The following is a 510,000-nucleotide window of genomic DNA, read 5'->3' on the forward strand; positions in this document are numbered from 1 at the left end:
TTCTCCCATCTTTACTGGAAAGCATCTTGTATATACAGTCAACCATGGTTAGCTTGACGGCCCACAGGGATGCCATTTACTGTTGACTTATCTGAGGTGTGGAGTTAACTAGGGTGCACATGAACCACAGCATTAACTTCCATGTAACAGAATTCACATGTTTACAGTAGTTACACATTTATTTTTAGTTAATTGTCCTTATGAAAAGGGTTGAAAGAACTGCAATGAATAAATCAATTACCGTATACAGTACTGTACAAACTGCCCAACTCTAGTTTGATTATAGTTCGATTGAAATAAGAATTAATAAAATAACTACAGCTTTACTTTTATGAAAACAATCCAACCACTAACTGTTGACTATGCTTTTAGTTATTGGCTTGTACTGTCTAATTTGAAGGCTTAAATAGCAAAAGTCAACAAATGTACATTATACAGAATTAATTTGGGGGGGGCGCCTAGGTCGGCCAGGGTTTCCTCGGCTCACTGCACACCAGCGACCCCTGTAGTCTGTTTGGGTGCCTGCAGGCTTGCCTGTAATCTGCCCAGAGCTGCGTTGTCCTCTGATACTGTAGCTCTGAGGTGGCTGCATGGTGTGTCTGCAGTGTGAAAAAAAAAGCGTTCGGCTGACGGCACACGCTTCTGAGGACAGCGTGTGCTCGTCTTTGCTGCTCCTGAGTCAGTGCTGGGGAGGTAGCGGTGAGCTGAGCCTAAAAAAAAAATTGGATATGCCAAATTGGGAGAAAAATAATTGGCAATTACTAAATTTAAATAAATAAATAAACATTTGAACCATGTCCAGTGCAGCAATGGCTTTATCCCGTTTAATAGGAGGCTCTGGAAGGTCAGGTGTTGAGTTATCCACTACTTTCTTTAATAGTTTTTATCCCTTCGGTACCAGTAATAAGTGTCTAGTTACGAGTAAAGCACAGTATCGAATTAACAAATGAAGAGAGGCAGGATGCATAGATTTAATATGGAGAAAATCCGGGACCAAGACTGTCGAATTAAGCAAAGGTGTCAAGTTATCCACCAGTAGAGTTAACCAAGGTTGACTGTATATACAGTATAATGTTAAAAAGTCAATTAAATTGGGACCATGACAACACAAAAATATTAAATATGACTAATTATTTTCTAACAAAATATCCTGCAAAAAATTATTCTAGTCAAAATGTTTGTCATTGTATAAGGTAGATTTTAGTATTTTACATGTTTATTACACTACCGATTAATGAATTCAGTGCTTCATCTGATGAGTGGTGACCCTGTTTAACTCTCTGAAATGCTCGTTGTTTCCAATCCTCTTCAGGCTGCAAACTGCAAGGTTTGCGATCTGGGGCCTGTTTGCAATGAAGGTCTGGTAAACAGCAGCTTCACTGGGGCTGCCCCTTTTTAACTGTAATGCTTTTTACACAGGAAATAGTTATAAAAAGAAAAAGAAAACAGTAAACAAATCTCAGCACACAATGTGCATTTGGAGAACTGTCCAGTCCATTAACAAACAGCTGACAGCAATGTGCAATCAATACTGCAGTACCTGCAAGACCATGCTGTAAGTTTAAAGAAAGAACTGGATGATACATGGAAGGTCTCATGCATGCTTTGCACAAAAGTGCAAGAAGGGATCACACAGGGAATATGCAAGATGTGAATGTTGAAAAAAAATGACTGCAATTAGACAGTAAAAAAACATACATTTTATGGTCTTTCATATCTTGATTGTTTCTAGCATAATCCTTGAGCTTTCTTTTTCTTTTTTTTTTGGCATTGACTGCACAAAATGCTTGTGAGTTATGTTTGTTTCATCTAAAAATTCTCAGTTATACAACCTCATTTAAATTAATAAACAAATAAACAAATAAATAATACATGCATACATACAGTGCCAATAGGAAGCACAGTCAAGTCGATCATTAAGAAGTGGAAGGTATACAGCACCGCTCAGAATCTGCTTAGAGCAGGCCATCCTCCCAAACTGAGCAGCCCGGTAAGAAGGGCATTGGTCAGAGAAGCAACCATGAGGCCAATGACAACTCTGAAAGACCTACATAACTTAGATGGGAGAAGCTGTCCACGTGTCAACAATTGCTCAGTACATGTTATGGGGATGCTTTTCATCAACAGGGACTGGGAAGCTTGTCAAGGTAGAGGGCAAAATGGATGGAGCTAAATATAGGCAAATCCTTGAGGAAAACCTGCTACAGTCTGCAGAAGACCTAAGACCAGGAAGGAGATTCACCTTTCAGTAGGACAATGACCCCAAGCACTCAGCCAAAGCAACACTGGAGTGGCTTAAAAACAAGAAAGTGAATGTCCTAGAGTGTCCCAGGACTTGAATCTAATTGAGAATCTGTGGCAAGACTTGAAGATTGCTGTCCACCAACGATCCCCATCCAACTTGACAGAGCTTAAACAATTGCCAAGAAGAATGGGTGAATATTGCACGATCCAGGTCTGCAAGCCTGGTAGAGACTTACCCCAAAAGACTCACAGCTGTAATTGCTGCCAAAGGTGGTTCTACCAAGTATTGACTCTATATATTGGGGTGAATACTTATCTAACCAAAACATTTCAATTTTTAAATTTTTCATTAACTGTTGTTTCACAATAAAAATTCTCATGCTGCTTCAAAGTGTTGAGTAGGTTGTGTAAATCAAAGGGAAAAAAACCCATGTAAACGCATCAAGATTTCAGGTTGTAACACAACAAACTGTGAAGGGGGTAGAATACTTACTATAGGCACTGTACATACATACATACACACAACAGTAAAAGTATTGTAGCGTGCATGGGGTGACGGTAGGTGACGTAATCGCACACGAAGACATGAGCCCGATATACGCTCCTTGCAAAGGAGCTGGCTGTGTTGTACAGCGTTATCGGCGCTATGCTTTAGTTTGCCTGCCCTCCACCTATATGTGGATTGCCTCGCCCTGTGTGATGCACCTGCCTGCGTTAACCATGATTGCTACAATATCAATCAAAACATGAGTGTGTTTCTGACTCTTCTGTAAAGTCGATTATAATGAGTTTATCTGATAAAGCACAGTGTCTAGGGTTTTAAAATGTATTATTAATCTGACAGTTCCTTTCATTAATGCAGTGTAGCTATACTAAATCAAGCTTGCTTTCTTAAACAGTGATCATGATACTTGTTTTAAAAAGGAGTAAAGTTATTTACTAATAGGTCTGGCTAATGATTAGAAGTGTTTTATTTGTTACAGTATGAAAACATGGAATGTGATTTCATTCTATTCTATTCATACATGAAAATAAAGACGATTAAAAAATAACACCCAGAAATCAGAACCCCAAAGGGTAATCACCCCAAGAAAACAAAAGAAAGACAAAGCTGTAAAATCACTTTCTGTTTTGAAATGTTTTTGTTTTCTTTCTAATGAGATTTTTACCTAGCTGATTGCACCACTTGGTGTCAGACTATTGCAATTGCATTAGAACACTTTTTAATAGAAATTCAAGTTTTTGGAGCAGAAAGTTACATTTGCCACAAAGTTTGAGATCAGAACCTGTGGTCTTAAACTGAAATAATAAATTGAAATTGGATATCCACCCAGAATGGGGCAGAGATAACAATGCAGTTTAGAGTTACATTTGTCTGCAGTTTGCAGACCCCAATTGTAGTAGATTGCTAATGGAAAAGAGTTTTTATGCACTGTGTATTAAATATACATATGATTAATATGTCTTTTGAAATATAACAGCTGGAAATCGTCAATGCTGCTGTTTATAACAGGGTGTTACACCAAATATGAACATCTTATTAATAATAAAATACATGTGAACCCAAAATGTCTTTGGCATAGAACAAGTAGGAAGCAGCGAACTGCAATTGCAATCTCTCTGCTCTTCCTGCGTGTAACAGCACTGTGTGGAACTCCAGCTGTTTCTCAAATTGGCTTACCATGAAACATCAGGATTTCCTCCCAGCTCCAGGCAGCCGTGTTCTCTTCACCACAGTTGCTTACAGTTTCTGTCCAGGATCCCGCCTAAGCCTGCCACTGTCTCAGAGTGCGATTTAAAACAGGATAGCCTGGACTGATATTGGCTTCTGCAGATAGCTCTAGGCACGAGGACCCTGGATTGAGGGCTCAGCTACTGCAGCCCCGCAGAGCTGATAAACAGAGGTGCCCGTCACTGTCTTTGGGACAGCAAGGGCAGGGAGCTGTGGCTGGGTGTATTCTGGAGCACTGAACAACCTCCACAGAAAACACCTATGTACCATACTTTGGCGTTTCATTGCCAGCAACTTTATAAAAGTAATTTCATTAAAAGATACTGAGATGAAGCCGTTTGTCCACTGAGGTTGATTTTCCTGTCATATGTAGCACACACTTTTGTGAACTGGGGTGTCCCTTACATGCCTGATTTGATTAGCAAATCTCTGACATATGCTCTGTATTATATAAATGCGGCATCTCCCTGTTAAAGGTTTTCTTTTGTCTTGATGGTTGCCAGTCAAAACAACCGTGAGGCTATTTCAGGGTACTAAAAGGGTACAGAAAGCCCTAGTTGTTTAAACAAATGCATTGTTTTACCTGAAGCTGTGTACAGCATTGTGGCAATCAATTTTTCACCCAGTTAAATAAATTGGCTAAATTAATTTACTCAAACAATCAAAACACTATGGTATAAACTATATGACGCTTCAGTAGTAAGGCCACCCCCTATTAAGGCCAATTTCTGTTGATCCCTGGACTGAGCATAGAAAGATTTCCCTCCATATGTATCGAGTTGAAGAGTGACTTTCTATAAAGGGATACAAAGATAATTTTTTAGAAAGTGGTCTGCAAATACCCCACCCCCAAGCACCACAAACTAGGAGGGGTGTTCTGGCACTTTCTCCAGGGTGCCATACTCCTCTGTACATACTCTATTTCCACAGTACTCCCATGCAACATTAAGGTGAACTCGTAACAGCACCTACTTTATTTCAATCTGCTACTCTGTGGCCTGACGGCACCTGTTGACTGACTCATTTGTCCTGTCTCGCATGTTCCTCCCTTAATCAGCTGCAAGGCTTTTAATGTGGGGTATCTAAGAAAGTCTCTCCAGGTACATGAGAAACACAATCCAGAGTGGGGCTGGACATGAGAAGCGTCTCTTTCCATATAACATCTTGTTTGAAATGACTCATGTCTCATCCTCTGGTCCACGCAGGAAAGAAGAAATCCAAATCACTGGCTATTTTTAAATATTAAGTATATTTAAATCAGGAACAATTTTTCCACTTGCATTATAAGAAGTCAGACAACGCTAGACACTGTAGTGAGTGTCAGTGAAATACAGGACTAACATAGAAACATTAGTCAACCATTTAAATTAAGTGTCTATAACTACACCGTAACGTCATGTGTTGTAACATAAATATACAACCACAGTGTAAATACAGTGTAATTAAAACAGACTAGAAACTGAAAACATGTATTTTGTAAATAAGTCTGATATTGCATTGTAACAACACAACAATATGTGTAATTACTATTTTAATACAATGTAATTGCAGTGCAATTAGAGACTGTTTATGTAAAGTGTTACCAAAATTTAAGCCGGGTGATCATTTCAAGACTTTCCTGGAAAATATAATTTGACCTCTTGCTGTACCTTTTATTACACTTAGGGGAAATTCAATAAAAAAAAAAAAAATCTGGACGATATATGAATTTGCAGCTACTAAGAGAAATCTGTTTTCCCCATCACTGTTCTGGCTTTTTCACCACCATGTACACTTACAGTGATGCCTCTTCGCATTATTTGTGGGTGTTTTTTTTAATCTAATTTATCCAGAACCACAGATTTCAAGAAAAGATTTTGCCTTGTTGACTATGTGTCCTTCCGCAGCAGTTAAACCACATGAGTAGAGCCGTGGGCTGGGCTGGTATGTATGTTAACAGTGTTTGCTTTGAGTACTAAACCTCCCACTGCCACTCAGACAAAACAAGGTCAGTCCTGTGGTCAGAGAGGAGTCGCAGTGAGAGGACAGCATGAGTAACATTTCTGTGTCATTCTTATTCTAATTATGCAGCTGTATCGGCTAAGTGTTGCATCTCTGTAGAATTCCCCTTTCAGCACAGTAAGCAGTTGCACTGTGATTAAGTTATAATGTACCGATGGAATTGATATTTAGAACTGCAGTGGCGTGACCCAGAAGTTGGGTTTTAAAACCTCAATTGATATGTACAGGAAGAATGTATTGTCGATCTTTTAGTATTTTTAAATCAGGCACAATTGATTAAAAATATATAAAAACATATAGAGCAAAGTTTTCATAACATATCTCACCCTCCACGTCTGTAAAATCTAAATTTGAGCTATCGGTATGAAAAAGTTGATGTCGTATATATCAACAATACGCATTGAATAGCATAGAATAAGAAGTAGTAATTAAATATTTATTCACAATTTAATAAGCAATTCTCCAGATATATTCAAAAATGTTAGTTCACATACAGACGGGTGGTTGAAAGGACAGACAGACACATCCATATATCCCCAGAATCAGATACTTATCGTAAATTAATGTTAATACCAAGTTTCATGACAATTGGATAAGCAGTTACCCAGAGTTATATAAAAATGTACAGTACCAGTCAAAACTTTGAGTACACTTGCTGGAAACTAGGTTTTTTTCATAATTGACAATGTTTTACATTGTATACGTTTCTGTAAATACTTGAAAATGAAAACACATGTTACAATATACAACAAAACATAAGGAGTATCAAAGCAATGTTCAAGAAAATTGTCTCTAAATCTTGGATTCCTCAAAATAGCCACCCTTTGCCTTAAAAACAACCTCACAAACACGAGGCATTCGGTTAACAAGTTTCAGCAGGAAATCACGACATGTCTTCCCAGCTCTTCTGCAGCAATTCCCAGAGATATAGGGCACTTGTGGGTAGCTTTGCTTCGACTCTTCTGTCCAGTTCGTCCCATACAAGTTCTATGGGATTGAGGTCTGGAGACTGGGCAGGCCAGGTCATTAGATTGAGTTGTCCTTCACTTTCCTTCTTCGCCAGATAGTTTTTGCACAACTTTGAGGTGTGTTTTGGGTCATTATTTTGCTGAAGAATGAAGGACTGCCTAACTAGCCTTAATCCTAATGGAATGGCATGCCTTTGAAGTATGCTATGATAGCTATGCTGGTTGAGCTTGCCATTGACTTGGTAAAGATCACCAACTCTATCACCAGCAAAGCAACCCCAGACCATGACACTGCCTCCTCCTTGCTTGACAGTGGGTACCACACATGCAGAACTCATGCGCTCACCCTCTCTGCGTCTTACAAATATTCAGCGGTTGGACCCAAATATTGCAAATTTTGACTGATCGGTCCATAAGAGCGACTTCCACTCCTCAAACGTCCAGTTTCTGTGTTTTTTGGCACAGACAAGTCTCTTCCTCTTATTCTACACTCTTAACAATGGTTTCTTTGCAGCAATTCCTCCAGTTAGGCCAGCTTCAAGCAATCTTCTCTGAACAGTTGATGTTGAAACATCTGTACTTCTAGTAGCATTTAGCTGAGCTTGTATTTCAGGGACAATTAATCGCCGGTTTCTCAGACTTACAGACACTTGGAAAGTTTGTGTGATTTGTCTTAAAGATTGACCTTCATTTCTTAAAGTAATTACAGACTGTCTTTTTTCTTTGCTTAACTGAACGTATTTTGCTATTTTCTGCTTCCTTACATTCAGGAATGACAAACTTGTGCCTACGCTACCTATATTTATAGTAATCATGGACCCTCACCTGTTGACAATAATTGATGACAAAAAGTTAATTAGGTAACATGCTAGTTAACTCAGAGAACATCTAACAATGACATTGTTATGACAACAAAATACATTTTCATTTAAAAATTAAATTTTTTAATTTTGCAATTCACTTATGATTATCAGCTTTTATAAGTACACGTATCATATAATGAAATATTAAGTGTTTATAGACAAGTTTATACAATTAAAATTGCATAAATAATCATGAAAAACCTGGTTTCAAGCAGGTGTACTCAAACTTTTGACTGGTACTGTAGGTGTATCCTTGTAACTGGGACGTTACTGAATAATACTGCGGCAGACACAGAGCAGTGGGTGTTGAAATGCCACACAGGCACGCGGATTTAATTAACCTAGCACCAGATTTAATAAAGAAAACAAAACAAAGCTAAAAATTGAGGTTTGCCACACAAATGGCGAGCGCTTCAAAAGGTCTGCTAGGCAATCCCTTCACGAGCACCGTCAGAGTGGAAGGGTTTTGTGTAGCAGTTCTCTCCATAGAGTGGATAGTCTCAGCACCCTGTATGGCTGTGGTCGTGCAGTAACCTCGAGCTGTGCTGCTGCCTCCCGATCAACTCAACACTGGGCGAACCTACCTGCTCAATTAGTTGCTTAGCAACACGTCTCCTGTTGCGCGTCCCAGCTGCTTCCATAAAGGCATACATGCACTCAAGAACCAACAGAGTACTTCCTGTCACAATCTACCAGAAGGGGATAATAATGGAGTTGGCAGCTAAATTCCTCAGTTCTTCTTGTGGTTAGCAGGTAGGTTACCAGGTATAGTGGAATCTTTTTTGTGTTTAAAAGTATAGTAGATGTGTTTGGATTGTGTCGTGAATAGGTGCATATCAAGTGCATTCAAAATATATTGGAAATTGGAAATTACAAATCAATTCATATACATTTAAATTCTAAGGTTTATTTTTTATTATGTGAAAATAAGAAATACATTTTAAAATAGACAATGCTGATAAAGGTTTGTCTTCTTGACGAAGGAGTTGATTTGATGAACCTATACTTTGAAAAGCCACAGCTGATATATATATATCATAGCATTTTACAGCACAGGGTCTTCCCCAGTATAGCATCAACCATGTAAAATGCTCAATAAAAAGGACATGTTACAAAAAACATGTTTTGAGAGTATGACAATTTTAGTAATTGAACCTGCTGCAGTGATCAAAAAAGCTCAGCGTTGTTCACCAGCATTCTTTAAATCTCATAACGCTGAAGAAGCCCTCACCTCTTTCTGGTATTTCATTCTTTTTTTTTTCTTAAAATTGAAGAATGACACATTTTATCATAATTTGAGATTGAAATTTCCAAAAGGGGTGTGGGGAATTCCCTTTTGGGTATTTTGGATTGGATATTTTGTGAAACCAACGTCATGTTCAAAAGTCTGGCTCTGCACCCACTCACTGCTTGTTCAAGGAAAATAAATGTTTTTCACCAATACATTGGCCTGGTAGTCATTAGTAATGAGTTTATCCTCCAAATTTCTTTCACGCCTTACCAGTCTACTGGACCCATTGTTTTTCATGTTATTTTCTAATAAAAAAATTAAAATAAAAAAACAGTGACACCAGGTTGTCAGATTGTGAAAAAAAAAAAAAAAAAAAAAACTCACTGAAATTAAAAAAAAAAAAAAAATAGAACCGGAGGGCATTCATGGGTTAAATAGTAAATACTGTACTGCACGTTTCAATATTCAAAATGCAATCATTTCTTGTATCACACAACTGAGGATGCACTTAATAATAATCAATATGGTAAAAGTTTAGTATCACATACTGATCCATTGAGTATACTTTTTATACAACATCTGCAAAAAGAGACAAAATGAATATTCGGGATAAAATATAAAAGAAGGCGGGATGTTGAGTATGACACCACAATGGTTAACAATGGGGCAGTTTCCATGGAAAAAAAGAAAAATAAGTCTTGCCTTTCTCTCACTCTATTTTGGTAGTACTTCAGGTTGTGTGTGTTTCCATGTAGTTTTCTTTTAGCCAGATATATTCTTGCACCAAATGCAAATAACCAAATTAATATTAAAATACAAGAGAGTATATTTAACTGTTAGTGTATGAGTTCCAGTTTAGCCTTGGGTGCCAACTGATACTGTACAGCTTTCTTAAACTGGGTTTCCACTAATTGTTTAGATTTGTTAAAGCACTGAAAGTGCAGCCTGCCTCATTTGGCTACCAAAAAAATAAATAAATAAAAAAATTAAAAGAGCATGGGAAAAAAACCAAAACCAGACATAGCATTACACAAACAATAACTACAAAAAACAACATTCCATATGAAAGCTCTGTGTACTGTCCTTGTATTACTTGCTAAATATTTTTGACTGCATGTATATATATTTATTATTAATATTATTATTATTATTAGTACAGTATTTGCTCGTGTATAAGACGAGAAATTGAAACCCAAAAGCACAATCGTTGGGGAGGGACGACAAATACACGAGCAAACTTATGAACCTATCTATAATTTATAGCAAGAGCCTGTATTTACTGATTGCGATGACCAGTGGCAGCAAGAACCCTATGGAGGGGCATCAGAATAATAATAAAATAATAATAACAATAATAATAACAATAACATTACCTTTTCTACTGCGTGACCCTGCAGTATAGTGCTTCTGTGAGAAACAGCAGCACCTCCATTGTTGTGGGCAAATCCTTGTTGCCCTCATTACCAGAACAAATGCTTCTAATTTTTCTCAAGCAAATGAATCCCAGGTTTGTTTACATCCAGGAGCTATCACGTAAAACACAGATGCAGTTTCATTTAATTAAAGCAGACCACACCACCCCCTACATTCCACTGAAATACATACTTCTGTGAGGGCTAGTAAGGGGGAGGGGCTTGTACAGTAAAATAATACTGTTGTAGGCTTGTGGCAGGATGGCTTGGGTGATGACGTCAGACCTGGAAGACAGTGGACACAGACAACAGACTGGGGTAATGAAAGTGCTGATGTGCGAATTTAATTTACAAATAAAAGATTTAAACACAAAACACTCAAAATAAACGGCACGTGGGCCAAAATAAACAAACACAGAACACAAATAGCAACAAGTAAGTTTTTGTATTTCTTTATATTTCTAATACTACGTAGAAATAATTATGAAGATTTAAAACCACAGATACCTTCAAATTATTAATAAATTGTAACATCATACATGCCACTGACTCGCTAGGTCATTGTAGTATGGCTCAAACACCAATCATGAAGTTGGTATTTGGTTGACCCCATTGCCATAGTAACCAAATGCACAGCGCTGATAAAAGTATGACTTCACAGTGTGAAATACTGTGATAAAAATACTTTTTTTTCACAGTTATTTGCAAGCTGAAAGCAACTTTTATTTTTTGCTTACGACATCAGCTCTCGATTCCCCAATGCCTGCCATTGCCACATACTCATTTTTCACAGTTCCCAAAATATTTTTAAGATGGAAAACTGTATATAGAAGGAACACTCCCAACCACTATATCTCCCATGTAAACCACTTAAAATGTTTTAAGTAGTCAAAAAATAAATGTACTTACATATATTCACAGTGAATGAAGTTTAAAAAGTCAAACATGCAGCGTCACCAAACCATCGAGAACACAGTATTACTTTTTACGCAATTATTAAATACAATGAAAGTCAGTCAGTTACTTACTATTGCCTAGTCCCATCTCCGCTCCATACACAGGATAAAGTGTCTGGGCTTGTAGTTATATAGTCATGACACTCCAGAAAATCGCACATATCTCTTCAAACAACAGCAGTTTTAAGCTATTTGTCAGCATTCCGTCAGCTGTCTTAATCCTGTTCACTCGAGCCTGTTCTACTAAACTAAACTCTTAAAAGTGTGTGCATATTTGTTTTGCGATGTTGACTGCCACACTACTACTAACTTAAAAAATGCACATTAAAATAAATGTCTGGGACTTTAACAGATCCGCGCCGCCTCACAAGCTATCACTCAAACGTAGCTTGCACATGATTCATTGTGTGAGAGGAAGATCACACCCAAATATTGCATCACAATAACTACTTTGCTTTGATTCGCTAAAGCCTGCAGCATTTAAAAAATAGCCTATTTGACTTAAACTGAAACACATGCCTTCAGGGCGCACAGTTGACGTTTACTTTTTAATTTTTTTTATAAATATACCTAAACTTGGCATTCACATAGGCGCAGATTTGGGTGGGCATGTGCACGAACTGGCATAAACATGGAAGTGATGAATTGTTTAAACAAGGACCAAGGGGGCAGGGTACAGTAAACAAGACAGAAGAGGAGGAGGGGTGGCACTGTGTATTAGAAACAGCATAGTGGTAAAATCAATGGACACAAAACCTATGCAAATCCATCTAGCTAAAGGTAAAAACAAAAGGAATGACGCTAGGAGTTTGCTACATACAGCCAAACATGGATACTAATGGCAGTACAACAAAATCTCCTTATGTTTTACAATGACAGCACTGTCACATCAGTTACAGCCTTTCAGCACGTTCAATGGTTACAGCTCAATAATATGGCATGTCCCCAACATACCTTGTCCAGACAATGCAGCAGCATTATAAGGCAGACGTGTATGCTATGATCATGCAAACATAAATAGTAGAACTGTTTTTATCACAACTGTTATTATCACAACCCTGGTTCCCTGAAATAGAAATGTAACCATTACTGAATGGGTGTTCACCTCCTAAAGAACAGAATCCTGACTATTGTATATCAAAGCTGCTCTTTGAGCCTGTGACCCCACCCCCGATGGATCAAAAGGACAGCTGTCACAGATCAGCATAATTTGTCCTTCAAGCCTGCTGTGAATAATGTATGCAGCAACCTTTAAGGTTAATAGTTACATTTCTATTTCAGGGAACCAGGGTTACAATAATAATCTAACGTTTCCTTTCAAGTACTAAATGTAACCATTACTGAATGGGTGAGTATGCCCAAGCCTTCACAAAGGCATGATTGCAGAACGACCGGAATGTTACAAGGCTATGCCAAGAGGCATCACCATTCGGTACTCCAGTAACAAATAGCAGGGGTGACAACCTAAGGAAGAATTTCACCTCTATACGTGTTGTAAGGGTTGAGTGGGAAGCCACCTTTAACACTCTAGTTCTAAAACCAGGGTTTTGAGGATCCACGAAATTTAGCCTACAGAACCTACTAAAGACACGTGGATTCGCTCACACAGCTGAATGGCATGTTCTTGACAGATGCACTCTGGAATAAAGCCCAAGAAGTTGTAAGGCCCCTGGTGGAATGGGCAGTGAGCTTTTCTGGAGGGGACAAGTTGGATAGCTCATAGTCAGTCCTGATTGTTTCTGCTAACCACTTGGACAGCCGTTGCTTAGACAGGGATTGACCGCAGGACTTGCCCCATAGCAGACAAAAAATTGTTCAGACTGCCCCCAACTTTTTGTCCTGTTAACGTGGTACGCCAGGGCCCAAACTGGGCAGAGCATAAGGAACTGTCACTGTCAGAGTAGAAGGGAGGTGGATGGAAATCCTCCAATTCCACAGACTGGTTAACATGCAAAGCCGAGACAGTCTTCGGCAAGAAGGCAGGATTGGTGCAGAGTGTGACCTTTGTCGTAGCTTCTGTAAAAAAAATAAGCAAGCTTTGCAGAGATGATGGCAAGCAAGAAAACCGCTTTAACACTAGAACCGCCATGGCACTGTGCTGATAAAAGTTATGATAAAGTAATTGTAACATAAATCCTGAAGCTATCTCGAGCCAAGTAAACATGTATTTGGATACCTTCTCACGACATGCCTTCAGCTATGTATAAACAATACCTTACTATAATGATGTAGGGTTTTACCACAATATCCTTCCATATCACCATCAAAACTACATTTATATCCAAGTGCAATCAAAAGTTAGACTTAAACATATGAATATATATTTTACAGTAATCATAGAATTCTGGCTATAAATACGATCATCTATAGAGGTTTCCCGGGTGCGTCGTCCACTCTCCCTTGGTGCAGAGGCACGGGACAAGGATGAGGTAACCTCTCTAAGAGAGGGTGATGGGGAAGAGTGTAGAACAGGAGTAGGGGATGTAGAACATCCCTTAGAGCTGTGGGATAACCTCTTCTCAAGCATGCACTTGGAGAAAGGGACATAAAAATCACAGAAGCTGCAATTAACCAGTGTCTCCTTGGTGTCCTCCATAGGCAGACTGGCCTTGTATGTCTCACAGGGAAGGAATCCAGGCATGATGCAAGGAGCAAGCAATGCAGTGTACATTATAGGGTTGTACAGCTGTTGCCTCAATCTGCTTATATATCGACCTGGCGCGTGGTTGGTACCGCTTCAGGGACTTCGGCACCAGTTCGGTGTACTGGGTCAGTATCGGATGCGGTCGATGACCTCCGTACCAGTTTGGTACGGGTCCAACAGCTGGCTTCATGCATGGCACAAGGCTGCAGCGAGATGTAACTAGCAACAAGCTGTAGTGCACACAAATACTCTTAAATAGAAAAACTATTACAGCAATTTGTTTAATTATCACATACAAAATGTGTAAAAACACAAATAAATAAATAGATATATATATATATATATATACACACACACACACACAGTACCAGTCAAAAGTTTGAGTATACTTGCTGTAAACTAGGTTTTTTTCATAATTGACAATGTTTTACGTTGTATACGTTTTTGCTTGCCACAGACTTGATAAAGATCACCAACTCTGTCACCAGCAAAGCAACCCCAGACCATGACACTGCCTCCTCCATGCCTCACAGTGGGAACCACACATGCAGAACTCATATGCTCACCCTCTCTGCCTCTTACAAATACTCGGCGGTTGGACCCAACTATTTCAAATTTTGACTCATCGGTCCATAAGACCGACTTCCACTCCTCAACCGTCCAGTTTCTGTGTTTTTTGGCCCAGGCTCTTCCTCTTATTCTGCACTCTTAACAACGGTTCATCCGCAGCAATTCTTCCAGTTAGGCCAGCTTGGCCACAGCAGTTACAGACACTTGCAGAGTTCTTGCGATTTGTCTTAAAGATTGACCTTTATTTCTTAAAGTAATTACAGACTGTCTTTTTTTTTGTTTAACTGAGCATATTTTGCCATTTTCTGCTCCTTACATTCAGGAATGACAAACTTGTGCCTATGCTACCTATATTTATAGTAATCATGGACCCTCGCCTACTAACAAAAGGTTAATTAGGTAACATGCTAGTTAACTCAGAGAACATCTAACAAAGACACTTTTATACTTAGGCCAGTGTTCTAACACCGTGTTATACACATTTCAGACTTAACTGACTTGGGCTTCAGACTGAAATCCTCTTGCTTTGGGTGACCATTTCACTGAAATTGACAAGATTTACATTTTCATTTAAAAATTAAATTATTGAATGCAATTCACTTATGATTATCAGCTTTTATAAGTACACGTATCATATAATGAAATATTAAGTGTTTATAGACAAGTTTATATAGTTAAAAGCATAAATAATCATGAAAAGTCTGGTTTCAAGCAGGTGTACTCAAACCTTTGACTGGTACTTATATATATATATATATATATATACACACACGCATACACACACACACACACACACACACAAGCAACAATGTACTTAACTGAACAAGGCTCTCCGATCAGTCTTGAAAGGAAAAATGGCGGCGAGATCTGCGAGTGCAGCGCCACAGGTTCAAAGAGCAGGTATAAAGAATTCAGGTCTTTAGGAGGTAAACACCCATTCAATAATGGTGATATTTCCTACTTCAAATGGAACTAGAATATCATATTAGTGGAATTAACTAAAATGTAACCTGCTCCCAGACTGATTTAATGACCTAGCAAAATGTGTTTTAAGCGGTACTATTTATTAAGACCTACAATAATAGTGGCTGGCACCATTGTACCATTAAACCTGAGCTGTGCTTCTTAAGGTCTGTACCATTTATTTCCAGAACATTTTGTACCAATAATATTTATACAAGAAAAACTGTACATCATACAAACTTCTTAAGTGTAAGACGCAATTTCAAAATGTTTAAAATTAGTAATCCTACAGAATCTATCAAATATAACAGAATTGTTGTTTTGCTTGCCAGTTTTCACAAGCCCATGTGTGGATTAAGTCATCTCTTGTCTTGACACAAGCTTTTAGTGCTTTGACATACACTTAATTACATTAATGGTCATTTTGTTTTTTGTGTTATTTTACGTCAAAGAGATCCCGAACCTTGAGGACCCAAATCGCACCCCTGCATTGATGCTTACTCTACACCACTATCAACACAAGCAGAAACAGCACAAGTGTCAAATCGTGCGCTACCACTACCATTCCCACATATGGTATTTCATATGTGTTCCTAGTTTCAAAAATGCTGTGACAAGTATTTGTTTCAACAGTGACTATGCTATGATTTTATAAAATTGAAAAAGTACAATCACATTGAAGAGTAAAGTGAATAAAATTAGGAGCCTATGGTTATAGTGGTACCATCACTAGGATCTAAAAATCAGACCCTAAGCCAACAATATATATATATAAAAAAATGTATTTATTGTACAGCAATACATTACAGATTGTACAAATGCTTTGTATACAGAAAAGGGAATTCTTCTTGGTCAAACAAACAGGAGCTAAAGACTGCAGAGTGGTACAGGTGTAGAATTGCTTTGTTAAAATAAAATTTTAAAAAAAATTAAACACATCCCATTAACTGCTTTTTTGTACAATCTGGAGGAGTAGTGTTCATTTTCCAACTATCAATAATCAGAGCCACAATGTTTTAGTCATTGAATTAAATAATTGGTCCAGGTCAAACAAATGTCAAGATGGCAGGTATGGAGGGAGTTGGTGGTGCATTTCACTAGTTTATGAGCGGGTGTATTTGCCCCAGATGTGAAGCATGAATACTGATGCAATAAAGAGCAGGCTCATGACCAGCACTGGAACTGGGCCACTGGAAGAGAAGAAAAAAAAAAAGACAAACATGAGAATGAGGGCAGTTTGTAATGATGTAATAGCTGGGGGTGGGGGAGTCCACAACTTTATCACTCAATGTGGGTTAATAGAGGCATAAGTGACAGGTGAAGATAGCATTGCAAACCAGTGCAAGAACCACTGACCAAATAGCATCCAGATAACTAATCTGTGGTGCTTTGAAACAATGGTGCATTTTAACGGATACCCTCACAATACACACACACGGCACATGCTAAATGAGATTACACCAAACCTCTCCTCTTTCTTTAGAAGCATCAATTGAATTAATAAATATCATCTACTTTGATCTAGTTAGGAACATCACAAGTGCTTGGAAAGCTTGTACCAAGGGTGAAGTGTTTACTATAAAGATCATAACACAATAAAATTAGCCTGGGAAACAAAAATAAGACTTAATGCTAAGACTTCAGGTGCAGTGTCACAACTTTCAGGATCATTCAACAAGATTTGTAATTTGCCAAGCCAATTACAATTCAGCAAGGACAAATCAAACAAGGTAACATGACCATACCTCCTGGAATATGGGCACAACTAAGCTGGAACAGAAGTACTTAACTTCTACTGCCTCCAGGGAACTCAAGTCAACCAAACACTACATTCTCAAGTAGGAATTAAAACATTTACAGCCCCTTTCACACTGGCATGCTATACCCTTGTCAGGACCTGGTGTCATGCAGCTCAGGTACGTGAGTTCACACTGCTTTTGATAAAACAGGGTTGACCTGGGTGACAGACAATTGCACAATGCACGGATCAATGCCCCGGAAGCAGTTTGTTACTGACATTTCCATCCAAGCTTCTCTGCATTGAACCATCAGGCACATTTTTAATTACAGTAAATGTTTCTACATTACTGCTGCAATCTGGTTCACGCTCTGTCCCAAATCAACAAAAACATGGTTAAACAGAATAAACAGAAATGTTCCTTACGGAAGTGAAACCTTCATGCAGGCATGGCTGTTTGTTATTAAGTCGGCTCACGAACGGCCATCATGCATTTAGTCTCACTCAACCTGGGCCAAAGCGTGTCATTCCACATCCTGAGGTGGGTCGCTGGGACCCGGGTCAACCCAGGTACAAACCAGGTATGTGGTTTCACACTATGAGGGATTGTGAGCCAGGTAACCAGAACCCGGGTCCGGACCCAGGTAACCAGAACCCGGGTCCGAACCTGGGTCCGGACCCAGGTAGAAGTGCCAGTGTGAAAGGGGCTTAGGATATCTTGACATGAGACCAGTAGGGATAATTAACCTTTCAAACAATGGGAGTGCAAAACCCGAGACCATATAAGGACACCGTAACTTGTTAGAAACATCCATTACAGGTATGAAATGCATGGATAACCACAGGGGTCAAGATGTGTAACATATGCACAATTCTGCAGCTTTGCCTGAATTTATTGGAGTTTATTTCTAAATTAGTACAATTATAGTGACATTAACTTAACCATTAGACAACTGCTATCAACTGCCATGTTACTAGTTGAGTTTACGGTGGTGTACCTTAGATAATGTTTGAACGTGCAAGTTTAGTTCACAGGTCCTAGGCATATATTAATTCTGATCTTTTAATCCTACTTCAGTAAAATTGGAAGAGGAGAAGTGAATAGCTAGAAAAAAAATATGACCACATAATAGGCTTTGGCTACAGCTAGAAGGTTTATTACTTGAATGATTACCACAGCTATTTGTATTTAGCGATCTAACTGTAGCCCTTTGACTCTCTTGCAAATTACTATTCCTGTAATGACATTTTAATTTGTGACATTTAACACCAAGAAGCGCCAATTCAGTTTCTGCCCCAGTTAGCCATTATGATACAAGATATGTGGTGCCTCTGTAGAGTTCAAGTTCACTCCAAAGCTTCATAACAGTAGTGACATGGTTTACATGTAATGGACCTTTCTACCGCAAAGCTGTTAGCAGGTCACTGATAAGCTACTTATAGCAAGTAGTCCACCTACACTTTAGTAGCAGTTTCTATACACTGTTTTTGTTATATACTTGGGATCTAAATTCTCAATATAGCTGGGTTTAAAACATTATTCTTGAAAGACAAAGGGGGTAGTCAAATGGCTCAAGAGAAGCCTGCATACTACAACTCAGTATGAGAGCCAGGCATCCGTAAGAGTTGTAGTGAGCTGAAGCAACGATGCACTTTAGAAAAACGATACCCTGACTATACTCACACTTTGAGACCGGGGGAGTCCTCAGTGTAGAACCTCCACATTCCTCCTGTGCCTGCAGAGGATGCACGGCCTGCACTCCTTGTTCCACTGCTAGTGGCTTTCCTACAAAAAGGGAACACAAATAATAATAAAGGGCCAGCAACTGAATTAACATGCATTTAGAATACGGAAATAACATTTAATTATTTTCAGCTGGATTTCTTCAATTTTATATAAAAAAATAAAAAAGGCTTAACTTTCTAATCTCCCCCTGTAAACGCTAAACAGAAAAAAGGTATGACGGAAGAAATACTGCTGCATCTACTAAGACTGCAAAGCAACATTCCACTGCTAAATATGGCTGTTTCAGCATTCTCACCTTGGTAGCATAACATCTTTCTTTTAGGAGACTGGGGTGTATTCCACTTACCCTGTCAGAGTATTGTAGATTGACACCCAGTGCCACATGTATTACAGTGGGATTAACACCACCTAATGCCCTGTGCGCAGCAGAGAGTTGTGCATTTCAAATGGTGTGCCAATGCTTGTAAGAAACCAAGTCAAAAGGTAAATCGTTTCAGTTACTACAAATTAGTGTATTTAATGACTGCTGTCCTAATACCTGGCAGATTAAAATGACTATATCAGACTTGCATATAAAGACTGGAGAATCAAGCAAAACTCTGCAGAACGTTGTAACCCCAAAGAGGTAATACTTGATTACTACAATTCTGCCACTTTACCTCTGCCTGACAGTGGAACCAGCAGCTCTGGAAGCAACAGCTTTGCTGGGGGAGCGACTGGAGGTGCCAACATTGGTCACACTTGCTGCAGGGCCAGGCTACAAGAAAACAAACACACATTGATAATGTGGACAATCCATGATGATGCAATGCAAGCTGTATCATTACATACAACTATAAAGAAACACTGTGGACACAGACAAAACACAACACACGAACTAGTAGGGCTGGTATTTAGAAAAAAAAAAATGTACTCGCCACATTCAGAGCGTGTTAGGAATGCGATGTTCTACACACTTAAGCATGACTACTCACTCCATTATCAGAGGGCAGTACTTGTATGCAGGACTACCTTGTCCAATGTAAAATATATAATGGTGACGTGGCCTTTAAAACTGGGTATAAACAAAGCAAAGTTTTTATTATTTTTAAACTAACTTATACGAAATGTAATTCAGATTAAAAAGCAACATTTATTTGTCTCTGCCAAGTTACAGTACATGTAAGGTATGGTTTTCTACATCTGGTGCTGTGCTGCAGTATTCATAATAATGACCAACATATATATATATATAGCTGTAAGTGTATTCCACCAAACTTGACTATATAAAAAACAAGCAAGTAGAGCACACTAAATTATGTTCAAACACTGTGCAGAAACTACCTTATCACTGTAGACTACACAAATGATGATGCCGAGCCGAACCCCCCCACCACATACACCATACTCTATAAAATTTGTGGCACCAGCACATTACACTACAGCCACGTCTGCAATACTACCAGTCGTAGTAGTCATGCGTCATTCATTCATGTTTACGACAATTAGTTCGTGGTACTCGGAAATACTATGATGAGAAAACATTGTATTGCTAAAGACAAACATGCACATAATTGACAAAAATAATAGCTTTCAGTATAGTTCAGTAGCAAAAGACAGCAGGAAACCAAATCAATATGCTGGCTACAAAACTATATTTATTTTAATCATTCACCGAAAAGCTAATATAAAATATAAGAGGAAATATTGTTCACCATGTTTATATAGTCTCTCTTCGTTTATTCAGGGGTAATTCTGTTATCTGCAGGATCCCTCTGAGCGTTTGCCTCTGGAGCAACCCTGTGTATTGAACCTGTAAATCAACAGCAGATTTTCAGAGGGTGACGGGCCACTAAACAAGCCACGACAAAACGGCACAGGACCTTGTGAGCTGTCCTGAAAAACACCTGAGTATAAAAAAAAAAAAAAAACATGAACTTAAAATACAAGTAAAAAAATAAGGAATTCGCGAGTATTATGTTAAAATTTACATTGAAACGTATTTTAAAACCATTGTAAATAAATCTAATCTTATTTTATAAAAGGAAGCAGTGTTAAAATCCAGGCAGATAAGGAGGTAGTTAACCAGAATGAGGTGACGTGTCCCCGAGTGAAGTGTACAAGCAGAGGCTGCGAGAAAAGGGGGACCATTTTGGCTCCACCGCAGTTCAGCAGTGTTTTAAATTACAGCGCAATTGAGCCAACATGGGAAACAAACCGCTTCAGTTTCATCGTAATCCACAACCACTTCCTGCTCGCAGCAAATTGTGAAGTGTGGTCGGGGTTATATCGTCCTGTGCATGTTCTAGGTGTGTAGATAATCGTATTGGTAGTAAATAACAAAGGTAGTTTATACCTGACATATGTGCAAGTGTTTATTTTGCACTGTTTTTCCAAAATTTGTATTGATATTTAATCGGGCTTGTATTTTTACTTGATGAAAACGCAAGTTTAATATTTGTATTGTTGATTATAACAACTAGTCATTAAATTACATTCCACGCATTTTACCACGTTAAGGCGTGATATTACCATTTTTTATATAGGATTGTAGCTGTCGATTACAAACAACTGACCGATTATAATGCTACCAGAATAAAACAGTACACTGCTGTTTTTTTTCAGGTTAAACTTGGCTTGGTCATTGCGTCAAACTGTTAAAAAAGTAAACCATAGGATTTTATTCACAGAGACAGTGCTCCTCTCCGGAAGAATAAACTGATTAAACCATAAAACAGTAATTACATAATCCATTATATACACTGTGTTCTAATATAAAATTAATCAGAGCTACTAGTACAATGGTGAATGTGGTGTTTCTGCACCCGGATTTGGGGATCGGCGGTGCAGAGCGTCTTGTGGTGGATGCCGCTCTGGCACTACGTTCCAAAGGCTGTAAGGTTCAGATATGGACCGCACACTACGACCCAGACCACTGCTTCTCAGAGACCAAAGACCCCGACCTCCCCATAGTCTGCGTGGGGGATTGGCTGCCCACAAGCATCTGCGGATACTTCCACGCACTCTGCGCCTACATTCGCATGGTGTACGTTGCCTTGTACCTCATCATCTTCAGCGGGGTGGAATTTGACGTTGTGTTTTGTGACCAGGTTAGTCCAACAGAAGTTTGTCTTGGCAAATATAGCAACGTTTTGTTAAATACATTTGGGATAACTGGGTCAATTTTAGGTTGTGTAACTTATCTAGTTTCCTGTAATGACTAATTAAAATAAATAAATAAATAATTAAGTGCTACCCGATGAACTTACCATAAACTGGCAAAAACCTATTTTATACAAGGACAGTTACCAATGTCCTAATATAGGCTACACCTCGGATGCTTTCAGATAACTGCCAGGGGACTGTGGGCATGTAGTTTAAGTGTTACACAACGCCCTGCAGTGTTTGAAAGAAATACATTACCTTTGCTGTATCCTGTGTTTTCCAATACAATCCCTGTTTTGATTTTTTTTTATTCATACTATGTGGGTTACAGAGTTAAATCTGCTGGAAATACATTTGCATCTTTTACTCAAGTGTATCCAGGTGTTGAGATTGAAATGAGTAGCAATTTTGTGGACATGAAAGAGCGGCGTTTCAGGAGGGAGCATGATCTTTCAATGTTGCGAACCCCACAGACAGAAAGTTGTTTTTCCAGAGGATTTCTGATTTAAAAAAATATAAACAAGCAGGACTATGCTGAAAAATAACCATTGTATGTGAAGGCAGTATATAAAAACCCATGTGTGTTAATAAATCCATCAAGCATGTATTTTGACATTCCCGTTGAGTTTACAATGCCTTATTGTAACAACATTGTTTTAAGTTTATTTTTTGGTGCATCTTTCAGGTATCGGCATGCATCCCTGTAATCAGACTCGCTAGGAGGAAGAAGAAAGTTCTTTTCTACTGCCACTTCCCAGACCAGCTCCTCACAGCACGCAGCTCGTTCCTCAAGAGAATCTACAGGGCTCCCATCGACCGCCTGGAGGAGGCCACCACGGGCATGGCTGACTGTGTGGTGGTCAACAGCCAGTTCACAGCAGGCGTCTTCAAACGTACCTTTAAGTCCCTGTCCAGTGTGCACACAGACGTCCTGTACCCTTCGCTGAATTTCAGCACCTTCGACATAGAACCTTCAGAGCTTGGCGGATTGGTCCCAGCAGAGAAGAGCTTTGTGTTCCTATCTATCAACCGGTACGAGAGGAAGAAGAACCTGCCCCTGGCCCTGGAAGCCTTGAAGGACCTTCAGGGCAGGCTCTCTGGAAGTGAGTGGAAGAAGGTTCATCTTGTGATGGCTGGTGGCTATGACGAGAGAGTGCCAGAGAATGTGGATCACTACAAGGAGCTCAAGGACTTATCCATTAAGCTTGGCTTATCGGACAGTGTAACCTTCCTGCGCTCCTTTTCTGACGAGCAGAAGATCTCCCTCCTCCATCACTGCACCTGCGTCCTCTACACGCCCAGCAATGAGCATTTTGGCATTGTCCCTGTGGAGGCCATGTACATGCGCTGTCCGGTCATCGCTGTCAACTCAGGAGGCCCGCTTGAGTCCATAGCCAACGGGGAAACTGGATTCTTGTGCGATCCCCAGCCAGCATGCTTCGCTGAGGCCATGGAGAAGTTTGTGAAGGACCCCGGCCAACGACCAAGCATGGGGGAGGCCGGGAGAGACCGGGTTTTAAAGCGCTTTTCTTTGGATGCGTTTTCGGAACAACTGTACCAATACATCTGTAAACTGACAGAATAAAGCACACATGGAGAAGGTATTTTGAATGCAATTGAATGATTACATGGAACCTGTAATATTTTCTAACTTGAGCTGGACTTCAATTTAGTTTTTTTGTATATCCTTAAGAAACCTAAATTCGATGTTCTAAAAGCAATTACTTTGAACCACCCTAGATGGACTACAGAGCCCCATAATAACTGTAGACCATGTACTGTATCCATGCATTCCTTGTAATTGTTCCAATAAAAAAAAAAAATCTCTTTAGCTATTGGAAAAAAATAAACATTGTTGCCACATTATATAAGTAGGTATTATTTCAGACTCATCCCATTGTAGCTAACAAAATAATTCCATGCACGTTCATCTACTAATTAGTCTCCAGTGTTTAGTTTTCAAAATAATCTCTGTTTTCTCAAACACATCTGTTCATTTTAAGTCCTGATTTATTTGGAACTATACTATGTTTAAAAAAAAAAAAAAATCTTCATTTGCAGGCCTTGTTTTCAGATAGTCTTCCACTTGCATGGTCATTTCACCCAGAAAGTGAAATTTGTCCCAACCCATTGAGAGCCTTCTGTTTTGTCAGTAGGCAACCAGCTGCTTCCCCTAATGTCTGACATGCTATGCAGCCAGTAAGATGCTTCACCCTGAACAAACTGAAATGAGGTGAAATGACCTGTGAAGTGTAACAGACTTCTTAAAGGCAAGAGAAGCAAAACTAAGACATTTCTTTAACCAGTATAGTACCAGACATAGTGTTAGTTTCGTTGATGAAATTGGTGATGAAAATGTTCGTCAACAAACTGTTTTTTTGTTTTAGTCAGTGAGGACTATAAGTGGATTTGTGAAATAAATTGGAAAGTGAAACGAATGATGAAATAGGGTGGTGTACAAAAAAAGATTAGTTTCACAAATTTTGGTTTTAATAGTAATAACCCACAAATTAAAATGCTCACATACTGTTACGCTGTCTGCTAAGCCAAAAACGCAAACATATGTTGACTTAATATGTCCAAAGTAGGCCAAAAGTGCTGCAATGAGTTTGTCTTTTTTTTTTTTTTCATGTTTAGTTGACTAAGTTTCAATATTTTCCTTGTTAGGTTGAAAGGCGCCATGCAGTATTTTTTGCGCTGTAGCAGTTTGCATTTAAAAATAAAGTGCGTTTCTTTCATTTTCATTCTTTGTTCATAACGTACGTTAATTTTCCATAGAGAAATATCAAGTAGACTGGAATCATGTGAAGGCAATATGATGCTACTGTGTTTTTGAATAACCTTTAGTAAATTGTTTTTAGACTGATGCTTTTCATGTTTTGTGGCATCGTTTATACAGTGAAATGTGTTCGTAGAATAAATTAAATGTAGTCACAATTTTAATAATTGCGTTGGATTTTTATAAATTTCATTGAAAGTTTCCAGCATAACTTTGCATTGCTTATAACAAGGCTCAAAGTTAACCTATATTCGGTAGCATATGCGCGAGGACCACAATGCAAATCGTATTGGAGAGTGGAGTACAAATACTGTCACAATTCACCATGTGGATACAATTTGAAGGTAGGAAGTTTATTTTATAGACCAAAAGTAAAATGAAACTGTAAAAACATTGTGATAAATTTTTAAGGTAACATGATGAAGAATACACTGCTGATTGAATCTGCCCAAAGTCTTTTTGACGGTGGCACAGCAGAAATAACTACTTCTGCTGAAAAATCCCAAAGTTGTCTCTCACCAAAAAGATTGCATTTTTTTCAAAAGCATCACAGAAGTTGCCACTGCCAGCTTCAGGATCTGGGCCTTCAGACAGGCATGAAATCAAGAAATAGAAACAAATTCTGTCACAGCCCTGCAGTGATCCAGTTGGAGTTGCATTACGGAAATCACAAAGTCATGTTATTTTTCCAGTTGTAAAGCCTTATGCCTTATGTTATGCACTGGATGTACTTGCCATGCCAGCTTAACACTGACCTGACGTCATTTGCAATATCATGTTTTCTGTGCATTTGAGACCTATATAATGAACAGAAGTGTACAAAAGATTTCTGAAAGGTTTTGTTTGCCGCAATCACTTTAATCCCTGTGCTCTGTGCTTTGTGTTTTGGTATTAGTCAAATACAGAAGTTTATAAGAAATATAGATTATAGAGCCCAAACTTCAGTACCACAATTCTTTGAGTGCATACAACATTTACAGCTGTCTCTATTTAATGCAAAGAGTTACTACTGATTGTCGATTAAACATAAAATAACAAAAATATCAAAAACTTAAAACTGACAAAGCATTTTGGTGTGTAGCATATAACTATCAGTACTACAATTGTACAAATCTAGAAATACTAAAATAAACTATAATAAACACTTTGACTAGAAGTCTTTCTCAGTCACCCAGAAGCGTTAAGAAAGATTTCTAATTAAAACATTTGCCATTGAATTTGTAACATTTGATTTTAGTATTTCTAAACAGGTAGGTATATATGATATATCTACAGCATCACCCGATCCACTCCATACAAATCACTAATCTGAACATGGTCTGGGCCCAGCAGGTCTGGGTTAGTCAGGATTTCTCCAGTGGTGGTTTAAACAGAAATTATAGGCTGATGTAATGCAGGCTTCTTGGATCACTCGATTGCGGTGATTTAAAAGTGACAGCACAGAGGTCAGTGCCCGACTGCAAGGACAGTGTCTGCAGGAAACGAGGCTGCCTGTAATGTATGAGACATTATATCTCATCTCCCAGAGGGTAAGTATCAGCTCACAAAATATGAGATAATTTGTGACTTGTAAAGATAATGTATCCTGGGTCCAATTTGTTTGTAGACAAATTGAATGGTTCGCTGTATTAAGCAATTTAGCTATTCTTACCACAGTTGCATGTTTTTTTTTTTTTTCTCTGTGTAAAATATATTGCTTTCAGTTTCTAAGTGAGTTCAATTTGGAGAAGGTGTATTGAGTATTGGAAGTTCTACAGAACTTTAACACATTTGGTTTTATTATGCTGGTTTCACATGCAGTCTATTACATAATTGTAGTTTCTTTTTATAATAAAACAAACCCTTATTCAATTTCCCATGCATGTTCCTAATAAAGTGGCCAGTTAATATACAGGATATACTGTACTGTACAGCATCTGAAGTTTTAATGTGTTTAGAAGCGGCGACACATTAATGGGCTTATCTCGATAGAGTTAGTTTTAATGTTAATGATAAAACAAGGGAATGGATCTCCTTACTTGGACAACAAGTCTACATTTCTTGTCCTCTCCCTTCTCTGAGGGAAATACCAGCTGGTATACACTGGTCAGAGTTTGTGGTTTGCTGGTTTTCAGCTGGGCGTGTTGGTTCATGTCCAAAAAAAATCGGTCAGTTGAAAACCCCCTAACTGTAGTGTCCTAAAGTCAACTGTTCATCGTCTACTCTCCTAGGTTTCTCTGTTTGCTGTAAACACGGGAATTTCATATTCTTCCTGGGGCTCACTAAGAGGCTAGAATATATTTATTTCAATTTACAAATCTTAGCTTGTCAGTTGCTGTAATTTTCAGCAGGGTTTTAGTGCTTTATTGCTGCAAGCTATACATTATACAAAGAATTGTATGCTTTACAAATTATGGATTTCAGATGTTACTGCTTCGATAAAATATTCAATTGTATTAACATATACCTCGTAAGAGTTAGCAAAGCTGGGTTTGTAGAAGGAAAAAAAGATTTATGTCGGGTTCGTAAACAGTCGCCTAGGGATTTTTTAATAATGCAATCAATAATATCATAAAGAAACGTGTTACTGTCAGATTGATGATCTCAATAAAATATTATGTATTTAATATTTATAGTTTTAAAAAAAGAAACATTTTATTCATGGATAATTTTAAAGTAATAAACAAGTAACATAAAAATAAAGCATTGCATTATTGTTTCAAATATAGATGGACTGACTGCCCATTTCATTTGTTAACTGTGTATAGTCAGTTCACAATAGTGTAGAACTGATCTGTGTCCGGTTTTACAGACTGTGATTAGATAAATCCACAATTAGTGCTAATTGGGGTCTGCAAACCATTCTGTAGATATTCTGTACTGAATGATGTTTGCCTATTTTTCCAAGGCATCTTGGTGCATTAATGTGAGTTAATATAAAAAATCTGAACAAGTACCTGTCCTTTTACAAAGCTTGGTAACATTAAGTGAAATGTTAATGGTAGTGTTAAGTGACTAACTTGCATATCCCTGATTACTATGTATGCAGGGCTTCTGATTGGCTGTGTTTTCCACCAACTTTTTTTTTTTTTTTTACAGTAACCTTTAAGAATTCAGTTGATACCCGTTAAGCCTTTCGTGTATCTCAGTCACAATTGAGAAATGTTAGTAGTAAAATTGATTTAATTTAAGGGGGGTTTCAATGAAACAACTAAATGGGCTTTTAAATGGTAAGTCTTCCCTTTTCATTTCAAAGTAGAAGCGACTCCTCGTTATTCACACAGAATGATTGTAATAAAGTGTGTCCAGCATAAAATACTTTCTTTTTCATTATAGCTTTAATAAAGATTAGTTGCTTATTAACATGCTGTGATCTCGTTTTGTACGCTGTGCTTTTTCATCAAAAAGTAAGGCTTGGCCAATATAGTTGTTTCACAGAAAAAAAAAAGAATAGCTTAAATCAATGTTACTAATAACATTTCTCAGTTGTGATTGAGATACACAAATGGCTTAACAGGTGTCAATTGAATTCTTAAAGGAGAGTAGAGAAGGCAGGGTAAAGCACTGAAAATCAGAAGTCCTATATATATATATATATATATATATATATATATATATATATATATATATATACTGTCACCAACCGACCAGAGATTGTGTTGGGAACACTTTGTGGGGCTGTGTCAATGAAAGTGCTATTTTATTTTTTATTGTTTCCATTAAATTCTGGTTTAAACTTTCTTAAAATTGAATATGGAAATGAAAAAGTTGTTAGGACAGAGGTGGTCTCTAACAAGTATAGTCCTACAATAATAATTGATATATCAATGTAAGCTTTCAGTGCCAATAGCACGGTATATGTCTACATTGTCCTAAGGGATCACAAGGAGTTAGTGACCTTCTCTTAATCCCTGACCTCAACCCTTACTTTAAAAACAACAAAATGTCTCTGTCAAAACACCCATCTTGAGCCATGGCAGGCAACTAGAGACTGCTGCTTCATTTCATTGTAGAGCTGGTAATTAGACCATTGGTGACAAGTGCAGAAAGGTCACTTGTGAAACTTGTCATTTTCTCCTCGGGGAATCCAGTTCACCTCAACTTACTATAGAAAGGCCTCAAACTTGACCAAAGGCCTTATTCACAAAGTTTTAAGTCACACGGTATTTAAAGAATTATCTGGATCCTCAAATGCTATTTGTCATTACCACACTCTTTTCTAAAAGGAAAAAACACAACCAGTAAAGTTATCAACCCAAAAATAAACTCAGACATTTAATGCTAGGCCTTGTAAGTAATCTTAAGTTGTTGGGGTTTTGTTGTTGTTGTTTTTAGAATTGTAATTAGTGTTTTTGCCTTTCACAGGAAAATATGTGCCATGACCAGGGCCAATAGAAAATTGCGGTAATGTTTGACATAAATTGTGGAGACAACTGACCACATTTTGCTGAAAATTGCGGGGCGTATTTAGGGGCAAATTAATGTTGTTATACTGCATTTGTTTCTACTTTATTTTACAGATACATACAAAGAAGAATCAAAACATCAGAGATTGTTGCAATAAAGCACTTAACTGTTTTCTTTTACAAAAACAATACCTTTTTAAAAGGTGCAAAAGAGCTATTTGTATGCATGTATGAATGAATTAATTTTAAAAATGAACTTCAGAGTGTTGTATCTGAATACGTTTTGATAGACAATTTACTTGAACCACTTAAAAAGTGAGACACAGAATAAAACTACACATAGTGGGGTACGTTTCTTGAACGTGAAGTTGCATTTGAAGTCATTTTTTTTTAAATGTTTAAAATGTGAATAGTACAGTACTTACAATGAACTCTTCAGAGGTGTTCAATATTGCACTGTATAGGAGGGTGAAGAAGCTGTTGCTAGGCATTGACCGTTTCTAGGGTAACATTTTGACCTCTTAAGCTTAAGGATAATGCAAAGGTATGTGGGAATAATGGATCTGGGAAGTGGCACGTATAACTTATAATTCGTTTTTGAAAGAAGCGTGACAGATGACAAGGAGCGAAAGAAAAACAAAGTGGAAAAATAAATTTGGTGGCAAGTGTGGAACTGACCCCAGTGGAACAATTCACCTACAGTAAGAAATGAATGTCTGGTCTGATACTGTTTTCAATGCAATGATGACGGTGAGAACTTTTTTCAAATAGGAATCAAATTGCAAGTCATCATCCCATAACATGGTAGGGATATATTTATATAATTTACATTGAAATAATATAAAAAATATTGTAGCGGCAGTGGGAAATGAAGCAGGCTCACATAGGTATTGCAGGTTCTCAAATTCAGTGGTTTATTGCAGGGAGGGTTCTATAGTCAGCAAGTAAAGAGTGCTGCTTTAAAGCGAGTAGTACAGCAACAGCTGCGTAACACAGTGGTACACAGACTGTAAAACAAAAGTAAAGCACACTGGCATCCGTGTGCAATGCCAGCTAAGATACAGTTAAATCAAAGTAACCCCTAGCTCTCTAATCCCTGATCTCCTTTGCGCCAATGCCCTCGCTCTCCTATATGACCTCGTCCAATCCACGCCCCCAGCACATCACCCACCAATCCTAAGCATGCATGATCATCCCCACCTCCGAACCCTTGTTTTGTAAAGTGTCATCCCTTTTCTCCTGGCAATGAGTTCAGTCTGTTCTGCACGCTGAGCTCATGATTGGTGGACATTCCTGCAGTAGCAACTAAGTTGGCTCTGGGCCAAAGAGCATTCTCGAACTCTGCAACCAGTCGCATGTACCGTTGCAGCAAACCTGGGTCATTACAATATGAGCATTTACAGATGTTAGTTTTTTGTGGGGAATAATGTTTTTTGCGGAATCCTCGAAATAAATGCAACCGCAATTTTCTATTGGCCCAGGCCATGACTGTATGGAATGAACAGCTTTGTGAATGTCACCCAAACTCAACTTTATGAAAAAAATCATTAAACTGTTCTAGACTGTTGTAAATAAGCCAATGCCAGTCTAGAACAGTTTACACATGACTAATACATTACTAGAACTTTATACTGGAAAAAAAGCTTCATTTTTAGGATGCAAATAGTGCTGGATCTAAATACAGCTATCATTTTCCATATTAATTCTTATGGGGTAATTTAATGAATTCCTAATTGGCTTCATTAAATATAATAAAAATCCAATGGTAAGAACTCCACAAGTTCGAGTGGTAGAAATTAACCCTACTGTTTGATTCTAATTAGCAAAGACACTGCAGGTTATTAGGGAGTTCAGAACCACATTGTGATAGGGATATCTTCGGGGCGGGGGGGGAGGGGTATTACTATCAACGTGAGGACAAAATTTGAGAAAATGTCCCCAAAAAGATAGTAACTCCTGAAAAAATGATGTGGTGGGGACATCCCCACTTTGTAAAACATGTATGTAAGAACTAAAAATGCCTGCAAAAAAAATTAAAAGTGCCAAAATATTTAGTTTGTTGTCGACTTTCATCCTGGGTGGAGTTTTGTCTGACTGGAGTTAGCAATAGTAAATAAAAATATATTGAGAGTCAATGAGAAGTCCCCACAAATATAGGAATGCAGACGTGTGTGTATGTACCATGATGAAGGAGAAGGATTGATTGTGTAATTTTTTTTTTGCGCTCGGTGATTGACGGAGGCCTCAGGAAATCCTGGTAGAACTAGCTGTCGCCAACCTGCCGCACAGCAGGACCTCTAAACCTGATTAGCTCGCAGTCTTCCAGACTCCCCCGCCACCCCCACCCCCTGCCCAAGAAGTGCTGGACCCCGTCCAATATTCAATCATTCCATAATCAGTGGCGTGTCACTCAGCCCATCAAGTGACACGCTGGGCACTCAGAGAATATTCATCACGAATCTGCGGCAGGCAGATTAGACATTAGCAATTCAAATCCCTCCAGCACACGGGGCAAGCTCTGTATAGGCGTCTATTGGGCAGGGAGAGGGTGGGGGGGGGAGAGTGATGCCTTGTTGTCTGTGCCGGATAATAAGGTAACTCGGTCTAATCTTGAAGAACAATCAGCTCATCTTGGGGAAGGAGACTGCCTGGGAGAGCTTTTGACCTGAGAGCGCTAGAACAATGACACCCTGGCGCACTTGACTCAGCTGGTAATAGAACCCCCTTTTGATTAGCAGTCATGGTTCGTGTCAATCACTGGATGATGCGCTATTGTCCCATGGTCAGAGAACAACCATTTATTTACAGGGGAAACAATGGCTTCCCTTGATAGGAATGCTACCGGGAGATTGCAAAATAGATTGAGCTGTCAGTGGTGAGCACCAGATGAAGATTAATGGGCCGTGCAAACAATAAATATAAAGCAGTGATCATAAATATGCTAATGGGTGTTATCAATATCAAGTATGATTGCTGGGAGAAATTAAAAGGGTGGTGTAAAGATGAGGAGCAAAAAGGTGACAAATCTGCGAGTCCCAGAGATAGACAGCGAGAGGAGAGAAAAACTAAACAAAACAACAGGTTTCCTTTCCAGTTATCCTCGGCGGGACTAATTGTTTGAAATCCGTTTTGTGTTTGTGTATGCTTTGATTCACTCTTTCAGGATGAGGGAGATTGCCATTGAAAAAGATGCCCACAAAGTGATTTTAATTAAGAATTAACAGGTTTTGAAAGTAAAACAATTGCTGGCTGTCTCTTGTTCGCAGTGGGAGCTGGAGAGGCAAATGAGTGAAACCAGAATGAAAACACTACAATGAAGGGATTACATCAATCACTTGATGTCTTTGTAATTTGTTTAGCAAAAGCTGTTGCCAACACAGAGTAATGTCAACTGAAGATAACACCAATAGAAGATCACTTTAGATGCCATACTTTGTAAGAACAGACGGGCTAACTTTTCAGCGAACGTCTTTGTCACTGATAAACCCTTATAAAAGTACTTCAGTAAAACAGTCATTTTGCATTTTATACAATGGATTCATCCTGCTTGCCTGTATGTACTTTTAATTTGATTTCACTTTTTCTTTGCTTTATTGCGCATTGCTATTCATTTGCCATAGCAGTAAGGGAACACCAGCTAAATATTGATCTACTTGACTTTCTTATATTTCCTCCCCTTTGTAAGAGCAGAGAAAACTGCTGGTCAAAGTTTAAACTCTGCACGTAGCAGATTTAAGAATTATATAAGTAAGAAAAACTAACTGGAAATGCCATGTTGCTGGTTTGTTTGGATTCACAGTCATTAAGCCCGTTGTTAAGCAAATGATTCATTGACATTCCTAGCATATTACATAGTTCCACAAAATTGATGATTGGTCAGTAACAATTGCACACTGCAATTAGTCTTTGCACACTGCTGGTATTCTGAAAGCCCTTTTCTTTATGTAAAAAGTAGTGCATGGTTGACACCATTTAAAATTATGTTTATTGGGTTTATAAAAAAAAAACCAAAAAAAACTCAGCATTTTCAAAATCAGTCTTCAGGGTGTTTTTTGGGTTATCGGTTAAAGCCGAAGTTCGATATATATATATATATATATCGATATATATATATATATATATATATATATATATATATATATATATATCTATCTCTATCTAGTAACGATCAGACAGAGCTGAAAAGTCACATTGACGCATTTTTGGAACGGAATAATATAGTCTGTTTATTTATGGGATTTAAGATTCTGCAGACAAACTCAAAAAGACAAGGAAAGGCAGCAGTAGAGAAAACAAATGATTGTGAGTCAATATTAGAGCAGTAAAACCTAGAGACACTATAGAAATGGGAAATTTTAACAAAATTGATATTTGAAGATGACTCTTTAAGACAGCGATACTAAAGTGCCTGTTTCTCTTCTTTGTATTGCAGTGTTAAAGTGGAATGTTCTACTTTAAAAAAATGGAATTACTAAAAGGCTTGGAGTAAACACTCACTTAAACAATAAAGCATCCCTGCAGTTCTTATTGTGCTTCAATTAATGTATTCAGATTTATTTTTAGACTTTAAAGGAATAAACATGACAAAAGTGTTCAAATGTCGTAATTGCTTCTCTCTCTTTCTTTCTTTCTGTATTTGCCTTTTTGATAAATAGACCATATGCGAAGACAATTTTGTTAAACCGTAATGAAGTTTCCTAACTTGTTCTAATTTCCTTTTTTTGTGTTTTTAGATTGCAGGTTCTTCTTTGTACTCTTTCCTGATTGCATACATAGGTCCCAGAGGGACATGGAGGCTTAGTATCTTCGTTATAGGAGGTTAATGGTTACAAAAGACACAATCTAATAAGCACTGTATAATTTCAAAGATGAGATTCTGAGCTGCTGAGGGAATTTGATACTCAGCCCTTAGAGACTGAACATATTCTGCAGCAGCCCTGTCTTCATTGAACAGACCTGGTAACAGAAGTCAACCCTTATTAGAACAAGTTAGCAGTAATTGGATAACCTTTTAGACAAGGAGGCTGGTAATTCAGACAGGTGTTAATGCTATTTTTACTGCTATTTAACAAGGTGGAACAAATATGAGGAAACCATTTCCTTTAAACTTACAAGTGTGCTGTTGCAAATTGAGTTACTTTGCTGTGGGCTACAATTTCTTTTTAAATGTGTGGTTATTTTAGCAGCAAATATACCCCAATGAATAAATAGACATCACTTAAAATGACACCGGGAATTGCAATATTTTTTCATAATGTTTATTTTTCTATTATAAGCTGTTTAAAAGAAAAGAAAAACTCACTTGACAAATGAGTGGTGGAAGTATCTCACCACTCATTTATTCCGAGACAAGCTTTGTTGACTAGTTTAGCTCTGTAAAAAGGAAATATGCTGGGGTACCAGTACTGAAGAGAAACACAGTGATGGTAATTACTGTGTCCTGTGTCTATACTACAGAGGAACTATCTGAACCCTGCTTTGATCCACCTGAATTTACCAGTGTGAAAATTGGTATATGCTTGAATACCAGAATATCGAGGAACTTATAAGAAGGGTCCTCTCAAGTTCTCTTCTCCTCGGTTTAGAGAGTTGGATCTCGTCTCTCTCTCAAAATCGGGGAGAATCTCTACGAGGAGTCCGTCTCCTCCTCGCAGTCTCAATCCTCCTCTCTCTCTCTCTCTCTCTCATCTATAGATATATATATATATATTATATATATATATATATATATATATATTGCTTACGTTTTAAACGAATATGCAAATGCTAACATGTTATAAAACACTCACTGAATTGAAAAGGTAAACAGCCCAGTTGCAAAGTAAGACAAAATAGACACAAGGGCAATTCAATTGGGTCATTACACTTTTTTACTTCAGAGAGAAAGATTATTCTCCATAGTCTGAGAAATGGCCACTGAAGAAATAACTACATTGCTTGAAGATTTCTACTTATCTGTCAGACAGGCTGACAGTAAACTGTACAAAAGAAGTAGTCTAATCATCATCGCTGCACTCGCAGGCTTGACACTGCAAAGAGCATTTGAGAAAAACACTCCTAGCTTCTTTAGAGGTACATTTATGATCACATATGATGGTCTGCCCCTGTTGGAGTTTCCTTACAGACATAACCACTTCACACATGCTGTGTGCTTGGTGATGCCATCTAGTGGGAGCTGTGTGAAGTGCATCTGACTGAAATTAAAAAAAAAAAAAAAAGCTTCACAATTGTATACAAGAGTCATGAAAGGGTTCTGCTACCCAAACAAGCATTCCTTTTAAAAAAGGGATAATACCTTTAATTTTACAGCATTTAAGAGAATTTAACTCGCTATGTCTTGTCCTCCTTCAATCCCTTGTGTCAATGCAAGCTGTAGTCAGTCTCACAGCTTATTGACTGTAACACAAAACCAGGGAAACCACGTTCTGGGACCACTGGGCCACTTGTCAGGGAGCTGTATGAGCAAAATCAGGAAAGTGTCAGCTAGGCACACTGTTTGGCAAATCACTCAGTACACACTGGGAGGACAGCCGAGAGAGAGAGAGAGTAGCTACAGGTTTTGTAATCTGGTTCATGCAACACCAACATGAACATTTAAAACTCTTACACATTAATTCCCTTTATTGTATTATTGATCCAGGATATATTTAAGCTAAAACTCGAGTCAACCAAGACATAGGCTAGGATTTTATACCAGCGCAAGAGTCTCTTGTCTCCAAGTACACTAGATGGGTCCACTAGCTATTCTATGACAAGTGCTTTGGTCTCTCCTTGTTTTAAAGTCCTGCCTGTCACATAAGAAGTCATAAGCATATCAGTTCATTATACCACTAAAAATATTCAAGGTAAAAATAACTGAAAAATACAATCAAGCTTCTTATGCACTTTTAGAACAGGTTCACACTTCAATCGTGTGAGCAGTATAGAAGTATTAACCAGCCTTAAGACGCTTAAATGCAACTGTCTGTTGTGTTTAGAGTGAATATCTTTGTGACAGAATAGATGAGAGACCATCCATCATGCATAAAAGATAGATAACCCAGTTTAATTAGAATAAAACGCCAGTGAATCTAAAAAGCATGCTGATAGGGTCACTTGCCATTTAAATGGTTTTCATGCGCTCGGAAATGAGGGTGCATGTGCACAGTAATGCCTGGATTGCACCCTGCATTTATTAAGTCAGCCTGCGTGTCAGTCCAAGTGTACAAACTGTTAATTACATTGTCCTCATTCCCTAAGAGGGTCAGTCAGTCTGCCTTATTGTGTTTGAAATCCTCACTGTGGCCAGGGAACAGGGGGCTGCAGGGAACAGGGGCTGTATTAGATTTTCAGAGCTGCAGGCCATGTCTTAAACACGTTACAGACCCAAAACATAGAGCTGGGATCAATACCCATCCAGCGCCTCATTGACAGGCTAATCTCCTCGACAAACATTTCATCAGTGCCTGCCATTTGTACACATTCCAACTGCCCCAGGATTTACTTAAGCTGTGGATGCAGTTCAATAAAAGCCCAGCGTTGCAGAAACAGCGGGACATGCTGGAGTTTTTTGTTAATTGCTCTAAACCCTCTGTATGATTGGTGATGTCTCTATTGAGGACTGTTAACCTGTAAAAGCATATTACTAACACATGATTTCGAGTCTAAATGCTGAAAGAGAAGTTTTTATTAATTGATTAATAAGCAAACCCCATTTTGTAGGAAACTGAGGCCCATATTTTCAAATCAATTCCTCCAGTCTTTTAATTCTACTTTTTTTTTCCCAAAAGAGAAAAACACCTTGCTATACAACTGTGAAACAAACAATTTCACTATTTGACAAACTTACATTTGGCATTGAGTGTACAAGGAGCTAACAGCCTTTCAAAAGAGACTGTGCACTCGATGAATACTCTAGTCTCTAATACTCTAATACTACTTTATGACAATTATCTTTCCTTGTTTTAAGGTGCTGGTTTTTCATAACAAAAAGTGTTGCTAGTGCTGCAGATATATAGATAACTATAAACATATAAAATGGTGCTTGCTGATATAAAGACACTTTGGCATTTATATCTGTGGCAGGCAACTTGAACTGTGAAACAGCTCCAGAACTCAGGTTAACACAGATTGTATAAAAAAAGTACAAAACAAGAACCAAGCAGAACGCTTACAAAACATAAAAAGGTAAGGGGACAGTAAAAAAAAAAAATAGCTTTGAAAATGTAATTTGAAGCTACTCACTTTTTAATGGCAGGGCAGATTAGGCAGCATGTCTGTTTGGGGTCCTTCAATGCCTGCTGAGTTTTGAATGTTTAAACAAGTTAAGATGGTGCTTACAAAGTGATTCAGGAATTACAGTACAGTGTGAGCCTCGCTTAGCAGGCCTTACTTTAAACCTACCCCCATAAGGGACTTAAGGAATGACTGGAAGCACAAATTGTTTAGAGTACCCAAAAGCGCACACAGCTTTGCATACTGAGCGAGATCAGGGCTATAATATATATATATATATATTATAATATATATATATATATATATATACAGTGCCCTTTCAAATTTTTCACCTTTTGTTTCCTTACAGCCTGGAATTAAAATGCATTAAAATTGTTTGTTTTGTTTTTTTTTCATTTGACTACACATCTTACCACACAACTTCCAAGTGAAAAAAAAAAATGTGTCGAAAATTATTTAAAAATAAAAACTGAAATAGCTTGGTTGGGTAAGTGTCCACCCCCCTTGTAATAGCAATCCTAAATTAGCTCATGTGTAGTTAAATTGTAGTGATTCACATGATGTCAAGATAAATTCAGCAGTTCCTGTAGGTTCCCTCTGCTGGGTAGTGCATTTCAATGCAAAGACTCAACCATGAGCATCAAGGCGCTTTCAAAAGAACTCCGGGACAAAGCTGTTGAAAGGCACAGATCAGGGGAATGGTATGAAAAAATATCAAAGGCCTTGAATATCCCTTGGAGCACGGTCAAAACGATTATTAAGATGTGGAAGGTGTATGGTACCACCAAGACCCTGCCTAGATCAGGCCGTCCCTCCAAACTGGATGACCGAGCAAGAAGGAGACTGATCAAAGAGGCTACCAAGAGGCCAATGGCAACTTTGCAAGCGCTACAAGCTTTTATGGCCAAGACTGGTCAAAGTGTGCATGTGACAACAATATCCCAAACAATCCACAAATCTGGCCATGACTTGAAGATTTCTGTCCATCAATGCTCCCCAAAGAACTTTACAGAGCTTGAAAAGTTTTGTAAAGAAGAATGGTCAAATATTGCCAAATCTAGGTGTGCAAAGTTGGTAGAGACCTATCCCAACACTCACAGCTGTAATTGCTGCCAAAGGTGCTTCTACCAAGTATTAACAAAGGGGGTGGAGACTTATCCAATTATGATTTTTCAGTTTTGTATTTTTAATATATAATATTTTTCTCAATAAAAGCTTTTTTCCCCTTAACGTGGAGTATGGTGTGTAGATATGTAGAAACATTTTTTCTTTTTTCAATTCCTAATTTAATTTAATTTAAATTCCTCATTTAAATGCATTAAACTCTGAGGCACTGACACAACAAAATGTGAAAAAAGTTAAAGGGGGGTAGACTTACTATAGGCACTATATATATATATATATATATATATATATATATATATATATATATATATATATATATATATATATATATATATATATATATATATAAGAATATAAGAACATAAGAAAGTTTACAAACGAGAGGAGGCCATTCGGCCCATCTTGCTCGTTTGGTTGTTAGTAGCTTATTGATCCCTGAATCTTATCAAGCAGCTTCTTGAAGGATCCCAGGGTGTCAACTTTAACAACATTACTGGGGAGTTGATTCCAGACCCCCACGATTCTCTATGTAAAAAAGTGCCTCCTATTTTCTGTTCTGAATGCCCCTTTGTCTAATCTCCATTTGTGACCCTTGGTCCTTGTTTCTTTTTTGTTTCCAAGTCCCTTAGGTCGACATTGTCAATACCTTTTAGAATTTTGAATGCTTGAATTAGGTCGCAGCGTAGTCTTCTTTGTTCAAGACTGAATAGATTCAATTCTTTTAGCCTGTCTGCATATGACATGCCTTTTAAACCAGGAATAATTCTGATTGCTCTTCTTTGCACTCTTTCTAGAGCAGCAATATCGTTTTTGTAGCGAGGTGACCAGAACTGAACACAATATTCAAGATGAGGTCTTACTAATGCATTGTACAGTTTTAACATTACTTCCCTTGATTTAAATTCAACACTTTTCATAATGTATCCGAGCATCTTATTGGCCTTTTTTATAGCTTCCCCACATTGTTTAGATGGAGACATTTCTGAGTCAACAAAAACTTTTTCATAGATTCCTTCTCCAATTTCAGTATCTCCCATGTAATATTTATAATGCACATTTTTATTTCCTGCGTGCAGTACCTTACACTTTTCTCTATTAAATGTCATTTGCCATGTGTCTGCCCAGTTCTGAATCTTGTCTAGATCATTTTTAATGACGTTTGCTGCTGCAACAGTGTTTGCCACTCCTCCTATTTTTGTGTCATCTGCGAATTTAACAAGTTTGCTTACTATACCAGAATCTAAATCATTAATGTAGATTAAGAATAGCAGAGGACCTAATACTGATCCCTGTGGTACTCCACTGGTTAAACCATGTCATATGCTTTGCAATTATCCATTATCGATGTTGCATCCTCAAAAAGATCAAGCAGGTTAGTTAGACACGATCTCCCTTTCCTAAAACCATGTTGATTGTCTCCCAGGATACTGTTACCATATAGGTAATTTTCCATTTTGGATCTTATTATAATTTCAATAAGTTTGCATATAATAGAAGTTAAGCTTACTGGTCTGTAGTTACCTGGTTCAGTTTTGTTTCCCTTTTTGTGGATCTGTATTACGTTTGCAATTCTCCAGTCTGTCAGTACAACCCCAGTGTCAAGAGACTGTTGCATGATCTTGGTTAGCGGTTTGTAAATAACTTCTTTCATTTCTTTGAGTACTATTGGGAGGATCTCATCCGGCCCAGGGGATTTGTTTATTTTAAGAGCTCCTAGTCCCTTTAACACTTCTGCCTCGGTTATGCTAAAGTTATTTAAAACTGGATAGGAACTGTATGACGTGTGGGGCATGTTGTCCGTATCCTCCTTTGTAAAAACTTGTGAAAAGTAATCATTTAATATATTTGCTATTTTTTTCTTCATCTATGATTTTGCCATTTGTATCTCTGAGACATTTAACCTCCTCTTTGAATGTTCTCTTGCTGTTGTAATATTGGAAAAACATTTTGGAATTGGTTTTAGCCCCCTTAGCAATGTTCATTTCTATTTCTCTCTTGGCCTTTCTAACTTCCTTTTTGACTTGTGTTTGCAGTTCCGTGTACTCTTTCTGAGTACTTTCTTTTTGGTTCTTTTTTAACGCTCTGTAAAGTGCCTTTTTTTGCTGAATATTTTTTTTAATTGATCTATTAAACCATTTTGGCAGTTTAGTTTTACATTTTGATTTGTCTACTTTAGGGATGTAATTGTTTTGCGCCTCTAGTACTACATTTTTGAAGAACAGCCATTTTTTTTCTGTGGGTGTTTTCTCTATTTTACTCTATTTTACTATTGTAAACCTTAGCTTTAGTCATTACTTTTGGGGTTTTAAAAAGCACTTCAAATGAGACCATGTTGTGGTCTGAGTTTGCCAATGGTTCTCTGACCTCTGTTTTAGTTATTCTGTCTTCGTTATTTGAAAAGACTAAATCAAGGCATGCCTCCCCTCTAGTGGGTGCCTTGACAAATTGTGTTAGGAAGCAGTCATTTGTCATTTCCACCATATATATTGTGAAAGGCTAGCGTCAGAAATAAGACCCAGAGAAGCTGCACTGGAAGCGCTGCTGCTCACATTTATTATAACAAGAAAAAAACAAACAAACAAGACACGGGGCCAAAATAAAGCAGGTAAACAAAACCTTATGATCAAATACCTTCACCAAACTCCTCCTGTACAGGCTGCACAGCCCCTATATTGAACCTCTGGGGAAAGTGTGTTCTCTCTCTCACTTGTTCCTTCTCTTTCACTGCCTGCTGTTGCCTTTTTGTAATGGCAATGGCTGTACTTGCATTTCAAATAAACCTCCCTTTACTCTCGTGGCGCCCCATAAAATGTTGTTAGCAGTTATTAAACGGTGTGTTAGGAGCAAGCAGTTATACAAAAGCAGGCAAGAAATCATTGTGTATTAAAACAGTTGCTTTAAGCGAGTTTTGCAATTTGTGTGTGTGTGTGTGTGTGTGTGTGTATATATATATCTTTTTTAAAAAATGTAATTGCTACTACTGTTTTTTTGTAATTAAAAGTTACTGACACTTTTTTTGGTTTAGCATCTTGAGGCATGAGTTATAGCTGTCACGTCATAAATAGAACACGTTTCCTTTTCTGATACATTCGTCACTATCAGTTTGAAAAAGCTAAAATGGCAAGAAAAGTAATACTTACAATTAAGATATTCTGAGATAGAAAAAAATGTAATCTGTATTATTCTGCAATTAAAATAAAAGGCTAAAATTGAGTCCCCCCTCTCTCACCCGTCACATTATAAGATACACAAACAGTACTATTGAATAACACAACACAGGAAGTACAGTATTTGTAAACTTAAATTCTAAGGAAGTTACAAGCTCACCAGTGCCATCAATCAATATAAACAAACTTACCATTGTACATTAAACATTACAAATACTTCTGTGTAGTAATAATTAAAAAAAAAATAATTAAAAATAGTATTCATATTGGATGGTTATTGCCAAATTCATTAGCCCAATCTTTAGGGGTGATTTTTATAGTTTTTGGCACTGGATAATTAAAATGTGTACTAAATATTTGAAACGCGTACTAAATAGAGTGTTTTTGACCCAAATGACCTTCCATACAAACGCTTCCTAAAAGTAGTGAGTAAACCTCTGAGCTGCCTGGGTCAGTAAAAAAAAAAATGCAAGGCTTTTTTTTTGTTTGTTTGATAACCAAATCAATGCATTTATCATATATAATCATCAACACAGGCAATGATGCTTTACATTTACATAAAAACATGCTTGTTCAATAAAACTGCTTCTGGTGCATAGAGGTGAGGGTTGAACGAGGCGCACTGTCACGTTCAAGTCAAAACGTTTATTTAAGTTGACTTTAGTATGTGTTGTAATTCTAACTATTACACATACTAATTTGGCCAATTAGATACAGTAAAATAAAATCTTCCTCAGAATTTGCTGTTTGCGTCTCCTTTTAATCTGTGTCATATCCCCTTACCTGACCTCACAACCCTGCCAAAACAATGTCCTCAGCTAGTGTTGTCCCGGTTCTTTAGAAACAGGACATGACGGAGTGTGCATCCTTTTGTGTAAACCTGAGTGAACCTTGAACCAAAGTCCTGTAAGGTCATTAGGGTCGGTGAATGCCAATACAGTAAAAGTTCAGCATTGACTGACCACAGCCAAATAAAGCCTAATAAAAAGAAAAGATAGCTCAATAAACATTTAATAGTTTGAGGAGATTTTGCCACCACTCTTTCCCTTTTAATTAATGGCTCCCTTTGAGGTTATTAAGTTAGAGCAGGTATGCCCAAGGTCCTTAATTATACAGATGCACAATTACAGCAGGCCCTGTTTAGCACTGTGTCCATTTGAAGTAATTGGCTGAGGCGATTACAGCAGCCTAAGAAAGGGACGAATAATAACCAGGTAAATGCAAGTTAATTGCCAGGAACTGCAGAGGGAGAGCAGAATTGATTGTGCAGATTAGTGGCCTCGGTGGAGACTTCAGGGATCATTGCAACAGGTGGAAAGGTCAGTGGTTATTTAGCTTAGGTTGTTATCTAGAGTTTTCAGACATGTTTTCTCTTAATAATACAAATACAGTTTTAACGGTTGCTATATGCTGTATATGAATACTAGAGTCAAATTTAGATTATTCATTCATGAGGCAGTTTGTATGCGATTAGTGTCATGAAAAGTGGAGTGTTTACAGGGGAAGATTTGTCTTCTCAACCCTGTTGAAAGAAAAACAGCAATGACCAAAAAAAAAGCAAAGAACAAATATATTAATTATTTCCAAAAAGTGAAAGTTGTACAAATGCCAAAAATATTGCAACAATTTTAAGATTGAGACATATTTTTATTTTTTAAGTATTTGCCCCCTGTCTGTTTTTCTGCATTTTTGCATATTGTTGACACTGAATGTTATGAGATATTCAACCAAAATCTAATATTAGATAAAAGGGACCATGAGTGAACAAATAACACAAAATTTTGATACTTATTTCATTTATTTATTTAAGTTATGCAACAGCAAATACCCCTGTGTGAGAAAGTAATTGTCCCCTTAGACTCAATAACTTGTTTCACAGCAATGGCAGCAATAACTGCACCTAAACGTTTCCTGTAGTTATTAATCAGTTTCTCACAGTGCCGTGGAGGAATTTTGGACCACTCCTTCATGCAGAATTGCTTCAATTCAGTGACATTTGTGGGTTTTCAAGCATAAACTGCCACAACAGCTCAAAAACACAACAAAAAGGTAAATGTCCTTGAGTGGCCCAGTCAGAGCCCTGACCTAAATCCAATCGAAAATTTGTGGCATAACTTGAAGATTGCTGTCCATGAACGCTCCCCAAGGAACTTGACAAAGGTTGAACAGTTTTGTAAATATTGGTCAAATATTGTCAAATCTAGGTGTGCAAAGTTGGTAGAGACCTATCCCAACAGACTCACAGCTGTAATTGCTGCCAAAGGTGCTTCCACCAAGTATTCATTCAGGGGGGTGGAGACTTATCCAATTATGATCTTTCATTTTTGTATTTTTAATTTGGTGTGTAGATAATATATATAGTATTAAGTGTATTTCTTGCATTCAGGGGCTGTCTAGTGCTCTTTTACAGTATTACATATCTACTGGCAAAAGCATCTTAGTACAATGGTGTTGAGACTGTAAACAAATTATTTAAAGAAAAAACAAAAACTCTGGAGCTTATTATTTAGACACTGTTATAAATATGTTATTACGTTGTACCTTTGAATCCTGATTGAGTGTTTCCTTAAAGAAGATTTGTAATTTCACAACAACCATCCCCTCAATGTGATAAACTGCCCCCGTCCTGGACAAATAACTCTTTGGACCTGAGAGAAAGTTCAGTCTCTTGTTCACTTCTCTTCCTTGTTCTGAAATCCCACCTGCAACGGCATCCATTTCTATCAGTTGTGATGATGTTCTTTTAATCTTTGTCACCTAGGAACAGGGCAGAGATGACTAGAACTCATTTCTCATGTGTGTCTGGAAGAAATCACACTACACACACACTGAGCTGCCCAAACCCCAAAATTCTGCGCCACTGGTCAGCAGTAAGTGACTGAGTGCGTGCAGGTGAGTGCAGTGAAGAGCGGATTAATCACAAAGACAATGATTCAGGTGCATGGGTGTTTATTAATAATGATAATGTCCAGAGCCTTATGGGAAACCTGTAAGTAATAGTAATGATGGAAGTGGTACAGAGGTGTGTATCACTTTTGTTTTGTAAATCCCATGGGTTTGACTCACAAAAGTCCAGTCTTTTGTCACCCACACAAAACACAGACACAGTTCCTACATTGCTTGAATTAAGTGCTCGTGGTGAAAAGACGGTTCCTTATTGAAAAGCGAACGTTCGTGTCTGGGTTTGGTGCTGGCCTGCGGCTGCAGGTCCGGATCGTGCTAGTAATCTTGAAACAGACAATACAAAAAAACAGCGTTCAAAGTCAAACTAACAAAACACTCACGGTTTCTCTCACAAATAACGAGACTCCCTCTAGGTCGTTGCTAGTCATATACAAAGGAAAAGATCACTTTCACTACGCCCTCTATTTATACCCTCACTCATGACCTCTAGGCCGTCTCCCGTCTGGGTCATTGAGCTTGGGTGCCGTAGCTCAGACCCCTTCCTGAATGACCGACTTCCACCTACCCTAAAGAATAAATTGTCATGCCATTAAGTTAAGGGTACCTTTTACCTAGTCCCCTCACAGGTCGGGAAGGAGATCTAACAGCAAGATTCATTTGATCTCTGTCACATGACTGACGTGTGAAAGGAGCAAGAGCACTTGAGTTTAACCTGGACTGTCTCTGAAGTTTCAAGATCAGTCTGTAAATGTTCAGCTTGGTCCATGATTACCTCATAACACCCCATCAGAAAATAACTGACCATTAAATTAAGATCTTCAAGCACCGACTGCTACTGCTGCTGCTGTCGTGCTGTGCAAATCTGTAAACAAGGTTACTGCTTGGGCAGTCAAACTTAACTCTTAGTTTGTAGCAAAATGTGGTGGTTGTAATTTTTGTTTTGTGGTTATGGCTCACAACGTTGTTAAATACTCCCATGGTTTGACAGCTCTGCTTTAGCCATATCAAAGCTGAGATGGTTTGTGGAAAAGTTCTGTTCCCAAATAAACTTTACTCACAGAAAACATTTAAACCCTTTCAGGGCAGTTTTGTGGCTACACAATAAGACTTAATTATCTCTGGGGAAAGTCTCTCCAATATGCTGTGTCCTTAAACAGTTACACAAAATCTTTGGAAGTTAAGCATATATTTTTGACTGTCTATTTTATTCATGTGAAATACATTTTAAAGAAAACATTTATATATAGAAATGTATTTCAGGAAACTTTCCACTGGTAAAAAAAACCTCTGAATTGTTGGTGATGCACAAGTTGTAGATTATAACTAAGGATTGTTTAATTAAAGTCTTCAGCAGCAGGAAAAAAATAATAATTAGAAAAACAACATTGCCCTCTGGTGGTCTTTTGAAGCATGGCACTGTCGTGTTATGTTTTGACATTTAACAGTTGGTATTCTCTTGTTTTCATATATCATAGATCCTGCAGCAGACTTACTAGTTCAGATGATAGACTATTTTATACACTACTTCCATAAAAGTGGCCATTCAAATCAGGGTAAAAGTGCAGCATTCTTGGTTGGACTTCATCCACAATGATCCTTAAGTAAACTGTAATAGCTTCAAAGTGCACCAGGGATAACATAGCCAATCTAATTAGCCTCTGTAATATAGGTTGATGTCAGATACAATCTGGTAGGCAGGTCCTAATAATGTGGTAAGGCAGTGTATATACCTTTTTATAAGGTCATAAACCAGACAGAAAGGCATCAAACATAAATCATATACTGTATAAACAAATACAATATTATTTTATATCAGTTTTTATTTATTATAGTGGAAGTTAGGACTCTAACTATAAAGAACACAACCAGGAACTGACAACCACCTTGACAGTTACTGTGATCTGATTTAAACTGAATATGCTTAATAATAATCTCACTTTAAATAAAAAGTTATAGCCTTCAGTTTTTAAGTTTAATCACAGCACATTATCACTGATATTTTCTACTGGGTTTCCAGAACTGTCTGCATTGATGCAGAGACAGTTTGGGTATTGTAGTAACATATTTCTAAATGACTACCTGTGAAAATACTTTGTGTTTTGAATGGACTTCCTGTCCATTTAGAGATATATATATAAATACAAAGGAAGTTATTTAGAGATATCTTTAAATGATTTTGAGATATCTCTATATGAACAGGAAGTCGTCGAGGTATTTGAAACTTCATTTTAGATATCTGAAAATGATTTAAAGATATTATAAAGTGATTTAAATATATCTGAAAATATATACCTTTAAAGATATGTTGAGGAAACTAACATGGTGTTATGCAGAAAGTTACACTCCACAAGCCTATCTACAAATAACCACTTTATATAAATCATAATAATAAAAAACAAGCACAATATTGCCCCCTGGTGCTAACATAGTTTTTACTCTCTGGTCTGTCCCCATTATTATGGGTAATAATTTATACAAATGTTTCTGTAAGTAAAAAATAATAACACTCCAAACTTGCAATGAGCTAGATATCACCCTATTAAGAACCGTGATGTTTTACCTTACTGAACCACTACTATGCAGTTATCAACATACAGATTAAATGACAGAAGGAATAACCTACCTTACCTGGTGTTAAGATCCCCAAATCAATCCTCCTGTTTTTCATTGTTAACTTGCCTAGTACTTGTAGGTCTCGGGTTTAAAAACCAGGTGTCCCTCAGAGCTGGTCAAAAGCATAGGACATCTATTAACCTCCTAGACATTGATTAGTTTTTATCAAAATGAAATGCGATGTTGCGGTCAGAGAAGGCGCTTCTGTACATAATTTGTAAACAATGAATCGTTATACAGTGTTTATAGAAAGTCTACACCCCCTTTCAGAATTTTCACCTTTTGTTGCCTTATAACCTGAAATTAAAATAGTTTTTTCTTTAAATTTATCTACACATCCTACCCCACCACTCCCAAGTGAAAAAAAAAATTCTATACTTTTGTAGAAAATTAATTAAAAATAAAAACTGAAATAGCTTGGTTGGATAAGTGTCCACAGCGCTTGTAATAGCAATCCTAAATTAGCTCAGGTGTAACCAATCACCTTCAAATTCACACACCAAGTTAAGTGGTCTCCACCTGTGTTAAATTGTAGTGATTCACATGATTTCTGGATAAATTTAGCAGTTCCTGTAGGTTCTCTCTGCTGGGTAGTGCATTTCAAAGCAAAGACTCAACCATGAGCATCAAGGAGCTTCAAGAACTCTAGGACAAAGTTGTTGAAAGGCGCAGATCAGGGAACAGGTATAAAAAATATCGAAGGCCTTGAATATCCCTTGGAGCACGGTGAAGACGATTATTAAGAAGTGGAAGGTGTATGGCACCACCAAGACCCTCCCTCCAAACTGGATGACTGAGCAAGAAGGAGACTGATCACAGAGGCTACCAAGAGGCCAATGGCAACTTTGCAAGAGCTACAGGCTTTTATGGCCAAGACTGGTCAAAGTGTGCATGTGACAACAATATTCCAAGCACTCCACAAATCTGGCCTGTATTATAGGGTGGCAAGAAGGAAGCCATTACTCAAGAAAGCCCACCTTGAATCCTGTATGCAAAAAAACACTGAGGAGATACTGTAGCCATGTGACAAAAAGTTTTGTGGTCTAAAATTGAACTTTTAGGCCTAAATGCAAAGCGTTATGTTTGGCGCAAACGCAACACAGCACAACACCCAAAGAACACTATCCCTACAGTGAAGCATAGTGGTGTCAACATCATGTTATGGGGATGTTTCTCATTGGCAGAGACTGGGGCACTTGTCAGGATAGAAGGGAAAATGAATGGAGCAAAGTATAGAGAAGTCCTTGAGGAAAACCCTCTGCTCTCTGCAAGAAAGCTGAAAATGGGACAGAAGTTCACCTTTCAGAATGACAACGACCCAAAGCACACAGCAAGGAGACTGATCAGAGAGGCTACCAAGAGGTCAATGGCAACTTTGCAAGAGCTACAGGCTGTTATGGCCAAGACTGGTCAAAGTGTGCATGTGGCAACAATATCCCAAGCACTCCACAAATCTGGCCTGTATTTTACTCAAGAAATCCCACCTTGAATTCTGTTTGAAGTATGCAAAAAAAAAAAACATGTAGCAAAAACTAAAATGCAACTTTTTGGCCTAAATGCAAAGCGTTATGTTTGGTGCAAACCCAACACAGCGCATCACCCAAAGAACACCATCCCTACTGTGAAGCATGGTGGTGGCAGTCATGTTATGGGGATGTTTCTCATCGGCAGGGACTGGGGCACTTGTCAGGATAGAAGGGAAAATGAATGGAGCAAAGTACAAAAATGTCCTTGAGGTAATCCTGCTGCCCTCTGCAAGAAAGCTGAAACTGGGAGAGAAGTTCGCCTTTCAGCATGACAACCACCCAAAGCACACAGCCAAAGCTACACTGGAGTGGCTAAGGAACAAAAAGGTAAATATCCTTGAGTGGCCCAGTCAGAGCCCCGACCTAAATCCAATCGAAAATTTGTGGCATGACTTGAAGATTACTGTCCATCAACACTCCCCAAGGAACTTGACAGAGCTTGAACAGTTTTGTAAAGAAGAATGGTCAAATATTGCCAAATCTAGGTATGCAAAGTTGGTAGAGATCTATCCCAACAGACTCCCAGCTGTAACTGCTACCAAAGGTGCTTCCACCAAGTATTAACTTATCCAATTATGATCTTTCAGTTTTGTATTTTTAATATAGAATTTTTTTATATATTTCATATGCCTTTATCAAAAGTTGGAATAAGAAATACATTACTCTGTCAAGCAAAGGAGACGGTGAGTAGTTTTTAAGTTGTGCGAGAAGATTGGCCAGCTAAGGCCAACAGTGTTAATAAATTTGAATGGCCCTAGCCCAAAGTTCTGTGCATCTCAGCATTGTACTGTCCTTGCAGTCTGAAGAACAGTGATGACTCATCATTTTCCAAGGTGTTGCACCTTTAGTACACAGAAACCCGGATGACAGGAACTGTTCCTGAGGCACTTTCTTTATATAGCCATATTGTCTGATGTTCTACGGGTATGGCTCCATAGCTCAGGGGTTAGAGCACTGGTCTTGTAAACCAGGGGTCGTGAGTTCAAATCTCGCTGGGGCCTCTTCAACTTTTTGATTTTAGTTTCTTAATGATTCATTTTTTTGAATAACATGTACTACTACAGTTTATTCCTCAAATGTCATAGTTTTGCTGGATTGATAACATTTTTTAAATTGTTTTGAGTACTATTTTATTTGTATGATAAGCTTGGCAGCTGCGTCCCAAAGACTGTAGGATTTCTTTCAAAGTTTACTTGTGAACTGATCAGTAAACCCAAAGCACACAGCCAAAGCTACACTGGAGTGGCTAAGGAACAAAAAGGTAAATATCCTTGAATGGCCCAGTCAGAGCCCTGACCTAAATCCAATCAAAAATCTGTGGCATGACTTGAAGATTGCTGTCCATTAATACTCCCCAAGGGACTTGACAGAGCTTGAACAGTTTTTTTTTTTAAAGAAGAATGGCCAAATATTGTCAAATCTTTGGTAGAGACCTATCCCAACAGACTCACAGCTGTAATTGCTGCCAAAGGTGCTTCCACCAAATACTAACTCAGGGGGTGGAGATATATCTAATTATGATCTTTCAGTTTTGTATTTTTAATATATAATATTTTTCTCAATAAAAACTTTTTCACCTTAACAGTGTGGAGTATGGTGGAAAAAATCCTCATTTAAATGCATGAAACTCTGAGGCACTGACACAACAAAATGTGAAAAAAGTTCAAGGGGGTGTAGACTTTCTATAGGCACTATATGTGCTAATCACTGTGCACCTCTCACTATCCATAAAAAGAGACAGAGAAAGTGTGTATTAACATAGACAGTAACAGGTAAACATTTTAAACAGAAGGAGTATTGGTTTTCATTCACAGCGAGACTTATTTTTATTACATTTCAATGGACCGTATCATTTATAAATGTAAAAATGCACAGAGCATAACAATGAATTATCTTACCTGTTATATCTTGAATGAAATGTACATACAGTAAAGCCCCTTTCACGCTGGCACCTACCCGGGCCTGGACCCGGGTTCTGGCCACTCGTGTCACAATCCTGTGTAGTGTGAAACCATGTACCTGGGTCGTAACCAGCGTAACTTCAGGATGTGGGTCGACACGCTTTGACCCGGGTTGAGCAAGACAAATGCATGACGGCCGTTCGTGAGCCAACGCAATAACAAACAGCCACGTCTGAGTGAAGGGATGAAGAAACATTTGCTCTAATCAACATTTGGGCCATTGGTTAAATCTAGAGAAGCTTGGATGGAAGCGTCTGTAACAAGCTGCTTCCAGGGCATTGATACATGTATTGTTTACTTGAGTCTGTCACCCAGGTCATCCCTGTTTTATCAAAAACAGTGTGAAATCTCATACCCGACCCGCATGACACCGGGTCCTGACCCGGGTAGATTCCTTCCCCGGTAGAGCATGCCAGTGTGAAAGGGTCTTAAGACGTTGTACAGGGTAGGGAGGAGCTATAACAGATTGAAAAAAATAGAAATGCCTGAGCAGCTCATAGGGGAGGAATGTTTTCACATGGAGGTGTTTTTTTTTTTTTTTTTTTTAATTGATAATCATAAACATAAATATCGGCAGGGTATTATTCAAAATAAAAGTAATACAATTGAACAGTTTTACAGATTTTCATGTTTGAACAGGTATATAAAGCTACCATGTGATATTCCACTTCTTTAATAAAATATACAATATTTGGTTTTATTCCTTTGTGTTTACATTTGTGGATATGATGCTTAGCCTGTAATAAAAAAAAAAATGTATCAAGAAATCCAAATGATTTTGGAAAAAAGTGAAGTGGAAGATGACATCACGACATGGAGGCATGGCTCTATGGAACACTGGTGCTAGGTTATCTAGTCCTAGTCAACATTTGAGGTGGCACACCATCCAAGTTTACTAAAAAATTACTGTTGTGTACTGTGTGGTTAACCTCTATTAGTTACCGATAAATCTTGGTATATTCAAGATACTATTATTCATAATAACTTTATTGTTATTTTCATAGGCTCAAACAGGCATTTTCCATCAACACAAATGGCAATGCAATGCTTCCAATTGTCCAGCCAAGCACAGTGACAGACAAACATCAATCAAAAAGTGATCGGTTCACTCACACAACGCATTGCTTTGCTCTGAAGTAAAACAGTCCTTTCTTTTCAGTCAGGGTCAGTTAAAATGTTTGCGGAGTTGAAAAAATCAGGTGGTGGTTGGCCTTTTAAATTTCAATATTTTATGGCTTAGCTTGGTATTTACCAAATATGACCGATGGCGGCTCCAGGGTTTAGGTAGAAGTTATATACTGTATCACTGTTGCAGTATAGCATTATTCACACACATTTTTTTTGCACCCCATTTGTCACCCTAGGCAGCCACCTATGTTGCTTACCCTAAACAACAGGCCTGATTAATAATAAAGCAGTAATAGATTTATAACTGCAAGCATTTGTGTATGGGTTATATCAGTACTCCAGCTGATAAAACCCACACACACAGAAGCTGGGACTCTTAAAAGCCTATAATATTGTATAACAATTGCTTCTGGGTCCTTTTGCTCTTAAACCGAGTTTGTTATTATATTTCCCCTCTAAATATGCTTTTACCTAAATGTATTTTCACACTAAATGTAATGCTATTTTTTTGCCCTGGAAAGGGAATTGATGCATGGGCATAGATGTGCTGGTGTGGCACTGTCTACCGCGCGTCAAAAAAATAAAAAAATAAAAGTGAAGCAACGTGGTGGTGCATCCTGTCCTTTATACTGTAGGTTCTGAATCACACTGTTCAATAGAGTGGTGGTAACATTTGTGTGGACAGCAGAGGGTGATGTTGCACCAAGCCCAAAGAGACATCCCTCCGGGTGTCATTGTTAAAACCATCTCTTTCGTTTCTTTTTAATGTGAAGGTGCTGTTTCTGTCTAGAGCCTCTCTCACTCCTGCCCTGCTGCCAGCGCTGAATTGCCTGTCTGTTCTGATTCCACCGGGGCTATGCTACTGCAGTAATAATAGGGTAAAACCTGTCTGAAAGCTATGAATGCCAGCAATGCACAAGAGGGCAGACGTCCTTCTCTGTTTTACCTTGAAATGTTTTACATCTAATTGGGACTGTCAGGGAAATAGCTTGTTTTTCTAAAACTCCTTATTTCTGACATAAGGAATAAGACCACAGAGAGCAGAGGATTTAGAGCAGAGCGGTCTGACAAGTTTCACAGTACAAGGCGTGTCACGTGTTGAATGAATAGGTGCTGAAATGTGGCTAACTTACATTATGGATGAATTGCCATTGCACTTTGATGGCTGGTGTCTTGGAGCACCTGTTCAATGTGCACCCGCCATCGTGTCTCTTTCAAATGCTGTTAGATCACAACCTTTTTCTGGTAGACTGTTTATATTTCCATCTCTAATTCGGGGCGATGGCAAATCAAATCCGACAGTCCCAATAAAATGACCAGATTCTGTACAATCTGCACATCTGTATGCTTTTCACCTTTTTTCCTTACCTGCTACTGTTATGACTGATAATAATCAAAATACTGTTCCAGACAGCAGGCATTCACACTTGAGCATTCATGAATGCTGTTATTTGAGAGTCTAAGAGGGAATATTCTACTTAAAGGAGAAGCTGTATCCAGTAGAATAAGTATGGGTCTATTAGGCATGCAGGAGGTCACTATTTGAATATACAGGCCCGTCCTGGTTTACTTATATTTAATTGGTCCATTTAATTGGCCTGTGACCTTGCTGCAGGCATCCGAATACAGCAACAAAGGTTTTAGGTCATCCTTGTGTGAGAAGACAATAGATATTGAAATGATCTCCATAACAACATCTCCCTCAAAACAGTATCAGGAGAGTTTCTTTCTTGAGGGCAAACCCTTTTCTCATTTCTTTCACTGAGGAAATGTATATTCTTGCAATTTGGCAGATCTTCTCATATTGAACTACTCTCATAGGATGGGAAAAGGCAATAGTGAGTAAAGCCTTTGTTGTTAGGAATTCTGGGTCTCAATGCATCTCGTAAATTATGTCTAGTCCCTCTGATAAACTTCCTATTGCTTTGTGTTTACATGCTTCTTTTTTATTTTGAAACTGAATTGAATCGCAATCCTAAGGCATGCATCTGCAAGCTCCTTGTAATGAACTATGAGAGCCTGCTAGCTCTATAGACTGAACTATATTAACCTGGATCACCACTGAAGAAAGCAAAGTTAATAACTGATAAGTTAACAAAGGACTGATCTGACCTGCCCGACATATCAATGCAAAGTGGTGGCCTGGAAAGGACAAAACCCAAAAGTCATCACCCAAGGGATCAACACTGCAAAACAAACAGAGTATTCTCAATAAAACCAAATGAATAGAAGTGTCAAAATTGAATAAAGCTGCTGGAATAAATGAGAACAAATGGAATGGGTGTTAAGTTTATGTACCGTGGATTGTAATTAAAGAGATATTTTAACAGCTTTAAAAATGTCTGTGACGTCACTCGTTGATCATTTGATTGATTCATTCTACAAATCTTCTAACTAAAAGTGGTTGTGTAGTTTTGAAGAGAAGTGGAGTGTGGGGCAGATATATCGTTGCTTAACGAATCCACACAAAGCTGTTGATTCGTCAATGAAGCTGCAGGCAGAACAATTCGACAGAAAAGTGAATACCATTTTATTACACAACAATCCTTGCATTACAGTGTTAGACATTTCAAATGCAACACTCTGAATTTCAGTTTAGCATTTCACAACTTGTATAGCTGTTGCATCAAATCTCCTTATTGAACAAGCATCAATTAGGAAGAAATGTTTTACCAGTAAGTGGCATAAACAACTCAAAGCGTTGAATCGGTAAGAAAATAATCCACAGTTTCTAGTGCTTAACAGCAATCAAAAAACTAGTAAATTATTTTTACCAATTCAACACTTACAGATTAATAAAGAATGCATTACAATTTCACAATATCTTATTAATCCGAATGGTATTTGCTGACTCTTATTTACAGGCAGTTATCCTGCTTGCATATTCATAGTATTTGTTAGCTAATTAAAGAGAATTACTGTTTCCTATGAATGCTTTCTATTCCATGTAACTGATAGTTACACTGAAGCCGAGCTGGACTAGTTGGGCTACTACTTATGTACTGTATCTATTTTCTAACTTGCTGGTAACATTGATAAAAGACATAACAGCGTTGTGTGCTTTACTGTTCAATTGTTTGTTTTGGGAATCTTGAGCTTGTCTGGAAGAAATATATAATTGAGAGTGCCAATTAAATTAAACCATTACACACAAATTGTATGATTAATTTAGATATTTAAACGCCAGTACTATATCATGTTACTACTGTATATGCATTCCTAATATTAAATATGCCTATGTTTAAAACCAGAATTCACACTGTGCTCTTTTTTTACATGTATTCCCTATAAAAGGTGGACATTTCAGTTTATATGTGATCTAACTACATGTTTTAAATAAGTGGACCACTTTGCTGGTACAGAACTACTTCCTAGATCAAAATGATTCTCAAATATAAGTCTTGCCCCATAAGTTCAGCTGGTACACCAGAGTGTAAAAATTAGCCTGCCCTCAAGCAACAGTCTGTCCCCAGTGCATGTAAGAAATACTACATGTGTTCTTACTTAAGTCCACTGTGGGCAGAGTGTTACAAGTTTAGTAAACTCCTACTAACCGTTTAGCCATTACTTAACATTTCAACTAAACTAGACATATCAAACAATACATTCATTCAGCATGTTGCTCATTCATTATTACTTGAACTGTTTATTTTATTACAGTGTATTGCTTAAAGGGGTGGACTGTTTTAGCATAGACTGTTAGTTTTGTTTTTTTTAATACACAGTTGGTTCATATAACATATTTCTTAGTACATTTGGCACAATCAGTAAATGCCCATGTGTAAATAATTACATTTATTACAGTTAGTGTAAACTTTTACAGATATTTGTAAATATGGAACCCCCCTCCCCTTCCTGTACATAGTGGTTGTTTTTTTTTTTAATAGACAATGGGATAGATTCTCAAAGGCATTGACCTCAAATCGTCATTGCATCATTTTTTTCAGAATGGAAACTTGTGCACAATACAGTTACCAAACCAGAAGTAAACCACTCAGACACTTAATTAAGGGATTTGTAAGTAGTGTTCAGTATTATTTGTTTATTCATATTAGAATTGTAAAAAAAAAAAAAAAAAAAAAGGGCTCCAGAGTGGCTTGCCTGTAAGCTGCCCAGGGCTGCGTTGTCCTCCGACGCTGTAGCTCCGGGTGGCTGCATTGTGAGTCTGCAGTGTGTAAAAAAGCGGGCGTCTAATGGCACACATTTCAGAGCACAGTGTGTGTTCATCATCGCCCCTCCCGAGTCAGCGCAGGGGTGGTAGCGGTGAGCTGGGCTAAACAAAATAATTGGGCACAGTAAATTGGGGAGAAAATAATAAATTAAAAAATTGGAAACTACTAGATTAAAAAAAAAAAATTATTGTAAAAAAAAAATTCAAGGGCTAGATTTTCAAATTGTTATTGTTATTTATTATTTTTATTAAAAAACAAAAATGCGCCAAATAAAAGTTAACAAAACAGAAAAAAACTACAGTAGACATTTAAATTATGGTTCTGTTAACAGGCTCTGGTTGATTTTTTAGGAAAAGAAATTGTGAGGATCACGATGTGGAGTAAATAGCTGAGAATGTGGCCCAATTTATCTTAAATAGTATAGGCCACAAAAAAAAAAAAAAACTGTTTTTTTGTGTGTAATTTTACAATCTATTAGCTTGCTTTCTCACGGAACCCTCTCTGTTCTATACGCACACTTCATCTATTATGTCTTCAGTTAAATAAACTGTGATGTAAATCCTGACCCCTAGTGCCCAGACTTCCTGTATATATTAGTAACCGGTTGCCTTGGAAACAGGAGAAACAAAGGTCTGTAGAAGAAGTCTTAAAATTAAATCAGGACATGCAGGAATGGAGGAAATAAATCCAGAATAATAATCTGGTTCTCAAACTACTGCACTTTATTGCAAAGTCTTACAGTCTTGCAAATATATTTTTTATGTTGTTTATCATTTGATTGCTGTAAATATAGCGTTAATTATAAAGAGCATTCTGGCAGTCTTTATGACAATACAAGGGGGGTGCAAACTACTGGATTAAAGCTGGATATAAACATAAAATAGTATTTTAGTCTTATGGGTTTTAAAAATCCCCACCCGTACAATTCCAAATGGTTTCTCTTAAAAGGGAAAAGACACTATCAAAGATTTTTCACAAATGTAAAAATCAAAGCCTTCCTTTTGCTTCAACAGGGAACACTGTTTTATGAATTACTCTAAACATCTTCAATAAGTTTCTCACAGTGGGCTCTATTCACAAAACACTATTCAAAATCTTATTAAATAAGCTTTAGCACTGATTAAATCTTTCACCACTTTTTCTAAAGAGGGCCAGGAGTTTCATTTGTGAACAGGGAACAACAGCACAGCCTCTCTGCTTTAAAATCCAGTACCTGCTGTCATTAAGAAGTCCTGCAGGTCAGGAATTTCCCCTTGTGGTTTTGTTTTCTTTTTGCATTGCAGGATTAATAATGTATCTCTCAGTACAATATCAGTTCCCCTGGGAACATACATGTAAACCAGTTACTTTAAAATGCACAGAAGTTGATTAAAGTGTCATTCTGGTTTCACAAAACAAGTGGTTAAACTTGAAGACACCTTTACAATTTCAATTTCTTATCCCTCTCTCATCCCTTGAACTCTGCCCTTGTTGGTTATTTCTTCGGTGGCAACACGTTCTCCTCAAATTGTCCCTGGTTGACAATGTTCCCAGCTGGGAAGTACCTCGCCACCACAAACGTGGAACCATCAGAGGCTTTTGCTTTCCCCACCCCCATCTTCTTGGTGTTTTTCCACACCATGGCTGTAAAGTGTCCTAGTGGAATAAAGAAATAATGAAAAGGTCAAAGTTGTGCAGTGTGCAATGTGTTACTCATGCTTTTTCCAAATAGTTCCCTTATGAGGTCAGACACACTGACTCAGGACTAAGATGGAATATGTGTGACTCAGGAAATAAGCCCCTTATCACCATCACTCATATTCTTCAGGAAATAAGGAAACAAGAGAGCAGCGAGGAAGGAATAGACATATGATCTCTGGCAGACAGTTTTTTTTTCCCACTTTCCACAGGATTTCGCATATGTAGCATGAACAGAATGCAGTAGAATGAAACTCTGATTCTTGTGGCATGAGAGCAAGAATTCTCCCAGTGAGATACCCTGAGTCACTGCTTGCTTCTTCCAAGAAATAGAACTCAAAGGTACTGGAATTGCCAGGTTTCCTTAGAACTACAGTACTGTAGTTGGAACGCAACTGGATAACTCTGGTTTGTGCTCGTCTCATTTTATATTGGGTGTTGTGTAACCAGTAAAACTCACACAGTTTCTTCTGTGCAATGGTACTTTACTGCAACAACTGTTACCGCTGACTTAACATGTACATTCATGAAAGTTGGCTCTATTTAACAACCAGCTTCATTTACCGACAGTACTTAACTCACCTTGTGTGCTCAGAACAAGAATTTATAGAACCTTGGTTAAGTACATGTGTAATGCACTTGCATGCCAGCCACTCAATAACTAACTGTTGGAGAAAATCTGGAGAAAAACTGAACCTAGCAGCGCTCTGGAAGAAGACAACTACTAGACAGGTCTGTACCCTTCCCCCACTCCCACTACTACTCTACCTATCTGTCTCACCTGTCCTGCTATGACTGTCTCTCACATCTCTGTTATTCTGTCCTCTCATTCCCATCCTCTGTCCTCTCTCCACCGCTGCTCCCCTAACCCCTCTAACCTCATCCCTCTGCGCCTCCCCCCTCCCACACTCTCTCTGGTGCCCTATGGAACAGTCACTCTTCTTATTGGACTACCCAGTCCCTGACCACCTTCTGGCGCCTCCTCAGGACACCTCTTCAGACAACACCTGTTAAACTCAACTCTTCCCTTCTGGACAATATAGCACTCTACCTCTAATGCACTTTAACTTGCATTTATCAGCTCCCTATTTTACTGTAATCCTGCACTTAATCCAACTGTAGTATCTTGTATTTCATTTGCACTCTTACCTAACAATGATGTAACTGTTATCTGCTCTTGAAGTGCCCCGATATTAAATCATACTGTGTTTTGTATTTGCTCTTATTAGGACCAAAGTCATTGTGTTTTGTATCTTGCTCTTAATTGTACTGTGATTCTTGATATGTACTTTTTGTATACAACTGTAAGTTGCCCTGGGTAAGGGTTTCTGCTAAGAAATAAATAATAATAATAATAATAATAATAATAATAATAATAATAATAATAATAATAATAATAATTGTATCAAAGAAATACCCTGGTCTGTGCTCGGGTCTACATTGCCTGATTAAAGTGCTCATGTTCAAGTGTGCTATCTTAACAACCCTTCATGATGTCCCTCTCAGTTCAAATCACCTTACTGTTATTCCTCTCCAAATGATCTCCAGTCCTCGTTAGCACTTTACAAACAAACTACTACAGCGGCCTGTAGAAAACCTTTCTGAGCGATTACCATCATTATCGTGAGCTCCATCAGCTGAAAATGTTTCAAAAGGAGCACTATTTAATAGGTTAAAACAGGTAATAGGGTCAGAGTGAGAGAGAGAACATGCAGGAACAGAGATGGTGACACTATTTCAGGAATGCAAACAAGAAATACAGGGATAGATGCTATTCTTACTATGTAAAAATGATCACTGAAGGCATGGGTACCGGTTGCGGGTTTAAATTTATAAATGTATGAAGTTATATATTTGAGAATATGTTAAGATTGCATGTATGTTTTTTTAAAAAAAAAAATGTATACAAATATTTACTGCATCAATGACATCTTATTTTGTTTGTGCATGTTCCGATTCTGCTGTTTCTGTGGTGTTGTCTCCATGGCGAGGGTTCTACAGGTTAAAACGCAGTTTCTGAAAGGTTGTTTTATGAAATTGATGACACGGATCATATTTAAGAAACACAACTCAATAACTGAATAACCTTTGTTAATCTTATTTTCCCTAATTGTAAAAAAAACAAAAAAACACAATGTTCACTGGTTTCCGGAGTCTCTATGACTACTACATCTGTTGAATAAACTGTATACAGATGCCAGCACACACCAACACAGGAAGTGCTTTTTTTGTTTTTTTTTTTTTTTGCCACTACCCATAATTCTATTGTTTTGCATTGCATTACTAACAGGGATCAGGGCAGCCTGACAAAAAAAAAAAAAAAAAACAGAACAGAACCAGTGCCCTCAAAGAGGATAACTAGTTGCACTTGCAATTATATCATTTAGAACTGCCATTCTTGGAAATGGGTCTGTTTAGAAGAAAGGGACGTTATCACTTTCCCAGCATAGGGGAACTCAGCTTAGAGAAGGCCTTAACCACAAATTCTATTCTCATTCTGCTTCTTTTTCATGCCTGGCTGAGAAATTGTTAATTAAGGACAGTGCCAGGCACTTCAGTCTCAGCTATTGCCAGTTAATCCTTTTCTCGCTCTGTGGTATTTGATTGATTGTCTTGTAAATGAACGCACCACAGGTTCAATTGTAATATGAGGTTGCTGAATCTCATGACAAAAATAGTTCCCTCTACTCCCGCCAAACAAATGCCTGTATTCATCTCGACAGGTTTGGTGAAGTTCCGTGCTCCCTTGCAGAGATCAAGAAAAGTCAAATGACAGCTTAAATGTTCAAATCTAAAATACAGGCAACCATCAGGCTAAATGAAGATTAGGCCCATTAATGCTTATACGGTTCCTTATCAAAAAATAAATAAAAAATGCTAATAATAATGTGGTTAATTTTCATAACCTACATCTACAACAATATTTTTGAACAAGTTTTTTTTTTTTTTTTTTTGGTAATAAAAGGCTTTGGGCTATTCCAGGTTTTACAATGATCCTAATTGGCAAGAGTCCAGATTCCATCACCGACAAAATAAAACAGCTTTTCTTGGATCTCACAGTTGCTAGCCCCTTCTCATTGAATCATTCTCCCAGTCAAAAGTTCCAGTTTAAAGGAAGTGAGATTTTAGAAAAAGGCATCGGTATTCATTAACATTGTCTCTCCTGACTTGAGTTTCTCTTGAACACTGATGACAGTAGCGATGTGGGTCCTGATTTGGGACTGCTGGCACATTTAGCACTGTGGAGCTAAAGTCTGGCCTGCTTTCACTGAAGGCTGATTTTCAGCTGCAGCTGCAATTATTCACACAATTACAGAATAATGAAACAAATTATAAAGCACTGCTGAGATGACATTCAACACCCGTTCCAAAACCCCTACTTACTAATGAAACTCTTCACACGGACACTCAAGCCCAGCTGTCAAAAATTTAACTCTTTCAGCATGCTATATTTTATAATTCTAATGCAGTTACAGTCCTGTAGTGTTTTATGTATAATATATTATAATATATTATGTATGTATAATTCTATGTGTGCAGTAATGTCAATTTAGTACAGTACAATTTGTTATCAATGTAAAATACTCGGCAATAACGTCTCGGCATATACTTCTTTCAAGTCAAATTTTCTAATGTGAAATAACTGACATTAAATTTTAAATTACCCAACGCCACCCCCCCCCCCCCCCCCCCCCCCCCAATTCAGATTTGTTTACCCCAATTCCAATATTTCCCCTGTACAAAACATTCTGGCTTAAATTTATCTGCCAATAAGATGCAGCTGTTTCTCTTGGTTTGCTGCCATCACTACGTTGCTTTATGAGACATAAACCCTACTGTTACATTCTAATTAGTGCCTCAATCATTTTGAATAAATATTTATGAGCACGGAACATTTTTCAGTTGTTATTTGTTATGATTAAGAAGCAAGTTCAGCAGTCCTCCTGTAAGCACTATAAATAAGACAAATACCAGAGCTGGAGGAGGTCATGTATTACAACATTTCTATACAATGTCAACTAATAAGATAAACGTATTTGCTGTGGTTGTATATATATATATATATATATATATATATATATATATATATATATATATATATATATATATATATATATATAGCTATATCGAAACGAAAACTTTTATATTTAAAGCTACAGCAGAGTGAATCAAATACTGAAACACATTTTGGACTCTATCTTGCATTCATTCAAATACATTGATGGAATGACCAAGTGAATTGCTTTGCTAAACTGATGCAGAGTTTGATTTAAGGAAAGTTCACGAGGCAGGAGACAGGCCTGCTTGAGGGTCTACTAGAATAAAGACAAGGTGGTTGTGACTTGATAACAGAATAGGGGTTTCCCCTTGACTATTGCCGATCGATCTCCAAGGCCGGGAAGCGAGGACTAGTCAAGAGAGGTCAGACTTCGGCTGACGCTCTGAGGCCAGATGGAGAGCCTCGCTATCTACGCAGGGAAAACAAAAGCGCTACTAAAGAGAATAAGAAATAAACACATAAAGAGCCTCCCCCAACTGTAAGAGCTAACTTCGATAAGTGAGTGCAATGACTAGCTCTAAAGTTGTGAGCAGCTTGCTCTCTGAAGGGGAAGACTGGCATGGGTGCAACTGGCCAGTGGGAACCTTCCTCTTGGAGGGTGATGCGACACAGTCGACCTCTAAGGTCAAAAAGTGAGCTTCACTTGCACCCAAAAGAGGACCCCTGGCTCCTTGCAACTGTGCCACCAATGCAAAAAGAGAAATTAGTTAGTTAGAAAAGAAAGGTAGTGATTAATTACGATTATTATATATACAGCAATACATATATATAATTTTTTTTAACTACTCTAACCGCTTGTCAGAGAGGAAAAACCCCACCTCTGTGGGAGGAAACCTCTGGTGGAGAGATGGCCCCACTCCAGGCATGCTAGCAATACTTGTTGAGCGAAAATATAATCAAGGAGAGAAGAGCGAATGTAAGATTCCACCACTGAGGAACTGGTTGATTTTTAACTTTGGCTGTTGATGTTGCTGTGCCTATATGGAATGAATGGGAGAATACAATTGGGGAGGAAGAACTGCTTTAGAATGAGCTGAAACAGAAGATTGCAAATGTATGAATTTAGTTGAAAACCAGTTTGCTGAATGGAGGAATGGGTGGAGGAAAAGATGGAGCTGATGGAGCTGGACGTCTGAACTGCATGATCTGTAAAAGAGAAAGAGCACCAGCAATGCGATATCGGGAAGGTGTTGGGCTTCAAAATAAAATTATTAATAACTGAAATCCATACTAGCTGGTGAAGAAGTTGCATAATTATAGGGGAAGAGGAACAGCCTTTATTAATTTGAACAGTAGTTAATTATCACAAAATACTTCAGAGGATCCTAAAGTAGAGGCGGTCACTAAAGTCAAGATTGGCTGCTCAAGAACAGGTGTGGGCATGGCTGAAGCAGTGGGAGAGGCGAGCGCTGAAGCTGGTGCTCTACTGATGAGGATGCAATGGCTGCTTATAGGAATGGAGGTGGATAGAGGATGAACAAGTTGGTTGATATCTTTAAATATCTAATAACGCAAATGGGAGGAAGGATCAGATGAAATTGACTGACAGATATTTTAGCAGGATGACACTAATGTTCTACTAATGTTCTACTAATTTCCTGAATTCAGCTATTTAATTTAGGTTTAAACAATCTTTCTTTTCCACATTTTGTAGTGCATGTTTAACTACATCAATGGAGTATCCTCAATTTACTGTCTTTGCTAGAAAGCATTTGCTAGAAAGTCAGACCTAAAGTCATTCACCAGTGCCTATTGTAAAGCTTCAGGGTACAATAATCATGTCCCACTTTAAACTAAAATATAATTTCTTGAATGCTACCCAAGAAAATAGGTTTCCAAGGTTTCCACTGGTGTAATAGTATCATCATGTATAATGCATGTTATCTACAGTGCCTATCGAAAGTCTACACCCCCTTGAACCTTTTTCACATTTTGTTGTGTCAGTGCCTCAGAGTTTCATGCATTTAAATTAGGATTCTTTTTTTCCACTTATCTACACTCCATACTGCACACTGTTAAGAAGAAAAAAGTTTTATTGAGAAAAAAATATATATATTAAAAATACAAAACTGAAAGATCGTAATTGGATAAGTCTCCACCCCCCCCTGAGTTAATACTTGGTGGAAGCACAGCTGTGAGTGTGTTGGGATAGGTCTCTATCAACTTTGCACACTTAGATTTGACAATATTTGACCATTCTTCTTTACAAAATTGTTCAAGCTCTGTCAAGTTCCTTGGGGAGCATTGATGGACAGCAATCTTCAAGTCATGCCACAAATTTTCGATTGGATTTAGGTTGGGGCTCTGACTGGGCCACTCAAGGACATTTAACTTTTTGTTCCTTAGCCACTCCAGTGTAACTTTGGCTGAGTGCTTTGGGTCGATGTCATTCTGAAAGGTGAACGTCTGTCCCATTTTCAGCTTTCTTGCAGAGGGCAGCAGGTTTTCCTCAAGGACTTCTCTATACTTTGCTCCATTCATTTTCCCTTCTATCCTGACAAGTGCCCCAGTCTCTGCCAATGAGAAACATCCCTATAACATGATGTTGCCACCACCATGCTTCACAGTAGGGATAGTGTTCTTTGGGTGTTGTGCTGTGTTGGGTTTGCGCCAAACATAACGCTTTGCATTTAGGCCTAAAAGTTCAATTTTAGACCACAAAACTTTTTGCCACATGGCTACAGAATCTCCTCAGTGTTTTTTTGCATATGGGATTCAAGGTGGGCTTTCTTGAGTAATGGCTTCCTTCTTGCCACCCTACCATACAGGCTAGATTTGTGGAGTGATTGGGATATTGTTGTCACATGCACACTTTGACCAGTCTTGTCCATAAAAGCCTGTATCTCTTGCAAAATTGCCATTGGCCTCTTGGTAGCCTCTGTGATCAGTCTCCTTCTTACTCGGTCATCCAGTTTGGAGATTCGGCCTAATCTAGGCAGGGTCTTGGTGGTGCCATACACCTTCCACTTTTTAATAATCATCTTGACCGTGATCCAAGGGATATCAAAGGCCTTTGATATTTTTTTTTATACCAATCCCCTGATCTGTGCCTTTCAACAACTTTGTCCCGGAGTTCTTTTGAAAGCACCTTGGTGTTCATGGTTGAGCTTTTGCTTTGAAATGCACTACCCAGCAGAGGCAACCTACAGGGAAGGCTGAATTTATCCTGAAATCATGTGAATTACTACAATTTTAGAAGCGGGGTGGACACGTAACCAACCAAGTTATTTCAGTTTTTATTTTTAATTCATTTTCTACAAATTTCTCGAATATTTTTTTCACTTGGAAGTTGTGGGGTAGGATGTATAGACAATTTTTTTTTTTTTTTAAATGCATTTTTAATTCCAGGCTATAAGGCAACAAAAAGGTAAACATTTTGAAAGGTGTAAACTTTCTATAGGCACTGTATATTGTTACTTAAAATAATAATACAAAATAGAAAAAGTTTATACACATAGTTTCAATAGCAAACAATTGCTTCATAAAACCCAATAGTTAAAAAGACCATTTAATTATTTTTGGGGTTATGAGCAAAACATGAGGCTAATTCAATATGTTACATGTTCCTTGCACCATGCTTTCTCTGCAGATTGCAGTTAACTCTTTTGTGCGAGCGATTTCCAGCTACAGCAGCAACAGCTGGCAAACATCTCCAGTGCAGAAAATTACTGACATTTTCCAGTTTTTAATTGTAGGATTTTGGCATGTTGAACTGTATAACTTTTACTTGAACCATGTTACATTTACCCCACATCACAGTAAATCAGTGAAAGCAAGCAAAATACAAATGTACTCTTGTCAGTTTCTGATGTTATGTCTCGTTTCCTCATTAATTCCTCCCTATATAGAATGTGACCTCCTGTTACCCTGGTAACAATCCACTGCACTTAGGTATCCGAGGGAACAGTTTACAAAGCTAGAATAGGAACTATACGTTATGTCACATCCTGTCCACTGGAAGCAGCTTCAGATTTTATAAATAAGAATTATACATAACTGTAGGCATCCTCTATACCTTCTATAACTACTGGTGTTTGCTTTGATACCCTGGTGTGCTGCCCTGCCATTAATATTGTTAATACTAGAGCTGACTAAACTGTTCTAATTACTTATTCCACTGGGCATTAAGACCATGATAAACCTCTCTAATGATCACTTTAGCATGTCAAGAGGAGGATGAAACTTACCTGTACCAGAGGAAAATCCAGGGCAATTAAAATTGTAATTTTTTATTTCATTGTACCATCTCTCAGCTACTTCTTTCCCTGAAAGAATGAAACGACACTTGATAAGTTTTCACAACCACAGAATACAAAAATGTTACTGACTAACAGTCAACTGCCATTAATAAGAATTTCAAGAGACCAGCATACAAAAATGTGTGTACTCAATTTTTATTGAAGTTACAACACTGAAATCAAATTTCAATTACAGTACAATGAAAAGTATTATCATATTAAAAATTCCAGTGTATTTTCTTAAAAATATAGTTACAAGTGAACTTTTAAAAAGTATACATTAACTGCACTTGAAATCTGCATGTCCTATTCTGATCACGGGCATTCATAAACCACAAAAGTAAGGTGTCCTGAACATCAAGGTATTGATTAAATCAGAAAGGCTGATGACTTGCATCCACAGTTTGCTGTTCATAGGCCTGTGTTACTGTAGCCTGGTTTTTCAGAATAGCTGACAAACTGTTTGTGGGAATGTTGAAATCTGCAGCCTCTTCTTTATTTTTCTTGTACGGTGGTGCATCATCCTCCACATTTTGTGCGCTGCATGAAAATGGCATTGATGTGTGAGCCCTGTGGCCACTCGAAATATATCATAGGATCAGTAGCCCAAAAACAGCAGTAAAATATAGTACAGAGATACTAATCTGGATGCAACTTAATACGTTTCCCAGTATTGTGTACACTCAATTATTTGAACTAGGGTGATTTGTTTTATTCCAATTTTTCTTCCCTGGGTGCTCAAAAATAATTTGCATAAACAATAAATTAATGTTAAGTGAGTTTGTATTATAAGTAGTAATTTACAATAAGTGACTGCTAAATTTGTGTGGGACCATATAGAAAATGTGTCTAAGCCAAGTTTGTTTTAACGAGAATTGACTGTATCTAGATAACTGCTTTCCCTTCTTCAAAGCAAACAGCATTAATGAGAATGCCATTTCACAAGTGCATTGGTCCACCAAATGTTCCCATTTACTATCAAGGCATTTTTGGCGACGACAACATTTCATTTTTGACATAGGGAGGTCATCAGGTCTTTGGAAGACCCCCAGCATGTGCATCAAGGTAAGTTAGTCTCTCAGAGATGTCTTTTAAATCATCATCTATGCCTCCCTGTAGGACATGTACATTTTGTGTGTCCTTCGGTGTGACACATAAAAAAGGAAATTATCCAAAAAAAATTAACTGTTTATATCTTACATTGAATAGAAATACATGTCAGTAGATTCAAGGTCATGAGATGATATATATGGCTTTATAAGTGCTTGTTTGAAATCAGAAATAGAAAAAGTGATGAAAATGTCCTATGGTGTGACAAATATTTGACCGTCACTCTGTAGTTTTTATCTATAGCTTTTTAGCCTCATAAGAGGTACTATGTCCTTGTATAATCTATAAAGGCAGTATAAATAATTTCCCAAGAACTGCTGTAGGATTTAACGTGATAAATATATCATATTTTCAAATACAGCTAATGCTTTGCTGGAAAATGTTCTAATACAACTGATAATGATGTTCAGAATATTCTTTAACATCTCTTAACCTTTATTTATTCTATTTGCTTCCAGATGCCCACAAGTACTGAGCAAAGATCAATAACGATCTTGCTAAGAGAGAGGCCTTGCTGGCATGAAGACGAATGAGCTATATTATGGAAGGTTCATCATAGACACAGACAGAGCCAAATGAATATTCTCATATTTTTATTTCTGTATGTCACTAAGATGGCCGAAGTGGGAGGCGTCAGAACCAGGAAAAGGAATGAACGACAGAGAGGTGTGGTTTGGTGGAGCTGAACGAATGTTTCGCTCAGCATTTAATAAACAGAACAGAAAATAAAAAGGTTGTCAAACAAACACAAACACAGCACATGTCACCAAAACAAAGAGACAAACAAAACGGACTAATACTAAACAAAAATACTGTGAGCAGACATTTTACTATTCTTATTATAATTACAATTACTACCTCCGTCTCCTATCCCGTTCTCCACTCACCGAACACCCAACCGCAAGTGGGTGAAAACATGTTGTTTTTATGCAGCTGTACCAAGACTCGATTGCTAATCAATCATTCACTTGGAGTCTCGGTACAACTGCACGTGAATTAATAAAGCGCAATTCCCCGTGCTCACATATTACATTTTACTTGCACGTGAAGTGCTGTGCAATCCTAGCACCTAAATACAAATATACATTTTAAACACTCGTGTTACACAGACCCGTTTATATCCTGTGTACCAATGACTATACACCAACATTAAACACACAACATATAACAGATAATATACACAGGGGCGGGCACTTTGTCACACTGTATCATGGGCCTAATATTTAATTTCCACCCCCCTACCAGTGTAAGTCATTCTTGTGCGGTCCCCTAGGATTGTAACTGCTCTCATTGTTGTCATTCAATTTAGTGTGTAGTTAATCTTTGTACTGCAGAAACAGTAGAAACTCTTCCTTTTTTTCACTACTGGTACCTCTTTTGTATAGCAATGTATGGCTTATTTACCCATGTGATTTATAATGATAACAAAATTTCAGGGTGTTAGTAAGATAGAAATGATTGATGGCCAACCACTCAGTATCAACATTATTGTCTTATTTCCTTAGCTACCAAGCACAGGTAGTACAGGTATTCTCCATCAAGGACCTCACTGAAGCTTGACAGACAAAGATGAGGGATAGTAAGAGGAAATCAGATAGAAAAGATTACAAAATAAATATGCTGTCAGTCATATCTCAGAGCCAGAACCTTCCCCTTCATCAAGCTTTGTGAAGCTGTCACATGATGACTGAGAAAAATTGAAAATCATCAACTAGCATGATCAATGGAGGGACCCTGTTGGACCCTTCCCCCTGCAGCATATCTGCCGTATGATCCCTTTATCCCATCTCTTTCCTTGTAGCATGTTTATGATTTTAGAAAAAAAAAGCACCCACCCACAGATAGACACAACTCCTTCATAACGAATAGACTACATTTAATGAAAATAACCTCTTGAGCTATAAAGTAGAATGCCGTGTTGTTTTCCTTACTTAATGTTACTTGTTACTGTATGTTACTGACTTGTTAATGTTACTTAAAATGGCTATGAAGTGCCTTAAAAAACTAAGATAGATTTGTCCCTAAAAGGGGATGGCTGTTGCCGTCCATATTTACTTTCATGTTCAACGTCTGTAAAAGACAAATTTGTAAAATAGTTTTGTAAAAAACAAATTAAAAAGGTGTATTTTGTTTCAAAATGTTTCCCGATTACCTAGCTTGTATTTCCCCATTTGCCGCTTCGCAAATCTTTATCTTGTCATTCAAACTGAAGTGTAGTGTCCCATGGTGTGACGTCACAGTCCTACGGTGTGGCGTTTAAAATTGGTATGACAAATATCATGAATAAATGCTTTAGTCAGTACATTTGCACAATGTCAAGTAATATTGAATAATACAAAGCCATTAAAATTGTTTTATTTTAGTTAGGAAGAAGTTTTTTCATTAAGAAAATCAACTGACAAGCGTCAGCTATGTTAAAACTCTTTACAATTAGACTCATATATAAGACTTTCAAAAATGGAAAAAAGTGTTTTGGCTAAGGTAACAACAGTTATACATATAGATTTGATAGTTACATTTTTTTAGTTTCCCGGCCATCATTATATATCAATTTATTTAAAGAAAATGTTGTCATCACACCATAGGCCACGAATTAACTAAATCCTGCAAAAATTATAAAATGAATTAGATCTGGTGTGGACAAATGTTCAGAAAGGTAAGATCCTATAAAATCCAACCTTATTTGTCTTTCACACATATACAAAATGAGTTTGCAGTGCTGTGTCAAGGTACTGTAGCTCTGTACTAACCTGGCTCATCGTAGGAAGCCCAGGCGAGGTTCTCTCCACATTGCCCCCTGCTGGATTCTGCACTGTGTTTCAGAATCCTGGTGCTGGCCAAGGCATCTGCATACCTGAAACACAGCCCAATCACAGGGTTACAAACAACCATGCAGCAAGAGAAAGCATACAACACAGCGCACAACTAAATCAGGCTGCTGGACTTACTGTTGTGCCTCTCTGCTGAGTTTACTGCTGAGCTTTAAGCCTGGAACTCTGTGTTTCCTTCTGTATTCATTGTGGGTCCTCAAAACTTCTTCTGCAAACTGCTTCGATGCTTTGGTGGAAAATAAAATGAATATGAAACCAAGAATCATTTAATAGGTGAAAAACTGTATTAACCACAATAAAAGACGCATAATAATGAAAATGCCTTCACAACCTTGACTTTTGTGAAGAACAGTTTGAAAAATGTGAATTGGGAATATACACTTTGTATCATTACCTTTGTCAATTAAACTTTGCTTTTCTAATACATTTTCTTAACTCAACACAACAGAGCAGCCCTCTCCTCCAGGTTTGTCTACTACACCTATTAGAGCCCACCATGTTCCACTCATCACATGTTATGCCATCCTCCTCTATCCAGCTCAAAGGCCATTGAGGGACATTTATGGAAAGGTTGAGCCGAGTTCTCATGTTCTAGCTGTATGAGACTAGCAAATTAAAATCCAGTTCAACAATTGTGTCGACTATATTCAGCCAAGACAGGTGTGCTGTTTGGTAGGCCTGGAATAACTCCAATGAGCTCTCAACTCTCCCCCATATCCTGACAAGACCAGGATACAGAGAAAGGGTGTTTTCTCCCCAGCCCTGATGTTTCCTTTGCTGAACACAGTGGAACTCCATGGGGCCCTATGCGTAAAGCTGTTACATGCTTTACTTCATTCTTCTCTCCGTCGGTACCCTGTACTCCTTAGAATCAGCTCCTCAAAAGAAACACTTTATAACAGGCTTGGCTTTCAAACTGCATGCTTCCTCTGCCCCTCAAACCACACTTCCACAACCTACAAACAGTTTATGAATAGACTTAAAGGTTTTTATGCAGAATAGATCTTCTGAGAAATAAATCCAACAATGCCCTTTCCTATGGGCAATTAACATTAGCCAAGGAAGGCAGGGGATGTTTCCAGGCCAGTCTTTTAAACCAAGTCATTCAGCATTTAGGACACAAAGCAGAGAAACACTGGAAGGAACTGCTGGCAAACAGTTCCATTTTAATGTTCTTAACAATAAGGATTCTAAATACCAACATAAGCCCAACTAGTGTTTTAATCAGCATGGCCAGGTAAAACGAGGTCACATTGGTGCAGGGTAACAGCTCCAGGCTCCCCAGTGGTTCACCTAGTAAAGGCACAACCATATGGAGTGTAGGGTCAGTCATATAAACTGGAGCTCACTATTCGAATCCCGGTGTCCCGGCCCACAAGGAGCTCACCATTGACTTAGAGTGGAAAAATCATCTGGGACTTTCCTCACTGCGCCAAAGTGATTGGTCAGGCAAATACTTCCAGGCTGAATTATGTCTTATCCAGGGTTCAATAGCTTGGTAAGATACATGGGGATGGTTCGTCAGCAAGTCGCTCACCAGCAAGTAAACCCCCAAACAGATTTCTGAAGGACAGAACAGAAGCAGCCTGAATTAGCAGCCACCAGTCAGGAGCTAACCCAAACGTGAAATACTAGGAAATTGCTGGTTTCCCATTAATATCATTAAATAATATTATTATGAGTATCTATAGTGGGAAAATATTTGATGTCAGGAAATGCAAGATTGCCTCACCCGTGTAGTTTTAGTATATCGTATCGCCCACCATTTTATCAGTCTCAGTCTGTCAACCACAATGCACACTTAAGCATCTGTTATGTCCCTTGTCTGTGCGTAAATGTGCAAAATGTGTTATTTTACGATATAAACAGTGACTCACTACTCATATTAAATGTGGAAGTAACCTCTTTCTAAAGTGTTTTCTCTATTATTTCGTGGGGATTGATATTTACATAAATATTTGAAAATCTGGACTAGTGTAAGGATTACATGCGGTCATTAAAATATTTATGTAGACATTTTGCTATCGGGAACAGATAAATTAATAAGTACACTTGCCGATTTTATTTTGGAAAACTTGCACTGTGTTTATTTGTATTATGTTTTGTATATTTTTTTTTTTCTATTGTTATTGTATTATGTGAAATGTGTTATCTGATGGCCTGACTGCATGAGTGGGTTAAAAATAAAAGGTTTTTTATTTATGCAATTCGGCCTGTAATTATACATACAAATATAGCATTATTATTATTATTATTATTGAGTTTTCTCCAAAAACAAATATAAGCACCCATTTCCCTGACCCAGACCTTCGGTTCTGACTTGAGATATAAACAGGAAAGACAAAGTACGTCCATCATAATGAAAAACATAATACTGATTATGTACACTATATACAAATAATAAAATAAGACTAAATAATAATCCTTACTATAAAATAAGACACATAATAAATAATAACATGGTATTTATACCTAATATAATTGTGTGGTACCGTTATATGTCAATGAGACATTACCAATATATATATATATATATATATATATATATATATATATATATATATATATATATATATAATGATATATTTGTTCACATTATTGCATATAATGAGTTTAGTTATACTTTCTCTCAGTCTGTCAATGTGACAGGGAGCGAGAAGCTGCAAATCTCCCTCCAGACCAAAGAGGGCGCTAAGCAGAGATACTCACATGCCTGTACTGAGAGGGGCAAAAACAAAAGTTGGCCATATCAGTGCAGGGTGAAATGACCATATTAGGGGACAAGATTACTGTGATCAGCTGTGCTGCAATAGACAACTGGCAGGTGTGCTGAGTTGTGCAGATCATGGGGTGGAGTCTCCTAGTATATAAGGGCTATCATTTTGTAAGTGCGGGGCCTTTGAGGTAACACTGAACCTGTGCTGCTGAGTTGTGTGCGTGCATGTGTGCGTTTTTGCTTGTTTATCACCAGAAGCTGTCACACCAAATACACCCCTCTATCATTGTTGGTATTAGGGTTGTTTACACCTCTTCCCCTGACTCTATGAAGTCTGTTCCACCCCCACACCCACCACACCGTCACAGTCAACCACAGAGCATATGGGTATAACTGAGCCTGGAGACCAATACTGAGCTCTCTATTTGTCCTTTCTGCTTTATGCAGAAATAAAAAAAGTGAACACACCATCCAACCCCAAAACACAATGCAGAGCAATTATCACCATTTCCCCACCTCCCCTTTTTGTCACTAACTGACAAGAAATTTGACCCACGTGTAACTGGTAACCACACAAGACATCAATGTCTTTACTGTCATGTTAATGGTTGATGAATAGCACCCATAATCTGAAAGCCGATCCCTCCTCCAGACATTGACCTCAGACCATGCTGAGGCTTTCGCTCACTAGGGGAGCTCCCTCACCCCCACATTACGCAACCATTGTCCCTTCAAGGTCTATCCTCTGATCTGACCAAGTCTTGCTTAGTTTCTGGGATCCATCAAGATTAGTAACATAGCTAGAAGCATGGGAAATTTGCGTGGAATTTTAATAGGAAAAACTTTTATCACTGCAAGCAAGATTTGTATTACAAGTAAAAGTGAACTTTAAGTCATATTCTACTGTTCTATCTCAGAGCCGGGCAAGTATAGCCCTTTGAGTCACCACCAAAAATGGCACACCCTCTGTATCATACTGTTTATTTCAAGAGAGTGAATGCTGTTTTAATGTGGACATTTGAAAATATAAAAAGAGACCCCTTCTGGATAATGCAGAAGTACCAAGGTGGTTACATCAAAATACATTTTTGGGTATCTTTTCAGAGAATGCCTGCCGACTTAATCAATTAAAAAAAATAAGCTCACCCTTCAGGGGACAAATGAATTGATGTTGGCTATGTGAACATTGTCCCATATTGTGTGGGCATTTGTTCCAAAAAATAATCTGTAAAGGTAGGATATGGTGACCTGCAATAAATTGAAGTATACAATCAAATGAGCATTACTTGTTATAAAACCAGACCCTATATTTATATGCATGGGCCTTTGTTTCAAGAGTGTGTGTGTGCATGGGGATGGTGAGATGTGGGTGGCTGCGATAGCTGGGGTGAGAGGGCTATTCTAAAACAATTCCCAGTTAATGAAAAAATGAGTGGAATGTTTTCTCCCCCAATCCCCTGTGTAGATTACATTGCACGGACACAGACAAGCATGCATGACAGACTGCATATAAAATAACCTTACATATATTGTTACATTTGCCACAAACCTGGTGCCCAAGTGTAATTAAATGACTACATTAATGCATTATCAAGTATTACTTCCTTATTTTATGACAGTGAAAGTCCCAACAAGAATGTTTGTTTAATATCAGCACAAAAACAATCAGGAATATTTCAGTGCAGGATCTACAGTTCACTGTGGTTATATGCAAGTACCATCCTCATTCCTTTCTTTTTAACATATTTTAGATCTTGCAAAGCCCTAATACTGTGTACAAATATACATTGCTGGCCAAGATGCAGTATCAGTTTATGTTGCAATGATAATTAAAAAGTAAAAAACAGCTTCTAGACCAGATGCAACTGCAGTATTTGCTGGATGAAATTAACTTCAAACCACAAAGGAAATAGTCTTCCCTCCTCAAAATGTTATTAGGCTGCATGAAGCTTCCGAATTTAAATTTCATCACCAAGAACTTCGGAGCAAAATCATCAGTTTCAACCCAATGTGTAAAGTAACCAAACAAAAAATGGTGAATTTGACATAACTTTTAACTAGATTGACTTCTGTGGTTTTCACAGATTCAATTCAAGCTATAAAATATGGATTCTCTACACCTTTATCGAATCAACACAATAGTACACTTCAGCTTTAAGAAACTCACCAAGGCCTGCAGCTGTTGAAACTTACACTTTTTTTTGGTTTTTAATTTCTGCTTCACTTTTCTCAAACAGACTTCAGTGTAGCACGCACCTCTCACTCACTCTCTGTCACACAGCACCAAGTGAATGCAAAAAACTAAGATAGGGCGTATGTCAATAGCACAGACTATTACATCCAATACAGCTAAATTATCTGTTGAGTGGTATGGAATTAAATATAACAGATACTACTAAAACTGCTTAAATTGAGTCGAGTTTAAACCATGTTCGGCCTAACAGCAAAACAAAATCTGATTGAAAAGTGAACTTACCTGACTTCCCCATGGTGGATTATAGAATATTAACTTTCCCGGTCTATTTTATCCTGATGTCTGGTCTGCTCCTATTAACTCGTGGATTGCCCTAGAGCCGTGCTGGCTTGTCTGGCAGCTGGAATGAATACAAACTCCTGCCTCCACATTACATCACTCACTCTGAGCCACTCTGAGCCTTATAAGGGATTGAGAAATGTCCTGTTAAAACTGCAGCAGAGGCTTTTTGTCCCAAAGGTAACTGAATAAACAAGACATGATAGAAATTTTATTATATGTTGGCAATGGAACATTTGGGGAGCAATCCTTTCAGTCTTGCAGGAATAATGTTTTATTTAAAGCGATAGTGTCTTCTTAAAGGTTTTTGTGAGATAATTTTCTATATTGATTATACAGTTTTATCAGTAAAGCAAAAACATAATGTAGAGAAAAAAGCTGCTCTTTAATTTATGATTTCACTTTCTATAGTATAGCGCTAGCAGATTTTCCGGGTGTGCTTACTTAGTTAATAGAGTGGCACTCTGGGTTCAGAGAGGGCAGGGTTGTAGTCCTGATGCTAAAGCCACAATTTGGAAACATAAACGAATGATATGGTTGAAAAAGTCTGCTTTATGATCAAATACAAATCTGATTAACTACAGTGGCATGTCTACAGTATGTTACATTCATTTGCACAATGTTTGTAAAGTGTCTGTTCCTCAAGAAAACATTAAAGTAATTAAGAATCTTTTAAAATGTTAGGACAGAAGCCAAGTTTTTAACTCTCAATGACATGAATTACATGAATTTACATTAATGTAGTGCCTGTCCTGAACTTTGTCCCGAACTTACCCAGCAGACGTATATTCCACAACATACCAAAACTATTTTTGTCTTGGCTTTACGATTTTATTAGAGCCCTATTCACTGACATGTTGGCCTGTTTCCCCTATAGCGTCTTCCCTTTGCAGTCACCCTTATCTCATTTCTGTCTTGACTGTAAACGGAGGGGTTGTGTCATCCTAGCAGGGAGGCAAACAGCAAAGCCTGTCAGAATCACCAAAGCACAGAACAGGCTGGGTAGTGCTTGATAACATTTTCTTTTACTTTCAGTATACAACATTATGTTTTCTGTTTAACCAAGCCCCAGGCTAGAACACACCTCTTTTCATTATGCCCCCTTCTCTAGAAATGTTTAGCATGGAAGATAAACTTTGTAATCAGACATTGTACTTTACCATGCCTGTACTGAGGAGTTCAGATTGTGGGGGAGGGTTGATTTTTACTGTCTTTGTGTTAAAAATCAGGTTTAATCAGGCTTTAATTCAAAGTAGGGTGAAATCAGATTCTATTTCATCAAACAAATAAAACATTAATTTTTACTTTTTAATATACTTCAATTTAAAAAGTAATTTATTTTTACAATAAGGATCCAGATTGTTGGCACATATTTTAAATCTGTCCATAATAGCTAAACAGTGTGATTAAATTTATAAGTCAAGTTAGTTCAATGGTTGGTTCCAAAGTGGAGACTGGGGGCTGTGAGAGTGGTTTCAAAGGGGGCCACCTGAACGGCCCTGACTCAGTGTTCTCCAGGCTGGGGGATTGTCACAAACACGGCTGCAGTGGGTGACGTCAGACCAGAAACCAGGAACCAGGAAATAAACAACGGAGCAGTGAAGTTTGGTGAAGCTGAGCGATTGATTCACTCAGCGTTTAATAATGAAACAGACAGAAAATAAAAGGTTGTAAAGACCAAACACACAGGACACGGCACTTTCGCCAAAATAAAGAGACAAACAAAATGGACTACACTGACAAACAAGGTGAGCTGATATTTAACTATTATTATTATTATTATTATTATTATTATTATTATTATTATTATTATTATTATAATAACCTCTGTCTCCAGTCCCATTCTCCACTCACCAAAAACACAACCCCGAGTGAAAACATGCATCTTTTATGCAGCTGTACCGAGACTCGATTGCTAATCAATCATTCAATTGGAGTCGCGGTACAACTGCACGTGAATTAATAAAGTGCAATTCCCCGTGCTCACATATTATTACTTTTTACCTGCACGTGAAGTGCTGTGCAATCCTCGTGCCTAAATACAAATATACATTTTAAACAACTTGTGTTCCACAGACCCATTTATATGCCGTGTACCAATGACTATACACCAACATTAACACACAACACGCAACATGTAACACTGAAACACACACAGGGGTGGGCAACATTGCCACAGGGATACATATTTTTTACATGAAACCTTACCAGTAACTTTCATCTACTGTGTGTTACCTTGGTTAACCATTTTGTTTTTACTACTGATTTCAGTAGTTCGGGACAAACACCAATCACAAAATGTTTTAATACAAATATTTATTGAGGAGAATGCAGAGTATACAATTTTAAAGAGAAGTATGTTATACATACACATTCATTTGGCATCAAACTTAACTTGGCTGGAGGGCTAACTGCCTGGCCAATTGGACAACCGGGCTCAATGCATACGAGTAGTACCAGATATAGCCTACTTGAAGGTTCAGCCAACCTTTAACAAATGATCGTCAGCGCGGAGGAGCGGACAACAAAACCCCAGTTGGGAAATAAACCTCTGGGAATCCATAGCTGATCTGATTGCCCTTCCCCCGGGCAGAATATTAACAGTTAAGAGCTTTTTTTTTTTTTTTTTAATTTAGTCGTCGCCAATGGTTTTTACCCCAGGTTTTCTTCCCAGATTGGAATACACAATTATTATTTTTATACCGGTTCACTGCCGCAACCCCCCTGGGAAATGGAGGCAGAAACACTCGTCCTCCGAAACGTCTTCGTCATTTTTCGCACTGCAGATCCACAGCGAAGCCACCAGACCTATAGTGCCGGAGGACAACACAGATCTGAATGGCTCCACTGCAGACCCACAGGTGCCCTATCAGCCAAAGGAGTTGCTGGTGCGCGATGAACCATGGATTGCCCTGCCAACCTAAGCCCTCCCTATCCGGGTGATGCTCGGCCAATTATGCGCCACCCTTAGGAACCCCCACTCACGGTCGGCAATGACATAGCCTGGATTCTAACCTGCAATCTCCAGGCTATAGGGTGCATCCCACACTCCACACGGAGCGCCTTTACTGGATGCGCCACTCATTTTTAAGATCTGCAATATTTATTCTAATGTAAACTTGATAAGCACTGGAGGACCAATGACATAACTGTTTGATAAGGGAGTCTGGAACTCTATGGCGAGATGCTGAAGAAGCTGCTCTGGTTCTGAAGGAATGACAGGAGAACTGCTCAGCTGCGAATCCAGACCTGGAAATAATCTGGCGAAGGTGAAAGAGGAACCAATGTCGAGTGACGATTGTTCTGTTTTTGTTAACAAACAATAGGTTTGAGAGTGATGCACCCTGAGAAAGACAGAGACAAGGGGGTCATAGGGGCTAACATGGGAGTTTAATTAAAAACAGATTAGGGAACCCTTTCCTTTCTGATCAGTTTTACTTATTTCGAGATGTCAGTTGATGTGATTGATAGATCAGAGATACAGGGGTGAATCTGGGGGTTGAATTTATTTGAGTGCGATGTAAACTCTGAGCACCTAAGGAACCCAAAAAAGGCCAATTATCTAAAAACTGGGAGAAGTAGCTGGAGCGGATGAATGAGATGCACTGGTAGGGTATGTTTATGGTGATAGGTAGGCGAGCATAGGGAGAAGGAGATTCTGATCATTAAAGCCCTTTCAGGATTAGTGAAATTTGTGAGTTGCTGAGTGTAGAGCTGGGGGTACTGAAAATTAGTTTGTGGAAAAACTGGATATCAGAAATTTAAACTTTGATAGAGAAAACTGTAATAGCGTGTGGCAGAGCAAAGCTCTGCTCTTTAGAAATTGGCAGGGATGGGGTTAACTTCCCCTACCTGCCTGGGTTTATTATGTTCAGGTGGCTGGGGTTGATTAGTTGATTAGGTTGATTAACGATCAATCAGCGCCCAGCCACCTGATATAAAAGGAGGCCTCTGCTTCTCATTTGGAGAGAGGGAGCTGAGGAAGCAGGTTGGTGTTTGTTTTGTGGTTTTTGAATTTTCTAAATCCAGTGAAGGCATTGCCCAGCCTGGAAATTTATTTTTGTGAGTTTTGTTTTTGCTTTATTTGTGTTTGAGTATCTGTTATTTTGCCCTTGTGCACTTTATTTTTGTTTATTTATAATAAAATAGTTATTTTTTTGAACTGCAGTCTGTCTCTGGGCCTCTATCCACTCGCCAGCCTGCCACATAGCGCTATTCTTAAGGGACATAATAAAGGATGATACTACAGGCATTGAAAATGAAGAGAAGGGAATGTTGAAGGCAATGTGAATTTTTTTTAAAGCAATTCCAGGATGACCAATACGTTTGCAGTGAGTGGGAGCGATGCTGAGAAGAGCTGTTTCTTGAGCCTGCAGAGCCAGGGAATGCAGCGGGTGGCTCACAGGAATGTCAGGGCTGAAGAGGGAGGCATCTGAGTTGGCAGGAGGTCGACTTCGGGAGCTAATGCTCGGAATCTCTGCATTGGGAAACAAGAAAGGGAATCAGCGATTACATTCAGGTGGCTGGGAATGTGTTGAGCTCTGAGAATGAACTGATGAGTAACAGATAACCAGGTAATCCTTCTAAATATTCTCATTATATGGTGGAAGGTTGAATGACCTTTGTTAATGATTTGGATGGTAGCTGAATTATCTGAGTGAATGAGAACAGATTTTTGGCCCCAGGAGGCCCCCCAAAGGAATGTGGCTACAGCGACTGGATACATCTTGTATAATGACAAGGAGTGATTGGGTATAGGTGCTGAATTCTTCGGGCCATGGAGCAGAAAACCATTTTCCCTTATAGTATCCTCCAAAGCCGAGAGAAATCTCTACATCTGTGAACAATTGAATGTCTTCATGCAGCAGTAGACAGTCGACTTAAAATAATGTAATGCTGTTCCATTATTTTAGTTCCTCGTGGCAAAAAGAATACAGGAGTATGACACAGTTAAGGGAATCGACAGAAGGGATAAAGAAAAAAGGTAGGAGATTAAATCTCTTCCCTGAGGAATTGTCCTCATGGCGTAGTTTAAATGGCCTAGGAGGGACAGAAGATTACATTTGGTAGGAGGGGGACCGGACAGAAAGGTGGAAATAATAAATACCGTACAATCTATTTTTTCCCGGGGGAGCGAAGCTGAAAAAGATTGAGAATCCAGGGTGATGCCTAGAAACTCGATGGAAGTGAGAGGACTCAAGGTCTTTTCTGGTGTTAGGGGGATGCAGAGATTTGAAAATAATGATTTGAGGATCATTATGTTTTGGTCAGGGGGAGCGTGGGAAAGTCAATGAGAAGAAAATCGAGGAGACGCAGCAGAAAAGGAATGCAGTAGTTGTTAAGGATGATCTAGCACACCGCTTTTGGCTTCTGCAGCCGAACTTCAGGCGAACAGAAAAGTAAAATTTGGAGCACCACTGTACTCTGAAGAGATGCCAGCGCGCAGGATCAATGGGCATGATTTTAAATGCTAACCGGGCACTGCAGAGGGAAGAAGTACAAGGTGGTTATGGAAGACTGGAGCGCTGGGATGAATTGGGGGACATCGGCTGAGAAGGCGAAGTAGGAGGAGAAAGCGGCTGTGGGGGCCTGCTGGACGCCCATGGCCGTGGGTAAGGAAGATGAAAAGAAAGCTGGTCCCGGCTGAGGTGGGAACATGGAACCTACTGAGGGGACTTGCTGGGAGTCTGGAAAGGAAAAGGAAGCAGGGGTTGGCTGGACCGCTTGGAAAGGAGGGAAGAGTGAACAGAAAAGTGGGGCCCTTGGGTGGGCGTTTGAGGTATATAATAGAAAGGGGCTGTGAGGCCTTGTTGAAAACAGCAGCTACAGCTGAAAAGGCAGAAGGAGAAAGTCATTGGACAGAGAAGGGGCCTGCTGGATGCCCATAATGGCCAGGGCGGTTCACTGCAGGGGGGGGGGGGGGGTAACCTGAAAGTTTACAGTTGGAGGTACGGGGGTGCTTGTTGGACAACAGTGGTGGATGCTGAAACTCTGGGATGGATCATGGGAGCAGCCGCTCCTGACTATGAAACAATATCTGAATGCGAATGCTCAGTGCTGATGAGTCTTTAATTGACAGATGTTGTGGAGGTCCCGCCTTCAGTGTTTTCCAGATGTGGACGCGCTTTGTGGAGATGCAGTGGGTGTGGGACGAGGCATTGCCAGTTCCACTTACAATAAGTGGAATTGGGCTTTTTTGAGTTTCAGGTTGGAATTTGTATAAACACCAACACTGACATGGGTTGGGCTTGATTTGTCGTGAGACTTGGCAACACTATGAAGATAATGCTGGAGCCTGGGGATCGTCCAGTCTCTGATGTCAGGAGTTGCAGAGGAACGACTGGCCAAGAGGGAGCTACAGAGGACAGGAGAGTGAGACGGTTGTTGTGCTGGGTGACAGGGAAAGGCAAGGGATCTGGTGATAGTGCTGGAGAAGCAAACATCTGGGCAGAGAAGTTTGGAGTGGTAAATACAGCCGACTGAAGTTGTCATGGAGTTAGCCTGGTTGGGGCTGGTTGAACTGGTTGAGTGGATCTTGGCTTTGGGGAAACGGCAAACAGATCATTATCCGACGAAATGGAATAATCCAGAATGTTGTCCATGATGTGTGGTGTCTGACCCTCCTCCCGGAATGTAATTAAAAACTTAATTTAATTTAACAATTACTATGCTTTTACCATTTTTTTGACAGTACACTTTTAGGAAGCTGTGCGCTTTGTTAATTACCCAGTTCCTTCAAAAGTTACAGTTTTTTTTTTTTTTTTTTTTTTTTAATATGTGTCACACAAAGTACACAAACATAACAAAACATTTAATTAGGTTTCTTCCATTGGCCACAATCTGTTCTTTCTGTTGTTGCATACATGTGTTTTGAGAGCCTAGATTGTAGCACAGGCCCATCACTATACATCTACATGCTTCCCTTGGGTCACCTCATCTGCCAACATAGCCTCATGTTTCATTTTTCATTTTCATTTTCATTAGCTCTACCTAAAATTAGACCATGGTTGTCCCTCTGCTATGGTCGCCTCTCAGCTTGCATCCAAGACATCAAGGCCTGGATTTCTGTAAATTTTCTTTAGCTGAACACTAACAAATCTGAAATTCTTCTAGTAGGATTGAAAACTCAACTCAAGAATCTCAATATTACTGCCTTGAACCTCGGAAACTGTCTGCTGTTGCCTTCCCCCACTGTATGAAGCCTTGGTATACTTCTGGATAGTAACCTATCCTTTGATACCCAAATCTCCTCTTAGTCAAATCCTCCTTCTACCACCTCCGAAACATCTCAAAGGTCCATCCCTACCTTTCCCTCCCAGATGCAGAGATACTCTGTCATGCATTCATCTCCTCTCGACTCGACTATTGCAGCTCTCTCTGTGGTGGTCTTTCATCACGTGCCATAAAGCGATTGCGGCTGGTTCAAAATGCCGCTGCTAGGATCCTTACCTGATGTAAAAAACATGATCACTTACCCCCTGTTTTGCCCAGCTACGCTGGCTACCTGTTAAGTTCAGGATTACTTTCAAAATTTTCTCACTTGCCTACAAGGCCCTTCATCACACAGGTCCAGAGTATCTCTCCAACCTGCTGACCCGCTATGTCCCTGCACGCAAGCTGAGCTCCTCTGACACTGAATTTCTTGTTATACCCAAGCAAAAGTGCACCACACTCAGAGAGTGCTCTTTTAGCTTCATGGCCCCAATTCTCTGGAACTCTCTCCCAGCTTTAGTGCGTGTATTTCCCACAGTCGCTCACTCAAATCAGCTCTCAAGACCCACTTGTTCTCTTTTGCTTTCAATGCTCTTTAAACCTGATATGTTATTAGCTCTTGTCTAAATTGCTATTTCAGTTTTTTCACTCCGTCTTATTCATATGGTTCTTTATGACACACTCACCCACAATGTTTAGAATTCACATCCCAGCCTTGTATTTAATGTATTATGCCTGTATTTAATGTATTTGCACTGGTTTTTACTGTTTGTATTTAATGTAGTATGCATTGTATTTCACTGTATTTAATGTATTATGCATTGTTCCTCACTATCTTGCAAAGCGCTTTGTGATAGCTGTCCACTAGGGAAGGTGCTTTATAAATAAAATATTGATTGATTGATTGATTGATCTTCGAACCAGGGCCAAATGCCCTATTCTGTCTCTTTATGCTGTAAAATATTGGGCTGTTAATTAACAGCATAGCCTGTCAAATGGATTGTGTGACTTCCTGTAATCTGTAATTTCTGGAAACAACTGGCTGGACTTATAAATAATACAATTTCATGGCTCCTTCCAGTAACCTAAAAAGAGAGGATGAGACTGAGTCACATAGCTCTTAGAGTGCTGACAGCCCTTGTAATTACTTTATATATTTGGCTTGGTTTGGAGGAGTGAGAGAGCCAGAGATTAAGTCACATGAAGGTTTATTTTCCCAGTTGTCTGAGAAACAAACTGTTGAGAATGTGTCTTGAGATTCGTAAGACATGCGCAAGACTTCCTGGAATGTGGCTTCTGTGACCTTACATTGGACTAAAGCAAACACATGTGCCTTGAATTAACAATCGGGCAGGGACTCACTGGTGTCTAAGAGAGAGATGCTGTCCAGTCCAACAATAAAACAGATAGGAGCCACTGGGAGAGGCTAGCGCAGACACATAGGAAGAAATACAATGCTGCATCCTGTATTGCATGTAAAATAATTCCTATTCTCCAATGTGGACAGGCAAATCAAAGCATAGTTTAAATATACACACACACACAGCTATGGCAACATGTTTTGCATCACCTAGAATTCTAAGATCGAGACATAATTTAAAAAGATAACTATATGAAAATAATTTAGATCTTTTATTTAACATCATGTAATCAAAGAAACTACAACATGATATGCAAAAGTCTGCTGGAAGCCATAACAGTAGTAACGTATTTTATGTTATATTCTGAAATGTCACATTTTTTAATTTTTGCCAGTTTTATATATATAAATCCAAACCTACTCTGTCTCAATTGTCTTTACAATGCAGTGATCACTCCCTTATCAAAGTTTACCTGTAAATTTCTCAGATGCCTGTCCCACGGTTATTTTATGCATTTACCACAGTTACCATAGTTTGCCATTTTTTTTTTATTTATATGCTTTAGCAAACCTCGAAGGGCTCTACAACCCTTACCTGTGCATTACCATGCTTTCACTCTGCTTTATTAAAAGTTCACTCTTGATGGATTGTTGCACGTGAAAGGGTTTCTGCAGTTTTTTTGCATTATTCTAATAACCTCAATAGTCACCCAATGAAACTGTCATGACAAAGTCTTTCTTTGAGGATAACTTTCATTCATTAGTTAATTAGTTACAAAACAACATTAAAAGACAGGCAAGATTGTTCTTAGTTGTGTGGAAGGATCTGTTTCCAACCCCCCTATATACCTTAACCTTTTCAACCGTAAAGTTAGTTTTGCTAATTATTTAACTAGTCAACACTTTATTGAACCATTTAATGCATTTAAAGAAAATATCAACAGAACCATCTTAAATTATGTATACCTGGTAAAAAATATGAATAAATGGTTATTTTATCTGCCATGTTTCTGCCTAGTTCTGAATGATCCTCCTCCTGTCTAGGTCATTGATGTAGGTAAGAAAGAGAGGGGCCCCTCTTTGACCTTCTACTGAGTACATGGTCCTAACTAGAAGTTACTCCTCTTACACACGCTCTGTGTATTAACCAGTTATGTATCCACTTGCATGTACTGGCCTTGTATTCCCACTGACTTCCATATAAGGATTAGTCTTTCGTGCAGCACTTTGTGAAATGCCTCCGAAGTATACTGTATCGTATATACTGTTAAAATCAATTGCTGTATTGATCTGGTACAAAGCAGATGTTTTATTTGTTTATTTAGAGGACACCTTTATCCAAGGCAACTTACAGAGACTGGCTTGTGTGTGTGTGTGTGTGTTAAATTTGCATCAGCTGCAGTGTCACTTACAACAACGTCTCACCCGAAAGACGGCACACAAGTGACTTCCTCAGGGTCACACAGTGAGTCAACGAGTGAGCTGGGATTTGAACCGGGGACCCCCTGGTTACAAGCCCTTTTCTTCAATCAGTGGATCAAACAGATTTAAATTAAGGTTTATAAATATCTTTGCATGAAAGAAACATGTATATGCTGACCATGCTAGGCAATATCTATTTTCAGGTATTCATTTCTTATATACCTTAACTGGGATTACCTGCTTTAAAAGTGTAAAGAGGGTCAAATTATTCCACAGATTTCAACTGTGCCTTTGCTTTCTCACCAGTAGATGGAAGTGTTATAAACTCTTTTGGCTTAACCAGAATTCTACATTTTTAACAGAAGATACTGTCTGCTGAAAAGTTGCAATTGTGCTGTCATTGTATCAGAACACTGGATTGGGACAAATAAATATAAACATCTGGGATTTGTAACCACTTCTTGTGCTTAAATTCAGATTCCCTCTAATGATCTAACTGCAATCAGACCATGTGTCTTACAGAACTAGGATCATTGCTTTGGAACAATATACCCATCCTGAAAAAAACAAGCAAAGAAATAAAAGATCTTCAGCACACTAAGAAAAGTTAACTGTGGTAAACCATAGTAAGCAGTGGTAAGAGCATCATAGAGTGCAGTAAATCACAGTAAGTTGATATAAGGTTGGAAAAACCATGATCTATGAAAAAATAAAAAAACTGTTACCTACTAAAGATGCATCTCAAGTTATATATACAAATGTGCCAGCTTAGCTTTTAAATAAGCAGTTCATGTTTGTTTTGATTCCTCTTACGCCCCTAGTGCCCTGGTCAGCACATCCATTGGCAGAGCTGCCCCCCAGTTTGTGTTAGTCAGCTGATCATTTGTCACAGCTGACAGCTTTGGATTATTCAATCTAGTTTGCTGCCAAATCAGCCCCGATTTGGGAAGAACAGAACAGGGAGAACAACTTTGACAAGAAGCAATGGTGCGTAGCATCGCTGCTCCAGTCAGTGGTTTGCAGTAGGTTTGAATAGAATGGCTGCTGCATGTTTCTAGGTCTATGGACAATATATATAAAATATGTCTATAGAAACATATTTCGACTATACAGAAATATTTCTATGGAGCAGATTCAATTGATAAATGACAATGTCTGCATTATTTCCTTGCTCTATGGCGACAGTCAATCTGGAAGCTTGGTGTGCATTATGTATTTTTAATTGAGGGTGTGTGACTGAAAAGTAATTGTGTAGTACCACTGAGCAGGAAAACGGTGTCTACAGCATGCATTTAACAAGGGATTCCTTATATCATCATCAATTTCTTACCAGTTTGTGTGCATTTTCTATGGATATCTATTGTCGTTCCTATATAGATCATTATTTGCTAGGCTTATGAACCAGTAGACACCTAAAAGCAGATTGTACTGAAATAAGCTGGTTAGACTGACCGACTACAAGAGGTGTGCATCTGTAAAGATATTCCATTTAAGCTCTCGGTGCTTAGAAACAAACTCTTAGGAATTCACCTTTTAGGAGTTTTTTCAGATGTTGTGGTTGAGAAAGAACATTAGTTAGTAAGCCTGGTAAATACTGATTTTAGCAGAAACGGCAACAGAGAATTATACTAAATACACATAGGGAGATATTAAACAGGTACAAAATGTAAGATTCTGAAAATGTACATGGTATGATGTATCCTATTAGTCACAGTCTTGCCATACCATTACAGTGGTTTTGCAAATGCTCCTACCATATACAGTGCTGTAAAAAAGTATTTGCCCCCTGTCTGATGGTCTACATTTTTGCACATGTTTCACATTGAATTTGGTCAGATCTTTTTATGGGTTGTAGTAGTATATAGAGGGAGTCTGAGAGGAAAAATGACACCAAATTTTGGTGCTTCTTTCATTTGTTTGGTGTTCAAGGTAACCAAACATGCAGTCTTCAGGTGTGAAAAAGTTATTGCACCCCCTAGTTAACTCAACCCAATTAAAGGGATAATTAGGGTCAGCTGTTTGAACACTTTGGTTAACAATCAGGCCTGAATTGGGCCAGTCCTGCCCATTATAAATCTGACTTACCATCAGAATTAAGTTGTCAGCACCCAGGTTCTAGAGGCACATCATACCACGATAAAAATAAATTCCTGAAGATCTCTGGAAAAAAGTTGTTGATGCTTATCAGTCTGGAAAGGGTTACAAAGCCATTTCTAAGGCTCTGGGGCTCCATCAAACCACAGTCAGAGCCATATTGTCCAAATAGGAGAAAGTTTGGGACAGTAGTGAATCTTCCCAGGAGTGGCAGTCCTGCCAAAATCTCTCCAAGAGCAAGGCGTGAAATCATCCAGGAAGTCACAAAGAACCCTAGAACAACATCCAGGGATCTGCAGGCCTCTCTCACCTTGGCTAAGGTTAGTGTTCATGACTCCACCATCAGAAAGACACCAGGCAAAAATGGAATTCATGGCAGAGTAGCAAGGCAGAAATCACTGCTCACTAAGAAGAACATGAATGCTTGTCTCAAGTTTGCCAAAAAGCACCTGGATGATCCTCAAGAGTTCTGGAACAATGTTCTATGGACAGATGAGTCAAAAGTGGAACTTTTTGACCTACATAGGCCCTTTATGTCTGGTGAAAACCAAACACTGCATTTCACAGTAAGAACCTCATACCAATGGTCAAGCATGGTGGTGGTAGTGTCATGATTTGAAGATGCTTTGCTGCATCAGGACCTGGACGACTTCCCATCATTGAAGGAACCATGAATTTTGCTCTGTATCGGAGAATTCTACAGGAGAATGTCAGGCCATCCGTCCGTGAGCTGAAGCTGAAGCGCAGCTGGGTCATGCAGCAAGACAATAATCTGAAACACACAAGCAAGTCTACATCAGAATGGTTGAAGAACAAGAAATTTCAAGTTTTGGAATGGCCTAGTCAAAGTCCAGACCTAATCCCCACTGAGATATTGTGGCAGGACCTGAAACAAGCAGTTTATGCTCAAAAACCCACAGATGTCACTGAGATGAAGCAGTTCTGCGTGAAGGAGTGGGACAAAATTCCTCCACGGCGCTATGAGAGACTGATCAATAACTACAGGAAGCGTTTGGTTGCAGTTATTGCTGCTAAAGGTGGTGTAACCAGTTATTGAGTCTAAGGTGGCGATTACTTTTTCACACGGGGGAATTGGGTGTTGCTTAACTTTCTTTAATTAATAAATTAATAAATAAATAAATGAAATAAGTAACAAAATGTTGTGTTATTTGTTCACTCAGGGTCCCTTTTATCTAATATTAGATTCTGCTTGAAGATCTGATAAGATTCAATGTCAGAAATATGTAAAAATGCAGAAAATCAGACTTTTTCTCGGCACTATAAGTAAACGTTTATACATTTTATGCAAGCCACACTGAATAATGTGGATATAATAATAATCTTTATATAGCACCTTTCATAGTGGATCACATCACAAAGCACTTTACAAGATACAAGACTAGGGAGGGTGAACGATGCATCAGCTGCAGAGTCACTTACAACAACAGCTTCCCTGAAAGACAGAGCACAAGGGGGTTAAGTAAATTGCTCAGGGTCACACAATGAGTCAGTAGCTGAGCTGGGAATTGAACCTCTTAGTTATAAACCTGTTTCTTTAACCACTGGACCACACAGCCTCCTATAATATGTGCTATTTAGAACCAGCAAACCCTTTATCTCTGATTCTGTATTTTCAAGCAGTTACTACATGAAGGTGCCTCTGAAGAACAGGAACTGTGTTGGTCAATTTAATGAATTCATTAAATAAACAATTGAAGCTAATTCAAAATGAAGGTGGCCTCTCAGACTATCAGACAGAAATTGAAAGTATACTTTTAAGGTCACAGGTGCACTGCCATGCAGTATATAGCACTGTGTTAGTGAGAGAAACAAAGGAAAGGTTGGTCTGGACGCATGTCATGATGTTAAATTCATTCCATTAATTTCAATGCACTTTTGTTTAATTCTTATCTGGCTGAATGACCTGCAGGCTTGTGCGTCATAATGCTTTCAGATAGTGTTGCTCTTCCTTGGCTGTGCCAGCTGGAGTGTGAAGAGTAGTTTCAGCCGCTTCTTTCCTGTCATTAACCTTTTTCCTCTGTTGACTGGCTCACTTTCAGACAGTAACATTCTCTGACCCAAAAGACCCTGCTAAGGTGGAATATTTCCTGAGATTAAGGCATGGAACTTTTTAAATACTAATATACATGTTTGCTATAACATGTTCTTTTAAAACTGCACATTGAAACCTATGTACAGTACACTTTTAGTTAAGGTGTTGCACAGGCACAACAGGTAAACAGGTAAGATGTATACACATCTGCCCTGGAGAACCAGCCAACCCTACTCCCATTACTAACAAATGACACGCCACCTACTGGAACACTACTGATTCATTTCAGTGCCTTCTGCATAAAAAAAAAAACCCTGTACACTGGTCCCTTTACAACTACTGTAACTAATAATTACACATACAACATTACTGTGTCATTTATTTAAATAAGAAATACATTTATTGTTAAACAGCCTATAGAAGTATTACGGAGCCAAGATGTTCTCGTATACTACCCAGTTTATGTATAATTAACATAAAAAATAAATGAATAATAAAAAAAAAAACACCCCTTATACCCTAAGCTCTTTCTAAAAGTTTCTGTGCAACATGTGTGTTTTTTGTTAACTTTGGATTAATGACTAAATAAATAAATCATTTAAAATTAGAAACTTCCATCTCCTTTGTCTGTTTTTAAAAGATGTTATAATAAAGTTGGAAAACACTTCACAATGATTCGATTTAGTTTTCATCATAGTTTATTGATCAGTATTTGGGATGCAACTGCCAATCAAATAAAATAGTACACACCATCTCTCATTCTTGACAGTGTAATGTCTTTTTTCTTCTAACTTTTGATAACTCTGAAGTTATTGAAGTATTCAGAAGTATTCAAAACAATTTAAAAAATGTTATCAATCCAGCAAAACTAAGATGTTTGAGGAATAAACTGTAGTAGTATATGTTATTCAAAAAAATGAATCATTAAGAAATTAAAATCAAAGAGTTGAAGAGGCCCCAGCGAGATTTGAACTCGCGACCCCTGGTTTACAAGACCAGTGCTCTAACCCCTGAGCTATGGAGCCATACCTACATAATATATGACAATATGACTATATAAAGAAAGTGCCTCAGGAACAGTTCCTGTCATCCGGGTTTCTGTGTACTAAAGGTGCAACACCTTGGAAAATGATGAGTCATCGCTGTTCTTCAAACTGCAAGGACAGTACAATACTGAGATGCACAGAAATTTGAGCTAGGGCCATTCAAACATATTAACACAGTTGGCCTTAGCTGGCCAATCTTCTCACACAACTTAAAAACTAGTCACTGTCTCCTTTGCTTGACAGAGAGTAATGCATTTCTTGTTCCAACTTTTGACAAAGGCATATGAAATATATAATTTGTTTATATTTGTTAACATTGTTTTAGTTTAATTGATGTTTATACCTTTGAAATGGCCTCACTCCCAGACTGGCTGCACATCTGCCTGTGAGAGTTAACACCTTATACAAGCAATACAAACTGGAGCATGTTCACAATATGTTATGAGTATGTGTTCTGATTGAGTTGTAGGCACGTACTGCTCACTGTATATATCATTTACTTACAATTAAAGAAAAAACAAAAACAAAACACTGAGATTCAAACTTGGAATCACTGGTTTAAAAGGCCAGTCCTTTAACACATGAGCTATGGAATAAGATCACGCAGATAAGACATCAGAATGACTGAAATCTGCTTGATCAACATGAGCTATTAAAGTATCCAAAAGTTCAAAACAATTTTTAAATGTTAGCAATCCCACAAAACACTGACTTTTGAGCAATACACTGTATATATTATTTAAAAAATGAAATCATTACGAAATCAAAAGTAGCCAAAACACAATCATATTCTAAACAATGTACACTATAGTAAACCCTAGTGAACGAATATCAAGGTATTTATGCTAGTGAGGGAGCCAGTTGCCTTCTAGTTAACTCCATCTGCTCTGTAATAATTACAGTGCCTATAGAAAGTCTACACCCCCTTGAAGTTTTTTCACATTTTGTTGTGTCAGTGCCTCAGAGTTTCATGCATTTAATGAGGATTTTTCCTACTTATCTACACACCATACTCCACACTGTTAAAGGAAAAAAGTTTTTTATTGAGAAAAAAATTCTATACTAAAAATACAAAACTGAAAGATCATAATTGGATAAGTCTCCCCCCCCCCCCCGAGTTAATACTTGGTGGAAGCACCTTTGGCAGCAATTACAGCTGTGAGTCTGTTGTGATAGGTCTCTACCAACTTTGCACACCTAGATTTGACAATATTTGACCATTCTTCTTTACAAAACTGTTCAAGCTCTGTCAAGTTCCTGGACAGCAATCTTCAAGTCATGCCACAAATTTTCAATAGGATTTAGGTTGGGTCTCTGACTGGGCCACTCAAGGATATTTATCTTTTTGTTCCTTAGCCACTCCAGTGTAGCTTTGGCTGTGTGCTTTGGGTCGTTGTCATGCTGAAAGGTGAACTTCAGTCCCAGTTTCAGCTTTCTTGCAGCGGGCAGCAGGTTTTCCTCCAGGATTTTTCTGTACATTGTTCGTTCCATTCATTTTCCCATCTATCCTGACAAGTGCTCCAGTCCCTGCCGATGAGAAACATTCCCATAACATGATGCTGCCACCACCAAGTTCACAGAAGGGAAGGTGTTCTTTGGGTGATGCACTGTGTTGGGTTTGCGCCAAACATAATGCTTTGCATTTAGGCCAAAAAAGTTCCATTTTAGTTTTGTCAGACCACAAAACTTTTTGCCACATGGCTACAGAATCTCCTGAGTGTTTTTTTTTTGCATACTTCAAATAAGATTCAAGGTGGGCTTTCTTGAGTAATGGCTTCCTTCTTGCCACCCTAGCATACAGGCCAGATTTGTGGAATACTTGGGATATTATTGTCACATGCACACTTTGACCAGTCTTGGCCATAAAAGCCTTTAGCTCTTGCAAAGTTGCCATTGGCTTCTCGGTAGCCTCTCTAATCAGTCTCATTCTTGCTCAGTCCTCCAGTTTGGAGGAACGGCCTGGTCTTGGTGGTGCCACACACCTTCCACTTCAAGGTGTTCTCATATACTGCCCAGCTTATGTATAACTAACATAAAAAATAAATAAATAATAATAAAAAAAAACACCCCTTATACCCTAAGCTCTTTCTAAAGGTTTCTGTGCAACATGTGTGTTTTTTGTTAACTTTGGATTGATGACTAAATAAATAAATCATTTTAAATTAGAAACTTCCATCTCCTTTGTCTGTTTTTAAAAGATGTTATAATAAAGTTGGAAAACACTTCACAATGATTTGATTTAGTTTTCATCATAGTTTATTGATCGGTTCACAAGTAAACTTTGAAAGAAATCCTGCAGTATTTGGGATGCAGCTGCCAATCTTATCATACAAATAAAACAGTACACACCATCTCTCGTTCTTGACAGTGTAATGTCTTTTTTCTTCTAACTTTTGATAACTCTGAACTTATTGAAGTATTCAGAAGTATTCAAAACAGTTTAAAAAATGTTATCAATCCAGCAAAACTATGACGTTTGAGGAATAAACTGTAGTAGTATATGTTATTCAAAAAAATGAATCATTAAGAAATTAAAATCAAAAGTTGAAGAGGCCCCAGCGAGATTTGAACTCGCGACCCCTGGTTTACAAGACCAGTGCTCTAACCCCTGAGCTATGGAGCCATACCTACATAACACATGACAATATGGCTATATAAAGAAAGTGCCTCAGGAACAGTTCCTGTCATCCGGGTTTCTGTGTACTAAAGGTGCAACACCTTGGAAAATAATGAGTCATCGCTGTTCTTCAAACTGCAAGGACAGTACAATACTGAGATGCACAGAAATTTGAGCTAGGGCCATTCAAACATATTAACACAGTTGGCCTTAGCTGGCCAATCTTCTCACACAACTTAAAAACTAGTCACTGTCTCCTTTGCTTGACAAAGAGTAATGTATTTCTTGTTCCAACTTTTGACAAAGGCATAAGGCTTCCTTCTTGCCACCCTAGCATACAGGCCAGATTTGTGGAATACTTGGTATATTATTGTCACATGCACACTTTGACCAGTCTTGGCCATAAAAGCCTTTAGCTCTTGCAAAGTTGCCATTGGCTTCTATACTAAAAATACAAAACTGAAAGATCATAATTGCATAAGTCCCCCCCCCCTGAGTTTGTACTTGGTGGAAGCACCTTTGGCAGCAATTACAGCTGTGATTCTGTTGTGATAGGTCTCTACCAACTTTGCACACCTAGATTTGACAATATTTGACCATTCTTCTTTACAAAACTGTTCAAGCTCTGTCAAGTTCCTGGACAGCAATCTTCAAGTCATGCCACAAATTTTCAATAGGATTTAGGTTGGGTCTCTGACTGGGCCACTCAAGGATATTTACCTTTTTGTTCCTTAGCCACTCCAGTGTAGCTTTGGCTGTGTGCTTTGGGTCGTTGTCATGCTGAAAGGTGAACTTCAGTCCCAGTTTCAGCTTTCTTGCAGCGGGCAGCAGGTTTTCCTCCAGGATTTTTCTGTACATTGTTCGTTCCATTCATTTTCCCATCTATCCTGACAAGTGCTCCAGTCCCTGCCGATGAGAAACATTCCCATAACATGATGCTGCCACCACCAAGTTCACAGAAGGGAAGGTGTTCTTTGGGTGATGCACTGTGTTGGGTTTGCGCCAAACATAATGCTTTGCATTTAGGCCAAAAAAGTTCCATTTTAGTTTTGTCAGACCACAAAACTTTTTGCCACATGGCTACAGAATCTCCTGAGTGTTTTTTTTTTGCATACTTCAAATAAGATTCAAGGTGGGCTTTCTTGAGTAATGGCTTCCTTCTTGCCACCCTAGGATACAGGCCAGATTTGTGGAATACTTGGGATATTATTGTCACATGCACACTTTGACCAGTCTTGGCCATAAAAGCCTTTAGCTCTTGCAAAGTTGCCATTGGCTTCTCGGTAGCCTCTCTAATCAGTCTCATTCTTGCTCGGTCCTCCAGTTTGGAGGGACGGCCTGGTCTTGGTGGTGCCACACACCTTCCACTTCAAGGTGTTGAAATCCTGCAGTATTTGGGATGCAGCTGCCAATCTTATCATACAAATAAAACAGTACACACCATCTCTCGTTCTTGACAGTGTAATGTCTTTTTTCTTCTAACTTTTGATAACTCTAAACTTATTGAAGTATTCAGAAGTATTCAAAACAATTTAAAAAATGCTATCAATCCAGCAAAACTATGACGTTTGAGGAATACACTGTAGTAGTATATGTTATTCCAAAAAATTAATCATTAAGAAAAAAAGGTGAAGAAGCCCCAGTGAGATTTGAACTCACAACCACTGGTTTATAGGGCCAGTGCTTGAACCCCTGAACTATGGAGCCATACCCACATAGCATCTGACAATATGACTATATAAAGAAAGTGCCTCAAGAACAGCCTGTCATCCGGGTTTCTGTGTACTAAAGGTGCAACACCATGGAAAATGATGAGTCATCAGTGAGCTATGGAGCCATTACCCATTAGTCAAGCACAATAACAGTGTATAAGGTGTACTTTAAAAGGTGTAACTACTTTTTCAGTGATTCTTCATTGTCCTTCAGTAACAGTACATATTGTTTGTTAAATGTAAAACTTTCTGATTCACCGATTACCATGTACTTATTGCTGTGATACCCCTAATGCCACCAGTAGGCAACACTGTAACGTACCTTTCATTAAAAGGTATTTGCAAATAGAACAGCTGAATACTTTTGCAATGGCTCTTTTTTCACCTCTGACTCAGTTGGTTTAGTTGAAAAGCACATGCAGATGAACGGCTTTCTGCAGTCAGCAATTTGTCAGATGCAGCTGGACCCTGGCACCGCTGGTGGCTATGGAAATCAGCCTGTAGACAGCTTCAGATGGCTCCTTCATTGTTCTCTTCTTCAAACACCTGCCTAACAAGAAAACTTTTCTGTGTTTTTTGTTGTTGTTGTTCCTTTAAATACCTTATGATACCTATATGGATTGTCAAAGTTACTTGTTTGGGTCATTCTGTTTTGAACACCTGCTAAGCAATGACAGTCCTATGTGGTAACTGGTCCCCTAGCTTGTCCTACGACCTGCTGCAGCCTCATTTTATCGATGAAAACAAAAATTGAAATGACATTACGACAAAAGGGATCACTTTTCTTCAACACCCTGTTTCTGTTATAGTGTTAATTATGATGATCTTGGGTACTACATTTGTGAAATAAATATAAAGAAAATGTACATTAAAACTGCATAGGCAGAGACAACTCTAAGCATATATATTAAACAGTCTAGGATAGGATTCGACACATCTGGAAAAAATACGGCAGGAATACAGACTCAGATACTGCAGTTTAAAGCACAAATAAACACTGGAACAAAATAAAGGTTTAAACAAAAACGCTCCCAAATTATTAAAAATAAAACAACCCCTAAAAACACCCATGCTACGGCTACTCCAGTGTTTCCTTTCTCTTTCTCTCTCACATTCTTCACTCCACATTCCTCCACAATTAATTAAACAATTGCTCAGTTACTAGGTGGCTGTGCAAATGGTGGCCATCTTGGTTGCAGACCGTACCTTCCCCAAGATGGCTACAAACAACCAAACCTTCACCCACACTCAGATGCACCCATGTACTGTCACAATACCATGTGGTAGTTCCATTAAAAGTGACATCACAAAGGAACATTAAAAAGGCAAACATTGGTGATCATACCCTTATTTTTCACCAAACACATTTAAATGTAGAATTTCAACGGGAAATAAAAAAAAATGATATATTTTATTTGGAAAATAAAAATAATTACAGCTCATATGTTAATCAACTAGCAGTTAGTTACACAACCCCTGTTTGGAATACATTTTGCCTGAACCAGCTTCAAACCCAGGACTCTGTAGGTGAAGCTCATGAGATGAAAGGGAAGTTACCCACTGCAAACTCTCATCCCCACCTGTTATAACTGACAGGATCTATATCTTAGAAATCTTGCAGCTCCACTAGGGAAATGTTCCTTCATTCGTACCATTGAGTCTTCAGATGTAATTCTGGTGGTTGGATCCTCAAACTCTCCCCTAGCTGTAGATAACTACACAGTAATTCCAGTTTCTGTAATTCTCTGTCTCATCATTGTACAGATTTCTCTTGAGGAGAGCTACCATGGTGAAGGCTCATTCGTAGTATCTGCAGGATCCTGTGTGGGTCCAGTGCCTGCAGCCAGACAGCAGCTCAGCTTTGCATGCTTTTCCCCATCTCTTAGCACGACACCTCCTGTCCACTGCCAGATGGAACACGTCCTCTAGTTCAGTAGCTTCAGCAATTACATGGTGTAGCAAATTTTTTTTTTTTTTTTTTTTGTTCCTGGGTAATAAGTGTTATTTCCTAATTGCTTATGCCTCAAAAGTATAGAAAATGGCTATTATTCCCCACAAACTTTGCTTTTGTGACCAGTACAGGTCAATTTCAAAATATCACTATTTCCAATGGGAAAACGGGCGCTTTTGTGTCTTTTCGTTCACATAAAGTCAGAAAAAAACAACATATGAATCCAAATTAACATGTATTTATACTAAAGTAATACAAAAATGACTGCAAAAGATTTAGAAGTGAGTAGTTTTTCGAGATTAAATTCGAATTTTTTTTCGAGGTAAATTTACAGTATAATCGTAAATCTCGAAAAACTACTCACTTCTAAATCTTTTGCAGTCATTTTTGTGTTACTTTAGTATAAATACATGTTAATTTGGATTCATATGTTGTTTTTTTCTGACTTTATGTGAACGAAAAGACACAAAAGCGCCCGTTTTCTCATTGGAAATAGTGATATTTTGAAATGTACCTGTCCTTGTCACAAAAGCAAAGTTTGTGGGGAATAATAGCCATTTTCTATACTTTTGAGGCATAAGCAATTAGGAAATAATACTTACTACCCAGGAACAAAAATTGTGTTACATATTGTTATCTATCTGATGTCTTAATTGCATACCAGTAGGGGATGTAAGCTACTAGGATGAATCAAGCACATTTCTCCCAAATGGTGGTGGAGATTAATTTTTGCAGAAAATGTTGTCTGCTTTTTAACAGATTCCTGTTTATTGGCATGCCACTAACACAACTGAATTATGTTATAGCTCTTATATCCTCTCTGAAATACATTTTTATGCTGTTTTGCTGTTGATCATCTGGCTTTTTCTGGCTTTATTGTCACATATACCTAAGAAGCTCCATAAGAAGTTGATAAAATGGCCAATTATCACAGTCAGGAATAGCCACCTTACTATGATTTCAACATCTAAATATGTTCATCAACTTTAGCAGCTGTGTAGCGATCTTCAAACCCCAAGAAGAAAAAGCAAGGGCAGGATCATCTCAATGATAAACAGCAAGTGTTGTTTTGGCTGAAGCCCTTCTGTTACAGAAAATGAATGACCTGTATGGCATGTTAGCTCAACTCCAAAGAACACTTGGAATCTCAGTTTACAACATTTATTTCCAGTGCATTGGCCAAAGAGAAATATTACATGTATCGATATTACAAATATTCCATTATTATAAATATTGCATGTTGCTTGCTTGTCTGCCAGTTTAAAAAAAAAAAAAAATTAAAAACGAAGAAACAAATAATCTTTTTTTTTTAAAGATGTGAAGTGTGCTGGTCTTCTTGTAACATGTAAGCACAATTCTACATCCAGACAGGTTTGTAAGCATGCCAGTGATGTCATCGCTGGTAGTAACATCCCTGTAAGTGTAGGGAAAACAATAGTTTAGAGGAGCTACATTCCCCAAGCAGAAGAAAACAACACCTAAATATTTCATATCATAAATGACATATAATACCAATAATACCCTCCACATCAGGGATTACCATAGATTGCCTATGGAGTTGTCTGCCCTTTAGGCTCATTGCTGTCAATAAACTGTACACTCTGGTAATTCTCTGAATCGTGGTGGCAAACAATCAATATCCCTGATCAGCAATGGGCAGCCAGAAATGTTATTAAACTCGTTATTTACTTGCAGCAGCTGTAAAAGGGAGCCTGACAAGCTTTCTTTACTGATTATATACATTATCAGTTTAACTAAGCAGTACTGAACTTGGGCCTTTTTATTATAACCCAGCAATTTCGTATAATGTTTACTGTTCTTACCTATTCAGTCCACATTAAAATAGATTACAAATCCTGCTGTCATGCAAAAACAGGATATGGTACATTTTCAATAAACAAATATCATAAATGGTCCAAAATACTTGTCATATACTGTGCCTATGGAAAGTCTACATCCCTTTCAAAATGTCCACCTTTTGTTGCCTTACAGCCTGGAATTAAAATGCATTAAAATATTTAGTTTTTCACTTATCTACACATCCTACCTCACAACTTCCAAGTGTAAAAAATATTCTAGAACTTTGTACAAAATTAATTAAAAATAAAAACTGAATTAGCTTGGTTGGATAAGTGTCCACCCCCCTTGTAATAGCAATCCTAAGTTAGCTCAGGTATAACCAATTGCCTTCAAAATCACACACCAAGTTAAGTGGCCTCCACCTGTGTTAAATTGTAGTGATTCACATGATTTTAGGATAAATTCCGCAGTTCCTGTAGGTTCCCTCTGCTGGGTAGTGCATTTCAAAGCAAAGACTCAACCATGAGCACCAAAATGCTTTCAAAAGAACTCTAGGACAAAGTTCTTGAAAGGCACAGATCAGGGGATGGGTATAAAAAATATCATCGGCCTTGAATATCCCTTAGACCACGGTCAAGATGATTATTAAGAAATGGAAGGTGAATCAAGAAATACATTACTCTCTGTCAAGCAAAGGAGACGGTGAGTAGTTTTTAAGTTGTGCGAGAAGATTGGCCAGCTAAGGCCAACAGTGTTAATAAATTTGAATGGCCCTAGCCCAAAGTTCTGTGCATCTCAGCACTGTACTGTCCTTGCAGTTTGAAGAACAGTGATGACTCATCATTTTCCAAGGTGTTGCACCTTTAGTACACAGAAACCCGGATGACAGGAACTGTTCCTGAGGCACTTTCTTTATATAGCCATATTGTCATCTGTTATGTAGGTATGGCTCCATAGCTCAGGGGTTAGAGCACTGGTCTTGTAAACCAGGGGTCGCGAGTTCAAATCTCGCTGGGGCCTCTTCAACTTTTTGATTTTAATTTCTTAATGATTCATTTTTTTGAATAACATATACTACTACAGTTTATTCCTCAAACGTCATAGTTTTGCTGGATTGATAACATTTTTTAAATTGTTTTGAATACTTCTGAATACTTCAATAACTTCAGAGTTATCAAAAGTTAGAACAAAAATACTGTAGGATTTCTTTCAAACTTTACTTCTGAACCGATCAATAAACTATGACGAAAACTAAATCGAATCATTGTGAAGCGTTTTCCAACATTATTATAACATCTTTTAAAAACAGACAAAGGAGATGGAAGTTTCTAATTTAAAATGATTTATTTATTTAGTCATTATTCTAGTTAACAAAGTTGTTTTGAATACTTCTGAATCCCATTTGAAGTATGCAACAAAACACTCAGGAGATTCTGTAGCCATGTAGCAAAAAGTTTTGTGGTCTGACAAAACTAAAACTGAACTTTTTGGCCTAAATGCAAAGCATTATGTTTGGTGCAAACCCAACACAGTGCATCACCCAAAGAACACCATCCCTACTGTGAACTTAGTGGTGGCAGCATCATGTTATGGGAATGTTTCTCATCAGCAGGGACTGGTGCACTTGTCAGGATAGATGGGAAAATTAATGGAACGAATAATGTACTGAAAAATCCTTGAGGAAAACCTGCTGCCCTCTGTAAGACAGCTGAAACTGGGACTGAAGTTCACCTTTTAGCGTGACAACGATCCAAAGCTACACTGGAGTGGCTAAGAAACAAAAAAGTAAATGTCCTTGAGTGGCCCATTCAGAGCCCTGACCTAAATCCAATTGAAAATTTGTGGCATGACTTGAAGATTGCTGTCCATCAACGCTCCCCAAAGGACTTGACAGAGCTTGAACAGTTTTGTAAAGAAGAATGGTCAAATATTGTCAAATCTAGGTATGCAAAGTTGGTAGAGACCTATCCCAACAGATTCACAGCTGTGATTGTTGCCAAAGGGGCTTCCACCAAGTATTAACTCGGGGGGGGGGGGGGGGGGGGGCGACTTATCCAATTGAGATCTTTCAGTTTTGTATTTTTAATATAGAATTTTTTCTCAATAAAAACCTTTCTCCCTTTAACAGTGTAGAGTATGGTGTGTAGATAAGTGGGAAAAATGCATGAAACTCTGAGGCACTGACACAACAAAATGTGAAAAAACTTCAAGGGAGTGTAGACTTTCTGTAGGCACTGTAATTATTACAGAGCAGATGGAGTTAACTAGAAGGCAACTGGCTCCCTCACTAGCATAAATACCTTGATATTCATTGACTAGGTTTACTATGGTGTACATTGTTAAGAAAATGATAGTGTTTTGGCTACTATAATATTTTTCTTATATAGGTAAGGCATTTCATTGTCAGTTTACTGGGAATTAATCTGTGAATTAATAAGTGAATTCAATAACTCTCCTACTGCCACATACCTTTTAGTTTAATTGCTCTGTATTTTGGAAAGGTGCACAAGTCAAAAGTGCTATCTCATGGGTTGGAATGCATAATAATATAGGAATATTTGTGAAAGCGTTTTGCAGATTCAAATACATTTTACCTAGTCCATGCCCCAATGAGAAGGCATGACTTTTTTCTCTTTTACAAATTACAGGTTCAATTGTGAATGCGATAAAACCTCTCAGATGACTGAAAAAAAGAGCGCTCCCATTCATGAACCCCAACTGAAAACATTGAATCAATTAGATAAAAAATACCAATGGTAAAGCATGCATCCGCAAGAACCTTTGTTAATACGGAAGGTGAGGCATTACAAGTTAAGTGCGATTCATTCATTAGTTATTAAATGCAGCAGTTGCTTACTTTTTTAGGAGGAAAATCACAGTTAATGTTATAATACAGTGCAAATTTTGTTGCATTCTATATTTCATCTCCGATTACCAAGTAAAATTGGAATGGAAGAGGTTGAGAGTATTGGCACTAAAACAATTGACAGATAAAGCATGCATTGACTGCTCGGTAAACAGATGTTCTCTACTAAAGCAGCTATAAGCAGGTGGTGCCAGCTTACCTTGTATAACCAGCTAGTCTGGACACACCCATCATTCATTCAGGTGAGACACAGGACCTCCCACAGCGTCGTCAGAGAATGCTCTCCTGGTACAGTTTAGTAGAGTCCTCTGGTTACTTTTTTGTGTCGCTAGTTTATGAATGCTGTACGCAAGCATATTATAAAAAGACAGGATGTTCCCCATGCCACTATTTCTATTGTTTGACTGTTATATTGCAATGATAATATAGGCTGATGAGAACTGCTGCTTTACATTGTGTTGTATGAATGGTTAGGCACTATTCAGTCCCTTTGTTTATAATAATGAATAATTTAACTGCGTATTACTGTGTGAACAAAACATCTTAACATCATTGCAATAAAAACATGAAAGATATGCAAGCACAAAAGTGGAAGATGTGTTACAACAGTTAAGGGCTTCTCCTAATTAAAACAGAGAATGATATTTAATTTGTATTTTCAACAAATACATAAATAAATAAGTTGAGTGTCATATTATCAACTACAGAATCCTATCTGAAATACATATCAGTTAAAAAACTTATTTTGCAGTTACTGTATATAGAGAAATAAATGTACCCCCCCCTCCAATAAGTGTTTCTCTATTTTTCTTTTCTTTTAGATTCAGTGTATATTGTAGGGATCTGTGTATTTGTGTTTCCCTCTGTGTAATCCTAGCCCTGCTTGTTTGTGTTCTGTATCCCGTGATTGGTCCCGTCTGTGTGTGTGCCCATTGATCCGAAGTGTGCGACTGAAGACCAATGGGATGTGTGCAAGCCCCGCACCCTGATTTACATACAGGGGTGGAGCTAAGTGTATAAGAAGGGCTGTATTTTGGATCCCGAGTTGCTGACAGCTGTAGACTCTGGGGTGTAATTGAGATAGTGTCAAAACAAATCTTTAACTGCATCTTAATTGTTTTCTGCCTCTTGTGAAAAGCTACAATATGTTACGGTAAAAGTCAGAATATTGACAAATGTTAAGATCTACCGATAAATGTCGACATTTACCAAGCAAAGCAATAAATGTCCGAAATAAACATGATAACACTTTACTTCGGACATTTACCGGTACATTGTCTTTTACCATTTACAAATTTTCATGCATTGTAAGGCTTCAGAAGTTCTGTGTAACTCCAAGTGCCACAAGAGTCTACCGTGCTGCAATAAATAAGTAAATATATCCATCACTGCCTGTGTTTGTGGTGTTTTGTGTCATAACCAAAGTGTGATTTTCTGTTGAAAAAACAAAAGTCCTAAATTACTTAATTTGCATATAATAGAATGTTATTTTTCTACTGCGTATTTGTAGTAGAATATCCTTCAACACTATTGTGAATGGTTTTATATGCAAATACACAAGAATGTTGGTTGTTCTACATAGTGGATCACAATATTGTTCAGTACCATGTTAAACTAGTTTATATTGCGCGATTGTGCATTACTGTAAGCTCATTAATGATTATTTTGTTCATGGAGGTATTTATAGGCTTTTGATGCCACGGTAACCACACATTTATTTCTCTTTAAATCTAATGTCTTTGTGAGGTCATTCACTATATAGCTAATACTGTAACTATTCCTTTCTATTTAAACCTTCAATATCATGGTATCTAGTCTATTTATCCTTTTATTTTATTATTCTATACTGTATCTTATCTAATTTCATATTTTCTAAAACCACAAACTAGGTCGTCCATGGTTTGTCTGTTCCTTGTAAAGTGCTGAACTATTGGTTAATTCACTTTATTTCTTATATTTGATAGGTGGTTCTGCATTCTTTTATCTAATATACCTGTCCCTCCTACATATTTTATTACACTTTATGCAAATATATATAAGGCTGTTATCCTTGCACGATGTATTTTTTAAGATTGAAAATTTATTTTCAATTTATTTTCTTTATTTGCAATTTCACTTTTTGTTTTTATCGGTATATTTGCACACTTTACATGTGCTTTTACAGGTTTCAATGTCCACTAACTCACTCAAAAAGACATAACGCACAGGTCTCTAGTTGTTTTTTCTCCGAAGAGAAAACCTTTCAATGGCCGAGACCGACAGAAGCCAAATGAAGCCAAAAAAAAAAAAAATAACCCAATGCACCAGAGATAACACGGACACAAACAAAGGAGATAGCTGCTTCTGCATCCAGTGCTCAAAGAATATCACAGACATTTGCAGAGCTTTTTGAGATGTTATAGTAATAAAATAATGACTTGGATCGCATTATTGAAGAGCTTGGTGATAAAACTAGTGATCAGGAAAGGATTTATCAGTATGCACGTCTATAAAGAGGTATGTGAAAAATACAGCGAACAAGGGGTGGGGCTTGGCTGGAGATACTGAATGTACTTTTGCGATTCAGTGCCTTTTAAACCTGTTTTACTCTGAAAAAAACATATTTTAAAACAGCACATGTAAAATAAACAGCGCTTGTGAAAATAAATTGGACCTGACGTGCCTGACAAGCGCTAAATAACGGACCACAAAGGGTTAATGGACAAAGTTCAGAAGTGATCATAAACACAAAGGTCAGAAATTATCCACAAATATTTCAGATGCTTCAGCTGGAAATCAAATACTTTTTGTTCACATTAACACCGAGAAGAGAAAAAAAATAAAAAACCAGGAGAAATCTGATTTTTTTTTTAAATTTTTTGTTCCAACTTACAGTAAAAATGCTTTAATAAAACAATTACACAATTATAATTTGGGGGAGTGCCAGTCAACTTGCCTTTGCATGATTAGCGAGAGAACAGTTTTATTATACCTTCAAATAATTTTAAAAAGTAGCTTCTTTACAGAAATGTGCAATCGGGACCTGGAAAACCTATATTGAATAACCCCTTGTCTATTTACACAGTGACTAAATAAAAAAATTAAAAAAAATAGTTTAAAACATATTAGCCAGATTAGCGTAATCCTTGGACTACACAATGTTAATTTAGGCAAAGCAGCCTGTGAAAGCAACTGTAAGTCAAAACATTGTCTTCTTGATGAACCCAAGTACAGTATTCCTAAACTTAAAACACACAAAAGATAAGATGCTACTTCATCTTCAGACATGGTTGTACCACGTAGGCCTGCATGAGTTCACAGCTCTTCTTTTGCAAGCACTTTACATCCACACTGGAACCCCTTGCTCCATCACATGCATCATCAAACACAAAAGGAAGAAACACCTTCCTTCCAGACATACAGCAGTATACTTTTTATAAGCATTACCTTTGTATTAAAAAAACAATGAAGATAGAAAACTATACGTTCACTTTTCTTTTAATAAACAAAATGAAGTTCATAATTACAGTTTTAGTTATTTACATATTTACACATAAAAAAAAAAAAATTCAAAACAACCTGAAGCCAGCAAAAAATTAAATAAAACAATAATGGCCAAAAATGTGTGCAAACTATTCACTGAACGAAATGAGATGCAAACCTGCTAGCTGAATGTTTTACAGCCATTAGAATGACTATTTGCAGGTCAATTTGGGATGTCAAATCTTCACCTACAAACATCAAATCCTGTCTAAGTGAATATCGGGGGTGAGGTTTTGTCAATTGCTTCCGTCAAGATAAACACTTACACTAAACATATATACCAAGTAAATCACTAGAAACAGAAATCCTCATTAGCCATGTAAAACGTAGTACACATTGAAGCACGATGCACAGTTAAAAGCAATAAGCTATATTAAACAGAAAAGTTTATATTACCAGGTCAAACATCCCTGAAAATAAAGCTATTTTGTCTTCAAAGCCGAATGACTGAAATTAAAGCTAGGTAGCAAATGACTTAATATCCCATAGCAGGACAGTGCATTCTGTATTAGCGTTCCTGCAGCTGGATTATGCTGGCTGTACACATGGCCAGAATGTGACCTTCTGTTTATTGTGTTCACATTACCAAAATGATATTGCGGCCTTGGTGAGAGTCCAAAGCAGAGTGACCAGGTTAATCCCGAATCTTAACCCTTTGTGGTCCTATGTCGGACCGGGTCCGACATTACAATCAAAAAGATGTCAATCACAGGTCTCTAGTCATTTTTTCTCCTGAAAAAGCAGAGAAAACCTTTCAGTGGCAGAGTGAGAGTGATAGAAGCCGGAAAAAAAAGGAGGCAGATCTGAGCAATAAACATAGTCCCTGCACCACAGAGTTATATGAACATAAACAAGCAAGATAGCTGCTTCCACATACAGCGCTCAAAGAAAATCAGACATTTACCAAGCTTTTTGAGATTTTACAGTACAAAATAATGACTTGCATTGAGAAGTTTGGTGATAAAACGAGTGATCAAGAGATGATTTATCAGTATGCACTACTGTGAAGAGGTATGTGACAAACAAGAGGTGGGGCTTGGCAGGAGATGCAGTACTGAGTGTCCTGTTGATATGCAGTGCCTTTTATTCTTTAGCGTTTCATTTATTCAGTGCCGGTCAGACGCGTCCGGTCCAATTTATTTTCACACATGCTGTTTATTTTACACGCACTGTTTAAAAGCATTTTTTTCACAGTAAAACAGGTTTAAAAGGCACTGCATCTCCAGCCAAGCTCCACGTCTTGTTCACTGTATTTATCACATACCTCTTCATAGTCATGCATACTGATAAATCCTCTCCTGATCACTCATTTTATCACCAAACTCCTCAATAATGCGATCCAAGTCATTATTTTATTACTATAACATCTCAAAAAAGCTCTGCAAATGTCCGTGATATTGCATTATCATTGCAATACCAGCATTATCATTCCTTTTCACTATTCATCCATGCATTAGTAAACCACTTTTAATATAATTTCTCTTGCCTGACAAATCTTTTATGAGAAGCCATTTCCTTCTATATTTAAATAATTAATAACTATCCAAGTTTTCACCTCAAGCCACCATGGCAACACTTGGGAGTAAATTTGCCTCCACCTCTAAAGAAACTAACTGCGTGAGACTTGCTAGATCAAGTGGATTCTGAGTTACTGCATGACAGACTATTTAACCTGGGATGGTAGCACCTGGCTTTGAGGTGGTGGAAAACAATCCTAGGTGCTGGGACTTCCTTACTCCACTAAAATAAAATTATGTGACCATGACTCCTCTCAACTCTGTCAGTCCTACCTACTCTCTCTGTCTATATAAAATGTAGAGTAAGTAAGGCTAGCAGAGTTGAGAAATAATGCTATCAAATTATCTGAATGGAATACAGAAGGCTGTTCATTACCATTGTGTGTGTGCATACTGTCCTATAATATGTGTGGTGTGTGTGTTATTATATATATATATATATATATATATATATATATATATATAAAGTTATTATTATATATATATAGATACAATAATACGCAGGGGATAAGTGTAAAAAAAAAAAAAAACAAGACACAACACATGAATGCAAGTCCTGAAAAATGAAAAGTTGTTCTCACAGGAAGTCCTGAAATATCAGAGTACTTCTTAGTTGGTTTGAAGGAGGTAGCGTGTGAACATGTGGGTGGCTGTGAGTTGTGAAAGGGTGATGTAGGTGCCCCAACAAGGACAAACACAAAGTTCACGGTTCAAGAGATTTCTTTTAATTCTGTTTTGGTCTCCTTGACCGGATTTAAATAATAATGCTGGCTCTATCCACCAATGGGTATTGCCAGCGTCAAACAAGGGGGGGTTGCAGTCCTGAAATAATAAATTACAGTAAGCACAGACAACAGATACATCTCCAAACAGTCCGTGCTCTGGGTGCAGGTGGGGTGCTTGATCCAGGGGTGCGCGTGCTCGTGCTTAGGTGCAGTGACGTCAGAGTCTAATACTGGCTTGAAGCGGCAGCTCCCGGGATTAGTATTTAGCCATCTGGCGAAGACAAACATACACAGTAGCTGCCCCAACACAACACTCGCCGTTTCCCCTTTTCCATTCCTCCCATTAACCACAACAAAAGGAACCGATCACGACATCACGTCCCCCTAAAGTACCCGTAGCCCCGCCCCCTCCGACAGCTAGTTCAATCATGTCTCCTCCAATTCATGAATGAAACTTCGCTCACCGTACTAGGGCGATGACTCCTGGTACCGTGACGTCGTCCCTTTCCTGAATGGCCGGCTTCCGACTGACCCTGGAATGAACTGCCAAACCATTCAGTACAGGGCACGTAATTCCTGCTGTGCAGTGCTCTCACAGGTCGAGAGGGAGATTGTTGATCCAGATTCATTCGCTCTTTGTCACAGAGGGGCATCAATATTATAGTCTGCAATTTGAAGGGAAAAAAGAATGAGGTATATAGAACGGAAAGGTTCTGTGATGTTCTAGGAATCTAAGCACCAGCAAGTAAAACAAAAAGTGTATGCTACACTGTAGAATGCGGGGAAGTAGAAAAATGTCAAATTGAATCAAGGTGAGATTTATTTTTTGTTGGTAGTTGATGTTGGAGAATACAAGGGGTTCTACTGTACATTACAACTATCCAGTTTTCTTTATTCTCAGATACCAGATTTGAAGTACACAGGTGGGTCTGGGTCCACCATTTGCCCTGTTTCTATTCCTTTTTCCAAAAGCCTGTATTCTAATAATCCTCTCTGGGTGTCTGAGCTGCAAAGGCTTGGATCAAGGTGTCTGCTGTCTCTCGCCACTGTGGTTACTGCCTGCAGGGAACATACCATAATGATAAATCCTAATTTTAGAAGCCTCCAGCAAGTCTCAAGCAGAGATATGCGCTATGAGCGAATTACATATAAATATTCATAAGGTCGGTTTTCAAATAGTATATCCGCAGTCCAGTCTTTTTGTTTTCGCAAAGGATCAAATCTACCCAGTATATAATTTAAAGAGATAGAGAGAGGGAGAGAAAGCTGTGGGAAGGATCATTGAGTTCATGGAAATACAGACTGAAATGTTAGATTGAAGGATGATCATTTAGCTGTTCCAACTGTAGCTGGCATTCATGCATTTATTAATCTCTGTGTTAAACAGCTTGCTTTTTTCAGTTTGAAATAGCAGGGTTAACCCTTTACCGATCTTTTTTAAACTAAAGAGATTTCATTATTTTAGCAAGTCAGTGTTAAACTTGGGATAAAATTATTTCTTCAATAATGCAAAAAAACATTGACTGCAGAGGATTGTTGGGATATTGTAGCTTTCAAACAGGCTGTATTCAGACAGGGTGTTGCACCCTGGTTAACCACTTGATGTACAGTCAAACACCACCAGTTGAGACCAATTATCTGAGAATGTATTTATCTACAGATGAGTGGACACTAAGTGAACACTATCCAAGCAAGAGTCTGTAAGCAGCTTACAATTCGGATCGTTTAGTTGCCATGGCAATGCCCTCTCGGCAGTGAGGATCTGTTTCAGGTTCTTCCAGGTCCTATTCTTCCTGGCGACTACACCTCCAATCCCAGAGTGCTGCACAGACAAAGAAAAATAAATAAATAAATAAATAAAAACAGCAAAATCTGGCTCAGGTCAAAAGTGAGTTTGCTGCCTTTGCTAATTTTAAAACCACTGTATACACTTCAGCACATACATAATCCCAGCCAGCATGATTCTGCAGTGTCTGCTTTTCAATTTGACATCATGACATCTCTTTTTATTTGTGTGAATGGTAACCTACTGCATTTCCACTCAAAATGAAACCTCAGGAAGTAACGATTCTGGTTCATTCTTTAAATTTGAAGTAGCAATGTCAAGCAATGATGTCAAGTGATTTATTAAAACCCTGCTCCTTGGGGTTCTGCTCATTCAATTATTTCAGTTTAGTATTCTGTGCACTCTGTCTTCCCAACAGGCAGGCAGTATTGTTTAGATTCTCCCTAAATGGCTCCAGCTCCAGATACATGAGCTTCCACCCCTGTGGAATATGCTCTCTGCTGTGCGAGGTTGCCGATACCTTGAAGAGTGGGGGGGGGGGTTAGATTCTGTTTCATTCCCTAAACATTTCAACTTTATCATCAAAACGTGTAACTGTTATAAGTACAATATTTTGAATGCTGGTAACCACTCAAATAACCATATACAGTAACAAGAAGCAACTCCAATACAGTTAAAAAATAAATGCAGGGCTTGAAACATCAACCAGTCCTGGGTTTCAGAATTAACTTCAATTCAGTATATTATTTAAATGATGAGGTGCCAGTAAGCCTATAGATTTTGGTGTGACTTATTCATGCTGTGTTAAATGTGAACAATTCATTGCAGATTTACCAGGGACCTGACTGTTCAAACTCCTGGCAACTGATCATGTCAATAATATACCTGGACAAAGGGAGTTCTGAAACCCAGGACTGGGTGCAGGGCCAGTGCAAGTTTTAAGCCCTGTAAGTGACTACAATATTAATGTGTGCAAGACTACAACAGACTAACATGCATATGCAATAAACTATGAATAAATACTGAACACAGACACTAAGGTCAACTTATTTCACATGCATATTTCCGATAATGTTTAGACAAAATTCTAATTATTTAACATTTGGATAACGTTTAAAAACTCTAAACTATTGAAACACCCCCATCTGTTGTACAGAGTGTCCCATAAATCAGGCACCATAGGCTTAACTGTTAATATTGGTTGTCTCTCTGTTTCTTTAACCACTTGGTTTAACGCTTGAACGACCGTGTTTATAGGCAAACCTAGATCAACTTGACGGGCATATTAAAAACAACATAAATATTATACTGAAAGGACAAACAACTGAATAGATGGTGTAGTTTTATTCAGTAAGTTCATAAAAACCATCCACACAACCGAAACATTGTAAATAACCAGAAATGTGTTTATATACAGACATATTACATAACAGGCATCATCAAAATCGGTAAAAAATTAAATAAACAAATATTTGAAAATAAATTTGTGTATATACAGTTATACCATATACATACAAAACTGTACAACTGAAACAATGCAAATAAGTATCACCATTTTTTTTTTTTTTTTTTTAATAAAATGGGTTTATATTGCCTACATAATAAAGCACAACCGAAGCAACATGTTTATATGCAGGCATACTATAATCAAAATGACATGAATAAGTAAACATTTGAACTGAATGGGCTTCTGGCACAAATCATACAGACACTGTGCTTTTCAAAATATGAAGTGCACTTCCTGCATTGTCCATCTTTGCTGCATCAGAATATTGTTTGGTAAAATTCTCAGTAATTCCAAACACTGCTTTGCAGCCCAGCGATACATTTGCAATGTGTATTGGACAAGGGGGTCATGAGTGATGGTATAAATAGGGGTTGAAGCGACGTGTCTGTTCCTTCGTTTTGGTTGGTATTAAAGTAAACCGGAAGGACCTGTACCGGTGTTGGATAATCGTGAGTGTTTGTTTTGTTCTGTCTATTTTTTCGTGTTATCACTAAACAGCTAACACGTTACAGAGCTGTGGCCAGAGGCCAGCACAAACCCGGAACACCACAAATAAAACCGTATTTGCACCACTAACACCAACTCACGTACTAACAGACTTGTGCATGTGTTTTGTGTGGGTGTTTAATAAAAACAGGATTATTATTTACGGGGCAACACATGGATTATGAATTAAGTAATGCACGCAGCTATATTACTTACCTCCATTGTTATTTACTGCTAAAAATAAATAAAACAAACCTTTTCACCTGGATTACAATTGTCTATTCATTAATCACCTGCATCTGCACACTATCAAACAGTTTTCCACAAAATGTTATCAACAATCCCTCTCCCAAAGCAAAACAAAGTACAAAATGGCGAGTCGACCCTACATTTAACACCAGAGCAAAACAAACAAATCTGCATGGATGCATCTGAAAATAAGAACGTCTTTGCCTGTAAACTATCGATGTTTTTTTTTTAGCTGCTTAAAAAAATAATGCTGTTGAGCTTAAATTGCTTTGTGTAATAAACAGATGGCATCCTTCAATGGGGGATAGTATTCAGCAGGCTTACAGTCGTGCAACAAACACTAAAGTTCAAATGACCAAAACCAGACACTTTGTTTTTATGGATTTATTGTTTTGGGTGACTTGACACTAAATGAGTGTTGATTTCTTTTATTTATTTATTTATAAGTATAAACTGTTCCTCAAAGGTTACCATGTATGTTTCATACAGATGGGAAAAGATGCTAAAACGTCACTAGTAGACCTGCTGTTGTGTTAAGAACTATTGCTGCAATTTAAAAAAAATAATGTTTTATTAATACTGCCTGCAGATACTGTAATAAAAAAAAAGAAGTTTTAATTTACTGCAAACATAGGTTGTGTGTGTGTGTGTTTTTCTTTTCTTGACCCTGACTATAACGCCACCATTGCTTATGCCCATGGCCCTTACCAGGCGGTATAAAGAGGGTTGACTGTAGTACCAGTGCAGACAGACAGCCTGGTGCTGTGAGCTGTCAAGACTGATTGATGGGTTATCAGGAGACTCATTGAAACAGTAGAAATGTCTACAGACAGCTCACTTGAGGAATGCAGACTGATATAATCAAACTTTAATACGGCTGCAAGTCCCAATCTGAGAAACACAAATAATACTGCAATATATAATTGTTATACTATGTTTTATATTTAACGTTCAATTTGATCACTCTTGGTGGGAATAGGTATGACAGTATTTTATGTTGCTAATTTCTGCAGCTATGCGATTCTTTCTTTGTCAGTGGAATTAGGACAAGTTATGAAAGCACAGCTCCTTATCTTAAACACACACACAGCAATTTAAATTTCAATTCCAAAAACAGTCAAAATGACCGCCTTGGTCGTTCTAGTGTTAACAGAGAACATCTTGAAATCAGTAGGATCTAGGATGTTGCCTATGATGCCTGACCTATGAGTCTGGTCTGCAGATCTTTATATATCCAGTATGGGCTCAATTTAAAGGGGACACCTTCAGAAATATATAGAACTAGATTTGGGCACCATGTCATTAAAAGTCTTGTGCAAATAAAGCACTGTTTTTTTAAACAAGTAAAAGGAAAACTTTGCAGCAGAAACACGGAATGGAAACTAAAAGTAAGCTGCTTGATTTTTTCTTCCCCAAAGAAGCGTATCAAATCATTTTCTAAGCAATTCCCAAATCAAATGCAGTAGAAAACATGTTTAAAGATGCAGTAACACAAAGAAGCTCAATTTGTTTTTCAGGTCTATTAAATTTTGTCATACGTAGTGTTATAATCATTCACATATGAACAAATCCACAAGTCAAAACAGACAACAGGTATCTATCTATCTATCTATATATCTATATATATATATATATATATATATATATTCTACCCCTCCTACAGTACAATATTAAGTAGGTGGATCCAAAAAAAAAAAAATAACACAATTCTGGAGCAATGCAACTCAGAGCACAATTGCAAAATGGCATTTACTCAATTTGACAAAACAGCAAAGAAAGCAGAGTCCCTTTCTGGTGACAATTTTAGTTTCCAAATTAAAGTTTTTATGGGAAAACCAGAGAAAAAATGATCTAACATTAGAATATTTACATGGGTTATTTTCAGGATGGTTTACAGTAGGCAATACTAGACAACTTTTCTATTCTTCACTGAGCAACTCATATTGGTACGATGATGGAAATTACATCACAGCATGAAAAAATGGCAAAATTACCTTTTACATACAAACAGTTTTCATGCATTTTTTCAGTGCATAATCATTACAGGTCAGTACAAGCACCAACAATCACCAAAGATGATATTTCACTTGATAAGCACATCCCTTAGCTGGTAAAATATTATGATTATATAGTAGGATCAATTAACAGTTTCACACAGATGACCATATTCATTAGTAGATATTGCATTACATTTTGCAGATGACTGCACGTTTAAGGGGGCCACAATGAAAAGAGCTGTTTTACACAGACAGAGGTTTGGTACAGTTGCCATTCAAGGCAAAGCAGCATGCAACTTTTAATAAATTAATCTCAATTAGTGTGGATGCGTGTCTTGGAGCATGAAGTATAGCAGCAACTATTGTAACTGAAGTGTGTGGATTCCTGTAACCATTAAATATCACCACGTATTAGTGATCACATGCATTTTATTGCATCATTTCACATGACAGTTCAATTCGATACTTATTATTATAAATACAAATATTTGCAGAAAGAGCAATCAGGAAAGAGATGGGAAGTTGACTAGTTAATGAATGCAGACTATGTGCAGCTAATGTAAATAAAAATATATAGCTCTTAGGGATGAGCTAGTGGTGCAATCCCTTTGATAAGTAAACAATAGAATTTTGAACAAAATCTTTTGCATACATCCATTAGGGGCGGAGTGTAACAGGGGTACTGGCTAATTAATGATGTATCAAACAAGATAAATACATCAAGTTTTCAGATAAAAAGCCACTGATGGAGTAAAATAAAAAATTCTTAAAAGAGCAAGAAAATTTAAACAGTTTTTATTCTCCTTGGGTTTATATGGTACTTGCAATAGTCTGGTGTACCATTTCTTAAATTAGTATTATAGGTTTTTTGGAGTACTTAATTTAGGTAAGCGACACATTAATACAGTTCTGCATTAGGGGATAATAAAGCATAACTAACTAATCACAATGCCAGTGTAGGCAACTTATTGTTCTCAACTGGTGCTGTGCTGGGATCTGCAGCCATGGTTTTAATTTCTCCAGATGGATCGACAGTCAATAGTGGTTGGGGGGGAGAAAAAAAAAAAGATTGCAAAATAATTTGCAATAACTTTGCTAAAAGAGACACTAACTATTACAAGCAAAATATTTCAATGCATGTTCAGTTAAAGTGTTGACATAAGTGACATACATTCAATTCAGTGGGTCTTTCACCATTCAGTTTGACAATTCATTTAATGAGTTTAGGCTTCAAAAATAAAATATTGACTTGAGCTGTCAAACTCAAGTGCACTGATGCTTTTAAAGCACAATGTTTTGAAATCAATACAAAAATCTATTCAAACATATAATTAAATAAAACCCTGCATTTATTCAATAAAACTTGAAATGTTGGCCTACTGATGCTTGAGAGGGGAAGGCATCTACATTTTACCTAAAGAAATTGAAATTTAATGTCAATAACCGAAATTGTGGAAGATAATGAAAGAAAGAGAACACTGCTGAGAATTCTGTCAGGGAAATAATCCAGAATTTCAAACTCCGAATTTATCACAGTGGAGGGTGAGACAAAAAAGGGACTTATCCCATGGCCTTGACCATCAACCTCACTCAGTCTTCTGATAATGAGGTAGGTGCTGGTTGACAAACAGAGAAGCCGATTTACTTTCTAGTCAAGGATGACTGACTACCCACAGCATGATTACTAAATCTAAAAGCGCAAGAGGCATTTTCAACTTTTTTTTTTTTTTTATAACGGAGAAAGATTGAGATACTGTCATTCGTTTTAACTGTCAAGCCTGAGTAAATTATCTTGTTAACATCAGTAAATAATAAGATTGAGAGAAGTCAGATACAGTATAGGAAAATACAAATTCTAGTGTAACTATGAGAATCGGCCACTGTTTAGATTATTGAAAAAGACCATATTCTAACATCTGAATTCCCTTTAAATGAGATCCCTATGTTGCATTTCAGTGGCTCTACCCATAAATAAACAAATACCAAAGGCTGTCACTGCATTCATGTGACAAAAACAGCAACAAAAGTCCCATCTCCAATCACCACACACAAATGTTCAGGGATACATATCCCAGTTACAAAAGCACAGCCACTACAGCATCATTAATTTGGAGCATTTTTTTGTTGCAGCGATGAAGACGTTAGGCCGGGAACATCCGGCAGTATGAGCGGGGTTAGGGTCGCTCAATACTTGCTCAATCACATTACGTAGAATAAAACAATTGCAATAACTTAAAAAATCTGCTTGAAATAAATAAACAAACAAATAAAATACGTTCTAAATCAAGGGGTTTCACTGATTGGGGGGGGGGGTGTATAAGCAAGGACATGACGTAGGCGAAATGGGGGGGCTATTCCACTGGCTAATACAAGGGTCTCCTCCAAATGTCACTTTGAACACTGGCATTAAATAATAACTTTAAATTTTAAATAATCGGTATGCGCACAAGCCTCTGAAATCGTTGAAGGTGAATCACAACAACATCATCTTGAGAAGGCTCTCTGAAAAGGCAAGCGTGCTGTACCAGCTGCACCTCAGTGCAACCGTAGTAAATGTGAGGTTTTTTTTTGCTTGTTGTTGAAGAAAGCTGACAAATTGCCAACTCACGCTGAACAAACGCGCACACAGCTGCCTTACAACCGAAAATACAAAACAATGACAGATAAACGTCATTAGCGAGCGACTTTCAGAACCGCCTGTTCTGATTTATGAAAACAGCAGTTCTGAAACAGTTGTAAAAATATGTGTTATTTTACTCTAATGACCAGGCTTGTTTCATATAACGCTAAATGTGTTGTTAAGTGTATTTTACGAGTGAATATATTAATTGAAAAAACGGTGTGTGTGAGAAGCCAGCAGAGCTATTTAAGTAGAATTACTCGTGTCACATCAATTTATAATAACTGTCATATTTTTCCAGCTTTGGTACTGCGCATGCTTACACTAGTTTCCCATGCGTTGCGCATGCCCAGATTTTTGTCGCTTGCAGACCTATGATGTTCATACGGTAACGAAAGTGTACTACATGAGTTATCTTTTAAATAAAGAAAAAGAAAAAATGCGCCTCTATACGCTGACTTCAATTTGATTTACATCGAAGCATAGTGTTTATCGAAGCTATAAGTAACCTTAAGTACACCTTGATCAAAAGGTATGCTATTTTGACATCATAGAAGTACCCATCACATTTAGGAACCGTCATACATACTGCCAACTAGGTATGAACATTTGACAGCTGATCTGCACCCGCCAAATGTTGCTACTTTCAACAAAGAACATTATCAAAGTATGATATATTTTAGGCATCTCCACAATTACCAAAGTAGTGCATTACATTTTCACAGCACACAGGATTTGGTACATATGAGAACTATATTATTATTATTATTATTATTATTATTATTATTATTATTATTATTAATAATAATAATAATAATAATAATAATAATAATAATAATAAATAATAATAATAATACATATAATTGCCTGGTGTGAGTCCCGATACTATTTGTCATGTTGTTGATATTAGGTTGAAAATAAATACTGTTAATTATTGCATTATTTTAATTCTGCTATATCAGTTTTAGAATCTTTTTAAACTATTCTCTATATAACCACCATGATTAATTACTGGATTGTTTTAACTAGACAGAAAAAAATAACTTTTATAGCTACAGAGGAAATCTTGGTACAGGTATCAGATTTTGACATGGTAGCAATATTTGACATTTATAAATGTGATATTTTGCTACCAGTAACAAAAATTAACATTACACTGGTATTTTACTACTAGTTTCTCTTCACTGCATATTTATGGAATACAAACTGTTCTATAAAATAATTAGTTTCTTGCATGAGTAGATGAGACTATTCCTACCTTAAAAAATGCAAGCGTTTTTTTTTTCATGTTTTTATTTATGTAATTATTTATTTAAAAATATTTTAAGTATTATCAAAAATACCAATTATTTTGCAACAGGACTGGATGTCTGGGAGGAGAATATATTTCGGCACTAATACAACTTCATAGTCATAACCTAAGAAGTGCAAAACACAAGTGATACACACCAAGTTTTCTTTGACCTAGCATGATACCAGATATAATTTCTGAAAATACCTTTTGGCTGTTACATGAGTTTCTTTCAAAACTGCACTTATGAAATCTACATAGCAATAAATAAATAAATAAATAAAAGAGAGACCCCTCTTGTTCAAACTGACTTATCATAGTCATAGCCTCCTGCTGCTTCTTTTCCCTACTTTAAGAACTTCTTTATAAACAGCTGCTGTAGCTAAACCTGTGTAACAAAGATACAATTAATCCTCAAGTTACTGGTACATATCAACAATCCTCTTCAATTTTAACATAGAAATGGGGTTAGAATTCACAATATCAGATTGTATTTACAGATGGTATTTACAGGAAATGAACGAGAGTGAAAAGCAGGATGATGGCACTCACTTATCCTCTGTTTTGCATAAAAAATAAATGTTTGATTTCAGCAGAAGTCATCTTTGCATCTCATTTCCATTATTTCATGGAAAGTCTTAATTTTTTTCTACCATGGAATGGTAGAATAGCCTTGAGCAACAACCCTTCTGAAGCACTCTTAAGAGGCAATTAACTTTTTGTGGCACTCAAGAGTAAGAAAGCCTGTCCACTTCTTGCAGTCAGACCAGTAATGCTAACATCTTATTCTGCATTCATTATTCTTGATGTTACATTGGGACTTGCAAACGTGGTGTCATCTCAAGGTGGATGAAGTGCTTATTGCCCAGTTATCAGCAATCTGTATGTGCAGTCAGGACCTAAAGCTTTCCAACCATTGACTCAATGGAGATGGCAGCACTTTATAATTACAGTCTCTCTCTCTCTCTCTCTCTCTCTCTCTCTCTCTCTCTCTCTCTCTCTCTCTCTCTCTCTCTCTCTCTCACTATTGTATCCTCAACCAATGAGCCTGAGTAGAGTCGTTCCAGAGGACGCTATATACTGGGTACATTCAATATTCAGGGATGCAGAGTTGCCACGTTAGTTCCTGAAAGATGTGTTGAGAGTAGAATGTGTTATTGTATTGTGTTACAACATGGAATCAAAATGGATTTTTTAATTAGGAGTTTTTGCCACTGATCAACACAAAAAAGTCCATAATGTCAAAGTGAAAAATAAAATCTACAAATTATTCTAAATTAATTACAAATATAAAACAGAAAATAATTGACTGCTTAAGTATTCACCCCCTTGAGTCAATATTTGGTAGAGGCACCTTTGGCAGCAATTACAGCCATGAGTCTACTTGGATAAGTCTCTACCAGCCTTGCACATCTGGACACTGCAATTTTTGCCCATTCTTCTTTGCAAAATTGCTCAAGCTCCATCAAGTTGGATGGGGACCTTTGGTGAACAGCAATTTTCAACTCTTTCCACATATTCTCAATTGGATTGAGGTCCGGGCTTTGACTGGGCCACTCCTGGACATTGACCTTTTTGTTTTTAAGCTACTCCAGTGTGGCTTTGGCTGTATGTTTGGGGTCATTGTCCATTAAAAAATACATTAAAACAAGTAATTCCAACATCTGTATATTGTTCTGCAATTTCCACTGGAGTGTCTTTATAGGTCTGCAGTGTTAAAAGTGTTAAACAGTATTTGCAGCACGACAGGGGCCCCGCCTCACGAAGTGTGTTTAAATGATTCCATCACCGCAGTGCTCTTTCTCCTCCATACGGCCTGGGCAGAATACACTGCGTGAGTCATTATCTTCCATTTGGATCTCTCTCCTCTAGCTATATGGCTGTACTTTCAATTTCTTTATCTGTTTGAGTCTTCTATATATGGAGGATGTTTTGTGCCAAAATTAAAAAAGAAATAAATAAAAATCGAAATAAATAAATAAATAACGAAATTAATAAATAAAAATGTAAAATAAATATAAAATAAATAGAAATTGAAATATGTATTTATTTATTTCGTGATTTATTTACGTATTTATTTTGGTTTTTTATTTTTGTATTTATTTTGCTTATTTATTTATTTATTTGGTCTTTTAATTATGGCACAATCTTTTCACCTTGTATTTCGAGCTAGCTTCAATTAGTATCGATGGGCGGTACAATAAGTGAATCGGTGATCGACTAACTTTGCCTGGTCGTGGTGCTTTTGTTTACGGAATCTTTTTCTCTGTATTGTCAATGACGTAATGTTTGTATTGTTAAGAAAGGCTCAGACATGTAATATGCCAATTTTATTTGTGTTTTTCAAATAATAAATACATCGTCATTGCGTTCCAAATAAACCATTTAATCATCATTACATTTAGAAAGGCAGTATTAGTTAACGCGCTTACGTTTCCATATAATATAACAAAAGCAGCAATCGTTAACTACTTGCGGTATGTAATGTATGCAAAAAAACAAAACAAACAAACAAAAAAAAACAATCTGCAAGCAGTGTTGGGAATGGTCTTGATGTCAGCGTATTTTAAAAATATCGCTTGATACTCTCTGATTAATATACTGCCCTCCGCTTCTTTTGGAAACTATTCTATTTGTTTCCACCGCAACAATACTGTTGGAACGGAACCCTATACAAATGTACCACTGGATTTTGGAACAAGGTACGATGGTACCTGAAAGTACAATTGTATTGTATAATATATGTATCCTACACCATCAATGTACGATTCCCTGTGTTACAGTAATGCAGTACAACCATAATAATAATAGTATAGCTAAACTGTATAACCGTGGTACATTTTTATAGGGGTATAGCTTCACACAATCCACATTTACTCAATCGTATTATCAATTAAGAATAATGTGTGTCATTGTCATCTTATTTACAATGTAAAATTGACCTGCTTACATGTCTGTACAGGTTAGCCAAGGTGTACACAATAAAATATAGGAAGCTGAATTCAGGTAGTTTAGTCACTCATATTATTTGCATCCCAGTTTTTTGTTGTCCTTTAAGCTGATATGCCAATTGATTTCTCAAAGTTGAATGATTATCCCTTTGTTTAAGACCCTTTGGTTATATCATGATGACCTGCTTTTTGTCTGTGAGTATCCCACAAGGATCGTCCCTTCTACAAGTGCTTGTAACGGCCCAACATGGATTTGTGTGGCACACATGGCAATGGAGTTTGTAAGTCATAGCTAAATATTCTAAATGAAATACAAACTGAAATTAGAATTTCAATGTAGATGTAAAATAAAAATACAGGCCTGCATAAACCATTGTGCAATCAGTTTTTATATATATATATATATATATATATATATATATATATATATATATATATATATATATATATATATATATATATATATATATATATATATATATATATATATATATATATATATATTCCCTGGACTCTGAAACTCTTAACAAAGTGAATTAGATATAGGGTATATTCACCCCTGCACATGTTCACATAGATATACCAGTATGTGGATTAGTGTTTAGGGCTCTGGACTCATGACCAGAGGGTTGTGGGTTCAAACCCATGTGGGGCACTGCTGCTGTAGCCTTCAGCAAGGTACTTTACAGATTGCTCCATTAAAATACCCAGCTCTATAAATGGGTACAAATGCAAGTCACTTTGAATAAAAGCATCAGCTAAAAAAATATCTACAGCAATTGATCATGTAGTTACATAGAGATGGTGATTAAATGGGTCTCTTACCAAGGTGCAGTTGTATTGAAATGAAAGCAGTTGCCTATAGGTACAGTTGGTGGCTAAAAGTGGAACTGAAGACAAACCAAACCCTAAAGAACAAGCTGTGATGCAAATAAAAATCCAACTACAGCCTTGTATTAAAGATTATAATTATTGAACACATCTGTGGTGTTTGTTGGTATAGAAATGAATTATTAGAAAGGGAGTGGATTTTATCTGTTCTTATTAAAATTGGAAGCTTTTTTGATTTTTGAACATACACATAGGGCAGCAGTGTAGAGTAGTGGTTAGGGCTCTGAACTCCTTATTAGAGGGTTGTGAGTCAATCCCAGGCTGGGGACACTGCTGCTGTACTGCTCCAGTAAAAACCCAACTGTATAAATGGGTAATTGTATGTAAAAATAATGTGATACGGGCATCTGCTTTTAACCACTGGTGGTCTACACCCTGGGGTCTTAACCTATGATTTATATTATATATATAAAATCACAGCTCCGGGGTCCCAGGTTTGATACCCGTTTCAGGGTATTCACCGGTTTCCTCCTCTCATCCAAAAATATAGTGGTTGGTCACCGTGACCCTGCATTGGATGAAGTGGTTATTGATGATGGATGGATGATTAATATTTGAAATAATGCATTTATTGACATTCATAATTGACATTGATTAATAAACATTTGGACTGAACGTGTTTCATTTTCGCCACACATAAATTGTCAAAATCCCACATCAAGTATAATATATACATTTAGTGTGCACCTCTAGAGTCACAGTCAGTCCAGCAGGTTTATGTAGCTGTCTGTAAATCTCCAACTGCTTAAGAGCAAATAAAAGGGTTAAGCTTGTCCAATTAAGCAAATTTTCTTCTCTGAGTCATATTTTTAAAGGGGCACGAACCCGAACTACAGCCAAGCCTGGTCACACTACGCAACCTGGTGGAGTGTCTTTAAATGTGGTGCTGCAATGCAGGCACTCAGAAATAAAAAAAAAAATCCTTGTAATACATAGCTTTTTTTTTCCCAAATCTGTCTAATCTGAAATACCTGTAAGTAAGAAATATTTACATATTAAATTGCTCATGTTTGGCAAGAATCATCATTAGGCATCAATAAATATGTGTTCGTGAATCATTAACAACACATAGCCATTACCTAAACTGTGGTAATTCCCTAGTACACTTGTTAAACCCAAAACAAGCCTTGCTTAAACTCACTAATTCATAAAGTTGATTTTCACTTTTAAACAACTTGTAAAGGAACAGACAGTTAATCAGGGGCATGATAATAACACAAGAGATTAATGAATAGACCATGCAGCCCATCTGGCTTGCTCAGTTTCTATGTCTAAATTAAAGCAGCATAAAAATTCTACTTTCTAAATTCTACTATCTATCTAATCTTACTGTCAAGCCATGCAAAGTGGCAGTCTTCTAAACTGCTGTGTCCCTACACAGCTCTGAATCTTTAACATATTAAGGACAGATTCAAATATGCATGCATTCAAATATGTTATGGCTTTCAATAGGAAATTAATTTTACAATGTCAACCATGTACCTGGCCTGGATTTCTTTTTCTAAAAAAAAAAAACAGTACAGAAAAAAGAATAATTAAGTATTAGACTTAAATCTAAAATAAACACTCTTACTCCAGATACTAGATTCATATGTTCCACTGACAAAAATAATATACAGGATACATTTTATATTTTCTGCAATGCATGGATTAACTGTGCATTTCTTTTTATGGACATCAAGCAAAAAAATCTACCTGCCTGTTGTCTCTCCACATGGGAAGTGTCCACCAAGGAGGCCTGGTTTTCTTTGGTAACATGTACAATCTGCACCGCCACCCCTAGCAATATTTCATTAGCATCGTCTGGCCAATGAGCAAAACGATTTCTATGCCTGTTAAATACAAAGTGCAAATATATCCTCCATAACTCCACACACAGGCACTCGTTCACCTCCTATATATCATGCGATGGTAAAAGTAAAATGCTATTTTTTTATATAATATGTTTTTCAAAAACCTGCATATACTTTTTCCATTAACTTTGCTGTGATGCACTGGAGGAAAACTACATGTACAAACCTAACATTGTTTTTACTACGTGTCCTGCAAAAAAATATTTTTCAAAAGACTAAAATAAATAATCTATATCCACTTCATTTTTTTAAGCGTCAGGTAGCCTGTGTGTGTATATGCGGTATGTTATTATTTTTCACAATTTATTTGTTTGATTCGTATGAGAGGAGAGCGTGTGAAACAATTCACAACTGGCCTCCTTTAAATGAAAGTTAGCTTTCATAGGTAGCTTCTGTGGGTGGGGAGATAAAGCCATTTTCATTCATGCGTGAGTCGAATATCAAACGAATATAGAACGTCACGCTAACCGCTGTAAATTATATACCCAGTATTGATGGCTGGTTCCCTTTGGGGTAGAAACACTGGCAAGCAAACAGTCGCCATCAGTATCAGATTTGTAATTTGCGATTAGCGGGTTAGTCAAAATTTAGATTTGGTCCAGTTCCAAACTGTTAGAAAAACAGCAACTGACTAGCCTTGAACTGCACTGTGATGAGTCAAAGGGTTTTCGGTCTGTGATTCAGCCTCCCGACAGTAGATGGCATTAAACCAACTCGGGACTTCCCTTACCAAGATCTCGTGACCATGGCAAAAGTCATCTTTTGAGGGGCGGCACCTTGGTGAGGGGCGGAAGTACGAGTATGTAAATTCCAGCCACTGGAGTCAAGTGAAGGATAAGGACACGTGTCGGTTGGGGATTGGTGTTCCACTGACTACAGAGGCGGGACATTACATACTAAAGGGAACGTGTTCGGGGTTGGTCCGAAAGTAAAATAGGAGGAGTAACGGGTGGAGGGAGAGACTGGTTTGGTGCAGCGGGATTTTTAAAACACTAACATTTCTTTTGTCTTTTTTTTGTTTATGTATGGGTCGCCACGAAGACAATTAAAGACGAGTCATCACAGTTTGTTTTGGATCTCACCCCTGCACTCCTTCCCTCACACCATTTTGTTTTCTTTTGTTATTTAATCCTTTTGTTGTGTATAGAGAATAAAAATAAATTATTTTATTTCTGTACACATAAATTACTGTCTGGACATTCCATTTAATACACTCTCGCCTCACATGCACTCATTTATATTTGAACGCAAAGGGGTTGAGGATGATGAAGTATTGCTGGAAACAGGAGCAGGCCTTGCAAAAGAACTTCCACTAGGTTCCCGTTCCAAAATGTCCGCAGCTTCTCTCAAAAGTTGCGAAATGGATTTTGCCATTGTTGAGAATTAAACTGATCCTCAAATCTAACAGACCATTTACACCAGTTAGGCGCCCTGACTGCACACCTCTCTGCACCACGACCAGGCAGAGTTAGTAGATCTTCAATTCACTTATTGTACCGCCCATCGAGAATGATTGACGCTAGTTTGAAATACAAGGGTGAAAAGATTGTGCCAAAATTACGATGAAAAGACAAAAAGATTGTGGGAAAATTAAGACGAAAAGTCGAAAAGATTGTGCCAAAATTAAAAGACGAAATAAATAAAGAAATAAAAAATGAAATACAGCCACAAAAAACGAAATATACATAAATAAATAACAAAATAAATAAATATATTTCAATTTCTATTTATTTAATTATTTATATTTATTTATTTATTTATTTATTTCAAATTTTATTTAGTTTTTAATTAATTATTTTTTTTTAAATTTTGGCACAAATTATCCTCCATATCTATAAAGCACTATGACAGAAATATAATGAGTTCTTGTTGTAACTCTCCCTCCCGACCTGTGAGGGCACTAAGTATCGAAAGGGGAAGTCTTTGGATTTTCCACTTCCTCTTCATTGTTGAAAGTGCTCCTTCAAATAGCTCACTTTAAGGGTTACACAATACAAAAATAAAAGTAGTTTTAGAGTAATAGTAAAATATGAAACCGATCTAACTACAGAACATGCTAGTATAATTTTTTGACAAAATACATTGTTTATAATTGCAACAAAGGAGAAAATAAAGCCCATAGTCACCAAATCATTCAGATGAAGCACTTGAAAATATGCAGGCTCTTTGTTCTAGCTTTATATTATGCTATTTCCCTTACCAAAAGATATACCATGGGAAAACAGTTTGCAATGATTGCAGCTGCAATGGTAGGTATGAGATGTGATTGATGTACTGGTAATCCATTGTAGCACTATGGTACTGTATCAATACAATGTGTGTTCCAGGGCTTAAACATATTCTAGCCCTGCATCCAATCCCGGGTTATTTAAATGACCAGGAGCCAGGGGTTTGATATTAAATAAATAGTTTCTCTGTTATAGCTGCATTAACTCCTATAAATGTCAAAACAAGACTGGGATTGAATAATCCTCAACCCCTTCAGTGTCGCATCCCTTGTTTCAGATGGAATATTAACAGTCTTTACTAGTAATGAACACCAGCATAGAGAATTAAAACAGAGGATTTGAAAAAGTACAGTACATTCAAACCCAAGCCTAAGGGAATGCCAAGATCATGCTCCATGTATATTGCACACAAGACAAATCCATCACTGACAGAATAGGAATTGATTTGTATCTATTCTGTAAAATAATCCTAATTAGTCCCAAATTACAGAGAAAGCAATGAGTAAAAATTGTGTTTCTTAAAAAAAAAAAATCCATTCTTTCTATCTGCTACTTGTTCGATAATGAGATTCAATTGATTGCTCATTTGGTAATTGGATTTGTTTTTGCTCCTTTGTTACGCTTAGTTCAAACAGTTAAAATGTTTGCCTCACATTGTGGGAATGTTGTCATAAGTTCCACTGAGTTTGCAGACGAAAATGGCAGGGTTTCCACGCTGCTTAGAAACTCAAAATTCTCTCTCCACTGTCATGACTTATGTGACCTAGCACACGCATACCATGCACATACTCAAGCTATATGAAGTGTGCATCTAAAACATTGTACGACTTTAAATCATGTGTAAATCACCTTCTCACGCTAAAAAGCTGTACAGTTGACCAAAATTTTTTTGCTTTGAAAGTCGTACCTTATGCTTATGAGACTTCAGCAAGGAAAATCCTGTATGTGATGTAATCTTGCACAACTTTCCACTATAACTAAAGGCCGTACCAAGCAATCCTTTATTATCTGAGACCTACTGAATTTAGCCCTGGCAAGCTTCTTTGACTGAACAGGAGAAAATAAACCTTCAGTATGAGGGGTGTAGAGACCTCTTCATTCAATGTTTCAAATTATTGCCATTTGAATGATAGTGCTTTATAGTTTAGTTACTCTTGTAAGGTCTATAAGATTATACAAAAATACTGAAGCTACTCGAAATATAAAAATGCAGTCCTTTGAAATAAATACATAAATAACGAAGCCCTTTCCAGAGCACAGATATTTTTTTCATCCTTTTACTCTTGTTATCTTCGTGTTTGGTGATCGGATAGCTGATGCTTTAAGCTTATTTTCTGCTTCTTAGCAACAAGATGCAATCTACTGAACGATGCCTTAAATTGCATCTATCATGGGTATGTACCAAGATAAAAAAAAGTCACTTTTGTATCCCCAAAATGTAATAAATAAGCATAGCTGGGAATTCATTGCCAGTGGCATTATTATTGCTGTGGGCTACAGCACCAGACTTGAGCGACCACGTATGCTTGATTGATCATGTCATGCAAACATAATTTATCAAAAAAAAATCAGTATCCTACTCTAATGGGATTCCACATCAATTCAAAAACACATTTGATGAACCTTGAAACAAAACCGTGGCATGTTCCCAATCAACAAAGTAGAAAATTCAATGTTTGCTGTGATGTGGTGAATTGCAAATAATCAAAACAGGCTTGATGGTCACCCTGGGAGACCTGTAAGTAAAGGTTTAATATTGAAGTTCAGTTCTCACTGGTGACTCGTTATCTCATTTGGCATGGATGAATAATGCATGTCTGCTCCAGACTGCTTTGGTGGGACACAGTAAGATTGTATCTCCCTCTGGGGACAATGCTCTCCTAGAAGTTTGCCAAATTTGCACATTCATTTTGCAGAGTTTACAAGCTGTTTTCTTTTTCTCTTTGGTTTCTTATGCAAAAAATGTTCTCTGATTGGCAAACACGCTCAGTAATCTACAATAGTGCATTATATTAGAGACACCTATAAGCCAACCAGGTTTATAGTCCAAGAGATCTAGACCTCTTACACAAAATTACAAAACCCAACTTTATGAAGAAAAAAAACGATGTTTGATTAATTGCAATAAGAACCACTTGGAATGATTGCAAACATAATAAAAAGGCAAGAGGACAAATCTGAAGCTCTTCACTCTTTAACCAAAATCATCTTCAGTGAGCTTTTCTGCATTTGAAAACAAGATGCTGCATCTCAAGGACAACATAAGCACTGAATATCTTGGGCATGGTAGTCTGATATTGCTTGCAGTGAATACTAATCATTTGAAAGTGAAAATAAAAGTATATTAATAGGCTTTGGAAACTTTATTATTTTCTGACATTACTAATGGACTGATATGAGAAAATGATCTTGTGCCAGACAAATTTCACTAAAGACAACAATTTGTGCATTGAATATTGGGATGGAATGTGAGATGCAGGACTTATTAGCGGGATTGTAGAAAATCCATTTTAGGGGTAAGCCGATGTTGTGAAGATTCAGGGAGTTACATTATTTTACACCATCTTCCCTTAGGCTTGACCAAAGGAGTATCTTAGTCTCAAATTACCTGGCAAACCCTATATTTCAGAAGTTCAAATATATGACAAAGATGCATCAATATCAATATAAAACAACACTGGTAAAGTAAAACAAGTTACTGAATACAGAATAGCTAGATGAATAAAGAATTGATTCAGATAGTTCACAAAGTTACAGAATGTAATAAATCAGTGAAAATAATCAAAGGGTTAAATCAAACAATCAATTATGCCCTGTTTCCACTGCCTGGCACTCCCAGATACACAACAAGGTGTTTCACAGCTCACCCAAGCGGCTGAGCGTGGATGTCTAGCCAGGTTTTCTATTTCATACCCAATGTAACCAAACTGGCTACAAAGGATGTGCACCATCACAAAGCTAGGAGGTGCTACCACTGTGGCTGATTTTCTTTCATATACGTAAAGCACGCATATGACATATTCTTTATTGTATTCACCAAAAGCAGAGAACTTTGTTAAATTGAACAATGTCCATCCTGCTTCGACACACAAGACAAGCATCTGAATTGCCGTTGCTTTTTTTTATTCATGATAAACACAGGAACAAAACCTGGCTATTTGTTTGGCTGTGCTCTTCTTAACCAGATTCCTTTTTATTTGTAATGAGCCTATGGTTACATTTATGTGTTACTGCCAGTTTCTTTAAAACAAAACACAATGCGATCTCACAATCCCCTTCTAGTCTTTGACAAGGCAAGAATTTCTGAGGTTGGCCAGGTTTGGTGAAAAAAGCACAGAAACACTCTTTTGAATTCGTCGGCTAGTCATGGGCAACCAAAGCCTGTAACGCCAGGCAGTAGAAACAAGGGGTTAGTCCTATGGTAACAGTGGAGCAAGGAGCAGTGGTGAGGTTGTCTGTGCTTCTCTGTATCTTCATTTTTTCAACTGCAATCACCAGCAGGAGCCTGTGACATTGTTATTCTATTCAAGGTCGCAGGCAAGCAGTTTGAACTCAAATCCACAGTTGCTCTAAGACAGGGCAGAGGCGATGAAACACAAAAGTCTTCAGTTCCAGTTTGCTGTTGTAGATTGAGCGTCCCAAACTCGGTCTCTCTTGGGTTAATTATTCCAAGTCCTTTAATTAAAGCTTGACATCAGTGCCCTTCATGTTGGTAATGGAGAGACTCCAAAGTAACTTTACTAATAAAGTTACAGGTTTCATATGATTTACACAGTTATGGCAATTCTTAATATTCATGATATTGAAAAGACTGTTCGAGAAGTTTCTAACAAATCCATTGTTTGTCATAGCGGCTAGTTTTCAACACAACCTCTTAAGACAGCCATTCAGCGAGAACTAGTTTGTGCCTGGACCTTACATTTCAATTTGTTTGAAAAACATGTGTGATACTGTGGTGTTGTGATCAATAGGAAGGAAACAGAATTAGACAGCTGTGTACAGCCGTTACAGTCAGCCCTATTTTACCCTGTTTTTCACTGTTTCCTTTATGTATATTTAACTACTGGACAGTTTGTGCTGCATGCATGTAACTTATATTGAATGAAAGGCCACACAATGTTGTTTCATATGTAAGTTGCAACAGGATCAGGCATACTATATGTGGTAGAACTGAGAATATATGTACGAAAAAAATGCTTTTCCAAAAAATCATGTTTGATCATTGCTATATATATATTGTAATCATAGCTGGCCCAGAAAAACAAACAAACAAACAAAAAAAAAACATTACACCATTGAACTTCAATATGTCATGTGACAGAAATACAATGATTCTTGGTTGTAAATCTCCCTCCCGACCTGTGAGGGCGCTAAGCAGCGACAACAGAGTTCCCTGGATGGGCTGGTTTCTTTCCCAGGGTTTAAGGGAAATCGCACAGCTAGAAAGGGGGCCGGACTCCGTTGCATTAACGCATTGACCCGGAAGGGAAACGACATGGCAGCCGTAGATTGGAGTGGCACTTGTTTACCAAGAGGGGGGAAAAAAATTAAGAAAATTGGACGAAAAACAACTGTTTTATTTGCACTTTTACCAACCGAGCATAATCACAACTTCGTTAAGAATATGGAACTGTGATGAGTCAAAGGGATTTTGGTCTGTGATTCAGCCTCCCGACAGTAGATGGCATCAAACCAACTCGGGACTTCCCTTACCAAGATCTCGTGACCATGGCAAAAGTCATCTTTTTGAGGGGCGGCACATTGGTGAGGGGTGGAAGTACGAGTATGTAAATTCCAGCCACTGGAGTCAAGTGAAGGATAAGGACACTTGTCAGTTGGGGATTGGTGTTCCACTGACTACAGAGGCGGGACATTACATACTAAAGGGAACGTACTACTGTGTTCGGGGTTGGTCCGAAAGTAAAATAGGAGGAGTAACAGGTGGAGGGAGAGACTAGTTTGGTGCAGCGGGATTTAAAAAAAAAAAAACACTAACATTTCTTTTGTCTTTTTTTGTTTATGTATGGTTCACCATGAAGATGATTAAAGACGAGTTCTCATGGTCTGTTTTGGATTTCTCCCCTGCACTCCTTCCCTCACACCATTTTGTTTTCTTTTGTTATTTAATTATTTTGTTGTGTATAGATAATACAAATAAATTATTTTATTTCTGTACACATAAATTACTGTCTGGACATTCCATTTAATACACTCTCGCCTCACACGTGGTGTCAGAGTGAAAATGGATCCAGCTACAGTTTTGGCAATGTTTAGGGAGCAGGAGGAGAAGCGAGAGGAGAGAGAGACACGGCACCAGGAATAGTTCGCCCAGTTCTTTGGACAGCTGGTGGAAAAACATACAATATCAACATCAGAGAGAGTGGTTGCCTGGATGTTTGCAGCTCAGCCAAAGCTTCAGAAGATGACCTCGGAAGATGATCCCGATGCTTTCTTGATTACTTTTGAGAGAGTGGCAGAGGCTGCAGAGTGGCCTAGGGGACACTGGGCCATGAAATTGGCACCCTGCCTGACAGGGGAAGCTCAGGCAGCGTATCGAGCCCTGACGGCCACGAATGCAGGGGACTATGTTAAAGTAAAAGAAGCCATTCTCTCACGCCTCGGGATCACGGAGGAAACATACCGGCGCCGTTTTCGGGAATACCAGCTGTCCAAGGGATCTTTTAGATCAGTGCACCCGGTGGCTGCGGCCAGAAGAACATACACCCCAAGAACTGGTGCAGAAAATAGTTATAGAACAGTTCACGTCTATACTACCGCCAGGGAATCGAGAGTGGATTAAGAGGAATCGACCTACCACTCTCAAGGATGCCATCCTCTTGGCGGAGGCCTACGAAGACGCGAACGAAGGCGCCGGGTCAGACCCCACTCCTGCCCCTAAACTAACTCGGACCAACCAACCAATGAAGCCCAGAGGGGGTTACCAGACCTTCAGACCATGGAGGTCGAGGTTAGCCTCATCCTGGGCGAGAAAGAATCCCCCTAACCTGCCGGTCGCGGACTCGCAGGACAGATTAACTCCGTTGATGCCTCCTAACCAAGTGTGCTACCAATGTAATGAGCCTGGACACATTGCCAGGAATTGTCCAGTAATAAAGGTGGACCTGGCGACAAGATCCTGGTCAGCAGTAACAGGTAGGAACACTGGGGAATGTCGGGAGGGCCCTTATCAGTTAAGAGTACAGGTCGGGGGAAAGAGTACTTACGCATTTGCGGACTCTGGGTGTGCACAAACATTGATTCGGCAAGCTCTCTTGGATGGGGTAGCCTGGGAGCCACAGGGTAAAGTGGCTATCTCCTGTATTCATGGAGAAACTTTATCCCACCACTAAAGTTAGACTTATTGTAGGTGATTATTCAGCTTATGTTAAAGTGGCTGTAGCGCAATGTTTACCATACCCTGTTCTCCTGGGAAGAGACTGGCCGTTTTTTGATCGTATTTTAGGTCGGGAAATGGTCTTAGTTTCTACCAGGGGACAATTAAAGCAACAGGAGAAAACAATTGGCGAGATTTTTCCGTTGCAATCCGATCTGTTTAACCCTAAAATCCGCCCAAGAAAAACAAAAAGAGAGCGTCGGGTGGAAAAATATGAGGGAACTCTGAGACGACAAGGGGAGGGGTCTGACACAAAAGTAAACCAATCGCTTAAATGGCAAGGAAAGGGAGTAGGTATTCAGTGTAACCGGGGCTGCGAGGTTACTGAGGTGGAAGGTCATGTAATAAAAGACACTCCTCTCTGTGTACCTAACCATTGGGACCGAGATATATGAACAACAAAATGATCCCATGTTATGGTATGCTTGGAAACAGGTCAGATATATCAAGGGGAAGGATATGCAGGAAGGAAAACCGGTGGTATTTCCGCATTTTTCTGTATCTGGGCACTTATTATATAGAATAAGCCGGGCTCCCGGGACGGGACAGCTCGTAAAACAGTTATTGGTTCCTAGGCCTTTTCAGTCAGAAGTCATGAGATTGGCGCATGACATTCCATTTTCAGGTCATTTGGGAACTGAAAAGACTCAGGAACGAATTCTGGCCCGGTTTTTTTGGCCTTGGATTTATGGTCTTGTGCGGAAGTATGTATCGGAGTGTCCTGAATGTCAATTAGCTGACCCTAAGTCAGTTCGCTCCGCACCTCTGGTTCCACTTCCAATTATTGGGGTACCATTTGAAAGGATTGGTGTAGATTTAGTAGGCCCTCTGGAGGGAACAGAGTCAGGATATCGTATATTTTAGTAGTAGTGGACTACGCAACGAGATATCCAGAAGCTGTTCCCTTACGCTCTATGAATGCAGTAGCTGTAGCGAATGAATTGGTAAAAATATTCTCTAGGGTGGGAATCCCGAAAGAAATTCTCACTGATCAGGGCACTAATTTTATGTCAGACTGTATTCAGCAACTATATAAATTATTGAAAATCCATTCAATTAGAACCTCAGTTTTTCATCCTCAAACGGATGGGCTTGTTGAACGATTTAATCAGACTTTGAAAAATATGTTGCGCCGCTTTGTAGGTAAAAAAAAACACAATTGGGCTAAACTGCTTCCCTACTTGCTCTTTGCAGTTCGCGAGGTACCACAATCCTCAACGGGGTTTTCCCCGTTTGAGCTCTTGTACGGTCGGCAGCCGCTGGGTATCTTGGATCTCATAAGAGAAGGCTGGGAAGAACAGTCAAAGGAGTCTAAAAATGTAGTAAAATATGTGTTGCAGTTACGCGATCGCTTAGAATTAGTCGGTCGATTGGCATATGACAATCTCAAAGCGGCACAGCAGAAGCAGCAACAAAGCTACAATAAAAATGCAAGAATTCGGAACTTTCGACCTGGAGATAAAGTGTTGTTATTGTTGCCCTCATCGGAATCTAAGTTGTTTGCTAAATGGCAGGGTCCCTTTCAGGTTATTCGAGCAATTGGTAAAGTCAATTATGAGATCCGACAGCCTGGGCGTCGGAAAGAAAGTCAAATTTATCATGTTAATCTCCTGAAACCGTGGAAAGAACGGGAAGTCCATTTTATATCTCCTGTACAGGAGGGAGAGGATTTTGGACCCTCAATTGAGCCAGAGTCAGCAATTGAGGTCCCGATGGGGGAACAATTAACTCCTGATCAGCGTGAAGAGGTAAGCAATCTAATTAATATGTTCAGTGATGTGTTTTCTAACGTGCCTGGAAGAACGCATTTGATCGAACATGCTATTATCACTCCGCCAGGTCTAAGAGTTAGACAGAGACCGTATCGCATTCCAGAGAGTCGGAGAGATTCTGTTCGAAGGGAGGTGGAGTGTATGTTGAAACTTGGGGTAATTGAACCTTCCCGAAGTGAGTGGTGTAGCCCAATAGTACCAATAGACAAGCCAGATGGGTCACTACGATTATGTATCGATTTTAGGAGGGTGAATGCTATCTCCAAGTTTGATGCATATCCCATGCCTCGAGTAGATGAACTCTTAGACAAACTGGGGCAAGCTCGGTTTATTTCAACTCTGGATCTGACGAAAGGATATTGGCAAATTCCATTAACGAAAGCCTCTCGTGAGAAAACGGCATTTTCAACCCCAGAGGGTCTTTTTCAATTTTGTACTATGCCGTTCGGACTTCATGGAGCGCCTGCTACTTTTCAGAGACTAATGGACAGGGTTTTACAACCTCATCGAGAGTATGCAGCTGCGTATATCGATGATGTAGTCATTTATAGTTCTTCCTGGAGAGAACATTTGACTAGATTAGAAGCCGTCTTACAGTCTCTGAGGAGGGCGGGGCTCACAGCGAACATGGCAAAGTGCGCTATTGGAAAAGAAGAAACTAAATATTTAGGTTTCATAATGGGTAAGGGTAGAGTGAAACCGTTGGTTTCAAAAGTCCAGGCTTTGTTGGATTCACCGGTACCTACCACGAAAACCCAGGTGAGATCACTGTTAGGGTTGGCTGGTTATTACCGCCGCTTTATTCCACACTTTTCCACTATAGCCGCCCCTCTCACTGATCTCACTAAAAAGAACGCTCCAAATAAAATTAAGTGTAGTGCAGCATGTCAGACAGCCTTTGAATCTATTAAAACTAATTTGAGTCAGGCCCCAGCATTAATAAGCCCGGATTTCAGCCGAGAGTTCGTCCTGCAGACAGATGCATCGCAGACTGGTCTGGGGGTGGTTCTGTCCCAGGAGAGAGATGGTATAGAACACCCGATACTATACATCAGTCGGAAGTTACTGCCCAGAGAACAGAGGTATTCGGTAGTGGAGAAAGAATGCCTGGCAGTGAAATGGGCAGTGGAATCTTTAAAATACTATCTTCTGGGACGACCTTTTGTACTCATCACAGATCACGCTTCTTTAAAGTGGTTAGACACGATGAAGGATTCAAACGCTAGGATTACGCGGTGGTACCTGGCGCTCCAACCCTTCGCCTTTCAAATAAGGTATCGTGCGGGTAAGTTACATCAAAATGCTGATTTTTTTTCCCAGGAGGGAGGGAAAAGGGAAGGGTTAGAGGTTTCCGAGTGTTCCTTCGGCTCCACTCTGAGGGGTGGGATATGTGATGAGTCAAAGGGTTTTCGGTCTGTGATTCAGCCTCCCGACAGTAGATGGCATCAAACCAACTCGGGACTTCCCTTACCAAGATCTCGTGACCATGGCAAAAGTCATCTTTTTGAGGGGCGGCACCTTGGTGAGGGGTGGAGGTACGAATATGAAAATTCCAGCCACTAGAGTCACGTGAATGATAAGGACACTTGTCAGTTGGGGATTGGTGTTCCACTGACTACAGAGGCGGGACATTACATACTAAAGGGAACGTACTACTGTGTTCGGGGTTGGTCCGAAAGTAAAATAGGAGGAGTAATGGGTGGAGGGAGAAACTAGTTTGGTGCAGCGGGATTTAAAAAAAAAAACACTAACATTTCTTTTGTCTTTTTTTGTTTATGTATGGTTCACCACGAAGACGATTAAAGACGAGTTCTCATGGTCTGTTTTGGATTTCACCCCTGCACTCCTTCCCTCACACCATTTTGTTTTCTTTTGTTATTTAATTATTTTGTTGTGTATAGATAATACAAATAAATTATTTTATTTCTGTACACATAAATTACTGTCTGGACATTCCATTTAATACACTCTCGCCTCACAGGAACACTGAAGAGATTTTACATAGAATTTTACATGCTCAGGCCATGGTCCCATTACATTCTGTGGAACTCTGTAAAGCAGTTCCTGATTGGCACAAACACAATGGATGAAACTCTCTCAGTCTCGCTCTCACGCTGTCTGTCTCCAAGCCTGCAGTTCTCTAGCGCTCTGTCTCTCACTGAGCTATGTATGCGGTTATTGCGGTTATTGCTGGAAAACTGAGATTCTAAGCTTTACAACGATAGCGGCCCTTTCAGTCTAGCTAAGCTGTGAACTCTGTCACATGATGAGGGGCGATCGTAGTTCCGGCTTGGAGTACCGCATACATAGCGTAAAGGAATATCTCCTAGGTGGCTAGGAACCATCTGGGCACGGGCGCTCTTACAATCAATGGGGCTGAGTGTAAGGAGCAAATAGAGGCCTCCTCGGGTTCTCCCACATGTTTAATTCCTGTGATGAATCTTCGCTCTCTCGTATATAACATTATGTTTTGGCATGAAGTGTTCATCATATTTATTCAGTAAAACACTATTTATTTTCATCCCTGTCGTTTTCAAATTTAAACGATTTGTAAATATGTTCGGCATCCGGCCCCATTGCATAGAGAAGTTCACTAACCTTGACAGAGAGCCTTGTCGCTGTTCTGTGTCTGTTAAAATGCTGCTTGAGCCAGTCAGATGGTCTAAAAAAGTTTATCAGCTCTCTGGAGGGTGAAACTTTGCCATGGCAAACTTGTATCTTACTGAAATGTCCGTTACTTTTTAGGGATCCGAACTTATGACACCATGTAGCGTTGTGGTCAATAGGAAAGAAACAGAATGAAACGGTTGTGTGTTCAAGTTCAACTGCTCTGTATTCATTATATCTTTACTGTATCACACACCATGTCATGGCAAGAAGGTAGCCCGTATATTTGAAACCATACAGCTTTATTAACATCAATAATACAAACAATAACATGCTATCACAGGTACAATGTTCTAGAAACTTTCTCAAACTCAGCATGTTTTACGGAAATATTACCAACATATTTGAAGCCTAGTTACTTTTTTTTTTAAGTGCAGGCAAAATCCAGATTGTAATGATGCTGTCAATGATGATGAAGTACAGGGCAGTTTTAATAGCATTTGTGCCTTTTAGACTCTGTAACAAATCTATATTCTTTGGTGATATGCGTTATGAACTCTATTCAACCAGAATTATTATGAAGCACTATGATCAGAAATTACACCCACCCCTCGTTACATCGCCCCTTGCTGTACTGCGGATTCGGATATATCGCGGTCCTGGAGTTGGCTCCCCATTTTTACTGTCTAACTGCGCATGCCTTAGCTGCACTATATATATATATATATATATATATATATATATATATATATATATATAGACAATATCACTTAGAATTAGTTTGTTTTATTTTGTACTATACATTAAACTAAAATATACAGAACCATTAAAAACAAAGCATTAATATTGCACTGTTATCATATACACACGCATTGCACAGTAACACAAAGCAAATTAAGTATCTAGCAATGCACGAGCAAAAGTCATAAGGCAGTGACGTCAGCTCCCTAGCCACAAGCTTCCTATGCTGGGAATGGATTCTTTCAATACAGCGGTTTGGGCATCTGATAAAGGAGAGGAAGATTCAAAAAAATAATTGGAGACTTGTGTTGATGAGAAGCATTGCCCTTCGTAAACGCTGTGCTGTTTATTATACAAAAAATGAGAAAAAGCAGGTTGCGTAAAGGATTTGTTTTGGACCCTGACGTCCATGACAAAACGAGGGAGTGGTTGTAAGGTATTTGTTATTAGCCTATTAGTTCTCTCGATATATCGTGGCCCTTGATATATAGTAGATTTGTATTGGACCCTGTAACAGGGTGAGCAGCCCTGTACAGTGTTTATTTTAGAATGGGGTCTCCCCCTCCACCCCTGTGTTAGTTTGTATTTGTTTATTATTTTGCATGACGGCACAGCCGTGCATTTTTGTGTTATTGTTTTAAAAATGTATTTGTGTACAAATGACGACGAACCGCCGTGCGTTTTGTTTTGCAGTGTGGATGGGAAGCCCCATCCACTTATTTAAAACCCGTGCAGAAGGTGTCCCTCTCCTGAATTAATTAAGTGATTAATTTATTGCTAATTGGGAGATGGTCACCTGTATAAATACCTGCAGCTCTCTCCGTCTTAGAGGAGGGTGTTCAGAAGAGCCGAGAGCCGAGAGCCGAGAGCCAGAGCCAGAGCCAGAGCCAGAGAAGCCGAGAGCCGAGAGCCGAGAGCGATTTAAAAAAGAATAAGGATCCATGAAGGCTACTGCCCAGCCGGACCTTAGCATTTATTTTGTGTTTGTGATTTATTCTGTTAAATTGTTTTATTTCTGCTCAGTGAGCAAGTGTTTATTTTTGTTTCATATATATATATATATATATATATATATATATATATATATATATATATATATATATATATATATAACTTAATATCTTGTATATTTATATATTAATTAACCGTACCTCTGTTCTGGTTGTGCTTCCTTCTGGTCTGGGTCACCGCAACGCCGTTTCCTGCCACAGACCCCGACACCCGTGATATATCGAGTGGGTGATATAGCTGGTGACATTTGAAATTGGAAATCTCTCACAAGCTCACTGTTCTCATGTTGTTTAAACTTCACGGACACTTCAAGTTACTTTTGAGTGTCAGTGTTCTAGCTAAAGAATAGAAGTGTCATTTAATAAGTTGTGACATTTTTGACTGATGCATTATCAACAGCAATAGTAATTTTACATTTTTAGAACAATATTATGAATATGTGATTCATTAAAATAACCCCTGTTAAAGCTTTGTGAATTTTTTTTTTTTTTAATTTCAATTATATAGTACTGTGACAGAAATACAATGAGTTCTGGTTGTAAATCTCCCTCTCGACATGTGAGGGTGCTAAATAACGAAAGGAAAAGTATTTGGACGGGCTGGCCTGACAGTTCATTTCCGAGGTTGGGAAGTCGGTCAGCCTGGATGGAAGCGAGAGTCTGTTGCAGGAACGTATTGACCTGGAAGGTAAACGAGGTAGCAGCTGCAAGCTATAGACGCAGCTGGAATTGTTTACCAAGGGATCATGCGGGGTAGCATAAAAGGGGCCAGAGAAACACTAATCTTTTCCTTCACTTGGGTTGTATACGTAAACCTGGAAAGACTGAGAGCTGCAGTAGAAACTGCCGAGGAATATTCTTGAGTGTTTGTTTGTTTTGAGTGTTAGTAATTGTCTTGTTTATTGTATCACTAGATAGCTAAACACGTTCCGGAGCTGTTGCTTTTAGGCCAGCACAAGCCAGAACTGCACTGCACAAACTGTCACTAAATAACCTGTTATCACCCACCATGAGCACTACTACACGCACCCGGGATTGGTGACCCTGTTTTAGTATTGTGGGGCGGATAACGTTTATTGTTTGGGACTGTAAACCCGTTTGTTTGGCTCCGCGCATTACACATTGCTGTTTATTGCCAGAGCGTTTTTCTTTTGTTGGTCACCAGACCCGGATTATAATTAAAACCCTAATTTCCTACCGGATTACAATTGTTTGTGATTTCTTTTGCACTGCATCACCTATACACCTGTTCACAATCACCAGCCAAATTGCCAGTACTTATAAATCATAAGTGTGCCAGTAAATGCATAGTACTGTAAGGAATTTCCTGATCTGCAATGATCTACTCTAGGCCCATCATAAATAGATGAACATAATGAACTACTAATTATTCACACATAGAGTGAATTATGGTCTTTAAATTATCATGTGAAATCAATCTTTACACCAGAACTCCACAGTCAAATTACCAGTAGCTGTATTAAAGGTTAACAATCTATAAATCAACAGCGTCTTTTATGGATCTGTTTCTGCTAGAAGACGATTGATTTAGTTAATTTTCATTTAACATGAGTACGCTACTTGTCAGCCAGAGGCACAGCCTATTAAAATCTGACTCTGCTTTTCTTTGTAAATGTGGGCAACAATTCATCAAGAAATACATGCTGTTATAAAAGCAGACAGCTTAATATCAGATTGGGAACATGCACTAGGGACATTCTTAATATACAGTACAAATAATACAAGGTACCAATCTTAGCTTTGGGGCACAGCTGGGATGAGGGACTTGTATTTAAAGTGGTTGTAGCTAACAAAATAATTCCATCCATTTTCAATTCATGCACTTGACTCAATTCATGCACTAACTTGTGTTAGATTTCAAAACTAGTTTAAAATAATTTCTGATTCATGCGTTGTTGCTTTTAGTCTTGCACTTTTTTGTTGATGTTACCTGGAGGGAAATTGTCTTCACCCCATCAGGGTCTTCTTTCCTGTCAATAACTAACTAACTGCTGCCCCACATTGCTGATATTCCTTTCAGCCAGTAAGACACTTTGATCCCTGAAGACAAAGCTGCAGTGAAATAACGTAAGTGAGGCAGCAACAGATTTCCTCAAAGGCAAGACGAGCAAACTAAAACTTAACTCTTTATTTAACTCACATGTATTAAAAAATGTTTAATATCTCTTTTGTTAAATCAAGACATTTGGAAATGACTTGATTTTCAGATTTTGCTAATAAATGGAAATAGATTCCATGGGTTAATTGGCAGGGGTTTATTTGATGAACCCACAGTTTTCAGTTTAGTACCTGGACAGATATTCTTGAGCCACCTAATTTAAACCACAAAACTTGTTTCTTCTGTCCTTTTTTAATAACAGTTGCCCATTTTCTAAGCGCAATTTTTTAGCATCAGTATTTCTATTATTAATGTTAGGACACTCCATTACTGCATTTAAAAAAACAAACAAAAACTATATTTATGACTATAGCTTTTGGAGTGTAATTAATAAAAAGGTATATATTATATAAAAAAAACCTCATAAAGGTTTCTCGGTGTTGGGGTGCTAGCAGCATAGTGGTTCTTACCAGGTTTAAAATCCTGTTATGTGTATTCGCTGTCATTCTCTGTTGTTGATTCTGCTTAGATCATTATTAGAATTTCAACCAATTGTAAAAGCTGAGTTTCTGAAGTGAAGTTGTTTAAATAAAATGCCTCTAGGTCATTTTCTATCCCCCCTGGTACAGTGATTTTACACAGTGATTTCCTATTTACCAAATGACAGTTATCACAGTTGTAGATGGGACAGATATTGCAGTTGCACACCCCTAGTGGTCATTTCTAAAACCTTCAGAGATCAACTTTTAGAAGTAGTTGAAAAATAACATTTGTGCTGCAGTAGTAAGTGGACCGGGTAAATAATGACCTAAGCACAGATAACAAAAAGATAATGATAGAGAACAGACGTCATATTAAACGGGTACCTAAAATGTAGATCATATAAATACTTCTATAATGTTTCAATTTTTGAATGTACCAGTAGAGGGCAAAATTGTCTGCCAGGGATAAGAAGACAGTTGTATAACATTTCCTGAGAAATGCTAGCATGAAGCCTCTAAATGCATCAGAAGTACTGTTCATGAGTTCAACTTGATTTTCTCCCTCAGCAGTCAGGTGTTTAAAGAAAAAATATATACAAAGTATGTATAACATTGGTCTTTCTGCAGAGGACAATTTCTTGCTTTACCTTACAGAAATTTCTTTACCCAAACCTTCAATCTCAGTCAATTAGGTCACACCCAAATCTGTCCTGGGAAGGGCGACAATCACATAACACATAGCAAGCACTTTTAAGCACTGTAAAGCCAAGCATGCATTTGAGATCTTTTATTTTAAATTGCAAACAGAAATGTTGTACAGTTATGAGACTTTCGCTTTAAGAAGGCGGTCCTGGAAGGATCAACACTCATGTGTTACAACATGCAACAAATCTTTAAACGTTTGCAGTCTAGTTACATTATAGAATTTGGAAGGAAATGAGTTCAAGATAAGAAAGTGCCTGTGAAATGCAATCTGACAGACTGTAAGCCTTACATTCTGGAACACTAAGGTTTAACATTTTCAGACCTTTGTGGTCCTCATGGCTGCTTGCAGTGAAAGAATAAAGAGACTTTTATTTTTACAAAAATACACAGCTTATGATAGAGATGTCTGGTTTGCAATGTTAATCACTTTAGTTCGGAATATAGCACACAATAGTGGCTTCTATAGTCATAATAGCACACTCTCAATTCCGTATTTCTGTAAAAGAACCACTATGTTGTGAGCAACAGTTGGTTCTATATTGTATATAGTTTTAAGTTTTTACTGATATGGCACACAATTCTGTTCTATATACGGAGTTCCATAAGACAGGTGTCATAGACAGTATTATATTACATTATACAGATTAGGATGTTGTCTGTTAACTCGGACAGCCACACCCCATTGATGATCTTTACCACACATCAAAATGATCTGAATTCATTACTCATTTAAGACCTGAATATAACTGAGAGACAACCAATACTAACAGTTTTGCCTAATTTGTCTAAATTAAAGGTCGCCCTGTAGAATGTCCAAGAACCACATTTAAGAATTTAACATAAATCAACAAATTGAATTATACTTTGTATTCAGTTTTGTTTGGAACAGCCATAGTTACTGCAGGGTATACAATGTTTCCTGCACACATTCATTACAATTTACATGTTTTTTTTTTTTTTTTTTTTTTTTTTGCCAGCAGCACTACAGAAATCAAGTTCAGACAAACTTAATAAATACACAATTTACAGGTAATTAAGGTAACTCTGTTTCATGCTTGTTTTTATAATAATCACTCATTATCATAAATCAAGTTAATGGTGGACAATTCCTTTAAAGTTTTGAGGATTTTTAATAGCAGTTTGTTGCATCTCTCAGGAGGCAGAAAGGTATAATAATGAATTAGTGTAGAAGGAACAAACTGTAAACCCGCACTAGCTCCCTGGCAAGAAAGTGCCTTCCCTGTACTCGAATGTCATAATAGCACTTCTTGCTTCTGCCTGCAGCCTGAAGCTGGCCATGGGTAAAGCAGTGTGCGTCTGAGCAGAGCTCTTGGGGAATGCTGAACCAGTAGAAGAACTCCTCTAGCAGTGTCGATATCATACTGCACCAAGTGAATTTAGCCCACTCCCTCAAGCTAAGCCCCTCAGACTGTGTTCACTGCCACTGGAGTGGTGTCTTGGTTGGTAGCCGGCTGTGGCGTTGCTGGGCTGGTAGGCTGGCAGTCACTGGTATGGGTTGGGCTGACCGCGGGCTGGGGATGGTTGGTGGTGGAGCTCTTTCTGGGACCTTCTGCATGCATCTTGCTGTGAAACTTTGGGAGATGGGTTCCCACCCCTCAATGGACCATCCCGGGGGGTTGGCTGGTTCCCCCAGGATAGTCAGAGTATAGTTCGTGCCCCTCTGGAACTTGAGGCCCCCTCTGGAGGTCCAGCTGCCTGTTGGTCCACCAGTGGAAGTCCAGGCCCAGGTGCCAGTTCTTCGGTCAAGTGTGTAGCTGGACTGTGGTGGACTCCAGGCAGGCCTGCTGACTACCAGTTGCTTGTTGGTACACATCGGGCCACACAAATGTCACGCTCGATCCAGTGTCTACAGGGTGGCGCAGGGATTCCCATCGATGCTGATAGGGACGTGGCAAAGGACCCCTACCGTCCTTCTCCCCACGATCACAGCTGGGCTCAGCAGGCTGGCGCAGGGTGTGGGTGTGCTGTCAACTGTTTCTAGGGGGAGCTGTGGCAGGCTGATATATTTATAACCAAACCCCCCAGACCCCACATCATTGCAACAATTAGTACAGTAATAAGCATACCGTCCAATCAGGAAATCCATGCATCGTTCCCCTAGCTCCTGCCAGCTGCGCCCAACCATCCCCTGAATCCCAGGCCGCATTTCCTGCACTCGGTAATGGTCATTGCTGGTGTAGTTGTATGCATAGTCCCAAACAGTAAAACAAAGCTGCAGACAGGATGATCCCTGTGTGGGCAAACAGCACAGCAGTGGGTTCATGCAATCAGTCCTGCAAACCATTTGCATGCAATGGAATAGCTCAATTCGGCAAAGTCTGCACAGACACACATAAAGTCCTGCTGCCATTCCTTTGTTACAGTATTATAATAATAAAAATAAAATAAAATAAAAATGGAAACAGCATGATATAGAAATTATATATTATTCAAAATATCAACATGCATCTGAATGAAATAGCAATTAACTAATACACAACATCTGGCAAACTGATTCATTAAAATGAAAACATTTTATTCTTGTATAAATGCATTCTGGAATTAGGTATATACTGAGAAAATTCGGTAAAACATTTACGAAAGAACTGTTTTGCAGTCACAAGGCATTATTTATTTTGTGAGTTTTATTTGATTATTTCTGCATTTAAATGGCAAGATGGATAATTTTACAATACACATTTAAGCTAAGTTTTTATCTGAAGAATGTAATTTGTTTGGTAACATGCATAACCCCAGTTCGTGTGAGATATCATGATTATATCACATATAATTGAACAATAACATTTTATAGACCCATGGGCTCTAGTTATACGTTTTTGAGTGAACCTCAAATAACATATAGATGTATATCTAAAAAGGCGTGGGCTACAGTTGCTTCTGAAATAAAACATAAACAAAATGTACCACAACGAATGAAGCGTGTAACTGCTCATTTTAAAAGGTGGAAAGACCTCCTATCTATCACACAGTATCTGTTATGCCATTCAACTGTTGTGTGTAATTTGATGTCACTTTTGCACAGCCAGTCACGTGTTGCAGGAGGCTGGAGCTGTTCCGGGTTGGAGCCAAGGATAGGAAAAAGTATAGGACAAAAATGTCATAGATGGGCGGAGCTAAGACAGGGGCGAGTGCCTGGAGCCCGGAAAGGATTTTCTTTAGATCGCATATAGGCATAGTGGCAAAAAATACATTTTGCAGGTGTTTTTCAATAACTACTAGAGTCTAGCCAAGTTTGAAGAAAGGCGGGAGTAACACTGCTGTGGCTGTCGATAGTCAATTAATTATTGTACGTTCTTCAATAATTGTTATAAAAAGAGATATCGAAAAGGGGTTGTTATATGCAAAATCGTTATATCTATATATACAACGGGATTGTACACATTGTTTTATTTTATTTTTTGTGATAATGCTCTATATAAGTAAAAAGTTATTGTGACACCGTGTCTTCGCGTCTCTGCTGTAAATGAAATCGAGGCAAGAATCAATATATATAGATATATATATAATATATTATATGATATATAATATATATATATAATATATATATATATAGTTGATAAGTCATTCAGCATTTGTATTAGTTTTTTGCTCCACACAGCCATATATGCTCATTAGTGAAATCAGAAGTGAAATACTGACTCATTTTTAAACGTTTCAAAACAAAGAACTCGTGGTCAAGTGAAATGTATGTATCGCACCAAAATAGTTCGCACGTACAGAAGCATCGGCGACTCCATATAGATGAAAGTTCAGTTGTTATTTTATTTTACATATTTTTAAAAAAGCAAAAACCAGACGCTTCACTGCATTCACACCTCCACCAGGGCATCAAAGTGTAAACAAAAATCAAACAATATATATACAGAAGGAAAAATAATACATATTGCACAAAAATTAAGTTCTAAATCTTAAGATACTTAATCATAAAGTGCACGTATATTATAAAAGCATATATATATATATATATATATATATATATATATATATATATATATATATATATATATATATAATACGGCACGTGGCCGAATTTAATGTTTTTGTAAAATTGACAGTGTTAATATATATAACGGGCTTGACTCACCCGAGGTTATTTACCCGGAACATCACTAATGTGCGTAACCGAGTGGCTCATGTGCTAACTAACATTGGATAAAAAAAAAAAATTTATGATAGGAACCAATCTCATTCGAATCCTGAGTAAGCTTAGGAGGAGGGTAGTTGCTGCTCCGCAACTAGCGACAGAGAGGAAAGAGGAAAGAGGAAAGAGGAAAGCGAAGAACGAAGAGGAAAGAGGAAAGAGGAAAGAGGAAAGCGAAAAACGAAAAACGGAGTGTCAGAGAACTGTGCTCACAAATACAGGTTCGGGAAATCCTTGACTAATTTCGTTTACATTTCCCACGGACAGACACATAAACAAAATCAGAGGCACAAGGGGCTGGGAATTGGCACGACGATAAGTTGGGTCCTGTTGTATTTATTTTCTGCAATAATTTAATCGAAGAGTTTTCTGGTGTTGTGAAAAGCGAGGTTTTTTTTTTTTTTTTTTTTTTAATTTTTTTTGTCAGAACCGGTAACTGCAGAACAAGACTACAAATTGCACTTTCTCATTGCCTAGAAGAAAAACTCGACCACGCTTGTTTGTTGTTATTGCGTTTTTATTTATTTATTTATTTTTAATTGATCAGATCGAATCACCGACTTTATTCCTTCGAGTTCCTATCTCTGTGTCAAACTCTACGGAAGGGGTTTACAGCTTCCATCCTTGACTCTGATATTTACTTGTATGTTGTTGACTTTTATGATTTTTTTTTTTTTTTTTTTTTTTGCAGTTGTATTTTTTATTTTATTCTGCAAGCTGTCATTGCACCGTTAAAAAATATCAAGGAAGGAGTACGTAACGGACATTTGAAAAGCAGCCTGAGGGATGAGACTTAAGATGAATTGTTACTAAAATTGAAAACCCAAATTCGCAGTCCTTTTTAACAGGTAAGTTAAGTATCTGATCGTGTGTAGCCAGGCCCGGCTACCTTTGTTACATATGTACGATATGATTTGATCGGGGGAAAAAAGAAAATTTAACTGCATTTTGTTTTTTTTGTGATGAACTGCTTGTTTGAAACCGTATGGACCGCATGCCTTTACATTGGGAGACATTGTTAAGATATCGTTGAGATGTAAATTGGAATGATGACAGTTTCAAAAACCGGATTGTTTTAAGACTTAATTTAAAATATCATGTTTATTCAAGTGTAATTAATGGTTATTAGTTAAGCCAGCATATGGTAGTTGGTTGGAGAGGTAGGTCAAATATGTGTCTTTCTGGTACTGTATTTCTCACAATAATATTGTTATATTGGCTATATTATAGTTCACCTAGTTCGTGGGACTCTGTTTATTAGCATGTCAAACTGAATGTAAATTATAATCCGCATGAAAGTTATTCTTAAGGGATTTTTTTTTTTTTTTACTAAATAGATTTAGTCTCTCCCTTTGGGTTGAACTTTGATTTGGTCTTGGCCACTAAGTTAATGTACTGTATCGTCCTTTTAGGAGCACCCCAATGGACAACAGCATCCCCTTTAAGATAGCCGCTATATCTGACGGTACAAGACTCTCTCGTTCGCCCCAGGGATTTGCGTGTCAGCCCCCATTTGGTGCAAACGATTACTCAGTGAAGTGGATAATTGTTGTGGATGGAAACCTCCTATACGGAGAGCAGAGGCTTATTTGTGGTGTAGGAGGTAGCAAAACGTATTCAACAGATGCATGGGTTTATTTTAAAACATAAAAAAACCAATAAATTCCAACTTTTGTTGGTATAAATTGTTGAGTATGTACGTTTAAACAGAGATGTCAGTCTAAAGCATGGTTGTTTTTTTTTTGTGTGTGTGTGTGTGTGTTTGTTATACTTGGCACATAGGAACAATGCTCTATTGTCCAGTAAAGTTGTGAATCACAGTTTTGGTGCTGTGCTGTCTCAACAACATGTTTGTGAGTTAAATACATTGGGGCAAATAGCTCTTGCGAATTTTCTCATCTCCCTAGCAACAGCTTGCGTTGAGAATTTTTTTGCGTAAAATCGGAGTTGCGGAGAAACTGCAATTATCGCAGCGCTGCGGAAATTTAACACATGAAGCTGAATTAACAAAGGAAATCAACCGCAACTCTCTTGAGGTATGTAGCAACTTTTTGCAAAATGAAGAGTTATTTGGGCATGACGAGGCAGCCCAAGCACCTCTTCAACTATAACAGTTATAGTTATAGAATGTTTTGCTCTCAAATACCTGTTATTACAATTCTCAACACCGTTTTATCCGTTCTGCAAGTTTTTGCGTGCGCTAAACAGAGACGGCGACATTTAATTGGTTTACCACTTAATTGCCATAAAGACGACACTGGCTGCCAAAGGAGGACTGCCACTCTAATGTTTTTTATACACAAATGAAATAAGCTTACATGATTTTAAAAAGGTCTTGAACGGTACAAGGAAAATCCTACACTACTTGGTTTGATTGACTGAGCAGTAGCAACACAACAAGCTTCAATATGAAAGCTGAACATTAAATAAACAACACCATGTTTAATGAAAACATATACTAGCCTACCTCATTAAATTGAAAACTGGCTTCTGTTATTATTAAATACCACTACTTCCGATTGTACTACTGCTTAATAACAGGAACAACATTTTATGGTTAGTGCCTTCAGCTATTATCTATATCTATAATCTCAAACAAACAAACAATAAGTCTGGTTCTCTTTCCCTTTTTTTCAATGAATAGAATTTAATTAATAGAGAATAAAAACAAACCAAACTATCTAGCCTAAACAAAAATGTATTTGTTTATATATTTATTTATTTTTTTGCGATCCCCACAAACTGCGGTTTCTGTTGGATTCACAGCGCTGCTAATGTTAGATATATAGCTAGATATTACTACAGCGGGGACCGAGGGTCAAACCAATGTTTGTGTAGGGTGCGTGTATTACTATTTTTTTTTTTTTTAATCATTGTCAGCCTTCTAGAGCCATCTGAATGCCATTCCACTTTATTTAATTTTAAACCGTTTAAATGCCAATCCATCATAAAACATAGAATAGTGCATGACAGAGCGAAAAAGTGGCATTTGAATATTTGCCCCATTGTTTACATTACTACCTGCCGGTGTGGGGGAATAGAGAACAGCAGGAATGATTGTGTAAATCAGTATACTTTTAAGCCCACCGCACACAGCCCGACTAATCTCATCTGAGTTTGCACAGATTCCGCGATCAGCTGTGCTCAGTTTTGGTTTGACGACACAATTTAGTTTTTCCTGACTGGGTGTCGCACACTGCAATACTAAATTAGACTGACCACAACTAGATCCTGGTGATTTAGTATTCAAGTTGAATTAATACTGCCCTGTACACATTTGTTTTTATTAACTCAGCCCAACATAGTGACCGTCACATTATTCATGGGATCGTATGCTGATTAGAGGACGGAGACAGCGCCGCGAGACAACCAAAAAGAAGCGCTTATCCTATTAATTTAGCTATTGACCATTTACAGCGTGCAAACGTTTGTCAGTGTTTGACTTTTTGTATGGCTACAAAACTTTAGCCTGAGGTAAATAAAATCCAACCTGTTTTTTTTTATTTGACTTTGACCTTGTATTGCTTTTTGTGTAGTCTGTCTTGGGGCTTTGTGATTCTATTGAGTTATTGTTTTATACATTGTGGGACAGTAAAAATATAGGCTACTACTTACTGAGATTAAAACCAAATAACACATAAAACGCACTTGTAGTTCCAAGTGCTTTTGCAGTTTCTATTGTGTAGGTTTTGGAATTACGATTGTAGTACGCTTTAGCACTGCAATCATGCAAACATGGACTATTGGTCCACATTTGGGCGAGCTCATCTTCACAATCTTTTGTCCAATATTACGCCATCTGGTTTGACTTGTCGCATAAGCCACGCCACTAAAACCTGCATCACCATTGGTTGACACCCTTATGACTAATCGGTCTCAGTCAAGCTTGGTCGGCAACTGCCGCACACAGACAGACTGATCACATCTGAATGAAACTGCGACTGAAAAAGATTCAGTCTTCAAATCTGAAGACATCCTAACTGAAATCTGCATAATCTTGGTTTTAAGGGCACGCACACTGCTACAATTCACAGAGACTGTGTACAGCCAGTTGAGATGAGTCACGGCGGCTTGGGTCGGGATTTGTGCGGCGGGCTTTACAGTTCTAGTGACATTGGTGTCCATCCAGAAATTTGAAATGTGCATCATTTAAATCTCGTTTGGGGTAATCTAGTGTTAGCAAAAAAAAAAAAAACTGTATCAGTGAGGAAGTTTGAAGTCAAGCTAATTGAAAAGGTATTACATTTGCTGTAGCATGTGGCTTTAAAAAAAAAAAAAAAGTTTCAACTCCCGGGGATATGTCGGTAAAGATAATTAATTTAAGCATTAAATGCCGCAATTTAGGTCCTTCCATCTCAGACTGACACATTCCAGAGAACTGACTGCTGGCATGTGGCAGATTTCTCCTTTAACAACTCTAAACATCCAAAGTATCTGTTCTCTGGGATATACACCTCTTTTGTGGTATTAGCCCTTTCCCTGCCTCATTATTAATGTTGTGTTTTCTGAATCATTAGAGCCAGCCACCTTTTTGCATTTGCTACAGTAGTTGACACAAATAATGTGACTATGTCATGTTTCTGCTGTAACGGGGAGGGGGGGGGCTCTCAAAGGTGGGGTGAAATGAGACCTGGCTCCTAATGGGAAACAAGCTGTTTTCTAATCCATTTTGCTCCTGTATGAGGGGGCTAAACCCCACTGGGGTTCTTCTACTCACTTCCCCACTAGGATAATAACTCGCATTACATTGATTTAAATCCACTGTTTCATACTGTAGCTTAAATTTGAGCTTCAGCAGCTCTCACAAGCAAATGGTTCCACAGGCACTACATTAGCAAGGAGAGAGGGAAAGGACAAATTCTCTGAATATCCGGTACAAGGATCTCCATGACTGTTGGGCTGAGATTTTTGATGTTTCCGTTTCTTATAGATGGATACCATCCTCTGATTTATTTATTTATTTTTCTAAAATGGAAATATATGATATGGTAGCACTGTCATTGTCTCACTGGAGATGGAATTACCCTTTTGTTACTTCCTATGTTTTTAAAAGAGTGTCTCATTTTGTTTTTTTAAATTACTGAGTCAAGGTTTTAATTTGGAATTATCTGGTTCCATAAGTGTTTTATGAGGATTTTGCCTTGATTTTTACATTTATTTCTTAAGTGTCAGAGGATATATGGTGGCTGTAGGAGAGTAATGCAACAATAATCAATTTGTGATGGGAGACGATAATAATCTGACCCAATAAAAGACCCAATAATAATTCTGTGTAAAAGTAATTATTAGTAATTAAATGCAAAACCATCATATTAAAATGCTTTTTTTTCTTAACTGCTTTGCAAATATGCCATACTAGTTGATGTAGCTGTATGCTGTGACATGTTTTTCTTAAATAATTTAACCAAGCTCCTAAAATGAAGTGATTGTACACAGTTTTACTTTGTGAAAATGAATGTAACAAATGAATACAAAAGTAAAATATAGACTAGATATGTGAATGTCCTTTTTTTAAAAAAAAAAAAGAAAAAAAAAGTTAAAGGTTAGGCTATACTGTAAACAAACGATTTTCATCGTTTTCTTTCAAATAAGACTTTAAAACCTGCCATTTACCTTGAACGTATAATTAAACCAGTAACTTTAACTTGTCAGAACTCTGAGTGGAGCAATGTTACTGAATTGTTGTTCTTGAAAGATGCTGTCTGAGCTCAAGTCGAACTGACAGGCTGTGATTGGCTGACTCGGTAGTTGGGAGTATAGGATTGGTTGCTTTTGTCGGTGCAAAATATCGATTACTAGTTTTGGTGGATAATAAAATAAACACAACCCCAAGTGAGTGAAAACATGTTGCTTTTATGCAGCTGTACCGAGACGCGATCAGGCTTTGGATTCCTGCTGTCCCCCTGTCTGGGCGCTGGACTCTTGCGCTCCCCCCGTCTGGACGCTGGAGACCCTGCTACCTGGGCTGCTGTTCTGTTTACAGCTGCCTCCAGGTAGCAGAGGACCAACTCCACACCTTGCTCCAGTTTGGGGTGTGTTCCCTCTCATAAGCCTCCCATCGCTCCCTGCCCATCAGTCACAGGACCTGGATGGCTATGGGCATAGACTGGGCCTCCAGCCCAACATTGTCCTGGATCCAGTCCCTCAGCCTGATGGCGTCTTCTGCCATTGCCCCTTTTAATATAGATTTTTTTTTTCTCTGCAGTACTCCTGCTGGCCTGAGTTTTGGAGGTGCTGTTGTCCAAGTTCTGACACCACGTGTGACAAAAGACGGCTGTAGTGGGGACAGTACTGCGAGATGAAATGATGAGTGAATGCTGCTGCGCGGTTTATTATTATTATTATTAGAAAATAAAACAGTTGTACAAAAAACAGGACAGGACACGGCACTTTTGCTTCTCGTTTTTACTTCTCTATTTGTTTTGCCTTATGTGTCTGTTTGTGCCACTCGATTATAAAATTGAAATTGTGACTAATGGAGACCAGAGGTCCATTTAAGGTAAGAGGTGAGTGGCTTGTGTGTCTGGGACTCACTTTTGTGGTTCGACGAAAATACGTAAGACCTCGATGGCTCTGAGCTAATTATATATCCCGCATCGTATGGTTAATGTTATGTGGTTGTACTACATGCAACATTTGTACTGAAACATACTTTGTATGTACTCCCCGCCATTGTAACACCCCATGTACTGGTTTACACCAAAAAATATATATATATATATATATATATATATATATATATATATATATATATATATATATATATATATATATATATATATATATATGGGTCATTCCCCAGTAAGGTGTTATTTACCCTATGTTGGCACAAAAAAAAATATTATTCAATATATCAATATATCTGTTTTAAAAACCAACAAGCAAGTATAATTTCTTACAATAAGTACCATGTATTAAAGCTATCTGTTGTACTTTTATAGGGGAGAAATGGTGTCGCACTGTTTGGTTTTCTCGGAGATGAAGCTAGACTTTATCCTTCAAACATTTTCTTTTTTTTTTCTTCCCTATTACTAAATAAAAACAAATAAATCAATTAAAGAAACATCATTTTATTAAGATATTACTTGGCATGTTAAACATGCATCTTTTTTTTGGATGGTTAAACTTAAAATTGTATTAATTGAGGCACTTTTGAAATTCTGAGTAATTTATGTCACCGTGTAACAAGGACACAAAATAAAAACTTTTTTTTTTTAAAGTTCACTCTAAACAATATTATTTCATAGAAAAATGGTACATTTGAATTCTGCTTCAGCTTTTTTCCACCACAAGGTTAGGTGGCTGAAGAATCTTTTGAATCCTACTCCATTATTCCCAGGAAATGTCATCTTTTTCAGCCCAACGGTAGTAAGCTCCAGAGGCAATCATATTTCAGCCACACCTCCCTCATCTGCTCATTCACCTCTTGTACCTATAGTTGATGTTCAAAGTATTATTGCGCGCGGTACTAGATAGGAGCTAATCTTAGGTGATGTAAAGTATGCAGAATTTCACAAGTTATTGTAAGGGAAACACCTACTTTCACAAGTGAGATTTAATATGTTGTAGAATTCTACCATGATTTAAATAAGAATGATTATTTATATTAAATGTAAGGCCTGAACCAAAATAAACTAGAAATGGGTCAGATGATTTCACAAGAGCTGTATAACCATAGTTTTGTAGTTAAAAAGTCATGGTAGAATTCTTGTTAAAGTACAGTGAACTTAGTACTTAAAAGAAATGTTAGTTGTAACATAGTAAAACGTGGTAAAAGAAACGATTAAAAAATACTCGAACTTGAACTGAAATGAACCTGAACTAAGTTAAGCCTTACTTGTGCTACACATGTTTTTGTAGATTTTTAATCCACAGGCAGGTCAGCTAAAACAAAGTCACCTCTGCTGAACCTTCGAAAGAACACAGCAAATAATGAATGTTGTACAAAGAACAAATGTTTACCCTCTACCTGAGGTTGCAGTGAGACATCAACATTAGTTTAAGTGATTAACACTCAAAACTGACCAAAAAATATGATGGAAAAACATTTTTATACTTAAATAATAACTATAGTCACACCTTTTGAAGCCAGACAATTGTTGTCCAGTGTTCAGCTGTGCATCTTGCTTAGGGTTTGCAGTGTTCATCTGTGCATCTTGCCAAGGCTTTGCAGTTTTCATCTGTGCAGTCTTAAGCAGAACCTCTTGAACATGGTGCCTAGGAAGATGTGGAGGTTCAGCAGTGTTTCTGTGCATCAGCCTACCTTTGGATGTTGTCACATTGGCCACTGCCAACCATGCGGGATTGGCAAAAGCAAGACAAATTATTTTTCTCCACTACACAGGCATCTCCAGTTTCCTTTATGCCTGGAATGCTGTGAAGAAGTCTTGTTCCTGGAAGGACTCTTTCACCACGCTGATTCCTATTCCTGGATATGTCCCCCATAGGCACCCAAAAGAAAGTCTGTCTGAATTGGCTACAATCATCTTTGTTTACATCTTTTAAAAGCTTCTTTCTGCAGAACTGGATCATATCATAGGCATTGCCGATGACGGCTTTCTTTGTGGCTGCTGCAGCTGAAGCACCTTGTTTTATGACTGCACTTTCCCCATCTGCTGGACCTTTTTCCGTGTCGAGATCCAAAAAAATACCTTTGCACTGGGAACCCATAATCTTCAACTGCATGTGCAATGTCTCCAAAAGGACCATGTGACTTGTACTGGCATGCACAGCCATCAGTGAACTGTATCTCCTGGTCAGTTTTGATGCGTCGCTGATTTTCCAAATGCTGATTGGCTAAAGAAACAAAATGATGGACAGAATGAAAGTCATGGGTGTTCTGAAATAAACCAGACTTTCTGTAACAAGATCCATACAAACAGCAGAGATGTAGTGCGTTACTATAGAATGCACTGTAGCAGACTCGTGGTGCCAGTGTGCACTCTGAATTTCATCCTGGGCCAAGTATGCATAGTTCTCAGCAAAATCCAGAACCATTAATACCCAGTTTGAAGGTAACTTGTTCTTCAAAATTCTGTATTGATCACTTTGCCATGAAGCACAATGAAGGTGCAGAGCCAACGGTTTCACTTTGTTTTCTAGTTCTTCAAGAAGCTCCTTGATATTTCCACTCTTTTCTGCATTGATCTTTTTCTGTGACTGAATTTCTTTTCCATCTTTTATTTTCTATGTTTTTTCAGTTTCCCACTTGAGCCATTTGACCCGGCCATTTTTAAACTTAAAAATATCCGTAACATGTTGTTTTAGCCCTACCATTCCACACTTACTGCAGCATCTTTCCACACATTCCCAGCTGTAAAACCTCTTCTCATATTTTGGGCACACTGTGACTTCAACTGCCTTATATACATCTGCAATCTTTGCACCTAGATATCCTTTAGATTGGGCAAATTTGTTGACTGCTTCAAGCTTAAGCTCAACGTGTGAATACTGTACAAATAAGCAGGCACGTATCTTTTGGTCTTTTTGAAGGCTTCCGATTTGTTGGACGCACAGAACAGAATTTCAAAATGCCTATCTGAATATTATAATGAGACTTGAGCTCCTTGAAAAGATCATTAAGTGTTCTTTGCAAAATCCCTTTTGCTTTTAAGTCCTTTCGCACAGATTTCTTATCTCTTAGCATGTTGTCATGTGAAGCATAAAACTCTTCTATTGTTGACAAAACATCAGTGGAGAGTGCATCTCTTCTGGTCTTCCTTGCTTTATTAATGATGCATGTCCACGTGATCCCTAATTTCCTACCTGCAGCTTTAAGAAGTCCATAGTACTTTGTTTTCACAAGTCTGCCTTCTACATAGCTACTTTCAAGATTGCAAAGATTGTTTTGCAGAATTTGGATCAGTTCTCCTAAATGTGTTCTTCTGGTTCTGTTCATCTCGCTTTTGCCTTTTTCTCGGCACATTTTTCATTTATACATCTTTTTGTGAAGTTAACTTTGTGCTTGTTTCTTCTCCCTCCATACTCTTCCCTGTGTTTCCCTTTCCAACTCTTTCCCTCTAGTGTTTCACACTTCTAGAACATCTACCCTCTGTTCTGATGCTTTGCATTTGACCTGTTCTCTGTAATTTCTCATACACAATTTTGTAAGTTCATTTGCATGCTTTCTTTTCCTCGCAAATTGAGGCGATATAATCTTTTAAGAGCCTTAAGTGCTTTTTCTCTGAGGATTTTCTTTGATTGTATGTGGAAAGCAAAATAAATGGTACTGTGGTGTTGCACTAAAAAAAGAAAACATTGTTTATTTAGAGAAACGTTCGATGTGCAAAAATGTGATTAAAGTAAAATAGCAAGTTATCCAGCTCTTACAATATACACCGGTATATAAAATGTAAATGATCAGGAATCCATGAACCCACATGTAAAAATAGTTTTGAACTCTCACAATTCAGTGTCTTTTTGTAGGCTACACGGTAGCAATAATTCAGATTTGTTTTTAAAAACTATAATTACTATAATATATAGTATTTGCTGTGATATTATTGTATTTGGTATACTGTATTATAGGTTAGGTGAGATGTTTTCATTAATTTGCAGCCGTTTTGTATCCGCATTAGAAACAGTGTCGCAATTAAAGAAGACACAGAACTCAAACATGTCTTGTTTGTAAAAAAAAAAAAAAACATCCAGATGTTAAGACTGTGGTAAATTTATTCCAAACAGCCCGCACATGTTTATGATATCGCTACATAAAATATGCACATTTATATCGAACAATGAATTAAATTTAATAAAATTTGGGACTATATTACACTGCGGATATATACACAATAAAAATTTCTGGTTTTGTCTTAATTTAATAAAAAATGTAAAAATCGCCCAATTAATAAACAACATTAAAAGAAGGATGTGTCACTGTCCATCCACACAATATTCGCCAATTATTTGTGGTGATCCGATACGCTATGGTACCACTCCTGGGGTGGTTATCACCACGCCAGGTAGGTTAGGGTCCGCACCATTATACACCCTTGGCGTGCCGGGCGGCCCAAATATAGAACGTATATAGTACCGAACATGGCTTGGAGAATCGGTGATTGGTTAACACAATCACATGACAGTGTCACATATATATATATATATATATATGATATATATATAATATATAATATATATATAATATATATATACTATATATATATATATATATATATATATATATATATATGAGATATATATGGATATACTTACGTGTGTACCGAACGAATATGCACACCATGGCTTGCATACTAATGAGCCGCTTTACACTGAATAAATCACTACGCACCACTACTTTCTAAATTCCATGACAAACTGCCATTTTGTTTGTTATTAGTTACAAAACCACAGTGGCATTTCACCTATATCCTTTAATATATTTGGGGATGGAACTCCACATCACTGCAGTCAGTCTGAAAAAACAAATAAAATATGTGCACCAGCAAGAGTAGACACATAAAAGTAGATGAGAAACAAAATGAAATGGAAGAAAACAAAGATTGAAAAAAAAAAATACACCATGGGCTGCTTAATGAAAGAAAAAGATATGGACATTCATTGTATGGAAACCAGTCAAAAAAATACAACAATATTAAGGGAATTTTATGCCAGTACAAGAAGTTCAGCTGGGGACTAGCATTCCAGTTTTATAACACTGAGCTGGACTAAATAGATATTTTAACAGAAGTTTTAACATCTCTGCTGACAGCGCATTTTAAAACCAGCAATAATGTACTTCTGTCAGTCAGGTCAGATAAATCATCCTTCACCATGTTCTTGACAAATGGACGAGGGCACGTGTGGTGCCAACCTAAAGAACTCTACAGTCCTGAGTGCTTGAATCATACAGTGAAGGGTTCTGGTGGTTCCGTAATGTTGTGGGGCACATTTTCCTGGCATGGTTTGGGTGACTCATTCCCTTAGAAGGCAGAGTCAGTGCTAATTACTACTTAGTGGTACTGAGCGATCAGCTTCACCCCATGTTGCAGCATTTCTTTCCTCCCATATATGATGGCCTTCCCTGTCACCAGATCTGAACCAAATCAAGCATTTATGGGATATTCTGGAATGACGCCTGAGACAGCGTTTTCCACCTCCATCAGCCAGACGTGAGTTGATTGACTTTCTCGTGGAAGAATGGCGCCGCATCCCTCCTGCAGAATTCCAGGGGCTGGTAGATTCTATACCATGGAGTGTACAGGCTGTACTGGCCACATGTGGTGGCCCAACGCCCTATTAAGTGACTTTACACTGATGTTACCATTTTTTTGTCCACTACTTGTGTGTGTGTGTGTGTGTGTGTGTCTATATATGTGGTGGTATGTGTGTCTATATATATATATATATATATATATATATATATATATATATATATAAAATTACGTATATAATTTATCATACGTGTCATTCATAATGTGCTTCGAACTTTGAAAAATCTGAAGGTTTGTGGAGGGAAAAATAGCACAGGATTACAAAAAAAAAAAGAGTGAACTGCATTCTCCAATAAACCAATGTAGACTTGATAATGCTGTAGTACGTGGATAACTGAGTCAAACAGGAAAACAGCAGATTTTTTTCTCTCATTCGTCTACTGCGTCTAGCAGCAGTAGACCTACTACAGAAACTGCATTACCTACAGACTCTGTAAATCTTATGAGTCGAGAATTTGTTGAAGATGATTCACCTGTACCTGTAAGTGTGGAACACATTCCATGTTAAGATGTTCCACAACCAGCTAAAAAGCACATACAACGCTGTAAGACTTCATGGTTGCAGGAATTTGCCTGGTTATGTTACAGTGATGAAAAGCGGAACATGTATTGAGAGTTTTGCGTTAAAGCAGGATCATCTATTGCAGGGAACAAATTTTATTTCAGGAACTGACCATTTTAAGAAAGAGATGGTAAAAAGCACGGAGAAAGCAGAAAACATAAAAATGCTAGGGATTGCGTTATAGCAAGGTGTATGCCAACCGAGTCCCCAACAGCCAGAACAATGGCACGTGCTTCTGAAATTAATGCAGAGAAAGAATACAGAGAATTAAAAATTAAATTCAGTGCAGCTTATATGATTGCAGCGGAGGAATTGCCATTTACTAAATTCAGCTCACAGATTGTTCTGATGAAGAAAAATGGCTTGGATGCATCTAAGACCTATGACAGTGACACAGCATGTGCTGAGTTTGTTGCAGCCAAAAAGGGGTTCACAGTCCTAATTACATTTCTGTTATAACGGACTGTGGAACTGATGTTTCAGGGAGAGATAATGTAATTGCTTATTGTAAGTATGTTTCTGCAGGAGTATCAATGAATCATCTGGTAGGGTTACCTGAACAAGATCATTGTCGTGTTCAAGGAATCTTAAACACAACCAAGAATTTGCTTGGAAATGTTGAAAAAGTGTACAGATTGGTGGCAAGACAAATTAAGTGTTTTTGGAGCTGATGGTGCCAGTGTCAATATGGGAGTTAAAGGGGGGGGGGGTAGGTGTTCTGTTGAAAAGTGAGATTGGGCAGCATGTTCTCTCGTTCCATTGCTTGCCCCATATAATTGAATTAGCAATGTTAGGTACTCCAAAGATCAGTTGTGATTGAGAAGGTGTATGACCTATTCTGCAGTTGGTGTTGAAAACACCAGTCCAAAAAGTAAGCATGAGTTGAAAGCCATTGGGGTTTAATTATGCTGTACAATTAGGACTCCTTCCTGTAAAGACACACCGCTGGCTGCCACACATTTATCGGGCACTGTTTGTTTTTCTGCAGGCAAAGCTTGCTACTGGGCGGGGACAGTATACTGCTGTGCATCATCACATGGAACATCTTGAGGCCACTTCTAAAAACATGGTCATTAAAGGAGGCGCAAAGCACACTGTACAGCAAATGGAAATCCTGGATTTTGTCATTTTTTGCATGATCTTTTTTCAGAGGTCTCAAAGCTTAGCCTTACACTCCAGAAGAATAGTTTAATTCTTCCATAAGCTGTTGCAGCATTTGAGAACTGTGTTTTGAATGTTAGGCGTCTGAAAGAAAAGTCATTGAAAAATGGCAAATTAGAGCATGTAGATTCTTACAGCATGTAGATTCCCAACCCCATGCAGGCAGGCACACAGCAGCAGGATCAGTCAGGAAGGGAGAGAGGCAGGTCTACCAGCAGTAGCTTTACTAAGATTACTTTTCAGGGCATTAAACTTAAGGGCCCTGTGGCAATGTTGCCCCGCCCTTGTGTGTATTTCTGTGTTGTATGCTACATGTAGTGTGTTAATGTTGGTGTTTTTGTTTGTCTTTACCACCTTTTATCTTCTGTCTGTTCAGTTATTAAATGCTGTGAGCAAGCAAGCGCTCAGCTTCACCAAACTCCACCTCTCTGTTGTTTATTTGTTGGTTCCTGGTTCTGGTCTGACGTCATCCACTACAGCCATCTTTGTGACAGGCCCCCAGTCTCAAGACCTGTTTTTAAAAATGAGCTAAAGACACAAATTGAAAAAAAAACTGTTGAAATCAGTGTCAGGGAGCTTGAATCCAGGTTTGGCAACATGATACAATGAAGGTGTTTCAGGAGGACCCAGAGTGGTCCAGTGTTTTTGAATTTTTTCCCATGGTGCATGGCCTGAAGATATTGTAAACTTTGGTGATGAACAGTTAGAAGTCATGCTGAATTGGTGTAGTGACATTTTAGTGAAGAATAGATGCAATGTTGAGGCAGTTTAAGTTGAATGGAGGGAGCTAAAAACACTGGTCAGAGGTCAGTTTATGGATAAATCTTGCATTGGTTTCTGGGAGGTTATGCTAACAAAAGAGCCCTTTCACACAGTTTTCAAAAACCTTCTACATTTAGTGGAAATCGTGCTTGTGTGGCCGATATCAGCTGCCCAGTGTGAAAAAGGATTTTCTACACAAAACAGAATTAAATCCAAGCTACACAACCCACTGAATGTGGGTACATGAGCTGTTTGACTCAGAGCCTTGTGTAAAGCGCTGGCTTTCTTCAAGTAAAAGGAGATGAAGACCAAACTATATTGGCTGGCAAAGTGATGCTGACATTTTAACTGTCAGTGACACTAGCTCAGGTTTTGATGAATAAGAAGAAAAAAGAAAGATGAATGTATATAGTTTATAGGATTGTTTTGTTTAAATTCCAACAAGATTAGAGAACTGTAAAAGGAAAAAAATGTATTAGCAGAACTGCAGGATATTTAAAGTTCACTATTAAAGCTGTAAAGATGGACAGTAACTGCATGAAGAGGAGGCAGGTGTCTTGGCAAAAGAGCAGATTGTACAGAGGAGGAGAGAAAAGACAAGGCAGTGTCAGGATGAAATGAGGCAGGCAAAGTGAGTGCAAACATGTTTTCTTTTTACATAGTTTAGTTTTCTTGTATTTTGAGGCATTTGACATTTGAGGCTTATGTGCTATTAAACTGGCAACCAACAACTTGTGTGTGTGTGTGTATGTGTGTGTGTGTATATATATATATATATATATATATATATATATATATATATATATATATATATATATATATATATATATATAATATAAAATATAAAATAAACAGGTAAAAATCTGTCTGTAGTTTCATACCATTTGTCTTGCAGTTCGATGAAACAGCGTTTTGGTTCTGTTTTGTTGACCTTAACCCTCCTGTCATCTTCCTTGTGCCAGGTGAGAACTCTTATTATGAGAACAGGCCTCAGATGCCATAGAGCCTGACACCTTACCCAGGCACTCTAGACAGATATTTAAGGGAAAATGAGGTAACACTTGGGGACAATTCTGAGTTTTTTTTTTTTTTTTTTTTTTTTTTAACTCTGGAGGTGTGTAACACAAACACAGATTGCAATTTGCACATTGAAAGCACTGAAAGTGTTGCTCTTGATTGTAGATTACTGTATTGTTTGTGGCAACATTTTTAAAACGTGATAAATTTACTGGTTTGGTCTTTATTGGGTGCAATTTCCCTTTTTTGAAAAAAAACTGTGCTAAAATGGATTTGGGGTAAATGGCTTTGTGAATCTAGCTCAATGTAAGCATACCCATATGCAGGTTGGTGTTTGGGCCTGCAGTTCAGACCGATGTCCCTGAGCAACTTGTCCCGCTGCCCGTTCGATTCCGCAGCTCAGACGAGCAAAGAACAAATTAGCTGTCCAGGGTGCTGATCTTGCAGTTTAGTAAGATGTGGTGATATGAGGACTTACTGTATCTATGAATAAACTTCACATGATCTTGCATTGCATGCCAGCAGTAAGCACTGTACTACACCACTTTATAGAAATATTAAAGAATTACCAATTGGCAAAAATTGGCAACAGGAACCCCTCTTCTAATTGTTTCTCAATTTCCTTTATCACTGTTTGTCTATTCCATAGTTCAATTTGTGGAAAAACTGTTGCATTTGTGAACCAAATTTTATGTGTCTGCCTGTTGAGCATGCATGTGTTGTAACAAACACAATCCTTAAGTAACGTCCAATAATGAGTATTTTGTGACAGACATATAAACTACCCTGAAAAATGTAAATCTCCAAAGTAGTAGGATTCCGTGAGAGAACCAAGGATTGCAGGGCAAGGCAGGATTGTTTACAACACTGTGGCGGAGTGTCCCGCCCCGTTGTATGTACAGGCTAACGTCACTAGAACAAACACTATTATAACGAACACCTGGTTTTAACGATCCCAACAGCAAGAACCGATTTATTTATTTATTTTTTCAATGCAAATTAGCCCTATTAGAACAATCGCGTACAGGATAGAATCACAGGAGGGCGGGTCTCGACTGAGTGTCCGTCAGCATAAAACCATCCGGTGGGGATCGTTCTGGGCGACTGCAACGCCATGCTAGAGAGGGGCGCTGCCTTACACTCAGGAGGAGAGCGTCCGTTCTGCAGGAACTACAGCTACGCAACCCTTAAACTGCACACGGTGCTTGTGAAGGAAGTGCATAGGGGATATGAAGCAGCAGGAGTCACCGTAAGAATACCGGCTCATCAGTAGGTTAGTTTAGGGGATATTGATCCCAAGCAATGTACAGCGATGGTTACGTAGTGTAGCAGGTTCCTGGAGTGGGATGCCTCGTTCAGTAAGGCTAGTGCTCATCCTGTGTGACACCTTTTATTTGTAGTTTTTGTACTGTGTTTTATGTTGCCTTTTGTACAGTCTTCTGTATGTGTCCTCATGACCTGTTCTTGTTTACTTTCTGTTTTGTGTTTATTAAATCCTGCGCGCCTGTGCTGGCGTTTCAACTCCAACTCTTGCCATGCTTTGCAATACGGTTACTCACATGTCACATGAGTACCTTGTCACTATACCATGTAAATGTTGATCAATGTGAAGGAATCTTCATAAAAGGACTATATATTGATGGTCAATTCAAATGTGGCATTTTTGTCCTTGGGCTGATACAGAAAAATGCCAAAACCTATTATAGTGAACACCCTTAATTAACGAACATTTCTCCAGGTCCCATGGGGGTTCTTTATAGTGAAGTTAGCCTGTATTTGTTTATTATTATTATTATTATTATTATGATTTATGCATTATATGATGACGAAAAGCTGTGTTATTTGTTTTACTGTGTATTGTGTGGCAGGACGAGCAAGGTGCCATCCACCATGATGTTGTTTTGTTTTAAATTCCTCGTGAGAATGTCAGTCAGTCACGCAGATGTAGTAAAGTTGGGCAGACTATGGCTGAAGGGTAATAAGATAATTAATAGCTGGTTAACCCCTCGGCCATAATATAAAAGACCTGCACAGTTTGGCTTCAAGGAAGAGTGTGTCAGGCAGAACGACACATGAGTAGGTGAGCTACCTTGGTAACTAAACAATTACTATTATTATATATACCTACTTTTGTACACCTGTAACGTTATTCGTTTGTTTTGGCCCTTGTGCCTTTTGTTTTTGTGTTTTGTAAAACTGTTTAAATAAAAAGCTGAGCGCCGTAGCATCTGTTTCCCCCTCCATTCCATGTTTCGGTTTGTTTATTGGTCTGTCACCACTGCAGCTGTCTTGCTCACAAACACATATAACATAATAGGAAGGAAATTAAATCAAATGGCAACACCAGAATTAAAATAGCACATATTATTGGATATGCGATGAATATTACACTTTAGGGCTTAAAATGAACTTTTCCATGCACTAGCCATCATGGTTAGTGGATGGAAAAATCCACCGGCCATACATACACTTTACTAGCCAATATCATTCCGGGGGGCGGCGACGGCAAAAGAAACTGCAAAAACAAGCAACATTTATGAGCAGTCTCAACAAGGTCCGAAACAATCTGCCTCGTGAGTGAAGATGTAGCTTCTGAGATGTGATGGGCATCTGCCCTCTCCACAGACTTCATGCGCACAAACTGCACAGTCAACAGCCCTTTCTGGGAGAATCATACTTATACTAGCTCCTCTTCTATGACAGTGCTATCAGCTGAACTGTCTGACATCACTGACAGGAACTTGGCACCTTTTATTCTCTTGCAGCTGCCTTCTTTCTACCTCAGCAATGTAGTGCATAAATACTCTTGCTTGTTTGCCATTCCTAGATTTAGCCTGGTCTGTTCATCAACCCTATATTAAAATTATTAATTAAACCAAAATGCTGTTTTTTTTTATTGTCACATTTTGACTGAGGAGCTGCTAAGCATTAACTTGCTATGTTTTTTCAAGCTCTGAAACAAGTCTGTTCAAGATACAGTTGATTCCAGTAAATAGTAAATTCACCAAAATGAATCTTAAATACCAAATATACCATATATAGTAGCACAGTATTACTACTACTAATAATAATAATAATAATAATAATAACAACAACGTGTTGGACCTGGGGCACTTTGTGATGTACAAAGTGTTTAAAACAGCAGTCGCTGTATTAAAATTAAAACTTCACCGGTTACACTTCATTGAGGTTAAAATACTCAAGTTCATTGCATTTGTTCAGCAATTGATACCCATGCGTTCTCCTTTTTCATCTGATCTTATCAGCTCTATCGACTGCATATACACAGGGATAAACACTGAACAGCTTCTTGACAAACAACCGGCCATCCATTTTGGCATTGTAATAATCATAGCGACGAGGTCAAATTTCAGTTGATTTGAACTGTCAGCAACTGCAGTTTGAGCAGGGCGATTGCTGGTAGAAAGTATAAACTGCACGGCAACACGACAGTGATCACAGGTTGCCTTACTCTTCAGTGACAGTGGAGCAATGGGATATAAACTGGCCTTAACACTTTGAATGCCACATTGTTTTCACCAACATGATTTACACTTATATGCAGTAGTGTTTTTGTTGTCTTGTCGTATGTCGCTGGCTAAACTGTCCTAAGGATAACAGCTTTCGGGCTCACTGTCTTCATCGGCAAATAGAAGACCAGCAGCCTTCTGTGCAGTGTATCTTTTTGCCATTCTAAAAGTATTGCTTGATAGGGAGTATTGCTTCCCTATCTCTCCTTTGCAGACCAGCAAACTTCCCCTTCAAAAACACAGCTCCTTCCTCCAAACACTGCTTCAAAACACACACACAGCAAAACCACCCCTTCTCAGGAATTGATTGTCATGTTTAAAGAGCACATAATTAAGGTACTTGCAGCAATAATAACGATTAAGCCCAATAAGCCCATTGCAAAGGCAATTCGCAAAACACCTGAATCTAATCAGGACTTCAATGTGGAAGTTAAGGAAAGGTTCATTATGTTAAAAAAAAAAAAGTTTAATGGAGAGAGAACCCATTAAACAACTAGAACGGTATATTGACACTAAATTGATATAGCTTCGCCTAATTTTACTTTATGAATCTGAAAGCCCACTTTAACAACAAGGGCAAAATTACTACTAATTACATTACGTACTGGAGCACGGGAAGGGAGCATCGCAGCCATCTGTCAAGACACCTCCCTCTGCTGGTGGCAGCGTTGCAGTATCTCCTCCACTGCTGATCCGAAAGTATGGCCATGGGAGATGGTGCGTCCAATAACGCTGAATTGTACGCATAAGGGACCCTGCCCTGTGACAGCCAAAGCTGTCTGCGCACCACTACCAGGCCTGCCAGGCTTCTGCCCGGGGCTTGCCCTTAGAAGCCTGAAATTTGCAGCGTACCTAATACCAAGCGCAGCTCAGCAGCTACTGGTTCAGGGAGGGGCACTGATCGCAAGATGCCATCCAGGTAGGCCATCAGGAGACCCGCTGTGTTGGCTGCATATGCTTTTTTAAGGTTGCAGTAGTGGGAAGCAGAGCCTATAGACAGTTTACATAGAAAAGAAAGAAAGAGAAAAAGAAAATGAAACGAGAGCTCTTTTACAAAGACTCATTTTCGCAACTGGAGAGGTTGGTTTTTACCTACCTTACCTACCTAATTGTGAGAAGTAAAAGAGAACATTTGTTAGTGCAATACATCTTGTTTGTAGTAGTATTCTTTTTTGATAAAGACTGCTACAAGTGAGACTAGGTCCTCCAGTCTATTTCTGTTATCTCTTTTAACTGTGTTAAATGATGTCCTACAGGTATAGTTCATTTTTTGTAGCTGACTTTAGTTGATGTTGTATGACATGAATCAGTATTGGTTTCTGTTTGCTGTGTATTATAGGGAATAGTACTCTACCCAGCGTCTGCTCCCTGCAGGGATTTTGATGAAGTCAGTAGCTTTTAGCTTTTACTACAGTTGTAGGGGATGTTTATATTAAGTGCCAGCCAAGGATAGTGTCTCTTAACAGCAGCAGATCTGATTTAATTCTCACCCAGGTGGTGCCAGCGTTCGTCACCCACAAACGTGGCGACATTAGCTGAACAGCTTCTTAGAGATGGCTTAAATTGTCTGAGCTACGTACTTGGAAAGGTTAATGGCTAGCTCTGTTGCCATTTATAAATTGAAATCTGTTCACATGAATGCCTTTGTTGTATTAATCGCCTTGGGGTCACATATAATAATTCTAAGTTACCTGGAGAGCTGAAAATAAGCCAAATACTAATCTAATCTTTTTCAGAGCGTGCTGTTAATGTCATGCAGTTACTGATCTAATTTTGTTTTATATTCCTTGCTGAAAAATGGTGCAAAGAACTTTTAAAATTAATTTGGGCTGGATTCTGAAAGCTATTTACTCCAAACTGTCATTAGTGCATTTTTTGTCTGAAAGGAAAAGAAAAAAAATCAGTCAGCACTCGGATATCTTACTCAGATACACATCAATCGCGTTTTATCGCCCTTGTATTAAGAGTAAAATCAATCCCCACGTTACCCTTTCCACATATATTTAGTCTTTGATATGCGTTGACATTTGTTTACCAAACACACAAAGAGGCAGCTTAGAGCACAAATCCTCTTTTAGTTGCATCACGATTGTATTACGTTGACCATAGTTTCTCCGTCATACTTAATCTCAATCCACTACAGGGGACACTGGTTTCACATAAAATAAAACACCATTAAAAAAATACACGTTACCTCCCATAAACAATCAACAATTAATTTTTCAACATTCTTATGAATTTAATGCTATGAATCCATTTTAAAAGCAAGTACGTAAAAGATGAGATTTTTTTTTGTTGCTTGAAATGACCACAGATAACCTGCAACTGTAACAAACTGTGCCCTCAATTACTGAACTAAAACATCTTAGTTTAATAATAATAATAATAATTTAAACCACTGTACTCAGAGATGAACTAACATGTCATCTGTTCTCCTAGAGCAGCGGTTCTCAAACTCGACTGCATTGTGACCCCCTAGTGCTAGCAATAAAAATGACTGTGCAGTATTTTTTACAGCCAACAAAAAATAAATAAATAAATAAATTACAAATGCTTTTAGGCTGCCACGGTTTACTCAGTCCTACCACAGACAGCTTCTTGATCCAGTTTTCGATTTTGTCAGTGAGAGAAAGACAAATATATCTTGTTCTTGGAGAGATGTGTTAAGACTATGTAAGCGATCAAAATATCTGCCTGGAAAACATGCCAAGCAAGCCATTTAGCACAAGCTTTTCAGGTTATTTATTTATTTGTTTATTTTTTTTTACTGCTGATCGGGTCATTGTTGTAGTGCCACTTGATTCCTCGTCATTATTCCTGTTCCCAACACAACACTTTTAGACAAAGGCAGGTAGGGTGAGGGACTGATTGGGCGTACAGCTGATTAAAAAGTGGCAGTAATAATAATACATTAACGTACCTGCTTCTTAAACTAAAATGTTTTTATTTCAAAGGTATTCGACACAACTTCGTTTTGACTGCTCCAGCTTTACATTCCTCCCGTTTCAATTTTGACGCCAGCAGCTGTGCCATTCGTATGAACATCAGAAATCCACAACTTGAGTAGTTTGATATGTGTTTTCAGTTGACTAATCATGCCTATTTTATTTGTGAACAAAGTAAGTATCTGATATTAAAACCTGCTGCCACTATACTTTCAAATGAAGACAGGCTGGGTGATTGAGGCGCTGAGCTACAATAGGTCTGAAATGACACAAGCTCTGTGGACGGGGGTTGGTCAGATTAAACGTCATCCCTACCTGGATAGTTGATAGAGTCAATCATCCTGTAGACCTGCTGAGTCTGCCATTCACTGTGGAGCTTTTACAGTCGCCATGAAGTCAGGAAAATTTATTTTCCAATCAGGTTTTGCCCCCCCCCCCCATAACATATGAAAAACACTGTTGGGCGATGGCAAAATGTTGGGTGTATCTCCCTGTAACCTGTTTACCACTGGCTTTTGAAGTACTCTCCTCCATCTTTCTAGATTTCTTTCTCATGCTGTGATTTTGGGTAGACTAGTAATATTTTCAGAATTGTATCGTTCTGAATTAAAATACTACTTCTGTTGAAAATATAGTACTGTACCAACAAAACCAACTACAGTACATCTAAATGGAAACCTTCTTATTTCAAAACACCGTCCTTTCAGTTGTGTATTTTTTGACGTTTGTATCATTTTTGTGTTCCTTGAAAAAAAGGGTTGGAACAGGTAAAAATGAAATAATCAGATGTGTCACACTCGTTTATCTGTCACTGAAGTCAAAATTGTATAGGGTAGGTTATGTGAGTGCTGACTGTAGTTACATTTTGTTATAACTAATAACAAAAAGCTTTAGACTACTCACACATCCCCAAATTAAATGTCTGAGTTGCTTACTTCTGGCTTTAACTATATTGGGTAAGTTTTGCTTTCTGAAAAAAGAAACACACTAATGTCTCCAGGACAAAATCCTGACAAAATTATTGTTGAGAGAGGCATGATGGTTCTCAAACACAATTGGACACTTAAAAGTAAGCCACTATATTCAGGGAAGACTTATAAGGCTGATAGAGGAAGGTAATGCAACCACATTGAGAACAGAGAACTACAGTAACATTAAACTGACAACGACAGTGAAGCCTAACAGCCTGAGCCAGAGGTGTTCCTGTTGGAAGGTGAGAGAATGCGACGAGGGATACAAGCAAAGGAAATGCTTGTATTCACATTTAATCTACATCGACGAATACATTGATAATCGTGAAATCTGATTGACAGCAACATGAAATTCTGACACATGCGCATGTCTCAAAAAATTGCAAAATTCAACACTTTATGGATGGCTAATAGTGCCAAACTTAATGCTGCGTGCAAATAGAGTTTGGTACCTAAACGCCAATCAATGGAATAAAATGGTTAAATAATACTTTAATGTGTGTGGTGATTGCCTATGAGACTGCCTGTGACTGGTATGTACAGTGTACGGTTTGTTGTATCTTAATATAAAATAAACTTGATTATACTGCGTTTGTATTTTAGCAGTATTTGCAATAAAAAGTATGAGATTTTTTTTTTTTTTTAAATCCAATGATATTGCAATAAGGAAATTATCGATGTCATATCAAAATATTGATATTGGTGCCCATCACTGATTTAATACACACCAATAAATGCTTTTCTGGGCAGGAGGATTAAGATGTACTGTTTAGAACATAGAAGTCTCTTAAGTCTAATTTTAATTAAGACTTGAGTAAATGCTTTGAAAATAGATCCTTTTGTAATGAAATTATACAAATTTTTAGCAAAAGAAATGTATTTAGTAGAAATTTGGGTACAGGCTGCTTTAGAGTGGCTTACATTGCCTGGGTCTTGCATGCTTGCTATCCTTCAGTTGTCCTGGGAGGCTTCCTGCGATGGATATCCTTGACAGGAATATATTCACTGTTTCAAACACATTGTGATGTTTAATATTAGGCAGCATAGTGGTTATAATCCTGTGGTTTTCTGCACTTCTGGATTTCTCAGTGAACATCAGTGCCATGGTAATTATTTGACTTATTTTAAGGATAATTCTGCCCCAATTTAAAAACACACAATTATGTTAAATCTTTGCAGAAAGTGACACATTTATTTTTTAATATAAATTTAGTAGTTGCCAATTGATTTTTACCCTGTTTTTCTCCCAATTTGGAATAGCCAATTGGAATTGCTTTGTTTCACGTGGTCTAATTGCAGCAAGACCATTGGGATGAGTTTGAATTGCAGCAACATGATAATGTTCTAGGGAGCAGCAGCACTTTTTCTTTCGCAGTGTTGTCTTTTATAACAGCTGCATATTCAAAATTAAATGATAAAATACAAGAAAAGAACCAACAGATTTACAATGGAAGAAAAAGGGCCACGTGACAAAGTAATAATTAAAATTGTTAGCATTCCTTTGACATGTTTTCTGTGAGTGTGATTTTTTTTTTTTTTGTTGTTGAAACTCACACATATAGACATAAATGGCCTTGCCAAATGTGGATGTTTATGTTTTCGAATTCCTTTGTCTTGACACACAAAAGCATGGAGTAAAAAAAATAAAAATAATTATCCCCTGAATTGCCTATAAAGATAATCTTTGCATCTATGCCATCTTATTTACAAAGGTTTCCTGCCCAGCACCAGAAAGGCTTGATCCTTCAGAGGTGAAGCAAAGGAATTGGCTTTTAGAAAATGCAAGATGTCAGGACTCGGCTCAACCGTGACTGCAGGGCCTTTAAGACCCATTTCAACCCAGAAGAGCCCCATGTGTACTTGAACAGCAACCTTTCCTTAAAGAGTAAAAAGTGTTCCTGCTGCAATGACATTGGAAGGCAGTGAAGCACTAATTTACCTGGAGGATTTGTTCTTTTGGTCTGATCTAACTCGAATACAACAGCACTGTGTCAAGGGAATGAGCTTAGCTGTTCATGCACTGTTTAACATGAGGCCTTAATAAAAAATCAGTTGGTTTTAAGAGTACGAACCGAAATTTAAGTTCTTACTTTTTATAAGCATTAGCAGCAGCAGCAACATTTTCTGTTGACCTATCTTTTTCTTTGCTTGTTTCTATTCTTTAATTCAATATATATTTTCTAAGTACAACACTGCAAAAATAAATAATAAAACTGCTAACATCTGAACAAGAATAACAGTCCATAATCAAGTACATTGTCCCCAGCTTTTTGAAGCAATGTTTCATTGTTTGTTGACTGACAATTCCATGCATGCTTTAGCAAGCACACAGCATCTAAGAAATACATTTTGTTTAACCTGAATTTTTTGTGCTGATGCTCATCGCTTGCTTGCTGTTTCAGTCAGTGCTGTTTTTTCAAACTAAATAAACCTGACACTGCTTCAGGGATTAATAGCCAGAATACAAGGAGTAATCCCTCAGTAACGAGGTGTAAACAGCTGACTGATCGATCTACTACAGTAAAGTGCTGCCTTTTTTATTGGAATCTGTGAATGGCAAGGTAACAAGGTGAAAACATCCGATTTGTGGATTAGTAAGAGCGATTACTACGGTATAAAGCAGTGTGTTTGTTATTTCCATCTATGTGAATTGCACATAACGAGATCTAAACAGCTAGTTTGCTCAAAATATACAGCGTGCTTAACATGGTATAAAGTTGCCTTTGTTATTGAAATCAATGGGAATGAGCCTGCAGCTCTGGGTCTGGCCTCTAAAAGGCTGTATTTGAACCATGTGGGTCAGTCCAACTGCGTTATTTACACTCTACAAAATACCAGGGCAGCGTCTGCACGTTCCCAGCATGGGTACAAGTGGGCTGTCTTTCAGACATGGTGTCTGCCTCATGGGTTTGACCCCACGACTTGTCGCATGGCAGTAATATTGCGGTTTTTGCAGGACCTATTTGACGAGGGGAAGTTCTCCACCACATTTAAAGGTCTGTCTGGCAGCTATTTCAGTTTGCCATGTCTTCCCAGGAGCTCGCCATTTTTGAAAGGGGCTTGGTGGCTTTGGCTGCCTATGAAGGACATTGTTCTTTGCTGGAGGCTAAATGTAGTGCTTAATGCATTCACAAAGCCTCCATTTGAGCCCCTACATTCAGCTGAGCTGAAATTTTTATCATTCAAAGCAGCTTTTTTGGCTCGCTGTCACCTCCGCAAAGCAGGTGAGTAAAGTGCAGGCATTTTGTATTGCAAATGCCTGCTTAATTTTTACAGAGGTCAGTACAAAGTTGACGCTCCATGCCAATCCTGCCTTTTTGCTGAGCACTGTCTCGGCGTTCCATATCAACCAGTCTGTGGAATGGGAAGGTTTTCATCCACCTCCTTTCCAGTCTGCCAGAGAGCGAAACCTCCATATGCTCTGCCCAGTTCAAGCCCTGGCATAGTACGTTGCCAGGGCGAAAAGTTGGATGCAGTCTGAACAATTTTTTGTCTGCTATGGGGCGAAGTCCCATGGTCAAGTCCTGTCTAAGCTGCGGTTGTCCAAGTGGATAACAGACATGGTCAGGACTGCCTATGAGCTGGCCAACATGACCCCTACAGAAAAGCTTACTGCCCATTCCACCAGGGGCATGGCAACTTCATTGGTTTTATTCCAGGGTGCATCTATCAAAGACATTTGCAATGCAGCAGTGTGGGATACTCCCCATACCTTCATTAGGTTCTACAGATTTAATGTCGTGGAACCTCAAAACCCTGGTTTTGTAACTAGAGTGTTGCGGCTTCTCAGTCAACCCTTACAACACAGGCGTAGAGATGAACATTTCCCTCAATTTTAACACACTAGATAAATGGTAATGCGTAATTGCAGTAGGCTTGAAGGAAAAATGACGCTGAGATCTGTGAGCGCAGTGCCTTGGTGCCCTCGGAGGCGGGGCTACAACTGTGTCGTAGGGATAAAGAGCAGCTTTGGTATAGAATTTTCAGGATTTGGGTCTTTATGTCAGTAACTTGACTTTTTAGTTAATGACATTCAATGGTTTAAGTCTACTTTGTACAGGACAGGGAGGTATGTACCATATTTAATATATTACTTAATGTAAACATTTATTTGTATTTTATAGTTATCCAATGAAGACCTCATTTATTGATTCATTATTATTTGTATGCTATTACTTTTTACTTTAATTGCTATTTGGAAATTATGCAAAAGCTGGGCTTTATGCATACTGTACTTGTATTACACGCCCTGTTAATGAAAAGAGCTACTTATTGAAGCATTGTCAGTAGTGCCGCGGTTTGTTATTTTTTTGTACATGTTACTTCAATTTTGGTATTATGTACACATTATTTTGAGAGAGAGAGAGAGAGAGAGAGGTTGCATGCAAATTTCAGCATTACAGAGCCAATCAAATCGTGTGAAAGTCACCTAATGGCTTCTACATTCACAGCATTTTAAAAGTCAGAGCACAGTATCTGCAAACATGTTTCGCCCTGTATGGGGCTCATCAGTGCAGCGCAACTGTACTTTGACTTTTGAAAAGCTCAGGAGAGTAAGTAAAAACAATTTAGCTTTTGAGTAAAGGGGAATGAAAGCAATGAATAGAGAACAATGGATAATCGGAAAATATGCAAATTTCAGCATTACAGAGCCAATCAAGTAGCTGAAATGTAAGGCTTAAATTTGCATATTTCCCGATTTATCCATTGTTCGCTATTCATTGCTTTTATTCCCCTTAACTCGAAAGCTAAGTGTGTGTGTGTGTGTATATATATATATATATATATATATATATATATATATATATATATATATATATATATATATATATATATATATATATATACAGACACACACACACAGTGGTTTGCAGAAGTATTCACCCCCCTGAAAAGTTTTCACATTTTGTTAGCACCTGAGCATACTCCACGATGCTTTCAAATTAGACTTTACATGTAGATTCTACACAAACTAGTCCACATTGATGAAGTTAAAAAAATGCATATAGAATATAAATACGTAAATTTACAGAGAAAAACAGATTAATCTTAGTTGCATAAGTATTCAGCCCCTTTGCTACTGCAGCCCTAAATTAGCTCAGGTGCAAATGATTTGTTTGGAAGGTCACAAAATTTGTGAAATGGTTTCAGCCTGTGTGTACTCAAAGTGGTTTAACTTGTAGATAATTTCCCTCAGGTATATAAAGACTTTCAAGCTGCAGCTCACATAGTGATACAACAAAGCAACCGTGAAGACCAAGGAGTTTTCGAAACAAGTCAGGGATAAAATGGTAGAGAGGCACAGAGCAGGAGAAGGGTACAAGAAAATTTCAAAGGCACTGATTATCTCTCTCAGCACAGTCAAGTCCATCATTAAGACGTGGAAGATGCATCATACCACCCAGACACTACCCAGATCTGGTCGCCCTCCCAAACTGGGCAGCCGGGCAAGTCCACGTGAAGTGTCTCATTGGTTGTTCTCGTACCGACGTGGGCCCTTGTTCTCCATTGGTCCACTATTTCGCCCTCTGTTGGCTGGATTTACGACAAGGACTGTTTCCCGTCTAGTGTGAAGACACCTAGATCTGTTAGGCTTGTGGCGCCAAATGGGTCATTCAGCGATTGTGAAGATAAGCCATGTGTCTTGTATTTAGTTTACGACTCTTTTTAAAAGCATTCTTTGTCAGTGGGGGGAGACCAGATACCAAGAATAGACAGATAATGGTTTAAGACTCCCCCCCTGTATATTCCAATTCTGTTACTTTCATACACAGAATGATATGATGACCCCCCTTCTGACGCTACAGACGCAAGCCCAACACACTGCACATCACCCAGCCAACACCATCCCAACTGTCAAGCATGGTGGTGGCAGTATCATGTTATGGGGATGCTTCTCTTCAGCAGGGACTGGGAAGCTTGTCAGGATAGAGGGGAGAATGGATGGTACAAAGTACAGGTGAATCCTTGTTGTTGAGTGGCCCAGTCAAAGTCCTGACTTGAATACAATGGAAAATTTATGGCGAGACTTGAAGATTGCAGTCCCATCGACGAGCTCCAACAAACTTATCAGAACTGGAGCAATTTTCCCGTAAAGAGTGGGCAAAAATATTACCATTCTACTGTGCAAAGCTAGTAGAGACCTATCCAAAAAGACTCATGACAGTAATTGATGCAAAGGGTGCTTCTACCAAGTACTGACTTAAAGGGCTGAATACTTATGCAACCAGTAAATTTCATTTTGTACATTTTCTTTGCAAGTTTTACTGACATTTAACCTCCTCCTCATATAACAGTGTTCAGTTAAACCATTACAGCTTTGAATAAAAAAAGTTTGTTTGAAAAATTGTGCACACGGTATTTGTAATTCAACAAAATGTGACATTATTGACAGCAACTCCCTTTTCAATTATGTCCTCTTGTGCTCTGAGGAAGACCTACGGGTTCAAAACACGTAAGCCAGTATTATGTTTACTGTGGTTTTAAATATATTTAAATAAAGACTATTGCTTTTATTGAAAATTCATTGGGGCTTTGGAGTTAATTGAAACGAGAGCTGCTGTCTAAATCTGTCCTTCGATGGGATTTCTCACTGGAAGAGACTTCTATTTATCTGTATCCTAGGATGAGGCACCCCAGATTTTAAAAGCTGTTCCTGAACACTTTTGTAATGCCGGCATCTGCATTTTCACACACACACACATTTAAGGAAAGTCCTTAGGCCGATTTTGATTTAGAGTTGTTTACCTAGCCTGATTTTTAAGTGCATTTTTTTTTTTTTTTTTAAATAATTAATTTAATTAAAAAAAGATGTTTTGACATTAGAACCCTGGAGATTTGTGTCTCAAGTTTATTTTCTTATCAAGGACATCCTTTGAAGTTTCACCTGTGCTCAATGGGCTTGTCGAAAGTAATTGGAAAACGCTCCGGCTTTGTCAACACTGGCTGCTGGGTTCATTTGAGTTGATGGGGCACAGAGCCAGTGCCAGACACCGTCATGCATGAGCAAATGGCAATTTGAGACCCGGGCTGCTTTGTATTTTCAAAGCCTGCTTCCCTCTGTATTGCAAACAGGAAAACAAGTTTGCTCTTTCGTTTACGGGATCCAATTGGCAGAGCAAATTGTTTGCTCCCTGGAGTGGGAATTCATTCTGTAGGTGAAGTTTGGAAGGATGTCCTCCTGCTGAGGAGGTTGCTTTGGCAGTGTAAAAGATCAGTTGTATTAAAACAGGAGGACTGAGATTACCTGGGTTAACTTACAAGTTGCTTCTCAGGTATAAGATGCAGCTAACCAATTTTTAAGAGCACAACCAGTGCTTTGCATAATAAGGTTAATGTAATTACAGAGTCCACTAATCAACACCAAAAGAGTTTGTGGTGCATTACTATGGTATACAAGGACATTGTGCAGAGAAGACTAAACTCTTATGCATTTATTACTTGGTTTCTTCTTGTGATTACTAATAATAATAGTATAGGCTATATACGTTTTTGCTGAAAAGTGACAACTTTCTAACATTTCGTATGTTTAACATACCTTTGTAAAGGCAGAATGTTTGCGAGTTTGAGTCCCTTGTCGGTACCAAGTTCGGCCGGGTTGGTACAGAGTGTCAGTTTAGAGCTCCGTGTCAGTACCGAGTGCACTTAGTGTCAGTTTTGAGCACAAAGTGTCAATACTCCACTGTGTGGTATATACACTGTTTGTTGTGAACACAACATTATTACCACGTCTGGGTTCCGTACATGTTTCTCTTGCAAGGCTAAATTGCCTGCAAGTGACGTACACGATAAATGCATTATCTTTCTGGGCATGCGCATAGGGCCTTGACTGGCATCACTTTTTTGTGTTTTTTGTGATCCCTTCTCCAAGCGTACACTGGCGAACTGGGTAGAACGTCACTCAAAGGAGCATATGCATTCATTGTCACCAATGGGGGGGAGGGTAAGCAACGCTAAGAAGAGTAGAGCCGAAATAACTAGTTCCTTGTTTTCTTCCTCTTCACCTTCCCCTCCTCAAACAGAGAATGAAGAAAATCCACCAATCACGTTTGGCAAACAGGGGACAGATTGATAACATCTGGGAGTTTGTGTCACACTAGCAGGCAATTCTAACTGAGCTGCTGCAAGAGCACCCACTACCCCTGCACCTTTGCAGGCAGTGGCTAGCGGGCTAAAGAGTGACATACTGTCTATCGCCGCCTCCAAGGAGGCTGACGATCCCCGCTGTCATCAGAGCTCATGCCTTTAACCCTTAGTGGTCCATTTATTCAGAGCCTGTCAGGTGCGTCAGGTCTATGTCACACGTGCTGTTTATTTTACACACACTGATTTAAAAATATTTTTTTCACAGTAAAACAGGTTTAAAAGGCACTGTATATCAACAGGACACACAGTACTGAATCACCAGTCAAGCCCCACCCCTTGTTCGCTGTATTTCACATACCTCTTCATAGTCATGCATACTGATAAATCATCACCTGATCACTTGTTTTTTCACCTAACTGCTCAGTAATATGATCCAAGTCATTATTTTTTTGCTATAACATCTCAAAAAGCTCTGCAAATGTCCTTGATATTCTTGAGCGCTGGATGCGGAAGCAGCTATCTTCTTTGTTTATGTCGGTGTTATCTCGGTGGTGCAGGTGCTATGTGTATCCTGTTTCCTGTTCTGTAGACTCGCTGTACAGAGTGTTTGAAGCGAACAAGATGGGTCTTACCAACTTTCCGCCTACCAACCTGTCTTTGGTAGCCAAGGACACAGCGTTTCCGAATAAACAGTGCAGACTGACTGAAGTCATTTTAAAGAAACCATATGCAGCTATTGCGTTTACCGCACACCTGGCAAACTTCAATAGAATACTTGTAGCTTACCAGGCCCAACTTATTGGGTGCCTCTCTGAGAACAATAGGCCCTCGTCTCAGCAACTGGACGAGCTGCACCTAATTTCCAGGAACCTGCTACAGCTGGCCAACCTCAGCAGACAAGCGATAGGTAGAAACCTGGCAGCATTGGTGGCTGTATGCAGGCAGATCTGGCTCTCCAAAGCACACATGCTTGACGGAGATAAGACTGCACTGCTGAATGCTTTGGTCACTCCAGGCCACACATTTGGCCTGGCGGTAGTCTGCGCAAGGGAGTCCACCAAGGAATTGGTGCGCCTTCTCCCTAAGAGATCCCCTCCACCAAGTAAGCCTACAGCTCAGTAGCATCCTAAGCCCCAGTTCCAGAGGAAATGGTACAACAGTGTGCTCCCCCCTCAGGTGGTACCATTAGGAGGCAGCCCGTAACCGTGTTCCATGGAGGCAAGCGTCCTTTCAAGTGCCCCACGCCTAGGCAACAGGCGCAGGCTGCACCTCAGACGAAGCAGAAGGCACTTGGACTACTGGGAACAGTGCACCACAGACCCCTGGGTGCTCAGTGCTGTGCAAACTGGTTCCTCTCTCCAGTTCCAACATGCCCTCCCTCCCTTCTGGGGTGTGACAGTTACAACTGTCACAGAACCACAAGCCGCCACTCAGGTGGCTCAGACGGGCCATTTGCATAGTAGACCCCGCCAACAAGAACGGGGGGTTCTACTCCAGGTATTTTCTAATACCAAAACGGGATGGCAGCCTCAGACCAATTGTTGATCTCAGGCAGGTGAACCTGTATCTCAGTCAGAGACATTTCGAGATGCTGACTTCAGAACAGCTGTTGCAGTCCATCAGGCTAGGCGACAGGTTCACCACGGTGGACTTAAAGGACGCCTGTTTCCACATCCCAGTAAAAACTAACACATAGGAAATAGCTGAAATAGGTGACGAGGTGAATCCAGGTGAAAGCTATGAACCCTTATTGATGTAACCTGTTAAATCCACTTCAATCAGTGTGGATGAAGGGGAGACAGGTTAAAGAAGGATTTTTAAGCCTTGACACAATTGAGACGTGGATTGTGTATGTGTGCCATTCAGAGGGTAAATGGGCAAGACAAAAGACAAGTGCCTTTGAACGGGGTATGGTAGTAGGTGCCAAGCGCACCGGTTTGAGTGTGTCAAGAACTGCAACGCTGCTGGGTTTTTCACGCTCAGCAGTTTCCCGTGTGTATCAAGCATGGTCCACCACCCAAAGGACATCCAGCCAACGGCAGGCCAGTGGTCGAAAATGGCTCATAATGATGAAAGAAGCCAAAGGAGGCTGACACGAATTGTGCAGAGCAACAGACGGGCTACAGTTAGTCAACTGACAGTCCAGTACAACATTGGTGCCGAAAAACCCATAAAACAATGCACAACTCGTACCTTGACACAAATTGGGTATAACAGCCGATGACCTAACAGAGTTCCACTTCTTTCAGCAAAACACAAGAAACTGCGGTTGAAGTGGGCTAAGGAATGAAAACACTGGACACTGGAGGATTGGAAAAACATTGTCTGGTCTGATGAATCCCAGTTACTGCTGTTTCATGCTGATGGGAGGACTAGGGTATGGAGAAAACCACATGAGTACATGCCGCGTGTCAACATTGCAGGCTGGTGGTGATGGTGTGGGGTGTGTTTTCATGGCACACATTGGGCCCCTTGATAAAAGTTGAGCAACGTTTGAATGCCACCGGATATCTGAACATCCTTGCCAATCAAGTGCATCCCTTCATGGCAGCAGTGTATCCATCTGCTAATGGATTTTTTTCAGCAGGATAATGCTCCATGCCACAAGGCTAGGATTGTCCAGGAATGATTCCACAAACATGACAGTGAATTCAGCTTACTGCAGTGGCCTGCCCAGTCACCAGATCTCAATCCAATTGAGCGTCTGTGGGATGAGATAGAACGAGCTATTCGGAGTAGAGATCTACTACCAGCCAACTTGACCCAACTGTGGGAAGCATTGGAGTCAACATGGGCCAGCATCCCTGTGGAACGCTTTCGACACTTTGTAGAGTCCATGCCCCGACGAATTGAGGCTGTTCTGAGGGCAAAAGGGAGTGCAACTCAATATTAGGAAGGTGTTCCTAATGTTTTGTACACTCAGTGTGCGTGGATGGTTTTGTGAATATATATATTCACAAAACCATCCATGCATCAAATACAAAAAAAGAACATAGTAAATGAAAGAGAAGATGCATTGCAGAGGGTCAGGGAAGGAATACTAAACGCATTACAATAAGACACAGGGCTGCCAAGTAATATAGATTTTCATAGGATCTACAAAGAGTATACTTGACCTATTGTAAGGAGTTGTAGAAGATCTCTGACCCAGTGGACAGGGCAGGGCAGCTTGTTTCCTACCAAACAAGCCCAGACATCTAGCCAATGAAACTACAAACGCCAGGGTAGAAATAAATGGTTTCTGTTGACCGGGGCTAATATGGAAATAGACTGCAATACAAAATTATGTTGAAACTGGACCCAAATTTAGAGGGAATGGCGAACAGTCTGGTTACTACTAAACTGAGATGAAGATAAAGGAAGCAAGGAACATAGTAAAGCAGACAGGGCTGTAGAATGGCATGAGACTGCCATGCAGGTTTAAGGTGAGTGTCAGACTGCAACCAGTTCAATATATTTCATATATTGGCTGACCAGTAATAAAATTGGAAATTAGGTGGCTTTTTCCAAAACAAGAACCTCAGACATGTGAGAGGATGTAAAAGTATATCAAATATTAAAGACAATGAAGGTTAAAGGATGCATGCCTACCCTGCACAAATCCTGTTTGGTCATGGGACATTATACAAGGAAGAATTGTTTCGAGACGATGTGCAAGGACTTTAGCAAGAATTGTTGTGTCTGTGTTAAGAGATATGGGCAGTTATGAACTGCAATCAAGGGGGGGTCCTTTTTATTTTTAGGAAGCAAAGATATTGATGCTTGAAATAGTGGGAGGCAGTAGATGCTAAGATAATCATCAAACTTAGAGCTCAATAGAGGGGACAGCTTGGTGTTAAATTCTTTATAAAGTTCCATGGAGATTTACCACTTTGCATTGACCTGATTGCTAATGTAATTCTGTCCTAATGTAATTAGCTCCTCTAACTTTGCTTTAGATTGCTGATAAACAATCTGACCGTCAAGGTTTTCAAAAAAAGGAGTCAATTAAAGAGGGATCCATAGTTGAGTTGATTTTAAAGGGTTGAATACAGGTTTTCAAATTGATTATTGATTTCTTGTTTATTTTAACCGAGGGCAAGCCAGATTGTGAGCTAATTTTCATTATCATATGATTGGGTGCAGATTGACAGAGATGATGGGCCAAGATTTTGGTAGCTTGTCACAATGATCATAGATTGGATAACGTAACTTAATTAATAACTGTTCCGTTAGTTTGGTGGACTGAAGGTCATACTCCGCCTGGAAGATCAACCGCTATTTGTAGAGATTAGGAATTGGAGAGTTTGCATGTTGTTGGTCTAATTGCAAAATAAGGCCAGTTAATTCAGTAAGTCATTCAGTGCACTGCTTTTTAATTTGAACTGAATACAAAATTATCTGCAGACGTAGGTAAGCTTTTAGGATTTCCCATGGAGTGGAAAAGAAACAAATCTATTTGAGAAAAAATAAACTGAACAAACACCTGATCAGAAAGAAGCAGAAGATTGAGCTGCCACAAATGACGTGGCAAAGCTTGGTTGAGAAAAGAAAGTTCCAAAGCCAAAGGGGCATGATCAGATGTCACTGTCCTCTTATAGGTACAGGAGCAAACAGAAAGAAGTAATATATTATTTATAAAAAAGCAGTAAATACATCAAAAGGTATGGTGGACGGGTGAAAAGAATAAGTACTGTCTGGAGCTAGGAAACAAAAAATGCCAGGGGTCTGAAATACTGTGTGTTAAGGAATGTACGAATGGTTAAGGCAGACTTGAAGGGTGAGGCAAGCCGTGTGGAGGAGCGATCTAATGTTGGATTAAAGTACAATTTTAAGTCACCTCCCAGTATGAGGTGCTGGGTGTTAAAATCAGGTAAAGAGGATAAAACATTTTGTAAAAATGGAGCATACACATTGGCCAAAATTTGTGAAACATTAAAACACTTTCCAGTAATTAAACAGCGATTTGGATAGGCAGTAATCAGGGAGACAGTTAATGGGGTGGATCTATGCACAAACTCACTGCACCCCTGGCCTTTCCGTGAATATTTGAGTGGAAAAGCTGCCCCACGTTTCTTACGTTTCACTGGATAATTGAATCCTTTGACATTCCAGCTGAAACAATTGACAGAGCAGCTGGTGGTGTTGGCCCTATTGGCCCTAACATCATGGCAGTAATAACTCTGCCGATTTGAATGAAACAATAAGTAGCCATCATCCACATTGCAACAAAAGCCAAGCAAAAAGTATGGCCCTCCCCCTCAAGCCACTAACGTCATATACATCTGAAGGCAACCACTGTCTATACTGTGCATAGAAACCTTTTTCAAAGCAACTGATAATAATAGTCCATCAGGTAACAGTTTTGCACATCCCGGTCACATTTAAATACAGTATTAAACAACTTCCAAGATGTGTACAGCCCAGCAACATTATAATACAGTTAAAGCTCAGGGGTGACAGGAAAGAAGAAAAATAACTAACTTTATAAATAAATACATAAATAACAATGCAGTACCACTTAGCGTGTGTGTGTGTGTGTCTATATATATATATATATATATACACACACTAACAATATCCATGCTGAATACTTTGTGAACCTATATTTGAAATAAATGAAGCATGTACCATCGCTGTTTTTATCTGGAAAATAATGTTGATACATATTATGGGTGAGAGGGGAGTTCAGGTAGTGTATCACTGCACACAAGCAAACAGTCAAACAGTATAGATCGCCACTTGTGTCTTCTTAGCATGGCTGCCACTGGAAGTCCTTCAAGGTGCACATTTTTAACTTATGCCTCTGCTAGACCCTTTGATGGGCAGCATGTGTTAAGGCTACTTTGTTGTAATGTAGAATACTGATTTGTAGTGGTGAGGTTTAGGATCATGCTTTTTGGAATACAATTGCAGTATTCTCACAGGGTTAAGATGGCATAATCACTTCTTGCCAGGGATGAAGACAGCCTGCACAATCCTACAGTACTGCAAACACTTTGGGGAGCAAAGTTCTTGACAAATGGGAGCAAAAAAAGCAGCCTTTTTTTTTGCCTATTAAAATGTTTTATTATATTTTAATACTAATCAATATCAAAATGAATGCTAAAACAGTGCATACAATTGTTTCAATAATAAACTTGGGCCTTCTGAGTTCTGTTATTGCACAAATATGCTCCAGTTTGTATTTAAAATTCAGAATAATCTACTGTACTACCTGGCCTCCAGCTTGCCAAGCTTTTTCTGGAGTTATGTTTCTGCCTATTGTAGCTCCATAATTTATCAGTCAAGTACTGTAGATGAGGCCAAAAAAACTTCACTGGGGAATTGATGGATAAAACATTGTTTAAGCGAGTCGTTTTCATTCGACACAAACGCTTGAGTCGGAGGGGAGTTTTTTGACATTCCTTAGTGCAGTTGCAGGCTGTTGTCTTGTTGAAAAAGGTTGTCAGTTTTTTTACAGTACATGGTTTGAAACATTTTACGAAGTACCACAGTGCTGTCTCATAAATTGCAAGTAGAGTTTTTATTGTACCTATCCTAGTGGAGCTTTCCATATATCTATATAGCCACAGTTCTAATGCTGAAAACAGCCCAGAGGGTAATAGGTTTTATCCCTGTCGATTTTTGTCATGGCACTTTGCCTTATCAATAAAAATGAAACTCATCAGTAAACAAACGGGATAATGTACAAGACCTGTAAATTGAAATAGGATAACAAATGAAGCATATACAGTAGTGAAATTGGAACATGTTAAAACCATTCAAATTGGTCTTTTAAAGTCCTAAAGGGATACTCTAGCAGAATGCTCCATATAAGGGGTGTACCATCATAATTCCAGACTGAAAATCAGCCATTTGCACCCACAGAGTTTTTTTAGGATTTATTTTACTGCCCTGGAAAAACAGATACAACTCCTGCTGCTTTAATGGTATTACAGAAAGCAAGTGAATACTTTCTCGACGACCACCAGACGCTTCAGCTGGAGCACTCGAAAATGACTGATACATGTCACAACCAATAGCTGTCTAGTTTGCATAAAAGTTAAAAAATAATATACCCTCCTTTCTTTTTTTTTATTACCGGGCTTTGAAAGACTTGCAGCAGATGGAATACTGATACAACAATTTAAAACCACGATTACCATTACATGAGAGTAGATGTTAAACTTCATGCTGATTTGAACTCGGCTCTCGCCAAGATAAGCACCAACTAAGACGTAGCTTTACAGTAAACTAATGTGATTCATCTGCATCTCCATCCATTTGTGTTGCTTTCCATCTGATGATGTAGATATCCTTCTGTCTGGTGTTGATTGCTGAAGTGTAATGCTGGCTCCAGGGATCAGCTTATTTTGCTTCCCCAGCGCACACACAACGGCTGTAATGCTGGCTCCGGGGATCAACCCAGTGCGGTCCCCCCAGCGCATCAGCATGACAACCGTCTGGATTGAGCTAAGTAGGGTACATCTCTGGGGTCTTCAAGTGGGCACCTTCTGTCCTATGTGTTTTGTTGACTAGCCCACAACACCTTAAGAGGGCTCAGCAGTGATTCTGGCGTCCCAGCATCACCCCCCTCCATCCCCCACTGAACAGCCCAGCTTACTTACCCGTACATCGGCGTTTCTTTCTTTCTGTTGTGCTTGAGATCCCCATCCAGAATCTGAAGTTTCTTCCTCTCATACGCCTCATCCACAGCATCCTCCCATGGCATTGTTAACTCTACCTGATGAACAAGGCGTGCTGATCCAGACCACAAGACAATGTCTGGTCGAAGGTTAGTGGCGGCAATCTCAGGTGGAAAAATAAGCCGTTGACCAACATCTGCCAGCATCTTCCAGTCTCTAGCAGTTCCACTTGACCTGGGCGAGGCTTGGTTTTAACACCTTTTCTTGGTGGTTGCTCTCCTGGATGGAGGAATATTGTCTTTTGTGTGTAATGCTTTGATGGAACTGGTGGCAACTTATTGGTCAGGTTACGCTTGTCTTCCAATGCTAAGGCCAAACATCGCAGCACCTGGTCATGGCGCCAAGTAAACCGTCCTTGGCTAAGACCCACCTTACATCGTGTCAAAATGTGCCTTAATGTTGCAGGTGATGAACACAAAAGTCACGAGGGATCCTCACCCACTCAGAGGTTTAGGTTCCGTGGTGATGGGAGAACATCATATGCTGATCTGATAATAATAAGCAATAGAAATTTAAAAGGAAAAGCAAGTTTTATAGACCACAGGATTAACAGCAAAATTAAACAAGAAAATGACACAAAAAAAAAATGATGAGATATATAAAATAATAAAGAACACAGTGGAAAATATAATTCCGTAGATCAACAGCAATAACTCACCAAGTGTTCTGGCCATGTGTTACAGTCTGCAAAGATTTTAGTGGCATGGTTCACTAAAAGCCAAAAACATACTGGGGCCTTGCTCACAAAAAATAACAATTGATGATTGCAAAGCCACATTTAGATGGCTTGTAATTGATTCCAATACAGAAGGTAGCAAAGAGACTTTGGCGAATGACAAACTGACAAGATTTCTCTGTACAGACGCTAAACTGGAAAGTGCATTTGCTAAAAGAGATTCAGGTTTGTGTTTTATTTTTATTTGACATTATTGTATCTGCTAAATATGTAGCTAAGCAATATGCAATTTACAGCAGCTTCAGTTTGTCATGTTCAGACGGTGAGCTATCGGAGATTCATTAAAGTACATTTCTTTACACACTTTTATATGTTATGCTATAATATAAAATGTTACCTTATTAGTTTTGTATGGGGTTTAATCTTGTTTACGGACTTTGGAATTCTACTAGAACTAGAGAATAGCAAACTAGATATTGTATAGTACTGTTTGTGTGTTGTCAAAACAACTTTTTGTTAGTTTGTTGTTAGTTCTGTATGTGAACTAATTAGTGTGATTTTTTTTCTTTTTTTTTACACGTATTCGGATACAAAAATCAGATGTTCGTATTCGCTAGAATTGTCAAAAAATACCTTGCACTTATTTACCACCTCACCAGAAGTTGCGAGACAGTTTAAAAAATGGCAAATGACAAAGAGCTCTGTGTGATATATATATATATATATATATATATATATATATATATATATATATATATATATATATATATATATATATATATAAATAAAAAAAACACAGGATCAACACAGCAGCTTTTGAGCCTCTATTTAAAAGTTTTAGACCTCAAAAAGTAAATTAAACCAGATTATTTGCACCTATGCATAGTGATCTCTTTGGGTGAAAAATGTGTTGTGCTGCTTTAAAATGAGTCATAATCTCATTGGGGCAACAAAAAGGCAAGCACGTCATTCTGAAATGCCTCCCTTAAACAATGCCCAACTGGCTGGAAATTTTATATATTATATTTTTTGTTGCGACTTTCTGTTATGTAATAAACAAGAACCAAAATGGTAAATTTTTTCTCCTTCATTTTACAATGCCATTTACACATTTGGTTTTATTTGAAGTGTTAGATTTCAGTTTTCTTTTGCTTGTTCAGCTACAAAATGGCACAAGTAAACCTCATGTTATTTCTTATGAAAACATGTCTATGGCCACTGTTTAATGTGAAGAAACAGCAATGGCAAGGAATGAAAAAAAATAAATAAAAAGTAAAAAATAAATAAAATGCATTGTCAAGTTTCTGTACTATTTATTTTGGGAATAAACAAAACTATGTTTAACTTGAACTGCTGTTTGGCATCCTTTGTTTTGTAGTTAATTCACTGGGGTAAAGTAAGGCCTACACAATGTATTATTTGTTACTTCTCGGATATTTTTCTATTTTAAAGTGTCACATATTGTAACGTCTTGCTGTAAAATAAAGACACACACACAAAGGAGCCACTCCCCCTGCCTCTGCCTGCGTTCTGAGCAATATAATGACTTTTACTACTTTTTGAAAACGAACGAGTATCTTTTAGTGAGTCTGGGGTTTAGTCCTTTGCAGTTGAATATTTTTTTTTTATCTCCGAAGTAAAATGCCGGTGAAGTGCATCAAACACAATAACCGATACAGGTGTAAAGAATGGCATTTATGTATATTTTATAGTTACTCACAGTAGCCCTTAATGTATATTTCCTAGATTACTTGGATAATTTAGCCATCAAAAAAGTATTCATAATATGAAAACTTGTACCCTTTATACATTAACTGTGATAGGCCTATCAATATTGTAAAACATGTAAAGCTGTCAGTATTGTAAAAATGTCACCCTGAAATTAAGTTATTGTACTCATTATTTTACTATCACAAATTAACTACTGCTGTTCTTAAGCAATTTAAAATGACTACTGCAGACACATTTCTGATAGTGATTACTACTGATAAAAAAAAAAAAAAAAATATCTGGAGCACTAAGTAGTGCAGACAAAATGGAAATAAAATACTCTCCTTTTTTAAGTTTAAATTGGAGCTGGAAATAAGTAGCTATTTTAAAAAGTAATTTCAGAGGAATTTGCCTCAGTAAAGTGAAATACGTTCTTAACTTAATCCCTATAGTTTGTATTCTCGTTCATCCTGATTTATTGTTTCAGCAGCGTTCTAATTGAAATCCACTTTGTCGTATCAGATTGAATATGGCGTGTCATGTAACGTGATAAACTGGAGCTGACACATCGTTTCATAAGCTGACACAATTACACACAGATGTGGCTTATAATGCAGGGCTCCAGGCTGCTGCTAAATTTGTCACAATGTGACAAAACAAATAATAATTTGGCAACTGTTTTTTGGGGGAATTGGTGTCCTTAACACAAAAACTGCTGCCTCTCCCTTTTAAAAACATGAGTCCGTATTTATGAATGCTCTATGATGTCTGCTTAAAAAAAAAAAAAAAAGCCTGCATAGCATATGTATGAAATAAGAAGTAACCCACTCCAGGGTGTGCAGTAAGAGAGTTCTTACCACAGTCCCTGGGTGCCTTGTGTTGCACAATGTGAAGCAGAGTTGTCTTACTGCGTGCACATCCTGGAGTGGGTTATTTTTTATTTTATTATTAATTGCACAAAGTAGTTTCTTTTTTTTTATTTTAGGCTAAAAAGAAGACATGTATTTTGTACCGTTCCCTGAGGACTGTTTCATTTAGATTTTTTGGTTGTATTTATTTATTTATTTATTTATTAATTAACGTATTTACCATAAATGTTAGATTTGAGATGAAATTACATTTTGGAATTGAAGGCAGACTGAGGGGGGCTTCATGGAACAGGCAGCCACTTGCACTGGCACTTGGGGCTGATGTCGAGGGAGGAGGTTCTGAACGTGAGGCCGTGGATAGAAAGAGCTGTCTTTGCGTAGGAAAGGATCCTACTCCAGGCTTTGTGGTTTTAAGGGAAGCTGACTAATAATTTGGAGGCTGTTTTCACACCGATGACCAATAACCAACATAATTTCCCTGGACTTGTAAACCTGCATTAAACAATGTGTGGATAGCAGTGCTGAGGATTGAGTGGTTTTTGTACCATAACCAATAGTTGAAATGCAAGACATCATGTTTCCGAGGTAATTAACAGCAATAGGTTCATGGGAATACCAAATTAATCAGGATTTAAGGGTGTGAAGGTAAAATGATTTGACTTTATTTATTTATTTATTTATTTATTTATTTATTGTAATTTTTTTATAAAACTGTGGATAGGGCACAAGGCTGGGCAAATGTAACCACAGGTGCTTTCACTGATGACAAATGACTTGCGTGTCAAGTTGTGCAGTCCTTCCCGTCCGCGGTGAGCAAAATAGAATTGTATATCAAACCAGACCTTGTTTAAAAGCCCAACGATTGTGTCAGCAGAGAGCAGGAGAGATTTATAATTTGTTTAAATCTGTTTCTGATATCGGAGGGTGGTGGTGGGCTGTATCTTTGCCAGATTTTCTGTTATTTTTAGCATCAGAGAAGAAAACATTGTTGAGCGATTTAAACTCAGTTTCAGACATTATGTTGACATGTGTACTCACAGAAACACTACTCGGGTAGCGGTTTAGACCAGCTCTCAGACCCAAAAACGTGAGATGCTGTATTAATTTCCACCATAAGAATGCCTTAGACTTTATTCAGTTGAGCACAGTTTTAAAATCCATGCTACTTTTTTTGTTTGTTTGTTTGTTTCAACCAATCATTAAAAGCATTTATTATTGTTAAGGCGTAGTGATATTAATAGATCAGTTAACTGATTTGGTCTATGATGTCACAGCCGTGCAGTAAGAACATTATTACTGCATCGTTGTGTGATAAGGGAAAGTAACAATCTGATTGAATTCATATATCTGGAAGACCAGGGTTGCTATATTAACATAAGCAGAATACACTAAAATGTTTTGGGATCAATGTGGGGTTTTGACCCAGGTGCCACAGAGTATCTACTGTAGTTTAGTGAAAAGCAACATAAAAGTACAAAGATACACAATATAATGTTCCAATGCGATGCACATGTTACGATACTTCATAAGTATGCCCTTTTTTCATGATTCATTATGCTTCTGGTAAAGCTCCTGTGTAAGGATTTGTAAAAATTATAGTAATTTTATCCTGTTTGTAAATGTCAACCCGTGCATGGATCCTAATTGTAAAGTTAACAGTTTAAATCTGCTTTGCTTTGAGTTGTTCCTTGTGTTTTATAGTACAATGCTGACCAGATTATATACTGAACATTGAATCAAATGCTCAATTAAGGGGAAAGTATTTGTTAGGCAGCTGTGTTTTATTTAGAATCAGACAATGTGGTGTAGTGGGGGCACTTAGCTATTAAACCGATAAATCTTTGCCAGAAACAGTTTTTTTTATTGCAGTGTTTGTGTGCTAAACAGTCTCTGGACACTTATAGCCAGCTCCCAGCCAGTGGTAATGAAGATATAGAAGTGAGGTAGCTATGCTGTGCTTGGCCTGTTTCAATTCTTGCCCATCTTACTTTCATAGCTTTTTAGTGAAGTTTGCTGGATGACTATTACATCCTCCCATTTGTATGTTTTGAATTTGATGTGGTTCGTTAAGCATTCCAGAGCGGGAGGTGCTGCGAGAGAGAAATTGCAGGATTGTTCTGTTAAGCTGTTTTATATTTAATTGTTTTGGGGAAACATTTATTCGGGTCAGTTAAGTTCAGTTTAGAAGAGATCATGTGACTTTTTTTCTGTTCTTTTGCCATGGTATTTTATTAGTGAAATGGTTGTGTTGAAAGATTGATACACTAAGACTGCACCGCAAACCAAATATTGCCATGAACTCATGTTATTGTATTATGTGAATAATTAGCAGTTATACTGTATATCTATCCTATAGATGATTATAATCAACAGACCAGCTGCTTCCCTGATCAAAGCCATGCAAACAAAGTAATAAAATTTACAATTTAATTAAAATCATTTAAAACTGTGGGTTTGTGACATTGATATTGGGTGTGAATTAAAAAAAAAAAAAAAAAAAAAAAACTCAAGGTACATATTTATTAAACTGCTGTATCTTAGTCTTGAGAGTCACGTGTTCACTATGTTGGATACCTTCTCTAAACAAAATATGTTATTGTTATACATGATGCTTCTATTGGTTTAATATAATTATAATTCTATATGCGTGTATACTGTAGTGTTCCGCATGTTCGGTTTTTATCTTTTAAAAACATTTTCTGGGAATTTTTCAAAGTTTATTTTACATATATTAAAATAGGGATAAAATCGGTAAAAATAAATAAATAAATAAATAAATACATAGCATTTTTTGATACGTAGCAGTTCTGGTTTCTTAAGTTTAATGCCCCTGGCATGAATGATGAAGTAGAATCTGTGCAAGTCGAAGTCACATTTTCCCAAGTTAGTTTTAGCTACTTTGCGAACATTTGGGCAATCGCTGTTCTGACGGAAATAGTATCTACAGAAGGTGTGAACATGACATCAGCACAAAACAAGCAAGGTTTGTTTGCCTTGAAATCAGCTGGACATTTCCATCAATGCGTTCCATAAGTTTACCAAATAAAGCAATGCCATTTTCTGCCCAATATTTACGATTAAATTTGTCGGTGTTAGGCAGTGTTTTAGCTGATGGACAGACAGTACTGTTACACGCAGTCACCAATACACACCTCTGCAATAAACATTGGCTGTCCAGCTAAGCACAGTGCTCTGACAAATTCATTAACAGTCATTATGCACTCTCTCTTAAAGTGTGTGTAAAAGCAGCATAAATGGATTGCTTGTCTCTGTTCACTTTATTGTTTGTTTAATGTGGAAAAAAAAACAGCAATATTTGTTGTACTTTTAAAGTGTGATAGAAGTAATTTGCATAAGTCTCAGACTCGTGCATCAGCTGTGCATTTTTATGTAACCTAGTTAAAAAAATAAATATAAAATAAATATAATAAATATAAAATATAACGGAGGGGGGGTTATAAATATACTGGATATTGGAAAATTTGTTTTCATTCAGTTTTCAGTCCACCCTCTTTTGTTGGAGGGACCAGTGTTAAAGCAGATCAATAAAAACGAGTGTGTAACAGAAAAAAAAAAAACTACTACTAACTAGGGATAAAGTTGCAATTCAGATTATTGTGACATTTTTAGTCCATAATCAATAATTTAAAATGTCATTATTAGCCAACCGGAGAGCAGGGCTGCCTTTCTGTACCCCATGCACTAGCATCAGTCGTCAGGACGGAGTCACAGTAAATACCAGACAGGAGAGGGAGATGGCAATGAATAATGAAGTGCAAGGCAACTTTTGGCTGAAACATTTTAATTACAATGAAAACAAGAGACTGAAAAATCATTAAACAGTCTCAGATTTTACCCAAAATGTCCCTAGCGATAAAAACATGTGTAAGGAAGTCCCAGAGCACTCTAGAGGAGGAGGACATGGCTCAGTAGCTAGCCCCATTTAGTGTTGCATCGCCAGGTAATACGATGATAGGGTTTTAGTTGACTCTCCTGTCACCTTTCTCTGTATTGCTTACTGACGCCAGCTATTGTGTGGTATTTCTTTTGTTAGTTGAGGGAAAGCTTTTAATTGAAAGGAAATCTTGCCTGCTTTAGTCAGCACAAAGGTTCCTAAAAGAAATACATAATGTGCAATAAATGTAGAGATGTTGATACAGTATCAGAACAATGATTCCTGAAGACAGCTCATAACTTTCTCTCTAAGTTATTCAGTGCTCCCTCAATTATCCGAAACACAAGATTATCAAAACAAAGTGTCCCCAGAGGATATGTGATAACTGAGTATCTTGTACAATGATCCTAACCAGCATTCCCTCTAAGGCTAAAATGTGCACATTTTTTGCACTAACTGGCAACCTTCGCACTCAATTTACTAACTCTCGCAAGTAATTATTGTAAATATCAACCTCTAATAGAGACTCCAACATCTTGAGGAAAAATAATTTTGAGAGCATTCTTGCAAAGCATTAACATAAGCATATTTGCATCTGTTTTGCAGCTGATTCTCTTTTATTTCCCTCTTTAAAATGCACATCACATTCAGCACTAGCAAATCTATTAGTATAGGGTGGGCGAAGCAGGCGTCTGGCGATGTAGAGTGCTGCTCGGGGCTGCTCATCAACTTTGCAGTTTTGAACTCGTCATATAGTTGAATACTAATAAGTGAAGCACAATATTTCTGCATTATTTAGAAGTAAAAATACTCAGGTAAACATAAATGTAAATCACAATACTAATACTTTGATTTTTTGTTTATTTTCCCTTTTAAAAAACTAGTAATTAAAGACCTAGCATGTGCAAGCTTATTCATCATGTGACTTCAATCACGTGACTGCTGAAACTCAACATGGCAGCTGCACCAATGAAGAAAGAAATGCAGTGTTTCAGAGCAGAGCTAAAAAAAAAAAAAAAAAAATCTGATCTATATGTGTTTGTGCTTTCATTCAATTGGTCGTGTATGAGTTAATACCATTAAAATGTCATTATTGCCAGTCGTAAACATGTAGAGAACAAGAAAGCAAATAAGACGGCCTCAGTAATGGCAAATCACTGCATTCTTCTATGCTGAAAACCTTAAGCCACTTTCACAATGGCATGCTCTACCCAGGTCGGAACCTACCTGGGTCAGGACCCGGTGTCATGCGGGTCGGCTACACAGGGTTGACCTTGGTGACAGACACAAATAAACAATGCGTAAAATCAGAAGCAGCTCCATCCAAGCTTCTCTGGATCGAACCGTCGGCCAAATGTTGATTGGAGCAAACGTTAATTTATCCCTGCTGCAGTCTGGCTCGTGGTGTCTCTCAATCAACAAAAATGTGGCAGAGTAAACAAAAACGTTCCTTGTGAAAGTGAAACCTTAACTCGGGCGTGGCTGTTTGTGATTTAGTCCTTTGTCAGGCATTTTGTCTCACTTAACCCGGGTCAAAGCGTGTTGACTCACATCCTGAGGTGGATTGCTAGGACCAAAGTTAATCTGGGTACAACCCACGTATGTGGTTTCACACTATACTGGATTGTGACCCGGGTAGCCAGGACCTGGGTTGGAGTGCCAGTGTGAAAGAGGCTTTAGATCTAAGTTACTGTGCTCAGACAGGCTTTCCAGAATTAAGTTAGCCAAATTAGTTGCGTGTTTAATTATTGTTTTGTTTATTTCTTTCCATGCTACCTGCCTTTTTAATAAAGCTATAATTAGCAATATTAAACCGTGACCGTTTATTAATTACGTTATATTGTTTGACGACGAAGACACATGCTCAAAGCTATTTTTCTGGCTATACGTTCATTAATGGAAACTGATTGCTTTACTCTGTAAAGGATGTAGTCTCTAAAGTCTTTACAGTCCGGAAACATACCTCTTGTTAAATTTAGCAAATAACAAGGCGGATTTAGCAAAGAAACAATTGGGAGGATTAATTATGCGTTTACATTAAAAGGTGCGCTATTTAAATTACAATCGGGTGATGCACAGCACTGAACCCATGTAGAGCAACGAGTCAGTCAACAGTAAATCTTTTTTTTTTTTTTTTAATCTGTGTTTCATATTTTATCCTGGTTGTTGTAATGCCAGGATTACTCTCGCATGACATTTCTGGACTGTTGATAAACTGTTTCATATTGTTTATTGTTATTGTAATGCCAGCAATAAAATAAACCGGCCTTTTCAAACCCCCTTCATTTGTAGACTGAACTACAGTGTTAGTGGAAGACTGTAAATATGATTCTCACAACAGTGCTGGACATTTGTTGTAATTGTTCTTTCCTGCTTATTTTACTGCCAGCAATGAGCCAGTGGTAAACATTACAACAGGTTTAAAGCATCTTCAGGTACTTTACTTACTATTACAGTTACAAGTTACAATTGTTGTAATATGCCAAAAACCTGGAAAAAACAGAATTTGCTGTTCCCAAAAAATGTAAAATCAGTAGCGAGGTATGACGGATGGAGCCGCATAAGTCTCGCGTTTTGATTGGTCCATGTCTGTCACATGACTATTTTGTCACACAAGTGGAAAAGCTTGCAGGCATTTTTAACATTACGATCAGAGAGAAAAAGACGGCGAGAGATCTGCTTTCCACAGCCTTTCAGTTAAAATATAATGTGGTATTTTGCTGTACTAATATAACAAACTATAGGTTATTACTTTATATGAATTATCATGTTATGCAAGAATGTAAGAATTGTTTGTTTTTTTTCTGTAGTGGTGTACTTTTTTCTTTCAAACAGCATATATCTATAATCGTTTGCTCGATGTATTTTAATATCAAATATACACACTATAGCAGTTTTGTTACATGATATTAGTTTATCTCAAATGTAATCACAGTTTTAAATATAGACAGCTCCTGTTTTCACTTACGTCTCAAATTCTAAAGAAAAGAGATAGCTGATCAAGGATACATAAAACACTGTTGGGGTGGAGCAGAGAACAGTAGAAAGAAATGGAAAACTCAAGTGAGCAGAACTCAATTAAAAGAAGGGAAAATGAACATATGATGAAAAAGATCTCAATGAGGAGGTGGTCTACGTATAATTAGTAAAGTAGCGGATGCTGGCATTGAGAGAGAATTGAAATAAGCAAAAAAAGAAAAGAAGATAGCAAAGCTCTTCCTGTTAGCTTTGACCCAACGTAAGTAAACACATCTTTTATTATCCATCTATGTAAGAAATAATGAAAATAAAAACATTGTTACACAACTTGTTAATTAATAAAATTATTAGTATTATTATTATTATTATTATTATTATTATTATTATTATTATTATCATCTTAGCTATCCATCACCAGTATCTCCACTGATCGGTGATATCGCAATTTGCCCAAATGAAACTGCCATTTGTACTCCCAGGGTATCGAATGGCAGCATCTAACTCTGATATTTTGGCATCTGAGATGTTTTGAATATTATGGAATTAAAACCTTTCATGCATACAGGTGCTCATTCACAGTAGGAGATAAAATTGGTATTTAAGATCCATCTATGGCAAAATTCTTAATCTAATAAATCTCACAAATAAGATTACAAAATGCATCACATGTACATGTTTTATTTGAATTTCATTTGATCTTATTATTCCCTATTAAAATGCGGCCACGATTTGGTATATATAAGGATCGGTCAGATCTAGGCATATATATATATATATATATATATATATATATATATATATATATATATACTATAACCGAAGAAACTGTCACAATTGAATGTTGGTCACAAGCATTCATTTTGTGCAGTTGAACAAACCTTATTTTTCTTATTGATTTGCTGCGATCTGCCAACTTAGAGACACACTTGGTCGCACACACTGTCAGCTTCTGATTTAAAATATAGTTTATTGAAAAACATTTGTCAAGACAAACAAAACAAACAAAAACCACGACGCATTTCGACACAATGTGTCTTTGCCAGGTAGATATGTATACAATGTCTATAGAAAGTCTGCACCCCCTTTTTTTTTTTTTCACATTTTGTTGTGTCAGTGCATCAGTGTTTCATGCATTTAAATGATGATTTTTTTTTTTTATTGAGAAAAAAACGATATATTAAACATGCAAAACTGAAAGATCATAATTGGATAAGTCTCCACCCCCCTGAGTTAATGGTGGAAGCACCTTTGGCAACAATTACAGCTGTGAGTCTGTTGGCATAGGTCTCTACCAACATTGCACACCTAGATCTGACAATATTTGACCATTCTTCTTTACAAAACTGTTCAAGCTCTGTCAAGTTCCTTGGGGAGAGTTGATGGACAGCAATCTTCAAGTCATGCCACCAATATTCGATTGGATTTAGGTCGGGGCTCTGACTGGGCCACTCAAGGACATTTACCTTTTTGTTCCTTAGCCACTCCAGTGTAGCTTTGGTTGTGTGCTTTGGGTCGTTGTCATGCTGAAAGGTGAACTTCTGTCCCAGTTTCAGCTTTCTTGCAGAGGGCAGCAGGTTTTCCTCAAGGACTTATTTGTACTTTGCTCCATTCATTTTCCCTTCTAGCCTGACAAGTGCCCCAGTCCCTGCCGATGAGAAACATCCGCATAACGTGATGCTGCCACCACCATGCGTCACAGTAGGGATGGTGTTCTTTAGGTTATGTGCTGTGTTGGGTTTGCGCCAAACATAATGCTTTGCATTTAGGCCAGAAAGTTGCATTTTAGTTTCGTCAGACTACAAAACTTTTTTGCCACATGGCTACAGAATCTCTTGAGTGTTTTTTTGCATACTTCAAATGGGATTCAAGGTGGGCTTTCTTGAGTAATGGCTTCCTTCTTGCCACCCTACCGTACAGGCCAGATTTGTGGTGTGCTTGGGAAATTGTTGTCACATGCACACTTTGACCAGTCTTGGCCATAAAAGCCTGTAGCTCTTGCAAAGTTGCCATTGGCCTCTTGGTAGCCTCTCTGATCAGTCTCCTTCTTGCTCAGTCATCCAGTTTGGAGGGACAGTCTGATCTAGGCAGGGTCTTGGTGGTTCCATACACCTTCCACTTCTTAATAATGATCTTGACCGTGTTCCAAGGGATATTCAAGGCCTTTGATATTTTTTTTATACCCATCCCCCGATCTGTGCCTTTCAACAACTTTGTACTAACAGTACATTGTATTAGTTTAAACAGCACAGGGTTGTGCTGAATTGTAAGAGAACAAAAGTGGAATAGAGATAGTGGAGATAGGTAGTGCAACACAGCTCTGTGGCACTGCTTTATAAATTTGTTCAAAAGCAAAGCCAACTAGGCGTCTACTGCTTTTGCAAATCGAACCCCTTCAGTCAACTAGTTGTCAACTTGTCCACCTATTTTTGAAGCCCCATTAAAATGCATAGATATTGCTAAAATATTTATCTCTTTTAGGAATGCTTGGAAACAATCTAACTTGCCCAGTTGTTAAATCTTTGTAAAATAAACTTTAAAAAGTGGGTGTTGTGTGATTGCTCAATACTGAGATTCCATGTGTAGCGAGAGTAACTCTTCTGTTATAATTTATAAAGGAACACAATGCAGAAATACTTACTTGTCTTAAACAAATGTTTAAGACAAGTGATGCAGTCTGAGTGTTTGCGGTATTCCTGCAGTGCTAGTAGCACCAGCATCTTTCATCAACAAACCTGAAAAGGGGACCGCTCTAGACACCTGAACACCCAGACTACATATTCAAATTATTAAAGGATGGTAATATAACCTGTCTACTTTAAAAAAAAAAAAAAAAAGTGCAATGAGTTCCCGAAAATGTGGCAGACTTAGTGCTGACAATGCCAAAGCTTTTTCATTGTACAGAACTGTCGCTTTCAGTTTCATCTTTTGTCAGTATCATTCTTTCTGGAATTTTATGATAATCCGGTTTCGGTTTGGGGAAAACCCAACACCACCAAGACATCTTTGCAATTTGATGTTTTTTGATGGTTGTTGCTGGGTTTACATCAGAAAACTATGTAAAAAATGGTTGGGAGATAGTGGTCCAACTTTATTTAGGTTAGCAGTTGTTAGTTGTTGGTGTTGCATTGACTGTTGTCTTTTTTTTTTTTTGCAGGTAGAATGTTTGCATGAAGTGACTCAGCCCTGAGGTTATAAAGGAACACCTCCTTGCACACACATCTGTACAGCCCATTTCTGCTGCACAAGTACGTAAACATCTGTAATAAAATCCAGTTTGCAAGATATGGAAAACAATAGGGCAGGATGTATAATAAATTGTGAGGATTAGTTGTTTGTAAGGCAGTCCCAACTCCCTAAACAAGACTAACGTTCCAAACCTTTAAAGCAGCGCCACACCACCTAGTAAGTCTAAATGCCTTTGTGATCGATTTGCCTTTTAAAATAAAAAACTAAATGAAAAAAAATGCCCCAGAAAATATAACTGTTAATTACAGTGAATGTGGGGTTATTGTCATTGGACTTGAGTTAGAGAAAAAATGATAAGAGTTCAATATGGGAGAAACAGCAACCAGAATGATTACAGACACCATAAAATAATAAGGGAATTGTAAAAAAGCAATCAGATGACATTAGAAGCGGCTTACTCTTAAGTCGGTGGTTAATGTGCTTTAAAAACCGAATTCTCCTTTTGCCGGTTGCCTGCTGTCCGTCTGTTCATCTGATCATCACAGGCAGTGCTTACAGTAATATTGTTTTTCATCAAGCCTTTGTGAATTAAAAGCAGTGTGATCAATCACCACTTGCCTGAGACTTCAAGTTACTCCCAAGTTACTTGAATAAATAAGTGAAATTATAAATAATTCTTTCTTTTTGATTTAAGAGCCTTTAACAATTCTGTGAGACATTCTGCTACCAGCCTTTCAGCACTTTTTGATTGCATAGGAAAGGGAACTGTCATCTGCTTCTTCTTTTCTGCCCTTCACTACTGAAGTATGAACTAACCCAGGAGATTTATATTTACATAGCATTTCATTTCGTTTTGCTTTTTAATAGAGGTGCCTAAAATAGTCTACTTTCATTTAGAAATCTTTTGCATTTTCAGTTTCATAACAAAACTAAGTGATCTGATGAGCCTGTAGCCCTCCAGGAATTCAAAACAAAAAATCACTGCTGAATTTGTATATTATAGGGTAAGCCTAGAATAACAACAGACACACCTTTTGAGGCAATCCAAGGGATTCCTTAATGCTGTAAATATTGTAATAAAATCCAACTGTAGCTTATCCCTAAGTGAAATAAACACATTTTTGGCATCATATGTTTAGCCAAGTAAATATGTTTGTTCCATATTACTGTTCCATATTACATTTTCTTGATATTCCATTTCTCAAAACACTCCAAGTCAGAGGTTGGGAAGCATATTGGCCATGCACAGGCTTAAGAACACATTGCTTCGCTATGGGCTTCAGTGCACGGCAAAACACTAATTTGCTTTCCCAACCTTTAACAAGCTTGCTTTTGAAACATTGCTGACTCTATCATGCAGCAGCATTTTATAGTATGTTTTTATTTTATTTTGTAGATGTGCCAGCAAGAGACATTTAAAGCTGAAAGAACGGTCAAAATAACTATACAGTGTGTGTTTCTGACTGCTCATAAGCAGGGACTTGCAATGCTTATCTGGTATATTGTTTTGATCAAAGCAAGCCTTGCATGTTGAGCAACGCAGCAGCAGAAGGAATTTATTACCTGCACTCATAGCATCCTAGCAGAACTCCTTTGTGCCAATGCTATTTCAAATAATGATGAATGTGCTGTGTTTGAGGATTCCCGACCTCTCAAATCAAGAGTCAGCGTGATGTCAACTGTAGTTAATTTGTCAGAATACCATCCCCTTGTAAGTCATCTGTGGTTGTTGTGTCAGTTCAATTGATGGCCACAAGAGTTTGAAGGCTGAATTTTTTATTTATTTTTTTAAACCCAGTTTTAAGGTCTAGCAGCCCCCACTGTGCCTGCTTAAACATCAGCATTGTTCAAAGACAGTCAGGCTGAGCTGGAACACTGTATGAGGCACTGGAAGTGTGCGGGGCCAGTTGGTAGGAAGTGATTCAGGACTGGTTATCAATGTAGTGTAAGGGGGGGTGGGGGCGGTTGGGTTAATGTGCATTCCAGACAGTAGCCAGAATAAACACAGACCAGTAGTCTCTTCTTAGACTGTTTTGTGTGTGTGGTGTGTTTTTTTTTTTTAAAGACTAGGGGTGTTTCTTAGTTAGTTTAAACATTTAGTAAATAAAAATAAGAGGAGAAAAAATTTAAACCCCAACCCCATATATTGTGTTGTCCAACAATCACCAGTTTGTGACAATCTGTAGCATATAGCAGGGGTGGCTAACCAGCGTCTCCTGAGCCGCATGCTTCGAACTTCCCATATATTTCATTACACAATGAATAAGTTTTTTTTTTTTTTTTTCTTTTTTTATATGTGTATTATTTTTACAATAAGTCTCAGTTTTTTTTTTTTTTTTTTCCCCATCACAAGCTGATCCATTTCCGACCTTAACCAATCAGCAGCAACACTTTTTTGTTGCATAGCAACTAACTAGCAAATCATTTCCACCCTTACTTTACTGTGCATTCAGGACTTGAGTTACATGGAAACCGTTAACTTTACTTTGAACAGGACCGGCCTCTTTTTTGTTCATAATGGCAGAAAAAAATAGTGAAAAAGAAAATCTGAAGATGAATATCGAACCTTCTTACCGGAGTGGGAGAGTAATGGATTTTTTTGTTGAACGCAATGGAAAACTTCTGTGCCTTATTGGCCAGTGTCCGGTTGCATAAAACATCTTATTATTAAGTATTTCGCTTAAGTGTATTTTTCACTTGGCTGAGGGAAAAACTTAAGGCTGTTGCACACAACATCTTAACTGCTCTCCTTAGCTAAGGGAAGACATTTAAGTATGCATGGACTATTTAAGATGTCAACCAATAGGCAAGTACCTTACTGTACTCTGTAAATCCTGTCTCCATGGCAACGTTTGGGCAGTTAAGGAAAACTACAGTATGGCTGATAAAAAATAAAGAAACCCAAACTGGTCAGAGGAGGAAAACATAATACTTGTGGAGGAATATAATTTAAAAAAAGGCATATAATAACAGGCAACATGTCCGAATTTGACAACTGCCATGAAGCAGAAAAAAAAGGCAGAAATAACTGAATGTGTGAATACAAGAAATTTAATGGTAAATCACAGCATTCACAAGATTTTTTATATATATATATATATATATATATATATATATATATATATATATATATATATATATACACATATATATATATATAGTGCCTTGCAAAAGTATTCAGACCCCTGAACAATTCTCTCATATTACTGAATTACAAATGGTACACTGAAATTTCGTTCTGTTCGATATTTTATTTTAAAACACTTAAACTCAAAATCAATTATTGTAAGGTGACATTGGTTTTATGTTGGGAAATATTTTTAAGAAAAATAAAAAACTGAAATATCTTGCTTGCATAAGTATTCAACCCCCACACATTAATATTTGGTAGAGCCACCTTTCGCTGCAATAACAGCTTTAAGTCTTTTGGGGTAAGTATGTACCAGCTTTGCACAGTGTCGGAGTGATTTTGGCCCATTCTTCTTGGCAGATTTGCTCCAGGTTGTTCAGGTTGGTTGGACGACGCTTGTGGACCGCAATTTTCAAATAGTGCCACAGATTCTCAATGGGATTGAGATCAGGACTTTGACTGGGCCACTGTAGGACATTCACCTTTTTGTTCTTGAGCCACTCCAATGTTGCTTTGGCCTTGTGCTTGGGATCATTGTCCTGCTGAAAGGTGAATTTCCTCCCAAACTTCAGTTTTTTAGCAGACTGAAGCAGATTCTCTTGCAGTATTTTCCTGTATTTTGCTCCATCCATTCTTCCTTCAATTGTAACAAGATGCCCAGTCCCTGCTGATGAGAAGCATCCCCACAGCATGATGCTGCCACCACCATACTTCACTGTAGGGATGGTGTGTCTTGAGGCATGGGCAGTGTTAGGTTTGCGCCACACACAGCGCTTTGAGTTTTGTCCAAAAAGCTCTATCTTGGTCTCATCTGACCACAAAACCTTTTCCCACATCGCAGCTGGGTCACTCTCATGCTTTCTGGCAAACTCCAGACGTGCTTTCAGATGGTACTTTTTGAGTAACGCCTTCTTTCTTGCCACCCTCCCATACAGGCCAGTGTTATGCAGAGCTCTTGATATGGTTGACTGGTGCACCATTACTCCACTCCCAGCCACTGAACTCTGTACCTCCTTCAAAGTGATTGTTGGCCTCTCTGTGGCTTCTCTCACAAATGTTTGAGCACTGAGTTTTGAGGGACGGCCTTTTCTTGGCAGTGCCTGGGTGGTGTGCTGCAGCTTCCACTTCCTGATTATTGATCCAACGGTGCTCACTGGGATATCCAAACACTTGGATAGTATTTTGTACCCTTTCCCTAATCTATGCATTTGTATTACTTTATCTCTAACTTCTGTAGAATGCTCTTTGGTCTTCATTTTCCTTCAGATTCACAGCCTTACAAATGATCCTTCAACAGTGGGGTTTTTATCCAGAAAATGTGACAGCAACTTTGATGGTTCACAAGTGGAGGCCAATGGTAAGGTAATTGTGTCCTCGTTAGGGCAATTTCTTTCATCAGTGCAAACTGGGAGTTTCCACAGCACAGGAGTTGAATACTTATGCAAGCAAGATATTTCAGTTTTTTATTTTTCTTAAAAATATTTCCCAACATAAAGCCAATGTCACCTTACAATAATTGATTTTGAGTTTCTGTGTTTTAAAAGAAAATATCGAACAGAACCAAACTTCAATGTACCATTTGTAATTCAGTAATATGAGAGAATTGGTCAGGGGTCAGGTGTGAAAAAATGCTGTAAAGTAAGAATGCTTTCAAAAATAGACATGTTAATAGTTTATATTTATCAATTAACAAAATGCAAAGTGAGTGAACAAGAAAAATCTACATCAAATCAGTATTTGGTGTGACCACCCTTTGCCTTCAAAACAGCATCAATTCTTCTAGGTACACTTGCACACAGTTTTTGAAGGATCTCGGCAGGTAGGTTGGCCCAAACATCTTGGAGAACTAACCACAGTTCTTCTGTGGATTTAGGCAGCCTCAGTTGCTTCTCTCTCTTCATGTAATCCCAGACAGACTTGATGATGTTGAGATCAGGGCTCTGTGGGGGCCATACCATCGCTTCCAGGACTCCTTGTTCTTCTTTACGTTGAAGATAATTCTTAATGACTTTCGCTGTATGTTTGGGGTCGTCATGTTGCAGAATAAATGTGGGGCAAATCAGATGCCTCCCTGATGGTATTGCATGATGGATAAGTATCTGCCTGTACTTCTCAGCATTGAGGAGACCATTAATTCTGACCAAATCCCCAACTCCATTTGCAGAAATGCAGCCCCAAACTTGCAAGGAACCTTCACCATGCTTCACTGTTGCCTGCAGACACTCATTCTTGTACCGCTCTCCAGCCCTTCGGTGAACAAACTGCCTTCTGCTACAGCTAGATATTTCAAATTTTGACTCATCAGTTCAGAGCACCTGCTGCCATTTTTCTGCAACCCAGTTCCTGTGTTTTCGTACATAGTTGAGTTGCTTGGCCTTGTTTCCACGTCGGAGGTATGGCTTTTTGGCCGCAAGTCTTCCATGAAGGCCACTTCTGTCCAGACTTCTCCAGACAGTAGATGAGTGTACCAGGGTGCCACTGTTTTCTGCCAATTCTGAGCTGATGGCATTGCTGGACATCTTCTGATTGCGAAGGGAAGTAAGCATGATGTGTCTTTCATCTGCTGCAGTAAGTTTCCTTGGCCGACCACTTGGTCTACGGTCCTTAACATTGCCCATTTCTTTGTGCTTCTTAAAAAGAGCTTGGACAGCACATCTGGAAACCCCTGTCTGCCTTGAAATTTATGCCTGGGAGAGACCTTGCTGATGCAGTATAACTACCTTGTGTCTTGTTGCTGTGCTCAGTCTTGCCATGGTGTATGACTTTTGACAGTATACTGTCTTCAGCAACCTCACCTTGTTAGCTGAGTTTGGCTGTTCCTCACCCAGTTTTATTCCTCCTACACAGCTGTTTCTGTTTCAGTTAATGATTGTGTTTTAACCTACATATTGAATTGATGATCATTAGCACCTGTTTGGTATAATTGTTTAATCATACACCTGACTATATGCCTACAAAATCCCTGACTTTGTGCAAGTGTACCTAGAAGAATTGATGCTGTTTTGAAGGCAAAGGGTGGTCACAACAAATATGGATTTGAGTTAGATTTCTCTTCTGTTCACTCACGTTACATTTAGTTAATTGATAAATATAATCTATTAACATTTCTATTTTTAAAAGCATTCTTACTTTACAACATTTTTTCACACACAGTACTGTGTGTGTGTGTGTGTGTGTGTCTGATTTCAGAAAAGCATCACAAAAAACGGGTAAATTACAAAAATATGTACACTAAACATATTTGTATGGCTGTATTCGCAACAGAAGTAGCAAATTAACCATTAATCTCACTTAAGATGTTATGCAACCGGCCAAATGTGTTTTTTCTTTAAGTATAATTTTTTATAGTAATTAAAAGCCATGAGTTGCAAAAAAACGAAGTGCTGTCATTGTATTTGAAGATTTCTTCTTGTTTGGGGTTGTTAATCTGCTTCCAGCATTATACAGACATTTAAAAGACAGTATTTCGGTCAAATCCCCAAAAGTTGTTTTGTGCAACGGGTAACAACTTAAGGGAAATACTTAAATACAAATATTACTTAAGTAGAACATTTGGAAAAACTAAGGGTGGAATTTCACTTAAGGTGTTATGCAACCGGGCTCTTGCCTGTATGTCACAGTTCAAGTATTCAGATCTGCAGCGTTATTTCACTATAAACCATGCCCGCATTGACAAAGAATTTCCAAAAGATTCTGAACCTCTGTCTTTAAAAGTTAACGCTAGAACCGCTACGATAGTCATGCGTTATATGTGCTAATTTTGAAAATAAACATTTTATGTTTATTTTTTCCATTTAAATATGGTGTTTCTGCTATACAAATGCTAGATATTATGTTTGTGAATACAGCTTTTGAGTTGTATCTGAAAGTTTGTATTTCATTTTCATAACGTGCGTGGTAAAGAATGCCAAAAGTCTACAAATGCTAAAAGTGACTACAAATACTGCCTGTATGTGGTATAAGAAAATAAACGATAGTTAGCTACTCACCCAAATAAGAAATAAAAACAAAACTATGCTTTTATACATAGTGAAAATGTGTTTGGATATCAATATATATTACTTATGTACTGGAAAAAATAAAGGTCAGCTTCATTTAATAGTGTGTGTGATAGTAATTAAGCACTTTTTAAAGTTTGTGGCTCTTTGTCACTGTACATTTTATTCCCTTGCTACATTATATATGGTGGTGTAGGTGTCTTTATGTAAAAAAGATAAAACAAAAAAAATTTAATTTTATGTGGTTCATGTGTTAAACCTTTTTAAATGCTGTGTGGTTATGTTAATGCAGGAACTGGCTCTCAGTTCTCTCTACAGTTTCCTGTTTGTTATATGAAATAAGGAAATGAAGGATACAAGTAAGGAGCACATCTACTGTAGTACAAAGCAGGAAAATGTTTTAGTTCAGTAGCTGATTGGACTACATGCCATTACCCCATAAACAGTCTCCGCATGAAAACAAGCCTTCATCCACTGGGAGTCCTGCTAATAGAGTTTGTTGCCACGGAGAACCTGTTGCTAAATCTTTCTTCTTTAATTTCCATGTCAAACGCAGCAGCCCATGTATGTGTGCACACAGATTAAAGCCTCCACAATCTCTGCTTACTGAATAACCAGTGCCAGTTCTTTTTCCAGCAGAGTGGTGACTCTAGGTACAGGCTGTGGCCTCAGGAGCTGCTGTTGGTTCTGTGTGATGCTGTGGGAGTTTCACAGAAACCTGTGTGAAGGAAACTAAGTGCAGGAGCTCCGGTGTAAGGGTTGTCCAGTTTAAACATGCCCAATTAACTATTACAGAACTAAACTCACAGCTATTTCTTAAACATTAAAACTAGCTACTAAATGAATTTGGTCAGAAACGTATTCCTTTACTGTGTCACTAGATGGAAAGCACTGCTATAGCATTGTATAGTTTAGGATTACAATAAATTGTAAATCTAGAGTTATCCTTGTTTCTAATTATGATGGAACTTGCCATGGTACATTCTTTAGCACAAGTTAATTCCAGTTAAAAAAAAATAAAAAATCTAGAGGATATGGAGGTGACCTATCTATCAGATTTGTAGGTACGTTGAGAACTGCTTATCCATGACAAAACTTGATGTTATGTACAAAAATGTTATTGAGATTTTCAGGCTCTACGATCATCTGGTAGATGTCCTGTATACATGTACAGTGCCTGTAGAAAGTCTACACTTTATTGCCCCATGAGCGCTCATAGACACACATGGCTATTATACTGTACGTTGCCAGACGGCTAGAAAATGGCAGATAGAAATGGCAGCTAAAACTGAAACAGTAGTGTTGGTGGCTTTGAAACCACCTGTTCTATTTACAAAAACCAAGGGCCTTTCAGATCGATGGCAATGTTTCCACCTATATATATATATATATATATATATATATATATATATATATATATATATATATATATATATATATATATAGCCATATAGCTGCTATAATTAAAATATATTTTTTAATTTATCTACACATCCTACCCCACAACTTCCAAGTGAAAAAAATATTCTAGAAATTTTTAGAAAATTCATTAAAAATGAAAACTGAAATAGCTTGGTTGGATAAGCGTCCATCCCCCTTTTGTAGTAGCAATCCTAAATTAGCTCAGGTGTAACAGCAATGTGTATTCCAAACAGTTTTGAGGTATTCAGTCTTTTTTATTTCAAGGTCTTTAGAAAAAAATTGAAAGTTCCACAATTTTACAATAATCCTTTTATATGACTTCAGTTTCCCAGAGATAGATTTTCATATAGTATGTAGGTTTTAAAATATAAAACATGAGACACAGTACATGTCCAGTTTTGCTAGCGAAATGTTTGTTGTATACTCCTTAACTATGGAGCAACAGTGAAAAACAGGTTTCCACTCTTGAAATCACACGTGTGATCAAGTGTAAGTTAGGTTTTTTTTTTTTATTGTGCAACAACCTAATATATCGGAACAGCGGCAGCAAAAGCAAAACTTCTCAATTACATGATCACAATAAAATTTATTTGAATATTTAAAATGTGAGATGATGCACGTTATTAGTATAGCTATTTTTTAGTAGTCAATGAGTAGCCTATATTATTTTAACTACAAATAATACAATACAACTCACATGCAGAAACTACTACCATGCAGTATTAGGCTATGATTGAAACAAACAAAAAAAAAAAACGACAGTGTAACAGGGAGAGATCTGTACTGACTCTGCTGGCGTGTTCACGGGCTGCAGGAAGAGGGCGGCAGTCGCCCAATAACCGCCTGTGAGTCATGGCAGTGACACGGGGAGGTGGGAAAGTGGGTGTGTGGACTTTCCCCCTCTCTGAATGGCTGAGAGGCGGGTCTTGGGTGATTGTTGGTCCTATAAAATAACGCTCTGCTGTTTCCTCAGGTCTGCCCACTTAGACGCGCCAAGAGTGCGGAAGCTTTGATTCAGGACCGGGAATCAGCCGGGAGAAAAGAAAGATTCACAGCGAGACAGAGAGAGCGGGGAACTCTTGGGCAGACCCTGGCGTATTGTAAAAGAGCAGGCTAGATAGCTGACAGAATAGGGCGGTGATCCGGGTCGTGCGGGTAGCGGCGACCAGGATAATGCTGCCGAGTGCAGCACCTTTTATTTGTAGTTTTATTACTGTTTTATTTTCCCTTGTTCTTTTCGCCTTCTGTTTTCATTATTATTTCTTTGAGCACCTGCGAGTGCATTTGCTGTTCGTGTACCAGCTGTGGTATTTCCGTGGTGCTGTCTCTCATCGTTGATAGGCAGCCCACGGTCAACAGTGCCCTCTGCCGGAGAAAAATAAGAACCGGTCTAAAATAAAACTGGGCATCTGTGTGGTGTTTTTTTTTTTTTTTTTAGGAAACCTAATATTTATGCCATTTTTGAAACAACAATAAAAATAGCACTAATTATATCCACATAATCATAGGCCATTCTTACTGTTTTGAAAGGTAAAAACAGGTTTCTCAGTCAGACAGAAACGATAACACTATGGCAAAAACCTAGTTTCCCCTCATCCTATGAGCTGTCCCACAAAGCGTAAGCATGTGCTTGACTTGACCTGCCTCCCCTGCAGGGGGTTGCGAGGATCTGTTTCTTTCCCCGCCCCGCACACCCGCTCACGCCACCTGTTCCTCCCACCACCACACTGAAAACTTCCTGCTGAGGACCCTGAAAAGTGCTGTACAGTTATGCTTCTGCTCATGCATATTCATGTTTTTCTTGTGTACAGCGACAGCTGTTATTATTATTATGATGATGATTACGATTAACATCTTTAGTATAGCTACATAAATATCAAACCTTAATCAGAGTACCCTGATGAATGTTTAATCTTAGAAAAAAAAAATGTAAATAACTTATTATGCTGGCTGAGATTAATTACTACAGTACACTATAATCATATGCTGGGGGTGGCTGAGAAAAAACAAACATGACTAGTTTGTAGTATGATGGATACATGGGCAGAAAATGAAATTTGTTTGTTCTCATAATTCTCGGAAGCAAAATGCATTGCTGGAATCCTATATGTGGCTATCCTCACTTCAGCACAGTAAGTTAATGTTTGTATTTGTATTAGTGAAGCGTACATGCCATTTAATATACAAACTGAAAATCGATGTGTTTTGAGTGGTGTTTTATTTTTAATAACCAATTTTGCCTAATAATAATAATAATAATAATAAAATAATAATAATTATAATAATAATAAATCACCCCCGAACTCACAAATAAAAAACAAAAAAAGCAAGCCCTATTTATAAACTTGGGTAACACAAGATTTAGAGCTCTTGTCCCCAGTTGAACATTTAAAAGATAAGTAGCGGCATTGGATTGAGGACTTCACCCAATCATATGACCTTGTTGGACGGGCTGTTTTAATATTAATAGGTCGCACACTCAGGACTGTCTGTTCAAATACATCCCAGGCCTGCCTTCATCACTCTGCCTTGATCATTTTAGAGCTGCATCGTCTTTTCATCTTGTATCTCTAGAGTGATTTAAAACACACACTTATAGCAATTGTTGCGTTTGTTGATTGTAATATGGCAGGCTCTATTCATTGTGCTTTATTGACGATTGATGGCTTTGTGTACGTCATCACAGCATTCAGCATCTCCTCTCCTGCACTTACTCTTGGTTTCTTCTTCTCTTCTGATGGTGTGTACTTGAACTGAAAGCAGGGAGTCATGCCTAATGAATTGGAAGGCATGTCTCTGATTACAAGTTTAATGCTAAATTGCTCTGTAATCTGAAATGGAAGTTTATTGTCTGCAGTAAGCGTCCTCTGTGAACTTGTTTAATACACATCTGATTAATTAAAGTGCTTTGGGTTGCTTTCTTTGGATGATATTTCTTACTGCCTGTTTTATTCTCTTCCGTCCTTCTTACCCAGTAACATTGTCTCTCCCTGTAATTAGAGACATCCCACACAATACATTAACTTATTATATAAATCACAAAAAACAAACCATGCACTCAGGAATTACAACCAGTTTCTTTTTTTGATTTTTTTTTTTACAAAGTGGTCCTTTTGTTCTTCCCCAGTATAGAGGATAAGACATTGGCTCATTTCTCATTCTACAGTATATATATATATATATATATATATATATATATAATATATATAAATATATATATATATATATATATATATATATATATATAGTGAAGAATTCGCTGTCGTTCACCAGGTTAAAGACGTTGTGTTGTGTAAAATAGTTGAACAAATCCAAACAAAAGCCGTATTTGAAATGAAACACGCCGGAGTGTGGTTTTATTTGAAAACAAACAAACAGAAAACAAACCAAACCTACCCCGTTCTCGGGTCCTGAACTAAACAGTTATTATTTTTCCCTTTAAACTAAACAGGGGCAGGCTAATTCTGCTTACCCTCAAAATAAAGTCTCCTTTTCACTTTTACCGTTCTCCATTCTCTCACTGTTTCGTCTCTCTGCTCTCTCTCACTGAGCCTCTCAGCTTACCCCGTTTTAACTGCTGGGCAATCAAGCAATTACATGATTAAGATCAATTGATAATTACTCTTGACAACAGCCTGTTCCCCATGGTCTTAAAACCCATGACCTTATTTCCCAGTTTGTTTATGTTGTCTTCACATTATTTTAGTTTCCTTTGAACCTAACCATACAACCTTTAGGCAGATGGAGTGTACATTCCTTACAGCCATGGCCTCCATGGTAGATTTTTCTTCTGTTCACTCACTTTGCATTTTGTTAATTGATAAATATAATCTATTAACATGTCTAATTTTGAAAGCATTCTTACTTTACAGCATTTTTTCACACATAGTTAAAACTTTTGCACAGTACTATATATATATATATATATATATATATATATATATATTCTATATATATTATATACTATATGGCAAATATTATCATTACACGTTTTCAAATTTTTGAAAAATGAGAGAGAAGAGAGATATATATATATATATATGTAGATATATATATCAGAGAGAGAGGTGGAAACATTGCCATTGATCTGAAAGGCCCTTGGTTTTTGTAAATAGAACAGGTGGTTTCAAAGCCACCAACACTACTGTTTTAGCTGCCATTTCCATCTGCCATTTTCCAACCGTCTGGCAATGTACAGTGTAATAGCCACATGTGTCTGTGAGCGCTCATGGGGCAAAAAATTCTGTTAAATTACCAGTGTAAGGTTTATGTGATTCTTTAATTAATAATTTAAACTATGATACAGACCCTCTTGGGATATTAATGCACTCACTAATCGATGTCAAAGTTTATAGAGGGGATTTCAAACAGGAATCCATGTGTTCGGTGACGTTAAACACAAGCTTTTCTTGTTCTTTGTAGAGGAAGCTGGTTTGAATACTCTGGCTGATTAAATCTAACAATTGTTGCTTACATAGAAATGAATGAAAAAGTACTGTCCCAGCAACCTACCTGTAGTAAATGTAATTGTATTCATCCAGGGAAAGACCCACATCTCAATTAAGATTTTTAACCTGTTTCTAGTTGGAAAATGACTACTAGAGAAAATTCTCATCTGCTGTCATAAAAGATACACCCCTCTATTACTGTACAGTGCATCGTGTAAAGAGAGGATCGCAACTCATTGCACACAATGAGTCATTACACCCCTAGTTATGAGGTTCTGTTCAATTTGCTCTGGAACTTTCACATGCTACACTGGCATACCAATGAGAATATAGAGGGATATAGAAACATATTGCTAACATTACTGCTCTCTTTATTTAAGGAATTCAGGTGCTCACGTTCATGAAAGGTGCTTTTTGAATTGAACAGCTCTTCTAATTGTCTGGTATAACGGTTTCCCGGCTGGAGAGATTCTGAGCATTGTTTGTGCATTGCAAGCGTCAGGATAGCCTTTACCGTCTAATGAGTTTTCCAAGTGCAGTACAGAACCCTAATGAAAATGGTTGAAGCAGATCTATTTAAATTCTTTCACTTGTTACATGGCAATGCTGCCTTCTGTTGCAATTAACCAGAGAACACCTACATAGTTAGTGAGGCCAGTTACAACAGCCACATAGCATAGCCAGAGTCTTGCTGTTATTTAAATCCAATTTGCTAAATTGAAAACCGTGGCAAGAGAGTTCGAAATTGTGATCGCCGGTTCTTCCGCAACCTTGTGGAATATTTGTCCCTTAAGATGCGCATTGTCTCATTAGCTGTCCATATTTATTTATTCATTATTGAGAGAGTACAGTTTCACACACTGCCATCAATGGGGAACTACTGCATACAGGTATCCGATGCATATCACATCTAAATAGAATAGCTTTACCAGACATACTCACCTATGAAATCTTTAGCTCTAAAATGTTCACAAAAAACTAAATTGCTTTTTTAATTCTCAGTGTTTCTTTCACTTTGTTGAGAACCAACCTCTTCTGCCTGTCTTAGAGAGAGAGAGAAAGCAGGCATCATTGCGCAAGTTGCAGATCACTATTGGTTTCTTTCCTCACTCTCAATTTGCTTCACATGACTCTCTGACCCTGACTCCCAGCATTGACTCATTCAGGCTGCAGTGAGTGCATGAAGACAGGATCTATTTATCCAGACAAAGTAATGTTAACTTCCAAGGGCACGGACCCCTTGGCTGCAGCCCTGAAACTGAACACAACGCATGAATGATTCAGTGTTCAGGATTCAGGAAGGGAGACCCAACCGAGAGACACGGTCTTTTTCACTTAATTTCCTCTTCCCGGAGTCCTACACCATCATACTCCTATGTGCTTCTTTGTAAGCCTGTGGAATAAGTGCTGGTTAATTTATTACAAGATAACTGGATGCTGGTGCCAGAACCAATTACTGATCTGTTTTTAGCTGGGGTAATGGTGATCATGTGATTTTTCTCATGAAGGTAAACCTACCGAGATGAATGCAGAATTGCCCAATAAAAGTTTAGTATTAAATTCAATACAATAATTTCAGTACACAAAGACTAACAACAAGGCTATTGCATAAATCAGTGCAGAAGTCTCCGGCTAAGAGAACACCCGTCGGGAGGCAAGCAAAGTGTTCTTATAGCCGGAGTTAGGTGTTCTTTTAAGCAAAGTTTCTGTTCCTTTAGCCGGAGCATTTACAATGGGGAAAAATCAGTTTCACCACAAGGGTGTTCCCTTAGACGAAGTGTTTTCTTAGGAGGTGTTCCTATACGCAGAGCTTATCTGTTTAAGGACAGAAAGCAACTGTTAGTTGCTTGGTGGGTGGTACTCAGGTAATATGACCAAGTGATTTTTTTAGCTTTCTTTTATGTTCCTTGAACTTATTGGAACACAGTTTTACCCATTTAAGTGGGGTATTAAGAGTACATTCACTGTTTAATGTAATGCACAGTGTAATTATCCAGAGAGCAGGGTGTGCACTATGAAGCAAATAAGCAGAACCACAAATATGCAACTATGACACAGGCCTCTGGAAGGATCTTATGTATGCAAACACTGCTGTTGATTATGGTTTTGTGTGTATCGTAAATTGCTGAACACAGGTCTAGTTTTTTTTACCCTGGTACTCACCTGCACATTTGTCTCATTCTTGAGCCATTCTACTTGGTGTTTGGTTGAGTTGAGCTTCAGTATCCACCTACTGTAGATGCTGTCTAGGGCAACGTACATTGCATCCATTTCATTTAGTTAATCAGGGAACGCTGTCAGCAGACTGAATTGAATTGTACATCGGTTAAAACTAAATTCAACATAGATACAACAAAGATTGTGGGTTTCTTTTGCAGTATAGCCAAGAAGTGCATCTTGTCATATACTACAGATCACAAGGCTGTAAAGTTAAAAATGAATCTATTTCTGGCTGCTTGTTTTGACATGTGAAGTGATGTGATGTGTTGCTGCTTATTTTTTACATTTTTTTTTTTTTTTAAGGATGCTACTGTTAGACAATCAGGGTTATTTGAGTATGTTTAGCAAAATACTTTACGTTGACGTTGCATATTAATATTCATATAACCTCATACTTACAATTTTCCCCAACTTCAGGCCTCTCAGGTAGTTAATGCCACAGCCCCGTACACAACTGTATGTGTGACAGTGTTATCCATGCAGCCAGGGTTATGAAAACTAAACCCCGGAGTTAATGTTTCCCATAAGCTCTGCTATAAAAGCATGTCTCTTCGCTCTGCCCTGCATTGGCTCGGCAACATATTGGTATTGGGGCTTTCGCTGAAATACACGGAGTCTCATATTTTGTGGTCTTGCAGGTTTAATTAGATCCCAGTTGTAGCTTCTGTTATGTTTTTTGGCTTGGGCACAACATATCCTTTATCTGATTAACTGTGGCTAGACCGTTCTTCACTGTGTGTTTCAAAGTACTGCAGGTGTGGAAATAAGACTCCCATTTCATAGCAGTTTCATCCATTCCTAGCATTACTACGAGTTTGGTAAGACACACCTGAGCTCGTTACCTATAGAGCAGGGGTTCCCAAAGTGCGGCCCGCGGGCCGAGGATGTCTGGTGCGCCCCCCCAAAGTAACAGTACCCGGGTACAGTTTAAAATTGTTACTGTTACATTTCTTTTTTGTTTCTGCAGTACAGCAGCTAGCAGGATGTTACCTAGCAATCGTATGTAATTGCACAAGAAGCACCAATGTAATGGCAGATCATTTATGAATAGTTAATGGTGCACTTTAAATAGAAATGTGTGATTATTTTGTTGAGTTCAGAAATAAAAAATAAAGGTAAAATACAGTAGCGTCGTGTTTCGTTTCTGCACATTTACTATGCAAATTGCTCTAAATGTCCACACCATGGGGCAATTTACATAAGTTGTAAATCTCAAGCTATTTGTATGGTCCCCAGAGATTCAAATTAAGTGGAGTTCACTGTACATACATTCAGCTCTTAGTGAAGTGGTTAGTTGTACAAGTCAAGATACATTCTGCCTCACTACTGAAGAATAACCCAGAAAATAATTTCATTGGTATAGTTTGAAGAATACCTGTTTCGGGATTATCTTCTTGAATTGCTGTGACCAGGACAATGTAAGATGTGACAGCATGATATTGCTGCTCAAACCTAAGCCTGTTGTGGCACCAAGACACATGATAAAATACAAATACATTTCAAAGCTGCTGGTGTTGCAGTGGTAATAATATGCGTTCCTAATTTAAATACAAAAATATATAGGAAATAAAGGTATGATTTGGGACATATTTCGGTTTCATGAGTGGTACATTTTCTTGTGCCGCCCCCCATCCCATGCAACCTCCGGAAATTGGCCCTCCATCACCAAAACTTTGGGAACCCCTGGTCTGGAGTATACTGTGGCTGATCAATCTTGTATTAAAACATGGAATGGGTGAAGCTGTTGTGCAAGAGGCGTCTTAATTCAATCCCTGTATATGTGATTTAAACTTTTTCCATAAATTAAAAAATCAATGCTATGTCTATCTCCTTTTCCATACGTTAAAACCTTATGGGACTCTACTTTTATCTAGCCCCTCATTATCATTCTGCCTGAGTGTGCTGAATATTTAAATTGATCTCTGGATGCCAGGTGAAACAGGTTGCGTGTTAAAACACTGAGCTGCAGAAAAAGCTGTAAAGTGAAATCCTTGGATTCCATTTTTGGATGAATAATGACCATAAAACAAAAAAAAAACAAAATAAAATAAATATATATATGGGTGGGTAGGACGACGACACACAGAGAAAGTTATGCAAAGGGAGGAAAGCATGCAGAACTTGCATGCAAACAGCTCTTAAATCAAACTCCCTGGGGCTGCAGTGAACCAGACTAAAACCACCCTGCTTTTGATTAACAAAACGTGGTCAAACTTCCCAGAAAGGCCAAACAAAACCAACACCTTCGAAGATGCTTCTATTGTTAATCTCATTCCCATCAAAAATAAACTTGTTCAATAAGTCAGTGAGAATCTGATCCATAGTCTGTCATTACTGAGAGTGGATGGGGCCGTTTTCATCTTCTGTTTTGCTGGTTTGAGATTTCAAATTGAATTCATTCAGTGCAGATGTTTAATCTCGGACTGGCAGACATGCTGGCTTGCCAGCCACTTAAAATGAGAAATCATGCACATACTGTACTAGTGAAATGAAGCCTACAGTAAATCATTTGCAAATAAAATAGCTTTGTTTTTTTCCATGTGGTTAATTTTGCAGTTAATTGTGGTTAATAGCAGGCCTGATGTGTGTTCAATATACAGCAAAAGCCTGATTCAACTCCCCTTGCCATTTTTCTGACCCTGATATATATTCTATAAAGGCTGCCTTTATATCTTTACCGGGTCTGTCAGGGAAGTAGCTTTTCTTTATCAATGTTCTGCTGTATTTTCCTTTGTTAACCCTTGGAGACCGAGATCCAGCCTGCCAAATAAGTAAGATGATGACTTGACTATCAGACAGCCAGTTCCATTCTGACAGTCCTGTTAAGTGTTTCCTTGATGCCTTTCCTGCAAGCTGCAAGCTGTCAGGAGTGGATTTTTCCCTTGTTTCGACATATATGTTTCCCAGTACATATCCAGTCCTGTAGTTATCTCTAATAGCTTTAAACATTCAGTCTCAAAGAAGTCGATAATACAGTACTGGTCAATATTGAGAACACTTTCTTTTACTTAAAGCAGGAAGCAAAAAAACAACAACACAGTAACTACAGCTATAACTATATAACTGAAAACACACATGTGCGAGTACTGTAATCCAAATAGGGTATCTGGGCTATTTTAATCAGTCAATGAATGTTTAATTGAGACTCACAAAATAAAAGCCCCGCTGTTCGAGTCTTAGAATTCCATTTTTTTGGCTACTCTTTATATTTATTCCAGTACTTCAACATGGTTAATTATTCCTTTAGCACGCATTCATGACATCATTTCAGGTTCATTGAATGTGGGAATGCTTCAGTGCTATGAGAAAGGGTTGAAGTTGAGGCACAGAAAATCCCCTATGACAGTGGTTTTAAACCTTTTCTTAAAACTGTCTGGCGGTTTCACCTAAAGTACCACTTATTATTATTTTTTGCTGTACTGAATGGTACCACAGTCGCAATAAAAGGCAAAATCTGATTTAACAGATTTTTTTTTTTTTTTTTTTTTTTTAATATATAATTTATTTAGGACAGAATACCAAACTGTAAAACAAAACTTTGAATTATAAGTCTTTGGATGCTCAGAATCAAAGGACAATATTTGAGGATCTTGTCTCAAATACGTATTCGCTTTGTATTTGGCAAAGTTATTATAAATACAGTAATCCGTCGCATATTCGACTGAGGTGAGACCAGAGTAAGGGCGAATATGTAAGAAGGCAGATAAGTGAATCCTGTTTGAAATACATTACACCTTGTCTATAGCAAACCTGTTGGGGTCCAAGCCTTTTGTTCTTTATATCGAGGCATTCATTATAACGAAAGGACAATCAAAATGAATGATAAACTGTTGGAGTAAATTAATGAGATTCAATAAAATTGAATGAGTGTGAGTAAAAGTAGAATTATGTGTAGGCTCTTCATCTCATGTATGCAGCATTTTGCCTTTATTGAGATTTTATCGTGTTTGCCAGAGCATTTATACTTTTATACTACAAAATGCAGAAAAGTTGTGCTTCATTAATTCGTATTCAATGATATGACGAGTTGAAAACTGCAAAGTTCATGAACAATGCAGAACTCTCTGAGCAGAGCTCCTTAACTCTGCAGCATGGTATCAACTTTACAGTTACAGGCATTGCATAATTGCCTGGAGAAACCTTGCTTTGGTTTATAAGACTATACAGTTGAACCCCCATTATCCACACCCCCATTATCCAGGTCTCCGTATTAACCGAACCACCCTTTTGCACCTTGCTGCCAACAGCGCAAACCCTGAAATGCAGTAAATGCTCCTGTGTACTTCCTTGTAATGGTTTCATTTTGCATTGTGATAATGTCGCACCTTTTCAGTGCTGCCAAATGGCTTCAACTGCCTCAGGAAACAAGCAAAAACATGTTGTACTAACTTTACCAATTGAAGTAAAAAAATGGAACATTAAACTCAATGCTGCGCAGATTATGAAATATAGTACGACTAACTGATTTTAATAGTGGGCCATCGTCACGGAAAACCATGAAACGAGCCAAGGGCGCTAATCTCGATTGAAGCTGTCTATCGGTGTTTATACATGCGAGAAGGGAAGTTATACCTGTCAGCGGCCCTTTGCTGTGTTAGAAGGCCAAGAACTTAAATCAAGCTTTGGGATGGGGATGAATTTTTCACTTCTAGTCAGGGATGGCTGGACCGTTTTAAACTTGGAGCAACAGTCCGATACAGACCCAAACAAGCTGTTGTAGATGAAGCTGCTACGTGGTCTTGCAATTGCAAAGAGAGCCTCTCATCTTAAACAACTCAAAGTGTCAGATTTTTTTTCCAGCCATTATAAACATGAGTACTACTATACCATACTGTAATATTATTGTAAGTTTTAAGTAAAACCTTTTTTTTTTTTTTACTGTTTTTTTTTTTTGTACTGTTTCTAAATTGCTTATGCTGTGAAAGGGGGCAAATGTTTGTCTGGGATTGCTCAGCGTCACAGTATTCAACATTTTAAAATAACCAGGGGAAAGTAGTTTGCTTTAAGAAACATTATTTAAAAGATATTCTTTGGATTTTACAAACTTTCGATTTTCCGATTTGGCCCTGGTCCCAATTCGTTCAGATAATAGGGGTTCTACTGTAATTTTGTAGGAGTTCAGTTTGCTTCACACTTTGTTAACAGTATAGTAAAGCAGACATGAAGGGGTTGAATTAACCACCTCTGTTCAGTATCCATTTAAATAGATGATGGAATTTTCAGGGGGCTAAGAGTGTTTTTTACAGTGTATGTAACCCGAGCTGCTGAAAAAAAAATATAATGAATGTGCCTGGTACAGTAGAGTGTGTACAGTGAATCAATAAATCAACACAGGTTCAAGCTTTTTTAATCACCTGAAGCATTACTCCTTACTGTCATTAATTGCTTTAGGACATCCTATATATTTACATTGTAGGACAATGGTCCTCAGTGCATTCAGCTACCCTGTGCTCTCAGTCTCTGCTTTTTGATAAAGCTGCATTTTCATGTTATGTTATTTTACATTTTGGAGGAAGTACTGTATTTAAATGTCAAATGTGAAAAAGATCAACATTAGAAAAACAAAAATGTGTCTGTGGCCTAAAAGCTTTTCAGGACCACTGTTCTAGGGAGACCTACTGGGGTCTTTTCACTTGACCTAACCTATGGCACACCTGTGGCCATTTAAATTATTCAAAGATGGGGATTAAATCAGCATCAGAGACTATTTTTTTATTTTTTAACTTTAAAACCAAATGAAATTGCATAAAAGGGTGTTGGTAAAGAGCGTAACATTGAAAGAGTGTGGGTTTTTAGATCCAGCATTCTTTAAATGAATTGAATGGACCCCACTCTATCTACTAAAAACATCTGAAATGTAATGAAATTATACTGAATTATTCTTGGATTTGATTCACTTGAAACATATCTAACAGTCAGTTGCTTCACTTCATTTCCAGTGTGTCTTGGCAGATATACCAAAAGAAAAACTAGAAGATGCAATCTGGAAAAAAAATAACACACACAAAAAAACAACAACTTTGAATTGGTACATGGAGTTTCCAAGCACTGTTAGAAGTCAGTGGTCATTTATGGTTTTCAAGTACTGCAGTGCAGTCTACTGCACCAGGGCTTTTCACTGCATAAGCAGCTGTAAATGGTTGCAGTTTTACTGGGTGGCAAGAATTGAATAAGCACATTCTGCTGAGCATAATGCTTGTTTGAGGGACGAGAGACAATGAGATGAGCTATCTATTTATACTGTTGATTCAGTGTTTGGCATAGCAGTATGTTGGCATACCACTGTTGGCAAATGTGTAATGGACAAAGACAACTCCAAGTCTGTAGGGGGGGGGGGGTGATCTTGGGACCCCAGAATCACTGTCGAGCCCTCTTAAGGTGTCGTGGGCTAGTCGATGAAACACAGAGGACGGAAGGTGCCCACTTGAAGACCCCAGAAATGTAAACTACTTAGCTCAATCCAAACAGTTGTCATGCTGATGCGCTGGGGAGACCGCACTGTGGCTGATCCCTGGAGCCAGCATTACACTTCAGCCATCAACACCAGGCAGAAGGATATCAACATCATCAGATGGAAAGAAACGCAAATGGATGGAGATGCAGATGGATCACATTAGTTTACTGTAAAGCTACATCTTAGTTGGTGCTTATCTTGGCAAGAGCTGAGTTCAAATCAGCATGAAGTTTTAACATCTACTCTCATGTAATGGAAATCATACAGTACTACTTATTTCTCATTCACACCCTGAACTTGTTTATCTGGGGCTTGATTCTCTAGACAACAGTCATGCTGTGAATCTTCAGCCACAATACTGTGCTTACCTGTGGCTTTGCAATTAAGTTTTTGTTTTCAATACTAAAACCTGAAACAGAAAATATTATCTTTACACCACCACAACTTATTAAGGTTTAGCTGTTTAGTTGTAAATGTATGTTTGCAGTTTAAACTAATGTATCGTGACACATTTTCAATGAAAAAGTAGTTTCTTTAATATCAAGTCATATTTTACTTTTGTATGCATTTCCCCGTGCAAAACACCATTGCAGTGGTTAGTGATTTACAGTGTATCATCTTTTTGAAAAAAAAAATTAGTCAGTTTGAGACCCTTGTAAAACAGTTCATTTACATAAGCTACTGTTTAATTTTCGATTTGTATTTCTGTTTAAAACTTTATAGCCTTTGTTTAACTTTAAAAACCTCTAATGTCAGGTTAGATTTTGGTTAATGTAATCCATCATTAGGTGAGTAACCTCACCCTTGTCAGAGCTAGAGCTGTGGCTTGGGCCAGCACATTGCAACGGCATGTGCAGCATTCAGAAAACCTCTACAAGCAGAAGGTTAGAATTGCTCACTTTTGGGGCAGCCTCATTAATCATGAAGGTTTGAAGTTGCCAGAGCGCTTGTACCATCTTTATTAATGCAGAGAAAAGGGCAGAGTCACTGCAGACCTGTGTTTCCTGTGCTAGCAGTAGCCCCATCAACCCCCTCTCCCCCACCGCCCAAGAGGTTGTGAAATGCAATGTATTTGTGTAGACGGTATATTTGAAACAGCATTTCCACTTCCTAAAAGTCCTGCCTTTTTAACATAAATAATTGATTTGAAAGAATCGGGATGTGTACAGTCTGGTCTGTACCTGGAGAGAGGCTTTCTTTTAGATGTTATTTATTCTTGCTTAATCATTTATCTTGGAGATCTGCCGAGGTGCCACATTTGATTTCAAGAGAAGTTCTTCATAGCCGAGAGAGTATAGATGAGTAGGCTATTGAAATTGAATTTTGTTAGTTCGTCCATGACCATATCTTGTCTTTTTATTTTTTTTTCAGTTATTATAAAAAAAAAATGATATATATATATATATATATATGATATATATATATAATATATATATAACTTATATGCATATTGACTAATGCCTGCATGAAACACTTTGTGAAGTTAGGGATAGTGAAGGCATTGAGTTGTTAAGCTACAGAAAGTCAGCAATAAATGACATTGATTGATTTGGCCAGTATTGGAGTTTTGCAAGGGTACTGGTTGATTGTTGTTATTTATGTTTATTTATATGATTATTTTAAATATTTATTTCTATAAAATATGTAATCGTTTTTGTATGTCAATTTATACACAGCAACACCTATTATATATACAGTAAAAACAAAAAAAAAATCCTAACATTAAATCCAAAAGTATAGGTGTGGCATAGCCATAAACTTTGATTTATTCCAGGTCCTGTGCTTTGAAAAACAGCACCCATTCCTCTTCACCCTGTCCACACCATATGTTGAAACCACATGCTTTACCATTAACTTTATTCACAATTACTGTACATTTTCAAATTGTAATCAGCTGATTCATATAAAAACTCATTGATATCCATTGTTATTGTGAAATCTCAGTCATCAATTGACTATAGTCAGTAGGCTGAGTTTCCTCAGAACAGGTCACATTTGTGTTGTTTGTGCACTGTATGAGTGTTTGGGTTTATTACACTGTCTACAACTAATTCTGACTGATGAACCTTTGCCTTGGCAGAAAATCATGCCCTGGTCCAGGTATTGAAATAGTTTTAAAATTTGTAACTCTGACAGTGAAAATGGTACTGAAGCTAAAACGACACAGAAAAATATATTTAAAAACCCGAGGGAGTGCTGTGCACTGCTTTTCACAAGCTGTGCGCTAAAATCCTGCTTTGTTGGACGTTCACGATTTCACAGATCATTCTCAAACTCTCCTTTGCTTGATTTGCTGAAGGGTTGCCATGTGGGGATAGTACTGGACTCGAGACAGGATATATTGTTCCTCAGGATTCATCAGACAAACATCCTTTTGCTTTTGAGGGCTTGCTGGTGGGGAGACAATGGGCTGTTTATCCCTGTTTTTCATATTGGTATAGTTGCACACTGGAGTTGTTAACAACGTCGTATCTGGTATATCCATATCGATACGAAACCCAGTCAAGAGCAAGTTTTGTACCAGTACAGCTGAGATATGATTCGGAACAGTGAAGTGTGGACAGGTGGATCGGTATGACAGTGGAATGGATGAGTCTGAGGCATGCGCAGCACAATTACACCAAAGATATTACCAAGATTCGGATGGAGGTACCCATAGAGAATCAGTGGAGTTAAGTATATTGGTGTAATACAGAATATCTTTGACACAAGTATATCAATATAAACCAGCTTAAATGTGGACAGGTATATCACAGCAATATCGGTCTTTTACTGGAGTTGAAAAGTGAGTTAAGGCAGAAAGTGTTATCATATATTCTAAACCGAAACAAATATTACCAGTATCAATCTGATACAAGTGTGAATATTTTCAGTCACACCCAATGCCATCTCCATTTAGACACAGATTCTGTAGTATTTCTAAACAGACGAATAACAGTCATGTTATCTGATTCTTTCACAAAGTGAGATCAGAATAGTCATTTTTAAAACACAAAATGACTCGTCATGGAAATGAAGTTCAGATGTATTCGGACCGTTGCAGTTCAACAAGCATATCCTCATTAGAGGAATAAAGATCTGGAGGTCTACAGTTGAGTAATGTGAATAAATTACAGTTTTTTTGTTGTTTTTTTTAATGAGGGGATTTCCAAATGTCAGTGATGCCTGAGACTACATCACCATAAGATAAACAGAGCTCTAAAAGAACACTACGCCAATAGTTTACCTTTTTATATTTGCTTTCTTTTCTCGTGGCTCCCCATGACATTTGGCATATTGTCCTGGAACGTTGGGGAGGGAATATTTCCATACCCCTGAATCTCCCCACCACTGCATTCCAGTGTACAGCCAAACTAAAACCAGTTCCTTCAAACTGTCAAGCAATCGTCAAGCAGGTTTGAAATGAGCAACTGGTAGTGATCCATGGTTGGAATGTGTTGATGCATGAAGGTACAGTATGCAACAGGCTGTCTCTGTGCAGCCTGATGAAGTCCTCGACAAAATCGGTTTCTACGCTGGCTGTTGTTGCAGACCTATATAACTGTCACCACAAAGCACAATTTCTTTCTAAATCTGCATTTTATATAAAAAGCAGATTCCTCAAGTTTGAATTCAACACAAGCCGTGGTTTGAAATAGCAGGGGTCATGATGTGGGGTTGTTGGTAGAGCTTGCATGGAGTTTTCCCTTCTTTTGTTCCTTGCTTTATTCAGTACAGTACATTGTACTCTGTCCAATACAATATGCACATTGAGCTGTAATAGCTCTGTTCAAGACCAAAGGCAATTCACAAAAATGGAGAATATCATTAAAAATGATATAAAACATTTATAATTTCCTGTACGCTTAACTGAACTCAAATACATAACAACTAATAAATAACCTAATAAGACAAAAAACAATTAAGAACAATGTTTTTGTTTTAAATGCCTTCCAGCCATATTCAACCAGAGGAACAAATCTCTAAGAATCTGTACATAATATTTAAGGGGAAAAAGCTGGGTATTGTGAACGTTGTAAAGCAGAGGCATAAGGGACAGCAAAACCTTCAATTTTTTTAATTTATTTTTAATTTAAGTCAATGTACTGTACTGTGTCAAAGACAGTGCTGGAAATCACTAAATCATGAACGTCAACTAAAAAATGGATAGTTTTATAATCTCTGATTGTGGAGGATGGGGACAGGGACGGGGACGACATGGAAATGACATGAATACGCCCTTAACCCTGGATGGGAATCCATTAACATGACAGATGTTTCCATAAATCATTTTCTTTTTTTATTACTGTTGTCTCTTGCCTTTCCCACATCTTGCAGCTTTGCTTCCTCGCAAATGCATTAGCATACACAGGATGATAGAGATTCCCTCAGGCCAGGGCCCACCCTGTTGGCTTCAATCTTGAGTGACAATGGCCAACAAACTGAATAACATTTCTCTAACTGGAGGAAAACTGGAAAGAAAAGTGAAGCTAGACAAGCTGTGGAATTGTAATATTGTATTCTTACTTGGAGAGCAATGAAGATGAAGTTATTGTGTGCCCTATGCAGCTTCTATCCACCACTCTATCCTGGTATTTCCAGTGCAGTATTGAATTCACAATTTTAAAAGGACTGTACAATACTAGTTTTTTACTTTCATCTTTACTGCTCACGTACAGTAGGAGCTAGGGAGCTTTAGAGATTTTTCAGTTGCTAATTTTCATATTTCGGTTTCGATACTTTATTGCAGAATATATTTGGCAGCCTAACACTTTTTTTTTTCTGTGCTAGGTAAGACAAAGCAATTTGTTTCATTTAAATAATTCTATCAGTTAGATTGACTGAATACCAAGTAGAATGTGCCAAAGGGTTGATCCCCTGATGTAAATGTATTCCTCACGGTGATGCATGCACTGATGTACAATGTTTAGTGTCACTGGATTACAAGCAATATTAGCTTTTGCTTCAAAAGGACAAGGTGAAGCTTTGAAAAACATGTGTTGTGGGTGGGTTTGAATTATTTGTATTTGTTTCCCTGCTAGAGGCAGAGGGAAGCTGACGTTCTACTCTACTATTAATGTAATGACACTCGTCACTTTGCCTTAGGGCTGGGTATCGACAGTGTCTTTACGATACGTATCACAATACAAGGGTCACGATATGATACGTATCACGATACAGTAAATTAAGCATGATACAATCACACAATTGTCTCTTGCTTGTACAAGTGTTGGCAATAACACTGGTAAGTCACTTTTGGTCAAATAAGCTTCATGGCCTGTTTTGCTTGTTTCCTGTTTTATTCTTTAAAATACATTTCTTTAAAATAAAGTTACAAATCAAGGCTCCAAACAAAGTTTTTGCCTAAGGAGACAATGGCTCCAGGCCAAAACAAACTGACTGGCAAATTCAGTTGCTGGTGCCACTTTAGGAGCAAGTTAGTTGCTGTCATATTCAACTGCTTAAAATACAACTTAAGACACTAAAGTGATACCAAAACTGTAACTTAATATCTGTACTCACTTGTTTGTTGCCTCATTCTCTTATGATCACATGTTGCCATATTATTTTTTTTTAAGTAAAAGTCATTTTAAATTGCAGTGAGTTGATTTTGCTATTAACGATTATTAAAATACTAAATATTTACAAAACACTCAAACTGGCGTTACCGTATTCTGCTGGTGTTAATACAGCACCTGTCTGGTCTTACAAGCGTTTGTATTTGATTAAATTGTTATTATTAGTATTAGTGTATTTGTTACAGTCTTTCTGGCACTTCAGTTTATTAAAACATGTGATATAGGTTTCCCCCCTACAGTCTGACATCATAGCGCATTCGTAAGTATTGCTTTTAAAGGGAGAGACATCATTTTTGTGTTATAGGCGCCAATACGTCTAACCCCGAAAAAACTATACAATTTTTTTTTCCCGCATTTGCAGCAATTGTATTCCCAGCCTGGAGTCCTGCAAATTTGAGTCTTACACATTTTACACACAGCATGACTCGTATAGAACATGAGGCGAGTCCACACTGTATTTTAAACCGGCCGGAACAAGTTGAATTTCGCCGCCGCCTTGATGAGATTATCAACGTTAATAACCAGCCTCCGCTCAGCTTCTGTTTCGCTCTGCTGCGGACTTGACAAAAACACCCTGAACACAGTGAATGGTAGGTGAGACTGCTAGAGTACATGATGATAATGATAATAATCTTTGTATAGTGCCTTTCATAGTGGAGCACCATAAAATTGCATAAAAAGCGCAATGTAATGGCAGATAATTTGTGAATAGTTAATGCTGCACTTTAAATAGAAATGCGTGATTCGTTGATTTCAGAAAGAAAAAATAAATAAAAACATCAAGGTAAAATACAGTAGCGTCTGTGTTTTATTTTTGCACATTTACTATGGAAATAGCTCTAAATGTCCACACCATGGGGCAATTTACATAATTTGTTTAATTCGAACTTTGCACATCTCAAACTATTTGTATGGCCCCCAGAAATCTGAATTAAGCAGAGTTCACGGTACATACATTCAGCTCTTAGTGAAGTGGTTAGTTGTACAAGTCAAGATGCATTCTGCCTCACTACTGAAGAATAACCCACAAAAGAGTTTAATTGGTATAGTTTGAAAAGTACCTATTTCAGTATTATCATCTTTAATTGTAAAGCTGCTGGTGCTGCAGTGGTAATAATATGCATTCCTAATTTAAATGCAAAAATGTATAGGAAATAAAAAAAAAGGTACGATTTGGGACATATTTCAGTTTCATGAGTGGTATATTTTCTTGTGCCGCCCCCCATCCCATGCAACCTCCGGAAACTGGCCCTCCATCACCAAAACTTTGGGAACCCCTGCTTTAACCCTTGTGCTTCGGTGAGTATTCTACCTGTTTGAGGTCTGACTAACATAACGTGACTTTCGACTGGTGTATCAGGACAAATATCCACTGAAAGTATAGCGTATTATATTTCTAAACAGCTGAGAGTCTGAAGATCATTAATAGAATAACGTTTTCATTCTATGATAAAATATACCCTACGATTACCTAGTTTGAATGTGAAAAATATGTTTTAAAATTTAAACAAATACATTTTTCTTTAGAAATGTCATAAGTGTAATTTATTGGTCTCTGACAAACCTGTTAAGTATCATGTCTGGTTTTGAATTTACAGTTGAAGGGTGCATGATGCGAAGAAGTTCGCCATCAGATAGATCTGTCAACTCATCAACATCTGTAAAAAAGAATATTTTTCTTTCGGGTCGGTATGCATTCTTGGTTATATAAAGCAATGAAGTATGCTCTCCGGTAATGCTTCTATTTAAATTCATGATATATACAGTAATCAAGATAGTGAAATGCTGCACCTCATAATAAAAGGTATCTTTATTGGCCTGGTGCGTGAAGTCAGACATAGTTTGAATCTTTTTAGTTTCATTATTATTTTTGTTTTGCAATGTGTCATTTTTGGCAAATATGTTTGGACTGAATAACATTTTCTTTATTTGATTTCATGAAGCAAAAATTACTATTAATCAACTAATTGATTGTGTTCATTGTTTAGTAAAAGCAAAATCCTAAAAGATATATTCTCTGTGTGTGTGTGTGTGTTTTGAGTGGCGCACCCAGTAAAGGCGCTCCGCATGGAGTGCAGGATGCACTCTATAGCCTGAACATCACAGGTTTGAATCCAGGCTATGTCACTCAGTGCCTCAGTTTCATGCATTTAAATGAGGATTTTTTTCCACTTATCTATACACCACACTGTTAAGCGGAGAAAGGTTTTATTAAAAATAAAAAACTGAAATATCATAATTGGATAAGTCTCCACCCCCTTTGTTAATACTTGGTGGAAGCACCTTTGGCAGCAATTACAGCTGTGAGTCTGTTGGGATAGGTCTCTACCAACTTTGCACAATATTTGACCATTCTTCTTTACAAAACTGTTCAAGCTCTGTCAAGTTCCTTGGGGAGTGTTGATGGACAGCAATCTTCAAGTCATGCCACAAATTTTCGATTGGATTTAGGTCGGGGCTCTGACTGGGCCACTCAAGGACATTTACCTTTTTGTTTCTTAGCCACTCCAGTGTAGCTTTGGCTGTGTGCTTTGGGTCGTTGTCATGCTGAAAGGTGAATTTCCATCCCAGTTTCGGCTTTCTTGCAGAGGGCAGCAGGTTTTCCTCGAACTTCTCTATACTTTGCTCCATTCATTTTCCCTTCTATCCTGACAAGTACCCCAGTCGCTGCCAATGACAAACATCCCCATAACATGATGCTGCCAACACCATGCTTCAAAGTAGGGATACTGTTCTTTGGGTGATGCGCTGTGTTGGGTTTGCACCGAACATAACGCTTTGCATTTAGGCCAGAAAGTTCAATTTTAGTTTCATCAGACAACAAAACTTTTTGCCACATGGCTACAGAATCTCCTGAGTGTTTTTTGGCAAACTTCAAAGAGGATTCAAGGTGTGCTTTTTTGAGTAATGGCTTCCTTCTTGCCACCCTACCATACAGGCCAGATTTGTGGATTGTTTAGGATATTGTTGTCACATGCACACTTTGACCAGTCTTGGCCATAAAAGCCTGTAGCTCTTGCAAAGTTACCATTGGCCTCTTGGTAGCCTCTCTGATCAGTCTCCTTCTTGCTCAGTCATCCAGTTTGGAGGGACGACCTGATCTAGGCAGGGTCTTGGTGGTGCCATACACCTTCTACTTCTTGATAATCGTCTTGACCGTGCTCCAAGGGATATTCAAGGCCTTTAATATTTTTTATACCCATACACTGATCTGTGTGTGTGTGTGTGTGTGTGTGTGTGTGTGTGTGTGTATATATATATATATATATATATATATATATATATATATATATATATATATATATATATATATATATATAATTTAGTTCAGTTTTCATTTTGCTATTAATTGGTACATTTTGCCTCTAACTAAAAGCACCTTTTTCCAGATGGCGAATGTTCTCTGATTGTCGAATTAATTTGTTCAGGCAGAAATAAGTGCTTCTCTAATCGCGTCAGTGATATCTTCATACTGGAAGAACTGCCAGAGATGTCATGGAGTTTTAGATTGCTGCAAGCATAGCTGGTCCTGGCTGACTTCAGTGCTGCTCGTCAGCAGAGGATCTTCAGCATTTCTAATATGAAGAATGACATGGGTTATTCCATTAGCCTAGGTGCAGAAATGTTCCAGGGCAGTTCCACAGTAACATCCAGAAACAGACTCACTAGAAATTCACACACACTGATTAACATTTGCCTACATGTATTCATACGCTCACAGCATATGAACAGTAGACTTTTCCTAAGACACTTATTTTTCGTGTCCCCTGCATTCTGTAATGCAACCCAGAATTGGAGTGAACAATTCATTTAATTCACTAATACTGCAGCTTAAAACATCACATACACATTTATCATAATGTGTACGTCTGTATTATAGTAAATTGTGACACATAGCAATACATATTGAGTAAGATTTCACTATGTGTATTTTAACAAAGTAAGTTTGTCTGAGTTTGTCCATCAAGGGCAACTACTGTATTTTCGTTAATGTTGGAAGGTTTCCTGAGTGTCTGCAGCTGTGTTTAAACTACAGAAAGATGTGTGACAATTCAGTTTGAAGGTTACCTTTCCACAGCTTATCTTTGATGGTAATGTTTGGTGACCTTTAGTTTTTGTAGAGTTTTAAATGCCCATTGATATATTAGAAACCCTAGGGTACTTTCTTTTCAGATCCTTACTGTAGGTGCTTTTCTTCTGTTGTTTTCATGCCATTGGAAAGCACAGAATCTTAGTAGTGAGCGCAGCTGTGGTCATGTAGGTAAAATTCTGGGGCTATCTGACATACTACACAGAAGACTCCTTATCCCTTGCAGAAGGTGTTTGGTTTGGCTATTGAAGTTTGCAAGAACGGGTGTTGGAAGGGTCTTGGTGACTTTAATATTTCACAGTAGTGACACATGATTGGCTAGGTTACATCTTGGAAACTGCTTTTCCTCTATTTAAGTGGGTGGCTCAAGACTGTGTTATTTTAAACATAGATGGAGCAGCCTCATGCAAGCTATGTAGGCTGTGTTCTGTAATGTGTAGAAAATACCAGTGGATGAGGCATAGTGCATTAATGTGCAAGCTCTCAAATTATTCTCTGGAGTTTAGATTCTGAAGTCCTTGCTTACAAGTGAATAATTTAATACTCTCAGCTTAGCCCAACTGCTGTAGCATTCAATTTGGTACAATTGTCGGTCTCTGCTCAAGTGAACTCAGTTCCTAATAGTTATTTTGTTGTTTCAGGATTGTGTGGTTTGTGGAGATTTGTTATTATGTTCGCATAATTATTTGTCAGTATGCAGCTAGATATTTTACCTCAGGAAAAAAAGAGCACTGTACAGATGGATACAGAATTTGACCCTACCAACTGTGCATATTCTAGACCATACTACAAATGAATGGCCAAAAGAAATCTTCTTTCTGTTGAAAAAACAAACAAAAAAAATAAACAAGTGTATGTTTTGGTAAACAGTAGCTGAAAACAAATAAGTTGGGGGGGAGATAGCCTATTATAATTATTTTGTTGATTCAAAAGTATTAAACTCCACAAGTGCTACAGTGTGAAAAGAAAGTTAGCAAAGAGCCCGGCATAAAGCCATGCCATTGCAAGGCATTGAGAGTCCGGGCTGCATTGCCACAGCAGATTCATTGAAGCAGAGAAATGCTTGCAACAGGCACAGCAATTTGCTACCCAGATTTGAGATGTGGTGTTACAGGCTCAGTTATTTCCTTAATTAAACAAGCTCAAATTCCAAATGGAATCCAAGCTTGCTCTAATCCTGTTTTTAAAATGCGAACCTTGCATGTAATCTTTTTCATTTTCAAAAGCTCCAAATTAATTTATAGGTTGGCATTCCTTTTTGCTGATGCTTTAATTATCTGTAAGTACTGAAGTGACAAAGAAAAAAGCAACCTTTTGTGATCAGGAAGTCAGGATGAATTGAGTGGGTGGCAGCTATAATATAAATACTGTAGAGCTAGAAAAAGCAGTAATGATCTAAAATAGAAGTTTGAGAACCTGTTCATCTTATGTACCAATATGGAGTTCAATCTGGTCATTAAGGTAAAGGTATTCATACTCTTATACATTATACAAAAAAACATTCATTTTGTGCTACAGTGAAGTTGGATAAAGATGTTTCCCTATTCTACAGTCATTCTTATCCACAGGGCGTATATCAAAGTTGATATTTTTCCATATATCTGTAAAATCGCTTATCCAATTATGATTAAATATTTTGTAGTTTTCGTGTTCGATTCTTGGGATGCATAGGCTTGTCTGACCTGCATTTATATCTTTAGAAAGCAACTTTCAAGTTAATCCACATACTGTAAAGCAGTGGTACTCTGGTCCGAGCTCTCTTCCAGTCCTGGTCTTTATTCCAACAGGACCTAAATTAGTTAATTGGCGCTTAGCAGCTGCAATTAACTACATTACAACCTGCTTGGAGTGAAAACCTGGACTGGATTAGATCTCGAGGACCCGAGCTGAGCACCACTGGTGTAAAGCAATCATTTTAATATACTTTACCATGATACTAACGTCTCGTTTGCTTGCCTTAATGACATCTAGGTCTTAAATACCACTTTTTCAATTTTCATTAAACTTTATTGCCATTTCTTATTTACAGCTGTAATGGGGGATTTATGTTACTGACTTGCTTGTTTTCACTGCTCACAATATTATTTGGCATTTGAACCGGTCATTTTTAAAGTGCTTTTTGAAGCTAAAAGTACAATATGTACAGCTATGGCTGTCACCTAGAACAGGGGTGTCAAACTCAGTTCCTGGAGGGCCGCAGTGTCTTCAGGTTTCGTTCCACCAAAGCTCTCAATTATTTACTTCTCTTCAGGCCTCAAAATTTTTATATGTAGTGTGTCTTAAATCAAGTTGCATTTTTAAAAACATCGACCTTAAAAATATGAAATATGTCAAATTCAACAAATAATTAGATCAATTATGATAATTGAGAGCTTAAGTTGGAATGAAAACCTGCAGACCCTGCAGCCCTCGAGGACTGGAGTTTGACACCCCTGACCTAGAATTTTAGGATTGAGACATTATATATATATATATATATATATATATATATATATATATATATATATATATATATATATATATATATATATACACACACATACACACACACACACACACCCACCCCCCGTTATATCGCTCCTCGCTATACTGCGGATTCAGATATATCGCGGTCCTGAAGTTGGCTCCCCATTTTTACTGTCTAACTGCGTATGCCTTAGCTGCAATATACATAGGCACTTGGATTTGCTGTTCATTTTATTTTGTACTGCACATCACACATACTTGCTGAAGCGGTTTTTATTTTAGCCAGCTGTTACATGTGGCAGCAATGCACTAGCAACAGTCACAAGGCAGTGACGTCAGCTCCCTAGCAAAAAGCCTCCTATATTGGGAATGGATTATTTCAATGCAGCGGGTTTGTGCATTTGAAATTAATTGGAGACTGAAGTTAATGAGAAGCAATTACCCTCCACAGTTCTGCAATTTATTTATTATCTGCTATCCAAAGAGACTCAGGATTCAGGTTTATTGTCAGCTCTAGATAATTTAATCAATGTATGCAATGGAAGAGTCTACAAGAGACTGTTAACTCAAGTGGGGTTGCAGTTGATATTTATACAGTTTGTACAAGCTTGAAAATAGGGTTTATCTGGTGTCTGTGTTACCAGAAAGTTTCAGTGGGATCAAAACAGAGCCAATGTTGTCCAGAAGCTTGAGGGTTAACTGCTACCCTTAGCTGATGTAATCACTGGCTGTTGTAGACTGAAAGGCATATCATATTCAGTTAAATACATATTGCCAGAATTCAATAATTTTCCTCCACAGTACGAATTAAAAGGGCGTGCTGCTTTTTAAACGAAAAATGAAAAAAAGCAGGTTGCGTAGAGGACTTATATTGGACCCTGATGCCCCCGATAAAACGAGGGAGTGGTTGTACAGTATTTGTTAGCCTATTTGTTTTTCTATGGGTCTCTTGCTATACTGTGGCCCTCGATATATAGCGCATTTATATTGGACCCCAACACCTGTGATATATTGAGTGTGTGTCTATATATATATATATATATATATATATATATATATATATATATATATATATATATATATATATTTGCATGATACATACATATTACTATATAGTGCACATACATTTAGTCCCTTTAGATCTGTAGACATGTAACCTTTTTTAGTACTGCAAACATTGAAATAATAGTATTGCAAATACTACTACTACTACTACTACTAAGAAGAAGAAGAACAATAACAAAAAATATCTCTGTTTAAGTACAGTTATTACTGTTAAATGCAGGATTCTTTGCGACATATATTTGCCATATTCCGTTGTTGTTGTTAACATTGCTGTTCTGTGTTTGGTTTTAAAATTAACGCAGTACAGCACCACTATTACTTATGGACTGTCGCAATAGCTACCATAAATTGAGCCAGCTGGGTTTTGACGGCAAAATAACAATGAAGTGCCGTTCCTGATCATCACTAAATTCTGTCTTGTGAATACATAACAGTGGCATCCAAGCAAAGCATTGGGTGGAATTTCTTTACCAAGCAAGAGAAAACGGAATTTGCAAACTCTGCCAAGGAAATATTTCATTCAGAGGAGAAAGCACACTTACTTAATAAGCTCCACATTATTTTTTGTTTATTTGCTTATTTATTTTTTAAGTAAAAGGCTAGTTATTTTATGTTTTTAGTTAAGAAACTATATCTGCGCAATAACTGTAGATAAAGCATTCCGATTTAATTCTGTGAAGAGTAGTCGCCACAGTTATTATTATTGAGGTGTGCTTGCCGCTTGCTGTGTGTTTTTGTTTTCTATAAAACATTGCTATCCTGTCAGTTAAGAAAAGGTTTAATCACACAAAGCTTGTTTTAATGTTGTCTTTATTACACTAGACAGACCTGCACTTACAAATGTATTGTCATATTTTCTACATTTTGTTAAAATTCTCAAATTAATACATCAAAACCCAGATAGAAAAGAGGCCCGATCAGTGTCGGGTAAATTAAAACCTGACGGGTACCCGGGTTTTTGGATACCTGTGCACTTATATCTATATATATATATATATATATATATATATATATATATATATATATATATATATATATATATATATATATATATATATATACATACAGTGCCGTGAAAAAGTATTTACCCCCTGTCTGATTTTCTGCATTTGTGCACATTTTTCACATTGAATATGGTCAGCATGATGTGCTTCTAGAACCTGTGTGCTGACAACTTCACTCTAATAGTAAGGGACAAAGTTAATCAGATTTATACTGGGCAGGGCTGGCCCAAATCAGGCCTGATTGTTAACCAAAGTATACAAACAGCTGACCTTAATTATCCCTTTAATTGGGTTGAGTTAACTAGGGGGGCAATAACTTTCACACCTGAAGATTGCATGTTTGATTACCTTGCACACCAAACAAGTGAAAGAAGCACCAAACATTGGTATAATTTTTTCTCTCAGACTCTCTGTGTGTACGACTACAACCCACAAAAAGATCTGACCAAATTCAATGTGAAAAATGCAAAAATGCAGAAAATCTGACATGTACACAGTTTGCTATCATTTGTCCATATTACAATGCACAGCAAATTGTCAAGTTCCAAGTCTAGTATAACATTGATTAGCTGTAGTTAAAATATATGTGACCAAGCCATTTCTCTCAACCCACCCTGTCATGACATTAAGTTTAACAAGGGGAACAAACAGTCATATCCCTGAGCTGTACTGGTATTGCAGCATTGTGTGTGTCTACGTGTTTGTTTAGATTTGTCCTTATTCTATTTTTTTAAATTATTTTCTTGTGTGTTGTTGTTGCTGCTGCTGCTGTCAGCCTACTGGTGTCCTCTGTCACTGTGATAGATGGAGCATCATAGTTTTAAACCAAGATTTTAAACCAAAGTAAAAAGCTCAGTAATGAAGATAAACGAGCCAACAACTTCGCCAGTAGCACAACTTTTAAAGGACCAATTGTCAGTCATGATTGCTGAGTAAACGAAACTTTCCATCTCAGTGATTGTACTTCTACTTAAATTAATCAAATTGAAACAAACCATAACCGCAGAAGAAGCCAGGTAATGTTGTGCATTTTTCATTCTGTTCACGGTTGATGATGATAATACAGGTAGTCTTTCAGAGCTAAATCTTTCAGAGGTAAATCAGTATGATAAGCAGTTTGAATAAAAGTTGGGAAGATAATTTTGGAGAGGGGTCATCAGTACTTTTTTGTGTTAACCCTAATTGAGAACCCTTCAGGAGTTGCGTTGCAATGTGCAGCACTGTAGACAAATGCTTTGGTATTTTGCAATAATCCTGTCACACAGTTTCTATGAACCCCCTTAGCATGTGGAATTCCAATTGCTATGTCATTTCAACTTTTAGTTTTTTGGCAATGGGATAATAAAATAAAATAATATAATATATATATATATATATATATATATATATATATATATATATATATATATATATATACCAGTGGTCAAGCATGGTGGTGGTAGTGTCATGATTTGTGGATGCTTTGCTGCGTCAGAACCTGGACGACTTGCCATCATTGAAGGAACCGTGAATTCTGCTCTGTATCAGAGAATTCTACAAGAGAATGTTAGGCCATCCGTCCGTGAGCGGAAGCCAAAGCGCAGCTGGGTCATGCAGCAAGGCAATGATCCGAAACACACAAGCTAGTCTACATCAGAATGGTTGAAGAAGAAGAAATTTAAAGTTTTGGAATGGCCTAGTCAAAGTCCAGACCTAAACCCCATTGAGATGTTGTGGCAGGACCTGAAACGAGCAGTTTATGCTTGAAAACCCACAAATGTCACTGAGTTGAAGCAGTTCCACATGAAGGAGTGGGCCAAAATTCTTCCACGGCGCTGTGAGAGACTGATCAATAACTACAGGAAGCGTTTGGTTGCAGTTATTGCTGCTAAAGGTGGCGTAACCAGTTATTGATTCTAAGGGGGCGATTTACTTTTTCACACAGGGGCATTGGGTGTTGCATAACTTTCTTTAATAAATATATGAAATAAGTATGAAAATGTTGTGTTATTTGTTCACTCAGGGTCCCTTTTACCTAATATTAGATTTTGGTTGAAAATCTGATAACATTCAGTGTCAGTAATATGCAAAAATGCAGAAAATCAGACAGGTGGCAAATACTTTTTCACGGCACTGTGTATATATATATATATATATATATATATATATATATATATATGATAGAATACTATATATATATATATATATATATATATATATTCTTACTCGGATATTCGTATATAGATATATTATATAAAAAAACCTCTTTTGAGACAATATTTCTTAAACACTTTTGTAGTTGCTGTTTACCATGGTTTCTGTGCAAGCCAGTTGTGAAGTTGCAGCTGCTGAAAGCACTATAACTCTCATTCCCAGGGCACATGAAAACAGTATTCTTTCCAGCTGTAGTGGTCCCATTGGAAGTGTACCGGACAGTGTGTTGATTCATTATAGATTTTTTAAGTGTTTATATCGGCACATACGGTTGTTGATAGAGGTTGCTGATATGGAAACAGAGACATACAATCCAGTATTCAAGCAGACATTAGGCAGTGGAGTGGGGGACACTTCAAATTATACCGACTTTTCTAAATGCGGGTAGCTTGAATGAGTCGGGAATCTAAAATGTATAGTACATTCACAGTATGCAGGTTTTGATATTCCACAGTACCTACAGATCTTGCCAGGATTAGGATCAATCAACACACCTTGGTTGCTTGATTGGAGTCGGTTGAAGGCACTTTTTATCTTGTGAATTGCACATGTTGCTCGGAATACTGATATGCCAAGGTTCCTCTGTAAAGCTCATGTCATTGAAAAGTAGATCGCTACACCTTAACCCATTCCTAAAGAGACCAGAACAAGATGTTTCTGTGTCCGACCAGTCCTACTGTATTGAACATTTATTCCACTTTGAAAGATGACACAGTATGGCCCTGACCAAACCCAGCTGATGATTGGCTGGAATTAGAGACTGTTGTGTATAGGTTAGAGACTCTCACTGGTTATTCCGGCCAAGTTAGACTCTATACAGTATACAGTCTTTTTTGGAAAACTATAGTATTGCAAATATCCTAATCACTTGAATGCCATTCTACATGTTGTGGTACAGATCTATAGATACTCTAACGCCAAGTGCAAATGAACATTTTACTATCTGCTGATATTGGATGAAATATTACAACATCCTTTTATGGCTGATGTTCCATTTATTTTGTAACTTCGCTATTTTTGTATGTGAAGTTGTGTGGATTGTGTTTTATGTAGAATATGATATATTGTAACCGTATTGTATTACGGTTACAATGCTTGATTTATTGCACACCATTTTCCAGCCCTGTCTTGAAGCAATTTACAGTACGCTGAGCATGTGCAGACAATTTAGTTTTGACTTTACCACCTAGAAGAATTATCTCTATAAAAAAAAAAAATAAGAACCCAATTAGAATTAACATTAAATGACAAAACTTTAATTAATGGGTTGGTCCCAGAGTACGATAAAACCATTGGTAGTTGAAAATTACGGTTCAGCTGATTTCTGTACCTTCAGCCACTTCCTGGTTTAGAAAACTCCTCTCGGGAGACCCCGGTGGAAGTGATGTGCAAAGGGGGAACGGAGCTGCCTCTTAACACTAGGTGTATGGCAGGCAGAGTTAGAAAATGCCAAAGAAGGTATATTGCTGCCAGATGTGGAAACACCAATGTAGAGGAAAAAATTATAAAACTTAAAAGAGCAATTTGGCATGGTGCAACTGAGTTCTCTACACTGTGCTCAGCGCACTTTACCGATGGTTGTTTTGAACTATCATCAGTAATGCGAAAACATTTTGATTTAGAAAATAGACTTGAAATAGATATAGAAATAGAAATAGAATTAGTACCTGGTGCAGTGCCAACTATCCATGTGACAGATCTATCACAGCCTTTGACAAAAAAGAAACGCAGTGCAATAAGAAAGTGTAACATAGCTATGATAATGGTCCCCAATAATTTGTTACTTGGTATGGATGCGATGTATGTAGCCGGAGCGCTTTGAAATTGATCGTATGTGAAGTATTTAATTTTAAAAAATCATAAGAGGTTTTTTTTTTTTTTTTTTTTAACCTTTTAATACGTTGGCTGTTATTACAGAAATATGAAAGTTTGTCGCTGTGTATCTACTTGCACAGAAGATCAGATGGTCAGATTTCTTCTAGCTTTACACACAGGTCATTACATCTTCCCCACAGGGTAAAAGGAAATCCACAAGTTTTACAAACAGATGTCTGCGATTTAATTGTTAGTCCAATTATGAATTATTTTATTTTTAACAGATCTTGCAAGTCTTGGAAAAATCCCGAAAGCATAAGCCTAAATGACTGCAGTAAAGGATAGTGCAGAGGATTGCCTTAAAGCGTGGGTAACAGTACAATTTAACATGGAAGTAATACAGTAAGTAACATTGTGTAAAGGTACTTTCTTAAAAACAAGATACCATCATAATTCACAATCAGGACACTTCCTGAGTTGCAGGCATAATTATTGGCACCCCCTGTGTGAATGCAGATAATGTACCTGCAAGCTTTACTAGTACTTGCTAAGATGAATGAGTGTTCAATAAACTTGAAAAACATTTCACTGTTAAATAAGCATAGCCATGATGCTTTTGTTCCACTTCACTTCCCTTCCCCAGCACACGTCATATCACAACAGGAGGAGTTCCATAGCAGCCACTGAAGCAGACTTCCTGTTCACCAAAACACCGATTTAAAACTTAAAATTGTACTTCTTTCCAGCAACTTCTGAGTAAAAACGGAACATTGGAGTTTGTTTTAGGGTTTGTAAACAAGTTATTTTTTTTAGTAGTTATACAAATCGCTGGAAGGACACTTTAAAGAGACGGTTAATTTTAGGCTGTGGCAAAGTGGTTTGTAGTGCACAGGTGTAGAGGTGATATAGAGCTTAGAAACAACAGTCCAACAACAGTTCAATGGCAAATAAGGAAGCTTTACTAAGGGCTTTTAACTAATAACACTGACTATACACAATGATGTGTATTGTCAGTAAAACCATGGGGTTCAGTCCCGAAATGATAATAGTAACCTAAATGATCACCAGTTCAACAGTGAATGCTCCGGTGCAAGTGGTCTTGTGAATACGTGCAATAGTGCTAACAGTGGTGCAGTGCAGTCCGGGTTCAATGCTGGCTGAATAGCGACAGCTCCTGGATATTTAGTTTTCCACAATGACAAATAACAACAGTTAATGAGATGGACAATACAACACTTAATACTCACAGTTTCATTTCACTCCTCATGGTCATGCTGTAACCATAACAGAGGAACAGATCGCTCGGCCACGCACCCTGATATACCTTCAGTCACGCCCCCTTTGGTAGTGAGTGCAATCACGCCTCCTCCAATCCATGACTGACACATCAGCTACCGCAGTAAGGCGCTGACTTCTAGTATTGTGGCTTCACACCCTTTTTGGATGGCCGACTTCCGACTGACCCTGGAATGAACTGTCAAACCATTCAGTCCAGGGCACACTGTTGCTGTTATACCATGCCCTCACAGGTCAGGAGGGAGATTGTTAATTCGGATTCAATCGCTCTCTGTCACATAGGCACAGTACTTTTGTTTTACAAGTTTGTTTGAAATAACCATGAATGACAAATGGGTTACACCACTGTGAGCTGCATGTTAAGCAGTTCTGTTTTCTGCTGAAATGTGTTGAGTTATAATGAAGGCTTGAACCTGCTGTCCTCTCCCATGAAGGCTGCTCAGCCAGTGATGTCATGACTAGGAAATAGGAAGGAAAAGGACACGCACATGCAGATGGGAACGGCGTTCTGATGATTACTCAGTACAAATACCACTCGCAAAAACATTATCTTGTTCAAGCATCATATATTCTGGGGGAACGTGAAGTAAGCTGGAAGGCTTGTTTTCCATATACATATAACAAAAAACAAAAAATTGTATATAATTTTTTTTCTCATGTTTTTAAAAAATCTGTTTTTCATGTTTTAAATTAAAGTAGACTGCATTTTGGATACCTTTGGAACAACCACCGGTAGCTGACAGATTTTGTACAAACATGTAACAAACAGCGTCAGATCTTAAGACCCACTTATTAACATATATGTAATACAAAGCGAGATTGGAAGTATTGCTTCTCTTGGCTTGCTACCACAGAATACTGACTATTTAAAAAAAGGTGTATTTCTTCTAGCAAAAAAAAACCTCTCAGCACCCAATATTGATTTTTTTTTCTGTGCTGTCTTTTTTTAGCATGCACATGCATTACCAAATCCAGTATTTGTGCTGGAAATGTCCTTGGGGATGCAGGTACCCACGTCCTTTATGCACGCATGCTGTCGGGACTCTGCTTTGTGGCTGTCTGTGTCCCCAGGACTCGTGTCTGTTCGTCTGACACTACAGCCCCACCCCAGTGTCCCCAACGAGGACACTGCGTGTCGTGGTTCGACAAAACTCGGCGACACGTAAAAAGACAGCCCCACCACAGATTTATTCCTTTTTTTTTTGTTTTATTATTCTTATTAATTTTAATTATGCAGGTAATACAGCTGCATTGTGTGAGGTGCAACTTTGTAACATGTGTGGGGGCATATTAACATAGTACTTTCTTCACATACACCACTTGTTTCTAGTATGACGTTAGCTTGCTGGCGATGCAGATTTTATCAATTTTTGCGATGCAAAATTAGTTGAAACAATATAAGGTGAGCCCAGAACCGAAACAGAAATGAGTGATATTTACGCTGTAGAATTAAAAAGCCGGCTAGTCGGGGGTCGGGGGGGAGCAGTATTGCCTTTTTTTTTTTTTTTATTTGCCTCAATCATAAGGGGGTTGCCTGCTTGGTAGAAATGGGTGTCTGTCCTGGTGGGGGGGGGAAAAAGTGTTAACGGAAACTACTTTTTATTATATTGGGATCTTTAATGGGAAAGATTGTGGGCCGATAAGGTGTTGGATTATCTTAATCGGGGTACCTATAAAAATCCACAATATTTTTACCCTGACCTGTTTCCAAAAAACAGAGGACCAGATGTATGACTGAATTCGTGCTTTACCTGTTTTTTTAGCCTCGTGTTGCTAACGTTATAAGGTCCCCCGAGAAAAAAACTCAAGTGTGCGGTTCTGTGATTGTGAGCTTGGGGTTGGAGGGGGGTGCTGTTTGGGTGTTGTTTAAAAACAATTCGGCAAAGCGATCTCTTTAGAAAGGGGCCAAAAAAAAAAGGGTAAGAGGTCGGACGAAGGGAAGGGTGGGGGTGTCTATGGAATGAGGGACAACAGCGTGTGAAAGGACGAGGGGGGCAGCACATTGGCCTAGTGGTGAACAAAAAAAAACCCAATATGGGTCAGAGTGTGATGGTGTATCTAAAAAAAAAAAAAGTCAGGTTGCAGCGGCCCATCTACTACTGTTCCGAGCAATAAAATGGCTGTCCTAAAAACAACGGTGGTATGTGCCTGCACTATGTTGTAAAAAAAAACAAAAATTACCGAAAACATCCATGGTGACCATACGCAGTGATTGGTTTTTTTTATTACTTTGGAGAAAAAGGGCTAGGGTTTGAGAGCTGTGGTAGGTGGTGTATGACTGGGATGCTCTTGTGGGGACGAGCAGGCAAGTGGGCGTCGGTGCAGGGGGGAGGACCGTCAGTTCCATAGTGTTCCAGATCGGCTCGGTGGCACGGAACGGCCGACTCAGAGTGGGTGGCCCCGATATACAGACCTTAGTGAGTGGACAGGGGGGTGAACCTCGACAAAGAAAAACCACACAAAAAAAGCCGCATCTCCGACCCTGGTAGAGCTTGCCAACTCCACTTACACTTTGCGGATTCCAAAAGAAAAACCACAGCTGGAGCTCAAATTTATGATCCTGACTTGCAAGAAGGTTTTACCCTAGACCTACATCGCAGTGTTGTTTTATTGAATATGCTACAAGAAGGCGTAGGGGGATAAATCCCCAAAAGAGGGACTGTGCCAGACGCACTGTCCCACAAATAAGAGAAAATTTAAACAAGGCGACCGCTATCAGGGTGCGTCGAACGAAGTTAGGTAAGCTAAGAGGGTGAACCCCCAACCACATTTAGTGTGTACAATGCAAGACACGGAGTGAAGGTGGTAGATCCCAAAGCACGGCCACTGATTACGGGGCTGTAGACCATGGACTGCCCGTGGGCTGGGTTGGATTATATTGGAGCAGTGATTCCCTGAGGGTTGAGATTGGGGCCCGCCGGGAGATTCAAACCAAGCGCCATCCTTAAGTATTTGTCCAGACTCGACTGCATGAGAGAAAGTGTTTCTTTCCTAAACTACAAGGCCCTTCTTGAAGCTCGATCAATTATTCCACCGCCCCCACCATAAAACTTGGCAATGTAACGTGAAAAAGGCGTTCTCACCTTGGAGGCTTTGTGTCAGATTTATCTCCAGTGTGTGAGGCTTGTTTAATACTGTCACAGGTCCTGCCTTTGTTTATGTGTGTATGTATGGGCCATCCCCATTCATCTCCCAGATGGACGGGTCACGGATATGATCACGTGGGTAGGGCTTTAAAGTCACTTGCGTGTTGGGGATTGTCTACAAGAGAAAAGATAAAAAGAAAAAAACATTCAAACTTTCCATCTGGCAACCCAGAGGATGCACTGTTCTACAACTTTGCTCCTTGTCCGTCCCAACTGGTGTCCACAAGAGTAAATGCCACACAGTAAGAAAGTTTAGTTTGTGGATCAACCATTTTTGTAGATGAGCGTGGATGTGGCATGATCCTCGGATAGACCTTGTTATATGTTTTGGTGTAACTGGGGGGGTGGGCGTGAAATTACAGAAGCGTATGTGAATACTAAGAAAATGTGTGGGATGTTGGCGGGGTGACCTACGCATATATGAATATAAGCTGACCTTGTAAAGTCACTTTTGTTTTTAACATGTCATTAATAGGCAGTGCCCATCATATAAAATAGAATTATCGCCCCTTCACCCTTGCGCGTGTGTTATTTTTTTATACACAGAAATTGAGCAAACGGCACCCATTCACTATATAGAAATGTTTGCTTTCTCACGCATACCCTATGATTAGTAGACTAGGTATGCTAATGCCAAGCCCCACGAAAAAAAAGTCCGTGAAGGCTCTTTCAATTTAGCTAAAAAACCCAGGATAAAAAAGCTGTGTGGCAAGCTCTGGTAGAAAAAAAAGGTAAACGTAGTTGACATCATGAAACTCCATTGACCTAATGTTTAGCGGTGGTAACAAAACCTAAAAGAAAGTGAAAAAAAAGCAGGAATTTGGGCGTTTTGAAAAAAAACAAAACCACACAACCCAGTCTTGGCTGTTCCTGATTTGGGGGGGTTTTATCTCAGTAACCATGAATGAGATAACATGGAGCGGGGCCATGTTTAATGGCAGTAATTCTCTTGAATGAAATTTCTCCCCACTCCCCCTACCAGGTTTTGATGGTGGTGCAGTTAATTAATAAGTGATTTTGGATGCCCGTTATCCAAAGTTATTTACTATGATTCAGAAGACAAATGGGAACCATACTGAACAGAATGCAAATAAAACCTTCCTTGGCACAAATATTTACCATACATGTTTTCTTAATCCTAGCTGAAAGTGCATTGATACTGTAGTATTATAATACAGCGCAACAGGCTGGTCATCAAAGATGATCACCCTGTCATTTCTGCATATTGTGCTCGTGTCTGTCACACAGATTTATTTATTTATTTATTTATTACTCCAGGACATGCAAATAAAAATATCAAAACTGAGTTTAAAACAGAAATTACTGCAAAAGTTGAACACAGGACACAGCACCATTGGGAGACGTGTGGTGAAGCAAATGCAAAAGCCCATTTCACTGTGGTACTTGACAGTCTTCCCTTTTGTGTTATGTTTGACTATAATGAAAGTTACAATGTGTGTTACAGTTAAAATATGCCACAAATGGGTCACTTCATGAAAATGGGTTACCAATGTACGGTTAGCAAACTTGTGTACTAATATTAAAAAAAACAAAACACAGCAGGACTACAGTTGTAATTGCAAATCAATAAGGGGTATATGTGTAGATAAATAAGGCCCCTTTCACAGTGGTGCTCCTACCAGGGTTCTGGGTACCCGGGTCACAATCTCGAGTAGTGTGAAGCCATACCTGGGTCGTACCCGGGGTTGATATGAGTGGGCAGTGACCAGTCTCAGGATGTGGGTTGACACGGGTCAAAACGAGACAAAATGTATGATGGGTGGTCATAAGCGGACAAAGTAACAGACAGCGTGAAAATCTGCTTGAAGGTTTCACTGCCGTAAGCAACATTTCTGTTGATTCTGTTTAGACATTAGTTATTGATTGAGACACAGCATGAGCCAGATTGCAGCAGGGATGAAGAAACATTTGCTCTAATCAACATTTCAATCCAGAGAAGCTTGGATGGAAAGGTCTGTAAAGAAGCTCCTTCCAGTGCATTGCATACGCGCCTTTACTTGCTTCTGTCACACAGGTCGACCCGGTTTCTTCCGAAAGCTCTGTGAAATCACATAGCCTACTTGCATCGCACCGGGCTGCAACCCAGGCAGAGCATGCCAGTGTGAAAGGGGCCTAAGATAATATGAAAGTGAGAGGATGTGTTTATATTTAAAAAACAAATAAAAAATAAATCTTGTCTCATTAAAAATACACCATTTTTAATAGGGGAAATGTGACAAAGTGCCTTTTTTTTTTTTTTTTTTTTAACCTATAAGCAATGCATATTGTCATAAAATACATCTGCTTACATTGTTTGTGTTATTTTTTTTCCTTTTGAGTAATTTTCCAGAGTGCCATTTATTTTCCTGACAGAAGTGGTTTTAACATTGGTAGCAAATGTAAAATGCCATGTCCAAATCTGTTCTCTTTTGAAAACCTCGTAAAAAATATAAATGCCCACCGTTAAAAACCTGCATCTTGAACAGGTTACAGTGTTCTTGTTAACACCATCTACTTTTTTTCATTTTAATAAATCTTTTTTTTAAAGAAATAAAATAACAATCACATCTGTTGCATCGTGTCCCACTTCCTGGTGTTACACAAGGATGCGAACTGCTACTAAGGCAGCCACAAAAATACTGTAAACAGTGTCTAAATGCACATGCCATATTTACAGCAATACTATAGCTGAAAAATAGAAACCGGCAGCCACATGGGAATAATCACAGGAAGCTCATAACGAGTGTAAAACTGGTGCCCACGATCGTTGCGTTCCAGGCATGTTTAAGGCGATATAAATAAAGCTTGTTACATGAGCAATTCCCCACTGTATATTATAAAAACAGCACCGTATAGATGTTTTTTATTATTAGGGACACTAATAATAACGCTTGTATTGAGACACTAGACTAGCTTGGTATGGGTGTTCCATTTAACACCTGCTTATGGTGTAAAATATATCAGTGTGATAATAAACTGTAGATTAGGAAAGCCTCTTTAAAAATATATTTAACTGAATTTATAACACTGCAAAAATATTTTATTTTGTGAGAAAATGTATGAATGTAAGAGCTAACGCAAAAAAAAAACAAAAAAGACTGAGCTGTGTTTGGCATTGCATTTATTTGCTGTTTTTACAGATTTATATTCACTCTAAATAAAGTCTCCTGTTGGTAATATGTTAACTATTAAACAGTATGTGTATTGTAGACTTCCTGAAATTGTATTAACATTTTATAATGATTTAATGTCTTTGTGTCTGTGGTACCTCCAGAAACATTGTGCCCATTTTCCTCAAACCCCAGGAAGTAGATTATCTTACTGCATACTGTATAGCCATTAATATTTGCAAGCCTGAAAAAAAAAACTGGAAACATTTTTGGCACTAATACCAAATTCCACTAACAATGCGTACTTTGTATATTTCATCAGGTCACCAACATTTCTGGAGCAAAATAAGTTTTAGGTGCGGCCAAATATTTTGGTCGCAAATATTTATGGCTTTACAGTATACCATAACCCCTCTTAGGGGCACAGTGTTGGAATTAGTATATTGGTTTGATTCTACAGTTAAACCCACATTGCAGTATATTGATCCTGGAGTTTAAATTGTCCATACAACAGTGATTGGTTTGTAATTAGACTTAAGGATTTCAAGTTGTCCAGACACTTAGCAATCAGTAAGACTGCTGTACTGTGGTTGCTGTTGTTGTAAACCTATAAACTTAAAATAAATGAAGAAATCAAATATAACACACATCATCTTTAAGATGTTTGACAGATGTAACAATTAGGTAAAAAAAAAAAAAACTGTGCAAACAGGTGACATGATGATTCATTTCAATTTGGATCCTGAACAAAAACTTTTGCTTGCGCTCAGCCTCGTCATGGAGCTGTTAATTAACAGCATTGTCAGGTTCTTAACTTTTAATAAGGGTGGAAAGGATTGAAAACCAGTTGGGTGACAGCGCCGTTTTGAGACACGGGCGAGGGGAGGAGCCAACAGCACAGCAGAACAACGCAGTTAAACGAGGCAGTCTTCCCAGCGACAGCGAGTGGAAGCGACAGCGAGTGGGAGAAGTACAGGCGTGGAAAAGTACAGAACAGTTTCGAAGCAGAAAGGAGAAATTGCATCTTGAATTGCTTTAATCAGAAAACAGAGGACATTGGGGAAACACAGCAGCAGCTCAAAGTCAAACAGCCGCGTGTGTTTTTCTGATAACAAACAAGCTGAAACTCGGAGCAGCTGATTCAAATTCAGCGCCGTTTTGAGACACGGGTGAGGGGAGGAGCCAACAGCACAGCAGAACAACGCAGTTAAACGAGGCAGTCTTCCCAGCGACAGCGAGTGGAAGCGACAGAGTGGGAGAAGTACAGGCGTGGAAAAGTACAGAGCAGTTTCGAAGCAGTTTGAAAGCAGGTTGACGGCTGCAGAAGAAACTAAACTTAAAAAAAAAAAAAAAAAAAGCCTCAACATGGTCTTCAAGCCAGTAATCTGTGACACCTGCTTGATGTGGGAAATCCGAGAAAACCCAGCGGAGCTAAACCAAGTGTGCGTAAAGTGCCGCGCGATCCAGGATTTGCATAAACTAGTAAGTATGCTAGAAATGGAGCTGGAAGAAGTGAGACAGCAACAGGATCTTGAGGAACTGGCACACCCACAATTCATGGAAGTCTGCATCACCCCTAACAGACTGAAAGCCACCAGGGAGATAGAAGGTCAGAACAGCTGGGTTCAGGTAGGCAGAAGCAGGGAAAAAAAGAAACTTCGTCAAACACAACCACCAGAAATCAAAACAACCAACAGATTTGAGTCACTTCAGAATTTTGATGAGCAGAACCAACAACAAGAGAATGAAAGGAACAACATCCAGGACCCTATTGACAGTGGTGACCAGACAGCAAAAAGAAGGGAGGTCATGATTGTTGGGGACTCCATATTGAGAAACACAGCAAGTTCAATTCGCAGTTTGGACCCCCTTACTACAACAGTGTGCTGCCTTCCGGGAGCCTCGGTCAAGCACATCACTGAGAACGTGGACAGGCTCCTAGAACGAACAGGAGACGACCCGGTAGTAGTCGTCCACATCGGTACAAACAACATTGGAAGAGACAGACCAAAATCCCTGCAAAACAAATTCAGAGAGCTAGGAAGGAAATTAAAAGAGAAAACCAAAACTGTGGTATTTTCTGGTATACTACCCGCACCTTGCAAAGGACCATATGGACAGCTGGAAATAATTAATCAAAACGCATGGCTGAAGACGTGGTGCACACGGGAAGGCTTCACCTATCTTGATCATTGGACCACATTCTACAACAAGGACTATCTGTATAGACGGGATGGACTGCATTTAAATAACAAGGGAACTAGTCTACTCGGAGAAAAGATCCTCGAGCAGGTTCGGAAGCATTTAAACTAGAAAGGAAGGGGGGAGAAATCAACAAAAAAACAGAAAGGAGACCGCATCAAAACAAGAACAACAACTCAGGTAAGACAACCATTAAATGTATTTATCTAAATGCTAGAAGTATCAGAAACAAAATTCTAGAACTTGAAGCTACTGCACTAACAGGTAACTATGATGTGATAGGTGTTACAGAAACGTGGTTGTCTGAGAGTGATGGGGATGAATATAATATTTGTGGGTATACACTGTATAGGAAAGACAGGCAGGACAGAAGAGGAGGAGGGGTAGCGCTATACATAAGAAACAGTCTTGAAGCCCAGGTGTTAAACCTGGACAAAGAAAATAAAACCGAATCAATATGGGTCAGAATAACGGACAAAAATTCAAAGGGCATAATAATAGGAGCATGCTATAGACCGCCAGATTCAGACGGTGAGCACAATAATCTGTTATACAATGACATTAGAAATGTGTGTAGCAAAGGAGAAGCCATACTAATGGGGGATTTCAACTTCCCCCAAATAAAATGGGAAAACCCGGTGGGTAGCGCGAAGGATGAAATTGAAATGGTGGAAATGACAAATGACTGCTTCCTAACACAATTTGTGAAGGCACCCACTAGAGGGGAGGCATGCCTTGATTTAGTCTTTTCAAATAACGAAGATAGAATAACTAAAACAGAGGTCAGAGAACCACTGGCAAACTCAGACCACAACATGGTCTCATTTGAAGTGTTTTTTAAATCCCCAAAAGTAATGACTAAAGCTAAGGTTTACAATTTTAGAAAAGCAAACTATGAAGGTATGAAACAGAGACTAACAGAAGTAGATTGGAGTAAAATAGAGAAAACACCCACAGAAGAAGGATGGTTGTTCTTCAAAAATGTAGTACTAGAGGCACAAAACAATTACATCCCTAAAGTAGACAAATCTAAATGTAAAACTAAATTGCCAAAATGGTTTAATAGATCAATTAAAAAAAAAATATTCAGCGAAAAAAGGCACTTTACAGAGCATTAAAAAAGGACCAAAAAAGAAAGTACGCAGAAAGAGTACACAGAACTGCAAACGCAAGTCAAAAAGGAAGTTAGAAAGGCCAAGAGAGAAATAGAAATAAACATTGCTAAGGGAGCTAAAACCAATTCCAAAATGTTTTTCCAATATTACAACAGCAAGAGAACATTCAAAGAGGAGATTAAATGTTTAAGAGATACAAATGGCAAAATCGTAGATGAAGAAAAAAAAATAGCAAATATATTAAATGATTACTTTTCACAAGTTTTTACAAAGGAAGATACTGACAACATGCCCCACATGTCATCCAGTTCCTATCCAGTTTTAAATAACTTTAGCATAACTGAGGCAGAAGTGTTAAAGGGACTAGGAGCTCTTAAAATAAACAAATCCCCTGGGCCGGATGAGATCCTCCCAGTAGTACTCAAAGAAATGAAAGAAGTAATTTACAAACCGCTAACCAAGATCATGCAGCAGTCTCTTGACACAGGGGTGGTACCGACAGACTGGAAAATTGCAAACGTAATACCGATCCACAAAAAGGGAAACAAAACTGAACCAGGTAACTACAGACCAGTAAGCCTGACTTCTATTATATGCAAACTTATGGAAACTATAATAAGATCCAAAATGGAAAATTACCTATATGGTAACAGGGTACTGGGAGACAGTCAACATGGTTTTAGGAAAGGGAGATCGTGCCTAACTAACTTGCTTGATTTTTTTGAGGATGCAACATCCATAATGGATAATTGCAAAGCATATGACATGGTTTATTTAGATTTCCAGAAAGCTTTTGACAAAGTCCCGCACAAAAGATTAATTCTCAAACTGAACGCAGTTGGGATTCAAGGAAACACATGTACATGGATTAGGGAGTGGTTAACATGTAGAAAACAGAAAGTACTGATTAGAGGAAAAACCTCAGAATGGAGTGTGGTAACCAGCGGTGTACCACAGGGATCAGTATTAGGTCCTCTGCTATTCCTAATCTACATTAATGATTTAGATTCTGGTATAGTAAGCAAACTTGTTAAATTTGCAGACGACACAAACGTAGGAGGAGTGGCAAACACTGTTGCAGCAGCAAAGGTCATTCAAAATGATCTAGACAAGATTCAGAACTGGGCAGACACATGGCAAATGACATTTAATAGAGAAAAGTGTAAGGTACTGCACGCAGGAAATAAAAATGTACATTATAAATATCATATGGGAGATATTGAAATTGGAGAAGGAATCTATGAAAAAGACCTAGGAGTTTTTGTTGACTCAGAAATGTCTTCATCTAGACAATGTGGGGAAGCTATAAAAAAGGCTACCAAGATGCTCGGATACATTGTGAAAAGTGTTGAATTTAAATCAAGGGAAGTAATGTTAAAACTGTACAATGCACTAGTAAGACCTCATCTTGAATATTGTGTTCAGTTCTGGTCACCTCGCTATAAAAAAGATATTGCTGCTCTAGAAAGAGTGCAAAGAAGAGCGACCAGAATTATTCCGGGCTTAAAAGGCATGTCATATGCAGACAGGCTAAAAGAATTGAATCTGTTCAGTCTTGAACAAAGAAGACTACGTGGCGACCTAATTCAAGCATTCAAAATTCTAAAAGGTATTGACAGTGTCGACCCAAGGGACTTTTTCAGCCTGAAAAAAGAAACAAGGACCAGGGGTCACAAATGGAGTTTAGAAAAAGGGGCATTCAGAACAGAAAATAGGAGACACTTTTTTACACAGAGAATTGTGAGGGTCTGGAATCAACTCCCCAATAATGTTGTTGAAGCTGACACCCTGGGATCCTTCAAGAAGCTGCTTGATGAGATTTTGGGATCAATAAGCTACTAACAACCAAACGAGCAAGATGGGCCGAATGGCCTCCTCTCGTTTGTAAACTTTCTTATGTTCTTATGTTCTTACCTGAATGGAAGCAAACACTGTTACATTTCCGTGGACTCAATGTGCTTCATTTAGTGGGAGATTGGAAGTCAATATGTACCTCATAATTACTGCTGTAGCCATCGAACCAAGTATGCCCTTGACAATTTCCGAAGTTGCACTGTGGGGACAGTTGGTGAAGCTACTGCTGCTGCTTCCTTTCCTGAAAATAAAAACTTGAAGACAAAGCTGTATAAATACCAATGAAAAGACAAGTTACTGTACAGTAGTTGGGGAGCAGGTGTTGTTGGTTAGGGCTCAATTTTTGTACAGTGCTACAGGTCTGGCACGATGCATGTCGTATTGAGATAGAGCAGAGATTTTCAAATGCTGCACGTAGTGTTACTGTGGATTTTATTATGTGATGATGCATGAGAACGAATACTGCCTAATCAGTGTTTGTCATGGGTTGGGCAGGGGGAGCCTCAGGAGACCTTGGAATACTGTGGCCCACATAGTAGGGGCTACAAGAATCATAGTTTTTAGTTTGGGGAGGCTATTTCCCCCTGTGTTTATTGAACCCAACGATGTACAGTAAGATACACACACTATATATATATATATATATATATATATATATATTAGATATATATATATATATATATATATTTCTGTGATGAACTCTGTAACTCTTCAGGTTAGTTGCCGCTTTAATTCAAGACCCAGGACACAGAAATTGCTTTTTCAAGCGCTTACACGCACTTTTAATAAACAGAAACTAACAAAATAAACACCTAGCTCTTTCTTGAGCACCAACTACTACACACAGGAACCCAAGTAACACAGGACAGCTAAGCTGTTTACCTGTAACACACTCTGACAAAACAGAACCCACAAAAAAAGGCTTTTTCACACTACTTTTTGTTTTGTTTGGAATCACCAGCAGCCCTGAACAGACTGGCTGCTTTCTTTAAATACCCTGCACCTGGCTCTAATTTACATTGATAGCCAGGTGCAGGGGATAATTAACAATTAAACAATTACCAATTAACAAATCACCAGAACTAACTTTAAACAAAATGTACGTTTCTACCTATTTTAGACAGGGAGGTATCTGTCCCTCTCCCTGCTACTTCACTATATATATATATATATATATATATATATATATATATATATATATATATATATATATATATATATATATATAAATAGAAAAAGCATTTTTTTATTACTCTGTTAATAGTGAGTCTGAATACTGAGTTTCATTCATTGTGTTGATTTTGAAAAATAGTTGGACTGACGGACAAAAATAAAAGCTGTAAACCGGATTCATTCTCCTGCGTTTTTTTGAGAACTTTATAGCCCAAAACAGACCTTGAAACCATTCAGGGATGCTGCATATATATTTGACATTTGTTTGTGTTTTTTCCAACAAAAGTTGGCCAAATAAATTAAGTTTGACATTGCATTAGCTTGTACTTTAAAACATGTTATACCCATTTAAGGAAATTTAGAAAAACAGTAAGGATAACAAGCTGCACTGTTTTTTTAAAAACCTTTAAATCCGTTAACCTGTTCTGCAGTCCTACGGTACCTACACCAATTTCGAACACCATTTCCATCACTTCACTTCACACCAATTTAAATCAATTGTTAATATTGACTATTAAGCTTCTAAACACGCACTTACTATCGTAGTTATAATCAAGGGGCATTCAACATATTTCATAAGGTATATTTTCCAAAAAAATAACTGCACTGTACTGTAAACATTTGAATATCTAATATGGGGCTCAGATCGGTGGGAAGAATTGACGTTAAACCAGCCAAGTATGTCTCCTCGAATGACATTGAAATGCAACTAAATCCTGTATTTTGGACCTTGGTGATACTGCAGGACCATCATAGCCTTGTTTACCTGTCTATCTGAAAACTGTCTTTGGTAAGCAAAACAATTCATTTTCATCAGAATATGAAAATCGTTTTCATATTAGAGTACAGTAAGCAGGCAGATGCGGTTTTCTGCTTTCCTTGCAGACGCTTTTCCAGAAGTTCAAGAGAACTTGCTTTCACTGAAAATGGAGTGTAGGACTGGAAAAATATAAAGAAAAAACTTCAGAAACATTCATAATCTGGCACCACAAACAGTGTTCTGAAAGGTGGCATTTGTTTAAACGATCGAAGAAAGTATGTTCTGACTCTAGCGTTACAGTTATCAAATTTTCTGAAAAAGGTGGTGCGTGAAAACAGACAGTATGCTACGAAAATATTTTGCGCCAAGTTCTGAAAAATCAGATTTGGATCAAGCTGGTTATATGGATAACAATAATTCAAATAAATATAGAAATTGTGAAGAGGATGTTCCAGGCAAGAGAATGAGCGAAAAGGATTCAGAGTTTTTGCTGGTATGAGGGGACTCAGATCAGCGGGAAGAATGGACATTAAACCAGACAAGCATTGTTTCCTCGAATGAGTCAGCTAAATCCAGTATCTGTACTACAATGTTGATTTTGATATCCCAGCTGCCCTAGCGGTCTGGCGGTTGCAGTAAGAAAATGAGAAATATGTTTGTTAGACCTGCTTTTTGTGGTTGCATTGAAAAAAAATTGATCTTCTCTCACAAATATTTTTTTGTGTTGGTTAGAACCAACCAACAATTTCTTGTGAGGGTTTGGGCCATTTATTTTGGGGAGGCTTAGCCTCCCCAAGCCTCTTATATGCATCGCCCATGATGAGAATACACACACAGTTAATATGCAGCTTCTCGACTACTTTGGAAAAGAGAGGATGGTGTTAAAGACTGTTTGAAGATATAGTCACTTCTCAGAAACCATCTTAGAAAGGCTTTTTTAAAAACATCGTGTTTCCTGTTGATGCCAATTTACATGATAATCAATAGTGGTTTAGATGATCAATCCAAATGATCATTTGCACATTTTTTGAGAAGAAAAACACACCCAATAATACTAACAAACCAGAAATGTAATATATTGTAAGATGGCAGGGAGGGGGTTAAAATCCTTCCCTGCAGAAAACATGTGAGAATGCACATTTGGGTGTTAATGGGTTAATTGTTTTATTGTTTAGTAATCCTCTGCACCTGGTGTTAAATTAGAGCCAGGTGCAGGGTATTTAAATGCTGCAGCCAGTCTGCTCAGGGCTGGTGAGAGGTAGGAAGCAGAAGGTGTGCTTTGTTTCCGAGCAGTCAAGAGTAAGGTACGGTGTTTGTGATAGGTAAACGGCTTAGTTACTAATTATGGTGTAATGGTTTTTCAATTGATGAATATGTTTTTAAAATATATATATATTTAATAGACTTTAATGTGAAGGTGGCAATAATTTTGTCATTAAAAATATTTGAAATTGCTTAAATTTTTTTGTTTTGTTGCTTTTTTTTTTTTTTTTTTTTAATAAATTAGTGGTTAATGTTCACCAAATGCGTGTTTTCTTGAATGATCTTCTGTTAAATGTAGGGTGCCAGTACTTTTGTCTGCAACTGTATATATGAGTACTAATCATCTTGAAACGACCATGTTCCTGAAATAAATATGTATTAAATAATAAGCACTAAAACATTTTTTTTATAAATGTCTATCAAATGATGTATTTTTGGTGGTCTATTAGTGCACGTAGTATGTTATGACTTGAATGATGGGACTTAAATGGAGTATATTTTGATTTTTCTAATGACAGTAGCAATTCCTACTGTAGCAGGAAGCTAGAAATGAATCGGTAGTACAGGGAGGCAATTACTCGGAACATTTAAACAATGTAACATTGATTTATCTTGCTAAATTAAGAGGAATACTTGCTTGAAAAGCATGTGGTCTAAAAGAAACAAACTCCAAGTGAAATTACAAAACTTGAAATTAGGTAATTCAAGCTCTGGTTGTTCTCCAACTTTCTTAACATTTTCTTTTATTTTGTCTTTTTGTTTTAACAAATGTTACAATTTCAGGAGTAACTAACATAATGAAGATCTTGCTTTGTACTGTTTTATTAATATACTGTGTGAGATCAACCTGTGACATCATTCACTGTCTTCCGCTTTAACAATGACACTCAACAATTCCATTTATAGCTGTTATTTTAAAAGACGTCTGTTCTGAAGAGGACCTTCTTTAAGGACTTCTGACGAGTGGTGAAGGATGGAGTACAGTATGCTGTACAAATCAGTGCAGTGAAAAATATTCTGAGCTCAGAGAAACACATGTATTCAAAAACTCTAATACATTTTCACAGCCATTTGGGGAGGAAGTAAAAAAATATTATCTGCCTACTTTGCCCATTGCTTTGCACTAATGAGGTGCTACTTTTAAGGTCAACTTTTTAATCTCTGGAAACTATATAATCCTATACTACCTTAAATCCAACAAAACAAAAATAAATGATCACTTTTTTTTCTCAAAAGGAATTGCACGCCTTTTGAGTTTTACTTTGTAGTTTTATTTGCATTTTCAAAGGCAGCTAAAATAATTGTAGACATCTGATATAATTACTGTTCTTAGAGGTAGTTTTAATACATTTAAAGCCTTTAACAAAAAAAGGCTGTATTTCCCTATCAATTATGACATGTAACCATTATGTTGCATTTCTTTTTAAAACCTTGAAACCAGAGTAGATATAACGAGGTCTGCTCGTCAGAGCTTGTGACACAGTCATGCCTATCCCGAGGGCATAAATAGGCTGCATGCACAGATCTCGGTATCATTTTTCCTTTCATCTGAAGCTCCGAACAAGAGAGACTATGAACAGATAAGTGTTGAATATACTTGTATCTGCTTTTTCACTTGTGTAATTGCACTGTTAATGCAATTTTTATATTTACGTGATCATAATAATTTACAGGTATTGTTCACTCAGCCGTGGTTTTTGTTAAGTCCCTCGGTGGCCTTGTTGTCCGTGCGAAGTCTGGCTCTGTCACACCTTCCCTGGGATCATATAACCTTAAGACGGCTACTTGTGTTCTCTGTCAGGCTGTTGGCTTCGTTGAAGTTGAAAATAAAAAAAAAATTATTATATAACTTATACATAATTAATGGTAATCAAGTGTTTACTGTTTTATGTGAGAAAATATTGTTTCTCAGTGTGTAGTTTTCTGTTTCTTTCCACAGAAATACTAGCGCATAGAAATCTAGCGCACACTAGCAGCTTTCTCCCTCAGTGTCTCGTTGCCACGTTAATTCTGCTTGCACTAGTGCTCGGGCATCGTGCGGCCGGGAACCGATTGGTTCACCTTGGTTCATTTTACTGTCTGCTCGGTTCATCACCGTTCAGACTCAGTTCAAAGATGATATTGTGGTACAAAACAGTGATACCATCTTTGGTACAAGACCAGCAGGTGGTTTCAGTTTTGATTTGCGCTATTTTATATATTTTTTTTGAATACAGTACTTTTGCCTACAGCTTTGCTGCGTGTGCTGTCTTATAGCGGCAAGTACTGTGTGTGTGTGTGTGTGTGTATGTATATATATATATATATATATATATATATATATATATATATATATATGATATATATATATATATATATATATATATATAGCGCCAGCTTGAGCAGATTGAAGCAACTGCTTGCATCATGCCAGGGTTTTACCCTTTTTACATTTGCAAGACCAGTCTCCCAATAGAGGGCAAGCACGGCAGATGCTCTTCCTGTTTGGGACCGGAGCATGCAAAGGAGGCACTCGCAGACTGTGGGTTCTGTGCATCCTTCTCTAAGCACACCCTAGAGAAACAAGTGTCTTGCAGCTCCTTGTAGCTGTCTACGTCTGTACTACCTCCACGGGGCTCCCCACCATCATCCTTTAAGGGGATGGCTGCATCCTGCTCTGAGGCTGCTATGCCTATGCCTCTCCCTCCCCTCCTCCTATTTCTAAGACGAGGAAGAGAAAGAGTCACCAGTCTGAGTGTCAGTGGAATCTGAAAAGCTGGACAAGCTCTGGGCAGCTGTTTCACAGCAAGGCACAGTACTGGCTGTTGCATGAACACACTGCTCCACCAACCCCCACTGTTCTTTTGGAAGGGGCACCACCAGGCTCGCAACAAGACAATCTGCATTCCATCATCGCCTCTGAGGAGATGGGTCGGACAGTGCAGTGCCGGTGGTTCGCCTTTCTCTGTCGACAGAACTTCAGCCTCTGGTTTAAGAGGGCTAATGTAGCTTTACAAGTCCCATGGCCTCTTGATGAGATAGGGGAGCAGTCCATTTTTGAGGACGAGCTTACTTCCTCTCACACGCCTACCCCCCCAGTGCACCTGGATTTTCTTTTTGAGGTACACTCATCGTGGAGTACAATTCTGTTTCCTGGTCTTTGGGGACTTTGTATAGCATCCATCAGGGAAGGAAATTTGGCTTGGCTGAGTTTCCTCCAGTAGATGCAACCATTGCTGCTTTGGTACAGGCACCCAAGTTAGCGCTCCTGAATAAGGATGCTACCTGCCCAAATAAATAGTGTTGGGTCTCAGAGGTGATCCTTAAACGGGCTTACTCAGCTGGAGCGTTCGTGCACGGCTGGGTAATTATAACAGCATTCTGGTAGCTAACCAAAACTGTTTGCTTAGGTCCCTCTCCCAGAACCACAGACCCACACCACAACAGCTAGATGAACTGTGGCTTGTTGATAAGAACCTGCTCCGTATCTCTAAGCTGAATGGACAGGCGGTGGGCAGTAATCTTGCCGCTCTGATAGCCGAGACGACAGCTGTGGCTCTCCCAGGCACGAGTTAAAGCTGAGATAAAGCATCACTGTTGGATGCCCCCATTTGATGCTCCTCCTCTCTGGGGTAGTCCCCAGTACCTCAGAGTGGAGGCTTCATCCAGAGGTGGCGAGTCTCATTCGGGAGAGCACAGGTAGACCTCTTTGCCTCCCAGGAATTAACCCCTTGTTCCCGCTGGTTCCCTATGACAGGAGCCGGGGACCTGTTGGCAGTAGATGCCTTGGCACACAAGTGGTTGAGGCAGCTGCTGTATGCCTTCCAGCTGCTCACCATGCTCCCGCTGTGTCTGGAAAAGTTCTGGCAGGACTAAGCAGGGTGCTATTAATAGCCCCTTGTTGGCCCAGTAGACTGTGGTTTTCCACCTTAATGTAGCTCATGAGTCCACCGTGGAGCCTGCCTGAATGCCGCGACCTGCTCATTCAGGCACAGGGGACATTGTGGCACCTCAACCCATCGAGCTTACATCTGTGGGTCTGGCCCCTGAACGGCAACATTTGAGCCGTTTGGGATTATCTGATAGGGTCATTGACACCTTGCAGAATGCCTGAGCAGTGTCCACGCGTTCCCAGTATGGGTACAAGTGGGGCATTTTTCAGACGGGGTGCCTGCCTAAGAGTTTTGACCCCACAACCTGTGCCATGGCAGCTATACTGCAATTTTTACAGGACCTATTTGATGAGGGGAAATCCTCCTCTACACTAAAGGTCTACTTGGCATCCATTTTGGCTTGCCATATTAAAATTGATTCAGTCTCCCCAGGAGTTCATTTCCTTGAGGGGCATTTTTTTTAAAAGGAGCTTTGTGGCTTAGGCCACCTATGAAGGACATTGTCTCTCGCTGAAGGCTTAATGTGGTGCTTGAAGCACTTATGAGGCCTCCTTTTGTGCCCTTGCATTCAGGTGAGCTGAAATATTTGTCTTTGAAAGTGGTTTTCTTGCTTGCAATCACATCCTAAGTGGATGGGTGAGATGCAAGCTTTTTCAGTTACAAAAATCTGCTTAATTTTTACAGCCAGGACAAAGGTTACGCTTCGTACCGATTCTTCCTTTTGGCCGGACGATATCTTTGCATTCCACATTAACCAGAATTGTGGAACTGGAGGCTTTTAACTTTTAACCTCCTTTCCAATCTGACAGGGAGCGGCAGCTCCATGCACTCTGGAGGCAGTCTGAACAATGTCTGTTATGGGACTATATCACGTGGTAAAGCCTTATCTAAGCAGAGGCTATCCAAATGGATCACAGACACAGTCGAGACTGCATACTGTATGAGCGAGCCAACTTGTCTTCTCCAGAAAAGCTCACTGCCCACTCCACCAGGGGCATGGCAGCTTTGTGGGCTTTGCTCCAGGGTGCATCTGTCAAAGACATGTGCAATGTAGCAGTGTGTGCCACTCCTCATACCTTTTACGCGGTTCTATCAGCTGAATGTCATAGATCCACAAAAACACGGAGGTGAGTTCTCCCTCAATTTTTCCCTAGATATTGGCACTGGGGCTCCTCATGATAACGTGCAAGGTGCTCTTGGCTGAGCTTGTGGCATTCAGTTGTCTGCAATAATTGCCTTGCGACAGCTTTGGTATTTCTACCCACGAGGTAATGGTTACATTTCCTACTTGATAGGGACATAAGATTATTATCAAAACCCTGGTTCCCTGAAATAGAAATGTAACCATTAACCTTTAAAGTCACTTCGTCTGTGATTGCAGCAGCCTTGAAGGAAAAATGATATTGAGATCTGTGCGTGCAGTCTATTTTCAATTATTATGATCGCATTAACTGCAATTGCACAAGCGAAAAATCAGATAAAAGTATATTCAACACTTATCTGTTCATAGTCTCTCTCGTTCTCGTGTTCAGATGTAAGGAATAATGATATTGAGATCTACTGTATGTGTGCAGTCTATTTATGCCCTCGGGGGGGGGGGGGGGGGGGGGGGGGGGGGGGATGATGGAGCTGTACTGCGTTTACTGGCTCTGATGAGCTGACTTTATGAATACTGATTTGGTTTCAGTCCTCTTTATTGATTCCTATAACTCTAGACATACAATCGGGGGGGGGGGGGGGGGGGGGGGGGGGGATGCATGACTGCGTTACTGGCTCTGATGAGCTGACTTTATGTCTACTCAGGTTTCAGGGTCTTTAAGGATAAATAACCATGAGGTAATGGTTACATTTCTATTTCAGGGAACCAGGGTTATGATAACAACCTAATGTTTTTCTTCTTTGCGCCATTCTCCATGCTGTTGAAAAACTAATTTACATGCAATATACTGCAGTTGTGAATTCTTACTGCTAATGTATTAGTATTTGTTTTTTTAATTTTATTTGTATGCATATACTGATCATTAGTCAACTGACAGTTCTTTGCATCTATCAAATGTGACACATATTCTGTACTTTGATAGCTCAAATATTATGAGCATTTGGAAATTAGAAGACTACAAAAGTCAATTAATCCTGAAGGACAATACTATTTAAATTGGGCTAATTTACACTTCCAGTTGTTGCAATTCCTTTTAATTGAATTTTTAAACCTTCTAGGATTTAAACTGTCAGACACCTGCAATTAGAAATGCATGCAGGAACCAGCAACGTCATTCATAATTTAGACACTCATGTAGGCTAAACACTGGTTCGAACAAGAGAGACTAGAAATCGCCGTCCGCAGTGTTTTGAGCTAATGTTTCAGGAGATGTAAAAACCATTTTTTCTCTCTTTCAGGTCTGGTAGTCGACAGCCTCTCCCTGCCCCCTTTTGAGGAGCTCCATCCCCCCTGTGTCCAGTCTCCACACCCTGCCTGCCTCCCACACAGTGCCATGAGGAAGTTTGCCTACTGCAAGGTGGTGCTGGCCACCTCGCTGGTCTGGGTCATGCTGGACATGTTCATCCTGCTCTACTTCAGCGAGTGTAACAAATGCGAGGAGAAGAAGGAGAGGGGCCTGCCTGGCCGTGAAGGTGAGAGACACACAAGCAGCTTTTCTTTCTAATGAGTCAGAAAAGGAAGACCGAGGCATAGCTTCAGAATCCAGATTGCTTTAGAATGAGGTTAAAATGTGACCGCATACTTAGATTGACCCAGCTGCATTGAATCTTATCCCAAACCTGTTTCAGAACATCCCACAGTGGAGAAGAAATGCATTACTTTACCTTTTGCTGTGTCCCGTGCAGTCGTAATCGCGTGATATATTTTTAAAGATAACCCTTATTGGTGGGATGTTTTCCATTTATAAATCATAAATCACCAGGGAACAACTTTTTTTTAGCTTAAGAGTGTTCGGCAAGTGAATGAGAATGTGTACGCTTTGCAGTGCATCCTGATGTTGCTCCCTCCTGCAGTGCTGCATGCTTTTTGTTCCCAATATGCCATTCATTTTAATGGAGCGCAAGATTTTTTGCCCCATGCTGTGTGAATAAAAATGTCAAATCTTTTGGGATTATACTTAAATGTATTTCTGAGCTACGGTGTTCTGTTTTTTTTATTATTTCTTCATGGCGCTTAGCTGGTTTTGGAATGTCTTGTCGTTTTTTTTTTTTTTTTTTTTTAATTAATTTTTACTCTGTGTAAATTAGCCTTGTGTTCTGCAGGTTACATTATCTGCAGACTCCAATGTGTGAAATCCACAGAAGCTATGATGGCTTAACACTGCAGTATATGTTATTTACTTTATTTAGTTAAATATATTACTACAGCTGAGATCACTTGAGATGAACAATCTTGGTGCATACCGTATATTTTAAGCTGTTAGAGCCTTTTTATATTCAAATAATTTCTACTGTTAAGGTCAGGAGACAAATTATTCCAAGAGGAAACAGCTGTTCAGAAAAAAAAAAAAAACTTTATCTCTTGTGGAAATAAGTATATGTATTTGGCAACTTTCACTGGATGTCCTTAACTTCCCAGAAGCTGTGCCTTCAATGCAAATGTCCTTGACACCATTAGCAACACAGACAGATTTGATTCATATCTGGATCCAGGACAAAGCCTGTTTACATGCTGGGACGAATATTAGAACAAACACTAATTAGTTGAAATGTCCTTGTTTTAGATTCTTATGACAGAATTTAAAAAAATTACTATCAAAAAGATACGTGGAAACCATTGCATAAATGACGTGTGAAATAAGTAACACACATTCCACTGCACAGAAGAGTGTTTCTCTCCTTTGTTTAATTATGCATTAATATAGCGTACCAGGTTTATTTTATTCCGGAGAAGTATTTTTTTCTTTGATATTGTATGAATTATACATGTTAAAGAATATTTGAACGTGAAAAAAAGAGCTTCATCCCAAAGCTACTTGTATAAAATGACATGTTTAAGAACTTCTGTGCCCAACTCCAGGACCATTACTGGGTGCTGATGGACCTGTAAAGTGGGTTTCTTATCACATGCAGACTCCATGCTGTGCTTGTGGTTGACTAGACTACAACAGCTCTTTAAAAAAAAAAAAAAAAAAAAAAAAAAAAAAAAAAAGTGTTCTGTCTTTTGTCTCATGCCATTACACACTGTAGCACATCGCTCTATTCCTGTGCTTTCAGAAGACCTCTCTGATTTTAAAATGATCAGCTGATTTACTACTTTGATAAATGCAACCTTGCTGTCATTGTTATTTAAGCAGGGCACTTCTTTTTTTTTTCTTCAGCTAATCCCTAAAAGATCTTGCTCATGTCTTTAGCTGAATGCATAAAATACTGTGGACAGATGAATAGAGGCATAGTCTACATGCAGTTTAGACACTCCAAGCTCTCTCCATTGAATGTGCATGTACCAAAAGATGGTACAACTTAATATGGTGGATAAATCGCCTTCTCGTGCCAAAAAGGCACGCACATTGAGGAAAGCCGTACGTTATGAAGATCTTGTTTGTGACGTAACCTCACAAAACTTTCTACTATAACTGTACCAGGCAAGTCTTTATTACTGGCCGCTCTAGTGCACTGATAGTGTAAGGACTTAAGCAAGATTTGTTTATGAAGTTTAATATCTGCTTGCAACAAGACTTGCAGAACAAAGTTCCATAAAGAATTTGTTTAACTCTTATAGACCATTGGTATACTAGATCACTGTGGCAAAGTGGTTTGCAGTGTGCAGGTGCAGGAGTTTTACATAGTTTAACCCAGGGCTTTCGTCCCGAAACAATAAACACAATATTTAATACACACAATATACCAGTCCAAAGTGAGTGCTGTAGTGCCCGTGGTGAAAACACAATTATGAAACAAGTGCAGTGTTGTCTGGGTTTTGTGCAGGCCTTTAGCGACAGCTCTGGATCGTGTTAGCCATCTAATAACACAAACAAGTATAATTAGACACGACAAAACGCTCACAATAGACAATACGGTTCTCCCTTCAGTTCTATTTAATCATAACAGATCAATTCACAGGAACAGATCAATTCGCTACATCCCCTTATATACAGTCACTCATGACCCCTTGGTTAACGATTGCAACTGCGCCTCCAATTCGCGGCTGCCACATCGTTTCCCTTCTGGGTCGATGATTTAGTTTACCGTAGCTCCACCCCCTTTCTAGATGGCTGACTTCCGCATAACCCTGGGAATTAATTGTTCGTCCATCCAGTCCAGGGCACTCTGTTCCCTTTACACAGCGACCTCATTCTGTCTGTCACAATCGCCAATAAAATAAATATAATACAGGTGCATTCCACTTGTAACGGACTCCAAGGGACAATGGAAATAAATACTTTATAAACTAAGTATGTAGTAAACACAATTTGAAATGCTGTATGTAACTACGAACGTAAGTACCTTACATATAAACAATGCAAGTAAGCTTAACTGCAAATGACTTTTATTATTTATACAAAACATGCTCCTGTGGGATGTACAATGTAATTAGTACCATATTACAAATGTATATTGTATACGTTACACGTTTAAACTGCTCAATGGCTGTGCCAACAAAAAACATAGAATAAAAGTAAACAGCAACTGTCTTTCGTGCCCGACGTTACAAATGCTGTCGTGACAGTCATTTACTGACCCAGACGTACCTTATTTGCACAGAATATCTACCTGTGGAACAGAGAAACTGTACGTGTTAAACGGTACTGTATATATTAAGTAAACCGCAACTGAAGCTTCAGCCTTGAAGGTCAACAGAAGAATCTTAAAAATAACCTTTGTATCTGTAAATAACATTTGTTAATGTTATTTGTTAGAATTAAACAAAAGTAGAATATTGAGGTTGCTATTTGATGTGTTATTTTATTCTGAATGCAGTAAAAATGATGGTACTCTGTTATGTACTGCACAACTAATGTGGTACTGTAGCTTTAATTGGAAGACCGACGCGCTCTGTGACGTTGCTGCTCGCTGCTTAAGTTAGGTTGCATTTTCGGATGAAATAAATGTACCCTCCTGTATTTTAATATTAATTGCATTAGGAAGGAGACTTTCTCTCCTTAAAAGAAAAGTACATATATAACAGGGGTACCCTGTTACTGTGTGGGTATACACTGAGAAACGTGAGAGACACAGAGGGTTTGACTTTGAAACACCGCTCGGGCTTCCAGGTTTTATTTATTTTACAGGCAGTTGCAGTGTTGGTGGCCACTGCTGGGGTAACAGCAATGCCAGTTCAAGTGCAGGAGGACATTCACAGTCCAGTACACCAATAACAAAAAGGCAAAACAAAAACAGCTAGAAAATAAAAGGTGACCAAGCACTACTCCCACTGAAAGGGAGGGCCTGCTTCAGGAACCTTCTTCCTGCATAACCTACATAAACTTTGGTAGGATGAATTTCAATTGTTCAATTCACCCCTGGCCACCGCCTGCACATTCCTTTTAATTAGGCAAGCAGGTAGGTCTAACCTCCCAGCCCTACCATCCAATTAAACACATTAATCACCTTATTTAGAAACCAACCCAAAACCATATTTTATTTAGAAACCCAAAGCAAAACACCCTATTTAGAGGGGTAGACCTCAGCCAGCCCACAACATGTAAACCCAAATTACTCAAAAGGTATTACCTAAATAAACAAGGCTTTTTTTTTTCATGAACCGCACAACTGTTCTGATTCCATAATGAGAGGGATTGCTCTGTGTAATATATTGTAATTCATATTGTAGAGCGTGCTGTTTGTTGACAATTTTAATTGAAGCTGTCAGTAAATGGTAGCTTCTACTGGAAATCAACTAAAACATTTAAAGTTTGACAGTCTTATTGCTAGTTACAGTAGCAGGTTTATTTTCAGACTACAGTGGGAGCCATGCATACTGCTGAGAGAATTCTGATACAATGGCACGTTAAGTTTCAATACTATGCCTGCTGTTTTTAAGCCATTTACCGATACCTGAAATTGCCACAGATGGCTTCAAATAAGAAATAGCCTGGTTCCAGAGCATTGTGTGTAAAGATAACATAGACAGAACACAGGACTGTTTCTATTTCAATAGGATGGATTGTGGTGTTGTGGATTTTGAATGAAGAAATCCAATGAAAATTGTCATGGTAACACAAGGACAAACCCCTGTTACAAGTCTTGAGAGACTTTAACCTCCTGTTTTCATAATCAACAAACATAATGCCCTCAAACAGATGTCCGTGTGTAAACAGTGTTTCAGTGATGTAAAACCCACAACAACGAAATGTTTCATTCAAGCTGAGGAGCTTGTATAAATTTGAAACCCTGTTTTTTTTTTTTTTTTTTTTTTTGAGTGGCATTTAGAGTTCATGTGCAGTGAGACCAACTTGTACAAAAGCACCGTTTTCTCACATGCTTTTTTATTTTTTATTTTTGTTTTATGGAAAGCAATATACAGGAATCGGTTGTATAGCTGATGGGCCATTCCATTGAAACTGTATTTTGTGAAGTGTTTGAAATCAAGTGAATGGCAAGTCTGTGTTTTTGTGGTGATTGGGTTCTCCTGATGCACAGTATGATCAAATGTTATGTTTTCCTGGGAAGGCCCTAATACTTTAATAATAGAAATAAAAATAGATGGTAATGTACGAACTGGAGCCATATATGCACAGTGGAAACAGAACACTGGAAATTAACCATTGTTGTATGCAGATTCTTATATTTTCTTTTCAGGTTTTTTAATTTTTTGTTTTGCCGAGATATTTTCTTCATTTGGCATTCATGGATGTTCAAATGTTCCTGTCTCGCTACCATTTTAGTTTCCAGTGTCACAATTTGAAAACTCAACTGTTACCAAAGACCTTGTGCATTTTAGAGCATGCCCCCTAAGGGTTCTGATTTTGTCATTTTCTAACGCTTATTGAAAGAACTTGGAATAGGAAGATTAAATAAAAAGTATATTAAATTCCCAGGCCCGTGGCGTTCAGAGAGGAGATAAAATCGCTATAAACTTGAAGCAGCTGTTATGCAATTACACCTTCCTGGGAAAACAAACCAAAGAGCCTAAATGAGTGTGTCTCCCTCTAATTTATAGTTGCTCTCCTTCTCTGTTCCTGCCAGGCTGGGCAGACTAGGCTACACTCTTCAGTAAGAGTTTGGTCTTTTTAATCTCATGTTTCGCTCTCATTGATAAAATGAGACTGTGCGCTAACATTTCTCCTTGCTTGTGTCTTGCTCTAGTGGTGATCCAGAAGCCTCAGGAAGGCCCTGGGGAGATGGGCAAACCCGTAGTGATCCCTAAAGATAACCAGGAAAAGATGAAGGAGATGTTTAAAATCAACCAGTTCAACCTCATGGCCAGTGAGATGATCGCTCTCAACAGATCTTTACCTGACGTCCGGTTAGAAGGGTGAGTGCTTCATGGACATCAGATGCACAGGAAAGACTGTGTAGGACAGGGTCCGGGACATCCTTCCAGACATTGTGTTTGAAAGACACAGGGTTAAAAAGGAGTTATCTTCAGATGCCATTTTAATAACATTTTATGCATTTCCTCTACTAGTTTATGATGTTTTCAATAATTCTGAGTGGTTCTGGGTTATGTTTCTCCCCATGCCTTGCCTTTACCTGGCTTTGAGCTGCATTGAGCTTGTCTGGAGAACATTAACGGCCGTGACCTAAACGCCTTCCTCATTCCATTAAAATTGTGTGACCTTTCAACTGTGCTATCCCCACCTACTCTACATGTAAATAGGTGGGGTAGTTGAAAGGTCGCATTGTCCCATGATAAAAGGAATGAGGAAGGCTGTTACTCGCCGCGCTTAGGATTCTTGAGACAAGCTCAAAGCCAAAAAAAATCTAAACAATTGAAAATCCAATTCAATGCCGAGGATTGGATGTTCCGGAATATTACTTTTGTTTGAACCCTTAAAATAAACATGAGGCTGGCATTTTCTTATGTGGTGTTTCAGTTGTTTAAAAGGCCATTTAAACTGACAAGTGAAATATGTCATGATGTGGGTGACACCTTTGAAAACCTCCCCCGTGCAAACAGGCTGCTTTTGTGACTGTAGCAGAGTATACTTAGCTGGCTTCTAGTGCTTTGTTGTGTTTGTTTTATTTGAACATTTTTCTCTAGCGATTTCAAAGGAGAAATGTTCTATTTGCTTTAGTAAACATTTCACACAGCTTTTTAATGGCTCTGAAAAGCTTGTTATTTGGGTAATTGTGATTCTGGATCCTGAATGGAATAAGTATAACGTAGTTACTATATTAAAAATGACATCATACAGTTGGAATGTGAGTGAAAATATCTGGGACAAAGTTTCACTGGACTCTTTGTAGCTGTATTCCTAAAAAAAGAAACCTAAAAACCACCACAGTGCATTGTAATTGGTAAGAATCATTTTGACCTAACGTTCACATGATAATTTTGCATTAATACACATGGCTTGAAAATTGCACTAGTGCTACACGTAGTCCTGGTCTTCAGAACAACCGTAAATTAAGTATATTATGCAAATGATCAGGAGCGAAGACTGATGTTTTAAATACATTAGTAAACACATAGATTCAGGTGTGATTTATTCATGCTTTGATTATTGTGATCAGTTCAGAGCAGAGTTACTGGGACCCTATTGTTCAAACTCCTGGTACCTGGTCAATTCAGTAATAGACCTTAGTAAATTCTGAAACCCTGGACTAGGATAGAGCTAGTACAAGTTTCAAGCCCTGAATACACCCACACACAGTCTACTTTATGTATTAATTATAAACAAACAACAAAAAATTACCATTAATGTATTTGTGGTTCACAGGTTCAGAGTCATAGCAGAAAAAAAGTACTTTGTCTATGTTTTAATCCCTGCCATGCTGGCTAAATCGGTGTTTAGAATCTGTTTGCTAAGAATAAGAACATTCTAACTGCTGGGAATAAGAAATGGCTGTTTCTCATCAAGTCCTTGTTGCTTCACTGCTCCTCCTAACGTGGGTTCGCTAGTCGCTCTGAATGACCTCCAGTGTTTATGCCTGTATTGCATCACCTGATAGAAGTGTTGATGAGACAAAAGAGGTCATACCTCATTTTGAAATGGATGAATAAAAAATACCATAATCCTAGCAAACAAACCTATTGCTCTCCTCAATTTTGGAGAAACAAATGTGGACAAAATAATAGAAACAACTGATGTAGCTCTGTCTGTCACTGTCATGGCAAGTCTGCAAGGTGTTTTTAAATTGATCATTCTTCAGTCATTAACACTGTTCAGAGAAGCTGGGCTGGAAAACCAGACTGTCACCCGAAGTATCAGTAGCCTGGATTCAGAAGCACCTGCCAGCTGATCGCTTACTGTCAGGAAAAAGAGCCTGTACTAAAATACACAACATGCCCTTTTAAGAGGCAGACAATGATATTAAAAATTGTGCAATGAAAATTATAATAAAAACTGATTTTGGTTTTATTTTGCAATGAGTGTGAGTTTTAGTACCAGAATAGCTTTTATTTAGATGTTTGTTTGTCAGTAGTGGATAGTTTTACTCCATTGTTCTTTGAAGCCAAACTCAAGAAGCCTGGAGCTATATAACCCTGGTGTGATTTTAAACTAAGAGGAGACTTTGGCACTTGGAATCAAATAACAAGATTGCTGAAATCTTTCCCTTTCTAACATATTATAGACTGAATACTTGATACACATTTTTCATGATGTTGTTTTAATAGAGTACTTTAGTTATTCCACTACTAAGGAGAGCCCAATAACCGACAAGCACCCAGAGGGGTCTAGGGAGATGTTTATGGCTGTCCTCATTCATGGAGTAACTGTAGCAGCCTATGAACTTTCATGGTGTATGCCTATTATATAACAGGGATAAGTTGGGAAAGAAAGTAGTACCTGAATTAAACAGCTGAATTCAACGAAAAAACTAATCCTTAGAACAAGCTCGCCATCAACACTTTTATGTTTTTCATTTTTGTGATTTTGTAGTAATTTAGCAAGGTCGTTTTCTGTAATGATGTGTAAAATCAATAATTAGTAGCTGCTAATACCATACAAGGGGCCCTAACTCTCAACTAGACAGCTGGAGAGTTGTTTTAAAATGCATTTCACTGCTAGTATATTACCCAGTATTGATCAGGGGACCATGGATCAATTTATTGCATCTCCATTTACTAAAAGATTTTGGATTCTAAATTTGCTATTGCAGTTTTCTGTATGGCATTACCAATAGCAGATATCTTTCTGCTGTGCTCATGCAGTTTTCTACTGCATTGCACAATTCAGTGATAAATGCAGACTGCAGTACACCCAGTTGTATGCCTGTGACTAATACACATTTGTCCAATGTTTGTAGTTCTGTGAAGGCTTGTTGGATAGATCTGAAATTGTGTATACTAGGTGAACTAAGAGCATTGAAAACTGCCAGATTCCTATTATGGTGTGTCTTACAGTGTTCAGGTCTGGATTGCATTGGGAATAGGTTATAGTTAGGGCTTCTGTTTTTATTCGTTTCATTTTTCTGTGCTTATTTTTACCTATTTGCGCTTTTATGTAAATCTTTATTTTTCTGGGTCTTTCGCATTTTATATACCAGTACTGTATGAAATTATTGTTTTTCTTAGGTTTTTAGGCTGTTTCTAATTGAAATCTTGTAAGTTTGTTACAATCTTCCAATAGAAATGTATGAATTTGCTGCCGTTCAGTAGCTGAGGTGGTTTTAAAGCATTTAGAATTAATCAATGACAGATACAAGTCAGGAGGGAGGGACGTTGCCCAACTGTACTGGGAACGCTTTGGTAAAGGTTATTTTATTTTTTCAGAGAAAGAGGTCAAGTCAACTTGAATTGAGTAACCATTTCCAGTGTTTATTGGATATACCCCGATTTAAAGTCCATATGTCACCTATTTCACATTATAATCTGATTTATATTTTATTAAACTACACTATAATAGTGTTCTAAAAAATAATATATATTTATATCATTTATACTTTTGCGCTGTAACTAAGAAATTAACAATCGTAAAGCTTGTTTTGAGTGCTTCCGCCAAAAAGCCCTGATTTTGAATCTTGACATCTGTGACACTAGGGGAAAACACCAACCATAAACATGCAGGCATATGTCAATGGCATAAACAAAGCGATCATACATGCAGGCCAATTTCACGATGGTTCAACGATGCCAAATACGTTTCACCTCAGATAGGCGCAAGGGAATGCATTGCATGAAAAACTCAGTGTATTCTGTGAAAGTAAAATCGAGTTCATCAGTGCACAATGCAAGGATCATTTCATCCAACACGGAGACTAAAGCTTTTGTTTGTTGGTTTCTGACTGGTACACATTTTATTTTTTCTCTTGTTAGACACTGGTACACAAACACACGCAGGCCTTTACAAAGACAGCTGTTCACGAAGACAGTCATCAAGTTAAGTGACCATTGATTCATTTTCCCCTGACAACTTTTTTTTTTTTTACCAGCCTTAGTTAAACAATTTTTTACTTTTATATCAAAAACACATTTTTCAATAGCTGCATCTATAAGACACTTCATATAGATATAACCATGATTACCTTGGATTTTTTTTCTTACCCTGTGCACTAGTGCTCAATACTACTAGACTATCCACTGCGCATAATCAGTTCTCTGCAAGTGTTGCATTTGTTTTTTCTGGCGTCAGATATTATTATTATTATTTTACAATATACCGTTATCAAACTCCGTGGCCCAAAACTGAAAAAACATGAGCACGGCTTTCATATTACTGACTTAATAAAAACAGTACATCAGAGAAAACCAGTACAAACATATTGCGTGATCAAGATTTCTGATGCAGACATCAAAAGAATGAATCCACTCATCCAGCTTTTTTAGGTAAGCGTTTGAATTTCAATGTTATTTAAGGTAATGTTCATATGCACGTTACTGGGTAAGGGCTTCTGCCAAGAAAGAATAATTCCGTGAAGTTCACAAGGAGGTTAGGCCTATTTCATTTCACTAAATCAAGGAAATTTAATTCATGAATGAAGTTGAAGAGCTATACGTGACCATGCAAGTCATCTTAGCCCTGTAATATAAACTGCTTTATTTTTTTAATTGGGTGGGAAACGATAAACACTATTTGAAAGATATAAATGGTACAACAAACCAAATATAGAAATACACTTTTTTATTGCCACAAATGAACTGCTAGCCGGGGTTAACTGTGTACAAGAACAACTTTCAGAATTGCCACCTGCATACAAGGGAGATGTGTCACTCGCATTTGTCATGCCAGCGTGATTATTTTCTCCTGCTGGAGGTTCAGTTCGGAATCGGGCCTCGGATCATTTATTCATGCTCCCCACAATTTCTTTCTTTACACATCACACTCCCACTGTCCTAGTTGTAATCCAGACTACTCGAAACGTCGGAGAAATTCGTAATGATCGCTTTCACATGTATAAGCTGAAGCCATGTATATCTCTCCTCTGTTCCTTGTATGTGTTCCCCTAGTGACGTCACGCCAACTTCATGCATCTCCGGTGAGTTGTCGGTATTTTCCGGAATTATTGGTAGTTTTATGTCTCTCGGTGTCATAAAATTGATCATGGAGATTTCATTTCTTGCTTATTGTGAAAGTAAACCAAGTACAACCCCAAAGCCAAAATATGATTTTCTGTGTGAGAGATGGACAGAAACCCTAGTTATAGTGTACCTTTGAGACACAGGCATCAGATCCGATTGTTTCATACAGTGCTCTGCTCTATATACATATTATGTAAACTGGGCTGCCTTCAGCTTTTAGTATTCATATTGTAACCTTACTAGATTAAGTTAGTCAGATTGTGAAATGCATTCCCTTTCTCCATTCTCTGGGGAGTTATTGGTAACGATTATGCATCTCAGTATTGCACCTTTACCCCTGACACTGCACTTAAATACAAAGACAACGCTTTTTATAACTTGCTTTTATATTCTTGCTTTAAATACCTCTTGTGATTTACTGCAGTTGTGATTATGATTATTATGAAGCATCTCCCTGACAGTGTGTAACAGGCAGGTTCTACAAACTGATAAAACCATTTCAGCTAGCAAATTTAATATTGCAGTCTTCTGGAAACTGTAACAGTCACTTTATGTAAAAGCTACAAGCAAAATACGTTGCTTTACCTTGGACTTGATATGGCTGCCTTATTACGGTCATGTGACTTTGTTTTGGGGATGATCGAGGAAATGCTTATTGGTGAATGAATTAAATATTTTCTTCATACTCTGTTAGCAACCAGTGTGTATTAAGATATGTAAATTTTAGAGCAATATTATTATTTTTTGCACAATTTAACTTTAATCTATCAGTTTTGACAGCTGTTTATACCAGTTTTGGCAGGGTGCATTGAGATGCCATTGGAGATATCTTGGTGCAATGTTTGTGCTAGACCGCACCATTGCGCCAATGCCCCTTGAAATAAAAAATGGCCCGCTGTATTTTCCCAGACCAGGCGCAATACCAATACACGTCTGACCACCGGCTAATCTTCTTTTTTACTCGTTTACACTTGTGTTTTCATAATTAAACTCCCGTGCCATTATTCTGCAGTCCAGTAGAATGCGCGCACATCCTCCCTTACAGTCTGTGTGTGTGTGTGTGTGTGATATATATATTATAGTGTATGTGATTTTATACAGCACTGTATATATGCCTACAATACATCTTGCATTGAGAAAACACCACTGAAATCTGAATAAAGGAAATTATTCTGTAATAGAGTTTAAAATCGTTTAACCTCCCATTTAACCTTGGGGGTGGGGGGGGGGGGATTAAATACAGTATCTGAAGCAGATATACGCATTTATCATATCAACAACGTCAACGTGTGTTGTAAAAATAAAGCAAATTACATTTTCTGGACAGTTTTTAAAAACTTTTTTTGGGGCGAAGAATGAAAAATATCAAAAAAAATGCTGTTTTTGAGATGGAAATTGTCAAGATAGCGGGGCAGCAGGAAGGTAAGAATTTACCTGTCAGGACAATGTCAGTGGCATTTAAATACTACTACTATTAAACTGCTCCGGGGGTCTGGCTGTGCGAAAAGCCTGCTACGGTGTTCTCCGTTTTATCATGGAGAGTGGTGCTAAGGGCTGCGAAGTCGTCGTTTCTGGGAAACTGAGAGGCCAGAGAGCCAAGTTCATGAAGTTTGTGGATGGCCTGACGATCCACAGTGGTGACCCAGTCAACTACTATGTTGATACCGCTGTCCGCCACGTCCTGCTCAGGCAGGGTGTGCTGGGTATCAAAGTAAAGATCATGCTGCCCTGGGATCCAAGCGGCAAGATCGGCCCCAAGAAGCCTCTGCCTGATCATGTCAGCATTGTTGAGCCCAAGGACGAGGTTCTGCCCACCACCCCCATCTCTGAGCAGAAGGGGAGCCAAGCCAGATGTGCCCGTCATGCCCCAGGGAGGCCCAGTTCCCTCCGCATAAGGGTATTCATTAACGCAGAGATGAAGTCCCAGGAAATTCTTTGTAAAAATTTCAATAAAACAGTAAAAGACAAAAAAAAAACAAAAAAAACTTAAACTATCTCTTGGTAATGTGGTTTCTTCTGATGCAGCGGTTTGTAAAGTGGGATACGCGAGAAATATTCTGAAATGGCGGACAACGCGACTTTATTTAGAACCACTTGCCATTCTATTGCAAACTTTTGCCATGTAATCAACATTTAATTTCTAACACCATACTGACGTGCTGTGACAGAGCGTTCAGTGCACACAATTTACATATTAAATAAGTATGTTTTTAATAAGCCCTGCTGTTTAAATGTCATATAAACAGTTGGGCGATTACTGCAGTCTGTCTGGGATTAAAAAAAATAAAAGTTCATATTTAAAAAAAAAAAAAAAAAAAAAAAAAAAAAAAACTAAAAGTCTGGTCTTTAATTTTATTTCCTGTGTTAGTTCCTGCCTGCAAATCTATTTATTTTTTCAATGACCCGATTAAAGTTTATTACTATTTGTTAATTTCAAAATACGTAATGTATGGCCAATCAAAAACCGAAGCATTGCCATGCGGTCTAATTTGACAAGCCGTTACCTCTGGTGTAAGAGTTTTTAACTTTCAATCCAGTGAAAAAATTTGGAGTGTTGGCTCACTGCTAGTATATTAGTAGAAAAATGTGATCAAGACGAAATACTGTCAGATTAAAAATGCCAAAAGTGTCTTGCAATTGAAGCTCTCCAATTTCCCTGCATCGTTAGTGATTTGTGTCGTTACAAGCAGGGACATCCATAACACTGATACTAGCTAAGCGTTTATTTTAATTGGCATGAGTACTGTATGTTTGTCACCAAGAATTAAATGCCAATAACATGTTTTTGTAATAAGTTCAGCTTTAGAGATGCTAGATAGTGAACTTTATCTTCTATAATTTTATTCTCAATAAAAGTACATTATTGCAATTTGCCATCATGGAATAGTCCTGTGTCATTTCTGAGTGATTGAGGCTAGCACTGAGGCTACGTTGATTTTAATTAGTAATTATAATAAAATATAATGTTTCAGCAGCTAGAAACCTGTTTGAGGGACTATTTTTATCTAAAAGTAAATATTTTTTTTTCCGTTATAATGCAGTAACTTTTATAATTGTATCCATCACACACTGCCAGGTTTGTGCTTTTTGTTGTCGTGTTATTGTACAGACTTTTTTTTTTGTTTTCATTTTATTTCATATCGGGGATACCTGCTAGACTACATTTTTGGGAAAGGGGTATGCAGCTTAAAAAAATTGAAAACCTCTGTTCTATTGTGATTTGGTACAATGTATATCCTTTACACCAGCATCACTGTGACATATTTCCCCAGAAGTGAGTATGGTAGAGACACCTTGGATGTATCTACAGCTTTACAGTTTTATTTTTTGTTCTTCAGAAACAAAAGGCCAGTAAGCTCTATTGGCATGTTTCAAATAAATAAAATAAGAAATGGTGGTTGGTTCTGAGTCATCAAACCTATTGACCCCCTCATTGAAGAGAATGTCTTCCCTAAATTGAGAGAGGGTCACATTGACCCTCAGTCTGTAGGTCCTGGAGCAAACACTGTTGGTGTCATCCTTGTAGTCTGTATTTGACTTGACCTTGCCCAGGGCTCTCTTCTTCTTTAGCACAAAGTCTGGCCATAGATAGGGAAAAAGATAACACTGATCCATTAAACATCAATACAGTGAACAATTCCAGCTCGCTCCACAACTGAAAGAGTACTGTGTGAAGCGGGTAACCAGAGAAGATCCTGTCTGTCTTGGTTTGTGACAGAGGCTTTCAGTCTTTTGTACGCCCTGTGCTGCTTATCCCCCTTGGTTCTATTTCATTCTTGACGAAAATTGACAGATATCAAGGAGGTCAGCTCCAGTTTAAACACTGTTTCATTATTAATCATCCTGTCCTATCAACAGTAAACTCTTTTAATGCATTTTTATTGGTCCACATAATTTATAAATCATTTGGGTAGGCTACATATTACATTATGTAAAACATGTGTGTAAATCTGTACAGTAGGCCTATACAGTACAGTAGTAAAATCAAATGAATACCTAGCACACTTTTTACTTTAGCCTGTAGGCTACCGGTAAAATAAATCATGTTGCTGCATTGTACACATTGGTCATTTGGCCTACTTAGTAGCTTAGACTATACACAAAATAGATCATGGTTCCACATTGACTATTTATGATACTTGCAGGAGGACAGTTAGTTCTCGTTTAATACGAATTTCAAGGGACCAGCAACAAATGTCCCATTATACCACTAATTCGTATTATCATGTGTAGCTCATGAGCCAAATCTATACTGTCAGCTTTTATTTAAGTTGGTCAGTGGTGCAGGGCTAAATTGTGTAAAATAATACAAACCACCTGCACCACCTGGAGGGGTTAGCAGCACATGTGTGCAGTCTATTGCTCCCAACATGTTGGGGAAACCAGAAATGTCATATACCTATTTTCGAGGGTTGTAAGTACACCCTGCTTTTAGGGAAAAATAGGTATTTGGGTGTTTGCCTCAAGAATGCATTGAGCACAACTGGCAATGCACTTGAAAAATGCATAGTTCCTCGAAAGGACCCAGAGTCAGGATAATGCAGGGTGGACAATAGTTTGACCACTGCAGGGATTGCGTGGCTTCTCTGGGTGAGAGGCTCCATCTTTTAAAAGACAGCAGCTCAAGAATTATGTGGCTGCCGAGCTTGCACCTGTGCTTAACTTGGTCTTTATTAAAGTCGAAGAGGGTAATGTTAGTATGAAATACCCTTTCTCTTCTAATCCTACAAATCACTAGTTGAAGATTTTGTTTTCTTCTTGCTGCAATCACAGCGGCCATGGTTAGGGGATAGTGTTTTTCACACTGCTTTTTAGAAGTTTGCTAATTGTGACTATTTAAAATGTGCTTTCAAAAGTTCTTAACAAATTGATGCAATTGTAAGTGTCACAGTTGCCGGCAGCTTTAGTAAATCCCATTATAATATTTGAGAAACCTCATTATCTCCACCCCATTTTTGCGAATTTCTGCAGGAATGCCCAAAATTACATATTCATATAAGGCTGAACTGCAAAGAAAAACTGCTGCAAAGCATTGCCTAAAAACTCGCTAGCAGCACTGCGCTTGTTTAGTACATTTCACCCTAGACTTCCGACTCGTTTGCAGCTGGTTTACGACTAATGCGACAGCCGCAATACTTCAGTACATCTACAGCTATGTTTGTAAGGGTATTCAGACAAACTTGGTTTATTTTATATTATTATTTGAACTGTTCTCATTACTAATGTCTCTCGTGCCTGACATGACTTTGTAAGGCTGAACCAACGATCAGCATTTATTTTACACACAACGTACCATATAGCATGTACAGGTCAAGCAGGCTATGGACCCTTGCCAAGGTCTGCATATACATTTGAATTGCAACCCACCAAATGTGAATAATGAACTGGTAAGGGTCAATATTATGCATTACTTTTAGTTTTTAGCTCAGGCTCTTGCACAATAAATCTGCAGTTCATTATGCTTTTTTGATGGTTTTACTATACACATATATGCTTTACCTATAATAGTTAACCTTGGCTATTACAATGATTTACCAATCTGTTACTTATGTACTGTGCTGTACAACTCTCTGCTAAAATTTCACTATGGTGTACTACATTTTTTAGAAATGCAGATCTGTTTTTGTTCTCCCACTTAATTTAGGCATGTCCGATTTTTTTGACGTTAAATCGTACTCTTTATTGAATCATCATGTTAATAGAGCACCAAGTTGCAGGGCTTTGCTGCTTAGTGTGATCACTTTCATATCTACCATATCTAACCCCTGCCTTGCTTCATTTAGTTAAGGTGAATTAGAAAAATATGTACTGATCATGTTCTGTATGACATTACTTTCTATTGTGGGCACAGAATGTACAGCAAATAGTTCTCATCCTCATAGCGCTTCGGTTTATACTTGAACTGCATGTTCTTGTCAGCAGTGCGGTATGAAACGAGCTTTTACTGCTCTCAGTCCTGCTTTGTGTGTTAGTCATATTTTGTAATTGCCTTTCTGTGTCCGGATGAGCACTAGCATGATTTGTGACAGTCTCTGAGCACACTGTGCAGTGTGCTCCCTCCAGGCCAGGTGGTTCAGTTACTGAGTGCGAGGGGAAGTTGGCATTGCAGCTGCTTGTGTCATCGTACCTGCTTTGAAGATGAATGAAGCCCTTCAGCCCCCACCACTGACAGTCCGGAACCTTTCATGAGCTAAAGATTCATCACAAATAAGCAGAACGCTTCCACATAGGAATTGAAACTGCCAGCCTTCAATCTGAAATATTTTCCTCCAATTAACTCTGTCGAATGGCATTTGTTACTACTCATGTTGAGTGGGATATAGGAATACGAGCATTTTGTTGAAGATTAAAGCTGTCTCTGTCTTCCTGGGACCATAGATCCCCAGGTGGCAGGAGGAGAGTGCAGTGCATTTAGCGATCTTTACAAACATGAAAAGAAGCAAATGGGAATCCGGCACATTGAGCAAGTAACACCACAGTTTATGGCCTCATTATTTGGGTTTAGTATAAAAAATATTCAGAGGAGCTGAACCTTGTGCAGTATATATTAGAGGCCTATGCTCAGCTGGCTGTTAGGATATAAAATACAATTTTTAGAGTTAAAGGCATGAATGAAAAAGCTTTGACTAAATTCCTCCACAGGCTTGATTTTTATCCAAGTACTGATGATGTGACCATTTTAACAAACTTTATATCCCTTTCAGACCCTGGTAATGTCAAACCACGTGTTTTTTTTTTTCTAAAACTGGGAAAACTTACATGGTTAAAATGAAAGGTGATAAAGAATCAAAGGTTCAATATGTTTTTTGTTTGTTTTATGAAATTAAGTTTTAGTATGTAGTAATATGTATTGATTTTATTTAAATAAAAGATAGCACATCAAAAAAAGGTGCTATTTTTAAAACGCTAACCTTGACAGGAGGGCTGATATAATAGATACGGCAAAGAATCTGGATGTCTGTACAGGAAATCAGAAAGAATGCTAAAATGGGTGCCAATTGGGAGTAGGAACTGCTAAATAAGGATGCAGGATGTTGGTCTGATTGTTACCCCCTGTTGTTAATGATGAATAATGCAGGGTCTGTATGAGTAACACATTATAGTAGGAAAACATCATTGCTATGATCAGTCGCCCGTTTTAATGCCAAGTACCGTGGAATGTGTGGATTGTCCCCAAACATCCATAGTCTATTGTAATAAGATTTCAATCTGTTATTAAAAATAAACACTTGGACATTTCCTAGGGAATGGAGTATTGTAGTTTCTGATTTATTATGTTTTCATAGCTAATTAGGTATAAAGAAGGATTTTTAACTTTTGTGAGAGAAAGCTTTTATTAGGGGCTAATTTTAGCAACCTGTATGCCGGTGTAGCAGGGCGGTAGGAAAACCCTGCACATAAAAAGGGGCAGGACAAAGCCCTGCTGTTTAAATATATTTATTTATTTTTAGAATGGGGTCTCACCCTTCCCCATCTATCATTTGTGTTTGCGTATATTATTGTTATGATTTATTTATTGTATTTGTTTATTAGTGACGGCGAAGCCATGTGTTCTGGCAGAGGCGGTTTGGTAGCTCGTCCTCTGCCAGTATTAGATAAAAACCTCAGCTGCCGGCTCCGCTTCGCCGGGTGGGGTGGGTCGCTGCCGGCTCTGCTCCCCCGGGGGGGGGGGGTCTCTGTTGGTCCTGCATGGTAGCAGGAAGTGCTGTGGCCAGGGGAGTTGTGTATCAGGGAGGTAGGAAAGTGCTGCACATAAAAAGGGGGCAGGGCAAAGCCCTGCTGTTAAGGTATTGATTGTTTATTTTTAGAACGGGTTCTCCCCCTCCTTCCCTGTGCCTCATTTGTGTTTGTGTATATTATTGTTATGAATTATTTATTGGTGACGGCGAAGCCGTGTGTGTTCTAGCAGAGGCAGGTTTGGTAGCTCGTCCCATGCTAATATTATCCTGAGTTAATTAATTGTTGCTAATCGGGAGATGGTCACCTGTATAAAAACCTTGCAATTTTCCCTGCTTGAGGTGGGTTTTCGGAGGAGGAATGAGAGTGAGCATTTAGAAACAAAACTAAAAAAACTAACAGTATAGGATCAGTGAAGGCGATTGTCCAGCCTGACCACTTTTTCTGTCTGATTTATTTTTGGTCATTATTTTATTTTCTGTGCTCTAAGCATTTGTTTTTGTTAAATCTTTTATTTTTGTTTGTGTTTAATAAAACGATGCAGCCATGTCTTGCACTGCAGTAACTTTGCCTTTTTTTGTTCCTGCATCTGGCCTGACGTCACCCCTCAGCCAGCCTGTCACAGCTGGGTTAAGCAACAGCTGGATTTTTAAAGATAATTTTACAGCGTAGAGTAATTGCCCTTGATTGCATCAACCATATATCCTTGGATATCCTGAGAATACCCCTAAACATAAGCAGGATTTCCATGTTTTTTTTTTTGACACATGTATGTTAGCAAACGGAACTGAGAATGCAATTTAAGAATGACACGCCTCATGCTTCTCTACTGACCCACTGTTGATTTGGAGTGAACTTCTACACCAGATTGTAGTTGGGTCCACACCTAGAAAACATATTCACTTTGACTAGTTGAACAATGAGTTGCATGACCAAGTTACCAGCAACAATACTGTGCAGCCATCTGGCACATACAGAACACACACAGTAGCATGAGCAGATTGCTTGAAAGTAGCTCCAATGATCTAAACAGCACCCTTAAATGGTGCTGTTCTTTTTCTAGCCTTACAGTGGACCTCAAAGTTATGAACCCCACACATGTTGCAAACTAACAGGTTAAGAGGTCTGTCCTTTGGATGAGACGTAAACACTGAGGTCCTATTGTCAGTTACTCTGCAGCAGCAGCTACTGTGATGCATAGTTCACCCCCTAGTCTCCAGTAAGTCGCTTTGGATAAAAGTGTCTGCTAAATGACTAATTAATAATAATAACAACAACTAGAACTGCCAGGCAGTTTTACGGCTCCCAAGCCCCAGTATCAGTACCCGTCTAAGCGTGTTTAGTTCTCCAATGTGCCAAGTTTAAAATCAGCAACTTCAACTGTTCCACAGAAGAACCTTTTGAAAGTTTAGTTTTTTTTTTTTTTTCAAAAATGCGTCGGGCATCCATCTTGTTTAACGCGAGTTTCTTAAGAGTCAGTTGTATTGCTACAGTGTCAAGGATGATGCTTGTGAAGTTTCGAGTTAGTCAAGTAAACCGTTTGTCAACTGAGGCAGTTTTAAATTTCAGACGTAAACATACACCTGGCAGCCATCTTGTTTTATAAAACATAACCATTTTGACATTTATATTCCATTGTTACTGGGACAATAACTACCATGTATGGAGTTTGTTGGTCAAACTTTGTTCAAATAGCAGCAGTTTGCTGTTAAGGGCGCGTTTCGATAAGATTTGTGGCAGCCATTTTGACATTAAAATTTATCGCAGCAACTTCTGCTTCACAAACTTGATGCAGGTTTGGATGCTGATGATATATGCCAAGTGTCAGATCAATTGCTTCACCGTTTCCCAAGAAGATGATTTCGAAAGTTTTCTAAAAAAAAAATGCGTAAAACGGTCATTTTTGTTTCCGGTCAACACAGTTTTTTAAAAGTCAGTATCAGGGAAGATGCTTGTGAAGTTTGGAGTTTGTCAAGTAAATAAATTGTTTGTCAACTGAAGCAGGTTTAAATTTCAAATGTAAAGGTATAACTGGTGGCCATCTTGTTTTATAAAACTTCACCATTTTCATATTTGTATCCCATTGTTACTGGGATGATACCTACCAAGTTTGGAGTTTGTTGGACAAACGGTTTTCAAACAGCAGCAGTTTGTTAGGGGCGAATTTCGTTAAGATTTGTGGCAGCCATTTTGACATTAAAATTTATCGCAGCAACTTCTGCTTCGCAAACTTGATGCAGGTTTGGATGCTGATGATATATGCCAAGTATCAGATCAATCGATTCAACGGTTTCCAAGAGGAAGATTTCGAAAGGTTTTATCGAAAAATGCATCACCTAGCCAACTGCAAAATTTTTTCAGCATCTGACAGCCAGTGTATCCAGCTTGTTACCTGCCAAGTCAGGGAAGCCTAATAATAACTGAACACACCGCTTCCAGCTGGAAGCAGGGATCCTGGCTACTGTAAAAGACACAAAGATCAGGGTTAAAGACCTCCAGTATGAACACCCTCCATTACCAGTGTGTTTGTAATTTATACAGCAAGTTCTACTGTAATAACATCACGAATTTCAAAATTCAGGATTTGCAGACTGTAGGTAATCTTCTGAGTCACGCTGTCTTTACTATAGGAGAGATTGGCAGATACCACTAAAGCTTTTTTTTTTTTTTTTTTTTTTTTAATAACTGTATAATCCAAAAGAAAATGTGTGTGGGGGTGTGTGTGATCATATTGTAGCACTAATAAGAGATGAGAATATATTTTTAAACCTTTGTTAGCATAATGTAGTGAATAATTTTCTGGGTTTTAGGTGCTATTTTCGATCTTATCTGTATTCTTTAAAACTGTATTGTGTGCCTAATTTTGAACTTAATAATCTTCCTGAGCAAAATATGCAAGTTTTAACTGACTAGCTGCTGTAGCTACCCTAAAGGATATCTGAGAATCAGAGAATGACATCTCAATTCATAACCCAACCATATATCTTTGATTGTCTTTATTAGGATTAAAAAAAAAAATAATAATTGATTGTATGTCATGTATTCTTTGATCATGTAATTCAGAGGCAGAATTATTTAAAACCCTGCTCAGCACTGAAATGCTAATTTTGTCCTTGTCTCTGTGGTGCTGCCTGTGAAAAACAAAGAGAGGGACATCATGCAGAGTTATTGTATGTTTTTGTTTTTAGGTGAGCTTGTTGCTAAGTTACTAAAATAAAACATGATAGAGCCTGACACCCCTCTTATGTGTGCTGTGCATTACTATTAAGTGTAATCAGTAGCAAAAGGTACTAAGGAGCTTTCTGTAATATGTTTAATTTTTTTGTACATATTAAGCATTCATGGGCAGTTGTTGCTTGTAGAGCTTTTGAATGCCACAGTCGTGATAAGCTTGACTGCGGTGTACCATGGTAAAAGCACAGGACATAGTGGAGCATTACACTGCTTGTTTACCAAGGTAAACATATATAAGGATATGTTTGTATATATTTGAGTATAACATTCATTGAGTTTATTTGCTGAGCTGTAAAATGTAATAGTTTTCTCCATGGAAAAAAATGTAAGTGGTTGTCTGTGGTTTCTCAGGATATAAAATTGTTGATTGGTGCAATCTAGGTGGATTTCCTGGTGGTGTAAATGCTTTTGAAAATCCATTTTATCCTGGTGGGTTATAGTTAGAGCAGATAGACCCCTTAGCTGCTTCTAGTTTTATGTATGTGTCACATTGTGGATGTTTTCCACACAAAGAGCTTTCAGGTGTGTGTGTAGACACACACACGGTCACAGGACAAAGTATTTGGGCAGTTAAAACAAATGAGAAAAATTGCAAAAAGTGAATTCTGCAATTTCAATTTGTTCTATTCTCTCTATTGAAAGATATACATTAGAGATTTAGCTTTATAATAAAATAATATATTATTACATAACATGCATAAAATGAAAAATAACACGCAAAAACTGATTTCATACTTTGACAAGTATTTGGGCAATCAACATATTTCATATGAAACCCATTCGTTGCTAATTATTGACAATTATCATGAATGAAAACAGAATAAATGCATACATAGTCATCAAGTGCTGAAAAAAAAATTGGAAATTTGCGATTACAAAAGCAACAAAAATGGTTAAAACTAAAGAGAACAGCAACAGTCTCAAAATGGCAGTGATACAACTAAACAAAAAAGGAGAAACTTCTAGAAAAAGTTTTGACACAAGAATTGAGAGATGGTGGTCAAGAAATTCACGAGCAGCACCCCCCCCCCAAGTGGAGCATCCGGTAAAGTCGCTCCGTGTGGAGTGCAGGATGCACCCTATAGCCTGGAGGTCGTCTGTTCCAGTTCAGGCTATTCCACTGCCGACCATGGACGGGTGTCCTCAGCTCACAATGCACCAGCGACCTCTGTAGACTGGCCGGGTGCCTGCGGGCTTGCCTGTAATCTGTCCAGAGCTGTGTTGTCCTCCGACGCTGTAGCTCTGGGTTTGCTACATAGTGAGCCTGCAGAGTGGAAAGAAGCGGTGAGCTGACGGCACACGCTTCAGAGAACAGCGTGTGTTCGTCTTTGCTGCTCCCGAGTCAGCGCAGGGTGGTAGCGGTCAGCTAAGCCTAAAATACAATTGAATATTTCAACTTGGGAGAAAATCAGGGTTAAATCAATTGGCGACTACTAAATAAATAAAATAAATAAATAAATTCACAAGAAGATAATTCAACGATACCTTTACAAGATGAATGCATTGGGGAAAAAACCAAAGGCAAACCTTTGTTAAACAATACACAAAAGAAAGTGCTTGGAGTTTTCCATATTGAAGAAGCCTGATGATTTCTTCAACCAAATTTTATGATCAGACAAATCCAAAATATAACTTTCCTTTTCACAAAGAAAGCAACAATATCTTTGGAGGAAGAGAGGAGAAGAATTTAAAGAAAAGTTCATCAAGCTTGTTTTTCTTCCTCAGGCACTGACAACCTTTGTAAGGATCAATGAATGCTGCAAAATATCAATACATTTTGCACTGTCATTTGTTACCCAGTGCTAGAAGGCTTATTGGACAGTGTTTGTATTCCTGCAGGATAATGACCCTAAGCATTTTGCAAAGTCTACAAAGGAATTTCTGAAAAAAAAAGATTGCAGTTATGGATTGGCCATCTGTCTCCAGACTTGAATCCCGTCGAGATGATGTGGATTGACTTGAAGGCTGCTGTTGCAAAACTGAAGCCAAAGTCAATTGCAGAACTCGAAGCTGTATGTGTTGAAGAATGGGCAAAATATCATCGGAAAGATGCCAGGAACTGGTTTCAAAATACAAAAAGACAAGCTGTAAAGGAAGTAGGGTGGGCACACAAAATACTAATGTATTGAAATGTGTTTTTGCATGTTATTTTTAATTTTATGCATGTTATGTAATTTGTTTTGTTATAAAGCTGAAGGTCTACATTAATTTATATCTTTCATTGGACAATTATAAATTATATATTTTTTCCTATAAACTGCCCAAATACTTTTGTCTGCGACCTGTAATATATAATAAAGCATTCGTAAGATTCATAAGCTAATTGCCTTTTTGTTTAAATCTCCAAATAGGCAAGTTCTGACATGCAAAAGCAGCATATTAAGACACATGAGAAAGCTATGAGTTGTCTATTTAAAATGTGCAGAGCAGTGGTTCTCAATCTTTGGGTCTTGACCCCAGTTGAGGTCATTGGGCTTCCCATTTGGGTCGCAGTCTCATGGGAGGGATATATAGCGAAAAACCTGAATGATGCAGGCCAGACACTACAGTCTAACATAATTGTACAGACCATATATAAACAAATGTGCTTAGAACTACACTGTTACTGCTATAACTACACGCAGGTGAAGTGGCTACCCTTAGACACGTGGCTCGCAGGGGGGGAAAGGCCGAGAACCACTGGTGTAGAGTATCATGTGGGCAACAGTATCATGACTGTAGGCTACGATAATTTCATTTGAGTCCACTTCAGTAAAGGGTTCTGGGTGGTATGTCTGCGCTATTGGGCCAGCAGCACACTGTACAGTAGCAATTTGCCTAAAGACGTGCGTTTACCTTGCGTTACAGCAGGGTTGCAGAGAGGGAAGACTTTAAAGTCATAAATGGAGTTGACAAAGTTGCCCTAGGAATTTTAAGTGCAGCATTAAAACCAGGACCAGACAAAGTTGGAAATTAAGTAGAGACAGGTTTAGGAACCAGATGTAAAAATAAATAAATAAATAAATATTCAAAAAAATATAACACCAACAAAAGAATATTGCAGTCCTCTAGTGGTCATTAATGATTAATAATTTAGGAGTATTTGCAGAAGCTCAGAATTTAGCAAAAAAGGGTTATAACACAAATATAGATGGTATAAATGACCCTCCAGTTCAGAACACCTCCAGCGTCTTCCTCATGACCAGTAGCTGTCTTCCAGATTCATCAAGGCAGCGCAGCAATAATTGCTTCAAGCAGAAGAGGATTCCTGTCCCTCTGTGGACCAGCAATAATATATATTATGCAGCTGACAGGTTTCAAAGACGATTAATGGCTGCATTTAAGATCCCCTGTCAGCACAGCCCAGTTACAGTAGGCAAAAAATATACCCTTTAATGTTAGTCTTCCAGATTGAAGATGAGGTGTCCCATTTACTAGCATACATTTGCCTTTCTGCCTGTCTTCATCAAGAGATGCTATTGCTGATCAATGCCATTCTATTTATTTGGAGATATTCAATTGGGATATATTCATTAAGATTTAGTGGGTGGTTCTAAGGGGATCCTGTACATATTTACTGGTGTCAAGAGGAATAGAAGACTTTTATTCTTGAGTGTTTAATGAATCTGTCTCTAAGAAACGCTAACACACTGGACAGTGAGGTTGCATTCTAAAGAAGCATGTTTACAGGATTCCATGGGGAACCAGCAGACCTGGATGCAAGGTTAAGGTAAAGATGGATGAAGCTGTTTTAAGGGTCAGGGTCATGGCATCGCTGTACCATACTTTTAGACTTCAGTGAGCTGAATCTGAATGAATGATACACTCCAAATGAACTAGGGTGGGGCTTGAAGAACACCAAGTGTGTGTCTGAATACATGACTTAATTTAAAAGGAGAAAGCATTTTTTTGCTGAAGGGGACATTGTTTTCCAAGCATTTCGTGCCTCTCTTCCATTAGGGGGCTGGAAGGCCTTTTTAAAGTTCACTTTACCAGTGCAAGGGGGATTTAACCAGTGTGCCAAGGTTAAAACCCTCTGGTATTCTACAGGTTTTGTGCCCAGTAAATACTGTGCAATTCCCTCATGCCACTGCTCATGCCACTGTTGCAGTTGCTGCAGTGTAATTGCTGTGCTAGCGGCATTCAGTGATTGGGTTATTCTGTATATTTGTTGCAAACTTTATTTTTTCTAAATCCATATAAACAGGGAAAGAGTTTTTAGTGCTGTGGGATCTTACATTTACCAGCTCATCCAAACACTGTAGTGGTGGCCAAAGCCAGCAATTCACCTGGCGAGACTGTGGCAGTGCGATGTGACCAGCATTGAATCAGCCGCACTTCATTAGTCCAGCCACCAGGTGGCAAAAGAAAGAACATGCATTAAACAAAACAGCAGGGTGCACTGTGGAGTGCACTGTGGAGTTATGCTCTGACTTCAATTGATTGTTCACGTCTCGTTCAGACAGGAGGAGTTATAGTTATTGTACTAGAATCAATATATAAGGTTATATAAAGTGCTTACAAGTATAAATACCTAAAAAAAAAAAACACTCACATTTTAAGGGTACATGAGATGATCAATCAGAATCTGAAATGATCTCCAGTGTCCTTAATGTTTCTACTTCTGGTACAGTACTTGTACACTTCCAAATATAATGATTCACTACTCTGAATCAAACTAATATACAGTCCTGTTAATTGTGTATTTGTTAATATATGCATGGAAGGTGGAAAATGTAAACTCGAGCAGTGAACTTAACAATGCATTGAATTCCAACGGTAATGGAAAGCACAAGAGTTTATAGAGTCTTAAAATGGCACAGATCTTGCTATGTAATCTGGGTTTGGAAAATCAAAGTCATACTGTGTATGCTGTGCACATGTGTCCAATGAAAATACAGTCAGTCAGTGTTTGTTTTTATTATTTTTTTTATTCTGGCTTCAGTCAGGACGTGTCTAATGTGTCCATTGCCTTGGGCAGATCTGGCGGGGGGGGAATGTAAAGTACTGAGGGATACTGAAATGTAAATTTACTGCACTTCCAGACAATAATAATAATAATAATATATATTTTTATATAGCGTCTTTCACAGTGGACCACCATCAAAAAGCACTTTACAGAGGTAGACTCTGAACTGTGCATTATATGAACCCATTAAAATAGAACATTGATTTAACATTTCATCCGTAGGCTGGAGCACAAGGAGGTTAAGGGACTTGCACAGTGAGTCAGTGAGTAGCAGAGGTGGGAAGTGAACCAGTGACCTTCTGGTTACAAGCGCTGGACTTTAACCACTTGACCACACTGCCTGCTACAAATAAACTACAGTATAACCTGTTATCTGATTATTCTGGAATTTAGCGGTGTTTTAAACAGGTGTAGTTTCTTTAAAACCAGTCATTCGCCCTGTTTTGTTGGGAACTGGGTATGCTGCTTTGTGATCCCTTAATCAAGTAGAGATTCACACCTTGAGGGGGGTGGTGTTTCATATACAAAGTGGGGGAAGAGGAGTTGTCACAAAGAAATGTCTTTCTTTTAATGCCTTTAAACTCAGTGATCAACAGCCTTTCATCCCGACTGTTTTAAAAATAGATGCACATATTAGGCAAACCATTTCTATATATAATGCATTGCATGTAATTCTCAAACCTAGACACAATTTCTGAACGCTTGTATTTATATATTTTTTTGTTCTTTTTACCGAAAAAAAAACGCTGTGTAGGTTGCACTGGTGTAAAAGTCGCTCCCCATTTTGAAACTTCAATTTTAGGAAAACACTGTTATTGTGTTTTAAAATCCCTTTTTTTTTTTTTTTTTTTTTTTACAATTGATTTTTCACCTACATGCTCAGCAGTGATAAATAAAGATACACAGGTTTAGTTTTGAAATAACCCTTGTTTGCAACATTTTATTTCATTAATAGTTTTACTTTTTTTTCCCGCTTTTAGTAAAACTGCAAAATATATCAAAATATAGATGTGACCGCTGTAATTTCCAGTAGGAACAGTGTAAACCACTGATAAGTGGTACGTGAATGGATTTAAAAAGTATTCATGAACAGAGCACCAGTAAGTAAAATCAACTTATACATCCTACATCACATCTGTATTAATCTCTTTTAGTTTAGCTTATCAAGTACCCAAACACTACTTCTTTTCTGCATTGCTGAACATTTCTTTCGAAAACCACACTTAGACAATATAGTTCCAGACTTGCTTTTAGAAATTCGTGGTATTAAATACATTTTAAAGAAAAGTATTAAACAGTGCTGCTTGCATCAATTAAAAAAGCAATAAATAAATAAATAAACTACTATAAACAGGACACCACCACAGAACCACTTAACCAAACATCTTAGTGTTGCATACAGTTCAGTACAATTGCATTAAACTTCCAGCTATACAATAATGTATTCATTTTGTTAATCGGAACCATAACCACACACATACTTTATAAGTGTACCACTATGTTGTACTGTCATGTAGAACAAGTTCAAACACATGTAGAAAACATTTGTTTGAATGGAAAACATCGGGCCATAAAAACTTTCCTCATCTTTTAGCTCGTTTTTCGTTCGCAACGTTTTTTATTTATCTTTGTTTCATCTCCAGGTCGGAGGGAGATTTACAACCAGAAGTCATATTTCTGTCACACACTGGTACAGTAGTTTAATATTAGACACACCAGCACACATGTCGCACCGGTGTATTGGACGCTCCCCCCTTTTTAGGGCCCCCCAAACATGCCTAGAAAATCAACTTATATAGAGGTTCTTTTACGGTAAATAAGTGTCTAAATTTATTGTCTAATTTTTTATGGTTCTATTATATATATATATATATATATATATATATCTATATATATATATATATATATAATTGTACGATCCTCGCACTCACGGAGTTCGTTGCCCCTTTAAGATAGACCCAGGACACAAATTGATCTTTTACGGCGCTGACGCGCACTTTTTAATAAACACAGAAATGAAAACCAAAACAAATGCCTAACTTCCTCTTGGAGCTCTGACTAAACATAGACTGGTTCCTCACTAAACCACAGGACGGCTAAGCCGTTTACCTGACAAACACCAAAACGGGCTTCTCTCAGCACTCTCTTCAATACGACTGGACACACACGCAGTCGGGCTCTTCACTCAGCAGCCCCGATCAGTCTGGCTGCCTCTTTTAAATACCCTGCACCTGTCTCTAATTTATAATTACGATCAGGTGCCGAGGATTAACTAAATCATTAAAACAATTACAATTAAACCCCATAACACCCAAATGTGCATTCTCACAAGGTTTTTAGCAGGGAAGGATTTTACCCCCCCTCCCTGGTACCTTACAATATATATATATATATATATATATATATATATATATATATATATATATATATATATATATATATATATATATATATATATATATATCACTTTATCACTTTAATGCATATTGTGAATGACTTCAAAATTTCTAATACAACATTTCAACCCATGGTTTACCATGGTAATTTTGCAATGTAATTTTACATACATGTTATGTAAACAGACAGATTCTAACCATTATGCTCAACTGTAGCACATGGTGAAGTCCTTTTCAGCGGGACTAGAAAATCCCCAGGACCTGAATAAATGAGTCCCGATTGCAGGAAACTAATACAGTTAAGAGCCAGTTAATTAGTTTAGCTGATCTGATTAAGTGTACTTTCACAGGCCAATCTACACATAAGAACATAAAGTATACAAAAGAGAGGAGGCCATTCTGCCCATCTTGCTTGTTTGGTTGTTAGTAGCTTATTGATCCCAGAATCTCATCAAGCAGCTTCTTGGAGGATCCCAGTGTCAGCTTCAACAACATTACTGGGGAGCTGATTCCAGACCCTCACTATTCTAGGTGTAAAAGTGTCTCCTATTTTCTGTTCTGAATGCCTCTTTGTCTAATCTCCATTTGTGACCCCTGGTCCTTATTTCTATTTTTTCAGGTCGAAAAAGTCCCTTGGGTCAACATTGTCAATACCTTTTAGAATTATGAATGCTTGAATTAGGTCGCCGCGTAGTCTTCTTTGTTCAAGACTGAACAGATTCAATTCTTTTAGCCTGTCTGCATATGACATGCCTTTTAAGCCTGGAATAATTCTGGTCGCTCTTCTTTGCACTCTTTCTAGAATGCTTTTCCTCCAATTTTTGTGCCGTCTGCAAATTTAACAAGTTTGCTTACTAACCAGAATCTAAATCATTAATGTAGATTAGGAATAGCAGAGGACCTAGTACTGATCCCCGTGGTACTTGCTGGTTACCTCACTCCATTCTGAGGTTTTTCCTCTAATCGGTACTTTCTGTTTTCTACATGTTAACATCCCTGCAATGTGCTCTGCGTACATGTAATGATTTGTACTGGCCTGCTTGATAAAGGCTGTTTGGTATTTGTAGTACATGTGAGTGATATTTTAATATGCAAAAATGGCCATCTAAATAAAATGAGAATAGAATTTGTGAAAATTGTAAGTGTTCTTAATATTCATAGACTCAATGTGGTTTATTGTTGTAGATTAACTGTATTATAAAGGTACAAAGCTGAAACAATATTATTATTCTTTAAAATAAGCTCCTTCAAGGTCTACCAGTAGAAACACAAGGATGGGAAATAAATTAGAGCTCAGTTGGAATGAAAACCAGCAGGCACAAGGGGTCCCCAGGACCAGGTTTCAAAACACTGGTCGGGGTTATGAATAATCCGTTTAGGATATTGTAACAGGGGTGTTTCCTATAAAGTACGTAATGCAACCATTACCTCATGGGTATTAATCATTGGATAGCGTTTAACCAGAACATATTTCAAAGCTGCATGGAGTGTCAGTGACGCAGTCGCTGCCGCTCCCGAGGGCAGACTGCTGACACTAACATCATCCTCATTTTTCCTTTCACTGTCTGAGAGAGAGATCTAGGAACAGATAAGTGTTGAATAAATACTTTTATCTGCTTTTTCGCTTGTGTGTTACACTATTAATGTAATTTATTTTACATGTTATAGTAATTACTTTCACATTGTCCACTGTTTGGAGAACAGAGTGCAGAGAATAGCTGCTTTTCTGGAACTTTTTCAGCTCAACAAAAAGCTCACAGTAGTGACGTTTCAGAGGCTTCTGGGCTTGATAGCAGCAGCTTCCCAGACCCTTTCTTTGTGTCTTCTGCACATGCGTTCTCTCTCCATATGTGGTTCAACAGCAGGGTTTTTCAGCCCGCACTGAATCCAGGCCACCTGTTGACAGTGTCTCAGCACTGTCTGCAGGCGCTATCCTGTTGCACACAGCCTGCTCACCTGCGCTTAAGTGTAGCGCTAGGCAGTGTTACCAGAACAGAGGTTATCACCACAGATGCGTCCAGCTTAGGCTGGGCCGTCGTGTGAAACTACAGGGGATTGCAAGGAGTATGGAACCCCCATGGCAGGGTCTCCAGATAAATGTTTTGGAACTGCAGGCAGTGTTCCTAGCCTTTTAGAATTTTTTACTGTAGGTTCGGGGGAGACGTGTGCTTGACCAGATGGACAACACTGCCGTGGTGGCTTACATAAACCACCAGGGTGACCTCAGGTCCCCCAGTCTCCACCAGGTAGCCTGCAAGCTGTTGCTTTGGGCGTACCGTCCCCTCCTCACACTGCAGTATATTTGGCAGGGGTGACGAATTGGGCAGTGGACTTCCTTTCAAGGGGAGTAACCAGTGACTCAGAATGGAGGCTTCGCCCAGATACGGTGAGCCTCATTTAGCAACGATTTGGGAGAGCACAGGTAGGCCTTTTTGCCTCCCAAGAATCAACCCATTGTCCATTCTGGTACTCCATAACAGAAGCCAGGGACCCGCTGGCAATAGATGTCTTGGCGCACCAGTGGCCGAGGCAGCTTCTGTATGCATTTGCACCACTCTCCATGCTTCTGCTGTGCCTGGAGAAGATCAGGCAGGACCGGGCCAAGTTGCTGTTAGTAGCCCCTTATTGGACCTGTGGCCAGCTGTGGAGTTTGCTGAAACGCCACAACCTACTCAGTCAGGCTTCGGGGGCATTGTGGCATCCTGATCTATCAAGCCTGCAGCTCTGGGTCTGGCCCCTGAACGGCAACATTTGAGCTATCTGGGGTTCTCTAATAGGGTCACGCGTTCCCAGTATGGGTACAAGTGGGGAAAAAAAAAAAAAAAAAAAAAAAAAAAAAAAAAAAAAAAAAAAAAAAAAAAAAAAAAAAAAAAAAAAAAAAAAAAAAAAAAAAAAAAAATGTTTCAAAGGTGGTGTCTGCCTAAGGGTTCTGATCCCACCACCTGTCCTATGGCAGTTATACTGCAGTTTTTACAAGACCTATTTGAGTGGAAATCCCCCTGTACATTTAAAGGTCTATTTGGCAACCGTTTTGGCTTGTCATATTAAGATTGATTCAGTCTACCCAGGAGCTCATTTCCTGACGGGACAATTTTTAAAGGGAGCTTGACGGTTTCATCCGCTTATGAAGGACATTGTCCCTCGCTGGAGGCTTACTGTGGTGCTGGAAGCACTCACAAAGCCCCCCTTTGAGCCCTTGCATTTAGCGGAGCTGAAGTATTTATCTATGAAAGCAGCTTTCTTGCTTGCTATCACATCCGCTAAGTGGATGGGGGAGATGCAAGCTTTTTCAATTGCTAATACCTGCTTCATTTTTACAGAGGCCAGGGCAAAAGTTACACTTCGCACCAATCCTGCTTTTTGCTGAAAACCATCTTGGCATTCCACATTAACCAGATGGTAGAAGAACTTGAGTCTTTTCATCCTCCTCCTTCCAGTCTGAGAGCAGCAGCTTTATACACTTTGTCTGGTGCGTACATTAACGTATTATGTGGATAGAACTCGGAGTTGGAGGCACTCTGAGCAGTACTATTTTCACACGCTGTTTAAAAGTAATTTAAAAGTAAACAGGTTTAAAAGGCACTGCATATCAACAGAACACTCAGTACTGCATCTCCAGCCCCGCCTCACCCCTTGTTTGCTATATTTATGACATACCTCTTCATAGTCATGCATACTGATAGATCATCTCCTGATAATTCCTTTTATTACCAAACTCCTCAATAATGTGATCCAAGTCATTATTTTATTAGTGTAACATCTCAAAAAGCTGCAAATGTCTGTGATATTCTTTGAGTGCTGGATGCAGAAGCAGCTATCTTTTTTGTTTATGTACGTATGGTGCAGGGGCTATGTGTATTGCTCAGATCCACCCCTTTTTTTCCGGCTTCTCTTGGCTCCTATTGGTCTCACTCAGCCATTGAAAGATTTTCTCTGTGCTTGACATCTTTTTGATGATGTCGGACAAGGTCCGACATGATGTCGGACAAGGTCCGACATCAGACCGGAAATTGAAAATTGTAATGTCGGACACTGTCCGACGTAAGACCGCAAAGGGTTAAGACTGCATATGAGTGAGCCAACTTGCCCCCTCCAGAAAATCTCACTGCCCATTCCACCAGGGGCATGGCAGTTTTGTGGGTTTTGTTCCAGGGCGCATCTGTCAGGGGCTTTTGCGATGGAGAAGTGTTCTGTCGGCTGAACGTCGTGCATCCACTGTTAAGGGAGACCCTTACAGCATAAACAGAGGTGAGTTCTCCCTCAAATATTTTAACCTTGGCTACTTGTACTGGGGTTCCTCATGTTAACGCGCAAGGTGGCCTTTTGGCTTAGGCTTATAGCATTTCAGTTAGTCTGCAATATTGCTTTGCGACAGCTTTGGTATTCATACCCATGAGGTAATGGTTACCCTGCTATACAGGGAGGTTCTGCACCAGGAACCTATCCTCTCTAACGCAAACTAAAATACACTGTTATGGGATTAGAATCCCCTAAATGAGTCCCTGCTCTAACTACTAGGATCCTGGTATACACACAGTGATCTCTAGTCATTTGGTTGCATTGTTTGCTTACCCTGGTTAAAACACGCAGTTGTGAGGATTCCCAGCCAATTCCCCTCCAGCTTGTTAAAACAAAGAACAACCCAGACTGGCTTTACAGACCCTTTTTTCAAGGGTTAATTGATAGTCAATTAGTCACTCAACACCTGGTCACATGCAATACATGAATCTCAGTTAGGTAGAGAGGGAATTCTAATCTCCCATACCTGCCATGTTTAACACAAACTGTATTTGCAAAAACGTTCAAATTTAAATACGTTTTCTTGACAAACAAAACATATTATTTACACGTGGAGGCCCTCAGCTTTGCCACAGGTATGCACATTTAAAAGAAGACACTCTGCTGCAGTTGTGTTAAGTATTTGACACAAGTTCTTGCTAAATGGGGGAAAGAGTGTTTTGCTGCAAACAGAATAAATCAACGTAGGCACTCAAACAAGTGTCATTTGGTTTCATAATTTTGCCCATTTTTAAACTTCCTTTTTTCTGGGCTAAAGAGCTAGGTGAGTAATATATAGAATACATAATAATTCTAAATCTGTCAAGCTGGGCAGTGCTTTTAGACGATAACGTGTATGAGGGTTATTTCACTTGTCAAGAAGAGTTATGATTCAGGACCTCCGGTGGACAGTGTCTCATTAGTTCACCGGCATGAAAATCCTGTCAGATGTGAATCGGCTTGCCTTGTGTTACACAGCAACACTTCCCTGAGGATTAACAAAGCATAGCTAGTCTCACTATATAACAATACAGTGGAGACCTTACAAACAAAGCAGATTATTCCCCTCTGCAACATGGGTAGAAAATAAGTGCATCTGAAACTTCCACTCCTGGAAGAAGCAGAAATATCAATATTTGTATTAAACCCTGCCCTTAAACATATCAATCTTTTCATCCACTGTTGCTTACACTACAGGATCGCCAACCCTTTTGATGGCATGAGATAATGTCTCTGGCATGGGATAATCTAACTCTGGGTCAAGGGTCATCTTATTGAGAGATTTAGTGTAACTTTGTCTTCTTTATTGACCCAAACGTCCTTCCCGTCCGCGGCGAGCACAATAGAATTCCATTCTGAACCCGACCTTATTTAAAAGCCCAACGGTTGTGTCAGCAGAGAGCAGGAGAGATTTTAATTTAGTTTTAAATATGTTTCTGAAATCGGGAGGTAGTGGTGAGATGTATCTGTTGTGTCGAGTTTAAATATTGCACACTTGCTAGTCAGTTTTATAAGGTGATCTTTAGTTTAATAAGTAGATGCTGCTGCTGACAGTATATTACATGCTGAGTGAGACTTACGTGGTGATTTCTCAGATGGCTTTTGAATAGTGTTACTGCTACTGCTTGCCTCAGAGTTTTCTTTGTTCTCTTACTAAATAAATACCACTGTATATTTGCCAATTTTTTTGTAATTCTTAGTGACAGCGATGGGAAAAAAAAAAAGATTGCTGAGTGATTTAAATACTGTTTCAGTTGTATGTTGACAATTATTTTCCTACAGAAACACGGTTTAGATAATTGTTACAATTAAGACGTAGTAATATTAATAGATCAGGTAAGTAAGTTGGTCTATGATGTCATAGCCATGCGGTATGACAATTCTTGTTCAGCCAATCACAGCACTTAATTTGTCCAAGCCATTTTATAAACCGTTTTATTGATTCGGCTGCATGCTGCTAGTCTATGTTTTCAAAGTCAACTGTCCCAAAAGTTTGGGTATGATTGAACTTCCTTAATGTATTTTGGAGACCTATAGTTTTGAGGACTATATATATATATATATATATATATATATATATATATATATATATTGATATATGATTATATATATGAATTGATTGATTGATGGATTTTTGTGAACTCACTTAATACAATATAGGTAGATAAGAATATTAGAACATAGGAGGCCATTTGGCCAGTCAATGCTCGTCCGGTTCTTAGTCTCTGATTGATCTCAAACCTTGTCAAATTGACTGACCTGGATCACATAGACTGGCTCCAAGGTTAAAGGGGGGGAAAGAGTGTAATGGGCAGGGTTGGAGTCAATCCCCTTTTTTTCAATTCGAGTGACATTTCCAATTCCTTTTTAAAATCAATTCCAATTCCCATTCTCTTTTTATTAATTCTAATTTCTTCAAAGGAATTCATTTTGAAGGAATTGGAATTGATTAAAAGAAAATGAGAATTGGAGTTGTGACTTGATTTAAAAAAAAAAAAAAAAAATTAAATAATTTTAGTCGTCACCAGTGCTTTTTATCCCCAATTTGGAATGCCCAATTCTTATTTTTATCCCGGTTCACCACTGCAACCCCCCAGCGACTCGGGGAACGGAGGCTGAAACACACTTCCTCCATAACGTGTTCCTGCCAAGCCGTCATTTTTCACACTGCGGATCCACAACGAAGCCAGCAGACCTATAGTGCCGGAGGACAACACAGATCTGAATGGCTCCACTGCAGACCCGGCAGTGCCCTACCTGCCACAGGCCCTGCCGACCTAAGCCCTCCTTATCCGGGCGGTGCTTGGCCAATTGTGTGCTGCCCCCTAGGAACCCCCGGTCACGGTCAGCAGTGACATTCGAACCTGCGATCTCCTGGCTATAGGGCGCATCCTGCACTCCACGCGGAGCGCCTTTACTGGATGTGCCACTCGGGATCCCCTGTGAATTGCTTTTAAAAAGAAATTGGGAGTGGAATTGAAAAAAGGGTAATTTACTCGAACCCCAACAACTGCTTTTAAGAGATTCTGTCCCCCATCGGTAAGATGAGGTTTAAAGCTGTATATCCATAAATTCACACAAGCCTGGCTCTATTGCATAGAGATTAAGATACTCACTTGCGGTGTCATGGTTTCCAGTTCGCACCCAGCCCCCGCCTTGTCTTTTGTTTTTGTCATTCCATGTAGTGATATAATTCTGTGACCTTGTAACTCTGTTGTCCCCGTATTTAGCATTGGACAGCACAGGTCTAGTTGCAAGTGGGTTAAGCCGGGTCAAGCCTGCAGATAGCTGCAATGCATTGTGGCATACAGATGTGCTACAGTGGCCAAAATCACAGAAACACTAGATAACAGTGTAATATAAAGATTGCTTTCTGCAGAGTTATCCTACGTTGAATGGTTTTCATTTAACATTACATTCCCAATAGCTGTGCTCTAACAAGACTTGTGAAAATTTTCCCAGTCTCAATTACTCCTCCCATATAAGCACTCTTGTGATGTTGTGTCTGCAGAACATGGAAATATAATGCAGATGTAATCTTTCTGACCCATTCCAGTTATGTAGGCGTGATTTACAATGGAAGCACAGCATAGGAAGTCCACTGTTTTTGTTACAGCTGGAACAAAGCGTCTCAGAAAAATAGGATGCACGCTAATATTTCCTCTACATTTCCTCTCTGCTGATGTGAGGTTGTCAGCTCTGACCACACTGCTATTTGATCTGCAGGATTGTTTTTCAGGTTATTGACAAACAAAGCCACCTCAAAGCCTTTTGAGTGCAGCATCTCCTCAATTATTTAATGCTAAATTGTTTTGTTTTTGTTTAAAAGGTATCCCATCATTGATAAGCAAGATTGATGAAAGTGCCTGAACACTCAACCTTTTCTAATTTGAAAACTTAAAAGGTCCTCGAATCCTATTCCTTTTTAAGTACTTAGGCCTGATATGTGAATTTGAAGTAATTATGTCCTGAGAGATTTGTTTTGTGTGTGAAGACAGATTTTTGGCTGCCACGCGGAAAGAGCAACACTCCCCAGCCACTACTAGTCGACTTGGGTAAACAGGAAGCTGTCATAAAACTGCAACGTGTGGTCAGCTTGTGACCCTAAGCACTGCCAGAGACACTGCACAGCACAGATTCTCACTATTGACAAAACATACAGTAGGGGTTTGTCGTTGTCTTTTGTAATGGTTCATTGCTAGCTTCAATATTATTTGTAAAAGACGGTATGAGGAGAGAATGTGAGGCATATGAGATGGGTTTCCTAGCCATGTTGCTGGTGCTGAATCATTGGAATACGTTTTTACCAATTACTGTGCTAGGAACTTGATGAGCACTTATGGGCCAAATTGCCTCTTATCGTTCTTAACTTTTCTTATGTAATTAGGGAGCTTTTGTGGTTCTGAGACTTAAAATGTTGCCATTGTGATAGAAACATTCCACAAATGTAATTGCAAAGTGTAGTAAAACATTTTAATAAAAGATAAAGCACAGCCAAGCATGCTAAATGTATATATTATTTAATATGTACACACACCATGAAACACACATGGTTATAACCATAGCAAATCAGAAATACCCTAGTGAGAAGAAGAACATGACTTTCACAGTAACAGTAGTTGGTTGTCATTTTTTGGTCACTTGACGGCTTTCACAAACATGAAATATAAAGATTTCAGACGGTCTCACACTATTGCTGCTTTAATATTAAGCAGTGTTGACACATAGAGTGCCAGTCTTGTATAAACTAGTTAAAAAAAGAAAAATAAGAGTAGCATTAGCTGAAAGTCTGTATATAAGCCACTTGTGGAGTGGGTGTCTGCTTGTATTTATCCGACACTACAGGTATATATTTTTGTATTATTTATAGTTTGTAGTAGTATGTATATAAATGATTAAAGTATTGCTTGTAACTTATTACTTTGACGTATCTAGTTACTGTTCCAAATAATTACCTCATTAGCAGTGGTCAATTCCTGTCCAAACAGACTCTCAGTTTTTTTTCTATATTTATAAAATGTATTTTGTAGTCTGGTATGCACAGAGTAATTGCTAATTGTCGACTCAACCTTGTCCGTGCCCTGCCCTCTTTTTTGCGGTTCCAGGCTGCGGGTTCTCCAATCCAGTCGCAGGAACTACACCCACAGTCGACTTAGCCAATTAAATTGATTCTTCCGTCGCTACAGTACATGTTGGACTTGCACTGTTGAAGTGCTTTCTGATTTCTACAGAAAGTAACTTGTTTTTTTCCACATAGAATGTAGTCCGTTACCATAATTTGTTAGCCGTCTGAAAAGGAACCATTACAATTACAAGTTACTAAAAAGTATTATCAGATTTCATTAATGCGTTACATGTAATAATAGGAATAATAAACTTTTTGTTGAGCACCTTTCATACCAAGAGGTTCAAGGTGCTTCATACAGAGTTACAAAAAACATTAATATATATATTATATATATATATATATATATATATATATATATATATATATATATATATATATATATATATATATTCAGTAGGCTAAATTATAAAAATAGGTCTTAAGCCTTGATTTAAAAATAGCCGCTATGGGTGAACTTCTAACATGATTAGGCAGAGAATTCCACAGTTGTGGAGCCCGAACACAGAAAGCAACCTCTCCTTTCCTTCTGTGCTTAACCCTTGGAACAGAGGCCATTATCAGTTAACCTCAGCACACGCTGAGGTTGATAGGGGGACAACAACTCAGACAAGTAATCAGGTGCCAAACCATTCAGTGCTTTAAAAGTAAGCAAAACAGATTTTAAAATCAATTCTATATATTACTGTGAGCCAGTGCAATGAAGCACTTGTAATTATTTACTCCCCAACACTGGCTGTATCACATACATCTTCTATAGTCCTCTTCACCACAGTGTTTACTGTGCTATTGAAATTTTCTGCATCACCCATGCCAGCGTTCAGGGAGTCTGCATCCGAGATAACAGAGCGTGAATGAGTGTCTCATTATTAGTCTGTCAAGCATAGAGCTGCTAACTCTGATTGCTAACAGTTACTGTATTAGCAGCAGAAACAGGCATCAGATGTTACAGTACAAACTCAACTTTTAGTACAGCAGACACTGATGATAATTGCAGATAGCTGTGAAGTCACTGTAATATGATGAGGTAACACTGTAACACTTGTAAATCTCCATTATGTGATATTGAACACTAAATATGTAATTATAACTATCTTACTAGGATACTTGATTTTATGGTTTTGCTAAATGAACAAAACCAAACCGCCACTTTTCATGATCTTGGATGAAAGGGGACACTCCATTTCAGCACAGAGTCCTCAGATACGGTAGCTACTCACTTTTTTTTTAAAACCAGCTAACCGCATGACAAAAGAATGAGGAGCAGGAAGGAACGAAGGCGGCATGGTTTATATTCTGAGCTTGTCACTGACAGCTCTCTCTGCAGCAAGCAGCAATAACATTCTGAGATGATACAGGCTTATGGCAAACTCATTGTCAGTCTGGAAGTGGTGTTGTGATAGTGAACTTATTGTTGGCCCTGCATTGCATTCATGATACTGATCAGTGTATTGATGGGTGATGTATTTTTGATCAGAGCAAGTATTTATACTCTTTTTATTATTTTCATTAGCAGCAGAACCAGTCTGGATAAACATCATGTCCTGATGTGATTCAGATCAAATGTTATACTAATACACAGTTGGGTATCAGCTTAATTCCTGTACATTATGTATTTCCGCAGAAGTACTGTAGGTCGCATCTGCTGTCTTTCACATTGCACAGAGCTGTAGGTGTGATGCTGTTGTCTGTATAACATAAGAGTTATTATGTAAAATCAGCCTTAGCCTTAAACAATAATTATATCTCGTCAAGGACACTCCAGATTGTTTAGGTTATTTTAATACAGTAGAAATAGTTGTTTTGTTAGTTAGATGGACGATCAATTATGGGTCATGCTTAATTTATCACTAAATTGAATGTTCTTCAGACTGACTTCAGGGGGTTGTGCCTAGGCCTTGGAAACTGGTTTTGGAGCATTTTCATTAATCCTGACGCACAAGGGTGATCTGCTGGGTGTTCCAGATCATCAATCATCTTCCAGCATTCTGTCCTTGGCAGGCGAGGAGCTGTAGCTCAGAGAGGAAGAATGTTAGAAACATAAGTGCTCCTTCACAGCTGTAAATCCAGCATTTGAAATAGCTATTAGAGTTCAGTACTCTGCTATTTAACAATTCAATAATTCAAGTTAATTCACAGTTGATTCCAACCTACTGTATGCAGTTGTATGAATACAACCACTCAGGTGCTCATCACTGTAATAAATTGTTTGAATTTTTATTTATGAACGGTTTTATAAGCAGTTGGTTTTACCTGTACTGATCTGTGGGTTTTCTCAGTGTGCCTTGTTATTGTTTAATATAGTCATCTTGCAACCAGATTGAAAACAAAATAGCCGGTTTAGTGGTGGTGATTTTTTTCTGCTCAGGCGGTTCTAAAAAAAATCTTACATCATCGAAGCTGATAACTCGCTGTCCCTAACAGAGGTACTGTATCGCAGCGGAAACAGGCATCAAATGTTATGGTAAAAACTATACAGAAACTTTTAGTACAGCTGGCACTGATGAATAGCTGAAGCGTTGTTGTAAAAGACGTGTTTTGAATGTGCTTTTTCCTGTTTGGTTTCAGGTGTAAGAACAAGCTGTACCAGGACGACCTGCCTCGCACGAGCGTGGTGATCGTATTTCACAATGAGGCGTGGAGCACGCTGCTGCGCACGGTGCAGAGCGTCATCAACCGCTCACCACGCCACCTGCTGGAGGAAGTGGTTCTGGTGGACGATGCCAGCGAGAGGGGTAAGTCAGAGAGAGAGAGAGGCAGGGGAAGCATCGGGCACACTCAGTGAGGATATTGTCACCTTGCAGCTCAAACAAAGGAAGCATGGTTTCCCCCTGGGGGGTGGGGGGGGAGGGAGGGAGGGAGGGGGGCTTGTCCATGTGTTAATTATAGCCTGTAAAATAGAAAAAGAAATATTGTTTGACAAAAATAGTCTAACCTGAAGCCACTTTTGTGCCGTGCTGTAAATCTCCTGAGTCAGGCTCCTGGCTCCCAGCTTCTAGTCCAGCCTGTCACTGCAAGGAGGAATCTGGACTGGGTGCAGTTGAAGGATTATTTGGCTTAATATGCTTCTCTGTGGGGATATTGCCTTGTAACTATGCTCTCTGCTGTTGACAGAGTGCTTCCCTTCTTTCCAAACAACTCCACAGGCCAAAAATGAGTGACTTTATTTCCTATTTTCCACTGTGCTGTAATGATAATAATGAGCACGTCATGTCCGTGGTCTCTCTTATTTAGAGATGTCATTGTGTGCTGCTCCAACTGTGCAACGTGATTTCTGTTAATGTAAGACACCCTACCCACAATGTATTAATATACATCACAAGAAATACAGATTGAACTCATGAACTACTTAAACATGAAAAAACACTTTAGAACAGGGCATATGTTCTATTCATTTGCTCTGTTAGTTAATGTTCAGCAGCTCTAATCAACCACTCGCAGCAGCTTATCCCAGTAGGTTAGTTGGCCCCTATACATCTGTGAACTTAAATGGCTGGTTTCTTAGACCCTGATTTAGTACTGGTCTTGCACTACCTAATGTTACCTTAGGTAAGGCAGTCTAAGACTAGTGTTAATCATTTCTGTCAAACCAGCCGAAGGAGTGAGTACTTTCAAATTCATTTTTCAAAGCTTTTTTTACAGTACAGCTAGAACAGTCAGTGACTATATGAAAGCAAGAGTGTGCGCCATCTACAGAAAAGATCCAGAGGTTCTCTGTTGTGTTGCTGGCAATACACAGCTATACATCAGATGTCACTGACTCTTACTTCTGTAAAGATATTTTGTCTGGTCTCACTTAGGCTTTATTTTTGTGACTGGACTAAGTTCTTGAATTTTTTCAAGCACAGTAATACAGAAATAGCAAAAAGTGAAAAACAAAGAAACACAGTACTGAATAAATGCAATAAAAACCACATTGATTTGATTTGCAAAAAACCCCCAAAATCATAAATATATATTTTTTGGAACATTTTTGAGTCCAGTTTGTTATGCGTGGGGGATGGAGGGGGGTGATGCTGGGACCCCAGAATCACTATTGAGTCCTCCTTGAGGTGTCGTGGGCTAGTCAACAAAACACAGAGGATGGAAGGTGCCCACTTGAAGACCCCAGAGATGTACCCTACTTAGCTTAATCCAGACGGTTGTCATGCTGATGAGCTGGGGAGACCGCACTGGGTTGATTCCCGGAGCCAGCATCGCAGCCGTTGTGTGTGCTGATGCGCTGGGGAGGCAAAATGAGCTGATCCCTGGAGCCAGCATTACACTTCATCAGTCAACACCAGACAGAAGGATATCTACATCAACAGATGGAAAAAAACACAAATGGATGGAGATGCAGATGGATCACATTAGTTTACTGCAAAACTACGTCTCGATTGGTGCTTATCTTGGCGAGAGCCGAGTTCAAATCAGCATGAAGTTCAACATCTACTCTCATGTAATGGAAATCTTTTACAACTTCTCAGGCGAGTAATCTGTTAAAGTAAAGCTTTATTTCTTCAAAAATGGGGACCCTTGTATGCTGATCATGTCTGTCTGTCACACAATACCAGGTGAACACAATAACAGTCTTAATTTTGCATCAATCTTCACCAAGCATTTAGAATACATTCGTAGGCATTTGGTGAGCTGATAAACTTTCGATTTTGTGTGAATATTTTTAATCTGTACACTCACTTTCTTAGTGTAAGGAATCAAAGACTGTTACTTCGTAACTTTACGCCAGATCTGCTTAATGCATGTGGACAGAACACATTGGAGACTAAAGAGTGGTCAGAAGTAATTCAAGTTACTTTGGTGAATAAAGTAAAACGTATTGTGTATTACAAAGGCAATACAAATAGCAGACTACTGGGTTTGCTGTTTGATTTTTCCAATATGTATAACTGAAACAACATGCATTCAATATCATATTACTGTCAACATTAGCCTTATGTTCTTGAAAATGCCAAACTCAATTGCAACATTATAATAACGGAACATAAGCACTGGTTTGTTTCTTGGTGGTGATAGTCTGGGGGTGTTAGCAACAGTCACGCAGCGCTCATCAAAACCAGCGGAGCTTGAATTAAAGAGCACCACGGGAGACTCAGCTTTTACCTAGAACAGCCAAGAAGACACTCAGAAGAAACCAAAAGCACTTCAGACAGAGTGCTTGATAGGGATTAAGTTACACATCGCCCCCCTACTGTCTCTGGAATACTGTTTGTCTTTTGGAAAGCAAATATAAAAAATTGTATGACATTAACCTTTTTGTGCATCATTTAAGGTGTTGCCAAAATGCTTTGTCTGCAATGGATAAATCTATTATTTTATGTAGTATCTTTTACTACAGTGCCACTCTGCCCCTTGTCTCTCTAATCTGTTTAAAGGAATACTTTGTCAGCTGGTTTCACACACCCTGGTTGGCGCTAGTCTTAAGCTTCCTAACTATTCCATCACAAATTCTCCTCAATAATATGCCAGTTGGCTTTGCCACCCCACTTCCCCAAAATCCAACTTGTGCAATCCAAAAATTATATTGAAAGTAAAGGTAACAAAGAACTTTGAAGCCACTTAGTTAAAAGCAAAATACACTGCCTTGTCTTAACACTGAGATTGAGATTTAGGAAGATGTAATGTTTATCATTAACGCTTCAGTATGCTAGGCAACACCCCCACTATGTTGGTAATATACAAACATTAGTTAATATTCATTTCTAAATATACAGGATGACACCTCCCCTATGTGCTTTAATATTTAAATATACATATATGGTTTTAGTCCTTAACAAATGTAATATTTCTGATAACATTATATTTACAATTCTATTTATTAGATTTCTCAAATATCAAAATAACTGTAAACAAAATAGAAAAGAAATATAAGGCTAAAATATAAAAATGTGCTTTCTAGATTCAGAATAAGGAGAGGTTAACCAATCAAATAACCAAGTCAATAAACCAACATTACAAGTTCAACTATACGTAGGTTTAAGGATCTCAAATCAGTCATAAATGCTTACTTTAGTACTCATAAAAGGCACAAAGAAACTGAACATAAAAATGAAGTTTATTAAGGCTAACAAAAGTAAGAATATAAAAGTAATCATGATATTAGAAATCATGATATTAGAATTATAAGCAGAGACACAAGTAGGAATAAAACATTTAAACAAACACTTGCATGAGCATACAGGCTTCAGTATGGTTACATACATGAACAAGCAGGCTTCAGTGTGGTTACATGAACACGCAGGCAGTGTTCTCGCCCAATTGGACTTGTATTTTTTGTATTGTGCATGAAAAATTGGCTTTGGGCTGGTGCCTATTTTTTGGGCTAATTTTGGGCATTTGTGTGGGTATTACATTTGGATATATTTTGAATTATTTTAAAATATCTATTAGATCTTTAAGCAAAATACAAAGCTATACAATACACAACCCTTAGTGTTTTCATCACTATTGCTAAACACTAACAACTGGGCTACAAACATAGCACTGTCTAAAAAGCATAGTCTGGTAACAGACGTTATTGCAAATGAGAATTTGTTCTCAAGGGTTTTACTTGATTAAAAAAAAGGAATGATTGATTTGCATCAGTTTTATTCCACGATTAAAAATAAAAGGGTAAAATTGAGTGCCCTCCTCGTCACATAAGATACGCAAACAGCATTAATTGGTACACTTTAAAATTCGAAGTTCCACAAACTCATCGGAGTGCTATCAATCAATAACAAACAAACGTAGGCCTACCATTTTACTTTACATATTACAAATACATCTGTGTACAATAATAAAAATAGTATTTATATTAGTTTATCTCCAGTTAGTCTTTATCACCTGGATGGATATTGCCAAACTCATTGACCTGATATGTAGGGGTGATTTCTATAGTTTTTGGCATCTTTAAATAGCCTGTTGAGTAGTAAAAACGCACTGGATACTGAAGTAAACTGCAGCTATGTTTCGGCATGAATGTGACACTGACAGTGTGCCTCGTTCACCAGATACAGTTTTATTGAACAAGTAGGATTGCTAAATTTAAAGCAAAATTGCCTGTGTCGATGACTATATATGAGAAATGTACTGATTTATTTACCTCCCAAGCAACCAAAAAAAGCCTTGCATGGTTTTTGCAAGTGTAAAAATTAAAATTCTCCGATCGCATAGAAAATCCATGTTTTTCTGCGTTATTCCGCAGCAAACGGATTCCTAGGATCCCTGATAACTAAGCACATTAAACGCAAAACGTTGTAATTGAAAATAGTGTAGTTGTTATTTCAAACTTGTAGAGAAAATCAATGCTAAAAGGGTTCCGACAGCATAGTTGTTGTTTTCAAATACACAATATCATCAGTTTAGTTAAGGCCTTCTCTTGATTCAGCTGTTCATCAGAGAAGCATCGTTTGTCATTAATCTTAGTAGAGTTTTGCGCTGTATTAAACATTTTTACTTCTGGTTTGCATGTAGACATTTCTTATCCAAACAAATAGTATTTTACTTGACTCTTAAAGTCTTTGAAACATGGTACTTAATTTTGTAGATGTGCTCGTTGTTGAAAAACTAAGTTGCACTTGGTATTCCCCGTAGTTGCAGGATGTAGCGTTGAGGAGTCTTATTCAGGATGAAGATATGTACGCCCCTTGAATGGGTCCCCATTACAAGCAAAGGCTCTGTGGCTATTTCATTGTGAGAGGAGTCTGGATCCAAGCAAGAGAATTAGTTCATCCCTGTTTTGCTTTAAATATAGCGCCAAAAGAGGAGTTTACTTTGGTGATCCAATCTCTTCCTGGTAAAACAGGAAGTTAATCCCTGACCGAAATCAGTCCTGGCTTACAGAGTTTGAATGACACTTCTTTACACAAGCAATATGTGTCATCAACACAAGCAGTGTCCCACCTCCATGGAGAGAATTCATTAAAACAGTAATCTTTATAGACTAAGACTTCATTTTGATGTAACTTTAGTTATATTGATCATAGAAGAATACCAATTCCAGTTTCATTCTGTTAAACACTTTAAAATAATGTAAGAATTATTTTCACTTTTAAATTTCATTAAAACACAATAAACATTTCAGTTCTATTGGGAAAACATACTTAAACATTTCTTAAACTTATGCCTGCAAGATTTAGTTATAGACTATCTAATCAGTTAGATTGTTACTCATTTGCCAAACTGCGTTTAAACATAGTGTTAGTCATTTCATGAGAAAGAGTCATGGCACCTCACATCTGCCAGGTGTTGCCCTTCCTAATATAGGAAAAACAAATGGTATTGTCTTCCAGACAGTCCTTCTTAATTACAAGATAATAATCAACTTTATTTGTTTAAACAAGACTGTAAAGATCGGCACAGCAGGTAATCTAAACCAGTCCCCAATTTAAATCGTTACGACCCTGTTACCAATATCGGATCATTTTGAAGTAGATCAACCAATAATGTTTTGGGGAAGGAAGGTTGGGGAAAGACAAGCTTAATTAGAATCGCAGCATCTCAAGTCTCAGATGAAGAATATAAATGTCATTTTAACAAATATGAATTTCTCTCACAGATGCCCAGTCTTTTTGCTTTTCAGGATGTCTGATGATGGATAAGCTCATCATGAAAGTGGTATGTGATTGTCAGCTAATCACTCTGAGCTCCAGTCTCCAGTGAAAATGTGTGAATGATACATTGCACCTCTCCTGGTTGAGCAGTTTTACATAATTGAGTCTATTCCAAAAGCCAGAGCCAGCACTTTATTCTGCTCTACTGGGCTTTGGTTTGATAAACACGTGGAACGCCCTTGTGCTCCAGGCCCTTGTTGAGGTGTGTCTGCTCACTAACAGTGGGGGATTTCATCATCCTCGTTCTCATCATCATTGTGCCTTTTCCACAGTGACGTAGTATAGGTAATACAATAAAAGAGCTACACAGTGAAGTCAGCATTGTGTCTGCACTGGCACTCTGGTGTAGTGTTGCATTGTGTCTGTTCATTTGCAGTGCAAAAGTCGTCTTTTAAGGTTCTGCATTATGTCTGGGCTGTTCCTGGAACCAGGCTCGGAGCCATGTAGCACAATAACAAGCTGTTTTACTGCTAGGTTCAGGAAAATAGCTACCAGTCATTATAATACTGCTAAATACTGACACTGGGGGTGTTGTTTCTATTATTGCCACAAACACTTTGCTTTTGATTTGATTCTGTATCTGTTTCAAAAGACTATTGCTGGTGCTTTTGCAGCACTGGAGACCAAATTCCTCATTATTTATCTATTTACAACAAGTACAGCAAACTTTGTCTCATACAAGATTTGTATTGTGCCTTGCAATGAATTAAAGCCTTTGTAAGAAAGTAAAGTTTAAAAAATCATCAGAAACGCATTTCGTAAAATTATAAGTTGCAGTATAAACAAGTGAAAAATAATAATACCAAAATCATTTCCAAGTGTGCTCCTTTGCATTGCTTGCTTCACGCTGCTGCCAGGTTGACACTTCCCATTGAAATCAACAATTTCTGTAATTTTTTAAGAACTTTTAGCAAGGTCAGAGGAGCAAAGGGTCCGAGTTGGTCCTCGAGATTAGCGTAAGCTAGTACCTTGGCTTTCCCTAGAGGGCCCACCTATAGCTTCAAAACCCATCTCATTATTGGAATGGAGTAAAATTACCAGAAATGCTTAGATGCAATGCGTAAATCTAAAAAAGCTATTATGTTGGGGTTTTTTGTGTTGATTTTTATCTAGTTGGCCAGCATCTGGTTTGTCAGACTGCTGCTATTTGAGGGCTGCACTATAAAGATTGTGACAGGGGTGCAGAGAGGTTAATGAGAACTGTGGTGTGATCAGAGAGCGGAGGCTCATAATGGGTAAGTGCAGGAATGATAAGAGACAAAAGCCAAAAATCAGGCTTGATCAATAAAAACTAGAGTTAGTAGAGACTGCCTACGTGATTTCTGTCCTCATCACAGCTGCCTGCACAGTGTTGTGTTGCCTTTTAAAGGTGTAATAAGTCATCCAGTGATATTTAGTTAGTTTACTGTTACCTGTAAGAATTACTTACCCTCTTGTCCTTTAGTTTCCTTTAAGCTTTACATAGTAATACTCAACGTTTCAGATAAGCTGCGTAGTGGGTGTATTACGCATTGAAAAAATATGAATTACGCAAGAACACACAGCAATTTTGCTGTACATCATAAGTTCTCATGTTATCAAGCTTCATGTATTTCATTGGTTCCCAACATCTCAGTGGTTAATTGTAAATATACTTAATAGAATCCCAGAAACATGTGATCAGTAAGTTCAGGTTCCCTTTCAAGTACGAAATGTAACCATTACCGAATGGGTATTTACCTCCTAAAGACCCGAAACCTGAATAAGATATAACAAAGCTGCTCAGCCAAACCTGTGACGCAGTCTTGTCTGTCCCGAGGGTATAAAGGGGTGAGCCTAGCTCAGTAACCATAGCTACACTGATAAATGAGGCACACAGGCTCGACCAAGTTTGACTCCCTAGAATTGCCAGGTGTTGCGGCTGATTCAGTATAGTTATTGCTAACGACTGATTGCAGTTTCGTAATATCCTATTAATTGGAATCAACAGTTTAGTACATCTACCCCTAAGTTGGTTATGATCGGGGATATATCAGAATGAACGGCATAACGGTGTCTGTATAGCAAGGTACTCCTGTACTAAAAGTGCTGGATGCGAGTGAGAGGTTAAGAAAACCTACATTCACTCTCCAGGGACTCTCATTATTAAAAGAAAACATACTTGTCAAAGCAGATCAGCTGTTTGGAACTACAAGGTTCTGTGGATGAAAAAATATAGCAGGAGAGCTAATCGGGTTAATGCGGTTGGTACTGTAAAAGGGGAGATTATATACTGCCAGAAGTGCCAAGATGAACATCAGATGGCAAACAAAACTGTGGGGTCTTCTCACTCTTCTAGATTCTGTTTCAAGATATGTCCCTCTTCTTGAGGTACAGTTCACACAAGCACACCGAAGCCTGCCATTTTCTTAGAGCAACGAAATATAGGCTACAAACGTGATTTATATTTTCCAACCAGTAAGTAACCTATCCTTCTCAGACGAGTTAACAGTGCAATTTAATATATGTAATTTAATAACACAATACTTAAATGACCTAATTATTGGATACTTAAACATAGAGGTGTTCTTTTTAATATTACTATTGGCTTAAATAAATGTTTCTAAATGCAGAAGTTATGCTAGGAAATTATACCGTTAAGACGCATCTCATTCTCCGCCTGGTCTGAGGCATGTGTTAATTGTGTTACCAGTAAGGGTCAATTAACGGCACAATCGAGATTTATGAATCAGACGAATAATATGCTAATGAGAAAATTGGTCTCTAAGGGCATGTTAATTTAACATTGCGATCAGTGGTGTTTTTTGAAGATAAATGCTGTTTATTCATCACCTGATAATACTGTCATGTTAAACACTATTACTGGTACGGTAAAGGAGAAGGTAAGTTTTATGCACATGGGCCAGTGTCTAAATTGAAGAGTAAATTACTCAATGACTCAAAACCTTATCTGGAGAGCAGGTAGTACTGTAGTAATATTGATGCATGGTACATATAAGTGTATACATTGTGTGGCTGGTATTGGGTTAACTCCCCCATGAAACCTGCTTGCCACTACACCACTCAGTGAGACAAACAGGCATGCTTTTGCTACATCTGCCAGCAATAGGAGGTTATATATGACAGTCAGGATTTACTTTTGAAAGCAAAATAAAAATGTTAAAATGAGAAAGCTTACTTTTAGGCACAGGTAACAATCTGTGTCAGGTGAATAATGTGCACATTACTAATTTAGCTTTTTAAAAAAAAAAAAAAAAAAAAAAAGGGACTGGTGTATGTGGATGTATATGTGTATGCATGTATGTATATGCATATATGTATTTGGGTGTATTAGCATACAGTTGTAGTCAAAAGTTTACATACCCCAATGGAAATTTATAATTTCTAGAAATTTTTCGAAAACAAATAATTAAAGGAAAAATATTTTGTAGCAAGTTTGCTTTTGTAGATGTGGAAAAAAAAGTTACAAGAAATTGGAGTATGTAAATTTTTGACTAAAACTGTAGTTCTATATAGAGCACATGCTCTGTTTTCCCAGTTATTTATGTAGTCGTTTACTTTTTTCCTTTTACTTTGTTTTGGGTCCTTTTTTTTTCTTTTTGCTTACATAATAATATAACCTTGCAATGATATTCAAAACTCTGTAAAAAGGTTCCCTGTGGAGTGGGTGGGTGGGTTCGGTAGGAGGGGTGGATGGGTTTTGTTCTGTTTGTCTCGTAATAAAAAAGAAAAGATGAATGAAGTTGGGGAATACTGGGGTTATAACCAATTTAGATAATCCCAGTGAAGGGTTTAGATAGCTGTTCCTTTAAAATTTAAATAAACAACAAAGAATGTATTAGGTTATCAAGAGCAGTTTTGTATGGATATATAGAACAGCATCATTAATGTATAATATCTGTGCTGTATTCTTGTTTTGGTGTTTCTGTCATCACGTCCTGATGACTTTAAAACTCACAGGTTTAAAGCAACTCTGTGGCCCCGATAGCGCTCTCAAGAATGTCTTCTCATACAGCTGGAATTGTGTAACAATGAACCTGTATCCAGCAACGCCTGAGTGGATGTAACAAACACATCAGTAAGATATACCACTTGGAACAAATGTGGTCTTTTTTACATCCACCAGGGATGTTGCAAGTGGACAGGATAATGGTTATAATGGTCAAATGACTGAGCCGAATGAAACAGAAAAAAAGGGCGTGTCTCATAGCCCCATCCACTACAGAGATAACACGGACATAACAAAGGAAGTAGCTGCTTCCGCATCCAGCGCTCAAAGAATATCACAGGCATTTGCAGAGCTTTTTGAGATGTTATAGTAATAAAATAATGACTTGGATCACATTATTGAGGAGTTTGGTAATGAAACGAGTGATCAGGATAGGATTTATCAGTATGCATGTCTCTGTGCTAGCTTCTTCAGTGCCAGTGAAGCAGAACTAACAGTTGAATTCCCTTGGTTTGAAAGGAAAGCGAGGTGATAAAAGGGATTCAGGTGCTGCTTTGTGTATACAACTGCATGTGTTTGAAGTCACACAGATAACCCAGAAAGCATTTGAAGCACTGTATCATTTCAGTACAAGCTCCTGTTTGAAAGCTACATAAAACTACGTAACAAACATGTTAAGTAGATTTCAACAGTGCCATTATGTAAAGTCATGAGAATAACATTACCTTTGAACATTACATTAAAGTCAAATAAGCATATCTTTGTTTTTGTTTTTTTCACTCTGTTGGTGAAACTGAATTATTTGAATGCGTATTGCTTTAGGTAGGACTGTGCGGCTCTTGAACAGGGTGGAATGCTTACCCCTGGAGTGGAAGTGGATACTGTGTCAATCCCAGCTGTATGAAGTCACAAGTTGCACAACTCCAGCCAGCAATATTGGACTGTACATTACTCACTAACCTGCTCTTGTGAATGAAAACTGGAATTATATAGGCCTACTTTCGTGAGGATAATAATAATGATGAAAATACATATTAATTACAGAACTACAAATAGTAATAGTGATAATAATAGTAGTAATAGTCTTTATAATAGGTAAATTTTTTTGTTTTTGGGGTTTTTCTTTTTAGGTCTGTGTGTATTCCTGTAACCAATCTTGCATGGAGTTTAATTAATCAGTGAGGGAAATGGAATGAAATTGAAATTCGAAAAAGCGTTTGTTAGGGGAATATTAATAACAACCTAGGGAATTGTTTGAGCTGTACCACTGCAATAATTGGAAACACCAAGCTTTGTCAATTATTACTGATGTTCGAAGCTTGTGTTTCTACAGCCAGGCAGTCACTACTGTCTATATATTTAAGTGCAACATGGTTTTGGGACACCAAAGTTTTAATTTGCTATTATAAACAACTCCTGTGCTGTGGAGTCAGCCGTTGATCAAAGGGCTGTGTGTTGATTTAATAATGTGTGCTGATTTAATGAGAGCACCAGGGTTCATCTGACTATCTACTGTACTGTGTGTAAACCACTAAGTTATGTACTGCATAACCCATGCCTACAACAGCTGGCTGTTGTAACCAGTGGTTGTCCAAATGTTGTCCTGGGCGCCACACGACCGGCCCCGGTGTGCCACCCAAACGACCCCCACCCTGGGGTGGGGGCATGGCGTACGATACTGTAGCCGTTAATAGCGGGTTGTAGTGTACTTACGCAAACCTTTTTTTTTTGGTTTGTGACACATTTGCTTTGGGCAGTCGTGCTGTGACAGATCCTAAACTGACTAGTGATGTATCTTTTCACACATGCCACAAAACTGCTTTAAAGGTCGAACTGCCAATTTGATTGGTCTGGTGTTGAGATGCAGGTCCAGCATGCATTATTTTTAAGGTCTTGCAGGGTTGCTATGATCATTTAAGGTTTGCCATTTTGTTTTGTTTTTTTCATGTCGGTTCTCATTTTTTTTGTTAAAGTGAATCTGGGCAGTGTTTTTTTCAGTAGTGGTGCCAGCTGTTCTGCTCTGGTATAGTGTATGATTGGTTCAAATGCTTTCAGCACTATATAACCCTATATGATAAGCTCTGCATGCAACACACTATGGAGAGAGTGCCAATGCTAATGTGAACCTCTGTTTATATAACAGATTTGATTACTCTGTTATTCAGGCTAAATTAAAGCCAGTAAGCTGGATGATTTTAATGTATAAGGCTGCCAGTTGGATTGGTCCGATTTGTCTCTATGCAAAGCAAAATAGAGCAGGAATTGTGCCCGGAATTGTAGCACCTTTGTTGTCACTTCTAGCTAGCTGGCTGTTGGATCCCTCACACTAGAAATGTGTCACTGCTTGTGTTTGTTAGATAGAGATGATGTCTCAAAGAAGCACATCTGAAGCACAGCTACATTACTTTCACAGTGTTGTATTTCTAAACCTGGCCTGAGTATTTCTGAACCTGTTTTTTTTTTTTTTTTTTTTTTTTTTTAACTTAAGTGCAGGCATGCCAAAATAAAAGCAAATAAAATGCTGTTTCCAGTTTGCAGAGTGCTGCTTTAGCAAGTAACGTGGCTAATCAGGGCTGGTCATGCAGTCAGTTTATTTAATTGTTGAGGTCTTATTCTGAACTTTGCATTTAGTGTTTGTGAATTCACAGATGCTTTCAGTAATAGGGAGGGACTTGTACTGACCACAGCCAGGTACTGTGTAATATGGAAGCCAGTACTGTCAAAGCTCCCATTCTAAATTCTGTCAGTTGACCTCCTTTCCACACTTACAGGCCCTTCCCTGCCACGCAGTCCAAAGCTAAACAATGGCCCTTTTTATGACTTCATGCCTCCTCCACACTGTTTTTCTTGGATGTTTTCACCGACAGCATTACTTCACTGAGGTGTCTTTCCAGTTTCTTTCTGCTATGCGCACAATTGCGATATGCTATCTTTATGGACTAGCAATATCAGTATCAAGGTTTCTAAAATAGTCTTGTCTGTGCTGGCTGTTTCTTTTCTCCACAACAAGGGGGCAGGCCTTGCCTTTACTAGGTGAAACTCAAGGGACCCATGAATTCACAGTTTCGCATTTCTATGGCACAGTAGATTGCAAGAACCATGGTAATTGCGCAATTTACATTAATATTCAGTGCAATAGAAGAAGAGCATTATTTTTACATTTCATAATTAAACAAAAGAGGTGTGATAAATGTAATGATTTTGAAATTTCAATAAACATACTGCGCTCACAATTGATTGAAAAATTTATGAAAAGTACATTGACTGTACAAATTGTTTAATTATATTAAATGAGATGGCTGCAAACATGACTCCAAGTAAAACTGAGTCAAATACAATTCGAACAACAATACCACAGTATCAGCCCAAAAAACGAGTAAGAAAAACACTGAATACAGCTTCCTCAGTTTTTTTTTTTTTTAAGACACTACATACGTCTGGATTTTGTCCTTAGTTAAAAGCAGCAAGTAGTTTTATTTTCATTAAGGGATCTTCTAACTGATATCGTGCGTTTGTCAGGGGGGTGGGGTGAGTGTAAAAACTCTATTGCTAATTTGCTGTTTTCTTTTTTGTATTTAAAAATATGAGCATTATTTATTCTAGTTAAAAAACACACTAGTGGCCGATTTTGTGTACTGAGTCCAATCACCAGCCTGGCGTCTTGTGTCGATGCTTAATTTGCATGTTCTAATTAACTCTGTGATACCGATCGCTAGACTGAGCGTCCAGATATGACCTACAACTCATATAAGAAATAGTAATAAACCAGACAATCTTGTGTGCACCAGTTTCAGTGAGGTCCATGACATGTTTGACAAACCAGTGGAACCCTTAACCAGACAGTGGTGTGGCTGATTGAATACCACTACCTAAATACCACTCCCCATAATTGCATCCCTCTTCTGTGAATCGGTGGCTTAGTAGAGATCTCTGTTATTGTATTAGAGGTGAAAGTAACAAAAAGTAAATAATATAATGCCAACTCATCTATTAACAAAAAAAATCATCTATTAACAACAAAACGGCATACCTTAAATTGAAATTCAGTTTACCCTAGGTGTGGAAGTTCTTTGTTTGAACTGTGTACAAAAAAAATAGCTTCCTGTAAATTGAAATTCAATTTATGCTATGGTGCGCAAGATCTTTATTTGAGCTGTGTACTTTTACTCTACAGTTTATTTAAATACATTTTATTTAAACTGTGCAAGCACAAAGTGGCCTCGCCCACTTCCATCGAGGAAATCGGGGCTTACTCGGGCTGTCTGCCGACATGTTCAGTCAATCACAGCTAACTTTAGTTGAAACCCAAAACTGACACTTAACAGATGAGTTCTGGATTGGGGCTCCAAGCTTTACAGAAGGACCAGCCTGAATTTAGTTACTTATTCCCAATTCGAGGGCTGAAGCTAGTTACTTATTCCTGATTAGAGACTGAAGTTAGTTACTTCTTGCCACAGTTACGTATTGAATGTTAGCTCATATTCTAAGGGGGAAATAACATAGAACGCCAGAGCCAATGCGACACTCACTTCAGAGTCCCCAGCGAAGAGTGGCATACTTCTTGCAGCCAGGTTGTGAACCTGCACTGTAGGACTCCTAGCACAAGGTTGACGTCTTCTTCTTTGTACCTCCGTACCAGAGAGGGCGCAACCTTAGAGTAGGTGCTCGGTACTGACTCTATATTGACGCGATACATAACGCGAACTGTGCCTAGTCTCTCGGTACCGACGGTATACCTCGGTACCAGGGCTGTTAGATGAGTATTAACGTCCTGTACCGACGTCTCGTTGAAAAAGCAAAACATAACAAAAAAACAAAGAAAAATAGACGTTGCAGTGCAGACATGGTGATGTAGACGTTGCGATACCAACGGTACTAATGGTCGGTACTAATGAGCCGTTTTCGGTACCGGTAGTGTTCATACCAAGCTTGCTTGCTTTTGGTACCAATTGTACTAGATATTATGTACCCAGACTAGTGTTTTACTAGTCTGTAGATACAAAGTCATGTGCCTTTTTTTTTTTTTGTGCTCAGCCTATTACACAGGCAATAAGCACTATGTTTCACAGTTGTGGTGACTGTGGTGCCAAGCTACCAGCCGCTGATGGCCATGAGAGTTGTGTGCGCTGCTTAGGCCAGGAACACTCAGAGCTAGCGCTGGAGGACCTTGCCTTTTGCTCAGTGTGCTGTTTTCAGCAAGCTATCCCTACGGACCAGGCTTATGCGCCAGTTGAGTGATCGCTCCATCACTGCTGCGCAACTACCTCCTGCGGAGACTGGTAGCAGTAAGGGGCACGCTAGGGAGCACAGATGGCTGTCAGAGTCCATCAGGCCAGGCGACTGGTTCACGACAGTGGACTTACAGGATGCCTACTTCCACATTCCCATAAAAACAGGGCACCAGAAGTACCTTCGGTTTGCCTTTCAAGGAAAAGGCTATGAGCTTCATGTACTGCCAGTTGGCCTGTCCCTGGCGCCATACGAAGTGCATGGACGCTGCTCTGGCCACTCTGAGATTCGAGGGTGTCAAAGTTCAAAACTACCTGGATGACTGGCTCATTTGTGTGGAGTTGCCAGGTCAGGCACGACAACACATGCAACGCGCCACCGATCACCTCTTCAGACTAGGTCTGAAAGTGAATCATGTGAAAAGGCAGTTGGAGCCAACCCAAGTAGCAGGCTACTTGGGTCTGAGTCTTGTCTCTCGGTCCATGAAAGCTGATCTTTGTCGGATGACAGGGTGACAAGCATGTCGGCCTGTCTAGACCTATTCCGGTTGGGCAGAGCTTTACCTGTGGTGACATTCCAGAAACTTCTGGGCTTGATGGCAGCAGCTTTTCAATCCCTTCCCCTGGGCCTTCTACATATGAGGCCCCTACAGGTTTGGTTCAGCAAGATGGTCCCTCACCCAATGCTGAACCACAACCACTTAATGACAGTGTCCAGATACTGTCTCCAGACTCTCTCTTGGTGGAAACAACCAACCCACCTGGGAGGGGACACAAGAAGAGAAGTGATCACCACTGACGCCTCCAACCACAGTTGGGACAGAGTGTGGAACGGTCGGGGTGCACAAGGGGTGTAGCATCCTCCTTGGTGGGGCCGACACATAAATCTTCTGGAACTGCAAGCGGTGTTTCTAACCCTTCAGTTCTTTCTGGAGGAGATAACGTGCTTGTCTGGATGGACAACATGACAGTGGCAGCTTACATCAACCACCAAGGTGGTACGAGGTTGCCCAGCCTCAACAGGGTTGTCACTAGGCTTCTGCTGTGGGCACACACCCACCTCCTCTCACTCCGAACGATTCATCTACCTGGAGTGGTAAACACCACTGTGGACCTCCTTTTGCGGCAAGTTCCGGAAGGTGAAGATTGGAGACTCCATCCCGAGGTAATGAGCCTCATGTGAGCAGTTCGGGACAGCGGAGATTGATCTGTTTGCCTCCCGGGAGTTGACTCATTGCACCCTGTGGTTCTCCATAAAGAGAGATGAAGGGTGTCTAGGGATCGATCCACTGGCTCACCAGTGGCCACCATGACCACTGTATGCGTTCCCGTCATTAGCACTGCTACCGCTGTGTCTAGAGAAGATCAGACAGGACAGGGCCATGGTCCTCCTAGTAGCACCTCACTTGCCCAAGAGCCTGGTTTGCCTCGCTGATACAGCTTCTGTGCGGACAACCATGGGAATTGCCCAGTCGCCGCGACCTGCTCAGGTAGATGCAGGGCAGTCTGTGGCACCAGGACCCATCAAGCCTGCAGCTCTGGGTTTGGCCCCTGAGCGGCTGCATTTGAGCATTCTCGGGATGTCTAATAGGGTGACTGACACCCTACAGAATGCTAGGGCTGCCTCAACTCGTTCCCACTATGGTTACATGTGGGGCGTTTTTCAGACGTGCTGTCTGTCGCAGGGTGAAGATCCCACGACATGTCCGATGACGGTAATCTTGCAGTTCTTGCAAGACCTGTTGGATGAAGGGAAGAGCCTTTCTACTTTAAAAGTAGAAGAACTGGCAGCTATTTCTGCTTTTCATAGTAAGATTGACTCAGTCTCCCCAGGGGCACATTTCCTGGCGGGACAGTTTCTGAAAGGGGCTAGGAGGCTTTGTCCCCAGAGAAGGGATGTTGTTCCTCACTGGCAGTTGAATGTCGTGATGAATGCACTCATGAAAAATGATGATGAAACCGCCTTTTGAGCCCACGCAGTCCGCAGAGCTCAAATTCTTGTCTTACAATTCTTGTCTTTTTTTTGGTAGCTGTCACTTCCGCAAAGCGAGTAAGTGAGTTCCAGGCCCTATCCGTGGCTAAAGCTTGTTTGTTTTTTGGGAGGTGACACGAGTGATACTCCGGACCAACCCTATGTTTTTACCAAAGACAATTTTGATTTTTCATGTCAATCAGTTGGTGGAGTTGGAGGCCTTTCACTCTCCCCCCTTTCTAATCTGACAGAGACAGGATGCTCCACACACCGTGCCAGGTGAGGGCACTGGCATACTATGTGGAGAGGACAAAAAGTTGGCGCCAATCGGAGCAACTGTTTGTTTGCTACGGCTCTCAGTCCCAAGGGCAGGCTCTGTCCAAAAAGCGCCTATCTTGGTGGCTGACGGAGACCCGTGAAGATGGTGTATCAACTTTCCAAATTGCCCCCGCCGGAGAAGATAACTGGCTATTCCATTAAGGGGCAGGCCACTTCTTGGGCGATGTTCAGGGCACATCTGTCGCAGACATATGCAATGCAGTGGTATGGGTGACTCCCCATACGTTCACAGGGTTTTACAGGATGAACATCGTGGATCCGCTGTATCCTGGATTTGGATCACGGGTGCTCAGGGCTGCTGATAAACAAACATTACAAAAGGCCGTTTTTAAGTACAGTGGAACGTCGCCTATCCAACCGTCACATAACTGCCCTGATCTATTCACCGCCTCGCTAAATAAATACATATTAAAATTAGGCTACGAGAATCATGGTATTGGCAGCAAATGCATCTTCCACGATGGAAACAGAAAGAAAGCGTTATAGCAATCAGCCTTTTGGTGCGTTCCCCTTTAAGAGAGACAGGCTGTGTGCGTGTGTCAGTCAGCTGTGTGTAGCCGTGACGTTTCAATACACCAGCTGAGAAAGCTTTGTGTTTTACTGTTTTTTGTGAAATATGTTTATATGATGGAGAGCACGGTTGCAGATATTGGCAGCATGTTGTTGTAGCTTTTAAATGAATTTGAACAAAACAAAGCAAGCTTCATAAACTCAATGCTTACCGGCCATTTGTTTAAAATAGCCGAAGCAATATTTAAACCGAGCTGTTGGCAATATCAAGACAGAGCGCAAAGTACCGTGACAGAGATATTAAGAAAGCAGAACCAGGGAGGCAGGGACTTCCAGAGTTAAGAAAGAAGCCATCAGTTGCAGGTTACTGTACATTTACCGTTTGTTTTGTATTTTTTTTTAAAAGCTTTGCGTGGAGATGGCTTACAGTAGACCGCATAGCAACACTATGTATTGTAGCCTAATTAATCTGTTTTATAAAGTGCCAGCGCAGCTTTTCTTCAGTTCAGATACCGTATCAAAAGGTAGAGATGAAAACGGAAGTTAGACTGAGAAGTTGTTTACAGTTTGAACAACACCGGTACTGTATTTACTGTAGAAATACTGCATGAATCACTAGTATAGGGAATTGGGGGATTTGCTATAGGAGCGTTATATCCAAGGCAAATTATAATCGAGAGCTTTATAGCGAGGGAGCAATGTAGTTAGCAAAGTTTTTGTCTGTCTCCGTCTGGTTTGCTGCTGCATATCCAGTTTATATCCTGCCCATCACATTTTGTTTTCATCAAATTGAATTTCAGAAAGTTAAAAAAAAGTGATGGTTGGAGCATCTTTTCTTTTGCAGTGTGTTTTGTAATTAATTTTCTAACAGTGATGTGAACCAATCTCATGGCAGACGGAGACTATTAACCGGTGGTGTAAAGATATTAGGGAAATAGTTAAATAGTTATAAAATAGTTAAAAATAGTTTTTGCTACTGTGATGAGGTTTTAACTAATCACAGGCCAGAATTTCCAAGCACTGAATCAGTGGCAGCTGCAGGATTTAATTCTTGGCTGGGCCCCAAATTTTCATGGGCGTGCCGTTTATGACTCAATGACATAAACGTAATGACGTAATTACCAATATGCGTACAGAGGACACTCTATACTTTGAGAAATAGCAGCATATTCTCCAAGAACACACGCTCTACCAAACCATTTTGACAGTCGGACATCTGATTTACCACCAGCAGGCATAGCAGCACAAATTCCCTAACGTTAGCGAGCTACAAGTCACTACCACACATAAAGAAAATGAATTTCTGATAAAAGCTCTCAAACGTGTATTTGACTTCCCAAAGTGAGCTTAAATTTAAAGCTCTCATACAGTGACAAAAAATGATAGTCAATACTTCCCTTTGAGCTTTAGAAAAGTGTCAGTTATATGGGAACAAAAACAAAACAGGAATAGAGGCATGAGTTGAGCATAACATACATCTCAGCTGCATCAGTCAACTGATTTTCTTTTTACAAAATTTGTCTGGACTAATGAGTAAGACGCATATATAGCTCTGGTTTACTGCAAAGTTGGCTAAACGTTCTGTATTATATTTCTTAGCAGACATCCTTATCCAGGGGAACTTACAATTGTTACAAGATATCACATTATTTTGTACATACAATTACCCGTTTATACAGTATAAATAACTAAACAGCAGCTGCGCAAGCCAATTGCTTGCATGCCTTGCAAGGAAAGAAAAGTTCCTGTATGTTTGCTGTCGACGCACTTAATTTCAATACTATACTATCGAAGACGCAAGATCTCATAACTCAGCTGTCCAATCACCAATCTTTTTTTCATAACCTTGACAGCAGATTACAGTCTGATTACAGTTTGGCATGAAATGTTTTTAATTGTCAATCGCTCCATAACTGGGTGGGCCCATGAGCAGAATAGGTGGTCCCAGGCCTTTCAGGCCCAAGCATGGCGGCGCCCCTGCACTGATATATGTGCGCGCACACACACACACACACACACATACACAGTGGTTTGCAGAAGTATTCACCCCCTGCAAAGTTTTCACATTTTGTTGGCACCTGAACGTACTCCACGACTCAAATTAGACATGTAGAATCTACACAAACTACTCCACATTGATAAAGTTAAAAAATGCATATAGAATATAAATAAGTAAGATTTACAGAGAAAAACAGATTAATCTCAGTTGCGTAACTATTCAACCCCTTTGCTACTGCAGCCCTAAATCAGCTCAGGTGCAAACAATTTGTTTGAAAGGTCTACCTTGTGGTTTAACTTGTAGATAATTTCCCTCAGGTATATAAAGACTTTCAAGCTGCAACTCACATAGCAACCATGAAGACCAAGGAGCTTTCGAAGCAAGTCAGGGATCCCATGGTAGAGAGGCACATAGCAGGAGAAGGGTACAAGAAAATTGCAAAGGTGCTGATTATCCCTCTAGGCACAGTGAAGTGGAAGGTGCATCATATCACCCAGACACTACCCAGATCAGGTCGCCCTCCCAAACTGAGCAGCCTGTAAAACGGGAAACTGGTTCGAGATGTCACTCTGAAGCCAACAGTGACCTTGAGAGATCTGCAGAGTTCTGTGTCTGAGATGAGTCAGTGTTCACACATCAACAATAAGCCGGTCCCTACACAAAGCTGGACTGTATGGAAAGGTGGCAAGAAAGAAGCCATTACTCAAAAAGCCTCATCTTAAAGCATGTATGGAGTTTGTGAAAAAGCACATAGATGATACTGCAGATATGTGGAAAAAGGTTTTGTGGTTAGACGAGACAAAAAATGAACTTTTCGGTCTAAATTCCAAGCTTTACGTCTGGCACAAACCCAACGCTGCACATCACCCAGTCAACACCATCCCAACTGGCAAGCATGGTAGTGGTGCCATGATCATGTTATGGGGATGCTCCTCTTCAGCAGGGACTGTGTAGCTTGTCAGGATAGAGGGGAGAATGAATGGTGCCAAGTACAGGCAAATCCTTGAGGAAAACCTGTTTGAGTCAGCCAGAGGAAGAAAATTCACATTTCAGCAGGACAATGAACTGAAGCACAAAGCCAAAGCCACACTGGAGTGGTTGAACAAAAAGAGAATTAATGTTCTTGAGTGGCCCAGTCAAAGTCCTGACTTGAATCCAATTGAAAATTTATGGTGAGACTTGAAAATTGCAGTCCATCAATAATCCCAAACAAACTTATCAGAACTGGAGCAATTTTCCTGTGAAGAATGGACCGATATTTCATCATCCTACTGATGACTGAGGTCTAGTAGAGACCTATCCAAAAACACTCATATCAGTAATTGTTGCAAAAGGTGCTTCTACCAAGTACCGACTTAAGGGCTGAATATTTATGCAACCAGTAAATTTCATTTTATACATTTTCTTTACAGGTTTTGCTGACATTTAACCTCCTCCTCATATAAGTGTTCAGTTTAACCACTACAGCTTTGAATAAAAAAAAAGTTTGTTTAAAAAACTGCATAAATTATTTGTAATTTAACAAAATGACATTATTGGTAGGGAATGAATACCACTGGGTATATACAGTGCCGAGAAAGTTTGTGAACCCCAGAGTAACATTCAAGAATCTGCAGGCCAGTCCAGCCTTGGCTAATGTGAGTGTCAGAAAAAGACTGAACAAGAATGGGGTTCATGGAAGGATAGCAAAGAGGAAACCACTGCTCTCTAAAAAGAATATTGCTGCCCATCTAAAGTTTGCCAAAGAGCACATAGATGATCCACAAGACTTCTGGAACAATGTTCTCTGGACAGACGAGTGAAAGGTAGAAGAAGAAATTCTGCGTTTTAGAAGTCCGGACCTAAACCCCATCGAAATGTTGTGGCAAGACCTTGTTTGGCAGGGGTGGTATGCTGGTGATGGGGTTCAAAACCCTAAAACCAGGCCCCTAAAACGAGCACCTTAGCTACGCCACTGATATATATATACAGTTGAATATTTGTAACTACATCATAAAACCATTAAAACAATATCAAACTGCCAGTTGTGAGCAATAAATACATCTGGTATACTTGCAGACAAAATAGTTTTAAAAACACTGTTTTGTTCACTCATTTTATAAAGAAGCTAATACACAATGTTGTTATAATGGAGGACTATATTTTGCAGAACTTTCATTGGCTCTGGTGCTCCCGAGTGTCAGCCTTTTACACCGATATGTCCCCCTGGCTGTGTCATGCTATCATCATAAAGATAACAGGAAATCGTAGAGGTAGTATGAACTAAGGAAGGTGCTATGTTTCTCTGTTTATATCTTATTTTGGTTCCTGTGAAAGTCTCCTTTGCAATGTCCCTGTTCCAGTTAATGCCTGCATTAATCACCCGATGCCCTGGTGCATGTGCTTTACTGTGTGTACTGTGCTGTGAAGGACTGTGAGTGTTTGTTTCACACTGATGTCATGTTCAGTAAAATGGCAGCATGGAAAACATGCATCTAGTGTGATTTCTGTGAGACTCTTTTTATCACATGCTCTGGTCTTGAGGAATCAAGTTGTCTCGCTTTCAGACAAATTACAATGCAATTTTAGCGAAATAAATACTATCATAGGTTAATGTATCACGATAAAAGATAAGTCATGTCCAGATGTATAGTTGTGAGCACAGGAAAAGGAAACTTGTGACCAATTGTCTCCTCTTCACCCAGTGTTACCTTATTTTCCAAGCTTAAAAACAGGCTAGCTTTAAGAAATATAGTAGAAATGACTGTAAACGTAGCCAGTGTTGAAAAATAGATTGAAATTAAGAGTGTTTGGCTAGGCCCTGTACACAGCATTGGGCGATAGTACATTAGTTTTACTTCGAAGTTACCATCAAAGTGATCAGCAACAGCTCTGCCGAAATTAAGATGAATCCCTGCAAAACAAATTTCTTTAGGCCCCTGCTTAGCTTATTGAAAAGCAGTGCCTCCTGCCCCCCCCCCCCCCCCATTTGGGATCAGTTATAAAAGGAACTGAGAGCAGTGCTCAATCCGGAGGATTATGTCACTACCAAGAAATTGAAAGAATTAAGGCTCTGTTTGATTCAGTATTAATAACACTCTTTATTCCACAGCTCAGTGAATCTAATGCCACAGTGTAAAAACTACATCTAAATGTATAACCGTAGATCTGTGGGCCCTTGCAAGCCTCATTTCCATACTAATTTATCAGCACTCCTTGGCTGTAAAACGTGTTCAACATTATGCTCAGAGTTACTGTAAGTCCACAGTATAATTGCCCGCTGGCTCTGCCAGTAACACACTACAGTTTGGAGTGCTGAGTTGAGCCCTATGAGTGTGGTTGAAATCCAACTGGAAAACTACCAGCCCTGGTCCTTTACCTTTCTCCAGGTAATGTTATTTGCTTGGGTTCAGTGCATGAAGAGGAATGGCCTGTTTGCATCCGTGCCAACAAGTCATAATGTACATGTCACATCTAACTCACTCGGGGGTTAACAAAGTACAAATGTGATTGTAGAGTGTTGCATACAAATAATTGTTCCAGTTGTGTAATGGAGAAAATTTATACGGGTAGTAGATAAAGAACTAACACGTGCTATATATATATATATATATATATATATATATATATATATATATATATATATATAAAACTGTTAAAAATGGCTTCACAAGTATGTTCTAGGAATTAATAAAAGTTAATAAAGTTTTGTCTCAAAGACCTATATATTGAAGGTACCTTTGCTTCATTTGAACATCTTTAAACAACATTTAAAAACTGGGAGGCCTTGAGTTTCCAGATGAAGTGTGAGAATCCATTTTCCATAGAATGCACTCCTCATCAATTTGCCCCAGACATGGGCTAATCCAGTGAAAAATTGTGCATGGTCTACATCTGTCGAAGGTCAGATTGGCTTCATTCTGGTTGTCTGTTTTTTTAGACACTCTTAAAGTACCCATCAATCCGTCACTGTGTTGTGCCCAGTGATGTTTTTAACAAAGTCACGATCTGACACCATGACCTTAGCCATGAAATGGAAGCAAGCTGCTCCCCTCTCACATACAGTGGGTTTGGGATCTTCAATATTTACTGAAATTGGAAAAAATCAAATACTGCCTGAGGGGATCCAGGGAAAAGTTATTCGAGACATGGCAACCTCTTCTTCTGTCTCTTCATGCTGTCCAATCCCATAATCTTACAATCTCCTGTCATTGAAAAGCGTGACCCTCTTTCTGTCTCTCCTTTTTTTAGTTTCTCTTGAAGCTTGTTTTTTTTTTTACCTGTTATCGATTTGTATTGTTATATATAAATGTAAATTCAATAAAAATAAATATTTAAATAGTGCACTAGACAAAGGGTTATGGTACTGAAAAGGTTCAGTAAATTTGACCTCCGTCAATTAACTTTTTTTTGTATTGGATACATTGGTTTTGTAGATTTTGTTATTCTATTTTTTCTGAAAACTGAAAAATCAATAAACAGAGTTAGAAAATAAAGTTCTAATTATTGTTTAGTGTAATCTGCTGTATGCTTCAACACTGTGTTTCCAGCTCATAGGATAGTGCAGGTACTGTGATAAACTTTGAATACAGACCAAAAAAGATTACATTGTACAAATAAACTGTATTTACCTTTTAAAGGGCAGTTACATAATTCAAGAATTTCTGATGCAGAAATCAGAGCCATGACACAATTGGTACAATTTGTAAATCCTTTCACAGGGGACTAATAAAATGGCTGGGGCATGGGCACAGATAAGGTTAAAAGACGATGCAAGTTTATATTCCCACACAGCTTTCGTACAGCCGGTGAGATTGACCTGTGCTGGATGTTCTCTGTGTTCTGCTGTGTGCAGATTTCCTGAAGCGGCCCCTGGAGCAGTACGTGAGGAAGCTGGAGGTGCCGGTGCGGGTGGTGCGGATGGAGCAGCGGTCAGGGTTGATCCGGGCCCGGCTCAAGGGGGCCTCCCTCTCCACCGGCCAGGTCATCACCTTCCTGGACGCTCACTGCGAGTGCACCATGGGCTGGCTGGAGCCACTGCTCGCCAGGATCAAACTGGACAGGTATGGGGGACACCTGAGCTGTGTTTCCATTAAGGACACCGATTACCACTAACCTACTGTAATATTATGTCTATGACCAATATGCTTTACATTAGTTAAGAGTGCGCAGTTCAGCCTGCAGTTTTCCAGCTTCCTGTAATGGTATTTCATTTTAATATTGATTTTAATGCTCTGTGAGTCACACAGTCAGGTTTTTCCATTTGTTTATTTATCATGTATAACAAGAATAATAGCATACTTGCAAACTGTTAGACTGGTTAGAAGGCCGCTTTAACGTAGAACATTACAACTCATTAAACTTGGTGTTTTACATTTCGTCTGTTCGTACATCCGTATGTCACACTTACATTTTTCCCTCTGTCTGAAGAACCGCTTATCCAGTTGTCATGAAACATGTTATTTATTAGCTACTTGTCCTCACGCTTTGCTGTATAAGTAAATCTCTGGGTAATAAGGCTGGGGCATCAAGTTCAGGAACACTGTCCCTCTTTAGCAAGCACCCTGGGATCTATTACACACAGAGAGCAGATGGTGCTTTGTTATTACACCTCTTCTTGAAGGAAGCCTGGTCTAACCGCACAGCTTTCCCACGCCTTGTGGTGTTGCTGTGAGATGGAACGTGTCCATGCCCTCCCAGAACAGGATTCAAACCCAGGACTCTGGCTCCGGGACAGCAGGACTGCTTACTCGGCCAGCAGACAACTTCAATTTCAAAGTTTGTGGGTGTCAATTAGAATCCATCCTAGGAATAACCAGCACTCAAGCCTCCCCAGAGCTCTGCTCACAAATCCCAATGATCTCCACTCTGCACTGCAGTGTCCCCAAAAAGGATAGCATTATTTTAAAACCACTATTAGCAACAAAAAAAACAAGCCTTGTCTTTACTTCCTGGAGATCCCAGTTAAATTATGGAATAAGACTATTTTTACCTCAGTCAATGTCAGATAATCCAGATTGACAAGCATTAATGTTTTTTGAAAAAGTGTAGATAGGGATAGAGATATATTAGAGTGCCTTTTTACAAAACAACCCATAATTTATTGATCATTTTATCTTTTTACATGTCACAGAGGCATTTTCACCTTGGAATGTTTTGTTTTTGTTCAATAAAGCACCTTTGTCTATTTCTTTTACAGTTTTTATACTGTTTTTTTTTTTTTTCATGAATAATACATACAAACATAAAACATAATATTACCTGTGTGTTTGAATTAACTGCCCCAGAGGCACAAATACAGCAGTAGTTAGGTTCTCTTAATATCTGAGTTAAGCTGTAACACAATTACATTTATATCAATACCTGTTTATTGATATTCCAGATCAGCACTCAAAGCAGTTAGATTTGTTTAATGTATTAATATACAGTCTTTACTGTTTCTCAAAGTCCTTTGTTTAAAAATATGTATTACCCATTACAGTTGACCTCAATACACTAAACAAATAAAGCTGTTTTGAGTGCTGATCTGGAATATCAATAAACAGCTATTGATATAAATAAACATGTATATACAAACCAGTTAACATGGAATCTCTTTGCCATTAACATTCTTTGTGGCAACATGACACCACACAATAAACAAAACATCACAAAGGCTCCCACTGACAGCTGCCTGTTGCTGCAACAGACTCTTGTCAAATAACCGCCACTGTGTATGCCCAGTAGTTATTCCTCAAGTTCCAACATCACACAGACTGTGGTAAAGTACAGGTCAACTGTAATGGGTAATATCTGTTTTTAAACAAAGGAATTTGAGAAACAGTAATAAATCTGTGTGATATCAGTAGCTCTGTGCATGATGACATGTGTAGCTTGTTCTTGTTCACATTTTTCACAGTGTTTCCATGGCAGCTGTTCCATAGCTGTTTTGTTTGTGGTTGTGTCACCACAGTCAAATAATATAAGTCATAGATGGTAAGACACATATTTTCTGTGCGCTAAAAAATAGGCTTGAATGGATCTATTCCAAAACTACTCAATTTAAAATTCAGCTTTATTGCCAGTTGGATTTTAATATTCATTCATGTGATTCGTTATATATTCACTCCTTTACTCGAGTGTGAGAGAATTGTGCGCTGGTAGAGCTTGATCTCTCCACAGAAATCATTGAGCTCTCCACAGAAATCAGGTGAGAGTCATTGGTGTTGATTGGGCAAATTTACCAATCCAAGTGAAGAAACAGCTGTTTTGATTTGAGATGATTAGTACTTTTCTTACTGTGGAGAACATCAGTCCACACAAACCCAAAGAGCTGTTCCGTTTCAAGTACGAAATGTAACTATTACCTAATGGATGTTTACCTCATAAATATCCAGATACCTTAATATTCTATACCAAAGCTGCTCAGCCAAGCCTGTGACACAGTCATGCCCGCCCCGAGGGTATAAAGGACTGCGCGGGCAGAACTCAGTGCCATTTTTCTTTTGAGATCTGACCTGACAGGAGGAGCCTGGTATTCAGATAAGTACTTACTTACTTTATAATTTATGCAATATTTTATTTACGCTGTAATAGTTTAAAAAAAAAAATGAATTAATTGTATATTATGCACTACAGCCTGCTGTTTGTTACATCACCTGGCGACCTTGAGCCCTATGTAAACTCAGCAGCTTGAGTTGCTCCTTCCCAGGGATCAAGCAACATAAGTCTGCTGACTTGTGCTGTCCTCACAGGCTGCTTAGCTCCGGATGGAGTTAAATTAAGAATCTCCTTTTAAGTTGCAAGGTGTTTATTTTCTGAATGGTAATTTGTGTTATTACTGTTTTCTGTGGATAAATATTTTTCTCTTGTATTTTTTTTTATTTTTTACAGAAATCCGCACAGCGCTGCTCAGCACAGCTGCTCACATGTCGGTTCACCTGCACTGGACCGAGAGGCACACTTAGGACTGAGATTGCTTGTAGTCAGTCTCTCTCCCGTTTTGGCGACTGCTTTGCATTACCGTTACGAGGGCTGTTAGTAACTCTAACAAGCAAGCTTCTCTCAGTCTCGTATAGTTACTGACTGTGGTTTTGCCAGTATTTTGTACAGGTGGGTGCCCCTGTGCAGTGCTAACTGCGAACTGATAGACCTGTCCCGAGGTCACCCACCTGCTCCGTTCCCTGACCATACCGTACCAAACTGGGACCGAGGTTACCGCACCGACCCTGTGCTAAAGTCACCGAACCGGTACCAATTTATTACTGTACATCATCATGCCTGGGTTTTGTCCCTGCGAGACATGCAAGGCCTGTCTGCCTGTTGAGGACAAGCATGGCAGATACTCTTCCTGCCTGGGGCAAGAGCACTCCAAAGTGGCACTGACTAACCGCAGTTTCAGTGATCAATAGGGCCACTGCAGTCTTGTGCCCTGGCCTACAGGAGGTGAGACAAGGCAGTCCATGTACAATGACAAGCCTACCATCTCTCCCGTGCCATCTAACCCCAAACCCACCCACCCCCCCGCTTGGATTTTCTTTTTCCTGGGGTCACCTGCTCCTGCTGTTTCCTGGTCTATGGGTGCACAGTGCAGAGAAGCTGGGCCTGGCCCAATTTCCTCCGGTAGAGGCTTCAATTACCGCATTGGTACTGGTGCCTAATTTAGCGCTCCTGTCCAAGGGTGCTATCTGTCCCAACAAACAATGCCGGGTCTCCTGAGGTAATCCTCAAGCGTACCTATTCAGCCAGCGAGTTCAAGACTGCCAATGAGCTGGCCAACTTGACCCCTCCACTGCTCATTCCACCAGGGGCATGGCAACTTCATGGGCTTTAGTCCAGGGTGCATCTGTCAAAGACATATGTAATGCAGCGGTGTGGGCTACTCCCCATACCGTCACTAGGTTTTACATACTACCCTACAACACAGGCATAGAGGTGAGTTTTTCCTTTAGTTTTTTAACCCTAGCTACTTGTATGGTAACGCACAAGGCAGCCTCTCGGCTTAGCTGTGCATTAGTCCTTTATACCCTCTGGGACGGGCATGACTGAGTCACAGGCTTGGCTGAGCAGCTTTGGTATAGAATATTCAGGTTTCGAGGTCTTCAGGAGGTAAATACCCATTCAGTAATGGTGACATTTCTATTTCAGGGAACATTCCTTCACTTGTTTCACCTGGATTGGTAAATTACAGTCAACACTAGTAACCTGATTTCCGCAGGGAGCTCAATCTGAATAATCATCTTCTTTTTGTTCGTAAATACACTTTGAAGCCATGCGAGTGTGATTCTGCGTGTGTCTGGAGAAATCACAGCAGTGTGATCCACAGTGCGTCCCTGTGCTCTCAGCTAGTTTGGTTTCTAATGCATCAGGTAATTGAACCTCATGGCTAAATTGAGTCTAGCCTGTTGGGCACTGTGCCTGGAACAGCGAGACTGGCAGGGTAAAATCGATCGCAAGTCAACAACTAATTTGCTACCATTTATTTCTGTTTGTTACCAACTGACATTTCGGACTGAACTCGGCGCCAAGAAAATCATTATTCGTTTCCCTGAGTGAAAACCTTTGTGTCCAGTGGTGCTATTATTTATAAAGGACATATTTATATTTTTATCCAAAAAACTTCAAACACTGTCATATAATTAAAGGTGAAGAGTCAATGGGGAAGTTACTTTTTGGCTGATGCTTGTTCTTCAGCGTTCTTTGGGTAATATGACTGTGCTTATCTTCACTGTGAAAATAGCACCCCTTATGAGAATACATAGAAGCCAGCTATGGTTAATGTAATGTACAAAAAGGTAGGGTAAAAAGGTAAGGTGGGAGTGGAAAATAAAAAGTAAAAAACTAGTTTTAGTAGTAGCAGAAATATCGGTGGTGGTAGTAAAAGGGAGAGAAGTAAGGGATTGTGGCAGTGGTTTGCAGATGTGATGTGATACGTAACAGAAGACAGACAACAAAGTTCACGGTCCAAACAGATCTTTTATTTGTAATCTGTGGTGTTTGCAACCATAAATAATTATCCCAGCACTGTTATAATCAATGGGTTACAGTCCCGAAATAATAAACACAGTATAAACAATCACAAAGACACACACACGATCACAAGTCCACAGTGAGTGTTAACGTGCTTGTGGTGAAATACGGTTTATTCTTGCATAGTTGTAAAGTCTGGGTTAGTGCTGGCCTTAATCAACAGCTCCTGGTATGTTTTAGCTGTCTAATAAACAAACAAGTATATAATTAGACACGACAAAACAAACTGACGCTAAACACTCATGGTATGTTTTGGTTCTCCTTTTAACGGTTCGTTGGCAACCATAACAAAGGAACAGATCGCCTAGCCATGTCCCCTTTTATACCGTCAGCCACGCCCCCTTGGTTAGCGAATGCAACAGTTTCTCTTCCAATCCACGGTTGCCACATCAATTCCCTTCTGGGGCGATGACTTGGTGTACCATAGCTCCGCCCCATTTCTAGATGGCCGACTTCCACCATTCCCTGGAGTTAATTGTCAGACCATCCAGTCCGGGGCACTCTGTTTCCTATACCCAGCGTTCCTCACAGGTCAGGAGGGAGATTTATAACCAAGGTTCATTCTATATCTGTCACAGGGATAAACAACAATATGTGTTGAATCGGTAAAAATAATTCACTGTGAGTGCTGTCAGGTACAAGAAACTGACTCAACACTGAGTTGTTTATGACACTTAAAACATTCCTTTCTAATTGATATCTGTTCAATTGATTGTTAATTTGAGTTTGGTTTTTGCTCTTTTGTTACACTTCAAAAACTTAATGTTTCTCATCTTAACACGTTCAAAACGTAATAAATACATGGAATAATATTTCTTGTTTTATAGTATTCTGCTTGATTCTTTTTATCACTATTTTAAGAAATCTATTAAGAAGGTTCTTTTAATATCTTAGGGGAAAAATCTTTTCTGTAGTAATTGTTGTGCAAAGCACAGCTCACCCCAGCAAGGCACAGGCCTCCGTTCTTGTTTTGCTGCTCTTTTGTGGTTGTGGGAATTCTTTGTGTATCCTCCTCATCTTCAAGCATGGCTACACTAAAGGGACTTCACTTCCCTGAAGGCTATTGAAAACCTGATGAGATCCTCAGCTAAACTGTTCTCAATTTGCTGCAGTAGACATCCACTTCTCTCAGTCTGCCTCTTCACAATCCTATCCTCCATGACCTGTCAAGCAATCAGTTGCTCGATTAGAAAAATCCAGGAATTTCCTCCCCACTCTGCTCTGGGGGGGGGGGGGGGGGGGGTTATTTTGAACCCGCTGGCTGCACTAAAGGGCATGAAGCATCAGCTCAGTGAGCTTCTGTAGCTGCAAAGTAGCAATCCCTTGAGGTAACGTCTGTAAGATGGAGATTAGATCGCGTCCCCATGAGTGAATGACCGCGGCCTTTTCCCTGATCCCTGTCATTACATTGGTTTGTTTTTGAGAGCTGAGGAACTAGGGATGTTTGTTTTCATATCAGGCTGCAGTGTCAACAAGGGGAACAACTGGCAGCCATGGGAACATGAACTAGAAATATCTGGAGCTCGGATGTACTTAAACAGTAAAACTCTGACTGGGTACTGACATTGGAGCAAGCTGGTCACAACTGCTTACTGCAGGTTGTAGTATTACTATAGTATTCTTACAGAGAATGCCATTGAAAACTGCCTGTTACATCTAGTACATTGCTCCAAACAATTAAAGGATATTCAGAGATGTTGCAAATCTCCGAATTTTGTATTTAAATAGTTTCTCTACACTCCTTGAATGACATTGTAAAGTCTTTAGAAGGGTGGTGGGAATTACTTTACTGCAGGATTTTTTCATTTTGTAATCTGTAAAGTTGCTGCTGCCACTTTATTACATAACTTAAATGCACCCCTTCTGCAGCATTGAGCTTTGTTTTGAATGCAAAGCAGTGGTCACTGTGACCTGTAAATATATGCTAGCTTGACCACCTTACAGACCAGAGCCCAGTTGCGTAAAACACCTTCGGGATCAATCGATAACTATAAAATGCTCAATAGTGCTTAATGTAGAAATACTAAAAGAAATGTAATGTTTTTCAGGGCTAAACGTGAACACAATAAGTACTTGCGTGTGTGAGGACACTCTATTTCGCTTTTGGCTACATCTTGAACTGTCCATCAAATTCTGATGGAACTTTGGATGAGACATAAAACCGAGGTTCTATTGTAATTAACTCTGCTAGCAGCAGTTCCCTTTTAAGTAGGGAATATTAACTATTACAAAATGGGTGTTTCCCTTTAACACCCGAACTGAAAATTATACCGCAGATTTTCGCTAGAGCAGGGTGGCACTGGTGAGGCTCTGCCCCGCAAACATAAAACAGTAGCATGTATATTTACAGACTCGCTGAAGTAAAATATTATTTCAAGCTGTTTTTCTGTTATTAGGCTGTGCTGGTTATGTCCCACCACAGCCTTGTGTGCTGCATGGGAATCCTGCGGCTTGATTAGCCGTTCCTTCCCAGGATCCTAGTATATTGGACTGACTCGCTGCAGTTGGAGTGTATAAAAAAAAAATTTCTGTAAATATTATTGTGTATTTATTACATGTAAATAAATATAAGAATATTTTGTGGACCGTGTGGTTTCAATTTCGTTTCCACCGGTGTGTATATATGTTTTTCTGTTTTTCATTCTTAGAGAGGTAAGTATTGAAAAATTCCGAGCAGCTATTGTAGGCATTCCTACTAGCAGCTCAATGATGTTTTAGTACTGCTTCTGCAGTGTATTACAAAGGCTTTTTTTATTTTAAACAGGCTTTTTCAAATTTTCTTGCACAAATTTAGAATTAGCCAGTGGCTGACTCGCAGGTAGGCATCCCCGTTGATTCAGCACATACAGTAACTGACTCGTCGCACCGATCCTTAGGGACTGAGGTCACTGTTTCGGTGCAGGCTGTTACTGGTTTGGTGTTCTCACTGACTATGCAGTTTAGCCAGTGGCTGACTTGCAAGTGGACATCCGTGCTGACATGCCACTTGCAGTAACTGCTATTTGTCGCCCCTGATCTCGCTTGCGAGTTCAAGGTTACTGCTTCGGTACTGAGTGACAGTTTCATTGCAGCTGTACTATCAGCCTGCATTGAAAGCTGCTGATATCCTATTAAAAATAGGTTAAACAGTACAATCCAGTTGTAACATACTGGTTACAGATACTGTATACTGCGCCAGCCCTGTTAAAGTAAATACTGCATACAGGAGCTGCAGATCCCACTTGTTCTCACAGTGGTGTTGCTGCATGAACAGTCACGGTCAGCCTCGGGTGGCCTAGAATGGCAAGGGGGGCTTGGGGAGGTGTAAGCCCCATTGCACACTAATGTTCCTACAGTACTGTCTTTAACCATGCCTGTCCCCAGCCTGCCTATCTAGTACCAAGCAGGCCTTATTGACAGTCCGGACAGTCTAGCGTGCTCAGCTTTTACTGTACAGTTTTACTATACATTGCTGGTTATTTGCATAATGCCAGGATTATTATTAAATCTAACTTGCCTGTCTAGTACCAGACAGGCCTTGTTGACTGTCCGTGATATTCTTTGAGTGCTTGATGCAAAAGCAGCTATCTCCTTTGTGTCTGTGTTATCCTTTTTTTCGGCTTCTATCGATCTCACTCGGCCATTGAAAGATTTTCTTTGCTTTTTCCGGTGAAAAAACAACTAGAGACCTGTGCTTTATGTCTTTTTGATGAAATCGGACAGGGTCCGACATCAGACTGGAAAGGGAAAATTGTAATGTCGGACCTGGTCAGGGTTAACAAACTGAGCCAGCAACTGTACATTTCTTCTGTGCAATGCTTGCTATTGCATTCTACCTGCATTTTATCCCGGTGACACCTGCAAAGCCAGCCTGCTTGTGGACAAGCAGATGCTGTTCCTGCCTGAGGCAGCAACACGCAAGGAGGCACTGGTAAACCGCTTCTGTGCGTTTGTGTGCATTCTCCATTCGAACGTTGCAGAAACGTTCTCCTGCAGCTCTACAGAGTGCTCTGCATCTCTCCCCTATACAGCGCTCTTCCCCATCGCCCTCTCATAGAGAGTTGGCTCATTCTCGTCCCATGGCTTTGTGCCAAGTGAGACCCAGTACCCGGGAATAGATACGCTCTGGGAAGAAGTTTTCTCCACAGGCACACGTGCCTGGTGGTGACAAAGATGCTCCATTCCTTTTGGTTCCGGCCTGCTCCGACCAGTGTTCTCTTCCCAGTATGGTACCAAGCAGGCCTTATTGACAGTCCTGTTACCGTCTTCAGCAGCTAAGACAGCAACTGTACATTCTTCTGTACCTTGCTTTCTATTGCATATGCCTGTGTTTTATCCCTTTGCCAGCAGCTTCAGGGACCAGCACAGCCAGCTGCGCCTGCAGCCAGACCGCCTCCTGACGCAGAGGCATGAGCCTCAGGCCAAGACACAGGGTGAGCAGGGTCCAGTGCCATTTCTCAGGGAGCCATCTGAAGTATTGGCATCGGTGCATGAGAGACATCTGAGTGTTTACTACTGTACAGACTGACTACTCACTGCAGTTCAAGCACAGCCCCCCCTCTCAGGATGTGACTGCAGCATCAGTCACAGACCCAGAGGACACAGCTGTGGTGTCTCGGGAGGTAGCAGCTCTGCTGCAAAAAAGGCTATTTATATGGTACCCCCCCTCCAATTGGAGTTCTACTTCATGCTGAAGTGGGATGATGGCCTCAGACTAATCCTCGATCTCAGGCAGGTCAACCTGTTCTGAGTCAAAGGAGGTTAAGCCAGGCAACTGGTCTTCAAAGTAGATTGCTAAGATGCTTACTTCCATATCCCCGTGCAAACCGGTGCATGATTACCTGCGGTTCTCTTTTTAGGGAACAGTGTACGAATTCAAGTTTTGCCATTTGACCATTCTCTCTAGCTCTCCATGCCTTTCGATGCGCAGGGAAGCTATCCTGGCCCCTTTGCGACTCAAAGGTATCACGGTTTGGGAGAGTAGAGATGGATATTGCCTCCCAGGAATCGATCCATTGTCCCCGTTGGTTCTCCATAACAGGAGCCGGGTATCCATTGGTGATAGATGCCTTGGCACACCAGTGGCCGAGGCAGCTGCTGTTTGCCTCCTGCCGCTTACCATGCTCCCGCTGTGTCTGGAGAAATCCCACAGGACCCCAACCCAACGAGACTGCAGCTCTGGGTCTGGCCTCTGAACAGCTGCATTGATACCCTACAAAACGCCAGGGCAGCATCTACTCGTTCCCACTATGGTTACAAGTGGAGTGTGTTTCCTAATTGGTTTTTGGCTCGTGGGTTCGAACCCACGACATGCCTTACTGCAACTTTTACAGAACCTTTTTGATGAGGAGGAACTCCCCTCTACTCTAAAGGTCTATTTGGCAGCCATTTCGGTGTGCCAAGTAAAAATTTATTCAGTCTCCCCAGGAGCTCATTTCATGGCAGGGCAATTCAAAAAAGAAAGAAAAAAAAAAAAGCATCCACCGGCTTAGGCCACCGGCAAAGGATTTAGTTCCTCGTTGGAGGTTAAATGTAGTACTTTTTGTACTGACAAAACCTCCATTTGAGTCCATGCGTTCAGCTGGGCTGAAATTTGTGTCTTTCAGGACAGCTTTCTTGTTTGCAATAACCTCCGCTATGCGGGTGAGTAAAATGCAGGCATTCTCTTTATCGAAAGCCTGTCTAATTATTTTCAGAGGCCAGAACGAAGGTCACCCTTCGTACTAACCCAGCTTTCCTGCCGAAAACCATCTCGGTTTTCCACATTACTCATTCAGTGGAATTGGAGGCTTCCATCCCCCTCTCTTCCATTCTGACAAGGAGAGCCAGCTCCATATGCTTTGACCAGTGCGCGCATTAGCATATTATGTGGAGAGGACTAAAAGCTGGAGGCAGTCGGAACAACTGTTTGTTTGTTACCGGACTAAGTCCCAGGGACAGGCTCTGTATAAACAATGTCTGTCCAAATGGATAACAGGTCACTGGCCATTCCACCAGGGGTCAGGAGACTTCATGGGTTTTGTTCCAGGGTGCATGTATTCAGGAAATATGCAGTGCAGTGAGTTGGCTAAATACCATACATTTTCCATGTTCTGTCGGCTGAATGTCTTGGACCCGCAGAGTCCTGGATTGGCACAAGAGTACTGAGAGTGGTTTCCAGTTCACCCTCACAACAGTTTTCAGTTTAGTGGAATACTGTTTGTAGCACAATGTGGTTTTGGTTGGCTTTGTAGCTCAGTGTTGTATACCATGTCCTTGTGACAGATTGGATGTACTCAAAGAACATTAAAGGTGAGTCCATATCAATGTTTTATTCCAGATTGCTGGTATTTTGATTTATAGACACAAGGCGGCTTCAGCTTGGCTTTGTAGGTTATTGAGGTATGTTCCATGTCCTTGCGACAGCTTGACTATACTCACCCATTTTGTAACGGATAATATTCCCAACTTGAAAGGGAATGTTGGGTTATTATCATAACCCTGGTTCCCTGAAATAGGAATATTAACCATTACAATATTGGCGTTTCCCTTTAAGACACTGTGGCAAAGTGGATAGTGAGGGGATGCGGTGCAGGAGTGACAGGCAGACAAAGGTAATCCAGTGAACAAGTGTTTTTATTTATTTTCCAGGTCTGGTGACCGCAAAATAATAAATCCCCGGTAGTACACAACAATGTGTACCGGGCACAGTCCCGAACAAAACAAACACACGGTTTCCGGATAATGCTGACCCTTTGCGACAGCTCCGGAAGTGTGCTTTAACTGTCTAAAGTGAGAAAACAGACAATTAACGAGACAGACACAATAACACACAACACATATTTTTCACTCTGCGAGAGCTCCTCTCTCAGTCCTTCTCTCTCCCACCATTTAACACAAACGAAGGAAAAGATCAGCGTTACCCTGGCCCCTATATGTAATCCCGCATGACATCTAGGTAAACGGTTGCAGCTGCCTTATTACTTGCAGCTGCCCTTCGTTTACCTTTCAGGTCAATACAGTCTTACAACAGTCTCTCGCTTCTTTTCAGGCTGACTGACTTCCCGGTCCTGGAAACGAATCGTCAGGCCAGCCCTTCCAGATACTTCTCCCGTTCTTTAGCACCCTCACAGGTCGGGAGGGAGATTTGTCACCAGAACTCATTGTATTTCTTTCACAGACACCCAAACTGAAAACTCTATACCAAAAGATTTTCGCTAGAGCAGGGTGGCACTGCTGAGGCTTATCTTTCAAAGATTGTGACTATGAACGCCGCAACCCCGAAGTTAATGGTTAATATTCCTATTTCAGGGAACCAGGGTTATGATAATAACCTAACGCTGTTGATGCATAGTTCACCCGCTAGTCTGTAAGTTGCTTTGGTTAAAAGCATCTGACCAATTAATAATAAGTTAGCGTATCTAAATCATTGTGACATATTTTTGCTTCTTCAGTTACAAAAGAACATAAAAAGATTACAAACGAGACAAAGCCACTCAGCCCACTTTTTCAAGTCAGGTCTTAAAGGACCCCAATGATTCAGCATCAACAACGTGACTCGGTAACCCATCCCATATCCTCACCACTCTGTCTTAAGTCTATCACCACTTAATTTCCAACTGTGATCCTGGTTTCTGTTCTGCACTCCAAGTATTGGTTAGGCTTAACTTTGACAACTCCTTTTAAGATTTCAATCAAGACCCCACGCAATTATTCTTTGCTCAAAGCTAAGCAGATTCCTTTAAACCATGGGATTAGCCTGGTCTGATAGGTTGAGGAAATAAAGGCCGTCTCCACTTGGATTGAATGCTTTTATGACTAGAGATTTGTTGTAAAAAGTTATTCTGCATACTGTAAATGTGTAGCTCATTGGAGCCTAATACTATTTCACAGTACTGACACAAGATTGAAAAAGTTTTCTGCTGTATATCTGATAGGTTGAGGAAGTAAAGGTTTTGGTTATAAATTGATATTCTATATGGGGTGATGCAAGGCTTTGTGACCTACTACTTAATGGTACTGATACCTATTTTTGGTTATTTCTATCCTTACATTTCTATAGACATATATCTGTCTTTTTGTAATAGCCTTTTATATGTCATTCACAAGCTGCAAAGCCTATTTTATAAACAGAATGGTCTTGAAACCTCACTGCCGCCAATCTTATCATGCTTTCACACTGACCCACTATAAGGATTTCAGCACATCATTGAATTCAATAAAAAAAATAAACCCGAAAATCATACCTTGTATTTCTCTTTCTGGCCTTGGCTGCCCCATTGAACAAGAGGTAACCCGACTGATAACAAATAATGTCCAACCATTGTTACATTTCACCAAAGTGCCCTCTTCAGCTGAATGAAACCTGTGTACGCTTGCCGAATACAGTGCCATTGAATTAACCCCTTCCTAAATAATTCGAGATTTATTTATTAACTCTTCTAACCATTTGTATTTGTTTTTATTGAGTTATTTGTTTGTTTTGCTTCATTTATCAAAGCTTTGTTAGAAAAGAGCTAACCCTCTCCCCCCACCCCCGCAGGAGGACAGTGGTGTGCCCCATTATCGATGTGATCAGCGACGACACCTTCGAGTACATGGCAGGCTCAGACATGACATACGGAGGGTTTAACTGGAAGCTGAATTTCCGCTGGTATCCCGTGCCTCAGAGAGAAATGGACAGAAGGAAAGGAGACCGGACCCTTCCTGTAAGGTAAAGAGACAATCACTAGCGTCCCAGCTTCCCTGATGTCTTCTAATTTGAGAAATACATACACAAATACTTAAGTCAGGTCAGGTGCTAAGTACTACTTCTATTGCCGGATAACGTCACTTGCCTAATTCCAACCAGAAAGTATGGTAGCTTAAAACTGGGGGGATAAGGGTAAAACCTGCAGCTGCTACACAGTATCAATTTGAGTTCCTCGTGAGAGAGAGAGAGACCGGGAGTGCGTTCAATGAGCAAAGCACCCCAAGGCATTACGTGGCTTTTTCTATTGAAGAATGTGCATGCAGCGAGCGCTTCCTAACAGCAGCAAGTCAAGCTCAGAGCTGCCTCACTGGAGGCTCAAAATGGCCGACCTGCATTATCAGTGTGGTGGCTGCAAACGGATTATTTTTAATATGGCTTTGTACAACCAATACCTGTGTAAAGTGCTATTTGTTGTCATTTTAACTTTTTAAAACTGATTATGGCATTTTTTTTTAGAGTGACTATTGTATTAGATATGCACTATTTATAACTTGACAAATCTGACTCGCGCATCAAGATGTTAAACCAAAACAAGTGTCAGTAACTTTATTAGTAATTACTTTAAAAAATAAAGAAATTGTACAGAAATTGCAAAGCCCGCTTAAGCAACTGTTTTAATACACAGAGATTTCTTGCCTGCTATTGTGAAACTGTTCGCCCCTAACAGACTCGGTAACTGCTGGCCTAGGTTAAGAGTGCCACGAGAGAGCGATCTGCTTATTGAACGCATCCCTGGTCAACGGTGCTGATGAATTGTATTGGTGGTGCCGTAGGGTGAACCTCTATACACCCATCACAGTGTTTGGGTTGGGGCGCTCCTGTCTTCCTTGTGCTCATTTGTAACCTCATGGCACTGGCTGAAAACTGGTTTGAAACAAAATGCTGCTAGATCATGTAATATAATACAAGTCTTCAGCTAGCTAGAAATGGTTGAGATCCCAACAGGTCCTATCTTTTTAAAAATCTTCCAATAACTAAATGCTAAACATCCACTCCCTCGCAGTCATCATATTCATAAGCTGTTTTATTCTGAGGCTATCATCCCCATTAGACTGACAGAATCATCAGTGCACATCTGTGTACTCTGAATTTTAAAGAAGGATCAGGGAGGAAAGCAAATGGAAACCTCTGGGGTTGTTTGATCTGTCATACTCAACATCCACATAGGCATGCAGGAGTCTCCTCCTTAATTGTCTTTATGCTTGTAATGTGAGTAACCTGTATTATTAAATAGGAGTAAAATAACAGATATGGGGTGGGGGTAACAAGCAAATAAGAACTGTACATAAATGTTGCTGTGCTTTACAGAATTGCCATACGTTTCATAGCAGTGTTGCTCAGCAGCACGGGTTTATCAGATGCAAAGCAATTCTGCAAAATAGCTTCCTGAAGGTGTATCACACTGTGCTGGGAACCTGGCAGGACTGCATGCTTTGTTCCCTGAAGTTCTTCATTTAAAACTAAGAGCCTGTTTATTTTATCCCCCTCTGTTGAAGACCATGTGGAAAATCTATCTGCTGATCAAATTAATCGCTGTGTCTCTACGGTACAGAGATAAGGGGATGCTATTTCCAGATGGTTGATTTTCCCTTAATGATGTACAGAAATTGTGTTTGAATGGAGTTGCTTAACAGGGACAAAGAATACATTTACTTTTAATACACAATTGTACGACCATATCACTTTTAAGAGAGTAATTATTGTTTTTGTGTGTGTTTTATTTTCTACATTCTGTTACAAAAATGTAGCACCCCCAATATTTTAGAAAGTTACTTCCCTGTTTAGCATTCTATTTACTGTTTAGTGTGCTGTGTAAGATTCTCTGTTGTTTCTGCTTTGATCATTATAATTACTTGCTGTTGTGGAAGGTGCGGAAGCATATCAGTGGTGCCGATTCTTCACTGTACAGCTCATCACTAATACAGTATGCTTCCCCACCCCACTTTAGAATATCAGCCTTAGAAAAATGTTCCTCTAAAATACCACTTTTCACAAGTGTTTTTCTTGTTAAAAAAAGATAATTAAAGATTACCTAGCCTTAAAAATACAATGTATCACCCACTGTAGCAAGTACGTGCCTATTTTGTCTCTCAGACCCCGTTCACACTACTGGGCTGGCCCAGGACCGCCTCAGGGCCTCCGCATATTTAGGTCTGCATTTGCAATTTAAGGCACCTTTGAGCGTTCACATATGTGTGACAGAAAAGCAGGCCTAAAATGTGGTGATTTTTTTTTTTTTTTTTTTTTAATGGAACGATAGCCTGCACTCAGAGTGGAAGAGTTTCCAGATTGGAAGTGTTTCCTTGATTTGTAGCAGATGTTTCTTCTTGTAATTTTTTCATCTTTTTTCTTTTTTGTAGTTTTTTCTCAATGCAGCACAGTAGCAAATTTATGGTATATATATATATATATATATATATATATATATATATATATTATATATATATATATATATATATATATATATATTCTCAATACTGAACTTAGTGTCACGACATTACAGTGTGTAATGGGGTGAGGGTCCGAGCTTAACATTCATTCCAGTAAACATTCATATAATTTACACGACACAAGTTTCTTCTCAGTTATATGTATTTGTTTACAAACACGGTTGTTAAACTATTATATTGTTTTATTCATTATTATTATCATTGTCATTATTATTCTGTAGTCCCTATCCATTACAAGTAAGACTGAACATCACCATTACTCCTTCTCTTGGAAGATTACTGAACATATGGCTATACCAAAACCAGTAGCTACGGCAACTTCATTAAGGGAAGCGCCCCAATCTAATATAGCAATATACCATCATCTATCAAATACATAATAAACTAATGCTCTGTCGCCAGTAGAATAACATTAACAATAATAATCACAGTAACAGGCATTGAAATGTTAGTGAAAATACAAATTGTTACATTTCAAATTCTAAGCAAGTTACAAGCTTACTAGTGCCATTAATCAATAAAACTTTTTTTTTTTTTTTTTTTACTTCAAATAGTTGACTGTTAGTTCAACTCAGAGTTGTTCTTGTTGTTCATCCAGATGGCTATTGTAAAATGGAGCTGAGCACAGAAAAGAATCCCAAGTTTGCTGCTGTTTATGTTTTCTTTCATTCAGTTTGTTTAGCGCTTCCCATGTGTTCTACATTCTCGTCTGCGAGTGTAATCTACAGCCTTGCTGCATGAAGCACAAAACAGCACATTACCATCGACGTAAAATTTGTCTTTAGGGGTGATTGTTATTATTTTTAACATCTTTGAGCAGCTCTGGATACTGACTGAAGTACACTGAAGCCTCATTCAACACTGAACTTGAATACCAGAAGCAGTTTTATTAGACAAGTATGTTTATATAAATTTAAAGCAAAGTTGCCTGTGTTAATGTTTATATATGGAACGTGTGTTGATTTGGTTATTGTCAAACGAACAAAAAAAAGCAGTGCTTGTTTTTGCCCCTCCTCAAATGTAAAACAAAAACAATCTCCGACATCACAGAAAATCTGTGTTTTTCCATGTTGTCATAGAACATTACAAACAGTAACAAAGAAGGCAGCCATTTTTTGGAGTCGTTGATTCCAGGAAAGTGCTATGTTACTGTGGTTTGGGGTGTATTTGAATTTAATTACATGACACAAGACAAAAACGAGGGGCCAGAGGACATAGTTGAAAATTAAGTGGAGATAGACTTATAATGGAGCAGCCAAGTTAAAACAGATGTTGTCACCTAGCTTTTAAGTGTTGAAAACACAAGATACCTATCAACTTTAATGAGGCCACAGAGTTTCCATAATAAAACTCTTCTTTTTTTTTTAATCATAGTCTTTAGCTAGAGATTGAAGCGCAGTATAATTGTATTCACCCTATATATAAAAACAAGTAGCTTGAAAGTAAAAATGGGTGAACTAATTAACAACCCTCAGATAAGCTTCAGCTTATACCAGCACAGATCGGTGAGTCATCTTTTAGGATTGTTGTGCTTTCAATGACAGGCAGGGGATTAATTGCACTTGAGATGAGTGCTAGATTCCAGTGCATGGGTTTCTGTTTTCTGTGTGTAAAGAACATGTAAAGACCAGGATAGCTTTTGTGAGTAGTTCCCTGGTGATTGATTAATATATTGCACTCTGTGCTAGTCTGCCACTTCTCAGGATACACCTCGCTGAAACAATAGACCACTTTGAGATGTTGAAACCCAAAGTAGTTTCAGCTGCAGCCACAAGTTGACTCCCTCGTTGAATGTGCTTGTGTCCTGTTGACTTTACTGTGATATAAATCTTTTGGTCTTTTTTTTTTCAAATTCAGGATATGCAAATCTTTCAAACACATTGCTGTAGATAAATTGCTGCGTCCTGGTTCTGTAGGCCACATGGTCTCATTGCACTTACGCCATTGGAGTGATTTGTTATTACAACACATGACGTAATTAGGTACCAGGAAGCAGCAGCCACTTTCATTCAAACATCTACTTATCCAAAACAAAGTAGGTCTGGTGCTCTCCCCTGGGTCCAGGAACTGCTCTTCAGTTCCTGTTGCCTGCCATAGACATCTATAATACAGGCTTGATCACTCAGAATGTCTCTTATGTTTGTAAGCTCCAGCATCATCCAATACAGAATGGTGTATTGCCAGCAAAACAAAAGGTACTGTAACTTGATTCAAAGTTTCTAGGCAGCACTGGCTCTTTCTTCTGTTAAGACACTTTGGCTGAGCTCACCCATGTTACATACTGTATATCTATGGCAGCTAAAGAACAGCTCCTGAATGCAGGTGACTTACCTAAAATGTAATAAAGACAATTGCAAAAAGAATCATTGCAAACATCTTAAAAACTTTAATAATCCTTTACAATGCAATGTTCAGCTACACTGCCTCTTGTGACCTACAGTATGGTGGTAAATACAAGTGCCTTAGAATCCTGTTACCCATCAGTGACCAGTTTCATTGTTTGAATTTATGACAGTGTTAGAAGTTTTGGATGAATTTCATTGTTCAGTGTTCCCCACAGCAACCGTATGGAGCTGGCCTCTATTTTCATGAGAGTTGTCTGACTTCATCACTGTTGTCTCTATTAACCCTCCTATTTATGTTCAGAATTTAGGTACATCTGTTATATTTTGGGTCATATTGACCCGAAGCAATTTCAAAACTAATTTAAGCAGCCTTAAATTGATTAAATGTTTTTATTTGCAAATGTTTTACATTTTTTTATGCTCTTAGTCCAGCAGCTGTGGGAAAACTTCTTTGGCTGCCAGCCTAGGGGCTCCATATTTTGAAATGTCTCTACCAGTGAGATGCTGTTGCAATACTGACAGAGAAAATTAGGCTGATATATATTGTTTGTTTTTTTGTTTATAAATATCTCCAGACAGGTGCAGCCATTTCCAGAAATAATACAAATATAATAATAATAAAATAACAAATTAAAGAAGTTTGTTTTATTCCTGCACACAAATCTACAAAGATAAGTGCCACGGGTCACAGTGACCCGAAACATCTTATTTGTATACGTGACCTGTTCTAAAAAAAAAAAAAAAAATAAACATCTAAAAGGTTCTGTTTTCTGTGTATAAGTTCATGACCCCAACTTAAGTCAAAAAGTCATAAAATATTATACAGAAAATGAAAAGAAAAATAGCATTTAAGCTAATTGGAAACTAGAGTCGGGTCAAGTAAACCTGAAACCTAATAGGAGGGTTAAATGTGCACAAACATAAAGAAACACAGATGGGTAGGTGAAGCTCGCCTGTGGTCTTGGCTTAGCATGAATATTTATTTGATCCGTATTCCCAATTGTTTTAAATTAGTTCCTTAGCTGTTCTTTCTCTACCATTGAAAACTTAGATGCTACAACTTACAGGAGAAAAGTTTGGGAACAAGAAGAGGCTGTTCAGGCCATCACTGCTTGTCCCTTCCTAGCACACCATTTCTTCTTACTAAGGGGGTATCATTCTCCTAGTTTTTACTACTTCACCTAGTAGGCTATTCAGTGGCTTTACTTCCCTATTCTACACATAGTTTTACCTTTTATTAACCTTATCTATACAAGGTAGGACCTGCCCTCATAGCTCATGCCATGAAATCCTGGGATCAGCCTTGTTTCCCTTCTCTGTCTCCTGTTTTTTGTTTTTTTTGGTGAGGTGACCCAAAGTAAACCCTAGTTGGGGTTATTGAGAGTGTTTTGACTGTGAGGGAAGCCTATGCTGATCTCTACCATCTGATTGCAGGACCCCCACTATGGCAGGAGGCCTTTTCTCCATAGACAGGGACTACTTCCAAGAAATCGGGACTTACGATGCAGGCATGGATATCTGGGGAGGAGAGAACCTTGAAATTTCCTTCAGAGTGAGTAGGAGTTTCAGGATCTATTTACCCCCCCCCCCCCCCCCCCCCCATCAAATTTGACAGCATTGTTTCTTAAACTAACATCACACACAGTTGTAAACTCTCTTTTTGTCACTGATGCCCGATTTACTGTCTGAATCAATACGATATATTATCGCTGTCTTTTTTTGGATTATATTAATAATTTGATGTGCGTTTTGTAAAATGCTTGAACAAAGACTTTAATAGAAAAATGTAATCCTTCTATGAGTGTAGTCATGAGTGCAGTCTGGCAAGCTAACTTATGATTTAAATCCCAATTCTAGGCATTAATCTACAGATCATTACTGGTTACTTGTGATATTTTCAAGGTTTTTTTTTTTTTGTTACTGGGACATTTCTTCAATGAAATTCTTAAAGATGAACTGGCTTAGATTTTTACTTCTATAAATGTAATTGTTGTGCTTTTTAATTGCATTTAGAGAACCACTTATCCTATTCTCATGAGCCATGGTGCAGACATTCTTTAGCTCATGTTATTGTTGGTATCAGAATTTTGGGAAATAAGGAGATGTCTGCAAATTTCTATGTTACATCTGCAAAATCTGAAATGAAATATTGTCTTCAGCACAAAATATTGAGAGAATAAGATCCTGGGTATATAAAGAGGTGTCTGTCTGTATCTAGGCTAAGTAATTAGGAGGCTGGATTTAAAAGTCCCTGTCCTTGATAGAAGATTGTCACATTATCCCCACTCAGCCCCTAGTGGGGATGCTCTCTTAGCATGTGACAGATGTCTTGAAACAGTCAGCCTTGGCCTCTATACAGTATTACTATGAAGGAGATTGCTCCCAAAACCATGAATAGTACCCATACTCTAGGCGATAGGCGATCTATGCATGTTAGCCTAATGTGCAGAAGGAGATTATTTAGACTTTATTGATTTGGTATTTTACTGATCTGTCAATCTTTGGGCATGTTTTATTCAAGCCTGCAGACAGATCATCTCTTTGTCATTAGCATTGGATTAATGTCTTTTTGAGTAATTTCTGTTTTTCAATATATGTTAGAAACAGACTCTTTTTTTTTTTATAGAAAACTGTGTGCCTTTTTCTTAATTAAGAAAAAACCTAAGCTCAAATAAGCTCAGCTAAGCCTTTTCTAGTAGAAGTGCAATAACATTCGATCTTGTATACAAATGGTTACAGTATATTAAATTGTATGATGAGTTGTAACTCATCGTACCTAGAAAATGTATTAACATTTTACTATACTAGCCATTTAACTTCACTTCAAGGAAGTAGCACATATCTGTAAATTCTGTACTAATTTAATGTGCCACGTTTAGTGGCCTTATTCAAAATGTTGACCTTTATGCATTGATTGGGTCTTTCAGTCTATCTGTCCCCTGCCTGTCAGACTGGCCAAAATGTGGTCCACTTGAGCTGGAGTGAACTCTCAACGCTTGTAACAATATCTCTATTCCTTTGTAGATCTGCCCTATACCGCACATCATTGTGTGTGTGTGTGTGCGCGCGCGCGCGCGTCTTTGTCACTAAGCTGTTGTCTTCCTGTGCGTGTCTAGATCTGGCAATGTGGCGGCACCCTGGAGATCGTGACGTGTTCCCACGTGGGCCACGTGTTCCGGAAAGCCACACCCTACACATTCCCTGGTGGGACCGGCCAGATCATCAACAAGAACAACCGACGTCTGGCAGAGGTGTGGATGGACGAATTCAAGAACTTCTTCTACATCATCTCCCCAGGTGAGCTGGCAGCACCACCGGGACAGTGCATTGCAGCGGCCTTCTCTACAAAACTGTGGAGGGACACAGGGCAATATTATTTGAATACTATAATATTGTACCTTTATAAGTCACATCCCCATGAGAAGCTAGTAGGAGCAGCTAAACTTTAAATTTAGCCTCATGTGGGGAATTACATTGAACATTCTGTATAAGCAGCTTCATTAAAAGATACTTAGGTACTCATCAAAATTCCAGAGAAAAAAACAAGAATATTATTTAAATCATCAAAAGTGAACTTTTAGCATCCTTTTTCAAGGATCCAAAGCAAAAATGAAAGTTCTAATTTCCCTCCTGGACACCAAAAGGTTTGAATTAATGAATTAGAGGTACTCTGCATGCACTTCTTTTGACCTTCAATTACTTATCTGGCTGCGGCTCAGTGTATTAATTCCGTTTCACTCATGAATATATTGTCAAGGTTTGATTTATTTATTTTTTAAACTTTGTTGACTTCCTTTTTCTACTTTTTCGCATAATAAAGCAGCATAGCATTTGAATTTGTACTATGGAGGGTAATTGCTTCTCATCAGCTTGTCTCCAACTAATTTTATGGCCGCTCTAGTGCACTGGGGTTTGTGTATGTCCTCTAAATCACTGCAGGAAGTGTTTTAATAAAAATAAATAAATAAATAACAAGTGATCTGGCGATTCTGTTCCATACCACATCATGAATCATTATTGCTGTGTTACCTGTTTGACAATGTGGGCAATAATTCTTAAACTATCAGTGCACTTGAGCGTCCATTTTGAAAAGAGCTTTGAAACAGACCTTAAAGTTATAAGTGTAAAAAGTTGTCAATATGTTAACAGTGAAAAGAAAAATTACAGGTACATTATTTAAACAGTTGTAGCAACACGTGGAGACGTATAATGCTATATTTTTCAGAACCCCACTACTTCCTCTTTAAACTATGTTCATAACTGTTCGTTGGCTACCGCTAAAAGACCTCTAAAAGTATTACTAACTATTAAGACTGCATTGACAATGCATTCAGAACATATTATACTAATGTTGAGCACTTTGAGCCACAAAATATTCCAATTGTGTTAGCCAGTGGTTTCCTATTATAAAACACATCATCTTGTCTAAATCAGCTCCTTCCACCATCATTTTTGAAAGAGGATTAGTGTCAATAAAATACTTTTTTTTGGCCCATGGCTGCTTTGAAAATGACATTTCTGTAAAGCTGCATATGTCTGTCTTTTGGTAGTTGCTGATATGCTCTGCACAGATGTTGGTGATATGATGCTTCTCCACAGCTCTTTTCTGTAGCATTGTCCTAGAAACTTGAACAGGGAACTGGCTTCAACATTTGTTCCATCAAAAACACAGCGATAAATTAATTAATGACACAGATGCTTCTTTTGGTCAGCTTGTCCTAACCGATGTTAAACAGAATTCAATTAAAGGAACATTTATATAGCGCCTTTCACATAGTCTGAAAGATTGTGACATCGAGTGAATGTAACCAGGACAGCTCAGTTCTCCATATTTCCTACAAAAAAAAAGGTTACGTAACTAGGAAGATTAAAAATGCTAAAAAAAAAAAAAAAAAAAAAAAATCCTTTGGCCCGAGTCTCTAAAACACCGCCAAAGCATCACATTTCTTCTTTTTGGCTTTTTTTGTTCTCGGTCACACAAGAGAAATTTATGAAACCAGAAAGATTGCTGGTGTTAAAACTTAAATTTGGCTAATGATAAAATACATATAAAGAAAAAACGTTTTATAACAAACCAACGTTTTGAGAAGCAAGGATCTTGCAGTAGATAATGAACACCAGAGCAATCGGCAGCTCTTACTGTAACTGTTACTGATTTCAGTAGCTCCACTACAATAATCTGTCACTTTCCTTAATCAAGAAACGAGAAGACAGACAGTACTCATGGAAAAAAGGGTTTGAATTATTTATAGTGCAATTATATTAAAATGTAGGCTGCAGTATTAGGTAATGTATTGGGACCTCTTTCCTGTGGTGTTGCTCCTGGAGACAGTTTGCACCACTTTTTCTCCTAATTACCACCAGTTACAATGCAATAACTAATAGATCCAGAACCCTATGGAAAAGCAGCTGAATTAAAAGTTTCCAAATGCGTCAAGCTCCAATTCTATATTTTGTTCTAGGAACTGCGTACAAGGAATTCAGTTTTTCTGTGCTAATTGTGTGTGTGTTTCTGCTATCAGTATTTTTTTAGCTGGTTGACCAGGTCTTGGTGTGACTTCGCTCAACAGCTAAGTCAGTTGTAGATTGTGTTTTTATGCATGTTGTCATCAAGTATGAATTGAATTGTAAACCAAGCGCTGCAAAACACAAATAAAATCATCCGTTGCATATCCTCCCTAACCGTTTATCTGCAATGATCAGTCTCTTCAGCAACGTTAGTTTATTATTGAACTGAGAAGATTAGTTCAGAGATTGTAAATCCTACCAACGTTTTTGTACACTTGTGTTGTATGTGCTCTGTGTGCTGCCATTGCTGGTAGTGTCACATGAGCTGTTCAGTGTGTTAGTGTAAATAAATCCTGTTCGCCTGCAGGGTGTATCAACTTCAACCTCCATCTCGATCTCCTGCCTGTCACTCAGCAGTGAATGCACGCACCCACATGGCAGACGTCTACTCTGTCACAAGCATACCCTGTATCTTTTTAAATAAGGGATTTACGGGAGCTCCCTAATAAAAGCTGAATCTCAAAACAATAATTGTGTGAATATAGTAATCATTACAGCTGTGTATAATGGTTTTTAAAACAGGATTAATTTATCAGACTTCTTACATATCTGCCCTTGCTCTGGTCCCATGGCAGTTGGATACCCGATGGATTACTGTTGTGCTGCCATGCTGTTTGAGATGCAGCAATATTGCTTTATGCTTCAGCTGAAGAGTAGAATAGAAGGGCAGGGGGGCTACTTAACATTCTGTGCAATGACAATGTTTGGGCAGAGATCCCAACAGCTACGATTTGGCCTTAGCAGCTACTAGTTTGGAGGTTCTGCGATGGCGCTACCTTGAAGGGGTATAATATTACGATTTTTATTAAATAAATATATGATGGATACTCCCTGTGTTTTCCTGTTTATTTTTTTTATGAATTGTTCTTAATACTGTATTTCACTGACAGTTTATGTGGCTGTGACAGGCTGGCGAGTGGACAGAGGCCCATAGACAGACTGCAGTTCAAAAAATATATACTTTTATTACAAAAAACACAAAATACAAGGGCCAAAATAAAGATATTTAAACACAAATAAAACAAAAAGCAAAATTCACAAAAATAAAGGTTTCCAGGCTGGGCAATGCCTTCACTGGATTTAGAAAATTTCAAAACCACAAACACCAACCTGCTTCCTCAGCTCCCTCCTCCTAATGGGAAGCAGAGGTCTCCTTTTATGTCAGGTGGCTGGGCGCTGATTGATCATTAATTATGCTAATCAACTAATCAACCCCAGCTACCTGAACACCATCGACCCAGGCAGGTAGGAATATTTAACCCCATTCCTGCCAATTTCTAAAGGGCAGAGCTGTGCTCTGCCACAGTGGCATTTTAACCGACAAACTAAAAGCTTAGTAACTGGGTTAGGGGTCCTTCAGAAACTGCTGCGCAAATGTCACCTTGCTTATCACGTATTAAAGTAGGAATCACAAATCAAACAAAACACGTGACTCTCCTCAATCAAAAAGATCGAGGTTGGCTTGTCAGAAATATCAAGAGGAATTTACCACAGAATGGACATTCATTAAAAGAATCGAGTGTCTCGGTCTAACGTCTACAGTGAATACTGCCAGACAGACTTCTCTGTGAAACATGGTGGGCGTCATGGCTGTCTCACATTGGTATGAAGAAACACCAGCAATACACAATATCTGACACTCCCATTAGTGTTTGTGCAAATGGGTTTTTAGGTTTAACTTGCTTTAAATAATTAATTAATTATTGAGTATTTCACAGCATTTTATGTTGTGATAGTTGCAGAGTAGTACAAAAAAAGCCAAAAAAAAAAAAAAAAAAAACATTGCTAAATCTTTATTTTGATATTTTTACAAAGTTTTGAGGTTGAATATTTCAGTCCAGGTTTGATAGCACTTACAAGATCTTAAAACACTTAGGAGACTAATATACTAATATTTAAATCCATAATAAATAGAATTCCAAAATTTTAAAAAAGAGAAAAAAAGTGTTGAAGTATAGCATTTGTTATAGCGAAAGGACAATCAAAATGAATGATAAACTATTGGAGTAAGTTAACGAGATGGCATTGAGTAAAAGTAGAATTGCATGTACCTGTTCGTCTCTTGTATGCTGCCTTTGCTTTGTCCTATTCATTAAATAATTAAGACGCAGTTCAAAAACCAAAAATCCCGAATTGAAGCTCTATATTCAAAATCAAGCTGACATGAATCGCTTCAAACTGCACCAAATCTTAATGCAACATGCAAGAATCCTAAACTGTACTTTTATTCCAAATCAACCCGACATGAAAAGTTTGACAGGAAAAAATCATGAGATTCTCAAGTTTTTTGTTTGTTTTTCCTTTAATCAATTTTGCGTGGTTGCTGAACAAGCCAATAAACAGCGTGTCTCGGTGTGGTGTGGCAAATCACCATATAGAGCATTAAGTTTGTCAAGCAACTTTTGGGCTTGCCGGTGATTCAAACCTTTTGCCCTGATGAAATTTATCATTTTCACAACCGTGACCATTATGTGATCCATTTTCAGCACCTTCCCACACAGCGCTTGCTGGTGTAGAATACAGTGGTATGTGTGTCGTTGGTCAATTCACCTCCTGTAGTTTTTTGCACACCAAAGCAACAAGCCCATTTTTTTCACCACACATTGGAGGCACTCCGTCTGTTGTCAATCCAACTAATTTCTCCCACTGTAATTTCATGTTGTGCGCAGACTTCTCAAGCCGTTGAAATGTATCGTTTGTTGTGGTAGTGAGGTGCATAGCTGCAACATCCAAAAGCTCTTGGATAATAGGGAAGTCTGCATCAACACCTCGGATAAAAATAGATAACGTAGCGGTATCAGTAATATCTGTGCTCTCGTCAACAAAAAAAAAAAGGCTACGAAATAGTTTGCTTTTGCTGTGAGCTGATGTTAAGATCAGTAGCCAGGTCATCCACTCTTTCAGTCATGGTATATCTTGAAAGGCTGACATTGGAAAACAGACGCTTTTTCTCAGGACAGACTATTTCTGTGACTTTAAGCATGTAGTCTTTTACAAAAGCACCCTCACAAAAGTGCTTTGACAACTTTGCGATTTTTAGCCCTGACACAAGGTAACTTGCCTTTACTGCCGCATCACTTTTTTTTTGCCCTTTTTAAACATGTTCTGCTGTAAATCAAGGGTTCTTTTTAATTCGGCCAGCTTTGCTTTCCTTTAAACTCGCCATATTTTTCTTTGTTTTGTTTCATAGTGGTGCCTTAAATTTGAATTATTTCATCACCGCAATACTTCCCTTACATACCAAGCAAATGGGGTTTTCCTGCTGCTCTACAAATAAATATTCAGACTCCCACCTTTCCTGAAACAATAATCCAGTTTATATCCAGTCAGAAAACAGTGACAGTGACGTTTTAATCACCATTTTAGTGTTTGGAGCATCTTTTTTGTTGTTGTATGTTTTGTAATTTCTGTTAAATTGGTGTTCAGCCATTTTCTCTTGAGGAGAGATGAAAGGTGTTCCTTTGAAAAGGGGCGGGACTGACAGTGATGTGAACCAATCACATGACAGATGGAGACTTTTGCCCGGTGGTGTAAGGATGTTAGGGCAATAGTTCAATCTGTTTTTCACAGGCCAGAATTTCCAACTACCGATTCATAGGTTGGGTGTGTGTAGAACGAATGGGCACCCTGAGCCTTGGGTGCCAATAAAGGGAGCATGCGAGAACGAGTGTCAGATCAGCCGCTGTATTGGTAACAAATAATCTCAAACAATGTTACTGGCAACAAAAACATTGTTTAAACGAAATTGAAGTACAGATCTGTCTACCAAATGCAATCATTTCGATGCATTCTGTATATTTTTTATTTTTTTATTTCTCACAGATACCTTGTTACCGATGACTCTGTCACAACCATAGGATCCAGCTATAGGATGGGTATCTCAACTGTGCGTGGAATATATGTAATAATGGGCCGCGATGTCTCATGGCATGCACTTTCTAGAAGCTACACCCGGACATTTTATGAAAACCTGTAGTCAAAACAGCGTGTTTATTTGAACATACCAATAGTGCTTACTTTCCGATTTCTTCATATTTTCCCATTATTTCTCTATGTATTCTTTATCGAGATACTTCTTGTGCTGCTTATCATAAAGAATGAGATATTCTGTCCTGCTATAATCAGACGTTCCCCCTTCTTGCCTGTGATATTTGCGTGCAAATTTGAATACAAAAATAGCAGCAAAACATCTGTGTGAAAAAAGCAGCGAATAAACACTGTAGTGTGATTAGCCCTTAAGAATCCTTTGTCATTTAAAGTAAAGCTGTTTCTTGTATTGTTGACCACAATTCTATCCATAATGCATTAAAATGTACTTGTTTCCAGTTGATTTTGTGACCAACATCAACACTGCAAAGCAGATTTAATTTAAAGTTTACATTTTGTAGTCTGCAAGTATTGTACAGTGGAAAATGTCCCCAGTACCACGGTAAACTTGTGGTACTTCAAGGCACATCACAGTACCTCGCGGTTATTGTGTGGTGCAGCTTGAAGAGTAAAATTTGCAAGTAAACAGAGTGCATTTAGAGTGCTTTTAGGAATTGAATGGCTGTCTAACGTTGTTTCTGCCATATATTTGTTTCTCTCTCTCTCTAGGGGTATTGTGTGAGTATGTATGAACTGCATTTTTAAAAATTGTTGATTTGACAATTAAACTACAAATTATATATATATATATATAGAGAGATCTGATAGAGAGAGCTAGAAAAAAAATTTTTTTATGGTATACCATAACGATTGCTACCGTACCTGCTTTGAGAAAAAAAATATTACAATCAAAAACATCTGCTGTTTAAATCAAGGACTATTGCATACCATATATATATATATATATATATATATATATATATATATATATATACACACAGTGCCTTGCAAAAGTATTCAGACCCCTGACCAATTCTCTCATATTACTGAATTACAAATGGTACATTGAAATTTCATTCTGTTTGATATTTTATTTTTAAACACTGAAACTCAGAATCAATTATTGTAAGGTGACATTGGTTTTATGTTGGGAAATATTTTTAAGAAAAATAAAAAAACTGAAATATCTTGCTTGCATAAGTATTCAACCCCTGTGCTGTGGAAGCTCCCAGTTTGCACCGATGAAAGAAATTGCCCTAACGAGGACACAATTACCTTACCATTGGCCTCCACCTGTGAACCATTAAAGTTGCTGTCACATTTTCTGGATAAAAAACCCCACTGTTGAAGGATCATTGGTAAGGCTGTGAATCTGAAGGAAAATGAAGATGAAAGAGCATTCTACAGAAGTTAGAGATAAAGTAATACAAATGCATAGATTAGGGAAAGGGTACAAAATAATATCCAAGTGTTTGGATATCCCAGCGAGCACAGTTGGATCAATAATCAGGAAGTGGAAGCTGCATCACACCACCCAGGCACTGCCAAGAAAAGGCCGTCCCTCAAAACTCAGCGCTCAAACAAGGAGACTTGTGAGAGAAGCCACAGAGAGGCCAACAATCACTTTGAAGGAGCTACAGAGTTCAGTGGCTGGGAGTGGAGTAATGGTGCACCACTCAACCATATCAGAGCTCTGCATAACACTGCCCTGTATGGGAGGGTGGCAAGAATGAAGCATTTACTCATAAAGTACCATCTGAAAGCACGTCTGGAGTTTGCCAGAAAGCATGAGAGTGACCCAGCTGCGATGTGGGAAAGGGTTTTGTGGTCAGATGAGACCAAGATAGAGCTTTTTGGCCAAAACTCAAAGCGCTATGTGTGGCGCAAACCTAACACTGCCTCAAGACACACCATCCCTACAGTGAAGTATGGTGGTGGCAGCATCATGCTGTGGGGATGCTTCTCATCAGCAGGGACTGGGCATCTTGTTACAATTGAAGGAAGAATGGATGGAGCAAAATACAGGAAAATACTGCAAGAGAATCTGCTTCAGTCCGCTAAAAAACTGAAGCTTGGGAGGAAATTCACCTTTCAGCAGGACAATGATCCCAAGCACAAGGCCAAAGCAACATTGGAGTGGCTCAAGAACAAAAAGGTGAATGTCCTACAGTGGCCCAGTCAAAGTCCTGATCTCAATCCCATTGAGAATCTGTGGCACTATTTGAAAATTGCGGTCCACAAGCGTCGTCCAACCAACCTGAACAACCTGGAGCAAATCTGCCAAGAAGAATGGGCCAAAATCACTCCAACACTGTGTGCAAAGCTGGTACATACTTACCCCAAAAGACTTAAAGCTGTTATTGCAGCAAAAGGTGGCTCTACCAAATATTAATGTGTGGGGGTTGAATACTTATGCAAGCATGATATTTCACTTTTTTATTTTTCTTAAAAATATTTCCCAACATTAAACTAATGTCACCTTGCAATAATTGATTCTGAGTTTCAGTGTTTTAAAATAAAATATCGAACAGAACGAAATTTCAATGTACCATTTGTAATTCAGTAATATGAGAGAATTGGTCAGGGGTCTGAATACTTTTGCAAGGCACTGTGTGTGTGTGTGTGTGTGTGTGTGTGTGTGTGTGTGTGTGTCATATATATTGGTGTTGGAGACGATTGCTGCGAACACCATGGACGGCAATGGTCACAAACAAGACGATCCTTGAACGTGTCAAACCACAAACATCGTTAGAGGGAAAAATTACGAAACAGCGGCTCTCATATTTTGGACACATCATGCGAGCTAATTCCCTAGAAACAGCATTAATGCTCGGCACAGTCAGTGGGTCAAGAAGAAGAGGGCGTCGGAGAACCCGCTGGCTGGACACAATCAAGGCTGACACAAACATGCACATGAAAGATCTGAAAGAAGCGGTCAAAGACAGAAATGCGTGGAGAATGATGACCTATAAAGTGACCGAAAGTCGGCCTCGACTAAACGGATTTTAATAATAATAATCTATATAAATACACCACCTAGTGGTGGTTAGAAGAATTCTTCACAAATGTAGTTTACGCAAGATTAAAAAAAATTAAATAAAAAACAAGTTTCTGCACCAACTGACCGGTAACCCAAGGTGGACTTCGGTATCGCTACCACACCTTTCTGAAACCCCTCTGAATCCTTCTACCCCCCCCATCTCCTTTCCCCAGTGTGCCTTTCCAGTTTAGTACAAGGCTTTTCTATGAATACTTTTGTCATGTTAGACCTAACCTAATTTATGATAGCATTACCCAGCAGCCTACATGTTTATGGGGTTGATTTTTTTTGTTTGTTTTGTGTTTTTATTGCACAATGTTGCAGTTTTCAAGTGGCTTGCTTATGCTTTTTTTTTAATCATTTTCTGTCATTCCATTACTACCATGTCAGCTATTAAACCTTTCCATTAGAAATATCAAAAGGGAGCTGCTTTGAAGCAGCCATATGCTCATAGCATTAGGCTGTGGATAATGGATATTGATATCTATGCCAATAATACTTAATGTTACCTGGTATTTGTCTAGACTGCTCATCATCATGCAGTGAATGAATAATGAAGGAGTTGTTATCTAGTGCCATTGTATAAATAAAGAATTCATTTTTTAACCATTGCTTGCTTGTGATCAGCTACTTCCTCCCTGGACCAGGCTTTTTTTAACTAGTATCTGCTGCTGAATGCTCTAGATTTTGGATAAAGTTCACCTCACATCAGATCTTGAAAGCCAAGCTTTGTTGGCACTGTTCTTTAATGGTGTTATCTTTCTAAATGTGTCCATAACTTCAAAGACAATCATAAATATTTAAAACCTAAAGAAATGTGGATTCAATAAAAAAAAAAAATACATGTAATATCACGTTTGCATTTATCTACTTTATGGCGCTATTCAATGAAATATGCAAATTGGATGGGGACCCACATTTGGTGCCTGATGAGTCTATGCAAGCACTACCCAGGCTGGGTCCTTGCCTGCAGGGTCCATCTGTTGCTTTGGTTTGTGAGGTGATTTGCTTGTCAGTGGAAACAGGGTTTGCCTATAGTTTGCCTTCAGTCTTCATGATTGGTAAGTGAATTGCAGCAGTGAGGTGAGTTTCTTGGCTATTCCAGTGAAGGTTATATTTCTGGACTGTCAAACCTTTCAAAGTTGCAATGTTAACTTGATTTTTTTCAAAAAGTCACCTGGATGTGATAAGCAAAACATAAAAGGATACAAAGTGAATATAAACAACAAGAGGAATACGTAAGTGAAGATAGTAGCACCGATATTTTCATCCTGATATCAAGGAAAGTTTATGTAGAATCAGTTGGCATTGTATTTTGGTTAAGGAGGTTTCCCTGGTAAATCTTCTACTCTCCCCTAGCTTTCTCAGAAGAGACTGCAGATTTTTTAGTACAGTCTTTTGCCTATATCAGCTCTTGTATTAGGAGTACCAGTTAGCACAGGTGCAGAGTGTTAGGTAATAACATCCGTTAGGTAAGCATGGGATTTTGAATAATTAAATCACCAGACATTGTGGCTTCCAGACTTTGGTAACCTGTCAAGAGTGTTAAGTTACATGTCTCATTGAAAAATATCTTGATCATCAATAATCCGCAATGACAAGTGCCGCCTCTTCCCTCTCAGTTCATCGCTGTAATTGGTGCTCTGGAAACCACTGCCATCTAATCAATACTAGCTTATCATCACTTTCTTGTTGGGGCACTCAACTGCACCATCAAATCCATAACAATAAATATGTAATGAGCCTTTAAATGAGCTCTTTAAATTCCAATCAGGTTTATAGCCTGTGTATTGGCTCCTCCGTTTTAAAGACCCATAGGTCAGTGTTATTGTTGCCTTGACCCTGCTCTCTTTTGATCTCATTGGAATTGGCATCCAGGTCAAGCAATTACTCTTCACTCATCCAGTTCAGCTCTCCTGGTCATAGCCATAGCTGTGGATTATAAGGTTGCTCAGGATACAGATTTAAATTGGGAATGCTACAGTAAAAAGTGGAATATTCACTTAGCACAGTGGCCACCCAGTGCTTTCTTCTGTTCCTTCTTTTTTGAGTTTCTTTTGTTCTGATCGTTCTTTTTTCTGTGATTGAGGCATTTGAAAAGTCACTGCGACGCCATGACCAAAACAGAAAATGTTAAGAAGCCAATCTAAACAACAATAGGAATACAGTAGTTGCCTTTTAATGCTGATATTAAAACAAATGGGGAAAAAGTAATGTTTTAGTGTGTGCTAGTAGCGCCTCTTCACTTCAATAAGCAGGGAGGCTAAATAAATACATCAAATTATATATATATATATATATATATATATATATATATATATATATATATATATATATATATATATATAAATAAATAGTAAGTATTCACCCCCCCCCCCCCCCCCCCTTGGACGTTTTCACAGTGTTGTGTTACAACCTGAAATCTTGATGCATTTAAATGGGATTTTTTTTCCCTTTGATTTACACACCCTACTTGACACTTTCAATGTGTGAAAAAATGGGGGGTGAAAAAACAAATAAATTAAAAATAAAAACCTGAAAAGTCTTCATTAGATAAGTATTCACCCCCTTTGCTATGACACTCTTAAATAAGCTCAGGTGCAACCAATTGCCTTCAGAATTCACGCAATAAGTTAAATGGAGTCCATCTGTGTGCAATAAAAGTGGTTCACATGATTTCAGATTAAATACACATGCCTCTGTAAGGTCCCACAGTTGGGTAGTGCATTCAAAGTAAAGGGAAGCTTGTCAGGGTAGAGGTCAAAATGGATGGAGATAAATACAGGCAAATCCTTGAGGAAACCCTGCTTCAGTCTGCAAAAGACCTAAGACTGGGAAGAAGATTCACCTTTCAACAGGACAATGACCCCAAGCACACAGCCAAAGTGACATTGGAGTGGCTTAAGAACAAGAAAGTGAATGTCCTAGTGGCCCAGACTTGAATCCGATTGAGAATATGTGGCAAGACTTGAAGATTGCTGTGCACCAACGATCCATATCCAACTTGACAGAGCTTGAACAATTTTTCCAAGAAGAATGGGTGAATATTACACGATCCAGATGTGCAAACCTGGTAGAGACTTACCCCAAAAGACTCACAGCTTAATTGCTGCCAAGTATTGACTCCGGAGGCTGAATACTTATCTAACCAAGACATTCCAGTTTTTTTTTAATTTTTTATTAACTGTTGTTTCACAATAAAAAATTATCTTGCCTCTTCAAAGTGTTGAGTAGGTTGTGTAAATCTAAGGTTGTAACACAACAAACTGTAAAACGTTAAAGGGGGGTGAATACTTAATATGGTAATATATATATATATATATATATATATATATATATATATATATATATATATAAAGAAATGTAATACAGTAATATATTATACCCAGCACAAGTCAAGCAACTGAATATAACAAAAGCACTGTGGACTTGATTGATGAATCCTGAGTGATGCCATTTGTAGAAAAAATATTTGGAAGATGATGAGCCTCTAATTTAGGCTTTGTACAAACTTTACTGTTATTTTTTATTCTTATTTTTTCCTCAATTGAAAGCAAGGAAAATGGCATATGAATTTTAAAAATCTGCAAAGTACTGTATGGAAATTGAAACTTAAGGGAGTAGCCACACATGACCCATAACCTGCCTGTCAAGATTAAGTCTAATTATGAGCTAGCCGCAAGCTTGCATCGTGTAGCAATGCGTTTGCAGGTGGAAGACCCACAGAATCCCACGCATTTTGAGGCTACATTAGGCAATAGCAATACAGTAGACCTTGGTAAGGTAAGCTTTTTTTTTACTTTATAAAATTACACGTAGGCTTAGCCTCTGTAGCCTCTTATGACGAGCCACCACCTGTGTTTGCTTAAGAGACAAGTCTTAAAGGTCTTGTAGAGTGATATATTTAATGAAGTGAAACGTCTGTAAACAGTTTTTGTCTGCTCTTAAAGTGATTTGATGATCAAACTAATGTTTCTCTCTAGTCAGATCTAATTAACTGCAGGGAGTGAAACGCTTTGAGAAAGAAAATGAGATATTCGTGAGACTTATTTTAGAAACTTAAGCAGTAAAAGAGAAATATATACGCATTTATCAGGAGTTAAGATAATCAAGATCACCATGGTAATTTTTATATAATAACTGAAAATGTGTTTTTCATGCAACCCTACTGTACTGTATATGATGCATCAGTATAGAAAAAGCAATCGGCATCTCTATGCCTGAAATTTCACATCTGAGAGACTGTTTAAACACAATCATGCCTAAGCCACATACTGGAATTTACCTTCAGGGTCATTTGTAGTCTATTAATCACTGGAGTGAAAAGTAGTGCAAACTGATAAGAGTTTAATAATACACTGTGGACATGAGGGAGTTCTCTTTACCTGAGCAGTCAAAGACAGAAGGCACATGACTAGAATGATAGCAAGTACCTGTTACCCATCAGGGAGCATCACGTGATGCCCAAGCCCTCAGCTACATGAATGGTCAAGGTTGGTTGGGTTGTGTGAGGAGGGAGCGAGGCAGGATTTTCTTTGGCAGGCAGCACACTTTCACGGCACTCTCCATGCAGTCCCCAGCACACCGATCACTTTGTATTCTCGTGCATCTCTGACCTGCTGGCTTTTGTGAGATGAAGGCTGCTGAATTTGTCAGCAGAGGGGATGCTTTTTCCACTTCCACCAGTCTTTTAGAAGTTGAAGAAAAGTAGGATCCATTGTAGTTTACTAGGTGCTGAAGCTGTAACTGCAAGAACAATAAACATTAATATATATGTACTGTATGTATGTGTTATTAAGTACTATATAACCTTACAGTACAATAATACAACAAAAATTGACTAAATGATAATACCTGAAAATAATCTTAATATTTCTTTTAATAAAGTAGCCAGTGCAAATATAGTATTAGGTGGTGGACTGTGCCAATTGCCAGCTTATTTTGAAAACTGTGCATTCATTTTCACTAATTTTGCTTTGAAAATAATCGGTTATTTTTTTAGCAGTCATTTTAACGTTTTAGCCTCTCAAAGTGCTTAACACAGAAAACACCTCTCTGAAATGTTGTTAAGATGTAACACAGCTGTCATGTGGTTCCAAGATATATATATATATATATTTTTTTGATGTAGTGATGTAGTCTGCTAGAAGCTCAGTCAATACTTATTGTTAAAGGTACAATAGCATCTGCAAGACAGGCGAATGGGGTTTTTTTCAGCCAGGCGGGGACAGACACCTTGCCAGGCTGAAAAGGCCTGGGGAGAACCCTGTATAATATATATAGATAGAGACAAACTCACACACCCACACACATATACGGAGGGAGGGAGGTATACATTTTTTATTCACTGCAGGTGGATGTCCCAGTAAACCACGAGCCCACCTCTTCTATGTTCTAATGTTAAAATCATTGCAGCCCTATATATAACACAGTTTTCTGATCCCCTGCTTGGGATGTATATGGCCTGTGTGTTGCTGAACAAGTTTTGTAGCACAAGTTATTGAGCGTATCAGAATCAGTCTGTATATCACATGTTTACATGTGCAAGTAGGTCATGGTGACTGACATTTTACTGAGGGCTCTAATTTTGTATTTTCAGCTGTGGCAGAGGAACTATGTCACTGATATACCTGTTGAAATATTGTATCTCTATATTTCCTAAGCAGTGGGAGCCAATTACCCCCGCAAATCAGTCAAACACAGTTCAACCCAAAATATCTGTCAGCTGGACTTTTAAAATGATCTGGTTTGTCAACATCACTGGAGGGTTTGCTTGTAATTCAGATGAGTCTTATATCAGAGAGCTTAGAGACAGAGCTCATTGATCCTGCTGGAGCTCATTTAAGCCGATTTCAGTGTAAGGTCAAAGCACATTGATGGACAGCTTCAGGACACCTGTGTTCCTTTTAAGTGTCATTGCATATTCCTTTGGGCTGTCTTCACTCATGTCTTAATCAGGTGCTGCCAGCATTTAGAAATGGGGGTGACTGAACGCAGGAGGCAGGGGGAAGGACCAGCTGCTGCTGCATGTGTCTGTGTTGCGGTGTCTTAGAAACTCTGAGATCAGATGTGGCTATTTAATTCTAAAAAACAAAGCACTTCATCTATAAGAAACAAAGCAACAGTGAAAGAAACTAGTAATATTATTTAACAAATATTTCAAGTAGTCTCCCATTGAGATATATATATATTTTTTTTTTTTTTTTTTTACACAGTGCCTTGCAAAAGTATTCAGACCCCTGACCAATTCTCTCATATTACTGAATTACAAATGGTACATTGAAATTTCTTTGTTAGAAAATGTTAAAATAAAATTTTATTTTAAAACACTGAAACTCAAAATCAATTATTGTAAGGTGACATTGGTTTTATGTTGGGAAATATTTTTAAGAAAAATAAAAAAGTGAAATAACTTGCTTGCATAAGTATTCAACCCCCACACATTAATATTTGGTAGAGCCACCTTTTGCTGCAATAACAGCTTTAAGTCTTTTGGGGTAAGAATGTACCAGCTTTGCACAGTGTTGGAGTGATTTTAGTCCATTCTTCTTGGCAGATTTGCTCCAGGTTGTTCAGGTTGGTTGGACGACGCTTCTGGACTGCAATTTTCAAATAGTGCCACACATTCTCAATGGGATTGAGATCAGGACTTTGACTGGGCCACTGTAGGACATTCACCTTTTTGTTCTTGAGCCACTCCAATGTTGCTTTGGCCCTGTGCTTGGGATCATTGTCCTGCTGAAAGGTGAATTTCCTCCCAAGCTTCAGTTTTTTAGCGGACTGAAGCAGATTCTCTTGCAGTATTTTCCTGTATTTTGCTCCATCCATTCTTCCTTCAATTGTAACAAGATGCCCAGTCCCTGCTGATGAGAAGCATCCCCACAGCATGATGCTGCCACCACCATACTTCACTGTAGGGATGGTGTGTCTTGGGCAGTTTTAGGTTTGCGTCACACACAGCGCTTTGAGTTTTGGCCAAAAAGCTCTATCTTGGTCTCATCTGACCACAAAACCCTTTCCCACATCGCAGCTGGGTCACTCTCATGCTTTCTGGCAAACTCCAGATGTGCTTTCAGATGGTGCTTTTTGAGTAACTGCTTCTTTCTTGCCACCCTCCCATACAGGGCAGTGTTATGCAGAGCTCATGATATGGTTGGCTGGTGCAACATTACTCCACTCCTTACCACTGAACTCTGTAGTTCCTTCCAAGTGCTTTTTGGTCTCTCTTTGGCTTCTCTCACAAGTCTCCTTGTCTGAGCGCTGAGTTTTGAGGGACGGCCTTTTCTTGGCAGTGCCTGGGTGGTGTGATGCAGCTTCCACTTCCTGATTATTGATCCAACTGTGCTCGCTGGGATATCCAAACACTTGGATTTTATTTTGTACCCTTTCCCTAATCTATGCATTTGTATTACTTTATCTCTAACTTCTGTAGAATGCTCTTTGGTCTTCATTTTCCTTCAGATTCACAGCCTTACCAATGATCCTTCAACAGTGGGGTTTTTATCCAGAAAATGTGACAGCAACTTTAATGGTTCACAGGTGGAGGCCAATGGTAAGGTAATTGTGTCCTCGTTAGGGCAATTCCTTTCATCATTGCAAACTGGGAGCTTCCACAGCATAGGGGTTGAATACTTATGCAAGCAAGATATTTCAGTTTTTTATTTTTCTTAAAAATATTTCAATGTACCATTTGTAATTCGGTAATATGAGAGAATTGGTCAGGGGTCTGAATACTTTTGCAAGCCACTGTGTGTGTGTGTGTGTGTGTGTGTATTACGTGTTACATCATACACACACACACACCACACATACATATATTATATAATATCTATATATATATATATATATATTATATATATTATATATGATATCTATTACTATATATAATAATATATATATATGACATATTACACATACTGTACTGTTTTTTGTGTGCAAGTAGAGGAAGTACTATTTTATTTTAATATTGATATATTGAAAGCTTTTATTAAAACTGCTTATTTTAGCTAAGAAGTCTAACAATTACCTGAATATGTTAAGGGTGCAGTTCACACACACACACAAACACACAACAATGATTAATACTAACCTTGTTAGTATCAGTAATATACTGTCATCTAATCTAGAGGAGCCTGTGGTCTTTTCTCAGTTATTACAGATTACAGGGACACCTGCTAACAACAACTTTACAGTTTCAGGCAGTTTCGTACTCGTAGATGATGACACTTGTCTTTTTATTTTCAAAACTGATGGTCGTGAAATTTTTACTTTGTCCCTTGTCACTTTTTGAAAGGTTCCACAAGAACTAAACCTGAGAGCTACCATCACTTTTAAAGCAAGTAGGATAACATGCTTTCTGTCTGTAACAGATGTACAGCTTTCAGCATTAATGTCCTATCCATAATCACTGGTCTGTCAACTTGACATCAACTGTAACAGCGAGATATACCATGGAATAAGGTGATCAGAAAATACGTTTTCTCTACAAATAGGTCTCCTCTAATATTAAGACCTTTCATGAATTCCATAATATTTAAGTTTCCCACTTAAGTGACTCAAATAAGCACCCCCTTAACATTTCAGAACTTAAGTTGTTTTTTTGTTTTTTTTATGAATACAGCCCGTGAGCACTTAATGTATCGTGAAATTAGAAAATCTTATCAAGACTCGATCATACAAATTGCTGTTCATACTACTCTGGGAATTGATTCCCGATTTCAAGCTGAGTGCATAGTAACTGTATATGTTGTGATATTATTTGCTTTTATTACCCTCAACTGTGCATAGAGGGTTGCAGCACTTGATCGTACTCACAAGCTTCATCATTCTCAACCACCTGTGATTGCAAAGGCCTTGCTGAGGGGCTCTACAGCCAAAAAAGAGCAGTGTGCACTGATTAATTTGCCACACTCTGTAAGCTATCCCCTGGATAAAAAAAGGAAGCCTTCATGTACCTGCATAAAAAAAAAAACGTGTGTCCACTCGATCGTGATATATGCACTGTGTAAGAGCATGTTGCGCTTGTTTGAAGAGTTTTGACAGTCTTAATATGTTTTGACAGGTGTCACCAAAGTGGATTACGGGGATATTTCCGCAAGGGCGATGCTGAGACAGAAGCTGCAATGCAAGCCCTTCTCCTGGTACCTGGAGAATGTATACCCTGATTCCCAGATCCCTCGCCACTACTACTCCCTCGGAGAGGTGAGAAAACGTCACCAAACAAAGCATGTGACGCTTAAAACTCTAGCAACTGGTCCCTGGAATACAAAACACAATTGTGGCCCAAGAGAGAAGAGCGACGGGCAACCAGACTAATCCCAGATCTTAAATAAACTAGTTATAAAGAAAGATTGAGGGAACTGAATCTGTTTAGTCTAGAATAAAAGAAGGTTTATTCAAGTTTTTAAAATCTTACTTACTTTAAGTAGAGATTAAGTGGAGACAGACTTGGGACAAAGTAGGAAGTGTATGGAACGGGCTACTAAGACACGTTGTTGGTGCCGAATCATTGAGATCCCTTAAGATCCGACTTGAAAAAGTTTAGGGATCAATCAGATACCAGATGCACACTCATGGGCTGAATGGCCTCCTCTAGTTCTATTTTTATGTTTTTCTGAGCAGTGCTCATCACAAGGGAAGAGACATGGTTTCAGCAAGGCTCTGTACTTTCAAGAAGTCACTGGAAAATTATCATTATTTGAAATTTGTTTAATATATGGGACAGAAACATGGACAGTCTGGGATAATATTACAAATACTAAGGGTCACAGAAATGGTTGCTTTTAATCGAGCATCTTTTTACAACTCGGAAAATCCAGGAGTGCTTAGATTACAATTTATGCCAAACATGGTTTTTATGATTACTTAAAATGTTTTAAGCGTGGGGTGGCCCTAGTGTAGTGTAACATTTAAATGGAAATACAGTTCTAGTCAAGTTTACATACCCCAATGGAAACTTTAAATTTCTAGAAATTTCTCAAAAACAAATAATTGTAGGTAAAATCTTTTGTAGCAAAAGTTTTGCTTTTGTGGATGAGGAAAAAAGTTACAAGAAATAGATGTCTACAGTTATTTATTTCACCAATTTATTTGCAAAACTCAAAAAAGGCTAATTCAAAAGTATTCCAAGCCTGACAAGGAAAATTAAATTAATAGCTAGTTGAGGCACCTTTAGCAATAATAACCTCTTTTAAACAATTAGGATATTTGTCAATGAGCTTTTGGCATGATTCTTTATTGATTTCTTCAAAAACTGTTCCAGTTCATTCAAATTCCAAGGACTTCTCTTGTGTACAGACGTATTCAACTCATACCAAAGATTCTCAATCAGATTTAGATCAGGACTTTGACTAGGCCATTCCAGAACCTTGATTTTATTCTTCTTTAACCCTTCTGAAGTAGGTTTTTGTGTGTGCTTTGGATCGCTGTCCTGTCGGAAATTCCAGTTGTATTTTAGACCAAGTTTTGTAGTGGAGGGTTTCAGATGATAGGTCATGTTTTTCAAGCGTTGTGGAGTACGCTCAGGTGCCAACAAAATGTGAAAACCTTGCACGGGGGTGAATACTGCAAACCGCTGTACGTTTGTGTGTGTGTGTGTGTGTGTGAGTATATATATAATATGAAATAAAATATTGAATGTGTGTGTGTGGGCTCCAACTGTATAGCTGACACCAGTTTCCTTCTACTGTGGAACAGAAATGCCTAATCAGATGTTGCAGAAACAATATACTCCATCAGGATAGAAGGGATACCTTTTGTCCTTGAAGAGAATGGAGGAGTTTTTTTTTTTTTTTTTTTTTAAATGTGTGCGCAATTAAACAAAATACATTCACAGGTTGTAGGCATAATTGGGATTGGAGGCTGACTGCTGCTGCAGCAGTAGGAGGAAAAAAAAAATCATCAGAAATGTCCGGGAATGGAGATGTAAATGGAGTCAAAGCAGGATTAAATGGCTTGTGGGCATATTTAAATTGAAGTCATTGTCAGCTATTGCCCTGGAGAGAGACCAAGTGTCATTGATGTTTATGTGAGGCAGTAAATCCCATTATCCAAATAAGTTCTGAATGTAGATCCTGATTTCTTTTTTGATTAGTGGAGAAAAAAATAAGTTAATGTGATGCAGAGCTGCAAAAGAGCAGTCTAACCTAAACCTACCTTACCTAATCTACCAAGAGTGTACATTCATAGGTTAATCCTGAACTTTCAACACTCAATCAGAAACTCTTAAGTTTACACATTAAGAATCTCCAGAGGCTAATCCAATACACACCACAAGAGGCAGTTCCTCCGAAAACAAATGTTGCTCCAGTCAGGTTTTTGAAGTTAGTTCCTTTCTTTAGGTTGGAGTGTAAAGGTTGGATCACACAACTGAAAAAGAAAATGTACTCTCCTTGCATCATCTTATGTCAGTGTTATGTTTTTATGTCCCTGATTTATACACTAAACCAAAGCCTGATGTGTCCCTTTGCAGATCCGAAATGTAGAAACTAACCAATGTCTGGATAACATGGCGAGGAAAGAAAATGAGAAAGTGGGAGTCTTTAACTGCCATGGAATGGGAGGGAACCAAGTAAGGACCTTTTATTTTTAACTTATTTTTAAGGACCTTTTATTTTTAACTTATTTTTAACATATTAGACCAAATTCAACTTAGTTTTTACACTTGGTAAAACAAGCATTTATTATTATTATTATTATTATTATTATTATTATTATTATTATTATTATTATTATTATTATTATTATTATTTTAATTGCAGTACATTTTCAGAATTCATATTTATGATTTCATGGATTAAATATTGATGTTTTTTATTCAATTCAGATACACATGGCTTTACATTTTCTCCATGATGACATAATTTTTTCTCAACTATTGATGAGCGTTTTTCCTATCTCACCAGTCATGCACTTCCATTCCGTATATCGATAGTTGGCTTTCCTTGCATTTCAGGAAGTATGTTACAATTTCACTTCCTAGGTCATTTTACCCCAGCAGTGTGTTCTGTATCAAAACATGTCATTGGCTGCTAAAAGAGAAGCACATGGTTGGTTAATGACAAGAGAGAAAGCACTGGCATGTAGAATAAAACAACTAATGACAGAATTTTTTATTTATTTATTTATTTTAATTGCCTGGTACGACTTCACCTTGTCATCTGTATGTGGTACAGTAAGCTTCTTCAGTCAGTTCAGAGTTTATTCCATTGTTACCCAAACATAATGATAATATTGATCCTTGACGTAAAACAGTGCAGAGTTACTTGTATATGTTGTATGACGTCTTTGCTTCTCTTCCTCTAGGTTTTCTCCTATACTGCCAATAAAGAAATCCGCACAGATGATTTGTGTTTGGATGTGTCCAAGCTGAGTGGCCCTGTCATGATGCTGAAGTGTCATCATCTGAAAGGCAATCAGCTGTGGGAGTATGACCCCCTGGTGAGTGCATTCGGACTAGGCTCGGACCCTGCATTTAGGCTCAGATGGCTTTGTTTTAGCTGTTAAAGGGTAAAGTATTAGCCTGGAGCTGGGCTACTCAGTGGGTTGGTAGTTGAATGTGATGTCTGGGTGTCAGTGGTTCAGTTCTTCCCAAGTCAGGAATGACTTGTGTCTCCAGTAAGTGGCAGTGCTCATGTGTGTCTGATCTCTGGTATAATTCATGTGTTACTTTTTTGGATAACAAGCTGCCTGACCTAATCCCAGCACCACCAGCTTTCATCTTTAACACCTCACCTCCAGTGTGGCAGTGCTTGTCACAACATACTTTGAAGAGGTACAGTATTCTGTGAAATACTAAAATGCTGGTCTATTAGAGCGCAATACCACAATAAACTGATTATCTTATAGAGGGCAAAGGCTTGAAGTCTGAGATCCCTTCTCTACCCTTACACACCTAAAGGACGGTTTCTTCATTGACTGGGCAGAGTCAAGGCTGCCTGTGGTGTCGAAGCAAACCCTGATTCACTCTGCATTCTCCAGTGAAGTAAACCCAGCACCTCTTAGGAGCATTAGATTCATCACTGCTGAAATTAGGAAAACAGGAGAAAAAAAAATCATTGCATATGTTGCCAGTAACTGACATTTTTTCTTTGAGGTTGTAGGTGCAATTTAATTCAGCCTGATTTCCTTTGCAGAATGCGTGGTTACCATTGCAGAATATTGTGACTCATTGTGCCTTGGATATCCTTTAGTATAGTTTCCCCGGCGCTCTGCCCGTTTGCTCTGGGTGGATTGAGCTGAGCCAAATCATTCTGGACAAGCTGTGCTCCAAATTGGCCATATGCCCTTTGATTTATCTGCCTTTATGTTCTGTTCTTGTGTTTGTGAAACAATATGCCCACCAGGAGCGGAGGTGCAGGACAAAAAAAAAAAAAAAAATTAGATTTTTTCAGAAGCAATGGCTTGCTTTAACAATGCTGTCCAAGGCTGTTGCGGAGTGCTTTTGAATTGCCTTGCATTGCGAGAATTTCCTATGGAAATGGAAGCCGGCCTTGGAACAGAATGTTTTTTCCGACTTTGTTTGGCAGCGGAACACAAAGAGGATCCGGCGATTTCTTTGTCTAAATTCAGCACATTCTTGTGTGAGAAGTGCCTCTGCCTGTAATACTTCCCTGGTAATTTCACAGGTTCAGAGTGAAACACAACATTGCCAATAAGCACTGGTCTGTAAGGAGCTGTCGCAGGTATCTAGTAAACTCTCCCGACCGTGGCTTGAAGCAGGGCACTTCCATTACTGCCCCTATTGCTTTGCGAGACCAAAGTGAGAGAACAGCTTTGGAAATGCGCCCTTGAGCTGGACCCAATCTGCTTTGCTCAAAATTTCGGAGGGGCTGATTATTGTACTAAAAGTTGGAACGTGGTCACACTTAATTTTAAGGGTCGTTTTTCTTTTAGTTTAGTAACTGTTAACAAACGTTGTTCATTTGTAGCTAAGGGTTAGTGCTAGGATTAATAAAAACCTGATTTAATTTGCTAAACATTGCTACAGTAACAATCTGAACCGATTTCAAGCATATGATCGACCTGGATCATCCATAGGGCTCTGGTGTTTGATTGATCGTCCATAGGGCTCTGGTGTTTTTGATTGATCATCCACAGGGTTCTGGTGTTTGATTGATCATCCATAGGGCTCTGGTGTTTGCAGTTTTTTCTGTCGTATTATATATTATTAACTAACAGTTAACAGAAAATAAAGAATGTACATGAACATGTTTCTTAACAGTTAATAAACAAAAAAACTGACCTTAAAATAAAGCATGACCAGAAAACTTTAGTTTAAAGGCTTGTGTCTATAGCCCAAGCAATGTCATCGGAGCTGTAGTAACCCAAATATGCTTGAGTGTAACTATTTGTTTTGCTTCCCTGACTTAGTGCAGCCAAGAGAATGCAGATGACATTCATAACCTCTGCTGTACTGTACTGTAGCTGCAGCAGTGGCGGGAGCATGACTGTTTAGTTTACTGAGTGGAAAGAAAGTCTCATCAAGGGGGGGGGGCTTGTGAGCTGATCAGCAGCTGAAACTACCTTTAGGGAATGTAAACAGACTGGAATGCCAACTAGATCTGGTGTCTGGTGAAGCAGCATACACACAAAGGTGCACTATGAACTTAAACAGTCAGCTCAGAATCCAATTCAAGTACTGTATATAGCTCAGCATGATTTTTTTTCTTGCATATCTGATGTTTATCACACTTCTTCCTTGTGCTTACCATGCTATTGGTGTGCCTTTAAGATTATTTGCCACACTTTGCTATACAATAGAACAGTGCTTATTCCTGAAGAAAAAGCAATGTGATTCCTTTACTACTCTGTGAAGAGACATGTCATGTGGTAGAGATTATTGTTCTGCTGTTGGAAGTTAGGGATGCAGCTGCATTGCCACAGCAGATTAAGCTTGCCCAGATAACATGCATTGAGGAAATACAAACAGATGCTGGAGTCAATATGCAAAACACTCACTCAGATCTGAGTGACCATTTTCTGTCACAGTACGAACAATAAAGAGGTTGTGCTACTTTTAAGCTATTGCAACATTTCTGCTTCAAAACCGGAATTATTTTAAAATCTTCTTCTTCTTCTTCTTCTGTACTGCCCCACATTGTACTGCACAATTTAGGGGTATTTCTCATGAAGTGAGCAAGACTTATACTGTATGTTAACCATTTTGCAAGGTGGTGTCTGTTTACATCCAGTTAAAACCTGGAAGAGGAAAGGCAGGTGGTTTAACAAAGTAGCTTGGTCCAAAAGGCACATTTTTCAATTATGAACAGATGCTCTGTTTTTGCAGTTTATGAAAATGAGTTCACGAATGGAATAACTTCATTTGGCATTAATCACAAGTCCTGGCTTCAGCAGTTAATGATTGCTTTCCATCTGTTCTGGAGTACTAGGTTAAACAGTGATTTGTTACTGCATCATAGCCTACATTAGCAGCGTGAAATAACACATGTATGCATTTGGGAACTTTTACACTGGGGATACAAGAAATTACCAGTGTTCTTTTTAAATAAATCATTGCAACTGTAGCTCCTATGGCAGACCGCTATCCCTGTTCTCTTCTGTCTGCTGTACTTTCAGTCTCCTTCAGGCAGTTGAATTCTGTTATTGCCTGTTTGCAGCTGCCCTCTGGTGTCACGGCTTATATAGACTTAAGTTTGAACCTGGCTGTTACAGGTGTAATAATCAGGCACAATAATGAATTATGAATTTAAGAAACAGGACTGAAAAAAAAGAGAAAAAACCTTTACTTCAGTTTTAGGAACTTGCTTTGTTGTCTGCTGGACCGGTTTCAAGTCTCTGACAAGGTCATATTCTTACAAAAACTAAAAGAATAGTAAACGTTAAAGATGTCAACACTGATAACTGACAGCATGGACAGAACTCATCGGCAGCCTAATATTGTTATCTTACGGTCTTATTGTATATCTGCATATCATTTGCTGAGGTCCCATTCAGAGAGCCACAGGACCTCACCACAACAGTTGATGTGAGCTGCGCCTGGTAAACAAGAACCTGCTCCATGTGTTCAAGCTCTATGGGCAGGAACCTGGCTGAACTGGTAGATGCATGTAGGCAAAGCACTGCTGTTATGTGCCCTGATTACACCAGGGCATACATTTGAGCCATGGTGGACGAGATGCTGCAGTGCTTTCACCACACACTGGGCTCCACAAAGGAGCCTGCTTCCCATGCAGCCACCTCCCATGCGTAAACCTGCAGCAAACTGACCTCAGACCAATCCTCGAACTTGGATAGATAAACCTGTGTCTGAGCCGAAGGAGGTTCAAAATGTTATTGATCTTACAGCTGTTGCAGCCAATCTGGCCAGACAACTAGTTCACCACTGCGGACCTCAAAGACGCCTATTTCCACATCCCCATAAGACCAGCGCACAGGAAGTACCTGCAGTTCGCCTTTCAAAACAGCATGGAAGCTATCCTAGCCCCATTGAGGCTCAAAGGTGTCAGAGGGCTCAATTACCTGAATGACTGGCTTATTTGTGCCTAGTCTCCAGCACAGGGATAGGCCCACACAGAACTTATCACCAGCCACCTTCAACGGTTAGGCCTTACGGTGAATCATGCAAAGAGCCAGCTCTCGCATTCTCAGACAGCCTCCTATCTAGCAGTGTGCTTGGTCTCCAGGGCAATGCTGTCCACTCTGTTGGACGGCAGAGTGCTGAGAATAACCTCCTGCTTGGAGCTCTTTCAGCTCAGCAAAGCACTAAAGGTAGTGATGTTCCAAGAAACTTCTGTGCCTGGTAGCAGCAGCAGCTTCCTAGACCCTTCCGTTTTGGTCTCCTGCACATGTGCCCTTTACTGCAGGGTGCATCTTTCAGATATGCACATGCAGTGGTCTGGGTTACTCTCCATAACTTCACTAGGTTCTAAAGACTTAATGTCGTGGACCCTGGTTTTGGAAATAAAGTGTTAAGGGTGGCTTCCCAGTTGACCCTTACAACACAGGCATAGAGATAGTAGCGGCGCCAGGCTCTCCCTGGTGAGGGAGCTGAGTGGGCTTGGCAAAAATTTGAGGGGGCTACACTCCACTTTGTGTGGGCATTTATAGTGTCAATGTTTTGGTATGTCTCGTAAAACGTAAGTATTACAACAGTGGAAGCTGGTGCAGATTAAGTGCCTGTTAATAATAATGATGACTAACAGATGCCTTTATCCAACACAATTTACAGGGTTACAGTGCAGTATGAATTAAGTGCTGTTGTAACAGGGCCGAGGCTCGGCACAATCAGACAACCACATGCACCTCAAGAGAGTGTCTAAGGCTCCATTCACATGGGAGCGATTGGAGCAAATGATATACTCCCGGGAGCGGATTGGATCGATTGGAGACCTATGTGAATGCTGCTCACAAGATCTCAGCTCATTTAAAACGAACGAATCTGAGACTGGAAAAATAGGTGGTCTCGGCTCGTTTGGGCAGTCGACCCTGGTGCGGGTCTATTCTTCTAGCCCTGTGTGACTGCTAACTTGTCGGGGGCAGATGGTTTGTTATCACACCAGCCCAGGGCTCATGCTATGTATGATCATATTTATTGAAATACTTTAGTCTTCATACACTATGAAGTTTCTGCTAGCTCTAGAAATCGGGTCGATTCTACGGAGTATTTTGGTAATAATTTTGATGCTAACAGTAGTTCCAGTCCTTCATTTGACATTTATTATTATTATTATTATTATTATTTTGAATTGGGTTTAAGCGTACAGATTTTAAAGCAGGGAAAGCAGATTGTAAAATGGGTACATGTATGCTATTTGTTTAAGTCTGGTTTGGTACACAGTTATATATAAAATTGCAATTTTGAACTTTAGTGTTTTTGCGTAATTGCTACATTGTATTGTTGCATGTTGCAATTATACAAAAGCGTTGTAAAGAAGAAAAATCCTACAAACAATGTAACATAACAAAAACGGCCAATTTCTTAGAGATAGCAGAAACACTAGTTTCCTTTCTATATTTGATTAGATGTGTTAATAGTGGAGCTCCCGAGTGGTGCATCCGGAAAAGGCACTCCGCGTGGAGTGCACGATGCGCCCTATAGCCTGACGGTTGCCGGTTCGAGTCCAGACTATTGCATTGCCAACCATGGACAGGAGTTCCCAAGGGGCAGCACACAATTGGCGGATTTCTAGTCATTTGACACATAATCAGAAAACAAACAAGGTTATTTTATTGTATTCGCTCATGAAAAAAGTATTGGCACACCTGCTTAAATGTTTTGTGTGTCCTCCTTTTGCTTTTATTACAGCTTTCAGACATTTATAATAATTCTTAACCGGTATGTTACATCTTGATTGTGAATTCTGTGATTCTGTCTTGCATATTTCCTTCAGCTCAGACAGATTGGACACACAGTGCTTGGCTGCAGCTTTTTTCAGATCAGTCCAAAGATTTCTATTGGATTGAGATCTGTTGATCTTTTATCTTCGTTTTCTTCAAGAACTCCAGAGGTGACTTAGCCATATGCTTTTGGTCATTGCCATGTTGGAAGATAAACTGTCAGCAGATGGTAGTGTTGTAGTTTGTAGAATGTTGCGTGGCTTCATTAATTCAATCAACACATGAATGTCTCCAGTCCCTGAATTGCTAAAACAACCCCATGTCATGATCAAACCAGCTCCAGGATTAACTGCAGGTGCAAGGTTTTCTTCATTGAAGGGTTTCCCTTTTTTTCTTCAAGCATGGTCCATTTTTGATATTTTAGATTCATTGGATCAGAGAATTTTGTTGAAGAATGATTCAGGTTCCTGTTCATATTTCTTGGCTTTATGGATTCTCTTCTATGTCCAGGTGCCTTTGTACAATTCTTTCATGCACAATTATGCTTAATGTTTCTAAATCTTTCTTTGTCCTTTGCTGTTTATCTGTTGATTTATTTATTTTTTTTAAGCTGCTCAGGCAATTCTCCTACCTACTGTCCATGTCATTTTCTTTGGACGCCCACTTCCTTCAAACATTTCAAACGATTCTTCTTGATTTATTGCTCCGATTGTGGATTTTGGTATGAATCCAACCCCTTTGTCTTTGCTCACTCTCCTTTTTTTCTAGGCTCCAGGCCTCTTGCAGCACTATGGTCTTGATAAAGTGATCAGTTCTCAGCAGAGAAGTAATTCATACCAATTGATTTTTTCTTCTGTTTTTTTTCTCCCTTTTTTTTTTTTTAAAATTGATCCAGTAGCATAATTACAAGCTTTCATCGACAGCTCTGATTGGCATTGGATTCCATCAGTCCCAGTAATTCACCACCAGGGGACTTGCAATAACGCTTGTAATGCAAATCGAAAACAGTAAACCCATACTAAATGCATACAGAACAGACAGCTTATACTCCAATGCAGAGCACAGGTAGTAAGAGTGTCGGTTATGAGGTCTCATTCAATTAACAGGGACAGGAAAATGAAACCCAGCCTGCCTGCGTCCAATACTGTACGTGGTTTACACCACTTCATGCCTTGAGTAATTTGTCTTTTATTAGAATGATTGATTTATTTTTTCGCAGTTTCCCATGAGCATGCTCTGAGAGGTTGCCCAGTTAAGCAAACTTGTAACCCTTTCACCACCCCAAACATGAGATTTTCAGTGGGGTCTACAACTTTGACAGCTAGGTGTTAGTAAGCAGTAAGAAGCTGAATTAATTTGCTAAGTTAATGGCTGAACTAGCCCTGCCAGCCAGTGCTCCAACTTCCGTCCCTTGCTTTGGGAGACACTCCTTTCCAGGGTAGAGTGCTAAGCCACTAAACTTAAATGGGTAAAATTGTGGAGCCTCACTAACCACAACTGTTTGAGCTATGAACATTGTTTCATTCAAATTGTAATACACAGAAAACAGAATGAATGTCGATAGTAGGATGATTTGAACACTTTCCAATCCATTTTGACTACTTTTCATTCACACCTTCAATGTGTAATATTTACCTTAACACTGTGTGTGTGTGTGTGTGTCTCGTGTGTGTGTGTGTATATATATATATATATATATATATATATATATATATATATATATATATATATATATATATATATATATATATATATAATTAGAGAGAGAGAAACATAGACACACACATACATACATGCACACACACATACAGTGAAGAGGTCCAGTCAGTGGCATTAGTTTAAAATGCTGTATTTCTAAAGTCTCTTTTTACTGTTTCCCTGTTAGAAACTGACCCTGGTGCATGTGAACAGTAACCAGTGCCTGGACAAAGCCACGGAGGTGGACAGCCAAGTGCCGAGCGTTAAAGACTGCAACGGGAGCCGCTCCCAGCAATGGCTGCTCCGCAACGTCACGCTCCCGGAGATTTTCTAAACATCCCGGGGATATGAATATGAAAAGCAAAAAAAGAAAGATTTCGACTGGGCTACCTCGGCATACCCTTCCGCCACACGGAAAATAGCATCTAACTTAACAGGGACCACTCCCTGCCACGAGATTTTAGAGACTAGTGAAAAAAGAATCCAGACTTGATGGTTGTGCACTTGCCTTCTTTCGCAAGGGTGTGAAACTTCACCGCTCTGGTGCAACTGTGCACATGTTTATGTTTACGTGACAGCCTCTCTGACTTGTTTAGTTTTTTCTTTTTTTTTTTTTAAATAAGGTGAGGAGGGCAACAAAGTGTTTCATATCAAAGGATAATTTTACAGGATTTTCAGTGAAGCTGATACATAATCAATGGAGTGGCTTTTTAGGAGAGAGCAGCCTATCACTGCTGTTTACATGCACATCCATCTCGCTCACCGGAAAAGCCAGCCTGTTCTTCACAAGACGTTTCCTAGGATATCATTCACTGTCTCCTGTACCTGCAAGTAAACAATGTCATTTTCACGGCAAATGCGCACAGGAATGAAAGAGTTGAACAGAGCACCGGATTCTATTCGTTATGAAAAGGCTTGTGTTGTAAAGCAGAAAAAATTATAAAACAGGGTTAAAATGACTTAAGTTTAAAAAAAAATAGAGTTTGTGATATTGACATCTAAAACTTTGGTTTTATATATTGATGGAAAAGTAACCAATTCAATTTATGTCCTTACGTCATGATTTTTTCTTTTATATACGTGTTTGTGAAAGTGCCACTCTGTTTTAAGATTTTTTTTTTTTAATTAGAAGTTCACTTAGCTAAGAATGTCCAATTAGATGTTTTAATACCCCAGGTCTATTGCCTTTTGGTTTGTTATTTTCCATTTTCTTCCTGGACCTGTGGTCTATCTGTGATGTCTGCATTTTTTACAGTGCCAGTACAAGATGTTAGACTACTGCTAGACTACTGTGCTACTACCCCAGTCTCCCCTCAGCTGGTCACCCTGTGAAATACACCTCTGTACTTTAAATTGGTTTTAGCATTTTAACTCTCCTTTCCTCCACTACTAGTGAACACACACACACACTCACACACACAACCAGACAAACAAAGATACTTTAAGAAGCTGATGTAGCCTAAAAGTGATGCCTTGTTTGTTTGGAACTCCGATGTTACCACTGTAAATTAATTCATACAACTCTTGTACTTTTGGTTGGTACCAAACAATAGACTGATGTGGAAGAAAGTGTTTGCAAAGAGTGTAATTGTAATATCCAGTATTGCTTGCACCCAGGGTGGCACATATCAGAGAAGCGTGCTAGTAGTTAAGAATAGGAGCTGGTAGATAAGAAGAGTTTGCTGAGTTTGCACATACTGTACACTGCAGAAGAAATTGTGACTCTGGTAAAAGGGTGTGTGGCACGGTAGCCTCCCAGCCCAGAATGTATTGGCAGGGACAGAGGCTCAGACACAAAGCTTCAAGATAAATTGTGCTAAAGCGCTCTTTATTAACACAAATAAACAGAGCACATTAACAAAATAAAACGGCACAAGGGCCAAAACAAAAGGTCTACACAAATACTCACGGACATAAACAGGACACACGGACGTAAACACAGTACAGCACGACAACGACACGAACCTACACACCAACATTAACTCTAAACTAATTTCAATACCCGTAAACACCTATTTTATACACCTGTGGCTGGAGCTAATTAATCATTTAATCATGTATTCAGTTGTCTGCTTCAGCCACATTACCCACGTGTTTTTTCACAGGGGGAAATGTAACCCTCTCCCTGCCAACCCAATATTCCCCACACAAGCACACATACACACTTGCACCAGCAGGGTTTTCACCCTGCCACAGGATGTCATAGCTTTCTCCTCTGCGTTATCCAGCCCCCTTACAGTGCAGTGCAACAAAGCACAACATTCTTTACCTCCTATTGAGAGCGCCGTTGAACTTTTTAATAGAGATGCTATCACAGGCTTATTTCTAGTGTGTGGTTTGAAAGTTATTGATGAAGGACGAGGGGGGGTTAGGTACTGGATCTGTTTAAGAATATCTGTATATATAGAAAATTATCAAAAAAAGTGGGGTTTTTTGCAATAAGGGCTGTATCTGTGCCCTCTATCACTAACCTAAAGGGCATGAACTTAAACACAGGTTTCAGACAAGATTGAACAAGGGAATGGGTGAGAACTATATCTTATTTGGTTGAAATAATTCAGAGAAAGCTGTATTTATCAATGTGCTGCTGCAGCAAGTCTGACATGTATCTAAAAGGCCTACAATTAGTCCAAACATGCATAAACCACTAGTTACAGAAACTAACCAATCACTGCTTCCACATATTATCAATGCTATTCTTATTACTTGATAATACTATTATTGTTGTTGTTATTAATTATCATTATTATTTATTTGGTCTTGTCTCTGAACATAGCACCCCAATAAACCAGAAGAAAGGTTTTATGTGCTTTTCAAGTAGTTCTGAGAACAGTAAGCATCTATAAACATGTTATTAGTATGATGATTATTTTTTTTTAACAGTATAATCCAATAGGATGGTTTGTGTTGTCTTCAAGTACATACTGGTACACTGTTAAAGATTTGTAATAATGTCTTAGTTACATGTTTTATCAAAACAGGCTGATAGTGTTATATCATTCATAACAATGTAAGAGAAGTTTGGGAATGATTAAAGACCTTTTGACCCATGGAGGCTCATCCCTCCCTACTAAGGAGATCTAATTCAATGGGACATAATCTGCAATTTTTTTTTTTTATGTTCCTTGCATTTTGAGATGTTTTTAACTTCACTTTGTAGACTATTCCCTGCATTTATAACTAAAAAAAGTGGTTCCTACCTTCCTTGTATGCCCTCTGTGCTAAATTTGTTGTAGTGACTTGGGTTATCTAAACCATTTAGTGTTTTATAAACCTCAAAGTGATCAAATGATGCACATGAATCATTTTGCTTCAGAGGGGAATATAAGGTTCTTGTTTTTTTTTTTTTTGTCAGTGCTAGTTGTGCTTTAGTGTGGGTCAGCATGTGTTAATTATCTGAATCCCCCTCCTCAATAAACCAAAATAAAAAGGGGCTCGGTGGTCGAGAGCACAGTAGGCGTTTACAATAAAGGACCATTTCATCTCAGATTAATTCTTTCTTTAGAGCTCACAGTAATTAACAGTAGTGTGTGTGTTTACACCAGCTCTGTTAAATTATAATGAACATTTACAAAAAAAAAAAAATGTAATCCATTTTGTTTTAAGCAGCAAGTTCAGTCCTTCACTATCCCCTCATAGATGGGTTGAAGTTTGTTATGAATCTCTGTTCTTCCAAGCCTGGCTGTCTTTGAACCTGCAATGACTGAAATGTTCTTCAATGGGACCAGCTGAAGGTTTACAGCAAGTTGCCATTGCTCCATCTTCTCAACAGATCCCTCCCTGTCTGATGCTCTTAATGTAATGTTGATCAAACTGCTTTTTTTGTAATAAAAATTTATGGAAAAAGCCATTCTTTTCTTTTTGTGATGTTTTAAAGACTTAACACCAAGTACAGGCTGCAGAATATATTTGGTAAAAAGGATTGAAGGGTTAATGATTTAAGGTCTTTCTTTCCTTATCTTTTGTGTCGCTTTTCATTTTGCTTAAATTAATTTTGCATTTTGCTGCACTATAAATTCACCTCAGGTGTTAGGAACCCATCTGAACCTCTTATTTGCTTTCTCTATGCACGAGGAGAGGGGACGGAAAAATGTCTGCTGCACAAGACGTAAGTTGAAGGTGTAGTGGTAGGATAAATGTGCTTCATCCACAAAGAGTAGATAACAAAATATCAAAATGTGAAGGGACTTCTCAATGTCAATTTAAAGGCTTGGTTTTGATGTCTTTGAATGAGTGATAGTCAACTAAGGAACATTTTATCTTTTAAGATGAGTCTTTAAGATGATTGTCGTGAAACTGGTTTGCATTACCCACAGATCTCTATAAATATCAGCAGTGACTCCAGCCAAGTTAGAATTAACGGTTGAGAAAAAGTACTATGCATTAATGCAGGTCTAGGCTGCAGCACTGTAGCTGTTGGAAATTGAATGTCTTTGTTTTGGTCTTCCTGAACAGGCACTAAAATCATCTATGATGAACAGTTTCTTTTTAATTAGACTATAAAGCAGAAAGTGGTAAAGCAGTTCCCTTTCAAGTACAAAATGTAACCATTACCTCATGGGTATTTATCCTTTAATACCGTCTAACCTGAATAGATATATCAAAGCTGCACGCAATGCTTGTGACGTAGTTGTGCCCGTCCCCAAGGGCATACAAGAATTGTTATCATTTGTCCTTTTACCACCTGAAGCGAGGAGAGATCTACGTACAGGTAAGTGACACAAAGTGTGATATCACTTGCGTCTTACACTTATTGCGATTATTTCATGTGTTTTAGTAAAATTAGTTTCACGTGTTGTGCACTCAGCCATGGTTTTTTGTTTAGTCCCTCTGAGGCCCTGTGCCCCGCACAAAGCCGTTAGCGTAATTTTTTAAATATTTTTTTTATAAAAACTATATTAATTGTTTGGTTACTGTATTGTGTGAGGGGGGAAAAAAATTCTCTGTATTTTCTGTTTTTTCCACAGAAATACTAACATGGTTGCTGGGCTCAGCTGCCCTATATTAGACCGAGATGCACGCTCTGTGTCAGGCTGCTTGCAGTTTTTCCCTCAGTGTCTCGTTGCCACATTAAGTTCGGCTTGCAGTAAGCTTTCCTCGGTTTTCGAGTACTGTACCATGTGTACCATGCATTGCACACTGTTCATGCACCGTGCAAACACCGTGCAGTGTGCACCGTATCATGTGTAATGCACTGTTTGCACAGTACAGTGCAAGCACCATACAGCACTGTACTAGTGCCTAGGCACTGTACAGGTATTTAAAAGTAACCAAGGCTAAACAGCACCATCCCAGATCTAAATCAGCGGATCTGGTCAGAGTCATTTACCACTGTTGACGTATTGCTGGTTGCATAGTAACATTGCTGTGTGTGTTGTTCAACTGTCTTTTTTGGTTCCTATTAATATATACTATGCTGTTATAGCAATTACAGCTGAGCGGTTGTTTAGATTGTACACCACTGCTGTAGAGCGATCTTTGACCATTCCTCCTTTGAGGGCTCTGTGCCTAGGGAGAGCAGGAGAACACGTAGGAGACCGGCTTCACAGTCTTCCTCATCTTCCTCTCCTCCTTTCCCTTCTCCAGTTTCTGCGGCTAAGAAGATGAGGAGAAAGAGGTACAGGTCTCATAGATCGAGAGCTCTGAGCAGCTGGATAAGCTCTGGCAGACGATCTCCCAACAGGGCAGCATGTTGGCTGAGCTACTGCGCAACCGCACCATTACAGTCACAAGGAGTAGTACATGCAGAATAGCAGCAAGAAGATCTGCTGTCTATCACTGTGTCTGAGGTGTTCCTCCCCTGAAGAAGGTGACTCGGCTAGCGCAACACCAGTAGTGCATGTGTCATTCTCAGCAGAGCTTTTGCCGCTGATTAAGGCGGCCACTGACGTTTTACATGTCCCATGGCCTGTAGATGACAAGCGGAAACGTTTATTTTTGAGGATGATCCTTATCAGGTGTCTCCTCCAGTACTCCTGGAGGTACATTCATCTTGGGGTCAACCAGCTACAGCATCTGCTGCCTCACGTTCCTTGAGGACGCTGCACTGCTTACATGAGGCGGAAAAGCTTGGCTGGGCTGTTTTTTCTCTACAATTCAGTCACAGACCCACAAGATATGATGGTGTAGTCTCAGGAGGTGACAGCCGTGCTACAGAAGCAGTCTATTTGCAATGTTCGTCCTCTTCACTTGGAAGAAGGGTTTTACTCCAGGTACTTCCTGGTGCCTAAGCAGGCTGGTGGCTTTGGACCAATCCTCGACTTCACAGAGGTCAACCTGTAAGGCCAGGTGACAGGTTCACTACGGTGGGCTTAAAATCCCTACATCCCCATAAAACCAGGGCACAGGACTAACTCAGGTTCACTTTCAAAGGGACAGCGTACGAGTTTCGGGCTGCCATTCGGCCTCTCTCTAACTCCCCACTCCTTTTTGAAGTGCATGGAAGCTATTCTGGCCCCATTGAGACTCAGAGGCATCAAAGTGCTCAATTACTTGGATGACTTGCTCATTTGTGCTTCATCTCCAGTGCAGGCAGTGGCTCACAGACAACCTGCATCGGCTAGGTCTGTCAGTGAACCGTGCAAAGAGCCAGCTCACACCCTTACAGACAGCCTCCTATTTAACAGGCAGCTTCTGCATGCCTTTCTGCCGCTCGCTATGCTTCCGCTGTGCCTGGAAAAGATCCGACAGGACCGGACCAGGTAGTGCTATAAGTAGCCCCTTCTTGGCCCAGCAGACTTGGGGAGACTTCAACCCTGATACAGCTCCTGATCGGCCAGCCGTGGAGCTTGCTGAAACGTGGCGACCTGCTCTGTCAGGCGCGGGGGACATAGTGGCATCCCGACTCATCGAGCCTGCAACTCTGGGTCTGGCCCCCATTTGAGCCGTCTGGGGTTATCTAATAGCGTCATTGACACCTTACAGAATGCCAGAGCAGTGTCCGCACATTCCCAGTATGGGTACAAGTGGGGCATGTTTCAAACATGGTGTCTGTTATGGTTTTGATCCCATGCCATGCCCCATGGCAGTTATACTGCGATTTTGATAAGACCTATTTGATGAGGGAAAAAAACCCTCTACATTGAAGGTCTGTTTGGCAGCCATTTCAGCTTGTCATGTTAAAATTGATTCAGTCTCCCCAGGAGCGAATTTCCTGGGAGGCCAATTTTTGAAAGGAGCTTGTGGCTTCAGTTGCCTATAAAAGACATTTTCCCTTGATGAAGGCTTAATGTGGTGCTTGAAGCACTTAGATGCCTCAGTTTTGAGCCCTTGCATTTGGCAGAGCCTAAAACACTTATCTGTGAAAGTGGCTTTCTTGCTTGCAATTACATCTGCTAAGCGGGTGGGTGAGATGCAAGCTATTTCAATTGCAAAAGCCTGCTTAATTTTTGCAGAGGCCAGGGTGAAAGTTACATTTCGCACTAACCATGCTTTTTTGCAGAAAACCTCCACATTAACCAGACAGTGGAACTTGAGACTTTTCATCCTCCTCCTTTCCAGTCTGATAGAAAGAGGCAGCTCCATATGCTTTGCCCGTATTACGTGGACAGAACTAGAAGTAGAACAAGGTACTCTGAGCAGTTTTTGTCTGTTATGGGGCCCATTGGAAACCTCTATTTAAACAGAGGCTTTCAAGATGGATTACAGACACAGTTAAGACTGCCTGTGAGTTGGCCAACTTGCCCCCTGCAGAAAAGCTCACTGCCCATTCTACCTGGGGCATGACAACTTCATGGGCTGTGTTTCAGGGTGCATCTGTTAGGGACAATTGCAATGCAGCAGTGTGGGCTACTCCCCATACTATTACGCAGTTCTGTCAACTGAATGTCGTAGATCCACAAAACGTTGGGTTTGGAACAAGAGTGTTAAGGGCAGCCTCGAGCTTGACCCTTACAGCATAAACAGAGGTGGCTTCCGAGGCTACCTCAAAGGCAGTTTCTTCTCCATCAGGGGTCTCGCCCACCTGCATGTCAGAGGAGAAGGAGGCCCCACCCCAGAGGCCGCGATGAAGAGCGTGTCCACCTGTATCAGCTGAGACGTCTTTTACAATCTACCCTGTTGCATTAGGTCTGAGGCAGTGGCGTTCCCGCAGTAGTGTAGTAGCAGTGGGTACCAAGCACTGCGTGCACTGACGCTGAGGCGCTGGGCACCGTGTCCCGTATGCACTGAGCACTTGCACACCGAAATACCTAAATATCAAGGGCTATGCATGCGCTGCGGTATCTAAGCACGGGGACGAGGGGGGCCGCTACGCAAATGTGCCTACCCTAACCGTGCAGTCGCACACACCTGGTCAGCACGTAGCGTGTACCAGGGGGTACACAGGGCCAAAGACATAGTGGGCGAGTTGAAGCAGACAGCGAAAAAACAGTAGAAAGATAGTATAGGGAAGAGCATACTGTTTATTTACAAGGTCCAACTCACTGAGGTGGGCGGGCCTATGCAGCCGGCAGGGTCTACTCAACAGCGGGGATACGGCAATGCCTAGCCCCTCAGGAAGAATAGACAACCACTGGCAGGTGACTGCACAGGCAGTTGCTCACATACGACAGACATATACAAAGAGCGGCCTACCTCCAAGTGAGGAGGCCACTGAAAGACAGAAAGGCAAAAAGGTTTGGTCTTTTCCAAAGTCGTTGATTCCGGGAAAGTGGCTAGCCAGCTTTCAGCAGGAATGCAAGGGAAATCAATTCGACTCGAGAAGCTCTTTTCTATTAAAAGGCTCAGCTCAACACAGAGGCCTTACCACTTTACCCACTCCACTCCACGCTCCTAGCAAAATGGTCTCTCTCCGCTCACTTTCTGTGGCTCCAATAACACTGCCTGTAGTGATTAACGCATTGAATCACGGGATTGATTGCCTTTCTACTTTCCTTGTTAGATACCAGGAAGCAGCAGCAGCTTTTCATCCATAAAGTTGTATTTCAAATATCTACTTTTTTATTGTTTTTGTTTTTTTATTTTAGCGTGACCGATTATTATTTTTATTGATTTCCCCCCAAAATTTGGAATGTCCAATTATGTTTTGTTCTTTCTCCTCACCGCAGCGAGTCCCCACACAGCACAGATGTTCTGAGCGTCTACATGTGAGGGTGTGTGAGGTGGGCGGGCTACTGATTCCTGAGAACAGAGATCGCCCTGCTTTTTGTCCACTATGTGCTAGGTGTCTGGCTAGTAGGGTTCGCTATTGAGCAAGAGGAGTACCTGTCGGTTTCCCATCCCACACCCCTTCGGAGTCCCCAACAAAATTCGACCACTCCCAGTGGCAGCGCTTCAACTGGATGAGCCACTCAGTGACCCCAATATCTACTTATTTTATGTTCAGTACTTGGAACCAAGTAATTAATCTGAATAGGGTCCAGTTCCAACTGGTCCGGATTAACCAGAGCCTATGTGCGCTGATTGTTTTTTTTTTCTCAAGCTCACTCTGAATGGTTTGATACAGACCTCTATCCATCACTTCTTGATACTGGGATGGAATGCACATGTATTTTTTTCCAAGTTTATCCTAGACTAGAATCTGATGGTGTTATTCTGTAAAATGCAACTCGGTATCATGTCCTTCTGCTGCTGTGAACTTTTTTTTTTTTTTGTAATCCGACCGAAAGTCTTCACAGAGAATTGCAAATTATTTGTGAGCTGGTCTGAGGAAAACATAATTGGAAGGGATTCGACTATGTTCAGCACCCAGTCCAGGTTTTTAGGACTACTTTGTTTAAATATTGTTTCCCACATCAATTAAGAAATTAATCATTTATTAACTGGGATTAGTGTCAGTTCAGTGCAGATTTATCAACATCCTGATTGCCCACATTGTTATGTCTGCCCTGACTGCTATAATATTAGAAAGAGGCATTACCAGACTCAGACCAGGGGCTTTGTTCGAGTGGTGTGTATTGTCTAGTGTTAAAAGTTTCAGTGAATTAACAAAATGTCTTTCTTTTTTTAACATACAGCAGTGCCACCTGGTGGACAAATTGTAGAACCGAGGCTTCTTATCCTTTACTAAACAGTAATTAGCTGAAAATAACATTTTCATAGTTTCAACTGTCAGCTTGAATTTTATGATACATGTCTGCAAACATCCTGTTTTTTTTTTTTATTGTTTTTTTTTGTCTTAAGTTTAGGAGCTCCTCTTCTGTTCTTGTTACTGCCAGAGGAATGTGTAACCCAGGCTAGATCACAAGAAGAAACACCTCCTGACAGTTTTGTCTTTCTAACATGTCCCAAGCAAATGTAAGAACGTCAGCTTCACACAGCCTTTAGCTCAAACCTGCGGCACTGCACCCCTGCACACCATGCAGCCGTGCCTTTACCAGGTAATCCACTGTGGGACCCTTTGCATATACTGTATGAATTTTATTTGATGACTGTGAAAGTGAATGCTATTGATTTCAATTAAACTTCCCTTCCCTGCTGTAAAGAAATGAACATATCATGGGATCACTGGAATCACTTGTAGGTAGTTAGCCTCTAGAACCAACACTGTAGCTGAATCAGAAGTGCTATTTAGAATACTTTTAAACAAATTGGTATTTGAGCCAAATCATTTTGTTAGCATCAAGGGTTTCAGAATGGCACTAAATTCAACAAAACTAGAAGAAAATAAATTCACCCCAGGAAGAGAAAACACACAGCCTGTATCAAGAAAATACTTTAGTACCACCAAAAGAACACTAGCCTCGTCAATTATACTAAATACAGCAGTATACTGCAGGTCAGGAAACAATGCTTTTTTTCTTTTTTTAATATGGGGACACAGGTGGCAGCTGTCTTTAGTTTACTGTATTTTTGCTGTATCTTTTGTAACACTGTGCTACTTGACGTCTGTAACAGAAACTAATTTCTGCTAAATACGTACAGTATAACAGTCAAACAGACAGCAGGGTTTACACAGGATGACTCTGGCCACTTGATTAACGTATTTAACACCTATTATTTTAGAAAGCTATCAGTAAACAGCAAAGTTATAATGTGCAACTTTATTAAGCACTCTGAAGGGGTTTGTGTCTGAAAAAGTGAAACAGAACACCCTGCAAGGTTTACAAGAAACACATTATTGCTGTGTCTATATCGCAGCATTTTGAAACATATTGGCAACTATTCATTTATTTAATGGCACGTCATAAATCAACTGGACATACATTTACACAGGAGCGGTCGCAGTGTATCCAAATCAGGCTCCCTCCTGCAACGAATGCTGCTTGTTTTCTGTTCCCACCATACACCACTAATTTCAATCAGAGCGCCAGCATTGTTGCAAGAGGGAGCATGAACTGGGTACACCACGATGTTTAGAATAAAACAAAACAAAAACAAAAAAAAACTTTTGTCCTGGCAAATGTTCTCGAGTTGAAATTGAAAAAAGTAATACCTAGTTTATTTACCTATGATATACAAACAAAAAAGTAATCTGGAATCTGGAATCTAAATAATCTGGAATGTACTGCTGCGATATGGACAACCCAGGATACAGCAAAGGTGTTAATAAAACAAACCTGAGGGAAAACACTGGTATTAAAATTAAACTGCTTTTTAGATTTATAAATTAGGTCCCAATTCCATTTTTTAAGCTGCTCAAAGAATTATGTATTATCTTGTCTTACCAATATCTGAATTATAATGCATTATTCACATTTTATATGTTAATATGTAACATGTAAGGTTTTTCTTATTGTTAACAGTTTGGACAAGAGCGCTTAGAAACAAGGATTTCTCTCAAAAGAACAGACACTGTATACAGGGCCGAATTAATTCATTATGAAACACAAAAACTTTTGGAACTGCTACGACAAATTCTTAATGTAACAGGATGCAGGCTATTCGTGCACTAGTGACCACACACACACACAGCAAGCAAGCTTCTTAACCACTATGCAAAAGAGCCGAACTCACCTGCAAGCTCGCAACATTAACACTGACATGAACATGAAACGTGATTCATAATTGTTCTTGTTCGGTACAGTTATAAACGTATATAATGACAGTAGAGTCTCACGAGACTGCAGTTCAGTGGTGGTTGTCTGTATTATTCATAGTGAAAATCAGTTGAAGAGTACACTAGACCTCTATGAGGCACAGGGGTGTTGTAATATTGTAATTTAAAATGCAGTTGGAAATTTCTTCATTTGTTTGTGAGTAAAAAGTCGAAGGCTTGGTTGCAAAGTTACAACAGAGATTCTTTTCACATTGTAGAGAAAGTTAGGAACTATGTCCCTCCAAGCACAGAAAGACAAAAGTGAACAAACAGTACATTATTTGGATTATTATACTCTTTTTCCCATGACATCATTTTTTCCTTTAACCCAATCAGAAGAAAACAAGTTTCTTTTAGCTATAAAAATCTCTTATCAGCCCTTGAAGTATCTGGCTCTGTCCAGATCTCACTAAAGGGGCTAGCTTTCATGACCTCCTCATAAACCAACCGTATTTTTTAAGCAAAACCTGTTTTTATCTAGTTTACTATTTGGGAAGATGTGTATCAATAGGTTTGTAACTCTAATACAAAACAGTGGTCTCCCTAAAAGGCAAACAACTTATTTTTACAACGTTGTCCTGTTGGTCAGTCTTTTGCTCCTAAAGACAAAAGCCAGGACACAATCATCTTCCAGGTTCTGACCAGAATTCAAGAGACTAAAAGATGTTAATCAGATCCCTAGTCTCATTAGAAATGTAACCAGAACCTATTTCAATTTGTGGGTTGTAGTCTAAGACCTAACAATTCATTTATCTCTAAATAAAATGTTCCAGCAAGGGGTTACTCCTCAACTTCTTTTAAAGGCCCAGAAGTCTGCTTTGTATCTCAATTAAGTAAACCAAAGGTTCACTTTGAATCAAATGCACCTTGTGGTTCTTTCACTGAGATGAGCTCAACAGGTGTAAAATAATTCACTTAATTCTATGATTGAGTCTTTTTCATAAATGCGGTACTATAAATTAAAAAAAGACACTTGGAAAAGGTTTTTTAAACAGAGCCTAAATGCAGCACATTTATAGAATGACTCACTTATGCTGTCATAACGTGACTGTGAAAGGAATAACCCAATACAACAAACTGGTCAGAGAGAATGCATTTCTAATAAACATGGTATAAGTAGCCTGTTTAATACATTCACTGAATGCTGGATCAATAAAGGAGTAATGCACCCAGGCATGTTCTTTGTAGTCATTATTTTGTCATTCATTTGCGTTCAAACAGCAAAATAAAATAAAGTTCTCTAAGGAACAGCAAGTAACGTGTAGTTTATATTTTTATATTAACTTTTTTAAAATGCTAGCCTAAAATGTACTTTCATTGAAAATGTTTGACTGCTTATTTACAAAACTTCCATTGATTTATTACAAACATTTACGTCAAATGTCTCCATTATTTTATCCCTGTTTTCCCCCTAATTTAGCATATCCAACGATGAGATCCAATGAGGGTGTCAACGAGCTACTGGCTCCTGGAGAACAAAGACCAGCCCTATAATTGTCAGGGTGAGTTCACCAGGTGCCTAGCCATTAAGGATGCAAACCCTCGTCTCTTGACTGTATGACTCACACTGCCCAAAACACGGCTGTGCCTTTGCCATGGGAGAGTCTCAGGGACTCTCCCCTGGTAAAGCATGTTTGTAGGAGTTGATAGGGTGTTGATCTTTTGCCTTGACCGCTGTCCCCATTAAAATATCCATTTGCCCTTATAAAAGTTTACTGTAGCTAGATGTGAAAGAGTGTTGTAAAAGCACACTGAAGCATGGTAAACATAGTCATACTAAAATAATTATTTCTCAAGTGTAAAGCATTGTAAAAGACAAACACATGTAGTTTATATATGCATGGGTAAAGCAATGTCAATAAAAACAAAAAACTAAAAATGTGTATGTCTTTTTTTTTTATTTTTCATTGAACTTATTTTGGTATTTGTTTACTGAATGAAAACTGACCCCAAGTTTGCAATCTCTGAGTTATAATATCAAAAGATAGGGAAGTTACAGAACCACTCTCTTCTCTTGCATTGCTTTTCATATACCAAATACAGATTCAATCAAAATAAACTATACGTAAATTCAAATGTCAGTATATTCCTCTACTGTAAACTACCACTCCTTAAAATAAAGCAGTGAGCATCATTAGTAATAATACAATCTGTGCAAAACACTTGTGTACACACAATATACTTCTACACATACACTCTATTTGTGCGACACATCACAGGTGTTACTTTAAGAACCTTTATACTGCAACACTTTAAAAGTCCTTGGTTTTCATGTTCATGTTTGTCCTGTAAATTGCATACCACAGGATTATAAATATATCTTTCCAATGCCAGTACATTGTTTTATAAGATTGTGACAAACATTACGCAGGTCATGTATAATTAAAATGTCACAGTAATAAACTGTTATTCTAGTATTAAAACCTGTAATAACACATTATTAGAATTTTTTTTATAAATGGATCATTAGAGTTTGATCTACAACTGCGATGGTACGCTTGAAATTGAACTGGGAAAACATCTGACTAACATCATAAAGTTCTTCCTTATTCTATCAGGAAGCTGGTGCGCAGCATAAAAACAGCAATTCTGAAAGTAAATGTCTAGCCTTCACTTAATACAACATGCTACGAGTCACTGACCAGAAGCTGAATTTGACCTACCATAACCGACCATATTTATAGTTTTCCATATATAATAATAGTTTTTTTTTTTTTTTTTTTGGACTGCCTTACCTCAGGCAAAGTGATGTATCAACATTAGGAAACAAAGCGTTTTGTTTGGTGTACATGGTCTATTGGGTCTTAGCTGATGCTGAGTCATGAGATACAGTACCTTAACAGACCTTCACCTTGGAAGACCACATCATGTTTTTAAGAAATAGATGAGCAACACAGTTTGACCATCTGAATCACTAAGAAAAAAATAAAAATAAAACCACGACACTTAAGACCTTAGTCATCTACAGGGGACTGGTGTAATAAAAGTAGTTGAAATATTCCATCAAATTTTTTTAATTGCAGTGCCATTCCATTGGCTGTAGTCCAAAACAATACGTTGCATCCGTAGTACCAAAGAACAACACTAGCAATTGAAATAATGCTTGACTACTCCACTAGGACACACTTAATAAACCCTCTCTTGATTGTAAGTCCACATAAGTAGTTTTTACAGAAGTATACATAAAATATACTGTTTTAATGCTGTGCTTTAACAGGGTTTTAAGTAGTTATGTTATCAGAAGTAGTATATATTAATGCTATATATATATAGATATATAATATATATATATTGTATATTATATATATATATATTTGTTATATATATATATATTATCAAGTACATATATTATGAGTTATAACCAACCATATGCAAAACATTAAAAAACAACAGCCCTAATTAAAGGGAAAAGTTAGCACAACTGAAACTAAATATAAACATACAGGACCTTGTCACAGTGAGCTTAAGAGATTTCAAATGAACTATATTTCAGAAGGTACTATTTGACTAAAACCATATTGTAGGCTTTGTGATCTATCTTAATCAAACAGCAAAACAAAATAAAGGATATATGCTGAACACTGAGCAGTACTTCAGCTTTCAGAATGCAAGGTTTTGAACTCAAAAGAACAAGAAAAAAAAACCCAAAAAACAAGAAAAGAATCTTAGAAAGCTTCTGTAGCCTCAAAAACCGACTCAACGGGACACTGAAAGAAAGCTGCCTCTACAAGTTCAGATGACGAGACAGCGTCGAGCCACCTGGCCCCCTTCTTTCGCAGGAGAGCCCCGATTGGTTTTGTGCAAAATGAGGTGAGGCAGGCTTGTCTGCTTGACAGACTAAGTGCAAAGGATGTAAGGCAAGCAGCTGTGAAAAGAAACGCCTACTCCCGGTTGGTTCATTTGGTACGTAGCAGTGCAACAGGCACTGGCAGCCAGCATGCAAAGCATGTGTCGTGGCTTCCTCTCCCTCCTCCCTCAGTCTGTGTCTTCCTTTGGATCATCAGGATGGTCTGTAAAACCCCTGGAACACACAAAAAAAAAAAAAAAACACACATCACTTCCTGAAGGCAGGCAGCATGATCAGCTTTGATGTTTTTCTTTTCTTACTCTCTGTGCTCTTGTCCATTTACCTTTAGGTCAGAACAGAAGGTCAAAATGGAGTCTACAACACCCTCTTACAAACTGGTAACCTCCTTTTTTTAAATATTTATTGTGCCGCATTACTATATGTTCTCCCTGTTTTTACTTCCCAGTCCATCTTCTGATCTCTCAACCAAGCCAACTGCCTCTTTGTCGTTGAGCTACTCTCCCCTGACTGTGTGCCTCACCCTGCACACCACACGTGAGGCCACCAATATGGAGAATATTAATCCAATGCTATTTTAAAAGGGTCTCTTCTTGTCAGATGTTCCTGTTCAAGGGTATTGCAGACTGTCTTTAAAAAATTCCAAATTGGTGTCCACTAACCTTCGTGTAAAGATGTATAATTATGTGTTTGCAATAGCCATTCAATGGGACCTATCAAATGGCTACGTCATTCATTATCGAAGTATTTTTCCCTAAACCACCCAATGTGAAGAAAATTTGGGGTCTATTTTAGTGATTTAATCAGTGGTGGATCTTAATGCTGTTGCCTTAAAACTCTTAAATCTAATACACAGAAAATTCTCTTTACATTTACACATTTTAAGATGCAAAGGGCTACATTTATTGGTTCAGAAAAGGAAAAAGCACTGAATAAAGTTATCCACGAAGAAATAAACTTTTTCATTTAGGGTCTTAGAAGTAGTTTCAAGTTGTTTCTTGCTGTAAAGCTATGGCCAGAAGTTTTGCAGCATCCTAAAATTTTAGGATTGTGACAATTAAAAACAGAAGTATATGACTACATGCTACATTTTTCCATTACTCAGCAGGATTCATTCGACTTTATGAAGCAACATTTGTTAATTCTATATGGTGATGCAAAACTTTTGGCCATAGCTGTAGTATTGTATTTGGTGTTTTTCCCTTCAGAAAAAAAAAACAAACAAAAAAAAAAAACTGGTAAGGGGATTGTAAATGCCTTTCTTCATATTGTATTCAAAACATGTCAATGTATGAGCTACAGTATGGCTTTGGGATTCCCAGTACTCAATGAAGAATCAAGGATCAAGGAAGAATTTACAGTAACAGAATTAATAAGATGACTTAATTTGACTTAATTGGGTCTTGTGACGATTTCCTTCCATGAAGTTTTCATCAGCTCTCGTAAGCACTGAACTTAGTTGTGTCTAGTTTCGATGGACTTCCTCTGAATGAATAATTGAGGGGTATCCTGCATAATCCACAATTTCATTTTTCTTTGAAAAGCTTGCATCCTATTACCCACTGCATATACTTTTCTGAAAACTGAAATGTTCGTGGGATAGTTTTTTAGATAACTTTTTTTTTGTGCTAATCTAAAGCAAAATGAGGTGAATCAAGTTTTCCCAGGACAACAATACATTGTTACAAAACTAAAAAATATTTAGTTGAATTTAAAAAAAAAAATTAAAGTTAAAAAATGTAAAACACTGCATGTACTCGAAGTCCCCTGATAAACTGTCCCCTGCAGCCCTGCTGTTTTTTTCCCTGCCTCACCTGTGTGTGCTCAGAGGCCAGACTGGCTGCACTGGGATGGGCTGGGCGCTGCTCGGGCTCATCAGCATGGCGCTGTAGATATTGGAGGCGACCACCAGGATGCAGAGCAGGATCGGCCCCATGATCGCTCCTTCCAGGCCCAGATAGTAGGCCCCTCCTGCCACTGCCAGACCCGTCAGATAGGGGTGTCCTCCGCTGACAGAATCAACAAGAACAAACAGATCTCTTAAACCCTGTCCATTCAGTGGGGGAGAGAAACTGAGCTGTAAACTGGACTTAATTATCATTTTTTTCAAGGGGCAGCTTAAGAAGAGGCAGTCACATGCATACATGCATACAATATTATTAAAAACCACCACCACCAACATTAAGTGGGTTCTCCAAGTGCTTTCTAAACACAGCTTTAAATCTCTGCAGACATATTCTTGTTTTTGTGAGTTCCCAAAGTCCAAATTTGCTGGTGGCAGCTTGGAGACCTCAATCCCCTTGGCTGACTGGCTCCAGATATTTTGCCTGCAGCTCTTAATTCTGGAGGGATAAAACTCAAACTGTCAATCACTAGTGTATTTGCAGCAGCATCAGCACCAGCAGCAGTCAGAAACACTCAGTAGATGCTGTACTGCATTTACCCATTTCCAAGTTCTTATTTTGCTATGCACCAATGACAGCATATTTTATTTCCCCTCATGATCAGGTCTAAATACTGCCATTGTTTAATATTTAAACAAGAAGCAGTTTCTTTCATCATTACAGTATATATATATATATATATATATATATATATATATATATATATATATATATATATATATATATATATATATTAATCTGGTGTCTTGTGTTATTGGGGTATCACAAAAAAATACCATATGCTCCATAGACCCACATGCAAGTTTTATGAGAGTAGCAATTACACCACCTGACCAACAGGTAAGCCCTAGATTTTACATTTTCCTGGTACTAGAGTTTTAAACCCAGCGGTCCAGACAAGCTGTGTACCTCCCGTTTTAACACATTCAAAAATCTGAAATACTCACTTAATTTAAATTTATTGGCTCAGCGCATTTTTTTCGAGGTATCACACTGACTCTGCAAATTACCTTACCTATTTATTAACATTAAATTCTTAAACTCAGTGAGCATGTTAGAACGTCATAAAGCCATACAGATAAATAAGATTAGGAAATGCGTTAGTAAGTTATAAAACCGTTCTTTTAATATTATAGGCACCTTTTTTTTAGCGGTTGCAGTTGGATTTGTAGCTGACCTGGGGTGTTTACACTTCAACCTATGTAGCTTCAAATTTTTCTTAGTCTTCCTGTGATTGGCTGCAAAGACAACCGGGCTAGCCAGAGATTGGATAATGTTTGTTGGGTTGATTTTTCTTGTGTACAGTTTCCTATAAACTGAAGACATTGGATTCTGGGAGATGTAGTTGTTAGTGGAAGTTTTAGGGGAGGCAGACAAGCTGTGCAGCAAAATTGCTATGCATGAATTTTAATTTAGTGCATATTTAAAATATCCAAAATTGCATGTAAACTTTTGTTCAACTTTCCAGTTACAAAAAAATAATGTGTCGGTAGTTTGAAAAAAAAGGTGTTGAGTGTCCACTAATGCTGCCAAAAACTTAAGGTGCAATTTCAGTAAGTCTTTCAGCAATAAGGAGTTACATTACTCTAGAAGAATGAAATAAACAAGATCCGCCCCTGCCACGAGCAAACAGTTAATATTACAGTTAATTACCCCTTGCATTCCACTATTGTGCGTAAGCTTCTACTGAACAGCAATGGTATTAAAATAATGACGTTGGTGGGAGAGAAGCAAAAATTTCTATGGGCGGTAGAATCGTCTATATTTATTCAAATGATTATATTTTGTGTGCGCAATTAATCAATTGCTATTTGGAGGCTTAACCAACAGTAGTTCAAAGTAATATTGCAGTTAAAATGGAAGGCTCTTTTTTAATGCCTACCCCATTACCATTAAAGATTGTATAGTAACTTATCGAGATTACTCATGACTTCAAGGTGGTGTTATATTTTACTCCCTGAAAATCATTTTACTTTCTCAGTGTTAAAATTAGACGGTAAATTACTCCCAGACCGAAACTCTTGTCTGGAGCTCTGGCTAAACCTCCTCAGTGGGAACTCACCATGTCTGATGGTCAAGCCTGACAGTCAGTATTAAAAGTGTTTCTGGAAGACGGCCTGGAGCAAGAGTCGTGTTTGATGACTCTCGCATCTCAAAACCCGACAGCTCCCACAGAGAGGCCGGAAAACACCAAGAATAAAATAAAAAATTGTGCCATATGCTACAGAATTCCATGCGAGGGATTCGCTTCTGAAACACAGCAGGCAGGACACACCTCTCATCTAACCTGCTTGAAAACACTGATTTTCCTAAAAGATCAGTTCAAACAGTTCTACAATTAGCATTAATCTTCAAATGCCTTTTTATATTGTTTTCTGTTGCTTCAATGTCAAATTTGTAAGACACTGAGCCAAGCAGAAAAGCAGAATTTTACTGACTACTTGACCTGTTCCTTCGATATGTAGCATGATTAATAGTTGGCTTTAGCTAAAATGACCTCAGCTGTTGGATGCAGACTATCAGGGCTTAGTGTTTTATTTCCTCATTCCAAAACGACGTGCAGGACTGACCTTTAAAAGTACTGCCCCCCACCCCACGCTATGTCATACTATATTTTACTATAGAGCAAATGGAGCCAACAAAGTTAAAAAGGTCAAAAGCTTGAATTTTTGGAATGAGGAATCAAAGACAGCCGGAAGTTAAAATTTCACTGTGGCAATTTATCAGAATACCTGTTCAGAGACAGCTACAGCAAAATGAGAAGTATTGGAGAAAGATAACTCTCAGAACCCTTCAGAAACAAAGAGAACATGATACAAACCTAAGAGAAAGGTTGAACATTAAAATTACAAAACACCCAAATGCCAATTCTTTAGTGGTGGGGAAGTGGTTTCATTGTACAACAGTAACACAAGACTTGCTGATTGTGGCTCTTGTAAACACAGTTCCATTGGGTCCCCTGTGACTGTGGCTCCTGTCCAACATGCCGCAATATGAAGGCTTACCCTGATATATCGGAGTAGATGGCCGTGTCCACAAAGTAGGTTGGTAACAGATGGAAGACCAGAAGCAGCACAGCTTTGACACTCTCTCCCTGTGCGAGCCACAGGTCTAAGACTGCAGGCAATGCCGCCCAGTACGTCCCCAGGAAAGGCACAGCTCCCAGGATAGCAGCCATGGCTGAAACACAAACACAGGAGGCTAGGTACCATCTGCATTGCTGGAGACAAAGGGCCAGGCCTGTTTATTGTGTTACAGAACTATCATGGCAAAGTATTTTGTAAAGCATGGTGAAAACATGGGAAAGCGCAGGTATGACTAAGCATATTAAACTATAGTAAACAATGATAAATGTGTAAAGACAAACCTAAGAAAGCCATATACTGTGCTGTGCTTTTAGAAAGAAAGAAGCTGGTATGTTTGTTTTTGTTTGTTTTTTTAAAAATAGCTTTTACATGTAGAAAGGCTGTTACCTTAAACATCTCATATCTATGTTCTGGTAAATAATAATATGTTAATAGTATACAAAAGACACAAAGGAATTGAGTTACAGAGCATGAATGACTGTCTCTTGTGTCTTTTTCGTTCTTCTTTTAAGTGCTATATGTGTCTGTGAAGATTCTGGAAAACATTAGGTTATTATCATAACCCTGGTTCACAGAAATAGAAATGTAACCATTGCCTAATGGGATATATCTCTTATAGCCTGAATTACCTGAGCACTTATATCAAAGCTGCTCCTTTAAGTCATCTCTGCCCCCAGGAGATAAGTATAAAATGTAACCATTATCTAATGGGATACAATACCCAAGCCGTCGCAAGTGAAGAACTTGCAGCACTTAGTGTATATGCTGCAATGTTACACCGAGTAACTTCAGTATCTAAGAACTCCAAAAATTGTGTATGGCTAACTACCCGAGGACTTAAAGTGGAAGATAATAAAACTGTGTCAAAATGCAGAATGAGTGGCTGTTCTTAACACTCTGGTCCCAAAACCAGGGTTAGGCGGATCTCCGACATTCAGTCAGTAGAACCCTGGTAAAAGTATGAGGCGTGGCCCACACTGCAGCATTGCAAATGCCTGTGACAGATTCGCCCTGGAATAATGCCCAGAAGGTTGCAAGGTCTTTTGTGGAATGACCAGTGATCTTTTCTGGTGGGAGCAGGCTGGCTAGATCATATGCAATCCTGACCGTGTCTGCAAATCACCTCGCCAGCCGCTGTTTAGACAGGGCTTCTCTGTGGGACTTGGACCCGAAGCAAATAAACAATTGCTCAGATTGCCGCTAACTCTGGGTGTGGTCAACATAATATGCTAGTGCACTAAGTGGACAGAGCATATGGAACTTTCTCTCCCTGTCAGACTGGTTGATATGGAAAGCAAAAATGCTTTAGGGAGAAAAGCAGGACTAGTACTGTAACCTTAGTTCTAGCCTCCGCAAAAAAAACAAACAGGCTTTCGACATTGAGAATGTATGCATTTCATCTACCCGCTTGGCAGAGGTAATAGCAAGCAGTAAAGCTGTCTCTAAGGACAGGAATTGTGGAGAATGAAGAGACTTGAATGGCGGTCTTGTAAGTTTGTCCAGCACTACACTGAGCTGCCAGCGATGGACAAGGTCGTTTGTAAGGGGGTCGTAACCTCTGAGTGCCCTTCAAAAAACCGGTCCCACCAGCAAGTGTGCTCCTGGGGAGACCGAGTCAATTTAAATATAGCAAGCTGGAATAGCTGCCAGGTAGACCTTAAGTGTGGAGGGAGATTTACTGTCATCAAACAGGTCCTGCAAAATTGCAGTATATCTGCCATGGGGCAAGTCGTGGGGTTGAGTGAACCCAACTGACACCATGTCTGGAAGACACCCTATTTGTAGCTGTACTGGGAGCGGGTAGATGCTGCCCTGGCATTAGGAATGGTGAAATTGACCCTGTCAGATTACCTGAGGTGACTCAAGTGTCTCTGCTCAGGGGCCAGACCCAGAGGTCGAGACAGGCCAGAAACTCCCACTGCTGACCGTATAGGAGCTGTGCCAGTACTGAGAACCAGGTCTTCCTGGGCCACTTCGGGGCTACTAAGAGCACCCAAGCCCAGTCTTGCCTGATCTACTCCACGCATTGTGTAAGCAGTGGCAACAGTGGAAAAGCATAGAGCAGAGTCTTGGGCCACCTGTGGGCCAGGGCGTCTATGCCGAGAGGGTGACTGCTCTCCATTAGGGAATACCAGTGGGACAATGGATGGACTCCTGGGTCACAAAGAGATTTGCACGCACCCCAACTTCTTCCAGATGAGGTTCACAACCTCCGGTGAAGTGCCATACCAAACTGTGAGGCCACCTCTCGAGAGAAGGTTTGCCACACAGTTCCTCACCCCTAGCAGGTGAACTGTTCTTATTGAAAACAGGTGTTTTGAATCCACAGCAAAAGCTTCTGGGACCAGGATACCACAGACCTTCATGGTGGTTGATATAAGACACCACTTTGGTGATGTCTGCGGATCAACATGTGACTTCCCTTGTGTCTCCCTGGATTATTGCTGCAGGGCCAGATAAACTGCCACAGCTCCAAAGCATTTAGTGGAGACCCTTCCATGGGGATTTCCACACACCTGCACCCCCTGCCCATTCCAGACAGCTCCACAACCTAGGTTGGAAGTGTCTGTGGTCACCACCTCTCTCCTCATGACACTGCCCAGAACTGTGCCCATGCACAGATGAGCTAGTTGTTTCCACCACAAGACAGCTTTCAAACAGTGACATAGGGTGAAGACAGGGTGACCCAGGCTTGGAGAGGGCACATGTGTAGGAGCCCTAAAAACAGAACCAGGCATGCAGCTGCCATCAGGCCAAGAACCTCTGGAAGGTCATTACCATCACCACTGCATTGGGCTGAAAAGCTCCAAGCAGACAGTTAGCCTCTGGATCCTGTCATTCAACAGCGTGGCGACCTTATGCCGAGACAGAACACCCTGAGAGGGTGTCAGCCGGCTTTTAGAATGGTTCACTTGGCACATACCAGCCAGTCGTCCAGGTAAGATGAACACTCTGATGCCTTTGAGTGTCAGAGGTGCCAGAAGAGCATCCATGCACTTTTGAGACAGTGCGAGGAGCTAGAGAAAGGCCGCACGGCAGTACACAGAACTCGTACACGGCACCTTGAAAAGCAAACTGTAAGTATTTCCTGTGGTTGGATTCTACAGGGATGTAAAAATAGGCGTCCTTGAGGTCCACCATAGTGAACAAGTCACCTGACCTGACTAACTGCAATAGTTGCTGTATTGTCAGCATCTTGAACCTTCGTACTCTCAAGTACAGGCTGAGATGTCCAAGGTCAAGGATTGGTCTGAGACAACCATCCCGTTTGGCAGCAGGAATACCTGCAGTAAAACCCTTCTCCTTCGTTGAGAAGGTGAACAATTGCAATGGCCTGTTTTTGCAGTAGGGCCGATACCTCCAGAGACACTAAAATAGTGTCTTGAGGGATCATGACTGTTGTTACGATCATGCCCCGAAAGGGAGGAGGGCCAAAATGAAACTACAGAGATTAATCAGCCTTGATGGTGGTAAGCACCCAGGTGTCTGAGGTGCGTGATCGCCAATAATCTAGGTGGATCGGATATAATGGGAAATGGACTTGTGGCAGCAAACCCTAGGACTGCTGGCTCGCATAGACTTGCAGCTGCTGCAGCTGCTGCTTGAGAGATGATAATTACATCGGCCTCCACGCTGCACACCCTGAAAGCAGTTCTGTGCATTAGCCCTAGCAGGGGCTGTACGAGCCTGCGCCTTCTTCTGGGCTTCAGGGTGCCTGTTTCACCATTCCTTTGCTGGCTTATAGGCTGGGGGCTTCTACTTAGGGAGGAGGCATTGCCATTTGTTGGGACATGAGATGTTCTTTTGCAGGTTGGTCAGCATCTGCACCAGAGAAGCAATGGAGCCCTCAACAGGCAGAAACTGGGCAAGACCCAGTTTATCTGTGTTGTGCACCCTATATTGGCTGTCCAAAGATCTTGAGACAGCAGGGGCAGCCGCTGGACGTGCCAAGGATGATTGCATCTTGTGCAAGAAATCCCAGAGAGCCGGGGGTGGGTGGTGGCAACGCTGCCGTAAAGCAGTGGGCACCCTATCAAATGCAGAGCATTTAGGCTCATCTTCTGTGGCCCAAGGCACCTGCATGGCCGTGGTAGCACGTCTAATAAGGGAGGTTAGCTTCTCAGATAGGCAGGGGATAACCATGGGAGCCAAGATCTCTTGATTCTGCATTCTCGGATGGGAAAATTAATTCTTGGGTGTCCATGTCCTCAGATGCAGCGAGGGACAAAGAGTATTCCTGCGCTGGTTGTGGGTTAAACCCTGGGGAAGGGGACAACGGGGAGACCTCACAGCAGCTCCGTCAAAAGGGACTGTTGCTGATTCATAGCTTTAAAAAGCGTCTCCATTTGCTCCACAACCCAGTCAATTGCTGGAAACAAAAAACCCTTTACTGATGGTGAATTTATGAAGCATCTGATATTTTGTTAGATAACATGAGCGAAATAAAGTAGGTGTTCTGTAAAATTTGCTCCCTGCAATTCCGCAATGACGTGGCAGCTCAGTGCATTACCAATATATCTGATCACATTTCTAACTGTCCGATTGTTGCAATCAAATCAAGCCTGTCTTTTAGCATTGCATTAGATGAGTCAACTGATAACTATGATATCGTTCAACTATATATCTGGGTTCAATGGGTGGACTATAGCATAGTCTGTCATGAGGAAACTCTGACACTGTTGGGCATACATGGGCAAACGAGAGGCGAGGATGTTTACAAACCAGTCAAATACTTTTTTTTTCACAAACACAAACTGCCACTTGAAAAACGAATTTCTGTGACAACCGACACTACCTTGGTTGGGAAAAGGGTGTGTTGTAGCTCGGTTACATGAAGACGTGCTAAATCTGTTGGCATTTCATTGTATTATTCACCAGGAGGTTGTGCCGTAAAGTTGGAGGTGTGAAAATGGCTAATGTCATGACTAAGGTCGCCAGTGCAGTCAATCTGATCAGAGCACAATCTCTTTATCTCAGGCAGTTCGCTGAATATCTGAAAGATATTGACTCTGAGTACGGCAACATTAGGACTGTAACGAAGGGTACTTTTTGACTTTCAATGGTCTATCGGGAAGGGGAATGGCCCGAGGACTTTCTGACAGACTTGACAGGACACTTAAATAAACTTGAATGTTGACCTGCAAGGAAAGGGAAAACAGCTTCCAGATCTCATCACATCTGTAGAAAGTTTCAAGATGAAATTAAAGTTATACCGAGATCAACTTCAGGGGCACGATTTCAGGCATTTTGAAAAAGCAAATTTCAGCTTCTAAAAAGGAACGGGACACATGTGAGTGCACTGAATGCTTGAATAACCTGCTGACCGTTTTCAGGATTTTAAAAGGGTTAAAGCTGCACCCTTTTTTAAAGAGCCCCTCAAACCTCCCATTTCAAAGTGTAATACATGTCATTCCTTTTCAAGGCTAACAAAGGGGCACTGGAGGAAGAGCTTACTGAACTGCAGAAAATTGATTTCAATGTCACTGACTTTCCAACTCTGACAGTGTGGCAGAATATGTTTGATGGAGAACTACAGTAACATCTGGAAGCTGAAGTGAGACGTGCTGTAACAGATGTGGGAGCAGACTTTATGGTTAGAGACATGCAAGTTCACATGAGTCATCATTAAAGGTAACTACACATTTTATTTTGTTTTTGCATTTATTACCAACAATATCTAGTGCTGGGACAAACACAGAATTTTCATGTTTGGATACTTGCTCTATTTAAATATTCATTTGGATATTTGTTCGTTTTCGGAAAGTAATAAAAGCCATTATATTGCTCAGAATGCAGACAGAGACAGCATAGCAGCAGGGGCAGGGGTGTGTAGTCCTTGTGTGTGTCTTTATTTTACAGCATGACGTTACAATATGTAATGCTTTAAAGTAAAAAGATATCCCAGGAGTAAAGAATATGCTGTGTAGGCCTTACTTTACCCAGTGAATTAACTAGTGAATTAACTACAAAACATTGTTTTGTTTATTCACAAAATAAATAGTACAGACAACGCATTTTATTTTTACTTTTTTTTCATTCCTTGTCATTGCCGTTTCTTCACAGTAAACAGTGGCCATAGACATGTTTTCACAAAGTAATAACATGAGGTTTACTTGAGCCTTTTTGTAGCTGAACAAGCAAATTAAAACTGAACTTAAACTTTAAACACTTCAAATAAAAGAAATGTGGAAATGACGTTGTAAAATGAAGGGAAAAAAACTCACCATTTTGGTTCTCGTTTATTACATTCCACATAACAGAAAGTCGCAATAAAAAACATATAATATATCAAATCTACACAAAAATCACTACACAAACTTTCCAGCAAGTTGGGCAGTGTTTAAGCGAGACACTGCAGAATTACATGTTTGCCTTTCTTCTGTCCCATGAAATTCTGACACGCTCTAAAGCAGCACAATGTGTTTTTGACACAGACGGCCTTCTGTAGAGATCACTAAGCGTGCACTATATTGAAGAGCCGGACACAGAAGGTTGTTCTTTGAAACGTCGTTCAAGCAGGCTGATTTAATTTCTCAAATATGGCGGGCACTATTGCATGCTGCCACCCTAGGGTACCAGCAATGGTAGTACCTAGGGTGTGGAGCAAAACAAAGCAAGGAAAACCACATGACCAGCAATGGTAGGGCCCTGGGCACACACAGCAACAGGAGTGTACACAAGGAGTGGGGACAAAATGGCAATACAACAAACAAAGCTATGATAATATAACAGGCAGCCAATACAGTGGCTGAGCGCCTCCTCCGCTAGAAGGTGGGTCCTGCTACCCACTGCACACCCCTCACTATTCTGTATGGGGATCACTCCTGATCCCTCTAAACTAACCCTTCTCTATGGCATTGACACACAAGGCAAATTGGCTTGCAGTATTAGGGTATATTGCTCTTACTTTTGCTCTTCTGAGCATGAAGGGCTGCCTCTGAGTGCTTTTAGCTGGTTCTGTCTTTCTCTCTCCTGCAGAGTACAGAGTGCACCAGTTCGGCAACATGGGTGTGTAGCGCATCCTCTTTTTGACTGGTAGGCGGCTCCTCAGGGTCGTCCACCACCCAATCAGGGATTCATGGTCAGCCAGCCCTGGCTGAGTCCCCTGTTCAAGCAATTAACTGACAGTGAGTCTCCCCTCGAGCATCCAAGCTGCTCCTGCAGTGGCTCGCATGCTTCGAAATGCCAGTGACAAAGCCTGCCCCCTGTCACAGTCTGGTATACACAGAATGACTAAGGGGAATTTGTATTTACATTAATGTGCATATCTACACACTATTTAATACTCTAAGTAAGTCTTTAAATAACAATGTCTGGAAAGTAAGCACTGTGAACCTTTGTGTATATTATTTTCCTGGTTTAATAAACCGAATCCTCCGCAGCAGGAACAAAGCAAATTATCCTTAGTCCCAAAGCAGGAGAAGAGACAGGCTCCTTGCAGTACAACCAGGAGGCTGAGCTTTGCCAGCTGGAATAAATACCACAGCTATGATGCCAACCACCCTGGCAGACTACCAACTTCATTAGTAAATAACACCAGCAGCACACCTTATAAAAAACAAAAAAGACAAGCATTTCAAATACAAAAGAGCAATACTTGAATCAACTCTTTGTCATCTAGGCCTTCACTTTTCTAGCACCTCTGGGTTAGGTATTTTAGGAGACACTGCAATATACGGTATGTATTTCATATGGCAATACAATAAAACAAGCAGTCTGCACTCAGGAAATAATAAAATCCCATAAAGATGCTTACCAATGTCACCAGTGCTCTATATAACGAGATATGAGCACACTGTTGAAAACTTAGGGTGGGGGACAATTGTGACAGGGACTGCATGGTTCTAGTTTGTACATTTTCTTACGTCCTTATGAAGCAGTTTCTTTGTAGGGACTGGTATGGGTGTGGGGAGTCATAAAAAACCCACAAAAAGCAATACACAGCTGATGGCTTGTAACTCTCACTGCCACAAGCCCCGCACTAACAGGACAACTAGATGGAGCAGATTTCAGGTAATCCCCAGGCAGGATTTTTTGTGTGCTACCTAATGAGTCAACATCTGATTAGAGAAGGATAGCCAGAGTGTCCCACTGAGCGTAGAGCTCACTTCCAAGCCTGGCACAGAGAGAGCAAAATCCACAGTCCCTAACACAGCAGGTACACTTCTGAAATGCATCAATAAAGTATTCAGACCAATATAAAGTGAGAGATAATCCATCCAATATAAAGTGGTTTCACTTCCTGCATTGGTGCATTCTGTGATTAAATATTATGGCAACAGTGTAGGATTTCTGGATCCACGGGAGAATGTTATTCCGTTTTTTATCTCAGTGAGAGAGCCTAAGTTGTTCAGCAAAGAACAAACGTTTGGAACCCAGTGCTGTTTCGCAAGATCTGTTGTAGAATTTCTTTAAGAAATTGGATTGACTTACTTAATATGGGCCAGGCAAACCCAGCGTCTGTCGTGGTCCCTTATTTGTGGGTTTCAATCTGTAATAAGGAAGAGGACAGCAGCCCCGTAAGATCTGCCAGTTAGTCATGATGATGACACAGAGAGGTGGGGAAGAAGGTGTGTTGGCTTTCCCTCTCTCTGAGAGGCAGGCCTTGGGGGATTGCTGGGATCATAAGTACTGCACTTGGCTATGCACTGGGTTGGCCTAACAGGGGATACCCCGTAACGCTGGTGGAAGACGTCAGTGCAAATAAAGACTAGGCAGTTACACCAGCAGTTCAAAGAGGATGAAACAGGCAAGCATGGCTGAGGAAGACTGCCCGCCTTAAACAAATAAAACAAGAATAAAAAATATATATTTGTTAAATCTTCTTTTAAATGAGCTGGGATTTCATTCAGATACTTTTTGTTTGCTGGCAGATTTTCCTTTAAAAAATCTACGTATACATTGGTTTTCCTCCATTAGCTCAGTCACAGTTCAGGTGTTCTTCACTTCAAGCGGTACAAGTGACAGTGTGTCCACTGTGATCAGGTTCTTACTTGGCACATGTGAAATCAAATAGGAGTACCTCATCAGTCACATTCTGAAACACTGAATTCTGGTTGGGAGTGCATCTAGCTCTTTAGCACCCAGTAAGCTCAGTAAAGGCTTATGATCAGTTTCCATTTGAAAATGCTTTCCAATCAGAAAATCCCAGAATCGTTCACATGCCCACGTCAGGCTTAAAGCCTCCTTCTCCACCTGAGCATAGCGTTGCTCCGTGGGAGTTAAAGATCGTGAAGCATAAGCAACAGGCTCTTGTTTTCTTGTTTTTGAAGCTGCCAAACAGTATGAAGCAGCATCTGCTGACACTTTTGTTTCTTTGTTGGGGTCATGCAGAGCTCTTTTCTCGGCATTGCAAAGGAATTATCTTGATCAATGCCCCAAAAGGAATGTGGCCCATGAACTCAACCTGTTTTCCTAGTTCACATTTTCAAGGTTGAGAGTAATGCCTGCATCTTGGATTTTCTCCAACACTGTGTGTAAACAAACATCGTGCTCTTCCTGGGTTTTTCCCCAAATCAATAGATCGTCTATGTGACACACCACACTTTCTAGACCTTCAGTGACTTTGGTCACCATTCGATTCTGGAAGTGTTCTGGTGCTGATGCTATTCCAAATGGTACTCTGTTAAAGAAATATCTGCCAAAAGGAGTAATGAAGGTTGTAAATTTAGGTGACTTCTCTTAGGGGTATCTGTCAGAATCCCATGTTCGCATCGTTTGCTGCTGCCAGCATGCCTAGCGTTTGTTCAACAGATGAAGAATGTATTTCTCCCGACAGACAGATTAATTGAGCTTAGTGAGAGCCACACATATGCGTACAGCACCTGTCTTCTTAGGCACTACAATAATGCCTGATCACCAGTCTGTTGGTCCCTCAATGCTGCTGATTACACCTATATGTTCCATGTGCTGGAGCTCTTCTTTCACTTGATGTATCAGTGGAAGGGGAATTCTTCTCGGGGTCTTAAGGCACAGCATTTGGCTTAAGTTTTATTTCATATGGCTGTTGCACTGCTCCGCTGAACAACTTTGAATATCTGTCTTTGAGCATCAAGGCATCTATACTATCTAGCCGTGAAACTAGTTTCAACTTTGTAATAGTTTCTCACAACATAAACATCTTCTATAGCTTCTTTACTGCCTTTCTTAAATTTTTCACTTTAAATGCCTAACACATCTAGTGGCATTCGACCTGGACAGAATAAAAGTTTCTTGGCTTGCTTCAAATTAAGCATGCAATCATTTGGATGTATGTCATGATAGATCTCTTCTGGAATCACTGTAACATATGTTCCAGTGTCAATTTAAAATGTCACACTTGTGCTTTTAATGCATATATGTGTTAACAACAGGTCATCTCCCGCTTCAATTATTCCTAAGAAAATGTTGTCTTCTTCCTGGATCTCATGCACTGACCTCTGTGACCTACAGCCTTTCTTAAAATGACACTTTTTCTGCCTAAGTGGCATGTCATTTTATTTGCTGGGCACTGTCATCTTGGCTGTAAAGGCATTTTACCACATCTTTAGCAATGTTTTTTTTTTCCGGCTTCTGCTGTGTTGGCTGTTTACTGAACTTGCTGTACTGCTTTTTGGGTTTGCTAAACTTTTTTTTTTAACTTAACCAAATCAAACCAGAGCATGACTCCTGGGCTGCTTCCTTTGTATTGCCTCTAAGGTTGGCCTGCTGTCTTAATTTCTTCAGACTATCTGGCCATATTGACTGCTTTTTCTAAAGTTAAACCTTTGTCAAGCTGCATTTTCTCTGACAAACTAACGTCTTTCAGGTCAACTACTAATTTATAGGCTCGTCATGAAGTATTTCACAATTACAGTGTTCAGCCAGCGCATACAGTGCAGTAACAAACAAATCCACCTGCTCCTCTTCTCCCTGTTTTCTCTGATTAAACCTGGCTCTCTCATAGATTGCATTTCTCCTCACTATGAAGTATCCATTGAATCCTTCTTTTACAGTTTCACATTGCTTTAGCGCTCCCTCACTCATATTTAAGCCTCTAAGAATATTGTCTGTGTCATCTCCCATACAATAGATGAGTGTATTTACCGGTTTTTAATCTGGGGATGTGTGCAGATTACTCGCCTGTCGAAACCAATCAAATCTCTGGATCCATTTCTTGAGACTTTGAAAAATCGAAGGGCTCAGGGAGCTGAATGCTGATGTTTGTGGTTGCTACTGCTGCTCTCAGTTAGGAAGGCTCGCGCCCGCTGACTGCCGCATTGCTGTCCATCTTTGTTTTATTTATTTTTTCTTCAGCTCCGCTCAGGTTCTGCTCTTTTTTTTTTCATACTGCATCTCTAGAATTATTCACAATAGTTCTCTCGAGAGTTTCAAAGCCTTATTTTCCCTCACATCTCTCTTCTCCAACAACTTGATTTCTCCTTCTGTCAGGCCAGCAGAACAGATTAAAAATCAGGGCTACAATAAATCCTCTTATCTCTTACTAGCACAAGCAATAATACCGTATTACTAGTTCCCATGAAGATCTTTTGATTTTTAATTTTTTTTTTTTTTTTTGTACTTTATGCTTCAGTTTGGAATATGCAAATATATGAAAGACTGCACTACGGATGAAAAGTTGCTGCTGTTGCTTCCTAGTTCCAGTACTCCAATGGTGTAGATGCAACCCAACCATGTGACACACACCTAAGGTACCAGAATGCAACAGGTTTATTGTTATATGCAACCACATAACAATAAAGATTCTGAGCTCAGTAAAGCAAGGACCAACAGCAATGTTAATAAAAGGTAGTTCCAGCTGAGACGATAGATTTTAAGGAACTGGTTGCCACTATTTTTACTCACCTGATGGAATGAAGACAATGTTGATTCCAAATACAGTGTGTGTAAGCCATGTATACAGTCCATAGAAACCAGCCATCTTCAGGGAAGCGTCGAAAACACCTCTGGAACAAAAAATGTAGTCAAATAAAACAAGTCCAACTCAAAACTAGAACCGAACTACTAAGCCCTAGAGGTACAAGTCAAGGGAGTCTTTTTTGATGCTCTAAAAAGGGGCAGATCTAAACACCTCCGTCCTAAAATTCAAAAACATGATTTTCTGTGATCCTCAGCTCTTACCGGCACCGGTTTTCAACTGGACAGAGCGGTTCAAAAGACAGGAATGCTTGTTCAAGAGCTGGTTATGTTGGTTTAAGAAAGACTGGTTTACAAAAAAATATTTTGTCCCTTAAATTCTAGTAGCTGTAAGCATATTCTGTATTTAGAACTAACTAAAAACTAAATAAGTTGAGTTTCTAATCCGAACTTGTGCTCTTCATCAGTACAGGGACTACTAAAACAAGCTATGTGAACTAAATCAATAATACAATGCAAATAATGTATGCAAGTGTGTGGGTGTGTGTCTGCATACAGGAACAGAAAGACATGAATCAATTGGTTATTCTAAATTTATCTTTTGAGAGTTTCAGCATTCAGGATGTTCGACTAATGGCATTGGTTTTTTATAGTCTATAGTTGTTCTTAACTATCACCCAGTTTGATTCCCAATGCATAATGGATATTGAAAATGATCGCATGTGCTGATCTCATCTGTTGACAATTGTCAAAATAGGTGTCAACAATGAGTGTCATATACTGTAAAATCATACCCAGCCAGTCAAAAAACAAGGTTACCGTAAAGCCATAAATATTTCTAAGCTTTTTATTTTGCATTTTCGTGTATGAAACAAAAATCGCAAACATTTTTGGCACAAAATCAAATTCCACTAACAATACATACATGCAAACAGGTCGCAAACATTTCTGGAGCAAAATAGGTTTAATGGGTGTGAGTCATTTTAAACATTTTGGTCACAAATATGTATGCTGCAGAAGTGCAGCTTGCCGTCAAACCATCTGTCTGTTAACAGCGCTCCCTGATTTGCTTAGACATTACCTTCGTAGCAGCTGCTCTGTGGCAAATCATTTTAAGATTGAGATCTTCAGCCCAACAGAAAGCATTATAAATATTAAATGAATTTCTTTGAACACCAATTACACAAAGATGAACGATAGTAAATGGAAATTGCATTGAGAGCAGTCAGTTTGTAATATACACTCTCCCTCTCATTAACAATAAAGTTATTGCTTCAGCATGAAAGGAATAATGCGTTCAGATTACCACAGAGCACAGCCATCTTGAATCTGTCTATTCTCATGCTCTTTGTGCATTGAAATAAACCTTTTCTTTACAGCTAGACTAGCCTCCAGTCTAGATCATCAACTCTGGAATAGCAAGCAAGTCAGACAAATGTGATCAGTACTTCATCTTACTAATATTTTAAGTTAATAATCATGAACAATTTTGAGGGCTGGATTGTCTAAGCTTTTAACTCCAAATAATTTGAAACTGAAAACACCAATTACAATTCTAAAGCAAACAAGAACCAGCTTGCAAGCCCCTGAATTTATTTCTTGGGACTTTATTGGGTGTGTTTTTCCTTTCTAAAACAATTATTTGGAGTAAAGAGCTTTGAGAATCATTAAATGGAGAAATGTTGAGTTCAGACAATGTCAAAGTGATTCATTCATTATTTTAGGCATCCAAAGTTGGACAAACCTACACACTAGGGTTAAAACATCTAATATGAGAGTCGAACAATTACAAAATAGTCAAACAGGTTGAGTATTCGCCACTTTAAAAAAAAAAAAATGTTAATACATCTTTTATTTGATAATGTCTGGTGCTTTATTTGTAAACTTGCTGTTTGTGCACTCTATTTTAAAACTGCTTTGTTAATTTACCCCAAAAGAACAGTTGTGTTTTTTTTGCTTATAACACATGTAATTAGCCATTTACTGATTAAAGATTTATTTTTGTTTTACGGATTAAAAGCTTGGCAAATACGTTACTGTGATGTCACACAACAAGCTGACCACTGAAGCACGGATTATGCTTTGGCACACCCTCATGCACAGTATATTCATGGATTTTATCCTTTACAGATATTAAGGAAATAAATTAATATTTAATGCAACAGTGATGTTGACAGCAGTGAAACTAAAAAAAAGATAAAACATTTTCAAAAGACAGAATTAGCAACAATAACAAACGTTTCTATCAATACTGAAAGACTTCTAGTTGAAACGTTTTCATTTCTTATGTTTCTTTAGCATTTCTAAATGTAGCACTTACTGTTTACTAAGTATTGATACAAATACAAGGACTACACCTTTAAGGGTACACAATTCTTATTTCTTAGAAGGTGTTTCTTTTCTAGCAGAGTTCTGTTCCAGTCTACAGCTGTCACAAACTGATCATGCGGAGAGCAGTTTAATTAAACTTGGTTGCTCCAACCTTAATTAATTCCCTCGTATTAAAGGTGAATGTAGGGCTAATGATCAACAATTTTGTAAACTTGATTTTAAGAAAGATCAGGAAAGGTTCTCACACTGGAGTTCAGAAAAAGAAAAAAGAAACATGAAATAAAGTGCTAAGAGAGAGTCTTTTAAAATTTAACGTGCCGTGTATCATAGGTTTTTAAAAATAGTTTTACAAAACAGGTTACAAGAAAAGATTGGTTTAAATACTATTTAAAGAGTAAGTAGTTTCATGTTTTTTATTGCCCATCATTTTTTTGTTTAAACATAACAAGAAGTGTGTCGTATTTTCTATGTACAGGATCTGTACAGAAGATAAGATGTTCTAGAATTTTGACAGGTCCTTAACAGTAATTTAATCTCTCATTTTTCATCAGTCTTTGCATTGAGCTGAGTGGGTTCAACACTGAACTAACAAGAGGAAGATAGGCTTCTGCATTGCACTCACCGTATAGCTTCCTCCACAGACTGACCTACTATATTGGAGGAGGGTCCTGGCTGGGACAGTGGTGTCAGGTTGATAACCCATTTCACAGGCTTATAGTATTCACCACTGGAGCTCAGCAGGTAAAACAGAGTGGTCAAGAAAATCACCTGGCAGAAAAAGAAACACACAGGTACAGTACTCAAACCACATTAACATAAAGTACAAGGCAGTAACTCAGCTTGCATGACTATCAAACCGCACCGTAGTTCTCCTACCCGCATTGGTTATTAATTACCAAAGACACATCATTGTGTTTCTATGATCCTTCTACTCCTAAGCCTGGGTTTTATGTCAGAACATTTAAAAGCTGCTATGCTGTTCACTACCACTTGGGGGCAGCAGGTACAACAGACATCTGAAGGTTTAGGTATTTGTAATTTCCGATGCAATCTTGCATTGTTTTGGTTGTTTGGGATTGAAGATCTACAAGCTCATTGCATACAAATATTTTTTAGGTTTTTAGTCCCACTGATGAAGCTTTAGCAAAAAGTGTGTCTACTTGAAATAAAAGTGTAACTTGATTCAGTTTTTAAGAGACTACAGGAAAGAGAAGGAAATGGAGTAAGAGGCAGAGAAAAACAGACAGAAAGACAGTGAGAGAGAATCTTCAAACATGTGAAACCCATTTTTGCCTCAGCAATTGTTTACATAAAAATAAATAAATAAATAAATGTCAGGCAGCATTAGCGAGGAAGTGGGTAACTTTAATTTGTCACTCCTTTTCTGGATCCTGACTTTTTGAAGGGTTTATGAGGGCACTGTACATGTGTAAATAGAACATATAGTCAGAAAAACAAAGCAGTAGAAGTTCACAGCATCTTACAGAAAACTAAATTCACAAATACAGTGATAAACCTATAATGATGAATATTAACAACAGGGTCTTTCGTAATTTTCCTGGATTTGAACACAGCCTCCACAGATGATGGACAAGTGAAGTTTACCAACCCATCCCACTAGGCCATTACAGGTGTGTGTGTCTGTGTATACCCTTAGTAAGTCTAATAAATAAGCCTCCTTACCACAGACAGTGCAAAGTTTAGCAGCGCTGTTCCACTGTGGAAGAGCACGGTCAGCAGTGTGGTGGTGGTGGTGAAGAGCAGGCTGACATTGCGGCTCATCACAATCCACAAGGACTCCAGGATCTACAGAAAGAATAGCGTAGACAAGGGGCTGTAAAGGCTGAACTGCAGCTTCCTTTTGATCTATTTTCTGGCTCTGCAGCAATCACACAGGCAAGGCTGCGGAAGTGTACAGCAAGTTATCAAGGAGTTTGGATATTTAAACATACACACGCAGACAGTGGTGCCCAGATGTATTGACACACTCCATTAATCTCTTGTTAGATTTAAGTGATATTCCCCTGAGTGACATGCACTAGCTTTCATTAAATGTTTTAGCACTTTTTCATGACTTTGTTTTTTTTTTTTTTTTTTTTTACCTGTAATTTAGTCCTACAGCCCCAAGATGTCAATACAGATGTTGAATATTATATTTTGATATTAACTTGAGCATCGTCACTTGGTTAACCAGTCTTCTTTCCTGGACTGATTTCAGGTCTATGTGTAATTTGTAATTCTTATTTGAAATAATGTCCTAGCAAATTTTCATCACATTCATCTTCATTAGAACAGTCAATCAGGGGTAGTACATAATGGAAGGTACAGTCCCCAAATGCAGTACATTTTCAATAACCTCCTGCAAACATGGCGATTACATACAGACAAACAGACATATTTATTCAATCTGTTGTGAAATTAGTGTTATACCCCTTAGTCACAACACATATGGAAAAATCACAATTATATATGCAGCGACCAATGTTTAAAATGCTTCTGTATATTTATACCCAACCTCTCTGTGGTTGGTGCTGTTTAACACACTTACGGATAAGAAGGTTTCAATGTTCTCGTGCACAAAGGAAGCAATGTCCTGCCAGTCCAGTATGTCTCCCAGCCAGCTGTTCTGACGGTTAATTTGTGTCTTGTGACCGCGGTGTCGCCCTGAGTAAGTGATGTTCTGCACAAAAAAAAAATATATATATATATATATATATATATATATATATATATATATATATATATATATATATATATATATATATAATTTTCAGCATCCAGCTCTTGGGCTTACCCATGCCAAGGTTCTCTCTTTTTGCAAAGTTATGAAAAAATATAAAATGTAGTAGTAATAGCAGTTGCTGTACCACTATTTTCTTGTTGTGGATTCATATCGTTCTGAGCTTTGTTTTTCTTCTTTTTTTTACCAAAAGAAAGACTGTTTTTGTTTTGTTTTTATGGCGTTTGCAATCATTCAGAGTTGTTGTGGTTTGTTTTCTCCTATACTGAGTTAATATCATTCTTTCGTCTCTGGCTTTACCTGGCTTTTAGCTTATCTGGAGAATCCTGAATGCTGTGACTGGACAGCCTTCTTCATTCCATTCAAATCATGACCTTCAACCAGCTACACCTACTCTATAGTTGAAAGGTCACATAAACTGAACGGAATAAGCAAGGTTTTTCTGTCCAGCACTTTTCTTAGGCAAGCTTAGCGCCAGGTAAAGGCTGACTTAGATAAAAATTATCATTCAAACTGGGAGGAGCAACATAACCCACTGTGAATGATTGCAAACACAATGCAATATTGAGGGAAATGTAAATCTTCTACCTTTACAAACCAGGACTGATAGAGCCGGTCCCACAGCTCCAGGACTTGTTTCTCAATCACAGCTGTATTATTAACCTTCTCCCCTAAAATCTTGTGTAGCTACAAAAAAAGAGGAAAGAAAAATAATCAAAATAATGTATATTAACTATCGCTAAGCTCTTGCTTCTGTCTCTGCCATGCCCAGATTTGAAAACTAAGGGACCAAACTGAGACTTTAGCACACTGACAAACAGAGATATATAGAGACTCTCAAAAAGTTGTGCTAACTAATGGGTCACTCCATGACAAATCACCCAACAGGTTACATCCTACCACCTCCGATTTACACCAAACCTGGTTCTTGGGATTGTTTCAGGCAAACAAGCTTTTAGACTGATCAGGTAAAGGAGTCAAAAGTTATAGAGAGGTCAATATGTGGTTGATGGCTACCCCCACCCCAATCAACATTTTACTCAAAAATCAAATGACATAAGTAAATGAATAACACATCAGTGGGGGAAAAAATCCTAACCCGATAATAAGTACAGGTTCTAATAAAGTAGCCAGGCAGTACATGAGTTAGGCTGGTTTCGAGGCGCAAAGGAAGTGAACTTCAAAAGGAACTTGTAGTACCACAGGTCAAACCAAAGGCTTTCTTCTGACTAAGCATGAAACAGCAGGCATCATTTACATGAACTTAGTGGAACCATTCTGTTACAGTTACTACCACGATGGGAAAGGGGTGATGTTATTTTGGGTTATTCTGTAGTTTGAAAAGTTACAATGAAAAGCCTTTGTACCTTGTTAGTTATCCATTCTCTTCCATATTGATAGACGTTATTAGCAGCAGAATTCAGTGCCTTCTGAACTACCTGAGTTTCTGGAAGCATACTTTTGTCGGGAAAAAAGAAACATGAGTCATGAGACAAGAGACATGAAGTTTTGGTACAGTACAAACCTTTTATGAGACTTGAGATGCTGTGATGTTAGTTAAGTTTGTCTTCCCCCAAAACATTCTTGGTTAATCTACTTCAAAGGACTAGATATGAGGAACAGGGTTGCAAATTGTGGACTGGTTATCTCTCTCCATGGTGGAAGAGGGAAGCAGCTTGGGTTGATGAAATTCAGATTCTTTAAGCCAATGAAAGGATTGATCTCGGTCAGGGATTAGCGTCCTGTTTTACCCAGAAATGATTGGATCACCAAAGTAAACTCCTCTTTGGGCGCTATATTTAAAAGCAAAACAAGAATGAACTCGCTCTGTTGGAATGTCTGACTCTTCTTTCGCTCCTGAAACTTCTCGTATTGAAGTAACCACAGAGCCAACACTTGAATGGGGCTCCACTCAGCACCGTACTGACAACATCCTCTCAAAATGCCTAATCCTTAATACATCCACCTGCAACTCCATGTTTCGAAGACAAACTGCATTCCAACTTTGTTTTTCAATAACATGCACATCTCCAGAATAAGTATTACGTTTCAAAGACTTTAAGATTCAAGTAAAATACTATTTGTTTTGTATAAGAAATATCTACATGCAAACCAGAAGTAAGAACCTTTAATACAACACTTTACCAAGATTAAAAATACAAACAATTATACTTTGATGAACAATTGAAACAAGATAAGTCTTTAACTAAAGTAACGATATTGTGTGTATCTGAAACAACAACTATGAATGTCGGAACCATTTATCACCTACTGAGCTTATCTACAAGTTTTTAAGTAACTCTAGAGTACAACTTACTACTAAATGCAATTGAAACTGCTTCCGAACTGAACTTACTGAAACATAACTCAGGCCCTGTGAAAATCGTGGACATATTCTTTAAAATTCATGGCAGTGTCACGGGTAAAGTATTGCATTTTGCGGAATGTGTCACGGAAATATGCTATAAATTACGTGTACTGATTATTGTTATTATTTTTTAATAAAAAGAAAATATACAGATAAATGCACTGACAAAATTAACATCAAAGTTATTTAAGCACTTTATAATAGCTTGTGAAATGGTGTTGTAACTAACACAGTCTGTAGGTGTATCTGCAAGGACAGCTTTCAGTTCTAGTACTTCAGGTGCATGTTCACTATTTACGTCTTGCAAAACAAATAAAATGTGTAACCGATACTGATCTTGTGCATCTGTCGACTCATCAGCGTGACCACTGACAAGCAACCAGACTGTTTTACCAATTCCATAATCTCCTGCTTGTGATACTCGGAAACTTTAGGTTGTCCAATTTTTCAAAAGGGATATTTTGGCAAACAAACACCTCTGTCGCTCAAAATTTAATGCGTTTCATATTTTACAGTTTTCAGTGGGCTTTTGGAATATGACAGTCACCGTTTTTTTGTTTCCTTACAAGTAAAACAGTCGCAGTACTGCTGTTTTTTTAGAACTTAGCCTCATATTTCTTTTCTATTTAATTTGTTCTTTTGATTTATTTGAAAATGTAAATTGTGTGTAATATATATATATATATATATATATATATATATATATATATATATATATATATATATATATATTAGTTTAGTCATTGGCAATGGTTTTTACCCCGGTTTTCTCCCTAATTTGGAATGCCCAATTATTATTTTTATCCAGGTTCACTGCTGCAACCCCCTGGTCACTTGGGGAATGAAGGCTGAAACATGCGTCCTCCAAAACGTGTTCCTGTCAATCTGTCATTCTTCGCGCTGCAGATCCACAGCGAAGCCACCAGACCTATAGTGCTGGAGGACAACACAGATCTGAATGGCTCTACTGCAGAACTGGAGGTGCCCTATCAGCCACAGGGGTTGCTGGTGCGCGGTGAACCGTGGATTGCCCTACCGACCCACACCCTCCCTACCTGACCCGTGCTCGGCAAATTGTGCGCCACCCCCTAGGAACCCCCACTCACGGTCGGCAATGACATAGCCTGGATTCTAACCTGCGATCTCCACACGGAGCGCCTTTACTGGATGGACTAAAACCCTAATTTTATATTTAAATAGTAAATTACATAATGAAGGCGTCATCCTTTACATTGAAATGTATATTAAAGTAATATATTTGTATATTATCAATATAGAGGGGTGGGCCTAGAATATTGAGGTATTAATGTGAAATATTATGTCTTCAAAATTATGCTCTACACAACTTAAAGAGTAAGTTGCGGGCTTCCGAAAAATATATTTACACATCCCCACGTGTTGCTACAACTTTTTAAAAAACGTACCTGTAATTTTGTTTGTTTTCATTGTTAACATCCTGACAACATTTTACACTTATAACTTTAAAGTATGTTTCAAAGCGATTTTTAAAATGTCCAATTTAGTGCACTAATCTTCTATTAAAACATACATGAAAATGGGCATAGATACAGTGGCTTGCGAAAGTATTGACCCCCCTTGGCATTTTTCCTATTTTGTTGCCTTACAACCTGGAATTAAAATGGATTTTTATTTGGATTTCATATAATGGACATACACAAAATAGTCCAAATTGGTGAAGTGAAATGAAAAAAATAACTTGTTTAAAAAAATTCTAAAAAATAAATAACGGAAAAGTGGTGCGTGCATATGTATTCACCCCCTTTGCTATTAAGCCTCTAAATAAGATCTGGTGCAACCAATTACGTTCAGAAGTCACATAATTAGTTAAATAAAGTCCACCTGTGTGCAATCTAAGTGTCACATGATCTGTCACATGATCTCAGTATATATACACCTGTTCTGAAAGGGCCCAAAGTCTGCAACACCACTAAGCAAGGGGCACCACCAAGCAAGCGGCACCATGAAGACCAAGGAGCTCTCCAGACAGGTCAGGGACAAAGTTGTGGAGAAGTACAGATCAGTGTTGGGTTATAAAAAAATATCCGAATCTTTGAACATCCCACGGAGCACCATTAAAGCCATTATTAAAAAATGGAAAGAATAGGGCACCACAACAAACCTGGCAAGAGAGGGCCGCCCACCAAAACTCATGGACCAGGCAAGGAGGGCATTAAGCAGAGAGGCAACAAAGAGACCAAAGATAACCCTGAAGGAGCTGCAAAGCTCCACAGCGGAGATTGGAGTATCTGTCCATAGGACCACTTTAAGCCGTACACTCCACAGAGCTGGGCTTTACGGAAGAGTGGCCAGAAAAAAGCCATTGCTTAAAGAAAAAAATAAGCAAACACGTTTGGTGTTCGCCAAAAGGCATGTGGGAGACTCCCCAAACATATGGAAGAAGGTACTCTGGTCAGATGAGACTAAAATTGAGCTTTTTGGCCATCAAGGAAAACGCTATGTCTGGCGCAAACCCAACACCTCTCATCACCCGAGAACACCATCCCCACAGTGAAGCATGGTGGTGGCAGCATCATGCTGTGGGGATGTTTTTCATCGGCAGGGACTGGGAAACTGGTCAGAATTGAAGGAATGATGGATGGTGCTAAATACAGGGAAATTCTTGAGGGAAACCTATTTCAATCTTCCAGAGATTTGAGACTGGGATGGAGGTTCACCTTCCAGCAAGACAATGACCCTAAGCATATTGTTAAAGCAACACTCGAGTGGTTTAAGGGGAAACATTTAAATGTCTTGGAATGGCCTAGTCAAACCCCAGACCTCAATCCAATTGAGAATCTGTGGTATGACTTAAAGATTGCTGTACATCAGCGGAACCCATCCAACTTGAAGGAGCTGGAGCAGTTTTGCCTTGAAGAATGGGCAAAAATCCCAGTGGCTAGATGTGCCAAGCTTATAGATATATACCCCAAGAGACTTGCAGCTGTAATTGCTGCAAAAGGTGGCTCTACAAAGTATTGACTTTGGGGGAGTGAATACTTATGCACGCTCAAGTTTTCTGTTTTTTGTCTTATTTCTTGTTTGTTTCACAATAAAAAATATTTGCATCTTCAAAGTGGTAGGCATGTTGTGTAAATCAAATGATACAAACCCCCAAAAAATCAATTTTAATTCCAGGTTGTAAGGCAACAAAAGAGGAAAAATGCCAAGGGGGGTCAATACTTTCGCAAGCCACTGTATGTATTTAGTATATTATATTAGCTTATTGGTCTGCACTACTAGAGAAGTCTGCAGTTCTGAGTGGAGATATCTTTCCTATACTACCAGAACAATCTGCTGCTTTGAGTGGAATTGTCTTTCCTATACTACTTGAGTGCTCGGCAGATCCGAGTCTTCTCTTTCGTAGACCTGTATACAGCTCTGCAGTGTTGAAAGGGTTGGTTACTGAACTGTAATTCTAATGAATGGGTTTATTAAAAGACTGAGTCAAAAAGGGTGATGTCCCTGTTAGCATGAATATTTTAATGGTGATGGAAGAGCACTGCAAGGTCACCCTTCGGATTTGTATAAACACTCTACCTATACAGTATGAAGTAGGTGGGTAGGTTCCTGATCACAGGGAACAGACTTGCTGTGAACAATTAAAATATGCACATTTTAATATGAAGCCTAAGAGCTTCTCCACATAGACTGTCAGGGTAAATCATGATGCTGGAAAACTTGTCACTCATTTTCAGAGCTCAAGATCCCATAGAAAACACTCCTACATATAAGATCACCATACAACAGAAAATCATTACTTTGCTTACTTGGCCCATTCTGGGTGGTTTGCGACTGTCTCATTGATCAGGCTGCTAGTCACTTCAATTATATGCACGCTCTCCTGGTGTACCTGAAAAGATGAAGCCGAGATACAGTAATTTCTCCTAGTTTTCCAAACCTATAAGCACAAAGCAAAGTGGTGAGGGGAACCACCAGTACAGTGCTACCCCGTTACAATGCTGTTGTCGGAGACCACGTTATTTGTGTTTCGCTATAACGAATACTGGCATTTTTGTTCCCGAAATGATTTACATTGCCCTCAAGCCAAATTAATATTGTAGCATATGGTGGAAAATGAAGGAAGGAGACACACACAATTTGCAGGTACTCAAATCCACAGTTTATTGGGATGATTATTCCCAGCCCGTTAGCCTGGGCCACACCAAACACAACAAACACTCTCACAGCAGCACATTCACACAGCAGCTTGTCTCACACGGCTCTGCCCGTGCTGATGTGGGCACCCCCCTATATGCTTTCATATCCCCGCCTCCCTGGACGTAACCCACCACTCCCAGCTTTGGCAAGCTTACCGCTTCCTACTAACACACACACACACACACACAAACAAACAACAGGGTTCATAGACCAGTCATGCAACAGTATAAATCCTGGGTCGCTACAATATATACATTATAACAGTAATAATACACTGCAAGCACGGGAGCTACTATATGTTCCAGTTTCAAATTAAATGTGTTTAAATACAGTAACATAAAAACAACAATAAAACTAAATCAAAGTGTTGTAGGTTTTCTTTTCATTTTTTTTTTGTTTCTATTACAATTTATCCTAGCATAATTCACAATAACATCACCAGGATCACTTAAAGTATCTGGAACGTCCACCCAACGTTTGCAAGTCAAACTGCATTATGGGGGAAATGGGAGCCATGACCTTACCGTGTTATAACCGATCTGCACTATATCAAGTCACGTTATAACGGAGTAGCACTGTAGTTTCGTCATAGTGAATAAAGTTAGTCAGTGTGGGGAAACGAATATTTTTTGCTGACCCTTTGCAACGGGGCCGTTGGAATTCCTTTTAGACTCCCCACACCCCAAGTGTCATTTTAATGCTACTCACACCACAAAAATTCCACCTTGCTCAGATTTGTCCAAAAGGTCAAATATACTGGTTTATTACACACGTCTTTGTGTGTATCCATCTGTGTATGTGTGTGTGAGTGTGTGTCTATACGTGTACATGTTTCTACATGTTTGTGTGTGTCTGTTTCTCTGTGCGAGTCTGTTTGTCTCTGAATAAGTAACTGACTGACAGCGTGTGTGTGTGTGTGTGTGTGTGTGTGTGTGTGTGTCTGTCAGTCATGTGTGTGTGTGTCTCTGAGCATGTGTGTGTCTGTCTCTGAGCGAGTGTGTGTGCATTCTTAGATCAGAAGGCCCCTCTTTCCACACTCTACCTTTGCAGTGAGCAGCAGGGCCAGCAGTAAGGTCCCCATGACCAGCAGGAGGATGATGAAAATGCTGATGAGCTTATCCAGTGATCTCTCTAGCCAGATGATCATCTGCAAAGAGAAAAAGACAGCATGTGACTGTCAGGGAGTGGCTTGGGGGGTCTCATACACGCAGGAGCTGCTCAACACATGGAGAAACCTGCGTCACACCCACAACACTTCTGATCCACCGAGACTCTGAACAACGACGTTTTACACAGATCCATTAGATTTGGGCAAACTTCTCACCACAACAATCATGAGCCTTGCAATAGTCTAACTTATCAGTGCAACAAATGTACCACAGACAAAAGCATTGGTAACCTATACTTAATCTAAGATAACTGAAGAAAATACATTAAATATAAGCTATTAGTGAGGATTAGCCACAAATTAACATGACAAAAACCAAAAATAAAAAATTTCTAGTAGTTTAACAATCTTTGAGGGGGAAAAAAAAGGGATTGGCACCCTTACACTCATACATACTAATTAAAAAAAAAAAAAAAAAATATATATATATATATATATATATATATATATATATATATATATATATATATATATATATATATATTTTCATTGACTGAAAACCATTACACAGTAATTAAGCTCCATTATAAAGTCCATTGTCAGACAAGTGGCAATTGTTTTCAACATCTGAAGAAGAATGCTTTGGCAATACAGCAGATAATGGTCAAGACAAAGGAGTTAGATTCACGTTCAACAAAAGCACCCGTAGCAAAGGAAATAGCTACAGAACACTTTCAAAGGAATATGTAATACCAAAATCCACAATCAGATAAATAACCAAGAAGTGCAAAATAACAAATTCAACTTGAAATGCTTGAAAGATGTGGACGTCACAAGAAAATTACAGGTGCAGCAGGTAGGAAAATCATCTGAGCAGCTAAAAAAAATGCACAATTAATAGCCAAAGACTTTGACTGAGAAGAATCAGACATAATAGTGCACAAAAGAACCGCATGAAGGTACCTGAACAGAGAAGACTTGTATGGAAGTAGACCTTGCTGTAAATCACTTTTAAAGAAAGTTCATAGAACAAAGTCTAAATTTGCCAAGAAATATGAACAGAAATCTGAAGCATTCTTCAACATGAGTCTAAAATAGAACTTTTCCACAAAAATGGGTTACAGTATGTTTGTAGAAAAAAGAGAAAAGCCTTCAATGAAGAAAACCTACCTACAGTTAAATGTGGAGGTGGTTTAATCATCATATGGGCGTGTTAGCAGTTCAGCGACTGGAGATTTTCTTGTGGTTGAAGATCGAATGAATGCAGCCATGTATCAAAACATTCTACAAAGTACAATGATATCACCTGCTCATAGGCTGATTGGCAGACAATTTATCTTTCAACACGACAACAATTCAAAGCATACGGCTACGTCAAAACTGGAGTTACTGAAGAAAATGAAGATAAGTTCTGGAATGGCCTTCGCAAGCACTAGATCTCAATCCAATAGAAATGCTTTGACCTGATCTGACAAAAGCTGTAGCCAAGCACTGTGTATCCAATCTGTCTGAGATCAAAGAAAATGTAAGACATAACGGGCCCAGATATCACCAACAAGATTTTACATACGGTTAAGAACTATCACAAGCTTATGAAAGCCGTAATAAAATAAAAATGAGGACACATGACATACTAAATCAGGGGTGCCACTACTTTTTTCATGAACAAATAGTTTAAAAAAAAAAAAAAGTTTGATAAAGATTAGTTATTAAAATTACAAACAAATGTGTATTTAACTTTGTTTTATTAACAAGTAGTTACTTTTTACTTAGTAAGTATAATAAGTGTAAGGTGCCAATACTTTTGTCTGTGACTGTAACAAACAAACAACTCCTGTGACTGTAACAAACAAACAACTCCCCGGAGACAGATTAAAAGTAAAGCTTTGAACCTTATGGAAGTTACTGTGTTCGGCTGAAGCCCGTTCAAGAAATAATCTCAACCAAAAACTACAGACAGCAATTACAAAGGAAGACAGCCACCAGAAACACGCAGCAAACTTCCTGCCCTGTGTGGCTTTGGTTAAAAGGACTATGCCCATGAACAGCATTCAAGATGCCATATGCTCAAGAATATGCTTTTATAGTAACAGCTAACTAAACTATAAGACATATAGTTGTACTAAAAAAAAGGTGTTAGGCAAACGTTTCTTTCAGTGAGAAGTGTCATGTGTGTATTCACACTGCTTCACCACAGCTTCAGTAAAAAAGAAAAGTTAGATATCTCTATGGTCACGTTGAGATATAGGGCTCGATAAACAGAACTGAAGATCACAAAGCTTGTTTGCTAAAGTTAAATAGTGTTGGGTATTCCTGAAACCTCTCCTCTATAACAAGGATTTGTTTTAGTTGCCCGTATGTGGATGTAACCCAAGTGATTTCAGGATTTTTCAATGATCTTATGAGACGCACTCGAAAATCCTATTGTTTGATATAATTAAGCTACTAGTAAACCCTGGAATGAATCATTATAAAATGTACTGTAGCTCCACTTCCCAATAGTGATGTCTGTATTAGTACATGGTGATTAAGCGGTAAAAGCACAGCAAGGTGGTTCACTATATTGTACGTTAGTATATTCAATGTACAATTTCATCAAGTCAGTTAATATGTGATTAATACTGAGAGGTTATACAGTCACTAAACAAGAGATGGAACTCCTTAACAATTAATAGATTATCGCCAGCCTTGGCATTTATTTTGCATTGATCACTGACTGATTAATTGTCCTGGTGCCCTATTCAGTGCCTCAAGTATATATAATATTATAAGCACATGCATATTTCAGTTGCCTTTCAAGGCCTTCCTGAAGAGTCTATATTTTTTTGCTTCTTGGTTTTGAGTAATTTTACCTGTCCAATATTCAACTGGGAAATTGGTTGTGGATTGCATCTCTACTTAACATCAAGGGTGGATAAAGTGATTAGTCAGAGAGCTATGGAATTTAGTGGAGTTGCACTTCGTCATTTAAAAATGCGGTTTACAATGTCAAATTAGGGTCGCACAAGACTCCTATTCTCAACCTGCCACATCTTAATTTATCCATGACATTGAGTTAACAATATGTTACTTTACAACAAATGCAGAGCAGGAGAGATTGCTGCCTGTGTTTAGGATTTTAAAAGCTGCCCTACCATGATGTGCTGTGGCTGCATTGGGTGGATTCGGCCATCTAAGCTTGTTCAGGCTGTGGCAGGGAACTAAGCAAGACACAGTGGCTGAAATCTTAAAGGGGAGCTATCCGAGGCCTCAAAAGCATCATTACTTTTGTTTAAGATCTCTTGGTTGTTTGCTTGTATTTTACACCTCATTTTGGAATATGAAGATATTTCAAAGACAATCCCATCGAAGCAGAATGGCTGCTGCTTCTTGGTACACGATCACTTCCTGTGCTGTAGCTCAGTTTCACTCCAATGGTCTAGCTACATTCAGACCATGTGACCTACCATACCTTGTTTTTTTTTAATAACAGCATCCTACAATACCTGCATATGATGCCAATGCATACCAATGGAATTTGTAAAACCTTGGTTAACACTCCTTTAATAGTAAACTGGAGGCCATGAAAGGAAGTTACTACTTTTATAACTGGAATAACTAATTCAGACACTAATCCTTCAGTCTTTTGTTTTGATCCATCCCAAGCCATATCATTTGAACGAAAATCATCCAAACAACCTTGTAACGCAGGTTTCTCCATGTTGCCCAAAATAATATTTTCACAGTTGCATGTAGTACTATGTTAGGCTAAAATACCATTTTGGACTGTGTGTGAAGTTCATGTAATTAAACAAACACTAGATAAGAATCCTTTCCATTTTCAAACCTGATGTTTCCCTGAATCCCTTTCTGAAATGAAAACAGTCCTGTTTTTATACCGCCACCCCAAAACACTACCACTGACTCAATACAGACATCTACTGGAATACAGGAAAAGCTGTGTGTTTCATACAGCAAGCTTTGTTATTTCGACCCTGTGGGACCATTTCCCACACCAAAGAAGACACACAAGCAAGACAAAAGAGTGTCTGAAAACTGATTGACTTCAACAGAGGACGGCTGTAACAATTTGTCGAATTGGACCATGCTTTCTGTTTACTGATTTATTCTGTGTAGTAGCTACTTGATGTAGCTTTTTCAGAAAGCTTCACCAAAGATTAATTTTCCTGTCGGCTGACTGTCAAGCAATTCAAGGAGAGACCGTTGAGTTAAATAGACATAATCCAAACTGTTGACAGGGAAGCCTCAAACCACCAGTATTCAAAAAGGCACAAAAAGCTAAACCTTTGAACCTGACACCCCCATTTCAGTCAACCACAGTCTAAAAGGGTGTGCTTGCCTTCCATGCAACTCTTCCACTCAAGTGTTAAAAATGTTAGACAAATTACAGAAGGTCTTATTTAGCCGAATAAGATTACTAACTAGATCTGTATTACACAGTAAAGGGAAATTGATAGTTTGTTACAGTAATATGAGACAAAAGCAGGTATACCTAAATGCAAATGAAATACAAAACTAATATATCTGAAATTAAATTATTATGGCACTGACATGTTTACTGTTAAAATATGCACTACCCTCAATTAGCACAGTACAGTTTATAATCCATCGATTTTACCCCCCTTTTTTTCTATCTAGAGCTTACAATTGACAAGTGAAGCCTCAAGCAAAGGATTTCCTCTTAAGTAAAAAAAGAAAAAACCCACATCCGACTACTGCAGCGTTAAAAACATGAAAACTTGCAGTGTTGTGGGGTTTGGTTTCTTATGAGAGAAACTGCTGGATCGCCACAAAGGAGGAGCTGTGTATATTAAATATGTTTTTATAAATAACATCAGCATTCCTAGTTTTCACCTGTTACTTGGACAAAGTAGACAGCAATTTGAAATCTGTATCGGCAACAGACCAAGATTAATTATCTGAGAAATCATTTAGGACTATACAAAAACACTGAAGTGGTTAGTAATGGTTACAATTCGAATGGAGTTTATAGCAAGATTTTGAGTTTCTTGTTTCTTTAATACAAGTGGGTTCTTTCTAGAACAGTATAGCCAGTATTAAAAAAACTGAACCAAGACACCAGCATCTAAATCAATTAAGCACATTATTTAATATGCACTGGTTAGTAAATGAGGAATATTGTTTTAGAAATCTAGGGTCTGATTTTCCCACTGTGGGCCTGTGATTTGCCTATAGGAGAAACTCTAAGCCCTATAGTTAAATCAATGTAGGTATCAAGTTTTACTTTAACTGTGGGAATTAATTACTGAATAACATGGGTCTGTTCCAAATAATTTTAGTCACATATAATGGCTTTCCAAAAAGACCTTCCGTAGCTTACGCTAATTTCAAATACCAGCAAATTAAAAAAAAAAAAACCTGAAGCTTATGACTTTTAGCAGCAAATTATAAGGAATGGTAAAGGTGAATAGTGTATGGATAGTGTATAATGCCAGCTTCTAATGGGTATGCGCACACTCACACATACATACAGTACACACTCTCTATCATTCTTCAGCTGTCCTGGTATTACCTGCTTGTTAAGCCAATGCCACAGCTTTGGGAAGAAGACAAGAAGACATCGGGGGTATTATTGAAGAAAAACATGATGGACGCAAATGAAAGGCACACATATTTTAAAAGCCTTTACTCCAGTCTTTCATTAACTATTTTGATTTAATTAAATATTTTGAAAGAGATAAAACACCTGTTCATTTTACAAAACTAGAACCAAACAACCTAGTTACATACTTCAAGTTCTCTTACTCTCTAGGCATTTTGATTTTTTATTTTGTAACATAACATGCTTTTCTTTTTTTCTTAAAAAAAAAAAAAAAAAAAGGAGTTAAAGAATTAAAGAATAGAGGAAACGCTTGAAAATATGGTCCTAAGTGTTTTAAATATCAATGTTGACAGACCTTGATTAGCACTAACTTTGAACTACCACTTCTCAGGTACATGCAGACAGCCTGGGTCTACTTAAATTACCATAACTAACCATCTGCTCCATATCATCCCTTTTAAATGACGCACGTTATCTCATGTTTACCCTGTGAAGTTTATCTGATTGTTATAACTAACATAAAACAGGTGTTTGAGAGTTAGACTAATTTACGTTACTAAAGTTTCTGAAAACCTCAAATAAACCAACATAGGCCATTAGAAACAATTTGAGATTCAAGCCATCCATTCTTAAATCTACGCTGAATCTACACTGTACTACACAGCCAAGATATACATATATAAATATATTAGCTGCTGCTGATGACAGTCTGTTTCCCCTTTAAGAACAAACAAAATCAAGTGGGGGAAAAAATATCTGTGAAATCTTCAATAAGCTTGCCCAGCACAGTTCTTTTGAAATAATTTTCTTTGAAGGAACACTGCTCGACTCCTAAATCACTCTTGTGTTACACAGGGCAGGGGGTCATTACCTTTGTGTCGACTTTAACAAGAAAATGTCCCAGGCCCCTGATGGGCCCCGGAGCCAGCGCATCCTGCCGCTCCATCACAGAATTCTCAACCACCTCCCACCAGGAAACCAGGTTCCTCCTGGCAAAATTCATCAGTCCGAAGTGCTGGACCAGCTTCTTCACAACCCACACTGTCAACAGCAGGAAGAGCACAGAGACCGGCTGAACAAACATACAGCAAAGAGATTTACACAACAAGTTTAAAAAATGATACAGAGTGAAGAACTGTTTTTGTAACCTGATCTCAGTTTGCATTCACTGAAATCCAATAGCAGAATTGCTGTGAAAATCGCAGTTCTAAACTATACCACATTGCTTTGTAGAAAGAGATCTGGATATAAGATATCAGGTTAATATCATTATTTTATTTCCATACATACATGAAAGTATTGTCTTAATTTCATCCATGAATCAATTCCTTAGAGTCTAAACATTGTCAAATAATTTTACTAGTTTCTTTTACTATTGGTACATAACCACCATAGGACAGTGGACAGCCATCCTCATAAGTGAAACTAACACAGCATGTTAGTGTGTACTTTCACGTATGCATGGAAAACAAAAGTCTATCAATGTCTTTACTGTCTCCTTAGTGGTTATGTCTTCCACCAGCTAAATTACCAGCTACAGGCACAGACAGCAGCTGTAGAATCCACAGGTTGAGCCAGATCTGCACCAAGACAATGGCCCAGACCAGTAGCACAAAGTAGATATCGCTGGTCTTCTTCTTCTGCAGGAAGAAGCGGATGTCAGGCCGCATCTGGCCACTGGAACCAGAGGGAGGGGAGGAGCTGGTGGAGGGGGCGTGCTTGTCCTTGGAGGATCCTACAAGAGTTATCGTCGGCACGGAGCAATGGAATTATTCACCTAAAATGTCATCATCCATAATGTGATACATTCTGAAATGTGAAAACTAAACCTTTTTAAAAGCCTCAACTCATCTAGTGCTTTCATCAGTGTAAACTCAAAACCCACTTGTTCACAGCTAAGAGACCAAACTATCCTCTCTACAAATTATATGATTAAGAGATTATGTCTCTAGCGCCATATATTACTCCTTAAGCCTATCAAAAGATCCAAGCTTCAAAATGATCTCTACTGGCTGGCGTCCTACAGCTTTCAGGCAACATGATCCAAGCATTTGGAAATGCTATGAAAATGCTTAACCTTTCAAATGTAGATGAATATTATTTCATGCAATGTACCATAATCTACTGTTTATCTAAATTACACTGACTGAACCATTCCCTGTCTATTTTAAAAGATGTAGACGCGTCACTACAACCTGCAAAAAATACGTTTTTCAAGAAGTAAAATGCTGGCCAATCTACTGACCTATCCAGCTCCTTCATCCTCTTTCAAGGCTGTTGTGAACTCAGATGACACAGAATGTATGGACCCTTCATAAACGTTAAACTTTTTACTCTTGGTTTTAAATAAGCAGGAGCTGTCAAATATATGCACTGCAGCTTCAGCGTCACTAGTCACCTGGGGGAGGGGCCACAGGATGATGTTCGTGAGACTCTGCCAAGCCGCTGTAGGAGATCGCCATGGAGATGGTACTGGCAGCAATGAAAAGCACTTTGCTAGAGATCTCACCACCTAGAGGGAGGGAGGGGAATGACAGGAAATGATAACTTTAAAATGGGCTTTTAGCCCATTTCACTGCAGTTGTCAAGGTTTTGTTGGCTAAAGGAATTTTTATCCAAGTACCGATGGAGTGATTCCTTACAATTTGAAGGATATCTTGTTCCTACTAGCATAGCCTCACTTTTAGAAAAACAAAACCCACTCACTTTTCCCATTGACTTTCTGCGTTCCGTGCAGGGTGCCCACAATCATGAGGGAAACGAGAATCAAGAAGACAGGGGTCCGCCACGAGCCAGTCACTGAGGCTGCAAACACAGACAGACACTAGGAACACACACACACACACACACCACAGCCACCAGGACACCCTCACTCCTTGCATCTCATACGTTAGAGGAAGCTCATAGAACATAAATCATGTCCACCGTAACACTGCCACAAGTAGAAAATAAATAAAACTATCAGGTTGATAACAAATTAGTTTTTTTGTAAAATGTTATCTGTATGCAAAAACATCAAAAATGTTTTGCTTTCCTGACCTAAAACAGAGCATCTAGACCCTTATGCTTTGTTCACAGAGTGACTGAGTGGCGACATGGAAGGAAGACAGTGTAAACTGGCAAGACAACAGTGTCTGGTATCAGATTGAACAGATGTCCACAGAAGGATAAACTATGGAAGAAAGTAATAAACAAGACTCAGCAAGGGAGTACAACTGAGCATTAATGTGGAAGTCATTAGTAATATGTTTCCTCTTGTCCAGCAGACTTTATATACAGTAATACCCTCCAACACCATCCCACTTGTTGAAAAGGAATGTAATATTAAGGCAGAAGGTCTATAGGATGAAGATATTTCTTTACATTTTTTTAATAGTATTACTGAGGTGTTTAATTGTAATGCAGTCCTGCAATTGTAATGACAGTGTCAGTCTTGATTAAATGTTGTATGGTAAGTCTGTTATGTCTACCAGGATGCTGAGGGGAATGTAAAGATCTTGAAGGGCAATACTGTATGAAGTCTTCACATCTCAAGGTGATATTTACTCACCCAAATAGAAGAGCAGGACCGTCCACACAGGTACAGAAATGGCTCTCAGATAGGGCTGTGTGCTGGGAGTCCATTTGAATAGCACAGCCAACAGGTAACCAGCAACTAGTGTAAAAACCTATGGGGAAAGTGCAAACATTTCTATAGAAAACATATAACTGAAAACTTTAATTTCACTATGTAAAGACAGGGGAGGGGTAGGGAAGTGGAATTACTTCAGGAGCAACCCCCTTGTTGACCAATGACCCAGAACATGTTTGTCCTGATAATATAGTAATAATAATATGCACAGTAGTACAGAAGAGGCAGAAATATTAAGAAGTATATAAAAAAAAAATGAAAAAAAACTAAAACAATTGTTGTTTAAGGCTATTCTTTTTCCACTTTCTATAACATTCAGAGTTCCAATGCACTGATATTTTATCTCTAAAATCTATTTGAACTTGCTTTTAGGTGGTCTGGATTATTCTTACTGTCTAGCAGTATGTGACAATTTGACCTTTCAACTCTATTGGTCTAGCCTATTCTAATGTGCATATACAGACAGGGTGGGTAGGTCGGACCACTTAAGTTGATTGGCTATTTAGGACACTTGATTTGAATAGAATATGGAGTCCTAGGCAGCATTTTTCAGACAAGCTCACAGACAGGTAAAGGCATAGAGAAAAATCACAACAACTCAATATCTGTATTAATATTGTTTCCCCTTTAGAAAAAACCCTATCACACACAGAATGGATCTCATGTCTATCCTATTTTGACAAGGAATATGTGAGTTAATCTAACCCAGTCAGTAGAGTCTATTTTTAACTAGGAGGATGTCTGAACAGATGCTGTCCCACCCAACAAGTTTGGAATAAGAGGCTAACAGCATGAAATACAACACGCTACCCCAAAAGATACCTAATTATAGTAATAGTTTAGTCTTTGACGAACAAAAAAAATATCAGAAAAAAGGTTCTATAAAATGTACACATGTTTTGGTATCTGTTTGACAGCAGCATATACTGTATGGTCATTTCAGATACTAGTTTACAAGTTTGCTACATTTGACTGGGATGTGTTGATCTTTTCTAGGCTTCAAATTGCAGTCTGCTGCTTTGACAGGATTAATATAAGATACCAGCACCAGTCTGCAGGGTTGAAAGCAAAGAGTAAAAGTTAAAAAAAAAAAACAGACAGATGTTTACTGTAACTGGTAAATATGGGAACAGTGCTCTAACTTTCTGCTAAAAAAATACTTTGACAAACTTTGGAAAAATTGAAATACAGTAGGGAATCCGTGCAAGATATTACTGTGTCCTCAATATTTCACACTTCGCTTTTCTGCATTGAAATATCCTGCAGCAATTAAATTTTTGACTCCTTACTTATCCATATCAATGAAGCATTAATGACCATCAAGGCTGAATTGATTGGGATAGGCAGACTAGAAATAACAACATTATTTTAGCATCAGCCCAGACTCCTCTATTTATCTTGCACAGCATAGACATACTTGCTAACTCAGTTGTGTTTATGTACTGTACAAGCACAACAAATCCTGAGACTAATGTAATAAATCAAAATGGAATTAATGGGGCCAGACTGGGTATCTTTGGGCAAATTACTCTATATAGTGAAGAACAAAGTGATACTGTAAGTTCAACTGTACAGTACTTTTCAAACAAACTGTACGGTTATTTGAGTGTAAATATAATACAAGATCAGGTTCACAAAACAGGCTATTTCATCCAGCGATTAATAATCTATGTCATTTCTTCTCTTTATAGTGACATTAGGTAAAAGATTAGTGCTAATTGGGCTCTGTAAAACCAGTATAATCTGGCATTATTACCAGTTAAATACTGCAGGCTACCATTGTTGCAGAATGTTTTCTAGAAGCACTTACAGTAAGCCCAATGCTGCAAATTGCATTGCTAAAGCCAGCTTTGTTTATCTTTTTGGAGGTTTCTTGCTGGCAGTGGAATTTGTACTGGGAACGATATACACCATTCTGGCAGTGGAAGTAAGGCTTTGTCTTTGTTTGCATATTTCAGGATGAGAGCATGTCCAAAGTGTCCTACAAGTATTCTCTCTTATTCCTCAGGGCAGGCCTGCTACAACAAAACAAACACCTAAATGCAGTAAACTGAATACAGTAAGATTAGTTTCATTTTAAATTAAAAGGCTTTGATCCCATCCTAGTATTATGAAAGAGAATGGGGGTGTGACCCCAGTTGTGAAACTTTTTTCGTTTAAATGCTCTCTCTCTGCTGCCCTGCAGGAAAACACTACCTTAGATTTCTAGTGAATTGACAAAATCATCACATCTTATACACTGTGGAAACCAGGAATAGATGCATTCTATAACATTATTTTAGTGAAGAGTACGTGGTACTGTATTAACGTGTTTCTAAAAAGCACTAGACAAAACACTGAACACAATTACTATATCAGAAAACACATTCCATTAATAATGACAAGTGAAAAGCACATTTACAATAATAAGCTTGTTGCTTCTACACTGGATCAAACTGCTATGCAATAGGAGTCTTATTCTCATCCGTGTACCTGAACGAGGTATGACAGGTAAGTACCTGTATGTATTGCTATGGGGGTGTGGCGTTCAATCAATTACTCACCCAAACTGCATTGAAGTAGTCCAGTGCACTGTAAATACATCCGCAGGCGTGCCCAATTATCACCTGCACTCCGATGACGCTCCCGAAATAGTAAAGGAAAAAAAGCATAGGCACCCCAGCAACGAGCAACAACAGAGCCTTGAGCCTCTTCAGAACCAGGTCTCCCAGAGTTTCCACGCCGTAGTTAACGAACCACACCGGAAGCAACACAGTCCCCAGTACTATCGGAGTGCCAGTATCCTGGAGGCTGGACAGCCACCTCCGGCCGATTCGGGCGAGTGAGTACTTGAAAGGATGAAGGAACGTGCCACACAGCACAGCCCACAGCAACGGCCGGAGAAACGCCTCCAGAATAAAGTACACCAACACAGCAGCCCCACAGCAGATCGCTACGAATATCATAGCGCCCGTATTGTAAAAGGCCTGTTTTATGTTCTTATCGAATTTGAGGGCCATCGGCTGCTGCATGAGCTGACTGACCATCCCGGACACCGCCGGCTGCACAGACTCGCTGAAGATCGTGCTCGGAGACCGGAGGAGAGTTGGAAAGGCCCGAGAAGACTCGGCCCCCGATCCAGAGGCTTCTCCGGAGACTGCCATTTTCACAAATTGTATACCACTGTCTGGGGGGTGGCTGGCATTTTTGAGACAGTTAAGTCGCTGTCACAATGCAGTATGGGAAATTCCGTCTTCACTGTCCGAAGTTGTCGGTGACCAAAAAAGGAAACCCGAGTCAGAGGAACATTAGAGAAAACTCAATCATAGGCAGCTGTCATGTAACTATGGAGGGTGATTAAAGTTTTCTGCATGCCAGCTGAGAACTGAAGTTCCGCGTACACTACATTGTTTTCTGTTACCCTGCATTCATTTACAATGGTTTCCATGGAAACTGGTACCCACAATCCTTTCTGTTTAGTTTTACTTGGAAGAGATGGCAGGTGTGACTAGACGTAAAAAATAGAGGTGCCGTCTAATCTACTGCGATTAGAGAAAAAAAACCGTAGCAAGTATTGGTGGACTGTCAATCAAAACCCAAATGCGCAAATCAAAGCAGATTGTTTATCTGGAGATGGGAAGCAGCAAGAGCTGTGGCAATAGGTCAGTGTTAAAGTCATGTGATTGCTCTGTTGGGAGATGAGATCCAAGGCGTAATTTCGTGAGACCGAAGAAAACCTGATTTGGCGAAACCGTTCCAGGAATTACAGCTGTATATGTAATACTGGCAAAATACAATAAACATAGCCTCGATTTACGATGGTCTGTACTGTCTATCTATCTATCTATCTATCTATCTATCTATCTATCTATCTATATATATAATATATATATATATAAGATTATTCTAATTAGTTACATGTGGTATAACTACTGCTTGGAACTTGAATGAAAAAAAAAAAAAAAAAAAAGTAGTTATGTCGTGGCAGAAGTCTGGTTTATTTGATAAGGTTAGCTATGTGAAAAAAGACGCTATAGTATGTATAATATATTATTTGGACAAATGTGTTTAAGTACTGATTCTAATGTATAATGCATTATGTATAGTCTCTTTCAATGTGTATTTAATAAAACAAAAAAAAATGTGTTCTATAGGTCACGTGTATACATTTTGTTGTATTAAAAAGAAAGGCACATATTTGTAAACTATGTAGATTTGAGCTATATTTCAATATAATAATTATCTATTTTTTTTAAGGTTCTCCTTTGTCACAGAGATGGAAATCATAAGTTAATTCAGCAGTATAACCTGTAAAGTGTAATTAAAAATATGAACATAAACAACAGATACCTCCTATTTTCCCTATACAAGTAATTGGAAGATTGTAATTCATGGTGGCATTGATGGCTACAGTAGGAAAACAGTATATCTAAAAGCCATCAATAACAACAGAGCTACAGTTTTTAAAAATGTAATTGAAGCTGTACATCAGTTTGGCTTGCCGCCTCGTGTCGGAAGTGATAAAGGCCTTGAAAACAAAGAAGTCCATTTTACATTGGACCATCCTCTTCATGGGCCATTTGCTTTCCATCGTTTATAATACTTCTTTTTAATGTGTTGGGTGGATAAGTAAATTGATACATAGATTTTTTAAACCACTAAGTGTTAATTGTTTCAAGTTTTACATAAAAATCTTTCAGTAGTTTGTGACTTAAATGGCTAGCCAAGACAAGCGTGTGCATCCATATGACAGAGAGAAGGAATCTGAGCTGCAAATCCACCTCCCGACCAGAGTGGGCATTGAGTAAGGTTAGTGGTATGCCTTTACTGAGATGGGCCGACTCAGTCATGGAACTGAACTGGAAGTCGGCCATCTTGGAGAAAAACTGTAGTTGTATGACTGCTGAACAGCTCTATTGTTATCAGCTGTGGTGCGTGCGGTGATTGGATAGAGTGTGGTGCCGCATTGATCACAGGGAGGAGTTTGGCAGTACAAAGGGGACGCAACTACTTGAGTGCAGCCACTTATGCTGATGTTAATACAGCCGGAACAATGTTTATTTTAGGACGAGACCGGGAGCTGAAGCCGCAGAGCCAGCACAAAACCCCTGAATCACTTTCCCCTGCACATCAGCAGCACTCACTCGCCCTGCACGAGTGGATTGTAAATACTTGACACTGTTATTTTATATTTGAACTGTGTATTTTGGACAGCAATCCTGTGTGTCGTACCATTGCTGGTGGTAGGAATACAATTGAAAAGGCCTGTTTGGAACTGTACTTAATGGCTTGGACATTCACTCCTTCCATACACCACTTATCTTCCTGACAATCCACTTAGGGGTTAGGTTGGTTTTGTTGTCAGTTTATTTATTTTTTTTCACTTTTAGAAACTCAAGATCCCCCATAGTATATTTAAAACCAGTTACAAAACAAATGCATGCATGTACCCCCCTGTCAAAGGTATCTGGACAACCCTGGTGGTTTTTGAGGCCTGGGTGTGAGACATCTGTTTTAATCCACACTAGGTATCCCTGACAAGTGAATGTAGTGCTTCAGTAAAATATGTACCTAGTGTATAAGACAGTGTAAGAGATGTGCTATGGTAGAATATGTTTCACAAGTACAAAATATATGCTAACACTAATAATTTTAATTTCGAAAACTGAGCACCGTCTGTCCCTCCCCCTCCAGCTCTTGTTATCCAGAGGCAAACCTTTAATTTCTTCATTTGCCATCTTTACGGCAAAGCGTTGTAGCATAAGGCATAAGCTGTATTGAAAGAAATGTCTCTCAACCCCTCTGCTGTTTGTGATTTTTTTGTTAAATGCTAAAAAAAAAAAGTTGAATGCAGACTGCAAACAATTGTTGAGTTTATACCGACTAAAAAATACATCAATAATGTTAAACTGGCCACTGAATTAAAGGAGAGAGAGACGCATGAGATTAGCAGAATATTTTTTCAATGAAAATATCTCATATTCAGAGGGTAATTATGAGTATGGGATTAAGGTTAATAGTACAAGCACTTGGACTCCTCTGGATGGAAGAGACAAGTGCTTAGATATGTATATTGAAGTAGTTAAACAAGAAAATATAGTAGGACTGAAGATTTTTTTTTTAATTTACCCAATATTGAAGAACAAGCTATAACTGAGTTGTTAAATGATGATGATATCAGTATAAGACCAGCAGATAAATGTTTGGGAACAGTGATAATGAAGACATGACTATATGAAATCTGTAGAATGTGAATTAAAGTATACGGATACATATGAAGAAGTTAAAAGCAGTAAGATCAATAAATCGGTAAAAGAGGTTAAGGAAATTGTGGTGAGACTATACAATAAATGCATTATATCAAAAGAATTACATGCAGCCACATAATGCAAGAACAGGCCTAGCAAGAGGAAATCCTAAAATGCACAAAGAAAATCACCCTATGCGAATGATAGTCAGCACGATTGATAATCCAACACACATAATAGCTGAAATAGCAGAAAAACAACTTAGGTCACACTTTGAGAAATTACCAAGCTATGTTAAGGATACAACACAATTTTTAAAAAGACTTGAATCACTAAAGCACAACCTTCCAGAGAATACAATTTTATTTTGCATGGATGTAAAATCCTTGTATCCAAGTGTCCCTTGTAAAGAAACTTTAGAAGCTTGTCAAAAAGCACTAGATAATAGACTAGATAAATCAATGCAGAGGTGCTGAACATGATCAACGTAGTTTTGGAAAATAGTTATTTTACATTTGATGATAAAAATTACAAACAACGATGGTACAGCAGTAGGATCTAAATTAGGAATGCATTTTGCCAGTACATGGGGAAATGGGAAGAACAATTACTTAGAAAATCAGAAAGAGAACCTTTAGAATACATTCGGTTTGTAGATGATATTTTTGGGGTTTGGACACATGGAGAAGAATCTCTTTTCCAGTTTCATAAAATGGCAAATGAAATACACAGTAATATTAAGGTGGACCTTCGATGGACAAGAAAATAAATATAATTTTTAGATACCGTAGTAAAACTTGAAGAAGGTTCAATTGAGACTGACCTCTTCTGTAAAGCTACTGACATGCACCAGTATTTACACATGTCCTCTGCACATCCAATACACACTAGGGCAATCCCAAAGGGGCTAGGAATAAGAATGAATATGCTAAAGAAAGTGACTGTGTAAAACAAAGAAATGTATTAAAAACAAATCTTAAAATAAAGAGGAGACAAAGAAAGAATTATAGAGACAGAGTTAAGAAAAGTGGATAAACTAAAAAGAGATGATCTTCTAGATTATAAAAATAGAGATAAAAAGGACAAGAGAGTCCCATTAGTAATGACTTTGGAAACAATTTCGGACTCTACATAATTCAGAAAAATTGAAAAAAGGATTCTTAAGGCCCCAGTTGTAGCATTCAAAAGAGAAGCTAATTTAGGTGATATTTTAGTTCACAGTAAACATAAAAGAATAATTGACAGAATAGGATCTGCAAATACTTGCACTAGTACATGTAAAGTGTGTAAATACATGGACAAAAGAAAAAAATATATAAATAAACACAAGAACAACACATATCCACTAAATACTAATATCTACTGTAAAAATAGCAATGTTGTTTATGGAATAGCCTGTGAAAAATGTGATGAAATAAAAGACTGGAACAACTTTATATAAAAGAATTCAGAACCACCTTTCAGTAATTAGAAATAAAAAAAATGAATGAACCAATAGAACAGCACTTCAGCAGTCAAGGACATGACATGAATGATGTAAAGTTTGTAGTATTAGAGCAGCTAAAATTAGACAATGCGACATATAGAAGAATAAAAGAAAGTAAATGGATAAATAGATTGAACACGGTGATGCCAGCGGGACTCAACCGAAAAGAATGAAATAATTAACTCCAATAAATGTAGAACATTTAAATAAATAAATAAACAAAATTCATTAAAAGTTGTGAATGCTGATGCGCTGGGGAGACCAAATCAAGGCTGATCTACAGAGCCAGCATGGCATGAGAATAGAAATATAAGATTATTTAAAATAATGTTAATTAGAATTGAAATAAAATTAAAGATATAAGTGCAAATGATGACACAATCTGTAGAACACCGTGACATCATGGAAGAATAAATATAAACAATAACAAGTCGTTGTCATGCCATCAAACACCTAGAAATACCTCCAATGTTTTGATTCAAACACATGCTCCCTTGAGAAAGACATGTACAGCATATCAAAACGTTGGGCAGCTGGCTCTTTGATATATATATATATATACATTACAGTGCAGTCCATTTTTAAGAATCACACCCGTCCCGGATGATTTGATTCTTATAAGCGGTTGATTGTTAAAAGCGGATGCTGTTGCAAATTTCACAGTGTTTTCATTAAGCAAAATGGATGCAATTAGGAGTTTTACTCAATGATCAATTCAAAAACTGTCCATTATGTCAACATGAAGAACATAAGAAAGTTTACAAATTAAGAGGAGGCCAAAACGGCCCATCTTGCTTGTTTGGTTGTTAGTAGCTTATTGATCAAAATTTCATCAAGCAGCTTCTTGAAGGATTACAGGGTGTCAGCTTCAACAACATTACTGGGGAGTAATTCCAGACCCTCACCAGCTTTCTCTGTGTAAAAATGTGCCTCCTATTTTCTGTTCTGAATGCTCCTTTGTCTAAACTCCATTTGTGACCCCTGGTGTCCTTGTTTCTTTTTTCAGGCTGAAAAAGTCCCTTGGGTCGACACTGTCATTACCTTTTAGATTTTGAATGCTTGAATTGTGTCGCCACTGTAGTCTTCTTTGTTCAAGACTGCTGGAAGATTCAATTCTTTTAGCCTGTCTGCATATGACATGCCTTTTAAGCCCGGAATAATTCTGGTCGCTCTTCTTTGCTGCTCTTTCTAGAGCAGCTATATCTTTTTATAGTGAGGTGACCAGAACTGAACACAATATTCAAGATGAGGTCTTACTATGCTGCATTGTACAGTTTTATGACATTACTTTTGCCCTAGATTTAAATTCAACACTTCTTCTTCCACTTATCTCAGCAGTCTTGTGACGGAAAGATTTCTGGTATGAATCCCCACATTGTCTAGATGAAGAGAATTTCTGAGTCAACAAAAACTCCTAGTTCTTTTTTTCATAGATTCCTTGGGTCAGCCTTCAGTATCTCCCTCTGTTGTATTATTAATGACATTTTTATTTCCTGCAGCTGCAGTACCTTACACTTTTCTCTATCTAAATGTCATTTGCCATACATATAGGGGCCCAGTTCTGAATCTTGTCTAGATCATTTTGGGTGACCTTTGCTGAGACAACAGTGTTTGAGACTCCTCCTACTTTTGTGTTGTCTGCAAATTTAACGTGTTTGTTTACTATACCAGAATCTAAATTTAATGCGTTTTAGGAATACCAGAGGACCTAATACTGATCCCCTGTGGTACACCACTGGTTACCACACTCCGGATTCTGAGGTTTTTCCTCTAATCAGTACTTTCTGTTTTCTACATGTTAACCACTCCCTAAGCATGTCATGTGTTTCCTGAATCCCAACTGCTGGTGTTTGTGAATTAATCTTTTGTTCGGGACTGTGTCAAAATTATTCTGGATCCCCGTGCTTTACACATTGTTGTGTATGCCGGGGATTTATTATTTAACGGTCACGAGTTGCATCCTAAATAAAAGCAGCAAGTCACTGGAAACTGTTGTCTGCCTGTACTCCTGCATTGCATCACCGTTATACCTGACCCCCTACCATAGCCACTTTGCCACACGTGGTGTCAGAACACGGGACTATGGACCATAACGCGCTTGCGGATACTAGAAGTCAGGCTTACTGGTCTGTAGTTTCCTGGTTCATGCGTTTTTAGTTTCCATTTTTGTGTGGATTCGTATTACGTTTGCAATTCGGGATGGCCTCGGGAGTTCTGGGCAAGCCCCTAGGACCTTGCCTGATCGGGGAAGCGCAGGCATCTTGGTTAGCCCTGAGCGACCAGTACGCCACTGACTATGACCTAGTCAAGCAGGCTATCCTCCGTCGTCTCAACATCACCGCGGAGACCCATTTCTTTGAGTAGTATTGGAGAGCCCCGGAGACACGCCCCAGGGTGGTGGCCCAGCGGTTGTTTGTTTATGGTCCATTGGCTGACCCCAGAGAAGACTTCCGCTCAACAAATGGGGGAAGCCATTGTGGTGGAACAATTCTGCATGTGGTCGGCGCCGAAACTCAGGCGTGGGTACGGCGCCACAACCCTGACACCCTGGAGGAGGCGGTCAAATTCCGAAGATTTTGAGGACTCTTTGGGTCAGCCCGGGTCGGGATCCTGGAAGCCCCTGCGTTTCTGCTCAGGAACCAACCTCTCCCTCCCTCTGATTTGAAAAGTAAACGAGAGGCAGCTGCAAGTAATAAGCCGACCCCGTTGGGCCCCGATATCATGCAGGATTACATATAGGGTCCAGGGTAACGCTGATCTTCTCCTTCGTTTGGGTTACCAGCAGCGGGACAGAGAGAAGGACTGAGAGAGGAGCTCTCAGAGTGGATTGTGTTCGTGTTTTGTATTGTTGTGTCTGTCCGTGTAACTGTCTGTTTTTGTATTCAGCACTAGACAGTTAACGCACATCTCCGGAGCTGTCGAAAGGAGAGCACTATCCGGAGCACCACTGCACTGAGCACCTGCACGTTTTCGATCACCCAGGACTGGTGACCGTACCGTTGTTTTTGTTCAGGACTGTGCCCTTGTTTTCATTATCCCCGTGCTTTACACATTGTTGTGTATTGCCGGGGATTTATTATTTTTGACGGTCACCAGACCTGGAAAAGAGCAATAAAGCACTTATTCACTGAATCACTGTTGTCTGTTCATCACTCCTGCACCGCATCACCGCGACATCTGTTCCCCTTACCAACCACTTTGCCACACGTGGTGTCAGATCCGGGATGGACCGCAACGCACTGGCGGAGCTGCTGCAGGCACTGGAGATCAGACGGGATGCAGAGGAGAGACGGAGGGAGGAGCGCTATAGAAAAACAAATAAGGAGAGACGGACGGCGAAATGGGAGGGAGCGTCTTTGAGACAAGGCTGGGGTCTGGTGGGAGAGTGCTGTAATGGTAACAAACGCCAGTGGAAGGGAGTGGGAACGCAGTGTGACCAAGAGAGCGAGGTTACTGGGCCGACTAGGGCAGAGGTTATTCCAGCCCCTCTCAATATACCGGACCCGTGGTACTCAAGCGCGGACCTAGTGTGGGGCCAAAAGAACGACCCGTCACTGGTGCACGCTTGGGGGCAGGTCCGGTCCATTGAAGGTAAGGATGTTGATGGCGCTGGGCCGCTAGTATATCCACATTTCAGTATAAAGGGGCAATTACTATATAGGGTAAACCTAGCCGCGGGCACAGGACAGCCTGTAACACAATTATTGGTTCCCCCGTCTTGTCGGACCGAGGTCATGAGGCTGGCGCATGATATCCCTTTTGCGGGGCACCTCGGAGCCGAGAAGACGAGGGAGCGAATATTGGCTCGATTCTATTGGCTCGGTCTTCATACTGATGTGTCGAAATATGTAGCCACATGCCCAGACTGCCAGCGAGTAGCGCCAGGTCGAGTGCGCCCCGCTCCTTTGATCCCACTGCCGATTATTTCCACTCCGTTCGAGCGCATTGCAATGGACATAATGGGCCCGTTGCTACCTTCTGACTCTGGGTATACGCATATATTAGTAGTGGTGGATTATGCAACGCGATACCCAGAGGCAGTTCCATTGAGGTCCACTAGTGCAGCTGCAATAGCCACCGAGTTAGCGCAGATTATGGCTAGAGTAGGGATCCCCAAGGAGATTTTGACTGATCACGGAACCAATTTTTTGTCCAATACGTTACAGCAGGTGTACAAAATATTAAAAATACGTCCCATCAGGACGTCCGTTTATCATCCACAATCGGACGGTTTGGTTGAACGTTTTAATCAGACCTTAAAGTCGATGCTGAGGCGATTTGTAACACAGGAGCAGAAACATTGGGCATCGCTTCTTCCCTACCTCCTTTTTGCGGTGAGAGAAGTGCCGCAGAGTTCAACGGGGTTCTCCCCCTTTGAGCTCCTGTACGGCCGGCAGCCTCGCGGCATTCTCGACCTGCTGAGGGAGGGGTGGGAGGAGCACAAAGGCTCGTCTAAAAATGTAGTGAAGTATGTGCTCCTACTACGAGATCGGCTGGATTTGGTCGGTCGTTTGGCCCAAGACAACCTCAGATCGGCTCAGCACCGACAACAGCAGCATTACAACAAAAATGCACGGATTCGAACCTTTCGACCAGGGGACAAGGTAATGCTGCTACTTCCCTCATCTGAATCGAAACTGTGTGCTAAATGGCAGGGGCCGTATGAGGTGATTCGGGCTATAGGGAAAGTAAATTATGAAATTAGACAGCCCGATCGCCGAAATGAACGTGAAATTTATCATGTCAATTTGTTAAAGCCCTGGCAGGCAAGGGAGGTCTTATTTATAGCCCCAGGCAATATGGAGGATGATTTAGGTCCCTGTCCAGAGACCCCGAGCACAAGAGCGATTTCTATGGGGGAACAATTGGTTCCGGATCAGCAAAGAGAGCTGCGTAAGCTTATTGAGGAGTTCAGCGATGTTTTTTCTGACGTGCCCGGCAGGACAAACTTAGTTGAATATGACATTATCTCTCCACCAGGTGTCACAGTGCGAGAGAGACCGTACCGGATCCCGGAAAGTCGACGAAGTGGCGTTCGCAAAGAGGTATGGGATATGCTCGAGCTTGGGGTGATTGAGCCTTCCAGGAGCGAGTGGTGCAGTCCGATCGTCATAGTGGCTAAGAAAGACGGCACCAACCGCTTCTGTGTGGATTTCAGAAAGGTGAACGCTATTGCTAAGTTCGATGCATATCCCATGCCTCGGGTCGACGAACTTTTAGACAGACTGGGAAAAGCGAGGTTTATTTCCACTCTGGACCTGACGAAGGGATACTGGCAAATCCCTTTAACCCGCAGCTCCAGAGAGAAAACCGCATTTTCAACACCAGAAGGGCTGTTCCACTTTAAAACCATGCCGTTTGGGCTACATGGTGCGCCCGCTGCCTTTCAGAGACTGATGGACCAGGTTTTACGCCCACATCATGAATATGCAGCAGCGTATATTGATGACGTGGTGATATACAGCTCCACCTGGCGAGAGCATTTGGCTAGGGTTGCAGCCGTTCTTCAGTCTCTAAGGGCAGCCCGGCTGACAGCTAACTTGAGGAAATGTGCGTTTGCCAAAACAGAGACTCAATATTTGGGATTTTTAATGGGGAATGGAAGGGTGAGACCTGTAGTCACCAAAATCCAGGCTTTGGTTGATGCAGCGATCCCCAAAACCAAGACTCAGGTGAGGTCACTACTGGGCTTAGCCGGTTATTACCGCCGCTTCATCCCCGAGTACGCCACAGTGGTTAACCCGTTAGTCGACCTCACCAAAAAGAGTGCTCCAAATTTAATTAAATGGTCAGCTGAGTGTCAGGGAGCGTTTGATACTATTAAGCGTACACTTTGCCAGGCCCCCACTCTTATCACACCGGATTTCACCAAGAGATTCATCCTCCACACCGACGCATCGGATGTAGGTTTGGGTGCAGTCTTGTCCCAAAAAGTAGCTGGAGTAGAGCACCCGATATTATACCTCAGTAAAAAAATGTTACCTCGGGAACGCAACTACTCCGTAGTCGAAAAAGAGTGTTTGGCCATTAAATGGGCTACTCACTCTTTACGATACTACCTGCTGGGACACTCATTTGATCTGGTCACAGACCACGCCCCACTCAAGTGGTTAAGCACAATGAAGGACAGCAATGCCCGGATAACTCGGTGGTATCTGGCATTGCAGCCCTTCATGTACCACATGGTACACCGTGCGGGGAAAGACCACCAAAATGCGGATTATTTTTCCCGGGAGGGGGGAGTAATGGGGAAGGTAGATTTAGCCGAGTGTTCCTTCGGCTCCACTCTGAGCGGTGGGATATGTGACGGAAAGATGAGTTCTGGTGATGAATCTTCCTCCCAACCTGTGAGGGCGCTAAAGAACGGGAGGAGAAGCATCTGGAAGGGCTGGCCTGACAGTTCGTTTCCGGGTCAGGGAAGTGGGTCAGCCTGGAGGGAAGCGCGACTCTGTTGTAAGACCGTATTGATTTGAGAGGTAAACGAGAGGCAGCTGCAAGTAATAAGGCAGCTGCAACCGTTTATCTTGATATCATGCGGGATTACATATAGGGGCCAGGGTAACGCTGGTCCTTCCTTCGTTTGGGTTAACGCTTGGAGAGAGAAGGAGCGAGAGAGGAGCTCTCGTTGTAAAGAGAACTGCGTGTTGTGTTTTGTTGTGTTTGTTTGTAATTGTCTGCGTTTTGCACCACCAGACAGTAAACTCACCGGTCCGGAGCTGTCGACCAGGGTCAGCACAATCTGGATCACCACTGCACGGAACCGTCACGAAATACAGTGTCTTCACCCACCACAAGCACGTCTGCACTCACCCAGGACTGGTGACCGTGTGTTCGTTTTGTTCGGGACTGTGCCCTATTATTGCTATCCGATTATAAATAAAAGCACCTTGTCACTGGAAACTGTTGTCTGCCTGTCACTCCTGCATCGCATCACCGTTATACCTGTTCCCCTCCACTAGCCACTTTGCCACAGTCTCCCACGTCAACCCACTGTCTCCCACTGTCAACTCTAACCGTGATTTGATGTGAGTTTTTTTCAACAATGTTTTTCTTTTTACCACTCTCCCATAAGGCCAGTTTTGTGAAGCACCCGGGCTATTGTTGCCATAGGCACCATGTCTCCTAGCTGTCATGGAAGACTGTAACTCATTTAGAGTTGCCATAGGCCTCTTGGTGGCCTCCCTGACTAGTGCCCTTCTAGCTGAGATTCTCAGTTTTTGAGGACGGCCTGTTCTAGACAGATTCTCTCCATTTCTTAATAATGGACTTTACTGTGCTCCGGGGGATATTCGATGCCTTGGAAATGTTCTTATATCCTACCCCTGATTGGTGCTTTTGAAGAACTTTATTCCGGATTTGCTTTGAATGTTCCTTCATGATGTAGTTTTTGTTAGGAAATGTACTAACCAACTGTGGGACCTCCCAGAGACAGGTGTATTTAACCTGAAATCATGTGAAACACCTTAATTGCACACAGGTGGACTCCATTCAACTAATTATGTGACTTCTAAAGACAATTGGATGCACCAGAGCTTATTTAGGTGTGTCATATCAAAGGGGATGAATACTTATGCAATCAATTATTTTCTGTTTTGTATTTGTAATTAATTTAGACCAATTTGTAGATTTTATTTTTCATTTTGACATTATGGACTTTTTTTGTGTTGATCAGTGGCAAAAACTCCTAATTAAATCCATTTTGATTCCATGTTGTAACACAATAAAATGTGGATAAGTCCAAGGGAGGTGAATACTTTTGAGAGATGCTGTATGCTGTATTTTTAGCGGCAGCTAACATCATACTTTACGGCTGCTAAACACGATTTACAGCCGCATTATGACGGTTTTGCACCTGCAAATCACTTTGCGCATATCCTTACATCTACCCCAATGTGTTTAAACTTGTTTTGGGTGAGTAACATGCAACACTGCGTTGAAGCCACTAGTACTTCCAATAAATACAGTTTAGTCCCAGTTCTATTAAAGAGTGAACAGCTTCAAATCTCATTTGAATTTATTTGTATGTTTCCCTTACTATTATTGAGTTATTTTCAATTTTCTCTTAAACTGCTTTTATTTAAGCGGCTTTTAGCTTGTGTGGAAAATCCTGTGCCTCACCTACTCTCAGAGCAGATGGGGCTGGCAGAGTTCAAAGGTCCCATATTCACTTGATTTCAATGGAATAAGCAAGGCTGTTCAGTCACAATACTTGGGTAAAGATTCTCCAGCCAGGTAAAGGCAGATTTAATGAAACGCTATAAACAGTACTGGAGAAACAGAACTAAGAACCTCTCAGAGTGATTGCAAACACCACACTATAAAATGCAAGAAAACAAAAATAACATTGGAAGCTACTTACCATCTAATGTTTACTGTGGTCTACCATGGTACAACATAGCAAAGTTAAACAAATCACAATAAAAGCATTGGCAGTGTTAACAGTGTATGGCAAGGGAAATTTACAGTACAAATATGTGAAATGCCTGGATCGCACCATTGTAAATGAACTTGGAGCAATTTAATTTATCTCAGACTTTTAAAACCAGAGTAGTTTTTGTCATTCGTGTTTCAAGGCAAGTAAGATTTTGGGAAGCAACTTAATAAAATTAATATAGTGTATTGATTTATTTATTTTCAAAACTAAAAAGGAATCAAAATGCAACACCAGAAATGATATGCAGTATCTTAAAGCATAGTACATAAAAAGTTTTCAATCCAGCTATTGCTCTTCTGATTAATATCTCTTCACTACAGGGCACATGCATCCCTGTGCCACAAGGTGCAGCTGTGGAGGAAGCTACTGGCGTTATTTTTAGAGCAGGAAACCAGCTGGCCCAGTGTGACCTACCACAGCTTCACAGCATTCTGCTATCCCACCCTCACTGTAACTGACCGCTCCTCAGCTCTCAGCTGATAACAAACTCAGCAAACACTTTGTATTCCTTTTTTTATACCAAGACTGCACTAGATTCTCAAAGCTATTGACTCCAAATTGTCATTAAGACACCTGAAAAGAAAAAAAAAGTACCAAATAAACAGAAAGTAACAACTCAGCCATTGATTTAAGACTTCCTTTAATTTAGGGGCTTGTGAGTAGCTGGTAAATTGGTTATTATTCTATGTAGAAAATTGTCAACGTGTTTTCCCCTAATGACAATTTAGAGTAAACAGCTTTGAGAATGTGGCCCATGTTCTGCACATGCCTTAAGCAGCCACAAATCACACTAATTAATTTCCTTTAGTGGCAGCAGATTCATTCAGGGTTTATTGTCCCAAATGGTGCAATTGTAGAAGGGATACACAAAAGTATATCTTAATACCAACATCACTACATCACCCAAAATGTATATGGCAGTGTGTAATTTTTAATCAGGTTTGTCCTTCATATGTTGTACACAATAATTATTGTATTTGGTAATGAAGTACTGTATCTTCTCTGTGTGAAATCGCTTTCCTTCCCTGCTACTGTAGTTTCAGTTGCTACTGTATTTCCAAAGCTTGTTCTCAACATTAAAATAGTAATAAACAAGATACAAATACAAGCATCAAATGAGTAGGTTCTTCTGTGTCTTCAGATACTTCCTGAGGAATCACTGTTTTGAACAAATATTCTTATTGATATTGATATTACAAGGAGTTGGCAGTTTTCTGCACTATGGCAACCACAGAAATCTTGGACTTATTTAGCGCCTTTCACAGCTGAAACTTTTTTTTAACAGGGGACTAGCATTTTAAAAAAAGTGTGTCTTTAGTCTGGATTTGAAAATGTCCTTTGAACTTGACAGAGTGGGGTAGGGGTTCTATGTAATAGTCTCGGAGGATACATACTGAAAGCCCGTCATCTTGAATGCATGGCCCTGGGAATGGAAAGTAAAGTCAAAGGAGCAAAGTCACTGAGAGGGTGTGTATGGGGTGATCAGCTCATTTGGATATGCAAGGGCAAGGCGTGTACAACTTGGCATGATCAAAAACTGGCAGCCAGTGCAAGGATTCTGGTCGATAGCCTAGAGGCTTAATTCACTACATTTTGGAACCTGGGTCTAGTCTGTGCTGTAAGTCCCCCAATATAAAAATCTCTGAACAATGGGAGGGGAGAGATTTGCTTTACATTTTATCCTTTTGCGTGAGTAACTTGTGACCTATTTGGTTCAAATGACCACTGCTATTGTCTGCAAAGTGTATAGTGTACCTGATGAAAAATACAACAACTGGTAGTGGCTGGCTAAAAATTGGGAATTGTAATACATATTTACTGGTCTCTTACTGGGGACTACAATACACACAATCTTAGACAGAGGGTACAGCAAATTACTTTAGGAGTGGAGACAGCAAGATGTTATCTTTATAACTTTGTAGTAAAGGGATTTTAAAGGATTTTCCTTTTTCTCGAACCAACGTAACCAGCTCCTCAACCTCCAACACAACCACCTGAAAACTACCAAGCCATAGACTAGTGCTGGTCATTGTTTGAATCTCCCTCAAACAAGAAAGAAATGGAGTCTAATATTAATGGTGAGAATTTTCTGGTCTTATAACTTGAAAAAGGTAACTTACTCCCTTTTTCAAAATCAGATAAATACCTGAAAACATGCAAAAGAACAAATGAAACACATCCACCTTTTAAGTAATTATTCATTTATGACCTGGAATAGTAGTTAAAAAGTAGTAGTAAAAAAAGGAAGTAAAAAGCTTAAAGACAGCCGCATGTCTCACAGTCCAATACCATTTTTCAAAAGATTTTTCAGCACATGAAGATGCTTATCTGCTGAATGTGTGTGCAAATTGGTTTGCAAATAAACTGTAGCTCATCTGGTCAGCTTTGAGAGTGTTAGGAGACAAGTTTCTATCAGCAAAAACAAATAAAAAACAAACATATGACCCTGTAAATGGGAGCGTGTGTAAGGAATTGACTGTCCAGACAAGGTAGTCCCAAAAGTGTCTGTGTTTATTAAACAAAACAAAATGAAAAACTACCCCTTTACCACAATGGTACTGGGGGAAACTTGCTTAATGGCATGCTTTTGGATATTAATGCAGTCATGATTCAAAGACCATTGCTCACCCTTTGGGAAAACAGCTGCAGTGTATTCAACTGAGACAAAACTGCGATGTATCTAGCTCAGCAGTATTAGTAGCATTTGTCGTACATTGATCCTTCGTTGTTTCACGATTGGACAATTCCCAAATTCACTTAATTCATTTGAAAGTAAATTGTCATCTAATCCCTTAAGAAGTTTCTTCTGTTCTCTGTTGTATTCTTTTTTTAATTAAAAATGGTTACAAAACAAAGTTAACACATTTTCAAGGACCAAATAGAATGGGCCAGATTTACTAAGAGTTAGCTCAAGTGCAAAGTTCGCTCCACTTTTTAAAACTAGTAAGAAACAACTCAGATTTAGGTATAAAAGCACCCTGCATTGCCTTGCACTGGAGCAAATGCTTAGTACGGTATTTTTTCTTTGCACTGCTGGATGAGCGGTGCTTGATAGCTTTTAACTCAAATCTGTGACCTAATAGATGGCCTGCTGTTGTGTACTTTACCATGTACTATAATACATAAAATGCACAAATCACTGTACATTTATGAGCATAATTCTACAGCATTGTGGTAACACTGATAAACCACTTCAGCTTTATTATATTATCATCAAAACCCTTTAATATACAGTTTGTAAGTTAGGGCTGCAAGGGCTGCAAGTCAGCTGTTTTGACCAGTCATCAGTTTTCAGTAAAACCAAAATGAAAGTTTAAAACCAAAAAACCAAACTGCATTTGTGCAGCCAAGGGAATGGGACATACCATTATTACATGTGTTTGTTTTTTTTGTTTGTTTAGTTTTTTTAATACAGTCATTGCATTACTCATACCAATGTATTATACAATTGAATACAATGTAGAACAAATAAAATAATGTAGCAAGAAATATTAAGCTTTTTTAAAAAAATTATAATTGTCCTGGTACCCCCATTGTTACCACCATTGTAAGTGGCAAATCATGTGCAAATCACATCTGAGCAGAACAGCAGATGGTTTTTGAAATTGCAATTATTTAATCAATATGTTTCTGAGGAGTGAACATCTTTAATTTAAAATGTCACCTAGATTTACATAAGCTAAAAATAAAGCTAGAACTCCAGCCCCCCTAAAAATATTCCCAAAGTTCTCGTTTAGTATGCTGGTTTATTATAACACTAATATTCTATGAATTCAATCAATATGCCAATAGAATGCATCTACAAGGTAAAAAGACAAATTCAACTAATTTCAATACATGCATTAAACTATCTTAACAAAAACTGACCTGCTCATAGAAACATTGCATTTAAAGCAGGTCCCAGATATTTGTCCACAATATCCCTTTTCCTTGTTTTGCAGCTTAGCCTAATGTACTGCTTATCCCAGTTTCACAATGGCTCAGGACCTCAACTAACATTTTGTTTTCTTTCAGTACCCTTTGCAATTGGCTGTTTTAGTCAGTTTAGCATAATTTCTTAATTTATTATTAGGTCTAAACAGAGTAACTTATCAGACTCGACACTCCGCAACTTAAAAAAAAAAAAAAAATTAACTCAAAAACTTTCATCTTCAGACTTTCATTTCTTAGGATGCATGTTTTTAACAAAAGGTTGAGGTTAGGATGTGCAGACTGTTTGCCTATGTCTGCTCTTACTAGCCTCATCACCTCTTATCAGCAAACCGTTTAACAGATCTGAAAAGAAAACAGCCCAAGACAGCTGAGCATTGTGGTTATCCCCACTGAAACTCTTGTAACTTGTAACTCTTGTCATAACTTTTGATTTATGTTACCATATAAAAATTATTAAGGGATGCCTATCTACATGCAGTAAAGTGTGCAATGAGCTCTTGAAAATGCAGTCGGTCTAGTGCTGAGACTGCCTGCCAACGCTTGCTTTCTGTTTTAGCTTCAGTTTGGTTTTATCTTTTGCCTGTATCGCTTGGTTTGGAATTTTATACAAATGTTGGTTTTGGTTCGGTTTCCGAAAACCATAACCATTGTAATGTAAATGATTTCTTATATAAAGTGATTCAAATTATTGTGTAATTGTACTACTCCTTACTCATGTTTTCTCTGTGAGTTTTCACAGATTGCCAGAATTAATTGAAAAATATAAATTTGTAATTTCTTAATATAACACAAATGTAGATATCTCTCAGTCTAGTAATTCAATTCTAAAAACGTTTACTTTATTGCATATAACCATAGATATGCAAAATATAACAATTTAGATGTGTGCAAAAATGTGGCTCTGGCTTTCACCATCTTTGTTGCTATTTGAACATGCAGACACCAGGGGGTGCAGTCTTTTTCAACAGCAATTACAACATTTGGCCACTGGGTCTACTATGCCAAAATCCTCCTATAGATCTATGTAAATTAAAACAAGGGTTGCACTTATATACTGTAAAGCCATAAATATTTGCGAACAAAATATTTGGCGAATCACACCCATAAAACTTATTTTGCTCCAGAAATGTTGGCAACCTGTTGCAATATACGAAGTATGTATTGTTAATGGAATTTGATATTTGTACCAAAAATGTTTGTAGTTTTTCGCATACGTGAAAAACGCATAATAAAAGGCTTGCAAATATTTATGGCTTTACAGTATTCCTTTTTTGCACCCCCTATCAGATTTGCTCTGCTCTATGCACACTAACAATTTGAACCTAAAAATAGAGCAGTACTGTAATAGAACCACTTTTTATACAGCTCTTTCATATAGCCTTCCTTACATATTGATTGGCAGGCTGATAGTCTTTCCAGCATCCAAGTTCTTTCTAGAAAGTCATTCTAGCAAATTCAATATGCAGCCATTTGTTTCCCATTCAATGCACTTTTACAGTGCAGTCTTTTTTTATAGCCTGCTTCTGAAGGAGTTTTTTATTTTACATAATCGCATTAGAACTAAAAATCATATGAATATCCTTACACAAAAACACATACACACACACACACACACACACACATAGATAATTAGTGTGGTTATAACCAACATTTAACTCTAAACATTCTATTTCCATTGGTTAATCAAAAGTATATAATCCCAGTATGAAGAAGTCTATTGATTATTGACTGATTATTGTTTCAGTCTCATTACACGAGAACACTATGATACATGTGGGCAAACGACTACATTGATTTTTACCCTAGCATCACAAGGGCTGACATACCTATTGGTTTTCTTATGGAACAACATGTATGGACATGGAACAGGTATAACTGGCACATTCAACTCCAGCACACATGTATAAACTACTGTAATAATTAGGGGTGTGCAGAATATTTGTTACTCATACTTGGTATTGTCTTTAAGAAGTATTTAATGCCAGGTATCCAATAAATCCATTCACAACATTTAGATTTCAGTCAATGACAATTAACCTACGCATTGAGTGTTTTAAAAGCTAATTGGGAGATAATTTCTCTCTCATCCGGGGCGCCTGCATTTTTTGTGTAAAGGTCATTGCACACTGGATCTGATATGTCATTTATCATCATCCATCATCCGAAAACTCGTCCATCAAGTTGATTGCACATTGAATGCGTTAAAATCACACCAAAAATGGCAGAGTTACCGTCAACCAGCTCCAGCAGTGATGATGAAGAATATTACTTATCCTGTGGACTCAAAGCCAAAAACACAAGAAGATTATTGAATCCTCTCAATATTAAAGAAGCGTAAATAGCTGGGGGAGCATCACAGGCTGATACAGGAGCTCAAATTGGACAACATAATAACAAGGTTAATGGGGAAAACAGCCCTAATGTCACAATTTGAACTTCTGCAATTCTATGACTATATTTCAAACATTCACTCCTCTAAAAAGTTACCTTCTTCTCTTGGTGTCCTTGTATTTTTTACGTGCTTTATTATACAGTTCTTTGCAATGGTAGTAGTTTTCCATTGGTCAATGTCATTTTTAACACGTCAAAATCGGATCAAACCGAACTTGTTTCAATCCCTAAATTGACGCATCACCGTCGGAAGACAATTAGGAGTGTGCAAGGCGCAATAAGGAATGCACAAGATTTTTTTTTTCTTCTTAGCCGCACGGATGCATGATCAGATCCAGTGTGCAATGGCCTTTATGCTGGCATACTGAGGCCATAAATTGACAACTGTAAACGTGTGGGAGACAACTTTTTCCGTCTTGGAATCAACACGTTGTGAATGGATTTATTGGGTACCTACTGATAAACTCTTCCTAAAGACAATACCGACTATCAGTAGAGGGTATCTTGCACATCCCTTGTAATAACACTGCAGGATGAACATCAAAAGAACACTGTAGAACAATGTAAACATACGTCACCTTGGAGAATGGCTCAGCCTAATAAGAAGCTATTTTCACAAATGGAGTTTGAGTGAGTGTTTTGGTTAGATGTTGGTACTACAATCATTTGCTCAATTACCTGACAGGTTCTTCCCGCGTAATAGTAAATGGCACAGTTCTGATCGATCCAGTCATTAGTCTTTAGAAATGATTATTCTGTTTCTTATTGTTCCTGTGTGCATCCCGGGTTACGGAGTCCCCATCAGTAAGTAAAAAGTCAGTGCGACGATGAGGAGCAAACAGAAGGGAGAGGAGAACATCTGATAGGCTGCTGAGGGCATGAAGACATCCTCGTATTTATAGATACTGATCATGTGATCTGACACGGGCGGGGCATCAATGTCGTGCCGAGTGATTGAACCTGCATCAGGCAAGCATGACATAGAGACAGAAAAAGAACAATACAAAACTTAATGGGTGCTTTATTCACAAAAAAATAACAGATGGGATATTATATACAGGGTGATTAGAAAGTAAGTTTACCACGTCAAACTATTTCAGCTATGTAATGGGATTCAGTAGTCTTTTTTGCAAATATACTCAGTGCGTTAAGGTTAATGAGTGAGATTGAAGAGTTGCTGGAGTCACGACAGTGTTTTGAACAATAGATTAGGAGTTGGCTGCCAACTATAACGTGTGCAAGGCTTTGCATTGAGTCTAGCTTTTAAATGACAAGGTTTCTGCAAAACAGACAGCAGTTCAGAGGGAGACAAGCTGAGACACAGGAATCTTGTTCCATTGTTGACCTGTGCTAAAAAAAATGTATAACTATTGTTACAAAATACTTGAAATTGGCTGTGAACATGCCATAGATAACATATAACCATGTAGCTTTTAGTTTTGCAAGAAGAATTAGATTTTGAGCATTCATCAATTATCATGATATTATCAATAATCTGCTTTATTCTTGATTATTTCTTGTGCTAAAAAATATTTAAAATATTAATAATGATTGTAAGATGGGCAATAATCATCTTTCTGACAGTCAAAACTAGCAAAAGTCCACTGCTACCGAGATGTTCCTCTCTCCTGTAGAAAACGGGTTTATCCATAAAGATTGTATTTAGGCATCGGACAATTATTATAATTCAAACCACTATTGTGGGTTGAAAACCGTAGCATGGCTTTATTTTCAAAAGCAAACAAGAAGAAGTGAAAAGCAGAAAAAAAGAATGTGTGAGAGAGAAAGAACTACTAACTCAGAAGAATTTAAAAACTAATGAGAGTTAAAACGTGATTAAAGATGATTGTGATTATCTGATAATATTTAGCCAATAATCACTAATTGAACATGTCGTTATCATACAACCCTACAGCATATTTCAGTGTCCTCTTCTGGTAATGTAACAACAAGAAGAAAATAATCCCAGCTTCCCTGCACTTCATGTAATTATTTTTTTTATATAGGGTTAGTACTCATAACATTCCCTTACCTTGAATGGCTGGTCCCCAAGCAAACAGGTAGTACCAGCTCAGGTGCAGGTCCACAATAGTCTCCTCCCGGGAAACATAAACCGGACGCTTGAACCTGCAGGTCACTCGGTTGTTTTCAAATATCCCCTCCTCATCCCGTGCTGGGTTCCTCTTAATCTCCTTGGCCCACTGCCCCACGTTGTAGAAATGATGGATCCGAACCCTGCCATTGTCATCGTGGACACACCCCATGACATCATCGCCTCCCTATTAAAAATCAACCGGGCACAAATAGTGGTGAGGGCATGGCTGTAATCGCAAAGAAAGGATAAATGCACATAATTAAGTTGCCCTCAAACCAAACTCAGGCATTTACTGTAGGGGTTTATAGGTAAAGGCTACACATCCCCCTTCCGAAACGACTCCGTTATAAGTTCAGTTCTTGGATTTTGAGAATAAATTTTAGATCATAAAGACTGCCCTTTTTTCCAGTCAAGGTCAAAATATGTTTATTCTGGTTCTTACCCAGTTTTACAACATACCCCATGCTGTAGTCTAAAGTTGTTTATTATTTTAACTGGTGTTTTTTTTTTCCTTTCAGAAAAAAATGTATGACTTTGCAGCAAAAAAAACTTTGAGAATCTAGCCCTTAAAGTAAGTAGATCTGGGAGTAATATGCCCAATGCACCACATGAATAAAAAAAGAAAAACATTACTACTTGGCATTGACTGATTAGTGCTTTTTTTAAAAAAAATTGTAATCGCCAATTACTTTTCTTATTTTCTCCCCAATTTGATATGTCCAATTATTTTTATTTCAGCCGGCTCACTGCTGCCACCCACGCACTGACATGGGAGGGACCAAGATGGACACATGCCTCCTCCGAAACAGGCAGGCCCGTAGGCACCCGACCAGTCGACAGGGATTGCAAGTGCATGGTGAGCCGAGGACACCCTGGCCGACCTAAGCCCTTCCCACCTGGGCGGCACTCGGCCAGTTGTGCCACAGTTGGCAGTGGAATAGCCTGGACCCAAACCAGCGACCTCCAGGCTACAGGGCGCATCCTGCACTCCACGTGGAGCGTATTTACAGGATGTGCCACTATGGAGCTTGTTAGTGCTTTAATTGGGACCAAACCAAAACACAGTTAAACATAAAAACACGTCCAGCTAATGAAGCCTACTCACCATCTTCTTATCAGATGAAAACCCGACTGCCACCCAACCATCAGTGTCCGCACTCAACTCAAACTCGACATCAGCCCCAATCCTGCGGTAGCTGAGGAAGTAATCACAGGTCTCTGCATCACAACCTGGCTTCCCGTACCTGCACATGGAAAAAGGCAAGAGAATTAACAGAAAGATATGTGGAGCCTGCAAGAAGCAACCAAAATACAGTGCCTGTAGGAAGTATTCATCCCCCTTGGAAATTTTCACAGTTTGTTGTGTTACAACCTGAAATCTTGATGCATTTACATGGGATTTTTTTTCCTTTGATTTACACAACCTACTCAACACCTTCAATGTGTGAAAAAATGGGGGTGGGAGGTGGGGGGGAATGACACAAATCAATTAAAAATAAAGACCTGAAAAGTCTTCATTAGATAAGTATTCACCCCCTTTGCTGTGACACTCCTAAATAAGCTCAGGTGCAACCAATTGCCTTCAGAATTCACACAATAAGATAAATGGAGTCCATCTGTGCGCAATAAAAGTGGTTCACGTGATTTCAGATTAAATACACCTGTCCCTGGGATAAAGTTGTGGAAAAACACAGATCAGGGGAGGGGAACAAAAAGATTTCAAAGGCATTGAATGTCCCTTGGAGCACAGTCAAGTCGATCATTAAGAAGTGGAATGTATATTGCACCATCCATAATCTGCTTAGAGCACGCCGTCCTCCCAAACTGAGCAGCTGGGTAAGAACGGCATTGGTCAGAGAAGCCATCAAGAGGCCAATGACAACTCTGAAAGACCTACAGCATTCCATGGCTAAGATGGGAGAAACTGTCCTTGTGTCAACAATAGCTGAGGTACTCCACAAATCTGGCCTGTATGGAAGAGTGGCAAGAAGGAAGCCATTTCTGAAAAAAAGCCCATGTAAAATCCTGCTTGGAATTTTCTAAAAGGCATGTGGGTGACAAAGATTCTGTGGTCCAATTAAACAAAAATTGAACTATTTGGCCTAAATGCAAAGCGTTATATCTGGCACAAACCCATCACAGCACATCAGTCAGGTTACACCATCCCTACTGTGAAGCATGGTGGTGGCAGCATCATGCTATGGGGATGCTTTTCATCAGCAGGGACTGAGAAGCTTGTCAGGGTAGAGGGCAAAGTGGCTGGAGCTAAATGAGGAAAACCGGCTTCAGGCTTCAAAAGACCTAAAACTGGGATGGAGATTCACCTTTCAGCAGAACGATGACCCCACGCACACAGCCAAAGCGACACTGGAGTGGCTTAAAAACAAGAAAGTGAATGTCCTAGAGTGGCCCAGTCAAAACCCGGAATTTAATCTGATTGAGAATCTATGGCAAGACTTGAAGATTGCTGTCCACCAACAATCCCCATCCAACTTGACAGAGCTTGAACAATTTTTCCAAGAAGAATAGACGAATATTGCATGATCCAGATGTACAAACCTGGTAGATACTTACCCCAAAAGACTCACAGCTGTAATTGCTGCCAAAGGTGGTTCTGCCAAGTATTGACTCAGGGTGGTGAATACCACTATGTAACACAATTTTTGTTCCTGAGTAGTAAGTGTTATTTCCTAATTGCTTATGCCTCAAAAGTATAGAAAATGGCTATTATTCCCCACAAACTTTGCTTTTGTGACCAGGACAGTAATATTTTGAAATGTACCTATTTCCAATGAGAAAACGGTCTTTTCATTCACATAAAGTCAGAAAAAAACAACATATGAATCCAAATTAACATGTATTTATACTAAAGTAATACAAAAATGACTACAAAAGATTTAGAAGTGAGTAGTTTTTCGGGACTTACAATTATACTGTAAATCACTTTCACGAATCAGCCCCCAAATGCAGTCTCCCATCATGTTCTCGTTATAGTGTCCTTGGTAGCGGAGTTCAAAGTCCAGTATATCCTGGTGGAAGCGCTCGCCTTGCTCCTCCAAGTACGCTCCCATGTTCTACTTGAATTTATCAAGATGAGCATCAAGGATATGGACTTTGAGGGACATCCTACAGCCCATTGTGCCGTAGTTCTTCATCACAGTCTCAACCAGCTCCACATAGTTTTCGGCCTTGTGATTGCCCAGGAAGCACCGAACCACTGCGACAAAGCTGTTCCAAGCCGCTTTCTCCTTACTAGTGAGCTTCTTGGGGAATTCATTGCGCTCCAGGATCTTCTTTATCTGTGGTCCGACGAAGACACCGGCTTTGACCTTTGCCTCAGACAGCTTAGGGAAGAAGTCTTGAAGGTACTTGAAGGCTGCCGACTCCTTATCTAGAGCTCTGACAAATTGTTTCATAAGGCCCAATTTGATGTGCAGTGGTGGCATCAGCACCTTCCGGGGGACCACCAGTGGCTCCCACTTGACGTTGTTCCTCCTCACAGAGAACTCGGTCCGCTGTGGCCAGTCCTGCCTGTGGTAGTGCGCCTTGGTGTCCCTGCTGTCCCAAAGGCAAAGATAGCAGGGAAACTTGGTAAAACCGCCTTGGAGACCCATCAGGAATGCCACCATTGCAGCCTCTTGATGCCATCTCAGAAAAATGCAGATATGTATCCATTTAGGCAGCTGGAGTTAAACTGAACTGGTGGGCTTAAGGCCCCTGTATTTATACTACTATTTATATTACTGGAAAGTTCTAGAAAGTTCTAGAAGTTACTCCAAGTTTACTCAGCACTGAATCTATCTGGAATGTTCTGGAAAATAGGTACATTTCAAAATATCACTGTCCTGGTCACAAAAGCAAAGTTTGTGGGGTATAATAGCCATTTTCTATACTTTTGAGGCATAAGCAATTAGGAAATAACACTTACTACCCAGGAACCAAAAAAAAAAAAAAAAAAAATTGTTACACGGTGTACTTATCTAACCAAGACATTTCAGGTTTTTTTTATTTTTCATTAACTATTGTTTCACAATAAAAATTCTCTCACATTGCATTTAAATACATAAAGATTTCAAGTTGTAACATAACAAACTGTGTCATTAGTCCACTAGACCAACATTTCCAAAAAGGCTTCTACTGTACTTGGAGACAATAGTCTTCCTCACTAGCATAACATCCTCAAGTTTGTATCAGATTTTTGCCACTCAGAAGACTTAGCTCCTTGTACACTTGATGCATCCTGTAGATATAGCTATTATATGGCAATTGTTCTGGTCTTTTCTTTAAGGTCCCTGAAGTCTTTCTCACAGGAAAAAATATTAATGGCTGTAGTTTTACATTAGTGCCACAATGTCCTATGCCATTAAAATATAGGAAGATCTTACCTGAAGCAGCCCTTCGTTACCCCACAGTCACTCACTTTGATTCTGGCGAAAGGATCTACAGGAGGTGCGGTAGGGAAAGGATAGCCTGTTAGGTGAAAATGAAGATGCTTCAGTTCAGACTGTGCCAGTGAAACCATTACAATATTACTGTAATGCACTACTACTGCATACTGTATACACTGAGCACTGTGTATTCTGCAGGTGCTTGTTTAAGCTGTTTGAAAGGATGGCAGTAATAATACATATGATTTTAGGGGGATTGTGCACAGTTCAGGTGCACTAATACATTTAAAATGATTTTTAAAAAATACATTTAGTTGCTTTTTGGAGAAATTATTTGCGTCTTATAAACATGTAACTGTGTAAGCATTTATCGACACAAAAATAATGAATTCCAATAACATAGACAGCATAACAACCACAGATCAGTAATAATAATAATAATAATAATAATAATAATAATAATAATAATAATAATAATAATAATAATAATAATAATCAGTAAATGTGCTTAGGGGGCAAAAAATAAGTCAAGAAGTTAAAGAAATCTTTAACTGGTGGAGTGAAATCACTTGAACACATGTAAACTCCTAGACGAGCAAGGTCAGAGCCCGGTGCAGCTGGGTGCTGACCAAGGTGCTGATTCTGTAGCCGAGGTCAAACTCGCATCAACAATGAATAACCCACAGGTTACCAGAGATTGCTCGCATTGGGTAATCAATCCCATTGTCATGTACTGAATATGAATTGGATTATAGGTGTTTCTAATGTTTCATGTCTCACAAACGTAAACAAAACTATTATTTTGTGGATTCTGAATTCCTGGAGTTTGACAATAGAGGCAGTGTCGGCAATGCAGACAGGGGCAGCCTCCATATACCCCCAGATTGTGACACACTCAATAGATCGTTCTAGAGAAGGTCCTTAGCAAGACACTGAGCGGTTTTCTAGATATGTGCATAACTGTAAAGTGTAAAGTGTACTGGGTTTTTATTTATACAACGGGGGGGGTGGGGGAGGTGAAGCACAAAGCAGTCGTGTTTCGTCATTAATTAACGTAGTAATTATAGTGCGTATTTATTGTGCCAGCATCGAATAAACTACTGTATGATCATATACTGTACATGAAAAATGATACAATCAATAAGGTTGAATGATTATATATATATATATATATATATATATATATATATATATATATATATATATATATATATATATATATATATATATTAACACGTACCATTTGATTTTCAAGGCCGTTAAAATACACAATTAGGCAGCTCTCTATTCATTTTCACTCCAGATGAATAAAATCTGCTTTTACAAAGATGACACAAACATCAAAACATAGCCTGACCAGACACTGTATCTGATCTTCTTGAGTGAGGTGCCCGGACCCGATGAAATCAGAAGCGAACGTACTGTAAGAATCCTGGTTCTGTCCTTCGAATCCCGGCTCGCCCTGATCCCCGTGGTCGCTCCTCGCTACACTGTCGTCTGTAGGGCTAGAAGTGACTCCATGCCAGCAGCTCAGGAACAACAGAAGCAGGAGCTGCAGCTGCAACAGCATTGGCGTGGACATCACAAAAGCATAAAAGAATGATGGTTCTAGTGGAAAATACTAAGAGGCAATGGGAATTGATGCATACAAATGCATTTGAGATCCAGTTTATCTCAACATCATATTTATTTGTTTTTAGTACTATAAATACCGGTGCATTACAACAAACTACGACTATTGTGCGTGGGGGTAAGGGGCAAACTATGCGTGTGTGGGGTGGGGTCATGTAGGCAAAACCAAATCAGAATTAGGGGATTGATAGATAAATAAAATGCATATATTTTAAAATCGTTCATCCTGGGGAATAGGTTTCTCGACTGAAACTTAAAAAAACTATACTAAATTAGACAATTAGTAATGCCTTGATTTTCACTTGGTGTTTCTAGTAGAGATTTATATTAAAACCCCTCATAGTCTCTCAAATCGTATTGCCTACATCAATACAATCTGAGTCTCTATACTGTAACTGTGACTGATCCCTTGTTAAAATCAACCATTTACTGCAGAAAAATACAATTAATTTATAGGTAAAGTACCCCATTTAAGGCTATTAACACGTGAAACATAAGAAAACAGTGTTTTTGAATGAAAGTGTTTCTACAATTCAACAAAACAGAATAAGTGTCTGATACGGAAAACGATTTTTAAAAACACTTCCTTTGCTGCAGTTTGTTCAGCTTAGTAAACAAACCCGCTTTAAGGTTCCCGTGAGTGTGAAACAGCTTTAGGTATTTTATCCATTCGTTTCTTTTTGAGAAAAAAAAGTTTTACATTTTACAGTATAGCATCTAATTGTACATTTCTCAAACTTTAATGTTGAATGTGAAAATAAATGTAAACTTTGAAATTGTAGGTTTTGACTAATTAAATAAAGTATTTAAGAGGTCTATTTTATCAAGAAGATGGATAAACCACATCTCGATCCACAGCATTGGGGTATTGTCGAGTGCTATAACGACCAAATGCAGTGTGGTTTAATCAGTAAAGAGTAATCAGCCCAGCAACAGGAGTTGTATGAATATCACATTTATTTATTTGTTTAATTAAAACAGGTTTAAAAGAGCTTCGATACGTTGTTGTGTACAAGAGCCTCTATTTTTCACCATTTGTTACATCCAGGAAAGAGATGTTTATACGTATATGTACTTTACATCGGCTGCTGTATCACACTAGACAGCGCTCTACAGCCGTTAGATTTAAATGCTGAGCACGAGAAGAATTAGAATGAGGGAGTTGAAACTAGATATATAAATCGGATTTAAACTCCGGTGAAACAGTGAAATACTGAAAGGATCAAACTGATATTGAAATAATTAAGCAGACTAAAAACATCAACTGCAGTGATAAATTAAGCCAGACATTGACTTAGTACAAGTATTGTACTTTAAACAAATAAAATAGCCAGTGAAGCAAACCAAGTAAGGAAAGATTGGCAAAGATGAGCTTTCAGTTAGAGGTAGGCTACATGAATACTAATGCTACTACTATTAATATATAATATTGTGACTTGTTGAACGTATTAGTTAAATTGCAGATCATACCAGTGGGTTGATTATATCCCACACTGCCACCTGCTGTCTTTAATATCACAGTAGACAATCTAAACATTTAAACTGACAGTCAAATATGTTTTTTTTTTTTGTTTTTTTTTAAAGATTACGTGTACCAATTAAATTTTCTGTTCAAATGTTTATTTTTCTAAATAAAAAGGCAGAAAAGGTGTATAAATATATAAAATGTAAAAGAAAACACTTCCAGGGAGGCCTCAGAACATACAGAAATACTCAGTTCCTGATAAAAAAAATTCTTAGGTTTTACAAAATGTATTTGTATTCGTTGGGTCTGGGTTCTCAGTCAGGCTGCGTAATATCATGGGGGTGGGGGTGGGGGTGGGGGGTTTCAAGTGATGTTTTTCCTAGGGATGGCAGTGTTACTGTTTAGCAAGCTTTTCTGACGATTATCGTATCTTTGACTAATCTTTGCTATCATTGTAAATTAATGGGAAATGGAAAAGAGATTGCCAGAGTTGTGACCTTTTCCTATAATGTTCTGTTTGACTTGATGGCTATGGTTCTGTAAGGTATATTAGTACCCAAAAATCTGGATTTTGTCTGCACCTCGAAAAAGTAACTAGGTTTCAAATATGTTGGTAATGTTTCTGTAAGTCTTGAGATTGATAAAGTTTCTAGAACGTGTGTACCACACATGTTTTGTAAACAAATCTAAATTTAAGGTCTGAGCACAAAGTGCTTCTTGCCGAGTGGCTCTCTTAAAAGGTGGTGTTGAAAACTAGAGCCGCTATGTCTAAAACATTAACAACGTGGAGAGTGCTGATATCAAGCTTTAATTAAAGGGAAGTTAATTGGAATACTTTCGTGTTTCATCACCTCTGCCCCATTTTCGAGAAACTTGTGGATTTTTCTTCAAAACACTAGCCTGCGACCTTGGATACAATAACATTCTCACAGGCTCCTGCTGGTGATTGCAGTTAGAACAAGCGAAGCTACAGAGGAGCACAGACAACTGCAACACTTTCTTACTCCACTGTTCCTTGCTCCACTGTTAAAGCACCAAATCCTCAACTGACTTTTAAAGAACTGGTTTGATGAGTATAAACAGGTTCACATAATATTACTATAGACTGGGGTTCTCTTAAGACATTAAATAAATTGATTGTTTGATTTAACCCTTTGATTATTTTCTCTGATTGATGCCATTCTGTAACTTTATGAACTGCATAACTGAATCACTTCTTTATTCATCTAACTATTCTGTATTCAGTAACCTGTTTTACTTTACCAGTGTTGTTATATATTGTTATTGATACATCTTTGTCATATATTTGAACTTTTGAAGTATAGTGGTTGGATTTCCCTGGTAATTTGAAACTACCATACTCCTTTATTAAATTTAGAGGATGATGGTCTTAAATCATTTTACACCCTGAATATTCATCACAGTTCATACAATAATGTAGGGCATGATGAGAACAAGGCACTGGGCGGGAATTATGCAATAACTACAAATGATTCAACTGCCTTTGTAAAATATATTTTAATCATGTCATATTTGTAAGTATAAACGACAACGGCCTGTGCGGGTCCCATGAAATATAATATAAGAGCATAAGAAAAGTTTGAGAACAAGAAAAGACCATTTGGCCCATCAAGGCTCGTCCCATTTTCCCTACTTGGGGGAACTCATTTAAAAGCACAGAATCTAGTGTTTTAGATCCTACTACTTCACCTGGTAGGCTATTCCATGCATTTATAATTCTTAGCTTCCATTAATGTCTTCTTGTTCTTCTCTTTGTGCTAAATTTGAAGTAGTGTCTTGGTTTAACTTTAAAAAATAAACTGCACATTTCCAATTAATTGTGGAGTTCTTCATTGAAAAAGTGGCAACTCAAAAGTACAGGGTCGAGCACATGATGATGTGAATGCTCTAGCCTCAAATAAAACTGAGGAAGGATGTGGAGCAACTGCACATTGGACAATGGGGTTTTCAGTGTCAGGATCAGCCCTTTTTGAATGTTCTTGTTCTTGTGTCCTCGTTATATGCAAGTCAATTTTCATCCTTTCGGATCTCAAAAGATGTTTTTGTCAGTTGCCAGACACCCTCGCACCATGTTGTGCCAGGTTAAGCTCCAGATCAAACCAATGCTTCAGGTTCCCGCAGGCGCTTCAAATCTAGGTTGATAATGCAGGGGTGGTTGTTGGCCTTGTCTTACTGACTTGTCTGAAAGTTTTCATGACTGACAGGAAGACATTACTGCTGGTCTAAAATTTGCTGTCAACAGGTGTGTAATACGTATACTGTTAAAAAATGTATTTAGTCCAATTCTTACCTATAAAACTATAGACTGAATTATACTGGTCACCATTTGAACTTATTACACTGGCATAATTCCCCTAGAACGCTGTTCAGGTTTTCTGGACTTATTTCCTTAAAATAAATGTCCATATTTTTTTTTTCTTTAAGCCAGTTTGAAATACATTAACAAACCATGCTGTAATTGTTTTTATGTTTTTTTTTTATCTTTGTTTTTTCTATTTCATGTAGCTTACTTGTTTTTCTTTTCTTTAGGTGGATTACTGTCATTGCTTAGAAAGTTGCTGTTGTACCAGTTCTCTGGAGTTTTATCTCCAAATATATTTTTAAAAAAATGGATGGAATAACACTCATTTTGTGGAAGTGATTTTATAACAATAAATAAAATGGCAGTTACTCATGCAATTTTGTGCTGGAATTTATAATATGATGCGTATTGATTTATGCAGTATGAAGCGGCTCATTAGATGTTGTTTAACCAATCAGAAGTTGTTATTTTTCCAAGCCTTTTTTATATATATATATATATATATATATATATAATATATATATATATATATATATATATAGATATATATATATATATTCTAAGTGTGCCTAGAAGCGGATAGTCAATCCTTAGTCAATGCTGAATCACCCATAGACCATTATCTGTTCCTTTAGGAAGACAAGTATGATGAACGAAAAGTGTACTTCTCCAAGAAGAAATGGGCAGAGCTGCAAGAATGGGAGAAAGTCATATACAAGAACCAGAAACAGAACCATGAAGCAATGATTGCCATAGGTATTTTTATTTATGGATACACCCTAAAAGGAACATGACCTGTGTTTATTTGCTTTGTAAGACCCCTCACATGGTGTTTCTTATGGAATTTTGCATTATTTTGAGATGTGTTTTGGTGTTTTAAAAGTACATCTCAATTAAAATATCGAAAGTTCACATTTTCAAAATACATTAATAATAGTGTAAGCAATCACACAGACAAAATGTAATGAACCGCTAACGTATATATCTCAAAATAATGCAGCATGCAATAAGCGTTTGGTACCTAAACACCAATCAATAGGATACAATGCTTAAATAATACTTTAATGTGTGGTGTTTGCCTATGAGACTGATAATGATTCATATGTAAAGGGTTTGTTCTATTTTAATATAAACAAACTTGATTATACTGCGTTTGTATTTTTAGCAGTATCAGCAATAAAAAGTATGTCTCTGTGAGCGGGTCTGCCGGGTGTGCCTGTGATAAATCAGCTGCGATGAGTAGCTGGAGACGCATTGCTAAGCAACCAGCTGAGTGGCAGGCTCGTGCTGAGCTAAGATGATCAGGAGGTCCCGATTGGCTGGAGGGCGTGCCTGGGGATGCTGCACAGAGCTCAAAAAGTGGCTGCACTACAGCTCAGGGCGATTGCAATGCCATTTGCACACAGATGGGCGCTGGGTGTTTGTTTACATCCAGGAGAGAAGCATCCACTCTGCAGGAACTACTACCATGGAACCCTTTAACTGCAAGACGGGGCCTGTGAAGGTGATTGCGCAGCCAGGACCATTGGAATGGCCCGGAGTCGCTGGGAGACCGGGACTTCGGAAGCAACAGAACAGAAGTAGATCAGCTTAGGGCATGTGGATCCCAAAACAGTACAGAGAGGGTTATGTTCCCGTAGCAGGACGTTTCTTTTAATGGGACTAGCGCTCGTCATTTTGTGTGGCAAACTTTTATTTTTTAGCTTTTGTTTTCGTTTTTATTTCTTTATTAAATGTGAAACTAGGTACCCTAGTGTCTGTTCTGTGTTGAAATTAAATCTGCGCACCAGTGCGACGTATCAACACCAATGCTCTGTGTCTGTGTCAGTATTTTCAAGTGACTATCCACACATGTAACACAGACCCTGTTACATATGGTGTCAGAGTGGGCGTCACTGGTCCTGCTGAGTCAAGACAGGATGGGCACAGAGCAGTTGGCTGCCAGGATGCACAGGCAGAACGAGCTGACGATCAGCAGTCACCGGAAGCGGTTCTGAGGGAGCAACTGAAGACATGGCAGAGGTGTGCGGAGAGGCAAGGCCTGCCTTCCTTGGCCAAAGATGTGGCTGCCATCTGGAGAGCCAATGGAGGTGTTGCTGTCGTCCAAGAGAGAAGCAGCTAACGTTCCTGTGACAGGCTGGCGAGTGGATAGAGGCCCAGAGACAGACTGCAGTTCAAAAAAATAATACTTTTATTACAAATAAACACAAAATAAAATGACACAAGGGCCAAAACAAAGGGATTTAAACACAAATAAAAAGACACAAAACAAGACTTACAAAAATAAAGGTTTCCAGGCTGGGCAATGCCTTCACTGGATGAGAATTAAAAAAAAACAAAAAAAAAAAACACAAAACCAAAAACAGCAAACACAGCAAACACAAACACCAGCTTGCTTCCTCAGCTCCCTCCTCCCCTAATGGGAAGCTGAGGCCTCCTTTTATGTCAGGTGGCTGGGTGCTGATTGATCATTAATTACTCTAATCAACCCCAGCCATCTGAACACAATAAACCCAGGCAGTTAGGGGAATTTAACCCCATAACTGACAATTTATAAAGGCCAGAGCTCTGCTCTGCCACAGTTCCATAAAGGAAGAACTGCCATCTGGAGGGCTAAAGGAGGAGCTACTGTCCTAAATGCCAGTGCCTCCACCACAGCCCCAACCACCACCCCTGGGCAGCAGTCCAGCACTAGTGGGTAAGAGCCCTTGACCTGTGAGCCACCCAACCTTGGTGTCTGGACCTCCCATTGCTGGGCCTAGGTCCCAGGTCACAGCATCAGCAGGCAAGGTTGTTTGCCCAGACTCCTCTTTTGCTCCCCCAGTGAACGAGATGTCGCTACTCTGTCGCTGAGGATCTCATCTCTGTCAGCAGCTGCAGCCGCCAGGTCACCAGCCTGCTCTTCGGTCACCCTGTCGATGTGGATCCCAAAACAGTACAGAGAGGGTTACCTAGAGTAGTAGGTTCCTGGAGCGAGACTTTCCTTTTAGTGGGACTAGCGCTCGGCATTTTGTGTGGCAAACTTTTATTTTTTAGCTTTTGTTTTTTGTTTTTATTTCTTTATTAAATGTGACACAAGGTCTACCATTGCTGGTACCCTAGTGTCTGTTCTGTGTTGAAATTAAATCTCTGCTCCTGTGTGGCATATCAACACCAGTGCTCTGTGTCTGTGTCAGTATTTTCCAGTGACTACCTACACATAAGACCTGTTACATACGGTGTCAGAGTGGGCATCACTGGTCCTGCTGAGTCAAGGCAGGTTAGGTACAGAGCAGTTGGCTGTCAGGTATGATATCGATATCATAAAAAATATTGCTCTTGGTGTCCATTACTATTTTTTTTTTGTGCATTTTTATATTTACTGTGTCTGCTCTCAATAACATGTTTTTTGAGAACTGTGCATCAAACTGTGTAATGGATATTTAATGTTAGTCAGCATGCTGTGGATGTAGGTCATTGTGATACAATTTAACGAATTTACTTTAATGTACTTTGCAGGGGATATTTGTGTTATAAATATGTCTTGTCAATGTACAGGGCTGAATTCACCAAAGCCAGAATTTATGCGTCAGCTGCCCAGAAGAAGGCAGACTGCTGTGGAGGAAAACGGTGACTCTGACCCAGATAAGGAATGGATCCCCAGACACAAGAAAGCTGTGTTTGGTAACTGGGAAAATCCATTACTTAATTCACCACTGTGACAGATTCTATGTGTATACTATATACACGCTGAATTGTATATACCCAGTTTATGGTTTCCAATAGGGTACATGGTATATTACAAAAACTGCAGTAATAGTCTTGAAACAAGATAATTTAAAATAACAAAATTATTTAACTGTCCTATTTTTTTTTTTTTTACAGCAGTGAAAAGCTTTAGACAATCTACAGAGAGATCTTCCACAAAATCTGTGAGTGCTCAGGCAAGTCATAGAAATACTGGCTCCTGAAATGTGAGGGGTTAGGGCGTCTAAAAGTGTTGTGCTGACCTCAGACTTTGTATTTCTGGGTGATGGACAATACACAAACTTTATACTGTAACATTAAAGCCTACTAATGCTTCTAATTAACCAGGACCATTCATCATGGAGCTTACATCAGCTCAAATCCCTCATCTCACAGCAGCAATCACTGCTGTGAAATGGAGTTTGGGGATTCCTGCAGTAATTAAGTGACCATAAATGGTACTACATGTTATTTCTCTGTTCTACCAGTAATAACTGTTTATTCTTGATTACCTCGATGAGAATCATCTTAAAGGTAGTTTTTATACGAATTTGCTGGATACATTTTTATCTATGTATTAATAACAATTTATAAGTGTTTCTGTACTCGTGAGTATTTGCTTTTAAACAGAAGCTTTGACAGCTACTCAAATTAAATGTTTTTTTTTCTCCAAAAGAAAAAAGAGGTCCCAGTGACAAGCAGTTCTGTTGCTGCTCAAAGTAAAGAGTCCCCAGAATCTGATTCTGATGAAAATAGAGATGATATGTTTGAAGGTTTTGAGGATAAGGATGAGGATGAGGATGTGGCTGTTTTCATTAAATGCGACACAAAGAATGAAAAATCCAGAAAGTATGAATTAAGAAAAACAGGTAATTGCAGTAATAATTACAATTTGGTTACATTTAAATCTAATTTAAAGTTAATGTTATAAAGTAAGGGTGGGCAACGATGTAAAAATTGTACACCAATATCGTGCACGTATTTTGATATCGATATCGAAAATATCAAAGTCTTCCAAAACACAGGTAAATATAATACTGTAACACAACTGCAATATCAAACATATATACATATATGACGTTAACAGATATTTAGATATGAAAAGCAATAACTTACTTTAACTTAGTGGTGCTTTCTCACTATATTGTAACGACCTTCGAGTGGTGGCAGGAAACCCGGAGGACCCTCATGATGGATAGGTAGTGAGGACGCTAATTGGGTGGAGGGGAAAGGCTGCCAAGAGGTCTCCTCCAACTGGGTCTGGAGTGAGAGGGGGTGGGCCAGCATATAAGAATGGCGGGAATGATGCAAGGACGGGGAGAGACGACAACAGAACTGATAGGACCGAGGAGATAGTAAGAGAGCAAGAGAACCACACACTTATTACTATCAGCTGTGAGACAGGCCCCAACTACAGCTGTGCCATTAACCGCACTCTTGCCCGGGCTGGGGGGGGGAAAACTGGGGGGGGCTGGAAAGACTCCGAAGTGAGAGGATAAGAGGGAGATATCGGACAACCTGTCGGGACAAGGGATCGACTGACAGAGGGAAGGAGCCGCACTGGAGTCCGAATGACGAGCCAGAGAAGCTATGTGTGTCTACCCTGTGCTCTTTCACCCCTCTATCATTTATTTATAAATATGGGCTAACCTCACCTGTTCACCACAATCATTGCTTCCGTCTAAGTCCATAAGGCTGGAACCTGAAAACGTTACAATATCCATGGAGAAAAATAAGTTCTTGTTATATTGTTATACTATACCATCATCAGCCACCTCAAAACTGAAATATTTCTACACTGTACTCAGACTTTCTAGCCATTCCTAAAGTAATTAAATTTTCAGCTGCTCTGCTTGTAAAAACTGACTTACGACACCTTTAAAAGTATTAAGTATGGTGTCATGTTGACTTTTGCATTATTTTGAGATGAGTTTTGATGTTTTAAAAGTAGCTACATCTCATTTACAAAAATACAAGTTAATATTTTAAAAAATTGATTAATGATAGCGTAAGCAATGAACCGCGGACACGTGAGCATATCTCAAAATAATGCAAAATGGATGGTCAACGGTGGTTAATACAACATGCAAATAGTGTTTGGTACCTATATGCCAGTCAATGGAATAAAATGGTTAAATAATACTTCAGCGTGTGGTGTTTGCCTACAAGACTGACCATGATTGGTATATATATAGGGTTACTTGTATATTAATATAAAATAAACTTGATTACACTGCATTTGTACTTTTAGCAGTATTAGCAAAAAGTATGTCTCTGCGAGGATATCAGAATTTTATTTTTGAATCTCAAGATATCACAATATGGAAATGATATAGATATTGGTGCCCATCCCTGTTATAAAGATTATTTTGAATGTATTGATCTTTCAGGTTCAAGAAAGATGACCAAAACTAGCAGTGGAGTTTATAGCTTTCATAAGAAACAGAGACAAACTTATTCTGAGATTGATGAACCATATGACCACTTCTGTGAGTATTGCTTTTTGGCATCATGCGCTGTTCACTACAGGTCTGCTTAGCTCTCTCTTAGTTAATTATAGGCTTGACAGTGTTGACTTAACTGCAGCAAAAATATGTTGTACATGAGGACTGTGACTCTATCCAAGCTGTTGAAGGATTTTCCACAGCTATTCCAAATATCAATATAATGAACAAAATAATAATAGTTAAAGAAATAGTAAAGAAGTGGAACAAATGTCTTATGCTTCTGACTTATACCCTGCTGGGAATGCATAAGTCATAAGCTGAAGTTTAATCAAATTGTAATATAATAGTAGTCAACACTCACGTTCTTTGATAAGAAATATACCTGGGGGCCAATTTTTACGTATAAAATGGAATTGTAGTACAGAAGATCAATATACTACTAAATCAGAGGAAATGTACTCGAAATGTAAGATGCAAGGATATGAAGATAACAGCTTGAAAAAAACAAACAACAATACAGGAAGTTAAACTGACAGACAGGGACTCACTTCTCAAAAAGGTAACGCACAATCCAAATAATACTAATGCAATTTGTTTCTTAACTGAATTTAACTATATATCCAATTATATCAAGCAGATTATTTTTAAACAATGGCATATTTTGAGTCATGACTATTCCCTGAAGAAATAGTACACGAAAAATGTCCCCGGATACCATTTAAACGTGCAGGGAATTTAAAGGATGTTATTTGTACACTCTTTTAGCCCAAAAATAGAAGATTCACAAACTTGGCTATCTAAAAATCATCTTAATTGTCACTATAAATGTGGTGACTGTGTACATTGTTCAAACACTATCAATACAAAATTCATATCCCACCCAGGATCAGATAAAAAAAAAAAAAAAAAAGTTCCCATCAGGGTAGTTGTAACTGGTTGTGACACACATTAATGGTGTGATATATATATATATATATATATATATATATATATATATATATATATATATATATATATATATCTCTTCAAAAAAAGAAACACATAGGTGTTTTGAATGTACCTTTTATAGCATTAGTATGGTAGTTTGCATAGTAGACTCTTCCAAAGAACCTAAACCTGTACAGAAATCATCAAGGCATTCAATAAAGTCACTTACAAAGGTCAAACAAAGTTCAAAGTCAACAGAAATCACTAATGGGTATGCACACCACTGGCATTGATGATGGCCTAACAGCTCCTGGCCATGGATCGAATCAGAGCCTGGATAACATGCAGGGGAATGGCAACCCACTCTTGCTCAAGTGCCTGGGAAAGTCCTTGTAATTTCTGTGGCTCAGGGTGACGTTGTCACATACATCGATAAAGCTTGTCCCACAAATGTTCAATGGGGCTCAGATCTGGTGATCGAGGCGGCCAGGGAAGCACTTGAGCATTGTTCTGAGAGAGGAAAGCTGCGGTAGCCCGGGCTGTGTAGGGTTGTGCATTGTCATGCTGGAAAATGACGTTACGATGGTTCATGAATGGGATCACATGAGGCCGTATGATCTCATGACACTAGCGCTGAGCTGTCATGTTGCCTTGAACATGAACAAGGTTCATGCCACCCAGACCATATTGGCAGCAAAACGTCCATTTTCACGTCGAAGCAGAAATGTGGATTCATCACTGAACACCATGCTTCTCCATCTTTGTTAGGGCCATACTCTGTGTTTATGACACCACTGAAGTCGTAGTCGACGTTGTTGTGGTGTAGGAATCACTCCTCTAACTGGTCTTCTTGCTTGGATACCTGCATGCCGTAAGCAAATGGTGTTCATTTTGGGAATATTCACATGTTTTGCCATTTTGGCTTACGCCATGCGTTTTCGATTCTGACAATGTGACACTGCCAGCAAAACGTGTTTAAATAAAAAAGTATTTTGATCAAGTTTTGTTGCAATTTTTTAAGAGATTGAAGAAAAAATATCTGCTATGCGTTTCTTTTTTGATCGGTATACATGCTGATAGTCAACGAAGTGCAAAAGCAGGAGGAGAGGATCAGGTGTGTAAAGGCCATTTCCCAGGCCAAGCAGGGAGAATGGATGAGATGGGAGAGTGTGGAACAAGATTGGCTGGCAAGACCTATGGACAATGGAACAGAGCAGGATCAGTTTCCTCATCAGTTCAACATATGATGTTCTCCCATCACCACAGAACCTAAACCTCTGGATGTCAGGTGGGTCTTAACCAAGGACGGTTTACTTGGCGCCATGACCAGGTGCTGCGATGTTTGGCCTTAGCATTGGAAGACAAGTGTAACCTGACCATTAAGTTGCCACCAGTTCCATCAAAGCATTACACACAAAAGACAATATTCCTCCATCCAGGAGAGCAACCACCAAGAAAAGGTGTCAAACCAAGCCTCACCCAGGACAACTGGAAACTGCTAGAGACTGGAAGATGCTGGCAGATGTTGGTCAACGACTTATTTTTCCACCTGAGATTGCCACCACTAACCTTCGACCAGACATTTTCATGTGGTCTGGATCAGCACACCTTGTTCATCTGGTAGAGTTAACAGGATGCTGTGGATGAGGCGTATCAGAGGAAGAAACTTTGGTATGCTCAACTAGCTGTTGAAGTGGAACAGCGAGGATGGAGAGTCTGAGTTTACCCAGTGGAGGTGGGTTGTCAAGGTTTTGTGGCACACTCTACAACCCGGTTTCTCAGAGATGTCGGGTTCAGTGGCCAAGAGTTGCGACGCATAGTGAAGAACTTATCTGAAGCAGAAGTGAGGAGAAGCAACTGGCTGTGGTTGAGACGAAAAGATTCTGGTAGGGGACCTCAAGCACAGTAGAAAGAAAGCAACATCGATGGAAAGGAAGGTAAGTAAGCTGGGCTTTGCTGTGGGGGACAGGGGGTGGTGCTGGGATGCCACAATCATTGTTGAACCCTCTTAAGGTGTTGTGGGCTGATCAACAAAATACCAAAGATAGAAGATGCCCACTTGAAGACCCCAGAGAAGTACTCTACTCAGCTCAGTCTAGATGGTTGTCATGCTGATGCACTAGGGAAGCCGCACTGTGATTGATCCCCTGAGGCAACATTGCAGCCGTTGTGTATGTTGATGCGCCAGGGAGACAAAATAGGCTGATCCTTGGAGCCAGCATTACATGTCAGCCATCAACACCAGGCAGAAGAATATCTACTCATCAGATGGAAGGAAACACAGATGGATCACATTATAGTAAAAGAAGCTATGTTGGTGCTTATCTTGGTGACAGCTGAGTCCAATGTCAGAATGAAATTTTAACAACTACTCTCATGTAATGGAAATTATGTTGTGTTAAGTTATAAGCAGTATGATAGGGAGGTTAAGAGATAATTGAAAAATAATCAAGTCTACATTCCATTAGAACGAATCCAATACAAGAAACCAAAAATTAAATAGATATCTTTATTTCTTTAGCATTAATGAAAGGGTGGATAACTGAAAGAGAGAGAGATTTTCTAACAGAATACCCTGTTTGTCCTGCATTCTCTACACTCCCTAAAATACATAAATCATTAGAGAATCCGCCAGGTAGACCTATAGCCTCTGGTAATAGTTCACTTACAGGACTAACTTCTCAATATGTTGAATTTTTTTGGCACTTATGGGCACTTTCTAGATATCCAGACACCTGTCCAGAAGGCCTTTTTCCTCCCTCTGAGTTTTTGCTTAAGATTTCCAATATGCAAAGAGTTGCTTTTTACAACTACAAGGGAATGCTATAGGTGCGGCCTTTGCACATAATTATGCTAACCTATTTATGGGTCATTGGGAGGATAATTTTATTTATAACTCTGAAAGTAATCAATATTTGTCTCATGTTACATTATGGCATAGATATATTGATGATGTTTTATTAATATGGAGAGGCACGGAACAAGAAATAGAATTATTTATAGAATATATTAATTCAACTGATCCTCATTTAAAATTCACTGAGGAACACAGCTATTTTAATATCAATTTTGTAGATTTGTCAGTCTTTAAAGGAAAAAGTAATACACTTGAAACTACAATATATTGCAAAGCTCAAGAGAGAGATACATTGTATTATATTTATACAAGAAATCTGCCGCTGGATATTTTCATTTGCCCAAAGACTGAGCACTTCCTGGACCTCATCATCGTTCCATTACACTTTTGCTATTTTTATTTATTTTTTATTTACAACTGCGTGCAGATCTGTGAACCTTGCCCCTTGATGTTTGTTTTTGGCTACTATCATGCGAGTTTTCAACGCGAGGCAAACGTAACCCTGTTGCATTCACATTTAATTTTTCAACCCGAGGAGAGCGCTTCCTCCTGGTTTTAAATTCTCAACCCTATTTTTTGTCATGTGTGTTCACCCCTGTAAAACTGTTTTGTCTTGGGTTGAAACTGGCAATGTAAAAGCACTTGCTGTTCGATCCACTGTCGCCCAAGGGTGCTGAAATTAGGGGTTCTGGGGGTGTGGAAGCACCCCTGGCTTTGCATGGTTTCCATCATATACACTGGTTACAGTTGTGCTCAATGGCTTTCAGCACCCCCATTTTAAAAATAGTTCCAGTACCATTGGGGTCACCCCGGGTCGAAATGGATAGTGTGAAAATCCCTTATTTGTATTGTGGAAAGTTACTATCGTTTCATCCCAATTGGCTTCCTCTTGAACCAGGTGGTAATTTCTGATGTGGGGATTGTGTACATTGTGCCAATATGATGGATGCAAAAGCCTTTAACCATCCTTGCATGGGCGTAAAATATCAAATAAGAGGTTTTATTAATTGTAATATGACATATGTCGTATATATGCTTAAATGCCCATGTGGTCTTCCATATATTGGTCAGATTAAAAGAGCCCTTAAAGTAAGAATAGCTGAACATAAAGCAGCTATACGTAATAAGAATATGGATTATGCTTCTGTGACAAAGATGGCTGTAGTGGGTGACGTCAGACCAGAAACCAGGAACCAGGAAATAAACAACAGAGAGATGTTTTGGGCAGTTTTGGGCAGCTGAGCACTTGCTTGCGCTCAGCATTTAATGAATGAACAGAACAGTAAATAAAAAGGTTGTAACAAACAAAAACACAGGACACGGCACTTTCACCAAATTAGAGACAAACAAAACGGACTACACAGACAAACAAGGTGAGCTGATATTTTAACTATTCTTCTTCTTCTTCTTCTTCTTCTTCTTCTTCTTCTTCTTCTTCTTCTTCTTATTATTATTATTATTATCTCCGTCTCCAATCCCGTTCTCCACTCACCGAACACACAACCTCGAGTGATGAAAAACATGCTGCTTTTATGCAGCTGTACCGAGACTTGATTGCTAATCAATCATTCAATTGGAGTCTCGGTACAACTGCATGTGAATTAATAAAGTGCAATTCCCGTGCTCACATAATATTACATTTTACTTGCACATGAAATGCTATGCAATCCTCGTGCCTAAATACAAATATACATTTTAAACGCTCATGTTACACAGACCCGTTTATATCCTGTGTACCAATAACTATAAACCAACATTAACACACAACATACAACACAAATACACACAGGGGCGAGGCATTTTGCCACAGCTTCCTTGAAATTTTATGGTATAGAGAAGGTCTCTTTTTCAAGCAGGGGTGGTGACCGTATAAGAAAATTACGTAATGTTACTGGATATACACTTTGGATGCACTAGAACCATGGGGAGTCAATGAAGATCTCAGTTTAGCTTTTATCTTTAGCTAAAATAAAAAATGTCTGAGAGATTATATGTGTAATTATTTTGTGTATATATATATATATATATTATATATTATATATATTATTTTGATATAATGCAACTTACAAAATGTTAAAATGATTGATGCATAAGATTAGTGTTTTGTAATATTTAGTAAAACAATGTATTTGTTCAGGAGAAGCTATAGCTTTGTAGCTATAGACATGCAAACATGTTATTGTTAATATTGTTGTGACAGGGTAAAGCGTAAAAGGTGTATTGTGTATATAAAAATGCTTGACTGATGTTTACTTTGCAGGTGAATTACCTCGTTGCATTTACAAATCAGAGAGTGTGCAACCAGAGTAAGACTTCATCACGGCACGATTTATATATATATAAAAAAACATTCAGAAAAAAAAGGACAGTATCCAAAGCCATTTTTTAAATTGAAAAACATACAGCTATGTCTGATCAGCTGGCCTTTAAAGAAACCTATATAGTATGTCCTTGTGATACAATACTCTCTGTTTCAATAAAACAGTGGCATTATCAGTACATTAATTTGAAAACTCGGCGCCTAGCTATTGAGCCAATTGAGTATTTGAATGGTCCGTATGTATGTGTGCATGATATATTGAGTGGTCTCGTCTGCTGTCATATCGGTACATACTGAGGTAACACCAATGGTAACAGCTTGTCGCATTACTAATGGTGACTGTCCATCATTCTGCATTCTCGTTTGGCTGTTGTATGCAATTGCTATATTGGTAGTGAATGCACAAACAGATTTGTGAATTGCTCAAAATACTGCTTGTGGCAGAGCAAAGCTCTGCCCTTTTTAAATTGGCAGGGATGGGGTTAATTTTCCCTACCTGCCTGGGTTTATTATGTTCAGGTGGCTGGGGTTGATTAGTTGATTAGGTTAATTAACGATCAATCAGCGCCTACCCACCTGACATAAAAGGAGGCCTCTGCTTCTCATTTGGGAGGAGGGAGCTGAGGAAGTAGGTTGGTGTTTTGTTGGTTGTGATTTTTTAATTTTCTAAATCCAGCGAAGGCATTGCCCAGCCTGGAAACCTTTATTTTGTACATTTTGTTTTTTTGTCTTTCTTTTTGTGTTTTAATCCCTTTGTTTTGGCCCTTGTGCCTTTTTATTTTTGTATCTATTTATAATAAAGCTTATTTTTTTTGAACTGCAGTCTGTCTCTGGGCCTCTATCCACTCGCTAGCCTGCCACACTGTTATATTCCAATGTCTTGCAACTGCTTTGTGCCGTTTTGGAATATCTCTTTCTGTGCCAAAGCACTATTTTTTTGCGCAAATTTAGCGACGGGATTGCACGAAGATCAAAGATCAGGCCCTATATCTTTAAAATAATGGACAACAGTTCATATAAAGCCCTAGTGGAAATACTAATTGTACGTCAAAATGTCAGCTTTGCTATCTGAGAACAATAACACAAAATAAAATGTATATATTGGAAGTTTGCTTTTTGAGTGCTCTCACTTTCTTGCCTTCCTGTAGGAGTCCAAATAGTGAAATCGTTGTGGATAAGCAACCTGTTTGTATGTATTGTCCTCAGTGATTGAGCACCTGTGATAATTGTATAGTCTACCTGCCAATGCGCAGAAGCATTGTGAAAAGTAGATATTCACTGAGTGTAGGATGACCGAAGAAGTATAGTGTGATGACAGTGAAGGTCGGACCACAGACGTCACCAGAAAATATTTATTAAGCAGCAAATTAAAACCCTAACATTTGGCTTTCCGGCTTGTAGTCTCAGTAATCAACAAAACTAAAAGTTCATCAAACCAGACTGTGTAGCTGAGACTGTACTTCCCAGGCTTGTCACTGGGAGCTAGAGCAGTGGATCACTCCGAAGGTAAGTAAAATTATTTTTGTTTTAGTTCACTGTTTGTAGACTTGCTTAAGGTTAACTTGCTTTCTTCCTTTTTTTAGGTTCTGTTGAATTCCCACCAACAGAGGGCGCTCGTGTGGCAGGTAAGTAGGTTCCCCTTGTGGAGAGCTGGGGAATGCAGCTTAAGTGCAGTGGCCCCTCTCTGTGGTCAATGATCCATGCACAAGCTGATGTCTGAGTGCTGCCCCTCCTTTTGGTCAGCAGGAAAAGGTCAGGTGGGTACTTGTCCTCGTACCTGCAGTTATGCAGCATCCCCCTTTAAGTATTTGTAATCCAATGTTTTTTCTTTGTTTCAGGTTGCAGTTCCTCAAATGGGTTTTTAAACATCCAACCCTGCTGAATTGTTAGTTCCAGAAAGCTATGCTTTGCAGTTTTGCCTCAACAAACAGTAAAACACGCTATTAAACCACTGTCTGCGTGTTTCCTTTGACTTTGTTAAACAATACAAACAATGTTCTCCTTCACATCTCAGGTTTGCTTCATCCCTGGGAGTAAGTTTTATTTTTAGTTTTTTGTTGAAGGTGATCTTTGTCAACAACCAGTTGTTAAATCACACTGAATATCATACATTTATAATCTGTGTGACTGAAATCGCTCCTGCAGTTTTCCATCTACACAGAGTAAGCAACATTCGTTTCACCTTGAACCCCCTTCTATCTTTTCCGTTTTCCCCCTCTGGATTCTATTGGGTGGTGTGGTGGAGGTGGTCCCCACTCCTCCTCCTGAAAGGGGCACCCATTTAACCCATTTGGAGACCCTTGGGCTTCTGTGAGGGAGTGCCCATTTAACCCACTTTCAACCCTGAAATGTATAGTGTATTGTATAAGTGGCTGGTGCAGGGTGCAGGAATTAATCAGAAGACGATATTCACAAGGCAAGTAAGTGAAGTTTATTCCACTGGTATAGCAAATCAAAAACAACTAAATGAAAATAATTAATAAAAATAAAAAAAAATACATTCACAGAATGCAATTCAAATGCAAAGAACTAAAAATACAGGAAGAAAACTTTTAAACAAAACAGACTGTTTAATCACCTTTATCCCACACAGAGTACTCATCTACTCAGTGTCCCTCAGACAGCACTTCATGCTCTCAATCCCTCTCTCTCTTGATTGAACCAACAACCAGGTACTTATACCAGTTCCCATTAGCCCCTCCCCTGGACTAATTCATTACAAAATAAATCACCATATTCTTTAATCTAAGGCATTGCCTGGACAATAGTTAATCTTAACATATTAAAATGTTAAACATTAACAATACAACCCCCCAGAGGCATGTTCATGACTATAACAGAGGCTTATGTCAGCGCTCGGTAAATACAAGATGGACTTCCGGTTAAATAATAAACTGGGTTTTGTGCATTAAAAGGCTTTTTTTAGTGGTTTAAAAAAGTCTTAGTTTCAGATGTCATTAAGTTGGTTAAAACAATTCATTTTGATTTTCTTTCTGTTTAAATCTAAAAATACTTTTGACCATTGTACTATTCGTAGTATGTTTTTCAGTTTGTCCGACAGTACTCCTCTATGTACTGCTATAGTTTTTACAGCTTCAATCTCTGATGTGCGAGTATTATTTTCTGGGAAGTTTTAACATACCCATTCTTCAAGTAACAGGTTTTCTAAAAGGTTGAAATTTACTTTAACCAACATTTTGTTACATATAAAACTGGTGGAGTGACATTGTTTTTATTTTGTTTGTGATGCGGTTACAAACATTCTAAGAGCATATACTACGGATTATATCCCTCTAGCTCAGCCAATCAGAGTGCAAGGAGTCTTTCCAGTGAAGTATAAACATATGTACATATACATTTATACATATATAAATAAGTTAAAAGAAAAAGAAAGCACATGATTACCATTACATTACAACTTCAGCAAATTCATCTCAAGCACAGAGGATGAATAACAAATCTAAACCTGGAGAGGCTTGGCAGTGACACAGTGGAATCTAGAAGGGCATTCTATAACCCCAAGGCTGTGCCAAATAAAGTAGTGACACAACCAAAAGTGAAAAGGAATGACTGTCAGGGAAGCTCTGTGGAGACCTCTCAACACAGATTTTAGAACACAACAAATGCAAAACCTTATAGAAGTGAGCAAGAATAAAATAAAACTTTCTGCCACTTAGTGGTTTAAGAGAGGGGCAACAAAGAAAGCTATCATGAATAGAATCCCAATGCCAGTCATTCAATACAACCGTACAAGCACATTTTTGCAAAGACTGAAATTTTTAATATTATATTTTTGGAATGCCAGACAAAGCAGTTGTATTCTAAAATTGATCTTAGCAAACTCTTGTAAAGACATCAAACAAAAATGAACCCAAAAATAAGTTATGAGATACCTAAACCCCCAGGAGCTTGTAATGAGCTCTTTCTCTATTGGGACTCCCTCCCTAGAGACAAAGGCATTATTGGAGCTGGTTTCCTGGACGGGGCAATAATCATACATTTAGTTTTGGAAATGTTCTGTTTCAAATAACTAAATTCCAAAGCAATCATAAACAATATTAATATTATGTTAAAGATCTACTGTATCTGTTACTGGGTTTATAATTGTTTTATATTATATAATATCATCTGCAATCTAGTATTTTCCGAAAAACGAAGAGTTGCCAAATTATTAATATACAAATTAAATTGTAAAGGACCCTTGAGAAACACTGGATATCACTGGTAGCTTAAAAGAATTGCTGCCCCTGAACAGCAACACTTTAGCAACGCCCCACAAGTTAAAAAGAAAAACAATTCAAAATGCCTTCACCAAACCCTTTCCAGAACTGGCCTTTATCATAGACCAAAACTTTTCAAGATTTGAAAAGGTTTGAGGAAATCTTTCTAATCATTCAGTTTTAGCATTCCTTAGTAGACTAGTTAATTTATTTCTATGAATACAAAAGGCTTCCCAAGCAATGGGTGTACCATGTTGTTTGGCACATGTAAACAATCCAGCTTTAACCATAGTACTTTTATAAGATCAGCAGACAACCATGGTTTAGAAAATGCATTAAAACGTATCCGTTTTGATGGACTGCAGAGCTTCATAATGTCTGAATAATGATGGCTTAGTTTAGCCCAAGAATCCACAATTACAGGAAACCCAACTGTGAAATGACACGTTAACGATCAGCTCATTGCAAGACTACAATCAACCAATTTATAGACCCAGATGGAACATCTGCATGAAAATGCTGGAGAAATTATATTATTAAACCCCAATCTAATTATACTGTGATTAGAGTAGTCCAGTGGAACTTTAATTGAAATGAATGAAAAAAGATTCACATGTGAGGTATAAGATGTTGCTGACAGCACTACAGCCATGGTCGTGGATGCATGTCACTGACATACATGTTGAATTAGCAAGACATAGCAAATGCAGTTGAAATTTCAAGAAACACAGTTTAAAGATTAATATGAACTGGGGAATGCAACTGAATTATATGCAAAAAAGAAACACCAGTCCGGGCTTAACATTTAATTGAAAGAGTGTGTTTGATTCCCACTTCTGACCTTAGTATTTTTCATAATTATGAATTATTTTAAACAGGGCTAACTTGCCCCCTCCTTGTTTTTTTATAAATCCAAAAGATGACTCTTTGAAGAAACCATGTAATACTTTTGGCTTTTTTACACTATATAGTATCATTCTAATCTTAAACTACTTGATTTTATTTTCAAGCTCTTTCCAAGGAAGGTTCAGCACAAGGTCATACAAGTAGAGTTTACAGCAATCACAAAAAACAGCAAGTTACTTATGCTGAGATTGATGAACCAAATGATGATGACTATTTTTGTGAGTATGACTTGTTAGTGATGACATGGGCTACTTTTATCATTTCTACACCAATTTACAGTACTTATAGGATTGACAAGTGAATGAGATTATAAAAACATTATTTAATGCATTTGTACTGATAACCATTGGACATATATGACTACTTATTGTAACTGTAACTAATTAATCCTCATCCCTATCACACAATAACAATTATTTTAGAAAGTTTTTTTTGTTAAATCTGTTAATAGTCTGTTTCACTTTATACAGATGCTTCATCTCTTTATTTCAGACTGCAATATCTGCCATTCCTTCTTCCTTGATAAGTGCAATATCCACGGGCCTCCAGTGTTTATCAAAAACCCTTTAGTTGAAATCGGTGTAGCAAATAGAGCACGCCTCACTTTACCGCAAGGAATGAAAATTAAAGTTTCCAAGATCCCAAACGCAGGTCTTGGGGTCTGGAACGAGCGACGTGTCATACCTAATAGCATCCATTTCGGGCCTTACGAAGGGGAGCTAACCAGTGAGAAAGAGGCAGCCCTTAGTGGATATTCATGGATGGTAAGTTGTTGTCTTCTTGTACATTTTCATAGTTTCCTCAAAATAATCAATTCAAGCATTCAAAATTCTAAAAGGTATTGACAATGTCAACCCAAGGGACTTTTTCGACTTGAAAAAAGAAACAAGGACCAGGGGCCACAAATGGAAATTAGACAAAGGGGCATTCAGAACAGAAAATAGGAGGCACTTTTTTACACAGAGAATAGTGAGGGTCTGGAATCAACTCCCCAGTAATGCTGTTGAAGCTGACACCCTGAGATCCTTCAAGAAGCTGTTTGATGAGATTCTGGGATCAATAAGCTACTAACAACCAAACAAGCAAGATGACCACTCATTTATAAACTTTCTTATATTCTTATGTTCTAAAATCAATCTTTGTTTTGTAGCTTACATTCTTTAAAATACATGCACAAGTGATCCTTTGTGAATTGAATAACTTGAACCAGCTTCAATCAATAACTGTTTGATTTGATTATAACAAAGAACATTCAAGCAATAATTAAAATAGTATTCATTATTAGTAGCTTCTTGGTCATTCACGCTCTTTTGCCTATTGGCACCTTCCCACCTTATTCAGAGATGCCCATGTCCATTGCACTGTATTGTATATTTTTACAGATTAGAAAGGGGAACAGTGATCATGAGTACTTAGATGCGAAGAATGAAGCTAACTCAAACTGGATGAGGTACTGGTACTATATGCTTGATGTTGAAATAATTGACACAATTTGTCCTTGCTCTTTTTCTTCTCGCAGTAATTCATTTTATCAAATGTGTTTTTTATATTGCTTTTTAAAAATGTATTTGTATTTTTTGTAAACCCATTGTTGTTTTTTTGACAGCAAATATCCTTGAAACCATTTGAGATAAAGATAAAGAATGTTTTATTCTGTTTATCAATAAATAATATTTGTTAATAATTTGACTGCCGCACTATCCAAACCTCAAACCTCAGACACCATTTCAGATAGACTATAAATTGTAGGCAACATGTGCTGGTCACCTTGACTTTTGCCTCTGACCCAGTTTGGTAGCAATACAGGTCATCATGCTACTTGTTATGTTTTTACATGATAAAGGCAAGACATTTTAGATATTTGCTTGATTTTTGGTACGTTTGGTAAGATTGCATGACTCATGCTGCTCTCCAAATGGCATCAGTTTTTACTAAGTGATCCAGTGTAATTCTATAGCTACTAGAGCTTTCCCCCATTGTCTTAAAATGTGGTAGTCAGACATCTAGTCCATTTAGTTAATCAGAACAAAGCAACATAACCATACTGAAACACTTTTTAATTGCATGCACTTTGCTGAAGCTGTCTATCATGCTTTCATCAAACATGTCTGTTATGTCAGGTACGTGAACTGTGCCAGAAATGATGATGAGCAAAATCTAGTGGCTTTTCAGTACAAAGGACAGATCTTCTACAGATCATGCAAGCCAATCCCTCCTGGTTGTGAGCTGCTGGTGTGGTACGGAGATGAATACGGCAAAGAGCTGGGGGTTGGACTGGATTTTATGTGGGAGAGGTCAATAGGTAAGAACATATTTACAAACTGGAGAACCCTGTCCATACAATCTGCTGCTGTACTACAGAAGTAGTACTTTTATCTCTTGGATAAAATAGGATGAGAAGGAAGACTGGGGGAATGCACTAGGTTTTATCAATGAGTGTATATGTAGATCATACAACCTTCGCAAAAATATATCTTGGATTTCTAAATGCCTTTCAGCTGCTGTAATAAAGAATGTCCCTCTCAAGCCCCATGCTGAAAGATGCTTAGTCTACCGACTGATGTCTAACAGTAACACCTTCACTGGAACAGAGGCATTAGAAGAACAAACGATACTCCACGGCAGATGATCAAAGGCAAAAAGATGATTCACTTTAGCCTTGAAACAATGGGTCAAGCAAAAAGTAACAAGCAAAAAGATGATCCCTCATCGCTTTAGCATGAATACAAAACGGCAGCTACTGTATAAGGAAACAAAAAAGAAAACTACAAGTTAGGATCTTGCCTTTCTTTTGATATTCAGTATTAAAGCAAAGGCAATATCTTCTGATAAATGAAAAAGGAAATTAGCTATTTACTGATGTATATATATATATATATATATATATATATATATATATATATATATATATATATATGTAACGAACCTGGGTCTGCTGTAACCGTGTTCCGGAAGGTTCTGGCCCAGGGTCAGTAGTTCAGTGCAACAGGTATTCAGGGATGTCAGAGACGGGAGAATCGCCACCAACCAGTGGCTTGGCTTGCCATGCCAGTGTAACCAGTTTCAACAGTGTTGGCAGAATCTAAGAACAAGATATTGCAACTTCAGGAGATTGAGAGCGGGAAGATGTGTCTGCTTGGGATTGGTGGCTGGTGCACCGGGGACCTGCCTTGGACACATACAGAAGTAGCAGGCTGCTGCTGCTGAGCTAGGGGAGAGAGACACAAGCTGGAGAATGAGAGAAACAGAGCAGAAGAAACCATGGGAAAGAGAAGAAGAGAAGCAGGACTGGAAAGGAACAGAGAATGCACTTAGTGACTGTAGCACATAGATGCAACAGCGTGTTTTGGGACAAGCTTTTATTTTATTTTATTTTTGTCACAGTTTGAGTAGCACTACGCTGCTCAGCTGTATTTGTACCACTGGCTGGTAAAGCAGCACGTTTACTTGTCCAGTGTTGAGTCCTGGCTTAATAAACTGTGAGTTTGAGAACCTGCAAATCCTTTGTGAGCAACATTAATTTCCATGTACTGCTATAATATGTTTCCATCTTAATTGATATATTATATACGGTTCAAGGTGAGGGGCAGAACCCCCAATCTCTTGGCCAAGCACCAAACACAGTCTAACCAATCAGGATGCTCTGTGGGAAACAACGAAAGGCTAAGCAATTCATCAAGAGCTCAAAATGAAATGCTTAATTATTTTATTAGGGCATAGCTTACTATTGAGGTTTACAAAGTCGTTTGAGATTGTAAACATGAGTTTGCTATAACATAAATATATACTAGGGCTGATTTAACTAAAATGTTATTAAAAACAAATTGTTGCCTAATATCTTGGTTTTAGCATTATGTTGATCTAGTGTCATATTTACTGTGTAATATGTTAGATTTTCTGAATGTACTGTTGCATCATTGCATTTTTAAATAAATACTGTTTTGAATAGATGCTTAGTAAATCATTCACTCTTACATATATTAGCGAGCAACATCAAGAAAAAAAATATATATAATAATAAATGTGATTATTATTCCAGCAATAATTTGAACCCGGAAATACTAGAATTCTAAAACAATATTAACTAAAATACAGCCCAGCAATTTGAAAAAAAACATAAATGGGTGCAACACAGTGACTCCTTATTTCTCTCTTCAGAAAAGGACGTGGATAAACACAAATTATATGACTGCCGTCACAGCAGAACCTCCTTTACTGCAGAACATTACCTTGAAGACCATAAGAAGAAAACTCACCCACGAGAGGAAATATCAACCGAAAACTCTCAGGCTTCACACAGTTGTACTGAATGTGGAAACAGTTTCAGTAGGATAAACAATGTTAAAACACGTCAGCGACTTTGCACAGGGGACAAACCACATACCTGTGTTGAATGTGATAAGAGTTCAAATAAGACTGAACTGACCATCCTCAAAAAACAAACCATTTTGGATATGTTTTCTATTTGTGTGGAAAGAAGTTGTTTTTCATATTTGTTAGCTGTTTTTGCTTTTTGTTTCACTTCTGTGTATCTATTTTCATTTATTTTTGTTTAACTCGTTTTATAGTGTGTGATCATTTTAAGCCCAACTTTTATTTACAGTTCATACTAAATTGAGAGCAGGTTGTATTTATAGTAGTAAAAGGGAAACATTCACAAATATATTTAGTCCAACTATTATTAGAACCATTTTGTTTGTAAAGTAATAAACAACTTTAAAATACCCAAGAGTCCTTGAATTAAATTCCTTAGAAGTTTTATAATTTCAATGCATTTTTTTTTTCTCGTTTCAGAAAAAAATGTTGCTATATAGGATACAGAGAGAAGGCTCCAAACTATTGTTCACAAAAATATACTCCTTTTGGATGATGTATTTTTGTCAGGACCTTTTATGTTTGCTAAAATGCTGTGAGACAAATTTATTAATTAAGTGTTAAGGCTAGGGTTTAATTGGTTCACCACAGACACCTGCATTAAAAGTAAAAATACAGTTCTTGTTCAAGTGGGATCAAAGGTTCCTTAAGTAATTGTGTGAACATATATTTTTACTTAAAACACACAAGATGTGGCTCAATTTAATAATTTATTGTATGCCTTAGGCTCTTTAATGCTTATTGAACAGACACAGAAAAAGAACCGACGAAAATGTAAAATGATTTATTCAGAAATTAGAAAAAATACTAATGAAGGTAGTAGCAAAATAGCAGAACCTACATTAAAATACCACCTACACATGTTTAGACATCAAATATCACCAAAAGCATTTAAATAGCATTATTTTCCTAGCTTATGCACCAATTCAATACATTGTATAGTCAACTTTCAATGAACAGCAGCAGTCTCTGCCCACATGCCACTATGATTCATTCTTCTGAAATATAGAGCATATTTTACTAGCCCTTCTGTCCAGCCCCTGATTAATTGCTTTTATGATTCATTAGACTGTGTTGAGGGCTTGGCTGATATATTGACTATTCTGCCCCTGCTCCGTCTCCTGATGGCAAGAGTATTTTTTATTGGTGAGGCTTGAGGCTGGCAGGGGAGAGTGTAGTGTGCATGGGAGTGGAGTCAGGGCTGGTAGGTAATGCAATCTAAACATGAACACATAAGCCCAATATCTGCTCCTGCAAGGGAGCCCGGCTCTTTTGTACAGCGGTATCGGCACTATGCTTCAAAGTGGGAGGTTTTGGGTTCGTGTCCGACCTCCACCTGTGAGAAGCCCTGCTTGCTAGAACCGAGGTTCGCTACATTGCTGTCAGAAATAGATTGAGTTCAAACCCATGAGCATCAAGTAGGAGCAGTTGGGAGAAAAGAGATGGACCAGTCGATCAGCTGCAACCTGACCTATTCCAAACCTGGAAGGACTGCGGACTGGGGGACCTCCTCAGTGGGCTTGAAGACCAAAGCTGGTGCCTTGTCTGCAGGGAGTTTGGGCACAAGGTGGCATGCTACCCCACCCAGGAGGAAGAAGAGATACTGTCTGCCCTTAATTGAAAGAGGAAGAGGGGGGGCCCAACCCAGTGCTGGAGAGGGAGTTGTTGCCCACCTGAATGCCAGAGAGGTGCTACTGCCGCTGGAATACCCCGCATCCCTACCAGCTGCACGGCAGGAGGGCAGCTGGGTCTGTTACCTGGGCAGTAAGGAGGTCTCGGATTGGTGCCCCGACTGCGCGAAGTGTGGGCATTTCAGGGTGAACTGCTCCCTCCAGGAGGAGGAGCAGCTGAAATAGTAGACTAGGCTGCCAATTAGATATTCTTTAAAAGTTGTTGTTCTATTGCAGTAAGTTTTTTTTACCTTCTGTACTCCTTTTTAAATGTTGTTGTGCAAAAGCAAAGGTTTCTTGCAAATGCAGTTTCAAGTGTAACTAATACAAAACAATCCAAATACACTCAGGGGTGGGGGTTACCCCATCACACAAATGTGCTACATATTCAAAAGCAGACACTGCATTAACAACATTTACGTCGACCCTTATAGTGTACAATCATCAATTCAAAGGGTCATTTTAGTTGATGCATTAGGGGTGGCTGATATCTATCAAAGGTAGTTTCCTATCTCCATCTGATATAGAAATGTATATCTTAAGTATATTGATTATTGTTTGGTTCCATCGTTATATTTGTCAGGATGGTGAGAAATATGTAATTTCCTAAGATTTTCCATAGGTCTTCTATAACTTTAGAAGTGAAATGGGAACCTCTGTCTGATTCTATCCTGAAGGGTAGACCACACCTTGAAAATACATGACTTGCTAAAAGTAAACCTGCTGTTTTTTCTGTGCTATTTGTTGCTGGAATACACTCAATCCATTTTGTAAAACAACAGGTTACAGTCAATAAAAACTTATGTCCTCTAGAACAGTGGTTCTCAATCCTGGTCCTGGGGGACCACTGCCCTGCTGGTTTTTGCTCCAAACAAGCGCTCAATTACTTAATTGAACCCTTAATAGAAGTGACAATTAGCTTAATTTGACTTTTTAAATAGTGTAGCTTACAAAAAGTTGGATAATTTAAGTTCCTTATACAATTGTATACCTAAATTAAAATCTCCATCTGTTTAAAATAATTAAAAATCTCATAGTAGGCAAATTATTAGTTCAATTAAGAGTTCAAGTATGTAACTGAGCGCTTGGTTGGAACAAAAACCAGCAGGGCAGTGGTCCCCCAGGACGAGGATTGAGAACCACTGCTCTAGAAGACCTTGTTACTGGGCCTATTCAGTCTATCTGTCAGACCATGGCAATACAATACCTTTTGTTTGCAATGGTGCTTTATGCTGGGTGAAGGAAAGCTGAAACAACAAGTTATGCAACCTTTTACGTAACTGACTCCATCACTGTACATGTCAACCCTGTGGCCCCCACATGGTTTGTCAAGTGTATTGTAATATTATTCCTCTGTGTCTTAATGGAATGACCCATTCAGGTGTACCTGTTTTATCAATATCTTGCGTAATTGGAATTTACTCTTTTGGCTATGCATGATTTTTAAATTTTGGTCTTGCTATAAGCCACCATCATTTTTCCAACTTTATCATCATCCTGTTTCATTTTTACTAGGTCAAAATCTGGCAGGAGTACAAAGAACACAGTAACGGGCTTACTGAGTGGTAAACTGGTTACCGCCGTTTAGTGCATGAGGCCCTATATCTTTTTTTGGGGTATTGATAATAATTTATATATATATACACACACACTACATGTTTTAAAATGTTTAATAAAATGGTATATAAAAAAACAGCTTTGTTGGGATTTAAAGTCTCCTTTTATGTCTGAAAACCTGACATAACTGTACAGTCACCTGTGTCAGCTCAGCTAACTCCACATTAGCCCCTTATTGAAATGTACAAATGAGAGGTGGCCATTTGGCCCATCTGAACTCATTCAGTTCCTCGTAGCTGATTCAATTACTCTAAATGGTGGCAGGTCATTAAAAGAAGGGGACTGGCACATTTAAACCCACCACTGTTTAGATGAATTAAATAGACCCAACTGTGTACAAATATATACTTAGTACAGTACATATAAAACAAAGCAGTGGATTAAACCAGATCATGTAAACACCAAAAGATGAACAATAACAGTCTTGCTCTTAAAGTATTTATTTTCCAACAAAAGAGACATGCTGTTGCAAAATTATACCGATACACTCATATTACTAAATCCAGCTAAATCATATAAACATTATGAATTATGTACAGCTTTTCCAAATATACACATATTCAATGCACAGATTGAACAGTATAAAAATGACAATATAAAATGTATTGGGGGGGAGCGAGGGAAGAAAACATGGTAATGACAAAGAAAATAATAAATTAACATTTTCATTTACAGTATTTCTTAAATATACTTGATTTGAAAGTAACATGTATATGTGTCTCAGAATGCAACCCATTGTGTAAATACAGGTTTGAAAATTTCTGTAGCATTTTAGTGAACAGAAATATTAGTGTTAAGGCAGCAGTGCTGAAGCGTTGGAAGCATGAAAAGTATTTATGCACATAATACAGCTATAGTTAGAGATGGCAATTTAACAGTTTGTAACGAGTATTTACATTCACTATGTTGCACTCTTCAAACTTTATGTCGCTATTTTATGGCAGATAATAATTATGAATCCATATCAGTTACAGGCCAGGTACCGAATGAGCTTGGGGGCAGAGATTTGCTGGGCTGGTCTTTGTCCTCCAGAGGCCAGTAGCCTGCAGACATCCGCTCTCGAGATCCTGGGTGTAAAAAGACCCTGACTGGCTCATGGGATTGGAGGACGCTTACTGAGCCTCGTGTCCCTGAGCTGTGTGGGCAATAGTCGCGGTGAGGGAGAAATAATAATAATAATTGGGCATTCCAAATTGAGAGAAAATTGGGGGTAAAAACAATTGGAGATTTTAAAATGTCTTTACATTAGTGAAATTACTGCATAAGAATTACAAATTAGTTTAAGGATTAGAAGCCCACAGTTTTGTTGTGACACTTAAAATGCATGTCAAGGATGTCAATTAAGCTTGAAATTGAAAAATGAATATTTATTTATTACAGAATTAATTTATTTAATGCCTTCTGAAAAAGGATGCTAAACTAGAATCAAGAAATAATAATAATAATAAAAAAAACACAACACTGAACAGACCCTGAATACCACTAATCTTGAACTAACCCAAAGGTAGCCCAATATTAGCGCCAATCAGGGGTCTGTGTATACAGTAGAATGACAAGAAAAAAGATCAAGAAAAATATTCATATTTGGTAAGAAGGACAGGTCTCAGACCTGTAAATAAATGACCTAAAAACGTAAAGTCAGTTCATATCCATGGTTCTCTGAGATAGCGGAAAATAGCCGTTACTCACTGATTTAGCCTTGTGCGGTCCCTCTCACTGAGCTATATACCAAAGCTGCTCGAAAGAGCCTCCTGGGCCACCATTGCTGCTCTGCCTGTGCGTGCCCTTAATAAGATGACGTGCGCAAGGAGACTGCATGATTTTTACCTCAGGTTCGCTGGGAGTACAGAAACGCAGCAACCTGAAATAATAATGGCTATTTTCCTCTATTTACGAGAACCATGGTTATGATAAATAAAGTACAGGGAAAATAGCCATTACTCACAGGAAGGTATACCCAAGCTGTTGCATATGAATAATTCACAGCACTGGCATGATAGCCCTACAAAGCCAGGGTTTGCAGGGTCTATGACATTCAATCAATATAACCTAGTAATGGTGTGAGCTGTTGACCATACAGAAGCATTACAGATATCAACTACTGACGCCCTTTGGAACCATGATGTTGCAAGGCCTCTGGTTGAGTGGCCAGTCAGTTTCTCTGGTGAGGGCATAACAGTCAGGTCATAAGCAGTCTGGACAGTGTCCACAATCCACTTGGATAGGCACTGCTTCAGGAGGGGCTGTCCCAGGCTCTTGGCTTCCTAGCACACAAACAATTGATCAGAATGCCTCCACTGTTTGGACTTATCCAGGTAAAATGCTAGGGCCCTGACCGGTCACAGAGTTTGGAGTTTCCTCTACAAATCAGTCTTGAAGGGTGGGTGCTGAAAAGCTTTAGCTTAGCTGAAAGCAATAAACCTACATTTTGGCCCTATGCAGAATAGTACCATTAGTCGTGTTTGCGGGCAGGCACTAGCACAAGGACCTGTTCCCTATTGGGTCACAAGCTCAGCATTGTCTGTGTAGTCCTGTGCTGAGAGGAGTGAGACCTGCTCAGTATATTTGACAGTTCAACCATGCTGGATAACCCGAGGTCTGCAGCACTGTGTTGCCACCACTATGAATGGTTTGTTACCATTATAATTATGAGTGTTCTGTTCTTTTCTCAGTCTTGATCTCCCTGTAGCCCGGAGTCTAAAACTCTGACTCTGATTATTTTGTGAACTATACCAATAAACATATATTTGACTTGAATAATATTGTTTATCAGTTTTATTTTCCCTACAGCACATTGCAGTACAGACATTTGTGTGCCATATGCATACCGATAGGTGTGTATGCAGTGCAGACGACCTTTTTCCCATATCGGGTCAGTCTCAGCATGAACAACGTAAGACTTCGCCGTGTAGTTCTGCACTGAGCGGAGTGAGTCCTGCTCAATGCGGGTTACAGGAGATTTCAATCCCACGGGATAACCTGAGGTCTACTGTGCCTGAGTGGCAGATAACCACCAGGCTTGGTTTCAGAGCAGATGCCAAGGTTCTTCCACGGACGCCTACGTTAGCAGGCTTCACCAGTGGAGCAAACACTGGTAGAATTTGTATTTTACTTTTTCTACCTGAAAGAAAAGGCAAGAACTACAAAGGCAGCAATGGAAAAAAATATAGGTTTACTTATCTGAGTTGCTGGCTTCCCACGTTGCACAGGGCTACAGGGGCACGAAAGCACACAGACCTTGCATTGCTTAACAGTGCTATCACGGCACACAAATATTTACACAGAGGAGAAATATAAGCTGAAAAATTGTGATAAAAAGATAAAAAAGGTCAGAGCGAGCTATTCTCTAATGAAGGCTGAGGTAAAAATTATGCAGATTCTTATGGCACACGTCATCTTAAGGGCACGCACGGCAATGGTAGCCCAAGAGATTCATTCAAGCAGCTTTGATAAACAGCTCAGTGAGAGGGTAGTAAATGATCTTTTGATAAACTCTGGACTCTGGCTTTCCTTCAATTTTAATTCTCCTAGATCTTAGTGCTGCTTTTGATACTAAGGGTTTGTCAGGAGGTGTCCTATCTTGGTTTAGGTCTTGTCTTTCTGATAAGATCCAGTTTGTCTCTAGTGGGGAGATGAAGTCTGATTTGTCAGAAGTTGCCAGTGGTGTTCCGCAAGGCTCTATGGTAGGTCCTTTGTTGTTTTCACTATATATGATGCCATTAGGTGATATCATCCACAGGAATGGAATGAATTTCCATTGTTATGCAGATGATCCTCCGCTAGTCTTTGGATCCAGGCAATCCCTCTACTGGGGTGCTATCAGCTGCTTGCCTTGCTGACATCAAGTGTTGGGTGTTACAGAGCTTCTTAACGTTGAATTGTGACAAAATGGAGGTCATGCTTGTAGGCCCACAGCATCAACTAAAGAATATTAATTTACATAAGCTATACCTTAGCAGTCTCTCACTGGAACTAAAACTAGAAATGAGAAATTTGGGGGTCATCTTTGATCCTGATTTATCATTTGAGATTTATCATCTGAGAAATATAGTTAAGCTTTGACCTATTATTTCTCTAGCTGATGCCGAGAGGCTACTGCATGGCTTTGTTTCATCAAGAACTGACTATTGCAATGAACTTTTGTCTGGTGTCCCAAAACGGGTGGTTTCTCGCTTACAACTTGTTCAGAATACAGAATATTCTACCATGTGTAGTACGGAATTGATTTAAAGATTTTGCTGCTAACTTATAAGGCCCTGAATGGATTAGCACCCAGTTAATAGCAGGAGTTACTGACCTCATGTGTTCCGAATCACACTCTGAGATCACAGGACGCGGGGCTACTGGTTATTCCTAGGGTCAACAAAATCACCATGGGAGGAGGGTAAAGCTCCTAAATTGTGGAATGCTCTGCCGTCATCTGTCTGGGAAGCTGGGACCATTACAGTTTTTAAATCAAGACTGAAAACTTACTTTTATAAAATGCCTTTCTTGTCATAGTGGGTTTTAATGTAACTTTTCTATTGCTGCATTTTTTAAATGATCATTATTATTATTATTATGTATGGATGTGTGTATATGTGTGTGCGTGTGCGTGATGTATCTATATATATATATATATATATATATATATATATATATATATATATATATATATATATATATATATATATAAATTAAATCCGTCCACATTTTTAGCAAAGATAATGCTCCTAGGCTATGTACACACACATTGCAGTTGGTTCGACAACTGTATTTACAAATGGCACTCGCTGTGGTTGTTTGTAGTACACACACACACACACTTTCATTACTGAAGTGAGCGCACTCCCTGTTTAAACAAACCACTGAACTTGGGCCATCATTATATGCCGATCGTGAGGTTGTGTGTGACAGCAGTGCTCTTCTCTGCAAAAACCAGCGGAGATGCCGTTTTCCTTTTTCTGCACCTCTAAATATAGTGGCAACGATCTGCAGCGCCATGACGGTAGATCGAAAATTTTGGGCGATCTTCCATCCAGAAGGCTGGTGGGAACGACTTGAGTGGTTTCCAAATGACTGGATTAAAAATGTACGCATGTCTAAGGAGTCGTATATGCGTCTTTGTCATTTACTGAGACCTTTCCTGGAGTGCCAGTACACACAGATGAGACGGGTGGAATCGGGGGAAAAACAGGTTGCGTCGCACTGTGGCAATTGGGGATACATATTGTCCCATATTGTTTTATTTTAATATGAGTTTCATACAACAGAACATTATACAACTGTACTTTGATTAAATAACAAAAAAAGTATATTATATGTATGCATTATTTACCGTTGTTATGAATTTACTATTCATCAATCTTACAAAATCAACTTGGCTCATCAGGCACCTATATATATATATTTTTAGCCATGTTTATCACACGGAAATGTCTGATAAACATCATTAGTTGCGCAGAAATCCACTGTTAGTGTGGTTGTAGAAAGAAAAAGTAATTCCACATAATTACTTCTATTTGAGGAATCAGTGCCTTCATCGTGCCTCTGAAAGCCAGTTCTTGCTCATTGTGATGTATTGTCTTCCTTCGCTTCTGCTTATCCATTTGAACATAAATCCGGGGTTGTCCAAAATTGTTGAGTGTAACAGTGGCTCGCACGTGACTTGGGAATGCTCACATTTTTATGTTGACTTTGTTAGATATCCTTAGATTGCTGTAGCCAGTGCTGTTCCCTATTGCCTTTTCTGTGCTGAACAAAAGTTCCAGCAGTATTATGTTTTTAATTGACAGCTACCAGTAAGGCAGAAGTGTCTGAATCCTCTTAAGTTTTTAGGTCATTAAAATGAACAGAAATCTCAAATTTATATGTACAGTATGTTTTGGCAAATGTAATTTAGCTACAATGTAGTTTCCCCAGTGCCACTGTGTGAATTTGATTTTGTTTTGAGTTCTGTTGAAGCCTGGGCTTTGTTCCTATTTTTAAGGTTGGAAACACTGACCTATTGATTAAAAATATAACACATCCAAATCTATTATAGCAGCCACGGACAATAGTGTGTGCTGTATCGTATTCAGCACAGGTGAATTATTTATAGAAGATACATACATTTTAATATATTGCAAATGGTTCTTGCCTTAAAATACACATTTAAGAAAATGCTGTTTACACAAAAGTAAGTTGTATTTCAAACAAAATTGACACATCAATAAAATTGATATTTTACCACATTATTAACACACAATAGAGATTTATGCATGATTTTAAAAAATCTTTACAAAAACGATTTGTTTTCACACTATACTTTCTTCACAGCATTTTAGTGATCACAGAGACACATTATAAACTCCTTCCTCATCTTTTTTTTTCATGGAAACAATGCTCACTGATACGCAGTCTTTACAAAATGAAGCAAGTTCTTGGAAGTAGCACAATCTGAGCTTTTGTTTATGCATGCTGGTGTCTGTACCAGCCTGCATTGTTAGCATGTTCAGGATACTGCTCCACCCTTTGTTTCACAATGTATATTTGGTACAGAAAAGAACAGATCAGCAGAACGGTAACAATGCAGCACAATACACAACTTTGCAAAAACTATTAAAATATAATTAAAAACTATTTTGAAAAAACTGAAATTACAAATCCAAAATGATCAAATTCAATTCAGCAACATGATGCATAAATCCATAAATAAATCCATAAATAAATCCATTCCATAAATCGTACCTGTTTTGCATTCCCACAGGTCTCAATTGTGCAGTTTTCAAGGGAGCACATGTTACAGTAAACAAATACCTTCATTGTAAAATAGAATAGCAGCTACAACATTAGTTTAATTAAACTTCTCAGTTTCCATGCCTTACTCATAGGAAAGCTGTTACACTTGCACTTCACCTTAGCAGCAGCTTCTGGTTCAAAGCAGGTTACTGGCTGAAAGCATGTCAGTCAACAGGGGACACAGCTTGTTACTTAATGACAGGAAAGAAGCCGTTTAAGGGTGTGTGTGGACTTTCAAACAGAGTTGTCTTTAACCTAGTGTAGTACTAGATGAAACAGTATGTTTTCAAATACATATGCTACAATGTGTTTCTTTCAAAACTGCACATTGGAGTCGCTGTGTGCAATGAACTGATATATAACACATGGGGTAGTATGTGTGGAATTCTTCAAAGCTATTGAGCACTGAACAGGCAATTTCAGGCAAGTAATTTCATTTGAGAAATCATCCATAACTTTAACCCTCAATTACACAATATGAGTACATAACAAAAAGGGATGTTTTACAAGACAAAATGACAAATTTTACGTAATACCACTAAACTGTAAAATATTCTTGTGACGATAAATACTGCAATATTTTCCTTTTCTATATGTTTGCTTTTCAAAGCATGCTTCTTTAAAACCTGAACCAGACTTATACAGTGGTTGGCAAAGATTTCATGGAGCTTGATGTGCTCAGTAAGGAAAGACTTGTCATTGAAACATCTCTAATTTTATAGCTAATATATTTCTTTTTTTAGCATTATTTTGTATTTTATTTTTAACTTTAACTATTTAAAATGCCCATTTCAAATGCCATTTCACTGTGGCAACTGACTAACTAATTAAGAGGAACTGAAGATCAAGGGTCAAGGCAATCCACTACTTTCACTCCTAAACTAAGGCAACAGGTGTTACTAAGCTAAACCCTGGAGGTGAAGTTATGGATGATGAACTGTGTCATAAGTACTTCATCCGTATTCATTAAATCAACAAAAGTTTAAAATATAATCTTCCCAGCCTACACTTATCTGGTATTTGATTAACATTTATTTTCCTCAAGCTCATCCCATAAACGTAAGACTCAAAGCACCTTCACAGAGTACAGGGGTGTTTACAGTATTGTAGGACAGTATCTCATTTAAATGTACAGTGATGTTATCCCCTTGTATTTTCTATTTAGGAACTAATGCCTGCCAGACATCAGAAATTTGTTAATTGAACCAGAACAGCTTCAATCTGAAATCAATGCATTGCCGCACCAGTACATGGTATCAAATACTGCAGTTAAATACAGTTGTGATTCAGTGCAGTTTTGTATTATTCAGAGATGCTTTGATGATGTCATCATATACACTTTTGAGTTTGCTCATGAATCAAGCCCTGCATTTGGTTGATTTGATGACTCAAATGCCGTTCCAATGGCAGTAGTACATTACCGAACATCATCAGTTCCTGGCCTGATAACATTATACCAATTTAAACTAAGTGTACTAGCAACCATTTTAACATGTTTTTACTATCGTAACTGGGATTCTATAGCTGTGGATAAGTTGATGGAGAAAGAAGCACCTCATTGAAAAAGACACATTTTTTGTTTTACTAGAAAGCAGTTATAAATCACAGGAATTGCCACATGGTTTCTTTCGCATTGATTATTTGTGCCAATATATATTGTTAATACTTAAATACTTAACCATACTGTGTAAATTCATTTTGCATTTTAAAAACAACAACATAGGATTAAAAATAACCACACAAAAAAACCCACACACTTACAGTTCAATTCTAGCAGCATCACTATAGCCAAGCAGACATTGATCATCCTCATCAGTGCTATGCAGTACAGGTTCTGGGCTGTGTAAACGGTACTCTGTGATGGGGAGGTTCTTTGATAGGTGGGCAGAGGAATGTAAACAGACCAAAGGCACACAGGACGTCCAGTGCACCCTTCTCACAGCTCTGTCATCAGAAGCCTTTTCAGCAGCTTCTCTCTCTCCAGCTCTCGTCTCAAAGCCTCAGCACTGCCAGTATCAAGGATTGACACAAAAGGGACAGAGAAGTTCTTGTGAAAAATGAATACCATAGGATTCTGAAAGATTGTGACAAATGATTTCAGCTGCCAGTTACAGCGTCAAATCAAATGTGCAAATGAGTTACATCATGATGCATCTAAGATATGAGGGTTTTTAAAAAAGGTGTTTATCTCTGCATTATACACACAGTTAAAAACTTTGCTTTCTATCTAACTATCTATCTATGTATATACACACACATACATTGTAGCAGGGAGAGATCTGTGCTGATTCTGCTGGCGTGTTCACGGGCTGCAGGAAGAGGGCGGCAGTCGCCCAACAACCGCCTGTGAGTCATGGCAGTGACACGGGGAGGTGGGAAAGTGGGTGTGTGGACTTTTCCCCTCTCTGAATTGCTGAGAGGCGAGTCTTGGGAGATTGTTGGTCCTATAAAATAAGGCTCTGCTGTTTCCTCAGGTCTGCCCTTATAGACGCGCTGAGAGTGCAGAAACGCTAGTCGTGGACCGAGAACCAGCCAGGAGAGAAAAAGACACAAAAGTGTCACAGTGATACAGTGAGAGTGGGGAACCCTTGGGCAGACCCCTTAAAAATATAACAGAGCAGGCTAGGTAGCCGGCCGTGTAGGACGGAGATCCCGGTCGCACGGGCAGCGGCGACCGGGATATTGCTGCAGAGTGCAGCACCTTTTATTTGTAGTTTTGTTATTGTGTTATTTTGTCCTTTGTTATTTTTGCCTTCTGTTTTCACTGTTATTTCTTTGAGCACCTGCAAGGCACCGGTAGTGTGTACCATCGCTTGGTATGCCCGTGGTTCTGTTTACCATCGTTGGTAAATCAGACCACGGACCCACATCGCCATCTGCGGGATAAACTGAAAAACAGCACCCTGAAAATAAAACTGGGCACCTGTGCGGTGTTGCCAAATCCACCTGTCTGTCTCCTGTGTCAGTGAATTACCCACCACCCTTCCACATACATACATAACAAAATTAATTCTTACATTATGTGCTCTATTGTGTAAATCATGTTGATCCTAGTATTTATACTGTGCTCTTTGCTACTTAATAAAGTGATTTTTGAAAAACAGAAAAAAATTAAACAGTAACTTGTTACAAAAACAAAAAACAAAAAAAACCAAAACAAAACAGTGGAAGCTGTCAGTAAGTGTTTAATGTTGTAATTCCATCTCAGAGATCTGATAGGGAGCTTCGTTTTTTGTTCCTTAAGGGAATTGCCACTTTATAATGCACTGCCTAGCATCACTGATGTTCTATATACTCTACAGAACCCCCCTACATCGCTGAGTGCCAGGCCTGGATGCAGCTCTTCAAGCCCATCTCCCACATTCCCTGACACCCTACAGAAGGCTACAGGCTCCAAGTGTTTCCCCCAGAAGGGGTAAGTAATGTGCACTGAACTGAAAATGGGAACACAAATGTATGGTATAGTCCAGTTGTTTACACTAAACCAAAAAACACTGCAGGCATTAACAGACATAGCATTACCAATATGAAGGTGAGTGCTAAGGTAAATCGGAGTCTGTGAAACCAGCTTTCAGATTCTTGGTTTAACAGAACCACATGCAAGTGATTACCTGTCCATCAAGGCTGCATTTCTCTGCACTGCCTGTGGGGATGGTAGTGGGTCAGTCTGCAATCGTCCTGAGTGCCCATGGGAACGCAGCTGCAGCTGGACTGGAGATGAGGGATGATCGCAGCATGTCAACCGCTTGTCCAAGACTGGTAAATCTACCTGCAAAAAAACATGGTTCACTGTGAGCTGAGGTATTCAACTTCATGACAGCCACATTCTTATTGTGTACGATGCATGTTCATTCTACAGCTGCAGAAGTTTATTTTACAGGCCATTCCTCGTAAATGTAATGTTTGTTACATCAGATATCAATATCAGACTCCTGGCAAGCACAAGAATTTCTGAACAACTGTCCGATTTAAAGAATACATTTCTATAGGTATGTTTTCTTGCTGTGACTATAAGGTTGTTTTTTCTTTCATGGTTGTTTCCTTCACTATTCATATTCACAGATTCATAGTTAGACAGATCAGATTCTTCAAGGGATTTTACATTTTGTTTTAAAATCGAGATTCAGCCAATCATTTGCAAATTTACGACAAAGGACTGGCCCAAAAGGTTAATATACAGGCTGCTCTGTAAATACTCAAGTTCAAAACCACTTTAATAGCTCAAAACATTTACAAATCATAACGCCAGGAAGACCATTCGCTGCAGGTACACATGCCCTTTAAATCAGAATCCAGACAGCAGTTCTACATATCAAAGCGCACCAGTTCGTTCCTTCATACATGCTTTCACCTTTCCCATTTTAATATAAAGCACTTTGTTACAAAATGAACAATATACATATTGTTCATAAGACAGCAATACCAGATCAAGGAGTATCAAAGGCTGCCTACTTTATATTCTTCTTATGGCATAATATACTCTTGTTATATACTGGCCCTTTTTGTTCTGATTAATGCCTATATAGCAAGGCTGTCAGTATACTGAATCCTGTTTAAAATGTTTTCCCACACATACCACACTGTGGTTATACTTCAGCTTTCTGACTATAGGTTTAAAGAGATAAACACTGAAAACAGCCCAAAACAGCAAAACAATAAAAAAAGAAAAATTGGTGTGTGTATGGCTTATTTTGTGCTTCCTGTATTTAGTCCCAATAGAGGTCTGGTTCACTCAGAGATTGCTTTGTGTCATTTGATTTGAGCAGTTCAAGGGATGCCACACTTGAAAACATCAGAATGGGACTTCTTGGCAATAAAAAAATAAATAAATAAATAAATAAATAAACATGATACGATATCCTGTTAGGCCGCCTGCTTCTCGATGTTCATTTTCATTATGGGAATCCAATGAGTTGTTTGTTTGCTGGTTACTTCTAGAGTACTGTGTTCAAGTTTTTTAAATACAGACACTATATACAGGTTAAGTTTTTGAAATTACCGCCACCAAATCCTTGTCGACAGTAAAAGCAAGCTGTTAAATCCAGTGAATAACATTTTTTAAAATTTAGATCGCTATTAAAGAGCCAGTGTCCCGTGCATATACCTATATAGATGTATTGGTGGTACTGTTTATATTTTTGACTGCAGTCCCAAAATTAGGGTTTTCATTCTTTGTGGTCAAAGTCTGCAGATGCACCTATCCATTATTCTCACTCATGAGTTCTCCAGAGCTTTTACAGACAAGTAGCTCATCAGGTTGCTTGGATACGGACTGCCTGGTGTCACTTGTAGAAGTGGCAGCCAGGATGAATGAACTACATAGTCTGTCGGTTTTAGATGTGTATTATTTCGTATTTTTAGACACTACCGTAACATAATTTTTAAAAATATTTCTAAGTTGGGAAAACAAGACAACGGCGATGAAACAGAAAACAATCTTTAAGGGCTTATTACAGAGCATATGTGCATATTTCAGGAAGATCCTAAGAGAATGCTTGCAAGACATTCTAAGGAATTCCTCCACCACATCTTTAGCTTTCACTGCAAAGGAACAGAAAAAATGTGTCTACTGACTGCTGAGTGACATCAGCGTATTAACCAATGTGCAACTTGTGTAGAACGCTTGACATGTTTAAATAATATATTTCTAATATATGGTGTTGTTGTTTTCAAAAGAACTGGTTTAAGTTTTCATGCTCAGTAGTTAAATAGTCTTAATGACAGTTGGTAATGGCAGATGAGGGCGCAAGAAAGAAAATGTGTTCAACGCCATTCTTGAACAGCAGATTAATTGGTTGCGAACACGTTATAAAGAAACAATATGAGGCAGCTAAAATGGGGAATCATAATACCTTTATATATATATATGTAAAAATAAAAATAATTTCCTTAAACTGCTACATCTTCAAACCTTTGGCTTGGGAACAGTAATCTATCACCCAACAAATGTGCGTATTATTGCCTTTGATTACTTTTACTGCTAGCACTTAGAAAAAGAGAAACGCTGAGCGGTCACTGAGCACTGTCATTACCTTGCTGAATGGGAATTGTGGCACAGATGAAAATGGATCAAAAAAGGATTCTGCTGGGTCAGAAGGTACTGTTTTTATCTATAGGGATTGAAGACAAAAGAATACATCATTCAGTAACCTTCTGGCGTCTTCGCAGTGCAAATGCTTTTATAATGTCCTAGGCTGCTGCAAACATATTAAAGCATTATTTGGTAGGGCTGCAAGTTTAAACAAACAAACAAACATACAAACACATAAAAGACAGGTTCCTACAAGTGTTCCCTTATTCAGATGTATTTCTTTAGGAATCTGATCTCAATTCTAGTATAAAAATGTTGTTGATTGGGCCTAGCAGGATACAATAAAACTCGTAGGTACTCCCCCATGCTCAATACAAAAACATGAAATAATGGAAACAAAACATGTTATGAATATTTTGAACAGAAGTATTTTTCAGTTATTAAATTAAGACATACTACAACAAAACATTGAGAAATACTTATAGCTGTTTATTTTGAAATGTTCCTCTATGGAGTGTTAGGGTGACAGTCCAGATTTTCAGTTGCCAAGTGGTTAAATGCCTGTTGGCAGTTTTTTGTATCCTGACAGGAGTGTAATCAGAAATCAACATTGCAAGATCTGAACACCACTTGGGAGGCTGACGGAATGCTTTAGTATGAAGACACAGTAAACTGTTTTACTCAGTCTTACACTTGAATTGCACACATTCTAGGCAGTGCTGCGTCACTGGAAAATGTTGCTCAGTTTCGTTTTTAGGAAATACAGATATTCTTAAAATTGTGTAAAATGTATTGCTACAGCTTAGGCTTTTATTATCGACATTAATAGGGAATGCAACCTCAATGAAACAGTAAGTATCTTCAAATTACAGTTTCACTGTGTAGAACCGTCTCCCCTTTTAATGATGCTTTCATGCATTCTTAATTACAGAAACTACTCAAATACTCTGTTTTAACTGAACTTTTTAAAAAATATATAGTTTATGTAAAGCTCTGGAGTTCTTCACCACAGACATGTGTAACTAAGGCTAGATAATATACAGTACTGGCTCTTAGAACTGTATAGACACTTTGTCGGTTAGTCACAATACATATACTACTTTATGTTGTAATGGTATATAATGCCAATATATTTAAAATGCTGTACATTTATATTATGCTGAATGAAATTTGAATTGTTTGAATAGAGCTTTCTTTAAGGTTTAGGTGGTAGATTTCTAAACCATCTTTGTGTGCTGTACACATTCTAATATATATATAAAAAAATACAAGATGATATTTTAGCACTACAGAACATTTACCATTATATTCTCAATAATTTAAGATATATTGAAAATATAAGGATTATTTATAATTGTACTTTATTTTATCAGAAATCAGAAATAACTTGAAATATACATTGATATGCATTCAAGATACATTGTTATATGCTGACTTTCACTGCCTAGATGAGTATATTTCATTCATTATATTACATATTACATTTTCCAGTGTACTGTATTGCATATATATATCTTAAATAATTGGCTAGAATGCATTTTGCAATATATTATCTCACTTATTCAAAAAAATTTTCCCCCCCATAAGTGTAATTAATTACTCTTCTGTCAGCCAGTACAGAAAAGACTTATACAAAGACGGTCACACTGACATTTATGAGTCAGTCTGGAACATTTTTACTGTTCTATAGCTAATAAATGATAATTAACTATCTCCTCACTGTTAACATTACTCACTTCTATCATCTATCATGAAAACATTAGGCTATTATCATAACCCTGGTTCCCTGAAATAGAAATAAAACCATTACTAAATGGGTAGTAACCTTTTTAAGACGCAAAACCTGAAGACACAACAAAGTAGCTCACAGAGCCTGTGACATAGTCATGTCCTGCCCCCGAGGACATAAATGAACTGTACGCACAGATACCATCGTTTTTCCTTCAAGCCTGCTGCAATCATGGGCGCAGCAACCTTGAAGGTTAATGGTTACACTTCTATTTCAGGAAACCAGAGTTATGATTATAACCTAGCGTTCCCTTTTCAAGTACGAAATGTAACCATTACTGAATGGGTCAGTATACCCAAGCCGTTGCAAGAGCATTAGTGCTGCACGACCGGAATTCTACAAGGCTAAGACGAGGTGGCATTACCATTTGGAACCCCAGTAACAAATAAGTAGCTAGGGCATAAAAACCTGTGTTGTAAGGGTCAACTCAGAAGCCACCCTTAACACTAATTCCAAAGCCAGGGTTTAGAGGATCCTAGACATTTAGTCTGTAGAACCTACTGAAGGTGTGGGGAGTAGCCCACACCACTGCAAATGTCTTTGGCAGATACATCCTTGAATAGAGCCTACAAAGTTGCCATGCCCCTGGTGGAATGGGCAGTGAGCCTCTCTGGAGGGGGCAAGTTGGCCAGCTCATAGGCAGTCCAGACCATATGTGGTATCCATTTAGACAACCTCTGTTTAGACAGGACCTGACCAGTGGACTTCGCCCCATAGCAGACAAAAAATAGTTCGGCCTGCCTCCAACTTTTCGTCCTGTCAACATAATACGATAGTGCCCCCACAGGACACATTACTTGTGATATTCTTCAGCAAAAAAACAGGCTTGGTACGGAGCGGAACCTTTGTCCAGGCTTCTGCAAAAATTACGCAGACTTTCGCAATTCAGAATGCCTGCATTTCACTCACCCACTTTGTGGAGGTGATTGCAAGCAAGAAAGCTGCTTTAAGCGACAAAAATTCAGCTCAGCCCTGTCATTCCACACAGCTCCCCAGCCCAGGCTGGACGCGTCCGTGGTGACAACCTCCTTCCTGGTGACACTGCCCAGTGCTACACCGGGGAGTAGATGTGCCGGCTTTTTCCACCAAGAGAGTGCTTTTAGACATGGGCGAGACACTGTCAATAGGCTGTTGCAGTTCAGTGTGGGCTGAAAATCCCTGCTGTTGAACCAGGCTTGCAGAGGGAGCACGAGCAGGAGACCCAAAGGTAGGGTCTGAGAAGCTGCTGCCATCAAGCCCAGAAGTTTCTGGAACATCATTACCATGAGTGCTCTGTTAAGCTGAAAGAGCTCTAAGCAGGGGGCTATTCTCTAAACTCTGCCTTCCAACAGAGTGGACAGCATGACCCTGAACTCCAAGCACACTCCTAGATAGGAGGATGTCTGAGAAGGCGTGATCTGGCTCTTCGCATGATTTCACCATAAGACACAACCATTGAAGGTGGCCGGAGACTGGGCACAAATGAGGCAGTCATCCAAATAATTGAGAAGTCTGAAGCGTTTGAGTCTCAATGAGGCCAGTCATCCAAATAATTGAGAAATCTGATGCGTTTGAGTCTCAAAGAGGCCAGGATAGCTTTCATGCACTTCGAAAAGAGAGGCCAAAGGGCAAGACCTGGAACTCGTATGCTGTTCCCTGAAAGGCGAACCACAGTTACTTCCTGGGCGCTGGCTTTATGGGGATGTGGAAATAGGCGTCTTTGAGGTCTCCCGTGGAGAGTCAGTTGTCTAGCCTGATTGACTGCAACAACTGTTGCATCATCAACATTTTGAACCTCTATCAGTTCAGATACAGGTTGACCTGTCTGAGGTAGAGGAAGTACCTGGAATAGAACCCTTCCTCCACCTGAGGGGGGTGTACAATACGAATAGTCCACTTTAGCAGTAGAGCTACTACCTCCTGAGACACCACTGCAGCGTCTTGCAGGTCCATGACTGACATTGGGAGTCACCAATCGAAAGGGAAGGGGGACATGACTGAACTGCAGAGAGTAGCAGGTCTGAATGGTAGTCAGCACCCAGATGTCCATAGTGCACTGACACCAATACTCCAGATGGCTCCATGAGAAGGGGCCCTGGGCCTGTAGCAGCAAACCCCTAGGGCCGCTGCTCATCTTGTGGCTTCGCCTGACTCATTATAGCCTCTGCAGTGAACAGCCGTGGATCAATTCTGAATACCACCTCTGGCAGCATACTACTGCCCAGAGCTTCTCCATTTGATCCAAGTCTGCCGATCGCTTAGACCAGTGACTTCTTCCTCTTCCTCAGAGGAGTAGGACAGGCAGAGGAGGAAAACCGTGAGGACGGCTTCCTGCACAGTGGGTTGTAACAGAGTGTGACGGGGAAGAGCGCTGTGTAGGAGTGAAGGTTGAAGAGCAGTCTGTAGAGCTGCGGGAGAGACTGTTCTCCAGAGTACGCTTGGAGAAATATGCACAAAACTTGCAGAAACTGCGGTTCATCAGTGCCTCCTTTGTTTGCTCTGGCCCCAGGCAGGAAGAGCATCTTCCTTGCATGTCCTCCACAGGCAGGCTGACCTTGCATGTGTCACATGGATAAAACCCAGGCATTAGGTAAATAGAAAGCAATGTGCAGATGTAAACATTGGTCAGTAGCACATTGGAACTGGTGTGGTACATACATCGCGGTACGATACAGAACTGGGATGGTACCAGGACGGTTCTGTGCTGGTTCGGTGTGTGTATCTTTGGGTTGGGTCCCGGTTCAGTATGGCATGGCACCGGGTGAGGAACGGAGAGGTAATCTCAGTACCGGAGTATGGCTTCACTCGGTTTGCAGTTACCGTGGGCAGCAATGTATAAGGATGCCCATCTGTGCAAGTTACTGGCAAAACCACTCAGTCAGTACCCACACGAGACTGAGGGAAGCCTGCTTGTTAGTAAACTAAAAGCCCTCACAGTGGTGACGTGAAAGCTGTCACCAAAATGACATCAAGATGCTGCGTGAGGGATTCCCGAAGCAGCCTCCTGGTCCTGTGCAGCGCCGCTGAGCCCAGCAGCTGCTCTCACTACACGTGTGCCACAACATGCAATGCAGACAAGCCTGCCCGTAGTTTTTGGAAAAAAGAGAACAATATAGTGAGAAATGAAAATATTTCTCACATTCAATAATACAGTAATATAATTACTTAAATTCTTCTTAAAGATGTTAATGCCTATTCAGTAATGGTTACATTTCGTATTTGAAAGTTAGGACAATAATTTGAATAGTAAGCCATAATTAATGGAGTCAATCCTTCACCTTTTTAATCATTTCACAACATTTTCCAGTAACAACACACCTGAACAAAATAAACAATACTGTATATACTATATATATATATATATATATATATATATATATATATATATATATATATATAATATATTCATATCTTGCCAACGGTGGGGACTTATATAATACCTTTATGGAAATACATGTTTTATGTATATATTGAGGATCCTTACCACAAGAACACACATACACACACACACACACTATATATATATATATATATATATATATATATATATATATAATATATTTATATATATTATATATATATATATTATAATTAAATGTAAACCCCCCCAAATGTATTTTCTACATAAAAGGTTTAAATGATTGAAAAAATACACAGTGCTGTGAAAAAGTATTTGCCCCATCTGATTTTCTGCATTTTTGCATATTTTGACACTAAATGTTATCAGATCTTCAACCAAAATCTAATATTAGATAAAAGGGACCCTGAGCGAACAAATAACATAACATTTTGATACTTATTTAATTTATTTATTAAAGAAAGTTATGCAACACTCAATGCCCACGTGTGAAAAAGTAATTGCCCCCTTAGACTCAATAACTGGTTACGCCACCTTTAGCAGCAATAACTGCAACCAAACACTTCCTGTAGTTATTGATCAGTCTCTCACAGCGCCGTGGAGCAATTTTGGCCCACTCCTTCATGCAGAACTGCTTCAACTCAGTGACATTTGTGGGTTTTCGAGCACAAACTGCTCGTTTCAGGTCCTGCCACAACATCTCAATGGGGTTTAGGTCTGAACTTTGACTAGGCCATTCCAAAACCTTATATTTCTTGTTCTTCAATCATTCTGCTGTAGACTTGCTTGTGTGTTTCGGACCATTGTCTTGCTGCATGACCCAACTGTGCTTCAGCTTCAGGTCAAGGACGGATGGCCTGACATTCTCCTGTCGAATTCTCTGAAACAGAACAGAATTCATGGTTCCTTCAATGATGGCTAATCATCCAGGTCCTGATGCAGCAAAGTATCCCCAAATCATGACACTACCACCACCATGCTTGACCGTTGGTATGAGGTTCTTACTGTGGAATGCAGTGTTTGATTTTCGCCAGACATAACAGGGCCCATGTTGGCCAAAAAGTTCCACTCTTGACTCACCTGTCCATATAACATTTTTCCAGAACTCTTGAGGATCATCCAGGTGCTTTTTGGCAAACTTGAGACCAGTATTCATGTTCTTCTTAGTGAGCGGTGGTTTCTGCTTTGCTACTCTGCCATGAATCCCATTTTTGCCCAGTGTCTTTCTGATGGTGGAGTCATGAACACTGACCTTCCGAAGCGAGAGGCCTGCAGATCCCTGGATGTTGTTCTAGGGTTCTTTGTGACTTCCTGGATGATTTTGGCAGGACTGCCATTCCTGGGAAGATTTACTACTGTCCCAAACTTTTTTCATTTTAACAATATG

At 38.8% G+C, this 510,000-nt stretch overlaps 8 protein-coding genes, 4 non-coding genes and 1 pseudogene across 23 annotated transcripts in view; 6 read left to right on the forward strand and 7 right to left on the reverse strand.

Moving 5' to 3' along the window:
• Positions 1–16,350: 16,350 nt before the first annotated feature.
• sec61b (SEC61 translocon subunit beta) lies at positions 16,351–20,919 on the reverse strand. Its single transcript, XM_041248205.1, has 4 exons — positions 20,764–20,919; positions 19,729–19,826; positions 19,007–19,108; positions 16,351–16,774 (listed from the first exon to the last, which is right to left on the reverse strand). The coding sequence occupies exons 1-4, from the start codon at positions 20,764–20,766 to the stop codon at positions 16,687–16,689; spliced, it is 291 nt and encodes a 96-aa protein (XP_041104139.1). The 5' UTR covers positions 20,767–20,919; the 3' UTR covers positions 16,351–16,686.
• A 118-nt stretch (positions 20,920–21,037) lies between these two features.
• On the forward strand, positions 21,038–24,951 carry alg2 (ALG2 alpha-1,3/1,6-mannosyltransferase). Its single transcript, XM_041248204.1, has 2 exons — positions 21,038–22,158; positions 22,899–24,951. The coding sequence occupies exons 1-2, from the start codon at positions 21,850–21,852 to the stop codon at positions 23,796–23,798; spliced, it is 1,209 nt and encodes a 402-aa protein (XP_041104138.1). The 5' UTR covers positions 21,038–21,849; the 3' UTR covers positions 23,799–24,951.
• Positions 24,952–49,854: 24,903 nt separating this feature from the next.
• Positions 49,855–49,927, forward strand: trnat-ugu. Its single transcript has one exon. It is a non-coding gene; the product is annotated as a tRNA-Thr (tRNA).
• A 6,484-nt stretch (positions 49,928–56,411) lies between these two features.
• glipr2l (GLI pathogenesis-related 2, like) lies at positions 56,412–75,518 on the reverse strand. The gene is made up of 5 exons (XM_041248206.1): positions 75,296–75,518; positions 70,221–70,329; positions 70,023–70,126; positions 66,112–66,189; positions 56,412–57,822 (listed from the first exon to the last, which is right to left on the reverse strand). Exons 1-5 carry the CDS (start codon positions 75,306–75,308, stop codon positions 57,662–57,664), a joined length of 465 nt encoding a protein of 154 aa, XP_041104140.1. The 5' UTR covers positions 75,309–75,518; the 3' UTR covers positions 56,412–57,661.
• Positions 75,519–90,445: 14,927 nt separating this feature from the next.
• trnat-ugu lies at positions 90,446–90,518 on the reverse strand. The gene has a single exon. It is a non-coding gene; the product is annotated as a tRNA-Thr (tRNA).
• A 2,571-nt stretch (positions 90,519–93,089) lies between these two features.
• trnat-ugu lies at positions 93,090–93,162 on the reverse strand. The gene has a single exon. It is a non-coding gene; the product is annotated as a tRNA-Thr (tRNA).
• A 6,404-nt stretch (positions 93,163–99,566) lies between these two features.
• trnat-ugu lies at positions 99,567–99,639 on the forward strand. The gene has a single exon. It is a non-coding gene; the product is annotated as a tRNA-Thr (tRNA).
• Positions 99,640–145,248: 45,609 nt separating this feature from the next.
• On the forward strand, positions 145,249–380,573 carry galnt1 (UDP-N-acetyl-alpha-D-galactosamine:polypeptide N-acetylgalactosaminyltransferase 1). Of its 4 annotated transcripts, XM_041248207.1 has the most exons (14): positions 145,249–145,321; positions 145,792–145,948; positions 197,293–197,383; positions 259,376–259,609; positions 265,226–265,394; positions 300,772–300,938; positions 325,605–325,812; positions 339,258–339,428; positions 345,697–345,814; positions 347,379–347,559; positions 365,799–365,938; positions 368,208–368,306; positions 369,041–369,175; positions 376,920–380,573. In XM_041248207.1, exons 4-14 carry the CDS (start codon positions 259,471–259,473, stop codon positions 377,064–377,066), a joined length of 1,674 nt encoding a protein of 557 aa, XP_041104141.1. In that variant the 5' UTR covers positions 145,249–145,321; positions 145,792–145,948; positions 197,293–197,383; positions 259,376–259,470; the 3' UTR covers positions 377,067–380,573. The 4 variants fall into 4 exon arrangements, with proteins under 4 accessions (XP_041104141.1, XP_041104143.1, XP_041104142.1 ...); XM_041248209.1 differs by lacking the exon at positions 197,293–197,383; XM_041248208.1 differs by lacking the exons at positions 145,249–145,321; positions 145,792–145,948 and adding an exon at positions 147,085–147,136.
• LOC121314695 lies at positions 272,017–272,482 on the forward strand (annotated as a pseudogene).
• Positions 380,574–392,036: 11,463 nt separating the features above from the next.
• Positions 392,037–435,093, reverse strand: LOC121314696 (transmembrane protein 245-like). Of its 6 annotated transcripts, XM_041248212.1 has the most exons (18): positions 433,803–435,092; positions 431,179–431,296; positions 430,335–430,433; positions 430,027–430,140; positions 429,160–429,363; positions 428,500–428,669; positions 427,599–427,622; positions 422,000–422,104; positions 420,567–420,649; positions 415,778–415,868; positions 414,999–415,097; positions 414,219–414,350; positions 413,354–413,476; positions 412,293–412,438; positions 409,328–409,428; positions 397,424–397,598; positions 394,329–394,523; positions 392,037–392,730 (listed from the first exon to the last, which is right to left on the reverse strand). In XM_041248212.1, exons 1-18 carry the CDS (start codon positions 434,400–434,402, stop codon positions 392,685–392,687), a joined length of 2,625 nt encoding a protein of 874 aa, XP_041104146.1. In that variant the 5' UTR covers positions 434,403–435,092; the 3' UTR covers positions 392,037–392,684. The 6 variants fall into 6 exon arrangements, 5 of the variants coding, with proteins under 5 accessions (XP_041104146.1, XP_041104148.1, XP_041104149.1 ...); XM_041248214.1 differs by lacking the exon at positions 414,219–414,350 and having other exon boundaries at positions 433,803–435,093; XM_041248215.1 differs by lacking the exon at positions 429,160–429,363.
• Positions 435,094–452,533: 17,440 nt separating this feature from the next.
• Positions 452,534–461,970, reverse strand: LOC121314697 (DOMON domain-containing protein FRRS1L-like). 2 transcript variants are annotated; one of them, XM_041248218.1, is made up of 5 exons: positions 461,636–461,970; positions 460,211–460,265; positions 456,931–457,069; positions 455,763–456,009; positions 452,534–454,690 (listed from the first exon to the last, which is right to left on the reverse strand). In XM_041248218.1, exons 1-5 carry the CDS (start codon positions 461,793–461,795, stop codon positions 454,518–454,520), a joined length of 774 nt encoding a protein of 257 aa, XP_041104152.1. In that variant the 5' UTR covers positions 461,796–461,970; the 3' UTR covers positions 452,534–454,517. The 2 variants fall into 2 exon arrangements, with proteins under 2 accessions (XP_041104152.1, XP_041104151.1); XM_041248217.1 differs by having other exon boundaries at positions 460,211–460,295.
• A 3,430-nt stretch (positions 461,971–465,400) lies between these two features.
• LOC121313958 (probable histone-lysine N-methyltransferase PRDM7) lies at positions 465,401–485,441 on the forward strand. Its single transcript, XM_041246731.1, has 9 exons — positions 465,401–465,412; positions 466,269–466,389; positions 469,171–469,296; positions 479,494–479,535; positions 480,267–480,330; positions 483,181–483,254; positions 483,529–483,800; positions 484,419–484,486; positions 485,157–485,441. Exons 1-9 carry the CDS (start codon positions 465,401–465,403, stop codon positions 485,401–485,403), a joined length of 1,026 nt encoding a protein of 341 aa, XP_041102665.1. The 3' UTR covers positions 485,404–485,441.
• Positions 485,442–498,614: 13,173 nt separating this feature from the next.
• LOC121314698 (band 4.1-like protein 4B) overlaps positions 498,615–510,000 on the reverse strand; it is a 188,329-nt gene continuing 176,943 nt past the window's right edge. For 2 of the 3 annotated variants that reach the window (XM_041248220.1, XM_041248221.1), the window contains 3 exons: positions 503,489–503,566; positions 501,068–501,225; positions 498,615–499,462 (listed from right to left, as the gene is read on the reverse strand). In XM_041248220.1, the coding sequence (XP_041104154.1) occupies positions 499,393–499,462; positions 501,068–501,225; positions 503,489–503,566 (306 nt within the window). In that variant the 3' untranslated portion in view covers positions 498,615–499,392. The remainder of the gene's footprint in view (positions 499,463–501,067; positions 501,226–503,488; positions 503,567–510,000) is intronic. The other variant, XM_041248222.1, reaches the window with a different exon arrangement.

The sequence above is a fragment of the Polyodon spathula genome, chromosome 4, assembly GCF_017654505.1.
Source record: "Polyodon spathula isolate WHYD16114869_AA chromosome 4, ASM1765450v1, whole genome shotgun sequence".
NCBI classification, from domain to species: Eukaryota; Metazoa; Chordata; class Actinopteri; order Acipenseriformes; family Polyodontidae; genus Polyodon; species Polyodon spathula.

Bases quoted from the DNA above. Each gene is read 5' to 3' on its own strand.
- glipr2l (XM_041248206.1), bottom strand. The intron at 70,127-70,220 runs GTAAGTCCAGCA...GCTGTGTTTCAG, and splicing joins CTCAGCAGAGAGGCACAACA to GTATGCAGATGCCTTGGCCA. The intron at 66,190-70,022 runs GTTAGTACAGAG...TCATTCTTTCAG, and splicing joins GGCTTCCTACGATGAGCCAG to GGAAAGAAGTAGCTGAGAGA.
- alg2 (XM_041248204.1), top strand. From the start codon at position 21,850: ATGGTGAATGTGGTGTTTCTGCACCCGGATTTGGGGATCGGCGGTGCA. The intron at 22,159-22,898 runs GTTAGTCCAACA...TGCATCTTTCAG, and splicing joins ACGTTGTGTTTTGTGACCAG to GTATCGGCATGCATCCCTGT.
- sec61b (XM_041248205.1), bottom strand. The intron at 19,109-19,728 runs GTAAAGTGGCAG...CCCTTTTTGTAG, and splicing joins GGTTCCACTGTCAGGCAGAG to GAAAGCCACTAGCAGTGGAA. The intron at 16,775-19,006 runs GTGAGTATAGTC...CTTCTCTTCCAG, and splicing joins GACTCCCCCGGTCTCAAAGT to TGGCCCAGTTCCAGTGCTGG.
- LOC121313958 (XM_041246731.1), top strand. The intron at 480,331-483,180 runs GTAAGTGAAGTT...TCATACAAGTAG, and splicing joins AGACGATATTCACAAGGCAA to AGTTTACAGCAATCACAAAA. The intron at 483,801-484,418 runs GTAAGTTGTTGT...ATATTTTTACAG, and splicing joins TTAGTGGATATTCATGGATG to ATTAGAAAGGGGAACAGTGA.
- LOC121314697 (XM_041248217.1), bottom strand. From the start codon at position 461,795: ATGTCCACGCCAATGCTGTTGCAGCTGCAGCTCCTGCTTCTGTTGTTC. The intron at 456,010-456,930 runs GTGAGTAGGCTT...GATTTTTAATAG, and splicing joins TTTCATCTGATAAGAAGATG to GGAGGCGATGATGTCATGGG. The intron at 454,691-455,762 runs GTAAGGGAATGT...TGCCTGATGCAG, and splicing joins TTGGGGACCAGCCATTCAAG to GTTCAATCACTCGGCACGAC.
- galnt1 (XM_041248207.1), top strand. From the start codon at position 259,471: ATGAGGAAGTTTGCCTACTGCAAGGTGGTGCTGGCCACCTCGCTGGTC. The intron at 345,815-347,378 runs GTGAGTAGGAGT...GTGCGTGTCTAG, and splicing joins ACCTTGAAATTTCCTTCAGA to ATCTGGCAATGTGGCGGCAC. The intron at 347,560-365,798 runs GTGAGCTGGCAG...ATGTTTTGACAG, and splicing joins CTTCTACATCATCTCCCCAG to GTGTCACCAAAGTGGATTAC.
- LOC121314696 (XM_041248212.1), bottom strand. From the start codon at position 434,402: ATGGCAGTCTCCGGAGAAGCCTCTGGATCGGGGGCCGAGTCTTCTCGG. The intron at 415,098-415,777 runs GTACAAAGGCTT...CTTTTTTTGTAG, and splicing joins GAGAATGGATAACTAACAAG to CTACACAAGATTTTAGGGGA. The intron at 392,731-394,328 runs GTGAGGCAGGGA...TGTGTGTTCCAG, and splicing joins TGGCCTCTGAGCACACACAG to GGGTTTTACAGACCATCCTG.